The sequence below is a fragment of the Bombus affinis genome, chromosome 1 (genome assembly GCF_024516045.1).
Source record: "Bombus affinis isolate iyBomAffi1 chromosome 1, iyBomAffi1.2, whole genome shotgun sequence".
NCBI classification, from domain to species: Eukaryota; Metazoa; Arthropoda; class Insecta; order Hymenoptera; family Apidae; genus Bombus; species Bombus affinis.
This window is the reverse complement of record NC_066344.1, coordinates 562,417-1,139,132: the sequence shown is the minus strand read 5'-3', so window position 1 is coordinate 1,139,132 and position 576,716 is coordinate 562,417. Positions and strand designations below refer to the sequence as shown.

General features: G+C 35.8%; 27 protein-coding genes and 7 long non-coding RNA genes across 89 annotated transcripts in view; 20 read left to right on the top strand and 14 right to left on the bottom strand.

Moving 5' to 3' along the window:
- The window catches only part of LOC126919498 (BAI1-associated protein 3), a 120,227-nt gene extending 24,846 nt beyond the window's left edge, over positions 1-95,381 (top strand). Inside the window, exons 2-27 of one of the 3 annotated variants that reach the window (XM_050728818.1) lie at positions 20,035-20,652; positions 22,951-23,198; positions 63,432-63,600; positions 70,789-70,956; positions 72,334-72,400; positions 74,252-74,441; positions 76,634-76,780; positions 76,978-77,022; positions 77,775-77,931; positions 79,118-79,321; positions 80,083-80,241; positions 80,360-80,529; positions 82,394-82,501; positions 82,604-82,753; positions 83,766-83,817; positions 84,675-84,716; positions 90,023-90,168; positions 90,534-90,750; positions 90,861-90,935; positions 91,023-91,136; positions 91,664-91,879; positions 92,302-92,517; positions 92,834-93,028; positions 93,151-93,395; positions 93,800-94,008; positions 94,699-95,381. In XM_050728818.1, the coding sequence (XP_050584775.1) occupies positions 20,455-20,652; positions 22,951-23,198; positions 63,432-63,600; positions 70,789-70,956; positions 72,334-72,400; positions 74,252-74,441; positions 76,634-76,780; positions 76,978-77,022; positions 77,775-77,931; positions 79,118-79,321; positions 80,083-80,241; positions 80,360-80,529; positions 82,394-82,501; positions 82,604-82,753; positions 83,766-83,817; positions 84,675-84,716; positions 90,023-90,168; positions 90,534-90,750; positions 90,861-90,935; positions 91,023-91,136; positions 91,664-91,879; positions 92,302-92,517; positions 92,834-93,028; positions 93,151-93,395; positions 93,800-94,008; positions 94,699-94,793 (4,002 nt within the window). In that variant the 5' untranslated portion in view covers positions 20,035-20,454 and the 3' untranslated portion in view covers positions 94,794-95,381. The remainder of the gene's footprint in view (positions 1-20,034; positions 20,653-22,950; positions 23,199-63,431; positions 63,601-70,788; positions 70,957-72,333; positions 72,401-74,251; positions 74,442-76,633; positions 76,781-76,977; positions 77,023-77,774; positions 77,932-79,117; positions 79,322-80,082; positions 80,242-80,359; positions 80,530-82,393; positions 82,502-82,603; positions 82,754-83,765; positions 83,818-84,674; positions 84,717-90,022; positions 90,169-90,533; positions 90,751-90,860; positions 90,936-91,022; positions 91,137-91,663; positions 91,880-92,301; positions 92,518-92,833; positions 93,029-93,150; positions 93,396-93,799; positions 94,009-94,698) is intronic. The other 2 variants (XM_050728828.1, XM_050728838.1) reach the window with 2 other exon arrangements.
- On the top strand, positions 23,207-27,289 carry LOC126919549 (uncharacterized). The gene is made up of 2 exons (XR_007711693.1): positions 23,207-26,530; positions 26,595-27,289. It is a non-coding gene; the product is annotated as an uncharacterized LOC126919549 (long non-coding RNA).
- LOC126919546 (uncharacterized) lies at positions 84,723-87,036 on the top strand. Its single transcript, XR_007711690.1, has 2 exons — positions 84,723-86,826; positions 86,886-87,036. It is a non-coding gene; the product is annotated as an uncharacterized LOC126919546 (long non-coding RNA).
- A 1,741-nt stretch (positions 95,382-97,122) lies between the features above and the next one.
- Positions 97,123-102,049, bottom strand: LOC126919532 (dynein axonemal light chain 1-like). Of its 3 annotated transcripts, none has more exons than XM_050728894.1 (4): positions 101,921-102,042; positions 100,585-100,842; positions 98,663-98,940; positions 97,123-97,800 (listed from the first exon to the last, which is right to left on the bottom strand). In XM_050728894.1, exons 2-4 carry the CDS (start codon positions 100,781-100,783, stop codon positions 97,657-97,659), a joined length of 621 nt encoding a protein of 206 aa, XP_050584851.1. In that variant the 5' UTR covers positions 100,784-100,842; positions 101,921-102,042; the 3' UTR covers positions 97,123-97,656. The 3 variants fall into 3 exon arrangements, with proteins under 3 accessions (XP_050584851.1, XP_050584857.1, XP_050584842.1); XM_050728900.1 differs by having other exon boundaries at positions 100,585-100,838; positions 101,921-102,012; XM_050728885.1 differs by having other exon boundaries at positions 97,124-97,800; positions 100,585-100,855; positions 101,921-102,049.
- A 3,722-nt stretch (positions 102,050-105,771) lies between these two features.
- LOC126919511 (GTP-binding protein RAD) lies at positions 105,772-182,380 on the bottom strand. 4 transcript variants are annotated; one of them, XM_050728850.1, is made up of 7 exons: positions 182,122-182,380; positions 176,896-177,808; positions 170,094-170,354; positions 132,472-132,687; positions 112,187-112,269; positions 111,302-111,488; positions 105,772-110,037 (listed from the first exon to the last, which is right to left on the bottom strand). In XM_050728850.1, the coding sequence occupies exons 2-7, from the start codon at positions 177,152-177,154 to the stop codon at positions 109,748-109,750; spliced, it is 1,296 nt and encodes a 431-aa protein (XP_050584807.1). In that variant the 5' UTR covers positions 177,155-177,808; positions 182,122-182,380; the 3' UTR covers positions 105,772-109,747. The 4 variants fall into 4 exon arrangements, with proteins under 4 accessions (XP_050584807.1, XP_050584813.1, XP_050584828.1 ...); XM_050728856.1 differs by having other exon boundaries at positions 182,157-182,380; XM_050728871.1 differs by having other exon boundaries at positions 182,038-182,124.
- Positions 182,381-192,922: 10,542 nt separating this feature from the next.
- Positions 192,923-201,731, top strand: LOC126916482 (transcription elongation regulator 1). Of its 4 annotated transcripts, none has more exons than XM_050722329.1 (18): positions 192,923-193,204; positions 193,796-194,042; positions 194,125-194,214; positions 194,287-194,478; positions 194,577-194,820; positions 194,910-195,128; positions 195,204-195,407; positions 195,487-195,757; positions 195,825-196,057; positions 196,139-196,299; positions 196,375-196,583; positions 196,672-196,822; positions 199,927-200,370; positions 200,444-200,653; positions 200,730-200,996; positions 201,093-201,170; positions 201,269-201,492; positions 201,567-201,731. In XM_050722329.1, exons 1-18 carry the CDS (start codon positions 193,050-193,052, stop codon positions 201,568-201,570), a joined length of 3,603 nt encoding a protein of 1,200 aa, XP_050578286.1. In that variant the 5' UTR covers positions 192,923-193,049; the 3' UTR covers positions 201,571-201,731. The 4 variants fall into 4 exon arrangements, with proteins under 4 accessions (XP_050578286.1, XP_050578276.1, XP_050578291.1 ...); XM_050722319.1 differs by having other exon boundaries at positions 193,784-194,042; XM_050722342.1 differs by lacking the exon at positions 192,923-193,204 and adding an exon at positions 193,225-193,273 and having other exon boundaries at positions 193,784-194,042.
- Positions 201,732-202,528: 797 nt separating this feature from the next.
- Positions 202,529-208,557, bottom strand: LOC126916796 (uncharacterized). 2 transcript variants are annotated; one of them, XR_007710734.1, is made up of 4 exons: positions 208,451-208,557; positions 207,732-208,361; positions 206,408-206,737; positions 202,529-204,384 (listed from the first exon to the last, which is right to left on the bottom strand). It is a non-coding gene; the product is annotated as an uncharacterized LOC126916796 (long non-coding RNA). The 2 variants fall into 2 exon arrangements; XR_007710735.1 differs by having other exon boundaries at positions 207,732-208,291; positions 208,451-208,554.
- LOC126916504 (uncharacterized) lies at positions 204,959-217,843 on the top strand. 8 transcript variants are annotated; one of them, XM_050722370.1, is made up of 13 exons: positions 208,823-208,999; positions 209,261-209,432; positions 209,527-209,977; positions 210,740-210,832; positions 213,037-213,477; positions 214,260-215,277; positions 215,518-216,162; positions 216,316-216,625; positions 216,724-216,794; positions 216,875-217,068; positions 217,148-217,275; positions 217,352-217,531; positions 217,635-217,843. In XM_050722370.1, the coding sequence occupies exons 5-13, from the start codon at positions 213,171-213,173 to the stop codon at positions 217,809-217,811; spliced, it is 3,030 nt and encodes a 1,009-aa protein (XP_050578327.1). In that variant the 5' UTR covers positions 208,823-208,999; positions 209,261-209,432; positions 209,527-209,977; positions 210,740-210,832; positions 213,037-213,170; the 3' UTR covers positions 217,812-217,843. The 8 variants fall into 8 exon arrangements, with proteins under 8 accessions (XP_050578310.1, XP_050578327.1, XP_050578334.1 ...); XM_050722377.1 differs by lacking the exon at positions 210,740-210,832; XM_050722392.1 differs by lacking the exons at positions 209,527-209,977; positions 210,740-210,832.
- Positions 217,844-218,011: 168 nt separating this feature from the next.
- LOC126916593 (protein SERAC1-like) lies at positions 218,012-222,076 on the bottom strand. The gene is made up of 15 exons (XM_050722545.1): positions 221,896-222,076; positions 221,666-221,793; positions 221,395-221,595; positions 221,195-221,322; positions 221,009-221,119; positions 220,786-220,921; positions 220,582-220,725; positions 220,249-220,500; positions 219,529-219,721; positions 219,295-219,459; positions 219,090-219,214; positions 218,847-218,999; positions 218,624-218,770; positions 218,484-218,550; positions 218,012-218,410 (listed from the first exon to the last, which is right to left on the bottom strand). Exons 1-15 carry the CDS (start codon positions 222,015-222,017, stop codon positions 218,296-218,298), a joined length of 2,187 nt encoding a protein of 728 aa, XP_050578502.1. The 5' UTR covers positions 222,018-222,076; the 3' UTR covers positions 218,012-218,295.
- Positions 222,077-222,770: 694 nt separating this feature from the next.
- LOC126916693 (eukaryotic peptide chain release factor subunit 1) lies at positions 222,771-229,739 on the top strand. Of its 5 annotated transcripts, none has more exons than XR_007710713.1 (12): positions 222,771-222,981; positions 223,127-223,338; positions 223,692-223,867; positions 224,080-224,207; positions 224,295-224,445; positions 224,534-224,724; positions 224,810-224,939; positions 225,044-225,264; positions 225,354-225,501; positions 225,918-226,028; positions 228,143-228,164; positions 229,083-229,181. XR_007710713.1 is itself a non-coding variant. In XM_050722758.1 (12 exons), the coding sequence occupies exons 2-10, from the start codon at positions 223,253-223,255 to the stop codon at positions 225,995-225,997; spliced, it is 1,311 nt and encodes a 436-aa protein (XP_050578715.1). In that variant the 5' UTR covers positions 222,772-222,981; positions 223,127-223,252; the 3' UTR covers positions 225,998-226,028; positions 228,143-228,159; positions 229,083-229,739. The 5 variants fall into 5 exon arrangements, 4 of the variants coding, with proteins under 4 accessions (XP_050578729.1, XP_050578715.1, XP_050578702.1 ...); XM_050722758.1 differs by having other exon boundaries at positions 222,772-222,981; positions 228,143-228,159; positions 229,083-229,739; XM_050722772.1 differs by lacking the exon at positions 228,143-228,164 and having other exon boundaries at positions 229,083-229,739.
- A 1,257-nt stretch (positions 229,740-230,996) lies between these two features.
- LOC126916604 (protein MCM10 homolog) lies at positions 230,997-234,962 on the bottom strand. Of its 2 annotated transcripts, none has more exons than XM_050722581.1 (2): positions 234,676-234,962; positions 230,997-234,598 (listed from the first exon to the last, which is right to left on the bottom strand). In XM_050722581.1, exon 2 carries the CDS (start codon positions 234,587-234,589, stop codon positions 232,457-232,459), a length of 2,133 nt encoding a protein of 710 aa, XP_050578538.1. In that variant the 5' UTR covers positions 234,590-234,598; positions 234,676-234,962; the 3' UTR covers positions 230,997-232,456. The 2 variants fall into 2 exon arrangements, with proteins under 2 accessions (XP_050578538.1, XP_050578529.1); XM_050722572.1 differs by having other exon boundaries at positions 234,689-234,962.
- A 272-nt stretch (positions 234,963-235,234) lies between these two features.
- Positions 235,235-239,871, bottom strand: LOC126916804 (uncharacterized). Its single transcript, XR_007710736.1, has 3 exons — positions 239,638-239,871; positions 235,793-236,970; positions 235,235-235,656 (listed from the first exon to the last, which is right to left on the bottom strand). It is a non-coding gene; the product is annotated as an uncharacterized LOC126916804 (long non-coding RNA).
- On the top strand, positions 237,829-417,172 carry LOC126916743 (protein couch potato-like). Of its 6 annotated transcripts, none has more exons than XM_050722846.1 (9): positions 237,830-239,279; positions 322,972-323,049; positions 358,232-358,285; positions 375,064-375,126; positions 377,936-378,074; positions 393,689-393,822; positions 399,801-400,009; positions 407,578-407,782; positions 415,980-417,172. In XM_050722846.1, exons 1-9 carry the CDS (start codon positions 239,217-239,219, stop codon positions 416,010-416,012), a joined length of 978 nt encoding a protein of 325 aa, XP_050578803.1. In that variant the 5' UTR covers positions 237,830-239,216; the 3' UTR covers positions 416,013-417,172. The 6 variants fall into 6 exon arrangements, with proteins under 6 accessions (XP_050578827.1, XP_050578803.1, XP_050578812.1 ...); XM_050722855.1 differs by having other exon boundaries at positions 377,933-378,074; positions 407,578-407,755; XM_050722836.1 differs by having other exon boundaries at positions 377,933-378,074.
- Positions 380,065-381,329, top strand: LOC126916806 (uncharacterized). Its single transcript, XR_007710737.1, has 2 exons — positions 380,065-380,369; positions 380,436-381,329. It is a non-coding gene; the product is annotated as an uncharacterized LOC126916806 (long non-coding RNA).
- Positions 417,173-423,757: 6,585 nt separating the features above from the next.
- LOC126916690 (DNA polymerase delta subunit 2-like) lies at positions 423,758-437,979 on the top strand. The gene is made up of 6 exons (XM_050722729.1): positions 423,758-436,299; positions 436,413-436,714; positions 436,792-437,002; positions 437,075-437,279; positions 437,363-437,655; positions 437,742-437,979. Exons 1-6 carry the CDS (start codon positions 436,083-436,085, stop codon positions 437,858-437,860), a joined length of 1,347 nt encoding a protein of 448 aa, XP_050578686.1. The 5' UTR covers positions 423,758-436,082; the 3' UTR covers positions 437,861-437,979.
- A 1,128-nt stretch (positions 437,980-439,107) lies between these two features.
- Positions 439,108-446,897, bottom strand: LOC126916529 (KAT8 regulatory NSL complex subunit 1). 4 transcript variants are annotated; one of them, XM_050722432.1, is made up of 12 exons: positions 446,477-446,896; positions 445,071-445,291; positions 442,835-444,502; positions 441,795-442,297; positions 441,484-441,678; positions 441,170-441,395; positions 440,982-441,089; positions 440,821-440,896; positions 440,578-440,737; positions 440,049-440,269; positions 439,831-439,965; positions 439,108-439,416 (listed from the first exon to the last, which is right to left on the bottom strand). In XM_050722432.1, exons 3-12 carry the CDS (start codon positions 444,283-444,285, stop codon positions 439,270-439,272), a joined length of 3,222 nt encoding a protein of 1,073 aa, XP_050578389.1. In that variant the 5' UTR covers positions 444,286-444,502; positions 445,071-445,291; positions 446,477-446,896; the 3' UTR covers positions 439,108-439,269. The 4 variants fall into 4 exon arrangements, 3 of the variants coding, with proteins under 3 accessions (XP_050578389.1, XP_050578385.1, XP_050578402.1); XM_050722428.1 differs by having other exon boundaries at positions 445,071-446,896; XR_007710646.1 differs by having other exon boundaries at positions 439,269-439,416; positions 439,692-439,965; positions 445,071-446,897.
- Positions 446,898-447,651: 754 nt separating this feature from the next.
- LOC126916569 (small G protein signaling modulator 3 homolog) lies at positions 447,652-452,154 on the top strand. Its single transcript, XM_050722519.1, has 14 exons — positions 447,652-447,910; positions 448,116-448,297; positions 448,390-448,488; positions 448,567-448,730; positions 448,930-449,140; positions 449,236-449,366; positions 449,438-449,671; positions 449,730-449,824; positions 449,913-450,058; positions 450,190-450,287; positions 450,362-450,541; positions 450,649-451,070; positions 451,146-451,306; positions 451,399-452,154. Exons 1-14 carry the CDS (start codon positions 447,842-447,844, stop codon positions 451,589-451,591), a joined length of 2,385 nt encoding a protein of 794 aa, XP_050578476.1. The 5' UTR covers positions 447,652-447,841; the 3' UTR covers positions 451,592-452,154.
- Positions 451,319-454,566, bottom strand: LOC126916598 (glycerate kinase-like). Its single transcript, XM_050722560.1, has 2 exons — positions 454,415-454,566; positions 451,319-454,339 (listed from the first exon to the last, which is right to left on the bottom strand). Exons 1-2 carry the CDS (start codon positions 454,453-454,455, stop codon positions 452,200-452,202), a joined length of 2,181 nt encoding a protein of 726 aa, XP_050578517.1. The 5' UTR covers positions 454,456-454,566; the 3' UTR covers positions 451,319-452,199.
- Positions 454,567-454,622: 56 nt separating this feature from the next.
- LOC126916777 (histone H4) lies at positions 454,623-455,396 on the bottom strand. Its single transcript, XM_050722931.1, has one exon. The coding sequence runs from the start codon at positions 455,294-455,296 to the stop codon at positions 454,985-454,987; it is 312 nt and encodes a 103-aa protein (XP_050578888.1). The 5' UTR covers positions 455,297-455,396; the 3' UTR covers positions 454,623-454,984.
- Positions 455,397-459,719: 4,323 nt separating this feature from the next.
- Positions 459,720-461,281, top strand: LOC126916771 (histone H2B-like). Its single transcript, XM_050722918.1, has one exon. The coding sequence runs from the start codon at positions 459,795-459,797 to the stop codon at positions 460,164-460,166; it is 372 nt and encodes a 123-aa protein (XP_050578875.1). The 5' UTR covers positions 459,720-459,794; the 3' UTR covers positions 460,167-461,281.
- Positions 461,133-462,726, top strand: LOC126916783 (small ubiquitin-related modifier 3). The gene is made up of 3 exons (XM_050722944.1): positions 461,133-461,282; positions 461,350-461,475; positions 461,661-462,726. Exons 1-3 carry the CDS (start codon positions 461,265-461,267, stop codon positions 461,793-461,795), a joined length of 279 nt encoding a protein of 92 aa, XP_050578901.1. The 5' UTR covers positions 461,133-461,264; the 3' UTR covers positions 461,796-462,726.
- A 1,280-nt stretch (positions 462,727-464,006) lies between these two features.
- LOC126916454 (transcription initiation factor TFIID subunit 1) lies at positions 464,007-471,984 on the top strand. 4 transcript variants are annotated; one of them, XM_050722307.1, is made up of 20 exons: positions 464,007-464,233; positions 464,481-464,847; positions 464,938-465,350; positions 465,423-465,668; positions 465,786-465,923; positions 466,004-466,185; positions 466,278-466,676; positions 466,747-466,987; positions 467,056-467,414; positions 467,497-467,759; positions 467,854-468,215; positions 468,295-469,195; positions 469,301-469,515; positions 469,596-469,838; positions 469,928-470,366; positions 470,446-470,588; positions 470,676-470,813; positions 470,893-471,028; positions 471,103-471,324; positions 471,410-471,984. In XM_050722307.1, exons 1-20 carry the CDS (start codon positions 464,216-464,218, stop codon positions 471,622-471,624), a joined length of 5,640 nt encoding a protein of 1,879 aa, XP_050578264.1. In that variant the 5' UTR covers positions 464,007-464,215; the 3' UTR covers positions 471,625-471,984. The 4 variants fall into 4 exon arrangements, with proteins under 4 accessions (XP_050578264.1, XP_050578262.1, XP_050578261.1 ...); XM_050722305.1 differs by having other exon boundaries at positions 466,013-466,185; positions 468,295-469,515; XM_050722304.1 differs by having other exon boundaries at positions 468,295-469,515.
- Positions 471,985-472,067: 83 nt separating this feature from the next.
- Positions 472,068-474,299, top strand: LOC126916684 (uncharacterized). Its single transcript, XM_050722716.1, has one exon. It carries the CDS (start codon positions 472,068-472,070, stop codon positions 473,577-473,579), a length of 1,512 nt encoding a protein of 503 aa, XP_050578673.1. The 3' UTR covers positions 473,580-474,299.
- LOC126916715 (protein abrupt-like) lies at positions 473,853-476,936 on the top strand. 2 transcript variants are annotated; one of them, XM_050722793.1, is made up of 6 exons: positions 473,853-474,299; positions 474,587-474,789; positions 474,862-475,038; positions 475,108-475,552; positions 475,950-476,009; positions 476,185-476,936. In XM_050722793.1, the coding sequence occupies exons 2-6, from the start codon at positions 474,607-474,609 to the stop codon at positions 476,571-476,573; spliced, it is 1,254 nt and encodes a 417-aa protein (XP_050578750.1). In that variant the 5' UTR covers positions 473,853-474,299; positions 474,587-474,606; the 3' UTR covers positions 476,574-476,936. The 2 variants fall into 2 exon arrangements, with proteins under 2 accessions (XP_050578750.1, XP_050578741.1); XM_050722784.1 differs by having other exon boundaries at positions 473,855-474,299; positions 474,559-474,789.
- Positions 476,937-477,227: 291 nt separating this feature from the next.
- LOC126916619 (uncharacterized) lies at positions 477,228-499,010 on the top strand. Of its 4 annotated transcripts, XR_007710670.1 has the most exons (9): positions 477,231-478,213; positions 479,580-479,692; positions 479,772-479,990; positions 480,776-481,194; positions 481,746-482,451; positions 483,489-483,723; positions 484,229-484,460; positions 485,343-485,463; positions 485,677-487,984. XR_007710670.1 is itself a non-coding variant. In XM_050722604.1 (8 exons), the coding sequence occupies exons 1-7, from the start codon at positions 478,102-478,104 to the stop codon at positions 484,432-484,434; spliced, it is 2,010 nt and encodes a 669-aa protein (XP_050578561.1). In that variant the 5' UTR covers positions 477,228-478,101; the 3' UTR covers positions 484,435-484,438; positions 485,343-485,636. The 4 variants fall into 4 exon arrangements, 3 of the variants coding, with proteins under 3 accessions (XP_050578561.1, XP_050578570.1, XP_050578549.1); XM_050722604.1 differs by lacking the exon at positions 485,677-487,984 and having other exon boundaries at positions 477,228-478,213; positions 484,229-484,438; positions 485,343-485,636; XM_050722613.1 differs by lacking the exons at positions 485,343-485,463; positions 485,677-487,984 and adding an exon at positions 498,561-499,010 and having other exon boundaries at positions 477,229-478,213.
- Positions 488,255-501,590, bottom strand: LOC126916542 (uncharacterized). 3 transcript variants are annotated; one of them, XM_050722469.1, is made up of 8 exons: positions 501,290-501,590; positions 499,768-499,810; positions 491,922-493,812; positions 491,434-491,597; positions 491,119-491,284; positions 490,763-491,026; positions 490,439-490,660; positions 488,255-490,354 (listed from the first exon to the last, which is right to left on the bottom strand). In XM_050722469.1, exons 3-8 carry the CDS (start codon positions 493,623-493,625, stop codon positions 489,902-489,904), a joined length of 2,973 nt encoding a protein of 990 aa, XP_050578426.1. In that variant the 5' UTR covers positions 493,626-493,812; positions 499,768-499,810; positions 501,290-501,590; the 3' UTR covers positions 488,255-489,901. The 3 variants fall into 3 exon arrangements, with proteins under 3 accessions (XP_050578426.1, XP_050578435.1, XP_050578417.1); XM_050722478.1 differs by lacking the exon at positions 499,768-499,810 and having other exon boundaries at positions 491,922-493,824; XM_050722460.1 differs by lacking the exon at positions 499,768-499,810.
- A 613-nt stretch (positions 501,591-502,203) lies between these two features.
- On the bottom strand, positions 502,204-532,211 carry LOC126916553 (uncharacterized). 3 transcript variants are annotated; one of them, XM_050722492.1, is made up of 4 exons: positions 531,622-532,211; positions 509,000-511,940; positions 506,429-506,714; positions 502,204-505,828 (listed from the first exon to the last, which is right to left on the bottom strand). In XM_050722492.1, exons 2-4 carry the CDS (start codon positions 511,325-511,327, stop codon positions 505,650-505,652), a joined length of 2,793 nt encoding a protein of 930 aa, XP_050578449.1. In that variant the 5' UTR covers positions 511,328-511,940; positions 531,622-532,211; the 3' UTR covers positions 502,204-505,649. The 3 variants fall into 3 exon arrangements, with proteins under 3 accessions (XP_050578449.1, XP_050578455.1, XP_050578464.1); XM_050722498.1 differs by lacking the exon at positions 531,622-532,211 and adding an exon at positions 521,998-523,571; XM_050722507.1 differs by lacking the exon at positions 531,622-532,211 and adding an exon at positions 523,115-523,571.
- A 675-nt stretch (positions 532,212-532,886) lies between these two features.
- Positions 532,887-534,034, top strand: LOC126916768 (uncharacterized). 2 transcript variants are annotated; one of them, XM_050722893.1, is made up of 4 exons: positions 532,887-533,068; positions 533,154-533,224; positions 533,366-533,711; positions 533,788-534,034. In XM_050722893.1, exons 1-4 carry the CDS (start codon positions 532,970-532,972, stop codon positions 533,896-533,898), a joined length of 627 nt encoding a protein of 208 aa, XP_050578850.1. In that variant the 5' UTR covers positions 532,887-532,969; the 3' UTR covers positions 533,899-534,034. The 2 variants fall into 2 exon arrangements, with proteins under 2 accessions (XP_050578850.1, XP_050578861.1); XM_050722904.1 differs by lacking the exon at positions 533,154-533,224 and having other exon boundaries at positions 532,887-533,049.
- On the bottom strand, positions 533,879-548,547 carry LOC126916641 (hydroxyacylglutathione hydrolase, mitochondrial-like). 10 transcript variants are annotated; one of them, XM_050722672.1, is made up of 11 exons: positions 548,129-548,364; positions 547,824-547,983; positions 547,533-547,654; positions 547,322-547,451; positions 546,788-547,162; positions 546,531-546,708; positions 535,119-535,234; positions 534,883-534,966; positions 534,624-534,792; positions 534,452-534,555; positions 533,879-534,369 (listed from the first exon to the last, which is right to left on the bottom strand). In XM_050722672.1, the coding sequence occupies exons 2-11, from the start codon at positions 547,860-547,862 to the stop codon at positions 534,097-534,099; spliced, it is 1,590 nt and encodes a 529-aa protein (XP_050578629.1). In that variant the 5' UTR covers positions 547,863-547,983; positions 548,129-548,364; the 3' UTR covers positions 533,879-534,096. The 10 variants fall into 10 exon arrangements, with proteins under 10 accessions (XP_050578629.1, XP_050578591.1, XP_050578620.1 ...); XM_050722634.1 differs by having other exon boundaries at positions 534,624-534,966; positions 548,129-548,332; XM_050722663.1 differs by having other exon boundaries at positions 534,624-534,966; positions 547,367-547,451; positions 548,129-548,332.
- On the top strand, positions 536,193-538,391 carry LOC126916633 (ATP-dependent DNA helicase Q1-like). Its single transcript, XM_050722627.1, has 2 exons — positions 536,193-536,336; positions 536,521-538,391. The coding sequence occupies exons 1-2, from the start codon at positions 536,249-536,251 to the stop codon at positions 538,260-538,262; spliced, it is 1,830 nt and encodes a 609-aa protein (XP_050578584.1). The 5' UTR covers positions 536,193-536,248; the 3' UTR covers positions 538,263-538,391.
- LOC126916582 (TBC1 domain family member 16) lies at positions 538,543-544,377 on the top strand. 2 transcript variants are annotated; one of them, XM_050722531.1, is made up of 6 exons: positions 538,543-539,173; positions 539,356-540,589; positions 540,668-541,007; positions 541,075-541,500; positions 541,626-541,919; positions 542,008-544,377. In XM_050722531.1, the coding sequence occupies exons 2-6, from the start codon at positions 539,722-539,724 to the stop codon at positions 542,390-542,392; spliced, it is 2,313 nt and encodes a 770-aa protein (XP_050578488.1). In that variant the 5' UTR covers positions 538,543-539,173; positions 539,356-539,721; the 3' UTR covers positions 542,393-544,377. The 2 variants fall into 2 exon arrangements, with proteins under 2 accessions (XP_050578488.1, XP_050578478.1); XM_050722521.1 differs by having other exon boundaries at positions 538,543-540,589.
- A 434-nt stretch (positions 548,548-548,981) lies between the features above and the next one.
- On the bottom strand, positions 548,982-553,784 carry LOC126916724 (actin-5C). 2 transcript variants are annotated; one of them, XM_050722807.1, is made up of 2 exons: positions 553,636-553,784; positions 548,982-551,121 (listed from the first exon to the last, which is right to left on the bottom strand). In XM_050722807.1, exon 2 carries the CDS (start codon positions 551,100-551,102, stop codon positions 549,972-549,974), a length of 1,131 nt encoding a protein of 376 aa, XP_050578764.1. In that variant the 5' UTR covers positions 551,103-551,121; positions 553,636-553,784; the 3' UTR covers positions 548,982-549,971. The 2 variants fall into 2 exon arrangements, with proteins under 2 accessions (XP_050578764.1, XP_050578773.1); XM_050722816.1 differs by lacking the exon at positions 553,636-553,784 and adding an exon at positions 552,342-552,507.
- On the top strand, positions 552,583-556,383 carry LOC126916789 (uncharacterized). 2 transcript variants are annotated; one of them, XR_007710732.1, is made up of 4 exons: positions 552,583-552,733; positions 553,233-553,801; positions 554,001-555,529; positions 556,173-556,383. It is a non-coding gene; the product is annotated as an uncharacterized LOC126916789 (long non-coding RNA). The 2 variants fall into 2 exon arrangements; XR_007710731.1 differs by having other exon boundaries at positions 552,584-552,733; positions 554,001-556,383.
- LOC126916811 (uncharacterized) lies at positions 556,374-558,512 on the bottom strand. The gene is made up of 2 exons (XR_007710739.1): positions 557,753-558,512; positions 556,374-557,403 (listed from the first exon to the last, which is right to left on the bottom strand). It is a non-coding gene; the product is annotated as an uncharacterized LOC126916811 (long non-coding RNA).
- Positions 558,513-576,716: the final 18,204 nt, after the last annotated feature.

The window sequence follows — 576,716 nt, the reverse complement described above, 5'->3', positions numbered from 1 at the left end:
GTTTAAGGAAAGATTCCTTATCAAGTTAATTATTCCACTTATTTTTGGTTTACGCATATCGTTAATTTCTCGCGTGCGGACGAAATTGGAAATAAAATATATTTACCCAATAACGTCGAAAGTATCGTTGTACCGATAATGAGAAGTCTTTGCTCTTAACGACTAGTTGTTACTTCCAATTACAACGGTTGACGTGTTCTTGTTACCGATGCTGCAATTTTTAACAAGCTAAAGCCTACCATTCTGTCGGTCCTCTAAACGGATCCGACGACTTCTAACGAATAACATCTTTTTGAAATATTATTTCCAACTACCTCTTATTTATTATTTTCGTTTCGTAATAGATTCGCGCTCAATTTCCAATTTCCCATTTTCATTCGATATCTTCCGTTTACCAAGACTTAACAAGACGTTTGTACGAATACAAGTTACGATAAACATCATTCTCTTCTCGATATTCGACGTCAACGGATAAACATTGGATAAATCTGAAATTGACGATAATCTTCGATCTTCTAAATCTGAAATATCGTAGTAAGGTCGATGCTTCGTTTTTGTTTCTCTTTAAATCCGAAAAAATCAGTTGGAAAATTCACTCGAAACGCCCAATCGATATTTCTTCGTCGTAACTCGAGGTAAACATATTTTGCAGACACGTGTTATTAAGCAGCATAAATTGTAAGTCTTAAGCTACGTAAACATTTTCGCGAAATACGTCAGATTAATTATTCACAAGTTCGACACACACGTTTTCCACCAAGTTCGTTCGACGCGTGTGCAAGTGTCCGTCTCTTCGCTCGCATAATCACAATGGGGTTCTTTCAAACGCGCGCACGTACATCAAGCTTTATCGGTGCCCGCATTTCCTATCTAGATCAGTCTCAGTCGAAATAGATAAGATCGCATGAAAGTTTCCTAGCTAGGGGAGTCCACTTGAAATTCAAACGACGGGGTTTGCGTATATCATACGCGCTGTTTGTATTCGTCTCGCTTGATATTTTCAGTCGAACGAATAAACGTTTCGCGTCGCGCCACTTTCTGAATACTTTGCGTGAAACTCGTCGAACCGATCGAATAAGAGCGATACGCAAACGCGTGCAAAATATTCGAGAAACTATCGAAGGATCGAGCGTGCGAGGAATTAATTACTTGCGCGAAATGTGTGCGAACGTCAGCAGTGTCAGAGGAACGATAATTGAAATCAGCTTCGTACACGTTTAATCGAATCTTTCTACGGTATTACATATTACGCTTTGAATTTTTCGCGATTCCAGTGGCCACGCTGCCAAGGAAAATAAGAAAAAGAAAGGTAAGGGTAGTTATGTACAGAGCGAAAATAAGTGGAAATGTTATGGGTCAAGATTAAATAGCACGATATTTAAAATGGAAACAAATGTAGTGTAACAAAGTATAGTGACCGTAATCGCAGCTAACAAAATTTATTAGTAAATATGTAAATACTTAATAGACTAATATTTAATTCGAATAAAGACGATATACGAAGCGTCATAGAGCTGGAGCGCCTACAGTGACGATAAAAAGTTTTGCCACGCAATTGTGTTTGTTATAGCATTTACATACTGATTAATCAGGCTCGTGAATATTAAATTTTAGTTACTAAATTATTCAATCTTGTATCATTTAATAGCATTTCCATATAACGACAAAAATTTGATCGTACGAAAACGAATGACTAACGAACTTGATAAAGGAGCACTTGGCCGCAATAAGAATACGCGTCGGTATTTTTTGCAGCCACTGTATACGTATCTAAACCCTTCATATAGCGTGGAATAATTTAACACTCGTTTGTCATGGTCTGAAATCGCTCAAGGAACCAAGCACTCGTGTCTCATTATGCAACTGTACTTAAACACCGCACAATATAGGATCTGCTGGTAGTCAAAATTCGAGAGATCCTTTGGAAGGAGTAATTGGTTGGCTTTTGACAGACTCAACGCAATCGTAAAGTGAAGCACGTATTGTTCGAATGTGTCACATATACAAACGAAGGAACGTAGCATCGCGTGACAGTGAGCGATGGAGAGCGCTACCTTCCTTGCCCCTGTGCCGCGAGACTTCTTTCCATCCCCAGGCCGAAATGAATTTTAATGCGTATACGTATGTGCACATATATCTAAACTCATTTAAGCGTCTGAATAATTTATAAATCGAGTACTATACGAATTAAAATTAAATAGATATTTTTGGTTGAGGTTTTGCAAATTCTGTTTAAGTTTAGAACTGAAAAAAGGTCTTTTTACTTCGAATTTCATGTTTTTCCTTTTGACGTACATATTTTAAGGTAATACCAGGTGCCGCATAGGTGTTATATGTTCCATGCTGAACTTTCTGTTCAAGCTACTGATATTTTCAGCGCATATGGAACGAGCAACGTTATGCGCCGTCGGTGTGTGTTGCTTGAATTGTAAATGGCACGAAAACGGCAGTGCATGGAGCGTGTTAAAGAATAAACTTAATCTTCAGACCTTCGAAACGTTTCCACTTACAGAGAAACCACGTGTATCGCGTAAATTGTCTGAACCGAAACCACGTAATATCATAGATAACAATTTGCGACATAGCTCGTAATTAGACCGAGAAAGTTTACGTATTTGTGGGAAAACTTTGAAACTAATTTACAGAAAATTTCTACAAAAATATATGCGATACCAAATGTAAAGCACGCGTTATAATACTTAGTAAATGTTTACTTTGTTTCCATATCTTTAATTACGCTTGTACAGATACAAATTTAAATAATTTAGAAGTCATTCAAGATAAGTAAGTTAGATTGATCATTCTACGTGCGTACAGTGAGTTCAAACTTGGAGATTGCGAGAAGTAACTAAACAGTGGAAACAGCCGAGAAATTTATTCGGCTATTACGCTCCATTGGAATACACAGGGAATGGGGTATAGATGCGAAGAAAGAGCCAGAAACTAATAGGTCTGTATGGCCTTGGTATAATGTTGCAATAATGAAGACCGTAATGGTGGTAGGAATACAACGATGAGCTAGCAGAGGAAGAAACTGGCAGAGCACGCGAAATGGTTAATTTGAACTACTTTGGAGGGAACAAAGAGTCTAAATACAATTAAAAGGAAGAATTGAAAATTAGTATATTTTATATCGTAATATTCGTATTTGTTTTAGTTTCATTGAAACACAAACATTTTCGAAAATAACAAGAAGGAAATATTTATCGTTAACAAATATATACTGTGTTTGAAGCGGTGAATAGACTGCTTTTAACTAGTTAACTAGGTTATCTTTTAGTCAGAAACTGAATCACTGGCTCTAGACACGGAATTAAAAATTGGTAAAATAGAATTAACGTCTGCAATAAATTTTAAGTTTCGTTTGAAAGATAAATATGGTTAAAGGTCTGGAAAAATAAATACAAAACATCGATGATTGGGGCAATTAACCGGTTCAATGTAGCGTTATTGCAAAGTACGATTGAGAATAACAAAACTTTGGTAATCACGTATTCTAAAATAAATCTCGCATGCAGTATGTTGTTTCCCGACACAATAATACGCGTTTTCACTACCTGTACATATTTTATGCGGAAATTCAAGCTGAATGAAATTTCAACTAAACATTTTTTTGCTTTTTGAAGTACAATTGTTTCGGACAGTTCAGTATTCGACAGTTTATACGACAAATGATAATTATACATTTACAACGCTAAATCGATCATTGGAAAAATTAAAAAATTCCACCAATTACAATTTATTACGAACTCACCAAAAAACTATCAATTACTTTTTAGATAAATGAATAAATATGTGGATCCATCAATCTCGAAAAAATACTATATAGTTCGATTCGAAATAATAAGAAAAAAATTAATTTAATAGTTAATTTGGACGTTGTTAAACGATGTAAAAGCAATCTTATATTTATTCTGGATATAGATACGACAAAACTGTGGCCAACTGCATTGGATTGGGTCGGATATCGATTGATACAGTAGAACCTCCTTGCAGTGGCCGAACATAACGCACAGCAGAAACTCGTCTGAAACGTTAGAAGGCCAACGTACTGGACAATAGCTTACATCGAACGGAGCATTGTTAAACGTATTTGGATATCGTCAAATTTATCCAAATTTAGTTAGTTCCCTTTGATGAAATCTCTGAAGGGCAATTCAGTCGGTACGTGGAAATTTCCGCGAATATATCAATTCTGGTTACGTTTGAATCCGTTGGAATTATGTGGTACATACATACGATTTGACTAAAACGTATTCTGCGCTTGATTAGATATTAGATATTATTACGTCTGATTTGGTTGGGCTGGTGATTGAAGCTCGTTTGAAAATAGGAAATTAAGCAAGCGGATTATTAATAATTTGGTTATATTGGAAGAATCTTCTTCTAGAAGCTCATTCGTATAAGATAATTCACTGAAATTAACTTTCTTCAGATTTGTCAATAGTATTTGGATGTAGAACGTGGACTTTGCAAACCCTGTTGTTGAAAATTTCAAACTCTAAGATAAAGCTATAAGTTGAATTTTGTGATATGGTCTTAACATTGTAGGATCGCAGAAGAAACATCCTAATTTATTTAAAAGTTACTACCAGCCTCTACCGCGATATCTTATTTCTTTAATATAAGAGAAAGTCTTCGAATCATTGCAATTTCGTACAACACGAAGTTCATAATTAAAAGAAAATGAATTTTTTAATTTAGGAACAGAATAGAACTTTTATTTTCCTATACCGAGTTTCATAAAGCTGCTGTAATATAAATTTTGATCGCAGCGAAGCGAACACGAAACGAATATTAAAATAATTAAAATAATTAAAATACCAATTACCATAACCATAGTTATATACTATTGAACGAAATGAAAAAGTTTGTCAAATATTTCACGGACAATTGCACGGAAACCGAGTCACTGTCGCGTCGAACGAAAATGACTTTACATTCAACGTCGAACTAATTAAATTCTATGGTTAATAATTCCATGGTTAACTTTTTCCGGGTAAATAGCAAAAATGTTAAAATATAAATTACCAAAGTTTGAAAATACGGTTTTCTCCAAACGTAGCTACGTGTATAGAACAAGACAAACTACTATCTTCAAATATTTCGCGCACAATTGCGCTGAAAGCGACTCACGCTCGCAGAAGCGTGCAATCGTGTCTGACGCGAGCACAGGACCCTATTGTAGCGGCGTTTCGTTAGCTTCTGTGTCACGAACGAAACAATTTCTGGGCCGTGTCATCGATAGGTGTGCCGCTGGCTCGCTCGAAGCGGTAAAGTGCTCGCTGGGAATGTAATTTTCCGGCGTAGCGGCCCAATGCTCGTTAATGATACTTCGACCGTAGCTAACTTATTATTGCGCCGTGTTACCTTGTCGAAGCCGGCCGGCGCGGCGCACGAATCAAAAGCGTTCTCCATCCGGAACGTTTGCCGAGAAGACCCTGCGCGAATATTTAACCGCTTTGCCGAACTCCTACGATCGCGTCTTTGTTGGATTCGCGCGAAATGGAAAATCGGAATCAAAGAGACGTTACACGTTTTACAGACGAAAATAGAACGATATTATTTTATGCTGAAAAATATATGGAAATGCTTTCTTTTAACACAGGAACTATCGACACCTAAACATTTTACTTGTTATATAAATGATATCATTATACGTATATATATGTTATATAATTCAGAGGATATCGATTAAAATAGTTGGATCTATATATTATATAATTATACCTCTACCTAATTGAAAACCAATATTCATTTTGGCAGAAATACCAGAAATACCTGTTTTCAGAAATTGTAGAGAAATTGTACTGGCTTGGTAGTACTAATGCTAATGAATTACATAATTAAAATTATTGTAGAACATGGATTGGGAACTTTTTTTTTATAAAGAGATCCAACAATAACGAGATATAAAACGAAGTTATTTTAAGAAGACTTTAAGTATTATATGTTTTTATTACTTCCTTTTTTTTTTCGTTCAAGACAAGACTAAATTTATCACTTTTATAGGATTAGTTTGGCGTTATCGTCGACGAGAGAGAACATCTATTACGAATATACAATATTTGTCAATATATAATGGAATCGTGTTAGTGACTAGTAGAGGACAGGATAATTTTAATTCTAACCACGTATTATATTGCTTTAAATACACATATTGATAAGTGCAATACGTGTCAACCGAAAAACCATTCGAAGCGATAAAAAAATTGGTGTTCCATATCGATAAAAATTCAACGCCAGATGTCACAGGTACGATATGACAAACAGCACACACAAACGGTATATATAGAATCGAGACAACTTCGGACCAATTAACAACGTTTGGTTAGCTTCCAGTTCCACGTACGTTTCTACCAAAATCATTTATCAACTCGCCCCTGTCTCCAATCCCCTTTACCCTTTATGCCCCGTTGTTTCCACATTGCAAACAAACGATCCAATGAAAACGCAACACGCCCACATCTATTTCTGTACGTTTTATCCTCAGTACTTACCTAGATCGAATAACGTTGTAACGTCAATTCTTTTAGAGTCGAATCTTTCTTAGGCTTTGGGGAAATGTATTTTTATCGATATACAAGTTAATAGATAAATTAATCTTTAGTAACGGGGACATTTTTCCCCGAGGGAAACAACTTATTAAAAGAAGCCAATTTTTTCAAGAATAGATGTATTTATCGGTTAATTAGAGCGATTATAAAAAATATTTACAAATATCCTTATTTCTCGATGAAGCATTTCTCATTTTCGTAGTACCAAGTATTTATTAAATTAAATACAAAATTTAATATACTTGGCCGTAAATAATTCCTACGTAATAATAAATACAATCGTGCGTGAATACCGCTATAATCGATAATTTTAAAGGTACGATATTGCGTATGGCGCAACACCGAGCTAAAAAGGTTAAGAAACGTATCATGTGCGCGAGCATACGTATTCACGTAGCACGCGAAGCCCGCAGGCATTTTTTGTCGATGGAAAATATGAATCAGGCTATAAAGCAGGGAATATTTAGCGAAGAGAAAAAGTTGATAAAAATGGCGACGCGTGGGTGAAACACGGCCCTGCAATGCAGTGCGTAACGGTTCGGGCAATCGAGCGAAATAACTCGGTTTCAGCGGTCCGGTTCGGTACGTGCATCACATTGACACGCGTCGCGTCGAGGTGCAACAAAATGTTCGTGCAGAATGTAATTTCCTGGCTGAATAAAGCCAATCATTAATGATGCGTCGCCCAGCGATACCTTCATATTAGGACTTTTCAGTCATTTTTGTGCGGTAATATTTCACACGTCGCCGATGTCAAAGGAAAGAAACGAATATTCGACAGGAATTATAACCAATTACATTTTGGCGTTTATCATAAACGTTAATCAGACAGCGGAAAATTCGATCGTTTAACGATATAGATCGCGAGTTGCTTCGAAGCGTTAGCCGAGAATTTTGAAATTCTCTTTCGCTAAATTGTTTGAAACAATATAAAAAATCTCACGATGTTTGTTAATCCTTGGAAAAATACGTAGCGAAGTATAGTTATGCGGTAGAGTACGACGCAATGAAATTAAAAAATTGTTTATCGTAGTTAGGATATATTTCGCGCAGTTTTCTCGCTGTTGTTTAATCTTATTCATTTATTAAGGCTCAAGCAACGAAATAACAAGCAGCGTAAAATTTGAATAAACGTGATATCGTTGGAAAACGTAAATAAAATAGCTTATGAATTGTTTTATCGAGTTGTTGGAATAATAAATATTTTATAGAAGCTTGCTACGCGCTACAGAGGAAAGAAAATAACGCAAAACAAAAGTTCGACGGCTCGGACTTTATAAATTTCACGATGTTATGGGATCTACTAGAAAGAAAAACGGTACTAAGTAAATCCGTAGAATTCCCTATCGGAGCCGCAATCATATAAAGGACACAATAATTTAAATTCCCAAAAAATGATTACAAATCAAATATCGCGTTAACGTAAGATTAACATAATACTCCCTTCAACGATATTATACAACAATATCCAGTCGATATCACGAAATTTATTCAACCTAGCCCATTTAACAGTAAATTTCAATTCTTACATACTTACGGTGCCCAGATAACTCGGATAACTGCTACAAATTTATCAGCACATTTTAAACGACCCTCATAAACTCTATATACAACTGTTGCTCAACCCTCGTCGATCTTGCAAATGCCTCCATTGTTTCATTATCCGGCCACCCTTCTTCCGCCGAAAAAAAACCGACACTGAAGGAGGTAATTATTTTCGGTTACGCGTTGTCGCTTCTTAGCTCGATCACGATCTTAGACACGGTTCAAAACGTAAATTTGCCAGAATGTTTGGCGTTGTGTAGCGGTAAAAGATGTAGCGTAAAGATTATTCGGCATCTCGTAAAGATACGGATAAAATAGGTAGTATTTCTGTCGGAGATGCGAGTTTCTAATGGAATTGACTTCCTTGTGCCATGGTCGAGGGGAGAATGCCGGAGAGAGGAGGTGGAAGAGAGAGCAGGTTATAAAGTGCGGGAACAACGGCCGGTTTAAGCGGCGTCCGTAGTTAAAAGTTTGCCGGGCAAAAAATATCGATTCCGCCAGCGAAATTACTGGGACAATTACCGGTTGAAAGTTGAATTTTCACCGAGTGAGCACAATTATCGTGGGGTGTAGCCTATCCTGAATTTTTATTTCACGGTAAATATTACACGACCGTTAGCGGTGTATTTTACACGAAACTGTAGAATGTTTAATGCATCGAACGAGTGGCATTTGAACGGAAGATAAATTTACTGCAGTAAAGTTGGAATAACGTTGAACGTGTAATTTCGATTTTAGATATGGCAAAAAGAATATCAGACCACGTCGATAAATGGTGGGTAGTTTCGCTTGATAAATATTACAAATTGCGTTGTAAATGATTTATATCTGGTAATTGTATGGCGATTTCGATGCAGCGATATATGTATATGGAAAGTAGACAGAGCTATTTTAAGTTTGAAGAAGTTGACTTAAGAAATGGTAGGTGATTTATTACGAAGAAATTTTGCCGTTAGCATTGCTCGTTACAGAGTTGAAAAATGACCTCATTTAGTATTCTAATGCATTTGGTATTAGGGGCAATATTATTTTCATCTTTGAACGAATAATTATCGAGGCGATAAAGAGTTGGTTGATACAAATACTCGTTAAAGTACCGGTTTTACTCCAGTAACAACGAGAGAAGCTAAGGCAAGAAACGAGGTCTCGCTTTAACGAATTTGATCATCATATTATACGTACAAACAGAGTCATAGTTTGACCTAAATAATGATTAGCACTAAACAACTGTCATAACTGGTACGTTGTCATTGATTAATTATTCGCATCAACAGTGAGATAGCTTCTAATTAGCCCCACAAAATTGGCAGTAGTATAAACGTATAATTAATTCGACGACGCGGTTTTCATATTCTGTTAGAATAATTTGGTAATTTAGTAACACTGCTAACATCCTGTATGCAATCAAAGAATCTCTGGGCTATTTTTTTTTTTTTTTTTTTTTTAGAAAAATCGAGATATTTTTCTTACTTTACGTACGAAAAGATTATAAATCAGAATCTCGATCCTTCGTTTTTTATTGGTTCAGATCCGATATATCGTGACTGGAATCCGATATTATTTCCATAAATGTGCAATCTGAATAATTTTGAATATTTTCGCAATTTCTAACGTGATTCCTCGTTCGAATAAGACTGACAATTGCTTATTCAAAATTTTAGAATTCATTTGTAGAAGCAACGAATACTTATTCGATTTAGCCACTCTAATAACGTATAATACTCGTAAAATCGTACGCGTAGATACTCAAATGTTCAACTTCCTTGATCTGTAACCTTTTGAATCTTCAAATTTTCGAACGATTTCTTTTCTTTCTTCTCATTCTTTCATTTGTACTTCCACCGTTCACATATTATCCATTCTTTACTTTTTAGCTATGTACTTTTCTATTTTATATTATTTTATATTTCCTTATTTACGAATTTATGAATTTATGATTTATATTTGCTAGATTTATGGTGTATTTATGCCATGTTTATGTTATGTTTATGCATGTAGATTTATGCATGTTATCTTCATTAGCATATTCAACGTAGCATTAAATACAACAGATTTTACACTCAATATACCTCGTTTTACGCAATAATTTCTTAAAACTATATTAATATTTGGTCGATCTCATTAATCTTGAAATCTTAACGTAACGTCACAAGCTTCGAAGATCGAAAGTTATCATGGGGAGGTCTGAAAAGCAAATGTTAATTTGCCAAGATTCGAGAGTGATCGTGATGGAAGACGGTTTGTCTCGATTCGAAAGTCGTCATACTCTCGTGCTAGTTGTGCAAAATTCACCGCGCCCATGAGCACGTGTTAATTAAGTCTGCGAACGACTTGACAAATTAATTGCGAATTATGCGTGGGAACTTTTACGATCTAATAATTAATGATTCAGAGAACGTGTAACAGAGTTTCGATGAGATAATTTGGAACAGTTCCTAGTGCTGCCGGTTAATTATGTGCGTCGTATTTCCACGTTGAAATTTGAAATGTACAAATTTGTAGGTTTTTCGTGGCGATTCCCAGTACGAAATCGTTTGGGAAAGAGATTAATTGGAAGCAGCGAACGCGAAACAGAGAAAATTGGTTGGTGCCTTCTCCGCAGTCGCTTGGATACTCGATACATTCAAATGTATTCAAACATCGGTTTCGCTTGGTATGTTCGTCGCAGAAATGGCGTAAACGTTTAATTCGTTGCCGATCGTACACGTGATCTATCTTAATTTGTTTTTGTTGTAATATGGACAGTTTTTAAACTTCTGTGTCTATCTTTATCTACATATACGTATGTATATTTTTCCCTTATATTATGTCTTTTTGTTTCGAAGGATCTGTCGTGTAAATAATTGAATAAATAAATACATTTTGAAACATCTGTTTCGCATCAAAGATATTTTGTCGATTATAAGAAAATGATCGATACGATACGTGGAATTTCTGCAGAAAATAATTCAACATCCGGTTGTAATATAATCGTTATAATTTCTCTACATAGGCACTTTTCGTAGCAGATATCTTTGATCTATTCGATATCGATAACATCGAATCAATAACGCGTTCAAACGTCGCCGACGTTTTCCTTTTTTCCCTAAACGAATCAAACGGTGCAAATCAATTATTCGTAGCTGCGCATTTTCGACAGGCGTGTGAAGACTGGCTTTAATGAATGTTATTTAATGCATTTCGCTTGTCGGCTCGGATCGGTTTTAGTAGAAAATTACGTAAGCCCGTACGGCCGCTATTATAAATATCGAGATTAATTGATGTGTACGAGTTGCGTATATTTTATGACGTCATGTGTTATTTTCAATGACTATGCATTTAACGTTACATATAATCATAGGAAATTTTCTGCGAATTGGAGCTCTGAAATTCATTCGATAAATCGTGACATCCTGGTCGATTCAATTTCCTTTTTAAAATAATTTTATACATAATCTCTATTATACCATATTCTTTCGTTACTATAAAAATTCGTAGTAAAAAGCTTACTTAACCGTATATTCGATGTTTCCATATTCTACATATCTCGAATTTTCAAATACACCCGCTGAAAACCAGGATATTCGTAATACAAGGAGAATACTTCGTTTCAGTCATTTTCCATCCAATGTATTTCTCTAACATTGAAAATATCATAAATTTAAACAAAATATGAGAAGATTCTTATCGAATGATTTGTTAATCCATTATTAGACGACATTGCGTGATTTCTCGTTTTGGTTTTATGTTAAACGTCCTTTTAAAATACTTGCTTGCCAAAATAAGTGGAAAATTTAAATATTAAAATTCGACTATCGTCACGGCCTTAATGGCCAATCCGTAGACACAAAGTGTACAACTACAGTAGTAAATAAAACACCTTCGCGAGTATTACGATTTGCGATACGATTTATTTAGCGTGTCGGGCGTGAAAATGATCGATGGAGCCTCTAGAGAAGCAAGAGGATGCGAGAAGGAAGAAGTTGAAATTGTTCGAAGCATCGAGCCTGCTCAAAGACGAGAAAGTGAGAAAACTTGGATTGCGTGTAATAAAATTGACTCGAAGGAAGAAGCTTTACGGTCACTGGTTATTCCGCTTCTTTTCCAATCTATGAAATTTCCGGTTGTCGTACTGCGGAAACAACGCTTTGGATTGTTTCGTTAATGTTACTCTTGCTTTTACGTAGTCTTCTTTTATCCTCCAGCTGCATGTCTAGAACAATTTTCTGAAAAATTCTACGCCAAAGGAACGAAAGGAAGCGCGGCATCTGCGAGTGCTCGTTTTCATTCATTTATCTGGACATATTATCGTGGGCACTGTAGGTGGAAGCTTAGGAAGACATTTATCTCGTAATAGTAAAATAATATTCGTTAATAATAGAAAAACAAAGCTTTTGTCAAAGATATAACGAAATCACCGAGTTAGTCATATATTTTGAAGCGAGTGCTGTTTCTTACGATCTTTCCACCGAAAGATATCCTCGTCTTCTCCAATGTGAAACCAGAATCTTTAGAAACAACGTTTTCATTATGTGATTTCGAGTTACTAATTGTGATTGAGTAGCATTCTAGTAGCGTTCTCTTTGAAGAGGGACTTAGGATAAGACGGCTACGGTAGATTAACGTTAGTTACCTTCGCCGATTTTTTTTTAATATTTCGTCGTTAGAATATTTGATTAAAAGATGTTGTTAATAGAATTAGAATGTCTAGAATATAAACATCTAGATAATAATGAAAATTATTAGCAGAATTAAGCAAGTATAAATTGGCTATGTCACAGGCTGATTCCTTTTTTGGCTTCCTTATTGTTCTTGTTTAATGCAAGGTCATCGACTTCGAGCTGATAAATTTGTATCGTATCGAAACGCTAATTACGTCCCTGTCCAGAAAACAAACGACATTACATCGCACAATTTATTAAACACCGGTCGATAATTTCGACACAGTATCTAGACAAATGATTTGTAGCGGATTTAGACAAAATAGGATTACATCGGTATTAACTCCACTACGCAATCTCTTCGTCTCGTTTATCCGAATTGAAAGTATCATTTTTTCTGTTTGATGGATTTCAGCTTAATGTAATTAGTAGGCTACTAGGATAGTCTAGATCCGAACATGACTCGTTGCTTAGAGAATAAAGATACGTTACAAACGAATGTTAGTGCCGATCAAGTATTCATTTTCCAACAAATATTATATACAAACGTTAAACAGTGTCCAGCGATGCTACAAATTTAACGAATAATTATCTACACGTACTTTAAATTTGTTACTCTAAATATTCATTTAATTTCACCGTATTTTCTGAATATTTACTTTTTGAAAATACATCGAAACAGCAGTCACCTAATACGTTACGTTTTTAACCGGAATTACGATCGAGAAAAACTGGAGATATACAAACGGAATTGTATCGGAGGAAAGAGCTTTTAATCTACCCCAGAGATCGTTTTCCTGTCCCTTTTTCTCTTCTTGTTGTTTAGTGTTCCCTGTTGTGTGATAAATTTGTAAAACTCACGGCAGGATACACTTGGCAGGAAACGAGCTCCCGGGGCAATTATTGTTTTAGGATATCGCGAAAAGGAAGAAACGATGGGAATCGGAAGGGACGGGCGCCGTGTCGGTGAAAACGCCATTTTCATCGATGGCTCTGTGAAACTCTCTCGAAAGCAATTATCTTTGCAATCTTATTATCTCTGCTCAACATGACGATGCTCTGAAATCCTACCATATTTCTCTCCTTTTCTTCCTTCTTTTTCTTTTTTCTTTTTCGAATGACTTATGCAGATACATATATGTATATATAAATGTAATTTATCGATAATTAATATTCATATTACATCGACAAAGCAAATGATCACCGAGTAGGAAACCAACTGGAAATATTGTTATTTTTATCGTTAATTATAAAATTACTCTTTCACTGCGGCGTCCTATTTATCGAATTAACAAAATATTCCTACTTTTTATTGCACTATCTTCTATTTATTTGGTCGATATTCTTTTTAAAGTAAACCCATTAACAGTTTTAAATGTGTGTATATCACATATGTATGGATACTGTAAACGTATGTGTGCATGAATATTTTATTTAAGCGTTTAAGCGTTCGATAGTGAACACGTCGTTCGAACGATGTACAATTTCATAGAACGTCATTCGAGTTTTATTTAATACCATTCGAAGACCTGGAACGAATTCATACGAAAATCGGACAGCTCGAGTAACGCGAATTGTCTAAAAATTGACGTAAACTCGAAAAATATGATGTTGATCGCTAGTAACAAAGTCCTGACAAAAATTTGAATTAGAAATGTGGATCGATAAGAAACAAACCCGACGGCGATGTGTTCCTGCACCAAACTTTATCCCTTCGTGTACTTTCGTTCCAACGAAACAAATCTAATTGCGCAATCTTTACACCGATATATGATATTAACTCCGCTCGATTCGAATAAATTTAATTTAATGATTTCTTACTTTTCTTCGAAGTAAATAGAATTTAACGCAAATTGTTACAAAGTATCGTATTCTACTCTTTAAGTCTTCCTTTTCCTATAAAATCACAATTACGTGTATCGATCATTTTAAAGCGTATACAAGGTATAACAAATAACCTAGAAAACTAACTTTAGGTGTAACTATCTACAACGAAACATTGTCGGATAATTCTACATCCCAGATGTATCTTTAACAATCGTTATGTCCCAATCAACAATCGAATATCGATCCATTTTATGCTCCAGTAATTATTGATACGTATATGCACCATAATAATAATAAAGTAACAAACTTTCCTTCTAGATATTAACAAATTGTTAACTTGTCAAGGATGGAACACGATAATGTCTCTGGTTTCTATTCCAGAGATCTAAATCTCTCGTTGGCGTTTATTAACGCGACTTAACTGTATATGAGAATCATCGGAGGAAGTTTTAATGAAGTTGGTTCGGTTAAAGTCCGTATCCCGCTCAATGATAAACAAATTACATTTCGTCGTTTGTTTCGCTCACTGTCGACAGATTCGTTCAAAGTTTCCCTGATCCCTGTGGGAACACGCTTTTTTCTTCCGGTTAATGAAAGATAAAGTAGAATGCTTTTTTCCTTCTGTTACCATATTTTGTAGATTGTAGCGAAACTCGCGAAACTCGATTCCACATCGACCGGACGTTCGTTTCTCCGACACGAATTGCTGACGACTGATGCACGCGTCGAACGAGTAACATTTTTCGTTGTAAAAGAGGCAGAAGGGGTTGTTACAAAAAAAGTATAGAAAGTACGAAATGTCGAATATATCGAAACGCAGTAGTTTTTAAACATAAATTTTAACATAATTAAACATAAATTTTAAACGTAAATTGAACGTTATCGTTTATGAGTTACATCGATGAATATCGTGACATGCGTATACAGTACAAGACCCGTTTGTTTGAATCCGTCGTGAAACAGTTCAGGTAATAGTTGGCTTCTACCTTTATTTAATATTAACAAATTTAATATTAAATTTACATTTTTTTTCACAGCCAAAAAACACAAGTTTAGAAGGAAATTTAATTTCCTCCTGATCCCAAAAGAAGAGAATTTTTGTTTGTTGTATCTTTAGTTTTGTCTTATATTATAATATGAAATTGTTTAAACGATTTTGTCAACCTTTGTTCCAATATTATGAAAAATTTACAAAATTCCGTCGAGATTATAATCGTTCGCGACACCGTATATTTAGATCAGCGCAGTTAATCAACAAAAGTTCGCTTAATCAGTTTTATTACTTCAGTTATTAAAGTACCGAGATGTCGCAATCTTACAGTGATTCGGTGAAAATACCACGAGATTACAACAGTTCAAATTGGATGTCGCGATTTCGAGATCGCAAACGCGTTTTAAATTAGTCTCACAGTGAGTGTACGGTATCTTGAATATTGGAATTTCAGAAGCAGTGAACTACCAAGAATAATAACGATCAGGTACTAGAAAATCTATAAAGAAATTAGTGTTTGCGATACAGTTTTTTCACCTAATACTTAAACTTGATAATAGCGATGCGAGGATTTAAGGTCTATGGGATTTGGTCTTAAAAATCTTAGTTCCCTTCCACGTGACAAGGATGAATTTAGACCGAAGAAACCTAACGTGACATAGAAATTTCATAAATTTTAGAGTTCATCAAGATTCTGCAACTTCTTGGGATCCTTGAGTACTTTATAGTCCCTGAACTTCTCGAAATTTTGATCTTTGGAATTATTAAAGTTCCATGAATCCTTAAAGTTCAAAGGCCTCCATTTGAATGTGTTTGTTAAGACTACTAGAAATTCTACATTTGAAATTGCTGTAATTTCCATAAAGTTTTGCAATCTTCAGCAGTTTCGTGCCTTTTCGCAAAATATTGACTCATTTACTTACTTAATTACGAAGATTCTCTCAATATAATTTTGTTGCTTGCTGAAATTAAACATTTTGTATTAATGAATCCTATAGACTTTTTATAAATATTATATTATAGATGTTATAAATATTATGTTTCCGCTGCTAAAAGTTTTGACTAGGGTCGCACGTATCACGTAACGTTCTCTTTTAAATTTACAAATGTCCAAGTGCAAAAAGGGATCCATACGTTTCTTTCGTCCAGTCATTTAAAAAATGAATTGCACGAGAAAGGCTATAATTATTCATCGATACTCGAGTGCAACTATATCCAAGGAGTTTCCAATGACGACTTAATTTTAACGCAAGTTGTTGTCAAGGGTGGCTCCTTTGTTGGCCTCGGAAAATCCCAAGAAACTAATATCCATGGGGTGCGGCGACATCGTAGACGATCTCGAAGCAGTATCGATTAAGGGGTTAATTAATCGCGGTCGTGGAGCGTCGACAGGATTGCGACACGCCACAAGAAGCACTCGTGGAACGCTCGTGGATTTCATCTCTCGATGTATTTGCGAAATTGTTCAGCAAATTTCGCGCGTAACGTGCGCAAAACCACCAACGAGAATAATGAAGATTCGTTTGCAGAAACTACAATCAAAAATTGTTAACTTGTATAAATAACGTTCTAACGAATGTATAGAATGTTATGTAACACATAGATCGGATAAGATTTTTTAAACATCGATGAAACTTTAATCAGTTTTATTTCAGTTTTTTTTTAAGTTAAAAAAGTAAGCTACTAACTCGATAGACGTATAGAATGATATAAATGTTGAAGAATGTTTCATCTGAAAATTAGAAAAATATTAATTAATTCAATTTCTGTTTTTAATAAGTTAAAAAGTAAGGAACGGCGAGGAAATTAAATTAAACGATTAATCAGTGAAGTAATTGAAATTGCAATATCCTTTTTCTATAGAGGTTTTAACGTTATCTTCTTCCGAAAGATGCAAACGCTTAAAACTTGATTTTTATCACAGAGATTTTCACTTAAAGTTCCTTTGATCTGGTATTTGTTACGGGAGTAATTGTATTTGTGACGTTCTAGAAGCGTATTATTTTGCATTTGATCATAGAAACTCGTAATATTTTTCCAGATTGCTTTCTAAGTTTTCGATTTCTATTTCTATTTCTATTTATCCAGATTGTTAATATCTATATCTAAAATAATATTCTAACATATCCTCTTTAATACTTACAATTCGATATTCGACGCTTTATCCCAAGCTTTGCTGCGATATTATCAAGAGACTTGTAATAAGAATATTGAAATTTAATGAAATTATACGAATGAACGTAAGATCATAATGTGGAGCCTGTAGCACTCTTCGGTGTTATAGACTCTATATTTCGTCACTTTTCGCAAGAAGCATAACGCGTCCTCGCAAATGAAAAAGCAGGCATTCAAACGTTCATTGTTTGAATTCCTATAAATTTCAATTCGTTCGAAGTGAAATTCATTTAATCAGCCCCGTGACGGAGAATTGCAGTTTTGCAATAATTGCAAGAATGTATTGATCCACGTATACGCGTATACGTATAGTAAATATTCTATAATCATATAGTTCCCCACTGCTGCGTAATAAAATATTTCCTGCGTTTAGGACGAGCGTTCTTTTTCTTTTTGTCTTATTTCTATCGGAACAAATTATGATCTAGCTCCATGTCAAAATTTGTCATTTTTCATTTCGCGTCAATACTGACGTAGAAAATCGATTTATTGACCAATTCAATTAATGAAATTCTGTTTCTCGCGTAACCGTGTAACGTTTCGAAACTCACAGTTCGTTCGTGTCAAGGTTTGACAAATTAAATAGACACGAAAACTTTGAAAAATGGTGCGATAGTCGATATTTTTAAAAAAATGTTACAAACTCCTCCTAAACGTTTATATATTCCATATATAAATTGTTTTATATATTCCGACGTTTCCTCGATATTCATCGGCTTTCGAACATCATTAATAATAGCAAATTCTGTGCCGATTATCAAAAGTAATTTTGAAATAATTCTAAGCAATAATTCGAATTCCCAATATACAATGTTCATTTTCTCTCATAAAATGTTTACGACCATCGTTCGATCGAGTCATCGTCCGATAGCCATAACTAACGATCGATCTTTACCAGATTCACCGTCATTGCGTTCACATATATCGACGAAACCGCAACGGAAATGTAACGGGTTGCCATTTCATTTGCCCAAACCTCTAAAAGCACATTCACCGTCCCTATTATCCAGCAACTTTCTAATAATATTTCGAACATTTCGAAATGTCGCCAATTCGTCAACGCGTTACGAAGTAAGGCAAAGACGCGATTTATCGCTTCGAAAAGCCTTCTTCAGACTGCAAACACTCGTTTCGCAATCTCTGTAGATGTCAATAACAAAATTGCACATTTTGAGTCGATCGAACGAAGTGCGCGTTTCCGAAAACGGCGGAATTTGACGATCGTCGATATACGACCGCGAGAAAAACGATGTCTTACGTGAGCAGATATAATCGATATCTGTTTAAACAGTTCCTTTTCAAAAATTGTACTGTACTGTAATGTAAATAAGCAAGAAAGAGCGAACCAGTGAACTAAGACAACTACAAATTGCTGTTAAGTTACGAGATAATAACTTACTTTACAATATATAGAAACCACATCGTTAACTATCTCCTTGCTTTCAGAATTAAGCGGAAGTTATATCGCGGTTTTAACGTACGCTTATGTAGAACAGTTAATCTCTTATTTTATTACATCGAGTCACCCACTTGTCATAGATTTTCATCCACTGCAATCTTTGTAATAATGTTTCATTTGAATCGTAACTTTAATCTTAATTTGTAAGATCGAAGATTACTTCTAATCGATGTACCTACCTTTCAGTTGATGCAATAATTAAGACAGCTCTAACATCTAGTATTTAATGTAGTATTATATATAAACGTTATATATATATATATATCTACATTATTCTTGATTTCTTACGCTAGATCGAACGATAGCAAGGCAATTTTAAATTTGCATAAAAAAATTTGTGACACAATTAGTCCGAATATAACGTTCCTATTCTATTATATGAACATCGTCATTTTTGTATAACGTAGTCTCGGCAAGTTATTGAAAAGATATCAACCAATGGAAATTATCCCCTCATTCAGCGAGGAAAAATCGAAGCGCTTTTGTAAAACAATGTGCATGAAAATGATTGCATTTCAAAATTCTTGCCATTCTTTAGTATTACCGTCACATGTATATCATCGCATTCCTATTTTATTTATTATATATTAATTTTATTTGTACCGGTATTCTGAATTAAAATATCATACTGTAACTTTTAACGTTAAAATCTGTAAAAACATGAGATCTCGTTCCTATTTTTTGAAACGTCAAATTTTATACGGCATACGTATTAGTTTTTGATATCCTTCGATTAATAAAATTCTACTCTCAGATAACACGCACGGATTTTCGTGCGATAAGAAGATTACCCATACAAAAATTCGTGAAATTTCTTTAATCTTCGTATTTTTCTTTCAGATGCGACGGATCCAGTACGGAAATAGGACACGTAGCTCATCGATAGGAACGCGTTAAAGGATCGGTCGTTGGACGATGACTTAAGTTAGGCGCTCGAGGAACCGCAGCGATCGCAAAGAAGAAAGCAACAATATTGCAAATGGCTGTGGGGCAGAATCGATATCGTGACGCAAAGAACCGTGAAAGTTGCCGAGGTCGAGGTGCTTTCCTCCCCATATCACCGAGCCAATCCAGCGTGTGTCGCTTGGAGATCGATGCGTGCAAAGTTACCGCGAACTAAACGTCCTGAACGCCCTGAAGCCGTTGATCGGGAACACGGACGTGCCAGAAGGAAAACGATGACAATTGCCCTGATTCTCACGCGTCAGTGTTTCGTTTAGACTCTAGAGCCAAGCTGATTTTTTTCCACGCGTATCAACAATGAGCTTCTTTAACTCGTTGCAACAGTACGTGAGCGACAGCGTCGCGAATTTGACCCTCAGCCCGAAGAGGTTCTCGTTCAGCCGCGAGGACTCCGCGACCAGCGCGTCAGGAAGAAGCGGCTCCACCGGAAGCGTCACGGGCACGACAAACACCAACTCCACCGCGCAGCAATCCACTCCTCATGGCTATCCTAAGGTGAGAAATTCATTTGAAAACTTTATATTGCGAGAAATTGGAGAATAAGAAATTGGAGGACGGAGACCTTGCAAATACAATGCCTAGAAAAATTATTTTCCGATTAAGCGTTTTGTTATCAGGTAGTACATTTCATTTTCGTAGTTTCGTTTCTACATGGTATGAAATGATATAATAAATACAACGGTGTGCCAATACTTTTTGTAGCCACGATTTCGGTAAAAAATCTTGTATTGAGATGTTTTGAAAAGTTAAAGATCGTTTCAAAGGTATCAGAGATTTCAATGAAAGAATATGGAAAACTTATATTCGTGCGAATTATTTTCCGTGATAGATTGTGCCTAGGGAAACTAGGGAAATTCTTATAAGTTGAAATTCTTAAGAGAAGTCTCTTGATTGAAATTTTTTTGAAACGAAATTCTTCGCTTTATTGCGCTATGTACGTACAGACACAAGCATATGAATATGAAAATTCAAAATTCTCATAAGAGAATATTCTTGGTTCCATCGTTATATCTACAAAGTTGATATGATCATACGATATATAATAAATTTTCGATACATGTCAATAATATTGTATCTGATTTTTGTGCGAACTGATCATTCGATAATGATTAATTATTAATCGATCCTAGATAGCATAGTTCTGCAGAGCGATAGAATCGCATAACAAAATGTTATTCTATAATTAGAATAATAATTATGACAAAATTTCTTAGCGACTTTATTCGCTTTTCTCGCAATTATTCGAGTTTAAGGAATCTTTAATTTCAGAGCATTCTTTGTCACCTTGTATCCTTCAGAGGCAATCGGGTAGATTACATGTTCATCGGTCTGATCGAGCGAGAATCATAAACGTGTCAGGCAGTTGACTTTGTACTTGTACCCTTGTCATCTAATGCGGCCTCGTTGGAAAAACGAGGACGTCAAAACTTTTAATAAGCGCTGTGCTTCCGAATGACCGAGTCAGGTGGAAATATGGTAGAGTGTAATCGAACGGAGAGAGGTTTACGGGCAAACTTTTGCTTTTTTTATGCATTATTCAAATAAACTTGCTTGCGAGGTACGAACCAAATGCGTATTCGTATGTGAAGAAATAATCGTGATGTTAGGGACACGTGGTCTCTTCGCGTAAGGTATAATTGACGATAGTTATGTCAAACTATCAAAGTATAATTCCATTTCACTTATATTTCCAGAGGATCAAACAAAGTCTTTACTAGCACACTGCATCGAAATTTATTACGGTGGCATCATTGTTATTTATATAAACCGATTTCATTCACCGGCCGCTTTAACGCCCGTCGTTCCCTCTATCTACTTGATTTCTATAACCTTTTTACGCTCTTTTCCCCTTGATATCTTTACCGACGTCATAAAAGAAAAAATATTTGATCACGATACATCGTTTCTCCATTTACCCTTCGTACCTAAATTAATTAATAAATCTTGTTGAATCTCATTAAGAGAATTGCAATACTTAATACGCTCTAAGGATAGTCAGATTAGAAAAGGAAAAATAAGGCACAAACTACTTAGAGGAAGTTAATTTCGTGTCGTGACAATATCTGCTATCTGTAATCTAAATAACGGTTCACTTTACTCGTCCAGAGTACCTTGTACAATATTCCAACATCCAATTTTAAATACTCGTTACATCAAAATTTTACCTTCAATAATATAGCCATCCGTCCCATATATAAACTACATTAACCTTTCCACAGTATCCAACTATAATGTTTAAACCACCTAATTTCCACTCGATTATCCTTGCCGCACGCAAACCGCATCTTTCCCAACTCCATAAACCACATCGTCCACACAGGTTTCATAAAAAGACTCGAGAAACAACCAGGCATACGATTGTCGCACAATTCTCTGTTTACTCATTCCGCTTCGTTCGAAATATCTTGATGAACATACGAACACGTTCCAATCTCGCTTTCGACTAATTTCCGACCAAGTACACCTAGCGATAAAGAATCTTTTGCAGGCTACAAATACATTTTCTCGTAATTTGTTAGCCATCTAAAGCTCAGACTACGGATACATATTCTGCCTATTTAACGTTTGCAGAACTATCGTCACTGCAAACGTTGAATCTGTCAGGGCCAAGCCTGAAGCTTCCGTCGTTAAACGGTGCACACTTGGACTTCGTTTTTCTCAATATCATCTCCTAGTAGATATCATCGCATCGATTATCTTGGAGACGGATAAACGCAGTTCGCTCGTAATTTCTACGTTAAAGGCAGCCGAGTCGACGACTAATTACACCTCGATCTCTGTTCACTGATTCAGGTGGTGCCTCCACCGGGAGCGGCGACGAGTTCTCATGGGCGGTCGTTGTCGGCGCGCAGACGGACCCTCGAGTGCACTTCCGCCCCCGGCCTGACAGTGCACCCCGCCGCCGGAAGCGCATCGGGCAGCACGTCGCCCCGCAGGGCTGGCTCTTTTCGAAGAAGCACCGGTTCCGGTGATCGACCGCCTTTGAAGTTCTGCCGGAGGAGACCCTCCTGGCCGGAAGTCGACATACAAGCCACTTCCGGGTAAGTAGACCCTTTTCAATACATCTGCAAGGTATTTGACGCGATTGGCATGTTTCCGAGGTCTCTTAGATTAGAATGGATAAACGTCTTTTTCGGAGAATGTTGGAGGAGTTGTGAGCGATAGAAGATGATGCATGGCGAAGGAATCGTAGAGAAGTTCGTTTCAGCGCAAGCTTTTATTACGAACAAATGAACGCGAGGATTTTGTTGCTGACGTATATGTTGTTAAATTTTAAGGCAATCTTCGACTTGGATTAGTAATTAGGAGATAGACTTAAATGAAGTTAGTTACAATAGTACAATTAGATAATTAAGAGAAAAAAAAGGTGTAACATAAGCTTCTCATTCACAGTGAAGGCAAAACAGGTTGAACTTCCGCACGTATCTTTCACACGCTTCGGTATACGAGCATGCACAAATTTTCTGTTTTTATATTTTACGCTCTTGATGAAAGATTTTTTTTATAAAAAGTTAAACAGATACAGACGTTGGTAGATTGTAACGTATGCGCAAACGGTGGAAGAATAATATAACGAAGGTATTGCAAAGTGAAATCAAAGTTGCGCGAAGGCTTTGAAGCTTCGCTTCACCTTCATTTTCTGTCGTGTCGCGAGAAAATTGACGTGAAATTCCTGTTGATGAAACAGTTTGTAATTTCAGAGAGTTAAAAGAAACATTTTAAGATTTCATAGTAAACAAGCCAGTCGATATTAGCTGTCGCGTACGTTGCAATCTTTCGCTTTGAAAGCATAGGTAATGGGAGAAACTTTATTAATTTGAATACGTAGCAATTAATCTCAAGGAAGGATTCGCCAGAGAGCTGTATGCTTCTGTTACAAACTACGCATTGATAGTCTAATCTGTCTGTCCCTAAGTTCTACTAAGCTTTCCAATTAACCATACTAATCCTGTTTGCCTAAGGTCACTTTAATTAACTGAAATGACGACGAATGGTATACCACATACCTACGCTGCACAGGAATCCGAAAGCTGAATTCACGAATGATATTTGCCAGTGCTCCAACTTAGTACACGCTGCGATAACGTCAAAATTATTGTTCTCCGCCTTCGAAACGATAAAATCGCTGAACGAAAGTAGACAACGAGAAAGAAACATTCGTAAATCTCGAGTCTCGTCGATCGTTAAACAAATATGTGTGCAATCGCGACGAAACATTCACACGTTGAAATATCGTCTATGTAATGGTTAATAAATCCATTTTTATGTGGGATTTTCTCATCGCCAAACCTTCGTGAATATTTCACTTGCATATTCATGTACGTACATTGTTGTCCTTATGTTATGGGATTCATTCGCTTCCACGATAGTTCCTTTCTTTTTATATGTTTTTGTTCGCATTTATTTTATTCGATCTCCTTTTTTCGCGGGTTACTCCGAATGAAGCACGTATCGCGGGTGAATATGAGTTTTCGTTCGAAGAGGCGTTTCATAGGTGCGATGTTGCGGGATTATCAATTTTTAACGAACGAATCAGCCACCACGATGGCGTCGAGTTCCAACATTCGGTAACAAATATTTGCCGAGCAAATATTTTGATCGGAGCTAGAAACAAATAGACAACAACAGAAAGTTTATAGGATTAACGAACAAATGTTACGTTCAAGCACGTGGCTAGAAACAATTCGTTTATTCTTCCATCGCTTTTTTAAAAAGGATCATATCACGACGATTTAATCGATCACTTTTAAAAGTATTGCAATCTTTGGTAGTTTTATTAAAAATAAGAACGTCGGGTGTCATATTTTTTCCCAATAATAAATTAAACGATAATTAATCAATAAAAAAGAAAAAGTTTAAAAGGATTAAAATATACATTTGGATTAAAGATTTCATTGAATCGTTGATAATTGAAAGAATGGAAGATATTTATTTCAGACAATTTTTACTTCAAGCACAATATATGTACATAGAAGGAACAACCATAAATAACAACATATGATCACTGGTTTAAACAAAGAGCAAAGAAAAGTAAGGTAAACCACTTTAAGTGAAATAGGACAGCTTATGGTCAAACACACGTATGTCTCTTAACAGCTGACGTACATGTCACCTTAACTTTGCGTAAATTATTAATTCTGACTGTTAGCGAACATCACGATTCTACAAACGTGTGAATTTAAAGAACATTCAGGAATTTGTGTAGTACCCGTTTTAACAGGCAAACATATTTTCTTTTTAGTTAACAATGGACAGTCTCTAAGAGCAAATTATCGGGTTATCGTTTGAAAGAAAAGTATCGACGTTTCCATCCACCAGTTTTTAACGATATATATATATATATATATATATATATATACGTGAGATTTTATGCGATAACTATGAAGAACGAATTAATTGGTGGAACGTAGAGGAGGAAGAGTGGCAAAGGAGAATCAAATCCAATCATCGATTTCGATGATAAGTGGACAATGTGCACGAGAGATTTTAATGAGTTCCGAGGAAGCAGATGGGGCATCTTCGAGATCGAGCATCGAACGTCGATGAAATCAAGTTTCTAAAGAGCTATCGCGTCGTAATCGTGTGTAATCGAACGTTTATAATCGAGCTTGTTGGAGAGCAATTTACGATTTGTACGAGAAAGCGAGCTATCGATGAAAATATTTTAACAAGGACAAAATCAAATCGAACGCGTTTACAATATTTTAAATATTAGATGAAGGTATTTGATCGTTCGATGTGTCGAATAATAAGCGATCTGTTTACTGTCAAAAGCTTGAAATTTATTTAAATGTACTTACTTTCTATTTTCTGAGGATAAAATGTAATTAAAACTTTTAGTAGGAAAATATTTGTATCGAACTATGCTGTTTAATATTTTTCTTTTTTATCGCAAAATATCTTTTTACTTCTTAAAGTATTTTTTTATTAATTTTAAGTATTATCGCTTTTTCTAATAAATGATCTATGTACACAAGCTAGGAAATTCTTAAATTGCGTACAACAAAGTTACTGGGCTATTTAAATAATTTATACTCGATAAACTTCCGTCGATTAGAGTATAGTCGATGGTAACTAGGTTACTTTCGAGTGCCCGAAGCTTGAGTTTACTCGATATATCTCTCTATCACGGGATCATAATCCGTGAATTCAAAGCTTCCCGATGTTCGATTTAATTCTAAAATATCTGACATCTCGAAGAAGATTTCAAACCGTTTTGAAAATATCATTGCTGCACATGCTACCAAAATCTCGAACTTTATTTCGAATGCATCAATTATTTCATGGAATTTCTGAAATTTTTCCCTTTTGAGAACACATATTCTAATTTTAATAATTATTGCTACATTAAAATGTTAAAAATATTAAAAAGGTATAGTAATTATATTTCACAGTATTTATATAATGCATTATCATATTTGTGATAATAACAATAGCAATAAGTGTCGAACACTACTATGAATAGACGAAAAAATCTGATTTATTTGAAATTTACGAACAAAAATTCGAAATTAAATTCCTACATCGTATATGACAAATCACTGGAAGAGTGACGTTAATAAACGATCCTAAACAGAATTAATGCACAGTTGAACAATCTTATACTCTAGGAGAAGGATCTCCATTAAATTCTTAAATAAGTGTACACCATCGTTTGTATGATTTATGGGTTTCTCTCACGCAACGATTGATCGCAAGTAAAACGTAAAACAAAAATTCAAGATTTCTATCGCGTATTTTCGGTTCTGTGCTCGCACGAACCTTACCACGGTCTATCTAAATGGACTGTTTGAAGCCATTTTACTTATCTGTTTCAATTCTTCAGAATTGGAGTTACAATTGCTTTGTTCGTAAAAATCGTGGTTAATTAGATTCGTTCACTTTCATCTGAAACGAAAGAACGTACATCGTAATTGTAAACTAATAATTGTAGTTGTAAACCAATTGTTTGGTATATACAATTATGTAATAATGAAATTACATCGACTAGACTGCGAGTTCTTACGAAAATTCATATTTTTATGAACACAGCCACAGAAATAAAACTTAAATCTCGTTAGAATTGAAACGATAGATGTCGTAAATACCAATGGAAGATTTCCAATAAAACTAAAAGACGAAATTCTGTTAATTCTGACACATCATTTTCGCCGGAGACTTTCAGCTTTTTCATCGTCTAGACGACTAGGCGACTAGAAATTTCATCGCCTTTAGAAATTTTTAGAAATTCGATTAATTTATTTATTTGTACACTCCTTTACCTCCACTTTTTTTCAATCACCGTTTAATCGACATTTGCCATCATAACTCTATTTTACGACAGCTCTAATTTGAAGGTTCAAATAAGATATTCCAGCAGATATAATCTTTTTCACTGTGTTCGACGTAATAATTTACACCTTTCCTCGCTAAAAAAAGGTCAAATAAAGACTTCGCTTTATTATTTCATCGTATTACGTGCATCCTACAATATCTGTAAATATCCACGATGTAATAACTATAGCGCGATAAACAAAAAGAATTAAATCTAATAAAACGATACACAGGTTTCTATCTTTCGGATCGCGTAAAATTATTGAGAAGTAACTCGATTAGGGGATTGCTTTCAAAGTAACAGAAACAAAGAATGACAGGCGAGCTACTCCGCGTTTCTCCGCGTTTCCGATAAAAACAGAGGAAGGAAGTTGAAAAACGCCGAAGAAGATTCTTTGTGCGACTGATTCGCCCCGATGTACAACCGTAACAGCAAAGTCGAGAGGACACGTCGCTGGTCGAAGTTGCCAGTCCTGGGTTACATGAAATATTTCTGGATAGAACGCGCCGGTATGCACTTTCGTCCTTGCGATGTTCGAGATGCGTATCCAACGAGGACTGGCGGCCATTCGACCGATGCAAATATAGAGAAATTCGCGATGTCTGTCGAAACTGGGCAACATACAACGTCGCCGCGGAATAAAACTTGAAATTGCAATATGAATTTCGATAAAACGAAAGTTTGCCTGCCCTGTGCTTTTCGACGGGGTTTAGCGAATTTGCATACGAAAATAGTTATAGAGGCGAGGGAATAGGTGATTTTTATTTTTGTTATTATTGTGGCAAGAGTCTGCGCAGAAGAATATTAAGCTCAACAACGTGCAAGATAAGTTTAATATTTTCTTTGTATTACTCGATAGTAATTTCTTATTAGAGTTTCTTGCTGTGATTTCAAAGAATATTCAAAGTAGGATAATGGTTCTTTTCTCTACGTAATTGGACATTGGTATTTATGTTCCATTAAAGACAACAGAGCGCATGTTCCCTCTTACTTACAAAGGCATTCAATAAAACATTGAATTTTGTTTCGAAGGATGAGCAAACATTGGAATGTTCTGACGTATCGTTTATTTTCATTATTAGATAAACTATTTCCGCTTTCCTCTTAATCACGACAATACAGCCTTAGACGCTTGACCGAGATATCAATCTGACCGTTAATACCTAAAAATACGGCGAAGTCACGTCAACTAACGCAAACCTCATCTACAAACAAGAACCAAATAATAAGTCCCCAACAGAAGGTTGGAAGTAAACTAACAAGGAATAAAAAGAGACAGGAAAAGGTCAATTATACGCTTCGAGCGAAACTTTCGAATTATCCCCTACGAATGCTCGTGCAATCTTGTTGATTTCTTAATTAAACCGAAGGGCAAATTGGAACGCAGCTGAGCGAGCAACGAGACGACGATCGTCGAACCGATACGAGAGAAGACAACGTCTCTATCGTCTTCGTCGCTGTTAGCTTTGTTTTCTCGTTAGCAAAGATTTCTCCCCGTCTCTTCCATGTTGTATTTACCATTTCGATGTCGACATTGTCGCCGCCGAGCAGACGTTTGATTTATCAGTGGCCGCGTTGTTCGCGATTTCATCGACGACAGCGTCGCCATCGATGGCTTCCGGCGGATTTCGAAAGAAATATCGAGAGCCTGCTCACGATTCCAATTTATTCCGCCGATATTGGCTTCATCGCCGCCTGTCAGACTGCATCAAAGCAGCTTCTGTGCCATCGAGCACGGTAAATACCTGTTACGCGTGTTCTCTCTCTCTCTCTCTCTCTCCCTCTCCCTCTCACTATCTCTCTTTTTCTCCTGATACAATGAGAATTTTCTTCACGAGGAACACTCGGGACTTCGATGAGCCGTAGAATGTCGCAAAAAGTTCCGAACGCGACTTTGATCAGTGGAGAGCGAACAGCGAGGTTCGAAAGGAAACTCGTTAATTTCTCCAGTTTGCTGGTCGTTGTGCAACCGTCCTCGAGTCTTCTGGAAAATAGAAGCGATAGAGTTAACCTGCGACGTAAGATCTACCTGGAAGAGATCCTTATCATAGTAGAGCAATTATTAATTTGCGATCGAATATCCATAGCATTGCTGCGTGGATCGTATTCTTCGTTCGGTTTATTCAATTTTTCTCTTCTCTCTTCTCCTTTCTCTTTTTTTTTTATCAATGTATAGTCAAAAGGAAAATTCTTTTAGTTCTCTAGTTACGTGGATGAAAATTTGAGCTACAGTAATATACAGATAGATCTCTGTGTGACGTATACGATAATCGAAAATTATATTATGTATTACAGTTTGTCGTGTAAACTTTGGAATATTTGACGCGCATATTGGATGCACGCTCAATAATCTCTAGCTGAAACCGGCTTTCTAAAGAATTAATTTTATGTAAATAACCAAGGTATCGTATTGCGTTGAAAACGTGAAATTCTTGGCAGATATTATTAATATCGCATCTTCTTCAAAGACCCATTTATCGCGCGTCCAAGCTTTTCAAATAGAGAAATTTCATTTTAAAGTGATCAATGAGAATATGAAACTAAACCAGTAGCTACATAACAAGAAAACTGAAATGAAAATAATCGCGATACAAAGTAGCATTAAAATAGCTTCAAATAATTCTAGTTCGTTCGTATTTAATCGAAGAAACATTTTTTACTCGATTGTTGCACCTTATTGTTGAACCGTATTATTCGTACCAGCAAATTCGAGTAATAATATAAATTTTAAATAACATCGAGATAACTTCAAATTGTAAAGGAAGTTTTATTTCTTGTTATCATTTACTGCATAAAATTTGCGAATCTCTTTAATCATTTGAACTACTTTATCCAGCGAAGATAAAGATTAAAACGATATTAAGGTAACTTACAATTATTTTAACAAATTTTATTCGGACGTGTTATCATTCGCATTCTACAATTTTGTGAGTCTTCTGCTCCCTCAAAAATTTTAACTATTTTATTCAACGAAGATTTCGTTTCACGAACCGATTAGAACGGGAACCGACGGTTCTACTTATCGAACAAACACTTCGAGAGTCCTGTAAACAACGAAATATCCGACGTTGGTTTACGGTTAACCACGTGTTGCGAATTCTTGCGCGAAACGCTGTACACGCAAATGGTCATATACGGTTCGATTAGACTCGAAGGAAAGTGGCAGCCAATTCGAGACACCGAGTTTCAACCCCTCGATTCGATGACAAGGACGAGTTTGGAATTCCGGATATTCCATGGGATATTTTCGAGGGGTTCTTCGCTTACAACCCGAATGATTGTCGTAAACGCGAAAGACATACTTCTTGTCAGCTTATTTCTCTTTATGTTTGCATGTCTAACCAAGATGACATGCCAAAAAATTGTTGAAATATCGTAGTAGTTTTCCTCTGTTGAAACTTGTTGACGAGATAAGCTTATAACATACAGCTTTCTTCCAACTTTTATCGTACAATTGTCACGCGTTTATCGTTTCCTAATGTTCACACGTTTTATCATATGCTTTCATCGTACAATTAAAGGAATTTGCTGTGAATTTACAAAATCCTTATAAATACGCACAGTAGTGTGTTTCGAGCAGATTTCTTCATTCAAGTTTAAGATTAGCTACAGTTAAACACAGAATTAAAAATTTCGTTACTCATTCCTCCTCAACTCCTGTAATATTTTCTACATGCTTACAATTTAATATATAAATAAAGTTTATATAAATATATATTATATCGTATTACATAAATATAGACAGAAATATAAATATAATACAAATTATTGCAATAATTTCTCGGTTGGGAATTAATATACGTATAACTCTCATCGAAATTTTTTTAAATCAAAGAATTTTTCATTTGTATACGGTCTCCTCTAAATTTCTCCATTCCTTTGAAAAAAAGAAGAAAAAATACAACCGAAGAAATTTGTAATATCTATCTCTCACCGTCTCTGACTTTTTAAATCACGAACGGGGCACGGGTTAGAGTTTCCATGAAATCTTGGTTAACCAAGTCGATCCCCTAGCGAGCCTCGAACGCTATCAGTACTTTGCGCAGCGTTAAACCGCAAGAGTAATGCGTTTACTTTGTCTCCGTGAATTAGCGCGACTGGTAGAACGTTGTACGGTCTACGGGTGTTCGTGCATTGAGATCGGACGTAAGGATTTCCCCCGTTACTTATCCTTAATGGAGGATGTCTTAGTGGCCACGGAAGCATCACGGAGAATGCGTTCGGGCCATCGTAAAAGGTTCGCGATCCGTTAGTGCTGCGGATAATAGCTGTAAGAGCACCAGGTGTGGTTCGATAATAACCCCGATGACGACGATCAACGTAGACACATATAAATGCGATGATCGGCTATGGGCGTAGTCTACCACGTGTCACGTTATTTTTAAGTTTTATTTGAAAGAGAACCGGTTATAAATGTTTACTGCGTGACAATAATAGAACTTCTATCATAGAACGGACAAAATGAAAAATGTCTAACTTTTCATAGATCGTATGGAAGTACGACGACGAATACTTAAAGATTTGAGCGATTTATTGTAAGATAAATGGTTAAAAGCTTATTTTTCTCACGATCTGTTATTACTCTGGAAAATAGTATTATGGGCACCAGATGTGGTGCAGTAAAACACTCGCTGACGACAATCAACGTAGACATAAATGTAATGATAGATGATGGACGCGTCTATCGTTTGTTACGTTATTTTTAATTTTTATGCCAGAAAGAAAAGGTTTTTTCATTTTTACAGCGTGGAGTTCCGAGAGTAATCAGAACAGCTGATTCGTAATTTTTCATAGAAATTTTAATAACGAATGCTACGAGATTTGAACGATTCATTGTAGAATAAACACATTGTGTAATTTTCTATATGTCATTTTAATTTATTTTTGTTGTACCATTTTGTAGTTATACCGCTGAACAAATTGACCCTGTTAAACGCGCGACAAGGGCGAGAAGATACGTGGAGATAACATCGAGGTTTAGAGTTAGAGTGGGAAAATGAATGCTTTAAGAATGAATATGATAAGAATTATTTAGGGTGTCACGAGGGGACGAGGTTTTAGGGAAACGCAGGTTGTTGACATGAAATAGTAGTGGTTGAAATTGGAAAGTAAGAATTCCTTTCGAGGGTTCATTTGTTCTGTTAAAATGAATGCATAAAATATTCAGCAATCGTAAATAAATATCTTTTACGTGACAAAACGTTGGAATTTAAAAGACGTGTCATTTAAAAATCACACGTTTACGACAATTATATTATACGTATATGACATATTATATATAGTATATATCTATGATATAATTATTGTAAGTATCTAATTTCAAAATGGCACGTCTTTTAAATTCAAACATTTTGTCATGTACTATATATATGTAGTATACAATAATTATAATTGTGTTACATAGAATATGTTTATTTAACACTGTGTATCTGTCAATAAAATACAAAAAATAATCTATCTACCTATCAAACATACAGATTGCACGTTCGTAAAAATTTGGGGGATTAGGTTATAAGATACGTATTCCAGTTACGAATTCCGGAGAAGCCCATCGATCATTTTTCTGTCGGAAAATACAACACAATTTCGAGTAACTTGTTCGTAAGCTACCACCAGCATACATCAACGATACTCTAAGCAGAAAACACTCCACTTGAGAAGAAATTGGAGAAGTTGGAACGTCCAAGGAGGATGGATACTTCAATCATCGGAGTGCTGAAAGAATCGAAAGAATTCCACATCTGTAGGAGATTTTATAAGACGCACCGTCTTCTCTATAAGTTCTAAATTATTTATTTTCATTACGAAACTCGAATATCGCATCTACACCGTTATTTCGCGATACAAAAATAAGAAGAAACGAAAGATACGCGTATTAAGATATTTAAATGACATTTTTCATTATCTGTGGTTCCACCGAGTCTTTGATATAAATCCCTTTTTATAAGCTCGTTCTTTTATCACGGCATTACGTTCTTTGTTTCAGACCTTGCTAATAAAAGGTGAATAGTAGCGAAAGAAAGTAATTTTACGTATGGCCAATAACAGTTATGTCATTACGTTTCACATTGCGAGTAATGCAGTAACGATATAGTATTTTAAAGTGCTACAGTTTGGGATTCGGCAGAGATTCCATCTGAAATGCTCTTCTTCGAAACTTCAGCTGCAAAGAACTTACTTGGTGAAATCGCCGCCAGGGGAGCAAGTTATCTCTAGGAGGTGATAAATTCTCAAAAGTGCATCAAGTATCGCCGTGTCAATGCAAGAGAACAATCTACAGTTCGAAAAGAACGTCTGTTTGGATAAGTATCGCACAATAATTGTACAACGTATAGTATCAAAGCGGAAACAAGATAATTACTCATCTCTGTTATCCAAGAAAATTATTTAGACTATTTTAAATCAATTATTTAGAAAGGAGCTGTAAATTTTTTAAAGCAAATTAGGTATTATACTCTGGACAAACTTAAAATGGTAAAGGTATACGAGAATATTTCGTGTTCAAATTTGTCCGTCCATTACAATATTTTTACTAAAATGTGAAATGTAATAGAACAAAAAAGTGACTAGAGTATGCATTAGCAGCAAGAAAGTCAGAAATAAAAAGAAATAACAGAGAGGCAGTTGCGGCTTGCGATACGAAAGAGTAATAAAGAGGAATGAAAAAGAACAAAAGAACAGCTTCCAGGTTGCAAATAAATTTTGAATAAAAATGTCTCTAAAATCGCAACAACGTAGCAGAAAGTAACATTTCGCCGCAGAGATCGCGCTGTAGGAAGCAAGCAAGGAACGAAAGCTATAGCAAATCAAGCAAATCGCTTGAGGATGTAATTTCTCGTTCAAACAACGAACCGTATTCAGTTGCTCGTTAGAAATCCGTGCTAAGAATCTCGTTTTATGCGCGAAGATGTCAGATACTCGTAGCCAAAGAGATTGCCGCAACATCTCTTACGATATCTTCTCGCAAAACCTCGAGTCTAACTCAAATTTGACTTTAATCGAACCGAGACCTGACTCAAACTGGCACCCATATTATGCTATAATATTTAATTATTAATTATGCCTTATAGAAAATTATAACGTAACAAAAATGATTTTTAAGAGAAAATAAGTGAGAAGAAAGGAATATTGAAAGACAAAGAACGTGAGAAAGAAAAAGGAAAGAATTGGAAGGAGAGAAGGATGGAAGATAGAAAGAGGAAATAAGATTAAAATAAAGAAATGGAAAGGGTGGAAGGAACGGAAGAGAAGATGGCGAGAAAGTAATTAGGTCAATTACGTCTAGTAAGTGCTGGAAATATTAATTAACCTTGTAAATATTTCTTTTATAATATCACGTTGATCTAGCAGAATCTTTTTCCTTTCCTTTCCTCGTTGATTATTTACAATTACGTCAACCGCTATATTACATTATCATTAATAATTAAATTTATGTCATCACTGTTGAATTTTGTAATTTTTGCAAAAAGATTGATTTATTTTATAAATAATATATAATTTTATATGCATACTTTATGACAGTTTATTACTGAAATTCGCCCAACGAAAATTCTTCAGTATTGCGTATACGTATATTTAACGCGTAAAGCTAACTTGGAATGCATCAATTCTCTGTAAAAGGAAGATACAACTCCCGTCATTGAGCGAATGCGGCGTTTCGTTAGACAAATTGGAAATGTAACCGACGTCATTAAGTTCCCACTGCGAAATTCGACTGGTGTTCGTTGTTACACAGTTGGGAAATTGTGTCGGATACTGGAAGGGACGAATTAGGTGAGCTAGTTAATTCTGAAACGAAACGAAGCTTGACAAGAAATTCTCCTTTCTGAATGGTTCTCCGAGCATTGTCTTTCGAGACAGAGAAATTGCTTGCCGCAGATTTTAGGAGGATTTTAAAGATTTTAATTATGAACAGGTGTATTTATATACATGCTGCAAGTTTATGCTAGATGTAATTCTTGTCATCCAAAATAATACAATCTCGTATTATACCCGTTCTTTTGATGAAAACGTAGATTACATCCAGTTCTTATTTTAGTCGTTAGAAGGATAATAAAGGAAGTAATTATTTTCATTGTTTGAAGGCTATTGAAAAATATTCATAATATCGGAAGAATAAAGTATAGTATTATAAAAAATTCCCTTTAAATTCAAAGAAAAATTCAGAAATATTCATTTAAAAGGTAAAATAATTTGTAATATAAATGACTGAGAAGAATTTTAAGGTTTCTAAACGTAAATACGAAGATACACCTTGAAATATCTTTACTGGATACGCCAGCAATTAAAATAATATTCCTCGATACGTTCGAAAGATGTTTAAAAATATTCGAGAGCAGAAATTCCACGATAAGGGACGTTGAATCGCTGAAGGATATTTCAGGAATCTTTTGCAGAAACTGAAATAAAGTTAGCGAGGAAAGTTTCGTCGGCAGTATAAATATTTAACATACGTATCTTTCAAGATGAAAGAATGAAAATTTAATTATTGGAAAGCTACCATCGTAATTAACTATAAATTAAATATATCGTCCCAAAATTTAATTTGTCAGCCACGAAGCCGTAATTAAGTTCGATATGTTTCGCATTAATTTTAGATTTATCCGAATAACAATCTTTCGGTACAGTAAACTCAAAAAAAAACAGACAAATGCTTACATCGCAATAAATTTTAATTAAATTTAGATTCTATTGTAATCGCGATGAAAAGTTATGTAACGATAAATAGTCTCTGCATCCAAGTCAGTATTTTTATGCATACAGTTAAAAGAATATAACCATTATAATATTTTAGATATGGTATATATATTTCTGTATATACTTTTCTTGCATTTTTGTAACAATTTAAATTTCTTATAATTCCGTAACCATTTTATTTACGAATCGTACGATATAAAATACTCAAAACCGCGAGGTATCGCCTCGAAGTTTAAAAATATATATATTAGCTGACATTTTAACGAGTTGAGTTTCGTGGAAGCTTTAGCATAATTTCAGCGTTTGTATATTTTAAAAGCGTTCTGGGTCAAACGAGAGTCCAAAAAATATTTCTAAAAGCAGGATAAGTCTGCAACCGATTCAATGCCGGCTGCGTTAGTTCCGCAACAAATACCGGGACCTTCGAATAAAGATCGAATTTGCCGGTTTAACAACGCTCCCTCGTGGTGTTCGCATCTTTTCCACGAAGAGAAATTGCTAACAACAATACGAGTTCTCCTTAAACTGTCCGCGTGAGTCGACCTCTGGGACGAAAAGGTAGCGCTTTTAAGCTGAAATTCTTTTACCGTCGAATATCATTGGACGAAGTAGACTCACCAACGAGCTTTCGTTGTACGTGAAATTTTTAATGTCGCTACTGTTATGCCATTTGTTTTTCGTTCGTGCACTTTTGCATTGGAATAGGTCACTCGCTTTATCATGTTGCAACTCTGAGGTTTTCTACTGCTTCTTTTGTTTCATTATTCGAAGAATTGAAAACCCATGGAAAATATTGTAAGTTCATAGAACGCCGTGATCTTTAAACATTCTATGTCGAAAGAACATAATTCTGTCGTAATATTATACAACTACTATAATATTATCATCTTATCAATATTATCTTATCAATATTAATAATATCATCTTGCTAACTCCCTATGGCCTACAAATTATCTTCGATATACTAAAATGACTCCGATATAACCTACAAGTGACTTAAGAGGCGATAGCTCGACCTCGATGACCATTTATGATCTCCAAATAACTCTGAGTAGCAGTCATACGATGTCGATGACTTGTCAGGACTTTCAGGTAATCTCGAATATCAATGTCATGACCTGAACGATCCATTGTGACATAAAAATGACCTTGAATCTCAATGACACAATCTCAACGACCTCTCGTGGTTTTCGAGTGTCTCTCAATCCCTGTGACAGGACCTCGTCGATTTTGCACGATCTTCGAGCGATCTTGAGTTAAACTGGCTTAATCGTAACGATCTCTAGTGACTTTCAAATGATCTTGAATGCCAGTGGCATGACCTCGAGGACTCTCTTCGTAATGTTCAAGGGACCTTGAACAGGGCATCCCGGTGATGCGATATCAGCGAATGTGACGTTGCTTAAAATTGAATAACAGCAGTTCAATGTATCTTATAAGAATGTAATCCTGAATACATCAATGATAAAAAGAAGATCGTGAAAGTGTCTTTCTATTTTTTCCACGGCAACGACGCTTAATGCTTCTTCTTTGTTCCTCTCTTCGTTTATCCGCTAATTACGGCAACAGCACGCTGCGCTGAAATTATCGAATATGAAATCAGGTTACCTATTTCATTAAATATTATGTGTCCTATTTATCGAATATGAACGAGAGGTCGCAGCCGCAATCCTGTGTGCTTTATACTGGAATTATTCGACACAAAGACATTTCGATAATAAAAGTCGAGAGGGGAGATAATACGATATGTACGAGTCATAAAATGAGATTCCATTATTCGAACTTTGCTACAGTTCCCAACAAATACGTAGAAATACGGAAGGAACGAAAGTCGGTGGTATACTCGTATACTTTTTAGAACGTGTAAAGAATGTAATTTTGATCGAGTTTTCATAAAAATTCCAATATTTGCGACGTCGTAATTTAAGCGCGTTATTCAATCAACTTGTTATCTCTTAAACCGAGTCTCTTTTATTTTTCATTTGAATGTTAATTAAATTTAAAAAGATAATTTCGGAGGAGCCTTCACGGAGATCTTAACGAAGTCACGTACTGAATTTTATAAGTCTTAGCAGAGCTGATTACGAAGAATCTGTTAGGTTCAGCGATGAGCACGAAAAATGTCGAGTTAAGTGCTAGTCTTTGTGAGATTGAATTTCAAATATTTGATACAATTTCTAAACCATTTGTTTCCTAATCACCAGATTATGCGTATAAATATCTTATTCGTCGCTGCAAAAGTTGTATATATAATTCTTTATTATTTGCGCATTTTAATGAATCAAAAAAGGGTTAAAAGAAACGAATTAATTCAGCCAATGTACGTATGCACGCGTGAAAAGAAGACAAAATGAACAATGGTAATAAAATAGTCTATCTTTAAATACTATTATATAATTTTTACATTGATGTTATTAGTATATTTCTGAACATTATTAGGCAACATAATTTATCTTTATCATGATAATAGAAGCTTGACAGATTTTCATAAAAATTTTAACTACTCGCGATATATTTACAACTAATGAACTATGTGTTCCCTGAGACGACAAACCGCGTAAATATGAAGTTTTTGATTAATGAGTTCGTCGAAACGCTTTGTTAATCGTTTTCTAAGTATGCCTGGATACGGATACGGTCGTCCCGTTATGCGTCAACATTAACTAATAGCCCGATCGGTCCCAACGGAAGTCACCGATGATATTTCACTAGTACTCCATTTACATTACGTGTTCGACATCGAAGCAAGCACACGGAAGGTCGAGTGTCGACCAAAGGCGACCACTATTCCTTTGACACTTGACGCGAGATAATTGTCCATATCGCAAGAAGTTTGATTCATAATGAATTAATAATTGTTACGTGTCATTTGGATGGCTCGATGGAGAATTTATCGTTGCATTAAATAGCTTGACCGATTAAAATCATCGAAACGAGTGAACGCAATTTAAAGCACATCTTGTTGACTTATACTACTTTTATTTTATACATTCTGGTAGATCATCTTACAATCGCTTCTTTTTATATTTCAATTCATTAATAAACTAGAGAAGGTACATATGGCGTATGAATTTCAAACTTCGATCGAATGTTTAATTAGTCGGTGAAGTATATTTGTATATTTATCTCGTCGTGATCAACGTAGAATCTATAAGCGAGTACTTGGCAAGTGCTTGAATAATACATTCAAGTGGTTTAATTGAAAACAAAACGTTTTGATTCGTTTGTTAAGCACTTGGATCTGTAGCAGTTGATTAATCAAACTCCTTATGTATATTATGTTATTTATTATATTCAAACTTTTATATATATATTATATCTTTAAAACTACAAACTGAATTATCTTCCGGATAGAATACAAATTTTTATTCTCGCGCAAGACTATATATTTTCTCATCCAAAGTAAACAATCGTTGAATATTAATCACTAAAAAATAACCGCGAATAAACAATCCAAGGTAATACAGTTTGTTTCGTAAAAATTTCTTTCCGTATACTCGCATCATTTTTGCTACGATGCTTCTGGCGACAGATATAATCAATTTTTATGACGAGAATCTATTTCGTCGGTTTATTTGGTGGGTTTTCCGAAGGATCTCCATCGGCTCTCGTCTCGCTATCGTTGTCCTATCTTCGCAGTCGGAGGTTGGCAAGTGGCCAAGGCAATATCGGTTCCCTGCTAATTTGCAATTAAGGCCACGACGTGTTGCGAATTCTGCTACGATGTACGGGCGCGATTCGACGCTGTCCATTCGACCCTCTTCCTGACGGTAATACGTGTCGTAGCGCCATTATGTCATTTGCGTGGAAAAATTCACCCGAAGGATATCACGCGGCTATCTGAAATCCTTCCTTGCCTTTTCACTTACGCTTTTCCAGTTTACATTAAGCTAATTTGTTTTCCTTTGTGCTCTATCTTTCATCGTTTCTTCTTTCTCTTTTTCAGAAATTAACATGAATTTCTTATATGTAAATATTTCTGTACAATTTTAGATACGAATCTGAACGAATGAAATCAAGATTCTACGTAACTGATGACTCGTTACTTGTTCTACGTTTATGATTAATTATTTCGTTAAGAAGCTTACGAAATAATTGGCAATTTATTTCTGTTGTGTAGTTTAAGCGATTTATCATTAGGAGCTGTTTGATCTTATTTATTTCCGTTGGCAAGCACATGTGTGCAGGTTGGTGCATAAATTTTATGTATATTGGTACCGGAGGGAGTGAATCTTTACGATTTAATGGTCGTAAATCACAGAAATGGTAGGTAAATGGATACATGGTATATAATATGTATACTTACTGGGTTATGAGAAGACTGAAACATTCAAATAATTCAATTCAACGAAAGTGTAAGGTACTCGGTTTCAAATAATACTTCAATCCTAATTACGATGCCTGATTTTTGATCGCTTATTTTATCGACAATTTTAATATATCGAATTTTTCACATTGTTGCAACAATTTTTACTAAGAATATTTCAATGAAATTAAAACGTCTACGACTATCACTACTCTTCAAACTGTCAAATTATTTCATTCTCAAGTCATCGTATTTTACAAAACAGACTCAACTGCTTCTAATATCTAACAACAAAGCATGCAAATCGATTAATAACGCAACTGTTCTCTCGTATTACAATAAAGATACCCGTAATTCTACGTTATATGCGAAAACTACACCATCCAAGATATTCTCCATTCAAGGTACATTTTCGTTGCAATCAAATTTTCTAACCTGCTCAAGAATTCAGTGGCAATTTCTACGAGGCAATTCGGTGAAAATTCACGGAGGTAATGACAGCGCAATGTAAACCAGCGAGAGAAACTTATAGCACGGCCACTTTATTCTCCGCCGGTGTCGATTTTCATCGAAAGCTCGTTACGGTCGAAGCTTTTCAAACAATTTCAGCGGGCTTGGGAGAAGTCGAAGTCGATGGTTGATAAAAATTTATGAGCAAACACGGGATTGCCTTGTCTCCGTTGCTTCCCGCAGAAGCGCCATCCAGCAATTACACGGGCAGCAACCGTAAATCGGCAGCAGAGAAAATGAAGACGAATGACAGTCGAACGTGGCCCTCTGGAACTGCGATTTCTCAAGGTTCATTTCGCGACGGCGTTTGCATTCTAATGTCGCGTACGAAATCGAAATACGCGAACATCAAATTTCAAACACCAGGAAAAAGAAATTACCCTCCGGATCCCTCGAAATTTCTTTCCCTATCCTCGAAAAAAAAAAGAAAAAAAAAACAGGATTCTTGGAAAAATGGAACTACGTGTTGAAATTGTTCCATATGTTCTTCTGGAATAAAAATTTTATTTTTCGATAAGTTTTTATAGACACTGGAGAATATTTTATGGAGAGTCAAGGATAAAGTTTTGCGAGGTTTATAAGATTGTAAAATAAATTTCGATAAAAAAGGAGTTTCTATCTTACGAGAATATTTTTTTCATTTTTCTTCATAAATTTATGCGAACGGTGGCTGTTTCAAAGAAAATTCCTCTACTTCTAATCACGGTATTTACGAGAGTATTACGTTAGAATCACGCAGAGTTACGAAGATTGCTTAAATGCTTGAAATGAGAATTATGGTGATTGCTTAATGCAAGTAAAGCCTTATTGTATACTCAATTATCCCGATTATGGTATTTATAGGAATATTACATCAGTATCGCGCAATTTCCTTTTTCAGTGAACGAGATACGTTAATGTCGGCGTTCATGGCGTAATATTTACGTCATGAATAAATGGTTAACTCATAATGAATTCGAGATCGAGTTCACTGAATTTCAGATATTATTACATTAGTCGCCACATGATTACGCATACATTGGCTGTGATTTAAATCACGTATATATCCGGAGCACGAATTTACAGACGCCGGAAATTCTAATCCCAATTTCAATCTTCAAGCGTGAGCCATGAAATCGTGCAATAAATTTTCAACGTGAGACGTTTGTTCCTTCGGAGTAAAGCGACCACGAAAACGCCGTACGATGTCTGAGAAGTTGTAAGGGAGAGTGACAAGAATATTATTTCTTTATTGAGAACATGACAAACGATATTTTTTCGTGTTCGACAGGATAAAATCTCGACCGCGCCGCTGTTTTATTCGTACATCTTATTTATCGTAATTTTATTCAAAGCAACAACCAAAGCCGAATCGTTTGTGATATAAAATAACAAACCGTGCGCAACATAACGACAAAGATACTAAGATATGAACTTTATAGTATAACGAATGTACTTTAATTTGCGTCAAGCTTTCATTTCCCATTGCTTAAGGTATAACATTCGTTGTTTCGTTTCTCTTTGAAAGACTAAAGCTCTACGTCAATACGTATATTATTACGGAAAAATCAGTAAGCATTAATAAAGTTGGAAACATCGAAAAAATAAACGGATACAGGCTGCGGAAAATGATTTGCTGCAAGTGCGTTTACTAATTGTTTCAGCCGAACGGAAAGATTTAGTTGCCAAAAAATAAAATATTTAAAATTCCATTTTTTATCGATGTATATACAATGGAAGAGGAGGTAGATGTTTGAGTCGATTGCGCACGGTACAACCACGGAATTCGAGCAAAATGCATATATTTGAATTAATGTGAAAATCTATTTATTAAAGAATCAAGATACACGAAAATTAATAACTGAAAAGAATATACAGTTAAAATATTTCGACACGTTTAATTCTTTATTGGTTCATATGAAAATCATAGAAATGTTGTAAAAATATCAAATAAAATCCCTTTAATTTTTTTTATAAATGCGTGACAGGTAAAGCATTTAAGAATTTATCATTTTTCCCCAATTCTCTGTTTATAGAAGTAGTAAATTTATTTGATCTTATTATTACTTACCGGTATTTTTTAAAATTTAATAAATACTCCACTTTTTAATCGAAGCATTTCTCTCGAAATTGTACGAAAGTCAAGCTCCACGGTAGTTTTGAAAAATCGCTGAAAAATGTTAAGTTAACGTCGAAACAAATAGTTTCGAATTTATCACAGCTTTTGAGAAATATACGGAATTTAAATTAATTCAACGACGGGCCGCGACGTATCACGGCGAAAAAGAGTTTGAAAAGAAGTTGCAAGTTTCCTGCGGAATCCGAGATTATGTTGGTGAATGTGCAAGTTCTTCGCTGCCCTGTGCATAAAAATATCGAAGAGAAGTTGGTGAAAAAGGATTGCAATAACACGCGAAAGGAAGAAACGAAATAACGCGGGGGTGAACGTTGTCCACAAAGAACGGATATTATAATTAATCCGCGTGTAGGATGTAAAGGGGAAACTGTAAAGGAAAATATAACGTCCAGTGAAATATAGCTAGAAACTTTTTGCCAAATTTCTCTTTCCACCGTGCTAAAATAATTTCTCCGATATTTCATTTATTACGAGATCCGGGGCGATGTATAATATTTTTATTTACGATCAAACGTTTTACCTTCGTTTCAATTATTGCGAAACAATCTTTAATTATTTGAATGGCAAAGAAATTTATTTTCATTTCCCATCCATAATAATCGTTTTAATGTCCTGTCCATCAAAGAAAGATCCACGGTTTGATACTTTTTGCGATATTAAAATGTAATTTATATCCCTGTTAAACTTTCGATTATTCTACTTTGATTCTGTAAACATATTTATTTAATTTAACATAAACTTAACATTATCGATATTCCAGATAACGAAGAACAGAATATTCGCTTAAATTACTAGCGATAATTACGATGTTGATTATAATTCCGAATTTAACAATGCTAAATAATTCCACGTTTGTAGCATCGAATAACGAGCGCGATCTATCAGATCGTCTATTACAAACATTATACACCAAGAATAACAAATATAAATGCGAATTCTTTCAACTAACTTTTCAAGTAACTTCTCCTTAAAACTACCAGAACATTAGACAAGTGGAAGACAACCATAACTAATTTGCTACCTCTATTACCAAGAATACGTTGAATAAAATCAATACTGACGTATCCCAATGGGAGTCCCACCTAAGCAAACTACTCTTTGTTATCATGTTACATTAACCACGTAAATGCATATGAACCTAATTCATATTTATGCTTTATACAGCCAACAACCCAGTTATTGTCTGTCCTTCTTAAAACAAAAGCATCTGACAACCGGTGCGACTCTTTGAAGCAGTTCGATACGCTGTTAAGACACCGTAAGAGTTGGAAACGAGCGTTTAGATCTTGCGACGAATATAAAGGACCTCTCGTGGCCAGGTTTTGCAAATTGAAAGCGTTTCCACGAACTGAAGATGTTCCAGAGGGTGGAAGGAGTGTCGGTTGAAAAGCTCTTTGCACCGTTGTTGACATCGTCGTGGGTGATTAGCGAGGAAAAGCATGTGCCCTAGTGAAGTTGATGGTTGTCCACCACTGAAACAGCTCTCGAAAACACCTCGAACCGATGCAACGGGTTGCCTCGAATAATCGCTAATTAGGTTCGGCTGACTTGAGAAATCGTGACGACAATACAACAAAGACGGGAATAATTATGTTAGAATTAAAGGAAAATTCATTTCTTTGGAATATTTCTCGAGTTATGTAATTGCTATACAAATATAAAATTTGTAATTTGAATTGTGAATGAGAATATAAAGAAGTTTATTAGATTCATAAAATGATTTTTTGAAAAATAAAGCTTGTTCGAAATATTTCTCGTTAACATGACCAAGTGAAAATCAGGTTTACATTTCGTAATCGTATACTAATTTCAGAACCATAAGGAAGGCTTTAAAATTGTTACGATAGCTCGATAACGACAGTTTAAAAAAGTCACTTGCAATTTTTAACTTCGACCTAAAACCTTGTAAATTTAATTAGAACGATCAATTTCTCGATCAATATTTTGCAACAGTATAAAAATTACGAGTTTGAGAAATCACCCCCAAATCGTTGACATTACCCAATTAAGCGATGTTTACCAAACAGGCTATAAATCACCGACTACAAAGATCATCCAAATCCACGAAAGTCAAATAGCGTTGATTAGCACAAATTAAACAAACGCAAGTTGCTAGTTTCGCAAGGGTACGTTTATATATACTTTAAGAACTAACGGGTGACTAAATCGTGTCACTACGAGATATAACTACATAATGCTTTGTCATTTTGGCTACGATCATTTGTCAAGGAAAAAGATCTTATTACGATGTAATATCGTGGAACGAAGCACAAGAAGAAAGTAACTTCGTCTAGTCCTCGCGTCGAGATTGTCGAGCCGCAACTTCGTTCCATTTTCCTGGTCTTTTCTCTGTGACACAGATCTACTCCTGTGCAACCGAATGCTCAGACAGTTTAAGGGTTTCGTTTCCGCGTTTTCGTAATTAAATTCCACTGATTAAAAGCCGTATTTTACTACACGCGTTCTACTCTAGGCCAGTTTTGTTTCATCCTGGAAACCGAGTTGCGTGTGGTACCTCTGGCGTAGTTTAATTCACGATAACATGATAACGTATAATTTTGTTCACGGCATTTAATGACAGCTGTAAGGAAAATTACCGGCCAAATTCGCGTGAACTTTTTCAAATGTCGTTTTAACGATAGCTCCTTTTCTTTTTGCTCGGAGAGATTCGTTGATAGAGAGAGAAAACGACGATTAAACGTGAGATAAGACGCGACTTAACATCATTATTCGCTTATATAAAATTAGCTACACTAAATAATTCATAATTTCTCATGGAAATTTCGTAGATTTACAGTGATCCACTTTTAGGAATACGCATGCTTTTTCCTAAAGTATATTTATCGGTAAAAGGTGTTGTTTTCCTCCCGTATTATGTATTTTCATTTTATATTTGAGTTTTCCAGGAAGTTAAATTACATTTTTAAATACGTCTTTAACCTCCTAACAGTTTTTAAAAGGAACAAAGTTGTGCAACCTTGGATGAAACGGTGTAAAGCGTTATAATTTATAGTTGACAGTATGTACAATGTTTCTTATTTCTAACTTTTTTAGTATTTTTTTAAGTATTCGATTTAAGGTTTAAACGTATTTTAAACGTGTTAAAAATAGAATAGCGTTGCGAGAACTTGTCCCAAGGCTCTAATGTCATGGAAAATTTGCAGGAACGAAGGAAAACTGCTCACGTGCCACGGGGTAAAATTTACATCCTTTCGTTGGGGCGGTTCTTCGTCTACGAAATGACAGGAGTAAAAATGCGTTTCCTCGTGACCGTCGTTGAAAATATTCCAGAGGAGTGGAAAATCCTGCTCTCGCGTGGGAGTGTTACATAGAAAAAGTGTCAACAATAGTTATGTTATTGAGAAAAGGACAGATTATGTCTCAGCTTTCCGCCGTCGACTTTCACGGAAAACATAGTTTCACAAAGAAATAATTCAAATTAGAATAGGTCAAGATTTCAATACGAAAGGTATCTCGCTTAATTCCAAGACTTACGTACTTACAATAACTTACATACAACGCTCTATTTCTGTAATATTCTGTAATAACACTCTATGTCTGTGTAATTCAAAAGTCTTTAAAAAATTAACTTAACAAGCAACCTACTTAAGGACTCGTTCTTCAAATTTTCTCATTATTCAACATTTTCTTCGATACTTCGCTTGTTAACTCATAGTTCCAGTTTGCCTTTCTGCTTTCGATCAGAAAACTCAAAGAGCAATTAAAAATCTTCTAATACCACACATTATACGATCCTTAATTCCTAAAATTCTCTCGCAAACCGTATTTTTTTCTCTTAATCCCGGAATGCCCTATAACTGCAACCCTACGCTTGCCCTCATAACTGTTCGGAAATAAATACCCTGATAACACCGGATGATCAAACGCGATACGATTTCACGAATCCGTGGGAACAAAAGGCGGATACGAGTTTTAACGAGCATCAAACATAATAGAGGGAGGGCGCTATGGCCCGTTTCTAAAGGTAGAGGGAGTTGTTCGTGCAGGTACAAGGTCAAAGGGTCGAAAGGTCGCGGTCATCGATGGACGACCGTTCCTTGTACGTATCCTTTTATCTTAACATGGTCGAACGGCTATATTTCTTGCGAGGCCCTTTCCCTTGCGCCATTACCTCCATTAGGTCGACCACAGTCTCGTTTCCATTCCACGGAAAGCGGTAGACATCGATCAATCTACTTGCGTACACGCTCGAAGCAAGTCCATTGTGTTCTTCGCGCGTTATCCTCGTCGCTGTTCACGAGGTGTCAGGTCATTCTCCTCGTGCAATCCGCCATTTCTAAACGAGAAACATGGGAATTGATTTAACAACGCCATCTTCTACGCGTGGCTTCGTTAAGGTGATTCGTGAACGATAGAGAATAACGAGAACAGACGAGAAACGACGACAGGAGATTTGTAACGTAAGATGCGGATAAAAGGCAATTACTGAAAATTCACAGATATATATGGACGGCGAAGAAAAGAATATTAAATCTGTTGTATTGATACTCTTCATAGAGGAATATCGTGTCACGTTCCATGGGGGAAAATAGGCTGTTTATGGCCAGACCCATATCTTTTTACAGTTCTAGGCTTCCGCAAAATTTGAAAACGTCTCTTTTGATTTGTCGGTTAACATGCTCGTTAGTGTATTTATTACAGTATACAGTCTTTATTACAGTCTTTTGCCGAGCCAAATGTTTGACATTATTTTCAATGGAGTTCTTTTCGAATAAATTCAAGGGTGAAATTCATTGTTCTATAAAATGTCTTCATAGAATTTTTCGACCAATTAAATAAAAATCCTTTTCAATTCGATAGAAAGAAAAATTCTCTTTGATGAAATTCAAAGTGAAATTTACTATACAAAGCTTTAAAAACATTTGAAGGATCTCTTTGTCACTGTCAGTTTCTACCGTGTTATACAGTCGCTCGTTAAAGAAAATAATTGAAATTATTTCCAGCAAAAACAAACATTCTTTCGGGATAAACTCAAAGCTGAAAGTTCGTTACGCGAAATTGATATTTATTCTAAAAATTTCGATGATATATGGCTGTCAAAAAAACAGAAGGAAACGACACTTTCGATAATCGTATTTTATATATCACGTTGAATTTTCTTCGACTTGAATCTAAGTTTCTGATAATTGTAGAATTTACGAAAGTTTTTGGATGGTACACTTCTGCATCGCGTTATGTTACACTTCGAATAGAATTTTTGGCAATATTAGATTGCTAATTGAGTTTATTAACTTTCAATTCAATTTAGAATTTAGAAAGACAGTTTAGAATTCAAAAATTCGTCGTTCTATTCCTATTTGGTAACAGAATACGTTTAGAGGAGAACCGACAAAGGTATCACGACGATGTTGAAAATAATTCTTTTCGAGATTCTACAATATCTATAAAAACAATTCTTTTAGATAAAACTAATTTGCTGTGTAATGCGATGTAATTTGTAAGATAATCTTCCGTGAAACCTTAACTCAAGGTATCTCGAGCTATCTTAATAGCCACAGAGAAAATCTATCTTCGAACTTTCTGCCATTTCGAATAGAAGCTCGATTAACTTGGAATCAAATTTTATCGCGTTCCGAAGAAACTTTCCTATCGAATAACGGCAGCCAATTTCGATTTGAAGAAATACCTTTCAGTTTTTTAACTTAGGTGTCTTGGCAACAGAAAGTATAGATATAGCTGAAACTTTTTATCGAGTTTAGTAAGCAGTTTAATTTTCTTTCGAGCTAGTATTCCAAAGTGACTACGTACTATTTTTAACAGAGCGGAGAACATAAATGTTGCCCGGTTCGTAAATGATCGTTAACCTAAAAAACATCTGATTAAAAAACAAAGTTTTTAAAATGTGATACAAGATTATGAAATGATGTGAAAATTATTTGTATCTTTGAAAATAATATTTTTTCAACTAACATCTGCTCAACTACTTGGCTAATAATATCTTACGAATATTAATTTTCTCAGTTCTTCTTCTCATAATTCTGTATACAAATATACGTTTATTTTAATTGTTCTCCCTGGTGAACAGGCGAACAATCGCAAAGCCGCTGGCGTGTATTTCACCGCACGATTCACCGTAGCACCGAAGAGTGCGACAAAACCCAGTATCGAGCTTTCTTACACCATGGAGACAATTGAACAAGCGGAGTATAAAAAAGACTGACAGCTAGACTTTCTCTTCTTTATTTCTGAAACTTTTTTATCCGGCTGACAAACGAGTACACGTAAGACGGGCGTGACACTTGTTGAGGCTTTAGTAGGTTGCGAAAAGAGGTTGGGAGGACTTGAAAAGATTTTTCGAGCAAGTCCAACGGGCTACGCCTTCCTCCCGACTCGACGCGACGCGTTAATTAACTGCCGGAGCAATTAGCGGCGAATAAGATTAACATCTTCCTCAAGTTCCTAAGCGAGCTAGATTGAGAGCAGCTTGCATCGCTTCAGTGCTGCCTGTGAAATACTCGCCGGATGAGAGATAGTTGAGCTGGTCGAGGGTTTTTGACGAGCGTTTATTGACGAGCTTAGGCAAGTAATTACTTTGAGGAAGCTAGGCGCAATTTTATTATTTATTGTGATATCGGTCTCGCTTGTATCGTAATTGGACACGATTTTCAGTATTTATCAATCGGTTTCGTTATAGCTTTTATTTTCTTCTTTTCGTTTCAAACTTTGGTATTTCATTAGGACGAAGGGTTTTCGAAGTAGTGAAATTGGGAATTAATTAATCATTGTGTTCGACCGTTCGCGGAGAGACGCGATCGCGAAGAAACGCGCCAATGGAAGTCGTAAATTCCCGTTACGATTAGATAATCGACGCCACGAAGTGATCGATCCCCTATTTCGTTTAGGATAATAGAGGTGGTTAAACTGATTATAACACCGTAGTAACAGGTTACGATATACATGTGGCGGCGCTCGACAGCAACTACCACCGGGCGGCGGCAGCGCAGTGGTTAGCGCCTTAGGTTACGAACGTTCGGGACCTGGTTTCAAATCCCGGTGGCCGCAGTCCGATTTTTCTTCTACAACACAAAAATGGGAAGAAAGACGGCAGTATCCCAGCAGCGACATCTACACCAGCCGCAGCACTATCATCACGACTACATATATCACCTTCATACGCTTTATTTCAACAACTTTATAGACATAGACAGTTACGCTCGGTGCCTATAGATATAAGTTAAATAGATGACTGATCTAAACCAGTCAAGAAATGTTGACTGATCTAAAGATGGAAAATTAGCGTAGTTCGATGACGATGTCGTTGCGGAGGAAAACTATTGATGGGTGTGTCTAGCGCACGGGACCATCGGATTCGTGGATGTTAATTTTGGCTAGGAAAATTAAGGCAATAGTCGTTGCTTCCAAATGGATAAGGAAAAGGTTGGTGGACAAGGAAGGGTTCTAGCCGCCCCCGAGAGAAAGTTGCTAGCAGGAGATACCGAACGTGGAAAAAAACAAATTTTCCGTATCTTCGCAGAAGTGGGCAATAACTTGAAGGAGCATTTGAAGTAAAAAGATACTTGTTTGGTCCGAAGGATCCTTAACTATAAAAATGTCAAGATTTATGGTGGATCCTTAAGACTATCGAGGGTACGCAAATAGATTACGTAGACATCTAGCAGCCATCTGGTCCGCGGCGTGGGCCGTGGTTTGTGTAAAGAGTCACCGGACGTAACACCTTGCGAATACAGACCATTCTGAGAAGGAGTTTAATTCCTCCTTTTTTTATTATTATTATTTAATTTGTACTTTACAATTTCTCCAGCTGGACATTCGACAAACGGAGTTTAATTCAAACGAAAATGCAAAGAGATTGTATTTGATTAACGATATTAGTTGCTACTTGAGAAGAAACTACGAATGGACTTTGATGGAAATTGAATAAAATTGTTGAAAAATACTTTAACTGGAAATGACTAATAATACTCGTTTCTGAATAACCAACGGAGAATTTCAAAATTCAAAATGAAAGGGTTTCCGTGTTTAATAAGGTAACGTTCTTATTAAACGTACAGTTTACCTTCGTATAATACATTGAATTTTATTTATTGAGAATATCAGTCAACGTATTGGTACATCGAATTAAATCTGTAAAATGTGCTTCGCTTTTTCAATTTAATTTTTTACATCAACGTTACATAACTATAAGCTGTACTATCGAGATTGATTGACGATAATAATTATGGAATATTAGAACAAACGAGCGACAAGAAACGAGAAGAATTTCAAGAAAGATGTACTTACTTAATCACATTAATCGGGGGAATCTAGTAATTACTGTTAACTAACCAATCTTCGTTCGAATTGCTCGACGGTTAATGAAGACGGTTCTCCGCAGTTCACACGAATTGACACATTCTTGAAAGTTATTCTCCGCAGCGGGTTTATTCACTCGATAAATTAAACGCTCGAAGGGCTCGGAGGAACGCGGAAGGAAAGAATAGCGTCGCTTCCAACTCCCAGTGGAGATGAACGCTTTAACGACGATACTGCGATACATCGAATTTGCTGCAACACAGATCGGATTAAAAAAAAAGCAACAGTTTAAAAGAACAAAGGAAATTCCTCTGGGTTACTACATCCTTTTTTTTTTATTATTACAGCGATGGTTGTGATTCTGGAAACATTCGCAAAAGACGAATAAAAGAGGATTAACGAAGAGACAGAATTATCGTTTGTCTGAATATAATTGATAATACGAAAGGAATTAATAATAACTGAGCGATTAAGCAGTCTCGTTTCTTTTGGTAGAATTGTTCTTAGTAGAATATTACCGTCGAATCTGAAGAACGTTCTTATTGGAAAATTTTAGACAATTAAGAACAAAGAAGATAATTTAGAGAAAACTAATTCTCAGAGATATTACAATTTCTCTACTAATAATGTACAAACTTTCTTTTAGATATTTTCGGCTAATTATTTGTTACCATGGCAATTAGAAAACTGATTCAAATAGTTTTAAGATGATATATTACTTCCGATAAAATAAATAAAAAATATACGTAAAATTTATCCGAAATAATAGAAGAGTAAAAGAAACAACAACGATAAGTTTTATTTTATTAAATTTTCCAATATCCATAACAGATAGATTAAAACTACTACACGTATAAAGAAACTTAAATAATTGGATAATTCCTATTCAATCGATTGTATCAACTTCTACCGTCATCTCTTACCTGTTATCAATCGTCCGATTCGATTCGAACGACAGATACGACTGGAAACTAGAGAAAAGGTCCCAGCAATGGCGAAGCGAACGACGTTCAATCTATACAGGAATCGTTCAATTTCCACGAGCTAGTAATTGCTTAACAGAAGGAGCCCGGAAGGTTACGTTTCATCGAGTTGCTTCGCGGCCCATTACCCTTTGCGTTTATTCGCATAGCCAAGGGGATGAAACGTAATATCGCGAACAGAAGGAGGGAAGCAACAGGATGGACAAGCTCGCGAATTCCACGCCTTAATCCTAATTCTCCTGTCGACAGAAACTCACGCCTTTATCCACGAATCCCTACTGTCAAATTCAAGAAAATTTTGTATCGTTGCCTGCGGTTCCGGTTGTCTATGATCATCGATCGTCCTGGTTATGTACTCGGATCCTGTGTAACCTACTGAACCGAATGTAGGGCGTGTCGATAAGAGGTTGTATAGGGTACAGAAAGAATTCAGCTTCTTCGTTAAACTATTGTTAAGAAAAGCTGTTGGCTCAGCTGCTATTAATAGGCATCAACTGTAACTCAATGATATCGATCTTATTGTTAGAAATTTCAAAAATTAAGAATTTGGATGTTCAAGGATTTTGAGATTTGAATATTTGGGGATTTGGGTATTTGAATATTCGAAAAGCTGAGAACTTGGCGATTCGAAAATTTAAAGACTTGCACACTCGAAACATTGTTAATTTAAAATCAAGAGTTGAGTAGCTGTGTATGATTTCTTAATTCGATAGAAATCTTATTTGCTTTTTCACGCTCGCGTGCACTTCTGTATATCACTGTCCTTATAATAGCAAAGACGAATACAATACGCCGTTCTAATTGCGCGTTTGATTCGTCACTCAATCGAGCACCTGTCGCTAATATAACCGTGCAGGTCTATCGCTCATAAATCGACTTCGACACGGTCTTTGCTCCAGCAATACGATGAGACTGATAACAATCGGTTCAATTGACATATTGAAAAAAAAGTAAATTTAAAATACGATTAAGCCTGTTCATCCAGCTTTCCCTAGCTCCAATAAAACATCTCAACAAAGGAAAATTCACAATAAGGCAAATCGAACGTATGTTCAACCAATGCTACACAATTCAATTCACTTCCTTTTTTACTTATTTCCACCGAGAGATATCCGAATATTTTTCTCGTAGAAAAACAGGAACTCATTCCAACGAAAGGTTTCCTGTACCGTCTTCGAAACTAACTAATCGGTTCTTATTCTTTTTCCTTTCGTTTTTTCTTTTCTTTCTTAAATCGATAGCAATCTTGAGAAAGAAACGGAAGACGGTAGAATAGAATTTTCTATCGCAGTTACTTGGCCAAGACAAATCTTCTGAAAAGATAGGGTAGAGGCAGCGAGGTAAGGGGATACACGATATAAACATCCTTCCTGACGTTAACAATCTACGAACTGGATACCAAAGTGCTGGCCATTGAGTTTACGACCACCGTTGCCGAAGGCATAAATGACAGTAAAAATTGTAACAGTAAATTTTCACTGGGTCTCTCGATTTTTCCGTGGTATTCAAATTTTGAACGGTTCTCGCAACTCTAGCAATTTTCATCGTACTGGTTTTTCAAACAAACTAGAAAACGACCCGCTTCGAATTTCCATCCTCGTAAAAATACCGTAACGTGTATGCGTGTGTTTGAAGTTGTACGATTATATATCTCGTGGATGATAGAGAAGATATACATATTGAGATGAAAAATAAATTTCTTGAGGGAAGGGGAAGGATAAGAATATAAATTAGGTGTTGGAAGAAAAATAACTGTAAAGGTACGCGCTTTTGATATAAACTCAACGACGATAGAAGATGCGAAAAAACGTAGAAGCCGCTTGAAATTTGACTTCTATAAAGTAGCTCTTCCGTTGCAAATAAAATTCTGGAAATATAAAGTTACCATGGAATTATGATTTTATGTTTAATATATTTTAACATCGAGATTTGTATTTTACACATTGACATCTCATAATGAAAAGTATATAATTTGTATTTATGTTTTACAATTTTCAATTTATATTAATATTTCACGATTTACAGCTTATATTTGTATTTTATAATTCGCAATCTCCATTCGTTTTTTTATAATTTAACGGTTTTGCTATTTATATTTTATAACAAATACATTTTTTAAAGGCAATCGAAAATGCCAAAGGAAAATTTAGACGAAAATGAAAAATCCACTCGTGTTATAAAAAATTGCCCGAAATATATCCAGAAAATATTCGAAAACAAAAGCTTATGTCAAAAATATCAATAGAGAAAGCACAACAAACTACAACATAGAAGCAAATTCACGATATAAAGAACGAATGAAGAAGCAATTCGTAGGAATATTTATAACTATAAACGCCTGAAAAACGAACGCCATAGAAAATGAGAAAGAGCAATAAAAACTTTCCAGCGTGAAGTCAGAACTACAAGGGAACAGAACTGGGAGAACAAAGTATCGTGAATAGCACTGAATAACTCCTACATCTTCCCTCACACTGTCAGAAATCTTTTCGATCGAAGCGTCAACTTGATCTTATAAGGAAATGTCTCGGCATGAGAAAGGAAGTAAAAACTAAAAACAGAGTGACAGAACGAAGGGGAATAGAAATGCCGGGAAGAAGCACGAAATTCATAGAGGAGCGTCAGACAGTGTCAGACTGGTCAAAGTGTCGTGTACGTGGGAACGTAATTCATACGGTGGAAATCATATCTTTGGCGATGAAGACCGCGTTTCTCAGTCACGTATCATTTGTATCTCGGCGCCATGATGTTCCCCTTTGAACTTTATCGATACGTCTTACCTTCGCAGCGTTCTCGTTTCGCCAGGTTCCAGCAACAGATACTGAGAAACGTCAAAGAAACTCGTGAAAGTAGGTACGGACGTAGAAACGGGAAGTGGAGGACACGGAGAGGAAGAGAAGAAAATGGCAAGCTTTAAGCTCTGCCGGTAAGCGTTCCCCGCATTGAAATTCCATTTTCGATGGAAGGGAAACCTCTTTGTGCCGCGCCACCGTCGAATAAATTAAATAAGCCGAGGCCGGAATGAAGGCAATGCCAGATTTATTCTTGTACGTCGAACGGCAACGCAATTTCGAGGCCACGCTTACACAGGGCCGAATAGTAGCAAACAGCGGCGAGGAATTCGTCTTAGATCGAGTTATGCTCGCTCCTTTTTAAGATTATGATCCTGGGAAGAGTGGCTTGTTTATTTGGAAGGGATGAGATTATGGTGCTGATTGTTCGTTGAATGACTCAGCGAAGGGGAAATATTGTATTACAAAGTGGATCGTAAAAGGATTTGTTAGCTTTGTAAAAAAATAAGTCAGGATTGATGACGTTTAGAAGATTTACGAAGTCGTTAAATCGTTAAATTTTTATCTCTAAATATGTTGAATTTGAATTGAATTTCTTCTTTTATCAAATTAACACGTTCATTGTCACGAGAATTTCATATACTTTGTCCTGAATAAAACGTAATTTTTGCACGATATTATATCCTATCTGAGCACTTCTTCTTGACAACCTTATCCAAGCGATTCATATTGTTGAATATTTGATAATCCATGATAATCTTATTTTAACTATTTTGAAAAATTTGGTAGCGTGGATCATCGGCGACGAAGGACATGTTCTTACATTTTTTGACAAATGTTAAGAAATACGTGGTTTAATAGCAAAAGTTCTATCGAGCATCGGTACTACTTCTACGACACTAATTTCAACGCCAATTACCATGCAGCGACTAAAACGTAATACTCTCGATAGAAATCAAGTTTAACCCTTTCAAGACTCACCGTCCGACCCTTTCGACACGCCCCAAGGTAATTTTTATAAAGATTCCTTTAGATTATTACACTTTTATTTTAACAGATTATAACTCATTTTTCTCTGTCGACGCTAAAATTTTATCGCCACAGAATTACGTATTCCATTTAAAAAATTATTTTTCTCATTAGATCGCTTTACTTTCCATTCACTTTATTAAATTATACGCTTTCCTTCGTTATCGTTAAAACTCACCGCAACATACGAACAGAATTACATATGCCACTTTTAAAATTACTTTCAAATTGTGTTTCCTTTTTTGAAATTTTGACGTATCACAGTTCGTATTATCATACCCTTGCGTACATTGTTAAAAATGAATCCGCCTCGAAGGAGCTAAAGGGGGAAATCGTCTGATTTACCGATATTTCGCCACGGACGTTTATTAATATCCTGCCAGACGTAATATACAGCAAGTTCGCTGTTTTGTATAAATTAGTGCAACAGGCCATGCTTAACGAGGTAAACGTCGCGTATTCCTCAAGTACGATATCGAGTGCCCGACTGTCTTAACGAGGCCGATGTTTCTTTTTCTCTTTCTCCATTTCCTTCGGAATTGTACGTTTCCTTCGTCTCGTGTCTCTCGTGTTTCAAACGTGCATTCTGTTCTTCCACCGTATCTTTCTTCTTTTAGTTCTTACTACTTCACCTTCCAATTTTCATTGTCCTTCGGTTCGAGTTTCTGTTTTTCTATCTACTCGACCTTCCATTTAGTTCTACTTTGTTATGCTGTTTGCTCCGAGGAAGATAAGGTTTGCTCTTTTCTTGTTATCTTACTCGATTCGTGAATGATGTGCTACCTCGTGTACGAAATGGAAGTTTTGGTTTTGTCGTAGATTGTATTCTTTGAACGAAAGATCCTTTTTCATAGAGAGCATCAAGAGAATTTTCTTTGGTCCCCTTAATATCGATAATTGGGTTAAGGATTTTTACGTAATTATGAGAAATTTAAAAGTGCTAAATTCACAGAATACACGTAATAATATATCTACAGTATAACACTTGTTGCAATATTTAATATGTTTTAGTACTCTGTATTCATAAAAATATGATTTTGCATAAATATTCGCATTCTCTTGGCAATTTTTTTTATACAGATTGAATTACAAAGTTTATCAAATATTAGTCTGATAAACGACGTCGTGTTAAATGCTATTGGTTCCTAAGGAATTTTAGAGAAACTTCTAATGGGTAGACAAGAGTCGAGTATGTGAAAGTTTGATAGACACCAAGGAACTCCACTCAACACAGTGTATAAGCAATTTCCGCAAATCCTGTTGAAGTTCAACGAACTCTACTTAGTTTCTTTAAGCTGCAACAAATTGGGCGGGGGAGGGGGGGGGTTCGGTTGATTAAGTTGCCCTGTAGGTACGAAAGTTCTGTTACTCTGATATCACGTGGCATATATTTGACGTTAAAAAGATCCTTGGAAGCAAGTAGACATTAAACCGACCTTAATTAGAAATGAATTGAGAGTAATTTTACTCTGATCTGAATTTTACTGAATGCAATTTACTGAATACAATTTATTAGCATTTTATAATCTTCGATAAGACGTAGTATCACATGGACTGTGTAATACTCTGAAATAATTGAATTATTTCATTTAATTCAATATTTCAATTGGATTCCAGACTCGAATACTGGAAAATTCCAGAAGTCTAATTTTAAATACTCCTACGGTTATTATCAACTGCTGTTCAATTTCCAAATGTAAGAAACTGAGTGTCGTATCTACTGTTCGATATTAGTTCAATAATTCAATTAATTAGATAATTGTTACGTCATCTCGGACGATTATCTTCAATTTTTTAGGATGCTGTTCCTACAAATAATTTCGTTCTATGATTTACATCTTTTGTTCAGATACGAATGATCTTCTTTTCGGTTTAGAACGTGACTCAATTTAAAGCAAACGATACACGTGTACTCTATTTTCTCTTTGTGTTCTAGTTCTCTTCTCTCTGGTCAAAGGGTGACATTGATTTCGTAACAGGAGAAACGATCAAGTATTGCGTTCTAGCTTCTCGCTCACTTGTTACGTACAACGCTACGGTTTCATTGTCAAAGCATAGCGGGGTACACTAATACCGATGGCTTCCCTCTAAGAAAACGCCAGACCTTCCCTTTGATATCGCATTCGTCAACGTCAAGGATTTGATTTCGTCTGAAACAGAGTAAATTGCGACTTAAATGCATTCTGATTAAATTCTGTAACGTTAAGATCAAACACAAAGTCTATTAATTCCATTAGCGACAATTCACTTCTACGTTATTATCCTATTTCAAAGTTTCAAAAGGTGTGTCGTTGTTCGATGGGATTCTTGAATTACTTGTTAACATTTTGAAGCAAGTTATTGTATGAATTTTTGAAGATTTAAACATATCATTGAATTGAAATATTACCGAAAGTTAAAGTTATTTGGTCTTGGAAAATTCGAATCCGACGAATCTTATTGTATATTTGAAGTGGCTTTGTGTCTTAATCTTAACTTTCCTTAATAGAAAATATCTGATAATTTGCTTTAACGCGATCTGAAACGCTATAAATTCGAATCAGACTGTAATAAATACTGGCCAAGCAACCATAAATCCGCCAGGGTGCACAACCCTACGCGAACGCTGCACAATAATGTGTTTCTTGAGTAACGTGTTGCTAGATCGATCGTTGCTCCCTAACGAAATCGTTTAACCATTTAACGTATCTATCGATAACGAGTCAACGAATCAAGATGTTATAGAACTATTTATAGTCTACGATATAAATATTTTCTGAATGAAAATATAGTATGAATACCAAATAAATAATTTTTATAACAAATACACAAATATTCGAGACTCGCGAGTGTGAAAAGATCGAAAGATTAGAATTAATGGATTTGGAAGAAAAAGCGTAGATTTTTTCTTCGGCTATCAGGGCAATTTGTATTTATAATAAAAATGACGACTTGTTTTGCACTTCCAAAGATTTCAAAGGATCTTTTATCTCCTTTATCCTCGATTTATTTTTACAAAGATAACACAATAATGAAACAAGATAACTCGATTGTAACGAGGTTCGACATGGATTCGGCAAAGGAAAGCAGAAAAGCTGCTTTTAGGAAGAAAATAGCTGGGTTTAAGTAGGGCTTAGAAAAGGACGAGAATAGAAATAGATAAAAGAAAGTGCTAGAAAATTCAAGAAGAAAAAACCAGCATCCACTAACATTCGCTCGAATTTAGACGCTATATGTGTACTTCCAATGGTGTACCAGGGTAAAAAAAGAATTAAAAAGTAAAAAGACGCAAGAACTGAAGTCTAAGAATATTTAGAGAAATTATACAGAAAAATTCGAAATGGCAAACAGAAAATACTTTTCGGAAAATACTCTGGCCAGGATACTGAAAATTATTACAAATATAGCACGTTATTGATTGAAATTCTATCACCATTATATGAAAATATAATACAATTTCAATAATTTATATACCGACAAATGTTTCCGGTAAAAGAAACTCTGTTTTCATATTGTAGAACTATGATTATTAATTGTAATAAAATTGAACTGTATATATCGTATCAATTATTGCTGAGGTTTATTTCAAAACATTACGTAATTTTTAATTCGCGTCCATCCAAACGAATATCACACGCATGTCGTAAAATTATGAGGCGAATCGGGGTTGATATGTATGCAGTGAACATGTCAACACATTCGAGATTAATGACCCGGCATGTGTCAGTTAATACTTCAACCCTACAGCCGATAAATTTCACATGTGGATCACGAACAGACGTTTGTACTATCGGCCAGTTCTTACGTAATAACTAGGGAAATCACATGGTTACAGGACAGAATTGTAGAATAAAGAGGTTTCAAAACTTGTGAAATAGAAATACAATAACCCTGTTTGGTTTATGTTTTAAAAACATTCGACGAAATTATTTTTAAGTATTCGATAAAATAAGATCGAGCCAGATTGAAAATTATTACAAATATTTTTTCACATTTACACATTTCAGATTACACATTATGATATATCGTTCGTAATAAACATCATTCGTTCGTTCATTCGTAACGATCATGGCGATCATGAATTAATCCAAAACTTCGCAGTAATGACTGAGACCTGATCCTCTCACGATTTATTATAATCGCAGAAACGTAACAGGATTCTGAGGACTATCCTGTGATATGCTAAACCGAACGATATTTCTTGCAAAGTTGAAAGGAATATCGATTCTATTTCGTTGACTCGTAGTGACGATGCACGAGAGGAAACTTCTCGTTTTCGTATCAGCCAGGTCCAAGTGGAACGCTCCTCCGGGACACGGAGCGTGGCGTGGCTTCTTTCGGATTTAAATTAGATCCGAGACGACCCGCGGATCTTTCAGGCGCGTCAAATACACGCTCGCTTAACGTACTTTCATCTGCATATTTTTCATTTCGCTATTTTCTCCAGATCCCTTCGCATCTCTCTGTTCAACCGCCCAACCGGAGTCGCTCAATAGGGACGCTTTATTGTTCCTAAGAAAGCTATTCTTTGCCCCTTTTCGTGGATTATTGCGTCGAATACTCCCTGTATCACAGTTTCGGGGAATTTTTGATATTTCAAAACGGTATCTGTGAAAATACAATTATGGTCGAATTTGAAGGGTCGACAAACTGTTACCTTGCACGAATAAATATATTAGATCGTATAATATACGATAAATATCGTGATACTTCAGAACTCGGTTTGAAACGATGGAAGATATAACAATAAGAGCTTTGCGAAAAAGAGAATGAAGAACTTATTATATGTATCTAATATAAGATATATATTATCGTTAAAAGAAACAATGGAACACGTTACGATAAGAGTTTTATAAAAGTGGGATGGAAAACTTGGCAGAAACGCGGAAAACAATTTTAGGATTTGAGAGAAATGAAATTATTTTCATTTAATAACGAAAGAATTGCACTTCTTATGAGTTGATTTAACGTTTTATTCGTATAATCGAAAGATCGCGGACGAAATTATATCGGCGAGAGCAAAATAAGCGATATATGCTTTATGACAAAAATAGAGAAAAATGTTAAAATTGTATGAAAAATTGTGAAGTGCATAGAACGCATGCATAAATTTAAAGTATCGAGCGTACGCCGGAAGCGAGATTTAAATTCAGTGTTAATGGAATACGAAAATTAACGCCACACCTGTTGACTTTACGGGAGATTCTGCTATTAGCTCGAAATGTGTGAAACACACGAACTAACCCTTCCAATGCAGTGGCTAGACCATTAGGTACGATATGATAGCTTTATCGAGGATAAAATTAGATATCATTTAATTATTGCCTACGAGACGAATTAAAATCGTTTAATATTATCTCATATTATTATCAATTTAATAAAATCGTATCGTAACGTATACATGATCGATAAAATATCCATCGTGGAAATGATCGCTTTCTTCGATGTGCTTTTACCTTATACGACATGTAGTATGTATATACGTGCATCGTGTATGAACCTCAGAAATATCATAACCATACTTGGTCTTTTAAAAATGCATTAAACCATTAAAATCTACTAATTCTTTATCGGAGAAGATTTTTAAAGTTCCCATTTTAACATCTGGTTCAGTTACGTTTTATTCGACTGGAACTCGTAACAAATGAAAAGAATAAAAGAAATAAGCAGCAGATTTTTGTGTCACTTCAATTCATTAGGAATAAAAATTCTACAATAATTAATTTATTCAAAGGATAAAAAGTACATTATTATTAGACTACGGATTTTTATTCATTTGTGGAAAATTTGAAAATACAAACATGCATGAGATGCATATAATGTGTAGAAAATATAGGAAATATCGAAAGTATAATATTAGGTCATCCCATAAGTTCGTTCTGTTTTTCGAGCGGTTATATTTGTTAAGATTGTTTACATACCTTCCAGTTTCATGACAAAATGCAATCCCCCTCTCGTTGTACAACTTCTTCCCATTTTTCAAGCGCATTGGTCCCTTATCGCCGCATGTTTATAAATCGACACATGAGATGTATACACAAAAGTCGACACGAACTTATGGGATGACCTAATATTTAGTAGCTAAGACAATTCTGTATTTTGTTTTCTCTTTTTATGATTTCAATACGAATTTCCATAAATATCCGCACATGAGACGCAAATGCGTGTATCAGTATTCTAAAAGAACCAAATCAGATGCGTCGTTTACGATTTGTACTTCCGCTAACGAAAGGGAAGTTCAATTTCCACAGAAATTTTCATCGAGAATCACGGATGCCTTTCAAAATGGCAATTTTCAAATTGCAACGTGTTTCGTTGCGTCGTCCTCGTTCACACGAAGCGCCGCACATTAATTAAAAAAAGGCAGAGAGCGAAAAGGGAAGGTGAAAAAAAAAACATGGAACACCTCGACTGATCGATATTACTGCAACGACGCAAAACTCAGCACACACGTAAATGCGAGGAAAAAATGAACGGAAATACGTGCATGCCACTGCGATAATTAGGCGTCGAATTCTCCTTGAACTATCATTGTCGACTTTTCATTGAAACTTTTAGCAGCACTCGTTGTTTCTTGAAAAATCATCGGCACATAATTCTTCGTCCTTATAATATTTTTTTATAATTTTATTATTTATAATTTTCTTTATCATTTAATTTGTACTTTACAATTTGTCCAGCTGGACATATGGTAAATTTTTCTAGCTTAATTGCTAAATAGCATGTGCATGGCTACCCCCAGCGGGATGCCATCTTCGAGTTTGTCTATTCTATTCCTTTAGTAAGGTGTTAGGGTGTGTTCTCTCTTTAAGTGTTATAATGTCTCGAATTTTTAAATTTCATATTAATTATTTTTTGAAGTATTTATTGAATTTGAGGCATTATCGTATGTTACATCTGTATAATTAAAAGTAATAACTTGAAGATCCTTGAAAATAGTATTAATTATCGTGGATATTTTGAAGATTTTACAAATGTATATGTATATATTTTGTTAATACATTTATTTGGTTACATAGCAAAGAAACAATGGATCGAAAAACTCATCTGAATCTGAAATATCGTAGCAAATAATTTGACAGATTATTCGAAAGACACGCAATATCCATTATATGACTAGAAAGAATCGCTATAAATTTCCATTAAAGCTCGGCAAAGATATTTAAGTATTTTCGGTAGCATCAATTTTTTGTCAGACAATCTATCTATGTACGTTATGATACGCAACGAAGAAGCAACAAGTGACGAGAATGAAACGTAATTGATCTTGCAGGGTTCAAGAGACAGACGGCTCTTTCTTCGAAAGTTTCACCGCATTATCTTGGAGACAGGAAAATCGAAGGCTCATGGTCCTTCAAGAAGTAGAGGCCAGGGCCAAAGAACCGCCTCCCCCGTCCAGAGACACCAGCTTGACGCAAACTTATCGTTTCACCAAAAAAGAGGTGAGCTCTCTCTTATAAATAATGTTTGTTTCATTAATCCTAAGTCGGAAGTATATTAAATTAAGTTTTAGTAGAAAGAAATTAAATTAAATATGCGAAATCAGTTAAATTCTTTGGAAGTAAATTAGAAATTGATCTGTATAAATTAACAGAAAAATAATAAATAATTGAACACGTTGATTGCCGTGTGAATTTTATATACTTTGCCATGAGAGCCGTACCTTAATCATGGTATTTAACTTTTACGAAGTCGCGCGATTTTTCTCTGAAAGTGTTATATAAGTCACTGACATTGTTGGAAACTTTCTACTTCATGAAATTTATTTTTCTTTAATCGTTCCAACCGATGATACCGATGACCGACAATCAACGTGTTAATCTTCAATTTAAACCACCACATTTTTATACGTGGATATTAATAAACGTTACATTTCGATAAAATTCTGTAAATGATAAAGAAGATTTAAAAGAATCAACACATTGCAGTTATTAAAAAATATTAGGATGATTTTTCTTAGAAGCGCGTTTACTTTGTTAAAACTGCAATCGTGGAAATGAGAAGGAAAAGTTAAGCACAGAGATAAAAGTTTAAAGAAAGAACAAGTTTATCCTCTGTTTTAGAGTAGGCCGCGTTTTCCGTAATTCTGCAAGTTTACCAGACGAAACATAACGAGTGTAAATTTCCGGTTTTCGCCCTAGTGTCAGCAATATGAAAGTGACGCGCTATATGGCCTGTTTTGGTGAATGCAAAAGCTCCTAACCATTCGCTATCGTTTAAACGCGAGATAGAGTTGTTAACTGCTTTCAGTCGACGTAGTGCAAGCAGCTGCGCGTCGAATTTAATCACACTTTAAACAATACACTTTCGTGCTTGAAGTTAACCATGCGACGAGGAACATGAAAACATGGTAACGTGTCAAAACACAATCTTGCGTATAAATCCATATGCATACAGAGTAACGTAGATCCATTAAAAATTAGAAACGTGTAATATTTGATCTCTGAGCGATTTTTACACGTACAACGAATACACGTCGTTTTGATAATTTTGCTTATTCTGATAACAAAGTCGATATCGTGATGCGAAATCTTGTTTTCGTGACGTTTCGCGCGATAGCGTTTTATTTTAGTAGAAAAGAAAAATAGAAAATTCGATTTTTGTTTTCTCAAAGACTTTCTTTTCCTCGAGACTCGATCATGACCAGACTAATATAATTTTATCGCGAAACGTAACGAAAGAAAGAAATCTCCAATCTTTTATATAAACTGTTACAAACTTCTTCTATAAATTTCTGTATGAAATTTCTTCGAATGGGTAGCCAGAGAATGGGAAAAAGAACGAGTATGTACACTTTACAAAATGAAACGTTCGATCGATCAACTATTCTGGTCCTTTAATTTTCTGTACCTCAATTTGCAATTTCATTTTACTGTTATCATTGAAACTACCGGAATAATCAAAATAACCAATTAGTAATTTTTCAATATATGGATACACAAGGTTATTTTTCTCTCTTTCGCTAAATATTATTTTAATATTAATTGCCTTCAATTCCCTCGATACAAATTTAGACTTTAATCATCGCTAGCCGTTAACCAAGTCCTGTATTTTCTTACAGATTAAATCTTTACGCGCGTAACTATCAGTATGTAATCCCCCCAAGATCTTAAATTGTGAAATATAATACTAACAATCACGATCGAGCCTTTATACACTTCAAGAAAGTAACTCTGTTCCTCGATTTTGCATGCTATATTTTTACTTGCTATCGCGAGTATAACGCTTTGTTCGCAACGTTCTCATAGTGATGCATTTTGTCATCTATCATGGTGGTTACGGTATGCGCAGATCGCATGCGACTCGGTAGTTATATTTCCCTTGAAATATTATGCGTGCTGATCAATCGAAATGACGGACAGCCGCTTTAACGATATCGCCTGTTTAACATTTGTTTATCCCACCAGCGATCCGCAATTTCATGATTGCGCTTCCAAGAAACTTCGATATTTCGCGTAAGATACCGGCAACAGACACGACAATCCTCAATCAGAATGTGCATTAAGTGGTTGAGATAATCCTTCCTATTTTTATCGTTCCTGCATTATCCTTGTTTTCGCTGAATTAATTTGAATTAATTGAAATTCATTTAATTCAAAACATTGAACGAATATGAATCATATTGTTATATTATTAAGGGGTCAGATTTTGGTTTCGCTTGGTTTATGCAAATTAATCCTATTCTCTTCCTCTTTTTTCGTTAACATTAAAATTGGCGATTTGGAGAAAACGGCGAATACAGTGTTGTTCGCCTCCATGAAAATCTACTTATAATATCGATCAATCAATTGGATTGAATTTATTTGACAAATGAAATATTAATTTCGCATTTATATGCAACCGCACAATGTTGCCAATACAAACCGTAGATTTCATGGATCTATTTATTATTCAAGCATTTACATTGTATATCGTTCCTATATCTAATATTTTCACTAAAATCTTCATAAATATACGTTTTTTATATTTTCATTCTCATTTTTATTAATCGCTTTCATTAACTTGTTCGTTACTCAGTTATTTCGCTATTCGTATTTTTCATTGTTCTTGTAATCTTTTCAGTAAAACATTTATGATTTTACTTTTCTTGATACTCTATATACTCTTGATATTCCTTTCTGACTGGACACGTCGTATTTGCGATCCGCTTTCCACAAAGTGGACAATGCCGGCGTGTAGGTGGATTATGGAACTCTAGATGAACGTTCCCTGGGCCACTGCGCGAGAGAAATTCAAACTCAAACGCAACTTCGTGACACGATAAACCGGTCGACTATATTAGATATTCTGCACCTGCAAGATTCACTTCTGCATTCGCTGGTACAGAAAAATTATATTTCAGAAATATTTTCCGTTTTCCTGAGCGAAGAACGTTCCACGAAATTTTTAGTTTGGGATTACGTACCACCACACGATTTAAAATCTTTTTAAAACGTTACTTTTCACTTGAAATTCAAACAGTTATCCTTTTTAACCTTAATTTTTTGAAAGCAAAGTTTTTCAAGCGTGACCTTTCGAAATCAGAACTCCCATGCTCCGAGCTACCAAAATTAATTTTTCATTAACTTCGTGTTTACAGGATTCGAAACTTTTAGCATCGAACTTTCTCATTGCACTCGTACGATCGTCAAACCGATTTTTATTATTATAAATATCTTCGTTCTATACAATATCTCAAGCGATATAAAAATTCAATATAAAGTTTCAATAATCAGAGTTCTGGCATTTTACATGGAATTATTAAACGACGCGTGTCGTTTTTAAAGCTATCAAAAAAGTTTTAACGAGTTAACACGTTGACTGTCACGCGAATTTAATATATTTCGCCGCGATAAATTGAAATATACCGCGACATGGCATTTCATTTTTGCAAAGCGTTATATTGTATTTGCATATTTCCTTCTGACAATGTTATACATTATATATAATATCTAAATCATTCACATTATTGAAAACTTATTGATTCGTGAAATCTATCTTGAATATATATATGTCGGAGATGTAGGGACATCGGGCCTTTCTTTGGGAAGATCCCCGATACTTGGGCTCGAGGTGATATAACTGGTCGCCGAACGTAGCCACGGTCACGGGATGAACGTTATGTCTAACGGAAGAAGTACCGATGTTGAGGGGCACGCTGTATTAACAATCAAGCCCCGGCCAGGAGCAATGGTGGTTTTACGCGGGACTGCCTAGTAACGGCGCTTGAAATTTTGTTGATATTCCCGATCGATATGTAATTGACAAATGTGACCGTATCTGTCTTTTATTTTTGCAATCACCTTGGAGAGTTTACTGATATCGTCTATGCAGTCAGTCTGAAAGTAACCCAGCGACTGAGCTAACGTGTCTGCGTGCTATAAAATATATTCTATTGACAAAGAGTTTTCCCGTTGACCGTGGATTCGTTATCGAACCCAAGAACAATGTCAATAGCTTTCGTTAAACTTATTAATTATTACGCGCCCAAAATTCTAACGAAAACCCGACATATATATATCTTTGTGTAATATATCACACAGATAAATAACGCAATTCAAAGGTTGTTAGAACTGAATGCGATTGAAGCAATTTTTCACGCTCGATTCCACGTCTTTCCGGCCTCATAAAAGAGATCCCTCGTAAAGCAAACGATCGCAGCGTCGTCATTTATCCGGAAGGAAATGAGTAACAAGAGGCGCGCCACGGAAAGAATAATGGCGTTCGCGTTTCGTCGAGTAGCTCGAAAGGATTCCATCAAATTGTTCGGATCGTCACACGGTCTTCTGCTCTCGGTACGCTTTACGCTGGTTGCAACGCCGATTTCTCTTTTTTCTACTTCGTTAGGAACTGACAACGCGATCGCTTTCCGCTTATTATTTCCAATGAAATCGCGTTACACGTTCCTTTCTGTCGAATCACCGATACGTTGCAACGACGAAACGAATTAGACGAACAAAAAATGATATACCATGGTAGAGAAAGAAAATATCTCTCAACGGATGCAAGCGATCCATTAGGATCAAGTATATTTTATACAAATTCTCCTCGAGATAAATCGGGATTTTAACGTAGAAATAATATTTTACCAAGAGTTCGTAACGATTCGCATTTAAACTTTGAATCCTGTTTTGATCGTAAGTTATTTAATTCGTTTTCATCTCGTTCTTAAACGGAAATCCTTTACAAACTGTTAAGAAATGTTACGAAGGAGTAAGCAGTACACAAGTAGGTATTTTAACGAAGCTTCGATCAATTACAAGAATTTCTAGTAAAAAAACATAGATCTCAAATATCTCAAATATTTGAAGTTAATCCTTGTAGCGCTATGTTACAACTATTAATATTTTTAGTATATTCAAGAGGATTCAACAGGTAAAAGTGCATATTTAATCCTAAAACTGGATAAAAAATAACATTTGCTGATGTATTGAATTTTAAAATTGTTCCGCTATGGGATACACGAGCAAAACAGTTTTCGCGTTGAAGATAAAACAATTTAAAGTGAATAATAACAACGTCATACTTTTCAGTACAAGCTAGGTCCATGGACAAATAAATCATCGACCTTAAAGTTTTTTGTTACGGTTACGAAGCTGTATCTAATTATCTCTTTTGAACTTAGCCTGCTCCTTAATCGTTAGCTATAAAATTTTCTCCGTCGTTCTACAAATAAATCTTCCAGGTAACTCGTTATTTACCTCCGGTACCAGATCTCCGTCGAAACTTTTAAAAGTTATATTCTCAGTCGTAAAATTACGGTGCAGCTTAAAAGTAGAAACCTTATTTCACCAATCAACTTCCAACAAAATTATACTTAATTAATCTCCTTGTACACCAGATTGTGTAACAAACAGAATTCGTGGAACTCTCGTTGACATTTAAAGTTTCGAATTTTATATAAAACATACAAATCGGATTTTCCGAAATTCGGACTAGTCGTTTTAGCCAGTATCCATATCGGTTATTATATTTTTATATTTTATAATTAGCCATTTCACTCTTTTACGCGTTGTATCAGATCGATAACGACAAAGAGCGAATTTTGGGAATTTACGATCAATTTTTCTTTCTTCGTCTACTCGTGTTTTGTGCTTTCAGCTTTGGTCAATATTATTATGTAAACACATTTCACTCGATATTATCATATTTCGTTAATAACGAAGGCTACGATAATTTATTAAACTTAACCTTAAATTTGCACGATAACTGTATTGTGCAATATCGAATAATGCACACCGCACTGTAATTATTCATGTGCCTATTAAACATTTCGTATTTCGTTTAGGCAAAGCGATTGGTCTTCTTTCAAGCGTCGTTCGTAATACACGCAGACGTTAACGCGCAGTAGAATACACCGTCAATGGCCAGATGATCCGGAATCATTCGCACATATTCTATCTCGTGTTCGCATATTCTGGTAACTTTATTTCTAAAACTTTTCTCTTTTTTGTTTCGTACTTTGTTTCGCTGCCTTTTTTACGGACATTGTTGGTCGAAAAAAAATAACAAAAAAAAATACTTTGTTAAAAAGTAACCACTCTTGCACTCGCGTGTACCAGCTACATAGCTGTTCTGATTACCATAAATTGGGGACCGCCAAAAAGGAAATTCTCATGGAAGAGAAGTTTCACAAGCTCTCGCCGTGCTATTTATCTTGCAGCTTGGTCAAACCTCGATGAATTTCACTTACACCAGCGTGATTGAATGAAGTCGACTGGAAGCACTCGTTGAAGCAATGAAATATTTCTCGTTGAAAAATTACTGGGAAATCTTGTCCAATTATCGCTTATCGTTAAACGTATTAGCTCGCGTAATAGCTGGAATAATGTGGGAATTTGCGACATTCCATTAAAATCTTCGTAAGTTTTCGATAATGAAGTAATTTGCTACTTTATTATTAATGAACGTATAATTTTTCGTAATTTTAGGAAAAGAATTTAGTATTTTGATATACTATTACAGAAATATTCTAGAAATACTATTATAAAGGTATTCATTACATTTTGTAAACTGATATACTTGTAAAATAACGTTAGGCGAAATGACAAATTTTTCGTTTAAATAATTCTTATACGCGAAGATAAGTTTTATCGATAAACTTATTTGATAATGCTATTACAACACTTTGGAGAGGAAATAGAATAACATTGAAAAATTGCGTTCTAAGAATCGAGACAATATCGAATCCAAGTAGCCAATTAAACCTGAATTCTCCGTGCAATATAAACTACAATTGCGAAACGAGTATTTAAAACTTCAAAGTCTCGGAACTGTGCTGCCGTTGTACATTTCTGCTCTTAAATAATAAATCACCGCGTCCGTTTAAACTTTTCTCGTCGCTTGAAATCTGAAAACCAAGGAAAACAAAGAAGCGGCTTAGTATCAAAGAAACGAACGAAGAAAAGTTAAAAAAGATAAAGATACACGAGTCTTTGTTGTACGTTAATGCTTCAGCATGTTTTCATCAGCGGCTGAAACAAAGAGAAATCTCGTTTTAAAGTTTCCTCGAAGGGATGTGGAATGGGTGCCTCTCGAAAGCGAGCGCGTCAAATTGATAACGAAAAACGCGGTTGAACATTCAACTACAGATCGTCGTGGGACGAACTGTTTCCAACGAATACAATACGCGTTTAAAAACATTGTTTCAGTTGGAACAGTTGTACATAGAAGTCCTCTACACGATCGCCAACACTGTGGGCGCTAGCACGGGACAATACGCGCACTACAAGGAGGATCTTTATAGGTACGCGCAGGAAGCTTTTGGGGTTCCGCCGGATCAACATCGACGATATCTGAACATCGCATCGGAAGAGAAGGTACGTTTTATCCTGTTCTTTCTTATTATTCGATCGTACATGTGGTAGCTCGCCAAAATATTCGAACATCTACTGCACAATATTTTTATGAGTATATTATCTGCATCGTATGAAACTTCCTGGAATGTCGTTCACGCTGTAGCGGTATACAACTGTAGCGATTGTAACAGCGAAATTTGAAACCAATCGGAAAACGTATATAAAAGTTACGAGACATTTATCGCGAACGTGCACTTAGCGAACGATTGGTATACAGCATGAATATACTATCAGGTTGTCCGAAGAGTGTCTTTCTTTTACAGACGCGTCTTTTACGTCTTGTGATCTTTATCTTGATAGAACAAAATGGATCATAGGTAATTCTATAAAATAACATAAAACGGAAAATATTGTGCATGCATTATTTCCTTATAAAAGGAAAGAAACTTTTCGGACGACCTAGTATTTAGTCTTAAACGTACGATTATTGCCGAGGATGGTCTCGTTAAATATCGTTGCTCATATTAAGGTGTCGAATAGTGGGCCGACTGTTCAAATACTCTGTAAATATACAAAATCTTTTTATACTTTTTGAAGCACGTCTCAGTCGTCGTTTTGTCTTATTTAATTCGAGTAATGGGATCCAATGAATTCGATAACGAAGATGAAAAGAAGCGGCGTGCTTTGTAAATAATATCACAGTGGAAATTGCGCATTTGAAATAAAAGCAATAATACGCGGTTACTGCAACATATATTCGGGCAAAAAGTTCGATTCGAGTCATGTCGCACAGCTCGTCGCGTTATGAAACGTTATTTAAAAACGACGCAGTGTACGCAAGCATAACGCAGTACCGTTACAAAGCAAGCAATTACTGAAACAAAGCTTTATTACATTTATACAGAAAATGAAAAACGAAGCTCCGTAAAACGATTTCATTCTTGGCCAACGATACGAAACAGCATTGAAGTTGGATAAAGCAAATTAATAAGAAACACCGCTGGAACAATTACTGCCCCGTTTCACCATATTTTATCGTCGGCTAAATAATATAATTCCAATCGATTCAGTATCCAGCTGTTTTTAATAATGAAACGAATAGCTTTGTAATTAAAATACATAAAAAAATGGTATTATATCGGAAATATAATTCATTTTACATTGAAATTAAAACACACGATAAGAATAAAACATTACGATCCGTTTACAGTCACAATCGTATATTCGCTATATCACGTTCAATGTCCAAATAAAATGCGTTTAATTGTACCTCTGATCGATCGTCGTAAAATTACTCTCATAAATTTTACTCCGATATACCATGAAAATTGCGTAAACTCCTTTAGTCGGTAAAACAAATGATTAATTATTTTTTGAAACGGTTGTTAAACTTTTCAGCCACCAATAGTTGTCCTAAGCGTGGTAGTTGTGGAAGCAGAGGGACTAGAAGCGAAGGACGCTAACGGTAAGCATTTATTTAGCGTGTTTCGCGTTTAATTATGCAGCACCACGTAACGCCCGTAGAAGTTTAACGAGTCTAGTGAAACGCAAATGAATTTTCCATCGAATTACATGCATACATAATCCGGCCGTAGTCACCGATGTCATAAATTTTGACGTGGCAACAGGACGAAAAGCGATGCATCTTTCGGTTCTCGACGTTACTTCTCAATATTTCAAGCCCTTTTGCACGATAACGGATTGAATAATTGCGAAGACAGCCTGCAAGACTTCTAAATTTATCTCGATCACTGAAAATGATCGATACCGCGTGATACATCATGTTACGAAAATTAAATACATCTTTTATATTCCAACCGTGACGAAATGTCTCTGTTATTCGTGTTTAATGATAGAATAATGTGTAGTTATTCTACTATCGTTGTCAAAATCGTTATTAAGATTTTTAATAGACCGTGGATATTCGCGCGAATTCATATTTTTACGAACCTAACCGTAAGAAATGGAATTTAAATTTATTTCACTTATTGAATATCAAAATAAGTTTCGAAGCGTTCTAGTTATTCTACTTTGAATATTTTACGTATCTTTGGATATCGTGCTTATTCCGTGCATTTCTGTGCGTTTAAATTTCTCATAAATGCATAAAAATCCGCAACACAGTTTCATGAGTAAGAATAGTCATTTCTGCCAAATTTGTATGGTGCGGGATGACTAATATTGTGTACAGCAGCTGCGAAAGAAATTCAAACTGCAATTTTTAAATGCTGAAAAATTCTGAAAAGTGCTGAAAAACGCTGAAAAATGCTTAAAAATTCGCAAAAAATAATCCTCAGTTTATGCTATACGTCCATAAAAATGTTTCTTACAGATGTTTCTAATAAATTGAGATAGCTTATAGACTAGAGTGCATATTGAATAATAGACACACGATTTCGCATCGTGCTAGTTACATTCTTTGAAATGTACAAAGGCGCATAGATTCTGATATCTAAAGAGTACGAGGATAAGATCCAATAAAGATAAAGCATCCAAGTACTTCGTCATAAAAGATACATCCCTATTCTCGTAAACTTTCTCTATAAAAGATCTATCTCGAAACTGCTGCAACAACTTAAGGTAACTCTCGAAAAAAAGGAGTAAACCTTGCTCATTCCGGTCTACAAAACACCGCAGAGAGTTGAGCGAAACAGCTACGACTTAAAAGTCGGTGTATTGTATCGTTCAAAAGGACATATTTTTATTAAAATAGGAAAAAAAAGAGAATCCATTATGGAGAATTTTATATTTTTGTATAAAAGAACGTACACATTGTAAAGTATAAAAGATGTATGGCGAAATAATTAAAATTTTTCCACGATCGTATATTTTTTCCGTCTAAATCTAGGACGTTCCTTTGTTTATTCTGCCTAGAGTCTACACCGTGCCACTGAAAAAGCATATATATCGACAAAAAATATCGAAATATTTTTACGCCGCATTCTATGTGTATACCTGTGTACCACAGAAATATCTGCAAAATAATCACGAAACAACTGATACTTTTCAATCGTGTACCACCCTTTCTTAGATGAAAATTTGCTCTAATTAATTATCTCTTCGTCGCGTTACAAAAAACATCTATGTTATCAAGATAATAAAAATTCTATACTTTTACGCATCATCTTATTTTATTTTCTATACTTTGGAGAAACATACGTAGGAAAAGCGGGTCGTGAAAAAATACAAGATCTCTAAAGCATATAGTCTTTCCGCTCAAATCCAGAATGTTTTCTTTCCAATTACGGAAGTCGTTAGATTTGAGTGTTTGCCAGAGGAGAGTTAGTCTGAACAAGATTCTATATATGTCCTCCAGGATTCAGCGACCCTTACTGCATGTTAGGAATTCAACCGGGTAATACAGGTACACCGTTGAGTCCGCAAACGAATTTAACTGCGCACTCACCCCACACGCCGCCAGCATCACCGAGACAAGCGACCCGTGCCCTTTCCGACGGTGGTGAAACCGAGAATTCTCATCACGAGAAATTACGGAAACACCATAGGTAAGTCGACGCATCGACGCACCCTTGGTTGCATCAAGCGATCGATAGACCGCGGATATTTATACTCTTATAAATGATTTGAAAGCGTAGAAAAGTTATAAGAAATTCAAAAGTGTACAAATATCCAGAATGCACGTAATACGATTAAATAGGCTCACAAAGGTATTTCGATTAGAAAATTGGGGATAAATCAAACAGCAATGCAAACTGCGATGATTTTATTCCTTCCAATCATCATTGCTACGCATAATGATATATTATGAGCCGATTAAATTGAGCTTTAAAGATCGACGTGCAATAATTACTTCAAATTCAATATTATTTCAAACGCTTTTTGTATGAATTTCCGTGCAAACTCTTAGCGGAGATGCGCATAATCCGCAGCCTGATCGATTTGCATGATTTATCGAATATTCAAAATATCGTGCTTAACCTTGAAGCGTATCGTAGCTCTTTTTAATCATGCTTATTGGAAAACGTTCGATATTCTATTAATATTAATTCTGTTTAGCGTTGAAACTGTTGAAGTTGAAAATAGAGATTCTATGAAATATCGAATTTTAAATGGCTAGTAGAGAGAATGGCTAGTGGAGAATCAAAAGTTGTAATAGGAAACATCGAGATTTATCAAAGGTAGCTGTTACGATGTTGGGAATTTTATTTAATCCAGATTTGATAGCGCCCAACAGAAATTGATAGCTCGACACGTGTATCTCAGTTTAATTGTATGTAATAATGGCTGAATAAAAACTTCTGTCTTGTAGACAATTCGACGATTCGATTCTTTTTTCGTTGTTAGTTCCAATGATACCTGTGTAGTGTATAGCAGTAAAATACAAATGTTCCATACAAGTAAATAAAAATGAAATCGCTATCCTGATTCCATTAAAATCATTATACTTAGAATGGAACTTGGGAGTACTTGAGAAGCTAAACCTGCTGACTAAAACCAAGATAAAGGATTATCAGTAAACGTTTCAAACGTTTTCTAATTAGTCCTCATTTCTCGAACGTTTCAACATTTTATCACTTAAATCAAAGCCTCGATACTTCCTATTCTTAGTCATTATCTTTCCCGATATCGACGCTTTATCCGCGATAGGAAAGGAATCTTTAAAACAATGGAACCGATAACTATAGAAATCTAGATCGTTGTTTCTATCAAATAATCTGATCCGTATGATCCTCGTTATTCCGCGTAAATTGAAACTTCAATTATTTTCTACCGTAAATTACGACCAACAGGAACAAATTCCTCTTCAATAAAGAAAAGTGCAATCAATTCGCTACAAATCATCGATTAATCCGAAGCAAGACGTTCGATCGATCGTTCGAAGCAGTTAGAGCAGACACAAACCTACTCCAGACGAGCAATCGAGTGACATTTTCACAATGAGTCGCGATAACAATGAACGGTTGCCGGATGCGGCAAGTTCTGTTGGCGACGCTTTCGCGGCGGAATAAGGCCGCGGTGCATTGAGAATCGAACGTCTCGCGGCTCTATCTCGTCGGCATTGTCTCCTCGTGCAGGCAGCAACGCGATTAATTCTCAGTGGTATCGCGACGACGCGCGAAACGAGACCACGTGCTTCTCGTCGAGTCGTTCGAAAAATCGAGTGCCAGAAGACAGCCATGCCGAACGTGGAGAAGCTGGCGAAGAAACGACTGAAGAAAATGTGAGGAATGTTTTTACGAACACGAGGGTAGATTTAGTAGGAGGAACGAACGGTAGAATTCAATTTGCTTGAAAATGTTGTTTGAGCTAATCTTGTTAAGTGTACTGTCTCGTGGCGATTGGCACGATAATGGCAGGTAGTTTAAACGAAATTCTTGTATTACAGAAGCTTTGGCGTTCAAGTTGGAAATAAGTTCATACGGATATAGAGTTTGTGATATTTGATATGTACGTGTACAAAGTAACTTCGACGTAAATATTTCTTCAAGACAAATCTAAAATATAAAAGCGAAATAAAAATACAGAATTTTATTTAATACACCGTGCACAGAGTTTGATTTCTCGCACCACCATCTGTAACAAGTTACAAGGCACAGCCTTTACCAAAGGAACGAAAATTTCATTGCCACGCAAAATGAACTATTTGAACGAACATACTCGCGTCCCGCAAAGCCTGAAAGGAGATAGAGAAGCGCGTGGAATATCCGTGGAAGTTATTGTATCCGTTGGAAATCAGTTTCAGGTTGTCGTTCAAGCGCAAGGAGCATACGAGCAGACGCGAGCATCGGGAATCGTTGAGCGGCGCGGTACCAGCCAAGTTCATACGCGCGACGTCGGTGAAGCCGCACACGCTAAGTCCACGATGGAACGAGAAGTTTCGTTTGTAAGCAACCCCGTGTATCCTTCGGGGACTTCGATTCTTCTTCTTCTTCTCCTTTCTTTTCTCCTCTTTTTACTTCCACCTCTTTGTCGCTTCTTCTGTAGTCCGGGAAAGCGATCAGAAACACGTTACGTGAAATTTCATATTGGATCAGCGTGACACACGGTTTAACATTTTCTCGTTTTTCTTTTCCATTTCAGCGACATCGACGACATCAACACGGATATTCTGCACCTGGATATATGGTGAGTGGTGTCGTTTATCAGGTTGGCTATTTGGTGCTTTTCTTCTTTGGTACGGTATAGTACGTGGGTAGATACCGTGATGGATATGGCTGTGAATAACGTGAAATGAAATTTGTTTCGTTAAAATCTGATTTGGAAAAGTTAATTTGGAAAAATGTTAGTTTGTAAATTTGCAATTTCAAACGGTTATTTGCAAATATCCTAATTTGAAATTTCGAAATTTCAAATGCAGATTCTCGTGGCTTCCCATTTTTAGTCAAATGCATAATGTATTTTTGAAACCGATGCTTTCACGTTGGAAGCAAAACGTATTACGAGCAGATTTCATTTCACCTACCCTATTTTCCTTCATATAAAAAAATTGTTTCATTTATGAATCTACCATTATTCCACTATTTATCTATTTCTTGTTCCACTTTGTATCCTATTTTGAACCACGAACAAAACACTATTTTATCCAAATTACTTACCATCCATTACTTTTCGATTTTATTTTTCTCTCTTTATGTCACATCTTACTGCAAGTGCCAATAATTTAATAATATCATTTTCTTATTATACCATTGACATTGTACTTCAAACATCTACATCTTATGTGTCTCATCAGTATATATATGGAAATCAATTCGTTAATTACTGCCATTACTACCAGCAAGATTCCTTGAGTAAATAAGATCAATGATTTCCTGAGCGTGCTTTCGTACTCCCTTCTGTCGAAAGTGTTTGTGTTGCCCTGACGGACATAGTTTCAGGGACCACGACGACGAGTCCTCCGTGTTCGATGCAGTGAGCAAGCTGAACGAAGTACGCGGCGTCAAGGGACTCGGAAGATTCTTCAAGCAGATCGCGCAGAGCGCAAGATCCGGCGGTCAGGACGATTTTCTTGGCTGCGTGAATATTCCGCTTCAGGTATTGCATCAGTTTACCTAATGAGTTTCGTAATTATGCTATCATAATAACGGAATTACAAAACTCATAATTTCATCCCCGATATTCGCCTTACGTTCGTTAACTTTAAAGGTTCGTTCGTTAAAAGTAGTTTTGATCGTACAATTGATACGTTACGTTTCTTACACGCAAATATTAAATGCGTTTCTTCTGTCGATAATTGAGAAGAAAAATTCTTTTCCGAAACCAAACAAACGATTCAACCTTTATCGAGTTTATTTAACGTTAATAACACACGATGACACATACGAATATTATCATTTCGTTCATCGAATATTATCTTTCCTGTATCTCTGAAACTATCATCAACAAATCTTCTAGATGAAAATACAATTTACTGTTACTCTAAATACAGAAAAACGGTTAGAGTAGAGCCTCCCTTACGCCTTATCCGAACTAATAGCGAGACGAAATTGCTCGGATAATGGAATTTTCGAATAACAGAATAATCACTTTTCTCATACGAAATTTCATTGATTTAAATAGAAATTAAGATAAAGTGGCAAATCCTATACACACTCATGGATCTCACAGCTTTTTGTCTGTTATGTCATATAATTTATTCAACACAAGTAATCGCACAGAATTACGTTCTTTTTGTACTTTGAACCATCGCTTTTGTTCGCTGCTTTCATTTATTATACGTAAAATCGTCATGATTATCGCCTTCGTGGCAACGAAACTGTTCCAGCCAGCATCTGAGAAATCTACGTATTTCGGATGATTTTTGATATCACGTTTTTATTTTTTTAATGTCCGCGATCGTGGCTTTTCCAACACCATGTATTTTTATTAGTTCTGCCTCGCTTGCACCACTTTAGAGTTTTTCAATCGCGTCATATTTCGTTTCGACAGTTTTATAGAACGCTGTTACTGTCATACTAAATTCTGATAGCCAGAACTCAACCGAATAAAGCAAAGAATACATAGCAACATGAACACTGATGAAACGTGTATAAAATTGTAAAAAAAAAAAAAAATGTTACATAGCCAGTTTCCATATTTAATGACATAGGTACCGTTATTACAATCTATCGATCATCAAAGCAATTTTACTTGACGTTAATTTTAAAATTGCAGTTCGATCTTTTTTTTCTTTTTTTATTTTTTAACATGGGGTAGACAGGAGAGAATCGTTTGTTGGCAGGATATTCCAAGCACGGGGCTGGATCGATGGTACAAACTAGAGGCCAGAACGCAACGAAGCACAATTCAAGGTAGAATTAGATTAAAGCTATGGTTATCAACGAGAGAAGACCGCGGGACGTCCGAAGAAGACAACTGGGGAGAGCTCAGACAGCAGGAGAGACTTTACACGGTCTTTCTCAACCACGAGATGAACAAACAAGGAGTATGTACCATAAACAAACAAATATACATTGTTTTTTATATCTTTATAAAATACAAACATTTAAATATTTATTTTAAAAAGTTCTTAAAATTCCCGATAAAAACTCTCGAGATTCTATCTTCGTTTTGAAAATTAAAGAAATACGGAATGCACTGAATATTTAAAAAAAATAACGATTTTCATAATACCCATAATATATATTTGTAAATAATTTGCTGAAATTCACAATAAAAAAATATATGGTTAGCTTTCTTCTTTAAGTTCGAGAATATAAAATGAAGCACATATTTTTTATAATAGTAATTTTCATAGCGATCGTATTATATATAACGAAAATAAAATATACTTCTAATTATACAATAATACGATACATGAAAAAAAATCTCTATTTTTCTCCTATCTTTATTCCATGAAATATTTATAAACAACTATTATAGATACTAGCTCTCTTGCAAAAAGTTAAAAAGGACGAAAGAAGCTCGTAAATATTTCTGAAAATACATCCTTTACTGCCGTCATACTATAATAAAAAAAAAAAAAAGAAAAAAAGCATAAAAAATGTTTCTAAAGATATAACAAGAAACAGTTGAAAACAAGACAACTTCTAGTTTTATTTTATTACTAACAGCTTGTCGCTTAATTCACTTCAACGTAGGTTAGAACTGAATTATTTTCTTAATTAATTTATTTTCTCTTATCCTCCTCTTTAATAAAGTAATCTATATATCGTGTAACTACGTGATTCTCCCTGCCTCATTTAGGAAGACTTCACAGGAGAATTGCCACAAACGGCACTAACGATTCTTCATCAACACGCCGTCCAAGGTGATGTCACAGAACTCCAACAAGCGTTAGTTAGATGGGTAGCGACATCCAGGCAATCAGCGTGCGACCCAAGAATTCTTCATCGTCTTCTTCAGGTTTATTTTAATTTTACAAACGCCTTTTTTATTCCTTCGCGTGCCATTTTTCTAACACGTTCTCTATTTATTTATTTTGATAGGAATTAACAAATTAGATATTTATTTATTTCAATAGGAATTAGACAATGTGTGGCACACGGACACTCTTTCTCGGGACGAGGAACAATGTCTCGCAGAGTCGTTCAATGAATTCCTCGAAGTAACGTTGAAGAAAGTTCGACAGCACCGAGTGCTATTTCCGCCACTGCATCGACCATCCATCTCTAAATTGGATTATCTTCTTAGGTGCGTATCTTTCTTAGAAGAAGAGAGAAGCAACGTATCGTTTATGAATTCTATTCTATTTGTGATTTTTCCTATATTTTCTATTTAATACAATTTATATCGCAGAAATTATGTATCTTTTGGTGTTGTTAAGCTCTAAACATCGGAAAACCGGTTTGAAGATTGAAAACATAAAAGAAAATAACATAAATTCTTTATAATGGTACCTAACCTGGCTGTTATTTTCTTTTTCTTTATATTTGTATTATTATTTTATTCATTCATCACTGTACAATTATACTGCACTAATACACCATTGCTCTGATACTATTATTAACGCCTTGTCTTTAAATCACAGGAAGAAACTGCAGCGAATTGAAACTTCTATCGTCATAGGCAAATAAGATTCGAATTAAAATACAGACGAATTAAAATCAAGATCAAGACAAATTAAATCCTGAGTAACCAATCGATGTAAACCCAATTCTCTCAATTTTATCGTTTTATTCTAGTCAAAAATGTACTATCCTTTAAACCAGAATCCTTCATACCTTTGAAAAACAATGAAAACTTTGACCACGAAACGGTGGCAGAAAAATTCCACAATTTTCCCTATAACTCACCCAGAACTCAAGACATGGTAGAAAGCATGCCCTTTACGATGATCTTTGTTTCATGGCGATATCCCAACTAGTTTCCAAGATATGCGCACTTGGAAGCGCGTCGCTCGAGACTCGAGATTCTAAGAATGGCAGACAAATTCCTGGAATCGTCGTGGTCTACTTATTTTTCTCCTAAGTGCGTACGTCGTTGACGTAATCGCTGACTCAGACATTTTCTTTGACTGACGTACTGGCTTATGCTAGGTCAGTGAGCGAGCGTGCAACAAAGACAAGGATACCGATAAGACCAAAATTATGGTTTGCTTAAAACGACGGTATCTCCGGAACGGATAATCCCATCGAGGCAAAACAAAAAGCTTTTTAAAGGGGATAATATCGTGTTTCTAACGATATCGGTAACGTTAACTTACAACAGATTTTGTTGACGCTACATGCCGTTGAAACGATGCTTCGTTTATTGCGGCCTTTGTTTCGCTTAATTCGATTCATCGGTAGGAATGAAGAGCATAATTGCGTTCTTATTATACTACGTGATAATCTCGTTCCGTTTTGTTATATCTATCTTCTAACTTTCCGAACTTTGCACGAGTGAATTCTGAAAGTAAAACGCTACCGTGCTCGCGAGAATCTACACGCGGATTCCGAGCTGGCGTAGTTAAATTAAAGCGAGCACGCTAAGAGGAAACAGAGTTTAATTTGTGCAAAAAATTAGCTCAAAAAAGTTACTGGGAATTTGATATATGTATTTGTTAGACTGGTAGGGTTTCCTTACAAACTTTGTACAGGCAAATTATTAATCGCGTTTATATTTATACATAAATATTTTGTAGAAGTAAATTTATTGTATGTAATTTTTAGTAGAAAAATTCCTTAACGCGCGTAGCTAATAATTTTGTACAAGTTACATGCTATGGCCGCAGACTATTAAAATATATAAGTAAATGTTTTGGAATGATAATTTCCTCTAAGAAACAAATCGATCTGTGGAATTTCCCGAGTAACCTAGTTGACCAATTTTATATAACAATTATATATAACGTAAGATTATTTGAATCTTCTATACGACCACAATTATCCCGAAAAGCTAATGTCGAAAACCTTCAACGTGTAAATTTGTGTAAACATACGTCTATTAATCTCATACGCATCGTTCTTCGCAATTTTTTGATAAAACTAAAGTGTCGTTAAACGAAAAAATTGTCACCGAAAATAATATTGAGAGTCTATAATATAAAAATACTTTTATTATTTATTGCCTACAGATGTTTAGGACTGCTATCGAACATGAAAGCCTTCCGTGCGTGTTGCCCATTCAATAAGGAAATCCGCGGAGAAATAATAACCGCTCTAAGAAAGGGAACCCTCGAATGGTTAGTGCTCGATCGAACTTTTTTCATTTCATCTTCTCTTACCCTCTGTATTTTTCTGCTTCGATCGCTACCTTTGAACAACGACTTTGGTTTCCTGTTTAGGTACGAGGACACGAGGCAGCAGACAATGTGTTACGATAAAGAGCCCGATCAGGATGCGGATAAGGTTTTGCAGGACTTCACCAACTTAGTAACCGCGTTATTGGTAGACTTGGAACAGGGACTCACTTATTACAACAGTCTCTTTGAAAGGTGAGCTTTTCAAATTTCTCAATTCCCTACGAATTGAAATTTAAAGTTAACCAAACTTGCGTTCGTTGGCAAAACAAAGTGATAAAACGTTCCCCCCTGTATTTGGTCTTTGATTAAAAGTTGAATACCTACGGTTAAGTGTATATTGCGCGGAACAGTGTTTACAACGGAGAATAGTTTTCCCTTCTTTTATTTGCTTTTGAAAACCTTGAGAATATAAAGAGTATCGCGTACTTTGTAATTTTACCGTAGAATAAATATTAGACTTATTTTTTAACAAGCGGAACATCAAAGTTGTCTAACCGATTACCGTGCTATTGAAAATTGTTCTATCTTCGAATCTCTTTACTTCTATGGAAAATTGCTTTTATGGAAAATGAAACGTACGAATCTCTTATTCCTTTTACGTGGGATTGCGAATGCACGGAGAAACATATAACATTTTTATATAGAAATAAAATTTCCAAACGAAAATCGTATTATTAACGTCAGAACTGCTGGAGTAGCCAAAATAACTAGTTCGTAATTTTTTATTTTGTACACCTACGGCCATGATCTTTCGAAATTTCAATGATTTTATTTAGCAAAGTACATGACAAGAGATTGATATCCTTCGCTTATATCGTATTTTTTCCTCGCATGTCTATTATTTTCGTATCAGTTTTTTACGTTACTCGCGAGTAGCTCTATCGCTGATACATTACAAACGGTCTATGGATTTTTAGACATTTTTATACATTTTATACGTAGGAAATTAAAAATTGTAAAAATGTATCTGATATTATCAAAAGTATCCAAAGTATAGTATTTATTATAGGATTCGGTAGATGAGATATGTTTCTGCTTGTATTCCACTTGTTTCATTAGGTTTATAAAAATACGAGTTTACAAAATACGGTACTCGCTGTTTAACCAGAAGTAAAAGAAAATCGTATATTATCCGGGATAAATATTTCAAGTTAAAGGGAAGATAAATCGATTTACAAACGATAGATGAAATGTTGTGTTTCAGCACGAACGGCGTGCCATATTTCTCAGCGGTGTATAAGCAATTGGACAAGCTGGTAAGCAAACCCCGCGTGAAAATGCGATCATTTCCAACAAATATGAAAGACGAACGGGAAACATATATATATATATATATCTATTTATACATATATCTATGAAATATTCTCACTTGATAGATCGCGACGATGCAGAATCAAAGCACACAATCATTATGACACACGACTATATTTTATTTCACTGTTTCGTGAAGCTGGATGTGCTATGTTTGGCTTTATGCTTTATTCAAGACGTCGATCGTGTTTTTCTTTTTTTTTTTCTCAAATTTTCGATCGATATCGAAAACGAGAAGAGCTACCTATCCGTTTAAAGATAAAACAATCGAACCTCGAAAATGTTCGTAAAAGAGAGGGGACAAGACTCGTCATTGGAGCTGATAAAAGTTAAAGGAAACAGACATCAGAGAGAAATTTTGTATCTAAATTCACGCGTCTAGAAGTGAAATAGAGAGAAAGAAATTATTTATCGATTATTTTATAACGTGTTCTTGCGATTGGATTATTTTCAATTCTGCGAATTCGGTCGACGTCCTTGCATCGAAATAACTACAGAACATATTACTCTTTATATATAGGGTGTTCCAGGAAAAAAGCGATAAACGAAATGTCGGAAAAAATAAGTTAAAAGTAAGTGGAAATTTCGAAATTACAGCGATCCAAGTATCGTTTATGTCGTTCGGGTGTTTGCATTGTGAGATGAAAAGTAAAGGAAAGGACGGAGCAGGGACACCCTATAAATAAGCAAATCGCAGTGACCTGAAGGCTAGGTTGAACGAGGATGGAACGATGTTGAGGATGAGTTTGATATGTCCGTCAGGTCATCGCGATCTTACTGTACACGAGATGTTTGTCCATAGCTGGCGGAACACGTGGCGAAACACATGGAGAACACATCCGAGGTACTTTTTCATCGCCACCACGAACTGTTAAAACCCTTTTCTATTTCTACTCTATCTTTCTTCTTCGATCTCCTTGTATATGTAACATTTGAACTGTCGTATCGAAACCGCTTGCTTTTATTCGCGTACGTTTTTATTAGTATCAAGGAGGAAGGAATTAAATAAATGACGAAAGGAAATATCACATAGATAAACAATTTCCAGATTAGAAATTTCTTTATACACGAAGATTAATTTTTTAATACGCGAGTAAAAATTTAAGTACGCAAATAGAAAGAATAGCGGTTGATTAGCTAGTAGTTTCTTGAATACTATTCTACGATGATTACTTGTAAATACTGCCTCTTCTCAAGTTCCGAATTATTAGTAAAATTTAGAATTTTCTGAGATTAGTTAAAATTTAAATAAATTATCCGAAAGAAACATACAAAATTCTATTTGCCGATGTAGTAAAATTGTCCTGAGACGAATGCTTGATTTTCGAACAAATATCGTAAAGTAGTTCCTACGGTTGATAATGATGTCAAGAAGCATCAGTATGGTGCTATTAGAAATACTTTTGATTTTATTCCGTATACGTGAAACATTTTACGAGATCAAAGGGAAAATTATTTCTTTACGAAGGAAATATTCCGACTGAGAAACAGCTCAACGAAATAACGATCTACAGGTGTTCTTTGATAAATATTAATTAATTAATTAATTAATTAATACAGACAGCCTATTGTCTACACTGTATGTAGTTCTCAATGAAGTTTTTGATGTTCATAAGTGTAGTTTGCTATTTTTGGAAAGAAACTGCGATGGAAGTGGAATCGAATCGATAGCGTATCGAGGTTGAAACAAATTTTTGTTGGTTCTAGAACGATCGTACTTTTTGCAATTTGATAGGATTAAAGTCTTATGATCTATTTATTTATAATATTATACGATACATTTTATTTCTTATTAGTTTCAATGTCAAGATTCGATGAAATATATCGTTTAATTCGATCATCAATTTTCATACACGATCAGGAGTTTCGTATTAATTAATTTCGTTTTGTATCGCATACGTTATTGATATAAAGAACGATATAGAGTATAAACTGCGAAAAGTAAATAGTTTTGTTCGAGCGCGTATGTACGACCCAATATTTTGTGCATATGAACGAGCAATATACCATGTACGTACGCGTATACGGAATCCCAATGAGATTAAAGCCACATAAATTTATTAAATGTTCCACGAATAGAATATATGTATCGAAATCATATTTTGTAAGAGAATAAAATACACAAAGCTAACTAAAAATACGAAACCAGAATACAAAAGGTTCGAAGATTCAAAGATTAAAAAATTCAAAGATTCGTAAGTCTACGGATACAATATTTTAGAATGGAAAAATTTGATTTTCGAAAATTGGAAACAATTTTTTAACAAATATAACGTGAAATACGAGGGAAAGTTCAATAACCCTGAAAAGAAACGTAAACGCAATTATCCGAAGTCTTGATACTCTAATTTCCTGACGGTTCACGAGGGAAAAAGTGGATCTAGGACGGATGAAAGAGGGTTGTCCGGCTGATTCGTTGCCACTTCCATTGGCGCGCGAACGTGCTGACGTAAAGCACGTAATTTTTCACCGTATCTTTCACGGGACGCCGGAGACGCGAAGGGCCACACCGTGATGCATGACGTTGCTTTCCATTGGCAGCTCTTTTATTTCCAGCCGAGGTGCACGCGTTTCTCTTTTATCAAAGGAATACCACTTGCTTGTTAAACACGTCACACGCTCCGCATGAATCTTCCGCGTAATTTGCCGGACACCGCATAGGAAATATACATCGAACCCGATGCATGCGCTCGCCAAACGTTACGGTGTTATTAATGAGGTAGAATTTGCGAACAAGTAGAAACGTAGCTTCGATAGTTCGAGAATTTTAAACAATGAAATTTCTCTGGTTACGCTTGGCCTCCTGTGTTTCTGTCAATTGATTTTATTTTATCGATTGATTTCACTTAGCACCTACCACATACATACGGAGAAATTAAAATTCATCGTGTTTTCGATGAATTTCGTTGGAACCGAAACTTTTAACGTCGAGTTGAATCGTTAGAGCGAGAGAAGTTTAAGTTTCTTCTTTTAATTTTCATTCGGTGAACAAGGAAATGTCGATAATACGTAGGATTGTTTTACGAATGACGAAATTTGTATTTTTTATTTCGATTGACTTTTGACCGTTGATTATCGATTTTCGGAGTCAACTGAGCAATTGTTTTCTTTATCAATTGCTAACAGTAGGAACACGTGGCTCGCGTTATTTTTTTTTTTTTTTTTTTAAGAAGATATAACATAGTAAAATTATGAGCAGTTATCGACCTATTAAAAGTATAAAAGTATTATTATTGCGGTTTTAATTTAGAGAATATTCGGTATATCGACACGAAGCATATATATTTCTATTTATATAAAAAATCTATATAAACAACACTGTTGTAACATTCTCTAATTTTTATAATCGGATTCACCAAGAATTTAAATTACAAATAATATTAATTCCATTTACGATTCATATCATATGATACCTACGTATCATTTACATATATACTTTAATATTTCCCTCTTCTGTAATATTCGCTGATTATTTCGTACATCTTCTCGTCACCTTATTGCCATACACATTTAAATTACAAAAAGTAAAAGAGAAATCAAAGCCATTGGGAAGACAAGTCTTATCGAACGCGTCAATCTCGCGCATTTTCCAACCAAATTCAGAAGAAAACGGAACGACCGGTAGGAATATACTTAGTTTAGTCGTAGTCAGAGGATATCAAGCACGCAAATCGATCTTTTTTTTTTCTTGCACCTCCAGCGATGTGCTCCCCGCGCACAGCCACTTAAACGTCCCTGTCGAGTCCCGGTTAACCTATCTCTCTGTAGGGTGTCCACCACTTTTACGCAAGTTTCCGAAACGTTTAGACGCTTCGATACAATTTCACCAACTTTGCCAAACCCAAGGGAAATCCTGTAACTTTCTGTACTTAAGCCGTTGCCTTATGAATCTCTTGTACGATTAGGCGCCAATGTGTCTGTCTACTAAACGTCCTCAACTTTGAAAATTAAATCTATTTTGCAGACAGAAATTGAGAAAATATAGATATTTATGAATCATTCGTTTATTGCTGTTCATGGATATTGAATTTTAGAAATTAGCTGCATCTTGGATAAATAGGAAATTGTATCCCTTTCAATCGAATTAATGGTGATAAAAAGAAATACGGTGATGTTGAAGAAGTAGCGGTACTTCTGTTAATATGTAGTGGCTGAATCTTGTAACACGGATAATGAAATAGCGAAAAGCAATTATTCTATCTTTGCTATGAAAAATAAGTTCATTTTTTGTAAAATTGTATTCCTTTTGGTAATAAACTCCATCTCGACTCTGTGAGAAAATTGCGTTCTTGTTAATTGAGTTAGTAGTAATAGGGAAATACGAGGCCTTAAAGGAGCAGCAATTATTTTGTACATTACTTTTCAACCTCGGGAAATACTTTCGTCTTTTCAAAGAGACTGTTATCTCTATTGATAAGTCAATAATGGACATTTTTCGACTGAATAGCTGAAATCAATTATTTTATCTTTACTTTGAAAATGAAGTTGATCTTGTGTATAGGAAATCGTACTCTTGTTAGTGGATCAATAACGACGGAGAGATTTGAAAGCGGCTGTTGAAATAACGAGTGCGATTCGTTTAATATTCGTGTGTAATTTTTATGCAGTTACGGATAGACTTTTCGTTGAAAATTGAACGAATATTTTAGGATAAAAATAAGGAAGGTAAAAATTTGGTAAAAAATCGGAGATCGTGCTTATCCTAAATAAGTGGTATAGCAGGTAAGCTCCGAAGCTCAGACGACTATTCCCACTTTGTCTTCGTTACCGTAATACGGAACGTTTACTAACGTCACGTTCTAAGTGAGAAATATGTACTTTACTTTTTCACGCAATTTCATTTTTACTACGCTCTGCTTTACTTTATTACGGCAAACCTACGCTTTTTTGCAAAGTTCCCGCAACGGCAACTCGACTGAGATTCTTTAACTAAACATCGTTATTCCGCAGTTAATTTTCATCGATTGGTTAATTAATTAAATTCAATTGTCTTATATAGTTCCGTTCTGATAATCAATTAATTGCTCCAACGAAGAAACATGGCTCGATTTTCCTCGGTTTTAATTATACGATAGCGTCGTAACGATAAATTTATTCGTTAAACGTCAAATCTGAGACGTTTAAAACATATCAAGAAGAAAAGTCAAGTAAGAAAACGTTTCTCAAAATGATATATCACATTGGAATAATCAATTCGTCGAACTTTATTACGTTTATAACAAATATGTAGAACAACATAAGCGTAATATTACAGTATTAGATTTAACTCGTTTAAGTTGCGCTACACATTGTTTCAACTAAGACAAGAATTTGATACTTGAAGAGAGAAACTCAATACGTACTTCAAGGCAACGGGTTAATTATTCTACCTTTCTGATGAAAGACGCTTGCTCCCTTTGCAAGTACGTTTCATCGACGATCAACTGAAGCGTCGTGTAATAAACGAGTTATCGTGGGATTCCAGTAATTTCGAAAGTTACCGAGTGTTCGACGTACACCGGGATTTGTACGTACGCGTAATTGAAAGGACCAAATCTCCAAATCACGTTGCCGGGGAATTTGCATTTATTTTGCGGGCGAATCAACCGTGTTTCCTGAAAATACGCGACATCGCAAAAATTTGACACGCGTAGAAAATTAATCGCTTCTTGTACGTTGATTGAAATGGCAAAGAGTAATTTTTTAAACAACTGTACAGGACTTCGCTTGGGATAATTAATTTTCGAAAGAACGTCCAAGCACATATTTCCATTTATGCAGCCTCGAAAAGGTTTCGGGAGATTTTATTGGCAAAAGTGATTAATTTTTGAATAATCTACCGGCTATTGTGTTTGTCAGTAAATTCTTTACTACTATGATCTTATTTCTTAAACTAAATTCTCCTAAAGTATGGTTACACAACGATTGCTTTATCGAGATTCTATCAAGACTCTATCAAAATTTTAGAATCTGTGAACAACGTTTAAACGTTCTTAATTACATTTAAAGAAATCCTACTTTCAAAAATAGTTGTTATTAAAAATCTTGTGGCAAAGAAACTTGCGTAAAAAGTAAAAAGTGGTGGAAATACGAAAAGACTTCCGAAGCATTGGTAGAATCAGACGCTTGTCCCTTGTTCTTCGATTTCATCGGAAGAAATGTATTTGATAGATGCAAAACGAACTCGGAGCCAGGGTCACCACAGCTTGTCTTCAACTTCACGGTCAAAACGCGGACGAAGAGTACGTGCTACCACCTGGAGCGGAAATTGGAACGCCAATGTTTGAATTATATTTGGCTCTGCAGGATTTCATAACGTAACTATCAATTAATTAATTATATTCGAAGATTACAAGTAAAAATATATTATGCATAATAATTGTTGAATAATTAACTATTTCTCAAACTAAATATAATGCAAAATACGTACTTATGGCCGTTCTAGGTAGAAATAAACTGTTGGAATTCTTACTAGATCTCAAATAATTTATTACGGCGAGACATTTGTAACATTAAATATTCGGAAATCGATGAAATTAAACTTTTTAAATCGAAGAGAAAATTGAATATTTAATTGCGAGGTTCTAAGATTAAGACGCTATTGAAATTCTTCATCGGTAGGATTTCTGACAAAACGTTCCGATAAAAATGATTATCTTTAAGGAAAATGTCATATTTTTAGCATGAAGGAGAACCTGCCGCAGTCCGACCATAAAACTTTGGCAATTTGTAAGTATTACGAGTGGTTCAGACCAGCTGTCGATAAATGGTTGGATCTGGCTAAATTGAAGGCGATTCAACGGGTACGAAAATCGACTGAACTTGATCGGATCTGTACCGCTGAATACATTGTGAAACATAGTACCTCCGCAATCGATGTTACAGCTTGCTTCTATCAGGTATGTTAGAAAAAGAAACCAAAAGGGATATTTAAGTTGACAATCGTGTGAATTAGCTTCTTAAAAGGAAGGATATATAGGTATAATTTAAAAACTCACAATGTTCGTAGATTAAAGAATTTTGGAAGAAATTGGCTTGGCCGGATCTTCCTGGATCGTACAATTTAGTTCTGAAAGTTGTCGATGTAAGTATAAATTTAATATACCAAGGGCTTAAAGGATTTAGACAAACATTAAATTCACCTTTTCTGAGATGTATTTTTCTGTTACAGGCTATATGTAGCTCAGCAGCTTATTACGCTGAGATAACGCACCAAAAATTGGCTGATAGCGGTTACTACGAGGACCAGACGCCATATAAGACATCAGACGAGGTAATCGCCGAGGTAGAGACCGCTTCGCATTAGTATGACACGACACTGCTTTGCAAACGTAGACATAGTGATATCAGAAACACTTTGTCACGATGACCAAGATAAACGTCTTTTTTAATACGCTTAAACGTTGTACTCTGCTCTATAGAATATAAAACACAAATACATAAGCAAATGAATGGCAATATTCCAGAGTAACTCGCAATCAAATTTAACGCTGCACGTCTGAAAGCTGAAACGCTATAACGCAGAAGCTTTTCTTTCTATATTTTTGATAGATCTTTCTATGAATTTTTCTTAATGTATTTATCTATAGAAAAGTTTATTTATCTTACAAATTATTATGATTCAATAAAAATATTAGATTATACAATATATATCGTTGTTAATAATTTATCTCGATGAATTAAATATAAAGTGCAACTTCAAACAAAAATTCATGAAAGCGATATATTACTACTAAGTAATTATAATTATAATATGTTACTACTGAATCGATCTTCATCGATGGATTCAATGATTCGAAACTGTATTCGTAGATGTGCGTGGCTATCAACGGCTTGGAGTACGTCCGACGATGGCTTCTGAATTTAGGAGAGGAGTTACTCGTGGAAAAAGTTCTAACAGCCTTGGAGTGTCAAGCTGGTGATTCTGCACGAATGCAGTGGAGGACCGCTTTGACGTCACCGCTGGAACAGGCACCAGGACAAATGTTGCTGTTCATAAACCAGATCGTTTCAAGGATCGGAACGAAGGTCAGCATTGCGAGCAAAGAATACAAACCAAACGACTGAGAATGTTTTTTTTTTTTTTTTTTTAATAAACAAATTAAATCCGCTCACTGAGATTACTATTTCTTTTTAATATCAAAAGAATAAAAAAAAAAATAAGGGTCTGTAGAAGACTACTTCATTCTCATTTCTAATGCGAAAGATTGCAAAATTTAATATTTACGACACGCGGTCAAAACAACGGACGATCGATACAAAAAGTAAACTTTATTCCTCTGACAAATTTAAAATAGAAATTTTTTTGTAAATAAATTAAAAATCGAGGACCAATTAAGAATTAATTTTCAATAGTATCGTATTAAGTATACCACGCTGTAGCACTACATTTAATATTATAATATCAAATAAATAAAGTTATAATTGAGAAATATCTTCTTGATATACAGATGAGACCACCATTGAAGAAGGCGATGTTCCATCTGGCTTGGTCACCGGACAGTTTGCCCACTTGGGAGGCTATCGCGCCGTTGCTCGAGTATTTAGACATGCACCTGGTGGTGCTAAACTCGGCTCTGCTTACAGTGAACTTCAATCGAGTTCTTCAAGATATCTGGGAAGTGGTGCTGGCTGAGCTGAGCAACCAAATGGACGGAAACGCGGGTGTAAGCAGAATCTTAACGCTATCTCGTGACGAATAGGCATAAAATAATATCTTTATACATTTATGGAAAGTTTGATGGTGCGAAAAATATCCAAAAGAAATATTTAAGATATTCATAGTATTTAATAAAAATGAATCAATTTTCCACTTAGGTTCCGTCGTTTTAATTATATTCAGAATTCGCATACATATCCCGTACTCTTCCGTATCGATTGATATTGATGCCTTTAGCATTGTCACCGATCGTTGTGTAACTGAAAACGATAAAGAAAGGATTGTTATTGGTTTGATTTGTTAAAAAATCTGTTTTTCTATAGGATAAACCAGCGATGTTTTACGAAAGACTCCACGAGGCACTGGATTTATTGGCGACATTCTTCCACGAGGATGATAAAGGTTTACCATTCGAAACGCTTAAATGTCAGAGTTTCCTGAATGTTGAGGAACGGCTTCAGTATCACAAAATGGATACAACATTCTTGATCGATCGATTTTATCGACAACGACTTCAGGTTACTACATGATCTGATTTTCTTTTTTCTTTGTATCGCAAAGCTGTAATCGAAGTTAAATCGAAGTTTAGTATAGTTGCACGATTTAGTTAACTGTAAAGTGACGACTCTGATCTTCTTAGGACCAACTAAACACCGTATCTTCCGAATATGGCGTTCTAACGGTGAGAGCGTATCTAAATCACGATTCTCTGTGCGTGGAAGTTATAAATGCCAGAGACGTGATACCATTAGATCCAAACGGTTACAGCGATCCCTTCGTGATAATCGAATTGCTGCCACGAAGAGTCTTCGAGCATTGCGCCGAGCAGCACACCAACGTCAAGAAGAAAACTCTGAACCCTATGTTCGACGAATGTTTCGAATTGTAAGCAACGAAGAACAAATTTCTAACATCGAATGTAAAGATTTAACTACGTACATACGTTGATCGTTCTTTAATATAATATTTGAAGATTTACGAATACTCAGAAACGTACAGACCTTCGTAAAAGATGATTAAAGGTCTTGAAATTTCAATAATGTTCTTACAATAAGAAATAACTTGGAAGAGTCGTGTCCTAAAGCACACCAATAACTGTCGGTATTACTGGTAGTTTGTGAAACTTGAATTATCGAATTATTTCGAATTATGCCTATAAAAAGTTGATTCTTTCATTCGATCGTAACATTTCAAAGTAATCAGATCGATATTTTCACTATCGGTTGATTATCGTGATCACTTGGCGTATATTTTTATACCATCGACTCAACGAACTTCTCTGTCGTTAGCTCCGTGAGCGTGGAGCAGTGTCGAAGTCCAAACGCCATGGTTCTGTTCACCGTAATGGACCACGATGTGCTCACGGCGAATGACTTCGCTGGTGAAGCGTTCTTGGGGCTCAGCACGATACCTGGTGTTACCGACTCGAATGCCAGCATAGACAATTTCCACGGCCTCAAGCACACCGAGTTACCCCTGATGCATCAGAAGAATCGAAGTGAGTTCGATGAACGCGTACTACGTAAAATCTTCTCGTTCTTATTCGATTCATTTTCATCTATCTTCTCTGAAACAGCAAACTTCGTAACAGACGAGGGCAAAGTAAAAATATTATACGTAGAGACTTTTACTTTATTGAAATATTCGATACTGGTTTATATTCCTTGTTATTTCAATATTCTTATATCATAACATCGTTATATGAAGTACGACGATATTGTTATTTAATATTGTTTATATCGTATTCGATGCTCTAGGGTAGCTGGATACGATAATTGAATTTGTTGCGAAACTTGGTCAAACGCTAATATGATTTCCACGACGTTGAAACAGTAAACGAATTTCATAACAATCTCATCAGACGCAACGTAATTTTGATAAAATGTTGCTCTAAAAATATCCATTTGGAAGAATCGCTGAGTTAGCGAACGTTTTAGCAGACTCTTACAGCTCGCGCTGGTAGGATATCGCAAAGGTAGTTGAAGAAATCGAAACATTCGAAACTCTTCGTTATGATGAGTTTGGTTGTTCTAAAATTAAGAATTTCTCTCTTTCAACTTTCTCGTACATCGCGTACGAGCTATTGACGGACGTTTATAAATCTTCGCAGGGTACAATACACAAAGAAAGAAATTCAGTAAAAATCTTCGATCGATGTAAAATCTACAATTGATCTTTTCGTTTCTAGATCATCCGATTCTGCAAATTCTGGAGACGAGAGTCGGCGACAAGATGGCCCTGGATTTCGTGAAGAAGCAGAAGCAACGGTTCGCCTCGACGTAAGACGAGTTCGCAACCGGAAACGAGGTAGCACCGCGGAAAACGAGGAATGTCGCCGTTGATACGTCGTTGATACGCGACTATTGTTTCGAATATCAGCACTCGATGGGGAAGAAACAAGGAGAAAACAGAAAAATAGAAAAGAAAATAAAAAGTTGAAAAACGATAAATCAAAATCCATCCCCGCGGGAAGCAAGTCGACTCTCTTCTCGAGGTTTATAACCTTGAAATTCGTCAGATCTTTCTCAGTGTAAATCGTGTTGAATATAATCGGTGTTGGTAACTAACGAAGTTAAATAAACGAAGAGTAATATTGTTATTAAAGAAAAAGGAAATATTGAGGATTAAGAAAAAGAAATCGAAAATCGAAGAGAGACTATTGAAAAAAGAGAACGCATATATATATAAATATATATATATTATCAGAACTATTTTTGTGTGGAGAGGAGAAGAATCGAATTGCAGGAGAAGCGTATAAAAAAGGAAGAAGAATATTTAAAAGAATAAAAACAAAAAAAATCGTTTAAATTTATCAGCCTGATGTATCTAAAGATAAATGTTAAAAACAAAAAAAAAAAAAAAAAGGAACAAGATGTTACCGTCGAGACCGTCGAAAATCGAAGCAATGCTAAACGGCCGTGACACATAGACGCAACGTTCAAACCGAAAACTCATTTTTCGAAACTGAAAACAGCGTCATTAAAAGAAGATAAAGTAGTCGAGAACGAGGATTTATTTCGAACCTCGATACGTCCATCGATCGTAATTGAAAGAAAGTGACTCCTTTTTCCCTTGCATATAAAAATACCGATAACAGATGGAAGAATGAACGAAATAATTCAATATATAAATCTATATATATATGTACGTACACATTAAAGTATAAAGTTTTAAAGTAACGAAATAATCACCGCCGATTCGCATCGCTTCGACAATTAAAGAATCAATCCCACAGAGAGTCGATATACGATATTTTTCTTACTCGTCATTGGCTAAACGTATCTCTTTCTATCTTTCCACCGCCGTCGTTTCTCACTTCTCGATCCAAATATACTTGCAGCGATATTTTCTTCTGATCTCGCGTGGCGCGATCCATCGAATCCTTTCGTCGAATCTCGCGCGACGGATTTCGATCGACGTTTACAAAAGCGAAACGATATAAGCAAAATAAAATAAGAGAGAAAAAAGAAAAAAGCATGCGAATGAGAATGGAATTTACAAGAGGAAGACGAAAAAGGAAAAAAAATGAAAAAAAAAGAAAAGAAAGTAAATGAAAATTCGTAGATGAACGATGATCCTGCGCTCGTATTGCACCGTGTTGCATATTGCATAAGGTTGTACGCGGAAAAATATTAAAAAAAAAACCACACATACACACACGTTACACGCATGTATAATGAATTTAATCGAGTAATTAAGAATACCAAGCGAAAGTGTCTAACCCCTTGCGTATCTGTGTCCCGCACACAGGGATTCAGTGTTTGATTTTGCTCGTACAATCTGAAATCTTTCTACAGCTCTTTTCCGATCTGCTCGACACGGCGCGTGTGTCGTGTTTCTAAATCGAATCGATCGATTCGACGAAATTGGACGAGTATCAGACGAAAGAACGTATAATATATGTAGTTGAACGAGTTTAAATTTCATTGGACTTTCTCGTGGATAGTTTGCGAGTTTTTAAAAAATCTCGATCGCGATCGTGGTTAAGAATCTTTGGAGGAAAGGAAAGCGGAACGTTAATGACGTTAACGGAAAGGGAAAGTTTATCGAAACAGGGAAATTATAGGGGAAATTGAATGGATAATCGGAGGAAATCGGCGACCAATAACGTAGATAGAACAGTCGGAGTAGGTAATTTCGAGGGAGAAGACGAACGATTAAAAAAAAAAACGCACACTCGTCAATTTTTCTATTGCACGATTTATTCACGCGCGTCTCGTTTGCGTCTACATACACACGTACGTACGTACACACGCGAGAATAAAACAACTAAATAAATAAAAAAAAAATTAGAATAAAAAGAAAGAAAAACGAAAAAAATGAGAAACTGGAGGAGAAGATCGACAACACACCTTTGTATTTCACACACGCCTTCGAAGAGAAACTATAAGAAACAATATGTGAAAAACGAATTTAGGGAAAATTATCTAAAAAAAAAAAAAAGAAAATCAAGACAAAGAGAAACGGAAGAAGAAGAAACGATGATCTCTCGAAATGTCGTCTGTCCGATCCTCTGTATAATCTCGTGCATCGAATCCAATCGAACTCTATTTGCTTTTTCAACCTTTTACAATCACCAGAAACGTATGTACGATTTGTCTTGTATCGTAAGACGAATAAATTAATATAAATGTACGGAAATATTGCGGTCTTATGTTCACAGCTTCCCTGCTATTTGATTCACCATTATTTCTTTTTCTTTTTTTACATGTATAATGTCCTTCTTTTATTTTCATTTTCTAAGAAGGAAGTTTATATTTCCTTCTTTGTGTCTCTTATTACGAAGATGTGGTATTTGAAACGAATAATTCAAAGTACGTGGAAGAAGATGACACTGTAACGTTTAAATCTAAAAATAAAATTGTCTTGAAAGAATTCTGAGGTACGAGATCTTGTCCAAATGAAAGAGATTAACAACGATAAATATCAGCATTAAATTTATAAAAATATCTGCTTTACATTTTTCCACAGGTGCGTGTAAAAATTCTACGAAATTTTCTTTCTTACATTTTAAAAATAATATACGTATATAGAAAAGATTATACAAATAAAGCGTCTTAGTAAATTATCAATCACAAACTGCAAAAAATGAAAAGTACAATCGAAAAAGATCTACAAACGTGTCAAGACACCATTGTACGGTATTTTACTCGACTGATTTCTGAGTTTGCAGAGGACTATCGAGCTTTTGCAACACATTCGCGCATTCTTCTGCCCGTATAATTAATTCACCGTCTAATTTTTCCAACGTTGGTAAACGTCTGGCGACTTCCAATCTCCAGTTCTCCACCTGAAAATGCATTCTGTGAGATATTATTGCGATCAATCAAATTGTTAAAACATTTCCTTATTTAAGTATTTCTTTCGTCCGGTGAATACAACATTTTAAGAAATCCTCAAATTATTTCATACGAAACATTTGAATATAACATTTTAAAGCGTAAATGAATGAAATTTCTACATTTATCAAAACTCGGGCTTCCAGATAAAAGACGCGTATCTCTTACTTAGTAAACATATCCCAACGTTTCGCCAACTACCTTCATCAAAATTCAAAGAACACGCTGGTGTGAAACGTCGGGATATGTCTTTCAAGAAGACGCGTCTTACATCCGGAAGCCTGAATTTTGACAATTATGTAACGTCAGGAGCTGTCGTATCGCTTGCTCGCACAAAATCCAACTAACGTTATTACTGAAATTTTAAAAGCCACAAGTTGTTTTTCGTAATAATTTATCTCGTTTAACGTTAACATTTGACTCGTATAAGAAATTTTGTTGATAGAACAAATAAAATTTTAGAATTCAGTTTGACAAATTACAAGGCACTCCTGTAATTTTGCTGCTTAACATAAAAATTTAAGATCGTCAATAAAGACATCTACGATCTATAATTTATAATTTGCAAGTTCGATAGTAATGATATCATCATTTATTAAATTATTGTTCAAAGAAGACTCTGGTTATAAAATCGCGAATCACCAAAAATATCTTTTTACCAACTGCGTTTATTAATTATTTTTTTAATAACATAACATTTAACGTAACGTTCTTTCTCTTAATAACGTTGAATAGAAGATAACAAGATTTTGAGGTATTTTTACAAATGCAGCAAGATTAAGCTAAAGATGAAGATGACACGAATAAACCTACCTCTAAGCTCTCGTACAATGGGTTTCCGACGAATACGAGATCCTGAAGATTGGTGAGTTCTTGAAGTTTGTTAAATTCGGTCCACTCCCTAACCAAATTATTCGACATGTAGACGACACGCAGATTCCTCATCGCATTGATTCCCTTCATTTTCTCGATCAGATTGTACGAAATCCAAAGTTCCTCCAGAGTGTCGCCTAATGCTTCTAAGCCAGCGAATCCTTTTATCAAGTTACGCCCTAACGAGAGGATCCTTAGGTTCTTCAGTGTTCCGATTCCTACGTCAATTCGAACAATTTCAAAACCCTTTTCCCTTCTACTTACACGATTTATGTAATTTTGAAATCCCTGAAAATTAATCGAGAAATAATTTGCCAAAGTTGGTGCTAACATTTTACCATGAATTTATTCGAGTCTGTGATAAAAGTTGAATGTTTAATCTTTTTTAATATTTTTCTCGCGCTGACTTAATTCTTCGTTCCTGTTCTTATTAGTATTGTAATAAAACATTCTCTGTTAAAAGATATAAATTCGCTTCCAGTAATATAATAATATTTTAATGCGAATATAAATTTGCACAGAGGTATTTAGATCGAATTTAATTAAAACAGGAAATCTCTTATAAATTTAAAAATTTAAAGGAGATAAAAATGTATAATATCTAGGAAAAACGTGAATTCTGAGATATAGAAAAACCTAGAGAACGCTCGGCAAGGACGATGTTTTGCACAATAGTGCACGTTGTCTATAATTCATTTATAATCGAGTCAGATAGAATGGCATTAAACGAGCTATAATTAAACGTCAATTAAGGAAATCCAGCAGCTGGTACGATCCATTTCTCGTGACCCGCAACGTAATTCCATTTACGCGAGATTATTTTGCCCGGTTGAACGACTTTATACGTTAATGCCGCGCGTTCATCACGATGACAGATCCACGCGAATCTACTGATTCCGGATCCTCCATGATATATCATCTTAATATCACCGTCGCGTCAAGCTTCTCGATCGATGTATTGTGATTTAAAAAAAACAGAAAGGAAAAAGAACAGCAGCACAAGTCGAGAGAAGACTTTACCATTCGCTCGAGATAAAAGTGACGACGACGACATAGCGTAATCGTTGAAACGAAACGCTTGTGTGTAATTAAACGCGACGATTAATTGATTAGAAATGAAATATTAGTAGAAAATTTGTTGACCGAAGAGTATCATAGATAACAAAATATCGATGTTTTGAAATTTTTATGCTTCGTATTGCAAACGAATAATATAAAATATAACGTGGTAAATTTGATAAAATTCTTTAACCGTGTTCCCTGAATTTATATAGATACCGACATAAAAATTGTATTTGTTATAAATGAACGAATAATTGAAGAAATAATAATATCGAGTAAATAGATAATGATGTTATTATAGATAACGCATAATCATTAGAAGACTGCAAATATTTGCGTAAATTCATATTTTTATAAAAGCAAATGAAAAAGATAGTACCTAAGCAGAAATATGTTTTACCCGCTAAACATTTTAACAGGTGTTAAACTTTCCATATTTCATATACACTTGTATATTAAACACATTCTGCGCATTTTCTTTTTTTTGAACTACTCTCATAGGAAGGAGCAGTAAAGAGAAAACACCCCACTGGCCTCACTAAAGAAATAAAATAGTCGAACTCGAAGATGGTATCCCGGTGGGGGTAAATTTACAGAATGTCCAGCTGGACAAATCGTAAAGTACAAATTAAATAATAAAAATAAAATATTTTGTTGAACTTTTACATTTCTCGCAAATTCATGGAAGTCACGATGCGATAATTAGTAACAGGAGAGAATAAAAATAGTTAATAATTAAATTTGTCATATACATAATATTAAACGTGTCATATAAAATAACCATTAAAAATTATATCTACCCGCAATCTTCTCGATCATGTTCGTCGAGAGCGAGAGCTTCTCGCAGTTGATCAAAACCGATAAAGCGTTGTCCATTTTTTCTATAGGAGGCCATTGGAAGCTCAGAATTACTTCCTTCGCGGTGGAAGCTTCCTGCTTGTTCTCTTCCTCCCAAAGTCGAATAGCTTCTTTGCAGGTGGTTGGTTTTACGGTAGTCATACTCTCCTTCGTTCATCAGCGAGTTTGATCAATTTTTCGCAAAAGCCGTTAGTTTCTGCCTTAAAGGAAACTCTGTTGAAATAAACGAGCACGAATCGAACAGGGTTGTTTCAGCAAATACCACGTGAGTAAATAAAAGCGAGAAATATACGTATACGCAAGGTGAACCACGTTCGACAGAACGAGCTTTGTTTAATTAAAAGACAAAGGGAAACAATGGCTGAAGAAGCTTAAAAATACTTCTTTTAGCTTTTTTTATTCAATTTTTTAATTAACTTGGACCATTCGGTACGATATTTTTAATCTTTCCCTTTTCTTGTTAACATTTCCAATTTTGCTCGTTTTATCCGTTTCTTTTCTTCCGCAGTCTTCTTCTTAATCGAACCAACCTGTTTATTTCTACGAAGGTGAATGCTTTTAAGAATACTTTGTGAGAAAATATTCAGGTGAGTTATTTCGTGAACGAATACCACATGAGATACTAAAAATTCTTTAATAAGTCGCGTGCCTCGGTCCTGTGTCTAAGATGTCTCGGCTGGTCACCAAGGTATCATAAGCGTTTCATAAACTGCTTGCTGCGTTTCTTCAATGAAATTTCAAGTGTCGGCACACATATTACGATCTACCATTAGTAGCCTCTCGTACATCTTCTTTTTTAATAAATGTAAAATGCATGTACTTTATACTTTCTTTAAATAATCCTACTACGTAACAGGATGTTCTTGAAACTCATACTCAAACTTTTATTAAAAATTGTAAAACGTTTCGAGAAATGTTTTAGCCTCGCGCTTAAAATGTAAAATATGAGAAAGGCAACGAAACAGTTTGCTCGAGAATAACACAGAGTATTATTTGAAAAAAGGAGATATCAATTAGGTAAGTAGCCGCTGTAATTGATGCTGAAATAGGCGAATAAACTAAGAATAAACTAAGGCGAATGAAAAAGCTATTGTAATATCTTTTAAGAAACAAATGTCAAAGCTACGCTAAAGAACAAAGGGTAGCAGTGTCTCTTTCGTTTTATTTTCTTTCCATCGTTTATTTTCTACACCTATGTGCCATTTGTAATTTACCTGAAAATAAAAGCTTTCGACGATACCATTAATTTCCCACGCCTATGTGCTATTTGTAATTTACCTGAAAATAAAAACTTTCGACGATACCATTAATTTTCCACCGGAATATCTCCCGTAGTCAAGCAATTGGTACGCGTTCCCATTAAAAAGTTCCACGTATTACCACATAAATTTTCAAACGACTCCGTTCACGCATGTCAATAGTGGGCAAAAATTCCAATTCGAATCTTCTGTCCACGGTAAACGTAAAATTTTTCCTTGATCGTGTTCGACGTTATCACTCGGTCACGTTTCGCGGTGCAATTTCGAAGGATGCGCGAAACATTTTTCTTTCAAATTTGACGGAATATCGTTTGTTATCGTTTATCCGAGCTTTCGAGGTTACAAGAATTCGACATTCGTTTTGACTCGTGGCAAACTGCCACGACTGGAACCTGGTAATATCTGGCACCAATCAAAATAATCGATGCTCATGGACGCATGCGTCTGGCTGCCGTTATTTATCAACCAAGCGTCCCAATAAGATTTACGACGATATTAACATGGAAAAAGTACAGGTCTCGAGATCCGACTGGGACCGTGTGCATTCGTTACCGAAGCTGAAAAGTTCAGGGCTCTCGTTAAAATCGATCTCGAGATCGCATCGATTCCAGGAGATAATAACGAGTTTAGAACTTGCAGACCTTCGACGAATATATTGAAACTTTCAAATGAATTTCTAGCGTGCAGGGGTGTAGACAGATGTAGAATTTCCACGAAGAAACTGCGAAATTGATTTTTTGGTAAATTAAAAATAGCTAAAGGAATATCAAATGAAGAAGGATACGTAATTGTCAGAATTTATTTCTTTTAAAATTTTCAACTTAAAACGTATTATACCTTACCGTGGTACATAGCTGAACCATATCGTTCAAATCCATTTAAAAACTATGAAAATCTAAATATGTCAAAATTATTGTTATAAACTACGGATAGTTTATAAACGAAAAACTTTTACTTCTACGATTATCGAGACACGACCTTCTTCTCGTTTATGGAGATGCATAATTTGTAACCCTTTATCCGGTAATGAGGTATCCCGTTTGCGACCTGAAAACAAATTTACGGGTATGGATACCTCTTTGTTTCCATGCCTATAAAATATCCAGCAGAAACCACGAACTTGGTACTTCTTCGTACTAAAAGATGCAAGGGAATAACAAGGAACAAGAAGAGAAAAGACAAATTGCACGAAGAATTCTGGATATTGTATGTTTATTATCGTCGAAGTAGAACGAAAGACAGGACGAAACGACGATCGAAGGAAAAGTTTTGAGGAGAACAAATATTAAATAGCGGGAAACGTGAATGAAAGGAGACGCGGTGGATTTTGAATGCCGCTGCTCCATCGTCGTCGAAATACAATAAAAGATCGAACGATAGAAAGCGCGACGTAAAGAAGCAACGAATACGAGGAAAAATTTGTGGAAGTTGGGAAAAATCGGAAAGTTCGAAGAAAGAGACACGCGTGAAACTTTTGCGCATCGCTTCTTTATTGCCATCGAAACAGAATAAAAGGTTACTGACACTAAAGAATACAACGAAAACGACAACGACAGAGATGAATATATTAAAAATATGAAAAAAATATGAATGAAAAGACACATGGAGGATTTAAAGTGTCGCTTCTTTATTATCACCGAAGTACAATAATCCCTCGGGATTAGAGCCATTCGTTTGCATCTGGATGACAGGTAGTCTTACATTAAAATATAGCGCAGAAAAGACGCGTGGCCGAGTCCAAGAATTCGCCTGGTTTCTCATCTCCGTTGCCTTTCCTCGAAAAGCGTCGCGACGACCTAATCGTATCCCTATCAGCCGAAGAGAGATGGCAGTATTGTCACGTCACGCACCACTCATACAACGAACAGACAACGACGATAACGTTTTTCATTGTTCGCTTACTCGAAGTAACATCGATAAATTCACCTTGGCAACAGCTAATCGGTAGACATCGAGCGGGTGTATCGTCGAAAACCGGAAGTCGATACCTTCGAAACGATTATGCGCCTTTAGGTTCGAAATTATTTCCCCTTTCGACGACAAACTATCGTACTTTTGGCTTTTCGGGATCAGTCGTGTTACGCGCTACGCTTTCGCGCGAACATTTCGTGGACGTTGCGGAAGCCGGCATTCGAAGGCACAACGCGATTGATGCCAAAAAACCAGAAGGATAACGTCCATCAACCATCGTGAAAGCTTAAAATCTAAAGAAAATGTTATTTTTCTCGTCTTATTTCATGTTTCCCCTTATTTAATTATTGTTTCGTTACTTTCTTTCATTATCGTTCTCACTCTTCGAGATGTTGTTACAAAGTCCTTAGGAGATCTAGAAATACGAGCTTCGTTACGACTTCGTCTTCTCTCGACTTCGGATAGAACGTCGAAGAGGAGAAGGAGAAAAAAAAACGAAAGAAACCGCGATATAACGTTAATTTAAAGAGAAGGAACGGTGAAATGAACGTGGAAGAATAAATAGAAAAATTGGTAACGTTTATAAGCACGACAAGTTACAACGAATTATCGAAAAGTAATAAGAGCATGCGCTTGCAGAATCGATATACATTTGATGGTTACACTGTTGTATTTCTGGATTAAAGACTTACATCGAGTTTAGCTTAAATTACAAAAATACACAAAGGCACTTGATAAGAATCCCCTTTTTTTACCTCTCTCGCTCTTTTATTTCGCGAAGGTTCTTGTTCAAGTCACGATTCCATAGAACTCCGTCTTTCTGGTTTGTCTTCTCTTGTTTTAATTAATTTAACAACAGCAGCAACGACGACGCAAACCGATGGCAAACGATAATGTATACCTTGGCTGGTTTCGCAATTGATAAATCGAATGGTCGATGACGACGTGTCGTTAACTCGCCATCTTCGTTTGAGCGAACAAAGGAACGATTCTTACTTAAAGTTACAAGATGTTCGTTTCTTTTGAATCTTACGTCCTGTTACTTTTATATTCTTTCACTCTTCTGGCTTTTGGTTCGATTTTAACAGTGCTGTAAGAAGATAGTCTTGCGATCTGTGAGTCGAAAAACGTATCTCTACGAAGGAATTTTTTAACAAAGAAATTACTTCGACGCCTCTATTAAATCACAATTTTTGTCGATTTTAACGTCCCTCTTAGCGTAATTATATTTAACAGTTCGTTTCACGTTATACGTAGTTGTATATTATTTGTATTTGATTTATCTTTCATATTGTTTTGATTCAACGAGCCGCAAAAATTTGCATCCTATTGCTACCTATTGTGCGATAAAATTCACAATTTAATATTGTCCTCGATTTTCAGTAGTTCCAGCCATTGTAGTAAAATAATTTCATTTTGATTGCGCAATTCGAATTGTTTTAAATTGGCCAGAAATTTGTCAGAGCGATGTTGCGTTTAATTTGCAATTATTAAATCACTGTTAGAATTTATTTTTCATTTTTGATTCAGCTTTGATAACAGAGTTTCTCAACTTCCTCTATTAAAATCGAAATTTATTCATCCGTTTGAAATTTAATTATGTATTATTCTCCTCAAACCGTTCCCCTTCTTTCGTCGGCTTAACGGCCGATCTTCCATAAACTTGCTAACACTTTCTGCTTTAAGTCTGAACCAAAATCTTATCGCCTTATCGAACTACTTCGAAACGCTAATTCTTCTGACATATAATCTCTGTACATACTTTATAATACCAAAACTTGCAACAAGATTCTTTTTCAATTCGATATCCCATTTGCAAACACCGTTTTATAGCACTTTGGAAAATATAATACCGTTCTCTATGATTTTTATCCTTCTTCCAATTTTATACGTTTGCGTGCGCTTTTCTTTCTAATGGATGCCTTTATTTCAGCTAGCATAAGCTATTAATCGTAATGGTTCTTATTCCTTTTTTTTTTTTTTTTTTTTTTTTTTGCTTCTTTATCCTACAGCCCAGTAACTTGGCCCCTGAGACGGATATACCGCACGAACTATACTTGTTACAACACTGCTTCGTTTTAAATATATGCACAGGATACATTGGGAAAACGGTTCAAGAATATACAAATCTACAGTTTATAAAGAATTCTACGAACAAGAATTCCGATAAAAGTTAACATAGCTGATAAATCCAACGTAAAGACAAAACTAATAGATCGAAATATGAAATTAAAATGACTTTCTTGTCTGAAGAACGTCAGAATGAAGGATGAAAGAATGAAGAATTATAGAGAAATACATAAAAATATTTCGTCACTTTATTACAACCGGCGTTTTGTAAAAAAAAATATCGTACATGAAATAAAAGATAATAATAAGTAATCGTACATAAATAGAAGCAACGTATATCAAAGACGAACAACAGTTTGTTATTACAACTCTAAAACATTTCATTTACAAAATGACACATACAATCAATTGAATATTCTTGAACCATCTTTCCCCAACACCCTGTATATACATATACACGAGTATATCATATATATATTTATATATAATTCGGTTATACATAGGCATAGAGATCGCAGAAAATAGACAGTGGGCCGTGTAGACGTGTAAATACGTATGTGTGTGCGTGTATGTGTGTATGTATACGTGTACCTACGTATGATCTTCTCTATTTTTCGTATTTGCTTTCAAAATGTCCCAAAAATGAATATTCTATATGGTACCCGTCCTTTTAAGGAAAACACGCAATATAGCAACACGTCGATCATTTAACGATACATCTACATAAAACTAACGTGGACTTATATTCATCGTACATTAGGAATATATTTATAAATATATACATATATATTTATATATGCATATAAGTATGTATGTATATTTATAATAATATAACACACGTATCTCGCTGCTGTTCGTCATTCTTCTATTTTTCTCTTTCGTTCATTCTTTTGTTCCCTATCTTTCTTTTTTTCTGTGTTAGGTAGATACACAGAATTGTTTATCGTTAAACTTATCGTATATACAACTCGGATTAAAAAGATTAAATTGGTCTTATTGTACAGTAATGACGTAACAGTATTGGCCGCTAATTCATGCCATGGTCCGATTTTTTAAATTCCTTCGTACCCGTCCTGAAGTCGATTTGAACTACTTTGTTTTCCCTTTTTTATCGTTTCTTCTTCATCAGGAGTGTTCGCCGAGTTTCACCAAGATTCGTCCTTTCGATTAACCCTTTGGGTCTGTCGAGTTCTTTCCTTCGACTAGGTTCTTCTTCGTTTTAATTCTCTGTCTCTCAGCTCTCTGCTGATAGTCTCTTCGATGATAGAATCGTTTATAGAAGTAAAGTTTTGATATACCGAGAGAACGCTCGAGAATCAAACACGAAGGATACAAATTCTCATTTTTCAATTATTAATGCAAATTATAATTTTCATTGCATCATAAATTATTCTGATCGTATAGAGAGCGAGATTTATAAACGCTAGAGTTACCAACGATTAAAGCATAAAACTCGCAACAATGGAATTGAAGTGAAATTATGTATATGAAGAAATACATAATGCAAGCGATACGGTAAACAGGAAATTATTCAAATTTCCAAAAATGCACAAAATACGTCATAAATTAATTGCAAAATACATACACTCTTATGAAATATTGTTATAAAATTATTGCGAAAAATTATGAATTAAAATCATTTTGACCACTGCGGTAGTTCTAGCGTTAAATATCGAAAGATTCGATATATATTTTATAAAAGAACTAAACGATCAAAGGATTAATCAAGCCCTCTGTACGTGTGTGTGTGTGTGTGTGTGTGTGTGTGTGCACGCGCACGCGCGCGTAATATATTTTTCCTCTGAGTCATTTACAATTTATTTTTCATGTATAGACTACGAACCAACACAGACGATGATAACGACTTAACAAACTTATTATTATCGAAATTACGGTAGGTATCGAGCGGATCCTCGACGGAAGTTCTTAAGAGCTAACATTAATTAAAATTAATCGTTCGAAAAAGAAACAGTGGTCACGTTCGTTTTAATTAATTGGCACTTTGATCGCACCCCAATCATTCCAGATTTTATTCTGGCTGTTGGAATGACCAATTTCGTCCCACGATTGTTTCTCTTTAACATCTTTCAGATTAATAAAATGACACGTTTAAAGATCATTTTATCGTGGTTCCTGGTCTTTATAATTTATCATGTCGCCGTTAATTCTAGAACACAAACACATGTGACTTTTGCCATTGAGAGATCTTTCATCTGTTACAAATAAAATATCTAATCTTGAATTATTAAGTGAATAAGATATCGAAGTGCTGATGAAAAATAAAATATAATATTACGCTATCGAAATAAAAATCTGAAGAGAATTGTACATTTTACAGACGTTTATGTTACTCGGATATCTGTAATAACGTTTGTATTCTAGGATTAGTGCTTATTGTAATATGTAATTCTATCATACGTGGAATTATATTTCGCTGTTATATTATTATATTCGTTAACTCCTTTGCAACTCGAGTAGCATTTCTTAAGAAGTTTTATCCTACCCAGCTCACATTCGATAAACTATTTTTCTTCTATTTAATTTGACTGTTTCTCGAAAAGACGTTAAAAGAAAGTAAAAGATGGAGAAACCGAAGGTGGAAAATTCGATGGATTCCGTGCCTCGAATATCCAAGATTCCAAAAATCAGAAGCCAAATCAGCTCGAGTGCTCGGAAACCAAATTGGCCATTCCAAGCGAAACCACGCTCGAACGAAATACAATCTCACCCGATTACTAGTCTCACGAATTCCAGTCAGAATTCCGTAGCACCGTTCAAGGTTTCTAGTTTGTTCTGCTTAACCGAGCAAAAGTAAAATCTCTAACGTGTATATGACTAAGCAGGTAGGCAGCACTGGTCTCGGTTATTCTATGGTCCCTCATAGAATTTTCAAACGTACGAGGACGATGACTCGTTATAAGGAGATATTACAGAGACAATTTTATTTGCAGTTAGGTTAATTAATTTAATATGAAGGAGAATATAAAGTCGCGATGGAGCAACAACAGTAACTGATATCACTTAAAATATCGTTATTTATTTGGTGATTATTCTACATTAAACTAATTAGATGTGTATAAGCTGAATATTATAAAAAAAATTTACAGATTATTTCCAATAATTTATTTGCTTCGAATGTAAAATAAACAGTCTCGTTAGTTTCGGAACAAACAACGTACAATTTACCGATCGATGGGCGAAGATATTTTACAGATGATGATGTTATTCGTTTTATAATTATTCCGCGTTAATTAAACAGGTTAAGATATGCATAACTTGCATACCACAAAAAGGCTCACGGATCATAGTAGTTTGCCGTTTATCGAAATTGCAAATCTCAAATATAAAGTAAGCAGTTTTTAAAACAAACCACGTACAAATGACTGATCGACGGATGAATCTTACAGATACTCTTATTCGATAATCTCTGCGTTAAACCGAGTAGCAAAAAGATTCACAGATTATAATAATTTATATTCTTTTATAAAAATTACCATAACGTGATAAACCTATAGAAACGCTTTACAGAAACTACGCTGTATATGATAATTACTCTGCATCGAACCAAATACTACGATTAAACGATTAAAAAATTATGACAGTTCGTGCCTTTTTATCTACCAATTTCAAACACAGAGTAAATAACTTCGTTACTCTTAAAACGATCAGCTAATCGACAGACGAAGATCCCTCTATGTCATGCTGACTTGAACATCTCTCAGAGACTTCACTATTGCTCGGCCGAACAGTATGATCTTCTGGAAGTATCGTATCATGCAGGGGTCGCGTAATCGCGCCGAACAGCACCGCCCTTACAATCTACCGTCAGGTACGGCCGGGGAAAGAAAATTCACCCGCTCGCCTATTAGAGCACGTGAAGATTCTCGCAATTCTTGAACTTGCTGTCCTCTTTACCAAACAGCCAGGTTAGCATCTGTCTGGCCTTCATGCTGGCTCGTACCACGCCTCTAGACTTATACCAGTGGCCGCTGCCCTCGCTAGCCCCGTTTCCGGTACGGTTCTCCGCGTTCCCCTGCACGTTCTTCAGTCGTATCTGATTCAGAATCCCGACCAGCAGGTGGTCCACGTTGTGGTTGATCCCGACCGAGACCTCGATGAACTTCACCCGATAGGTGCACGCCATGCACTTGCCATCTGCAATGGCAGCACGCGCCGGATTAGAGAAGGGAAGCGTATATTTAAACATCGAGTTGCCAAGGGCGCGTGTAGGACGGTGGAAAATAACACGGTTGGTCGGTATACGGTGTTATCCTGGGTAAGAATATGAAAAGGGGGATCAGAAGAACTTTTCTTTTGATTATCAGGAGCGCAGTATCTTCTGCTTGATTTGTTCGGCATGCAGGAAAAGAAAAAGTAGACGTAGGATAGAAAATTTCACTTGGTATTTACTTTGCTTTTATTTGGTCTTTTTCGTTATGTTATTTTTTTCTTCGTTTAACTTTTGGGAGTCCCGATTGTTTCAATTATTAAGAGTGCAGTACGTTCTGGTTGATCTATTCCGGAAGCAGGAAGAGGAAAACGTTGATACAGGGTTGAAATTTTTACTTGGTACTCGGATTGATTCTTTCAGCCTGGACTTTTGGAATTTTTAATTCTTTTAATTATCAGGGGTGAAACATCTTTTGGGCGATTTGCTCGATGCGCAGAAAGAGAAGGGGGTCGATACAAAACTCAGATTTCTAGTTGGTATTTATTATAGATTAATTTTATTTCTTCCTTTGCGTTGGATTTTTAAGATTTTGAACGTGCTATTTGAGAAAGAGAAAATGTAATATTTATCGAACTATCGTTTTATTCTGCGTCGTTATATATTACGTACTACGTACGAGATATATGATATCTTCTATTTATACGTCTCACTTGGTTTGTCGGGAATGCTGGACGAAAAAGGGTTGTATAAGATTGAGATTTGAAATTGGAGCTTAAAGTAATTTCATTCTCTCTTGAATCAGATTTTTCGGATATTGGATATGTCAATTTATGAGAAAGGAAATTTAATCGTGTTTAAACATAGTGAAAAAGCGCGGATTAATTATATATTAGCGTCAAATATTAAACGTCAAAGAAATGCGTGAATGTTTTTGTAGCTTCGTAATTGATTTTTCAGTTACTCCGATAATAAAATATGTATATCCATCGTGTAAACAAATCGGGAATCACAGCATTTAATAATCGCGCCTATCGTACTGCGATAAATACAATTCATAGTTCGATCATACGCAGTTCACTACCACTTGCGATTTTCTCACGCGCTTTGCGCCTTTCGATACGCAAAATATTTTTGAAATATCTCCGCTAAAAGACCGTTTGCTCGATAAAACTATACCAAATATTGTTTTTAAATTGTTTTAAATATTATACCAACGATCGATACCTTTATACGCGGGTATATACCAACCTTGTGAAGAAACCACTCTAGATCGGACCAGATCCACTTTATTCCCAACTAGTATGGCCGACTTTCCTCGGAGGAAATCCTGGTCGTGGAGACGTTCTAGGTACTCTTCTGCTCTCTGAAAGGACGCTTTATCGATCACAGAATACATGATGACAAAGGCATCCGGGTGTATATTCTCCAATTCCGTCTGTACGAAACAAAAATACGAACGTACTACTTAGAAGAATAATACTAATACAACACGTATTTAAATTAGATTATTCAAAATAGATCATCGTACAAGTGGACTATATCAATTACGCTCTGATGGAAGATTCATGCGACGATTGATATAATTTTCATCATACTGTACAGTATTATATTCTCCTACGCCAGACACCGATCTTGAGAAACTCGAAAGTCTCGTTAATTTAATATCACCGATACCGAGATTCGTTAATCTACTAAGCAAGTGGTCCGTTCGTCAGAAACTACTATAATCGCGGAATTGTTGTATGATTTTATTTTTCAATGTGCCACACATTCGCCCGTACGTGCTTATCTACTACATGACGCTATCGAGTCTACGAGAAATAAGCAAACAGACCCGCGTTTCTCTGCTAACCATGTTCTCGTAGATGCATAGTAGCAACTCCGCTAATAAATCATTTTCCCACTTCATCGTTCTCAACCATTCACAAAGATCCTTTCTCTTCCATTTAACACACTCTTCAAGCATACAAATCGGCATCATTCCAGGACATCGTAAACCTTGCAAAGCATCGCCTGAAAGAAGTCAAAATGGAGAGCCGATCGAATAACGCAGCTCTCTCAAAGGATGGACGCTAAGCGTCTTTCGTAAAGCGCCCTCCGGCTAACACGCGGAACTCGAAAGCGGTTGCTCACCTTCGGATTCGCGACGTTCAGGAATCTCAGCTCGCTCTCCTCGCCGTTCAGCATGACGAAAACGGATTGCTCGCTGGGTACGTCTGAAACAAAGAGCGAAAAAAGAAGATGAACGACGTGGCGCTACACAAAGCAGCTCAAAGAGCGTCGCTAAAAGAGGGGGAGGGGGACGAAGGAAAAAAGAGGTATTATCGAGGAAGAGGGATGGAAAGATGGGAAGAGGAGGAGCTACGGATCCCTTTGATTTGCTGCCTCATTTATTTTTCCTTGGACCATCCCCTTTATTCGTCCGCGGCAAGGACGAGATATCGAGGAAAGGGGAGAAATGAGAAGGAAATCGCGTGGCGGAAAGGAAAATAATCGAATGGAACCGCTGTAAATAAACGAACGGAGACGCGCTAGCTAAGCGCGATCCCGCCACTCTAAATGCGTCCACGCGTCCGCTCGTCGACCACCATCGCCAAACGTCCGCCGCTTCCGGGAATTGCATCGATGCCGTGGTCCGATGATTTCAGCTGGTCGAGCGATTGTTGGTTTTGTGGTGAGATTTCAATAGTTTGGTAGCGGGAGTTAAATGTTTGTCAATCTTTCGCGGAGAAAGAAAACAACGAAGACGAGAAATAGAAAAATAAACGGGGAAAAGAAATCGCAACGGGCTACGGCAGTTAAAGCGATAGGTCGGAGGAATGAATTTTTTATATCTGAACCTTCGTCTTCCTGAAGATCTTTCGACTTCCGCCGAGAACTATTTTCGAGATGGTTTATTTATTTCTTCCTTATTGCGAACAGGATAAATTTCCAATCGTGCGGAGAAAAAGATAGAAATCCCTATCGAGCAATGAAAAAATACGCGATACATAATGTTACGCGTTACAAAGTTTTACACTGATTGAAATAAATATTTTCATTTTTTGAAACGAGGAACGTCGCTCGCGAAATGTTTACACACAGAATTTGTACGTTTCGACAGAGACGCGATTGAGGAGGTCGGAGTTGCCTAATGTACTAGTAAATCGGATGAAAGGAACACGTAAATCTCAGCGACCTTAAGGGAATGAGGTATCGATTGGTCATAGAAACTGATCAATGTTTGGTCTATGTTCGATAATTCAAGATTCAACTCAGATTCACCTAACGTTGAAACGGTAACAAAGGAGGTACTAAAGCGAAATAAAGAAAAATCAACTTTAGCGCACACGATGTCCTTCCCTTATGATAAAATGAGTAAAATTGCACGATCCCCTATAATACATCCCTCCGTATCTATTTTAATTAACTTTCACTTAGATTCGAGCCGATGTAGCTCAAAAATAAATTGATCAAGATACCGAAATAATTCTTGCAGAAAAAGTTTACGCTTTGCAAACCGATTCTCTTCCAGCAACCGCAACACGGAAATTTCATAATAGGAAATTTCACCTCGAGTCGTCTGTTCGCGAATACGTACAGCTCCCAAGCAATTCTTTGATAAAGCCTCTTGCTTCGTTCCGCGCCGTTTTACAAAAACCTCTTTCCGCCAGACCTCAATTTCCATAATTAAGATAATGGCAAAAGCTTTTCAAGAGAAACACCGTAGAAGTGGAAGAAGAAGTTCCACGCCGTAAACCGATAACAGACGTTCAGTGTATGTATACAAAGGGACGAAGAAGGACGGTGACGAAGGAGGCAAACAGAAACGAAGAAAAAGAAAGGCGCGAGAAAGAAGAGGAGGTCAGACGATGAACAGACGCGGAGGCTGTATGATGTACGTTTATAGCAGCGGACCGGTGCAAAATTAACCGACGCTATTTCTGCCCGCCTGTTCCTGTACTTTTCTTTTTTACACCTTCCTGGAAACCGACGTGCCCGTTTCGCTTTCCTCGCGCGTTTCCTCGCGTCCCGCGATTTTCCATCGCTTTCCGTGCTTTTTAGCGATGGACTGAAATACGTCGCAAGTAGTTTCGAACATTGGCCGACTGGATTCGTACTGTATTTCGAAAAGAAGAAGCATTGTTCTCAAGTAGATTCCAACTTAAACGCGATAGATTCAGAGTCTATAAATACTTTGAGAAACGAAGGAAGTAACCCTAAGTAGAATCGAGCCCTTTTGAAATAATATAACAATATTCAATAAATAGCAATTTTTAACTCTGTGCTAACGATCGACTATATCCATCTTGCTTTTCCGACTCTCGTGACTCGATTGGTGTAATTGTAAGATCATCGACATTCTAATATCAAAGTACTTGTAAGTAGACTTTCGAAACTTTCACGTACTCGTTCTAAGGCTGGAAAACAACTCGCGAAGATCGAACGCTTCGCAAGTACGACGAATTAACGATTATATGTTATGGCTAGACTGCGAATTTTTTATACAATTTCGTACTTTTATCAACGTAACTGAAGAAAAGGAACCTACGTAAAAGTTTATCCCTGCCATTAAATATAACACTTTTTAAATCTTTGAATATTACACACGTTCTGAACAGATATCGTAGCTCTAAATTTGACGTTAGAAGCATAAAAATCTCCAGTTTAGTTGCGAGTAGCATTTCAACCTTACAAAGTAAACCTCGGGTATTGCATTTGATTCGAATTTATAAAAATGTATCGAACTTAATCCCATCGCTAGTGCTCTTCTCCTTCCATCTTTTGTTTTACTACGAGCAGACGCAGTCTTCCCAACACGGTTTGTGTCGTCGCGTCTTGACCTCGATCCCGATTTCAAAATTATCGTGTAAAACTCGACATCGGCCCCGATTTTTGCTTTCTGTCGGTTACTTTATTTTATGTCCGTTTGATTCCAGGTTCTACGGGTGTATGAGGATATAATACGCAAAGTTTACTGGCTCGAGAAACTGTTGGATAATAGACGTTCCGGTGCAACGTAACGTGTATTTTTTGAAAGATGCGTGTAATCCTTATTCCACTTCGAGACTCGTTTGATATTCTTATTTACGCGTGATTGGCGAAGGAGAATTTTGTGAGATAAGAGAAGGGAGACCCGTGATTATGTTCTGCTAACAATTAAAGTTTTAAGAAGTTTGCGAGTTTGTTGGTTTACGAGTTCCACCGATTGTATTTAATTAAAAACTTTGCTGCAGGATGTGGGACGCATAAGAAAATTTTTGTACGAGTAGTTGTTTCGTTTAGAGAAACGATTATTACTAAAAATATCTGCTGCAGGATTAACTTAGCAAATTTTTAATTTTTACCGCTGGAATAAAAATAGTAAGAAATTAAAAAATCTTCGTAAACAAATTTTTTAATTTATGTTGCGAAGATACGTGAACTTTTTGTTTACAGCATCCGAGGTACAATATGTTCTATTTATAAGCCAGGCGTTACTTTTTGTTCCAATAAGCGTGATTAAAAAAATTTCATTAAGCTTTCCATGGTAGAATATTTTCTTTTTAACGTGACACATCTCCTCGTCCCTTGTATCCTCAAAGTTTCATGAATCCCATTATTTTCCTTTAAAAGCGGAGATAAAACATCGATGATGTACATAACAGTGTTAAGCTGATTATGAAAAATATCTCAGGGAAAATTGAAAACGAGAAAATATTTAATGCCGAAGGCAACGTTCCTCGTATATCGAGCCTCTCGTCCCATTTTTTTGAGGGGGCTGAGATGCAATAGGGAAGGAAGTTCTGGCGACTAAGTCGCGACGAAGTAGACCTTAGAGTTACACCTTAGAAGTACACCTTAAAGTTTCTTGACAACGCAAAACTTTTGTAATGTAGTTATGCGTAGCGTGCCCAATGGAAGTGGTCAAAAATATTTGGTAAACTCGACATCAGGCGTCATAAAGTTTCTCGAAAAATATTAAAACGTTTTCTCTCATGGGAAAATCCAATCTTGTACCCTTCATGTGAAAACACTGTAGAGATCCTTTAGACTTTTAGGAGTACCTCCTTTATAGAGATATTATAGAAATTGTTTTCTGCGCAGAAATTGTTTCCGCAAAAGTTGTTCTCTTCCTTCTTGGGCCATTTCTCCTTGATTTTTGATCAAGAGGAAACAACGGGAAATTATGGAAATTTTTGAAAGCAAAACGCATTCTGTATATTTCTCGACCTGTAATTAAATATTGTAGTTTCATCTAGAAACACTGCTAATGGAACGCAATCCGGCTAGCGTCGTTTCGAGTATCCTGCACTGCGAATATTAAAGAGATTAGAGCGGTGGAAGAGCGCGCGTCAAATTTGCATTTAGAAAGACAGGGTTGTACCAGAAATTTCACCGCCCAAATTATGCAATTACGTGGTCGCGAAAGTGACGATAAGGCGCGAAATAAAAGTAAGTCGTCACACTAATCGCCGTTATTTTCGCCATCAAGAAGTAAAAATGTTTTCGACGTAATTGAACGATATACAGCCAACAAATATCTAAAAATTATAAATCTGTCAATCCTGAAAAAGTATATCTCTTAATCTCCGTGTTGTAGAATTTGAAAGCAATAATTTATACGGCACAAAAGAATAATAATAATTATTATTATTATTTTGTTTAAAACGACAAGTCCGTTTCCACTTTATCCGTAATGATATTTAGGACGATTTTAAATTTCGAAACGTATTGATTTGTTCGCTTATCGGATCTTTGCAAATCTAAATTGCAAATTTAAATCATGTTATCTATAAGCAATTGAATAAAAAAAAATGTATGTCGTATACAAGAACGAAAAAATTGTCAACCATATATATTATTAATCTATCGAAATATTCTACGCATAGTCATCTCATTTAAAAAAGTTTGACAATTGAAATTATGGATTTCTACTCTCTGTAACGTTTTTGGCGAACATTTCGATCGATTGTTCACTGACGTTTTCAATTCAATCCATAAGTCATGAAAGAAACTAAATTAACAACCTGGCGTTATATTGCCAATCTATTACAGTATCAAGCATAACATATGCAAATTATAGACTCGAGCTGTTCGTAAGTTTTCGGTGAATTTTCACGTTCATTTAAAATCTAATATAAATTACTAATTTTTGATCAATATAAAGATATTCGTCAATCAAGCACCTATTAGATACAAACATTTCAACTATACGTACCTCTATATCGATGAAAGAAAGAAATCAAACTCTGCATTGTGATAAATCTTCACCCAAAATAACGCTGTTTACGTAACTCATAAATTAATGTAAAGAGTCTAACAACGTACATTGATTCGTCATAGCTATATCTACGCTTTGTTCTCGATAAACCGCACATATTGCATAACACTAGACCAGGACACAATATGACGGGATCCAGTTACCGTAACCGTATGTAAATCGAATTCAAACTTGTGCAACGCGCAACGACAATAAGATGACAATATTCCGGGAACGATGTTATATCCCGAATGTATGTTAGACAAGGAGAAATTGTATTCGTGGTCGACCCAAGTTTGTCGTGTGAGCAAACAAGAAGTTTGTCCTATTATATTGAAAATTAGAAAGGCACAATACGTAAGGGTGTTTCTCGCGTGTGAAACGTGGGCGGTGAACTTAGAACAGGAAGAAGGTTATGAGGAATATGACGTCAAAAGCTAGAGCAATCTGTTCGGGTTCTATATTTGCGAGTGATATGCTTGGTGGAAATCAAATTGAAGAAACAAATGTAGGTGGGAAACGTGCGTGTAATTTTATTTCTTGAATTAGACTCGACTTTTTAAGTGTATTACGTTTCGCCGTTTCTGCGAAGAAGCTTCGAACATCGCCACGAAAGATGGTAAAAATGTTTGATCGGTGGTTGTGATTCTTCGAAGGATAATACACGTAGCACGATAAACGAAGATTCATAGCTGTCGAATCACAAAATGCAGAATGTAAACCCTCCGTTCACAATTTTACCATATCACGTCAAACTAGATACTCGAATTACTTGTCGTTTATGAAATTTATCCTAAAACTGTTGTTTTATCGTCGGACTTGTTACTGTAATACCGCAGAATACACCGACCAATAATTTCTAACGTTTCGTTAATAATATAAGTATCGGTGAATCACTATGAATTATCACTATCAATTATTATTACTGTAGAAATTGCGCAAGGGATTTCTGCCGATTGTGAAAATTACCACAAACGAGAAACGAATTAACTTTTAATCGCATATTTATCGTTTGAAAGGAAGGTTTATCGTTTACAGGAACGAGCAAATTAGAAGTTATTTTATAAGACGCGGGTACAATGGCCAGAGGAGGAAATCCTCGTAAACGTAAACATTGCGAGGGAGAAATTCCAAAAACAGTGGAGTCGTCGCGAAGAACGAGAACGTTCAGTCGCTAAGTGGATCGCGAAGGTTAATGACACCGTGGTCTTATTAAAAGCGTCGTATTTAAAGCGTCGTATTAACGATTCCGTCGAGAACCTCGCCAGAGATTCGTGCATGATTTCATGCTGTTTATTCTGTCGTGTATACGTGTCTGTGTGCGTGTGTATAATTTGTATACATTAGCGAACGAGTGGTGGTGTGCCGAAAACTAAACCGAAGACGTTTGTATGAAAAGGGTGATTGTATAGAAGCGATGCAAATCATGATTCACTTTTCGTATTTTTCTTATAAGCAATTTTTTATCATATATCTATCGTATTTATATGGAATCGCGTCTACGGAAAAGGATTTATAAATAAATCTAGAAACATATATTTTTCTACTTAATAACTCTCGCTTGAAAAAGGTTTGTAATTAAGAAATAGGTCGGGGTTTATTCATTCGAACATTTTTCCTTTTTTCTTTCGCAGCTGCAAAAGCTTGGTCCAATTTATTTCGATTTATCTGAAACGTAGACTCTGTAATTACGCGATTAATATGCGTATTTATGTACATAATAATTTATTATTAATTTCACTGTATCAATTACACCAGTTAATGTTAATAACGATGGTTAAGACGGGATAATCTACCGAAACGTTTCACCGGCGTTCTCGCAAATTGCTACAGAGACAAAATAAATCGCTAAACTATATTAAAGAAGAAATTTTAATAGAACGTTTGTAACCATCGTTTACATTTCTCTATTGCGTAATCTAATTGTATTTTATAATACAGGAAATCGCATTCGGTCGATAAAACGCTTATCGCTTACCGATTTAATTTCAAATGAAGTTATTATAAAGTTCACTGCGCGATGTACAATTTCCACCGTACAATCTATTAAAGCGTGATATCGAATTAAATATTCCCATTATTTGTTCCATTTATCGTGAAACTTCGTTCATTAAAATATACTTTGAGAAGCGAGCTACTGTTACCTACGCATCGTAAGTTCGAACGACGAAGCCTACGCTTTACGATCGCGATCAAATTTATCGAGTTAAGAATTTTGACGACATATTTTCGAATTAAGGCACTAATTTATTGGTATCATGAACACTCTACCGAGCAAAATTAGAATTTATTACTCGAAACTCTAATACCAGTTTAAAAACTGGTTTTAGTCGTCCCTGAACAGCTTCAGCCGTACCATAATGCGAGAATTTCGAAGGGAAATTCAAAAGATGGAGCTTAACATCGAGCCCAAACTGATCCAGACCGAAGCCAAGATCCCTTGTTAAAGTCCCGCAAACTTTATTGTGTTTCCAAATGATAAAATTCGAAACCAGTTACGCCGTATCTCTTTCGTATAAGATTAGCGATCGATCAAGGGCCTCAAAAGGAATCTCGTTAATTTCCACCAAAAGCGAACTCTCGGCAAATGTCAAAGCTCATTAATACGGTCAGTTAGTAATTATCAGAGATATTAGTAAGGTCAGTTCCAATTTCAAAGAGTTAAAGTCATTGAAATTCAGCGACGATGATATTACGAATCTTTTGCTTTGACGGTAATAAAACTATTCTCCTTTGCTCGGTTTTCGGGGAATTTAAAAATTCTCAAACACAACGAAGCGTATTTTGAAGCTACGAGGCGAGTAGGAATATCCACGTTTTAAATTGAATAACTGTAAATTCAACAAAACTAATTTGATAACTTTTGTAAGAATTTATCAACACCGTTTGATCCGACTGAATTTAACGATTCGACGATTCGTTGCTGATTTTGAAACAGATCGGATCTAACGTGAGGTTATTACAAATATTAGAATACTACAAAATATTAGATATAACTATACAATATCTTTTTCTCCGTACAAGATTATCTAATCACTATTTCACCTTAGATATGTAAGGAGAGCGAAACGGAAAGAGAAACCTCGGTTTGTCAAATTTTTCCGAATCTCGAAACCCGCTTTCGCTACATCGAATCCTGATCGTCTATAAAGTGACAAGATAAATTTCTCACGAGTTCTCGACGTTTCTCCTATTCGCGAGAGGACTACGTTCCAATTACAATATCTGTACCGACTGAAACTCGCGTTCCACGCTTCCGTCGTCGCGTTACCAGAAAACTTGTTGCAGACCTGTGGAACTTGCCGCGCGAATTTATCTTGGTCGCGTTTAAACGGCGAGTTTCCCGTGAAAACGCGATCGATCTTGGCATTCTCGTCGCAAGTAATTACAGAGGCGTCTTCGGTGACGAATTCGTCGAACGTTTCAACTTCTGGTCCAAGTCGGGACGAGCTGCAAATTTACTCGAAACCTGGCGGAACTTTGTTAAGTAAACGAGAAACTTCGGTTTCTAACGTATCCACGTTCCGGGTCATAAAGGCTAGCGCCTTGGAACATGCAAAATGAAAGCGTCTTCGGATACGGTAATTGCACGAGTTTAGAAAAAACTGCGCACACTCGATGAGTAAGTTATCTACGGAGTTGGATCGGGCTCTTAATTGCATTCAGTTCGACTTAATTAAAACAGAAGGTTTGAAATTGCGTCTGCAGAGCGTGGTGCGAGCAATAATTTTGAAATCGAAGGAAATTAAACGTGGATATAACGAACGAAATAAGGCGTGGATTTGATTTAAAAAGAAATTCGGAAGAACGACAACCTTTAACGTGAAAGTGAGACTTGTAGATAAAACTGAATCAACGCTGACAGACATTTGCCCGCAAACACGTGTCGCGGCCAATCAGCATCTGTCCTTCGAGGGAAATCCGCAGAAAGACAGATGCTGATTGACTGCGACACGTGTTTGCGGATAATTGCCTGTCAGTGTAGGCTTAGCTTAAGTATACATCATTTTTTCGTGTCAAGTGTCGTAAAAGTTCCGTATATGATCGATAGATATTAACGAGAAATCGTACATATTCGGTATTTAAAAATTATATTTCGACATATAGATCCAGTTCGGTAGTATACAAATTGTACCGACATACGAAGAAAAATCCTTAAATCTTTGAATATTTTAATAATTTTAACCCTATCTTACACATGCAATATCTCGTATAACACGATAATAAGAAGAAGAAATATAATGATAAGAAGAAAAAGATTCAAGCAAAAAGAAACTCAGAAATAACAAATCTCGTATATCTCTAACTAATTTCAACGATAACTTTCGGAAAATCAAATCGTCAGGCTGAAGAATGTTTCATCGGGAAGAGTAAAACCACAAATTTCTTCCCTCTCTGATAACCTTTCATAGCTACTCCTCGAAGATATATCAACCTTTCGCACAACTTTGCAGAGTACCAATTAAAAAGAGCATTTTTCAACTTCCCTCGACTTTGCAGCTTCGTTTCGCTGATAAACTCGGGCAAACCCCATAATCAAACGCAAACAGAGCCTCGTCTGCTCGAGGAAGAAGCTTTAAAAAATTACGAAACAAGATTCTATTAAACGATGAGATTCAATTACGAAAGCAACCAATGGATCATCGAGCTCCGATCGATTCTGTATCCGGCGAGGTTGATAAAAACATAACCAGACGCGCGTTAAATCGATCCTGCCTCGTTAGAGGATAGCCAACGGGGTCATCGTGCTATTACCCGTCTAGTATGCTCATGCACTTCGTCGTAATCCGTGAACACGCACGATTTGTTGTGTCAGCTGTGGGATTAAAGCGGAACCACATACCGTGATATCGCTATCGGAGACTATGTTGGTTTATAATTTTGTTCAGAAACGATTGACAATCGATCGAGATACGTTAGCCGCTAATTATTCCCGCTTGTTTCGATATTCGACATTCGGCATCGTTTGCATTAAACGGATTTATTTCGTGAATGCATTTGGCGTGGGTACAGTCTAACGTTGAAATCGTTGTTTAATTACCAGAAAAGCGGATGGGTTGGTGAGTGGGAGATTTGTTAGGGGAATATTGCTAATTAGCAAATGCTTCTAGAAAATACATGGGAATTACGTATTAATAGAAATGGCAACGTTTATGGAAATTTCAGGAAATGAAGGTGGGAAATTAATTAGAGGAATGTCGCTAATTCGTAGAAAAATATTTCTTGGAAATAATAATAGAAATCGGGACGTTTATAGAAATTTAAGAACAATTCGAGATATAAATATCGTTCAGGTTGATATTTCGTCGATTAAAAGAAGTACGTATATGGGCGAATCGAATGGACAAAAAGATTAATTAAGAGAATATTTGTAATTAGAAAATGTCTAAGAGAAAAGAGAAATTAGTTAGAGTTGAAAGAATATTGGTAATTAAGATATTTCGGTGATTGAAAAACAATTCGTATAAATCGATATCGTTCAAACGATACTCGAACATTTCGAATATCGAATTGGAATATCCAAATAAAATTTCGAAAATTAATAACGATCCTGCTAGAGAATGTAAAATCTCAAATGAGAATATTCTTGTTGCTCTGTTCGAGATTGAAGTTTCGATAAAATCTTGTCGTAAAATCGGTTTCATCTGCAAGCTATTGGAAATTATACGCGAACCTTAAACCGTACGTCTCCGTTTTAAGTACGTGCTTCCAGTGATATTATGCAGGATGTGTAACGAAAAATGGATAGCAGGATTCGTAAAGGAGGCAGCCAAGATCGTTACCATCTTTCGAATCTAGGACGTTCGCGCAACAAAGATTTATTCTTGACGTCGGTTTTTGTTACTTGGCAAAGAAACGACCGTCTGTTTTCAATGTGTATCCTTTAGCGATCCTTTCCAAACCAAACGTCTTCGAAGTTTCTTGTTGCACCGTTTCGCGGTTAAGCACTGCCTGAATTAAATCGCTGCCAGTGAAAGAAATACTGCATATTGAGCGTAATGTAATACTTCTACCAAATGGTAATGTTTAAACACGAAAAGATAATTCTGTCAGATGGCTCTGTTGTAAACACAAAATTGCCAATTTTCTCCGTTTTACATGCATCGTTATTTCGCAGAAAACGTAATAATTTGTTACTGTAAATCGTAACTAAGATTAGAAAAAAGTGTTATGTAGTCGAGTACGTGATCGAACTTTGAATAGTATAACAATAATCTAACGATACAACGTTATCGATTAGTAGGTATGACGAAACAAACAGTATATAATAAATTGATAAATTGCACAAATAATATAAATTAACGTAGCTGTCTAGTCTAAAAATTCAAACATCGTTTAATTAAAATATAAATTACATAATATAAAAAATTCCATATTTATAATAACGTAACAGGCACAACCATGTAATGCTTTTGTATATTCTACGTGTCAATCTTAATATACTTGTGTATCTTACTAAACCTATCAGACAAAACCACAAACTCATATCATAATTAATCTTCTTTAACGGTGTACCGCAATTCATATCTACGAGAGAATGACGAAGAGATACTTTGCGAGCATCATTGTTGGCTGAGCATAGCGATACGCTTGCAAGAAGTAGCCGTTATGGAAACGATACTTGCTGGCACAAATCCGTGGTTTGTAAGTCGACTAAAGCCTTGCGTTAGTCGATTGGATTTAAACCATAATCCAGCGGCATCGATTCCATATGAAAAGCTCTCCAGTATCTGTATTTTAATTAAACAGATCGAGCTCGTTATAGTGAAGCTACAAACGAAATCAAAAGTGATTTATGACGAAAGAAGAAGGAAAAGATGCGTCTTGAGAATATCGAGAGATCTCGAAGACCGATGTTTTAACAATTATTATTATTATTATGAAATATTATTACAGAAAAGATCGAAATACCTTTTTCATTTCCGATAAAACCATCAGCGTAAATTCTTCGAAATAAAGAAATCAAAACAGCGGCAATTTCCAGCTTCGATCGAATCTCCGTTTTGTTCAGTGCCTAAATCTACAGATGGAAAATCTGCAGATTATACCTTGTGTTGAAACGCGAGCTATTAAAAATTATTAGTAATTCAATTCCATGAAATCGTATGAAACGAAGGTTATCGAAAAGATATTATAAGAAGAACCTTGACAAAAAGTATCAGAGAACTAAACTCTTTGATCTCCTGTTTGTAAACTATATTCCAATATAGTTAATTCTCTAAAATTAAATGTTCATAGAACATAGACTATAAGAAAAATGTCTAATCTTGTAGCCTTCGAAATTTAAAAATTATAATGTTTCCCTTTCACAAATTTAAACCCATCTTCCTTTCATACTTTTGCTTAACTCTGTAAATACACGTTTTCGTTCGCGATACCTAGAAAGGGAAGAACCAACGTAATCCCGTCTATGTAAAAATTTGTTATTGAAACGCGAGAAACCACAATGAAATCATCTCGAAAGAAAGAAAGTTAAAAATGAAAGATAAATTAAAAACCAAAAAACGAAGAATCGAGATTTCGATGGAGGAAGAACGAAACTTCTTCCGTAGCGAAGAGAAATAAAATCTGCGACCAGAACAATTTTAACAGGACGCGGAAAGACGCGAGCTTTTTAATCCAAATCCTTTCGGAAAGTCCAAAGAAACCGTTTGTCACTATAAATAGCCAGCGAATGAACGTGATGGAAGAACGACTCGCAGGCAATTTCCCGATAACGTCATGGCCGAGTGAAATAGATGCTCGAGACCGACGTTAGTTGTATAGCGTAATCGTGGCGAAGAGCTGTATCTGTTACAGCAGGTGAAAAGCAAACAGGGTGTCACGACGATATTTCACGTCGCCTGGACGGACTGGCCGGCCTCCTCGACCCAGAAAGCTCTGCAAGTTCCTCTGTTGTTCGAAGCGTCTCGAAACAAACATTTTCAGTGTCGTTACACCCCATGAAAGCAACTTCATTTTCGTTGTGATCATTGGTCACGCAAACGGAAAATTAGAAATACCCGAAAAGGATGATTGGTCATGAGTGAAGAGAATAGTTGGAATTTCCAGGATCGTTGGTGTCGCTTCAGCTTGACTGTGATCGATTAGGATATAGAGCGTGAAGTAAGATCCGAAGATGGAAATGACGGTATGACGAGGAAAATTGGGATTTTACTTTGATATCCGAAGAGGAAGAATATCGAAAAAACGATCCAGAACTTATGTTTCTGAACATAAAGTATTAGAACGTAAATAGAGATACTCTTCACGCTGCAAATATTATAACGAGCAACGTACACGATAATAATCTATACCATGTTTGATATCGTTCTTTATCTATGGAAGTATAGAAAATTAACTTGAAAAATACACGAAGCTGGTAAAATTAATGTCACCATATAGGTTACCGTAAATATAGATCATTCTTTGCATATTTTTCTCCCAACAATTTCCTGGCCTATTGGCCTACCCTTACGTTTGAATATCCATAGCCGTGTTGTATAAGCTGCCTCTACCTCATTGTCTGCGTAAATGTCACGCCATTAGGGAAAATACGCTCCGAAGATTACGTGGACAAACATATTCATGCTGTCAACAACACTCTCATGGTGCATAATTTGTGCCAGCTTGATATCATTTCTATGGATATTATATTAGCATGTATTTTTCGTTGCGTAGAACGTAGAATTGGCAAAAGAGAAAAGGATTCATTCCGCTGGAGAAAAAATTCTACGTTAAAAACTCAATTTTCCAGCAAAACCAAAGCAAATTAACAGATTGTGAATCTTTTTAATTTCTAATTAAGCTTTCTCTACGGTGACAAGATAAAAAATACCGGAAAGATAATTGTAGTAATTAAATTTCAATATGATAATTTTATAGTAATTATATTTTAGTGCGAATATCTCGTTTTACGCTTTTTACGTCAAATTGTTAGAATCTTTAATTCTATCTCACGCCGTGAGATTTTCTATAATAAAACGTTAACAAACTGGAAGGACGACCATTTTTCAGAAAATTTTCCCCGTTTATTACGTTTAACGTTGCCCTTGCGAAATTAAAAACATTCGTATTCATTGATATATTATGTGTGTCACATGAAACATTCTGAAATTTCGTTAGCATAGCAACGAAAAACAGATATCACGATTATATATGAAAAAAGCTAAAGATATATATAAAAATGACGAGATATTTAGTACAAACGTATATTCTGTGGAGATCAATTATTCATTCTATCGGTAATCTTTTACACTCTATAGAATCATATTTGACACTTATTATATGCTTAAAACGATCGTTCATGCTCTACACTAATTTTTCTACTAAATATATGTTTGCAACGAATATCTTGTAATTTCTACGTTATATATTTTCAAATTAGTTTAAAGTTTACAAGTATAACGGCGACAGTCGCGTCTCATTACGCTGTTAATGTTTCAAAATGTTTCACATAGCACGTACGATACGGTTATGAAATACATTTCGTTCTCGCAATATCAAAATACTACTAAACGATACGAAATTTAATTTGCTCGGACCTAATTAATTAGTACGTAAACGCTATACGACAAACTATACCACTTAAACATATCAATTCGTAACCGATCCAACTACGATCGATGTATTTACAGGATGGCCACACTGTTCGTTTCATCGAAGAAGATCAACTCTTGTCTTTCCTATCGGACGGAATCGAAACACAAGGTGGATTCTTACGTAAACCAGCGAGGTTTAACGAGCCGTTAGCCGTAACGTGTAAATCGTTGAAATCGTACTCGGATTATTTGTAAAAGAATGGAACGATGCACGCACAGCCGATTTTCCCGTTGGCCAACGCGTTAGATCGGGTCCGTGCGTACACGTTTACAGCCACGTAGCAGCTTTCTCGTGTAAAACGGCTTTTCTTGGCCAAGGGCTGTTAATCGGATACGAACGAAGACCAGTCTGTCAGAACTATAAACCATCTCGCTTATTTTCGTCAAGCGATCTATTTCGAGACACCTGAATCGAGAACAGATCCTACCGACTTCTATTGTGGGTCTATTATCGTCAACCGCCGATATTTCAGCGAATTTCGTGCTTTCCCTATCTTTTGTCTATTGTCAGATACGATTTTAACTCAGACATTGCTATTAATTCCAGAACGACGATCGCAATACCTTTTCTTTATCTAATACGCGATCTCTTTTTGTCTATTTATTATAGAGACAATATTTTAATTAGAAAAAATCGTAAAATTGAATGAGATAAAATAAGCAAGTAAGGTGGAAGTAGAGCGTGTTGTGTATCGAATTTGAAATTTTTCTTTACGATTAAAAAGTATGTTGTGTACATCATTTTTCATGGAAATCCCGTAGGATTATTCTTTGTACGTATGTTAATAGGATTTGCTGTTTGTTATTTTATTTCTCACGAATTCGCGAGCGTTTTAAATCGTTCCCTCAAATGTATCGAAACGTAACGAAGGTGCGGCGAAGTGGCGAATATCGTATTTCGTAATGACCACCGGTGTACTAAAATCCCTACAGACTAAGTAGCTAAAACGTACGTAGAATGGAATAAATCTGGATTTTGTAATTCTAGAGAGAAGACCGTGGAAGACCGATCATTGTAACGAAGTAGTCAGATCTACATTTTGATAAACTTAAACTTAAACGCTTAAACGAATCTCGAAACGTGTCAGGATATAAATAAATATAAATATATTATACCACTTAAAGAACCCTAAATTTAGTTCCCAAGAGAAATCGAAACCATTCTACGTTCCTCGAATTTGTTTTTCATACGATTAATCGAAGAAAAGGAAAACTGAGAAATTAGAGATTTAACTTTTAACGTTTGGGAAATTGGGAAAAGCAAGCGTAAAGATACGACGAATATCTTAAGTTTAACGTAAACGGGTCCACGAGAGAGTCTAATCGGAGATACGATTTTACTAGAACGCGACGAACAAGACGAAATTCATATTTCGTCGGAACGGTCGTAGTTGACGAAATTGATACGCGGGGATCGCCCGAAAAATTCGTAATTTCTATTTTCGACGCCGCTTGTGATTACGCGGAGATTGCGACACGCGGATATTTCCGTGGTGGAAACGCTTGATGCCGAGCTGCACGCTGGCATCGCGAAATGAAATAGAGTAGAAGATAGTGTCCATCGTGCGTTGGGCCATCGACACACTTGCCAGCAAACTCTCATGCAAAATAAAGTCGATGATTCACGTTGGTCTCGCAGTCGATGACTCGTTTTTCGGTTGACCGCGCACGAGCTTAGAAAAACATCGAACGATTGCTTTGACGAGACGCAGTTGCTCGTAAAAGACGGTACAAATGTCGTTTCTCGCGACCTTGTCGCAGCTTTGCTTTGATTTTCATTAGCCTGTATTGGAAACTGAAACGAAGTAGACCATCGAACCTGCCTTATTTCTTTTGAATGTTTTCTTTTCGACGATGTAGTCTTAAATTTATAGAAACATATGACGATAATAATATTTCTTTCGCGCTGTCCGAGCCCTTTGTTTATACGCGTAGCTTCCTTAGCGAAACAGTGGAATCGTTAATGATCGATACCTGAATATTTGCTCAGTATCTGGATTCGCGTACTTCATTTCGTCAGAAAAATATTTATTCTAACCGATAACGCTTATCTATCTAAAGACAGTCTTTTCGTCCAAATGCTTAAACTGAAAAACAAAATAGCTGCGCTGGCAACATTGTGTAATTGGATTATCGAGTGGACGTGACGTTCTGTCAATAACAGTGAACATGTTAATTCGTTGTATACGTGTATTATATCGCGAATGTATTAATTCAGTAAATTCGATAAATTTTCTTAATAACTAATGATACTAATTTCGATATATAATATTAATTATAATTTAAATATAATTCAAACAAACTAAAACGTAATTTACGATAGTTTAATTTCATAAAGTTACACAAATGCATACGCTGATCAATCAGCGTTTCGTCTATCAAATCTCACGCTAAATTTTACCCACGGTAGAAAATTTTATTTATATCCATAAAAATAACTTAATTGTTATAATTACCGAAGCATTCTAAAATATATGAAAGAAGAACATCGTCCCATTACAAGTTTAATATCACATATTTCTACACCTTTATCCGAATAAATAACTACTTCGTCGTTCAATTTCAGTTTAATATCAACAAACGTGCCTGTTGAGATTTTATCTCGGAATACGGAGAAGAAATGCGTGGATGAATGTATAATAGAGATATATTTAAGTAAGTTTAAGTATAAGTACAACGTGTATGCTGGTCGAGATCCGCACGCTAGCAGCGTTACTTTACAAGAGAGCTGCAAAGCCATGGGCCTATGGGTATTTGTATAATTACGAAAAACTGGCCTATTTGTACTCCGCTGCCCTGTTTGTGCAAGGCACGTTCCTAGAAAAAGCTACGAAGCTGAGAGGCCCTTCAAATTTATTTAGTGTTAAACAGTACTCAATGGCTTCGAGTACTAAGAAAACTAAACACTAGAGAATCCACTTTAACAGTGTCGAACAAACACATCCTGCCACCTATAAAACAACAAATTTGACGTACTACGATGAAAATTCACAAAGTCATCCTCCCCTTAATTGACCAAGACGAACGACGACGATCCAACATTTTCGCTACTCCCGACCCCTTGCATCCAAAAGCAAAATGATGTACGATAACAAGTAGCATGCTGCTATCATCCGCCGCTAAATCCATTCATCCTTCTTGACATTTCCTTTCTAGAAGCCGTATCAACGAGCGAATTTGCTTTCACGATTGCGTGGTCAACTCCGGTTCGTTACCAGGCGTTTCATCGCGAAAGCCAAAAATAAAGCTATGCATAACCCGAGAAGCAGTCTGAAAGCGAGCTACGTTCGTCTGCCGCATTGTCATCGCCATTGTGGCTTCTCCGAGCGAACGTTGAACGAAACGAGGGAAAAAGGTCGCCGACGCCCGCCAACAGTTATATACAATCGGACGGAAAACGGAAACCGACACGGTTCGTTGCTTCAAAACGGGGTGAGCGAGGTCAAAATTCGCGATTTCAATTCGGAGCCCGATTTAGAGCCAATGGAAACGAGTGAAACGATCGTTACCGAGATGTTGAAAAACCGACGTTGCGCAATTTGGTAGCTTAATATTTCTGACGATAGAGCGCTCGTGAGCGTATGATCTTATTGTTGAAAATGTAAAAGCATCGGAGATTTCCAACCAGTGTGCGCGAGAATTTTAAAAAGACGCGATACTTAAATACTTATATTTAGCATTTATTCAGAAACACTGACGACTGTCAGATTAAAAATCACAATAGCTGTCCAATGTGAATCTCTGTCTTGAAACAAATATAATATATCTTTTTCTAGTAAGTAGTTTATGTGCCATGAGATGGAAAAGATTGAAAACCCTTAATTTAAATTCGTTTGTATTTGATACGTCAATGTAGCCGTATTAGAGTAAATAAACGTATAAAATTTGCAATAAAAAATAAATGGATTAGGGACCCAGGTGCTAGAGCAATCCGAAATATTCTATAGCGACGTTATACAGCGATTCTCGAGTTAAAACTCCTAGTCGAAGCTTTCATTAAGTCTGCGAATTATCCACTTCTCGACTTCACAACCACCTGAAGGCTGACGAGCAGAATAGATCGCGGTGTCAATCATGTTTTCATCGTATCACTCAACAACGAGTATAAAGACTACACTCAGGATTTTCCTCAGATTTTAACAGGATTCTGCTTCAGCAGAGATTCTAGAAGTCTCTAAGGATATATAATAAATAAAATTTAAATATTTAAATTTAAATTTATACCTAAGATACCAATACTAGCCCAAATAAGTTTCACTAATATCTACTACCTGTCCATTTAGTTTTGTCAATGACTATACATTGCTGTGAGAAATGTTCCACTATCTTTGATGGCTTGGAATAACTTTCATCAGATACATTCTCTAGTTATCTTGATACATGATATTTCAAATAGTATCGTGAACCGATGGAATAAATCGAAGCGTTCTTCTTTTAGCGATTTCATTAAATTTCAATAAAAATGTATGTAAGTAAAATTTTGTTTCTTATTGTATATTAACATCTTTTGTGCTCATAATTCGCAATAGTTGAAAACAGTTTGGAATTCTTCTCGTGCTTGTTTCTACGTGTTTCCCCGTGGCAAATCAGCTAGATAGGAAAGAAACCGAGCAAGGGCTTGCTCGGCTCATCAATGACCGTGAAACTCGAGGGTAACTAGCAGTGGGAGGAAGGATTGATGAAAGCGGCGAAGAAAATGGAAGAAAATTGGAAAAACGAGGAACGCGAAGGTCTGAGAATGGAGTGTTTCTGGGAAGACGGTTAACTAGCATCCTATTGTTCGAAGGTTTGAAAATTGGCTCGTTTTCAGACGCAATTCGAGGTCCGTAAAAAAAAAAGTATCCAGAAGTTATTCAGGATTTTGTTAGGTATATGTCACACTGGAAAATTTTAAAATAATTCTTAATAGTAATTCTGATATTTCGTTTGGTATTCCAAACACATTTGTACGCTGTAAGTTGTTGAGAACAAAAATGATAAAAGTTGGTAGCAGAATTACGTTATTCTGAATTTCTAGATTATACGTATAGCAGGATATGAAATATCTCGAATGTAAGAATATTCCATGAATAGAATTACAAATTATTCAAAGAACTTTACACATCGGAAATACGAAATCTATGGGACTAGTATAGATTAACTATCGTCGAACATAACATTACAAAACGTAATAAAATTTCAGACACGTGACTTTCGATAAAACGGATTTTCAAAAAATATTTCTTTTTTTTCTTAGAAACAACTAACCTATGTAGAAATATTCGATATTTATAGAATGTGTACGACCGTAAATTTCTTTTTCTTCCTTAAAACATCCATCTTACAACTCATCCGAAATAAAAAGGAAACGAAGCAAAAGCGATAAGGAAGTTTTTCAGTCGTTTAATTATTATCCGTAATTACTAACATTTTGACAATGTTATAAATTTTCATCGAACATCGAATCTCAAATTATCCCTCAGATTCACCGTCACTGTTACGTAGATACACTCGCTGACGCAATTTATTTCACTTTCGTCAAGTTGGCCAGTATTTTCAGTTTCGTATGTTAAACACGACTCGCTTGCTTTACGAGCAGCAGATACAAGTGCTTGAAAAACACGATGTTACGTTACCTTTCTGTCTGTCGTACGCGTTTATACACTCGCTGGTCATAAATTGGCTGATCAGGGCGGTTTTGCCGACACCCCTTGCGCCCAGTATCGCCACTGTATACGAGCTGATCTCTTTCGCAGGCACGGAACGTTTTTCCTCGCCATCTTGTTCCGCAGGTGCCAAAGAGTTCGACCTTGATCTTCTTCTTCTAAAAGAGTCGCCCCTGTTAATGACTCCTGCAATATGAAAAAGAAGAAACGATGTTATTGGAAAGAGTCGTAGTAAAAATTATATAATCGCTGAGATATAAATATTATAATTTTACATGAAAAGAGATTGCGAAGGAAACTAATTGTCAGCTTATCGCCGTGAAACGAAATATTCTTTGCAAACTGACGGTCTATATCAACGTGCGTATCTTTTGTTTTTATCTCAAAATATCAATAACGATGCGGAAATACTTATTATATAAACTAAATAGAATTTCGGGAAATCTGTAATATTTACACTAATTGTTATCCTATGTAGAATACTAAAATTCGATGGCTTATATTAATGCGTGAATTTTGACAATTTAGCTCGAGTAATTAATAATAATTAAGAAATACTTGTCATATATTGTTTAGACAGAATTTCTACAAAAAATGGATCGTTAAAGATGATCATTTCGGGAAAACTGTACGATCGAAAGTTATCGTAAAAGAAAGAACGTATCTGAAACGGAAAAATTACCTTCTCCGTGAAACTGTACGATTGGGTATGGTAGAACAGAATTTTAGCGCGTTCCTCGTCGTTGGAAACGAAAACAATCGAACCGCACCCTTCGGGATTGTGCTTGGAAAACAAGGATTAAATTACGTGAAAGGGACAAAAGTATTCAGAAAATTAACATTTCCGTGAATCGATAGAACTAGAATACCTACAGATATTCAACTACCACTTTGTTGTTTCCACGATTGAAACGACCGAGCGGTACGAGCCGGAATATTGTATCAGTGAATCTTCGTTTTTTAAAAAATGCGTTCATTGACAAGAAGTAATTAGGTTTTATGAATTGAAAAAACGAAAAATAAATCAACATGTAGTTACGTATGGTTACGTTAGTATTATATCGTTTGTTAAAATCTTATCTACACAAAATCTCAAATTTGATGTTGTATCGATCAGGTACAATTTATTATACAAATTTCCTGACTTCCGAAGCACGATCGATAGAATCTTGAAAGTTTAAACGCTCGTTTAAACTTTCGTGAATGATTAAAAAGGCAAATATCGTTCGATAAAATTGCAACATCGAGCTCGTGAAAATCATCAAGGTTGATAGTATTATTTTATGATTTGTAATGAAAGGAAAAACGCGGAGCAAATAAGTAAATAAATAAATGTTTCTGATGCGAGTGCTTGAAATACTATTACATATTCATGAGGTTATTGGTTTGTCTAACGAAATTGAATTCATTCTTTCCGTTTATTTGCAAATAAATGAAATGGTAAAAATACATGATTCCCGGCGCAGAATTTTTGGGTCACGACCATGCGCGTGTATTCGATGCTGCGAAAAGAATTCAAGGAAATAGATACATATTTTACGAAAAGAAAGAAGATCACCGTACCGCTCGATTCAAATTATTCAAATTACAATAAATATGCGTCTATTATTCTTTATATTTATTCGTCCCTTTTCTTTTTCAACGAGAATTAACTGCACATACGCGATTACGGAAATTCAAATTTTTATCGTTCAACCTTGAGTCGTTTAAGAAAGAGAATATATGCTTTTAACATCAATGACCTACATTCGTCTATAGAAAATCCACATGTATTTTACTTTCGTCGTTTAGTTTCTTTCTTCTTATACACCTGAACAAATAGCTATTACCATATTTTAACTTACCAACTATTTCATTTTTCGCGCTCCTGGAATGGATTGTTTCATATTGTTAATATATCAAATTCTTTTCTAGCAAACTACTATTTAATCGATTAAATTAATTGAACATACCCTTCTCTATGTGCCGAGTATCAAATTTAAACTTAGCTGTCTCCGTTAATATATAATTAAAGGGCAATTAAATATCGAAATAACCAATAATTAAAATATCGAAACTATTCACAAATTCTATCTACTACGTATCTATAGGTAAACTATTCTGAAATTCTATCTTTAAATCTTTTTCCATAAACAATTCATCCTGAGACTCCCTTTAATCTTAAATTTAAAATAAATACCCTTTATAGAAACAAGGGAAAGGCTTTAATAATTTAAATTACACTTCGTACGAATAAATTTAGAAATTGCCATATATCTTGAAAAAATCTTCGAGGAAAGTAGTACAAGATAGTACGTAAGCGTGCTTACACGAGGTTAAGCCTACTTGTCAAGTGAAGCTGATCGTGCTCGACTATATCTCTTCCTGTTTCGTTCGAGCGTGTATCTAAAAATACGCTTCAAACATGTATGGGAACAATATGCAAGTCAGCGAGCAATTCGTAGATTGGATTGCGGACGTCTATGACAAATGGACATAGCGAAATTAAACGGAAGACTGGCTTCGTGAAGCATTGGCCCAATAAGAGTAACGTTGACTTCGGTACGTCAGATTCAAAGCTGTGCGCACGGCGTCACTTTTCGATTAATACGTGGAAATTCAAGGTGTCTTATAATCAATACGAAACATAGAATGGAAAGAGGTTCATCAATGAAGAATTAAAATATTTTTATTCGTTAGCTGACCATTTAAGGGGCGAAGATTTGCGCGTGTTTTATCGATAAAAATTGCCATTGACATAAATAAGGATAAAATATTTGTGAGAACTTACGAGGTTCTGATTACACGTTAATTAAATCTCGTAATATTCACAACTTACTGAAATCTGATTTCATTAATTGGTAAAACTAATATTATTATACAATCTTCGCGATTATTGTACGACGTGGAATGGCTCGCTTCTGAGAAAAGTATTCGATTACCATTTACTTGTGATATAGATCTAGTTACATTTGCAAAATTAATCGTTAAACTAGATGAAGGTAAAAGGACGAAATAAAAATTCTTTCTGATTTAAAATACGACAATAGCAGTGATATCAATTGCATGCATCAGCTCTTGATTTGTTATCAATCGTTAATCGTCACCCTTGGCCGAATAAAAAATCGCTTGTGACTACAGGATTACAGAGTAGAAAGGATTAAAGAAAGATTTGAAAAATGTTTGAATTGGAAATTCTAGTAAATTGTTTGAGAATTTGGTGCGGTACCTGTTATAAATGGGGCCATCAAACGTTTAACGATGGTGGAATTGCTTGGTCGTAATTGAATACAGACTGTCGTCGCCAGAGAAGCGTTACGAAGTAAAAGTCGATATCCACGTGTGGTCCTGCGAAATGCGCAGTTACGGGATTTCAGCGCAGAAACGGTCGATCGATATGCGTAGTCAGCTATTTCGCTAATAATATTGCAACGCCGTTGAATCGGTTTCACGCGTCTGAGATTGGCGGGGAAATTAACGAGATTGGACCACGGCAGACGTAAAAGTCATCTGACATATGATTTTAGCTGAATGTGAAACGTCGTCTCTCTTAAATTAGTCTGGTCATGTCAGTCAAATAATAAAAAATGTTTAATTTATTAAAAAATTTATTTTAACCTTTGTTGATTTGTTCGTTTGCCTATTTATTTATTTGTCGCTTTTACATTTAACATAAATTTTATTTACAAAAATTGTTACTACATTATTATTGCTACATAACAATTTAATTAACAAAAAGTAGATCAAAATTGCGTATTATATTCGTAAAAGTTTTTATCATGATTTCTTTAACGTGGAGAAATAATCATTGAATTTCTAAAATTCTATGTTATTAAATTGTTGAAAAAATAATTAACGCGCTACAATTTGATGATATAATTATGCAGAAAAAAGTAATGGAAAAGCGATAATGTACTTACACGATGTAGGTATTATTCGTGCCACGAAACTGAATTCTAACGTACATACCAAACAATCCGATACTGGTTTCAAACGATCAACAACAACCGCATTCAAAAATAGGTAGTTTAGCTCTTACCAGACAACTATTACAAGACATATCTGTATCGCGTGAAACAGCTTTTAAGCGTAGAAACTAAAAGTTGTAAGCGTTATAAAAGCTTAATTAAATATACGAAGAATAAAAACTTGTTTAACTGAAAAATTCGAAGGATCGAATGCCTGAATATTTGAATATTCTAAAATTCAATGGTCTTAAAACTACGAACTTTGGATATTTCGAAAAACGAAGTTGCCAAACGTTTTGTATAAGAATTGCTATCACGAATTATTTCGAACTTTTTTTAATTATCAGACCCCAACGATGTTAATTATACAGGAGAATTCTGGGATACTATATCCGACCTCCATTATATATACGTACGTATATGTTCCTTACGGGAAAATGGCAATATCAATTGCAATGTGATAGTCGCAGCCTAGTTAAGCTGAATTCACATCGTGCTATACGTATGCGTGCATCAACGAGTTTGCTCGCGATAATGGCTTATTGGGAACGCGGCTTGCGCGTAGCGCATAGAACACCCTGAAACAGACTTGTCACGTGTGAACGTAAAAGTTTATTAAATAAATCTACTGCATACAATAACGTGTCAACATAGATATAAAAAGCGGAAGTCCTAAATTATACTTTTCTAGGCAGTCGTATACGAATAGTTGCAACAGCGTTCGATTTGTAAATTTCCTATACGTAATATTGGTGATAAAAAAGATGTGTCAGACCAAGCTCGCACGATGTCGACGGCCACAAAATCTGATGCAAATTCGGAGAGATCGTACGAAGGTTAACTTCTGTTTCTTAAATGGAAAGATACGTTCTTTTACGTACCATTTAGTAGAGCGTTTTAGGACTCGTACAATGATTTATGGTTTAAGGTGATTCAAAGTCAGCAAAGGTCAACTGCAAGGGGAAGCAACGTACTTTATACGAGCAATCGAATACTTTATCTTATGTAATGGCGATTTATAAATGCGCAAGTACGCTGCTACTTTAAATGTTCAAAGTGGTGACCTTAAGCATCGATGCATGCATCGAGAGAGGGATATAACAGCATGTCGAACTTCATTCGAATTAATGGCAGAGCAAGCTCGCGTTACACGCTCTTTCATTTATTCTATGGTTGTCGATATTTCATTGTACGCTTGCTGCTTTAATTTTCCCCCCAAGTAAAAATTCTCCATTAATACGAACGAAATTCGACATGCCGTGATATCCCCCTCGCAACGCTTTAGAGCATGCATCGATGCTCAAGGTCTCCACTTTGAACATTCAAAGTAGCAGTATACTGGTACATTAATAAATCGCCATTACATAAGTACTCGATCGCTCACATAAAGTAAATTATTTTCCCTTGCAGTTGACCTTCGGTGATTTTGAATGACCTTGAACCATAGATCATTGTACGCGTTTTAAGACGCTCTACTAGGTCGTAGGTAAAAAAAACATATCGTTCATATTTAAAGAAACGAAGTCGACCTTCCTCTGACCTCTACGAGTCCACCTACCAAAGAACTATTTGCATAAAATGATGTGCCCCTCGATACTACGCAAACTCGCTCCGACACATTTTTTTCTATCAACAATAACAGCCGAATTCAGATGGTCCGTTTTACGTTCGTCATCCTGTATATTTCCTATTTAAAAATTAAATACATTTACGACAGAATTTTGTATTTGAATTTTTAGACAAATACAATTGCGTTTGCTTGGCGATTGATTAGAATACCTATCTTTTGTATTTTATGAATCGTTAAATTAAATTTAGAAATTGCTATATTTCAAATTCAAGTGATTAAAGTTCAAAAATTACAAAGCTTCGGATCGATTCTGTTGTTTTTGTTTTTTTTTTCCTCGAGTGATTATAATAAGATCGTTGTGTTCACGGGTTCTTCTTTCCAAGATCTTTTCAGAGAGCTACGAATGTAAATGGGAGGCACGCAAAAGGTCGACGAGTACTTTCTTAGGTAGTTTTCTGAATTTTGCATGCGGACTGCTCGAACCGAGTCGAGGGGAAGCAGTTACACAACGGCTTCAACCTGACGTCTAGCATCCTCTTGGGTTTATCAGTACGATCAATCGTAATTGAGAAACGTATACGTTATTTAAATTACAAATTTGAAGCATCAGCAGCCCTTCGTACATATTTTACAAATAGTTTAAAATTATTATATATGCATAGCATACACTGTAAATATGAAACATTGTTATTTTCGATCAGTATGCATTTGAAATTCTTATATTCTTTATTCCTTGTCATTTACCGCGTAAATTTCAAATAAAATCAACGTCGAGATTGCATTTTATACATTACATTTTATACACCGAAATATTTTATTTTGCACCGATGTATGCTTAAATATCCATACTTTTTTTCAAAATTATACACGCACAGCAAGAACCAACAATGAGAATTACATTTTGGATATCATAGATACCGAAGATTTTTATTCTCCGTCAATCAATGCATAAAGTTGCCTATCTTACGTAATATCTTCTATATCCCTCATCATCTATTATACGAGACAAATTTGATCCGCTATAAAAGTAACCTTAAAATTATATTTCGTACGTCACACGTGCGTCAAAAATTCGTATTTTCCCTCAAATTACACTCAAAATTCCTTTTACCCTCCTTATCCACTGTACAAATTTTCAAACGAATCCTCGGCTATCCGTACTTCAAAAAAAAAAAAATCTAATCCTTTCACCGTTGTCAGAACAGGCGCCGATGCATCGATCGGAACAGTTTAGACGCGTTTCGCCGTCTCGGTCTTAAATTTCAACTTAAATTAAGCCGAGGTACGAGTTGATGGCCGGCTAACAAGCTCGTCTTGCGCTCCACTTAAAGCTGGAGCACGAGCCTCCCTTAGACAAGCTTTAATACCAGCCGCGTTTCCCCGAGTCTCGATCACAAAGATCCCGCCGTGCCTTGTCGAACGTTTGCGAAGGAATCAACCTTCTGAATGGCAGCCAGTAAAGCGTTAATGGATTCTCTAAAGCGATGCCATCGACATCAGGTGTAATCCGCCGACAAATCGAGACGGCTACGAAATCCGTGGCGGAAATAAACGCAGTCGGAAAGCTCGAGGGTAAACGCGTCGATCGACGATGTTAACTCTTGCTAATGCGTTTACGTCGCGCTTCGTATCGCGCTCTCTTGCTAGATTTACTCAACGTAGGGCGTAATCACAGACGGAGATCGTAGAATACCGTTGTTGGAAATTTAGGAACGTATAGAAGGAGAGAGAGGGGGAGAGCTTGCAGAAATCTTTGATTTATTCGACTTTTGATCGTGCAAATTCGAGTTTTCGTTGTGGATTACTTACGTTTCTGTATAATTTTATTTGACTTAGAGTTGGCAGAGTTTGTGACTGGAGAAAGTTTCGCGTGGATGACATGTACATGTTAGAAGTTTGCCTGTAATAAGTGGACTGCGGATGTTTCTGTTTCCATGGTAATTTTAGAATAGTAAATACGTATAAAATATATAGAAATATCAAAAATACAGAGAACATTCGGAAGCGAAATACTCGTTATAATATTTAGCGGATAAAATAAATCTCTATCTAGCATGTTTTCATCGAAATATACATTTATTTTTATGTTCATATAGTTCAGTTATAATAGTTTTCTGGGTAATAAGATTTTTGTGTCGTAATTTTTTGAAATGTTATTCAAATAGATAATCAATAAAGACACGTAAATGTTAAGTAATAATTAAACAAATTTATAAACAATGCTATATCGAGCGAATCAGAAGATCGATTTTATTTCGCTATATCTATAAGCAGTTATATGTTTTAATTTTTCAAAAATTTATATCTAAGCAAGAAACGAAAACTTATAACGAACTTTAAGAATTTTATAACACCAAACGGCATGAGTAAATTTCATTGTCGAAAATAAACGATAAGAGAATAAATCGGTTCACTGGCCGAAGTTACTACGATACTTTAAAGTTTACTCGTTTCATAATTTACGCATAGAACGCCAACTATCAAAAATTCGCTGATGTTTAAAGCAAGAAAAAGTCAGATCCTTCGTCGTGAATTGAATTTCAAACGAGACGAAAAGCAATAGTCAACTTTAAGTTCAATTTTCCTTCCAAACAAAGTTACGTAAAATCTCTCTCTACTTTCGAATAAAAAGAAGAAGAATCAACAACATTTTATCGATTCTTTTTGTAAAATAAAAGCGTTTCAAGCCTTCCAATCGATGTTATACATAACAATACACGTACCAATCTTCCTTACGAAACACTGCAATTCTATGCCTTTTATTCGCCTTTGGAACAGAATATTTGTCGAACATTCGCAAAGAAAATGTATTTGACATTTCGCTCCTACGAATCGAATTCAGTGAATTTTCCGATTCCCAAGACAGTGATCTTCGCTCCATGAATTTCCTTTTTTTTTTCTTTCTTAATAATAAAAATAGAATCAGGTGATCTACCGCTACCTGAACAGAGCTTGGTACAATCGCAATGATACGTATATTTAAAAATTGATATTCTCACACTATAATAAACATGTGGAACTCAAATACGCAAAATTTCTCTCCAAACGTTTACTCGCTCGATCAAAATTTCATAACTTAAAAAAGAAGAATATTTTTCTAGTTCAACTTCTAACCAAGAAATTCGTTGCAGTCGATTTCGTTCTAATCTTCCATTCTCGTAATCGGTCCCCGGAGAACGCCTACCGTAAATTCAACGCTCTACATTACCCCATTCGAGTCCATCCGCATGCAAAATTAACACGTTCGTCCGCTAACTCGTTTGGTATCATCGCAGAAGGCCGCATTGCATTAATGGAACCGCGATAAAGTCGATATGTCTCTGTTGGAATGGGTGTTCGCGACACATTTCGAACAACAGGCGTTCTGTTTAGCGGCTGAAAACGCCGATATCCGTCGTCGGCTTTGTCCTGTTCGCGCGAAACTCAAACGGATGTGCGCTACTTGCGACCATAGAATCGACGAAGCGCGATGAATCGACCTGACGAAGACAACAAGACAGAGAAATCCGGCTTTCTGCCCTAATTTTTATCCGAAAGTCGATGAGACTTGCAGATCAGATTTAATTTAGACGAAGATTAGAAGGGTTGAAAATGCGAGAGAAGCCGGTTAGAAGACAAAAGATGCTGATTATTAGATAGACCTGATCAGGATTGCGATGGATTGTATGGAAATACAGATGCAAGAAAGTATAATAATTTCAGACTCAAAACGTAAATTAAGAAACGGCGTGTTCTTTCAGACAAGGGAACCATCGATCTTCGAACAGTATTTGACTTGAAATCAATGCAAAATAATTTCTCTGTTATTTCTTTGTTTCCTTATTGTTTATAAAAGACGAAAGAACGTGTAATTTCTGATGATCCAGCAAAATGCACAAAACGTGCGATAAATAGATGTTTGGCATAAATGCAGAGGAGTTTGTAATCAAAAAGTTGGGTTGAGTAATTTATAATGAAAATTCAGAAGCATAAAAGCGACAAAACACAAGTAAATTTATAATAACACTGTGATAAACTTACGGGTAAGAAAATCGTTAAAAGAAGGTTCAAAGGTTCGAGGAAACATATTATACGACGTATATACATACATATATATATCTACAATATAAATCATAATTTTTTACCGACATAAAAATATATAGATTTCAAACATTATCATAAATTTCAATTAAAACAGGTTTAAATAAACTTTGGCAAAATAAACTTTACTAAAAATAAACTCCTACCAAAACATACGTTTCTATAATTAAAATGTTGCTAGAACGTAAAAAATAAAGTAAACAGGAGATAGTCTGTATTTGCAAAGTCTGGAAAATTATTCCGCCTCCGCGCGATACGTAGCTTTGTGTCGCAGTTCCCACCATATCCCGGAAACACGGTACAGATACAGCAGAACGTACCGCTGTATTAAAATGGAACGCAATTCGTACCAACTACGCCGTTGCTAATTAGTACGGTTTAATTGCTAAAATTTAGCCACCAAACCACTAGGTCGGTCGATTCTCGATAGATCCTTGAGATTAACAACGTGCGTACCTCGAGCAGAAATTTCATTCCTATTAAAGCAAATGTAGCAGCTGGTAATCTGAATTTGTAAATCTCTTCGGTACATCGTGTGAGATAACGTAAATGAAGATGTAAGAACGCGCGAGTATAATATTTAAGCGATAAAACGCACGGATTTGTAATCGTATCGAGATAAATCCGAACAAAGTTCTTACAAAACGTAACAGGTGTCTCGATACAGCCATCTGAATAGATAACATTATCTTCGTGAAGAATTCTGTGCTAGCATCGCGTGTTTCTGACATCGAGCGTAATTCGTAAGAAGAATCGACTTTCATCTGAAACGAGATCTGAATTTCAATATATTTCAGGAGGTTAACTTGGAGGTGATGCAGCGTGAAAATTCGAATTACGACGAGCCACTGGATATTACACAATTTGTGTGGTTTATAAGCTTGAAGGATTAAGAACTTGATGGACCATGGGATAGAAGCCAGAGGCCTAATTGCTTCAGTGGTTCTTCCGAAACTGTTTTTCTAGTTATCCGAGGAAGTTGTTCAGCGTAGGAAAGTTTCTTTCAGACAAGAAAGATTTAAAAGCCAATGCTGTTACCGCAGAGAGCATTGCCTCTCCCTTGTTACATTCTTCAACTTTGTCTCTGCCCTGCCGCTGTAACTAACATTGTGACGGAAGCTTCTATAGCAGCTTCTCTTTTTGGGCATATCTGAACGTTTCGATATTTGAAATATTGGAAACATTTGAGTGTCGAAATATTTAAAAATTTGAAACATTTAAACATTTGGAAATTTGTACACTACGTATGCGACTGCTTGATAGAATTTAATTGAATTGTTACCCATTTTTCCACACTCGGATTTTCGCGTTTGACTCGTCACACAATCGAATACTTATCGCTGATCGCTTCCTATGTCTTGATCTGTACCATTATCGTAGCCACGAAGAAATTCTATCTCATATAAGCGTTTCACCATCTCCGTGTCAACACAGAGTCCGAATAAACGACAAAAAGATAGAGAGAAATTGCTTTAAGGTAAGATCCGCTTTGATAAACGTTATCAAAGGCAACTTATACGCTGGCAAGATTCTAGGAAAGCAAATTAGGAAACGAAATTTCCTAGCGCTAAGTGAACGATTCGAAGCGCGCAACGAAGAAACTCTGATGGTTCCATAAACAAAGTACAGGTGTACGGATTTGGCGATCGAATAGGTGAGGCAGCGTCTATTAATAAATGTTTAAACGTTCGAACGATTCGCGAAGCCTGCCAAATTGCTTTAAGCGCGCTACGTGTGCGTACAATGCGTTTGAAAATGGTTCCTCGCAATCGGAACGCGCGGCAAGCTCTCCTGAAAGCTTTGCCCGGAAAAGGATTAATCTTTTACGAGAGGACTACTCCATGATTTTTTATTTTCAAACGTTTTCTTCTTTTTACGCTGTGCATATGACTGCGGGTAGCCTTTTTTAATTTCTCCTTCACTTTCCTCTAAAACGTGACGCATGATCGAAATACGAAATACGTCAACAGAGAACGCTTTAAACGGAAAATTGTCAGAGGATTGATAAGCTCGACCCTTGATGACTTTCCAATTTACTGGAAATTACAAACGTCAAATTTGATTCGTGACTGATGAAATTAGAAAATTGACCTCGAAACGAACAAGAAAAGGGAATATTTGATCCAAAATCCAAATTTATTTATACCTTCGTCGTCGTTTAAAAGCTAAGTAGGATCAGTCGCTATATAGTCAAGCAGGAAATTTGAAAATCGAATTCGACATAAATGTAATTTTAAATCCAAATGCAAATTTATTTGCTTCTTTATCCTCGGTAAGTCCAGATAGAATCGGTTGCGTGATCAGCTACGATGGTATGCTAACTTCATCGAACCAGTCCCTGGATTTGTTTGCTTAATTCTTAGAGACCAGTCTGAAAAACCAGTGACTATAAAGTCAGTGATTGTAACTTTACAGCGAACCAAATCGAATAAGTAGTCTTATATCGATGTGGCCTTATTTTTATTCCAAGGTAATTTAAAGCGTAACTTAGTTTTGCTGCGATCTATGTTATAGAAGTCTTCTCCAAATTTATTTACTCCTTCGTGCTCGTTAAAACTAAGTAGTGTCACTCGCTATATACTCAGCCACGATACTACAGTGAGAGTCAAAAGCGAGTATACTGCGTGAAGATAAAAAATTTATTCAAAGACTGTTACATATATGTTGCATAAATTAAAAACTGCTCGAAAAGATGTAAAATATGCAGGGGCCTTGTATCATCGATTAAAATAGGGAAAACTGTAAGCAAGTAAATATTATACTCGCTTCATTTTTGTATGGTATATACATATTTTTGATTCTTACTATACGTCACTTTCATTGAGGTAACTCCTGAATTTTTTTCGTTCGAAATTGATCAGTTTGCAGATCCGTTCCGAGTTTTTAATTGCATCTGATCTTTTAAGTGCTCCTCTTTCACACGAGCGAAACGAGCGTGTAGTCGCCATAAAACATAGCTTTGCTAGGTCGGCAACCCGTTAAATGGTTGATGCCACGGTGAGAAAGCGAAGCAAGGAGTGGATAGACGAGATACGTAAATTAATAATAAGGCGTTGGCACGTCGGTGGAACGAGATATTTCACGCAGTGACTGCAAACATAGAAAGCATCTGCAAACAGAGTCAAATAGAATCTCGTTGTTGAATTTGAGAGTAAATACGGATTTGTAAGCGGGGCGTACGGCATAGAGAAACCGCGTTTTCAAGTAAAAGGGTAGCCCAGCTATTTTCCGCTCTTTGTGCCGGCCAGAACACTCGATATCGATCGGTATTTTTTTTATTCGCCTTTCATTCCGATTCGAAGCGTAGCCAAATTGCTCCTGATAGCAGCGTTCGATCTTCTCGCGATAACCGATAAATATTTGTAACTATTTAATCAAAAAATTGGTAAATTATCTTTCAGGTAATTTATATTTTCTTTCTTCCGAATTATCTTCGAACTACCGGTCCCTTTATAATTTTTGTCACTGAAAAATTTAAACCATTCTTTTTTTAGAAATTTTTAAAGAAATTAGAATGATTTGAAATACGCTTTTCCGTGTTACGAATTAATAACAATAACAGCCTGGTGATGTTTTTCGCTGTAATTTCTTTATGTATCGATGCAATCGTTAATTAAAATAATTGCTAAATCGGTTTCGTTTATCGTGACAACGTACTATCGCCGCGCGATTTACATTATAATTAAAATTACGATATCTATGTCGGTGCAATCTGGCTTTTAAACTCGTCCTTTTCAAAATACGTGGGTAATTGGCAACGTAAAGGGCAAATCGTTGCGAACTGTTCTGGATAAATGCTGGCACTTTTTGTTTAATCGTCGACTCCTTTTCCATGACATGGCTATCCTAGCTTTTCTTTTCTCACCAAGCTTCATAGCTTTCTTTATCCTTGAAAGCTTTCTACGGCAACGAATGGTCCGCGATAAATGCCTTAAAGCCGAGCAACAGTCTTATTGGATAAAATCTGACCTTACAAACGCTATAATTCTCGTGAAAATGAACTGAAAAAATTTGAGAAATCTGTGTCGCCATCCTTGAGAGAAATAAAACTGTCCTTTATTAAAAAGATGATCGGGAGACAATAAACAATAGTAGGAGAAAATAAAGTTAATTTAGAAGGTTAAATTTATTTCATAGAAAAGATGACAAACAATGGATCAAAAAATTAGAATTTTGCCTGGTTTTTGTATCATAACAAAGTGGAAATCTATAAGTGAGGTTGACAGCTCTGGCGAGATACAAATGTGTCACAGAGTGATCTCATAACGGTACAATTTTCACGCTCTATTTTCTCTTTATGCGCTTGTCACGATGTTCGAATTATAAACCGCTCGAAGATACGCAATGAAATAAAGAAAGTTTTTGTTTATGTCACAAATTTAATACCCTCTGCCAGACTATGATAAAGCGTAGCATATCTCACGATGACAAGCGATATCGTTACTTTCAGTCATATATATTCTAATGTTGTGGTAATATTTCTGTAACCACTTTTCATAACAAGTCTATCATTCGAGCAATGCAATCGACGTTCTCTTCCTTTTTCACGATTTGTATTTTCTGAACGAAAACCAGTTGTGGTCGCCGAACGATACTCGATCTGCGTTTTCATTATTTTCTGATAAAACGTTGGACAAAATGATTTTACATAATTTTATTATTATTTTATTTATTATAATTTTATCGCTATTAAAATATATTATATATAAAATGGATTTTTTTCAATTGTTCGAGACTCTGACACAACGATTAATGGAACAACTCGTAGCATTCAATTTGTCCATAGATATCGTTGTATTTGTACATTTATTTTTCCTAAAGTGTCGAAACGTGTTATCTTTTAATCGATAAAACACTTTACTGTATATCCTTAAACGTGTAATGGTAAAAATAATTTTTAGCGCGCAGCTTAACACCATCGCGAGTAAAATGCTTACGCGATGCTTTGAACGAGATATAAATGTGTGTGTTAATTGGCAAAAAGAAAACAATTGTCCTTACACTATAAGAGTATCACGGATGGTTAGCGAAAAGTGCAATGACGAGAAAAATAGGAAAATGTGTGTATTGTATTTGTCAAGGCGTTGCAATTGAATCTAAATTAGTCGTGTCGTGTAAAAGTTAAATATACATAAATACAAAAAACACAATAATAAAACAGATGGAGAAAGAAAAATTTGCATACAAGCATCGCTAATTTGACCTAATCTGATCTAGAATCTTTAGAAAAGACATAACAATCGCTTTTAATAAAACAAATATTTCGCGCGAAGCATCGTACGAACGATAAACGTATTGTGAGATATTTTATCGATACAAATGGAAGGATTAAAATTAATACACTTGGAAAATACAGCAGTATTTGAAGTACGCGAGAAGCACTTTGTCAAACGACATCCTGCTTTGGGTAGAGATGGCACTTGTGCTTGTTATAACCACACAGTCTTGTAGCGCATGTACTTGTATAAGCACACCCAGTCACGCATATATATTATATAACGATATAAATTTATCCAGTGCCACGTACCTATAGAATTAAACGCATAGACGACACGAATGATAGCAAAGAGCAGCGCTCGTGTAGTTAACGCGATTAATATCGAATAGCTGAATATTGGCCAACGGAATTTCATTCTGCGAGTCGAAGTTTGCAAGCAAAGTTTTCTACATCACGCGATATACATAATAAAATTATTGACCAAGTACCTCGATATAACTTGATTGAAATACAAACACATCCCGGAATCAGCGAAGCTGTAATTTGGCTGTTGTTTTCCTGAAACGTCGATTAAAATCACCGAATTAAAAATGAATCAGAAGCGAATCGATTCTCTGTTCACGCTCTTCGGAATTCTTTTGGATAAAACGCGGATCAAAATGATTAAAAAAAGGAGCTATAAATCAGAGAAAGAATTGAAGAGCGCTCGTAGAAAACACTGTAAGCGGCAAAATTGAAGAGTTTCGATTTTTTATTGAGGAATGTTCTACATATCAATGATATATACTGTAGTCTAACACTTTGTGCGTGCAATTTCCCTCTCTAAATGGTTATTGATATTGCTAGAAGATAGTGCCATAACGCCTCATAGAGAAAGATATAAGTGCTACTAAACATTGGTTAATCGCTTTTAGGCTTTTTTTTATGCCATCCATCTGAATAAATGGAATACTTTGTTCTCTTTACAACTAGCATCGGTGCGCGAGTTTTCTCTTTCCACTGAAAAGCTTGTTTCTTAATTGCTTTTTAGAAGTCCGAAACAGGGTACCTACGTTAAGAGTACTCTGATGCGCGACGACGGTAAAAGCCTTAAATTACGTGTTAAAGGCCCTAAATTATTTATCATAATCGACTGCGTTACTGTTTAAAATTTCAACGTTTATTTAAGCCGGTTAACGCGAAACCTTTGATCGATTCAGTTTGCTTGGCTTCGCTCTCGTCAACGCACCCGGCTAATGAAATATCGATCCTCGCGAATCGGCATTTCGTACATAAAGAGACGGATAGAATCGACCGGCTACGCGCTAGCTATAAATTTATCTTCGGTCGTGAACACCAACTTTCAAACGCTTCGCGTGAAAGGTCGAGCGCGGTGCTTTACGCCGTTTACTGTCGTCACGGTAGCTTCGTTTTGACCACGCTGATATTTACAGAGTACAATGCAAGACCTGGTATAAATCAGGGATGCGATATCGAAGTGATTTCACTATGCCGACGAGCTGTACAATTTGATTAATTCATATTTTTGATATCGCAGCGTATAAGAGCTTGTCTGCTGGGTATTGGAAATATCGAAAAAATATCCTGTTATTGAGAATATAAGTCATCGAAATAGAAACACATTGTGCAATTGACGCCTTAGCCTGTTAACTAGCCTGTTAATTTAACCTGTCGAAGCCCAGTTAACTCGCCATATTCGTATTTTTGAAATCTTATTTTATTTACTTGATACCATTGTACTTATTACTGTGTCGTGTGTCACTACTACCTAAGATCGTACTAACAGCCTATCATAAGCGTACATCGCTGTACTAATAGACCGACTAATTGATTCCTAATTTCTATATCAAAGACTAGCGGATCTCCTAGTACTTCTCCGTGTATCCTCAAAATTTCAAATATTTTTTCTAAAATCGTATTTTGTCATTTCGACGTCTCATATCGGAGTAGAATCGCGATAAAAAAGCAGAAGAAAGCAATTAGCAGAAGAAACCTTAGAAGGTCGTCGACCATGACCAACGCCAGGACTAATTGTCTTAAGACACCAGACGAAAATAGATACGGAATTTTTCTTTCCGTTATCAAACGCGTTATACGTCAATTTCGAAGATAAGTAGCGAAAAATAAATACGGGAGAAAACAAACAATTTTTATCAAACGCACGTATACTGCAAGTATTTCCTTCGAAGACTGAAGCGAGGAGAAAGCGATGAGCAATTTTCCTAGTTAATACGACACTTTGATTTTTTCGTTAATCCGTATGCTTTTCCGGTTTTTACGATTGAAAATAGAATTTCAATCAAACTGCATCGATTTGATAATAGAAGTCACTTTTTAAATTGTATCTATTTAACAATTTTTCTTTTTAATTTACACGGCTAAATTCAATTTTGGTAAGAGTATAGAAAAAAGAATAGAGAATAAAACAGGATAAACGCAAAATGGAAACACATTACAAAATAGTAAAAAAGATCATACTCTAAAAACCATCCTTTGTGTGCGTTTCGCCATATGATACAAAGTTTATTTCTATATTTGTTGAAAATTCAACGTTTTTTCTTCTGCGTTAGTTATTTCCGTCATTATTTCCGTCCAGAACGGAATTCGGTCAACGCGTATAGCGTTTCTGCTATTTAAAGATAAAGAAGAAGAATATAGAACATATTTTACGAATTACCAAATATTTTACTTGCGGTCAAATATGTAAGTAACGATCGTGCGCGTATAATTTCTAACGATCGATTCAATCTACAAGCAACGTTCGTCGATTTGAAGCTTGCACAGCCTCGTACGTCGATCCTCTAAATTTACGCGCAAACTGATTAATCCATACACCGCGGAAATTCTAATTCATCGTGTCCTATTCATTTGATCCTATAACGCAATTAGAAGGTTAACGTAACCTTTCGCAAACGATGAAACGAATTTAACGCGGTCTCTCGCCGTTTTAATTTTATTTTTAACACCAAACGATATCGAATTTAATTAACAATATGCAGAATGTTCGATCAATTAAATTATACGTGAATTTTAACGATGAACAAAGGGAAATAGATAAGATGCGTGAAAATTTAATTAACGATACGAGCGGCAAATTGTTCGTTAAATTATAACATGAATGTTAATATGAGAAATTTATATATCATAGAGAAGAAATATGGGAGAAATTTTCTATGAGAAGCGAAACAATTTGTACAGAGAAGAAACATGGGAGAGATTTTCCACGAAAACTAGGAGATATTTTAAAAGAAAAAACAACACGAAAATAGTCGCTCCGATGTATAAGTTGAGAAATTCGTTCGTTGGAGTAGAATATCACCTCATGCGGAAACTGGAATCGCTGTTTGCCAGAATTTTACGCGTTTGTATGAAGTTTCTGTAAGCTACTTCGCTGCGTTAAAAGCGTCCCATAAAACTGTCCATGAACATTCTGTACATACGCCTTTTGTGGCAGACGAACTATGCGTTGGAATCTTGTAACAACTCGGCATTTTGCTCGAAAGAAACGAAAAACTCTAAAAATTCCCATTCGCTGTTTTAATTTTTAATTTTACAGCTCTTCTTGCAATCCTAGTTCGTGCAATCTACTTTTTGAGATTACAAGACTTTTTTAAGCTGAAATAAAGAACCGAGGAAATTAATTTATAATCCGTCCTTTCACATAATTGACGCGCAGAATTTGTTGCATGGTTCGGTCCTTTTTCAAAGTAAATTCACAATTCTAAAATAACACTGACGGCCATATTCCGAACCATAATGAAATTAGTAAATCCAAGTTTTAATCGTTGGAAGAAGAAAACATAATAGAAAGACATACAACTTACAAAAGTATTTAAACGCTTATAGAAATATTTTCTGGCCATACTATCCGTTATACAAAAGACCGTGGTATAATTATCAGGATTACATTGACAAAGTTTGAAACAAATTGAAGTTACAAGATACTCTTTGCGAATATACATTCAAGAAAAATCAAAAGATCGTTAAAACAGTGAATTATTTGTTGCATCAATGTCCTCTAATATCTTTAGATAGATGCACCTTTAACACTAACGATGTATTCATACTAATACGTCGCCTACGACATCTTGTTACTCGTAGTCTGGAATTTCCAGTGTGGTTACGCATTCTGCCATTATGGTCGCGACAGTCGTCTCTCGTTACAATGTTGAATATTTTAGAAAATCTCGCATATCACGTCCATAAACATTTTTTTACGGTAAACATTCAAACGCTTTCGCGAATGGTCGTAGATTGAAAAGAAACAGAAATTCATCGGAGGGACACTCGCGGGAAAACCATCGTGAATAATCCATCATACGTATTTTCCTATTACAAGCTTGATCGAGACTTTTAATCCGCCAGAAGGAAGGTATTTATTTATGAGAAATTATATGACACTTTCTTGACCGATGCGAAACCGATCGTCCGCGTAAAACGAGCCATAAAACTCTACCAGACGAACTTTATATGACACGTGACGTTTCAATCTGTCGTTACAAGTTAAAACACGCGATCAATCGTCGAAGAGTCCAAACCATACGATTTATAGCCGTGTACGGTTTCAACGAACCGTCAACGGTATAATTCATGAGAGAAGTCGGGCGAGTGAACTTTAATTGTCAGTTTGTATATGCTCGAGTGTTTCAACATTTTCGCGTTGAAATTCGAATTTTGCGTGCAAACGAGGAAAATACGGAAATTTGCCACTACAGATACGATCAGAACTCGATGGCATATTAAACGCTTGATAATTGGAATGGAATATATTCTGCAACGTGTGGAAATTTATAAAACCGTGATAAAATTTCTCACGCAGCTTTTTCTATCTTTTTTTCCATACATCTGTATATAACGATAAAAGCGAAAGAATTTTATAGCGGAGTAATCGTGTAACGTGTAGAAATTTATAAGAATGTGGTAAAAAGTTTTAATTACATTATCCCGTTTTATTATAACAGGGCGCAAAAGTACGTACATTTTAAACTCCGTTAAAATCAACGTAACGAAAATCCGGTATAATTACACCAATTAGCGTCTTTTAAAAGATAATGGTTGTGTGGCAGCGAAATATACGTATATGCGCGTGTTCGCAGTAATAGAAACAAACGACCAAAACCATTGTTAATTTTCATTAAAAATTTGTATATCTATCGAAAATTTTATAGAATAATTTCCCTCGCCGGAAGAATCTAACATTGATACAACGTTAGTTTGACTATGAACAATTAAAAGATTATTATATCCTGTTCTTTCTTTTGTCGCGAGCTTCGATATCAAGAATTTTACATCGGAAAATAGCGTAATAAACGTATATTATACGAAAGTATTTTAATTCTTTATTCGAGAAAGCAACTGTTCTTATTACCTTCCGGCAAAAAGCAATATAATCCTAATCGATACGAAAGGACATCTGAAATACGTTCTGAGAATAGAGAAGTTCCTTGGTGAATGGTTAAAACTGGCCGAATCGATGGGTCTGACGTGGGGCAACTTTTTTGATGACGGTAGCCTAGAATCCACCGTCAAGTGATACAGGTTTACGCATGGGTGGACAGCCGCATTGTGTTCACGCTCGCATTCTCTAAAGTTCGAACATGTCCGCTGCAAGAACAAATATCAAGCGGCGCGTATGCTTCGTGAGATGAAATATAGAGAGCCCACGAACCAATGGCAGTTTTAAAAGAAAATAATACCCAACTATTCTTTTCGTTTCTAGAGTTTTTAGAACAATCTATCGAACTTTTGCTATTTCGCGAGTTAAAGATACCGTGGTTCCGAGTTAATGAGAAATAGCCTGGTTAAAGAGTAATGGTTCTTCGAAAAGGAGCAGGAATTTGTGAATCGAGTCGAATTCAATTATAACGTTAAATGTTAAACAAACGATCTAAAATTGTGTGCTGCAAGAACGTAAAGTAAAATTAGGTGAAATTAAAGCGAACTTAATTTTTTGTACAGGGATCTTGTAAAACGCTATCTAGTTACAAAGTTTTCGTCAGTGTAATTACCGTTGCGTAATGGTATAATTATTAACTTTTATATTGGGTGTGATTATTATTGACATATATAGCATATTCTGTCGATCATAGATGTCATATTAAGTTCAAGTATCGTTTTACGAGTCATTTTTTATTTTCTATGTTGTTCTTTTATAAATGCTTAAGTCTTTATTTCTGTACTCGTGCACGCTGTTCCAACTCCGATGGCTTTGTAATTCGAAACCATCTGCCACGCCTATTTTTCGAAACGTGCATTCTCTTTTTGCACAGAACCAACAAAATGAAGATTTATAAAATGCGTTCGTTCCGATCACGTTCTCTCCGACAAGAAACTTCGAAAATTCGCTTTGAACAGCAGAGTTTCTTTCCCTTTTTGTTACCTGGGGAACCGTAGGAAATACAGTAAAAAGCGTTGAATTTTTCAAAAGTCCCGCGCCATGCTGAAGCATTTCATTGTGCATGATAGAATAATGAGACGGGTCGCAGCTGTTTTCCACGGGGCGAACTTGTTAAAAATTTCATCGTTCTTTTAAATTTTTCTTTGCGCGAAACGCGGCTCGATCGTCTCGTTCGAATTCCAACGATCGCCGGTAAACGAGTTATTTAAATGAACGTATCTTGCATCGAGAGAGTTGATTGGATTTATTTACGCAAGACGAACTGATACAACATTAATTTCCAACAAAATCCCACTGGATCACCTGCGCTTGGATACTAAATCTCGTTGCATTTTTTCCTCCGAAATAATTCTTTTAGTAGATTCAAAGTTCCACCGATTAATAAAACGTTACAGTATAAATCAGTTTATCATTTATTCTACGATTTATCGTTAATCTCTTTCGTTCATTCATCGACTGATTCTCCCGTGCAATTGGTATAATTATAATGATAACGAGACAGCTGGAAAAGCTCAGGCTTTTCTCGGCTTCTAATTGCTACCTCTTTTAATTCCCCAACAATCCAATTGTTTTTTATCTGTTCCAGACTGACATTAAACGCACGATACACTTTACCTCTTCTCCTTTTTTCTTTGAGTTGTCATTAGCGAACTCGTTAAATATTGTTTTTTCTCCATTACGGTCGGCAGAGTTATTTGATTCTTTTTATTTAACCTGATCCTGAGAATGACGGAGCACCAAGTTCAACTTCGTCCCTTCGAGTGATGAAATTCTATTTGAACTTCGTTCTCGTAACGGTACAATTCAATTTGAACTTCGTCTTCATAATCACGGGGTAGTTTAAGTCAAACTTCAATCTCGGCCTGATGAAATCAAACTTCATTATGGCGGTGAAGAAAAATCAAGTATAACCTGATCATCGAACGCGATATTTGAAATACGATATCTTTGTGATTAGTGAAACTTTGTTTCCATTCAGGAATTTCAACAATTTCTGATACTCGCTATTTAATCAAATTCGCCAGTCAAATTTCAGCCCTTGGGTGAAACACACGAAGAACACACGAAGAAAAACATGAGATCAATTACACCCGAGATAAATTTCATAATCCAGATCCGTGTCCGTTATCTCTGCACTCGCAGAATTAAATTCTAACTGTATATCCTCTTTACGGAAGAAATCAATCGAAACGCCGTACACCTGTTATCGTACAGCGTTCGTCCCAATTATCCACTGCACTAACGCGAAACTTGATCAGTATTCTGAGAAGAATACCTGCCAACTGTGAACCGTTATCTCTGGTAAGATCGTCGTTAAAAATTGTCCTATTGGACACCGAACGTTTTCTTTGCACAGTCGTTCTTTCATTAAATGTAACTGTTTGATTTTGTTGCCAGCGATGGTCATTAACTGAATGTTTTAAAATAAGACTGAAAAGCAATTTCAAAGAAACTCGATTATTAAAGATCTGCAGATAAAACTGCTAGGTCTTATATGAGATTATATTATTTTCTATCGTTTGTACGTCATTTCCATATTCCATTTAGATTATACGATATCTCTGTATAATTTCCATGTTCTTTTGAAAAACAGCTGTCTCTCCAATTCCATTCGCATGTTTCACAATCCAACGTCACATGGTCAATTCTCAATGCAGTTGCAATTTCGCGGTTTTGGCATCCTGGTGCGTATATATTTTTGGACATCGTTATGTACAAATGCTAAAAATTTGCGAAAATGTGTCGTGCTCGTCAGATTGGTGTTTTAAAATAACTTTTACGATCGGAGAAGTTGCAATTGAAGAATTTCTAATTCAAATACTCAAGAATTCGAAGCTCTCCAATTCCTACGATATCCAATTCCTATCGAATTCGACGAATCGAATGGCTGGCCGTCCTTGTAGTTTAAGAATTTAGGAACTCAGAAATAACTGCAGCTTTTTCAAATTCCTCATCGACGAGCAACCATGAAAGAACTCGATCTGTCCCATATTTTTCACCATTTTTAGCCACAGAAAACCTCCGACATATCGCATTCCCTCTGCCCAACGATTTCACTCGATCAACGATGAAATACGCGCTACTTCTTTGAAATTCCCAGAGAAACGAGTATCTATTCGTCGTTCGATCCTGCCGAGTTTCAACAAATCATCCCTTTGGGACGACTCTTCATTGCGCATACCGCGCAATACCTACGAGAACCGTTCGATACCTGATTGAAATACGTATCGTTCGCAGCCTCGAGTTGGCATCGCTTTTGTCCCCCAATCGCCATAGTATCCTATTCCCATTCCTTCCCCAGCCAGTAATACCTTATTTCTATTCCACGGATTAATGCGCGGATCACATCGATCTCTGTCCGCGAGGAGGAAGAGCAGTACGTTTGTTCTTTTATTTCCCCCCTTTTTTTTCCTTTTTCTTTTCTATCAAAAGGAAAGCAGGGATTATTTAAACGGGGATCCGGATATCTACGCGGCTCGCTGATTAACAGGCCGTAGCAAACAGGTCGACAGTTTCGTGTCGTACATGCGAACACGACTCGCAATTTCGTGTCGCACCTTTGGTGTATCCAGAGGAACAGAGAAGCTTCGAAAAGCGATTTTCGAGGAAAATTGCGTAGCACAAATGATTAAATAAAAGTCGATAATCCGATAAAGTTAAGTGAAGTTGAGTTTAAGCTACCAAACTATTAGAAAGATTACTGGGGTTTCTCGGTTGCTCAGTTTGATTATTTGGCTAGTTTCATGTGATTTTTCTATTTCATATCTGTAGTCAAAGAATTTGTTCCTCGTAACTGATTTTATAGGTAGATTGTTTGATATCGAGCGGTATTAAAACGATTGTTTAATTTCAGAGTGGCGTCAAATTGGTAAATGTTAACAGGGAAGATATACTCTCCTCGTTGATCGATAATTATTAAAACTATTAAATCGATAATTATTAAAATATCCTTGTTGTTTTTGTAATAACAATAGAACAAGTTGCTCCTTGCTAAATACGTAACAGCGTCGTAACAAATATCAGTGAACTCTAAAATCTCGATTTCTTTTCTCTTCTCAAAGATTCACCATCAGACGCTAAATATCAAAGTTAGTTTCACATTTTACCAATATAATCACGTTAGTCGTATCTTTCAATTTCTAATAGAATTTCAACAACTTTCCTATAATAAGCATAAAATATTCATAAAAATTGTGAAATATTTTCTCGATCCTCTGATAATACAAGTTACGCCTACATAGCGTGCATAGCGCATTTCCACGATTAATTAAACTTCAAAATAATTTGACTGTACCGAAATTTTAACGCGTTAAAATGCCCGTGAAGCAACGAGTTACGGGACCGATCGAGGAGCGGGGAAAGGGTTCAGCCTCGTCATCTTTCGAGCCATATTTTTAGAGCGGTTTACAGCATTACTTTGAAACGCAATACCGTGCAGACACGTTGTGTGTCTTACACTGGTTAAATGAACTCACACGATATATTGTCGGCCGTACGAACGGTACAGCTCGTCTGTTCGACAGCGAATGCTCGCTGAACCCTGAAAGAAATTTTCGTTTTATTTCACTCGGCTAACCAAGCCTGTAATTAATAATTTTCCGTGCGGCAAGGTGGCAGCCTACCGCCGTTGTTGGTAAACACGGATTTTCCTTTAACCAGCACCAGCCAGGGGATCATCGTTTATTTTTAAGATGAAATCTATTTCGAGGCTGCGCCAGCCGGTCCCTTTCATTAACTTTTATTACCGCGGCGAACGCATTCGATGATTTATGTCGTGACACGTTCTTTACCAAATCCAAACCTTGAACTGCGATTTCGCGGGAAGGTTAACGCGAAGATTATTTCAGATGGCAGATATGTTACTTTCTCGTGACAACCGCGACCGTCGATGGAGAAAGTAGAGTAGAGCGATATGCCATCGACAAATTCATTTTCGCAACGACGTTGTAGGATCTATAATAATATTCCAAGATCGTGAAACTGAGATCTGTAAAATCGGAAATGTTTCAGCATCGGAAATAATCAGGCAATTCCAGAAAAACCTATCAAACTTTAAAATCCACGGAAGGATTCTGATAGGTTTAGCAAGATTTAAATAAAATTTAAATAAAGGAAAAGCTAACTACCTTGAAGAATCCAAACAGCCAAAGATTAGATTAATCTTGTCGTTTCCTGTGTTTAAGCAACTTTTTAAGTTTCAGAAAAGTATAAATAATCCACCGTCGATAAGCATAATTCTTCGAATTTTATATCAAAATTTCTCGTGAAATATTACCTTCGTGTTTGTTAACAATACAAAAATTCGAACAGTGTTAAAATCGTCAAAAATATTAATCACAATTACACAAAAGGAGAAGTATATACGAAACGAATAAAAGGTAAAGAGCAAACTTTGGCAACCGATCGTTGTTGAAATAAAATACATGACTATAAGCATTAGCTAAATATTAAAGACTTGACGCGTACAAATAGAAAAATAAGGGACGTTATTCATAGCCGCGCGAAGCATACTCGCCGTGCTTATAAATATATCGCGGGACCGGTAATTTCACCGGAGTGTTTATGACAGAAAATACACCTGCACATACGAGGTATATTTTCTGTCCCGTGGCAATGTCAACAAATCGTTATATCCGTACTATCCACCAGCCAAGGCTTACCAGGGGGAAGTTAAACGTGCGATAACTTCGCGTTTATTATTTCAATTTTAATTAAATACGCACGCATAATGCGATCGTGAGGTACAATTGCAACAACAACAGCATGCATCGATATAATTGTATCGCGTGATCGACCGAAAAACAACGACTCAAAATATGCATTTACAGAATTGTCGTTTCGAATAGGCTTGTATCTAAAATGAGAGAACAATTTTTTCATGTAAAAAGTAGTTGCTATCTTTGTATGCGTTAGACTATCGCGAAAATTCATTACGGTCGCGCAACGATTATTTTTATATCAAGATATTGATATTCTATCGTTCTGGAAATTTCAAAAATATTTAACAATAAAAATTATTGAGACAATCGGAATCATCGATTCGTAATTTTTCATAGGAATTTTATAGTTTTACGATATTGCATTTTTTAGGGTTTTGATGGTTTTGGTAAAGTATGTAGGTTGTAATAATTATTTTTTACCTCTCTCATTTTTGTTATTTTACTACAAGTTTTATGCTTTAGTTTTATTAAGGCGGTAATTTCTATTGATCGTGGTAATTTTGACGTAGTTAAACTTTTTAACAGCCTCGCGTGAACGTCGAAGAGAATGATGTATGTTTTGAAGAGCGTTATTATTAAAATTAAATTAAGATTGTGTAGATAAGGTTAACGAAGTTCGTTAATCACAGGCTCCAAAAATGTCTTACAATGCTAATGCTATATAACGATGCATGATCTAAATAAAAATACCATTATTAAAATTATTCTACAGTTTTATCGTAGTAGGAGATTTGATCGATTTGCAATTATCCTAGATAATTCACGAAGATTATCATGCTTGAGAGTAGCGACCCGTAATCGTAAAAACGTTTCACAGGCAACAAGATGAACTTGTCCGCTCCTCCACGATATCGGCGTAACTGGATGTAGAGTTTAATTTGCATATCGTGTGCGCGCCAGTTATATCTGATACAACTTGTTTTTACACGCGCTTATGACGTACTCTATGACTGATGTAACTTTCGAGTTTGCGATAAAATCATTATCGTCGAAGGCTTTTATCCCTCCGATTTATGGAAATACGAAATTATGTTCAAACTGAACCAAAGGTTCTTTTACATCGTTTAATTTAAATATACGAATAAAAATATCTATTACTGATGCCGAAATAATAACAAAAAGTGTTCGTCGATTCGGTACGGTATTTCTATTTTGATATGGAAAGAGTAAGGGTTAAAAAAGTTTCGAAAAAATAAGAATTTTGACGATATCATAAATTTAGAAAGAAGAGGTTATTGTAGAATATTTAATTAGGAAAAAAATAATAAGGAAAGATAACAATTCTGTTTCTGAAACTGACGGTAAAAGAGTATGTGTTCGAAAACTGTAGAAAAATATCCTGACAAATCGCAAATTTCAGGAGAAGCTAAGGTCAATTATTTAAATAAAAAAAATTGCATTTATATCGAATTTTTTTCAAACTCGAATGACATATCTATTTGCTCGATAGAAGTTATATGCCTGTCATGAACCTTTCCGTTGGAAATAGAAATATTACAATTCCTGTACACACAAAATTTAATTATCGTAAGATCTACGAGACGTAAAAATAACAAAAATTAATTTTCCAGGAATTGACGAAGCACGAACGATTCTAATATCCGATGGGTGGATAGAATAAACTTAGATGAAGGGCGCGAGAAGAAACGACGGGCAAACATGACCGGTATCGATCAACGATCTTCCACGACTTTATGGACATGTACCGTTCGTTTTATGAGGGATGCTCTCCTCACTATGATTCATCCTTCTCTGTTTCGTCGAGCACATTCGTTCGGAACTTTCAGCGCAGTGAACGTCTGGTACAATACGACTGCTAGAAGCAAAGAGGAAGAGAAATAAACAGAAACAAGGGTGACTTGTTGCTGATGGCGATCCACTTTGCTTCGAAAAACCCAACGTCGGTTATTATTACTTTTCCTCTTTCCTGTGATATTCCAGGAAATGTTTAATCCTTATCGCTACAATTTTTACACGGGAAATAATTTTATTCTCGTGTTTTCCTTTTTTATTTTACCGTATCTTATTTCTTTGAGAAAAGAAGCTATGTTTCCTTTATGAAAAGGTGATTTTGTATCGTTAATCGTTATTGAATTTTGATTTTAATTAATTCATAGATGCTGCTGAAGTGCGCACGTTACACGTGATATAAATATACGATCTAACGTGGTTAATATGTTTGACCGTAACAGCGGATTATAATCGGGTATATAAATAGGTGCACGTATATTTCCTGAATATACAAAGTTGACCACAACCTTCATAACCATTGTTAAAGGTAGCATAACAACTCTCGATGCGATGCACCGTTCTCCAAGTCGTTGCATATATTTGTGTTTGTACTTGTAATCAAAATTTTTCATAAATACATCTTCGGCGAAATATCCTGTTATTCTAATTTCAAAGTTGAACCTGAACTGATTTCAAAATTTTCCAATCCAGAGTCGTATTTACGAAACGATAAACATAAAGCCACTGTAATATTAAGATATAAAGATCAGCAGTCGTAATTGAATATAATCGAAAGTCCGATTTCTTCGTTGAATTTAACGATACGAGAAAGGCAAAGCGTAACACAGGTTTTGTTTATATAAAGATAATTATTATCAAAGTGTCGATATATTTTTGTTATGTCATAGCTGATAAAAAGACAAATTCATCCATGCATAATGTATTAACCTTCTAACGAGCAGATCTCTTTATCTTACAAAAGATAATCTTACGCAAAAGGAAGGATGTAAGTCTTTGTGAAGATGCTTCTTACACTTTACCATTTCAAAGCTTCTTTAAATAGATGAATAACAAATATAAAAGAAGAAAACGGATTACCATTCGTAAGAATTAGGTACTCCATAAAAAATTATTAACAGCGTGATACAAAATGATACAAAAATTGATATAACAAATTATTTAAAAAAGTCATTGTTATTAATGAAAATTATCTTAAAAATTATTAATGATTCTGAAACTTCAAAAAAAAAAAAAAATTTCCCTCGCTATATTTATTTTATTATGATACCAACCCTTCCTAACAACCTTCCACCCTATTGTGTTTTTTTCCGCCGAGAGCAAGGGAGAAATTTTATATTCTAACATCAGGTGACTCACCCTTTGTACGTTCACTGGTAGTCGATTTTAATTATCGATAACCGAAAATACTATCGGTAACCCCTCGAATAACGACGAGGGCCAAATATCGGAATATCGTCCAGTAAACAATGTAGGTCGATAAAAATAATCGAAAAAAGGGACGTATACGGGGATATGACTTACAGCGGGCGCGTGGCAAGACGCGAATCAATATTATTTACTATTCTATAGTAACGAAACGTTAGCGGGTCGTTATGTTTACTTACGCCGAGCTTCAACCCTCCGTGTGTTCCGTGTTCGTTGACCTCTCGAATATCCTGGCAGGCCGTACTTAGACGTACGACGAGGCGAACGCTCGATATCTAGTCTCGACACTGTCGGACAAGGTACGCCGTTTACTCATTCATATATTCATTTCGCAAACGATCCGACCCGTTTAATAACGCACCGGTTTCATTAAACCACAGTCAACAGAGCCTCTTCCGTACTAGATGGTAGATACGATAAGATTATTCTTAGCGTTCATGGCAGGATAATAAAATTCAATTTGGAACGTGGGAAGAGCAGTTTGTTGCTCTGAGACGAAGAATAGGAGAATGGTTTAAATATGGCGTGCTGTTTAGATAAAGATCGTTCGTGGAACTCTAAAAACGGTTGTGTATCGGTTACTCGATTGCAGATATTCCTGTAATTTTTCATTTTTAGCAACATAAATAAAGTAATGAAATTTAAAGAAACATTTGTTTCTCCGCTGGATGTTACACGTAGATTTGCTATAAATGTATAAGAATCCACGGTCTAGCGATTGATGTTTTTTAAGCACAAATTAGAGATAAAAGAAGATAATCGAAATGGAATGAACGTAATATCGAATGATAAACTATTTTGGAATAGTTAATGCGACTAGAATATCGAGAAGCCGAAAACTAATTTAAGAAGTTGTTGAGATAGAACCAAAAATTTGGCTGAATGTAATAGAAAATTGATTTTTTAAAAGTACGTAGCAAGAAAATACTTAAACATAAATTACAAGATAATATTTCAATGAAAGTTTACCTTAAAGTTTTCATTAAGGACTATGCTCTGCAAAAGCGGTTAATTTTAAGGTTCATAATCTCAGAAAGAAGCTCAAGCGAGATGTTACCGGCCAAAACTCAGGAGAGATTAAGATAGTATCGGAGAAATCAACGAAAAGTGGAAGAGCGAAAAGAGTTTCGCTGATGTCATCCGTTTGAAGTCGGGAAATTAAATCGAACCACTGAAGAGAGATCTCTGAAGAGTTGCAAAGGCAGATATCGCTTATTGGTTTCGACGCTCGGTTTCTCATTTTCATTTTACAAGCCTTTCATGTTTGAAACTAGACAAAGCCGCTGTGATCTTCTGAAACGATATTATCGTTGCTTAAACGAACGACGAATCACGTTTCCTAATTACTTGATTAATCCCTTTGAGAATCTACGTTTAAACAATTTTCTTTCCGCTATGAGACACGAATGATAAATCTGACAGAAATTTCAAACCAAAGCTCTCGACAGAGTTTCAAAATACAGATTCGATAATCATCCACATATTGAAAATGTACACATTTTTAAATTAATAATAATCGTCAGTTAATAATCAGTAAAATGTAAAGCCTATTCTTATTTTTTATATTGAATGATTATTTCGCGATAAAATGTATAATCCTAAGTTTAACTGATACGTGCATACTTTTCGTATATGTGATATAGATATAGTATATATGACACCGATATACATTGCCATCGGTAAGGGTTTTAAAATACTAAATATTCTAAAGAAATATCTATCGTTTAAAATCGATGGTTTAAAGTTTAAACAGTAGCTATCGATACTTCTCTAATTTACCGTAACATACAAATCATTCTCTTCAAATTGCTCGTAATTTTCCGTTCGTTAAATACTTCGCTTACCAGTGTACATAAATGAAGGATCGCGGATTAGTTGAACGCTCGAAACCTTATTTGTATTGAACGTCGATTAGCGGCGGATAGACTTAATTGCACAAATAAAGTATAAATAACCCGATATTGGCGAAACGATCGGTAACAACGACGTAACCTTGCCGTAAATGAGCATGCGATCAACAAGATAAACTGGCAGTAAGTCAAGAAGTACGATTCACTTTGTATCGTAACAGGTGGTCGAATTTTCGCGATAGAATCGTTCACGGGGCGAGGCGACGTTTAATTTCTATTAAGCGGCCGTTAGTTTCGCTATTCAACTACCGCGGCAAATATCGCTTACACGCTCGAGAAATAGAAAATAAATGATCTCGTTAACGCGTTTTATTTTCGCGCGAAAGACAGCTATATCGTGAAACGGTAGTCTCGACCGCTCAAGACTGATCCAATTTGTTAGACGGCCAATTTCGCAAATGATATCCCTGTTTCTCGAACCGAAAACATCGAAGTAATAACGCAGCCTTCGATCGTTGATTTATTACGTGATCGATAGACAGCCAAAAATTAACTATATAAGACTGATTACGAGGAAAATTAAGCGTATCGACTTATTAGAGACTGATTATTATCGGAAGATCGATTAATGGGACGATAGGTTATCGGATTATCGTCCTCAGCTTCGCTCCCAAGTCTCGCTTAACGCAGATTCGATCATTGTAACGAGCGTCGATTATTATATCTTCTAACGATGAAGCAAGCTTTTTACTCTTACGTGATAGGTAAGATTAGGTGTAAAAGAACAAAATTGTTTATATGATTTGACGGAATAAATATAACTAGAAAATATGATATATCAACGTGTGCCAGAGTTAGCTCAGCTTTTGACGTCCGAGAATTAATGGAAAATTTGGAGATGATCTCGTGTAAGAAAAATTGGAAGACGAGAATATTTTGGAAGACGAGATTTAGAGATTGAAAGAAACTGTTACAGTTTTATATAGAATATCTTATTCTTTTTTAATATTAGAGTTCAAAATTAAAAAAGAAACTACAGCATTCAAAATAAAATGTTCCTGCTCCTGCGTTATGCTAAAAATGAAAATAGATAAATCATACTGATTTTCATAGAAACGGTTGAATCGTAGTATGTATATAGTCGAACCCCAAATCCTTCAAAGAGGGTTAAGGGATTTACGTGTTACAGGGAAGAAAATATTGAACGCCAGAGTAGAATATACTGTCGGACAAAGTGAAACTGTTTATTAAACCGGCTCAATACTGCGCTTCCACCTAGCTGTTGTATCTATAACAACAAAAATATTTTTAATAATGTAGAATTAAAATCTATATTGAAATTTTTGCGTCTAATTGATTTAAAAATTCAGATTATTCGTTGAAATTCTTGATAATGCCAAATTTGTAATCACTTTTGTAGATCAAAAAAGAAAAAATCAAAGGGAAGCCTGATAAATGTACGAACAAGATTAAAAGGATTAAACCTGATAAAGCAGAGTAATAAAAAAGACGAGATAAGATAAATGAATAAAAAACGAGGATATCAAACCAAAGCACGAAAAGGACATACGCATACCAAGAGAACATGCAAATGTTCCATAAATAAAATATATTCGTTTTCCTATAAATCTTTCTATTCATAAAAGCATAAAAAAATACTGACCTTTCCTGAAATCTTATTTTATACCATTCATACTCGTAATTCTCAATTTACCCTAGCATTAAGATATCGACAAATCAGCGTTACACATTGAACATCGATCGATTCGATAGCTTCAAATATTAAATGATTCAGAGTCCTTCCGCCGCACATTTCATTGACGCTAATTGTAAGAGGATTTGGCCAAAGTTAATGGCCTGGTGGTATTACACTATCCACGTCTGGTAGCCGTGCCAAGTTGATTAACGAGAAATAACGACGGTTCGTCGTACAACCTGTAAATTCTTGTTTACGGTAGGGACAAACAACCGTGGGCAAATTTCCCGGAAATTAATTTCCCGCAAAGAACAAATACGAGTAATGACATCATCTGTCTAGAATCGTCGAGTTATGTGTCTCTTCGAGGAATTCTAGGTAACGAATCGTAATAAGATTTCGCTGTAAAAAGTGATGCAAGCGGTACGATTGTGACTGTAACACGATATACCTACAGTGGCTTACGAAAGCATTCGAATATTTGTCACAGAAAATTTTCATCAGTATATCGTACGTGTTATGTGAAACTCTGTGAAATTTCGTTAACACTGTAACCAGATACGACTATCGTGATTGCGATAGTAAAATTATGTATGAGGTATATATAAATATGTAATAATGGTAAGGCCAATCTAGCAACATATATAGAAATTACTGAACGTTTATTATAAACATGTACTTGGTGCAAAATTGCTATACAGCATGAACGATAACCTTAAACTTGTAAAGCGTAGACACATATACTTGCAGTATATACCTTGTAACTTCTACAATTTTCAGATCCATTTCAAACTTCGTTAACATGATCACAACAGTCGTGCCTAGTTACAGCGATAACATATAAGTGAATAGTTGCTAGGAATTTTGGATACTTTCGTGAACTAGTTCTGAGGAATTTCTTTTTGACACGCTTTTTATCGCAATTAATAATTTGAAGACAGAGCGAAACAAAATGAATCGCACCGGTGAAAGAAGGAAATACGCAAACGAGCCACAAACGTGGAGAAATATTGCGGTTTTAATTAACGAATGTGAACTGAAAACGAGAAGCTGAAAAAAAGATAACTCTTTCAGTTAGCGTATTCGTTAGTTAATTTGTAACTGAATAAAGTACTGGGCGTAAATGTGCGAAGGACGAGCTGTATAATTTTTGAATTTTCAATTTCGTTATTTCTACAATTATTGATAGATTTTCATTTTTCCTCGACACATCTACCGTTCGCCTTTAAGCAAAGATAGAAGACTCTTTCGTTTAGTTTCTAGCAGGTTGATGGAACAAAAATTCAATAAGTTCTTCTATGTATCGAAAATTGAAAAAGCCCATCAATATTGAAAATCATGGAACAAAGAATCTATCGAAAACAAAAGAATTTCAATCTCTCGCATACTATACTACCTCAGTGAATAAAAAATATATTCGAATCATAACGAAGAAAGCCTAGGATGAATTAATATTCTTTTTAGATTTACTGATTTACGTTATTAATCTTTTAACAATGAGGAACTGAAACAAATATTTAAACCATAATTATTTCTTACAAAAATTTGAAGATATACATATGTTTCTCGTACTTGATACAACAAGATCTTGAAGATAAAACGATAATTATTATATAAATGATTCGTATTAAATTCTTTTTATTACATTATCGAAGGACTGACAAAGTCATCAAGATTTAATAGATTGTTTAAGGTTTAAGCACTGGAACGAGTATCTTTACGCTGCATATAATTCGAAATAAAAATTATGATAAAGTTCACGCGTGTATTACATTATCGCGCTTATCAACGTTTTAATGCCTCTTTACGCGAGAAAGATCCACGAAGTGAGATTTCGCTGACGAAGCAAGTACCGCCAGAAGAAATATTAATTTTACAGCAGGCTGTACACTCGATAAACCTAGCAAACCGTGGCGATATTCTCGAATCTGATGCGCCGCACGCCTGCAAGGCAAGTGTCCTCCCTTCGAACGATCGTCCCCCGGAAATCGTTTAACGAGAAATCGAGAAACGCGATTAGATTAAAAACAGCGGACTCGATTTCCCGCGAGCTACGCTAAACGTCCAATTCGCCATTATTTACTTTTGATCTCTATTTCCAAATGCCTGGAAACGATGCTTTTCTTTTAGGTGACTTTCCTCGTTACAAACAGCGACTTCTAATGACACGTTTCTGGAAATATCGAGGGCGTAACATGGAATTAAGAGACTCGACTTTTTTTTAGAGAAGAGAGATTTTCAACGGAAATGAGAATTTTTCAAAGAATATAAACTAAAGATTGGTTTCTTTTAATTTTCAATTTCGAATTTCCTGTAAGGAAAATAGACGGTGTAAGAACGTAAATTTCAAAGAGATTTAAATGATAGTAGCGTAGAAACTTCTCTATCGATCGTTTTACGTTTTAACTAGAAGAAGAAGAAGCTTTAATCGCAAACTTTTGATCAGTGCTTGGCAGCCAAGACTTTTTCAAGTAGAATTCGCTCAAGTTGCAGCTATCGATTCTATAAATTGATATAACAGCTTAACTTTATGAGAACTTAAAGTTTAAAGCAACGTTTAAATACTTAAATAAATACAAAATATTTAATTGTACAATATTATTAGGTTCTAATCGATTTACTTTGACAGCAGCGTCTTTCAAAGCGAAATCTTTGCAATAAAAATGTAATATTCGAAAGATTTTCAACGAATGGCGATAATAATAATTGAAAGGCTAGGAAATGTGTAAAACAATCATTCTCAGCAGAAGTCGAAGATCGATCGTGTGAGAAGGAGAGAGGAGACAGTAGGAGCAACAAATATTCGCGATCACGTGAATCGAATGTTTTCGTAGAGATCTCGGCGAACCGAAGGATAAAATAGCAGAGATGAATATTAGCCTGAAGAATGAATCCGACGTCTCGAAAAACATTCGACATAGGCCTTTCCTTCGCAACATTATTAATTCATTTCGATAGGTTCAGGCGTCACGAAATATTTTCAGAGCTCGTCGTGGATACCCCAACGATTTATCGCGCGGAATTCGTCAGACAGATTGAAACTTCCAAATGAAATTTGCAGACGAAACAATTCGAAAGGAAAACAATAGGAGAAACGAAAACAGACAGAATTGATGAAGATACATAAACATAATGGAAACGGAGGCTGAAATATCAATCACAAAGAAGGAAATATAATAGCAATATACATGAATTATACAAGAAATAAATTCTAATATCAGAGATGAACTTTGTCAAAAACTTAATGAGGAAGCTTGTATACGTGTCGTGGAAAAAATGCGATACTTACGAAAAGAAAATGTTTTATCTATATAAACTGATATGATGTTCCACATAGTTCTAATTTTAGAAAGAAATATTTAATCTAGAAAAATTAATATATAGGGACCTAGAACATAAGAGTCTACAACGTAATATTTTAATCAGAGCTTAATTAACATTAAAATATGGTTCTAAAACTTTAAACCATGGCCTAAGAGCATTAGAATATAGTGCGTCTCGGTCATTTTAGCCTACCATAGTTTGCAACGATCCTATTTCGGGAGAGTATCCTAGCACTTTACCTACAGTGGTAATGTCTGACCAAAGGACCATGTTCTACTGCCATCCAGCTCACGATTACGATAAGGTACGAATCAAAACGTATATTCTATAAATTCTCTAAAGTGATCAAAATAATAATAAAGCGTTGCACTTAGATAAAATATTTAACAAAAAATGAGTAAAATCTTCCTGTTCTCAAACTCAAACTTTCGTAATTGATTTTTTAATGATAGGTGGTGTTGACGCGCGCGTGCACGCCCGTGAGAGCTTCTCTCGATCCAAGACTGCTATTTCTACATCTACAATTACAGGAATCCGAAAATCTAGTTAGGAATCGGGAGCAGGAACGGGGGATTAACGAGTAAACGACTTTCACGCGCGTTCGTTGGCTCTGAAAGCTCTCGCGTGGCGAGCAACCGGTTTCGAGGAAGCCGTACGACGTCACAACTATAGATACTCTATTTTCGCTTATCTCGCCTCTCTACTGCCTTCTTCTCTAAGCTCTCGTCCACTCTCCCTCTCTCTCTCTCTCTTTCTCTCTCTTTCTCTCGCCCCTCCTTCTCTGACTACCGCGAAAACGTGTATTTCTGGCACGAGTTCCTCACTCGACGAGCGCAGGCCACAGCTCCGGACGACGAATTCGAGGCAGAAGCCCAGGCTCCAACTACGAGGTCTCCGATAAACCTGATAGAAATCGCTCGTAGATGATCCCCGGAGAACTAGAGAGGAAAATGATCCTGCCGTGCAACAGAAACAGTTGGTAACCGCGCGAGAAATGGTTCACGGGGGACGAAATCGGAAACGGTTTTTGCGCGTCAAAGAACTGGTCGCTGATATACGTTTATGTTCGTATCGTAGTACAAGCATCGAGTCATTTGTCTTTTTGAATTTATAATCGAGGCTACCGGTTGGAAAGATTTTGATAGTTCGACTAGAATTTCGTGGATTAGGTTGTCACTCCCGGAAAGAAAGAAATTGGCAAAAGTGGAAATTCAGCAATTTTTGGTCTTACAGTTGAAACCGCTGGGTGAAAGCTACCAGTTACCATTTGCTAATTTAATTATTTCTCTTTCAAGGAAGAAAAATTCTGAATTTCTGGTGGATGAAGAAATGTTTCTTTCGCGGATTAATTAATAGACAGAATTGAATTAAAAAGAAGTTATAGGTATCTTATGATCTACATATTTATAAAAGTTTTAGTTTTCCTCTCCATATTATCGATTGTAATTTGGCTGATTTTCGTGTTTCGTGAAAGAGGAATTGGAATTATTATTCGGAGTAAATGTATAGTGAAAAAAATAGATGATAAATTATTATCGTCTCGTTCTAAGCTGACAATTGTTGACAAGGGGAATTAAACAGGTTTTCTGATCAAATTATAGAAAGGACTTACCCTTGCTGGTGAGACTGAAGCTTCTGAGCCTGTAACTGTCCTCGTCTTCACCTTCTTCCCTCTGAATCTGATTCGAGGGATCAGGAACATCCAAAAATGCATTACTCTTTCTGTGATGACTATGATGCATACTTTGCCCTCTTCGACTTCCTCTTCTTCTGAGGCCAGGGCTGATATCATTGTCAGTCAGCCTGGGCTCGCTGCTGCAATGAGCAGATTTAACTGTGCCTTCATGATGATGATGATGATGATGGTGTGCAGCTGAAACAAATTAAAACAACCAATATATGATTGACGGTTCACTCTCGAATCGGCTTGAATTTTCTATTAACAGTTTATCATAAATCATGAAGACATACACATTTGGCGTCGTATTCCTTTATTTCGTTAAATATCCTACTTTTTCAGTTTGCTAAAAATGATTAATCGCGTAACTATTCGTAACGACAGACTTAAAGTATTATTGAATTAATTTTGTCAAGAGACAAATTACATTTATTTCTACAAATCGTTAAACTCTCTAAAAGCGACTTTTTACGAAATCGTGGTAATGCGATCGAAGCCAAAGGAGTTGCAAAGGCGTCAGGTTACATTCCTAATATTCTTATCTATCTACGTATCTACCTTCCCTCTTAATGCCGTTTTTCGTTCCTTTCTTTCGCTAGATCCTGAACTGAACAGATTTTACACTCGATGGCTTCCTACTATGTCATGCGTGGGCCCTTTGAAAATTTTTCCCTTTTTGCTGCTACTGCTGACCGCCTTCTAAAGCTTCTAAAGGACGCTCGAAGAAAAGCACCGCGAGCGACACGTGAAAATGTCGTTCAATAAAATGATTCGAAATACAATGTTGCCTAGGATTTTGATGCCACCGTAAATCATACTTGTTCCTTTTGCAGTTTTTCTTCTTCTTCTCTTTTTTTTATCTTTTTCTTCGCTCGGGCTACCTGGATTGAAAAGAGATGATCGATGGAGATTCATAAATCGAGCTTTCGATCCAATATCCATCGTCATGCGAGAATAAACAATATATATGACGTTCGCAAACACGCAGATTTTTCTTCTTATTTGGATACACGAGTACATTCTACACGCGACAAACATTCGTTGTTCCGTATAGCATAATTAATAAAACTTAATAAAATTGCGCTTTAATTTTTGTTTCGACGCGTCGTTAATTAGAAACTCGATACGAAACGTGCACGTTAACAAGATTTTAAAAGAAGATATATCTCGATAAGTAAATCACCGTATACGTGCTATAAACGAGGGAAAAAATTGCAAATAACCAATAAATTTGTCAAACCTTAAAGACAAAAATTACTTCTGAGATATTCAGAAATTATTTGTGTCAAGAATAAATATGTTTAAACCGTTTTATCTTTTTTAAATGGAATTACATTCATCCGCTTAGTTCTTATAAAAGGGTAATAAATCTCATAGGTTTAAAGCATAGTCTCGCTTCTTCGTGCTAAGAGAAAGCTTTCGTTTTATCCAGGATTATCTTCTTGTTCGGGGAATATCGAAGCATATGGAGTTCCAGTAAAACCTCGACTAGTAAACGACACGAAAGTGAAATCGATCCCGAACAGCCAGCTGAAAAATATTTCAATCCTAACGGTTTCTAAGTCCTGCCTTTACACGATCAAGCTCATCGCTTCTTTATTTCACGCTCGACGATTTTCATTGAGAATCCCTTGTGAAATAAGCTCGAAAACGAATCTACCCTTTCACGGTGTGGCGGATCTTCGTCGAGGTAATAAATATCGGAAAGACGAAGAAAAACTGAAAAAATCGTTTGCCAAGTTACTCAATTTTCGACTACTTTCGTTCACACTAAGAATTACTAATGTTCGATATATTACTGTGGGGTAATTAGCGTCACTGGCTTTTAAAATTATGCAGCGCGAGAAGAAGAAACTTCTACTCACATTTTCCAAGAAAGATTTATCAAAATTCGCTGTCCTAGCTTTATCAAGACTCACTGTTACGGATTAGTTAATTTACTTTCGTTATTAAATTGTAAATAGCGATTGATAACTAATTTTATTATTACGTAATGTTCTTCTAATTTAATAACGATCTAATCCAACTTTTACTCATAGTTCAGCGAAAGGTCTAGAAAAACAGAAATTATTGTATCACCATAAATTGAAAGAATTTTTTACTTTATCTCCAGCGTAAAATTTTCCTGAAAATTGCTGAAAAATTTTGACACAACTCATTGCAAATTTGATAAATACCAATACGAAGGACCGTTTGCTTTGACTGTATTCTTTCTCCTATCAGATAGTAGACACGATCTAAGGGCCGAAAGATCAATTTCAACGGCCCAATAAACCAAGTTGGACGTCAAGTCGCGTCGTGAAAGCGGCGTGTAAGAGACACGATTACATATTGCGTCGACGACACGCTTCACGCGTCGAGATCACGCTTCAGCTTCTATTCTGGCAGCGTTCGTTTGGGTAGTAGGTCACTGACAGACGAAACGGGCTTCCACGATGCCAGTGCACCTCACTCGAGGAACCGTCCGATCCATTTAACTCAAAAATACGATGCCGCGAAGGGTTTCGTGGGCTAAAACAAGCTTATTTAAAGACACTCGACATCCGTTTGCTCTGGCTAGCTCCGGTTAAATGTCCAACAACGGCGGATGGTTTCTCGCGGACGGTTAACCTGCCTGTTCTCGATCATTTCTGTCCGAACTCTATTTCTCTTTGGTTAGAAAATTTCTCAAGTTTTAGCAATCTAACGTAGGATCGTCATTGATATGTATGATCTCTCGTTACAACTTGGTGCTAGAAATTTTGCGACGAAAGTCGTGATTAATGACGCACGAGAAATTGAAATATCGCGGCAGAGTTAAAAGGAGCAACGTGACAGGATTCGAAAGCACAATGAAAAACGTCAAATTTCGAAACTATGATTTACAATTTATAATTTATAATCACATTTAGCGACAAAGGCGACAACTTTTGTATCGTGGTCTTGGCGGATTTCAATCGATCAGATTGTAAATTTTCGAAGTGTTTAAAACGTTTTGGAAAGGGCTGAGGTATAAATTGGTGGATCGGATTTAAAGAGTGCTCTGGACGTAACAAAAAGGTATATATAACTACTAAATAAACTTCTTTCGATTTAACAAATGTTTAATCATTTTTCACGGATAGAGTTTCAGATATTAACAATTTATGGGAAAATATGAATTAATTGTTCTGTAAAAAGAGTTGACTTTTTCAGTGCAGAAGCATCGATCGAAAATCTATTACAGATACAATGTGATTGTTTAGCTTCTAACGTTAACATGCAAATGGCAATACTGCAATAATACATATACATGTAGAAATCACGTAAATGTAGCACGTGATTATGATCACATATGTACATATATTCATTAAATGTGTAACAACCTAATTTAGACGATGACTACGACCGCCATTAGCACGTATAGTCGCCGTTAGTGACTTTTTAGTATCGATCGCAAATCAAGTAAATTCCAACAGATCGTTGTACGAACAACGATCGAAGTCGATCTCGACCATGCAAAAGTTAAAGTTCTTTTATTCGCTTATTAAAAATTTACATATAACGAGTGCGATAAGAGGAAATAACAATTTGTGGAAGAACTGTTTTGAAAGAGATACTCGGGTAGAATATTCGAATTAAATCGAAATAAATTATTTTGATTAAATAAAGGATCAAAAAACAGCACAATTTGTTCGCTGTATCGTAATCGTTCAATTTTTTGTTAAATAATTGAAAAATACCTAGTTACCTATTACGATTGTATTAATTCTACAGTAATTGTTTTAATTCTACGTTGCTGCACGGTTTGTTGATATAATTATCTGTACTGCGATTATTGATAAGAGCATTTACTGAAAGTAAATCAGCAAATGATATCCAGAGAAAATTTAGATGCGCGTCCAATCATAGAATACTAAAGTATGATACATATATCTATTGCATTCCTTTCTCATTTTTGTCTTGCTATGTGTTTCTAAGAAACGGAACTCTTTGTTATTTATACTTTCGTCTTGCACAGTGAAATTAATACTCATTATTCATAATATTCGTTAATTCATTAGTGACAGCCTATTGTCCAACAAGGTCCTGACATCATCTTTAGACAGGTAAAGGTCAAGGCTTATTCAGCAGCTCTGAATTCGTTAAAAAATTGTTTCTAAGCCATTTAAACGCTACTTCTACGTTCATTAGTTAGAATATACATATAGTCTTCCAGTATCGCGTTAATTGGATTGTGTGTATAGTGTAACATAGCGAGATTTATATTTTATGGAAGAATTCCATCCCGTAACTGTATTCTGCAATATAATCGAACTCTATTTATCTGGATGCATCGAGGACAACCAGTTCGTACAATGGAAATATACCGATTTTGCTCGTTCCAATAATAAAAGTTTACTTTAAGATAAGTAGATTCAATCGCACGAAGTTCATTTAATTTAGGTCACAAAAATCAAAAAATATATAATAATTTCAAATTCATTCTCACGAGCAGAAAGGAATGCTTAAGAAAAATAAGAAAAGAAAAAAGAAAGAAAGAAAGTTTTCTCTGGTATTTCTAGCATCAATGAAGCCCTAACTATTATTTTCTTCCAATAAACAGAATTCAAATAAATGTACCATTTCGAAATTAAAGAAAACCGAAGTTTTACCATTTTTTTCTTCTCTTGTGCAATCTTTGTTTTTGTTCATTCAACCTACAATATCTAGCCATTGTTTCGCAGCTTTGTAATATAGCTTTGCTTCAAAAATAAGGAAACACGAGAAACTTGAAATATCTCAACGTACGAGTGTCTTGAAAAATGAAGAAATGTTGAATAAGAAATTTTATTTAAAAAGGGTAGTGCTACGAATCGAATGCGGTAAAAAATTTAAAAATTCAATATCTATTTTTTTCGCGATCAATTTACCGTCGAGACAATCACGATTTATTACAATTTATTACGATTATAGAACCAACTGCGTAAGATTAAAAATTTACCAAGGACATTTTCATCCCTTCGTGACATCGACATAATAATTCCCGATAGTATCAACGGAAGTAAAAAGGAAACAAGGATATGACGTGGATTATGCGTTGGCATTTTAAGCTATCAGCTTCGAAAGTTACAGAATATCCAACGTCACAAGGCTTTTCTCTATACGCTGCTTCAGGACGTTAAACGAACAACGGTGACGTCGAAGCGACGTCACTTCACCCTTCAAAGAGTTAATTTAGAAGTGAATGGGTTACATTGGGTTCCGAAGCATCGGACCGCGGAATACGATGTTATCTGCGTCTTCTTTCACGTTCCATCGACAGATGATATCACCCACGCTCGATGGGAACTGATCACGCGAAAATTCTAACGCGTTCAGAGACCTCTTAATGGGAATTAATTATCAAAGGACGCCGATCTAAACGTACGAAGGCGTCGTTATTCTTGAACGTCGCGTCGGCAAACGAGTCAATGTGTTAACGCATGTGTACATAAAGGTAAGTGGAATAACTCGTTATTGCTTAAACTGTTAAAGACTAACGTCACGTTAATGCAACATTGCGTTTCTCAATCGATTTGTATCGTTCAATTCTACTTCTTAACATCGTAGTTACGATAGAGAAGTGCAACTATTTGTTTAACGTTTTTTTCTTATTATTGCTTCTTTCACTTAGATTCTACGATGTTTACGAAGTCTCCAAGAGTTGAAACGAGTCACCCTGATTTATCAAAATATATGTTATATGTTGTATATTGAAATTGTGCAAAATATTTTTGCACCTCTAATTTCTGAATATCGCAGCAAAAGGGATAAAACGGACGATATTTCAGCGGAGACTAACCAAATTAAAGGAATAAATTAATTTTGCAATTTGAGAAGAGAATGGAACCGCCGTGTGCAATGCACTGATTAAAATTGAACTAGTTGTTGAACACGTTAATACTTGATGTTTCGCAAACGCAAACAAAAGTAGCTACGCCAAACGTCGAGCAATTCAACAATGAGATGGTAGGAAACGTTCTGAGTCAGCTCTACGTGTTATTATTTAATGTTATGTAATTATTGTTACTCGTTTGTCTGCTTCAAACAGATTTTTATATCGAATGCCAAACATCGATTATTATTTGGCATAAAAAGTAAAATTGTGATCCTTATGCTTAAAAAATAATTATGAAAATCGAAGTTAAACAGATTAACGAAATGAACAATTAACGTTAAATCTTGACATTACAAAATTAAAAGATCTATACCACCGTTGTCTAATAGATTCGAACAATCTTAAATGCATTTCTCTTTCAAAAAATGTAATCAATTTTCCATTCCATTTATATATTACCTAAAGCTGGGTTTGCATTCCAGTCCAGCGATCGAATCCGGCACTGGATCGTAACTGGAATAATTTAAACAGCGTTTTCATTTGAATCCATTCAAACGACTGGATCGAAAGTCTACTTTTTCCAATCCAGTGTTTACCATTACCATCGAAAATACAACATTCCAATAGAAACAAATCGTCTAGACGGCTCATTAGAGCAAGTTCGTGCATTGTTTTTGCCATCTTACGCTTAATCCAGAAACTGGTCTAACGCGGACCCGGCTTAACATTCTATTCGCATATGTATATAACGGGACGTAAAAGAACGTTTAATTACTCTCGTTTTATAAACATTCTTTTATCCCATCGCTGTACATCTATCGTCCCTACGTGGATTCTTCGACCGATCCATTTAAAAATATTGCATCAAAATACTTTGCAATGTCAAAGAGACAGGCTACATCATCGACGAAGAATTACCTTGAGCGGCGGCTCGACGACGAATGCTCTTATTCGCGCTAGAGACGCGAGCACTCTGAGACCTCGTCGCGGGTCTACGTCTTCTCGTTGGTGTACTGCTGTCAGGAGTTCCGCTTCCGCTATCCTTCTCTCTGTCGATTTTATCCCTCTCTCTGGCACCCGAGGGAGGCATCGCCTCCAACATTTGTTCCATGCTGGAGAAACCAGGTGCACAGATCGAGGCCGATCTGGTCTTCCGGCGTAGCGAAGTCTCCGACATCTTTGCTTCTCTTCGTTCGCCGATTCTTCTACTATTACACTATTCTTCGACAATTTCCGATTTTTCAATAGAAAAAGAAGAAAACCGTATTCTCGAGGTACGATTACGAGTAAATTTCCTCGAATTTCTGTTATTTTCCCCGTGTGCTCGCCGTAAAACAACGATATACCCAAGAGTCTATTTTCCCTCTTTGAAAACACGTTTCTGACTGAAACTTCGAGCTTTCTCTTTTTATCAATTCCCAGGGTTCGTTATCTCTAGCGAGATTTTTTCTCTGGAACACGTTGCACTCGACTCTCTTTGCACTTTTGCCCTTTGAAACGATCAAGATTCTCGGGAAACACGCCCGGGACGAAGTTTCCAGGTCCCGGAAGAGCGCTACTTCTCGAAAACCACCGACTGACTTCAAACGAGACGAGTTTGATTATTCTCAAAATAGGCGCTCTCCTCGTTGAAAGCTGTTCGTCGAGCGTTTTACGCTTGGCGCGACCTTTCGCCAGGTACGTTTCCGCGAGCACAGATTCAACGTTCGATTAAAAGTTTCACAGAGAAGAGACGAAGTCTTAGCTGTCACGCTGGCAAGTCCATGGGAACACGGCTGACTGGGCCTCCGGCGACTTTCAGAAACTCGCTCACCGACGAAACTTGTGAATTCTGAAGCAACATGTGGTAACACAGTCGTTAATTGTGGACGATACGCTCGCGACGTTTTTGCTTGGGTTTCCGCGGTTTTCGTCTACAGAAATCTCGATGCGATCGCAACTCGTCGTTTAGGTTTCCTTTTGCAATAGTAACTTTGTTTCGGTGATTTTTGACACATCGTAACATTATAATTTGATGTTTCTTTAATTTTTGTAATCTTTAGAGTATACTTTTCTTTGAGAATCGTAATTTTTTGTAACTTTTTCTTTCTGTCTTTTTCTTTAAATAGAAATTTGGATTCATGGCGTCAGAGAACCTTGACATTCGTCTTAAAAGGCTTTATAAATCTTTCAAATTCTAATTTGTAACCCTAGTTGAAATGTATTATCCCCGAGGTATATAAAATGTACTATAATTGAGAGAATTTCAATATTATATAAGGACCCTTTGTAAAAAGTAATACCGCGGTTTTTGTACATGGAAAATACGAAGCAAGTCCTTTTCACCAGACTGGTTGTCACAATTTTTGGATACCTTCGATGGCTCGTTGGAAAAATTTGGTTTGTTGGGATGCGTACGACTGTTTCGACAACTTCAGAGAGACATATTTTTCTACCGTAAACAAATTGGAACGATTTTGCTCGTTGCAAATCGAACTACGTGCTATTTCAACACTGAGTTTCGCGGAAAACCGAAAATAATGGTGAAAATTCTGCTTCTTTTGGAAGTAATAAATTATATTTTTAAATTACAATCACGATCACATTAAAAGGATCTCTACTTTTCATAACATGAAAGTAATTTGGAACTTTCAAAAGTCAGTTTACTCTTTAACAGGATTGGCATTTAAAATTACACCAACCACCATAACGAACAATCTTGCGATTGAATATCAGACGTTAAAAACGTAATGAAACCATATTTTGCAAAATTCCCGTGCAAAGTACCAATTTACGAGTTGTAAATAAATTTATTCTTCGATCAAAATGGCATGGCAGTTGCCCGATTCGGTGGTTCTCGACAATTAACATCGTAATTACCTGTTCTAATTACGAGGCTTCGAAGTTACTTTGCTATTAGAAATTTGTTTGTCCCGATACACCAGCATGGTGGTTACTTTATTTACATAAGAATGAGCCACCGGCGATAGAACGTTCTATTTCCTTCTGTAATTAACTGCAACACATCGTTACAAGCTCCAATACAATCACTGTTTTTTACCAAAACAGAAAAAAAGATTCGCGTCAGACGGAAAACATATATTTCCCTTGCCATTTATCTTATACTCGTAGAACTCTTCTACGAGTCAAAGAGATTTTCTAGTGTTTTCGACACACGAATACCATTCAAATAAGCATACCGTCGGAACCTTCAAAGATCCCAGGAAATCTGTTCGTAACAGATAATATACAGAGTGTTCTAGATTTTAACGTCGAAGCTTCGTCGGTATATTCTATGGGTTTAAATAAAAGAAAAATATTACATAATCGTAGGTCGTTCGAGACCTTAATAAAAAAAGTTACGACAAAAAAACGAAATACGGAACGGACAGCAAAGAACTCGCGATTATTGCGATTGCCGCTGCAGAAATCGTAAACGAAGCGCGTATTTGAATTCCCTAGATTCGTAAATAATCGCGGTATTTAGATACGAAGTCGAACAACTTGCTAATAGTACTGGCAGATATTCGCTTCAAAATCATTGACGATCTCGAATAGTAAACACAGCTCGCATAAATAGACTAAACGTAAATATTTCCGGTCTACTTCTACATTGTATCGCGGTAACCGCTAGTTCTTTATTGTTCTCTTCGTATTTCGTTTTCTAGTCATAACTTTTTTATTAGGTCTTGAACGACTTGGATTTCTGTAACATTTTTTTCTTCTTTAGACCCATAGGATGTACCGAGAAAGCTTCGCCGTTGAAATCTGTAACACCTTGTATGCAATAAGATAAGATATAGGTACGACGAAATATTTTAAAGGGGAATTCATCTCCGTCGAGCTGCTCGAAGAAATATAAAACACATACTGGCTGGATTATCCAGAGATTCGATATTCGAGTATATCCGTGATATTTTCCCATTTACGTAATGTAAAATTGGAACGGCAAACATTGATGGGAAGTTAAATGAGAAACGAGAAAATGTAAAATTCCATTGCACGGAAGAAAACGAATAGAAATTCGCCCGGAGAAGACGAACGAAACAAAAGAGTTAGAAATTGCGATAAATTATGTCGTTATTTGACGAACGATAGATCCGGAAACGAACGAAGAGTATACGTAGAGGATAGAGACGAAATTGTAGTTGTCTATATTTAGCGGGAGAATTAAAGGGGCTATTAACGTTATAGCCAGTCCATCAACAGTTTCACCAATAGTCTATAAGACTTTTATTAGAGAAAACTATCTATCGATCATCCTCCTTTTCTCTCTCTCTCTCTCTCTCTCTCTCTCTCTGTCCTGCAGTTTCTCTCTTTCTTTCTCGCCGTAGAGGAACGACACGTTTATTGCGCTTGAAGTGCAACGTTAAGTGGAAGAGATCAGCCTTTGTGCGTTCTCCGCTATGTTTACGAGCTTCGAGGCGCATGATAAATTTTATGAATTGCAAGCTTGACACTACAGGTACTCGAACGAGCTCCGCCATTTATAAAATTAAAGTATCTTTTGGAATTACAGTAGCTCGCGAAAGTACTCGAACACTTGTGGAAACCTTTCGCGAATAGATTATCTGTGTTGTTTGGAATATTTTGAAATTTCATTGACACTATGACACCCGACCATCATGATCGTATATCGATAATGTTTAAAACAAATCTGAAAATATGTGCGGATGATACACACTACTCGTACGAGATATTTAATGCAAACATATGTTTCGCAGCTATCGCGATTAATTATTTTTCTCAACCGTGTATTTAATTTTTATTAAAATATATATTTGTAGTATATGTCTCGTAAATCCTACGTACGCTTTTAGATTGATTTCAAATTTGATAAAAATAATCCTGACAGTCTCGCTACAGTGCTGATGAAATTTGTAAACGTTTCATATAATACGTTTCGTATAACACATAGATGCATTTTCAGCTTAGTTTCAAATTTTATTAATATAGCCAGATCAGATCGTATCAAAGCTAATAAAAATATTCTACGTAACACAAACGATACACGTATCGAAATTTTCTATGGTAAGTGTTCGAATATTTTCGTCAGCCCCGATCTATCGCGAGTAGAATAGTTGTTTGAATGATCGTATAAATTTGAAAAATTCACGACGCTTACGACTATTTTATACGTTTCTCGTTCGAATCTGCGAATGATATTATATGACATTTTAATGTGTCAGAATTGGAAATTCGATCGATCTCTCTAGATTCCTTCGAAGAAACAAAAGCTAGAGTCAATCAACGAGTCTTCGGTATCCTCTTTGCCATATATTCGACCTTGTTAAGGGATAAACTCACGTAATTCATTATCCTGTATATCAAATGTCTGGCAACCTCATTACACACTGCATCCACGCCCGACGATCGTGCGCGAAACAGGTGCACGATTAAAATTCCATCTTCCCTTGGGAATTGTAACGATGCAAATTGAATATTACACAGTCGGATCGTTTTCGACGTCGTAAACGTTACTGCCTTAAATAGTCGATTGGGATACAAATCGACCCGACCTTCTGGATGTCGTTAGAAAAGTAGGATCGCGCTTCTTTCCCTACTGTTGAAATTAAAAAATGTTCTGTGTAATAAATTAAAAATTGAATTGAATTTGAATTTAAATTGAAATGAATTTAGGGGAAATACGTTCATAAAGAAATGAAAAGCTCTTCCTATTATATCATCTATTATCTAGCTCTGTTTTCGCATACTTGTTTATCGATACAGCAATTATTTTTTAATCTTTTAATTACGATTTTATAAGTAAAATATGCTCCATGGCAGGAAACATTCTACTCGTCTTTAGTAACGTATCGGAGCAACGATCGAAACACGTAAACTCTGCTCATTTCGTACGAGCTTCCAACGTCAAAACTATACCTCGGAAGCTTCATTATCTAAGCGATAGCTATCAACCGAAATTTCAAATAATTAAATATTAAATAAAATTATCAAGAAACGAACGAAAGAAAGAAAAACAAACGTCGAAGCCCCGTTACTTTCCAGCATGGGATATAATATTCTGTTTTCAAATGTATAAAAGAAGGAGAGGAACGAATAAAAAGAAGATGAAAGAACCTTTCCTCTTCTTTTAAACAAAGTCCGATCGATCGAGGTCTCTTCGAAGATTAACACGATCGTTTATGAAATCTGTATGATTACCACAGTCCTAAAAAAAAACACTGGCTCGCGTTTACCACTTCCGGTGGCCGGTGATCGCATCGAATGATCTGCTCGTCATTTTCCAAGCTCGATGTTCGTCGTCACATGTCTCGATCGCGTGTGCGCCGAGGACCAAGTAACCGACCGACACCAGAAGAAATGGAAGAACAGAACGAACGAAAGTATACGCGAGGAGATACGACACGCAGATGCACGTTCGACGATACGCGGCACACTGAGCTTCCTCCGAGCAGCGACGTCGCGACGCCAGGCGTCGTGGCAGCTCGGAATGTCTCGCGGCGACGCTCGGCGAACCTCGTGTCGACGGCTGGCCAACGTCCAAATTCTCTGATGTAGAGAATCGCCTCTCTCGCCCTCTTCCTCTCTTTTTCTCTCTTTTTGGCGGGTTGAAAATCACAGCGATGTAAGTCAAGATTTTGAGAATTTTGATTCAACCAGATGTCGCAATCCTTTAAAGTGTCATCCTACTAGTTTGAACAATCAATTACGTTATAATTTCACTTGCCGCTATGAAACGCTTTCGCGGTTTCAAAAGATAAAATTAACTTTCCGTAACAATAAACATGGAGCCCATTTTATGGAAAATGACGATAGATCGATTTACATCACTATGATTTTCGAACCTCGACTTATGATTTTGTATCGAATATATCGTACTTTGTTGAAATTTAATCCTCCGCGGATAAACCAAGTTGTCTTCGCCCTGAACTTCTTCGAAGCAAATTTTTATGCTTCCTGGAAAACCTTTTAAACATCCGACTTAAAAACTGCTGATATAGTACCGTAGAGACTTCAAGAGGTAGCCCAAAAATTATTTACGTTCGCTTAAAGCCTAGAACAATAAAAAAATTACACATAGACACGACCGACTTACCTCCCTTAAGGAAAGTGCGAAAATATACTAATAATACAAAGGTATTGAATTCTGTATACTATTGCGCCTACTATTTACACCGCCTTGATTCTCCGTCTTAAAAAGTCTCTCTCTCTCTCTCTCTCTCTCTCTCTCTCTCTGAACCTGGCTATCTGCACGGATTCGCAGGAAAACGTCTCGCTACGAATTATTTACGAGCCACGGAACGATTCGCGCGACCGATACCTTTGCCTCCCGTTTTACATCGTTTTACGAGCTACTCGGAATCTCGAAAGAACGCTGAGACGAGCAGGATTAGAGACACTAGAGGGGAAAGTTTCTTTGTTCCACTGGAGAGCTTGCTGCTCGTGAAGAGAACTTGTTTATGAGATTCGACGCTCTAGAACCTGTGCGACGGAAGGATGGATTTGTTTGATTCGACGGATGATCCTGGATATTTGAAGTCCGTTTTGCGGCTTCTTTTACGGTTTGACTGAAAGTACTAGTTGAAAGTTGGTTCGAAGGGCTATTGAAATGCAAAAGCCAATGGAAACACGTAGTTTGAAATATAAGCATCACGAAGGTTGTAACTAAGATTAGGCTTGAAGGGAAACGTTTGGGATTTTTGCAGATGCGCGTGATAGTTGGAGGGAGATATAGGTAATTTAGGATGAAAAATGGTGAGAATATCCTGAATCGAAAGGGGGACCATATCGATAATGATAGGCTCAGCCCCTGTGAACAGTGATGAATATAACGTTCAACGAATATAACGTTCAAATAATTCAAACAACGTTAAAGGCAGCGATACGATACGATCTAACGTAATTTTTCGATAAAAGATATCTAAGAAATTCTTCGAAGTTTGAAGTGTATTAAATAAACTAAAATTCAAGTACGCGCTAAATCATCGCAAAAAGATGACGAGATATTTTTTTTCAGTCCTTTCCCCGAAAAAGAGAATGCCCAAGAGCATTACTAACGCGAATGGTTTCTACATTTCGATATTTCGTAACCACTGTTACCGGAATTCTTCGATCTCCTCTAGTTTCTTTAATTTCTAGTTTCTTTAATCGTCGAAACGTATGCTGAAACGGTAAAACGTTTTCACAAGGGTCAAGGTAACTAGATATTTGGAATTTTTAATCAGAAATCAACAAAACGCATCGCGTTTGGTATTCCGATGGCACTGACATCTTTAAACAGTAACAAATGTTCCCATAAAGTTAACAGTGGCATCGCTACGCTCACAGATATTCGATTAAATTCATAAGAAAGTTGGCGATGTTTAATCTCACATTCGAAATAAATAATACGCGAAAGATGTTATTCTTGGCGTGAAACATTGTTTCTGTAAAAAATAACGAACGCATCGTTAGGTGGTTAGCGACTGCTGTCGAGCCGGATTTTCAGAAGTCAGAACAACTTTCGATGAAAGAAAATTCCAAGGAAAACGTTGGTAAGAGCAAAATGCTGCTTACGCGGTTTCATCGGAAGACTATTGTGAGAATTGAACTCGTACGTTCTAATGATTTCTCAGAAACTAAGCGGAAACTTTCTCTTCGTAACTAATCACGTTGCCGACAAAGAATCGATGTTTCTGAGTCGATAGGAAAGTCGATATACGTGATATCTCGTTGAGAGAATAAATTTCGAGGACGATGAAGCAATATCTGTCGTGGCATGGCTCGCGAAAGTATTCGAAACACACAGACGCACTTTATGAATATACCACGTGTGTTACGTATGTTACACGAAACATTTGGAATTTCATTAACATCGTAACAACTATAATATGGTTATATTGGTAAAGTTTGAAACAAATCTGAGAATATGTGCAGAAATTGGAAAATATTCGGTACAAATATATACGTAGTACATATATTTCGTAGAGATCACAAAATCAATTATCCATTATATTAATATACCTCGATATTCGATGGGACCATATTTCACACTTATGTGCTTAAAATATCTATTTTTGTTGTATACTAATTTTTTAATAAATATATTTCTTGCAATACCTTATCTTCCGACCGATGTACATGTTCATCTCCGGATTAGTTGTAAATTTTACCGATACAATCGTGCCAGTCATGTCTCGTTACAGTGCCAATAAAATTTCGAAATCTTTTATATGTATAAAAGTTTTATATAACTCACACAATGTACGTACGTTTAAAAGTTCAAATAGTATGCCGAGCCGCTGTATACCGAATACTTTTGTGTCAAAACGTGCAAGAGAACAATTGCAAGCATATTTTGTTAAATAGCATAATAGCGTTTCGCTAATAGCGATAATCGAGTATCGATGTTCTTTAAAAAAAGAAAAATGGCATGCCGACATTAATGGAATATCATGGAGGAACGTACGTTTACTTCGTAAGCAACGAAATACACGAAGGTAATAGGCAACGTTTCTTCCAGCTTTAATATCTTTTACTCGGAAAGTATATAGAATATGGAAAACTGCTTTGTGTCAGAGTAACATACTTCTTATAAATCGCAGTCTCCCTTGATGTAGTCCACAACAGAAAATAATGACCGCGATATTTTGACTTGTTCGAGCGAAGCAACCATAAATCCATAAACGTTTTTCTCCTCGACGTAAGATCGCTGAATAAGACGATGTATAATACATTTCCATGAAATGAACACGTTCAACTATCTCTCGCGACCAATTATATCAGATTCAATTTTTAGAATGAAATGCCTGATTTTTGTTAAACTAATCCCGTTCTTATTAGATTGTGCATGTTTATGAATTTGTGGGAAATTGAAAGAAAAAAAATGCACGGAATATATAAAATGCAAAAATATTTAATAGATGAAATAAATCTCTATTTAAATCCCATATCTATAGTTAATGTTCCGTAGTATAGTATATAAAATTGCAATATAATTGTTTAATACATTTTTAATTTTTCTATTTAACAAATACCTCGCTTCCATAAACGTTTAATACATATTTTCTCGTATCGGACACAATTCGAAATTCCTCTAAAAACGGAACACTGTACTCGCCCGATATTTTAACTTGCAAAAAAATTTGCGTCGTAGCTTGGTAAAAAATACCCGATAGATTACATTAACAACTCTATGATGCTTCGACAAAGGTGGAACGCTTTTTACAAAAAAAAAAAGCAAACTATACCCTTCGTAAAGCACGCAATGAATGTCGAGGGCATCCAAAGTAAACCGTACACCTGTTTATACTTTCCAATTGCTCGTCCTCTTCTTTCTTAAAAAAGATGAAGAAGAAAACACCGTATTAGAAACAATACGTAAGCCTTCTTTTGTACAAAGCTTCGTGTCCTTCGGGAAATATCCATGCAAAAATTAAGCGAAAAAAATAGCACGCTAATTACCAACTGGATTAATACTCGACTTATTGATACGGTTAACAAACAGTCGATTACACAGGTAGGAAAACGTATTTCTACTGAATACTTGGCGATCTATACTCGCAAGTCGTGTAAAATGAAGCATAAATGACGAAGCATTCCAAATATAGACTCTCGTATCTACTCAATTTTTACGATTATTTTATCCGATGAAATGTAAGATATATGTTTGTTTACGAATCAAAAACAATCTTTAAAAGCAAACGATTATGAGCAAAATTTTATGAATATTCGCAACCAATATTCTCTCTTCAGATTCGGTAATTATCCGTATCCTTCTACATACTGCAGCAGTTTAACCTTATCTATACAATCGTCTGTGAAAAATATCTGAATTTTTATACACGGTTATATCTAATGAGAGATTTTTGAGTACCTTCGATTATAAAGAATCGTAACAAACAACACATAAATATTAGACTACCCTTTACACATGGATACTAATAACACATAAATATTAGACTATGTTCACTTATCGAAGAACTCTAACAAATTGTATCTTGTTTAATATTTCATAGAAATTATAAATAACTAGAAAGCGAAGACAGTGAAAAATATTCAGCTTATGCCAAATATCTACAGGTGTCCTGATATTTATGGCCGACAGTGCGCATAAATAAAGCAGTTATATAGAATAAAGTAACGATTAATAAACAATGGTTACGTTGAATTAATCTGTATATATAATCTGTATAGGATAGAGATTAAATAAAATTACCAAATAATCCGAGAAACTGTACATTTTGTAAATGACAAGAATACGATGACGCGCGTATAGTTAAGGGTCAAAAATATGAAATATAGGCGGTGGAATTAATGCAACAAATATTATGCGCCAATCGAGACTCTCTCTTTCGCGTAATTCGGTTTGAATGGATACACGAGAGATCGTAAGTACGTTGTTTTCTAGCTTGTCTACCCTCTAGACGGGGCTTTCTTCTCCTCGCCCTATGCTCCAGGGCGTTAAGAGGGAATAGCACGACTATTTTCGACTCGTGGTGGTTTAAAAGCTATTTCAGTACCAAAACGTCAACTCCTTCCACCATGGAGCTCCTCGTCTCCGCCCTCTATCGTTTGCCCGACCGCTTTGTTTCTTTCCTCTGGTTTCTCTTCTCCGTCCATTCGCGAGAAATATGCCCCTTTTGATACTTAAAAGTGCTAACGCTCGTGCTAACTACCTTCATCGCGCTTGTCATTGACCCTCGACTAATTCGAGTCTGCGAAAATAAATCTGCGAACGCCAACCGGGGACAAAGAGAACCGAACGAAGCAACGAACTCGCGCCAGCCATTTTGCAAATAGGACGCGCGATTTAGACGACGCAGAACTAAGATTCTGTGGAAATTGGCCGCGATGGAAAACGTTGACTCATCCTGATACTCTACTCGACTTTTCGGAATTACCCAACTTCGTAGAAAATTGTCGCGGTTTATTATTAATGGTCCGACAAAGAAAGGGGATAATTCGTTGGAATTGGAATCGAGAATCTATTCGAACTATGGTTGCTAATTTATCGTCACTCTGAAACCAGGCTCCTTGAACGATCGAACTAACACCGTTTGGTGAAATTTTACGACTCCTAGGTTACAATTTATTGCCGTTAGTAAATTCAATGGTGTGACATTATATATGTAAATTTTACGAATCGTAAGTCGACTAATTATCCGATTTGACAATTTATCGATATATTATTAGTTGATTAATTATCGTGCAAGAGTGCGTCTTCTGACTTAGTTTGGATATCTCAGTTTCCAAGACGTTACAATTTGTGAAGGGTAATGGGTGCAGTAATTCGAATATGGATCGCGTATTATTTCTAAAATAATTACTTAAAGTTGATGCATTGATTTTGCTATCGATAAACCGTATAAACGTATAAGGATATTCAGGATCATCCTATCAGAATTATCAGGGAGCTCTCAAATACCTCGAAACAAACAAATGTGAATTAACGTTATCTATAAAGAGAAAAAGAACGTGGAATATTTAGAACGACTGTTTATAGATAAAATATTCGAACAAATAAAACGATCACGTGGAAAGAAAGAAAACAGAAAATAGATAGGCGATATAAAGAGAACAAAGTGGTAAAATTGGCACAAGGAAAGAGGAAATTAAATGGTTCGCCGGCAAATGTGGGCCATTGCAATTCGAATTTGAAGAGAAATGCTGCGCGAAGAGCGGACGTCGATGTGAAAATTTAATATACATCGAACGGAACTTAACACGGTCATGGAGAATCGAAGGCATGCCCGTTATTCAAGTTCCAACAATAATCTCTGGCGGGTTAACTGGGGAAGTTCTCCGTGCGACGACTCAATACTAATACACGTAACACAACCGATCGCGGCAGGCCGCGAAATTAGTCGGTGCTAATTGCGAATGCCACGTCTGAATTACATCGGGCGATTGCACGAATATTAATTTACTCTTGTCGATGAACGCGAGCACAGACGATTATCGATTCACAGTTTACAGGGAATAGCGTATCGAATCGTTGAAAACCTCGTTGATGATTTCGGTAATTATCTCATTAACTATTATCTCATTAACTAAAAATTGTATTAATATAATAATAATAATATGTTAATAGCGACGTGTATCAGTGGGAAGAAATTCTAATGGGGATGACCAGTGTAAAGCTGGTTGCTCGTTGTTAGGTACTTGATGAGATTCTCTTACTTTAGAAGCTCTGTTATTAAAACATTAACAAGATTGAATACGCTCTATTCGATATTTCGTTCATTGCTATCTATTCTGTTCGATCGTCCAATATAGCTATTCGATACTGATCGATATTTTCAATTATTCGTCTTATTCGATACGTTATTTCTCATATATTATATAAATATAATTACGTAATATAAATGATTATATAAATGCATAAATATCTTCTTAATTTTAACGATCTTCGAGTTATTAAGATTGATAACGATTGAAATAATCGGAATATCATAAAAGAAGATCCAATGAAAAATAAAGTCGAATATACTGTTTTATAGGAATAAAATGTAAAGAGATTCAGAACTAAATATGATGTAATTTCATGCTATAAACAGAAGCGTTAAGAGGATGATATACATAAAGACACTGGCCAAGTCTAATTGCACAGGAATATCGAATATACTATTATCGCTGGCCTTTGACAAGCAAGTGACATGTCACTTTAGATATCGGTTGTATGAACAGTCTTAAGTGCATACGCGGTGGCACTGTGTGATCAAAGGTAAAATTAATACGTGGATAGGTACACCGATGAATTAACCATACGCCAATTTATGTACATGATAAAACGATAAATATACCAACTTCAAAACCTTCAAAATAATAATAATAGTAATAATAATAATAATAATAATAATAATAATAGTAATAGTAGTACTAGCAGTAGTAGTACTATTTCTACTATTATTATTATTAATCTGCATTGCTTGAAAATAATTGCTTTCTCATTTTGAAAAATAAAATTAGCACATTTTCACAATAAAACATAGAAATTTAAATTGTCGTAGAAAGATTACAATGCTTTTCTAAAAATTATATGGAAACTTACGACATACAGATAAAATAGTATCAGAAGTCAAATTTGGAGTAATCATCGCGAATAAATAGAAATAAATTTAATGCTAGGATGTATTGGCCAAAACTATGACAAAATACACAATGTACATATGTAAAAATTCATAGAAGCGGATATGAAAGGGATCCAAAATGAAAAGAAAAGTTTCATGTTTTTTTTGTTTAAATATAGTCAATTGCAGTCGCTAATACCAAAAGATAAAAACGATATTCTTTCTGTTAGGAATCTTAATTCATCCTCGATACGAATACCAAGCAACGAACGAAGTAATTGACTCTTAAAGAAGCGTTCAAACGATCAATATTATTATAAATGTTATTATCGATATTTAAAGTTCCCAAACAGTGTATTGATAATACATATTGATATATTGATATATCGATAGTCTAGAATCTAGAGTAGTACTTCTTACGTACGAGAACTTTAAATATTGATCGTCTGAACGTCAATCCTTCACTCTGCTAAGAAACTCAAAAATCATAACAAGATCGTAGACAAGTCATACGTTAAAGAAAAACAGAAGCATGCTCTTCTTAAACACTCTGCATAGTGATCGTGATATTGTCTATATAAGAGTTAAAGATCACCACTAACGTGTACAGATTTAGATCAAAGCGATCGGTATTCCTCCGGAGATCACCATAAAATACATTTCACCGTGACTCCCATAAAGGACAATGTTCTCGATTACAGTCAACGTTGCGTTCATGGCAACTTTTATGGCGGTCAGATGACCAACCATCCTACCAATAACCTTGGTAACGCCAGATGGTAATCTATCTGTGATCATACAAAGATACTATCTGCAAGGTAATACATGTGCAAAGGATTATCGTGTAACTTACATGTTTGTCAGTCAAAAAATTTGTTTTCTAAGTAAGTTTTTCTGGAAAATAGAGTTCATTGGTGTATAGATATGTAGTATCGTGGACAAAAGGCCTAAGATATCTGCCGAATCGTAGACAATGTCGCGAGAGCCGCGGCATCGTCGGGTACATCAAGGTGTCGTCGGTCCTTTTTAAGTTTCGTGGAAAGGGCCCGCGTGACCCTGGCCACGCGCGTTTCGGGACACGTGTCTCGAACGACGGGAAAAGACAAAAGAGACGTTAAAGTCAGTATTAGTTGAGAAGCCGGAGAGAACGGATGCAAAAGGTGTGCAGAGTGTGAATTGAGAAGCGAGAGCGAGCGAGTGTAGAAGCCGAAGAGTGTGAATCGGGAAGTCGAAAGCCGCGTCTGAAAATAAGACGTACGATAGCATTGTAATTATTTCGTTGCTTCGAATATTATTAATTAAATCAAAACATCATTACTTGTCCTTTCCTCTAAGACCCATTAAGATACTACAGATAGCAGTTCCACGATGAGTAGCTTCTAAAGTTATACCATAAAGGATACTGAATCTCATTGAAAAAGATAAAAATTCGTCGAAATTGACCTGTTCTTCGTCTAAAATTATTGTTAATATTAGTTTTAAAACTTTACCTATATAAGACACGTTCCATTTGAGTACGATATCTCTTCTATTTTGAACATCCGATACCGTTCTTCCGGAGTACACGTAATTAGTGTACGCGATATTGTATACTATGGTGGTACATAATACTTTGGAAATATTTGTTTCTTCTGTATTAATTAGTTACGTTGGTCGGAAATGCAGTACGTTATCGATTACAGTACTGTCGTAGTTATTAATTCGGTTCTATCTTTCGATGTACATACTTCGTCAGTTATTAAAATAACATTTTGCGGGATTCCGATGATTGCGCTATATTATTTAAAGCTTTCTTCGGCATCGAAGTGTCATATTTTTGAAATCATTCTCAAAAACTAGCGGTGACAAAGTTGAATTCGACCGATTAAAAATTGCGATCATTTTCATAATTACTTTACTTACAGCTCTGATCAAAAATATGACATTTTAGTAGACCAGGGACGCCATAAATAATTAAAAATGGTAAATATGCATGTGGAACAAAAAGATTTGTGAGTAAACGGAGCATAATTAAATCTGATAATTGCCATATATTCTTAGGACGCTCGCAGTAATGGCGGGAAAAGATTTGTATAACCATCTTACCTCGTTCGATCGTTATATTGCTTCCAATTCTATTTGTCGCGACATTTTATCGTTCAACAACACGGACACAGTCACTACAGACACAAACTATGAATTGATGTCTTTATTATGCACGATTTAAACAAATATGTTACAAAAATATTAAATTTTATTCGCTAGAAATCTCTCGACGAATCAACACAAAAAGACACTGACTAATAATTAGTGTTACGTGCCTTTTCAAGATTTTGGGGAATTTGGCGCGGTTGCAGCCCATGGAATGCTAAAGCATTCTGTTCGCGTAACAACGTCAAACGATTCAACAAAATAACTCGACGTTTAAATGAAGAAATACGCAACGAGAAAGATTCACTTGAACAATAATTTATATTTAAAACTGAATTATAATAGAATAAGTACTTTAACAAAGATTTGCGTTTTAATGAAATTTACTTAGACTCTGAGCTCAGCGTGATGATTCTATGATTCAACGATTCTAACCTTTTGGGTCGCAGAGTAACCCATTTATCTGCTCGAATTTTACATGACAATCTATGACTTATTTGTTACCCAATAACACAAATTGTTACTAATAAACATTCATTTTATTGGAGTTTATAATATTAGAAAGCGAGCGATTTATGCCTTGGCAATGTTCTTTCCCATGGTAACGAAAGTAAATACAAAATTTGAAATAAATAACTTTTGTTTGTTGCCTCGGATACGCTGCTGTACAGTTAAATTCGCCGCGCTACAATTTACTTTATTATCGTACAAAATATTCAAAAGAAAGCCACAGGCCTATACCAATTCACATCGCGCGTACAGTATAATGACCGTTATGTTTACAGCACTGACAATGAATCTAGGAAAGTACTTTTATTATGTTGGTAATGATATGTTTACGGCTTACATTGAATAAAATAGTGATTTGTTTGCGGCATTTTTGTGAGCTGAGAAAAGAAATAAATGGGCGTGTAGAAAAGAAATTTCTAATTTCTATATTATTGTGAAATGGAAACGAGTACCGAGCAAACTCCCGCAACTACGGAAACCGCTTCTAATAATGAGCAGGAACACAATGAAGAGGGCATGGAAGAAACTGAAGATTACAGTTTCGATGGTGAAGATTATAGGCATTTCGTACCACGGGGTCGAGGAGGGTTTAGGTGCGTTATAGTTTCTCTTAACATTTCATACGTCCCTCTGATTAATTACCGAAAATACCAAATAGAAAAGTAAGGTTAGGTTGTCCCCCTCACGATACTTTTACCTTACCCCTTATATATGTTTGACCGAAACGATCAAACTTCATATTACCATGAGTTCCTTACGCTTTTAATGCTATGGAAACGCGACTATTGTTTCTACTTACGCTCCTGTACGATGAAATGATTTACCCACAATTATTTGATACATTGTTTGATTTGTTTCATGAACTTACTGTTGTAATGAAGTTTTCATTTGTGAATATTAATCGTTTTTTTGTCACGTAGTTATTGTAACATGAAGAAAGGTAAATAATACCTTGGAGAATATTTGTAATGTTTCTTATTAAGAATTATATAAATGATTTGTATGTCATACATAGATGATTTTTACGTGTCGTTGCTCTGTCCAAATTTCTTTGTTAAATGTAAAATTAGTATGAAAAGAAACGAAGATGCTGAAGATGTCTACGCTTGGGTAAATGATTCAGACGTATGGTACGTAAAGTACATAGTCACGACATATAACAATAATTTAAGGGATCGTGGCAGAGGTGGGTTTGATTTTCCCATGAGAGGTGGACCTCCAAGATTTAGAGGAAGAGGATTTGGACCTAGAGGACCAATGTTTCGTGGAGCAAATAATGGATTTCCGTTTGAGGGACCTCCTAGGCCAAATTGTCCACCGGGTCCGGCAGGACCACGTTTCCGGGGACCTCCGCCGTTTGATCCTAGTTGGGGACCTATGGGGCCACCAAATCTGATGGGACCGCCAAATCTTATGGGACCTCCAGGAATGGTAATTATCGTTTAATTTATGTCAATATGTGTCATTTTTTCAGTAAAATGATTACATATAATTTAACTTTATATGTAATTAGCCACCACCACACATGATGAATGGCCCAATTGGGACAGGTCCTGGACCTTATGGACCACCTCCTGGGATGGGACCACCCAATATGAATAACGTAAATTTTGATTTACAGAAACGTAGAGCGACATGTAAATATCTTGTTCTAACACTTGGAACTTTGTTATAGATTCCAGGTCAACAGCAGCCCCCGCAACAACAGGCACAACAAGCAAACATTCCAGGCTTAGATCTCAATGGAGAGGTATGGGTAGAAACAAAAACACCAGATGGCAAATCATATTATTATAACATTCGTACAAGGGAAACTACATGGACAAAACCAGAGGGACCAAATGTTAAGGTCATGGTGCAAGATCAGGTCGGTTAAATTCCATTATAGATTTCTATTATTAAAAGCTGTGTGATTATATATAAATAGAATATTTTTGTATTGTACAATGTTAATTCTTATTACAGTTAGAACAACTGGTGCATGGAGCATCTAAACAAACAACCCCAACTGGCACTCCCACTTCTACGGCTACTACTCCTAATCAAATTAATGAAAATAGGGTGTCTCAAAGTAGCGAACAATCTTCAACAAATAATGCAGATGCTATCAGTCAACTTAGTACTGCTCCACCTGGTACAGGGCCACCTCCTACACTTGGTGAAACACCAGATATGAATGCACAACCAACTGACACAACACAAGCAAACGGTATAATATGTTAATTTTGGTTCGAAAAATTAAAATTAACGCATATAATAATTTAATAAAAGTATTATAATATTATACTTTCTATACAGGTACCGCACCTACGACTGTAACTAATACCCCAACTATGAATACCCCAGCAGTAAATACAAATATGATGCAACCTCCTCCTAATATGATACCTATGCAACACAGGATGCCAAATCAATTTGGTGGTCCAATTGCAACACAATTTGGAGCAGCACCTTTTGGTATGCCACCGCCAGGGTTCCAGCCTTTTGGAGGTTATGGTCCACCACAAGCAAATTGGGGTAATATGATGTATATATAGATATACGCACATAAAAATATAACTATTTTTTATGACAAAAAAATATTCATATTAGGTATGCCACAAATGCCACATGGAGTCATGGCTCCACAAGCTCCAGCAGAAGATCCTGCTATATTAGCTCAGTTGGATCAGGAACTAGTAGCATCTGCTATGGTATGGACGGAACATCGTGCTCCGGATGGAAGATTATATTATTACAATAGTAAAGCTGGAGAATCTGTTTGGGAAAAGCCACAAGCACTAAAGGATCTTGAAAGTATGTCTTTAATATAATGTATAACATAAATTTAGAAACAAGATAAACAATATAAAAAATTATTTATCATTATCGCTAGATGCAAAATTAGCGCTACGGCAAAAAGCAGAAGAAGCAGCTGCCATCTCTACGAACACCGCCGTGACTACTTCCACCGTTACTAGTAACAATGTAACTACAGAAGCCACAAAACAAGAAAAACCTCAAGAAAGTAATCACGAAACCAAAGATAGTGTAAAGGAAACAGACGCTAATAAACCGAAAAAAGAGGAAACAGCGCCTAAAGAAGCTGCCAAACCTCAAGACAAATCTAGACCAATCTCTAGTACACCAGTACCTGGAACTCCTTGGTACAGAATTAATTTACTACTTTTTACGATGCTTGGGCAAAATTTAAATTTAAATTTTGTTTACTAGGTGTGTTGTTTGGACGGGCGATGGACGCGTATTCTTTTATAATCCCTCATCGCGTATTTCTGTCTGGGAAAGACCAGATGATCTCATTGGTCGTCAGGATGTCGATAAGATGGTATCTACTCCGCCAGATGCAGTGGTAGCTACGAAACCAACGCGTCAATCAGATACAAGTGAAAGCAGTGATGATGAACAACCAATACCAGCAAAAAAGATGAAACTGGATGATACAAAAAGTAAATTATACTACGCTCATAACTGTGTACTGTATTTAAAAAATGTACGTATTAATAAAATTACCATATTTCCTGTTTTAGCCACAGCGCCAAAAGAAGAGGAGGAAAAAGAGAATAAAAAAACTATCGATATCGGAAAGGAGGCTGCAATAGAGGCAGAAGTACGAGCTGCTAGAGAAAGGGCAATTGTTCCTTTGGAGACAAGAATTAAATCGTTTAGGGATATGCTTGCAGAGAAAGATGTAAACAAGTATAAATTGATAAGTAACATTAATAAGAAATAAAATTTATTTAATTGAAATAATTGTTCTTGGTAGGTATCCGCGTTTAGTACTTGGGAAAAGGAGCTTCACAAAATTGTATTTGACCCCCGATACTTACTTTTAACATCGAAGGAGAGAAAACAAGTTTTCGAGAAGTACGTAAAGGAGAGGGCGGAAGAAGAGAGGCGGGAAAAGAGGAACAAAATGAAGGAACGGAAAGAACAATTTCAAAAATTGCTAGAAGAAGCTGGTCTTCATGGAAAGTACGTAATGGCTTTAAAAGATTCTTTAAAATTTTAGAAAAAAGTAAGATGTTTTTAATTTTTTTCTTTTTTTTTTTTTACAATTTAGATCTTCATTTAGTGATTTTGCTCAAAAACATGGGCGTGATGAACGGTTTAAGAATGTAGAAAAGATGCGTGAACGGGAGAGCCTATTCAACGAATATCTGCTGGAAGTGCGAAAGAAGGAAAAAGAGGAAAAAACAGCAAAACGAGAACAGGTATTTTCATTTTATTAACATCATTGATCTTGTTGCAATGAAAATATTACTTTTCAGGATTCGTGCTACAATATCAAAATCTTAATTGAAACAATATAAATTCACCTTCAGACATTCACTACCTTAATCAATACCATAAATAAGAAAAAATCCTATAAATATTATTTCATTCACGCGATAAAAGAACATAACAATTTTTTTAAATATGTGAGAATTAAGGTACTTGTACTAAATTTTTTTTTAACTATATAATATGCAATATCGATGCTTTGAAATGTTTTAAAATATTTAAGGATATCTTGTACGTTTCTGTGTACCTCAATTCTCCAGATATATCAAAGTATCATAAAAGAAAAGTTCTTTTGGAATAAATCCATTAAACCTTTCCCTCTTCCACGCCAAATCTCATTTTCATATATACATCCTCCATTTCGTTCTGGGAAATCATAATATCAACGAAGAGAATATCAAATGAAAACATATAATATATAATATATTCGCGATAAGTTATATAAAACCTGAATAAGTCTTTATTCAGCACCAAAATTTCTATTGTTTTACTGTTTGAAAAAGATACAATATGTGATGATACATAAATGAATAATAAATAAAATCTTAAATTAGACAGGATATAATGCATAATAAATTTATATTTTCAGCAATAATTAATCATTCTTTCAGGTTCTATAGGTATGTTACTATTTTGTTCCACTTGTAAGATTTATCTAATATGAATTCCTAAATTAATGGCTGAAGAACACATACCAGGAGAAGTTTCTCTAATAATTCTCTACTCCAGTAGATTTTCTCGATAGACAAAAGTTTTGTAGCTGTAAGATGGGAGATGTAGAGAATAAAATCTTAGTATGTGACGGTTCCTTATATACTTATGTGTTCTGAACTCTCCACTTCAGTCAGGAGGCAGGCAGGACAGGTTCCGTATGTGGAGTGGCTTGGTTCTGAAGCTGGTTGGTGGCATGGATGATGTCATCTACCATCCCCACCTACACTGCGTGGCACAGTTGGCACACCCTCGCGCGCCGCATTCTTTACTCCAAAGCAGAGTCATGAGAATGAACGAACTCGGTATTTGTATATTACTCGTAATCCTCGTTACTTCAAAAGATTAACTTTTCCCCAAAAATCAAAACCAATTTCAAAGAAATTGAATCTATTATCAGAAAAATAAGATGTCAACACCCCAATGGTAGCATCAATTCCAAAATCATATTTGTAGATTTTGTTCTGTTTTCTGGAGATAAAGAACCGTTATTTATTTTGAGAAACAAAAGCTACCAATCTATTTCATAATCGATGTATCAACATAAGAACAAATTCATTTTTTCCTTGCACTTTATTTTACATCTAGTAAAGTTTCATCGAGTTTGTTTATACGAAGGGTCTCGATAAATAAAAAAGGGAAAAGTTCGAACGAAATATCAATCTTTTTGGTAATTGTTCTTATGTCAATACATAATATATTAAAGTTTAAATACAAAGAAAAAACCAGAACCTACATCAGAAATTAATAGAGTAATTGGTGTCAAAGTATTTCTTCTTTTATTGCTATCTTTTTAAATTATTACAAAAAATATTTTTTTTCTCACTAAATGCGATATAAGTATTTTTGTTTAAAATTTAATATATTTGAAGCAACATGAGATGAGTATATTGAAATGATAGAATGAGTGTGCTTTCATGAAATTTGGTTTGTATTCTTCAGAGAACCTTGACTGCTTTTGTCGTAAAAATATTAGAAGTGGACATTGCAACTCTATTGTGTTTAAATAAAAATTAGACAATTGTGGCACAAATTTTTTACTACCTTAAAATTGTATAGGATCGGGATCCGAGTAATAACTATAATAAAAAATTCAAGACCAAAATGTGCCAGCAACTCTGAACTCTAACTCAACTTTTCATTGTGAAATAGATGTGTATAAGTTTAGATAAATAAAATAACAGATTATTATCATTATATTGAAACCATAGGTCGTTCACAAATTACGTAATGGGAATTTGAAATAAACAAGTTGAATATTGTTATTATTTTTTATTTTGATAATATATTTAGAAGTAAAGGAACCAGAGACATATAAAATCTTTAAATGAACTAATTCATTAGTTATAGAGTATTTTATAGTAATAAAATCCAAGCATTTTTGAAATAGTTTAGAATTGTATTCATGAAAAACATGAAAGATTAAGTTTCATTAAAAATTGTTCTATTCTTTATATTAAAAATTGTATTACTACTCCATTATTTTATAGTTACTACTCCATTCACGAAACATCATATAATTCTTGAATAAGACCAATAAGAAAGAAAGATTTATATATATTTTGGGCAAATACCGTGGAATAGTTGTTAGTAAAAGTAAAACCTCGTTTCGTAATTTGAACGGCTAAGAACTTTTAATCTTTTCAAAATCTCGTGACAATATACTAACGCATCTTTTCTTTTCAGCAAGGGCAGCAGATAAAAATTTATCCGTTTTATATCCCGTTTCATCATTAAATAATAACATACTTTTTTCTTTCTATTTTTACATTTCAATGTCATATTTTCTTATATTTCGTATCGCAATATGCAAAGTATTTAATGATGATTCGGTTAAGCAAATAATTATTTTTACAGCTATAATGATTATAATTTTTTTCAGCAAAACCGACCAGCTTATTTCATTAAAAATTCCAACAAGTAGAGCCCTTAACGTTGTGATACCTCCTGACACGAACGAATGACATGAATGACTATTTCTTCTACCCCTAACGAAATGTAGTTTGAAAACCAATAAAAAGGTTTGCAAGTTGACATAGTTTGATCCACATTACAAGCCATAAATTTTTATAGACACCTATATATTATACATACATATTTATATATATAATAATAATATAAACTGATTGTAATGTGGCTGAACGTGTATTCATTGGTTGGAAATTCTTAAGCGTGCATGATAAAACTGAAACAAGCAAAAAAAGATAAATAATTCAATAAATAAATAAGAAAATCAATTTTAAGCCAGAATTGTACAAATAGAGTGTAAGCAAGGGCTGATTATTCTTCAATGATGAAAACTGTTATGGTAAATGCGTTTCAGGTGAAAAAGGAATTCATAGCGATGCTACGTGAACACAAAGACATCGACAGACATTCGCATTGGAGCGATTGTAAGAAAAAGTTGGAATCAGATTGGAGGTACAGAGTCGTAGAGTCAGCAAGCACGAGGGAAGATTGGTTTAGGGATTACATTCGTATGCTAAAGGAGGAGAGGAAAAAGGAAAAGGAGAAAGACAAAGACCACCGGCACAGAGATAAAGATCATCACAAGTCGGAGAAGAAAGATAGGGACCGAAAGGATGTTGATAAGTACAAGGATAAATCGTCAAAGGATCGGGTTGATAAGGACAGTTCGAAGGATAAAAAACGCAGGAGCGAAGCAACTTCGGAGGAAAATGGCAAGGAAAAAAAGGAGGCAGTGGCAGAGAAGGAAAGCGGAGAAATCGAAGATAACGATGAAAAACCATCAAAAAAGGAGAACGATGTAAGCGGTCTAACTTTTTCAGCTAATTAAAATTACTTTTTTTTGGAAATTTACGTATCTCTTCCTTGTTCAGAAGGAGAACACGGAAGACCAATCTGATTCAGAAGAAGACCGTGAGAAACAGAAACGAGAACGTGAAAGAAGAGCAGAAGCCAGTCTTCGTGAGAGAGAAAGAGAAGTTCAGAGGACTCTTGCTACGCATCTTCGTGATAGAGATAAGGAAAGGCAGCACCATCGTCATACAGAGGCAGTACAGCACTTTAGTGCACTTCTTGCAGACTTGGTATGTATCTTTTCTACGTAATTTATGATGAACTTTAATGAATCCAGTGCGCTTAATAGGCCACCTACATTTGCAGGTAAGGAATGGTGACTTAGCATGGCGGGAAGCGAAACGACAATTGAGGAAAGATCATAGATGGGAATTAGCTGAAAGTTTAGATCGCGAGGAAAAAGAAAGACTATTTAACGAACACATAGAACAGCTTAGTCGTAAGAAACGTGATAAGTTCCGCGAGCTACTTGACGAAGTAGGCGCTTCTACGGAACTTACCGCTTCATGGAGAGATATTAAAAAATCATTAAAAGACGATCCTAGATATCTTAAATTTTCATCTAGTGATCGGGTACGTAATTTATTTAAAACTATATAGGAATCTGAATTATAAATCACTTTCTTCCACTACTGTATGATGTACTATAATTATTTCTTTTCTTTGCAGAAATGCGAAAAAGAATTCAAAGAGTACATTAAAGATAAACTTGTTGCGGCCAAAGCCGATTTTAGGGAACTTCTTCAAGTATGTTAAGAATATATTATCATTTCCGTTTTTACTATTATGCAACATGTCTTAGAAGTTGATCGCTTAATAAATTTGAGTGAATGTCAATGTTTTAGGAAACAAAACTTATCACTGATAAAACATATAAAAAAGTACAAGAAAATAGTGCACATTTAGCCGAAATTGAAGAAATTTTAAGAAAAGATCGAAGATTTCTGGTGTTGGAAGCAGCCGCTGCTGAACGAACGCGACTGTTAATGGGATATTTAGAAGAATTGGCACGTAGGGGTCCACCGCCACCACCTACTGCCTCAGAACCTTCAAGAAGACCAACCACAAAGTAAATATCGTCTCCAATGAAGCAAGAGAGATGTCTGTATGTGTTTGAATTTGCGGAATCTATTTTTGTTCTAGCTAACGCAGCCCGCATCAAAGCATGGTATATATATGGTGTCCAAATAACAAATCAATGATTGAATTTATAGCTGTAGTTGAATTGAAGTACTTTACACACGAGATGATTATCGCCTGTAATTATAGGAATCAATAAAAATAACGCCAATTCCACACAGCTAAAAATGTGTGTCATACTGTAAAGATGCCATAGTGTAAGCATATCATATCATTATTTGTTGAATTACGTTAAAGTAGACGTTAGTTAATGAAAGAATTAGTAATATTACATAATAATATCATAAAGTACGAATTTTATACATATTTTATCTAGGTTTGTTAGATAAGCACTCCATTACGAATATTTTGTATGAAAATTACATGAGAATTATAATAACCAGTGTTTATTGCATTCACGACTAGTTTAAAATCATGCGCAGTGAATTTCTATAAACCGATGTTAAAATATAATAGCTTAAAAAAATGTTAATCATTATATCTAAAACAAAAAAAAAAGTGTAACATACGACAATCATACATAGTAATTTTTTGACGGAATATAATTCGGAAATTATATTTTCAATGTTCGAATTATTTTTCTTATGCAGCTCTATTGCGTCATGTGAAACGTAAGTATCTTGCAAAATATTCTCAATATTTAAAAACATTTATTTTAAAGAAATCATAACGAATCTTATAAATACAAAAAATTTTAGATGTCGTTTACAATCACAATTATTTACCATTTATTTATGTGGCATTTTTACGGTACGGAATTCCTAATCTCATGAAAGAGATATTAGGAAAATATATTTTCTTCAATAAACCATTCATAAAAATTGCGATAAGAAGCATTTACATCTCCCAACGATCTATTGAATTATTTACGTTTTATTTCTAATATTTTATGATATTTCATTACAGACTTGTATACACAGACAAAAAAAGAACAATAATAATTGAAGATCAAAAAGTCACCATAGTTACTGTGTACGTTTTATTTTTTATCGAATAATTGTTTAATCGTTTATTTTTATCTCAAAAGTTAATAATTTACACGATTATGTAATAATATAATGTTACAATATAAATGATGTACATAGAATAAATACAATAAAATTTACGCGTGTTGTAACATTATAAAAAGGGAGCGATTTTACTTTTTCATCTACATGAAATGTTTCAAATATCACGAAATATAATAAAATTTATTTAATTTCTTCTTATTACATTTTTAATTTATCAAATATAATATCTATGCCACTTATAACTAATCATGCACATATAGTTTCAATACCGCAAGTTATATCGGATAGATTAGAGGTGATTTGAATGCCAGTATAGGACAATGACTTCAATGCCTGCATCTATCGAGAAAGGTACGCTCTCATGCCATTCGTCTTTTACGTAAATTATTTTTTATCTTTCAGATATAAAAATTAAGTCAACGAAAAAATCTCTGGATACGATCTTTGTGATCTTTAATTTTATAAACAAAGCTTTATTGATCAAAGAAAATTTTCAAGAGTTTTAATTGTGTGTACGATCGAAATTTTCTCATTTTCACAAATGACTAAGAAATTCCAAGACAAGTACGTTATTCCGTAAATTCGTACCATTGTCACGAAATAAAATACCGTACATGATTATATACGGTATATCTTTTGTCGTTACCGTTACAATCGAGACCAAGTTGCACTTCCTGCTAACTCCACAGGAATACAAATTGGCAACTTGACACGATGGCTAGTTTGTAACCGAATCTTCTCTCGTATTTTCACTGTAAATAATAGTTGAAAATCCTAATACTGATATATATCGCAGGATAGTGTATATGTTACTCGAGCAGCATTTTATTACACAGAATCGTGATATAAGAATCCTGCTGATCCTTTTACCATTCTTTCAATGTTTAACTATAAAACAGGTGGTTAGCCTTTTGGCAAAAAGATATCTGTATATAAAATTCTTAAAAATAAATATTCCAGAAACGTGAACGTTTAAACGATTAAGTTGAAAATTCAAAAAGTCATGAAACTTCGTATGCAAGTGGTATAGATCATTCATAATACAAACTTACTTTTCATTGCTACGATAATGCAAATTATAGAGATTGAATCACCTCTTGAAGAAAATACAGAACCTTCTTGTGAATTATCGGGAGAATAGTGAGAGATATCAAAAGTTATTATGTTTAAATTATTATTCATATATACTTCATACGACTTTCAATTATTATATAAAATTCTTTGAATCACATTAATACCAATAATCTTGTACTACTCAGTATAAATTCGTACACTTATTTAAATAGCACTATCATATATGCGGTAATTTTATTCGATATACATACTTGCCTAACACCTAAAACCATAAACATGCTTATTCTCAAAAGAGAGAGAGAGAGAAATAGAACTTTTTCTTGTTAGAATAATCGCACGAAGTCGATCACAAGAAATTAAAAAATAATACAAAAACCAACCATACGTGACGTAAAGCACGTGAAGGCATACTAATCCCCTATGCCGTTGAAGTAGTGGTAGTATAATTTAGAAGCTATTATAGAACATCATCTTCAATCTTGTTGCGTCATGATAATACTTTCCCCGACTGTGTCGACCTTGCTCGTCTTTTTCCTTTCGTGTCCGTTTGGTTTCTGGCCGGATGTGAATCAGTTCGGAATCGACGATACGTCGATTCGCAAAGGTCGCCTGTACCCGGTAAGGGTTAACGAACGTATCCCGATAGGATAAAATCGACGTCGAAAAAATGTTTACGAAGGTCCTACCGAAGGACGCGGCCGTGTTATGGCATTCTTCGGCTGCATTCTTTCCAGCCTCTAAAAAACGATAGATGGAACCAAAATAAGGATACTAAACACACATATAGCTTGCATACAAAGTTGGGCTTTATGAGAAAATGTTTGTAATGTATGTAAAATGTTTCTGGAATTAGATACCGATAAATGTAGGACTTTTCAATTCTTCAACGATGAATTAAAATAGCGTGATAAAACATAATACTAACATGTTTTTAAAGTTAGCAGTGATTGGTACGATAAACTGACTGTGTAATATTCCACATTGTAGAACAGAATTACTACCATCTATGATCAGAGTTTTAAAATATATCGTATTGTATATCGATCGCAGCTTTCTACTTTAATCTAGATAGATAAAATTATCGAAATACGCACATATAGATATGTAACTTTGAAATTACAGAACATTAATGAAACTAGAGGATCCTTATGTAACATATTTGTCTAAAATATAAAACATAGAATTCGGATATTGGGATTCTATTACTTTCTAGCTAATGAAAATATGGAAAAATTACAATATATATATATAATAATAATAATAAACACAAAAATAATATCAAAGCAATTTTGTGATTAATTATTATTCAAAAACTGTATCTTTTCTCTAATTTCGTTATATCCGTGAAAGAAAAGAGATCAAGATTATCTACAGAAGAAAATAATTCGTTTTATAAGAATCTCTTTTATTCGTAGGATGCAAAAGAGCCTCGACTCGAGGGGCTCGGCTCGGCGTCGAAAACACTGCCTCCCGGTTCTAAAATCGTTGCGAAAGATCGTTGATCCTCACTAGCGACCTTCACGAAGATACAAGAAAGGTCGTACCCGGACGTTCTCAAATTTTTCCTAAAACCCGTCCCCGCGGTTTTTCTAAGTATCGGCTCCCTCTCGTTGATCGTCACAAAGACGTGTACACGAGAAAAGAGGCAGAGGAGAAGTCACAGAACAGAAAGGAGAGGGAAAGATCGCGATGGCCTCGACGTGCCAGCTCCGCCTCGCGAGGCTCGCAGCCACCAAGTGAAAGTAGGATTTTGCTTTCTACCCGTGGCCAGTGACAAACGTGCCGTGCTCGCGAACTCGTCTCTTTTCTTCTGCGAGGATGTGTCCGCTCGTCGTTGCTCGATAAATCAACGGGCTCAGACACAACGTGACGAAAAAGGTTCGCGAATTTCAGCGTCGTTACGATGACAGTGTTGTACTGACAGTCGGGCGAACTGCCTCGAAATCGTGCCGATACGAAAAAGTGCGCGGTGTGAACAAGTGGCCAGGAGAGGATGTCGAGACACAAAACGAACGATAACCGTTTCGTCGACATGATTCTGACGTTTCTAATTCTCGGCTACGCCTTCGTGCCAACGAACTGTCAACAAGGTATGTTTTTTCCGAAAATACCCGCGCAAGAAGTACCCCTTTGAAGCGACGAATTTGAGTGTACGATCCTATTTCGCGTTCCGACCGAGAGGGCGCGCTGCTGAGATCCGCGCGATCCTTTCATGGATAAAGCATACAGAGTAAATGCGAACGTCCTCGTGGACATATGCGTCGTGGGAGATTTATGGGATTCCAGGTTGTCCGGTTGAATTTTTACTGCACTGCAAAGGGCTTCTTCGGATTCTTCGAAGTATATCGTTACCGGGTGATTTATGGGCTGCCATGGACTTCGAAGTTTGTTCAAGAAACCACTGAGAGGTCCCGTTTGATTTTGACAACGTAATACCAGTGGAATGTGTAGGTGGTATTTATGTAACCCACAGAGTCGACGATGTATGACTGTCACGATTCACTGGGCACGGTAGTCTTTCTCGCTTAATTCGTATTCTTTGTCGTTTCTACGACCGGCAAAATTTTCAGTTAATCGTCCCTGTCAAATATCAATGCATCGGTGAAAATTGGATGAAAAAGTCACGTAAATTAGGACTTGAATTTTATCGTAACAAATATTGCGATAGTATGGACGATGTTTCGTAGGTTACCATCCTTTGTTAATTCTCGTGACTTTGTTTAATAAGCAAAGCATAACAATTTCGTAACAAAGCCTTACTCGTTGCGTAATAGTAAGATGAATAGATTGAAGATATAACGATGTTCGCATGAATGGTACGCGAAAATTTTCTTGAATCATAACTAGCAATAACGCAATACACTTCATGCACTCCGGCCTTAAACCTGCGGACAGGATAAACGGTGGATGACCGCTGTGCAATACTAGATAGTTTGAATTCGTGACCTGGTACATTGCGATACAATACGCAATACAATAGAACTGCAATTCTATACGAGTGTTACGTACAATCGCGTACCACGATAACGCAATTGAAACTCCATTGTTGCCTGTAATAACAACTTCGGCTCGAACGATTATCGTGATTCCCTAAAACGGATATATCTAATTTAAAATTATGGCAAATGATAAAATCGACGTGATTCCATGCATATAATATTTCAATTATCGTTTATTGTGTAATAGCCATAAAGAAGAGTATCGAAATAACAATCAACGCGAAATCTATAGACGCACAGTATTATTCATACTCTATGCTAAAATGAAAAATAAATTTTAAAATAAATGTTATTTGATTCGTTCTATATCCCTACGGGTTAATTGCTTGATATTAATCGGATCACGAATTAAAATAATCAGATTGAAAAGTAAGAGATTTCATTAATTTGTAATGCAAAGTATGTTCAATGACAGTAAAATTGCTTGCCTTTCTTTCGTTTGCTTATTTCGACCTTTTTAATGATAGAAAAAATGAAAAGAAACGATTATCAATTTGTTATTCAAATTAGAATTCTAAAAATAATAATTCGAATCACTGGTAATAAGATGCGTTCTGTTTGTAGCGAACGGGTTTCCCCGCGCCTCTTTCTTCATTTCAAATTCTGGAATTTACCGTACAGACAGAAATCAATGAATTTAGAAACGTAAACACCAACCGAATAACCATTTCACACGAAACAATTTAGTTTTCATGCATCATTGTATCGATATTCGCATTGTAAGCGTGCAAGAACGAATAGTTTTCATGTAAATGATTTCCATGAAATACGACACGGTTTCGTCGTGCATCTCGTGACCTCGCTCTTTTCACTGAGTTTAAATAATACTCATCTCACAGATCTCGTAATAGATCAGATTTTTTTGAAATCACGTAACTGGATTTATCACGTTAATCATCAGATCGGAATGGGTAACCCCATGATGATCAAGACACGAACGAAACCTGGTGCTCGAATATCTCAGTTTCCCAGAAAAGATCAATGACACAATACCATTGACGAGCAACGTATAAAATACATTATTAAAGCGCGATTTCTACCATACTATAAATAGTGTTACGAGATTAATAAGGCGACTGATTTACCTTCTTTCCCAGTTGAGTCATTAACCTTGAAAAAGAAACTTCTTTAGAGAAAGTTTCTGCCAATATGCATAGCAATATCGATCGTGCATTTTCTTGCTCCTTGCTTCTGAACTGTTCATCATGGTCATCCTAAATCTTAGAAGTAAACTGCAGATATTTATGCATATATTCTTACAAATGTTACAATTTCACAGATGTAAATAAATACAAGATATAGATAATGTCTAAAAACGTATAAAATGCCTAAAGCGTGGTACTGGTTATAATATTTAGTAACTGAAACAGATCTATGATTCGTGACCGGCAGGCGAATTTTCAGCCGCCACCCCTGTGGTAGTTGTATTGTTTATCTAAGCATGGTTCTGGTAATTCGGAATTCATCTAAAACTGTAAGTACACAGACACATACATACCTCGTGTAGATAATACCTCAACCGTTCACAAAATTTATTGTTATTCATTCTGCGTGTAATCTCTATGATAAGTACCGAGATAATTACAGTATCTATCAGTGTCTTTGAGTCGATAGCAGAAGCCACCGGACCTTAGGGTACTAGAGCCTTTAACAGAAAACATGTGCATTGTTTTAACCAAAAAGTAATCGCTAACAACACTGATAGTTGAATGCGACTTTAAATGAAAACAAAAATCTACATTTAAAAATTTGTTAACGTTGAATTCGAAGTTTTTTAAATATCGATCGCGAAGAAAGTACTTACTGTATGTACTTCCGCAAACAAACAAACAGGTTAATAAGAGAGAATTAATAGCAACCTGGCTCTGAAGTTCGCCATTAATCACGTCTACACTCGGTTGGTAGAACTGGAACATCGCGTATCAGGAATCTGCATTAATTGCGTGGCGCTATAATAACGGTGTGTTCGCTTAAGGAAAGTGCGTATCGAGCGCCGAATCTTTGACGAGGCGCGTTTCTCGTTTAGGCTTCGTTTTCACTAGGATTGTAGGCCAGAAAATGGCACGGTCGTGTGACCGTTTCGTTGCGTGCAGACGCGAATCTTTCGCCTTTTACATTCGCGTCGGATAAGGAAAGTCACGGTACAATAAGCATGGAACGTGTTATTTCAAAATATCGTCATGCCGCACAGATAGACGCAGTTCTATGACCCGCGCCTGTATGTAGATGCATTATCTGATGGGAGAGAGGGTGCAAGGCGGTTTTAATCGGTTTGAAATCGTGCGAGGTCAAACCACTCGTTTATACGTTTATTCGAGACGAACGGATAAAGGCGTGGTAAAATGTCGCTAAGGTATGCATTTATAATATTTGCGATGAAAGAAATATTAATAAAGTTGCATGCTTACTCTCAATCACAATTGCATATTGTGAATAGTACTACTAGTTATTGGTTAATAAAGAAATGAAAAATACGATCGAAAACATCGATCTATGTCTATATATATATATATATATATATCTTCCAGTAAAAGTATTTTTTATAAAATCGTTAAGGTTTTGATTCATGTATCATGGAATTAAGATGAAAGTTGATGATTTTATGATGCTGCAGCTGTGGGAGAAATTGCATGTGACATATCGAACTGTGAAGAAAGTCGAATCATCAAAATGCTCGAACGAGATTGGAGAATTTCATAAATCTTGTAACGTGGAAATTTCACCTGACACGTAAAAAGCGTCGAAAATAAAATACGAGCTGTAATAAATTCATTTGACCAAAAAAGGTAATGCTATATTATTAAACGACGTACTGTTTGAATAATAGTAAATTTAGGAAAAGTAACGATAGTAGCAATAAGGTAGCGATAAATTTTGTAGCGCGAAGAAAAAGACGCGATCGATACTTTGGCAAGTACCGCGAGTTAAGAATTCGTGTGAACGTATGAGCAAAGAGTAGACGCGATCAAGTCGAAGGACGATTGAAAGGAGAACGGCTGCACTCGGCCTATTATTTATACATATACAACTTCGTTGCCTAAGCTTGGCACGCGCGACTTCTCGCTCCTTTCGTGCACGTACACCCGTTAGAATTCAAGCAAACACTTCCTGCTGTCTCGATCGTGAAAGTATCAAACAACTTCCACTGAAAATACGAACTGGTATTGGCCATATAAGCGATTTCGAATTACGTCAATAGTTCGATGAATTTGCCAACAACCGGTCGAGACAGCTGAGAATATCGCCTCCGGTTCAGCATCAGTGGCGGAAACCGTATGACATATGAGCGAGTTCCGGCAAAAGAACACAGATACGGAAAAACATTGATCACGTAAGTCACGATAACTTAGAATTGCGTTAAATGCGAATGACGAATCTACGATGAATTGTACTATGATTACACGCGCATTTTATAGAAAATTTGAATTAGTGGTATATAATTTTGAATAGCGTTGAATGTCGACAAACGAATAGTCGAGCGTCGATTTGTATTTTTAAACAGATAAATTTTCAATTTCGATGAGGATAATCTTACGTCCGTTCTACAATTTGCAACAGTATGCGGTTCAAAAAAGGCCGCGTTATCATGAAATTGGATACACGATGCGAAGTAACGTATTTCCATTGACAGTTAATCACGTAGCACTTACCGCAAGCTTTCGCGCGTTATGCTTTTAATAGCTCAATAATTTATAACGCGAGGTGGGAAACGCAATCACTAAACTGTGTCGTTCGATCTTGATCGATATTTACATAAAATTCTTATCGATCGAGGTAATAGATAGATTATCTTACAATTCTTGCGTTGATTATTAAAGATCGATGATACGAAATAAGTATACGCGTGTCTGATTAAAATACTTAAAGTAAATAGTATCGCACGGTATTTAATTATTTATTTTGACAAATTATTATTTAATTCGTAAAAAATAAATGAAACAAAAGTATAGGAAATTGGATCTTGAGAAATTGGTCAATCTCTTTTTAAGTGACTCAAATTATTTCGACAGACGACCATTCGTGGCGAACAATTAAATTACATAAACAACAATACAGGATAAAACGCATTCTCAGATAATTTGTGCATTTCTAGAGTTTCTCTCCTAAAACGAAACACGAGACTACAGATAGGACCTGAGCTCGAAAAGCGCGAGTGAACTTTGTTAACCAGCGATTAAAACGGCACGTGAGTTTGCGAATTTGGCGGTGAGAAATCAAATTACACGGCAACAAACGAATCGTAAGAAAACCAGTGCAATTAACGCATTCGAGTAGCGTAACCACGCCTTAATTTATATTCCCGCTCGGATTTCAAAGACCTAGAGCCTCGTCGACTCCATCACGGACACACCCACGGAACTATTCCACTTACGACATTTACCACCGATACAACCCTTTTCAAGAGTATCCCGCGTTGCTGCAGCTCGGAATATTTCAGCCACTCTCCGTAGAAAATATTATTCGCCTCTGCTTGGCAAAACCATCGTAAACCGAGTTTATGCACTCGTAATATATATTTTGCGATACGAATAGAGTGTTAAGTAGAGGTTTAAAGACACAGTGAGCATACTATAATGGGTATATTATTTGACGAAGCAGAAGATGTTTGATATTCAAGCTGGAGTTACAGTGTAAAAGACGGTAAAAAATATGAAAATATACGAAGGAATGTTAATAGGGGGATAATTTTAATTTTGGGGGATTTTTATTTTATTATTATTTATTTTATAGTACGAAAGGATCTGTGAATGAAAAACAACGGTAGGATCATTGAATAGCGTAAGTATTAATTTCGGAGTATTCTGTTCAAAAAAGGCAATGATACTTTGGAGTTCAGCGGTACCTACTATGAGAATAAATAGCGGAACTAACGTTGCTAATAAAACGAGGAGAAACTAGACCAGAGTAGAGCTCCTCTTTTGCACGAAGGCTGTAAAAAATTACAGGATATGCAAATACATTTAACACGTTGCATTTCTTTCAACTCAGAAAGTTGAATTGCTTTACAAACGGAGGAAATCGTTTCCTTATTATTTGCTTACAATAGCGTATCATGCAATGGCATATTTAGCGATCGAAGTATCAGTAATAGGACGAAGATCCTGCAAACATCTAATTTACTTAATTTCATAGTTTATTTATTTAATGTATTTTTATTCGTAACTTATTTCGGATAAAAGAAAGTTTCGTTATCGTGGAATACGAAAGTAGAGCGTACTTTTTCTAATCGAAAGCTAGAAAAAGGAGAACATCGATGTAGCTAAGGTCTCGCGCGAGAGAATCGTGCGGATTATTGCTCTGTTTTGAATAAAAATTAACTTCGATCCCCTTTGAGATAAAAGCGGAAAACATTTCTACCGATCGAAAGTCGGGAGAAGTCGGACGTAAACATATATCGTCGTATTAACTACAATACGATGATAATTGATGCTAATAGAATCGTTGATTTTCAAAGAACTTGGATTAAACTTTTGCGAGAGATATCCCAGTAAGTAAATTATTGTACGAGTATTAATTACGCGCATTTACAATTGCGTACGTTAAAAATTAATTAATCGTATTTCATTGCATCGTGCCTCGATATATCGAATCCTCTTGGATCTTCGATCTTTACTCGTCAAAAAAAAAGAAAAAAAAATTGAAAACTCACGATCTTTATATTATGCATAAGCATACATTAAGTAAGAATTGTGTTAATCTGTGGTCTTCGAAGCAGAATAATTACGGTAGAAGTCAAATTACGTAAGATATTGTAACAGCATATATCTTACATATTCAAGAATTGTAACATGAAACTTTAAATGGTTATTTAATAACGCAGTGCGGCAGGAAGTTGGAGTCGAGTTTTCCGCGACTAGTCGAGAAAATAAAGTGGACTGTTTCTCGATGCAAAGGACATTACAAAACGCAAAGAAACAATGCTGGAAAGCGTCTTCGCTTTCTTTCGGAAACGATCCGGACAGTTTCTCACGGAACGTGCTAGTTAAGTCCGTGAAAGAGCAACTATGATCTATACATGATTATGCGAATCGAGCGCACCCACTTTTCATTTTCGGTGTTCCGATTTTCATTCGTCCGAATCGTTTAGTTTCTTTTCTAAATCATAACTTTATTTTTGCTATCGTGTGCGGTACGCTAGATTTTATACCTAAAGGTTGCCACTTATCTTTAAGTTATTAGGTATATTTATTCTAAAATTACCCTTTTCATTATTGAAATTTATCTTCCTTGGTATTTTTTATCTATCGAATACCGATGTATTTTATTTTTATAATGAAATTCGTCCTTGTAGAAAATAATTGAATATTTCTATATTTCGCAAGTATTTATGCAGAAAATTCGAATGGAATTCATGAAATCTCATATCGAATCAACCAATTTCCTTTCAAGGATCGGCCGAATCGTGGGACAAATTATCGCGTCTTATACCAACGAATTCGGTGTACGAACAACAGGACAAGAATGCATCTCCTGTCAATAATCCAGCGGAAACGCTATTACGGTCCTTGGACGAAAACAATGTCATGGAGACATCAAAAACGATTGGAAAGAAGAACAATCACGAAGAGGATGTAGACGAGGAAGTTTACGAAGACGAGTACGAAGTTGAAACCGATCCAAAAACGGAACACGAAACTTTGAAATTTCCTAAAATCACCGATTCCACTAATGCAAAATACGAAAAAGCTCCGTCAGAGTTAACCGCTCAGACGGAAGACATGTCCAGAGACGAAGATTATGTGGAAGACCCTTCGACGAGTCAGTACGACACGTACAATTACTATAACGACGATTACTCAAGTCCTAATCGGTCACGATACCGGGCCGCAGGTAAGATAATTTGAAAATTACTCAAATTTTTAAGCTCAAATTTAACAGTTATTAACACATATAATTCTCAAATTTTAATAACTATTAAGAGTTTGAAAACGATTCAAATTTCGCAACACTGTTGCGTCCTTTCTTTGCGTTCGCTCTTACTTACAATTAGTCTGACAAATATTCTTTGATAAGCCAAACGTAATAAGCAGCATGCTTTGTTATATACTTTCCTTAACTCTAATCCTTTTAAAGTTCTCCTACTTGCAAAGAAATGCCACGAAAGAGCGTTGGCGGATATTTTTCATTGAACAAAGTTAAATTTTCGACTACTATTAAATACTCGAAATCTACTTTACTTTTCGAGTGGATCGTATAATCGTGTAAAATGTGATACGAATGGAATTCCAAAAATTAATAATTTCCTAACGCGAACCTTTACGCGACACAATCCTCGATTTAACGTGGAAAGACTCTGGCTGGAACAAAATTATGTATAAACTTTAATAGAAATCGACTCGATTAAATTATATAACTTTCAAATAGCGATTCGAAAGACCATAGGAAATCGATTATCTGCCATCGTAACGCAAAATCAAGGCGCAGCCACCTTTTAAGCTGCCTTCTTTCATGATATAACGCCACAGTATCAAATAATTATTATCTTTGTAGACGGGTTCTACGTTATGTAAGCTCCTTTCGTCACCTGGCAAAGAAAGTCCCGTGCGTGGACAGAAAGAAACGAGACCACCGACCATGTTGTCCGTAAAAACAAGATTTTTGAAATTTTGCAGAGGACGAACACGCTCGCGACTATCCGGATGCGGAGGAAGAAGAAGCGGAGCCGGAGGAACATGGAGAACAAAAAGGAGGAGGAGGAGGAGGAGAAGAAGAAGAAGAAGAAGAAGAAGAAGAAGAAGGAGAGGAAGAAGAAGATGGGAAGAAACCACAAGACAACGACTATGATACGTCAGAGGAAGAGGAAGAATATTTCGATTCTCACCACGTTGCGAACGTAAACGATTCTTCGTCCGACCTGTTCGAAGAAAAGGATCTAGACACGCCAATTTCAACGACCAACAACGAGGAGGGTTCCTCGATGGAAGGTAGCGACAAAACTTTTGCCTTTCTCGGACCACCAGAGTCGAGAATAAATTCCTCCGTTGATAGTTCCATCTTGATCGGAGGAGCCATAGTGTCGGTAGTAACGACGAAAAGCGTCGTCAATGGCACGATTTCCGTTCCAACCACATCCTCCCCGACTACTACCGAACAAGTTGTCGCACCACCCTCCTCCACTTCTATGATAATCACGGAACAACCTGTAACAGCGATAACAACCGAGGATACGTCTCGAATATTAGCTTCGGTTCAAACGAGTCGTAGCATATCTGGCGCTCGATTCTTGCCGTTTCCTGTAATAGATCGTATCGAACCGATCGGCCATAGCAGCGAGAAGAAAACTTCGCCACCTGCAGAGTCCACGGAAAGCATTATCGATAAATTGGACAGGGTACAATCGGAATTGTCCAGCGGTTTTCTCGCCGGTGGCTTCCGAACTGCCGGTAATTCCCTTCAGTTGGACGTTTTGAACGAAAGAGACAGGAATAATCGCAGAAGGTATACTACTACCGCTAAGACGCCGATCATTAGCAAGTTTGTACCGCGAAGATACAACGATAAGAGAAACGATCATGCTACGCCGAAGCCGAAGATCGAAACGACGCTTGATAGTTTGGAAGGATTGTTACCGCGTGATTACGTTACGAGGAGTTCGTCGACGGTGTCGACGCTTCCGAAGACTGGATTTAGGTTAGTGATAGTTCAGAATATTCAGTTTTTATAAATACACGAGTATTTCTTCGCTTCATTCTAAATTGATATTTTTATAGCGTTTTTTTAAGCGTATAAAGATTTATATATGTATATTTGTATGACTATAAATGTCGCAGATAGTTCTCATTGTCAATTTAATAGAGATACAATAAAATATATAATGTATAATAAAATATATAATGTAGAGTAACACAGAGTATGATTAATGATCTTTAGATGGCCGACAAAGAGCACAACTAGCACAACAGCAGAACCAACCACGACTCAACTCGCATCGACTGCCTCCATTGCCATGGCGAAAAAACCTAAAACCAACGTGATTGTTCAAGACATAAGTGCCTTTTTACCACCCGGATACAAATTGAAGAAAGAGGACTCAACCGTTACAGAAAGCTCCCTGTTAAAGGATATTCTGGCGAAATCTAAGGTCGATATATCGTCGTTGTTACCGGCGGATTATAACAAAAAGAGGAACGAGGATGACATGGCAACAATGACGACAACAGCGAAAAGTATAGGCGTTTCGTCAGAGAAATCACCAGCTGAGAAAACGATTCAGGATTTGTTCGCTAAATCCAAAGTTGACATTTCTTCCTTGTTGCCACGTGATTACGAACAGAAGAGGAAGAATCTTATTTCAGAGCCGGGAGACGTTCATACCGAGAATTTTACCGAATCCAATGTATCTGTGACTACAGAATCCACTTCGTCCACGACGAAGAAATCCGCTGGTTTGAAACTCGTGTTTCCTAGCAGGCCTGGCGGACGGAAAGCAATTAATAAAATCACCACGCCACCCAGTCCTCGAGGTGAAGGACCTGGCACGGTTACGCCGAAAATACACAGAGGATGGCCGATCAGGTGAGTCCCGTAAGCCGAATTATTATTTCAACGCAAAGTTGCAGATCAAATTTAAAGTTTCTTTTAAGGAATCAAATTTGAAAGTCAAATATAAATTGAAATTGATATTAAGTTGTTGTGTTGATATTAAGTTTTCTTTTGTAACTTTTGCAGAGTTACCACAGAATTTACCGGCTGGCCTAGTTCCTCGACTACCCCGATCTCGATAGAAAAGATACTGGAAGCTGCCCGAACCGCAACGATTTCGTCTGCGTCACTAATCCCGATAACCGAAGCAACGTCGAGCACTACGACAACGTCGACTACGACGACAACGCCTCGACCAACCACACCAGGAATTTGCGAGCAAGATTGCGAAGTCGCTGGAACTATAAAGATAATTGGTAATACAAGCTGGGTACCGGAATTGCTTGATCGAAATACTCAAGAATGGCAGAAACTCGCCAATGAAATTGAGCGAGAGGTATTCATATACATATATACATATATATATACTAAATTGGAAAGTGTTTGTTTTATAAACATGATGTTCAATAATATTTCCTTTTTATTTTTTAACAGATGAACTTCATATTCTCAAAATCTGCTGTCCTAGCAAAATGGTATAAAAAGATAAGAATCGATTCATTCAGGTAATAATACAGATAAAACTGATGTTAAAATTGATGAAAAACTGATTTATTTATTTCATGAGGAAATTTATAAATTTTAGCGAGGGTAGTATTTTGGTAGATTATTTTGTTGAATTGTCCAACTTGGAGCAAAACGTTAATACGCAGGAATTGAAAGTTATTTTCCACGATTCGTTACGGACTTATAACGCAAACAGGTGGAACGAAACTAAAACGAAAAGTTCGATAAAGCTTGGATCGTTCACAATCGATCCGAAATATACGGATTTTGTAGGTATGTTATGTCATTGATAAAGTATTTATTTTATAAAATTAGCATCTTGACTTTTTGTTTAAAAATAATTCCCTTTCAGTGATACCTAAAGTAACAACTCCCCAATACACTGAAGAAGACGATAGATTAGTTCCACAATGGGCAATTGCTGTAATCGTAATTGGTGTTGGTGGATTAGTCTTTATCATTATATTTGGTGTCTCTGTCGTAAGTATTAAATCAGAAGAAGAAACACTAATGTTAATGTAAAATTAATATTCATTACGATATATTTAATCTTTAGTTAATAAATCGTCATAATGCTTCGAAATTGAAACCATCTATATCTACAATTTACGAAGAAGAAGTAGCAAAGAATATTACAGCTAATAGATCTAGTGATTACTCAAAACCGGTACATACGATTTGGACTGACCCAGACGTTTCTTGGAATGACAAGTCTTTCGAATCGACCTCCAACAAGGTAGAATTTTAAAATATTTATATCCCTTTTGAAATCATTTGTAACAAATAATTCTGTAAATATTTATTAAATATAATTATATAAATATTTTATTAATTTCTAGATTCTTGTCGAGAAATCTTTTCAAGACAATAAGAAATATAACATGTACGATAGTTGGAGATCGCAGTGGAACGGTTATTATTACAACGGGTCTCATACTAGCAGTAAATATGGCGGTTACGATAGTACAACAAATTTATCAAGTCGTCATCATCCTGATTACGATACAAATTTCTAAATTTTACGGTAATAAAGTAAAATTTCTATCAACTCTGCTCTCATTTAATTTATTCAGTGCCTTATACTAGATTTTACAATGTTTTGTTCGTATGTTTAAAATTTACTGCAGTTTTATGTATAACAAACTATAATGTTACCTTATATCGATCAATTAACATCTCGCGCTCGACTCCAGGAAATTGTTATAAAACAATCCAATAATTTTTTATCATTAGTTTATTGATTTTATTACAAAAAATTTTATTGTTCATTCTAGTCAAAGAAATAAATAATCAGTGATGTTAAATAAGTATTTGAGAAAATACTTGATATTTTTTATGATTAAAAAAGAGAAAGACGAATTTGTTATCCTTATTTGTTTCCTTTTCTTCTAGCGTAATTAATATTGATCCGTATATACAAAAATAAAGTTTTTGATAGTAATAAAATTTATCTGTACCATTTGTTCATAAACTTATATAAACATAGAAATATATACAGATTTATAATAATTTATTTGGCAATGTTAGCAATTCCGCAATTGGAGAAACAGTTGTTTTCTCATCAGTTATGTGACATTTCAAAACGCTCAAAAGTTTTTGATATAAGAAGGAATGTCTATAAAATAAATAATATATAATTAAAATTTCCTACTTTTAACAAATACGATATAAAAAATCTGAATTACTACCTGCTAGCTGGTTTACATATAGACAAATGATCTTGAGCAATTTCATAGAATTCACCTACTCCAGGATCTACGTATAAGCATTAGAATTTTTGTTAAAAGTTCAATAATATTATATAGAATAATTTTTATTGTATACGTACCTGCTGAATTAGAAGTAACAAATTGAAATGGAACATTTAATGGTGTTACATGGGTAGATTTAGTTTCACTAAAACTAATAATCTCTATGGGATAATCTTTCAACATATCGAGGAATTCGTTGTGTAATTTTAATAATTGTGGCGACTCTAAACATAAATCATATTGTTTATAAATATATTTAAAATACTTTTAAACTAATATCATAATACAATTTTAATATACCTTCACGAAGTTCCTGTACTTCGATCGATGGCCATAGTACCATTTGTGTTGCTTGCTTTAATGCTGCTACGCGAGAACCACGATGTGGAGTACTATAAAATACTATACCACGTGTATTTTTACATATATTATTTTGATCACCATTCCTCCATTCTATAAAAAGAATAATTGCATATATAAATATATAAATTTTTATGAAAACGATATTAATATTTTATAATGAAATATGAAAACGATCCTAACCATCCACAAGCATTTTTTTCACTAATAAACCACCCATTGAGTGACAAACCCAAACTGTTGGTCGTTTTCCAACACCGGCAATTAATAATTTTTTTATATATTCTTTACTTCTTTTGCCCATAGTGCTTCAAATGAACAAACATTACAAATAAATTACAAATTTTGAATAATTGGATGAAATATCAACATTAATAATGCTATTTACTTTTTGTCTTCTATTGGGCATGAAGATGTCCATAATGACAAATTAGTGTCATAATTTACCCCAATAACTCGAACAAATGGAATATCCTGTGGTAACCAATCTTTAGGCCAACACTGCGTTTTATGCTGTTTATCGTGATAAGTTTTCTTCATGCACGTATCATTTCTAAAATTGAAAATTCCTAAATATGGAATAATTTCTCAGCAAAACACATAACTTAAAATAATATTATACCCTTGGCAGAAAAATGGTCCGTTCCCTCTAGAATTCGTACTTTGCGGGCAATCGTCTAGAATTACTTCAAAATCATGCCCCACTTTATCCCATTCACGTTTCCTCAAATCATAAGTTAAATCTCTCAAAAAATCTTGTGACTGATCATCTACCAAATTTGAAAAATTGATTCCATCTTGTATAATGTAGGGATCTACAATTTATGTAATTAATGTGAATAATTATGTTTAGTAGAGATACGAGGTCTGTCTAGGAACAATATAATCTAAGGGTACATCTTTCTATCTGATTGTGCTGTTGTAAAATTATTAGTTAGCAACGATAGGTTATTTTGTCGAAGATCGTGAGAACCATATTTCGAGATGACTAAAAACTGGGCGTTTCTCTCAGATCATAGATCCATGATTTATCGCAGGTAATGATCTTTAACATCTCAAATTTGTTTCTGACCAATCATGGTCAGATGCACACTGTTTGCTTGATATGTTTGATCATGTCATTCAGTATTTATAGGATTACTGATTAAGGTCTTCCGTAAATATTGAAAGTCTGGTGTTTACAATAGCACACCCAGATAGGAAGGTATATTCATAAATCGGATTGTTTCCAAACAGATCTCGTATACGTTGCAACTAGAATATAATCGTAATTAATTCTAATTACTCTAAAAATAAATTCTATGTTTGTTACGCTAAATTATTATTTATAATACAAACAAACCTACAACCCCAACTTCAGATGTATCTGAATCTCTTTGCCTCCACGTTATAAATACTCCACCAAGTAGTCCATGTAAGAAAATGACATCTAATTTCGTGTTTGCTACAGTTTTGTGCAAAGGATGAAGAAGATAAATACGTCTTGGATATTTATTATACTCATCCATATCTAAATTTGCCAATGCACGACTGGCTACTGCTGCCAATCTTATATCACTATTTTGAGCCCATTCCACCAATGTACCAATCCAACCTTTAAACGAAACCATGAATAATATACAATATTTTAAGGAACAAAATAAAGAGGCACAACTGGAATCTACTTAATATATACCTGACTGAAAAATATCTTGCAAATACATCGAATGAAGTGAAATATTGGAAATTATTTTCGCAAGTAATATACATATGTCAATATTGTCACTGAAAATTTTTTTTATTATCATTAATAGTGGAAGACCACCAGCATCAATAATATCTGAAAACAAGGAAAGATTAGATAAAAATGTTTTAAACTGTTACATGATTTTTACTTTACCTTTACTATATAACTCAAGGCAAGAATGATGGCATAGCGCTTGAACACAATTCCGTAATAATTCTTGATCCCATACTATGGCTGGTGCTACAGCCAGCCCTAAGTTTGTTAAATCGTGATCAAGTATCAGACTATCCTGTTTTCATACTTTGTAAATAATTAAAATGCGCACAAAATAATTTATATAATAGAAATTTAAAAATTTCAATGAGTATATACTTACAGAATGTATATCCTTAAAGTTTTTATTGAGAAATTGAAGAAGACAGGGATGTGTATTTTCACATAATGTATTTAAGTAAAGGAGCAAGTGGTATACTTTTTCTATTATATCCTGAAAAAATGCAATCTCTCGTCAAATATATCTGTTAAATAAACGTAATTACAATAAATATATTATTATACATGCCTGTAAATTATATTGTACATGATGATATGGTGTCTGTAAAAAAAATCTTGAATCAACATTTGGCATTCTTGCAAGAGACACTGCAGTTTTAGCATCCAACATTTGTGCAATATGCCGGTAGTGCCAGTCTATAATTTTTAATTATAAGCATTTAAATAAAAACTGTTTATACGAAGATTAATAATAGCTAAAAAGAATACCTTTCAAATGCTTTAAAGAATTAAGAGTATTGAGAGCTTTTAAACGTTCTCTGTCATTGCCACTTTGTGCAATATGTAATAGTCTATATGCCACATTACGGGTTAATGACTTCCACCATTTCATTATGATATGAGCAAATGAAAATGATTCTGTTGGTACTGACGATTGTAAATTTTCAACTTTCCTTAACATGAGAACATCTGAAATCATAAGAACAGAGCTGATAAATATTTAGAGTTTAATAAATCATTACAAGCTAATGATAAATACCTTTGAATCGAGGGTCATCAATATAAATATATCTAGTATGTGGTTGGTCCTTGCTCAGAACATTGATAGGTACAGAGGATTGTAAAATGTGTGATACTTGCCTTAATTGGTACAAAAACCAACAACCGCTACATAAAAAATATAAATCATTCAAATATTAATATATAATATAATATTAATATATCAATAAATTAATGATTTTCGAAAAAAATCCAGTAAATAAAACTAACCCAACCACAACAATGCTGATTCCAGTTGATTTTACATACTCTATATATTTATGGTAAGTTCGTAATCTCATTGTAAAAAAATATTTTATCCTATCAAGAACGTGAGTATATTTGTATAACATTGATGTTTCAAAGGGTATTTAAAAATATATGTATATATATATACCAAATATAGGTATATATGTATATATATATATATACCAAAGATAGTCAAGATCGGCAATGTTTAATTATTTTACGGCCGTACTTTTATTTTCCAATAATTATTGATATGAATATTCATTAATTATTATTTTCTTGTAAACATTGCAACAGATATTAAGTCCTACAATAAAATTATTATTATTTACAAATATTATTTACAAGGGTAAGTAAGATTTGATAAATTAGCTATTCATTGTTCATGGCCAATAGAATAGCAACTAAAATCATCTATAACCGAAAATGTTAGTAAACAGTATGAATATTTTCAAATCATAATGTTCATAGATAATAATAGGCGAAATATATCCATACATGTTGACGTCAATATCAAAATATAAAATGAACGAAATTTTCAATATTTTATGCACATCGAAGACTTAAATTAATCAAAATGCTTTTCCTAAGCTGAACTTCTATTTACATAATGTATTTACAATTTCATGCTGGAATCTTTTCTATGCACCATTTCCTATGATTTGCATCGAAGTATATAAATTAATAACTGTTAAATTAGTTATTATACATTTTATCGTGAAAATTGCAAAATAAATAGAAAAGAATGATGTGACTAGGAGTAAATTTGTCACTGCGGACGAAGCATTAAACAATATAGTATGTATCGGCAGAGAAACGATGCAAATGCGGCTGCGCCTGAATACGACAAGCGGCCTCGAGGCGCTGCTCGCGCACCAACTCTTCAGTCTTTTTGCTTCCCATTTTGTACCGTACAGTACGTCCACCGAAGTACTGACGTTTCGCTGTGCCATCGCATGGCCGACGTGTGCATTCCGAGGTTCACTTTCGCGTGGTATCCGCTCCGTCACAAGTATCGCTTTTAAAACGTTAACACTTGTGGCAAAACATCAACATACCGATCTCAGAGTGAGTGAAAAGTGTGGTAAACGATGGTTTGCCGTTTTCACCGATAGAACAGTAATTCTTTGTCGAACACGTTCTTTCTGACATAATCCGGTATAAACTGGATCGAAGCAGATTCATCGATAAACGGATTGATCATTCATTTCAGAGAAAAATTACTAGATCCGGCTTTCACGTCGACGTGGACCACCTTTCCAGGCTTCGTCCCGTTGGTGATAAACGATTAATTTAGTTTGAACCTGTAAGCCGCGACCACGCGACACAACGCTCAACGATGTCTAACGAAGAAACTTCCGCCGACCGCAATGTCGAAATCTGGAAAATCAAGAAACTTATAAAAAGTCTCGAAATGGCCAGGGGGTAAGTAGGTCGAAATTAATATTGCCGCGCCTTTTCTTATCAGCTGTTCGATTTTCTATTTGCACATATGTTTTAAAGAGCATGTGGTAAGTAAGAAGTAACGGTCTTTCCGTTCTTACTGGGAAAATGAGTTTCACGTGATTTTACAGGAAAAATTTTCGTGGTACTCGAAATTTCGAGAAATATATATCGTACTTATTCGATGTTTTATCACGGAATTTTTTATTACATTAAAAAAAATATAAGCTTTATTAATATAACGCTACAACAACCTCACATAGAAACAGATTGTTTTACAATATAGCATTGTTTATAATATATACTTGTCATGCATGGAATATCTTCTTTTGCAGGAACGGGACTAGTATGATTTCGTTAATTATCCCTCCAAAAGATCAGATATCGAGAGTAAGCAAAATGTTAGCAGATGAGTTTGGGACAGCATCAAATATTAAATCTCGTGTAAATAGACTATCTGTTTTGGGTGCTATCACATCCGTACAACATAGGCTAAAATTATATACGAAAGGTAATTTGAATAGATTATTGAAATTTTTTGTAATTTTGTTATTTATATCATATAAATGTGTTTATTAATTTATCCTGTTACATTTAAAGACAACTATTTCTGAATGAGTTCTTATTATGAATATTATATAAAGTATAGTGTGATACCAAGTGCATATATTCATGCATGTTATATACTTCAATAATATAAATTACACATTATTTTTTTTTTAGTGCCTCCAAATGGCCTGGTAATATATTGTGGTACCATTGTAACAGAAGAAGGAAAAGAAAAGAAAGTTAACATTGATTTTGAACCCTTTAAACCTATTAATACTTCACTTTATCTTTGTGATAACAAGGTAGTTTACATTTTTGTAATTTAGTAAGAGAATATTTGTTAATTCAGTCAAAGAAAATAAATTTCAACATATCTTGTGGTATTTTAGTTTCACACCGAAGCACTTACAGCATTGCTCGCTGATGATAATAAATTTGGTTTTATCGTCATGGATGGTAATGGAGCATTGTTTGGTACGCTGCAAGGAAATACCCGTGAGGTTTTACATAAATTTACAGTAGATCTTCCAAAAAAGCATGGTATGTAAATAATTAGTACGATATTTAATAAACAAAAAAGAAAAAAACAAGAAACAGTATACTTTATTTACTAAAAATCTAATTCCAGGCAGAGGAGGACAGTCAGCGCTTCGTTTTGCTCGGTTGCGTATGGAAAAGCGGCATAATTACGTTCGAAAAGTTGCAGAAGTAGCTACCCAATTATATATTACTAATGACAAACCTAATATTGCTGGTTTAATTTTAGCAGGCAGTGCCGACTTTAAAACAGAACTTAGTCAATCGGACATGTTTGATCCTGTAAGTTCATGTAAATTGATATTATAAATATACGTATATATAATTAAATTTGTAAAAGTATCTTCGCATATTTTTATTATTTTAGAGATTGCAAGCAAAGGTTATAAAGTTAGTAGATGTTTCATATGGTGGAGAGAATGGTTTTAATCAAGCTATTGAGTTGGCTGCTGAATCTTTACAAAATGTAAAGTTTATTCAGGAAAAAAAATTAATTGGTTAGTATACATACTCTAAAGAAATTTTTTAAATATAAACACGTAGAAAACAAAATTATTAACTCATTTAAAAACTGGGGTCTGTATTATATTACTTTATCTAGGCCGTTATTTCGATGAAATCTCACAAGATACAGGGAAATATTGTTTTGGCGTAGAAGATACGTTAAGAGCATTAGAGCTAGGCAGTGTAGAGACTCTCATTTGTTGGGAGAATTTAGATATTCAGCGGTACGTTTTAAAGAATCATACAAATGCAGAAGAGAAGGTTTTACACCTAACACCAGAACAGGAAAAAGATAAAACTCATTTTACTGACAAAGAGGTAAATTAAACAATTTTAACCATTTGATTAATAAAATTAATTAAATAAACGCAACTAATTAATATAGAATACTTTTTTGTTGTGTTTAGAGTGGAGTAGAATTGGAACTTGTAGAATGTCAGCCTTTACTTGAGTGGTTAGCAAACAACTACAAGAGTTTCGGTGCCACTTTGGAAATTATTACAGATAAATCTCAAGAAGGCTCTCAGTTTGTAAGAGGTTTTGGTGGCATTGGAGGTAAGTTTCCTTGTTTCATTTGTTTTTGTGGCTATTAACTTTGACTCGACTGAAAGTAATATACTTATGAAGTAATAGTTTGTATCCATACACTTGAAGTATACTAACAGAAAAGCGGCTGATTCCACTTTGATTAACTAATCAGTAAGAGCAAAGGATATAAGTTTAATGTCTGTGTATATATAACAAACATTTCAATACATTCCTAAGATGTGATTGAGTCTTGAGAATTTCTTCATTGTTGTTCCTCTATTAATCAAACGTTCATTGCGTATCTTTATTACAAACAAACAAAAATGGTACAAAATTTTAAAACAGATTTGTCAAGATATAAATTCATATGTATGAAAAGTAAATGGTATTAAAAGAAAGTTAAAAATATGGGTTTTAATTATGGAGTATATCTTGATGCATAGGAATCCTCCGCTACAAAGTTGATTTCCAGTCACTGCAGGCTGATGAGCCTCTTGATGATGTTGACCTCGATGATTACTAATTTCATCTGTGAAATACTCAAAGTTGACCAGGTAGCTCTTTCTCTGTCTTGAGTGCATTCGTTTACATTTCGTGTATTATAGAACATATTACTTTCAGAACTGGACAAATTTATCAAAATATTTATGAATCTTGTATTAACTTATGCTTAAAAAAAAAAAGGAAATAAATAATATAATTATAGGACATAATTATTATATTAGTTAATGACAATTAGTATAACATTAAACCTTCGTATATAATAGCATTTATCAATAATCTAATTGTTTAATTAATGTACATCGAATTCTATCGTTATATTTGTTTGCATTTTAAATGTAGTTTATATAGATATATAATAAATCACTTTATAATATAAATCCTGTACTCATCATGAAGAGATCAATTTCTATTACTATTGATAAAATGTGTTATTAATGTGACATTGCTGTTTTGAGCAGTGATGGAGTTTTTTCGTTATATGCCATGAATTTATATTGTTATTAATAATTAAAATATATCCATTCAGTAAGTAATTGACGATAAATTTGTCCAAAAAAATTTGAAGTTTCTTCTGTTGGATTTTTCACTGAATAGTATAGTTCAATACTTCTGTGCAAATCTGTAGTATATGTATGTCTCTTCTGATGAGTTTGAATGTGAATATAGATATTTTTAGTTGTGAATTTCGAGGTATAATATTTACTTTTACGAATAAAAAGCCTGAAAACTTTGCTGTCTCCTTTTTTTCTTGGTGGTACAAAAATTAAGAGAAAATCTTGTATATATATGAAATGTGGATAATTGTAATTGAAGAGGGTGAGTTGAAGTATTCCAGTGTGTAACTTTTCTGCCTTGAGCATTATTAGATACTGTCTTTTTTTTTTTTAGTGATTGTACATTATAATGTTAGTAATTAAAATTAAACTGTAGGTACAATACACATACTCAATTTAATGGATATATAATATTGCTTATTTCCACAAACACAATCATCTTTATTATTTCACGATACATTTTACTTTAAATTTTCATTGCATACTTATATGTACAAAATAATTTACAACACAGACGATTCACATATAATACAGTTTCATTCATTTTTGGATACAATAGATATTTTTGGAACGTTGTCATGACAATACTCCATCTATTACACACACAAAGATATTTTTTATTGTTTCTAAACTGTTGTGGATATATTGTGTGTTAGCAATATGTTAATGAATAACACAAATACTTATAAGAAAAATAATTTTATAAAAATATCTAACTACTGAGATAGCACTATTATATGTATTTTTAAATGTTGTAACAATAATTTATCAAAGAAATGTGTATATATATGCGCGCGCGTGTGTGTGTATATATATATACATATATATATACACACATATATATATGTGATTTTCGAAATAATATCGAAACCACTATTTCTTATTTTATTCTGCAATAGATGTATATAGGAAATTTTCTTTATGTGCATGTAAAGCTTTTTAGCCCTTTTATATTTTTATAGGCCTAATAATATTTTAGATATTGTGTTTGGAATCATTCTTCTTTTTTTCTTATTAAAGTTTATATACTTTCTCTACACATATTTGTTATAATTTTATTCTGTGTTTTTAAAAAGTTATTTAACACATATTCAAAGATTTATTGTATATTTAATATAAATAGATATTAACCACTTAAATATCTGTTATTTTAAAAGTATCATAACATACAATTAGTTTAACAATTTTGTTACAATTATATTTAAATTAAAAAGCTTTAAGTTAGAATCTTAGTTGAAATGGGATTAAATGCATATTTTAGTGACAATATTATTATAAAATATTTTTTTAAGATTATCTAATGTTTATATTAATATACAAACGTACCTTGTGTTACTGCCTGTATAAGGAAACAATCACAAATACTGCTTGCTGCATGTTATGCAATAGGCAAATGTTCATTTCACTACCAAAGATAAATTATGGTTTTATATTTTTAAAAAATACTTAAATGCTGTTATTAATGATAAATAATATCAAGTATATATAGTCTTTGGTGGTGAACATAAAACATAATAAATAATTACTTATGTAATAAATGGCTAGGCTTTGTTAAATAGTCAAAGTATTTGATCAAGCATAAGTACTAATTGATGGTTTGTTTCCATTAGCTTGCATATTGGGAAAGGTATAGTAATTGCTTTTTACCATTTTAGTGAAAGAAAAAGCTGTGAAATTGACTGTACTCTATTAACCCTTATCATTGCACTTCTTAACATTAAGTGTATTTTGCTATAGAATGTTATACATTGTATAAGAAATCATTCTATTTATTACAATGGTATTTGTCTCCTTTATCATTATTAGCAATACTATCAAGATTTGGTTATTAATATTACATTATTAAATCTATTCTATTTTATCTTTTGTTATTAGTGAAGTTGCTAACTTATAGAAATATTATTTAACATAAAAGGATGTAATACATTTAATATATAATAACACGAATAACTGTTCGTTTACATAATATTTTATTAGAATGTATTTTTTATTATCTAATAATTTTGCTATTATAGCAATTATTTTTATATCCGTTTTAGAATTAATTGCTTGCTATTCATTTTTGATAAAATTATGAATTAGAACTTATGTCTTAGATTATAATTTTGAAAATGTGATATTCATTATATGTATAACATTCGCTTACTTTACAGTCATATTATTAATATATATTTCCATATATCATGTTTATATAGTGATAGCAATCTTTTATTTTTTCAAATTGTATTGAATAGTTATAAAAATAACAGTGTTTTTGTTAAGTATTACTTTCTAACACTTTATTAAAAGATTGGAAGACACTGTGAACAATACATTATGCATGATTAATAACTATCATATTAAACTAATTCATCATAATATTTCTACAGATTATTGATTGCAAATTCCATTTTATTAATTTGATCATGTAACTTCTTTTTTTTATAGAACATCATTCGTATTGTATTATTAAAATACTTTTCATTTATTTCTATAAATTTTCCATAGCAAAACATTTTGGATAAATCTTTGGTGTACTAAAATAGCATTTTGTTAATATGTGTTTTACAGGTATATTGCGGTACAAAGTGGACTTTCAGAGTATGCAACTTGAAGATGTTGAGGTTGATACCTTTGATCTGGATGACTATTAAATCCGTGACTCGACAGACAGTTCTTTTAGCTTCATAGGAAAACATAAGTATATGTTCTCCCTTGCATCATATTTTAAGAGAGGCACATAAGAGGACATGTTTATAAAATTTATTATATGATGCAACACACATCATGAAATTATTCATTAGAATTTCATTCGAGCAATTCACAATCAATACACAAAGGTGAAAAGCACAACACGTGGCGCGCCGATAATCCATGTCCATGAAGAAACAAAGGCAACTCGAAGACTGTGACACTTAATTAAGCCAGCTTGATACCTGCCTATCTCACAGAACATTACCTTATATTACAGTTACATTCTTTAATTATTCACATGGATTTATTTAAATAATTACACGCGTTACAGTGCTGAATATGTTTGTACAGTACACGGTTGGAGATATAATAATTTTGTACCAAATTAATGTTTTGCCATCTTGTCATGAATTTTACGATTGAAAAATGGAAAGAGGAAAAGATACTCAGATAACATGAGAACGAATGTAGAGTTATTTTTGTTCAGATACAACCATGGATAAGCTGTAATAAACTGATTATCATAAACATAAAGTTGCGTATCGTATATTCTATACCGACTACTAAATTCATATGAATAATGAAGAGTTCTGTACATAGACTTAAATTTTTAATGGCACTGTTGCCTTAGACATAAGTTAAGATCGCGTAATATCCCAGGAAAATAAAATCTTTCCGTCTCATCGAGTGATACACATATAAACATATAAGAGATAATTTTTCGTATCTACATTAACTTTGCTGGCTCTCGACTCTTATATTTTGTACACTCACAATTGTATATAACAAATGCTCCGCAAGTGTATCGAGATATATCTTTTCGATTGTTACAACGGTGCACTCCGTTAGTAAAGAATTATCTTCTGCAATATTTAAGTAGCAATTATTGAGAATACTACAAAATTTATTTTAACATTGTTAATTTAAATTGCTTATCCATATGATGCCTTTGTAATAAACAATAATATGTATGTATAAATGTGAGAAGAATGAAACGTGCAATTTTGGTGAAGTATCTTTTATGAAATGTTGTATAGTAAAGGAAGATTTGCAAATACTGTGAATCTTATGGTGAAAATAATGTATTGTTAATTAATAGTATAACTAGATTATTTATACTATTATATCATATGTGATGCAAGGATAAAGCTTTATGAAAACTTCATCAAAATAGAACGTTCAACAAAAAATGACCTGGCTTATGGTATGTGCACAACGAATTCCAAAACATGATGGTTTAAAAGTATTGTATCTGTGTATTGTCTTCAAGGCAGCGAAATGTTAAATGTCAGCTTAATGTTTCCTTAAATTTTTATATGTAAACATTCTTTCAATAGGAATCTAGATAATTATTTATTACTACATCGGTGCGATTATTTCTTCTGCTTAACAGAAGATTATTTTAAGTATACAAGTTCTAGTTCTAAGAACTCGGTAAACGTCTGAAAGAGATTAGAAAAAAGCCGTGTAATCTTGAATAATTTTCGGTTTTTTTTGTTTTTAATTTTTTTATAAGGTAAGGGAATGTGAATTTGCAGAAGAACGCATGAAAGAAAGGAATTAATAGACGTCGTTTGTATATCTCATTTAAACAAATCAATGACGTACTTAGATTATGGCTTGCCTATGATCTCTTCCATAAGCATAGTTGTATAATCTGCTAACAGATTTATAATTTTTGGCAATCTTATTCTCCTGTATTGCTCTAACAAAATATTTTTGTTCTTTCAAATGTTACTTTTTATCTAACAAGGCAATACAAAGATGTAATCGTTATAAGTTTTTGCTTAATGAAATTTTTCAAAATGTGGATTTAATACCTCATATTTTACATGTATTGTACGCGTAAAGTACATTCATGCTATACCCTAAAAATTTTAATTCGTTTTTACTGAAATGAATACGAGGATACGGTAAAAATATGAATTTCGAGTTTACGTGATAAAATGTTGGCCGTACCATGATACATGTTCTATAAAAAATGTTTTGTGAAGTGATAAAGAGGGATATTGAAATAATGGCTCATAATAATGAAATGATAGTTTATGATACTTAAATGTAGTCTATGTGACAAAACATTTCTGATTATGACGATAGAAGTTACCTCGATAAAAATTCATAGTGTTAACTTATAATTATCTTTAACTCTATCAAGTAGTTAGCTCATATATCTATGTTTTGTATGTTTTGGTATATGTGGTAGTTATTAACAATTAAAATTGTACTATTATTTTAATGTTAATAATACGGAATCGAGAAGAATATAAATTTTGTAAAACTAACAATGAAATATTTTAATCGCTTTCGCTTCTCTTCGAAAATATTTTCAATTTATTTGATAATTAAACATTATTTCCAATCTCCCTTTTTTCACACACGCATTACACAAAATTTATACGCGAAGAAAATTAACGTATCGTTAATATCAAAATTTAATAAGAATCTGAATAGAATAGAATATGAAAAAGTGAATAAGAAGTGAAAAATACAGTCTATGTTTCTCATGCAAACAAGTTGCTATTAGAACCCGAAAATGTCACAATAATATTTGTTTTCACAGGGCACATCCAAGATAACTATTTAAAAATATTTTAGAATTGTAAAAAGTAAGATAAATAATAGCGGAGATAGAATGGAAAAATAGATTTTAACGTTTTTGCTCTGTGATGGATCCGATCACAATGAGAGATATTTCCGGGTTCCAATTATAACGTCTTCTTACATTTTTGTTAATGCTCTCCCTTTTATATACGTGAATTTTACTTACATGAAATAACAGAAAAAATTCTTTATATTATTGGTAAGACATACATATTCGCCTATGGAACGAGGTGCTATTGAATAGAAATTTGAATAGAAAGATGAAGAGAAATTGAAAGAATATAATAAAAGAGAAAATACTCTATGAAATACATCTTATATTTTACACCTGGATGTACCCAGATATCTTTGCTTAGTATGTATATTTGAACGGATATAGTTAAATGTATTTATTTCTTTAATTTCTTTTGAAATAACATTAGTCTTGTAAAAATATTAAATTATATTTATATATACATATAGTTACATCACATCAGAGCTTTTTTATACTTGCATATTTCACATAGTAAAAGAGTATTGATGTTGAGGACAATAAGGCAAACAATTATCTGTGCTTATAAGATACAGTATAAAAGTTAAATAGATGTAAACTTATAGCAAAGATGTCACTCTTGTATATAATATTTTATAAATTATTATTTATAATGATACTACTTGTCATCCTTATCTGGTACCAAGAGATTAAGATTGGCATCTTTAGTCGTTGATCCTATAAAAGTTTCCTCATCTCCGCGAATGGATAATGCGGTGACGGAAACATTTGTTTTTCTTTCATCCATCATTGCAGTCCTTGTCCAATTTGAACTGCTGCATTTTATACAACTATGCGAAGGTATTCTGTCTAAACTCACTGTTCTATTTCCACAATCTCCGCATTTGAAGAATCTTTTCACCGCATCAGCAACACGCAATGGATGATTCTGCTCTTTGCACATTTCAGAAGCAGAAAAAGACGTATATTTACAAATTAAACATCTAACAGCTTTACAAGGAACCTTATAAGTAGTCAACATTTTCTCTTCCATTCTTTCTTTCATTTCTAGCTTATTGAAATATTTATCTTGCTCCTGTTCATAAGATTTTTCAATGAGATCAGTATGAGCAGATTTAGTTTGCATCATTTCTTTAAATTTATCTGACAGTACATTTGATTTCTTTGCTTCTTGCCTTTCATCATTTTCTGATTCTCTTGGACGTTTTTTTCCCTTTTCTAGTTTCTCTTCTTTACTCAAACGTACTTTGTTAGGATCTTTAGGTTTAATTTTTCCATTTTCTTTGATCCATTTTACAGCATTATTTTTAGCTATGTTAATTTGTCTTTTAGTTATAGGCTCTGACAAATCTATCGTTCCTCCAAGACAACCAATACCTAAGCGAGGATTTGAAGATAGAGAAGACAAATTTTTGTTTCCTATATTATTATTTTTGCAGGAATTTAACTCTGTTAACGTAGATGAAGAGGATGCCTTGTGGACTGAAGATGTTTGTGATAATACAGCAGCTTTCCAACCTCTCGACTTATTCATTTGTTCAAAGTCTCTTTTTATTTGTTGTCCTGGTATATCTGTTTTCACATTTCGACTTTTTATATTACCTAAACTATTAATAGTTGAATCATTAATCTTCTGGCTTCCTGAAAGTAATGCCAATCGTTTGGCATCTTTTTCTTCTAATTTTTTATTTTTTACAGCAACAACAGCATTAAATTCAGGCATATTGTTGAAAAATGATTTTTGTTTTTGCTGTGGTTTTTGTTTTAACATATCTATTGAAAATTTCTGAGTATTACTAAATGCCTGTAATTCTGCTCTGCGAGAGCATTCCTTGTATTCTCGCTTGATGTGATATAAACAAAATTCACAGCGACTAATATTTATAATAGAACTACACGGTTCTCCATTCTTTTTCCTGGATTTGCATTTTCCCATATCTTTAGATTTACCAAGTATCATGACCCTCTGAGGATTATCAATTGATAATGTTGCTAAATCAGAATTGTCTTTAGATTCCAAGACATTTGGATTAAGAATACCTATCACAGTCCCAATAGTAGTTTTCCATAGTGTTTTATATGCATTACTAAACATAAAAAGGCACACAGTATTCATATTATCAGATAAGTCGCTTATTTTCCATATAGCATATGTACTTCCTTTTTGAGAAGTTTTTGGTGTAGATTTATTTATTAATACTCCTGCAATTACCCAGTCTTTCTCCATTTTTTCTGGATTAAGATGATATTTTATTTTTGATACGGTAACAGGTACTTTGTCACTCATACGTGCTTTCAGCTCTGCTGAAGAAATTATTGGATTAACAATTCTTAATCCAAAAAATGGATCACTATAAACATCTTTTGCTGCAACAATAGCATTATTTGTTACTGTATTTAAATTTTTATTGGTTTTTGTTGCACTGAAATCAAATGTTCTACTGCTTTCACGTGGAAGTGGTCTATCCTCATCTTTTTTAATAGTTTCTTTTTTTAATAAAGTTCTTATATCACGTCCATAATTGGAGTATTTTTGTTCCTCGAAGTAACGCCTGTCTTCATCATCCGAAGAGTCAAGTGTATCATCATAAACTTCACTTTTTTCCTGGGGATTAGTAGATTTACTTCCATCAATTGTTTTAGGTGTACTGTCTAAGAAATTAAAGTCTAGTTCTTTAAGAGTTTCTTTTTGAGTTTCTTTTTGAGATAATTCCTGATTTTCTTCTGTATCACCATTAGCTAAGAGATCATTTAAAATATCATTTACGTCAGAATCACTATCATTATCCATTTTAAGTATCTAAAATAAAATTATTTACTATAATAATTATACGAATATAACTAATATTTTAACACTTTCGAAAGTATTCAATTAACCTTTATTACTTACAAATTACACACAGAAATTGTTTACTTTTAATACAGAAGAAGTTAAGACTTAATGGCTAAAAAAAATTATATTTTTAAAACCACTTATTAGTCAGTTTAACGCGTTCATTATACAGATAAGCAACAAGCCATGAGTAATTATCAAAACAATCTGCCATCTTTCCCGCCATTTCTTAATGACAAGCTATGTTTTCATCGGTACGACCAAAAATTTGCTTCTCGAATCTGTTTCGTATTTGTAAAATTATCGCGATTAGATATAAAATTTCTTTTAATCCAATTACTTAATATTGGAAACAATTAAGTATTATGCCTTTCTAAATAAATCGTATTAATGGCTCGAAAATTGGACAAAATAGAACTAACCAATAAAATTAAGTATTCGGTATTAGAAATAGATAAACTAATGTGTGCAATTTGAGGTACTGTTATATTATATGAGTATACTACAAGACATCATACTCTAAGAAATATAGTACTTCTAAAAACCCTAAAAATATTACTAAATACAATTTTACGTATATATAAATCTTTATAATTTCTGATGTTGTTTGAAACAAATTATATCTTTTAAATTCAATATAATTGATGAAAAACAGGCAGAATTAATACACCAAAATTGTTAAAATATTTGATTTGAAATGCAATATAATTACTTAATAAAAGATAGAAATATTCACAATCAATATAGGTTAATAGAGAGCATTAAAGTTTATTTATATGTATCTATCGACGATTTTTTTTAGCGTGAAGGTTGTCTTTTCATCAATCCATAGCATGAAAATCGATCGGTCATATGAAAGATTTATTTTGGATATTGCAGTCTGTCTAAAGGATACAGAAATGAGTTTTGTGGAGGATAAAGTAGCACCGAAATATCCGCGTGAATGGATTTGAAACGCATTTCTTATTCCTTTTCTGATTTTACAAGATGATGCGTGACATTCTTTATTTTTGAAATCAGTTTACCTACGAATTTGAAAAATGTTATAATCTTTTATCATAATACTATTATCGTAAAGAAATTATTAAAAACTAAAAGAATTCATCCGAATTTATAAATTTGTAAAAGAATACTCAATACGTTTGTGAAAACTTTCTTTACCTCATTCAGTAACAGAATCACGATAACAACGAAGTAGAATACACTTTTAGAATTTTTCTAAAAACAGCACGAAATTTTGTTTTAAACATTGTGCTTTCGTATGCGTGAACGATTATCGAGCGAAATAAATAACACGGCATGGACGTTCGTTTTAAGTTTGCGCTGCTGTAATCATAGCGTGCAAGTCATTTCATATTCTTTACGTAAGCTACCATCTGTAAGAGTAGATGTATCTAATTGCCATTACACTTGTTTACTTACTGGTGTTTATTTCATAAATAACAGGAATAACAAGAATCACGTCATCGATGATGTAATAAAATTGAAACAAATATATTTGGTGATCGACAGTAGAAAAATTAGTACAATTTTCGAAAAAAATTCTTTATATATATCTACAAACAGTAGCGAATGATAATGCTATAATTTTCAGCGACTAAGAAGCATATGTATACTGTTACTCTATTTGCTACCGTGGAACCGTCGATCGATTCGAGCAATAAGTCATCAATAAAACATATTCTCCGCTACACTTTACTGTCTATCGATCCTGCAACTATATTACTTTCTTATTTGTGACGATAACTTTTCTCAAAGCAAGAATTTCTTTCTCTGGTGCCGTTGGAAAAATCGTTTCCCTTTAATATATAATTTGCAAGAAGTGTCCACTGCTATATCTTCGCGTTGTAACGAACAGCGTCGGTTGGCTTATCTATAATTAAACCTCAATGCGATTTGTCTGAAAGAGAATCGTAGAAACGACATTGCACTTACATTCTCCGCCATGAAAGTTCATCTTAAAAAGGAATAAAAGCTTTTGTTGGAAGGTTTCGTTTAATATTATTTTAATTTGATCGTTATTTTTTTACGATATTAATGTTGAAAAGTCAAACGATCGCTACTGAAGCACGGTTTAATGTCGCGCTAAGTCGTCCATATGCTTTCTACAAGGGAAGGTGGTTTCTCCAGATCTGGTTCGAAATAATCCGCGGCACGAGGCACCAATAGTATCCTCCACCTGCTAATCTCGAGGAAAGCTGCACATTTCAAACGCCTTCCACCTGTTAGTCATGGGGAAAGCGTATGGTTACGAAGTTTTTCGAGTAGAACGGTGCAACACGCAGTGGTTCTCTCTTTCGTCCTTTCGGTTCTTTCGAGGACTCCGTACCATCTGCGTCCTATGGAAAATACAGATGTCCGTTATAAAAGGATAAATATAAGTAATAAAAAAAAAAAAAAAAAAAAAAAAAAAAGAAATATATTTCAGTTCCAGAAAGTAGTCGCGTGACAATGTTTCGTGCGGTTGAATACCTTTGGGAATTTCTTTATCGAATAAGAAAACGGGATATAGTACAATATATACATTAGTTTTCTAATATTTAAAATTAAAGCAGTGGCGTCATAACAGCTGCTAAAATGAATATTCTTCCGAGAATAAATATTTTACACTCCGTTATGGAGGGTTCGTATAACCGAATAGATTATTCAGAAAGGTAATATACATATGTAGAATAAATGTCGCGTGTGCACGATGAAATTCACGTATAAAAAAGGAAATTTACGAGCAGTAGTAAGTATCAATTTACAAACGATCGATTAGCTTTAGCGTATATCGTTGAACGCGTTGGTTCGCGTCACGGTAAAACGCGCGCTCCGCCGTACAACTGCAATATACACAATTGTCCATAGCAACGTTGTTGTCAACATAATTTCTACAAAGTAGCATGTTTCCTGGAATCGAAAGAGGCGCGTAGCGAAGCTGGAGAATCACTCATTTTTTCCCCTTTATTAACGAACTCGGTCGTGCCTCCGTTTGATAGAGGCAGAGCTCGCAATTTCCTCGGTCGGAGTCACCTAGAGCATCGTCGGAGGAAAAGGTAAAACATGGGAGGGCGAGTCCCCTCTAGGCGCGTGCCTTGCCCCTTGACCCCCTCGTCGTACCTCGTGCGTGACCCCCACCCCTGTTTGCCACCCACTCACCTACCCCGACCCAGTGGCCCGCGGGCCACCCCACCGCGCCCCACCCCTGCGCCGACAGCGATTCGACCCCGCGCGCGCACCCGTCTCGAGCGTCGTGCTCGTTCGCAGTCCGTCAGTCTATCGGCAACCTGCGTACCAGTCGTGTCGCAGTGCTTACGTAACAATATATTATTATTATTCTTACTTGCCTGACCGGTGTGTTGTTCATTTATAAATTGCGGTCTACGTTTTTTCGTTCGTCCCTCGCCGAGTTACTCGTCCTTGCCGCTCGGTCTCTACTTTAATTGGTTTAATCGACACGCAATTGTATACATACAAAAGGGTCAATCGTCAACGTTAATACATATGCATATCTTTTCTCGATCAACTACATAAAAACACGCGAAGAAATACATATAAAATACAAGCACACGTAAAACACGACGAACGCACGCGCCGCGCTCGCGATAAACGCGCTCTACGTCTCCCGCGAATCGCCGTTACCTGCCTGTCTCGTCTGCACACGTCGTCGTGCGAGTACATCCGGATTCGGATCGTCGTTGTTCAACATCGCCGTGCTGGTTCATCTCCGTGGTCGCGTGATCGATCGATACGCGATTATTAATCAATATCGTCTACGATTATATACGTGTTATAAAATACGCGAAGAAGAGATAGCAAGAGAGGAATCAGGATAGCACGTCGCTGCTGCATGGGTTACTACCTGCGGCCGGTAAATGAACAAGTGTCGTCGACGAACCACCACTATAGAGCACGTTCTCTGGGTTCGGCCCTCCTCCACGGGCACGGTGTATCGATTGCTCTAAAATAGACGCGTGGGAACACCTGCAGGCTACATACACATTCTACCTACAGCTCAGACTGTCTGGTTCTCGCTGTAGCCCTCTCTCTCTCTTACTTTCCCACTGTATCGGTCTTTCCTGACGCCCTTGCACAGCTCGTGACAGGTGCAACGAGAGTAACGGTAGCAGCAGCAGCAGCAGCAGCAGCAGCAGCACCGCGCTGTCGTAGGGCTGGAGGTGGTGGAGGTGGTGGCGGTGGTGGCGGAGGTGCAAGCGATCAAGAAGAAACGTAACAGGAAGCGGAAGAAGCGAAACGAAGACGAAAAGAAAGAGAGAGAGAGAGGGTAGAAGGACAGAACGGAAGAAAGTACAAGAGACATAGATCGTACGTACGTGGATATACGTGCGCGCGCGCGCTCGCCAACGGAAAGGAAAGGAGGGAAAGGTGGAGAAGGAGGAAGGAGGCGATACGCCTGGGTTTCTCGCGAGAAAAGGGTTATTTCCAGTGATACGTCCTGGAGGCGCCTGTCGTCTTCGCCGGTACAACCATAACGCCGCCCGCTTTAAAACGCCCGAGACGGGATACGGTGGACTCATCGCCGCCACCCGCTCGAACCGCAGCCCCCGGAAACCCCGGACCATCCAGCAAACTCGCTTGCATCATGGACGCACCGCTCTCACAGAGTATGGACTCCGTCAACACGGTAGCCACCGGTGAAGACGAGGTACGTGCACTAACTACTACACCGTACATTGTATCGTTAACGACGCGCCTGTGCATTACGCACGATCCTCTCTCCTTCCCTCTCTCTCTCTCTCTCTCTCTCTTTCTCTCTCTCTCTCTCTCTCCCCCTCTCTACATATATATAAATATGTACATATATAAATATATGTATGCGCTATGTATGTATTATACGTGTATGTATACCAGAGCCGCCGATTGCTTCCTCGTTTTCACCCTTCTCCCTTTCTCTCGCCGTTCGTTGCGCCGTGCCGCGCCGCGCGAGGCCGCGCGCGTACACACATTTGCACAGGGCATCCGACATACCTACTTCCTTCCTTCCTTCCTTCCCATCAACTTACCTTAGTTACCCTCCGTCCCACTCCTACGCTCGCCATATTGCTCGTTTCTCTTCCTTCCTCGTTTTCTTCCCTCTTCTTCTATATATTACTCTACCTTGCTCGCTCTTCCCGTCGCTTTCCTTTTCTCGTGTACATCGTATTCTTCCCTCCTCGTTCCTCTTTCCAGGGCTTACACGTCACGAGAACGCGCAGGCGCGTTGCACGCGCAAACTTTGCGTGCTTGCTGTGTCGTGGCTGCCGGTGCACATAGTACTTACACGTATATACATACACGCGGTTCAGTCCTGTGCAAGCATGTGTATAGAGAGCGTTAACGCTACGAGCGTGTATATGGGCAGAGAGAAGGCGGGAATTCGATCGTGCACCACAATACACAGTGTGTGCCGCAGGTGACTCGTTTCCATCGTCCGCTCGATCGGTCGGTTGGCTGGATAGGCTGGTTTAGCAGGCCGGCTTCCTTCCTCGCAGCCGAGCACCTGAGAGAGTGACGCGCCACGCCAGACCACGCTTGTTATTGATTTTTCCGCAACGCGAGACCCGCGGAGGGCTCGCTATACGCTCTCTGTCACATCATATGCCGTTGGATTACGCTTCGTCACACGACACACGCATTATCAGACGTTACATAGGTAGTAGGCGACCGCGCCAACTGTTTTATTATCGGAGTCCTACGAAAAACAAGTACATACGCTTTGTTCGTCATAGAAAACCTTAAGTCTCTTATATATAATCATGAATCATGCTTGCTCGTGATATATATTGGACGATCGTTCAAGTCGCCGGTTATTAGCTGCAGGCACTTGTCTAGCGAATTCTCGATCGACTTTCACGAAACTGTCGGTCTTGTAGACCAACTTGTGTGGCGCTTACTAGTTATGTACCTGCTTTTTGATCGAACGTGCAGCTTTCAATGCAACGCATCGATCGCTATCGATATTTGATCAACACGATGACGCGCGAAATTTGAATAACACATCGGGATAGAATTAATATATACATCGGTAAATTTTTCATCGTACGCCAACGTAATCCCTTTCAAGGAGTACCCTCTACGTTCTATCGTATTTTAACTCGTGTTACATCGTTCTAACGTCCCTTTTACGCGACTTCTTCACCTTCTAGGGACAAAATGGAGGCGCTGCCCGTAATAGAAGCGAATCAAAGACGATTTATTATTCACGCTATAGAACTTCCCTTACTAACGTCACCGAGAAACAGAGGGAACTTCTCGCGACGCGTTCGAACGCTTTACACACGATCGATTAAAATCGAAGGAAAACTAAAGCGTTTGAAACTCGTGCCTGCGAATCGCATCGTAAATTGTTAATACAGCAAGGGCGTTGCACAACCGTGTGAAATATCGCGATACTTATTTTCGAAGCGCAACATTCGCGGAATTATTTCTGGCTGTTTGTTTCCTCATGGTTAGTGGTGGGATCAAGTTTAACATGTACCTACGTACTTATAAATCCGAATCAATACTCAAGGTTCGTACCGTTCGAATATTACTCATAACATATAAATAGTTGATTCATCGTACTTCGCGAAGTATTCGACCTTCGCAAGCAGTTTGCGAACATCGAAACGAGTACTTGCGAGTTTAAAAAATCTAATTACAAGTACTTCGATATCAGAATTAATCGATACTCCTGCGAGTACCGATCGAGTCGTGAAATTCAGAAATACGTATATCCTGTTTATGCTTTTACAGGCTGCATGCAATCGATTATTATCAGCGTAGAATTACATCGTGCATGAAAATTACGATAGCAGATTTTAATGACAATCGGAAAAGATACTTTTGAGAGGACGGAGAATTTTTGCTAAGACGTTCATAAAGTTTCGTACCTACTCGACGATTATTCTATTTGACAGAACTTACTTCGTTTCTCAAAGTATTCACAGGGGGTTTGAATCTGTCGCGTTTAACCTTGCCGTCCTACTTGCTCCCATATCATCCGAAATAAACATTATATTTCAATAGATATTATTAACCTTCCAAAGGTCGCGCTTGATCCGACAGATACGTGTAAAATTTGATTCTAAATATCTTTAAATTCGTAATTGTTCACTCCTCTTTATATTTATATATACTTTTCATATACTGTAAATATACGTATATATTACGTTTCGTATTAATTTTAGCGCTTTTTGTACAGTTTTTTTTTTTCGCAAACATAAGCACTGCTGCATAGATTTTGAATTATCGTATCTCTCAGAATTTTACGACCTCGGCAGGGATAAAATATACACAGTTTTCAAATATTTGGTTTTACTATTCGATGCAATTTCCGTATCTTGTACGCGTTTCACGGTTTTTATGAATAAAATAGTTGAAAAAAGGTAGAAAATGTCGGAAGAGATACAATCGCGAAGAAGAAGCGAGGATGACAGTAGGATTAAGTTTGATTCTACTGGAAAGCATCGCTTCGCTTTTACATACTTGCAACGTATTTGAATCTGTGTATCGTTACTCGTGGTTCCAACGCGTTGTCCTCGATGAACCGAACGATAGTTTGGCCGACGTGTATCTTGCGATTGCCGTTCGTTTCGGTCACGTTTGGTGCGATCGTTCGATCTTACGGATCGAGATTTTAGCGCGGAGAAAATCACGATTTTCTCGCACGACCGGCTTTGTCGGACGGTCTGTCACGTGGATCAGGAAGAGTGGATGTATCGAACGGGAACGACGACACGAGAGCAGGAAACTTGGCCATCGTTTTGCTCGGTTTCCTTTTACGATTCCTTTCCGTGCGTGCTCTTCCGCATTGCTCGCAAGCAGGAACATCAACGCTCGATTAGGAGGTTATCGACGGAGATCGACATTGCTATTGACGGATCGTTTACAATTTACGTTCCGAAGCGTGAACGTTGTTAACTAGCGAAAGACCGGACAGTGAACATACAATGTGTAAAAGTTGCGCGGATCGTGGAAAGAGCTATACGAAATTGTAATTTTGGAAGTTCAAAGTCAACGTAATAGTAAGCTCTTGCAGAATTGAACTGATGGAAAGATCGATAGAATTGAGATTCGAACGGTCGATGAATAAAGTGTAAGATCAATGGGTTCGCCTAAACGCCAAATTACATTTACCTTTACCTCTGTAAAGGGTAACCTCGCGCTGAAACATTGACAATTTTTATATTAAATGGCATAGGGCATCAGAGTCAAAAGTATTTTATTATTCCAAATCGTACGTACGATGTTGTTAAGGGTTAAGGGTTTGATGCAAACGATGATGCAAATGAATCACAAATCGTCACAATGTCGACGATGATCTACAAATCGTGAACAACCCGGCAGAAAAATCTCTTTGTTTCGCATATCAGCTGCGTAACACGGTGAAATCCGAGTTCTTCGACTCTGGTTTCCGCCCTTCACCGCAACCAGCGAAATAAGCCACGTAATAAAAGTTATACACTCTGTAGCTCGGGTCGTAATTAAAATTTAGCCGGTGATCTTGAGATAAAAAGCGTGCACAGGTTTTTTCAGAAGGGGGAAAGGGTAGAATTGCGCGATTTTTCCCACTGTTCGCCACTGCACCGTTGCTGGCTCCTCTTCGCTGTTTGTCCCTTCTACATTCCCCGCTAGCCTATTCAAGGAAAGTACGACGGGGGGAAAATTTAATTCTCGCCACGTCACGGATAAAAACGTATTTGTCGCGTGATGGGTCCATGCGTGAATGTAACGAGGAAACGCTTTTACATTTCCCACGACTATTTCGCCGGCGAAATTCACGAAATGGCCTCACGTTTCGCCCTCTATTTCGCCCGTCAGTTTGCTACGAGACCGAAATAATATTCCACGCTTGTTTTCCAATTAATTTGGTCGAGCGTAGACGAACGAAATTCTAAGCAGGAGAAGGCGGATAGATTATGTTTTATCGGAATAAGAACGATCGAAGTTGTCGCGGATGAGGCTGTACGCGCGTTAGCGACAAAACTGTCGCTTTAGCATTTATTTATACTGTAAATTACAAGAAGAATCGCAAGAGCCTTTTATTATCGCAAGGCGTCGTTACAAGAAGAAGAAATTGAATTTTTGATTGCTGCGAGCTAAGTAGCTAAGAAACGTCGTTCCGCGTCGTCAAATGCCCTTTTCCTAAGCGACAAAACTGTCGTTAGCGCGCGACAGGTTCTTTGGTTGCTGACGAACAGATTGCGGGCTTTTACGCGTTTGTGCGAAGTTCAAAGGAACGTATAGAAAACGTACAATAGAACACATAGGATAGGCAAAGTATAATTTTTAATAGACGAACCTCGCCTTACCTCGCCTCCCTGATAGTTTTACCTCTCCTCGTTGAGTTTCTTTTCGTCATAGATGTAGAAGGATCAAATTTTATGTACTTTGGAACTTGCTATTAGCTTTTTTCTGATAGTCTTGTGTATGTCATTATAGGGAACCTATGGTCTTAATTCAATTAGGCGAGGCTTGTTTGATTGTAATGGGATAAAAGTGTTGGACTTGTTTGCTTATGATGTTACGACTCCTATTCTTGTTGATACTATTCTTGAAACGTCTATACCGTAGATCATCGAATTTCAGTGATTATCGAGGAAAAGTAGCGTAGCACGAATCGTTCGTTTATAATTAATCGTTTCTCTTACTCTGCATCTCCGTTAGGAAGCCAATAGTATCTACTCTAGGAACGATGGTCGATGAAATCGTTTAATCGTTAAAATGATGGGAATATATCGCGATCAAAGCTCCAACTGTATCAAACTTAACGTTTCATGCATCAGCCATTCCTCGATTTTCTATCCATACGCAAATTTTCGGATACTAAACCCAGTCTATTCGTCTAACACGAACGAAACAATGTATTAGTTTTATTAACTATTCGCCGAGCGTTTACGCGATCGAACCAAAACTGTAATCCACAGTCTCTAAATTAATTGCAAGAACGTATTTGACGCTTGGAATTATGCAGTGGAATAATAGCCCAAACACGTTTATCCGGCGTTGTATACTAAATCGAGCTGCTGGATTTCCAGAAGCGAGATAAACGACGATCGATACGAGCATCGATGAGCATCGAATTCGCGTATGATAACTGGACGGCGTGAAACGACGATCTCTAGATATCAATTCGACGATTTAACCTTATTGCGTTCTTTCCACCATTCTCGACCAAATGTACGATTTCTTACGTTAAAAATGATCTCGAGTTTACAGAAAATATCGGAAGAATCGCCATCGTTACGCATGATTCCTCGTTTCAATTTCACGTTAGATGTCTGCTGAAATCGTCGAGAGTCCTTGTTGGTCGATAAAATCAGAGCGAGACTGAGATATAGAAATTCGCAGTATCGTTTAACGAACTCGCGGTTGGACGCGCAGTCAATTTGGAAAATAAGATCCACGCGATGGAACTTTGCTTCGCGGTCAATTAGCTTCGAATGGACTCGTTGGAATTTTTAACGTTGCCCGGAAATCGGTGCCGCGTCTGGGAAACACGTGGAGCCGATTTCCGCCACGGGGGAAAAGAGAAACCTGCCGCAAGAAGTTGGAGAGTCGTTCGAGAATTATTTTAATGCCAGACGTTTCTCTCTCTCTCTCTCTCTCTCTCTCTCTCTCTCTCTCTCCTCCCTTTCTCTCTTTGGAAAATGTCTGCACGCGAGAAGCGATTCTCCATCGAATATCGTGCATTTAAAATTGCTACGGTAATTTTCAAGTATTAACGTTGCATACATGGAAGCGGAGTTAAGGGAAGAATAGTTTAAACATCGTTATACGAATATTTCAACGCTTTTTAAAATATCAGTTTTTAGTACTAAAATTTACGTTTCGAAAAGAATAAGTGTTATATATATTTATCAAGGTTTTTATTTGCGTAGTTGCCTTCTTTATTTTCCTATTTTTTATCAGTAAACACGTACAAGAATTTGCATATTATCAAGATGACGTCAGTGAAGTACGAAGAAGATCGAAAGTGGAAGTTAAACAGAGAAGAAGTTCGTTTAACAGCGGTTCACAAGTTTTAGGAGTTGAAATAAGATTAGAAATAAAAATTTATCTTAGAAAAAGAGACAATGCGTACCTAGATTCTTCTTTATATATATATTTTATAATCCTTGTTGCCAATCCTATGCAAAGAACAGATCTAATTTTCCGAGAAACTTCTTTCCTAAGCATACGATGATCTTTTTAGATTATATCTTATTTTTATTCTTTAATTGCTAAGATAGAAGTACAACGTTTCTCTTAGCTATATTATTCGGATGAAAATAGGAGGTAGGTTGGTAGGAAAAGCAAGCTACGTTGTTTTCTAACCAGAATTTCGTTGTTTCGAAATACAGAAAATTTCCATGTTACGATTGCGTAACGTAAAATCGCCAGAATCGCGGACCGTGGCCGATTGTATAACGATCAAAAACGCTTTCCAGGTTTTTCACGCTCTGATTCGCATTTTTATGATGTCTGGACGCGTCAGGGATCTACCCTTTGGAAAATGTGGCGAGTGCAACCAAAGAATTAATTTTCTACTCTGTCGAGGACGAAATAAAATGGGGATTAATTTTGCAACGCTTCTTACCTTCTCGGTTAACATGGACACGCTCGATAATCAATTCGCCCGAGGTGATTGTTGCGCGTTTTAGCTTTAGTCCAGTGCGTGGAAATATCTGGCGATCTTTCTTATTCCAACGAAAGAAACAAAGCGAGTATCGAGAAATTAACGGATAAAGGTATTCGTACACGAATCTACATTATGATTATTGATTTTTGCGTCTTGAAAATGCTACAAAGCGTAGGAAACGTAACGTCGTTTCGTGTCACCTTTCAAAATATTCTTTTACCAGTTTTATACAAATAAAAACCTTTTCGATCACAAAGTTTAGGCGTACAATTTTTTGACGATGCATGTCGCGTTATATCGATCGATGTTTGATTAGTTCATAATGTCTGTATAGGCTAATTTATTTTCACGTTCGTTAAGCCGCGTCCTCGCTCAGCTACCGACGGCATATATTTTACGTAATTAAATTTCGAACAGCACTCGCATTAATATCAAGTAAATTTGGTACACAAAACCAACCGACCGTAAATAACAAAATTAGCGATACGTTCAATTTAATTTTCAGTTCTATGCTTCGTGCAAAATTTAGCGTTCCACTGTATATACGTGCACGCGTGTAATATAAACTTTCATACGTCTATGTTATAATCGATCAAATAGGCATCACGCTGGAAAACAACGGGCACCGATCATTTTCCGTTCATCCTATCCGTCGTAGGGTTAGTACGTATTTCTCTCTTCTGCATGTTCGTTGCTTCAATTATACGAAACTTTCGAAAGCACCGACTGTTTCGCTATAGAGGCGAACTCGATCGTTTCCCAACATAAACTTCGTTTCAACTTTATCCACGAAACCAAGGAATTTCATTAAATCGCACGGGATCGCGGCGCAATTTTTTCCACCTTCGTGTTCCATTCGCGAAAGCTACATCCACCGGCGATTGGATTGATTCTTTGGAATTAGATTCCGGCTAGTGGAACTCCGAAAATGTAGATTATCGTTGGTCTGTTCGAAATTAGTTCGACAATTTTTGCAGAAAGTGAAAAATTAGTTTTTGCCAGATAAAGTGGTTTCGCTCGATATTTCTTATCAATTCTTGGTCGTATATTCCGTTGCGATAGACGCATCGATGCAAATGTTGCTCTAGCTATTAACATGGAAGAATTTATCGTAGGGACTTTTGACAAGAAATTAACGTTCGTGGCAACCGCGCGATACTCGCGATCGCGCGTCTCTTTGACAAATCCGAGTAGTTTGAAAAATTCCACGTTTCACGTTTTATGGAAATTACGCGGGATAAGCATCGACAACCTATGAATTTGGGAAATTTCAAAAAGTAAAGCTAACCACCTTGGCCTGTAAACGGCTCGTTTACCAAAATCCACCGCTTTGCCACAATTTTACCATGCAGAGTGCAATCGAAGGTACACGCAACACGACCAACGTCGGATTTATTCGTGCGTGCGAATGCGCTCGAATTTCGGTTAATTTGCACGCATTAACGTTTACCTTCGAAACATTGAAACGTCGGTGGCAAGTTGTTGCGCCCGAGGTAGATACACGTGTAAATTAGCGCAACGCGACTAGTTCTGGACAGCGACGGAAGGGAAGAGAGAGAAGGAGAGAGAAAGAGAGAGAAGGAGGCATACGTGTACGAAATGCGGCAGAACAGGATGTGGAACGGGTTAAAAAAGAGGGAGAAAGAGGGAGGATACGTGGAATCAGTGAGCGGTTCTCTTTATGCACGCACCTGCACACATCAATGAAAGTTAACGCATAACGCGATACCGCGTTCAACCTACAGCTAAGAGGATAATGCCGTTATACCTCGTGTCCGATAGCTATTTGCCCAGTGAATTTGAAATATCTTTGTCGATTTTTTTACGGGCCGATGCAACTTTCACAGAGTCTCGCACTCACCGTAGAAACGGCACTTGCGCATAAATCCCAATGATTATGTTGCTTTCTTCTTTCTTCGTGCGTTTTCCAGCGGATTTTTGTTACGTACAAATCGGATTCTGAAAGGCACGACGAACCAAGTTTGAATAAGAATCGGTGGATTCTATCGAAGTAATCGGTTTGTCCGCGTGTAACTTGGATCAGTCCAGAGATGGTCAGTTTGATTGACGAAAATCACGACGTTTCCTTCGTATTGGATAAACAGGTTGATCTTCGCCAGACGTGTTTTCTTTACCTCTTTCTCTTTGCGCTTGTATATATTATAAGTTGGGTCGTGCCATCTGAATTCGATATCTAGTCCCCCATGAATCTGTAATTCGTTCGACTGCGTCAAAATCAGAATATTCCGTTTGATCGTGGATGAAAAGGTTTGAGATGGTATGTAAACGATAGAAGGTTTAAAAACACTGGAGTATATTTAACAATATAATTTATTAAAATATACCCTACGTGTACACTAGTCGTATAATACGACTGCTGGCTTGATTCGTGATTACGAATATAGCTGTTACTTCTCGTGTCACAAAGGTTGCCTCGCTTCCCTGTTCGCTATATTTATAACCGTCGGAGTAGACAAAAGGCGCCGGGATTTTAATTTCGAAGGTGTTCTCGAAAGATCCCAACGGACGCCGAACTCTCGACCTTGTTTACGAATTTTGACTTTTCGGATAGTCGACTCGAAGGCCTATGATCACGACAAAAACGACGGATTTCGATTAACCTTCGGTAACCGCCTAAGGTTGTCGGATCTATAATAAACTAATCTATCGGTACACACGGTTTTTGTGTAGCGGATTCACTGGACGGAAACCGTTATGAATTTTACCGTCGAGTGCCGCTACAGGTTGATTTTCGGAAGAAATGTTTCCTGTAACTTCTTCTCCCTTTGTTCGTCTATACGCGTATAATTTGGATTATTTAATTCAAATTTGCTGTACTAGTTCCTAGATCAACAATTCGTTCCAACGCGTCACGACATTTTTCTTAGTTTAAAAAGTTAACTCGAAGAATTGTCTTTCCAAAGATAAACTTCTTCTATTTCTTTCTTTCGCTATTCGTACATATATGTGCGTTCTTTTACCTTGTCCAACGAGCAGACCAGGATGCAGTCTCCAAGTACAGGATAAAGTTGCACTCTCGGGGAAAATTCGGTTTCGAGGAAGCGGCGAGTGTAGAAGAAGATCGAGTACTTGTTTCACGTTTGAGCGTATGCGTTTGATCGTCTCGTGGATTGTTCGGGTAGGTCAGACGGATGGGAAATTGCAGAGGGGTGAAAGGTTGTCTGGTTTGATTCGATTTGGAAGGATTTATGGGAGGAATTTTATTTTCCTGGAATTAGCTCGATTTTTCGACCGCCAATACGTTGACTAGAAAAGAAGAACGTTGTTAATACGCGGCCAGTTTAAATAACTCTATTGTCGTACGATATTGGGAGTATTATCGTCTAACGTTACTTTCTATTCGCAATATAGCTTCGAGGAGAAAATGTCGATTACGCGGGGATCGAAACGAAGATTTACCATGGGATTAAAGTTTCTGTTATTAAATTAACCGACGATTAAGTAGGTACGAGATTAAGTTCACAACTGGATTTAGTAATTCCAAGCTTTGTTCCGCTTTAAAGCAAGTCGCAAACATCTTTAGACGTCTATAAATCTTACCAATATGGATTTTTCTACTTTCTCTTGATAATCGCTTCAGATACATGTTGTTTCTTGACTCCTTGACGTACATCTATATGTTACGCTTCAAGGCTATTACTCTGTGTCGGAGACGTAACGTTCCAAAAAATACTTGCTTTTATTTCATTAATTTTTGAGCGAAGAAGGTACCGCTAATAATAAATCAGGTATCAAGAACATACGGGCCAACGTTCAATTTTGTAAATCGCTTAAAATTATTTCACAAAGAGATTTATGAAGTTGACCGTAACATCGGCGGGATACGCCTTTCCAATTTTCCTTGAGTAGGATAGGTCATTGTTCTATTCCTCTGCAATTCCACTTCCAACAGATCGACGCTCATAAAATTGACAAATTTCTGTCTTTCCAATCTTACCTTTGTAATATTCTGGCTTTCCAATTCTCCTTAAGTAGAATAGGTCATTGATACCAGAACCATTCCGCTCTCCTCTGTAATCCTACGTCCAAAATATCCCAGTAATCTAAAATCTCCATTAAATCACCCACCAAAGAACCAAAACGTGATCCAACTCGAAGCCGCAAGATCATCGTTCACTCGCAAGCTTGTTCCTCTTTACGGAAAAACCAGAGGTGTTATACTGTACGATGAATTACGTTTGTAATGGTGCGAGGCGAGCGTACGTTCGAATGTCCGCTATAAAATAGCTACGTAACGTGTTCCTGGAAACGAAACTTTGGGAGAATTTCGTTTACAGGAAGACGGTTTGTTGGCGGAATACCGCGAGTCGCGAGACATGGAAAAGAAGAGGAACGGATAAAGGAGCGAGAGATAGAAGGGTAGAGTTGTTTTTCGGCGTGATCCAAGCGATAAGGCAAGGGGATTGCGAGCAAAGTTATGTGGACGATAAAATTCGCCCGGGTGTCTTAGTTGGATCGTAGCGGAGAATTTTTCCGACCGACAACACGCAAGCAGTTTACGCAAGAAGGTCCCACTGGCTCTCGTGTAATCGTCGTTATTACGTAAGACTCTTTTATTGTAACTTCGTGTTGCAAAGCAGATGCGCGGCTTTCGCACGCGCGCAACGCGTCTTCGGAATAGGCCTTTACGTTCGTCGAGATTACAGCATGAACTTTTCCTTTTTTTTTTTTTTTTTTAAAGACTGAATCGCACAGTAACTGCGTGTTTCTATTTTATTCGCCGGGATATCGCTCGGCAGATTTCACGAGATGATCCGAGACGTTTAATTTGTGTCTGAGATGCAATGGCGGATAGTCAATTCGTTCGGTATCTCGAACACAATGGTATGACGATCTGAGATGCGTTCCGAATGTAGAAGAAATTAAACGGATCACGATACCTCGTTTCCTCGAGAATCGCTTTTTTAAAGGAACGACGGGCCATGGGTAGAATGTTTGGAGAGGTTGTAATAGGATAGTAGACACACTTTGTGGAACTTGAGTCCGTTTAAAATACGATTATTGTATTATGTAAAGATATTGGAATTTTCATCTTTCATAGAACCACCTTTTAGGAATAAATTTCATGTACGTTGTAATTACTCGTTTCAAATTGATCGTGTAATAATATTTTTCGTTTCACTCGCGAGTTATCGCAGTCATTTCGGTTGAAAAGTTTAAACACATTTGCCACTTACTCTAACGTGAAATATCACATGGCGAAGCGTGTGTAGCAGGATCGCTTCTAAACGCCAAGAGGTGCAAGGGAAAATTCTTCGTTATCGATAATCCGTTTTCGTCGCGATTCCAATTCATTAAAATGTATCGCTACGATGGTGGGGCTCAGTTGGCTCGCAAACGCAAACACACGTGGTCTATTTCGGTAATTGTCAATATTTAAAAGGTCAGATCTCTGCGGTTCGTTGCGCAATATCGAAAATAATAAGCCACGCCTGGAACTCGCGTTCCTGCTCCCCATGGGCAGACGAAGAGGAACCTGTGGTCCAGCGTCGAGCTTCTTGAATGACGAAACTCGATTAAACTTGCCGGCCACGAAATAACATTCCCCGAAATGGAATTTATGGCAAAGACGAAAAACAGATAGGTGGAACCAGAGAGACCGAGAGTGTCCCGAGACTGAAGTATTACGATCGAAAACGATGGGGATCGTCGGCCGAAGCAATCGAAGTCTGCCAATCACGGTTTCAATTTGGACTGCAGATTTTTTTGCAGCCATTCTACTTCTTGTATCGGTTTCTCCGCTGGCAAGGGCCGGTCGGCAGATCGGGTTCTACTTTCTAAATCTAACGCGGCTAGACAACTCGTCCTGCAACTTTCTGACAAAACGTTGAAACGGTACAGAGACGTTAATCGCCCTGTTTATTATCCTTTCAAGTATAAACAAGACGGATAACAATTATTTCCTAAATGCGAGTTGCACGGATTAACTTGCTGCAAACAGACAGGTTCTTTTAATATGTTTTATACGTTTTATCGTAGACTTCAACTTGAGTCAAGAATGTAATAATACACGAGAGACAGTACGTTCTAGGAAATTGACGAAGAAGAGTAAAATAGGCTTAGTTTATTAGTAGATTAAAGGATATGGATATTGAGAATTATATTATAAAAGAAACAACATGTAATTTTGTTTGAAAAATGTTATTAGTTTATAAGTTTGATTTTACGTATATCATGTAGAGTAATTTATTGAACTATGCTAGATTCTTTAATATTTTAATAGATATACATTTCAATTTGTATAAAAAGTACTTTGAAAATTGCATAAAACGCGATAAACAAGTTTGGTTCGACAGGTTAAAGAATTTATGTATTTAGAAATATCTTGCGAAGAAGTAACGTACGATATTGTTACAAAAATGTCATTAGTTTATAAATGTTTGGAATTTTCTTTTACATCTATTGCATTAGCCTTTTTGAACATTTGTTACTAATATGTTCCCATGTTCAGTATTAATGTAATGGAACATATTAGGATGACCTGTTTCCATTAGGTTGTTCTATATGGTGCGCATTAGCAACGCTGCGAGCAATGTGATTTTCCATGAAATCATAACGCGCTTACTTCGCTTTTGTTAATAATCCTAGTCAACTTCAACACCAAATACATTTATCTTCAAGTTCATCTAATGCAGGCCTCATTATGCTTTGTATTCGTCAAACCATAATATGTGTCTGACTATAATCAGGACCATTTCACTTTACTCGTGGGCAGCGATTTCAACGCGTTCGTGTGATTCATCGAATCGATACGCTTTAAACGATTCTTTGACTATAACATTTATGTTACGGATGTTCGTGCAATAGTAGAAAATTTAGAAACGCAAAAATGTATAAAATGTCTATAGTATTGTGTGAAAATATAGGGAATATCCATAGTTAAATACTTACTGTAATATTTACTGGATGACATAAATTCCTGTTTAGGTTCTGTTTCTTTAGTTCCGTTCACAAAGACATTGGACTGTATAAAGATCCGCAAAACTAGAAAAGTATAATACGTATATTATTTGCTTTATTTATTACACGATTTGTTTATTTATTCGTTTAAAGACGTATGTGTCTGTCTATACGCTTGTTTATTTACTTATTTATCTTGTTCTTCGGTCGAAATCACAAGTATAGACAGTTGTTCGTAATCAACCAAGCATAACAAAAGAAGGAGCGCCCTCGTGTCTCGATGGCACGCTTTACCAATCGATTCTGACTATGAGAAAGAATTAAGATCGAAGTAGGTGGACAAGATTCAAGTAACACCAGCGAACAATCGAGATTTACAATTGCGTTTGAACTTACGGAGAGGAGTCGTTGCACGTAGAAGAATAATCCTCTTTCCTTGACCGTTCTTCTTTCCGGTAATTGGATTTGCTCGCTCGTACGTTTCAGCGCATAAGGAATCGCGTTAAGTCGACTTTGTTGGGAAGCTAGTATCAAAGGTATCCCCGCGAGCAGTGTGGTCGATGCTCGGCGCACCTCGAGCGCGATCGATTCTCGGCATAGCTCGAGTGCGATCAATTCGCAAAGTCACCGTATACGATCGCTTGGGAAACGATAAAAGCACAAAGTCGCTCACTATACTAATATTTTCGTGGAAAATGGGTCGATACTGGCGCGTGAAATTTTTATATATGTGTCAGTCGATAAAAATACAGATATTTATTGTATTTATAATACGTTTTATAAAATTGAAAAAAATTTAGATTGTAAATTGTATGATCGGTTGTGATTGAGAAATAATCGAATAATATTACCGACCGTCGAAAGCTTTTATAAGTTGTTAAATATTTAAATAGTTCTAAATAATGGTTATAATTGGGTTTCTTAATTGATTATTATTAGCGAGGTTAAATTCTCGAATAGCTTTTTATCGATCGTGAATCTATTTCACTGGTGGTTATTTTATTCTTGCCAATCTCGAGTTGACCATCATAACTACGGAATACGAATTAAAGACGAGATGGAACTGCAAGACTCGTAACAAAAGTCTGGAATACATTCTTCAATTTGTTTCAGACGACAGAGGTCGATATTACTACGAACCCTTCGATTATCTGCGGCGAAATTTGATTCCGCGAAATTAAGGCATTAACGTACTTTACGAGTAAGCGCCGTAAAGGTTTACGACTCTTTTCCTCTACGCGACGAAACAATACCTTCTATTAAATCCTCCGATAGTTAGGAAAAATGTCTACAACACAAAAGGTTTTTTTACCGTGCAACAAAATACCTCGTTACTTAGTCATCGGATATCGAGTATATCGTTTCCCCCCGGGAAGCGTGAAAAATTCTCCCAGCGAGAAAGTATTTTCTCTCGTTGAACAAAGAGGTCACGACGATTTGTTGCGGAACAATGAGGATCTCCCGGTGTCGTCAGGGCGGCACTGCAGGCTTCGTTTAACCGACAGAAGAAAGAAGGTTAAACGCTTTGCACGGCAATTATCGATACTGGCGTTTATATCCGTGGATAAATTCCGGAACTCTCTCTAAAACGAATCCAACAAATTTCCTAATTATCATTCAAATAAAATATACAATCGGAGACAAAAAAGGTAACGGAGATGGGTATCAATAAAGTTTCGTTAATTACGGTTTCTTTACACAAAAATGTAAATATTACTTACAATTATGTACTTAGAGCATAATCTATCTAGTATAATGACGTATAATAAATAAAAGTTAACGTTTTTACGACGGGTATCATGTATGCACGGCTTTGGTTGTCAGCGATTAAAATAGTATACGAGTCGCATAAAATTATTGCACATTAAAACAGGTGTTTGCAGAACATCGAAGAAAGACAGAGGAGTGCCAAAATATTAAGAAAGTATAAATTTGAAGGAAAACGCGACACAATTTTGTAGGTGTCCCCAAATCATGAGACGTACAGCCCAAAGCGCCTCGTCGTGAAAGTGTTATATACTTATAACACTTGTACTAATTTCATTAAACTTCGTTGATACCATTTCTACTACCTGTCCATTTATTTTTGTTCCCGACTGTACCTACCGTTCGCAAATTATGCCGTAAAACGATTTTTCGTGTTACTTCTGATTCGTAAGTTTCTGATCATTCGTGTATTGTTTTCCGTGGACGATTGGACCGACACGCGCGCCTCCTCGTACTGAAACTACAAATTAGGATTTATAACCCTATAATATTCGATTGCTAACCTGGCAAAGCTGCTCGTAAATTTCGCCGGTATACAAAATTGGACAACATTGGCCAGTGATTTATTAGTCAGTCGGTAACTACTTCATTACGTGCTGGAGAGGTCAACGCCGAAAATTCCGAAACTTGATTACTTGCTCGTCGCTTTAATGCTGCGGATTTAATCAGTGACCTTTTTTGTCGTGTGTGTAGTGTGTGGTTCGTGGAACGTTCTTATTCACCAACGGAGCTAGGTAAATACGAAGTATTTTAAATTCATTGGTTTAATAAAATGAATAATTAGATGAATAATAAAATGAATAATAAAGAAAAGAACAAGATGGGATCGATATTATAAATCCAGAGTCGTTAATTGAATATCGAATGGGAATTCAAAACTGTATTTGTAAAATGGCGCGAGTTTGAACCATCCCGTCCCATTAAACGGATTTTGTCATAAATCTTTCTTTCGCTTAAAATTCAAACCGGTAGGATGATACGAAAACGATCAATATCTATTTGAAATTTAGTTCATGAGCGGAAAAATAAATAAATGTACGCGCATATCGTATAACATAGCAGTTACGGTATTTGGTTATCCCTATTTTAAATTTACTATTTGTCACAGAAGAGAAAATTTTAAAACATTTTAAAATGCATGAGAATTTTACAACTTCCAGCGTGTTTGATCCATAGCGCGGATCATATTTCAGTATGATGGATAGAAAGGATGCGTATAAAAATAGATCGCGGATTTTCACTGGTTCGGAATACTATTGCTCAGGGACATACTCATGGGTATTGTTAGTCGATCAATTTCCGCGATTGTGTTACCTGGGAATTCAGCAAGCTAGGCATTATAATCGTGAAACTAGATGATTCTTATTCGCATAATTCCTTGATATCGTCACGAACGATCGTGACTTGCAGCAGCCGAATAGGCGACGAGCATGTATACAAGGTTCGCAGCGACGATCGATATATTCAGGCAGTTACGGTAGGTTAGTTGTTTCCTTGCTGTAATAATGTACGAGAGCATACACGATTAGATGTGTGTTTGATGCCCTAAATTTCCTAACAACTGCATTAAAATTTTCAAACGAGTATTGTCGCTGGGTTTTTACGGCACGTAAACCGTATCTAACCTCGAATGCCGTCAATATTTTACAATCTTGAATTCCCTTATAAAGAAAGAATTTTAAAGATATACGACGCTCGTGAAACAAATATTTCACCGGTTACATAACGGACGAGATACGTAGAATATTTTTTCTTTTTAAATGAAACCTCGCGCAAGTACTACGTATGTGTTGTTTCATTTACATACAAAGTTTCTAACGTAATACGTGTAATAAAAGTTATGCTATATTACAAGAATCTGCAATCTTCTTATTCTTAAGATCGTACTCTACTACGATAGCAGTACAATTTACAGTATACTTAATACACGTAGTTATCTAAAGATTAACTTAAATACATCTCGATCGCCTGGCCTAAATCTGAGATATTACAAATATCTAACATAACTGCCTTATCTCAATTGAAAATATATAATCAAATTTCCAAAATCATTAATTCCTGATTTGATGAGAAAACGCGAAACTGTAACGTAGACGTTAGCGCGTCTATGTAAAGTATCGCGCTATTTACGTTCCATTGCAAGGCTGATATATATTGATCGCAGATAATTGATACGAAAACAGTAGCCACAATCGCAGGAAGTAATTTAACAGTTACGCCGTGGAGGAAAAGTGGAAACAAAACGTGTTACAGAATGTCGGCGAGCACGCGTCGCGTCGGGCGCACAGGTAGAAATACGCGTACAGTTTCCTCCGGGCGATCGATAAATTCAGTCATACGCGTTGTACGGTGCGTCAGTTCTGTTCCTCGGCACGGTAATATCGTATGTGTGTATACCTAACGCATTGAATTTCGTACAGCTCGGGGAATGATTGTATAACGATGAACAATAGGACTTGGGACTCTAGCGGGAGGGCATTATGGCAGAGCGGATGTTGTATAACGGTTAGCCAGCGAAGAGGAACGAGACGGGAGCAGCAAACCGTAAACGCCACGAGCGTTCATCCTCTCCGTCTTTTTTCTTCTATCGCGTTTCTTTTTACCTATTCCTCTTCTTCTCCTTCTGTCTCTTTCCTTCTACCCCTTCCTTAATTTCCTCTTTGTTTCTCGCGACACTCTCTTTCTCATTCTGTATTTCTATCCGATATCATCTTTTTGCTTTTGTCCGATGCTCTCCTTTTGCACCATAACCTTTATTCTCTCTTTATTCTCTCTTATCGCTTCTTCGATCTTTCTTTCCGGTTTCCTCTGCTCCTTTCCGTTCCTGTATCTCTTTTGTTTCTCTTTGTCCTCCTTTGATTTATCTCTTTCTGTCGTCTCACTCGCCCCCCTTCTTCCTTTCCCTACTTCGGCCAGACATTCTCTAGCTCCCGGTCTTGCCCGTGCACAGGTGTACGTGTGCGCGCGCACGCGTGCGACCGAGAGGGAACATCGTGGTATAACGCGAAGGGGAGAAAGATAGGGAACGAGCGAGAGAGAACGCTGCGCGCCACGAGACTCGAAATAATATCAATGTTACGAGTCGAGGACAGAACTTGTTCTCGCACCTGCCAGGCGCGTTTCCGCGTGTTCGACAGAATCTTCTACGTATGTACACCGTATACCGTACACCCTGCAGCTATTAACTCGTATTCGGTAGCGTATCGAAGGCACCCCATTTACGGGGATTTTGTTGGTCGCGTTATTCGACCGGTGTTTAGCATCGCGTTAGTTAATTAGTCCTCGTTTCTGTTTCCCTAGCTTGTTTTCAATATTTTTCATAATAGCATGTGCAAGGCAACGAGCATATATTGGTGCACGAAATGGGAACGAGTTTTATTAGTTACTAGAAGGGAAGAAAAAAATATTATACCACCGGTGCACACTGACATCGTTGTGTTCCATAATAACGACACCCACCAGGCTGGAAGAGGTGGCGCTTGCAACGATTGATCGCCGCCTCAGACTTTTTCTATTAATAAACGCCGATATAAAAAGAAGAAGCAATTCGTCGTTAATTCCCCATGGCATGGTAAACGGTGTGTACGACCGTAATGCTCGCGATTGACGATGAAAATCACCCTTAGCCTTTCTCTCTTTATCTTGACAAACTGCTTGTCTCGCTTTTTTATTTTCGTTCTTATTTACACGAGATGAGGAAGCAGCGTGTTTATTCCACCTAGCCGCCATCGTTATAAAACTACCGCGCGATCGCGATCGGTACATAACGTCTATGGGTTTTCGTTGAATATACAGATTTTTGTTATCGAAGAGACTCGTTATACAGGAATGTTGGCAATCATAGTATCTCTAAACTTTACTTTCGTTTGCTCTCCACCAATTCTTCAAACAGACCAGATAATGAGGTACGGTCGGATCGATAAAATTGAATCGGATCAAGGTGTTATTAGAGAAGAATTAGTTTCACGAGAGAAATGTTTTCTACGCGAATCGAATTTTTTTACTAGAAATTACTGGAATAGGGTCAAACATACATACATATTTATAGAAAAATATTTTTCTCACGAAATCTAGAACTCGGTTCGTTGGCCATTAGAATTTCAAAATACGCGTAGCACGACGCGTTCTATATAATTCTACAAACTCCCACGCGAAAACAGCGTGAAATGACTTCTCACCTGTTCTCTAATCTAGAGTTCTTAGGCTATCGTTCTACGAATTCATGGGGGCAGAAATAGATATTTTTCGCGTGACGAACAGCCGTTCGCGCGCCGCCCTTTGTCCCGATGTTTTCATGCAATTAAACGCGCGTGTTACGCGGATCCACTTTAATTAACTTCGAAAATAATTGTACGCGCGCGCCCTCGTTGTTCAATATTTAGTATCGCGAAATAGGACGCTAATTAGCGAACGTATGGTAAATGTATTATTCATCGCTTTAATTAAACATCGGCTGCGCTCATCCAGACCGAATGCTACGGCTAACTGTGCGTGAGGAAAGAAAAAGCGAAGGAAACGTAATCGCGCTGTTTAATAAACTCCTCGGTTTCTTTAACGCGTAGACTTCATCTCGTCTTCGTGTTAAATAAGGTAGCTTCGGTAACCGTTCTTCGCTTTCGTTGTTTCAAAGGAATTACGTTGGAAATACCGCCAAGGTGGCAAGTTTGTTAACGCGTTTAATAAAAATTTTAAAAACTAAAAAGCTTAAAAAGATTAAAAAGTTTAAGAGCATCTTCGGTTTAAAGTCATCGGTTATAATTTAGTAAATCTTTTTACTTTTTATTTTTTTTATTCTTCTTTTGTGTCGGTATCTACGTCTCGATATTTTTCTGGTAAAACACAATTATCAGTATAAACGATAATTCGCGTACACACGTGTTTACTCGTTTGTTGGTAAAAATGTAAATTGCTCTAACCCTTTCTCCAAATTATCTTCTTACAAATGGTGTTCGGTCTATCGCTTAGTTAATAACAGCTAGTATTAATTTTGTACAGAGTGAATCTTAATTAATCGAGGGAAGGGGAACAAAATCACCCACGCTGTTGTTTTAAAGTGTTACATCTAAGAACTAATTGGTTCTGGTAGTCGTTTACCCAGTGTTTGGCGTACTTTATCTTCCTTCAGTTCGTTGTTGAACTTTGCAGACGGCGCAGGAATGTTAAATAATTAACACACAAAAAATTTGTTTCTTATTAACGAGGTTTTGTATCGTGCTCGTAGTTTCAGGATGACACAATGAATTCGTTTAACGCGCCTATACGCGTTAATTGAATTATGTAATGCGATATATTTTTTATCGATTCGTCAATGTTAAATTGGTTTAGCAATCGCTTCCACTTTCGATATCGTAAAATATACTTTTACAAATACATCGATCGTATTATTATTTGAAGAGGTATCTTTCATTTTTTAATTATTTTGAAAATACCAACAAAATGAATAAAAATAGCTGTAGTGTTGAGAAATTTCAAAGTAAATAACGCTCTGTCGGAGGAAAAGCACGCGTCGCGTTATTTTACGTTATTCCGATGGTTATCGTTACTAAATTTTAGAAAGATACCGACGTCTTACAGGACTTCCGGTTTCGTTTTAGCACACGGTGTAACGATTCGTCGCCGCACATGCCTCGATGTCGTTCGTATATCGTTACAAATGCTTCCAAACACCCCCGGAAAAATAAATTTGGACAAATTAAATTTTACAGGCAAGTTAACCGAGTTGGCACAGAATTGGTTCTCCATGCTCGAGTAGAGAAAACTTTCGTGTAATAGTTGACGTTATTTCATTCGATGACATCACGTCTTTCTAGATTCCGGAGGTTGTTTGTTCGAGATAAAAATTTTTCACGTTCCACTCGCGTTAAACCTCGTGATACACGTATCTCTCTAGAATTTCCATATCATCGAAATTTTGTAAATACGTAATGTTACCTGTAAATGCAACATGATTTTTTAAGCTTTTTGATATTTATTTGTGCATTTCTCGCAAGATCATTTCCATCTTGGAAATATTTTCTATGTCGCAAAGTAATTCGTCCGTGAAGAGTAAATTCATATGAAATTCGTTCGTTCTTTCGCCGATAAAGAAGAATGTAACAAAGAGATGTACATCGATCGTCGTACAAAGTGACAAATATTACGTCGAAAAATTGAAGCAACTGTCTCTTAATAGAAATTTTATTAGTAATTAACACGGGAATAATCTATCAAGTGACGCTGACAGAGAGCTTGAACCATGGTGAGAGAAGTGACGACACGTCTGTGGCACGTCTGGCAAAAGTTATGAAGAGCGCGGGATTCTTGGCACTCCTGGCTTTCGTTTCGAGCTCGTATAACTCTGAAATATATATGCACGTTTGATCACTCGACTTTTGGTTTTCATATATTCTATTTTAAATTGGACAGTTTAGTCACTAATCGACCGCAATTATTTCACGTCCGAATAAACATCGCGCGATAATTTAACTACATAGCAACGACTGTTTACGATCTATATCGCGAATGTTTCCTTTGTCTTCGGAAATCGTTATCCACGTTGTAAAATATCGAACGCGAATTTATTCACAGCGCAACGATTTTCACAGATATTCGTTTGAAAATTTGACAAATCATTCGTAAGCTACTACTCGATGAACTATATCGAAATACGAATTTCGTTCCACCGGTAGAGCATTTTATTCGTTCGAATTGCAAATTACTTCTTGCAACTCTTATTTGTTCTCTGCCGTACAAATCTTTTTATATTCTTGAGAAAATTATTTTACATTATAATCTTTTTATTTAGTTCAACGTACAATCTACAGCGTATTACGCGTAGACCATTATAGCAGACAATCGGTGCAAAAATATGTAAAATGAATTTGTTTCCGTCTTTGAATAGCTTGACACATTTTGTGTCTTCATTCGATGCAAAAACACGCTACAGTATTTACGTATAGATTTATTTAAAAAAAACGAGCATATATTTACCATTTTTATAGAAAACGTAACGAATGTATCAAGATATGGAAGATCGTTAATTAGCTACAAATTAGATCGAGCGATGTACCGAAGAATAACCGATTAATTACTCAAAGTTGACGATACATTTACAAGTTAACGACGCATATGAAAAATCTATAGGCTGAAAAAAATTAAGTTGAGAACCACTTGCTGCCTATCTTCTCGCAACACGTGTCTGCATATGGGTAGAGCGGTGGCTTATCATTGGTATCGTAGATGTACTTTGCAACCATAACCGTAGTAGACACATACGTAGATGGTCTCATAATCGTTATGTTTTCGTGTTCTTCGAGCCGTGTCAATAAGAGGATCCGTTGTTTCGACGCGGGTATTTCCGCTTTCCGTTGAATAAGGCTTGCGAGAACGATTTCACCGGCGATCGTGTACAATTGCGTCGTAGTTTCTTTTTAACAAGCGAAACTTTCGATCTCGAGCGGATTTCCACGGTGAACTTTATAGGTTGTTTAGCACGTGGTTTCTAATTTCAGGTTTATAGATTCTTGGGACGTATTTATAGTTTTGGGAAAATAGCAACGCGTGACTTCACGCGTCTGGTTATTTGCGACCTGTGTTTGTATCGTTTCGAAAGTTTTCTATTCGAACGCAACAAGACGTTACGTCGGGTTCTATTAAGAAAACAAACAGCGGCCAAACTATATTTTATCGATGTTAAAGAGAAAAAAGAACACGGAATTTATTCAAATATCGCGGTTGATTTGCTCGAAAAGAAAAAAGCCGATGGAAAAATATAACGGACGTGTAAAATTTTTGTTTTTGGAGTTTCGACTCGTTTCGACGAAAATAAAAGAGTAAATAAACCAGGAAGAGACCCGTATCGATATCGCAAAGAGATGGAAGTTACACGTCTCTTCGAATATCGCGATACAATCGCATCTCTTTCATAGACAGAACGTACGAAAAAGGCGAAACAAGACGAAAAAGCGTATGTAAACGACGTCAAATAGAGATTGCAAAGAGATAAAGGTTATGTATCTCTTCGAATAACAAGCGACACGTTTGATTCCATCGTGAAAAAAGAAAAGAAAAAGAGAAGGCAAAAGAAAAAAAAAAGGAATAAAAAGAAGGGGAAAAAAGTGTGATGTCGTGTCGATGTAGCAAGGAAGCGAAGGGTATCGATTGGGAACCTACGGGGGGGACGGTGCATCCGCACCTGCAACATATGCGCACGCAGCGATATCTTAAAATGCAGGCCGTCCACTTAACTTGAAGAGTCCTGTTGGGTCCTTTTCTCTTTCATACGGGTATCGAGTTACGCAGCTCGGGTCAATGTTTTCAGTTGCTCGATACGCTATGCAAATATCGTTTGCATTTTCATGCAGATTTTTTTCACCCTTACCACCTAACGAAGATGTTACACGTAAGCGGAAACGCGTTGGCCCAGCCGCGATATTTATTCACCCCGGTTAATCGACTGCCTCTGTTACCCGGATTTTAGTACAACGCGTTCATTAAAGCCGAGAGGATTGTACGTCTTCGTTTCGTTTCGCGGACACACGCTATGCGAGAAGGAGCGCGTTGGAATCGAAGAAACTCGATCTAATTGGAAGTTTTATATATATATATATTTTTTTACGACAATTCGTCGTCGGATGTTTCGAGAAAAGAAAAACGAATTGGAGAAGCTGAAAGTCTTATATATCCGTTAATGCTGTGCGAGTATCTTGGTTGGAGACCGATCGACGATAATTAGATTATTCGTTTATTTATCGCAACTCTTTAGATGGAAAAGTCTAAATTATCGGGAGAGAAAGGTTTTGCGTCAGATTTCGAGTTAGTTAGAAAATCTGAAGGTTTCTAAAATTTCAAGAGAGCTTTTGTATACAGCGAACCTTAAGTTACAGCGGAATTATATTCTTAAAATTCCCAGGGTAATTTAATGCCACAGTTTGTAGAACCGCGCACAATAGTACCTTTCTTCTAAAACATCAGTGTCGACTTTCTTGCAGTTGGAAACTCCGAAACTTCACCAATTTAAACATCAAGTACATATATACCTACGTTTGCCACGGTATATCGTCGTGGTATCTCTTTGTCCGAGAAATTAAATGTATTTCCAGAATTCTATTCTACGAAGATGGTAAAAAAAAAATCTGCTATGCTTTAATCGAAGATGACCGGTGTTTGTACACCTGTAGAAATGCCTGCAGATGGCGTGGGCACCGTGATTACCTGAAATTAGACATCCGAGAATCCGCGGTTACACGATAATTGTAACTTTTCTTTCGTTGCTACTCGGTATTGGAATGTGCACCGAGGCCTTGGATGACCGTTAAAGGCTTCCGCGATAGGTCAGTTTTTAACTACAGGCCATTGGACTCGAAGGGAAATTTGCATTTTTATTTCATTGCTACAATTCAGTGGAGAATTCCAGTAGCTACAGAATTTCAGTATCTTTGTAATTAACGATAGAAAGCAAACATAATATATTTTCCGAAGTTACTCGGAAATCGAGTTGATCGACTCTGTTTTTTTTAAATTTCATAATTTATTATCCAAGCATAACGTACGTGCAATTAATTGGTTGATTAAAATTTCAAGAAATAACGCTGTTGCAAATATGTTCGCGAAGAGAACGATATTAATAATTGCGAATTTCAACACTAGAACCATCAAAGTCAATAAGAAGGTTGGCTTTCAAATCTCCTTCCTTTCAGTAATTATACTAAGAACACGTAGGCGCCATCGACCTAAATTATATCGATTTCTATCGAAATTGATATATGATTACACCCTGTGTATATATACCGTGCATTATATACGAATACAAAATACTAATTCGTATTCGTCGTATAATTTTCATCGTAATTATCTATACGCAGCATATTTAGATGTACACTCTAGTGTGAAAGTAAATTTAAAAAGAAGCTATTTGTAATATCATTGTTTTTCTCTATTTTCCAATGGACTTGTTCGATATAGCTTTCGATCAGATTATGATTTTTAATAAATAAGATTATCAAGTAACATCTGAGATTATACGTTTGTAACGGTGTTGGCAAAACTGGTACAAAATGGTAGGTAGTACAAACGTGTATAGTTAAGGGTTAGGAAACGAAACGGTAAGAACAGAAAGCAGCAAAGATTTTCACAGCGATCGGCCGATGCGTATCAACGACGACATCGTTCGGGACGACTTATTCAGCTTCGTTCGCGTTTCTACTTTTACTGAAACGAGTCACGTCTCCGCAGAAATGCATTTCCTAATTACAGCATAGGGAATGTAACCGAGGATATGATTAAACGTACGTGCCACGTCGAGACTTCGATTTACGCCGATTTTTTCCATCGGTCTTTCTTCGTTTAAATCGGTGAACCATACGCTCCGTGTTCCGCTTGTTTCTTCAACGCGTTCTGCCGATTTATAGCGCTTAATAACACCGCTGTCGATTCGGTTCTGATACTCTAATCTTGATTTAGGACGAACATTTCGCGTCGATATTTTTCCCCCTTTGAGATATGACGGATGTTATGGCGTCTTTTCGCGTATGTCGCGGTGCTTAGTTTTGGTTTATGACATTTTAATTTTGATTTAGTACGAACAACGATTCGCGTCGATTTCTCTTTTCCGAGAATTTATACGTATCGCGACTATGTCTTTCGATGTTGCGGTAATCGAGATTTACGCGGTTTTAGTCCTCGTTTCTATAAAATACGAAACGATTAGGGTCGACCTTTCCTCTCTGAGAATTAATAAACGCGATGTCTTTTTCGGAACGATATTACGGCATTTGGTCGCGTTTTATAAAGTTTTTACCTTTGGTTTGGAAGGAGGAACGATTCATGTCGATACTTGCTTTCTGAGAATTTACAGATTGCTGTTTCTTCGTGAACGCCACGTTGCAATAATCGACTCTACTTTAGAACGTTTCGATTCTTTATTTAAGGCAAAGACCAGTTCGAGTCGAGTGTTTCCTCTTTGAGAATTTGTTAATTCATCTTGTAAACCGTGTAAAAAATTGCGAGAAATTGCAAGAAAAAGTTGGGAAATCCATTTGTATTCCGTAATACTTTCGTAATAATTCTAATCCTTTAGGAGGTTCGAATCTCGTAGCTGATAAAATCCGACTGGTAGAAGATAGGAATAAAGAAAAGAATTACGAAAGGAAATCTTATTTCAGCCTGGGAACCAATAAGGCACTCAACAATGTGAATTCCACCGAGGAAACTTTCGTAATTCCACCTCCATTAGCGTAATCTTCGATCGGCAACGATCTGATAAACGCGACGCTATTTTCTGCGATTGCTTGACGAAATTAGCGATGTGATAAGATTTTCGCGACGTGCCATTAACGCGTAAGATGTTTCGCGAACATGCTTCTGTTCTCAGAAATCACGTTTCCTCGCCGTATAGGTAATTACAATTTCCACCGAAACGATGAAATGTCTTCTCATCGAAGAAATCCACGAACACTATCACGGGTTAAGAGTTCACCGTAGCGCATCCCTTTTATTTGAGAAAATCGATAGCGATAATGTTAATGAACAGATAAAATCGGAGGTTTTATTATTATTAGACCGCGGATATTCACGCAGACTTCAATTTTCGCGATCGTAACTAAAAAATTGTAATTTCATTCTCTTCACCTGCTAAATATTACAACGAACGCTCTACATTGGATGCTTTGTATACGTATTATACATATATATATATATATATTACAAAGAGTAAGATAGGTTATTGTTTGCAGCGATTACAAATAATAACATCGCGATACCAACTATTATTACAGGACGATACCATAGAAACGAAATTCTCGTACGATGTAATTTCATCCGCGATAACCTCTAAAGGGTTGGAAAAATAAAGAGAACAGCTGTTTAAACGAGACATCATACGCGAAGAGAAAGTTGTTCTTTCGCGCGAGGCTTCTAACGATATTCCGTAGACGTAGAACGTCAATATCCCGAATAAATAGACGAAACAGAGATTCTCGTGGAAGCATAGCGAATCACGGTCGATCGATTTACACGCTGATTCGCAACCCCTAATCAGAGCGCATTAATCAGGTCGATAGCTATTTGTACCGATAGGTTGTGAACGTATTCTTGGCTGGAGACGACCCGATTCACTGTCATCAATGAGATCAATTTTCGAATTTCAGTAAAATGTCGAACTCTTGAAGACATTTACGAGCCCGTTTTACCGATTACAGACGAATGTCGCGAAGAGAAGAAAACATTTTCATATTTGCTTGCCGTTGTTCCGTATGCTTTCAAATTATATCGTTTTCGCTTTTCAATCATCGTATCGTCGTATATCGATGTCCCAATTTGCATTAACTCGATCATCATACACCTGCAAATCGAATTCAATCGAATTCATACGCGCAACCAAATTGATAACTAACCGACAATTGTTCTTATATCGGTCGATAAAATACGTACGTCTATTTTTACACCAATAACGCATTCGTTAAGCTTTTAACAAGCGCGACAATTGGCAATAATAATTCTTATCGATGGTGTATATAAACACTTCAGAAGAATGTCGTCTTTTTTAGTATTCGAATAATTTTTTAAAAGGAGGACCTTCGTTTTCTCTAATTTTCCGTTGGCGCGGAAAATATGGCAAATATTTGAAAAAAATTGTCGAAAATGATCACAGACGTTACGATAGACTCTACGTTTAATACGAATTGCGTTACAGGTAATATTAAGACAGCGTATGACATTTTAGAACAATTTTCGCGAATTCCCCAAAGTATCTGTGCATACTCTGTACACCACCTTTGTAAGATACCTTTGCACGATACAGTTTTGAAGGAACGTTAAAACTTTATTACGTGTTTGTTTTCGAAGTAGTTTAACGTCGAAATGCCGGACTAAATATAATTTCCGTGGAAACGCTTTGATACGATTTTCGTGCTTGCAAGAGAGACGAAAATTCGAAACGTTTGAAAGTTTCGAAGTTATGCAACTGCGAATCGGTGCTCGTTGCCTTTTGCTTTGTCAAACGCAATTATTTGATTACGAGTTTGGACGAGGAAAATCCCTTACCTTGGGACAGCTGGACGTGCGTCGTTGATTGTCCGCAAATATTTTTCTTATACGAAGCCTGAAAAACGAGAAACGGAAGTTGCAACGAGCTAATTACACGTGTATTCTCCATCGATCGATTCGTGCATTTTTCTCAGTTTATTATTAAGCGAACAAACGACACTTTCGAAGAATCGACGACAAAGTTAGAAACTTTGCGTTATTACCTTTAATACATTATTATTTTAAAATAATCAAGCCTTCGCGTGACCAATCTGTGATTTTTCGGAGATTTATAAGGCTTACTCACGTTATGTGCAATGTTACGTTACGAAAGAAGATAAGAACGATAAAAGAATTATTAGAACGTTACGACGTTGAGTTATGTCTACCTGCCCTTTACTTTAAAATAATATTTTACGTGCAATTCTATATCGAGTTTTAGGTAAATCGTAGACGAACATTATATACACGATGCTGCATTTATTTTTACTTTACTACGTTTTTCTCGATCGAAGATTATTCCCTGTTTCACGTCTTTTTAGCTCTTTTTACCCTAGAATTTTTAGCCTAGAACAAACAATCCGCCTAATGTACAAAGAAAACGATAGATACTCTCTTTCGACGTAATTAATATTTCTTCCTTCGATCCATCGTAATAACCAAATTAACTTCGCTGCCAACCTCGACCAATTTCATTCTTCAAGTTCATCGATCTCGTTATTACTCTAATTTCATTATCGACCTTATTCGCGAAAATCCTAATTTCTCGATATTATTCTCTTTATCTTCTATCTCTGTTCTACATTTTCCATGAAAACCACCCTAAACGCTGCGATTCTTTTTCGCGGGAAAAAGCAGGACAAACAAAGGGTAAGCGAAGCAGAGGAAAGAAACGAAACGAGGAATTATTTCGAAGAAATCAGAGGCACAGGATGCACGGTGCCCTATCCGGATGATTAATCGATCGGTGAAGTGTCCTCGATTTTGCGTATCGCTCGACGAAGAATCGCGAGGAGCCCGAGGGGTCGCGGTATGACGTCGAGGGCGCGCAACAAGGGATATCTAAGTAAGCAAATCGCACCAGGAGTCCGTGCAGCGGGATAATTAATCGGACCGGGTCTGGATAAGCTTTTCGTCTCCGGCTCTCATTGTCTCGTTTCGCTTGTCCTCGAGCGGTCGCCGTGTAAATGGGGGCTTTAATTGCTCAAAGGGAATCGTTAGGCCAAATCTGCTTTCCTCAACGCGCTATCCTTGTCTGTGATCGAGAGGTTTTTCAGAGAAGAAAGGAACGAGCAAAAAGAAAGGGGAGATGGGGAAGAAAATAGAAAATAGTGGAAAGAAAGACGATCGAACGTTGTCTCTTTCTTTCGTTTTTTCCTCTTCTTTTTTTCTTTTTTTTTTTTTTTGTTTTGTTTTGTGTAGTTGAAGATCGAAGCCAGTGATTTTTTGTACAATGATCTCTCTTCTTCTATAATTCGTAGCAATTATAGAATTTACGTATGACACCAATTTCGTTGATAATATTAGTCCAATGGTCGGAAAGAGGCTAGTGCTTAAATGAAGTTTCTCGGCTTTTGAAATTTGAAAGGAAGAAAATCTGCCTCTCCTTCGTGTTGCGGTTTCTAATTAATGAAAACTATTTCATCACGTACACCGGCGAAAAGTGGAGGCCCGTGTTTTTAAACGAGGTCACGATGCGAAGAAACTCCGTTCTTTCTATACGTATAATACTTTTTTTCCTTTCTGTTTGAGCGTATACGTTGGATGCGAGTGAGAAACGACTAACATAGAAACGCGGAAGATACAAACGGCATCAACTGCGTGGATAAAAGTTTCGTGGGAAAGCTTGGTACAAGAGAGAGTTGGGTAAACAATATAAAGTACGACCAACTTTGATATTAAATGTAATTAACTGATTTAGTTTCATAGCGTCATAGTTTCCAGAATATGAAATTTTCTAAGTAGCAAGTTTGACTTTCAAAATTTCGAGTTGCGCGAGAGATGTATGTACTGGGTCATTTAGACAGTTCGTAGCACAAACTGTTTCCAACGATAGCGAAGATATAACAGCGATGTACGACGATACCTGTTTAGACGAGTTTTAACTAATTTCAGTTAATATTGGGTGTACGTCGTGCGTGATGCGCGAAAACAGACGCTACATCCGATAATTGTTATTTATTATGTATGCGCGTAATTATTATATCGATATCTATATCTTTGCTCATCGATATCTCTTCGACGAAGAAAGACGCGCAACCTGCGAACTGTGCAAAGTTCGCTCGACAGTGAAGCGCATCGTCGATAATTGCAGAAGACACGTTTCGAATAGACAACAGTCCAGCGTAAAAACCGCCTTGAGAGAAAATTTAAAGGACGATGAATCGAACCAAAAACCGTTACGCTGTTCGAAACATACTAAACTATACGACAAATTTGAGGAAACTGTAAATCTCACCCTTCGGTCGTTAATAGCCAATACGCGTTAAACAATTGAAATGAAAGAAGTATCTACTACCAAGTATTACCAAGGCGAAGAAACCAAAACTTTGGGACAAAAGATGAGAAACGAACTTTATTTGAATTATATAACTACTTTTAACAAAAAGCAAATGAAACATAATCTAATAAGATGTTGGGTAACACTTGGATTCGACGACTGTATACCATACGCGTGGCATTGATTCAATTGATCGAATACAACAGGCGATCGACGTTCGGCGACATATTTTTGTAATTTTTTCCGTTAATTTCCTTCTATTTCGAAAAGATCCACTTGTCAATCTAACGTAATCCCACAAATGTTCGATAAGGCTCGAATCAGAAGGAGATTGACTTGGCCATTTAATTGTATCAACATCGTGTTTTGCAAGAAACGTCTTAATTTAGAGAAACGATTTGGGTCATCATCGCGTTGAGACGACCACTCTGTTGGCATTTTTTCGTTTGTAAATGGCAAACGAAACAAACGTACGAGTTTGTAAAATGATTCGAATCTGTCCACAGTTTCTTTTGTCTGTATTAGCGGACCAGTAGCGTCATACGAAGAACAAACCCATTTCATCGCGTTATTATCACCAAGTTTCACCGTTCGTTTTATATATTTAACATAAAAATTAACGCATCTTTGTGTATGGAGTATTATCTCTTAATGGTTTTAATGGTCAGATTATCACTCTGTACTAGTTGCAACGTTCCATTAAATATACCAAACGATATATACGTATTCAAAGGACTGCTAAAATAACGCGTTCAAGACTACGGTAAAATTTAACCTCCGCTGCATTCGTTGGAACGAAATTTTAGTTAGCGTCTGATCGAATCGGCTTCTGCTGACTGAATATACTTATTTGAACGTGAACTTATCGTTTGAATGAAAGATCATAAGTAGCGGAGAGAATCAGCGAATTCCTATTAAACGAACAGTAGTTACACGAGCTGTTTATTCTCTGACGGATTCAGAAGCAAATGGAATTCTACGATAAATGGAAAAGCCTGTCTTCCATTTACGAACCTGACACTTGCACACGCCATTGTTCCTTCGCATCGCACATTCACTTACTAAAATTAAACTTTGTTTTAAAACGTTCTAATTTTAGAGGGAAATCAGTTGCCGCGTTTATTGGCACGAACATTCGAAAATTAATATAAAGATCTATCATCAATGTAGTACGCGACAATTATATTTCATATTTATATTTTCAAATTCACTCGTGAGATAACAAAATCGTACGCATCGAGTCGTCTTTTTCAAAACAATATTCCGAGCGTAGAGCAATTCTCGCGAAAATATATACGCGATCGGCTTGTCCTTGCTTACGATGAAAGAGGGAAAAATTGCATTGTTCGCGACTGATCGACTGATCAGCCACGGTCGCTGCTAGTCTACGCGGTACACTCCTTTTTAGAATAATTCCTTTGAAACGATTCCTCGCGATACGGTATTATACAAAGTCTATCTTTTTATAAGTATTATACCTTATTCCAAAAGTGATTAGATTTTCATTAAGATTTCATATAACGTATCTGTAATAGAAGATCTCGTTTGTTTTTACTCGATATTGCGGTCGATCAATTTCTCGAATAACGATAATCGGAATATAATATTAGTTATGGCTTTTCGTTGTGATTAACGGAGAAAATGTTCTACTCGTTGCTGGTTTCATTCTATATAATAATCTATATAACAACGTTATGTTTGTGATTCTATATAACAATGTTCAGTCCTTTGGAAGTATGTTTTTTTTCATATAACTTATATGCAGCGGATAATAACGTTTTATATTCAGTGAGTACAAAAGGTGTAAAGGAGATATAAGAGAAAGTCTAATCTACTTAATCTACTTTGATGTATTAAAATGAGATGCTGTCAATGAGAATTGATTACGTATACTTGGAAGTCGAAGCCGAGAGATCGAACACATTACTCTAATGCAACCTAATTTAATAATACATAGTTGACAAACGAGTATGCGTCTTTTTCTTCGTCTGTAGGAATAACGATTGATATCGAAGTATTCAGAATTGGATCATTATTTACGGAGAATTAGCGTACCATTATTCAGTGGTAATATTCATGTTCGTACTACGGTTAATATTTAATCTATCTTTCTGGAAAAGAGAGAACGAAAAGACTTTTATCGCGCAAAGAAGAAAGACATTAAAGCACGGTGCTGTACTTTTTAAAAATTTGATAAAAGATTTTTTCCAAAACATTACTTCCACGCGTAGCAGGCAGAATAAATAATATATGTGGCAAATTCTGATTTAAAATGCGAGGTACATTAATGTTTGAAGACCACTCGGGAAACACGCGAATCCATCTTTATTGATCTTTTTTAGTAGAATGCCACTTGATAGCTAAAAGCGAGTATTTTAATATGACAAAAAAAAAAAATGGAAGTAACCTGTTACGTTCAAGGATATAGCTACCTAAGCTTTTTAAATCCACGAAGCTTTATGAAAATATCAATGGCGTAACCAATGTTTTTAAAACGTTCAAGAGAATGGTAAAAATATACGTTTAATTTAGAAATTAAACGAGGAAAGGAAAGAGATTTACTCTACAAATATAAAAAAATGATGGTAACTTTCCACCCAGTACCTACTATTTTTTTATTTATTTGGGATCCATAAACGAATCCTTCCATTTGAGTTCCGACTTTGGCTCGCTTCCGGCTACATCTCCATTCACCGTATCTCATTTTATCCTGTCTCGTATACTATTTTCACCTATCTTCCCACCTTCGTAATCTCGCCGGATTAGAATTAAAACAAAAAAGAAAAAAAATTATTATTATTAAAAATATCAGGCACAAAAATAAAGGTAAACGTATCTCATGGACCTATCGTATTCTAATATATGTACGATGCGAAATTCTCGACGCTATTTACGAATACTACGGTGTTCCGGACTGTAAAAGAATCGGCGGTGCGCGCTAGTCATTCGCGAAGCGGATCTACCGATTACGCGGGTGTTTTACGATGTCTCACGGCGGCGCGGCGTACCGGTGCAATAAGAGCGTCAAACGCGTTCAGCTGATCGATGCGGGCAACGAGAACGTGCAGAAGGAAGAAAAGAGCCGCGGCATTTCTATGACGACCAGTGCCGGATGTGTGCTTATGCGCATGCCGAATTCGATCGATGCTCACGTTCATTGACTTTGCCAAGATATTCGATGGCTTTCGCGCGTTCGAGTTACGACAAACGAGCCGAAATAAAAGGACGAACTCTGAACTTTCGCCGATATTCGTTTGTACTCGCTATTTCTCTTATTTATTCTATTTTATATTACGTTACTTGCTTGTTTACACGCACGCGTGCACGCACACGCGGATCACGCTGTACAAATAATTGGCCCATTAGCTACAAAGTTCGACCTACATTTCGATTACGTTCGAATATTCTGCTTCCGCGTGACATTTCGTTCGAGCCACGTGTATCGTCGATGACTTTTATTCGTTTTATACGCACAGGAAATATCAGTGTCTCGGGTGGAAAATCGGTGACCTATACACTAAGTTTAACGCGTTAATACTTATACATATTTAAATTTGAAAATATCCAAGTTCGTGTCTCTGAGAAATTTAATCGTACCATTTACATATTTGGTCCTCTGTAACGTCAGAGTACAATATCCGCGATTATATCGCCTCTGTGGTCCAAATTCTCTACTTATATATATAGCATGTGGTTCATTGTGCATATTTAGTTGCGACAGGAGTAACGGTGAGGTGGTTCTATTCCTTTAATTAGATATTTAGACGTATTTATAATTTTTTAATAATTAATTCTTACAATTAGTTTGATATCACCTGTCTTCTTCTTTCTATTGTGGTACATGTTACAATATATGGGTATTTTCGATTAGAAACCGGTAGGACAAAAGTGAGATAAAAGATAGAAAGGATAAAGATCATCTAACATACTATGACTTTCCTTTTGTGAAAAAAGTGATCTATTCTTCTGTATCGCGATATCTTGTTACGGAATTAGCGTTACTGCGTTTCGCGCGATATAAATTTTTATTTAAAGAAATACGTGCTTCAACGTTTAAACGGAAGTTGATACGAGATCGGTTCGTGTCCTTGATCCTCCTCAGATAAAGGAAACGCAGAATTGTCCTGGAAATAAGCAATTTTCAGTGGTATGATAAATGTTTTGCGCATTAGGAAAATGACGGTTCTTTGTTGGACGCGCTTCCTTGTTTGTAAACTCGTTACTCGGTGTCGCGTTTGTTCTCAATGGTTCTTCTTAAAGGATGACTCGACGTACATTTACAAAAGATGAAACGTTTTACGTATTTCGATTTGTCGGCTCGAAAACGAGGAAAATAAATTTCTTTAAAAATTTTACTTCGTTTCATTTTATCATCATTTTTTACCATACGCTTACGACGTAGTATCGCTTCAAAGTACAGATAAAGGATGGAAGTTTAAAGGATAAAGCAGACGTTGAAAGCGAAGGAAAAACTCTAACATAGAGTAGACTATACTCGACAACGTTGAGTTTCTATCGTACGCTATCAAGAAGAGGTCGTCGATTTTGATATAATTTTGTCCCACGAATCTAGAGCGAAAACAAGCCGACCCATATTCGTCCGCTTTTGTCGATACTCGTTATTCGAGAAGATATTTAATATTTAATCCTTTCATTTCCAGAAATACTAAATTACTTAATCGTATCGCGACGGTTGTTGTAGCGGAGGCATATGTTCTTGAACTACTTTCTCACGAATTCAAATCTTTTCGCGTTTTTATATCTTCTCTCCTCTTTCGTTTGTTTTACGCTTTTATGCTTTTTATCTTTTAATATATTCTTTCGTTATTTCTTCTTTCGTTTCCTTTAAATGTATCATTTTCGACGAAACGAACGTTCGAAGAAAGTCGATGCACTGCGAGAATATTTTGCTCTTCTCGCGTTATCTTGAAAACATACTTGGCTAACATTAACAAAAATTGATTTATCGAACATTAATTTTCTCATGTTCCAAGAATATTGAATCGTGTTTTTAAAGATGGGTACGGGTAGCTGACGATGCATCAAAGAACGTATCTCTGTTGCATCTTCTCTGCTCGATACTTCGCGGCCGGCCCGTAAGACTTTAACGAATCCAACTGAATTTTGTAGACTTTTTACGAGATTCTCTACTCGGTGAAGGATGCAAGTGTCGGAAGATCGGCGATAGAGAGTACCACGTGGCGGAATAATTTCTAACGTTGATGTACGGTTTCATCCGTAAAAATGCTATTAAAGTAAAAGTCCGTTTGTTCGTCCCATGAATCCAGAATTAATAGGAGTTTATCGTTTCCGCGATATGAAATGATCATATTTAATATCTTTTCAAATGATAAAATATAGGTCGACTTATTTTTGCCGCAGATTCGTCAGAAAAAATTGTATCATAATCGATGACCCGACTACTGGTCCTCTTCTTGTTAGCCCGTATGGCACATGTAAAGCTGAAATATTGATTTTCTCCTTATGTGTAAGATTTTCTAATTAGTCTAATTTGCGCATGACCACGTGCAATTTGAAAGCGGAGCAAACTGCATTTACATTGCGATCGATATTTTGGTAAATCTGAGAGTCGGAGATGAAATCTCGAAATGATGCTCGACGATCGTTATCCGATAACTGAATTAATTTGGTTTAGTTAGCCTATTTGCAGAGATTACGTTTCAGTTTGTAGCTTCTTTAATCATCGAATTGATAATTAGTCGCGAATAAATTTCATAATCGATTCGGTTTATTCTTTGCGAATGAAGATTGCGCGAAAATACAACGCTCGCTAAAAGCAACAGATCCTCGAGTAATTGAATCATTCAGATTAGAACATTGGATATTCGAGTGACGAGTTAAACTTGTCTTTCGTGATCGATCTCGCATGGTAGTAATGCTGCAAAACTCGTTTTGCGTTTAAGCGAATTCTTCCTATTAAATAAGAAAATGTGAGCACGAGAAGAGTGTGCGGGAAATTAGATGAACCGCGCAACAGATTGAAAATCCTCGAGGAACTCGAGCAAGTATTCAGTACGGAACAAAGTAGAGAAAGCTTCCTGAAATGTATCAAATCGGCAGACATATGGGACGAGGTCTAGACGTAAGCGGAATCTTCGCTAAAGGCTAAAACAAAAGACCGCATTGTCGATGCGACGTTAAATGGAAGAAGACAAGAGAAGAGAAGAGAAAGAAAACATTTAAAAGTGTACAGTGGCTACAAAGAGAATTTCTACACGTTCTTCTCTTCCAATGAATCATTTTTCCATCAAGTTCTTATTCCCATAGTATCAAATTCTCGCAGGGGTACGAAAATACGCGCGATATTGGATATTAAACGATATTGCCTTTTAACGACTACTAACGACTACTGGATTTTAATTATCTACCGTAGTATCGCGAGGAAAAAACCTGATTAGAAACTAACCAAAACAATGTCGCCTGTCTTTCGGTCGTTAGTTTACATAGAAAAAAGGGCCTATGTGACTAAAGTCACCTAGTTCTTTCGGAGCGTTAACAGGACGGTTTGAATCTAAAAAAAGTTGTTGTTGGTCGAGAAGCGTTGGACGGTTGATCGTGAAGGAGAGCGTGTCGAGAGTTCAGAGAGCGAATCGAGGAGTCGAAGAGTAGAGTGCTTAGCGTTGTCGAGTTGCGAAAGGCGTTAGCGTTGTTGAGAGAGTAGAGTTGTTAGCGTCGTGGAGTTGCGTGAGTTACTAGCGTAGCTGAGAGAGTGGGTTGTTAGCGTTGTCCAGTTGCGTGAGTGGTCAAGTTAGAGTAAGATTGTTACAATTAGTTCCATATTAAACAACCATCGTTTTCTGTCTCATTGATATCTGTATAACTAATTTATCGTAAATAAATTACAAATAATAAATAGTATCGAAAGGAATTTTTAATACCTAATATTTCCGCGATACTACGCTACTATGCTCTAAATGTAATAATAAATAAAACGGCGTGCAAATACTTTCTGCAGCGACTGTATGTCGGTAAAAATACGGAACCGAATAAAGATCCACGGCCTACTCGTGGATAATCACATTACCGCAACTAGTTGATTACCGTCGATCCATTAATATTGTTAACAGCTAAATTACTATGCACGAAGATCCAGGAAGAAACTATAGAGCAAAGACCTCGATCGGTCCGACTCTACGTTTCACAAAAATCGATTCGCGAATCGCATACTGATCGAGGTGTACGAACACGTCGTATATTAACCAACGTGGATATCCCGAGATTCGAAGATGCGTTATTATTCGATGCGAGCAACCGACTCGTAATTGCGAACGGAGCAATAATTAATCAGTCGCTGGTCCGTCGAGCACGACGTCTCTCGGAGGGATGGCCGACGCGTCAGTTCGCGATGCCTTATCCCAGTTTCTGATTTCGACGACACCGGAAATAGTTTCGATGGGTTTCGTGCTCGTGCCGATACGCCTTCGGCCCGCTCGAACGTTTCACGACCGGTCTGCCAATCACGTTCGCCATTTCTAATAGCTGATCGTAATTTCGAAATGGTTTTTGCGAAACGTCGCTCTTTATGTATACTCTTTATTATTATTCGGAAGCAGACAAGATTTTGCTCGTGCTATAATTAAATATAAAATATAGGGAGACATTTGCTTGTGTAAAAACGCGAAGATCTATTTTAGATTACGTACGTTCCGAATGTTTGGAATATTTAGAGCATAGAGAATAATTTAACGTTTTCGTAAGTGGCGAATATTTAGACTCAATGATTTAAATGTTTTCTAAATTTTTCGTAGAGTTCAGAACTGGAACATCGGAATCGAAATAGCAGTCTCCGAAAGACTAATGACAGAATAGTTTGTCGAGGCGTTGCTTATTTTCAAAAGTTTTCTCGAGTCTCGAATTCGACGGTCTATTTTAACACGCGTTACAAATTGTCTTACGATAGTTCGAACGTATCGAATGCAAATTTTTCCTAGACATGTAAATACTGAAATTTATATTTACGATCCGGTTTATATTTGCATATTTATACATTTGCTTTTCATCCGGCAAAAGTAAAGTACAGAGTTAATGGCATGCAATTTTTCTTTCGTTCGTCTTCCGTCGCAAAATCGATCATAAAATGAGCACGAGCGGTTCTTAGGCGATTCAGACTTTTTATTAAGAATTCGACTACGACTCCATTCCTCGACAGAACTTGCCAAAAATATCGCCAGAGTATTATTACAATAATACATTGTACAATATCACAACCACGTTAAGATGACACACTCGATTTTTAAACCACTCTGGCCGTATAATAACGGCATCGACCTTACTTTCGACCAATTAAAGTATCATCCGCGTTAGAAACCCGGTGGAAAACTCGAATAATATCCACAGTTGCAGGAAATTAATAGCCTCGCCGTTGATCCATAGACAGGAACAAGGTCGGAGGTATTTCGACCGGGCCGTCGGCGGTTCGTCCGTTTAAATCAGAACCGCAACAACCACGGTATTTGCAGTATCGCTAGCCAGAACGTAGACAGTGCATATTTTACAAAAGATCCTTTCGAACATGCAGCAACGCGCACGTTATTCGTACTTTGCGTTCGCATAACGGTCGTGCGCTGTGGCGTACCGCATCTTGCTAATCGTATGCAAACGAGTCGCGATTCTTCTTCCTAACGACTTTCGTGTCAGTTCGAATAATTGAAAAACCATGCGCGGAACGTTCAACTTGTACGATTATAAATCACTCGCATCGATGGAGTTGTATCGATACATCTGTTGTTTCGACGTATCGAAACGATGTTGCTTCGTAATTAGGGAAATTCGCAACGTTTACGATTTGGCGATGCTTTTGCGCATATTCGGAAACTGTCGGGGCTTGTGATTATGATTTTTGCGTCGTTGGAATTATTATTTTACCACGTAGATATTTATACTGTCACACAGCGGAGTAATTTAAGTTCCTTAAGAATTACGACCTAAGTTGCTCGATCGAGACATTTGCATTTAGTTTTAAGAAATGGCGCGCTGCATTCTTCCGACAAACGAAACAAATACATGAAACAATACAAGACACGCGCGTATTTGCTAGATAATTTTCTTACGAATTCTCAAATCTTTACATACGGTGTCTTAGAGGCAAACGCGCGTTTAAAAGTCTGTCTACTCGCAATTCACGGTTTAACGTTCCTTTCGTAACTTCTCGATTGTAATCGTTTACGAAATCTTTTACAGCCATCGTTTCATCAAGATTCGTCGAATTTATATCTAATGGCGCGTTTTGAGAATTCTCTCGTGATTTCCTTCGAAAGATGCAAACGAGTATGCGTGCAGTTCCTGCCAGAAAAGCCAACAACTATCTCGTTCTTTCCTGAATTACGTTCCTCGTCGACGATTTGTTATTTTTATGGTTCTTGTATAATAGAAATAGATAGAAATGTAAATTTTAATTGGCAGCTGTTCCGCCGTAAATAATGTGATCGTTTTTGGATGAATTATTTCTGGGATTTGACAATTTATATACCTAGAATGTTTTAACTTTTAAACTAAATTTGAATAAACAAATTTTAATCAACTGCTAGTCAAAGGTATCTCTTTGTAGTTTGTGCAAGATATTCCGTTTATGAAACTGTGTTTAACGCTCTTTCGTTACGATACTTTGCTCTCATAAAACAATATAATTGACAGTCTTTTACGACTCGTTAGAACAGTTACGCTGGCGTAATTCCGATAATTAAAAAATATTCGCAGACACAGTTACATGGTGGAATTAATTGGAACGCGCTAGCGATTCCTTGATAATCTTTTCGGATTCTTCTTAAAATTAGAAATTTATTCTACGAATTTTTTACTCTCTCGACGCGTATTTTAATTAAAGCTCGAGCCGTGTAATTGCTATAGTTAGGTCGCGATTAATAGCAATGGTATAAACATCAAAATTTTTATGCACGGCTATTAAATCGAAGCGATGGCTGTTATTAGAAAAAAGTACGATTACTATTTCCGTGAAACTCGTCGATAGATAATGGTACGCGTTATATCGAAGAATCGTTCTATCGTGCCACGACGTAGAACGATAATTACTTCATGGTCACGGTTGCAAGGTCTGCAAGGACGCGATCCACCGCAAAGTTCGGATCTTTGAACATAAAGCGTAAATCGTTTTATTGCTAATTTCTATAAACTGTGCGGTATCTTTTAATTTCGCGGTAGTTTTCGCAAAAAAAAAAAAAAAAAAAAAAGGAATGCCCAAAGTCGATGCCCAATTATTTTGGACAAATATTTTTTTGATAAACTACTATCACGAACGATATAAAAACGATAAGGAATTTCGTCGATTTTCGTTCGAGTTACAGCTGCTTTTAATTTTCTGTAAAATTTTCCTTGTATTCTCTTTGTATTTCCTTGTTCGCAAATATTCGTACCGTGTCTTCGGAACAAATCGCTCGGCAAAAGCAGCGTTCGTTAAATATTTCCAACTGAGCGTCATTTGCAAAGGAACTCGAGCAATAACTTTAGAAGAAGGTAGAACAGTCGCGCGTATTAGGCCAAGTGGTTCTACGAAGTATTATTATTTCTGTTTGTCGAAGTCACCGCTAAACTTGAGTCTACCCTACTTACAACCTCCGCTAGCTCCGATAATTCTAATCGCAAGCAACGATCGCTGTCAACCCAAGCGACGTCCATTACCAATAAAATCAACCGATAAAATCGAACTTTCACGACATTCGTTGCGACTTTGTACTCCATCGTTCGCCGTCGACACGCGTCGATCGTAATCGGTCACACCTTTCGGTCGAACCACGCGAAACCACTAGCGAGTCGAAGCGAAAGTTCAAAGTGGAAACCAGAAAAGAGATTTGTAAATATTTTTCTCGCTGTAGGAAGTTGTATTAAATGGCCTGCTTTTCGAAAGGTGAAGGGATACGGCACGGTTTCGATATAGCGTATGTGACACGTCGAAAGTAATTTCAATGTACAAAGTACGACGCGTAAAATAACACAAAAAATAACTCGCTCTTTTTTTAGGATATACTTGATCGCTTCTATCCAAAAGCATGCGTAGCCGCGCAAATTTCCCTCGCACCTCGATCTTCGACTCGTTCGATCCTCCCGTATACTTACAGTATTTGAAGTTCCGTTACTTGCAAGAATCGCGTCAAGTTCCCGTCTGCGCGTCTCGATAGAGAAACGATCACCGTCCAGTTGACGAATACGCGCTAACCAAACTCTGTCTCTCTCTCTCTCTGTCTCTGTCGAAAAACAGCAGCATAAATAATCGCAAAAAGAAATAAATAAAAAATGAGAAATGCTATAAGAAGACGCGTTCGCGTTTCGGATTAGACAGGCAACGAAACGAAAAGCCGGGCTCTTTAAAAAGTAACGTCCACTGCTTTGTAGGGCCATTTTCGAGGCGAAACGAAGCCCCGAGATCGCGCTCCATTGGCAGACGGTCGGACATTTTAATTCAACGGCGAGCTGCAACGCACACGGACACGCGGCCTGCGCGGCTAACAGCACACAGAAGCCTGGCAATCATTTCGGAGCGCATGAATAAGTGATCGGGCCGCGCTCTGCTCGATTCCCTCGTTTCTAGCGTCGGGACAGACACAGCGTCGCCGACACGACCTCGCTTTCCTTCCTTCCTCCCCTTTTCTCCTCCGGCTGTTCCCCGCTTTCCGCGTCTCCCTCTTCTACGACTCAACCCCTTTTCCACCTTCTTTCCAATCCTCCCCCTTCTACGTTGGAATTCTCCAGCTTTCTCACCCCCTCCAACGTCTCCTTTCCTCCTCCAACCCTACCTTTCGCCCGGTCGTACACGCTTCTTTCCTCGTTGTACGTCTTTAGACCGTCTCTTTTCATCGTCACGCTCGGTCGCTCCTCCGTGACACGTCATTTATACATATATAACCCTCTGGCCGTGTTCACCTTCCTTTTCTTACCAGTTCTTTGCACGTTCTTCGGCTTTCTTTCTCGCTCTTTCATCCTTCCGTCTCGTTTTATTTTGCAGCTTTCCCATCTTCTACTCTCGCACGGTTCTTCTTTCTTCTCGCACCTCCGCCCTTTCGTTATTCTCCGTCTCTTTCTTCATTGCAGATTCTTTCGCTACCTCGCCGTCTCGTTCCACTTTACAACCGTTCCATCTTTCGCTCTTGCGTGTCTTCTGAAACGTTTCTTCTTCGTCCCGCTTACACCCCTTTCGGTATATCCGCCTCGTTCGCTTTTACAGATTTTCCATCTTTCACCGCTGCGCGTTCACCGCTCTTCCTTCGCCCTTTCGTTACCCCTGTCCCTTTCTCTTTTGTACCATCTCCATTACGTGTTTCGCTCTGTCTCGCGATAGCTCGTCCCTCGTCTTCTTCTTCTTCCTTTTTTCCTTCCTCTTTCGCGTAGATACTTTCCGCTCTTCCTGGCAGGTTGTTCGTCGCGCGGTCACCTCGCCTCTTCCGTGTCGCCGGCTGTCCCTCCAGCGAACGACGTCTCCGTCTCTTTCCATTCTACTCGCTTCCCTCTTGTTGGCTCCCTCGGCCGCGCGTTCGGTACACAGTAGCTCGAGGCCAGGGCCGGTCTTTACGGCTCGCTCACCCGCAACATCCTTTAGAATCTGGCTTGCCTTGGAAAACGGTTCTCTCTTCTTCGTAACAGGTGCCTCGCTCTTCTTTTTTTCCTCTCCTCTTCACGCATACGATTTTCCCTCGTCACACGGTTTTTCAACGCTCGCTTTTCAACGTTCAACCGTGGCTATATTTTTATCGACGCTCGTTCGCCGAGATTAGCGAGATAGTTGATTCGACGTCGATAACCGCGGGCGTTATTAAAACCAGGTCAAGATAATGGTGACACTGGTAATGACGTTTTTTGTTCGGCTATGTTAGGCTTGCGCGCGAATACAAACATGGATTTTTAAGAATATTTGACGAAACACTCGGCTTATTTAAAGGGCCATTCGGTCTGTTTAAGAAGAATCGCTTTTATACGGCTACATTTTGCAATTAGCGCGTTACAATGGCTACAATCGTACATTTGCCGCGTTAACGCTGATTACTAGTTAATTTTATAATCGTTGTCTCGCGACCACAAATTACGGGCAAATGAAAAAATTCTTTCGAGTATAGTACAATAAATCGTCTAATAAAGTGTTAATAAAATAGCAGTAAAGAAATTCCTTATCTAATGGTAAAAAATTTCATTAATGCGAAAGAAATTCCTTTCAAAGTTACGGATAGGTATGTTTTTAACGCAATTCCCTATTCCATTTCCACTTTCTTACAAAAGAGAAATAAGAAATTTTAACGTCCGTAATAACCTCCTATTCTGCAAATTGCGCAGGAACGCGAACGTAGCGTTTGATTTGACTTGTACAAGATGAAAGGGAAAACGTATAATCTTGAATTTCGATTTCTCCAATGATACTCTCCAAATGATATAAATAATTAACTCGCAACTGTACGCAAATTAAATCAGCGATTCGATCTCTCCAAATTTGTATTTTCGTCGAAAAACGTTCGTACACTCGAGTCGACAAATAATCGCGCGATACAGCTGAATATCCCGGAGCTTTTTCAAATATTTCAAAAACTATTTAACAAGAAGACGATTGGACATTGACGCGTCCCAATTTTCCCACAGAGGTTTCGTATTTTCCAAACTCTTTCGCATAACAACGAACGCGAGAAATGTTTAGCCGATCTTGTTCGTACAATCGCGTCTCGTCTTACGCTTAAAGAACGTTAAATTACTCGATTCGAGACGACGAATTAATCTCGGGAAAGTTAAGATTTTAAAAGTTAATACGACATTAAATTTCATCGCGCGGCGTCCATCGAACGCCGTAGATTCTCAGAAATTATCTTGCTTTTTTTTTTATTTCGATGCCGCGTTCTCCGTACGAGCCGAGCTGTTCTATACATGGAATTTACGAGTGTATCAGGTTCGTCGCGGAATTGTACAACTTTCCACCCGACGGAATAGAACGGTGGACGTACGGTGCATTCTTTATGAGAACGGTTGACCAGAACGACACGATGCACTTCGAAATACCGCGTAAGCGCCTTATACTTTTCCCCGGAGTTCCAAATGGGCGACATTTCGTTCCGAAATTGGACATACGGCGGATGACGGTTTTTTCGGCCGTTTAATAATAAAATGGTATCGATGCCGCGGTTCGTTCCCAGTGTAAATATTAATTCGCGTTCGTAAACGTCGAGTCGCGATGAAAATTCGAAACTTTTGTTTCGCCTCGCGTCGCGATTATTCGATCGATCGACCACTAAGGATATTATTATACCCACGAAAGAACGTTCTATACCGAGCGTTTTATAGAACGTCGATAAGAATTACAGGTTGACGATTTTTAGCGATATTCGTGACAGAAGTTCGGGCGTTAAGTTTATTTCGGTAGGACGTGTTACGTTACGACGTTTAACTGTCACAGAAGATAAAAATAAATTAAATCGATAGGTTCGTCGATGATACAAGATTTCCTTTTCGTGAAACTTTTTCCCAATTCAAGCGGCGTATACCATTATCGATTGCCGCGTTTAATCGAGAAAAATATCCGTCACGAGTTACGAATTATTACTAATTACGTTACGTTATTTTTACTTTCCTTCTAATTCTCCGTCCTATAATATCGCATTAATTTTTACGTTCTGATAAAATTCACGCACCTCTGCCACTATCGCGCTGTCTATCAAATTATACGTAAATCTTTGCGCGTATAAAATTCCATCGTTGCTCTACGTCACGTAATTTAGACATCAGAAGCAGCACTGTCATAGAGACGCGTACAGCGAATCGCGAAAGTATATGCACTTTCGCGATCGTGAACGATCAATGTTCTTCAACGATAATTATCGTTAACGATATTATTTAACGGTTACGAACTCTGCGATGTTTAACGACGAGAACATACATTATCGCGATTAAGCTTCCGACTGGTGTAACAGCTTGTTAAAAAATAACAATTCGCGTTATAACGTAAATGGAAATTTAAGCAAATCGGTGAGTAACCGCAGGTATACGAATACTCGTACGCCTTACCGAATAACATAGTTGTTCAGAAAACGCTCTTCTTCTCTCCTCCGTGTCCTTTACGATCCTTTTCTACTTGTCGCGGTGAAAACTCAACTTAACCCTTCGTCTATCCATATCGCACCCGCACAGTAACTTTTAAAATTCGTCAAACTTTGTCACTGACTGATATCTGGTAAAACATTTTCGGCGAAACAGCGAATAGCTTACAAATTGGCTTAATGTCGGTATTACGATAAATCTCTGACGTTAAAAGAACAAAATACACCGCACACTCGATTCGCAAACTGAGCAAGTTCAAAGTTTACGAGGCTTACTACGATCGCGCGGAGTCGAAACTCAAATGAACCGAATATTCGATGTCTTCTAAGTAGAATTTTCATCTTATTATCATAAATTTGTATTCTTCGCACCGACGAGGCGTACGTGGATTAATTAATTACATTCTCTTGAAAAATGCAGCTGGAACAGTTAAGAACTAGGGCGACGATATATACGCGGTGTCCTGTTTTCATTTTTCCACGCAATTATCCGCCAAAGTACTCGTTGTCGTAAAAAAAATTTTCCGTAAAACTTGGTCTGTTTCAAAATTCTCGTTCTTACGGCGATCACCGTTCGGTAGGTTTGTCTAGATGGAGGCGTTTTCGAGATTTCAAGGTGACCTTTGTTTATACGTTCTTTTTTATACACCGTTCGATGTAATTTCTAATTGCCTATAGACAAGTACTAAGGCAGCGATATCTGAAAATGCTTGGTTCAAAAGATATTTCAACGTTGATGTCGTCGAATCGAGAGTACGAAAGACGAGAAAGCATAGCTATAAAATCACCGCGTTACGTCTTCTTGTCTCCCATACGACGAATTTTGCAAGATCAAAGTCGAAATATCTCCCAAACTGATCATTTGCCGATCAAAGTACCGTGATACGTCTGGTGTATAAAAAAAATGTACGCTTGGAATCTGGAAGGCGCGTCCATCTAGATAATACTTTGCGACCATAGCAAGACGTCGCTCTCGCGGAAACTTTTAACGCTGTAAGTTTTACTCGAAACATTTTTTCCGATAACGAATACTTTGGGGGGGGGCGATTACGCGGAGAGATTGAAACGAGACACCCTGTATAAACTCGACGCTCTTTGGACAACTCGGATTCAAGGTTTAGAACCGGACAAAATCATCGCGAGTACGCGTAATCCGTCACGATTGCATCGAGCAAAAGCGCGCAAACGACGGAGAAGAAAAAGACGCGAAGGAAAGAAGAAACGAGACTGGAGTGTATAGGAGCAAGGTATAGAAAGAAGCGTGACTAGGGTCGGCCCTGTTTCTTTATAACGATGCACGGACATCGGCGATGCATACGGTGCCTCGTCCTCCTGCTTTACCCGGGAATCTAGGGTCGCTTTTTCACCAGGAGCTGCGAAATTAATATTAATGAACGTAAAAGCACGACGTTTTATACCGGTACGAAGGGGCAGGGGCGAGACTCTGAACGTTCCAGCTAAGAACCAAACTCCTCTTCGCTTTATTGCGCGTAAAGTCTACGTTTTCCGAGACGCTCGCCGATCGTCTCGGATACGTTTAACGAACAATACCGCGATTTGCACACGTACCGAACCCGTGAACGTATTTGCTCGCTCCTCGTGCTACTCGCAGTTGGAAATTGCTCGAACAGACTTTTGCCTGGGTTCGCGATCGAAACAATCCGAACGTTAAACCAAGTAAATAAGAGTAACTTTCAGCAACCCTGTTTACACACCGAGCTCTCTCTAAGATGGTTTTCTTCGCTTTCGGCGGATGGACAAAGTCGATGTGGATCGTTGAGACGATTTCTTCGATACTCGGAGCGGACAAATTCTAGATATCAGTTTCCAGATATATACCGCGGAAATGTTTCGGAGATTTGCTTGGGATTGGATAAATATCGGAAGGAAAACTAGAGGGAATATTTATATTGGACGTTTAGACTGCGAGGGAAAACAAATTTTATAAGTGCTTGTTAGGATGAAGCGAATTTTACGTAATTAAACAGATATTGATGCGAAACAAGGGAGAAAAGTTCGATCAAATTCGTAGCGTCCGATAACTCGATAGAAACGATACCGAGACTATAATCTCCGTATTTTGAAATATAATACGAATCTAATTATCATAGTTCACTCGCGTTTTCTCTCCCCTCCCCTCTCTCTCTCCTTCTTATAGAACATATTATGAATTTAAATTACGTATTGGAACACTTGGCGGCATACGTGAAAGTTGAACAGTCGATTCGATACAACACTGTCGGTTTTAGATATCACTGTTTAAATTAAACGCGATAATCATTCGAGAGGATACAACGTATGGCGTACTTTATGCAATACGTACGGCAATACGCTAAAAGGCACGAAATATAAATATTCCATTTATTTACTCGTGTTTATAAAAACATAAATTTACATAAACAGCGACAAAGTAGCGTTCGGACATTTAAAGCGATCGCCTTCGAAGCTGCCGCGCGATTGTTAAAATGGAAACTTTTCCATCCAATCTCCTTCTTCTTCCCTCGAAACGGATACTTTAATCTTCCTTGCTGAAAGGAACTAACTAGAAGCTAGAACAACTGGAAATCGGAACGCCGAACGGGAAAAAGTTGCGGATCGATGCTTCGACGTAAACAGTCGTGAGAAATCATTGGAAGAAGCATTTGCGAACGTTTGGTTCTCCTTCTTCCAACGTAATTTTCGCCAGCGTTTCTCGCAGACAGACCGCGTTATTAGGAAAATGGCCTGACGTGTCCCTGAACGTCCTACGTTTTGCTCGTGGGGTATAAGAACGCTTTTCGTTATTTCTCGCGCGACCAAAGGAAAGAAAGGGAAAGGGAGGAAGAAGAACGGAGATACGCCGTGGAGAAAAGTTTCGCTCGCAGCGATCGAGGACAAGCGCAGGCGATAGGTCCACGTTTTACGATCGAAGAAATAAACGAGAGCGAGCGCGGTGGTCACGATGAATAATAAAAGCGTGCGAGGTCAAACTAATTGTAATATAAAGTTACGCGGTCGGTGCCATGTGCTCGATCCTCACATTCATTTCACCGGCTGTGATCTATATGCATCGATCGAGCCGTGCTTTTACTTTCTGCACCAGGCCGCATAATAATCCGGTCTCTCGATTCTTTTCCGGTATACGTGCACACGGAGGAAACCGCAGGCAAAGCCATAATCGGTCGATCAAGTTGCCGATCGAATAAAAAATTCGGTTCTTCGTTTGCCATTTTATTTTTAATGGAAACAGATTCGGTCGTTAGCGCGTAAAGCGTGCGATTCGAGGATCCAGACTGATCGCGTGGACAAACTTTTAAACGATATGTACCGTTATACCATTTTGGGAAAACTACCAGCAATTACGATTTTATAATTTTAACGTCTCTTAGAAGGAAATTGTGCGTAGATGAAAATTGAAGTTTGTTACATTACGTTAAAATCGAAACATTGGCACACCGTGAAATTTTTGCCTTGTGAAATCTTTACGTACTTTTTAATTTTCCTAATTGGCGAAGATATATCGTATCTATTCTTCGAACGTTCGGTGGAAATCTTTTAATATTTACCGCGAAGATATTAATTTATAGTTATCGTGAACAAAGTAAAAGTATTAATGTTATTACGCTAACGTGTTTCGCGACGATAGCACTCGAGTAAATCACAATTTAATTTTGTGAAAAAAGAAATTTATGTCTCGAAATACGAAATTTTAAGTGCCTGGAAGGTGCATCGATCTCAACGATGCTGTCATTCAACGAAAACGTAATATAATTCTCTGTTTGCATGGAATGGCGGAGAATGAAAGGTATTTAACAGGCTATCGTACCTGTAACGCGTACTTGCGTAATTGTATGCTTTCGAACCATTTGATAGCAATCTATAATCGCACTTGTACGTACGCGCAAAATTACGATCGCCGATGGCAAATTGCATTCTCGCTGAATAATTAATCGCGTAATTGAATAGACATACAAACTGTTCCATAATTGATAGTCACGCGATTAAGAAAGCTACGCGAAAAGCGAACGTGGAAGAAAAGCGTTTACTACGAAAGATCGTATCGTTCTTTTACGATTATAAGCCGATTAAACGATATAAATTTAATACGGGAAATACAATTTATCGGTAATAGCTTTGTATAATTGTTTCTCGTTACGATATAGCGTTATCGGTAACAAATCCTACGCGTGTTTCGTCTGCTTTGTCAAATCGCTATCTCTTCCCTTACGGTATATCGTTCGACCAATCTTCTGTTAATTACAAACCAATATTCGCTCCATCACTTCCACCGATATCGGTGTTTATCCCCCGACTATCATTTACCACTTTGTTCCCTTTCGATATTAAAATTTACATTACGCTAATCGATATACGTTTAAACGATGTTTCGACCGTTCGGTAGCCCAAGTTGTTCCGTTTAATCTACCAACGACAGAAGCCTGAGCAAATCAGGGACGTAAAGAGGATTTTCGTAATTTCGAAGAAAGAAAGTTTACTGCAGCGCTATAAACGTTTTAATTTCTTCGAACTTTTCAAATTTGTGGCATCTAGACCGAAGAAAATATAGCGCAGCTGCTTTCCGGCGTAAAATAAAAGTTACGTAGATTCTTGCAACTCGTCTCGATATCGACCGAATCTCCATATTAAAGATACAAATCGATCGAAAAAATGTTGCAAGCAGCGGTCGACATCGACGCTTGCTAAGTTGATCGCGTCACCGATCGGTTTGGATTCCAACGTTACCTCCTTAACGCACGATGTCGCGCGAGAAACGTGGTACGTCGATCGGGCCAAACAGAAACAACACGTGCAGATATATTTTTTTGGAAGGTATTGGAAAATTCTAAAAATATCTTCAAAAGGAATATTAAGCGTCGTGGAGGACAGTGAAAGTTCTGCTAACATCGCAAAAAGCGATTTGATGAATATTTTAAACAGCGATAGGCGTACGAATATACGAATACGAATATAAATCGAGCGCGAAAATATCGCGAACATCGATCGACGTTGACTCTTGCTACGGGATATCGAAAATACGAATCGGCTGTAAGAATATCAAATCGATGTTAAAAATTAATTGCCGTTGATCCTTAGGTTAATCTCGTTCCGTGTTATCGTGCAATTAAACGTATTCAGCCAAGTTATATTTATCCGACCGTGAACTTCTTGCGTCGTTCATCCATACCAAGAATCTCATGCTGGCCACCCTCTGCTAATCGCTAAACGCTCTCGTAGAACAGATTAGCCTAATCGATCAACCGGACCAACTAGTTGAAACACACTCGAAAACACGTACGTACGAAACTAGCTCGTCCGTTAGCGATCCCGTTATAAATCGCAGCTGGACGTCGGCGAAGGTGTTTCCTTGGAAAACGTCTGCTGCGAGGGAAATAACCATTTGGCACCGGAAATTGCAGAGGCGCGTACACGCGGCGCGCCTCGCTGTTGACCCGCATTTCTCGCCGCGACGCGTCGCGATCCACCTAATTAGTTATCCGAAGTTATTAGGATCTGAAACACCGAATACGTCTCGAACTCGAATAATTTTGAACGCGATTCGAAGCTTGAAATACTCTCGAAAGCGTCGGTAAGTGTCAACGAGTCGTACATTTACGATAACTTGAATTTTCCAGGCCTTTTTTGAATAATTTATGTTAATTATACCGCTTGGGGAAAAGTCGTCGTGACGCTTGTAATCGAGATATTTGCGAAAATTTACGTTTTTATCAACAGAACTGAAAAAAATGGAAGCTGCGCCGAGATGCTTCGTTTATTAAATATTAGGTCGAGTAATAGGTTCGTTCGTAAGTTTTCTTTTAAAGAGTACGTCGTGTTTTTATTGCTTTCGTGTAAAATCTACGTAATCAAGGAGTAGCTCGTTCATCCTGTCTCTCTGGAAATTTATATCTTTCATCTAGAAATTATTTTACCTTCTTCGGATAATTGTTAACGAAAGACGAACGAACTTGTCGCTCGACCGAATATTATTCCGAACGCTTGTACCTTAAACGTTTTATATAATTTTTCCTATTATTTGTATTCTATGCAGTTTTGAACTTTCACATTTCCTGTAAATGCATGAAAATCCTCGGACTAGTCGCCAAGCTTTCAAAAGCTATCGGAACTTTCAAGACTTTCAAAACTATTACATCAAGATTTTCGAGACTTCCAAGAATTTCAAGCTCCGAGTCAAGCTCGAAACGATTCGAACTCTTTTTTCGATTCGTTATCTATCGGCCTTATCAAAAAATTTTCGGAGCGAAATTTACCGTAATTAACGAGCCTTGTCGGACGAGTACGTTTTGATTTTCCAATAGCTTACGTCTTATATCTTACATTAAGACGATCCTCGATTTTTTTCATGGCACTGTACAGTTTTCGTAACGTTAGTCGATCCAGTTAGATATTCTCTGTAGAAACAGTATTAAGTCGAAAAACTATCGATTTAACTTAGCTTTTGAAGCGTTTTACGTACGAAAGACGAGGAAAGACGCAAGCGGTATTCTTATGTTTACGTTATTTCTGTCCTTCGCGCGTTACGTCTGACCGATTAAAATTAACAAATGTTATAAAAAATATACGGTGGTATTGAAAGCTATTAGAAAGTCGAAGCGTGCTCGTCCGACCGGGCTGCCTAAATACGATAAATTTCGCTTCAAACATCTTTTCGATAAAGTACGAGATATCGGTAGATAACGAATTACTTCAGCCGATAGTTTCTGCTGTCTCACCCTATATATAGATGGAAGCGATTCCGAGTGTTTCGGATCTCATCAGCGGTGACAAGCTCGCGCTCTCGCACGGCCGGAGTTGATTTTTCGTACGCGATTCAAGGCGTATCGAGTCGACCAAAAATGCCACGGAGAAACGCAGACGCACGTGCACCTGAACGACGCGACGCGGAGGAAACCGGGTCCGATGTCTCGAACGACGCTGCATTTGGAGCGGATCCGAGCGATTTCACGAGTCGCTCGTCAGCTTCGCTACGTTCACGCCCCTCTCCTTTCTCCTCTTCTACATCTTTCTCCTTTTTATTATTCCTTTTTATCGCCTCTCCTCCCGTTCCGCCGAGTTTTCTCACGTTTCACCGATCTCTCGCACGTCCCGCCAATTTTTCCCGCGTTTCGCTTATCATTCCGAGAGTTTCGCCATCTTCTTCCGCGCGTGCCATCGCTTTCTCTGAAATTTCAACGATTTTTCCTACGTTTTCCGAATGTTTGCCATGATTTTTTTGGTGTAGCTATCTCGTGTCACGTTTTCGTTGTTATTTTTGAGGTTCGATCCTCGAATAGAACTCGTTTTTTTAAAATTTCGCCGAATTTTCATACGATTCGTCCATTTTTTATACGTATCTCGATTATTTTTCAAAGGCTCGCGCGTTTTTCCGCCTAACGGATTCTTCCTATCTTTTCCGATGTCGCGTTAATAGCGTATCTTTTGATCGCAATGCGACAACGAGCGTGCGCTCAGCAACTTGTAGCTCAACCCGAGCCAAACGACTCGCAATTAGCCAAATTCTGCTGTGAATAATTTTCAAGCGATCTACGTTTGAAAATACGCTATGTAACTGGTTAGCGACGAGGCGATAAACACCGAAACGCGGATACGCACATCCGCGCGATAGCCATAGTTTTCTGCCACGATATAATTTCTACTCGTGGAAAGAGAAGTTTGTCCGACCAATGTTGCGGCAATTATCATAATTTGCAATCGATCGTAATTATCATAATTCGCTGGCGTTTATATACGCTTCTGCAACGTTGGTTCGTTGTTTATTTCGCTAATTCTTATACAAGTACCTCCTACTGACTGCAGGGAATCGAATAACCCTGTGATACGATTATTCGAATCTTTTCCCCGTTCTTGATATCTTTACCTGCATCTTCGTCGTAATCCAAAGTACAGGATATTTTCTCGGTTTTTCGTTATTATATCGAAAACTAACAGCGTCTCGTTATGCGAAACGATTGTTTCGTGGTACGCAAGGCTCAAGATCGAATTTTAAGATAACGAAACGACTCGAATAATCGCATCTTGATCGCGTCGGATTTTTCTCCCGCGAGTTTCACGTTATCCCGTTTTCTTTTCTGCCGCGTTAATCATCGTATCTCGACGTTACAATAGACCCCCCCCCTCTCTCTCTTTCTCTGCCGTTTCGTCAATTTTTCGCGCGTTGCATCGATCTGCCGAAAAGTTTCGCTGAATTTTTCCCAGCCAGACGAAACGGAGTTGAGAGCCGCGCGGCCGCGAAATCCTCTCTTTCTCAAGTCGTTACTCCGCGTGATTACTCGCACGAGTGCATTCGGTTGTTACGGCCTGGTCTGTTACACCGTTGCTTCGCTCCTCGATCGGCCAACCACTTTCGGTAATGCTCCACCGAGAATTCGCGAGAAGCACGAACGAAAGACGCGGCCAGATACAGAGGACGCGTTGTAGTTGCTCGTGTAAACGAAGACGCGGCGATTCTCTTCGGCCAAAAATAAGTCGATACAGTGGGGCGAGTTTCTTTCGTGCGACGAGTTTGTTTCCACGAGTTTAAGAGGTTGTCGGGCGTGCGTGAAGTTCTCTCTTGCATCGCAGCAAGTTTTACATCCGAGAATCTTCGCGAATCTTCGACAAGTTACACGAGTGACATTTTGATGTATCACGCTTTTCACTGTTTTATATCTCTTTACTGTTTTTGACGGCTCGTCGATAGTAATTTAACGCATTGGTCGGATTCCTTTCCCCGATAGATTTTCCTTTTCTCCACGATTGCCACAAACAACCAACGCTATTATTATTTAACATTTATATATTTATAGAATGCGTGTACCCGTAATCGATAATACCTTATCGAGGGATGCGACGATAGGCGATAAATAAGAAGGAAAGAGCGTACGCTATTATAAATCATAGAGTGGATTATAACGCGGTAAAATTCGAGAGAGAGAGATTAAGAACGATTTTTAAAGTGCGATCTAACGTCTCGATAGGTACTTAACGACGGTATTAAAGTTATAAGTATCCAACTGGCTCTCCACAGTTTTATCGAAGGTATCTTAATATATTTTTCGAGATTAATATCTCATTTTGTAAAAAATATTTTTCATCCAGATCCTGGAAGATCCTTTTTGCTTCAATAACAAATACGACATCGTAGTAATATGTGTACGCAAGTCGGAAAGATGCGGCGTGACTTTTAAAATGCTATACAATTCCATTCGCGATAAAGCCCTCCGTCTCGATAGATGTCAGTAATACGAGAAAAATTATAGCTATTCGGCAGGATTTCTAAAAGTTACCTCAAAACGCGATTTAGCACGTACGAAAGAAGTTTACGAATTGGTCCGTGAGAAAATTCTTCGTCCCTTATTCCACTCGAGTCTTCCTACGAATTATAACGCACGCATCTAACTATTTTCGCTATCGCAAGCCACCAGCCACGAGAAATTAAACTTTCGTAAATACTTTACAGTCGATTTCTCTGTCGCCTGTACCGTGCTCGTCGCTAGATTCCAAACGCTTATGCAAAATGACATTTTTAGCGATACGAATGCAAGAAACGAAACGCAAACGTTTCTTTCGCCTACCGCGCATTATAACGCGAGCATTCTGCAAATTTTTGCATCTCTAGATTTCCCATAAACGGAGAAACACGATTATCTCACTGTTTTATTCGGATCGAGTAATTTTTAAAGCAAGGTCCATCTTTCCAACTAATTTTCTATCGCAGAAGAGATCATCCAACCTAAGAAATAGTTTCAAGAAATCGTTTGATATTTATATTTTGCCTCGATCGCCCGTGACCAATTAACATTTAACAACAGGCATTGCGTTGTCCATTCTTTATTCGCGAAGGAAACACGCGAGCCACGTGGAGCTTCCTCGTTTATCGATCGGCGATTCCGGGCTGTTTCATTTTTCATTGCAAAAACGCTCGCTTTATTTATATATTCTGACGTAATATCGCGATTACGTCAGTGAATCTCTAAATTAATCGCACGGTGGCACGAAGGAAACGCGAAAAAGGGCTGGTCGAAGCCAAAGAGCAAGAAGCGTACTTCCGCTGTTGAGACAAAATAAAATACCGGAGCTCGGCTTCGATGAGCACCGACTCGTTTTCAACACGTTGCATCTTATTATACCCGACCGATGGAATAGCGAAACAAAGACGGTTAGGCGCTTGTTTACACGTGTGCAAAGATAAATTTTACATTTATACGCCGTTCGTGGATTGTACGATTTAAAGGTAAGCGTCTCGTTCGGTAAACGTCGAACAGGTTCTCGGCTTGTTTCGGTTTGAGGATTTAATCGCGTGGCGATCGAGAAATCGGTGGTCGAGTCGTGGAAATCCAGGAAATTTATCGTTAATCTAGTTTGGAGAAAGAAAGTTTAGCACGTAAATTATACGTGTTTCGTAACACGGTTTAGAAAAATGTTCGATCAAATATGTGCTTCGTTCGACGATACTCTTAGGTCACGGTCGTTGGTAGATCTTCTGACATTTGTAAAATAATTTTCTATCCAGGTTTTATTTAAGTTTCTAATTAGTCTAGTCGGTCTAGTGATTATTGGAGTTTGATGAAAAGACGCAAACCCTTTTACCTCCTTCTTGTGTCATAAAGTTGATTATCGACTTGATCTCGTCTTAACGTCTAAATTATGTAGATTGTTTTATAACGTACTCGAGGAAAGCATTGTTGATAAAATAGCTTCGTATAAACACGTGCTTGATTACGGTTCATCCTGAAGTAATAATAGACATTAGGGCTGGAGAAGTTAAATCGTCCACTCGATTCGATCATTTTAAAGAAATTATACAGGTTGTTTTATAACACGATTAAGAGAAAAGATCGGATCAAGCAGATTTATACCGTCGTGTGCTCGATTTATATAAACTTATTCTCAACTTGTAACCATTTTTATAGTCCGATTACGTGCAGCTGCTTACCCGCATGGAAAGAAGTTAAAATGGCCCCTCGGTCTATATTCAAACTTGCTGTTGTCGTGTTACAGCGTCGTTATTTTCTATCGCGTAATTATTCATCTAGAATATCGGGCGATTTATTTTCCTGATATAGCGTATAATTTCGGTTTGGTTTTTCTTCCTATCGTTAGCCTTAGCTCGTGTCGATATTAAAATACTTGCAGTTACATCGAAATGCCGCGTGACAGTGGCGTATCCACGTATCAAGCGTTTCGCAATCTTTCAAAAGCGTCGAGTATTTGTGTTTTTTGCGTTCAAATAATTTAGTAGAATTTTTTAAACTGGCTCAGCCTATACGCGTAATAATTACCCTAATGTAAAATGTAGTTTAGCGTAGTAGTTTATTTTTACAAAATTGTAACGTAGCGTGATCGCACCAAGTTCTTCTATCGTTTTCGTATCTCTCGTTCGCTGTTCAAGTTCCACGCGTTATGAAACGTCCTGCGGATTGTAAATTATACCCCAGAAAAAGATCGTAGAAACGTCTGAATGTAATTGCTTGGCGGAATTTTCAATAGAACGTAAGACGATACGTATCTCTAGATTTTCCGTTATAGAGTTACACTGATAATATTCGTATACCAACGTCGGATAATTTAATTCAAATACGAAATGCAATATGTATTAACGGGGCTCTATTGGATGTTCGATCTTTGAAAAATTGATCTTTGATCTTGATAAATTAACGATATAAAGTCTCTAAACGAAATAAGGATTTGAAATTAAACGTTTAAAATATATTTGATATATCTTTATTAAATATCCGATCTTCTAAATACACTTTAATCCTACTTTTATTTATTTATTTCTGCTCCATGTCGCGCGGCTTCGAATGGCTTCCGGTTATATCTCCGTTTACAGTATGTTTGAATTCTACCGAATTAAGTCGTAATTAATTAATTAATTATGACTATCAACTATTAACTACGGGAAAATGATATCGAGGGGATAAGACGCGGAAGTTAATCGACGAAACAGATAACGATACGCGATGTACCTCGGATAACGTAGGCTTCGTATGGAAACGAAGAGAAGAGTTACTTTAACAAATATGGCTATGTTCAAATTATATTTTTCGATAAGAATGCTTTTTAGGAAATGATCACAAGATAACAGTACGTTAAACGCTTGAATATATTACTCGAGACGAACGTAAGATCGTGCGTTTCGTACGCGAATAATACCGAGAAATAATAATCGTTGATGAACGAACGAATAAATATCGAAGGTACAGCTATGAGTTTTATGATGGAATATCATTATGCGCGGAGCTTATGCTCCGTGAAGAAACGTGCGAATAAGCTTCTCTTAGGAATATTCTTGGTGCTTCTCTATAATTAAGATAAGAATAATCATGGCCAGGTATTTCACCGTGTTTGTTGCTAATTGACAATGCAAAGAACGTTTCTAAATGATACGGAACAGAAACCAGATAGTGTATTTCCGTATAAGAAAACGGAAAATTTTTCTGTAAGCGTGCGCTGTGTATTCTCTCGTAATTTCTCATCAATTAGCGCGCGTTCTACAATTTTTAATTAATTGAAATCTCGCATTAAATTCTCAACGAAGAATAGCGCAGTCCGTTGCGTAGTAGTAAATCATGGAGTAGCGAAGGAAAATGAAATTCAACGTCGAAATAGATCCGGTTGTCATTCAAAGTTTACATAGGCGAATAAATAATCTAAAAATATTTAGAACGCTTGAAAACTAATTGTAAGTTTCCAATTTCTTCCAACATCGCATAATTACTCGCAGCGAACGTTTCGCTTAATGGTGGCACAAATTAATTTCGTTTAACGATTCGGTTCCAGTTAACGATCCAACGAACTTATCTAATTTACCAGAAAGCATTGTATAGCGTAAAAAGATATATAACAAAACCTTGCCGATAAGATGATATTTTATACTTTCGACTTCAAATTATATCGTAGCTAGTCTTTATCTTAACCGTTACACGGATCTTCGATTCAACGATATAGAATGCTTCAACTCGAGTAGAATACTAGCATGCTCTGACGATACAAGAATTAAAATACTATACCAAAATACTTGAATAGAATAATAGGACGGTCGAATAATGCAAAGAATTGCAGTTGAATATCGGAACGATCAAACGACGAAAGAATAAAATAGAACGTTAGAATACTCAAACGATTATAAAATATTGGAGTATTCGAACGATCGAGAAATTAGCAAAACATTAAGAAATGCAAAAAGATAATATAGAATTAGAATTTTTCTTAAACGATACGAAACGCAATTTCGGAAAACCGTGTCTCGCACTTCGCCCAAGTATCCGCATTCGTTATACAAGATCGTTATACATTATATAACGCACTGATACAGAGTACTAAAACACTCGAGCCGTACAAGAGATTAGAGTATGGTATCAAAGTACTCGAACGTTACCAAAGTTTTTCTCTCGAACGATACAAGCGTCCGTATTACCGATACAAGCAATAAAACGACAAAGATACGTTTCACTTACCCGACGACACATTAGCGCGAAACAAAGGACCGTTGTCGCTGGTGACGGATCTTAACGAGCGTTGCTCGATTTCACGAAACGCGTAACGCGCATAGTACGAGCAAATTCCAACGATCGTTTAAACGGAATATCAATTGCTGGCGACAAGACACGTGTTCGCGCGGTTCGGACGCTATTATTTTCAGCGAGACAGGTTCGAACGCGTCTCGCCGGCTGTGTAACGTGGCAAACGCACCGGAAATAAATTATCACGCGACCGACACGACGCAGGCCCATTACCAACGCCGCGATGGGATTTTAAGGGAATCGGCGTGAATTTAAGACCGACCGGTTGCTCCTTTATTGCTATTAATAATCCGAAGCCTCGTAAACTCGTTTCGCCACTATTTATGCTTATTTATGACCGCCGGTTATTTACGCGGCCTGCCACCTTTGCGATATGGATCATCGCTGTTTCCGATCGCGTATGTCTGCGACCTGTTTCAACGATTTCACGTAACATACCACGATCGTTATTCCCATTGATTTGATCTTGCGTCGCTAAAACGAGAAACGATCGAAGCAAGCGCAACGATCGTATCTTCTTCGTGGATCATCCGCCCCAGCTTTATTTCGGTACTTGACGATAAAAAAGGTAAAAGACGCGTAACGATTTTTACTTTTCTTTTCTTTGAGAGTGAACTTCGTTTTAGTCGTTAGTTTCGTGTACAAACATATCGCGTATAACATAAATATTATAACAGGCAAAATTCGTTAGAATCCTTCGGTAAATGTAACCGGTAAATACGTTAATATTTATGGCCGCCAGTGTATACGCACATTCGTGTTTTGTACGAAGCACAGAGATTTATTTTAATCTTCGAATACTATTACAAGTGTTTTACTTTGAATATTTTATATATATTTCCATATTACCTGATACGTATGTACATACACGATGTTCTTTTCTCTCCGGTTATATGTTCGCATCTTTTCGGATCTCTTGCAGTTTTGTCGCGAATGGTTCAGGCTTAATTTTAGTCGATTAACACTTGTATTTAATTGGTCAAAATATATTTATATCTTATATATTAATCGTAACTGTAAGTATTTAATAACGTTTATACCGCTCAATTACGATGGAACACAGCGGAAAAATCAATTTGGGAACTTTACAGAGATTATCGCAAATTATTATTCGTTACATTTACCGTATTTCGTCCGAAGCGTAGATATTTTTTATCGACGATACAGAAATAATATAAAATTGACGAAATTCGTGAATCTTGAGGTATTATTAGAAGGAACGTTTCGACGACTAGAATATATGAGCCACTAATGACACGAGTCAGCCATGGCTACGCGCGTTAAGGGTTTAAGAACACTCCCTATTTTCAAGCTAATGTATAAGCCAAGCCTTAATTAGTCATGCACACTTGTTCGCCGCTACTTACCTGTAGTTCGCTATGCAAGTATTTCAACACGTTATACAACAAATATTTAACATTTCGACGTGTATTTTTAAAATTACATCGCTTTAAAAGGAAAAAATGCGTCGCGAAATTTTGGAATTGTAACAGTGCAACATAATAATTATAATTATAATAACGTTTTAATAATAATAATAGAATTTTATTAAGATACAAATATTTACATATCTCGACGTGTCTAATTCTTTTCCAGACGCGCTCTTACAGATATAGAATAACCTCAAGTTTTAGCACCCTCGATGGATTTGTATCCAACCAGAGTCACAGTCGACCTCGACACGCTTCTTTTTACTCTCCTCCGATACTTTCGCTTTTAAATAGAAGACTTTATTCGAACATTCCTGTTCAAAATGTAATCAAATCCACCTTATTTAATTAACATTACCTATATTTCTATACGAAAAAGGCCTACTTTTAAAAGATAGACGCACCTTGATGCAAATTCTAAATTATACGACACGTATCTCTATCTATCTCTGCATCTATCGCGAATTACCATAAATTTATCTATTAGCCGCGTAAATCGATCCGATAACTTTGCAACTCGATTTAAATTTAAATATACACATTTTCTTGTCTTACGGCAATCTGATTTACAATTAGTCGAACGACCGAGACTATTTCGTAATTAACTTTTGCAATCAAGCTATACATAAATTACAAACATTTTATACCGAAGTCGCGCATAGATTACGTACATCTGCGACTAAAATTTGAATTTTGTACAAAACGCCGTCGAAATAACCTACACAGCCAATATTTTATAATACGTATAAATTTAAGCTCGGCCGTACGCTTAAACCTGTACACCGCTAATATACATTTTAATGGTGTACGGTGTGCTCGTGCACGACGCTTCTTCCCCTATGCTCAAACTCCCGTTCACCACCTCCTACCCAGCAACTTGAAAATCTCTCATTACTCGCACGCTTCCGTTCAACCAGCCTCTCAAAGACCCTCCAATTTGACCATCTCCGCGAACCATGTCACGGACGCCACGGAAGCACCATCCGCGAACGCGTTCGAACAAACGTTCCAGTGTAGAAACTAGATTACCAAACGTTGCGATACGTACGCTATTTTTGATAAACATTCTCGAGCCATCGATGTTTCGAAGCTGACGTTGCTTTTGGGCCAAGTTTGACAGATGGGGATTTAAGCGATACGTAAACAGACAAGATTATATCGATCGACTATACTTTTTGTTAGAAGAATTATTTTATGAAAATTTCCCTATCTTTTTTTTTTGACATCTAGATCGTTTAGGAACGATTACCTGTTGGTCTTAAACAAGAGTTTTATTATATACACCTTTTGGCGAGATCGAAATATAATTTATGGAAGACAGCTTATACTCGAAGACCTAAAATTCCAACAGGATCGCTCTTTCCAGAATTTAACTTAAAGCTGATGTAAAAGTTTCCCGAAACCTTATCCAAACTCGACCCGAATCTATTCTATGATCTAACGCGAGCTTGACCCGTGGAAGTAGAAAATTGTTTATCGCGTAGAATTTCTATCAGCCGCTGCGTACGTTCGAAGCTCTCGAATTTCAACGACGCTTTCCTAAAATCTGACCCAAGAGACGTTCGTCCAAACGTTTTCTCCGAACCTAATCCAAATCCAAGCGAAACCTTTTCCACAATCTCTGCCTATAAGCTGAAACCACGAACCTTTAAAATACGTAATTACGCTAAATTAAATTACCGAATCTCTGACTTTTCGCAAAATCAACGTATCGCTCCGATGTCCTCGCGTGCCATCGCGTAACACCGTTCTCTCGATCTTTAAAAATATGACGAACATCGTCGAACATATTCCGGACGAATGATTTTTTTCAACGCGGCTAAACGCGTTTCACTCGGCTGTCGTCGCCCATACTGCTGGCTTCGTCAAATCAGATAAACCGCACACAGCGTCGCGTTGTCTCTGCCAGACCGAATAGAGGGACGTTTGTAAGCGGTCGACGGGACAAGCTCGAACACAAACGTGGCAGATTAGAGCGCGAAGCTTCGACGTGGATTTCGACGAGCCGCTTTTCGATGTTCTCGCATTACCGGTAAACCTTGACTCGTGATTCATCGAACCCTGGGACGGCTGCTACGCTCTATGCTCGCGATGGATTACACGATCGTTGCGTATAGTTCGACTACAACGTAGATTCGTCGTTTGCTGGAACCATCGTTAGAGATTCGAAGTTGACCACGTTGTTCGATAGCGCGATCCGTAGATGTTTGGGCGGAATTCACACACGCGAAAATTCAATTTAATTTCGTTTCACTTCGTTTATTCTGGAGCAGGATTAAATATTTGTTTTTTTTTTCTTTTTTTTTGTTTTTTACGTAGAACAGTTTTAGCAGGTGCGTGCATCTTGTTTGGAAGCGGCAGGCTTGGTTAGACGGATGAAACGGTCGAACTCTTAATAAAAAATTTTTACGTATAGAGTTTTATTAGACCAGCTTCGATACAGTTTTTATGCTTCTATTAAAAAGTTTTTGCGGTTCGGGTTGGGAAAGCATCGAAAGCACTTTTTATACCGCAGTTTCGACTTCCGAAATCTTTTTCTTGTTAAAAAGAAATACGAGTATATAAAAACACGGCAGTCTTCTCGTCGTAGATTATAATCTTACGTAGATGGATTTTATTGTTTCACGCGGAGTCGATAGCTTTAGATCTCGTTGTTATCGAATATTCGTCAAATCCGCTAAAACCGTTTGTTCGATCTTTTGCTTTCTTTCACCGTTCGTACGTGTGAACTCCGATAAATATTTTAGAATCGGATAATTTAGCTGGCTGAATTGGTTCGGAACGTAGAAAATAAAAGACGGACCATCGGATACCAAACGCGTTAATTTCTATTCGTTTCTGTTTAATTTCGCGATTTGAACAACACCGGATTTGGAATTCGAATCGCGTTTTTCTAAAATAATACAAGTTTGTTTTTAAAAAATTTGAATGCTCTTTCCGTTGTTTACGGAAGTGTCTGGCGTATTCGAAACAGCGAGAAAAGTGGATGTTTCCAGCGTTGGAAAGCCGATACTTCTTTAAGAAACGTTGCGAAAGCTTGGCGAGTTTTAGTAATTTCTTTCAGCGTTTCCATGAGTTTAAAAACACGTCTCGCGGATATTCAAGAAAAATGGGAAAAGCTTGGCGTTTCAGAGAAGCGAATACAGATTTTACCGGGCAATGTTTTGAAAACTTTGCTAGCCTCTTTCGATGAGTTTACGAGACCCTGCTCTCTTTTCCGTCACTCTGACTTATTTTTGCAACGCCATGTTATCGATTCGTTTTTCGATCATTTCTTTCGTCGATTCGTGAAATTTACTGTTCGACAATTTGTAAAACTTGTAAAACTCGAAACTTCTTGCCAACGTATCGGAAACGCGTTGAGCGATTTATGTATATTACACGGTGGCTGCATAAAAGTATCGGCGTACCATTGTATCTATCGTAGCATTTTCATACCAATTAATCGGGTCCAGGTATATCAAAGCTTGTATCGTTCGGTAGAACTTTCATATAAAAATTGGAAATGTTCTTTTCGCAGCTCTATATATGTACGCAGCGTATAGGCGATTTATCGCAATAAAAATTTTACGCCGTGTATCGTCTTTTTGTCGCCAAAAATGTTTACTAATAGAGTAGGGAAACGTATCAGCCGAACACTTTACTACATACGAGAAGGATAGCTTGAAAGTGTCCGGGATCGCGATCTGGATCGTGAGATCTAGATCGAATCGTCTTAGACCGATGGAACCTCGATTCGAGGGCTACGAAATCCTACGGTCTTGGAAGTGCGGTCGTCCTGAGATTATAGAAACACGATTTGGTCCGCTGTAAAGTTACGAATTCTCAATTCGATTACCTCAAAATCGATATACCTTCGTTCGAAGTACGCAGAGATCGTTGAACCTTGTCTTGGATCAGCCCGGAGATGTAGAATTAGGAGAGTAGACATCAATTTGGATTATTCCAACGTCGTACCAAAGTCATATCGATTTCAGTTATCTTCGAGATTGTTGGGTGTCGGTTTCGAGCAATTTGAGAACATCGCGAGTCGGATTACTCTGATCGTCTCAAATTAAATTATCTCAACGTTTTCAAGAAACTTTGATCCGGACCCTGCGTCAAAGCGTTTGATTCGAGGGCGTGCCCCGGGGCTTAAGAGTCCACGATCTAAACTCCGAGAAAGCTTTCTAAGTCCCCGAGGATCTGCTAGTCGATCTTTAGTTCCAGATTCTACGATTTTGCGGCGAACCAAATTGAGATTCTGCAGTTTCGTTGCTACGAGGTCAAGGTTCCACGGTCCTAGTCCGAACCAATCCAAGCCACGTAGATTCTACGGACTTTCAAACTCTGGGGACGTTGAATTTCTCTATTCTCTTTTTGTCTGTCGTGTTCGCATCCAAATTTTCTAAATCTCGCGAATCTTAATCGTACAAATTTCGAAATCCATCGTTTCGATGCGAGTTCGCTCGAGGTATCTCGACGCTTCGTATTCTCGAGCCTTCAAACTTTTCTAATTCTTCTAATTCTTCTCCAATTTTGTCTCTCGCGTTCACATCAAATAAACTCAAGATGTACCTTGAAACTCGGCGCATTTCTAAGGCTTTTACATTTCAGAGATGTTGAATTTTACTTTTTCTCAGATTAGGCGACAAATCTCGAATCTCGCCGTCTCGACGCAAATTAAACATTTTGAAACTTCGTACATATTTAAGCTCTCGAAGACTTTTAAATTTTGGGGACATTGAATTTTACCGTTTTTCCACCTTCCGTATCTTATAAATCTCGGAAATTCATAGTCACTCGTACCGTATCCGTATTTATCAGATTCAGAGAAATCGACATCACTCCTATCCTATATGCTATTCGTAGCATATCGTTGTTTCTACCCGATTGTGCAATACCGTACATGTCCGGTATCGTTCCTTTCGAATGGTTGCTATACCATTTAACGCGCGTGGCTTTTGGACGAGCTCCAGCATTTCCGTACGATAACTGCTAACGATTCTTTCGGTTATCGTAACAAGTATCGTCAAATATCACGTTGCGATCTAACATTATCTCCCTTCGTACTCTTCTCAAACTCCTCTAACTTTCAAATTCCTACTCTCTGACATCAATGATGGTGTTTTATACCGAATGCAAGATAAACGGACAAAGAAAGTAGCGAAATCGTGTTTTGTAACAGATCGATCGCGCGCCTCTGTTTATTCGTTGTTACCTTTCCTGCAAAATTTTATAGGACGTAGTAGGTTTCAATTTGGAAAAACATACAGTGCGATTTTTCAAAAACACGAAATATGTATAGCTACAAATTTTTAATCGATAGGAACGTTAATCGTTCTACGAACAACTCTGCTGTTAATTTTAATAGAGAGCAAATGTAGATAACGCAGATGGCGAGAAATTGAAAACTAACTCTGTCGCCAAAGCCTCTTCAAGGAATACGAGAAGACTTCCGGATTTCTGACAAATTCACAAGAACCAATGACTGGCGCGATATTCCCCATTGATCCACGTCTTATCGTTCAACGATAGACGAAAGTTTCTAGGTAAAACAACGAGATTTTTACCGCGCGATATTCCACGAAGAAAAAAGAGACCGCAAGCGGTGGCATAAAAGATTCCAGCGCTATACAGTTTAATAGAATTAAACCGTAAATTAACTTTTTGATGCCTCTTCCTCCTCGCTTTTTAAGTTCCGTCCCGAGTTTCGGCGACATTTAAAGGAACGGGTGGAAATTACTTGACAGCACGAGCGTCGGTTTACTTTTTGGCGGAAAAATAAAATAAAGGAAGAAAAGAAAATGCGCGACGTAGTAGGATGACGTTTGGAATTGGCGTATCAAGTCGGAAAAAATAACGTCTTGTTGATACTTATCGTTGGAAACTTATTGCGCGAGATAATGCGCGCGAAAGGAAGCGTATTTAGAAGCGGTGAATCGTGGGAGAGGAAACGAAACGCTAACGACCCTATGACTTCCGGTAGAAAAGCGAGAGTTTGCAAAAATAGACGAAAGACGGTCGCGAAAAATCGGGGTGTAACGAACAAGTCGACACGAACGATCGTCGAAAGAAAAATTCGTCATAATAGGACGTAAGATATGGAATTTAGATGGAGATTGCATTTTATAGAAGGATGTCTTAAATTCAAAAAATCTGTTGGATCGCCTCTGATAAAACTTTGCTTCGTATAATTTATACGATGGTATAGATAGGAAAATGCTTAACCGCAAATTCGACTAACTTTGCTATTTTGAAAATACATTTCTTCGTCGAGTAAAATGAGAAATTAATTTCTTTCGTATTCGTACCATTAATGCGGCTTTAGCGAAAATTAGATTCTAATTGTTGGCAAAATGTTTAACGTCCCCTCGGTAAAATCCTTAGAAATCAACCCTTCACGCTTTTAACCAATAATTCAATTTTTGTTGTGCATTAATTCTTTTCTCGCGTATTAAAATTTTTCTGTATTAATTTTCACTTGAAAATTTGACCGCAGAGAGATTTGAAGCAAAATTTAACAACGAATAAAACTGGTAAATTCTCAGAAACCTGGAATTTTTAAAATACACGTAATTAGGAAAACAGTCAATAAAGGTTAATAAAAGCCGAAACTATTTTTAGCAATTTCAGTTTTGTATTCTAGAGAAAAAAAAATAAACCAGTTTCAATAATTTTACTTTCGAATCGCGAAGTAACAAAAATTTGGTTTCACGCCAGACGACAGCATGAATCAAAATATTATTAATTTTCCACTTTTTGAAGATTCCACCTTTTCCACCTTTTTTTGTGTCATCTGTACCTCTCTCTATTTCTCTGTATTTATTCACGAAACAAATAAATAAAAATTTCGATGTACGATATCACGTTTCTCCGACGCATTGTACAATATAATCTAACGGGATTTTATTTAATTTCCCGACGACTATGGAACTGCAAACTTTCAGATTCATAGAACGAGCGAGTTCGTTGGGGAAAGTAACACACAAAGAGCTTGGATAACTTTGTTAGAGAGCCTCTTGGTTGAATTTCATGAAACACGGAGAGAAATTTCCACGGGATTTTTGTGTGTAAAGTTAAATGGATATTTAGAAAGGATCTGTCGATTCACGATGCATTTTCTCGAAATAGGTGTGAATGTTCTTAGGACGATACGAAAAGTTACGGATTAATGACGTTCGTGCGGGACCGGTTTCAAAGTTGTCTGACAATAAACGGTCCATTTTCACTCGCGGCACGTTTCCCCTCTTTCTACTACGTTTCGACGTTTCCTCTCTCATTAATTATGCCTCGTTAAGCAGTATTGTGACTGGAAACGTGTTATTTTGGAAATTATTTTGACAAAAGTTACTCGAACTCGAAAAGCTGAAATTTTAGTAACGATTTCAGTCGCAATTACATTTTCATTTTCAGTTTATCCGAATATCCATAACTCGAGTACTCTAATATCCGAACGCTTTGCCTTCCGAACGTAATATTTCCCATTAACGGATGCACTTTTCCCTTTCCAATATGTACATATTCTATCGGTGTTCTTTCGCTATCGTTGTCACTATCGCGAATTCTGATTGCAAGAATTTAGTATGAAATTAGTAGCGTTCTAACTGTCGTAACAAAATGAGACGCGATTAAAGAAACTCGAACGTGACGCGAGTACGACAGAATTAGCAAAAATTAGCGGTGTTGGAAAAGCCACGATCACAGACATTGGAGAACAAAAGCTTGATATAGAAGATTGTCGAAAGCACGTAGATTCCTCGGTGTCACAGGGTAAATTTGACTCACTGTGCGATAAGATGGTTAATCCCAATCGCTTTATCATGAGTCATCGCCAGGGTAACATCCAGTCGCTTTAGACACGATACATCCGTACGACCAAAGTCTTTCTGCCGCTCCAACAAATAAAATAATATAAATACTTCTGCCGAAATCATCCTAAACTTAAAGTCTATCGTTGCGAACCGCGAACCATTTATTTTATCGTACAAGTGCGTGGAAATAAAGAGTTCGATCTCCTGTTTTGAGATCGACATTTTTTCAATAAGTCGTTGAATTATTACGCGACACTGGCAACGATAGAAAAATCTTAGATACACCGATGTAACGAAATGGTTTCGTCGCGATAAAGACGACGATAACGACGATTCTATACAAATGGAAACAGCAAACGAAACGGATAATGGAGAGGTGCTTTCTCACGTCGAAGCATTCGCGCGACACTCGAAAAAGAACTCGCACGGTTCGAAGTACAAGAGTAATGTAACTCCGTGTATCGTAGTTACTTGTGTCGAAGGGATTACGCGATTTAGCAGCCAACAAGATACGATATCTATAAATATTTTAAGAATCCGTCAGTTAATCTTAATCTGGACTTGGATTGATGGAATTTCATACGAGACAAGCGAGTGTTCCATTATCTGAAAATTCCATTATCCAAATTGTTTTGTCTATCTATTAATTCGAGTCTCTATATCGTATACTAGTGTTGTTTTCTTTTCTTTTTTTCGAAAGAAATAATCGAGAGAAAGATACACTTCTATTGTTTACGCTGTAATAAATGAAAAATTTCGATGTAAATTATGATCTTCAATTATATTAATGCTACTTGTCGAGAACAATATGATATTCAAAGGAACGTTTCTCCGCATTAATTATGTTTTGCGATTACAAGTCGCAATGGAGACGTATTTCTGCAGTATGAATAAATTTTTGTCTGGCCCCCTTAACGAAATTAATGGAAATGGAATAAATTACGATTTCTCAATCGCGTTAATTTTACCTTTTCAAGCTATCAAGAGAATTATTATCAATTAAATTGATTAATCTTTTCCGACAAAATTGATTTATCGTACGGTTATAATTATAACTGTTTACAATAACATCCGAAGAATTGTTTTCTTATTTCAGTGGCACAAATAAATCCCTGTCAATTTTGTTTGCGCAAAGTTAATTAAGATTTCATTCAAAACACACGGCTGTCCTCCGATCCTATTAGTTTCGCTCTTTGAAAAACCAACGTCTCTTGGAAGTTAAATCGAAAAGAAAGTTCTTGCATTCCTGTATTACGGGTAGATTTCTATCGACCACTTCCAATAAAATTAATAAAAAAAAAGACAAGAGACTATATTACAGAGAAATTGACGATATTACACGTAACTTGAAATTATAGTATTTTATATTAAAACGTACATTTCATAAAGGACATATCGCATCCATCGTCACCGTCGTCGAAAAGACCGTAAAAATCTTAGATTTCAAACTTTTATACGATCGGGTGACGTATTCGTTGTTCGGGTTTCGATCGTATTTTCATTAATACATCGCACTTTATACTCGTCAACGTTACTACGTGATCATTCCACTTCGCTTCTTTCGGACAGATCCGGAAATTTTCAGGAAACGTCGGCATAAAGCACCGAATGCCAAGAAAAACACGATTGAATTCCGAAGAGCCACGAGTACGTTGTTTAACGATCATCAGTGGAGAAATATGTGTGCGCGAACCAGTCAATAAGCCTAATCACGCGTAATCTGGGTAACCAATCTCACAGCCGGATGCGTAGATAGTTAGATCAGCCTCGGAAATGCAAGACAATGAGGATCGCCGATACGGTCGGTTGCAGGAACTGGGAGCGGAGTCGATCGCGCGTGATCGATCGTTCTCCAAAAACTACGCCTCGACGTCTTCGTTCCGGTCGATCGTCGCTTCCAGCCGAAATAATTTTACGACAGCTTTCCAGGACCTTTGATATTCCTCTTAGTAGGCAATGATTGGAAACCTATACAACTCATCGCGAATTTAGATCGTACAGAAACTTTCGAACGTAATTGGCCTCGTGCACAAAGAAGCGTTCCAACTATTTTTATTTCATCCATTTTTCCTTTTTATTTCTTCCACTTTTTTCCCTGTTTTCTTTTATCGTGGCAGCGTTACTTTTAGGACGTTTTCTCTTTCGAATCGCGAATGACTTTACAGGGAAAGAACGTTAACCGTACACGTAACGTTCCCTCGTAAATAAATCATTTTTTTCAAACGGAAATGAAAAATTCTCTTTCTTTTTTTTTCTGCTTCCAGTCGACGCTGCTCGATATTCTCTATTATTTATTTCACCGAATATAGACCGTGAAACTTAATCCCGATGGAAAAGAGAACGGGAGATTTGGGTTGTTTTCGAAAAACGAGAGGGAAATGAAAATCGTGGAAAGTTGAATCGAAATCGTATCGAGACTTACAAAGGCGAACCGGTGAAATACGCACGAATTGTGTTTCGATTTGAAGAGGAAATAATGCCATCAACGAAATAGCCATTCGCAGACTCTCGAGGTGGATTCAATCGGCTGTGATCGATTGTTCCACACAAATTGCATTTCCTTCCCCGGACAACCTGAAGGACATCCACGAGTTACGGTAATATCGTTTAAAAGAATGTCATTATCGCGACTCCTCTTGCGAGTGTATTTGTTACCTGATGCCGGCTTTGCTCGTGAAACATAAATTCCAATTAAATGGAACGATCGAGAAAATTGTAAAGCCAATAATGTATCGAAAGTGAAATCCTATAAAGTTGGATAAATCGAATAAGATATATATATAAGTATAAGAATGTAAGAATTATCGAACCTATTATTGGACAATTGGATTACTTAGACTCAATTTTTTGGGGGGGATTTTCTTTAGTTTCTATACATGGAAGTTACACTTTTTTTTTATTTGACCCAGATTTTAACCAAATTCTGACTAGATTGTTTCTTAATTTTTTTTATTTTAGCTAAATACAGAAGAAGCTGCAAAAATTTAAACGCTTCGACGGATGTTATCTATGGATTTTTTCGAAGACGAATCGAATCGTAAAATTTCTTTCGTCGAAGTGCGTATAATTTCTTTTGCCCCTTTCCTCTCTGCGTACCTAGATTTTCTTTACCGTTTATTAATATAAATTCTTAAATTTCTAAATGTACGATCTAATACCAGAATATAAATGAACGTTATCGAATGCTTCTCACCATTAGTTTCGATCGATTACTACTTTACATTCGTTTAACCGATAACGTGTTTAATTATCGATTCAATCAATATATCGATTTCATTCACACATTTTTCTCTGTTTAACAATTTTTCTAGTTCTAGTAACTATAAATCCAACAACTACGAACATTTACATCAAATTGCCATCTTCAAAATTATCATTGGTAGAGTTTTAACTAGTTTAACTTAATTATAGATCTTTACATTAACCCATTATCTGCAAATTTTATCTTCATCCACGCATTGTAGTTTTTGGACACAATGAATTGCCCCAAACGCAAATTTGTCTTAAGGTATAAACGCAAACCTAGGGCCTACGTCCTATGAAAATGGACGAATAGTAAAAATACATTTTCAAAATAACAAACATATGATGTTACGTACTTTTTATCGAAGAAGAAAATCAGGGCTAGAGCGACGTAAATTTCTTTTTACGATTCGCGGTACCTCTGATAGATTTAATACCGTCGTTATCGTAACATCTATATTCCCAGCTTTCTAATCTCAGCAGCTTCTTCGTCCTGACTAGCTAAACTTGCCGACAATTCTTGACCTGCTTCTCCCAACGATATGATATAAAGTCGAGCTCATTGCCCAATTTACCAGCATACGAAGGATCTTAGCATCGGAGAAAGAGATCACAGGACTTTGCAACGCACCGTTAAAAACGCGATCGAAGCTCGAAGAATCAGAAATGCGTCATCTGACGATTAACGCGCATACGCACGTAATCCGAGGTATAGCTCGATGACATGTGTTTTCAATTAAGCTATTTTCATCGTGGACCGACTTTCTTACAGTTTCTTCGAAATTCCGACGATACGTCGCTTATTATAATATCTATACGCGATTCAATTTCTATCCCTACTGAAATAGAAATACTCATCTTCAAAGTTGAAAGCTTCAACGCGTAATTAACGCTCGTAAAAGGTGACTTTTTCATCGATTATGGGAAAATTGTTCTTACAGAGTTTCGTAAACTAGTATGTCGCGTGAAACGACTGGAAGACTTCTTGTTTTAAAGAGAAACGTAGTCCTCCCTTCGGCGTTTTCGAACGAAGACACCGTGAAAAATATTTATATAATATCGGTGATTTCGCTGTCCAAACTGTCGTATATCGTAGTAACGTTTCCGAGTTGTTTGTTAGCATGCTGCCGCGGAAAGTACACACAGCCAAGAAATTTCTTCCTCGAGGGAGAATCTCAGGCAGCGTGACTACGCGAAAAATACGACTTTCCAGTCTTGGCGCGTCTTACATTTCACGGATACTATCGCGCTACTAACACTTCAGGAACACGTTCGAAACTCGAACAACCACGAATACGTCATCTTAACGAGCTTTTCCGATAGTAAATTACCGCGTTGGAGGGCAGCGAAGAGGTAGGAACGGAGATAGTCAGAGAGCGCACCGTAATTATCCTTACTCGGCCAGGTTGCGGGCCATACTTTCAGCCGGCGGCGTTTCTTAACTTTATTAATTGCCGTGGCTTCGTTGCGGCAATTTGATGCAGCTAGATCATTACAAGTTAAGCAGCCCACGACGCCATTACTTGCTACACGTGTGCGCGTCGCAAGTTAACACGGCGCAATTACTTAAGCCAAGTTCACGTAAGACGGTCGTCTATTTCCGCGGACCGAAACGATCCCGCTTCTCCGTCTACGCTTTGGTGTACCGAGCGTCGCTAAGTTTGATTCGCAATTATCGGTCCGTCTCGGTCACGTTCCATCTTCGAACGCGAATGGGACGTTGTCGTCGCTATGTTTCGTCGCTAACGCGTGTCTGCACCGATATCTCTTCGATATCTTTAACGAAATTAAAGGCTTAAACGAGTATTCTTCTAAAAACGATGCAAAAATGCTTTTTCGATCGGTGAACGTAAATTTACGAACAGATTGCTCGATGACCGTACGAACTAACGATCTTACTCTGTGTTCTTGCTCGTTTGATCTAATCGAAAGCTGTATGGATGCTCTGAGAACGCACCTTTATGCAAGGACTTTTGCCTCTTGTTATTACAGTTTGTCATACGTTTTACTTTTCGACCATCTAGGCCGGATGAGAGCAAACAATTACCTATTGACGATCGATCGGTGGTGAATTTTCACATATTTTTTGTAGTCCTCTGTCTTTTCGTACGAAGTTTTCTATTCCAATTTCGTAAAACTCCCTCTCTTTTTCTTCTTCTTTTCATCCTGCTTTTTAACATCAAGTACAACCAGAATGACCAAAGTTTACACGCGAACGATGGGAATTTTGCTTCTGTTACTTGATCTTAATACGCACCGATCGTTTTCTTCTTCCTAGAGTGGTATATGATCTTTAATTATTAACGTTTAAGGAAAATACGAACCGGTCACATTGTTGAGAATCCCGGGAAAATTTACAAAGTGGCCGTTTCAAGCGTCAAGATTCGCTGCCATTTATTAAAAATTTGAAAATAGTTAAAAACATATAAATCGTAAAAAGTAGTTTCCTTGGGAAAAGTTTCTAAATCGGAAGATGTCGTTTCATCGGATTATCGAGTAATATTATCTTATATCATTTTCTTAATCTCTAATTACGACTATGAATTTTATTCAACGTTAGTCAGGCTTTTCGCTCGTTCTCGCTTAAATACCATCCCATTATTGCTATATCCGAAGAAAAGAAGGTTTTCAGGTTTTCCGACTCTTCTTGTATAATACTAGGTTTATCTGTACGTTAACGCGAGAAAGTAAGAAACGCGTGAAGAGAACATTCGGTATTAAGAACTTTCACTGCGTTTTTGCCATTAATGGTAGAAATTTCACATTCCGAAAAGGAAGGAACGCGGTATAATCGCGTATATTCTCCTTTATCGATACAGCCATAGAAGGAGAGACGTTAACGAGAAAAACCGTAACCAAATAAAAAATAGCTTGACTTTTACAAATTCAAGAACTAATCTTCTTCGCTCTCTCTCTCTCTCTGCGTTATAGATAATATTTTCAGAAACAAAATTTTTACGCCGTTAAGATCGATCTTTGTTTGACTAATTTCCGTCAAATGCATTTTATCGGTCGTTTTATATACATCGATTAAAGTAAAAAGAATATTACAACGTCAAATTGAAAGTCGATCGAAAGTTGATTATTTTCAGGATAATTATTTCTCATTTACGATTAATATGATTTCGAATCTAACGGTCAGTTACGAATAAACCTTTAATCAGTGAATCTTTAATAACAAAGGGCATGTTACGGTCGGACGGTTTTTGTCGTTTCCAACGAAGGATAGGAGAATTTTTAATGTTTCACAAAAGCCAGCCGAGCCGGAAATAATGGTCGGTCGACGAACCGTCGTTTCCCGACTTGACCACGAGTAATTAATTAATACGAGAAAAGATTAACGGAGGATGCGCGCGATGTGGACAAAAATGTTCCATTTTCTACGTTTCGTTGTTACTGGGTTTTCAAACAGAGCTATGGATTACTCGAATAGCCGACTACTCGCTCGCTTTGCAAAACATGCATATATTTTTCTCTTTTAGAAAAACAAGCATCGCAGCAGGTAATTTGTAAACAAGCGAATTCTTCTAATTGTATTTTATTAGTCTATTAAACAAAATTTACATCAATTTAATTTAATTATTACTTTGAGAAAAGCTCTACTTAAGAAAAGTACTACTACCTTTTATTACGATACGATACGATAAAAACGATGTTACTCTTACTTATTATACCAGTAATTAGTAGTAATTACAAAAATAAAGCCTAAGCTAAATAAACGTTTTCAAAAAAAAAAAAAAAAAAAAAAAAAAAATGACGCGAAAACAAGCTACAGTGATTCACTGATAAACAGGGACTGTATTTACGTTTTATCACATCTGTCGCTATGTTCCATTAACAAATTGCATTCGAGAATCGTATGTTCCGAAAGATACAAAAACACGTCGCAATGATTAATGTGTTAGGAGATTCTTATTTATGTTCCATTATATCTGCCATTAAAGCGTATTAATAAATTTTATTCAACGATCTCGCGTCGAACAAGCCGAAACGGACTACGGTAATTAATTCGTCGGAAATAAAAAGGACCTTGTTTACGTTTTGTCGCATTAACGAATTATATTCGGCAATGGTACTTCGTTTCGAGAAGCACGACGCAAAAACAAGATATAACGAGCTATGTCTGAAAAGAGCATCATTTATGTTTCGTTATATTTATCAGTTATACATGTCGGTACATTTTATTCGATCGTATCTTTTTAAAGAACGTCGTGGAACGCGTTTCACCAGCTCGATGGAAAAAAGCGATCAAAGAGATTTCCTTTATTTTCGGGACTAAATCTGCGAGCTGTTAATTCGATGAACCATAAATCGCCAGCTTGTAGATATGGATGGATGGAACACTGTGCGTTTTTGTACAGAGTCCACCCATTTATCGGTGGATTTGGTTAGCTCCGACAGGTATATGTAAGTAAATGAACTAGCTTTTAGCGGAACGCTGCCAATTTTCTGCGACTGCTAAAACAGTTCGCTTTCACCGTTTTATTGGTTCGTTCATCCGTGAATCCAAATTTATGCCTAATACAAACATTAGAATTCGAAAGGCGATCGTTGAGCGGAGATAGCTGAATTTTTGTTCTCTCGTATCGTAGTTGATCGTCACCGGTGTCAATTTCGATTTTTCTATTTGTCTGCTCTGACAAATGTTACAGTTGTAAGCTATTACCGTGACACGGTACGTACGATATCGACATAACGTTCGATGATTGTATTCAGAATAGTTGTTACAATAGTTGAGATTCACTTTATATTTCTTAAAGTCGTTTCAGTTATTTACGCCGAAGCAATTTTCTTGCAGTTTCTATGCCAATTTCAGATAATTCGATTAATAACGTTGGAAAATTTCTCCTCGTAAATAGTTTCCCAGTAATCTTCCTTTGATTTCGCAAAAAGATAACTATTTAACCTGACGATTTTGTCCGACAAAGTCCCAGACGAGAATTTTAATTACTCTGTATCTTCTACCGCGATACTTTTATCGGATCTTTAATCCTTCGTGTTACTACGTACGCTCCGTTTCAATTTCAATTTCTAAATAATTGAATTTCGATCTTTCGACCTTTAATTAACTTTCATCCACCTCGTGCAATCAGTGTAGCTTTTTGCGATTTTCTATATTCGCTGAAAGAATTTACAAATTCGCAACTATCCGTCTTTGCCCAATTCGGTAACAAGAAAGAGACTAGATTAAGAGAGGAAATGAACGGGGATTAAATTTGATTTCTCGGCAAACCAAGCGTCGCGCGAACGACTTACCGAATCACATGCCATCCACTTTTCCTATTCCACCACCGCATGCCACGTAATTTTTGACCATTTTCTCGAAATAACGCCAAGAGACGAATTAAATTAAAAGAAACAAAAAACGAACAAAGGTTAAATTCGATTTCTCGAAAAAGAAAACGTCGCGCCAACGAATCACGCGCGCTATATCCACTTCTATCGTTCCATTCTGTATAATTTTTGGCCGTTTCCTCGAATTAACCCCAAGGAACGAATTGAATTAAGAAGAAAGAAAAAAATGAACGGCGATTAACTACGATTTCTCGAGAAACAACTTTGCGCAAACCAGTTTTCTTTTATCGCCTTTTCCGCGATCCCTACTCCACTTGTCCGCTATATCTACCATTCACCTATTGCTTCACGACGAATCACTCTCTATCCGCTTCTACTATTTCACCGCAATCTGTATAATATCGCGCACGTTCGTTCCATTTTGAGGCAGTTAGGGGAATCGCGTGCTACGCCTTGCGAGTCTTCCGCTGGCGCCGAATTTCACCGTCTCTCCTCGGGACGTACTTGATTTCGCTCATCCGGAAAACCTTAGCGAAGCATCAGGTGCTCGCAGGTGCAAGGTTAAATTGAATAGGCGCTCGTGAATATCAACGTCATCGTGTTACACGAGCAGAGGGAGTTTAAGCCTCCTTCTTCCGGCACATGCCGAAGTAAACACGGCGTCGCGACGCGCGAATAAGAACGCGAACGTTTCCTTTCTCTTTTTTTTCCCCGATTTCGTCGCGTTATATCACGACTTTACCTGCAGAGATCCTCCTTTTTACTACCTTGGTTTTTGCCTACGAAAAACACCGCGAAAACTCAACGATCAACGTAAAGTAATCGGAAAGGATTCCTACGAGATTACGAGCGTTCACGGAAATTCATATTTTCACGACATTAACTAAAAACGTAGAAGCTAGAGATTTTTAATTTTTTTAATTTAAAATGTTTTTAATCGGACCCTTTTAACGAGATACTTTCGATACACGTCCGGGATAAACGTAAAAAGAAATCTAAGAATTCGACGCGGATATACCGCTAATAATAAATTAAATCAATTTTAAGAATGGAAATTACTCGAAATTTAAATAGATCGGAGCAAACGATTATGATCTTTTTTCTCTCGCGAACAAATAGAATTCCTACGAAATGTTAAGTGTATCGGACGTAATACGCATTTAATACGTATACGTATATAAACCAACGATGTAACGTTTTATGTTAATTTTAAAAAGTGAAAAGAATCGTGAACGAATAGGTGTTATTGTTTGCTAATTCGTCAATTAATATCAGGTATTACAGCCAATAAACCCGCAAGATATCTTTATCTAAATCTTTATGTAATTCCACCATCTACACGATCCTTTCTCGGTAATCTATTGATCGGATAGGTTACGAATTACATCATCCAAGGCATTTATTTCCAGACTATTGCCAATTCGAGCAACGAATTAGCCCGTTTTCTTCTAGCAATAGATCGATACACCGGTCTTCGTATTACCATTTTTTCTTCCAAAAGATTATAATCTTCCTCGACGCTGTTGGGATTTTCTAACGTTAAAAAAATATCTGAAATCTCGACAAATCTTGTTTCAATCTAGGCGTTAAATATTTTCTTAGAAAATGAAAAGTATCTGTTTCGATAAAACACGAAAAAATCGTTAGCGATTCTTCGAGAATTCTCGATTCTTTGTTTCTTTCAATTTTACGTTAAAGATCTCCTCGAAGAAGAAAACAGCTTCTTCGTCTACCGAAACAAGAGCGAAAAATAAAACGATCGAAACGTGAGGATTCCAAGATCTGGAACTTGGAAGGTCGCTTGAGAAGGATCGGAAGACGACAAAATGGAAAGTATTGAAAACGGGAAATAGCGAGGCTAGACATCAAACAAATCTCCACCGAGCAACACCCTCGAAATCAGCGACGGTTCGCATCCGACGATCGTTAATTCGCCGTCAAAGTACCGCGGGGACAGGCGCCAGGGTATCCATTAAGAGCAGTGAAAGCGGCTGGTTGTATCGTTCCCCGTCGTGTTTCCCTTATCCACCTGTTCGCAGCATTGTTTCTGACGCATTACGCGGCACTTTATTCCTGTGGGAAATCGCGTTAGCGAGCGCTTCTCCTCTTCTGCGGAGACAATACGTGAGAAGATGTAGATCGATGCGTTCGCTGCACCGGGATCGATCCCGACAGCGTTCTCACGGGACAGCCTGTACATATGCGCGTTTCCGCTCGAGGAAGCGACTTCCGTCGAATTCCATTGGCCATTCGTCCTGTACCGGGTGTCCGATTATTCACGTTTTAACGTTCGAATCGCTGGTTCTTAATACCGTTTATCGTATAAGGTATGGAACAGTCGAGGTTCCATTGCTTCGGATACGGTAAAGACGTAACATAGGGTACATAGAGTGAAACACGTAAATCCTTACAATTTGTACTCTCCGAAACCATTATAGAAACGGACGTGAAATTTGGTCGCGTCGAATGATTCAAGGGGCTAACGATAAATTTAAGCAAGCAAGTGGCAATTTTTCGAAATGGAACTTACAGCGAAGAACAATTTTTAAGAGCAATTTTGGGCTTTTTTTCTCACTCGCTTGTTAACGTCTATAATCCAAAGAAAGTACGAACGACGAAAGAATGAGAAGAAAATAGATCGCAGCATTCCTTGGTACTTCAAAATGTACCATGTAGCGATAAATCAAATTTCTAGATATTGTTGTAATCGAACAATCCGACGGTATTTTTATCAACGTTTTTATCAACGAGTATTTGTTTGTCTTTTGCCCTGAAATAAATACAAACGAACGTAAAATGAATATAATATATACGGGTGTCTTTAAACGATATTTAATACTAGGAATCGTGCTGACATTCTTTCCATTCGATAATTCATACAGCTCAAATTCAATTCCACCTAAAACGTCTTATCTCGATCGCGATGATAAATCAAATCATCGGACAGTGAATCCTTTATCGCGAAAGAAAGTTCGTTGGAAGCATAGCGCAAGACAGCCTTTTCCATCTGGCATAGCGCCAAATCAGTATGTAATTTACCGTCTCCGTTTTGCTTACTTCCGTGGCGGTCACAATGCGTTCTCAGGCTGCACGGGAAACTGGGTCAAGAATAGGTTGAAGGGAAAATACCACGAATCCCGACAACTTTCGGTATTTGCTCACCGTTTGAATTATCGATTGTATATTCAGGTAATAATTTTATTGGGACAATTCTAAGTAGCAAGCGATCGAAACGAATCGAAGGTAATAATTATTTCGAATGAAAGTTAACAAGCAGATCAATTTCTTTTTTAATTAACGTATAAATAAGTAAGAAATTGAAACGACAACGATGAATAGAAAACGGGTAATACTTTACAATTTGGCCTATATCTTCGAGCTTTTTCGAGCTTCAATACGCTGGAAAAGATTATTTGAAGAGATAAAATATCGCTTTAAAAAGTGTCGCAAACGATATAATTTCATGTTGAAACGAAAGCTAAGCTAAAACCAACTATTATTTCCAACTATTATTACGATCTTAAATAAACGACACTTACGATCGTTCGCGACATTTTTTAAAACGATATTTTGTCTTTTTAAGTAGCCCTTTTCAATGTATCGAAGTTTCAACCAAACCGATCAAATTATAAAACGTCACGAAAAGTTTATCCGTGCAACGTCCAGTACCGAATCGAAACACATGTGAAAACGATCAATGAGAATAAGTTTATCGATGTATCGATTCAAAGGTCTTCCCACGTCCATCGCGTTGACGTGTTTTTCGGCTGTTACTACTTTCGCTCTTCCTTTCGAAAATAACCTTCTTAAATAAAGAAGAGGGTTTCTCAAATAGGAAAGAAACGATTGAACGAATTACGAATATCATCCCATAACTTCGTAAAACGCTAATGATCGATCGTATGATTTTCTTCGAGTTCGTAAATAACTTTTCTCGTCACTGGCTCTCGTAAATCTCGTTTTTTCTTCTCTTCCTACGTAACTATTCGCATCCGTAACGTAGCAATTACTGGATGTTAGTCGCGTGTTATTAGAATCAATATTTTTGTTCTGTCAGACAGTCGCAGTGCGATAGAAAGACACTCTGTAATCTCTTGTTACGCTTAAAATGACACTGGATTTATATAACGAAAAGAAATCGTTGACGGGAAAGATCAGAATGTTGTCACTTTACGTTCGATAACTCCAATACGTTTAAATTAATTCGAAAAGATCGCAAATGAGAAACTGCAGAAATGCCCGATGATTTAAACGATGTAAATTAGTAAATACACCGAGTGTAAATTCATACCGAGTTCTAATGATCGAAAGCCATCAATCACGTGACGTAACAAGTAGCGTACAATTAAATTCCCATTAAGTACTCCGTTCGTGGCAATTATTAGCTTCTGTTTCTGCCAACAAGAAGAAAAATGATGTACGTATCATCGATCTTAATTTCTTTTCTCGTAGCCACGCGTAACGAGTTCGTTAATAAGGTGTTAAAGCTTGTTTCTTTGACAAAAAGTGACATTGCGAACCTTGCACTTTTCGATCGTAATTTTTCGCCAAGTGCCAAAAATAACACGCAACGAATGGAAAACTTTTCGAACGCACGATCGATACAAGCTCGAAATCGAGCGAATTTTTAGCGAATTAGGGTGTTTCCTACTTCCTTCGTGTTCCTGCTTGAGAAACTCGTGTTTCCGATGGTTTGGGATGGCTCTCGTCAGATGCATTCTTTAGTTACGCGACGTTTCTTTTCTTCGGAGTGACTTTGATCGAAGAAATCAGAATTCTTCGTTGCGTATTAAAATTCTCTCTCGTGCTCGTTATCCGCGATAGTTTAGCTTCAACAGCTTTTCAAGCACATCGTATACTTACTTTTCTTTTTGTCGTGCTCTTCGTATCTCCTTAACGTCACACAACGTATCTGCTAACGAAATACGGATGGAAAGGAACAAAAGCACGCGGTAGTACGAAAATGTCCGTCACTTAGTCGAAAATAACTCTGCAAGTGCGAGCGCACCATCTATCACTTTACCATGCTCACTTAAAGCTTCATCGTGTACGCATCGCACGTGCTAATCAAGCGAGCTTAATTTAACCCGTAATCCATAACCGATTACGATCCGCGTAATAAGGCTGTCGTAATTAATATAGTCAAGTATCTCGAGAAACGTGTATTTTGTGTTATTTTTCGTTCGCGTAACACCCGATACCGACGTTCATTTGCTTCCGAATCGAAACTTTTATTAACACATTTACCGACGAACGTATTTTTTAAGCTGATTTTCCACTCGCGATAATTGAATTCTACGTTGAAACGAACAACGTAACGCGTAACTGAATTTACGGTATTGAGCTTTACAAAATAGAATATGTAACATAGTTTGAACACTTTGGTTGACGCATATTGCTGCAATTTCGTAAAAATGCGCCGAATTAAATATCGCGCAACATAAAAGTGACAGGAGCAATCTGTATCTTTAAAATTTTATTTCGTTTATCTATTACCGAACTATCGTGTTTCATCGCTGTGCATATCATTTGCAATTGCGTATACCTACGTAGAGCTGGTCGAAGCAAGAATAAGGCTAACGCTAAAACTTTTAATTCGATCACATCCTATCGTTTGCCGTAGGATCGTGAAAATACGCGCGATCGAAATTTCTAATACACGAAGCGATCGCCGGAATGAACCGAGAATTCTTAACAAACGTTACCGTTAAAACGATATACTTCCTGTTGTGTATTCGTTTATGGATCCGACTCTCTCGATTTCTAAACCATATATGGGTAATTTGAACTTTTTAAAACGTTCGAAAATCGTACAAAACCTGCCAAATTTTTCGCCGACAAAATTCCACTAACAAACTTTTTATCGACAACGCTCATCGACGATCCTACTTGTTCGCAAAATCCAGGAACCAATCTTCCAACATCCATCGTAAGAATCATCGAAGAAAACCGAATTCGCTTGGATGTAGCGAGAGAACCGAGGCGAAATCGGTCGTTAAATTAGCAAAGGAATAAGAGACGAAGAAAAGCTGGTATTACCGTCTCCTATTAATTCGACGATTAGCTGTCGCGAGGGCAGCAGTCAAACAAGAAAGAGTAGACTAATTCCAGGTTATCTTCGTCCATTCTTCGTCCCAACTCCGCTTCTTCTTCCGTTCTCGTACACTCTGCTTCCTTGTTCTTCCGTCTCTTCGTTCTCTCCGGCCTTTCACGATCAGGTTAATTAACTCGATTATCGTTTTCTTTCTTTCTTCCGTTACAGGTGCGCACCTTGTTCGTGAGCGGCTTGCCGATGGACGCCAAGCCGAGGGAGCTATATCTGCTCTTCAGAGCATACGAGGTGAGTCTTCGTTATTTTACAAGTTAACCTGACCGGCCACCGTATGACCAGGGTATGACCTAACGTTTTTGAAACTAGTATTACTTTTTTACTAATGCTCCTCCGAGCATACGACGCGAGTCTTGATTATTTTACGAGTTAACTTAACTCGCGACCCGTAATTGGGGCATGACCCAACGTTGAAGCTAATCTAACGTTTTTCGAAGTAATCCTACCTTTTTACTAATGCTCCTCGGGGCGGATCAGACGAGTCTTGATTATTTTACAAATTAACCTAATCGGTGAAAGTATACGAAGTACTAGTCTTTTACTAACGCTCTTCGGAGCATACGGGCTGAATTTTTTTATTATTTTACGAGTTAAATTAACTGGCCGCTGTGTGATCGAGCTATCACCTCGTACTAAAATTAACCTAACACTTGTGAAACTGGTATTGATTTTTCACTAAACGTGTCTATTTTCAGTATCGTTCTTCCTTTCCCTCTTTTTCCTCTTTCTTCTTTCTTTTTTGTTACATACTATAGTCTTTCGCTCTAACGAAGGTTCCGTTCGATTCAAACGTGGACTTTAAAATATAAAAGCGATTCAACGTTACCAATTCTTCGGTATATTATTTATACTTTATCGTTCGAACGCGCGTTCATCGTTGCGCGATTCAAGAAATAATTTACGTTTAGTTGTAATTTGAGAAAATTTTGCTTTGAAGAAAAAAGAGCGGAGTATTCCTGTCGAGTTGTTCTGTCAAGTTTATAAATTTTTTATATTGTTTATCGGAATTAACGCGAATAGGTATTATGCGCTGCACGACGAGAAAAGATATCGATGGAATCGCTTGAAATATGACGAGTAATTTACTTTGCTTAAATCCAAGTGTCGAAGAACGAGAAGCGTGTTACGTTTTAAAGTTCCAAAATCACTCTGATCGACGATCGCGTTCCATCGTTCGTCGTTCAATTCGTTTCAACTTTCGCCGATCGATGATAATCTCGAAATCGTAAAATTTAGAAAATTAGGAAATCATAAAATCTGGAGAATTAGAAAATCACAAGGTCATAAAATGTAGAAAATCAGAAAATTGCGAGATCGTAAGATCTAGAAAATTACAAAATTACAAAATTACAAAATCGAATTTAGAAAATTACGAAACCGTATAATTTATTCTCGCGCGAATTTCGCGCCAACGATATAAAGAGAAAAAACGTCTACTCCAGGATTTTTCAAAGTTCCAGATATATAGCTGGAGAAGTAACGACGTTGACCGCGGTTTTTACCCAGAAATCGGAGTAGATATCGCGCCGGAGAATCCGTACGAATCGTTAAAGAGACACGATAAGGGTCGAAGAACGGAGTACATTTCACGTAACTTTCCCTCTTCCAATCGTGAGTTTTCGGATAAACGGGTTATTCGGCATTCGATTACGCGATTTCATCATCTCCTTCGTCGTAACACTCTCCAACTTACTTCTCTAGGGAGAGGCAGGTGATTCGACTTGCCTAAGCTTAAACTCGATCGAAATTTGTCGCAGGTGTCGGTTAATCAACTTTGGGTCGACTTAAGTAAACGCCGACTAATAGATTCGTGTGCTTACATGTAACGAACGTGGAATATTTATTCCCTTTGTCGCTTCCTCTGCCTTTCTTTCCTCGCAGTCTGCTGTTCTTTATACGTGTTCTTTCCAATTTCTCATTCAACTGATAAATAAATAACGATAGTTGTACATGCACTGCAAAACACGTAGGATGCTCCTTCCTCGTTGATTTATTCATCTGTCGTAATTTATTAACGTTTAGATTATTGATTAGATTATTAAATTACTTGACACTTTGAATTTTAAAAAGGAATACAAAGTATTCCTTATTTTATTTCTTTATTTACTCATTTGTCAATTTTTAAATAATTATCCAATTATTGTGACTAATAGCTGTCGTTTTACTTTCTCGGTTATGTATCTACCTTTTGATTAATTTATCGTTGATCTGTTAATGAAACTAATAGCTCCGCTTGTTTAAAGTAAGAACGAGACGAATTTCGAATAAGTTTCAATAAATGATCATATCTTGCTCGAAAAAAATATCGTATTTGTAATTCGTTAGGATTTATACGTAATAGAGCTAATTTAAAACTAAGTACATATAAATGTAATCGGCAGTTTGCGTAAGCTCTGCGCGAAAATTCTGTTACGTGTTAGTTCGGTTGAAGAGTATCGGACGATACTTGGGTGAAATAGCATCATCGTTAATATAAACCATCTTTAACTCGTTTGAGAGAGAGAGAGAGAGATTGCATTAAATTAAATTTAAGAGACAATTTGCAAATGTAAACGATCTTTTAATTGAATTGTATCTTGCAGTTGCGTTAAAAATTATCACTGGGATTTCCTTTATATCGCTATCAAAGCAATTTAGTTTTGTTCAGTATGAAGGATTAATTTGCTTCAAACGAGTAGTATTGGATAATATCGATCCAATGGCACTTGTAGAACTATCGCTTAAACGAGAGCTACTTGTACAACAGCTGAACATATTTCGTATAACTTTATACGCGAAAATTAATTCTTTTTATAGACGAGATGAAATCGACTGCTCGACGATCCTTCTTTGATCAGACGTCAATTATTTCGTACGTTATTTAGAAGGTCGTTACTTAATTTTAGAACATTGATTTCTAATATAAATTATAGTTTCCTATATTCGACGAATTATTGTTCCAAACGTCTTTCGTATTCGCTTTTCATGTCGAATCAGACTCTACGAAAAGGGATTCGTCGATTATCTTAATTATCCTATCGACAGACAATCTGCGACAAATTCAAATTCCATTTGAATTTTAAATTATCTCGAAATTCCATATTCAGTTCATTCTTTGTCTACGAGACTTTTCGATTCTTGTAATTATGCAAAGTATTTAAAAAAAAAAGGCTCATTCCTATCAAAGTCCGAGGAGAAATCAGCTTTCACGAGTTAGAATTCAAGAATATACCTTGCTGCCAAAACCTAGTAAGGAGTGATGTAAGATATAGTAGGAGAAATATATTATTATTAAAACGAAAAAAAATTAATTTTTCTACCTGCCGAAGCTTCGCGTTATTGTCCAAAATCTCGAATAAATCGACTTCGTGTTAGCAAATATTTCAAATTTAATATATCCGAAATGCGATAACCCGATGACAAATTTTCATGCGAATTTCTCTTTTTATACGTAGGAGGGAAAATGCTGAACTCGGACGGAGATTCGTTTTATTTATTAATCGTTATAACGAGTACTTTGATTTAGTTATTTCGCATATTTTTATACGTCATGCGCGTTCGATGCAATTTTACATCTCTAAATTAAATATAATAAATACATAAAAATTCGCAGCGCGATAACAACATTTTCGGTATCGCGTGAAGAGGAAATTACGTCTGGCGTAATATCTTTTCTGAAACGTTGAAAGTCAACACCGCGGATCGAAAGGACACGATGGATTTGCGAGGAAAATCTTGGAACAGAGAGGCAGAGCAATTCTATCGGCGATTCTCTCTTTTTTTTATCGTTAAAATTGTCACGGCCATTGGGATATTCTCGTCTGCGGCTGACACGCCGTTATCCTCCTCCACTGTCACAGAATTCTGCCTCCACGCTCTGACAGCCGACAGCAACCATCCACATTTTCATTGTCCTATTTTGACCGTTATCGTTGGCTTTCTCTCTATCGATCGAATTAATCCAGCCTAATTTAGCTGCAATTTATTAATATTTGATTAATAACCGAAACATCGAGGGATCGATAGTACGAGTACAAGTGAAATACGATGACAATGACGATGATATATTTGGTTTATCCCGACCGATGTTTGCGATATTTTCCAGAATTGCGGATAGAAATTAAATATCGCGTATGACAAGTGGTTTGTTCTGACCAATATTCGACTAATATTTGATGTTTTAATACGGTACCGTCGTAATAGTGTTGATTGCGAATAATTGATGTTTCGATAGAGACTAAAGATAACAGTATACGTGTATGGAAATGAAATGTTTGTTCGACGATAATACTTCGATTACGTCGATTAATCACGAGTTGATATATAATATTTTATAGGATATACGTTAAAGAGGAGTTCGCGATAATACGTAATGTTATTTAATTTGTTGGAATATTCGATGCTATAGAAAATTAGGGGCCATATTGTACGTTAAATTTAGATATAACGACGATGATACGTTAATTACGTCTATTAGCGTTGAATTAATGATTAATATTTCGTATCATAGGCATAAAAGAGAAATTTCGGAGATAAAGCGTAGAGATAAAGCGTAATAATACTTAATTAGGAATATTTGATTCTCTAGGAAATTAGATATAATACTGTCGGTGTATGGAACTTAAATACAATAACGACGTTTCAATTACGTTCAGTCGTATTAAATTAATAAGAACGATCGATATCAAGCATTAAAAACCGTTTGCCGTACGCGTACATTACAAATCTGGGATTCGAAATACGATAGATACGAGGTAATTATCAATTAGAGCAGCTCGAAAAACAATTTCCTCGAATGTGATAGAAGCGTTTTTAAAAGTATCGTAATTTATTTAAATTATATGTTAGATAAAAATTATATTTTCTCTGATATTTGCTTGGTTAAAGCGATACGATAATATAACTGCAGCAGTGATAAGGGAACGAAAAACGGACAATGAGAATGATAAGAGGGAGAAGTATAATATTTGATCGCAGCGCTGATCGGACGTTTGCCATTTGATTAAATTAACTAATTAAATCGCGAGCGTGTTAACTGAACGTGAATTAATTAATCTGCTCGTAGATTGGCAATAGCGAAAATTAAAAATGAGCGACATTTATCTTGCATATTGCGTCCGATTTAAATAATAATGGCTACGAGCAATTAAAGTAATATTACGTTATATCAAATAACCTACTTATAGACTCGTACAACGTACGATACAAGAAACACGATCGATATACGACAGTCCGTGATATCGATATCGTTTCTTTTTTAAATTAATCAAGCAATCTTTCAGCTCTCTGGATCTACGTTTTACATAATTCATTTCGTTAACAATGGTACAAGATTTAACGAAATCTACATAATTTACCACATTACGCTCTCAGAGGATTTGCTTTGTTAATAAATAATAGACTTAGCGTTACAGTTAACTTCATTCAGAGTGAACAGTAGAACACTCCTATTGTATTATATTATATATCGGAATACTACTCGAATCTAACAACTTGAAACTTTAATTTTCTTCCCTTCTATATAAATTTGATTAACATTGATTAACTTTTACTAATTTTTACCTTCATTTATATTCATCGTTAGAATGATATCCTATCGCATTGTACGTAAACTCGTAGTATCACCTCATATATATGCTTCGTTTACTAACTTTTTCCAGCTATTCTGATCTCAGAATTTTTTTTTAGCAAAAGTAATATAATACGCAAAACCCTTTCATCTTTCTAAACTACGTCGCATTATAATATAATAGTACATTTCGTTGTAATCAATTCACAATCAAATAACAAATAGGAAATTTGTATGATAATAAATTAATAGATAAAAATCCTCTTCGCGCGACGTTCTCTCACATAATCGCCACGCTTCGTCACATTTTGCACGATACATTTCACTAGCAAGTAACGTTCGAAACTCCAAACAAAGACTCTCCTGTACCAGTAAGTAGGTACGTTATATCCTTAATACTCCTTTACATAATTTCTACGCTTGATCATGTTGTAATGGTTTCTGCATAAATCTATTTCGCTATTAAATAACAGATAATACATTTGCATAATACGTAGCAGATAAAAGTTCTTGCGCATACAGTGGCAAATGAAAGTTCAAAGAGTAAAACGGAAAAAAGGCGCTGTAATTTTGCGAAACTGAATTTCTAGTTAACGGAAGACTCGAATGACATAACGTGCTCGCGCGTCCTGAAACGCGGAGCGTTTAGCGCAGAAAAAATGTATCTGTAATACAAATTTTACTTATGCTCGTACAGGCTGGCCGAAAAAACCGCTAAATATTTATCGCCAGTTATAATAAACGTTCGAAATTTCCTCTTTCTGATAGAAGGCAGGCTTTCGTTCGCCGAATTCCTTCGAAGACTCCTGCTCTTGTAGAAACATCGGTAAATGCATTTGTGTCTGTACCGCGATTCTATATAAAAATTCTATTAAGATCGACTTTCTCGGAAGTATTCTTTAAACGCTTATAGCTCTTCGATAAAGCACTTTGGGACATAAGTTTGTACGAAGTCTTCTTAGCTACTCGACTAGGGCTTGTAATCCCGCGGGACTCGTTATTTTCAATCCCGCGAGATCCCGCAGAGAAGATATATTTAATAAGGAAACAAATTTTCTCTAATTTAGGATAATCATTCTTAACGATGAAAATCAAAATCAACCGAACAGAAACGAAATCTAGATGTAAATTCGATCGAAAGCAGCTTCTTTTTTAGAAACCGTATTACGATTGAAAGACTTACTATGTCCAAACGAGACGTCAGGTTGCCGACGATATATTTTATTTAAAAATCACGAACGAAATACACGTAGATTTGCAAACGTAAAACGGAAGAGATTTTGTTACACGTTTCTTATGTAAACATTTTGTCACTTCGATGAAATTCGTTATTTTCAAGTACTGAAACCTTTCAGCCTCTCGTAAATTAGCAAATTTTCATATCAATAATTTTTAACAACGACGATCATCATTATCAATGATAATTTTATATCGAATATTCGAATTACGAAGCAAAATATTACCTGGGATTATTGCACGTTTCGTCGTGCGCGTCGTCGTCGTTCGTACAGTTTTAGTTAGACGCACAGACCAGTAACATCGTACGGGATCCCGCAATTCCAATTTAACATAATGCGGGACCAAGAAATGGCGCGGGACTGTGGGATCCCGCTTTTTGGGATTCCAACCCCTACGTTCGGCCTCGTTAACACGTACTACCTATAAGTTTTGTCCCGACCTTTCCTGTTCCAGCCTGTATACACAAGTATCGATTTAAAACTTTCTTTCGTCCGTCGTTGTAACCCGTAAGCTTCGTCCCGTTTCGCACGATCCATTTCACTGCCGACTAACGTTCGAAACTTTCAATAAAAACCTCTGGTTCGCAAAGCCGCGGGTAAAAGAAAAAGAAAAAGCAAAAGGACAGGAAACAACTTTCGCAAGCACTCGAGCAGCACGAGGCAAACTGCAATTCGACGCCGCGTCGATTTTTCCCAGGCATCGATCGCGGCGAAGAAAACACTCCGCTGCGAATTCCCTTTTTCTCCAGAAAAATTTTGCACCGTCGACGAAAATCGTCGCGTCGTCGAATCCGCGTCCAACTTCTTCCGTCGAGATTCGCTCGAAGGAAACAAACGACACGAAAGTAACTCACGATCGAAGCTCACCGGGAACTCCTAGTCGGATTCATCGATGAAATAACGGCCACTTCAGCCGATTTCTCGAAAAATCTATCGCCCGCGATTCGTTATCGTCGTCCGCGACGGACTTTCTTTCTTTTCCTCGGTTCATCCTGCGACCAACGAGTTCTACGATGGTACAGCGAGGAGACAATATTTCGCGACCAAAATTACAAACATCTTTCGTATTCGTAACCCATTCGGAGATTATTTGCTTCAGAGATTATTTTTATTTATTATATTTCTTCGCGATAGTGTTATCGAATCGATCGTATTTCAAACATATCGATACGGTTATCGTAGTCAGCGTATAGATTTTATTTATACAAGGATGAAAAGATCGTGGCAAGCAAAAGGTGCGGATCTTACGAAACGGAATGTGAAAGACTGGGATATGTACCGAGGAGATGCAACAAAATAGGAAGAGCTGACGAAGATCCAAAGAGAATACTCGATGAATCCGGAGAAGAATATCCATGGATGGCAAAATTATCGAAGAAAAGATAATCACGAGTAACGAATCATGATAAAAAGACGAGGCAAGCAGGACGAATGTAATACATACATAGATGCCATCGATCACGAAAGACCGGCGATAAATAAAGCTACCATTCCATAAATCTTACTCGTTTGATACGCGCAGTTTTTTGGATAACGAATGATTAATCAAATATCAAGTCGCAAAAGAGTTCGAACCGATGCTCGTTGCTCGAATATCTTTCTGTGACATTAAATTTCGTCATTATCCGATTATTCGCTCGATACTGATAAAATACCCGGTGCATCTACTTGTTAAAGTCCGCACAGAGTTAAAAATTGTAGAAAGTTGCACTTGGAACTTACACGCTCTTGTTAACAACCGTGCAAGCTACCGTGTAAAAGAAATCCGACGTTTATATCATCTATAACCAGTTCTTTTTTTAATAAACCTTCTTAAAGTTTAAATCGTTACAAACTTTGCATCGTTTGTAATATACCGACTTATCTATATAACGATGTAATACAAAACCCGGTTTCCAATGATAAAATAATAATAGTAACGGCAGGGTAATAATTAAGTAAAGCTTGAAATCTCATGGCTCTGTTCTAGCGAGGCTATGTTCGATCGCAATATCGTACAAAAGAAAAAATATACGTGAACTTCGAAGCTTCGGAGGATCATCAGTTCATGGAGGAACAAATTCTTTTTCTTTTTTTTAATGCTAAGATTAAAAAAATTGGATTTTACCGCTTGCCAGACTGCCGTCGACCGCTTAGGTATTGGGATTCGAGTTCGAGATTCTCTGCTGCTTTATCGATCGGTGGTTTCTCCTTGACTGATAGCCCAGATCGATCGCGAAGGAAAGTTCGTGTAAGTGGTATTACCGAAAAGAAATTTTACGATATCGAGGTCGCCACGATGCACAAGTTACGGGCATCCTTCGGCTGCAATATGTTTCGCCGTTTCCTTCTCTCCTCCCCCGCCCCTCCATCTTCCGATGCTTTTATACAAATTAAAGGCTGTTACGAAACGATGGATCGCCGTTTTTCCGAGATGGCGTGATCGTTTGAATACGTTCCTCGGTATAGAATGTTAACATTCTATAACATTTGTGAGCCGCCCGAGAATCACGTCGATCGAATATATCAATCGAAATGCGGAGGAAAATTAAATTCACCACCATTATTTTTTAATGTTCGAGTGACAGAGGCTGGGCCAATTCTGACTTGTACAGATATTTCATGTTTATACTTTCGCAGCTATCACGCATTTATTTACGTATATTGTTCGTTATCTTATCGAGCCATATGGAATTTTCTTTTGTAAAATTTATCATCGTACGTACGCGCAAGGGTAAACAAATTTTTCGTTCGATCGTTCACCCTGTTAGAATAAAAACACGTTCTATGTTTGTGACAAATATGACGATTTATGACATGACGTGTCGTGATAAATAAATTAATGAAAATAAGCGTTTCTTTTGTTGAGACGTTGAACGTTGATTAAGTATATTATGTTTACTCTAGCGAACTATTTAATTTTACTCTATTTAATAACTTATCCAGGCATTTAACAAACCGTTTACCGTGAAAAACGTTACGCACGATGTAACTTTGTATAGCAATTTTCACGATAAATAGAAGAATGATAAAGTCACGATACAAATGATACTAACCGTTTCGAATTTTCGACATAAGTACAACAAATGGTTTATTAAAAATTCCAATAGATTACAATAAATCCGCCTACAACCGCTCGACAAGATACCATTACCACGAGGGTGCAAAATTTACCGTGCAAATATTATCACGAGGCTACAGTGTGTGCCGGTTAAAGGTTAAAGGTGACTCGCTTTCAAGGAATCGTGTCACCGGTACGCGACATCCAAGGAGGATATCCGTTGGAAAATTTAATATCGCCAATTAAACCTGGATCGATAGAAGATATTAAAATTCGACGCTTATTTATGGTTGAACTGATTCCAATATCGATGTACGGGCATTCAAAAGTTTGAAATAGCTGGTCTGTGTTTTTATTACATTATCGGCGTTTCTGAATTTCAATTAAGATTCGTTATTTTTTTTTTTGTCTTTAAACGTGCTTTTTTCGTTTGAAAAAGATTACAAAATTAATTAATCTTTAACAATAGAAACATCAATCGATATTTTGACGGATTTAAGCTCCTTTCTTCTCTAAAAGCTTGCGCATACTTGATGTTAACTTTCACTAGAATTAAAATACGTTTGTATATTCTTACGCTACGTTAGTTGCATCATACCATTACAATTTTATAGTTATTTATGCAGGTAGTTGGTAATTTATGGTGCAACCGAGGCCGGAGGTGTTTAACGGTTCAGAATAAGACGAACCTTCGTTTTTGAGAAAATCGAATTTGGAAATTTGTAAGGCACGTGAAATCGATAAGATACGTGAATTTGAGCAATTGTCGATTGAACGGGCAATAAGATAAGTTTGAAACCGAAAAATAGAAATTTATCGTTTAAGGATTCCTTTTGGAGAAAACAAAACTTGAACACGTCGAGTCAAGAATGGGCGGTATACGCGTACCAGGTGAATTTTCAAATTCAATTTTCTCGAAAATGAGATTCCAGGCGAAAAGATTTGATTCTACGTTTCCGACTTACTTTCACACGCGGAATAATCTGTTATCGATTATTTTCCGCTCAGCTGAGAATCGAGGAAATTCACGCGTGCTTCGCAAAGTTTCAAACCCGATTTTCTCAAAAACGAAGTTTTCCTCGCCTCATTTTGTGATAAAACGACGAAACGATAATAACGAAATAAGCGAAACAAACACCGGTAACCGGTAGAAACCTTCCCGACCCCGTTTCTTCCCTGAATCGCATTTCATTCTTCGTGTAGCGTGTAAATCACACATTTGAACGGTATATTATATATTTATCACATAGCATATTAGGTATCTGAAAACGTTCGAGCCAGCGTTAAAGTGGCAGTAGCAATTTTGATTTTGCTGCTGATGGTAAAAGCGTTAAATATAAGTACACGTGTATTACAGTTAAGTAAGACAGTGAGTAGTCTGACTAGTTCAATCTACTATCTATTATTACTCACCTCGTACACTTATATATTGCAAGTTTATAACGCTTATAAATCAGTCTATCAATGACAGCGCATCAAACTAAATAAACTATTCTAAACTGGTTAAAGTATAAATAAACGTAGATTAGCAGTCGTTGATGATATATTAAACAGCCGTAAACACCGTGACAGGAAACCGTGCCGGTTTTAGGCTTTAAACGCTATAATTCCGTTCTACGATAAATTAAGATATCTCTTTTAGTAGCCATTTTATTCCGGATAGCGAAACGATGCCAAAGCCAAGTGCGCGTCATCGACCGTAATTTCGTTCGTTCGAACGCATTGCGCGTGCAATCGAGCGAACAATACCGATGTACAATAACAACGTTCTTATTCCTTCTGTACGATTCTAATTAATCATAAAAGTGATAATGCAACGTGAAATTTATGGATACAACGCGAGAGGTCTCGAGGGTGTTCATTTTATTTCTGCGATAAAACGGCGAAACCAAATAAACACCGGTAACCATTATTTCGTTTATCGAGGTACAAGGTTCGTAAATGCGGATGAGTTTTGTGACAACAAAGATTTATGAAGCCGGTACAACATCCAGTTTATGACTATAATTTTTAATTGGATTTATAAGAGCCTCGATTAAAAATCGAAATACGAATCGAAACACGAATTGGACTATAGAATTGCGCGTTAAACGAACGCTATTAATTACAATTTCATTAATTTGGATACGAACGAGAATCGGCGAGATTTAAACGGAATTTATAGAAAAAGATTACGCTCAATTTCATGGCAGATACATAAATAACGCGTATTTTTCGACGATTTTAGACTGATTTATGAAAACCATTCGTATCGGGAAATTTATTGTCGCAAAGGACTAGAAAATTCATCGGATAAATCAATTAAAAACGTTATCGATCCTAGCTAACACTTTCATCTCTGTCCAATTTTAATTCGCGTAGAACGACCGAGATTTTAGAAATTCTTCGTGGTACGAAGCTCCCACCAAAATCTCATTGTACGTTTTTAATACAACGTAACATATATAACTTATGTATAAACACGTTTAAAATTCTTTCGCACATTTGCAATTCTAAACACATTGTAATTTCTCGCATTTGAGATCATCCATGAGAATCGTTCGTCTTACAAATTAAACATCTACGTCTTAAAAGTTGTTTCCTTCTACCAAATAACACGCTGCCGACTACAAATGTTTTAAATCTTAATATACGTAACGATACGAACGTAGCAAACGTATGAAAAAATTCAACGCTATCTACTTTTAATTTCGTGCATAAAGATCGTTCGCTCTATGAACGATTCAGTCAACGACTACCTAAACTATAAAATTATCCTGTGTTACCAAAGAAATGTTGCCAATTTTATCAGTCCCAATACGTTTGTAATACAAAATATTCCGCGCTCGTTTCTCCGTCTAGTTTCGCAACTAACCATACATTCCATCTATGAAGCAAACTAGGCTACGAAGTTACTAATTCTTTACGAAGGAGAATATCCTTAAAAAATTCCTTGTGATACCAAAGGACCACTGTTGGTCGCAATTTCGCCAATCTGAAAACACGCAAACACGCTTCTCTTTTTCTCTCAGCTTCGGTCTCACGTAGAAACGAAACACGCGTCCGGGAATCTACGACCACGCCATCAACGATCCACGACGGTGGAAGTATATGGCTGGAAGGATTCTGTCGAGATTCGAGAAGAAATAAGGAAAGAGCAGCAGTGTCTCGAGGAACGAGTATATTTTTTGACGGATACCCCGTTACGAGGTCGAGGATACCATTGCCAGAATGTTTTATTACGCGACGGGCATTGTGCCCAGCCGGTGGAATCGACTTTTCGCGTTTCTGGCTCGGTCTGGAGTCTCCCAACAATTTCTTAACGTTCGTACGATAGTCGATACAAATATACGGAGGTTCGTGTTAGCGACGGGCTCAAATACGTCGCAAGTGTGTTCCGTACATTTGCTCGCTGGATTTGAACTCTCGATATTTCGAAAGGACGGAACAATGCTTTTAGATAGATTCAAGCTTGATCCTGCCGTTCTCCTCGCTTCTTCCTCGCGTTTGTATCTCTTCGGATATTTTCTTTCCTTCTCAACTGTCTCGTTCGTACGAATCGTGAAACAGACAGAAGGCACGAAAATTAAGGGAGTCATCCAAAAAGTAACGTTTTACGTGTAGCAGGCTACATGGAACGATAGAGCTTGCTCGTGGAAGCTTATAGTCACCTAGGTTCGTTCGTGCGTCGACGTAAATTATACGCCATTTAAATAAGTAATATCGCCGAAGTTTCCATTCGAACGTTTAAAATAGCGACGCGACTCGAAGATCTCGCCGGTGACGATGTGCCGTCCGTCGCGCTTTTACGCTTTTGCGCTTTTCCGATGCTGAAAACGCTCGTCCGAAAAGAGATCCACCGTCGAATTACAGCAGTTTGCATTTACGATAACAACGTTATGGTCGAATCGTTCGTAAGACGATGAGTGCGGGAATTCAATACGGGTAGAGAAACTGTATGCGATCGTAAGTGTTCTGACCGCCCGTCTCTAGTTACAAAGGACCTCGAGAGACGTGTCTTCGTTGAAAGCGATCGACGCATCGATACAAGTTGCCAATTTTTTCTTTTTTCATTCTTCTTTTCTTTTCTTTTGCAAGATCGAAAGAGTTCTTGGATGAATAACGTCTCGCGAGAAACGGCGACTCGAAGGACATAGCGAAACGATGGTTATGCGAACTCGCGGCGGAAACGTATGTCCATAAGTGTTCAAATAGGGCTGGTACCTGTAGAGATAAATGCCCAAGTATATGTACTACAGTTACAAACAAAGAAATCTTTTCAAAATGCGCTTGTTACGTGAAGCCGGTTATCAGAGGAAACGCAGAATATTTGGAATACTATCGGTAACTTGGAATACCGATGTACATCTAGAAAAACGTTATCTAATTTGTAACACCGCAAATAGCAAAGACGAATGGACTGTTAACCAGTGACGTTTGCGAATTTGAGGAGGAATTTGACGATGTTCGAAAAGTTGAGTTACCAACTCGATCTACAGAGTTAAAGGAACGTCAATTTGCAAAAGCTCTCGGATATTCAATCGTTTCAGCCACGATTAAAATTTATCGAAACTTTAGAGCAGTTCGCTCGATCTACTACTATTTGCACGTTAATTCTACTGTTTCGTGTCAGTTTCGCGAATATAAAAACAAAAGTCACACCTGTGACTACTGCAAGTAGATTCTATGACGTAAGAAAATAATTTTATTATCTACCCGTTGAAATTTTACACAGGGTGTCCCAGTTTTTTTCCAGCTAAACGTTACCAACATGTTCTACAGGTCGAGATAAAGAAAAATTGTTGCATAAACGCATGCCATTGGAAACATCGTTGAGGAATTGTAACGAATAGAAAAGAAAAAGTAAACGATATAGGAAACGAGCGGTAACGTTTTCATAGTAGACAGAAGGTATCGTAATGCTTCTACAACTCCGACTAAAACTCCATTTCGAAATGTTCCCCGTTTCTGTCGGTACAAGATTCGAAGGGGGAAAAGATTGAATTTATTATTCTTTGGAGTTCTCGTTCGTTAGTCGTTGAAGTTGGAGCCGCAGAAGTAGTAGTCGGATACCTTCCGACTACTACTAGATGTAAGTATCTCCGATCTGTTCACACTTTGTACCGTGGCAATCTACGTTCGTTACCGCTCATTTCGTATATCTTTCTTTTTTGCTATAACTCTTTAACGATGCTTCCAATGACATTTTTTTCTTATCCTGGCCTATAGAATATACCGACAGTTTGGTTGGAAGAAAGTCGAGACAGCCTGTATAGCGAAGGTAAATAGGAATATCGCTATTTCTAATTATCTACGCAGTAACAACATCCTTGTTTTACGTCGTTTTCCAATTAGACCAAAGATTCGGATACTTTTCGTTTTCCGCTATTACCGAAAGTCTGAAATGTAAAAGTTCGTTGGTCTTCCTATGATATTTACGGTTTTATTTGTTCCCGCCCTTGCTGCTGTAATTTTATATTCATTTTAAACAAACTGGTATTCCAAATGTGCTGCCCTTTCTCTGCCGTCTGCACAACCCTCGTGCATGGAATAGTAAAATTCGAAATGCTTCGCGAGCATTTTACCAGAAATTTTCCATTCTCTTAAAATTTTTCTCGGTTATCGTCGAAATTCTCCATCGTAATCTTCGTGCAGAAAATCGAGTAAATCCATCTTGTAAAAGCACATAAATAGGATACGTAGTGCTTTTCGACTCTCACGACTCCGATCGGTAGCTGTCAGAATATCCATTAATTCCAACATCAAAATATTATACTTACGTAAGATTTGTACAGATTTTACGAAATTTGCAAGTGCTCCTTCCAAAATTGCAAGACAGCTTGCGAAAATCGAACACTATGTGTTACGAGTAGACTGTGGATTTTTATGCAATTTCGTATGTCCATTAGCTCATAACGGAATAAAATCTACGTAAAGATTTATATCATCCGTTAAATTAAATTAAATCTGGTAACAAATACTTCGCTTTGAATATCCTTTATATTTTTGCGTATTGTGCGTATTTTGTAAGTAATTCACGATTGAAACTCGCTGGAAACTCGTAGTCGGATTCGTCGATGAAATAACGACCACTTCAACCGATTTATCGAAAAATCTACCGGCCGCGATTCGTTATCGTCGTCGGTGAAAGACTTTCTTTCTTTCTTTTTTTTCTCATCCATTGTGCAAACAACGAGTTCACAGTGGCACAATAGGAAGCAGCATTTCGCGGCTAAAATTAAAAACATTTCCTATATTCACCTTTTTTCAAATTTAGAATAACTTTTATTAGTACACGCGATGTTCGATGGATTACTGATTTATATATTTGTTCCTAATTAATTGCTTTCTAATATATTAAAACGGTTATCGCGGTAGAAACTATCGGTAGAAACATGAATTTTACTTATTCGACGCATGCAGCTTTTTTGGATAATAAGTGATAAGCTACGTTTTAAAATCGCGAGAAAGTTTAAACAGTAACCATGTTAAATTAATTGTATACAAAATATTACGTATATCCGACATATATAAATTTAATACAATTTTGTGGTAACTCGTTATTCGTATCTTTCTGCGATTTTAAATTTCGCCATTTCGATGCTAAGATATTTGATTTTCATGCGACTTTATATTTTTATTAACGCAACTAAAAAAACTTATTTATTAAATCCGGTAGCAAATACTTTGCTTCCGATTTTTTATATTTTTGCACATTACGCGCGTACGTTTTGTACGTTTTCGCGCCTTTAAATTTCCCATAAATGTATAAAAATTATCGAAAATCCACAGTCTGGTTATAATAGCAGTATTCGAACCGCACGAAGCGAACTTTGAGCGTTGGATTTGATTCGGATTCAAAGTAGGTACATATCGAAGTTCATGCCATCGCTATTTTGCGACTGTGAAACGGCTTTGGCTCCTCGTCGAAGCGGAAACACGAGCCGGAAGTCAACGAACAACGCGCACCACCGAGGGCCGTTGCCTTAAATTTCACTTCGCGAGTAGAAAGTCGAACGATTTTCGATCTGCTGCTCTGCTCGTGAATTCCATTCGCGCTCGCTTATTCTCACCTTTAAAGAGATGGACACGGTGTATGATTTTATGGAAGTAGAAAGCAAGAAAATGAGTATTTACCGGAGGAGCGCGAATATGGATTCTCGGAGAAGACGGAATTAGGGCAAAGTTGAAATTTTTGCGTAAAGGTAAAATATTATTCGACGGTATGGTAATGTATATAACGCGAAATTTTGTTTTCTTTAGAGAGAAGAAAGTTCTAACGGACCGCGGTTATTTATCGTGACTCGAGGATTGCCGATTAACGTCGTCGAAAGCTAAGGAATTACGTTATCGAACGTTACGTTGAAATAATTGGGAGAATGCTCGTAGAAAACGCTGTCAAGCGACAGAATTGAAAATCGTAGCAACGAGAATACCGTAGCGTAGAATTCGTGTGCGATTTCCCTTTTTTAAATAGTTATTAGTAACGCTAGAAGATGGTGTCGCAACGTCGCCTTCGTAGAAAAAGATACAAGTGCCAATAAACGTCAATTAATCGTTTCTTGGCCTTTGTCTATGCCGTCTATCTAAATAAATGGAACACGAAGTTTCATCTACGACTAGGAGCTAGTACGTACAGGCTCCTCTGCGGATACGCTTTTCTTTCTCATAATAGATTAATGCGCAAGTTTTCTTTTCCGCCTGAGAAACTTGTCTCTCGACACTTACGATATTTTCTCCAAAGACGCTTCGATCGATTATAGTCTGCCATCGTAATATTCAAATTAGGAAATTGTAATTGTCACGAATACACTGTTTGCTACCGCTACGATGTTACAGCGATCGTTACAGAATGTCATAGGATAACTGTTGGTTCCAGTACAGTGACAAAGTTATATTTTTGGATTATGAATCATCGCGTAATCTGTATTGTACGTCAAGATTTTATTGTCTTAGCGTTCAGCCGGGTAGAATACAAGGCACGTGCATTGTTGTGATATGATTTTATGGGAATAGAAAGCGAAGAAGGATGTGCTCGCTTGATGAGGAGTAATGAGTTTCTTGGGAAACAAGAAAGTGAGATTTAATCGGCAAATATTTTGCAATTTTTATCGTTGTATATTTCTATGTTAATCCTATTATTTCTCTCCTTTCTCTAGGAACGTTACATTTTTATTTTTTTCAAAGTTAATTACGTTTTACGAAGTTTAAGAAGTTGAAGGGAAATCACACTTACGGTCGATAAGAAGGAAAACGTTTCTTAAATCAAAAGTATCGATCTCGGGGTCGTCGGTTCGTTCTTTAAATATTTCACGAATATATGCCGCATTCGTTCATTCACACATTTCGATATAAAATTTTAATACACCCTTTACTCCTTTTTCCCTCTTTTACGTCTAAAATCGATATTTATTCGGCAGACAAATGAAATGACTTTTTAATTTAGATTTTCGATTCAGATGCGCCGCTCGGAGCAATTTCAATTTAGCAAAACGGTTCTCCAATATGGCCGTTCAGTTGATTTAAACAGATTTTCCATCCGAAGTAGTTTATCCGCATATCAATCACACGGATCTTTCAGCCAACTATACGCGGGTTAAAGCTTTCGTTCTCTTTCTTCCTTTTGCGTGTATACCTTTTGAACGATCGCGATTCGAGTTTGTTCGCGCGCAGACAAAATTTCACTTTGTCATATATTTATTATTTGGCACGCAAATCTGCCTCTGGACTATGTACGAGTGGCACCGAAATATTAGAGGATGGATGGACAAAGCGTTTCGAGAAATTAATAGTCGCGCGTATGTTAAAATCCTGCGGGGAATCGACTTTTACGATTGTTGAAACGCGTTTCTCGAAACGTGTGTACGTTAAAAATAAAGCTAATTTCGTCACGCTGGTGCTCGTGAGAACAGAGTGGTGGTATCTACCAGAGCTGTGATTATGTTACATTCCGAAATTATTACAGGGAAATTCCACGCGTTTCGACAAATAGAAGCCGAACTAGCTGCGACAAGGTTTCTTTTTGGTCTTTAAGTAGCAATTGCGAAATTAATGCGTACCGTGTTAATTCGTTCGTAAAAAAGAGGAAAACGAGAAAATTACGGTTTAAGGCAAACTCTTGGATTTAAAAAAAGTACAATAATTATATAATGTATTATATTTGGATTTGTATATCGTGCCGTTTAAAAAAGTCAAACAATCTGGAAATTACATTTTCATCCTCCAAAAGAAAATTTTCCCACTGAACCTACAAACTTCGAATTGACGTAACTTTCGCGTTGAAAATCCAAGTTTTCTCAGACAAATGTCTCTGACTCGGTAACTGCGTGTCTCCTGAATTCCACAGGCACCATATTTCAATAATATACAAAGACTAAGAGACAAACGGCATCCTAGTCACGTATCTCTCGACAAATATCGGCAATAACTGTTCGAACGAGATTCGGAGACTATTCTCGTATATTGTACTTCCGATCGCAGCGTATTATTCGCGTTGTAATATATTAAAATCGTTTTTGATATATCGTCTCTGAAATGGCCCGAAGAACATTTATATAATCTAGCAAACGCTCTATATTGCAATAACAGTCAATAACAGAGAACCGTACCAACAGTAAATATTGATAGTAATGGCAATAGCAGTGATAATAGAAATAGTAAAATCACGATAATTTAATGTAGCGCTTCGGTCAGTCTCTCTCGTCTTACGATTCTTCTACTACCTGCAGAGAGTATATTTTTTCTTCTTTCGCTTTTTAAAATGCTTTAATAGCTTTGGTATTGAAACTAGCATCAGCTGTTCATTGTCGTAATACGGTTTTAGACGCAGAATAGTAAAAAGTTATACGTAATTTGTATTTGATCCATTAAGGAGCCAGCAGCGGGATAACGTGTAAGAGAAATATTTAAACAAAACTTTATCAAACAAACGTAAGTGGAGCGAGTCGCGAATTAAGGGCAACGAACAAAGTTCTATAATTTGAGAAAAGGATACTTCGTCGCTGTGCTATAAGATATTTCGATTTCTTCAAACTTTGTACAATCGTAGAGTTTGGGTGAAAGAAACAATAATATGGAGGAATAGTACCGAATAGATCCATGGAATCCATTATCATAGTCACGGCGTGAATTTAATAGAATTCAATAATACGAATCGACTAAAAAGAAAATTACGAATGATGCGTTGCGTTAACGCGACGTTAGTCCTCGATAGGTTAATAACTCTGGTAATTAATCCGATATAAGCGTATAATCTGAAGAATCGAGTGGCAAAGAGCATCTGTTTGTCTCTTATTTCCCGATGAAGCCTCTTTTTATTAGATTTTACGTTCCATTTCTATGGTATATCAAATTTTTCTAATCATATAAGAGTGATACGAAATTTATTATAATCGGATCTGATCGATCAGCGTATAAATACAATAACGAACGCAATGGTGTACAAATACTTTCTACTATAAATTAGAACTATAATTTGTTGTTTTAGAACAATAATTCGTCGACTTAAACTTGATTTAACACGCTGTATCTTGTTATTTAACGCAAAGTCTTCGCGTATCCGCCTGCTTGTAAAAGAACGCAGTTGTTAATTTCCTAACATTCCATCTTCGAATATCTCATTCTCCTATTTTTAACAATAATTTTAAATACAACTTAGTACAACATGGAATCTGTATATTCACCCCGTCGTAAAAGAACGAAATTCTCAAGGAACGTCAAAATATGAAAGAACGTTAAACTCTTAACATTCCATTCTCGAACATCTTATTTTTAGCAAAATTGTACTACCTGCTAGTATATAATTCTTTAAACGTTCGTAAGCCACTTGTTTACAATCTCATCGACTCTCTTCGTAACAAAAACATATTAAGATCGAAGGATTTACGTTCGAAATTCGACGCCACAACGGATACACGGGAAGTTACGCGATTTTCTTCACTCTTTAGATCGGCAAAATACAGCACCTTGGCACTCGACGCGCCGTAATCCTACTGTACCAGTTCCCTGGCATGATCCCGGGCTTTTAGTGGCACAATAAACTGACGAGTACCCGTGTTATATTCGCGTGTTCCGTCGAGGAGGACGCGTGTTAATGAAAACTGAAATATCGAGCTCTTCCTGTGCGGGGTTGCGGTTGTAGACGCAGACGACGCGACGTGCCAACTTTGCCATCGAAACTGTTACAAAATTCACGTTTCGAAGCAGATGTTTGTACGCGTTTGTTGTAAAATTTCACGTTTTGACAGATTTGGGTTGAGTAAGAAACTCATCTGCTTCGCCTTTCCGGGACTATAAAAATGAAAGTTACAAGATATGGAATTTATAAAAATTTTGTTCCTGTTAGTCACAATGCAAAAACATAACGAACATACCTGTAATACATTGAGTTTGGTATTTTTTAATTTAACCCTATTGTTCTCCTCGGACTTGTATAACACAATGGATATTATTATGTTTCAACGGATATATCATTAAAATGAAAATACTATCTATCTATATTCTAGATCCTGTACAGATAATAACAGATAATATTCATAATAATATAAGTAATATTTATATCTTAATAATATGTCTATCGAAATGTAACATCCATTGGGTCATACAGACCCGAGGAGAACAGTAGGGTTAAATTAAAAACATGCCAAACTCTAGAATATAGATATTTCGATAAATCTTTAAACGTTTGATTTTTGTCTTTTCAATATAATTTTTGTGCATTCTACGCTTTTCGTGTCTTACACTGCTATACCACGCTGCTACGCTACTACGATTTTCAATTCGCCGTACGATGTTCAAGGGCCACTGTCCACGAAGTTGCTTCATAGACGCGTTGGCGGTAGTAACAGTACGCTTCCATGCGGCGATTATTGTAAAGTAACGCGTATCTGTCCAGGGAACAGCAGCCAGCCGTTTCCGTCGCTACGCGTTTTCGTCACAACGATTGTCGTCAGCATTGTCAATACTGAAGCGTACGTTGCAGCTATAAACGAGAAAAATACGCGAGAAAAGATAGAACAGAGAAATCATGCAATGAAGCGGCAAATCAGATGAATAAGTTGTTAGGCGATTGATACAGCTCTTTATTATTAATCGTTAATACGATAATCCCATTGCCAAAGCGACATTTGATTTTAAAAAATAGTTAGCCAGGTAATTACGCGGAATCGATGGATTTGTCTGATACTTACTATATTTTCTTATAGATTAGGTATGCGTATTATTAAACCGATTCCTCGATTCTACCTCGATGTTATTAAAATTGTTTCATCGGAGCTGACAAATTCCCAAATATTTGTATCTTGCATTTGAACCAACGATCCAGCAAGTTGCACTAAACTGTTACGTGTGTTTTTGCTCAATCTGTGCAGTGTATGAAACACGCGATCATCATTCCCCGACGATTCACTCGCAACGACGAACACTCGGGAATTAATATTTTTCTCGTTGTTCGAATGGATCCAAAATCTCTCTTTTTCGTGTCGTCGAATGTGGTAACATAGGATGAAAGTGGCTCCCTCGTCGCTCGACATTTTTAATAATGGGACGAAATGTATCTTACTGTACGCTTCGTACACCGAACATCGGCGTACATGTATCGTCGCGTCTAATAAATTGCGCTCGCGCTTCCATGTAGCCGCGCTTGATGGACAGTCAGCCAAAGTTTAATACGAATCGTCGAAAGAACTTTTCTTTTTCACCTACGTTCAATGTCTCCAAATTTTAAACGTACATTTGGCGTATAACTTTTCAAAGACTAAATACGTAATTGATTTCGATTAATTGTATAAAAGGCGAATGAAAAATCATTAGAAAGGAAATCAGTCATCGACTTGACGATGTACGCTATATAACCGTAACGATAATCCACTTTTACGAGAAACACCAACAAAATCCAACCAGCAAAAAATCGAGGGAGAATATTCTTCAAACTTTCAGTTCCGCCGTGTTTTAAATCTCTCCAAACTCTATCTACCTCGCCGAGAACAATATAGTCATTCGACTAACAGATCCTCGAATTAGCTTAAATCTATCTAGGAAACTGCGTACCCCAACTTCGACGAAACTAATTTTACCCGACGTTGAGGTATAAGAAGCAGCGTGGTATTCCGAATACGAGCAGTTTATGAAGGTTATGGAGATGGGAAGAAGGTAACGATTTAATTAGATCCGCGATTCACGCGTTAGGCGTAAAAACAGACGAGAATTTTCGTAACGAACAATGTCGGGGCTGCTTCTTTGCGAAATAGGTTAACTCCGCGAAACGGATTTAAAACGTTTCAAAAGGTGCGGTTAAACCATTTTGACCTGTGAATGACTCGTTTTGCGTTCACGTGGCACGTGGTTTTGTGCAAGCTAAATTTTCCTGCGACGTTGAAGAACGCGTGACACGATAAGAACGCTAACACGGTTAAAACATTTGGTAGAGGACTTTACAGTCGTGGAAAGAGCCGTGGAAAGAATTTTGCGAGATAGAAGGGATGAACGAGTGGTGGATTGGTTGAGATTAAGGAGCATTGTGAGAACAAGGAAAGAAAAAGACGACGAGGGCAAAAGAGGAGGAAGCAAATGCGACGAAGAAGAGATTAAACGGTGGAACTAAGGTAGTCGATCTATTTATAAATCTATAAAACTGCTGTAAAAAAGTTATAAATTGGCCACATTGATCGTGGTAATTCTAGAGTTGCAGTTGTTCGGTTATCTAATGTCACCTGTTCAATCGTGAAACGTTGAGTTCATCCTAGAACTACCTGATCTGTGAATATAACGGGTTACAGATCTACCGTTTTTCCAATTCCTAAAAACATTCAAACGCTCTTGGCAGGATTAACATTGACTTTTATCGAGACAGCGATTTGATTTTATAACACGCGCTATTTATTTTGCACATATCGCTGTAACTCTATGTGTATGTTGGGTAACGAATCCCCGAAAGAATCGGAATGGAATTCTAGTTAATCTTATCAGCAATGTATTACGATCGAAAATCTTGAAATATCTAAATAAAAAAAAAGAGAAATGAAGAAGAAGAATCGCGTGTTAATTTAAAGACTCTTCGAATTAAAAATACAATTCTCCCTGCTAGCTACCAAGCTTTGTAGGTTATTCGTAACGCAACTTAAAGCAACGTAAATATACCGACGAGGGAAGATCTCCAATCCGCAAATTCAAAAAATTATAAAACTTTGAGCATACGTGGAGAATATACAGGTATGTATTATCCAGGATCTTTTGGCCGCCCAAATTCACTCTAAGAAGGTGAAATTTATGCCAGAAGATCCAGCTATTTTCAGATTTTGCGTTATAACTTGAAAACTATACGGGATAAAAAGGGATGCTTTTAGTTACCACTATCGTTTTGTTTAAAAAAATGTGTCAATGTTGTAACGGACTATACCGCAAAATCGGGAAACACCGGAATTTTCGAGGGCAAATTTCACCCCCTTAGAGTGAATTTGGACAGCGAAAAAATATTACGTAATACGTACCTATATATCCTCTACGTGTCCCCAGAGTTTCATAATTTTTTGAATTTGCGGGTTGCGGATCTTCCCTTGTGAATTCTTAAAAGCAGCATAAAAATCAACCAACGCACTCTGCTCTTACGTATCTCAACTTTACTGATCCATCGTTCATCACCTTCCTCGGTACCTTGAACTTTAAAATCACAATAAAGAACGAGAATACTTGGAAATATATGTCAACTGCAAAATATAGCATAATAAAAAAAAAGCGATAATAAATCTGAAAAAGCCAATTTTCCCGATCTTTCGTTCAACGTTCACCTTCGTATAATCGACAAAAAATATAACGATAGAGGCAATAAAAATAGCGGGGGAGAAAACGAAGAAAAGAATCTGATATCCTTCGAACGGTCGAAGTTATCGACATTTCCCTAGAATATTAAAATTTGCATTTTACATGCCGCATTAAACCCGGAGACCTTTCTAGCCACTCTGTGACTCGCCTCCCTGTTCTCGTCCCACCATGAAAGGAATACTTTCGTCGTCGAGAAGGTATCGAGGTTTAAAAATATTCGCGCGGTTTGCTCCAGTTTTCCTCTGCATAGCCGCCTCGGTATTTCAATATCCGTCAGCAGGTCCAGCTGCAATATTTATACCGGCTGGCCGCATCCTTTGATCAGGTCCGTGGGAGTGACCATCGATACCGTTAGTTCCAACATCGTTTCCTTTTCAATTTATCAACTCTCGACCTCTACAATTGTTAGATATCGTGATTTCCTCTCTTCGATTTTTATTTATCGATCCGATGGATTCGTTCGTATATAGAAGGTATCTGGTAACACGTGGAACGTTCCATTTCGGGAGTGGTCGGAAGGCAGAAGAATAACAACGAAAGAAGATCGTACGAACGTGCGTCTTATTCGACCTTTCGAAGTTACAGCTATTTTTCTTGTCGCGATAAGCCGCAACAAGGCGTAGGAAAACAATGAAAACGCGTTCGTGTAAAACTTATTCGACCTTGTTTCAAAATTATGGCCACTCTCGCGTTCCAACGATTCGCAACTGCTTACTTTCACGGAAAGTGCTCGAAATGGCTATCCTCGGCCGGCCTATTATTTTGACGTACACGTGGAATTCTTGAAAGATAGGGAAACTCTCGATGATACGACGACTACGAGCTCGTATACGGGTGGAGGATCACCGTCTCGAGCATCTTCTGCGAAGATAAGCTGTCGCGGATTATCGTAACACAAAAGTGGCTATAACTTTGGAACAAGGTTACACAGGACACCTGTTTATATCAACTTTCTTTCGTCGTTTTTGCGCCTCTCATCCACTCCTGAATCGTGTGCCACGTGTTACGAAACATCTTACGACTTATAGGTGACGCGTACCATGGGAAACGTATATTTCGTGGCAATTTCAAACTTGATAAATTTCTATCGTGAAATTTGGAATATACGAGGCTTCGGAAAGATATAATGATTTCCTCGATTCATCGAGGGCCAATCGTCGCGTCGACGCATTCGTCGCTACGAAAGATACGGAATTCCAAAGATTCGTTCGGTACTCTTCCCTACTTCATACTCCAACTACAGTTTACAATTTTATGAGAATCGGGATTCCTTTATGTTTTCGGAATATGCAACAAAAATCGCTGAATTTATAACGTTACAAGAAAGCATCGCTTAGTCTCTAACGAATTAAGTAAATAAATAGTTTATTCGTAACGTTCTTTTCTGATATTGCGTCTGCGATGAAATGTTTATACGCGAGCGTTCTTTTTATATACGAACGTAACGAAAGAATTTTAGACGAAAACATATTTTAATACTGCAACGGAGAATGACGAAAATCTTTTCTTCTAGCAGCTCGCTTACGAGCCACACGGCACGAAACTCGTTAGTCCGATTTCGGTGGAGATCGAAGATTTTCGAACGACGAATTTTAGCGAAGTTCGATCGAACGAAACCGAGCTGTAAGGTTTTATGAAGGGGATATTAAGGTCCCCTATAAATAACCGTAAATCACGCTACCTATTTAGGCTGGCGTTGCATACACGTATCAACGAACGGCTAGCTAGCCAACGCGATATTCCTAACAGATTTCACCGAGTTCGTATTGATTTTACCTTCACAGCCTACGACCAGAGGCCCCGATGATTAACGATTTCTCCACCTGTCTAATTTCGATCCGGTTTTTTCAATCAACTTTTCGCGGAGATGTCGATATCGATGAGGAAAGTTTTTTAAAATTGTCGACCTTTGATTCGCGTAATGTCGTGATTAACGATTTCAGTGGTGGCCTGATTGTGATTCGACTTCTTTATAAATTATTTATGGGAACGTCGATACCGATAAGAGTTTTCCTTTTTTTGATCGTCGACGAGTTTGATGATACGTAGACGATTTAATTGACGTAAAATTGATAGCGTATTTTCAGATATGTTTTCGATGTTTTTAACTCCTATACCGTGATTATCCGATTTCGATTTGACTTTTACGTAGATCTTGTATGGAAATATCGATATCGATGAGAAGAGTTTTCGAAGTTACGTAAATCGAAGTGAAGATTTTGAAATTCTTATTGCCTTTGAATTTAGTAACATCGCACTGGAAACCCATGAATAGCGGTAGCCTCGTTCGTGTAACTCGATTATTTGTCTTCTTTGCTTGCGAATCTGATCGTCGCGGTCATTTTTCTTCACTCAAAAGTCAAACGCGTCTCTATCACTTTTTACTTTTTACCATCGAGGAAGAAGAAATAGGCTTCTTGCGTTTCAAAATTTTGAAGCAACAATCGAAAGACTTGGCAGAAATAATTCAGAAACTGATCAAAACTCTACGATATGTAGAATTTTTCGTTGCTTCTCGTCACTTGTTTCTACTTTCAAAGAATTGCTAACATTTGCAACTTCGTTTGCTTTACGATAATTTCGATCTCTTATTTTTAATCCCTCGCCCCGTCCAATGTTTACATTTGCCTGTGTCCTCCCAAGATTCTCGAAGAAATCCCCTCGACTTTGATAATATTTTCTTGCGTCCGCTGTCCAATTCTCTTCGGCGTAATTCGATCGGATTCGGGTTAGGTAACTGTTGTAACCAATCTATATAGATCGTAGAACCTTGTTCTTCGCGTAGAGCTGGGAAATATTAAGACGTAACACAAACGAAATCTCGGCTACGGATTTCAGGAAAGGAACTTTGGCCTGACATTAATTCTATATCAGCCTTACCTTTTATTCTCGTGTCACGATTTGTTATTGGCAATTTTATTCGATTACGAAACGCTGCCCGCTTTTAGAGCCGACGAATAAGTAGAAATCGCGATATCCTCTTAACGCGTTATCATCTATGAAAAATCGTAAACGGAGAATTACAACAATAATCTTTGTTTATCTTCATCTTTCTCGACGTAATTCTTATTTCTAAAAATTGTTATACCATCGATTCGTGTTATCCAAAGAAGAATATTATATTACGCGATTACTATACATGCTGCTCCGTAACAAGTACAATTTTGTTGTTGCGATGCTGGTGATACAATTAGATACAGGATGATTCTATGTGGAAAAATAATTGTTCGCTTCGTTTCTGGAAAAATCGAGTTTGAATAACATACTTGAACTTCGCTAACGATAATTACATGTTAGCTAGGTATGAGTAAACAATCAGCAACAGGTTATTATAACTCGAAAATAAATCAAAATTGTGAAATAAAATTTGTAAAAATAAAGCTTGAACGTGCTTAGTTACATACGCACGCGATATACTTTCAAATCTATTTTTCTCTAAAAGAAAATGTTATTCTATGCTTTCGCTTTATTCTTTCTCGGAGAATCATCCTGTACCCAATTGTACCGCCAGTTACGGACCACTCTGTAAAATATTACACAAAGAAGTAATACTCTTTTAATTAGATCCACCATATCGATTTATAGATTAATAAAATATAGGAAGCTTGATAATTGTATTTACATTTCAATTTATAAAACATTATCGAATTGAATGTGATTAATTTAATTCAATTAAATGTAAATTAACTCCTGGTAAATTAAATCGAAGTAAATTCGATTACCAATCTACCCTCGTACAGACGCGTAACTGAAATCGTTTCAAAAAATATAGTACGAATTATGCATTATACTGATCAATCGCGAGCAATTGGAATCAGTTGGAAAATGGATCGCAAAATTTGGTCCATGATGTATCTGTTATTGTACGAAAAATTTGCCTCGTAAGAAATTTGTAAAAAGTGCACGAGAGATTTACGTGGCTGGGCACTCGTTACGTTGTATCGTATTTCTTACGTGCGTATTTCTTTCTTTATATCTTTCTCGCTTGTTATCGAGTTTTATTTCTACGACTCGAGCGTCGAGAGATTAAATACGAACATCATCCAGTTAACTTTAACGAAACACCCAACCGTTTTACCATAACCTTCCATACTATATAAAATGTATAATTATTAGACCGTAGACTTTTACGCATTCGTGGTAGATTTCATAATGCGAAAAATGCACATATTGCGCGTAACATGCAAAAATATGTAGAATATTCAAAGTTCGACAGCTACTTTAATTGTTAGACCGCGGATTTTTATGCGTTTCTATATATTTCACGGCGTGTCCAAAGAAATGAAATTTAAATGAAACTCTGTTTCATCCAGCAAATATTACAACGATCGCTCTATTTCCGATACTACGTGTATCTTTGCGTGTCATACGCATTATACGCACTTTTATATCCTTCGATTTCGCAAAAATGCACAAAAGTGCACAGTCTAATCGTAACATTTAGTAGGTAAAGGAAGTTTCCTCTTAGATCGTATTCCTTCGTTTGCCTTTGTAAAAATATGAGTTTGTAGAAATATCCGCGGACTAATAATCGTTATACTTTTCATAACGAAACGTAGCAGAGTCAATGTCGAGCACAATTTAATATCCAAGGGGGTGAACACCGTTGATTTTCGACACGAAGAGATTAAAAGTCGCTACGAATTCGGTAGGATGCTGGGATGAATTTCACCGCGCTTTCAAGATTCGACTCGACTAAAATTGCTTTTGACTATTAATCGACGACGCACGGGATTATTCTATGGAAGAATCCTATTACAAAGCTGATCGTAAATTTATGACTGTGCAAAAGATAAACGAGAGAACGAAACGAGATCTGCTGCGTTGCGAACGAGACGCAAACAACAAAGGCACGTTACTGAATTATTCGTAGAACGTGCTAATTCTAGCTGGTAAATAAGAAATAAATACTCCTTTTCCTCTCAACCGGGCGAAATCTCGTTTCTCTATTCGTCGTTGTATCCTTTATTCAAGCACCTAACTTTTGGCTATCGTGTTTGTTTAACGGCAAACAAATTACTTCGGATAAATAACGGATAAATATCGATCAAGTATAGAGAAGCACGTCGATTCCCTTTTCTACGTTTCATTTATTTACCGTTTATCGTCGCATCTCTTGATAGAACATCAGCGACTACCATTACATGTATTCTGTAAATAATCAGGCAGCCGTTAGCCATTGTTACAGTTTCGCATACTTCCATGTGCGAAAGATTCGTTTCTTTTAGGAAATTTGGAATATTCTTACATCGCGTTCTACCAGTTACGAAGTAATTGCATATCGTTGGGTGTCGCTGAGTCGCGTCCTGTATCTTGAAATTTGATGCAGTAGCAAAGAAAATGTTCGATGATGATGTTGATGTTGCGGTATTCGCGGGATTCGGTTTTCTAATGTATTAGAACGTTTATAACAAGCGACGAAGTAAACGATTTAATACCGTGAAGATATGCGAATAACGAGCAAGTTACGTTAAATAATTTTATATATCTCAAATGTACCTGTAATACACGGTACACGTATGTGTATATATTTTATAGGAAATTGATGCAACTTGATCATCGTTATTATCGTCGCTATTCTTTAATTTATCGCCTATTTCTCGGGAAACCGTGTACATCAAACAGATAATATTTCTGCTTCTACTGTTATCTTCTCGCACCTTTCCCTTCTTTTATAAAAAGTCAACAGAGCTTCTCTGATTTAGAATTTTAATAAGAAGTTGGTCAAAATTGATTCTAATAAGGAGTCGATTAAACATCAACCGTACGAACGCCATAAAGCATTTGCATCGCATCGTAGACACTTGTAACGACATCGATGCTTTTGTCAGATATTTCATATTTGATGATCGAGCAAATAAACGAAAGAGTGCGAGAGAATCGGCTGGCAGTAAGTGATCCACATACCGACGTTTTTGTTTAATGCTTCTCGCTTGACAAACGGCCAAACGATTAAGAGACAGAAAGATAATTACTCGAACGTGTCGATATATCGACACTTTTGTCGCGTCTGATCGAATATTTCGTGTTTGACGAATCAACGTACGATCGACAGATTGGCGAAGAATTCGATTATCGATGAATTTACACTTTCGTTGATTACCGTGCGTTTGATGAATGGGGAAAAGTTTGAAAATAAAAGATCGTAAGATTAATGCATCGGTATTTCTGCTGTTTCGTATTTTATGAATGAACAAAGCTTTCGTATATCACGAAGTTAATGAATCGACATTTTCGTTGAATATTTCGTGCTTGACCAACAAACTGAAGATTGAAAAAAGAATGGATTCGTTGATACATCGACGTTTTTATTTATTTTCTACTTGACGAGAGAAAAATTTGAAAAACCAAAAAATTTGTGGAATTGTTTAATCGATATTCTATAAAACTTCCATATTTTATTTTCCACTTGAGTCTTTCGAATAATTATAAATTTATTATAAATCGATTTATTGTGCTACGATTTCGGTCATTTATAGCACGACAGCGACATTCAAAATGAATATGCATAAGCATGCTTCGCTGCTTGTAAAAGAAAATTGTCGGAGATAAGGACTACAAACTGTATTCGCGGTAATTTTTCCCGCCTTAATCGCAACACTGTGACCGTATAATCGCTTTTTATCCTAATTTACTACATCGTAATACGGGAACAAACAGAAATGTTACAAATCTTGAAATTAAATTGAATAATTAATTGTAACGCTAAAAATAAAAAACAAACATTAAACATCTAATCTGACCAATGTGATCTGGCAAGTAGTAAATTTAAAAATTCAAGGAATAGTCAGCAATTGGCACCGTGTTTAAAAACTAGACGTGTTACATCGAAAATCGAATAAAACGCGCGAATGAAAATGAAAATGGTCGAGGAAGACCAAAGGTGCCAAAAAATCTCACATTTTCCACATTACCGATAAATTTTCGTCTTATTCGACCATGTTATGACATGCGAATCAATGTTACGACATTCTTCTTACTTTCCTCGCCAAATAAACAGAGATAAATTCCGATCGACGAACGTGACGAGTAAGGACAACGCGATCCATCAAACTTACTCGAAAAAACCGAGGGAGATACGGCCGTGTTGTCATTGGCTTCCGGTGAAATGTATTTTTTTAGATTTCTAATCATCGATCGTTCGCTTATCTGTATGAAACGAACAACGATCGTCCATCTGTAATATCTTTATGACAAAATTAATAGTTCCAGGAATTTAAAAATAGCGAGGGTTTATTTAAAAATTTTTTATTTTTTGGATAGCCTCGTCCAAAAATTTGTTTAATGGACGGAGTTGTGAAACGTATGGACGTAAATGAAACATGCATGGAATGAATGCAAAAATGTATGGAAAAGTGTAGGATTTATAAAAGTGATGGTTTTGAGATCAAGAATCTTCTAGTTTACAAACTGCGGTGATAAATAGAAAGACGCGGTATTTACAGAGGAAATTTTTCTTTGACGCGTTAGGGTTCTATGAAAACGCAAAGTCGACTATAAAATAAAATATTTTCCTCTTTTTGAAAAAAGCTATCAAGTCGAAAGAATTTGTCAAGAACGCAAGATTTTGTCAATAAAAGAACGGATTAGAAATGGTAAAACGACGCGAAGAAGCGAATATCATACGAAGGTAATAACGTTTAAAGAACGCGTATTTTATGATTTCTCGTTGTAACGTTAATTTTCCGTTATCATTTCCTAACCACGACACGAGATGGAATGAGTGCAAAAGAAAAGATAAAGGCGAGCTTTTCCGTCTATCGTATATTTTATTTATGAAACAAGCAGACTCTCGCTTGTCAGGTGTACGGATGTTTTATTTATCAAAACGAATCTTCGATCTTTCGTTTTTGAGATAAAGTTATTTACTAGGTCAGAGTTCGAAGGAGATGACGATTTTACGATACCCTTGCTGAAAGAAGTCCTTTTACTGAAAATATCTTTCGCGATTATCGTTTCAGTAGCAATGGCAAAGTGAATAAACTGCATAAGTACTTTCAACTTCGTCTCGCTGATATTTTCAAATAGATATACGTATTAAAAGGCATCCTATCGAAGTAAGAAACGCTTTGAAATCACCTTAACGAAATAAAATAATTCCTCTCAAAATTAACGATAATTACTCTATTTTATAATAACCTACATTTTCTTCTTTTACTATAATTCTTTCCTCGTATGTTATGAGTTTATGAAAATATTTTCCTGTTTTTTCTCTCAGTCGTGAGAAAGCTGGTTAAATTTCACAGTTTAGAAAGAATCTATCAAGGACGCAAAATTTATTATTCGCGAAACAATTTGATCGAAGAAATATGAAGTACCGCGACATTTCCCGATGAAAATCCTCTTATATTACTTTTTCATCGATCGTAAATTCTGCAAAAATAATATATTTGCGAATAAGATCTCGTTCGATCTCCCAATTTTTCTTTTCTTGACAATTTTTAAACCACGGGTTATTACTCTAAGAAAAAGTTGACAAGAGCTTGGAAAAACGTAAAGTAAAAAATTTCCTAATGAATGCGCTGTTCCACTTTTCTATTCGTCGTAAGTCCTTCAGGAATAAATATATTCGCAAATAATATCTTGTTCGATCTTTCGATTCTTCTTTTCTTGACGATTTCGAAATCGCGGCTGTTAAGTTTTCTTATTCAGCGAAATCGATTCGAAACACTCGAACGACGTCCCTCGTAAGCATTTCAAGGCATCTTCGTTATCGCGCTTTCAAACGAAACCAACCAAGATCTCAATAACCGTGCCTGCATTTCAGGATTAAATTAGCATTAATGGTCGTGATTTAATTCAAGTATCGAGTATCGATCGAATCGTTTGTTGATAGAAATCACGAGCTATTCTGTAAAGGAAAAAAGAGACTTTTTACGGGGAATAATTCTAGCGTGACAAATTAAAATCTATCAAAAGGGATGGACACTTCGTCGAACTTTTTAATTCGATTATGATTTTGAATAAAAAATTAGTTATTAAATCGCGCTATGCGTAATTTGCTTTTGCTAGAACGTGAGTTCGAAACGAAGTTTCTTCTCGAGTTGGAAAGGAAATGAATAAAAAGAGAGAAAGCGAAATTGATGCATCGAAAACGATTGGCCGTACGAATGGTGCAATTTTCAATGTCCAAGACAAGATGTTTTCGTATATTTCGCCTTTGAATAGATGAAAATGAAGCGCGGGTAGATATTAAGAAATATGAACCAGATATAGAAAAGAGCTAACGCTCGACGCATATTTGTACCGTACAGAGTTTGAAGGTTTTACGACACTTTCGATATTATCTGTCGTATGTAAAATAGTAAGAGCGAAAAAGTGTTACAGGTTGAAATGGAATTTAAAAGTAGAATTTGAAATAGATATTGATTGTGAAACATATAAAGCGTGACGATTTCTTTGTAAAGTCGTCTACGCGTAAAATAACGTTTACCATCCTTTCTTAAAAGATTCATAATTTTACTCATATATAATAATTTCTTAAAGGATACAATGTTATGTAAATTTAATTAGACCTAAATTTACAACCCTTATGATAGAAATATTCTTCCTTTCTCTTCTTCCATCTTTTTTTTTTTTTTTTTTTTTTTGAAGCAACTTACAGGCGACTCGTTGGTTGTTTCATTTTAATTAAACTGTATATATTCTTCGGTAACGTTCCTACGAGGACAACGACGAGCAAGGAAATTAGAAACAACGTTGAATTCATAGGAAATCTTCGTTCGAACGTGTTTGCCTAAAATTGCTGCGCTCGAGTTATTCGGTTACGTTTTAGCTACGGTAGAACAGATAATTGTACAGCAGATATGCAAATTTCCAAGATTCTCATTCTCCGTCTACGAGCAAACGCTTTTGCTTTGAAGTAACTTGGTTTCGTACTTAACACTTTGATGATCACGCTATGCGAACACCGCCTTCTTATAGATTCGTAAATTCGTGACCATCGTTCGTTCGTGTTAATGTTTTAAAAGTCGCATTAAACGCACGATACTCAGCTGTGATTTTATCCAGTGAATATGAAATAGAAAGTTATGCAGAGAGATTTTATTTTTTCCTTTTTCAGCTTCCCGTTTTATCAACCTGGTTCTAAAAAACTTTGTTTCTTTATTAGAGTAATTAGAAATATGTACTTGGGAATTCACTTACAATCGATTATATATTTCTTTTTAAATAAGTACTTTGTTATTTCTTATTCCGAAGCATACGTTGCTTTAACCTATTTTTCGATACGTTTTAATTATTGTAATTACATCGATATGCACTTGATGTTACGATACTTTTTCTAACTCGCTTTTGATGATTAATAACAACGTGGAAACAAACGATCTTTCCTTCCAATGAGTAGAACATCGACGGAAACCATTTCTAATTTTCAAATTAACGACCAGCAATTAAAAATGATTACCTTTTTCAGAATTTTAGGAGGCCACAAAGAATTTACCACTAAACTGTTAACTATCAACGGAAACTATTAACCGTTACCTATTACCAACATCCTCAGCCATAATAACTTATTTGTTCAGAATTTTCTTATCTTTATATTCTTAATCTTTAAATCAAATATATACGTTATAAACTTTCACACGACTTTTTTTTCTACTACGATCCCTATCACCAATTTCTTTCGCCAACCTAAGCACCGAAGATCACATCCTAATCCTAAAATTAAAGCAGCCCTGATTAACGTATAAGCCAATTACCAGTCCAACGCAGGACGATCCGCTTCCATCAAAATATTCCGTTCTTTATCTCTTCGTTTGTAATGACGCTCGGGAATTCGTTCTGTTTCAGGGGTACGAGGGGTCCCTGTTGAAAGTTACAAGCAAAAATGGGAAAACAGCGTCGGTGAGTCATTATTTTTTCAAATTACCAGCCGTATTTCATCCTTCGCCCATGTGGCGTGTGTAAAACAATGAAAAAAAAAAAAGAGAAAAAGAAGCGAGAACGAAAATAAAAAATAGAACGTTATCGCGTGCTTTTAACGCGAACGATGGATCTGTTCTAGATTTCCATCCAGCTATTCTCCATACGCGTTTATCGAGGAAACGAACGAAAGGAAGGGAAGCGGATACATCGAGAGAAGGAGAAAAATGTTAGGAGGGTAAAATCGAGGTATTCCTTCGCGAATACACCGATTCCCTTTTACCTATTCGAGAGATTTTTCCATCGATCGATGGAACGGGTCGACAAAGTGTCGAGATTTTCGTGCGATTATTCGTTGGTGAGGAAACTGATGGGAAAACTTGCCCCGAGTACCGGAAGTTTCAATCGAATTCTACCATCGAGAAAGTGGTTCGTCTGCTTTCGAGGAAAATTCGTCATTATTTTTTTTTTCTTTTTTCCTTTTTCGACGATTTCTCCAGCCTTTTGTTCGTTTTCGTCGATTCGGAAAGAAACGAAGACATTTTCGAGAATTCTCGTTTTATTCTTTTGCGATGTGTCTGTTATGTATGAAAGATTTACGATGCGAGCTCTATGAGCTTTGTCAGTATTTTCCGCCAGTACAGTTATTTAACTCCTATTGCGATTCGCTTTAAGAGAAATAATGGTTTTCGAAAATGGAAAAATTTCCTTTTTATTGCGCGATATTTTTACGATTACGACGAAGCGAAAATATTGCGTGAAAAAGATATGAGTAAAAATGAAAACAAAAATATCGTATAAACTTGGACTCGTAAATATGAAAAATTATCGGAAAGATCTACTCTATAGAGTATAAGATCTTTATTTATTACTTAGTAATCGGTACGATTTATCGAACGTGCTGCTAATGTTGTTGGATTTCCTCGTAAGGCATCCCGAGCACGGCGCAAATGTAAAAATTTCAAATAAGAAAGATCAATAACGTCCTGTATAAAAGTAGTTATCGTAGACGCTCGACAAGAGAGGACAAACACTCGGCAAATGAAGGATTTACGGTAATCTCGTTCCAAACTCGGAGGAAGTGAAATAAAATAGCTTCTCGGTGAAATCACTGACCTACGAAACGTTAACCTATTAACAAAACGAATATCACATTGGCTTGGATGTTTGTAATAATTTATTCGCACGGAAATTCTCAATTTTTCTAACCCATTGTTATAAACATACATTACGAATATATTATTTTATAACACGTCATACTTAATACGTTACAAAATACATTAAAAATTGGCGTATAGGCATTTTACGTTCCATTTATTCGTCGTGAAAAAATTATACGAGTGACGGAACTATATTTTTCTTGAATCGTATTATTGAACAGAAGCGTGGAATATCAGAATCTTTGGCGCACTTTTCGGTAATTAAATCCAGACAAAACGAGATCCTGTAATAATGTCATCCGAACCGAGGAAGAAACATAGAGAGCTTTTGGTTAGGGCAGAAAAGATAATTTAACGGTGTTCTCTCGAGACAAAACTGGTCGCCTTGTCTCGGAATTATTACTCAGCTCGCTTAAACGTTCTCATCCTCCTCCTTCTTTTACGTTCTCCTTTATGCGATAACACGCGGATAAGTCGACGACGAACTGCGTTAAACGCAATTTCATGGCTCCAATAATGGCATCATCAACCTGTCGCATTTCTTCTAGGATAATATTTCCATCTATAACGTTTAACGTATCGAAATGAGTTTAGACCAAACGTACGAGGACACGTAGTCGGTCGTATCGATATTCGGATATTACCACGCCATTCTGTACCGTATCTGTATTTGTTGCTTCGTACAGGAGGGGATGATTTAAATATCGCGTTACAAAAATATTATAAAATAAAACATTTAAATTTTTAATAAAAAAATTATATTATTTTCGTATGATACACGATGAATACGGCAGACTGGAACTCACAGCGGTGTAATTTTCAGAACCTAAATTCGATATACTTTAACTTTTAAATCTATCGTCCCTTTAATTTCGTAATTAATTAAATTCCATCTTTATTATCTGCCGTAACACATTCGTACGACTTGAGAAAATATAGTCAACTTTCTGTAACAATAAATGCAAAAGTCGAAGTAGAACGGTGCACTGGCTCGCATCGCCATGATTCTTTGTACTCGATATGTGGACACTTGTTCGCGTTCTGTAAATCTAGCAATTCTTAGAAACAATTCTTAGAACTGCAAAATAGATTTCTCTCGTATAATTAACGTCAGAGAAAATGGACACTAATATTTTGATGATACAAGAAATTTGACACGTTACGAAAAGGAAAGATTATATTAGTTTTGATAGAGGACAACTTGTAATTTTCCATAGAGAAAAGGGTAAAATTTATCGTGAAACTGCGCAATTAATAATATCAATATTAATATCGAGATAAAATTGTAAGGGAAAAACATGCAAATACAATACAATGGAATCTGCAGTATCCGAACTAACAGGGAGACAAAATTCGTTTTTAAAGCTCGAACGAGAGAATTTTCGAATAATAGAAACCGCGTCCCTTCTTTACGGTTATTATTCCATATCTCGATAACAAATATTACATCTTTTTTACTGGTGAATCAAATTTTATGAAAGCAGGGAACGGACGAGTATCGGTCTGAACGCCCCTTTATGTCATCGATATAATGATTTATAATATAATAATACGACGATAGTAATATAATCCACTGTATCACGCGAAATTAATGGAAATTCGAGAGGTTCGTAGATCTGTTCGATGAAATATTCCGTTGAATTCGCGGCAACGCAAACACAACCTGTGTTTTCCCTGTCGTTCGCGTTCCGCCTGATCTTTACTAATGTAAATGTTATTTTTCGATATTTTTGCTGTCGCCGTTATGAAATACGTTATTGTGACGGACGATGGTATTATTTATCGGAAATCAGATCGGTGAATAGAAAAAATTGCTTTTCTAAAATTTCAAATTAACGAGCTCGGAATTAAAATGATGCTTGTCAAATTTCTCAATTCTTTTTAGATAACAAAATATCGTAGCAGTCAGAAGAGAGATTCGTAACTCGATCGATTACCGACGCTATCGAAAGATCGTCTATGACCTAACCTATCGCAATACGATCATAAATAACGTCCAGTTGTGTATAAGCAGCTATGCTGCTTGATGAATATTTTAAAAACGGAAAACTACGATCCATCGAACGAAGGTCGAAGGTGCTAAAGTATCTTTTCTTTCTTTCCCTTTCTTCTTTTGTTTCTGTTTTCTTGGTTTCCGGGAAAAAGAAAAATCTCGACAGGACTCGTTTCGCTATGAACCTTTCGATTAGCAGGCGAATATAGCTATTACAGATATCGACTAGATACAGCGCTGATCGTACAATAATTAACACAAAATTCAACATCGCATTGTTCCTGGTAATGGTCTCTTATAAACATTGACGAAACACGATAACAAGTATAATCAACGGAAAATTCAACGTACCATTGTTACTGGCGATAATCTATTACAAATGTTAATTACAAATAATAATACATTATAATCAACAGAAAAATCAATATACCTAAGGAAACCCCTGTCGATTCTCCCCGACGTCTCGTAACACGGTCTAACAACAAGCGATACTCCTTAACGACAAGCAACACTCCCTTCATATCAAGGACAAACCCATCTTTACTTTTTCACCAATAATCCACGCACCCTGCTACTTTCCTACGGCCAAAGATACACTCGTACGATGGGTCACCTACGTCGTGAATGGTTTTCTCTATGGGCCTGGTTCCTTTCCCCCGTCGACGCGTAATTTCACTTTTACGACTCGTTGTGAACATTCCGATATACAACGGCTGCGATAAGCATCGGCACATATTCTTGTTTTCCAATCTATCTATTTCTTTATCAGCTTCATTTCCACGGTATTAAATTTGTATGATCACATTGGCAATTCGCATTGCGAATTTAGTAAAATTAACTCGCGAAATTTATCGACTCGCCATGTACGATATTTTAAAGGAGTTACGCGTACACGTAATTAATGTTTTATCGAAGGAAAACGATATAGGGTAACTGTAACTGATATGGAACAGCGCTTTATATGAAACGCCACGATATCTCGGCAAGTAACTGACGAAGAATCAATCAGCAACGGTGCGATATATTCCGTTAGAAGCAAAAGACAAGGGCATTCGAATTTCGCTCGAAGAGTGTCTTCGAGATACATAAAGTTTTGCATAGTTAACTATTAGCGTACGAGTATTCGTTAATTTTGATTCAACGTTAATCTCATCGAAAGAAAAGCATGTTTCTCTCTTTAACAAACTTTTAAAATCAAACGTTCCATATTAGCTGCAATTACCCTACGTATCGATCCGATAACTAATACAGCGACTGCACAAGTGACTTTCCAACGAAGCGTCCTTTTATCAGGTTCCCTGATTCATTTTCGTAATATCGGATGTTTCCGATCGCATTTTACGTTAAAGAAACTTAAAAGGAAGAGGCAACATGCTGGCAAACGATACGAAATTCGATATTCTTGGAGCTAATTAATTGGTCCGTAAAAATGCCATAATAGATACAACGGTGTGCCGATATTTTTTCTAACCACTGTAAATCACCGTCTATTTCGCAAATTTATTAACCTTCCAGCATCAACGACGTACACCGTATACTTGTTCTACGTTTTACCAAATCGAAAAGAAAACCAGCAGATAGAACGTTAGCAGAATTAACGAGCCAGCGACATTAACCAACCGGCGACAAAAAGAAACTAAGTCTGCAGCGTTACGTGAGTCACGTAACGATGGAAAACGTCTAATCGATTCGGCTGCAAAAAAATACATCAATTTTATGCCTTCGCGGAAGGCATCGTGGCCGCCATGTTGGGTCGGATATACAACGTTCAACCGTGATAACATTAATTTATGCGCCATCAGTGGGAACACACGCGTCACACGCGACACAACGTTGCCAACGTTAACGTTGGAAAATCCTTTTACCCCGTTCGACCATTAAGCGTTTTCCACCCTCCTCTTTCGTTCGGTTCTCTGCCTTTCTATAGGGTGTTAAACAAAAAAATGTAAACGATACTTGTATAAAGTTTGAATCCAAACGCGAAGACAATGGAACGAGTTCGCGTACGGAAACGTCGTTTGAGGTTTGTGTCTCGCGTTATAAACAATTTAAGCTGACGAATCCTTCTCTCTGTTCGGCTCGTACTTCGTGTTTCTCGCTCCGAGGCGAACGAACGAGATTAAACGAAGTTTACGAACGAACAATACGACGAGTACAATTTTCTCGACTTCTTGATTTCGATGTTGTCTAGCGCACAAAAGGATACACTTTGGTGTAACAACACGGTTGAAAGCTTATTCAAAGATACATACGAAAGCTTTTAGCAACGGATGACAGACCAACGAAGTTTCGTCGTGAATCGTAAAGTTTGCCTAAACTTTGCGTTCGAAGAAACTCGTTTTGGAAAAAGTTTATCTCGACGTCTATGTAACTATAACCGATATTTTTGAAATCGATATTTATCATCTAAATATCTTTCGATGGAATTTGGACGAAGCGTCGACTATGGCATGGCGCTGGATCTTTAAAGAAATATATATAGTCTCGTGGAAAAACTAAAAACGTGACATATCGCGTCTTCTTTCCGCCGCGTTCTTCGAATATAACAGCCGAAATTCTATCGTCGCTCACGTTCGGTCAGAGCGAGTGAAACGAAGGAGAAGGTGAGGACAGCTGATTTATTGATCTACGACTACGTTAGAGAGCTACTAGTGTATTTTTGGCGCAGCAAATTAAGTCGCTTATAACTGGAAACCTAAGCTTCGAACGACTCCTTTATACGCCAACTATCTTCCATATCTTGACATCTATCCCCGCGCCTTATAAATCTCGCTCGCTTTTATTTCAACACCCTGTATTATGCATCTATACGGCTATGTGTGTTCGCTTTGTGGCGGTATGATGTGCGCGGCCGCCCTGGCCTTTACTCGTACACCCGAGAATTCTAAAATAACGAACAGGAGGGGGAGATCGGCATCGACCCGAGGAAGGAATGCATTTTCGCATCGAAGGATGCCGGATGACGTCACGCTCGAAGGCGAATTTGATCTCGAACGGCCGAGTTCGACGGATCGACCTCGTTTCCCTTCGACAGGGCTGTGTCGTGAAAATACGCGCGATTGGAAATTCGAGATGCGTGTAAAGAGATCTCGCTGGTGTTCGGGACAAATCTGTGGCCTCCGAATGAGAGAGAATCCCTGCATTAGCGATTAGAGGGCTGTGTGCGGTAGGAGGATATTCGATAATTTAGTATTAACGGAGTAAGTCTAGCGGGAAGGTGAAATTAGACCCAGTGTTGGCGAAAATTTGTAGGAAAAGTATTTCGGATAGTTGGCGATTTTAAGCGATCGTTGTACTACCGTTTGAATAAAATCATATTTTAAATACGAAGGAAATTTACGGCGAATAGAGTATTTTTATCTTCGCGTTGTGACGCGTACAATAAAATACTCGAACTTTGCGTTATAAATAGTATTTAAGATTCTTCTTGATAGCGAAAATAGATTAGGGAAAGAGCTAATATCGGAACTCGACGGTCTATAATATTTGCATATTAAATTTATTTTCTTCGCGAGCGTGGCTATTCGCGCGTAACAAAGTGCATCGTTCAAAGTTTTCCATCGCTTAGACCACTCTCTTTTATGAGCAAAAGATCAATCGAGCGAAACTAAACAGTCTTTCGATGGAAGGACGTATCGTATTTTAAAGATAATTGTTTCATCGCGTATCTGTGATACTTTGAAATCGCGCGTCTTTCACGCTGTCAGAAATATCGTCAGTGTATTCTGCTTCGCGAAAACGAACAAGACCAAATTCGTGTATCTGGAGTTGCAGTCTCTGTTAAAGCTTTTAATATCGTTTCTCCGATACGATTACGTTTATCCTCCATTAAATTCTTTAGAATCTAACGTAACTTGTACGTTGGATAGCGAACAATCAAATACAATTGTCGGTATTTTCAGTATCCTGCAAATAAAATACCGTTTTCAAAATCTTTCTCTCGCAAGTAAAACATTTTATTCTCGACGGCACACGTACGAACTAAAATAAAACAGGCTAGTGTTTGCTATTTACCGCTTGAAATATATACGAGAAATAAATATATCGGAAGTTTGCGAGCATTAGATACAAAAGGTATACATCGCGGATGCTTTGCGAAGAACGCGGTCCTCGTTAATGGAGAGATGGAATCGTCAATTTGTGCTCCGAATGGTTCCGATACCATACAAATTCATAATTTGTGGATATTTCCAAGTTTTGTTTCGACATCTTCCTTCGTGGACAAATATAATATCGAATTTGTCGATTCCGCTTATCGTTATGTGTGGAAACCGTGTATTGGTGACTATGAAGCTTCTCTTATCGTATAGATATCGGTTTCCAATTAACATGTATCGATGATCCTCTACTGTACAAGATGTTCTATAACCTTTTGTTCAACCACGTAAAAGTCTTAATAAACGTTGCTCCAAATAACATTCCTTTCAAAGCCACGAGAAGTTGTAGAAGATTAGCTTCCTCTATAGTAAAAATTTTCAAATTACCCACCGTTTGTTTCGACACAAACTCAAACGAAAACGACGACTTTCTTTTCGTTCTCTTAATTACTTCAAAACTGACAACCAAATCGTTGCATTCGCTTTAACAGGCATTACACGTTCTCCGCATTTCCATTCAAAGTACAACCATTTTTAACGCTCTATACGTTCCGTATTTCTATTTCAAAATAGAAGTAAGTATTATTTCCGAAATATCGCTCTTTCTTTCAACGTTGTTTAATAAAATATTTTTCTTCGAATATCAATAATTATAGAAAGAATTATTCTGCCGGTATTCCTGTCCCTTTTTACTTTTCTGCTTATTTAATATTTTTCTTTCAAAGATATTTCGCTAAAACTAAAATTTAGTTTTTCGGGTTATCTCGTACGTTTTCATCTGTTATAATATCATCGAACGATGCCGTAAAAAGTTCTCGTTTTCTGGGATTGTCCCTTTACGGATATCGCTGGCACCGTTAGGTACGAGCGCGCAGATCGATACGAGTTTCCTCTACCATTTGCTCGCGCTAATTGCCCCGTTCGTCGAGCGGCAAATTCGACAGTTTATCCTTCCTCGTAGAATTTTACGGTTAAAAATCGACGCCATCGTTTTTTAACAAATTTTCCCATTCGAGGTTCCAACTTCGATATTCGTTTGGATTCGCGCGTCAGATCAAAGAGGCCGTGGCAAAGGTATTTTCAAAATCCTTTTACCTCGAATCCAGTTGATTTTGCAGCAGCGATACAAAGATGTAACGACGTTTGGAATCGCGGTTGTTGCATTCGGGTGAAATTCTCATTGATTTTACGCTTTCTTTTCGCGTCTTCCCTCGGAGTGATATTAGTAGATTCGCTTGAACGACGAACGCCACTTTCCAATCTTTCCTTTTTATAGATCCCGATGAATTCCGTACTTCGCATTTCACTTGCTACCGACGTCAAGTTCCTGAACTTTGCTTTTATGGTATTCGGTCGTTTCCCTCGCGAAGAATTTCCTTGCAAGGAAATTCCGCGCTAAATCAACGTTTTGTTAAACGTGGAATTTTGATGATTTTTAACGCCCTGGATCTTTGATCTTCGCTCGCCGCAAAACATCAGCTAGCGGAAAGTTTATTAAAATTTTGCGTCAAATATTTACAACTTTTATGAAATTCTGCTTCGTGAAATGACAACTTTTTAAACGTCAATCTCTGTTCCACGAGGCTCGTAAATTTTAGCATTTATGAAATTCATCTGATTTTGTCCGTAAAGAATTTACGAAAATAATTGTAAAATATTTGCTATTATCGTTCGACGATATTTCGTCGAATGGAATCTTTGTTGGTTTTCAAAAAATGTAAGATTTATAGTTTCCACCATTGCCGACACTTGTCCAACTCCATTGTAGAAAAAATAACAAATTCGCTGTCGACTTATCAAATAAAAAGTTTAATCGAATAATATCCAATGTAAACGTAATTTCAATATTCTTTCGTTCCTTTCTTTTTTCTAAAGAAATCAGTTTGAGGCGTTTCTTCGAAAAGGTAAGAAATCCCCAGGAAGATTCTCGCAATTCCTTCCGACGTTCCCTGGCGAAAACAGCGAGTATAAAATAAAATGAAAGTTAAATCGAAACGATGAATCCATTTCAAAAGTTACGTCTTTCCCTTTACACCCATCCGGCGAATACAATTTTACCTCCTAACTCTCGTCCTTTTCGAGAATCTGCCTGTAGCGATCTCGTAGAACCGTCGGAAAACAAAGACACGGTAAACTTTGAATGAAAGAAAAACGAAGCTCGTTCGCGAATTACAGCAATTTGCCTGGCAACGACGCGACGCGAACGCAATTTATTCGTTCGGGAATAAGTAACGGGTAAAAAATAATTCCTGCCATTTGCAACTACTTTGCGCGACTTTGCGCTTCGTGGAAAAGAAGGGAAATTTCCTCTGGCGGAAGAGGGAGCGGCGGGAGGGACCGTATCGGGGAAAAGTTGGGCCAGATTCGAGACGTATTCGCGTTCTTTTACGAGCCAAGCTCGAAAATGTTGCGCCAGCCGGCTGCATTGTAATTTTCCAACCCTTCGATTATGCGGAATCGGGCTGAGCAGTTGCTTTACCGCCATCGTTACATGCATAATCGCGCACGTGTGTATACTATTTTCCATCGTCGAGCCTGCCTTATATGCATGAAACACCTTTGTCGCCATTTTTCTTATCTGTCGGTTCGCGTATATAATGCCAGCAATATACAGGGTGTCTCGTCTTAATCGATTCACGCGGATATCCGCTAAACTATGCGTTATTCGGTAAAACGTTTCGAATAAAACTTGCTTCGTTTGCCTTTCGTTTATTCGTCTTGCGATGGTCGAAAATTTTATCCGTTTGAACGGTGCCTTCGATATTCCAAAGGTAAATACTTGGGTCGAGAAATGGTTGGTTTAAAAGATATTTTTACTTCAATTTTTTTGCAAAACTTGTTTCTTTTCAGTTGTGAGCGTTTCGCGTCAAATCGACTACGAGGTTATCAGCGGTAATGTTAGATTTAGACTGATTGGATTTTAGCGTACGTATTCATTCTTTGACGAAATTTAGCGCCTAAAGGTATGTGATCTCGTGACGTTAAAAGTGCGTCATGTGTCAAATTCTATTCCGTGTCTTTGTATTCGTGTTTCTGTATATCTACATACATTCCCGATTTTTTTTTTTTTTTTTTTTTTTTTTTTAATTAGATATTCGCGGATTATTGTGATTTGCGCAGTCCTTAGGCGGGCCGTTACAATCCTTTCTTTTGCTCTGCTCATATTATCACCTGGTATCTGTTTTACTATGGATTTTTATGCTTCTGATTGAACACCAAATTCTTCTTTCCTTGTCTTTCGTATTACTCGATTTTATGAAATTAACATTTTCAAATCCTAGTACTTTTTTATACACAAGTAAAAACAGCTTTAAATGGTGTATAAAAAGGTGTACATATGTTTTATAAAGAAACCATGGAAAAAGGTAATTAACTAATTTGATTTATATCAAACGATCGAGTTAATGGCAATGGCAGTAAGAAATACAAATATCGAGACTTTTTATATTAAGTAATTTTACGATCAACGATTACTAAAAGTTATCAGATCGTTAATAAGCAGGAATCAAAACCGTTTCTAAAATATATTTATCTTTTGCAAAGATTTATTTTATTTATGCTAAGCGAATTAAAATTACTATAAAACGAGGAAAGTATGCGTCAAAATGGCACATTTACGTATGATGCACGAGGAAAAGTCGAAACGGGGAACGTGAAAATTGATTGTTCTTCATCAGGCTGCACGCAACCACTAACTGTTAACCTACATGCGACCACCACGATGAACCTATTGATAAAAATAAGCTCGACGAAACGTTACATTACGTTCGGAAATTCCGTGTTTCGATAACAGTTCCGGGAACGTAACCGGTAGCACGAAATGAAAGTCAGACACACGATTCGCTCACTGAACATGTAAATAAGTACTTGCCACGAATCGATACGTGGATTCGATGTCGCGACCAAAGATGTATGGAACATTTTATCGTATTAGCCAGATTCGTGTATGTATCATTTTCCTTCGAGAAAACTTTTATCATTGTTATTCATTTTATTCGACGTAGAGTCAACAATTTTTACGTTCGCTAGCGACGTTAACGAAACGCGTGATAAAAATATAATATAAAAAAAAATCACAGTGTAAATGTACTTTACATCTTATCGTAAACTAAGTCAGAAACTCGAGTTACAGTATCTAGTAGCTTGATAATGATACCATGATGTTATGATTTCTTCGTTTGAAAACAATTTCTTCGGGAAAAAATTAAAAGATTATCGGAGTATTCGCGAGCTTAATAATATAGAAATCACTTACGATTATTATCGTATAAAATCTGGTTTTCGTCACAAGTGGCGATTTTAGAAATAGGACTCACTTATCTCATCCGAGTAACGAGATGCTATTTCCATTCGCCTAACCTTTCTCTGTATATCGCTTAATTCAAAATGTTTTCGTTCTATTGAATTCATTCTTCTCATTTTTCTTGCTTTCCCTGTTCGAATCGAACGACGAATAATGGTAGAACGGTTTACCTTCATTTCGATCCTGTTTACCATGAATTATTTTCAGTAGTATCTGTGAAAATATTATTGTCGATCGAATTTTCCGACCTTCCTCTCGTCGTTTATCTTCTAATGAAAAATCGCCAGGCATAACACCGACCTGATAATTTCATTCATATTTCCATCTTCTGTTTATTAGAATTATACTGGAAGATTTATTTACCTTGGGAACCGTACTAGAGGAGAAAAAAGGAGACAAAGATCAAAATGGAAAATTCTGCGTGAACGTAAAATGAAAGGCGATCGTAGATAGCGATGGTAGATACGATAAGGCTGTTTCTTTGCACGTAGGTACATAGCCTGTTGGTCTTATCGTTTTTCGTATTTATTGTTTCCTAATTCCTTTTTTATGGCGGCAGATCGAATCGATACGTCGTTCGTGACACGTGTGAATTTGAGAGAGATCGATAGAAAGACATTGTAACGATTTTATTGTTGTTCGGCCACTTCCAATCGACAATTTTTCCTAGACACAGTTATCATAAAGTACGAAAAGTTTACAGGTACTATGACTGCAGGGTAAATTCTTCTTCGAAAAAGGAACAATTCTGCCTATATTTCCATTGACGAATATCCTGAAGCAAAAAGTTGTCGAGCTGATTGGAAAGTTCCATTCTTAAAGTTTATTCGCAATTATCGAGATGGAGATCGTAATCATCGAGATATAACCTACAAAGGTATAAAGCCACAAAGCTCGGTTAAATAACGCGACAGAATTTTCCGAACGATTTAACGTGTTACCCGTGAACGCTACGATTTATACGTTCACGGATATCTGAAAATTAAAAACTTGAACACATACCTACGAATATTTCAGAGATGTGCTAAATGCCACGATCCCGACATACATCTCCAGAAATATCATCTAACGTGCATAGAGAAATTCGCGAAAACGGGCGGAGACGGCATTGTTGCAAATTTAATAAAACTCCCGATCATCTCCAGAGACGAAATAAATTCACGTTATCGGGAACGATTCGATCGATTCCGTTTGAAAACTGCGGAGGAGTCAATATGAAAGTTATTGGCTCCATTTACGCGGCATCGTACGGAAAAGAACTTTAACGGTGAACGTTCGTTTTAAACGTTAACGTCGAACGAAATTCCTTTGTCGTTCTATTATCCATTTATATAATCGCTTTCAGCCCGACAAATTTATTTGCAACGTTACCGCGTTATCTGATCCGGCCCCCGATATAATTTTGCAACACGTTTACGAATATCACCTTGTCGCGTGCGCGCTACCACTCCGCGAATTCTCGCTTATCAGATCTTGATCCTGCAACGGCGATAAAAATTTGTAGAAAACACAACGGGAATATATCTCGTGTCGAGGATCGTTATACACAGGCTAATATTATCATAGTTATAAAGCTGGCACGAAACAACGCTTCCGAAATATCCGTCGGCCACGACTGTTGAACGGATTATTCCCATTCGATGAATTGCTTTTTCGATAAACACTCGCGTTTTTGCGGTAACTGAAAATCAAGAGGAAAATCAAAGGTATTTCGACGGGAAACATCTTCTTTCTATGCTTTTTATTTATTTATCTTCTCCACTTTCTTTTTTAATTTACCTGTGTCAAGTCTCGTCCAGCTCTGATGGTTATTAGCGACTACAGTCTCGTACAACTGTATTTCACAGGTTTACACAGTATCGTATTAGACCGGTGCTTTATCGTTTGATCGTAAGTAATACGTAGATACGACATTTACATCGTATTTGTATTAGTGGTAATATTTATGCACGTACAACACGTGTCAGTTGTAGCGATTTCAGATATTTGCTTGTCCGACACTGTTCTCCTGCTGCCGCAGCGGCGGAATGTCCATGAGGATTTCTCCATGTACAAGAAAAGAAAAGAAAGGTACTTGCTTGTGGCTAGATCGGTTAAAAAGGTTTGTGGCTTCTAGAAACCGTCGAATCTTATTTAGGATCGTCTTGAGGTTACTTGGAACGTCGTGTCGTTGCCTTCCGCTTTGAAGTTTTAGGCATTCGATCGGTGGGTTTATCTATTTTTGTTTTCCTCGATCGCAAACTTCCTATTGGGCGTAATTTTATCATTTTCTTTTACGTCGAAGAATTTAGATTTCGCGTTGATATTAGTTTGTTTTTAAATAAGTTGGAGTATCCTTTATGCGATGTCAGAGCTATGCCTGAATTCATCTTATATCGATATTTGTACCTTTGACATTTCTCTCTATATAGAATCTTTACTTCTTGGTTGGTAAACAGAATTCTGTTCGTATATTGATTAACCTAGAATAAATACGCTGCAAATAAATGATTAAATGGTATAATGCAATTAAATTGCTGTATACAATCGTACCTTTGTCTGAATAAAATTCGATTTTAATCTTGCTAAAAGCAGCTGCATGTTTTCAGCGATATCAAAAGCAGAAAAACGTCGAACCTGTCATTAGATTTGACGGATTTGGTAGTTGTACCGTTAATCCGATATCGCTGAATTTATCCACAAAGAAAAATGATACAGCGCTGTTTAAAAAGATAATATTTTTTAATCGAAGAAATTTCCTTTTTGCCTATTAACTGATTTTTATTCGTAACGCTTCCTTCGTTCGATCGATTAAATCGGTTTTCGTTAAATTGTTAGATAAAAAATTATGAGAAAGAAGCGAAAAAATGCGTTATAAAACTGTACGAGAAAGCTTACGTTAGAAAATATAAACGAGTCAGATCTGCTTTCTACTTTTCTCCGAAACGGTAAAATAAAATTAGCTCGGTAATCGAGTGAAAAAGAATTCGATGGTATATCGATGAAAATTCGAATCTGGGTCGCTCGTGGCTCTTTTCTCAATGAAACAGAATCACGGCATAGTTTCACCACAAACGTTTACCGAACCGAAAACCCGTATCGGTTCTCAGCGGTAAACGCGTGGAAATTCCATCGAGTTCCCCCGGAAAATTACACCGTAGAAAGACCGTTGAACGGACGATTCGTTTCTCGGTGAATTACAGGCTTCTCGAATCCCCTCTTAGAAAACCGAGGGTGAACTTGCGAGCATCATCTAGCCAGAAAGTCTATTCGATCTATTTTAAGCTCTGCGAGCTGATTCGTCCCGTGCAATAAGACGCTCTATCTTTTCCAACGCTTCGAACGTTTGTTGTCTGCTTTTTTCTTTTTTATTCTTTACGACATCGAATGATATATTGTTCGTTGACATCGATCAACGGGGTTGTTTGGTTTGATAGATCGAGAATTAGGTACTTTTAAACCTTCGATCGATGTACGATCGATACGGTATAAGCGAAATAGTTGATAAATTCGCCGTGTCAAGTCAAAGGACCGAGTTATCCGCAACTTTCTCTCAGATCGAGTCATTGCCTTTCGGTAGCACAAAGATAGTTTATCGATGTATACACTGCTGCGAATAATTATAAATTCAAACGTATTTTCTGCGTTATCTCTTCGATATTTCCAGGAAACCACAGATCATACCTGAATACGTTAAGCGAAATTGCGTTTGTGAAGCGTAAATCGAACGTTATAGGAATATTAGGAGATGTTACATAGCAAACTATTGCCTTTCATAACCGAACCAGAAGCAACAAAGATAATTTTTCAACGAAACGCTGTTCCTATTCGTACCAACCGTCGCTACAAAAAAAATGATTTCACAAGATTTCAAGAATAGAATTATTATTCGATCGAGAAACTGGACTAAGAAATTCCAGCAGAGAAAGTTTACGATCGGTAAAAGCCAGCTTTGACGTAGCTTTTTAAACATGGTTGGACTTAAAAAAAGATATTCGAAACTTTGAGCAAGTATCGAATGAACAGCTAACAAAATTAACATTGAGTTTATATATTTTCACGTTTATATTTTCAAAAACGCAATTTTCTTAATAATATTATTTATATATATATAATTTTAATAATAAATTAAAATGAACTTTAAGCAGTAAGGATAAATTGAATCGCGTTCCATTTTGAAGGACTAAAAGCGACCTAATTAAAACTGATTCATCTTTATTAGTTTTTAATTTTCTAAGTAATGAAATTTTCGATCAAAAGGTAACACAGTTAACCGAGGTTAATCAGGACATAAGAATGAAAAATTGCTTGGTGCAATCTTCTCCACTTTTTACAAACTCTGCAGGGACACTGCAAACACGCCTAGAACATGACGATGTATCACGCGTCCCTCTTCTTTGGAGAAATTGCTCCACGACCCTAAACCTCGAGGGGTTTCTATCAAAAATCTAGCCTTGCTTTACCTCCACGATATGTCAGTCGTTTTCAGGACCAGAATGAAACTCCACATCCTAATTAAAATCTAAACGTTTCCTTTTTTTTTCCAAGACCTGAACTGCCCAATAAATTAAAAATGCAAGGGTAGAGATGAAAATCTCACTGTCTACTAACATTTAGTAACTTAACAATATAGGGTGTCGTATCGCTAGCTTTTTAATCTACCTATGCGAAGATTTCCTTTTTCATTCCCTCTTTTATTCCCTTAATTATTTCCTTTTTCACTCGGCGAGGTTTTAATAATGCTGCATATAAAATAACACTATCACCGACGATCATTTTGATAAGAAAGGATATTCTGCGTGTTACTTGAGAAAATTTAAATAGCTTTCGCCCGATAATAACATCGTCCGATTTTCTATATTTTTTCATAATTTATTATTACGAGCATTTATGCAAATTCATATTTTTACGAATATAACCGGGAAGATGGAATCTAACTAGAAATCTATTTCACCTGTCACAATAGAAAGAGAAAATTATAAAGAGTACTTATCTGACACGTTTTATATATTTTGAAATCTTCGTTTTATCTTCTCACCTGTTTTAGCATATCGCGCGCGCTCTGTACAGTTTTGCAACTCTACGTTTCCTATGAACGCGTAAACATTCGCAAGCTAGATATGAAGTTAAAGCGATGCGCGACAGATAACGATGAAATTCTTTTCCCAATACTAAGCAGGAATGTAACGAGTGAAACGTATTGACGCGTACGTTTTGTTTGATTTCAGCCGGTGGGTTTCGTGACTTTTCACACGAGGGCCGGCGCCGAGGCAGCGAAACAGGACCTTCAGGTAATACTCCGTTTCTCGTAGGTATTCGAGAGAGAAAAAGCTGCTCGATAAAACGCGAGAGCTCCCGCGGGCTCCCTTACAATTATATAGCCATACTTTCTCTCTATTATATGAATATACATACACATACGTACAAACAATGGCCCGCAATTTTCTTCTTCCTCCCTTATATATATTATATATTCTTTTTTTTTTACAATCTTTTGTCTCTCTCAAAGTATCATATACATATATGAAAATACACACCCTTGCCTTAGATTCCAGCTGGCACGGGTTAATGCTACGTAGCTATTTACCTTTATCAATTACCATACACGTACTTACACACATACTCTCTTTCTTCTACCATTTATTTTTCTATTATATAATATATATATATATATTATACATATTTAATTATATATATATATATTATACATAAAAGTTTCTTTCTGTTTCTATGTACTACAATTAGCTTCCTCCTGTAATCTTCTCTGTTTTTTTGAACCTGGGACGAATCCGTAGTATAAATTACCTTGTTTCTCCGTATACGTATACCAACATCATACTGTAATAACGCTGGTTGCACCGTGTGATACTACCATACTGAAATATACATATATATGGTGTTGTTTTTTGCCTTTTAATAAGCGTGTCACATCCCCCGTTTTAGCCTTTGAAATCACCCCCTTGTCTCTCTCTCTCTCTCTCTCTGCGTGTCACATCCCCCGTTTTAGCCTTTGAAATCACCCCCTTGTCTCTCTCTCTCTCTCTCTCTCTCTCTCTCTCTTTCTCTCTATCTATCTATCTATCTATCTATCTCCCCCTCTCTCTTTCTCTCTCTCTCTCTCTCTCTCTCTCTCTCTCTCTCTCTCTCTCTCTCTCTCTCTCTCTCTTGTCGAGTTTTCAAGTTTGATACAAAAATCGTTTACATATGTATAGAAGTATATGACGTTTAGTCTATGGATTTGGATCTTGTACAAATACATTCTGTTAGATTTCAACGATACAGTAGACCATATATACGTGTGTAGTAAACAAGTATGTTCGACTCTGCTACGTTTTTGCGATCGTGTTCCAGCCAATTATACTTTTCAAACGTTAAAAATCATCTTCGGCTCGAACGAAATAAAAAGAATTGTTATCCGTATGCACGTTTACCTTTCGATCTTACGGCGAACATCCTCTTAAAACGTAACAAATATTTTCCATTTGTCGAAACGAGAGAGGAATTGGAATATAAAAATTCAAGGATCGTAACACGGTACAATAATCTTCTCATCGTGTAATAAAGTTACGAAGAATTCGGAATTAACGACTTGGAAAATAATTATCACTATTCACTGTCGCGAGATTTCTTGTATTTCTCACGACAGATACGAACGATATTTATATAGCTTGATCCTTTAATGGGTAATGAATTATAATTAATCGCATCGTATATAGCGATATGTAAAACGCGAAGATAATATTGTAATCGATAGTTCCTTGAGCCTTTCTTCCTCGTGCTACTTGTTCGCTGTGGAAAGATTAAGAGTACATGTATAAATTACTCACACACGTATACGTACGATCCTTCTTTTTTATCACACCACTGCAATTGACCTCACGCAATTTGCAATGTCTTTATAACCCTGTGTAACCGGTTACGTACGAGAGAGACTCGAAACATCCTCTTGTCGGATGGACACGTACGCTGAGAACAGCCTGAAACAGACTAACGAACGACCCACTTCTATCGATAGCCACTGTACCAACAGAGACACGAATATACAGACACTTACATGTATACACGCAGAAAACACACATACACACACCATCTTGTGCTAATTTTCCTGTAACTCCGTCACCCTTATTCGTCCCCTACCGTCACCCTTACCCTACGCATCGTTTTATACGACACTTTCGTTGCCAGTCGTCAAACCGATGCTACAGTACTAGAACAATAGTAATTAAGATAGTAAATAGAGTTTCATTTACTTTTTGTTTAATTCTCGATCGATAATTTAAATATGGCTGATCGGGTTACACAGGCAATTACATATAAGATTGCTTAAGTTTCAAGTATCTTATTTTTATTTCGTATCTTACATCTTGTATGATAAATCGTGCAAAACAAACAGCATAAAACGATTAAGTGCCGAATTTGAATTATCCGGTGTTAGTTACCCAATTTAATATTACCTTGTATTTTATGCTTTATACGATAATTTGTACCTATAAGACGGAGAATAGCAAACAAATTCAAATTAAACGAACAAAGTAAAATAGAAAAGCGAAATTAAATTGGGTAACCTATTCCGATATAACCTATGATATAACCCGTTCTAGTAATCAATTCAAATTGTCGCGGTCATCTATCAATCCCAATACCAATTGAGAGTTCGGTTTTATTACTAAAGAAACCCTCTATTCGACGATTATCGACAAGCGTTTAAAACGTAGCTAAAATCGCCTTCTAAAACTGTCCGTCACAAAAGTTTGAAAATTCCAAATTCACCAAGAATCGAAAATACCTCTCCTCGACAAAATCACAAACGCTTTACCGCTATTTAGTAACGAAAGCTAAAAGCGCGAGGTCACGAGTACCAAAAATTCTTCGCGTCTCGAAGCTATTTCTCTTCAAACCCTTCTAATTGCAGGCAAAATACAACGAAAATCTACTTTGAAGCTTGGCTGGCGACGAAAGCGTAGATCGATAGAATTCCTTCGAGCGTAATTTTGCCGCCACTCACACTCTCTGTCTTTTCTCTCTTTGTTCTCCTCTCACCAATTCCAAGCATCCACGTGTGCTCCCGGTTTACTAATTTAGGGAATCTATTTGCAGCAGGGGGTTAGATTCGATCCTGATATGCCACAAACCATACGTTTGGAATTTGCAAAAAGTAACACAAAGGTTAGCAAACCCAAGCAACCAGCCGCTGCAGCAGCCACCTCGCACCCTGCTCTGATGCACCCTCTAACTGGACGTAAGTATGCACCGCCACTCGTTCACTCGCTGGATACGTCTCACTACTATTCTCACCCACTGCACCGAACTACAACGTATCTTCCTCCCTGTTGTTTCTCTATCTCTTTCTCTCTACTTCTTCCACCACCGCCCGTCATCTTGGAGCGTATCTTCCTCCTATTTCTTTCTTCTTTTTTTTTTTTTTTATTTCTTTTTCTTCGTCCGACGTTCCTGTCCACCAACCCCACACGTCCTCGAGTTTGAACCCCTTATGACATTCGGTAATCGAGGCATCGGACAGCGTGGATATAGTACGATAAATTAGCCATACCTTTGTATTATATTCGCGGTAAATGTTGCAGAGAGAGCATTAAGGGACGATAGTGATGTTTAAAAGCGTTTCTTTGGTCGTGTTTCTTTTGGTTACGTCAATTTGCAGATTTATGACTTTTATTTAACGAGTTAATAAATAGATGGTATATAAGAAGTGTGATTCTCGTCTAACAGATTGTGTATTTCTTATTTAACTGTAGATATACCAGATCCATCGGATCCTGCAGTTTTACTTTTGCGGTTAATAAAACCATTCGACTGCTTTCGACGACGTTAACGGCGATTTTTATTCAAAGGAAAATACGATCATACGTGGTTATTGATTTCAATAATATTGCTTTGTGTGGAACCTTCCATATTTGATATTTTATATAGACAACTATTGATGGCTCGATAAATTAATAGCCAACTAAATGATGAATATATTTGTTTCTTTATAAAACTGGTATACGTATTTTGTGAAAAATTATAAAGTTCTAATTATTAATAATCGATGACTTTTCTACGACTCAAAAACGTTCGACTTTCATAGCGTCGATTAAAATACTTTTTCCAGTGTTAAATAGCGAATGAATCTAGCAATATCATTTTATAGTTACGTGTGTATAAATATATTTATCTACTTACCCAAATTGCAAATCTGTTTTTAATGGGCATTTTTCGGGCAATAAAATTTACATATAGTTTACTGCGAAGAATTTAAATTGTAACATTCATAAAATATATAGAGAGGGAAATTTAAGATTAATCGGCAAATTTCCTTAATTAATAAACCAACAATTAAATAACGGCATAATTTATTTAAAATTCGAGTTAGTGTCACGATCGAAGCGATTATTTTGACAGGTGTCTGAACAGAACATTAATATCAATCCCATTTCATATATTACCGAAATAGAATATACAATACCACCGTGGCAACATCGCCGGAAAATTAATTATCGTACTTCCACCGCTGTCCGATCAGTTTGATACGTGTGGGCATGCGTTTTCCTCGCGTTCTTTTTGGGTTACCTTGCGAAACAATAGACGTCGATATTAACTCTATCGATCATCCATACGATCAACATTGGCGATGCAGTCGAACGTAACTAAAATTCGAATGAATAGAACAATACACTCTTTGTCAGAACGAAAAAGAGCCAAAAAGAGAAAGAGAAAACTCGAAAAATTGTTGCGTTCGTCCGTATCCTCACCAGTGTTTTAATCGTTACTTTAAGCCGTGAAACGAGTCTTTAACCCTTTGTACTCCTCTAATGTTATCTCAAAATTATTTGTTTCTATTCTCGTCGATAAATCATCGAGCAAATAAATTCATGGACATTCGTTACCTCTTCTCCTCAAAGTAAAATTCTATGTTATAAAATGGTAAATTAAGCCAATCGTATGGAACAATTTACAGAGTGCAAGGGGTTAAATGAGAAAAAAGGAGCTCGAGAAAGAAGTTTATAAAACGTAAAACTTGTAAAAGTTTAAATTTGTAAAATATTTTGCTATTTAAATAGGAGAAAAAAAGCGCCAGAGAAAGAAATTTACAGAACCGCGTAGGACATAGAAGTAAATCCATCCAGTGGATGCGTCTAGTGGAATGCGATGCGAATCGATCTAAGGAGATAAAAGGAACGGTGTGAAGCTCGAGTGGATTCCCTTTGGATGGTTGTTTTACATCGGTAATAAATATGCATTCGTGTCGATATGGTGAAGAGACTTCTTGAAATAAGGATAAGCCACGCGGTCAGGACAGTGAATTTTATTGGTCGACGTTCGATATCAACCAGTTCGACGATATCGATTACCGATAGGCTACGACCACGTAAATATATAAAAACGTCAATTTTCCAACGATATCGAGACGATGGCTCGAAGTGGAAAAATTGTCTACGGATTTTACGATGCGCGGCGAAGTCGTAAAATGTCGCTTGCTTCCATTTACCGGACGTTTACCCACTGTAACGCACACTGCCGAACATTTCTGCGAATCGTAGGTTTCCCCTCTCGCAAATATTATTTATTTCATTTGTTTAATTTAAACGTTTAAATATTTCAGCCGAAATGAATCTTTCGATAAAACGTTCCTTTTAACAAAGGCAAGAAAATACAGAAGTAGGAAAAATATGAAAAGTATCGAATGATTCGATCGAACGTACAATACTCGAGAATATATAAGAAGATGCGTAGATACCTATTTCATGTGGTAAAATTTAATCGATACGATCAAGCGTAATTATTAATTATCCGATGTATAAGTAGTACATGTTCAAGTTTAGTAATCGTGTTATAAATGATAGTATTAAATGTACAGTATTATATGCGTGAAATTTACGACACGCCTGATTATGGTTCGTTATATTCCTCTTGAAATAAACGGTGATACTTTCGGTGATACTGTGAGAAGCCAACCCGCTGTCAAACTATCCAACTATCCTAAAGAAGCCCCTTCTCGGCACGGTAGGGGCTGGTCTCAAATTCGTGATCGATACCATACGTTTCTCGTGAACGCAAACATGGGCTTTCGCTTCATAATTAACACTTGGTAATCAACTAACGAATATTCTCCCATTTTTTCCTGTAATCTATGCTGGTTGACTCAACATTCGTTGACTCATTATTCGTTTGTTTAATTTCAAAGGAAAGTGCACTGATCTATATTTCGTAATTCCCTTACGAATGACAAAATCTAAGAACTCGTTATGGGGCACTTTCGACGATTCGAAAGTTATTAGTTGTAAAAAGGATAATAATATTTCGTAATTCGTCTAGAAATTACTATGTAAAATTGTTGTAGTTGTGTAATAGTATAAATATCGTGTAAAGTATTACCAATTACGGAATACTAGTGTTTATTAAAGATCACGATAAGAAGTATTCCTTTTAAATTCTGTTTCCAATTACCAATTTCTAAATACCAGTAACTTATTGAGTGGAATATTTGATCATCAAACCAAAAAATAGATTTATTCTCGCAACTTAATGATGCAAACGATTACTTATAAATAATTCGAAAATAAGATTAGAAGGAAAAGGAACTTGTCACTCCGTCGCTCTACTATAATATTAGAATCTACAGTGGTAAAACGGTAAATTTTAAAGCGTTAAATATCCCTTAACCCGGATGCTATTTTTTAATATTTTCCAGATCAGCTTCGTTCTTTATTTGCAATTTAAATGGAATCTACTTCGATAAGATTTTGATATTCGTTTATTATCCCAACTGCAGGAATCGTGGAATGCCACGAAAAATCACGAAATTGACACAAAAATAATTTTACATTACATTAAATAATCAATTTTCTGGAAAATTTAATTGATGCCAATACCTTACATTTTAAATATATCGATAATATTATTTTGAGAAATGTCGTAAGAAAAAATATTTACGAAGATCTTGGTTAAATCGTACACTTAGATAACAGGACGTTAAAATGTTCACTCAATATGCGTCTTTTTCCTACCAAGCCTCCGTTGCGTAATAATTCATCAACCTCTAAATTCATAGACCTCTATAATCTTTCATCGAATAGAATAATCATTCGCTTGAAAAATTGTATTTGTTTTATTACCAAACTCGTTACCGCTACATGAAAATATTTATTAGCATCAGCAATGTTTTAACTTGTGACTTGTAACAGTTGCACGATAATTTCACAATTAGCGATATTGGTAAATTGACGAATTACAAGTCGTAGTAACGGTAAGTTACAGGCTTCTCGTCAAATTTGTTACACCGCTGTATAAAAATATTTATTAACGGACTGTGGATTTTCACGCAAGCTCGTACTTTCGAGAACGTAACGAAAAACATTTCGTTCACCAAGTATCACAAAAGTCACTAACTATACTTTAAATATCTTATACATTTTTTCACATTACGCGCATCCTATGCAGCACTTTCGAATTTCCTATGAACGCGCAAAAGTCCGCGATCTGTTTATTAACGTCCGTGATCCGTAACTCGTAACTCGTAAAACTTCGCTAGCGAATAATATAACAGCTGCATTTTTTACAAGAGCGTCCATAGATGCAGAAGTAGCGCGAAACAAAGTTACCTAATCGAATCACGAGATAGGAAAAAAAAGTTGGTTAAATCGAACGCTTAAGAAGTTGCAGGAGAGGCTACTTGTGAATAAAACATGTCCGGTCGATCCGCGTATAGGAGACGCGGAGGCGCGAAAACTATCGGGAGGGAAAGAATCGGGCGAGCATCGAGACCTTGGCGGACTGTGTGTTGAATTATTGAGAGCGCCCCGGTAAAAATAGCGCGATTTCCGCGTGAAAAGTCGCAGCTACTTCGATTTCGAGCGTTATGCCGATAGGCGTGCGTCGAATTTCCCACGCAGAGCCGGCCGTGTACTCTCGTCGAGAACGTCGGCGAATTCTCCCCTTGGAAAACGATCTCTCGATGAAAACGAAGAGACAGAGGAAGGATCCGGTTAAAGGAATATCGACGGTGTAATTGAAACGTCAATTCCTGTAGCGTGCGCGTTTCGAAAATATCGACGGGTGTTGGTAAGTGGCCGATATAAAAATCGCACCGAGAACGTCCCCTTTCTCTGCGTGGTGAGTGTCTGTGTGTTTTGCGCGGCGATCGAACGCAAAGAGATGGAAATAAGCGAGAAAAGAAAAAGTTGCCTCGGACGATATGAGATGAGAATATAACCTGACGTAGACGTGGGTGTAAAGCAGCGTACATCGATCGTTGCGCTCTCAAAACCAGTGAAAAAATTCGATTACCGGTGATCGCGTCGAGGAAGCTTCTATTTCGTAGATAGTTGAAGCTAGGTTTGTTTTCGATTCGACGTCCTGGTTATTTGGTTATTACTACGTTCGTGCCTTTAAATATAGAATTTGAATATCGTTGAGGGAAACGGCGATCTTAAGAATTTGCTTTCGCATCGGTTACTTTGCGCGATAGTTTGAGATCGTATTAGATATGTAAACGGTCTGATTTTAGAGTTGCTATTTGCCTCGTATTATAACTTGTCGTATCGCCGATCAACGATGATCGTTTAAAATCGCCATTGATTTTACGGAGACAAGATTAGCTGAATAATTTAACAATAGTTTGCGTCTAATTAGGCGTGGTCTCCTTCGTGCATACCCGTGCTTTCGCTGATTTTAGTTCAATTTCGATCGATACTTGGAGCACACTGACAGGTTTCTTATTTCCATCTCGAGCGAAAAGAGAAATTCGATCTGCGTAAAGAAGCTAAAAGCTTAAATCTACGAAGCGTCGACCCATTCGTTGATGCGACTGAAACAGAAATAGAAGTTAATCCCCATGAAACGAGAAAAAGAAACAACAGAGGTAAAGCGTTTTCTATTTTCCAATCCATATTTCTCATATAGAGCATGGATGCAGGTACGGAGATTATATATCGTATATCTAAATACTATACTGCTCTTTTTAATTAAAATTACCATTTTGAAACTGAAATAAGCTGAAACTTTGTCGTATCTTCTTCCTACGATTCAAAAATATCTCCTCGTTATTTCGTAACAAGCTGTACGATACTTCGTTCAAAGGTAACAGATACGATTACAAGTTTCTTAAATGGTAAAAATCACGTGGAACTGTTGCAGATACCGACTACGATCGACGATCCAAGCGTTTTTCTTTCGTTAATTTGCTCGAACACGATCGGTCTTTTTCTTGCGACCGTGGGCATTCGTCGTACGTCGAACAGCGACTTCGTACGTTTCAACGCGTTATATCGAAAAATCGAAAAATGCTGCGTAAGACGTTTCAACTAATTAGAGCGGTGCGTCTATAAAGAACGCAAAGCTTCGTCGTTCGTCCGCATCCGAATCTACTTAAAAGTATCTTTTCTTTCGGCAATTTTAAAATTCGAAGCTCTGCGGTTAGATCCAGGTTACTTTACACACGATATTATATTACAATATGCTTGATCCTGTTTTTACGAGCTGTTTCAAGAGATGAAAACGAGTAATCGCGACCATACGCATGCACGTTCTTCGACGTTCGCTTAGCTGCGTCCGCGAATTTTTCCAAAAGCTGAGAAGCGATTTTTCGCGGTGATTGCACCGCTCGTAACCGCGAACGAGTAGAACAATTATACTCGGAACGTGCTCGGCCAGCCGTGTTAATAAACCGTGACTCATGCGAGAAACTCCTGCGTCGGAATGGCGGAAACTGGCTTAAGAATCGCGCGAGGAAAAACGTTCCTCGATCGTCGATATATACATCGTGCTACGTGGAAACGTGGGATCAATTAAACGGGCAGTCCCACGGGAGCCGAAGCTCGTCACGACCTCGTAAACCGTTATTGAAAATAATTGGTAATCCGTTTCGATTCGGCACGTCTGTGGGGGTATCTCGATCGAGGAACGTCTAAACGCTTCCGGAAAAAAATGTACTCTTTTCATTAACGCTTTTAACAGTCGTCGTAATAAAGAAAGAGGTAGATGTAAATATAAAGAAAGTTTAAAGCGCTTTTTTTTACGTAACTTTTAATGACTTTGACTACGTAATATGTATACATATTATTATAAATTATTTGTTTAATGTAAATTTTCAATAGACGTAGCGTTTAATTTCTCTTACGTAATTTTTAAAAAGATTTACATTGCGCGCGCCATTTAATCTTCCTCAAATGGTTTTTAACAAAATTGATATTACGCGTACAAATTAATTTCTCTCGGGTACTTGGTAACAAAATTTTATAAAAAAATTGTCAAACGAGAGACGCATCAAATATCCCACTTGTCACTGATTTCCGGTGTATTTCGTTTAAAAATCAACGGTGCGATTCATTTTATAAATGGCACGCATAATACGTCGTCAAAAAATGGTACTGCAGTTTCGATCCATTTTACCACGGAGGAATACCGCCTTTGTAGAAAGTATCCCACGCAACTCTTTCATTTGCATACTTTTGATATTTTTATGAATACGTTTATCCTGCTACTCGATGTCCTTTCGTTTCAATTTCTTCGAAATCTCAATCTTATCGTGCTAGATAGCAGGCACAACGTTCGAATTAAAGGTGCATGAGATGAACAACTGGCAGTCGAAGAAAATAATACCGTTTTATTCGATATTCACGAGGATACGCGAATGCGGTTCTTTGTTACAAAAAGGAGATTTGCGTTAGAAATGGAAAAATTGTGCGAAATTATGACCTAAATCTTGAACTTGTTCGGACCATATGATAAACAAAGCGGCGCAAAGATTCCTTTTCTCTCTAAAACACTCTGGAGTGATTAAGTAAAACGACAGGAACTCAACGATACAAGTTCCTGCCAAAAGTTTCGAATAGTATCCCGTGTATTTGCTTACGTATTTTGATCCAAATTTATACATATATACATACACATACTCGTATTTTTCCCACGAAAACCCAGTTGGACTTTAATTCGAAATTTTACGAACCCGAAGGGGGAGCTTAAGAAGATTAAAAGGAAGCAAAGTTAAGTCGGACAATAATTTTCCACTGAAACTAGAATACTAACGAGCAAACCTATTAATAGTTAACACACAGAGGGGAAAACCTCGCATTTTCACGCTCTAACAATTAACACCGTAAAATCAAACGGTAATGGATCTCGCAGAAGTTACGACGATTCTTCCTAAATTTCTCAACTTTCCTACCTAGGATTTTTCAAATACCACGCTTCTAGTAAACTAAGGATACGTCGAACGGACTATATCGAGGTCGCGTCGTTGTTTATGTCGGTTATGTCGTTTAAAATCCAGCTGCGCAAGATTCTCGTGCATACGTGGATATCGAGCGAACCAACGACAACCTTCGACGTAGAACAGTTCACCTTGTGGCGTGCGAAAACTTACCCGACCGTGCATTTTTCTTGCGAGAACGTAGACGCGCGTTCCTCGCTGCATAAGTAATGCAACGCGTTATCGTTTGCGCACGATAGACAACGAAAACGCGATCGAAGCGATCGTGACCGATAATCGCGATTCTTCCTAGGATAAAAGATAATAAATACGAAAATCTCTCGAGTTAATTCTTATAGGAGTTCTAACGACGCGTGCGCCAAGGATGCTCATCGAATTAGACCCGATCGGACATGTTCCTCTCGTAAGGAATTCTTTTCCACTAGCCTCTTTTAGTAATCTCTTTTACAAAACGTTAAAATTTATATTCGCCACGGATAAGAAGGATCCGACAAACGGTAAACAATAAATTTTGTTAAACGATGAATCTCTTTGAAACGTTCGTAATAACGTTCTTGGCATCTAAACCGTTTCGACTCGAGCGTAATAAATCCCATTTTACCAATTCGTTCTATCGTTCCGCTTTACTCGCATTTTCCATTATATCGCCATCGTTTAACTACGTCTGGAAAAAAGTGATATCGTGTGTCGAACGATTCGACTGATTAAACGTAAAAGAGAAAAGAGGAGGAAGTAGGATAAAAAAGGGATTTGGAGAAAAAAAGAAGAAAAGGGAAGAGAACGAGGAGGATAGTTGCGTGGATTTAACTCGGTTCCTTTGCCTTTATTTCAACGCAAACACATAGCGAAGAGTTAGACCGGTTTTGCATTCCGTTGTACAAATGTTTTTCAAACACGACCGTTCGCGTTTCATACGTTTCGTCTTTGTGTCGCCGCACAGCTACGATGATATTAGATTCTCCGGTTTTTGATGAAACAAAGGTGTCTCGTAACCTTTATTCGCCTGTTCTCCGCTGCTTCTTCCACTCTAGATACCTTCAATACCGTCCGCGTTAACGAACGCGTTAACTAAACATTTTATTTAACGTGGTTGGCTAGCGCGTATGTCTATCGAGTCTCTGTGGAAAAATAACAAGCCACTCCTGCGCTCCATCGATTTTCTTCGTAATCACGATGTAGTGATCTAGCTTCTTTGACATTAAATTATATCGCTTGGCTGTTTTGTCATTCTTTAATTTCCACGATAATCTTAATCCGAAATAATTGTCCCTGGAAGCTTTTAATTTTGCGAATAAGACTAGGAATTTTAACCTTAAGTTTAGCGTTTATTTTACTAGCCTTTAAAATTATATAATATTCCTTGTTATCTATTGATATTCGTTATTATATAATATTATATAAAATTGATACGATTATTATATAAAATAATATTGTACGATAATAATCTTTAAAATCGATTCTATCGATCTTGTTCGTAATTAAAAAGTAGTAATATGCGGTTCCTTGTTTTTACGTTACATCATTTGGTTGTTTTTTAACGTTCATGCCATGATTTTCATAATAACCGGAATCTGTGATAGTCGTTTCTGCGAGTTTTCAATTTTACGTATGAAATGCGGAAATTTGATCTTTTTAACGTACTCGACGTTTATTTTTCTATCATCGATAACATTTCCCAAGTTTTTAAAACATTTATTCAGACAATTTTCTTCGTAATCGCGATATAATCGTTTCAGTTCTCCGAGTTTATATTACGTTTGGATATATGGATATCTTCTCCTCGAGATTTTAATTTTGCGAATGAAACGTGAAACCGTTCATAGCACCCATAGAATGGAATGACAACAAATATAATAGCAATAGTACGAAAGCTAAGATTCATCGAAATATAAAATTGTTAAAAGGCGATATGTGTTATTATGATATCGAACGCCGATTTTTCATGGTCCAACGTTTCCAGCAAGGGAATAATCTTCGTATACTTTGATAGTTTCGTGATTTCTCAGGTTTGTTTAGATCCTCGCAGGTGTCGTTAATCCTTCGATCTCGATTACGCTCCATATCCGATTAAAACTGTAAGTAGCTATCGCTAGTTTTAAATCGCGTAATTACAATACGCCTCGAGCGCATAACGAAGCGTAAGACGCGTTAATTCCACGAATTTGATTCGTTTTTTCGGTAAATTCTTTCGAGGTTTTTCGTCTGACCTTTAAGCATCCCTCGGTGCTTTGCAACGATAAAAAGTTCGACGGCCTTTCGCGGTTGAATTACTCGAAAAACCGGTGAAAAGCGTACGGAGGAAAACAGCGTGGAGTAAGCACTCACGCTCGTCGGAACTTACGGGTTCGCCGTGGGAATCCGTGGGTCAGCCTAAAATCAATAAAGCGCAAGGTCCTGCCACGTACGAAAAGCCCCGTTGGCGTGTGGTAAAAACCGGTGCCAGTGCAGGTGTGACGTGCCTCTCAATTATTTACCGTTTTCCCACCTCTCGTTCTCTCTCCTTTCTGCTCATCGAAAAATCATTTTTCCTCTTCTTCCCTTTCTTGCGTTCGTTACGCGTTATTAGTTGCCAAGGATCTCCTTGTAAGTGGAAAATTTATGAGAAAAATTGAAAAGGGTAGAGTTTCATTACCTTTTCTTGTACGAACGACGAAAAGTATCGATGGTATAAACAAGAGTAGACATCGAGGAAGTTGAAGGGATTAAAATTCCTAATTTCACTAGCAAAATTAAAAGCACAGCAACTATTATCGTCGCAGATTAGAATTATTATCGAAATTGGCGTACACAAATTCAGCTTAACCGAATGCGTAATTATTGTTCCAAGTAAAAATTCGAAAACCCTTCTATGATGTATTAGATACGTCTGCGGTGCTTCGAAGAGCAAGAGATATATGTTTAAATCTTGAAGAAATAACGTAATTTGTCGAATCCGATAACAGAATCATTGGCATAGAATAAGTTTTGTCGTAAAATTATATGCGAACTTGTAAAAAAGAAAAAATGTAGTATTTTATCTAATTTTCTTTACAAGTAAGTTCTAAAAGTAAACACGCGCTTAAAAGATAATTACCGAGTATCGAGAAATTTAGGAACCGACTTACTTACAAACTACGACACACGGAAAATTTCCAGTAAAAGTAACTAACTCGAAACTTTGGAATTTTTGCGAATTCTTGCTGAAGAACCGTTGCATTCGTGGAAAGAGTAGATTATAAAAGAAATTCCACGAAAAATTAGTTATTCCCCCAGGTGGCAGGAAAATCACTAATTACAAAGCACAATGCAGCCAGGTTGAACCACGCGCATCTCCATCGTCCGATCGCGATGCAGCGTTATACAAAGCCGATGCTTTTTTGCGAGGCGCTGGCCATCCTAGATACGCCATCTTTCTTGGAACAGAAACGCGGCTACTATTAAAAATGCATAAAAGTAGCTCGTTAACAGGCCAGACTCTCTAACGATACGTAATTAGCAGATTATCAAAATCATTAACGTTCAGCCGCGAGATTTAATGGATCTTAATAAGGAGAGAATTTAAAAGAAAATTAGTCGAACTTCGAAGGGACGATTACTATTGTCTGCTCGCGTATAAAAAGATTATCTCTTATCCGATCTGATAAGAAAAAAAATGAAAGGAAATTGTTCCAAGGAATTTTTCTATGTGATCTAGCGATGAAATACTTGGGCCACGACGGTAATCTCGCATCGCTTTACATCCAAAATTAATCCACCTAAAATCGTATTCCACGGATCCAAGTATTCCCACGTAACGAATAATCGCACTTGCGAGAATTCCTCCTACTCTATCATCGTTTCGCAACTCTACTTTCCAAGCATTCGTACCGAACTTTCTAGAAAATCACGAATCAGTCATCGTCGGTGAGCATTTATCGTTAAACCGCGAGCAACCGCGAGTATCAGTCCGTTATCAGCAACCACCTACCATCTCCATAAATCATCCCGATAAAAATCACGTTTCGTGAAATTCTTTAGCCACTCGTCGAACAAAAAAGCTGAAACGCGCAGCTCGAGAAACGAGAAAACGTCTCTGAAGTTTTTCACGAAGCTCGTGATTCGTGGCCGGCAAGAGAACGATTAATTATAAAGTTCGATGCTGCCAGGTTGCTCTAGATCTTAGCTCGCGATACGACGTTTTCTGCAACGTTGTATGAAAAGAGCGGCGGTTGTTGCGCAACCGCGGCCACTCTGCGCGATCTTTCTGGAATAATTGCCTGTTCGTGACGTATCGTCGGTCATGAGAAACAAACGGTTCCGTGGAAGCCGCTGCACGCCGATTTTCATTGATTTTGCCACGGGGCGGCTAGACACTGCCTCCTCGGTGTAGCCGCGAATACAATACTTACGTGTGCAAGTGTCGAGCACTTGCGGTTCGCCGAGGGTAAAGAAGAGCCGAGACTCAAAGGGCAGCCGAACAGTTCCGTGGCAAACGACGAACCCTAGAAATCCTCCTTACGTTACGTGAGAGGTCTTTATGCTTTTTTCTTACTTAGTGGGTTTGGAAATAAAGATCTTGAATAAGAGAATGGCAGATTTATGGGTTTTCATGAATGATGAATTAACCTCGATTTTAGTTGGTACGCGAGATAAGTAAATACGATGCATTCCAGAAGGCAACCTAAACTAAAAGAAGGGATTACGATAAATGAATAAAAGGAACAATTAAGAGTTTCGAAGGAAAATGTGGTATACGATGGTATTTACTGCAGCGTTTGTACGTACTAGTTAATTAATTTCAAGTACATCAAGTTTCGTATCGTTCGATAGCACTTTCACGCGACTACAAAATTTTAATACTACAAAATTGAAACGTCGAACCTGATAAAAAGAACGATTCGTTGGAGAACAAGATAACGTAGAAATACGTTTTCTAGCCGCTGTAAATATTCAAACTTTTAAGTTACGGAAACAACAGAGAAATTCGCATATGCGTGTACTTGTACCGCTTTTTCACTGAATCTATCGATCGTTTATAAAAATTGTCGGCGAAAGAGATTAAGAAGAGTGAAAATTTGTAGTTTTCGAGACTATGAATTAAAAAGTTCGAAGGAGAATGTGATACGAATATGAAAATCTTTAAATCGTGGCAACGATATAACGCGTATACTTGTACCTCTCTCTCTCTCCTTACATCCTTTAATCGTTTATAAAAGTGATCTATGAAAAAAGTTTGGACTCTACTACTATACTATACTACTTTCGATATTGTAAGAAGAAAAATAAATTTTTAATAAAGCACAAAAGATCGTATAGCGTCGGCGAGTCGTCAAAGACGCGTAATTATTATTCGTTAGGATATAAAATTTATCTCCCGCGATTTTCGCATCGCATCCACTCGAGATGATCGCGCGATCGCTTTAAATTGCTATTATTATTATTATTATCGTTAATTACGCCGTTCGTTATATCATGATAACATAACATACAATCACGTAAAGTGTTTGTTACATGAAAAATTCGAATAAAATTGGAATTGAGAGACACGCGTGGTACGATGATCAGTTCTTCGTCAGCTGGTAATTTGAGTATATTTTATGAATATTTCGTGTCTCGAGTCAGGATTTAGTCAGACAAATGTACGAATTTGTCTCTCTTAATTATTTACTTGTTAAATCTCAATTGTCAAATTCTATAATAATTGTTTACTTAGCGTGCAATACTTTTTTCGAATCGGTATGACAGCAATACGAAACGTTATACATTCCACTGAAACAAAATTCCTGACTCGATAAAAAATTCAAATAGCATTCGTTTTATTATTATTACTTTCTCGCGTAACATTTTTCTGGTATAACAAACATTTTACGAATAAAACTACGAACGAACGAGTTAGGTGAATCGATGCCATTCCCAAAACAAAATGTAGCAAAACTCGACGACCGGTATTCGGTACGGTTAATCACCGCCGTTTCTAAATCTTTTCCGACTCGTGATTCCAAGAAATTCGTGTTTCTTGCCTACCAGTGATTACGTTCGATGATTGCGTCGTTTTATTACTATCCTGTCTACTAATAATCTTGATATTTATAGCGGCGTAGAAACTTACGACCGATCTAATTACGCGTCGTACAAATATGTAGACAAGAAGAAAGTACGTGGAAAGAAATATTAAATAAAACATAGCATAATGACAGTAATGGCATTTATAAATATAAAAGTTTCATCGAGTAAAATTATCAACGTGATTTCTTATTTCTCTTCTTTTCTTCTCTTTTCTTTTTTAATTAAAACGTAAACCTGGATGACGAACGATTACACTCCACTACGTACACGATCGTATTGTGTCACGTTGTCCATTAGATACGTATGCGAATAGGAATGTTTCGATCGGCTACAATTGTTTCGCGATAATGATTCGAATTGCGTATAGCATAGTGGTACTTCGATTGATTTGCAATTCAAAGGTTTTCATTCGACTAGAGAGCATTGGTTAACATGGTCGTGGAATAACGTGCTTATCGATCGAGCAAAAAGCTAATTGCCTAGTTTTCTAAATTTGATCATCTTTCCCGAGAATTAACGTGAAATTTATCGGTTTGAAATTTCAAGCAGAAGTATTTGATAAAATTATTAATCAGTGCAATTTTTAATTATTCATCGATGTAACTCTTCGTACAATTCAATTCTAAATTCGAGATGATGAAATTATCGCAAACTAGAATTAGTTTAATTATAACTTAAACGGTACTGTGAAAAATATTCCTCATAAAGGAGAACAATATCGATTAGAAACGTACGAAGAAATTCACGTTTGTTCCAACGCGTTCTAACATGTTTGATCTGTATAAGATTATATAGATGGATTGTACGGATGGACGATACTTTGAACTACTCTTAAACAACATGAGCCTCCGTCAAAACGATACAAACAGATCGATAAAGACTGGCAATCCTTTTAATCAAGAATAAACTACACACCGAATAAATTAGTCGTTCAACCGTGAACTATCGAGAGAAAAACACAGTCAAGTAACGTTTAACTGCATTTTAAAGATTCAGAGGAAATATATTATCATCGAAATCGCGAGATATTATAATCGTATAACTTTACATAACGTTTCCAACTTTTTTACAATTGAAATGAAATTACACGTAAATTATATTCGCGATTATAACGTCGCTCATTCAAGCCAATTACTGTTATTAATAATACGTCTCGTTATCAATGGAAAAGTAGTACTACCTCGTTTTCCTCTCCATTTCTACTTAAAATTCATACTTCTCTATAAAATATTTTGATATTAAACAGCGTACATTTGAACTTGCATATTTTTACAAAAAGAAAACAGGATTCAAGATTTAGACGACCAGATTGTTTTATTACAAACTCTTTATAAATGAAATTTCTATTCTCCTGTTGATCGTCGCTCGCGATATTTTTCCAAAGCAAAAGTCTCGTCATCTCTGAATCTCTCAGTTACGTATATCTACGTGCAAGTTTCTACGCCGCTTCATCGAAAGAAAGAGAAAAGACGAAACTCTGGCGAACATTAAGAAAATAACAAAGATAAAATATCCGTTCTATATACGTATTTGAATTATTTGAAACCATGTTGTCGTCGATCGTTCCATTCGGAACGTTTAGTCGTTTAAGAGATGATTTCTAACTGTGTATTCTATTACAGACCTAGGGAGCCCATTCTTCCCTGGTGGTCCTGAATTGTGGCACCATCCACTGGCATACTCGACCGCTGGCGAATTACCCGGCACGCTGCAACACGCGACGCTGGTGCATCCGGCGTTACATCCTCAGGTCCCCGTACGTTCCTATCTTTGACTATCTGCAGACAAAGCTCTGGAGCCGCCGACGAGCGCCCCGATGCACGTTAGTGATACATGATCGTTATACTCGATTATTATACGATACATCTAGCAGGTAGACACGCACGCAGAGTGAACGCCGAGAACCAGCGTACCACGGCTCGACCTGGTTCGAACGACGGGGTAACGTGTTCGAATACGGTCCGTCTTCTTTGCGCGTCGTCCAGAACAACGTATTTTACCTATCGTAGATTAAATTCTGGAGTTTTGATTCGTATTTCGTGCTACAGGAAATATGTAACGCGCACAGAGTCGACTAAATGCGATTAACTAGATTTTAACGACTAATAGTTCTTTCACGGTATCGTTCTCCGTATAGAATTCAAACAACGCGTAATCGATTCGTCTCACTTTGTCTAACCACTAGCCAAATTAGACGTATCGTTCGTCGATACGTTCGAAAACAGGAAAAAAAAGACTTAAAAACCGACAATAATTAGCTACGTTGGTGTTTGAAAGAACGCGACGACATCTAAAACGTAACAGAGTATTCGAACACATTACTCAAAAAGTTACACAAACTCATCCAACGACTCAAACCGAAATTTTTCTATGTAGATATTGCACAAACCCCGAAAGAGGACCGTCTAAATGTCAAAGACGGAAACACGACGTCTTTTTCAGCCTAAATGAAAGACGAATACGGCGAAAGAATCGCTCGTGCCGCTTGTTACTCGATCGTAAGCGTGACGATATCGATTTTAAGACCTCTAGACTTTCCAAGTAAAGCTCGCAGAAGTTAATTACGGCCGCGGGTTAATTATCACGACCATTAAATCCCGTCGTAAATAAGAAGAAATTATTTCTTCCTTTCGTTCTTCGTCGTTTCTTTCTGCTTCCCGTTGTTTGTTTTCCGTGTATCGCGAAATTTTCAGGCAGGCACCGTGTCTGGCTGATTTCTCGACGGCAAGTAAGAACGATGCTGGTACAACCGGGTACGAATTGGGGAAACGGCCAGCACCTATTGATTTTTAATATCGCCTAGTTCTGTACCAGGTTCACGCGGGTACCTATCACGCACCATCGCGAAACCGTATCGAACAGCTTTTCTTCGTCGGCTACCGTGACAACGTGGAAAAATATCAGTCAAAAACATCAACAACAAGAACAACGACAACAACAACAGCAACAAATATATGGTTTTGACCGATAGAACGAAAAATTCGTCCGATCGAGAAATGTTTGTCCGTAGCGAAAAAAAAAAAAAACTAGGGAAAAAAGGATTTGAAAGTGGAGTGACTCTGGCTCTGGTCAAAATAAATTAAAGCTCGTTGAAAACGTTTTAAGCGGGCTACAATTTTTCGGTGGACCGTCGTGTATCGTGGCAATTTTTATTTCGACTTGCTTTTCTCTTTTGTTTTTTAAACAGAATCGAAAATAGGCCGATTCCGCGTGTCGAAATAAATCGAATGGTGAAAGCAGGTTTGATTAAAGAGAAAAAAGGTTTTTCGAACGAGATGCTTCGGGATACATTCGTTTTGATGTAACAGAAATCGCAAACGGTATACGGCGTTAGTCGCGAAAACGTATCGAACGTGACCACACGAGTGGAAATGGCAGAGATAATTTTGATTTGTTATTTCTTATGCCCCTTTTTCCTTTCTTTCTTCTTAGTTGTAGATCGAAGACCGAACAAAAAGACCGATCGATGGTTAACGATTGGTTGGTAAATAAGTGATTACCGATCAAGGAATTTGTAATACATTTAGTAATTTGGAATCGTATTTCAAAAACAATTGATAATTTAATCGTTTGAAAAATAAGGGCAATTTTTAGATCCAATATCGTTTACCTTTACGACGTCTAAATATTTTGTCGCTGGCAACTAAAACTAGAATGTCATTGTTTATTAACGACCTAAATAACTGGATATTGATTTTCTTGATAAAACTGCTCCTTTTTCTTTTGCTCTTCATTCGACGTTGCAAATGTGAAATGGAAGTTTTATGTTTGATATCGAACGTGGGTCAAGTCAGTGACGCGCCTACGCAACCACGGAACCTGATAATTGACAAATCTGCTATCATTTCGATCGACTAATTGCGAAATAATTGCGCGTGGAAGAAAGTTTTTCCATTAAAACATCCAACGGAAACATTGTATTTCCTATCGTTTCGCGATTATCAGTTCGATTATTTACTACGTAAACGATAGAGCGGATTTCAGTGAGATTTGCAACGTAATTAAAGAACTTCAAAGCGTAAAGGAAAGAAAGGGGATCGTATTAAAGAGACGGCGCTTGAAAACTGTTTAACTTTTCACTGAATTAACGAAGACGGACGGTTGACGTTCGGTTTTATAGGCGGTAACATTAAACGAATAAATATCGACGTTTATTTAATTCTACGATACGAGAAAGAAGCATCTCGGTTTCGAGCTGAAGCGGCCGTTTCAACCGCTTGTAAATACCACTATTTTCCTCGGTCGAAATAAAAATGTTCCACGGAATCCGCTTGACGTGATAATGAGGCGGAAGCTCGGCTAAATAGAGAATATTTCACTCGCGAACTTTTTGCATTCTGCTTTCAGAAGAGTTCCTATAGCGACTCGAGATTTTCCTAATTCCGTTTCTGTTCGTGACATCGTTGAAAAAAAAAAGCTGGAAATTTGCATTAAAAAGAAAAATTCCTTTCGAATCGAAATATTATTCGTTGTTATCTGGGAATAAAAAAAATATACTTTCCTCCTCGACGAGTGTCCATTGAAAGAACTTCTTTGTATTCGTTGTTATCGTCGGGAAAAAAAACGCTGGAAAATATTTATGTAAAAATTCCTTTCGAAGCGGAAACTATTCATCGCGGTTTATCGATACAAATACTCTCGTCTTCGATAAGTTTCTATTCAAAATCCTTCTTCCTTTGATTTATTTTACAATAATAACGTTCGCCGCGATGTTAAAACACGCTCGAAGATATTTGTATAATAATTTGATTCGAGGTGGAGGCTATTCATCGCGATTTACGAATAAAGATACTTTCATTTTTAATAAGTTTCATACCGTGGACACGATTATCATTATTTATGAATAAAAGTACTTTTTGCTCGGGATTTCACTTTTTGGTTCGCAATATGTTTCGGCGTAAAGAAAATCGAGGCAGGTCGAGCAGTCGATTTTGCAACGTTCGACAAAAGAAAACGCAGCAACGGTGCAGCAATACAGGATTTCCGAAACAAGTAGCGCAATACATAATTGCACGGGCATTATGGTAACAACGATATGTTACGACGTGAAATTGCGAATTGATTGCGCGACACGGTACGCTCTAGCAAGAATTTCTGCGGCACGTCTTGCTCCAATTGATATATCTCAAACATTTTTTGCGTAATACGCATTGTAGTCGTGCACTAAAATTCAAGAATAACTGCCTGAAGAATTTGCATTAGTCGAATTATCCTAATAAACGGTCAAATTATTTTAATGATTCTATCCTATCCTAACAAAGAGTTCAACCGTTCCAATAATTATGTTCATCGCAAGTATCTCTGCGATCTTTAATCTGCCGTAAATGGGTAAAGATCCACCATCGTCTCTGCCTCGAATAAGAAAATAACCAGATAGTTTTGGATAGTATCTTTTATAAGAGATAACTCTTCGGAAAATAATTGGACTTGAAATTACAAAGTGGTTATGGACTCGCGGGTTTCCGAATAAAAAGTAATCCGGTTGACCGCCGAGATTATTTCTCGGTTATTCGATCGTTAATCGCTTCTTGTAACGTTGCTGCAAATTATGCTGCATTCGTATTTAACACGGTTCTTGCGTTAATTAATCCACGCTCGGTAACTCGGTCATGGACTTTAGTTTCAGTGGTACAGGCCTACGTTGTTTTGTCGATTACATCTAAATTGTACGTAAATCACCAAGTATTAGGCGATATTAATGTCATCCGTTGTTTATACACAAGTACACTGTGTTAACGCGTCAGAGATTTTTCTTAAAAAAAAAAAAATATTCTAAGAAAAATAAGAGAGCAATTTAAAGAAGAAAGAAAGTAGAAATAGACTCGGTTCGTTTTTGTGGACGTTTAGACAAGTCGACGGAGTAGACGTGGTTAAATAAGGCATGAAACGTAAAACGAAGCTCGTGAACGCCTCTGTTACTTTTGGGAATATGAAAGCGCGAAACTCGAATAATCGACTATGTACTTTGACATTTTTTTTTGAAATCAAGTTACACGGTTATTCTTGCGTTCTTAAGATCGTTAACTGCGATTAACCTTTTCTAATTGATTTAGACGTGACCTAAATATGGTTCGAACATAACTGAGATCTGAACGAAGAATGCGAAACGTATAATACCACGATCGATACAACGTCACTGTAAATTTCGCTACTTTAAAATCAAAATTGAAAATACAAGTCATTTTGTATGGAGATTCTCTTATCCCTTTGTACGGAATAAACAGTTGCTTTCAATTTCCTAGGAAATTTTTCTGTATTTCCAAACGTGCCAAATAACGTCTTTAATCTCGAATCTCTAACCAATTTTCGTATCTTTCAACTAAATATGTAATTAGTTTCACGATACCGTTTCACAATTACCGATAATGTCATAATTCACTCTATCGACGAAAGAAGTTTGCACGCAATTCTTCTTCTCTATTCTTGCGAGAAATTTGTCTCAACCGTTGCAAACGTCGTAACGGGTACTTTGTGCTTTTTACATATTTCTGGACATCAAAAACTGGCGTATTTTGTCCTACATCCTTAAATCCACACAAAAATGTATAAACATTCGTAATCTAACGATAAATAAGTATAGGTACAGTAGAATTGCATTTATTGGAACGAATTTTTAATTAATACCTGATTAACTAAACCGTCCTCGATTGCAATCGTCGATCCGAACGCGAGTTTCAGTTGCTCGAACGAAAAATGCTCGGTTGCGTGAAAAATTAATGAACTGCCATTGTATAAACTGCTTATCCCCCAAGAAAGTTCAGGTAAATGGAATTCTACCGTGCAGGAATCTAATATTCAATAAATATAAATAGGAACCTACCTACTACCGTAAAACCGAGTCTATTTCTCAGCAATAACGCCAAAATGGAGATTGTTACATACAGAGTGTGTCTAATCTAACTCTTAATCATTCTCCTATTTCTGATGATACAAGAGAGTGAAATATAAACTTTGAAATTCGACAAAACGACACAGGGAATTATCTAAAGTATTTTGCATCGGATAACGTTCGACAACGTTAAGTTTTAAAGTAAATGTATCGGTAACGGATAGTGCGAAAAACGCGAGCTTCTAGTGTTTTGAAAACGTCTGAATGTAAGATACAAGAATATGTAATAAAAAACGGAGGTCCATTTCAAAATTCTAATGTCACCTTTACAGAACATTTTAAGATCATATCGAATAGATAAAAACTGAAACATACTTAGTATCATCGCAAATAGGAGAATAATTAAACCATTAAAGACCGAACATTAGTTCATCGTAATTTATAGATACTTTAGCTTCCTGCGATTTCATAAAATTTTTTAGTCTAGATGGAAACGATGTAAAAAATATTGGTCGAATTCTCAGATGCGGGATATTAAAAAATATACAAAAGTTCGACGATGCAAATTAATTGAAAAAAGGATCGATGAAATGTAGCGTAGATGCAACGTTGGTCATTGGTCTGTATATGTAGATCGAGGTACCTGTACGTAAAGATATATATATAGAGGAAGAACCTAATAGTAAATAAATATAAGAATCTAATAAATATAAGGGACGAAACGATAAAATTATAAAGTACAGATAACAAAGATACGAGTAAATATAACGTGCACGAAAACGTTCATATTCTCGAGTAACAGAGTCGTTCACCGAGCCAGAGCTACACACGAATGCCCAACATCGAATCGAATCGAGTCGAAGATCGCGAATAACGCTGAAAAATTTGTGTTTTTCTTTTTGCAGGCGCCCATGTCTCTGCCGCATCCTACGACGCTGACGTCGATACACGCGTCGCTGCCCCATTTCCTACCTTCGCCGGCACTGGCATCGCCGGTAGGTTCACCCTCGTCCCAGCCGAACATAGCAGTGAGCAACGCGCCCTGTTCCACCTTGTTCGTGGCGAACCTCGGCCAGTTCGTGTCCGAGCACGAGCTCAAGGACATCTTCAGCAGGTTAGAAATACGCACCATCGTTCGCAACCCCTTTATTTCGATCTTTACAGCTATCGAACCGAACAAAAATTGTCCGTTCGACTCTTTTTATTATGCGTCAAGCGTCGCGTACTGTGCATACACGCGTACCTCTGTCTCCGTATATTTCCAGCGTACGATCCTTATTTTCTCGAGGCTTTAGAAAGTTTCGTGAAACTCAAACGCGAGACAGACGACTCGCGGTCGCTGTTTATAAGAATAGCAAACAGACTCGAAGGACTCCAAATTGTGGGCGGGTTATGTGTTATACGGATATCGACAAGTTTGGACATGAGATGGATAGTGTCCGAATTGTAAAACCAAACTATCGATGCTCTAGGGTTATCGATCGAGAGAGTCAAAAGATTGAAATTTATATAAATAGATAGAAATGTATCGATAGGTAGGTTTGCAGATAGTTAGATTGAAATTTATTGATTGAGATAGCAGATGAAATATATAATTGGTTAGAAGATTGGGAATAAGTAAATAATTGATTTGGGTTGTAAATGAAATTGTAGGGTGTGCAGATTTAGAATAAATGATTATAAGCAAATTCATCGAGTGAAATTATAGATAAAATAATTGGTCGAATGATTGGAAATAAATAATTCATTTGAATTATAAATGAAATTGTGTGTTATGTAGATTTAGAAAAGTATGAGATTTCAATTGTCCATATTAGCTTGCTACAGAAAAAATTTGTTACGAGAGTTCTAATAGTTTCGAGTTTCTCGACTTGTCTAGAACAATTACACCTAAATGATCGATACTCTAAGCAAATAAAATAATCTCTAAAAAGAAGGGGAAGTATCAAATCACCGAAATATTTCATATTTACAATCGGTGCTCAACATATAATTTCTTACTATACAGATATACCTGATTTTCAAACTACATTATCTTTCCTATATCTTTCCTATGTCCATAAACATTTATCAGAGTAGATTGCAAATTATTCTACCTGACGTGGTATTTAATATTAAACATTTTTTACACGATATTGTAATTTTTAATATTTTTAGCGTAGAGATATTATTACCAACTTTGTGGTCAATAATAATTCTATACAAATTCTATACAAGTTAGAAAAATAAAAAAACTCCTACGCTGATACAATTCTACGGTAAATCTACAAATTTTACGAATTTAGCATGCTGGCAAGGTAACGGCGATCTTCGATCGCGTACGATTTCACGAGAAAAGGTCAGACGCGTCTAAAATTTGAGTTTATACGAATGTTCTTCCGAATTTAATCAGGTAGAAGAAACTTGTACCGGTAACGAAAACGAGAACGGAAAAAGTCCAACAATGGCTGGTGGAAGTTGCGTAGATTAAAATAACGACTTCTCGAACAAATTCCTCCTTCAAAAACGAAATCAGAGACGCGGTCCGCTAAAATTGACTCTACGCCACGTGCGCTAATTGACACGCGAGACTTTTATCGCGACACGCGTTACACCTCGTAAATTACGTTTCAAGAACGCGTGGTTGGGGCAGACAGAATTAAATATTCAATTTCACAACTTCGAATATAATAATTCTCACGCCAGACCATCCGCGGATGTAGAAAATTTTATAACTCGAATTTGGATAATCATTTCGTAGAAAAAGATGAATTAAAATTGTACGAAACGTTTGTAGAAAGTGTAATTATATTTTATAAGAAACCTCGATTAGAAAACATTGATTTCGTCTTTAAAACTGGATGTGGTTGACCGCTTTGATTTTAGATTCGAGAAATTTTTAATCGTAGATTTAATAACGTATGTAAATAAGAATCTCATTTTTATTATTTCGAGCTTAGATATTGTATTAAATATAATCATGTACTACATGCGCGACGATATAACGTTTATAAAATACAAAATAAATCCAAGTTCAAGGATCAAAGAAAGATTAAGGCGATAGAAACGATAAAAAAAATATCATATTCATTCGTACTTGGAAAAATTATTATTCTAGCTATTATTCGAAAATTATTTGCAATATAAAAATCACGTATCTCGAATGTTAAAAAAAAAAATAAATAAAATATTTAACACCCGTAGGAATATATCCAGCTTCGATCCAGCGTTATCCAGTGGTCTCTCTATCGTGCATAATCTCGAAAGCGTGCGACGAGATTTATTAGACCGAGTCAAATCAGTCAAACAAGCACGCCACGCTTCGTTGATTTTCAAAGTCTTTCTGTTCAAAATAGAAGCTCCATAAACGACACGCTCATCCTACAATTTTAATTCATATCTTTGCTTTCAAACTCGCGCGAAGATTGATTTTTTCAAATTTACTAAAATTTTCAATTATTATCTTGAATATTCGTCGTAATATCACAAAAAGAAACTTTGAGGTTGAACGGAAAAAATTGATGCTAATCGTGAAGTGTATTTCGATGTTCGACTTGTAGTTTTCTGTGTACAGATCCATGTACGGATACGAGAGCAAATAGTCTTGAAGTATGTTATCTCCGGCGGACATTACGCTTCGCGGTCGCGTAGCAAATTATTTTTGCCTGCCCCGTCATGCGGAACCTTCCCACGACACCGAGTACACGCGTTCGACCGCGTGTTAGATCGCGACTGCTTGCATCCGGCAAATTCTTTCGATATTTCTCCACTAAACGATCAACGTCGTTTAGAATTATCGATAATTCATTAGTCGCCACAATTTCTATTTAGGGATCACGGAAAGAAATTTATAGAAATTTCGTAGTACGATCGTAGTAAAAGGACGCGTCGACGAATATTTCGAATGGACATCGAACGACGCATCTGGCGCATCATCGGCTTCAATTGGGTTAACGGGAAACAAACTAATACCAAGTTTCTCTGCGAGAAACAATCGGATTAACGAAAATCTTCCCAAACGGAGAAGCGTAAACATCGTCCGAGCGTATGCAAACGCGTTTAATCAACTCGCGCAGCTATTTGCGAATTCATACGCGCGAACCGGAGATTCGCGGATATAACGAGATTCTGCGTGTTAATTATGCAAAACGCGGAGGCAGAACTCTTCTTATCTTTCTCGCTCTTTTCCTTCGACGTAGCGCGTTTGACCTCGATAAACCGCTCGATTTCGCTCGTCTCCGCCCGCGTTCTTTAACGATCGACGACTCGTTTCGGGGAGAAGGAAAGGCCAAAGGACGGAAAACGGGAGAATCGATGTCGATTTAACCTCGGAAGAAGAAAGCATCGAAAAAGAAAAGCGAAAAGAAAACTGGCGCGCGGTTCGACTCGCGGTTTCTATGCTTGTCGGCTATTTCGGCGCCGATGCGAAAGAGGAAATCGATACGGAACACGTTGCGTCAGATACGGACGACTGACGTCATATCCAGTTCATTCATCGCGATACAAGAACCGTTGGCCCGCAGTTTCGCTTACACCGTGAATGGCGAGCTGGTTTCTGGTACAGGGGGATGACTCGACCCCGTTTAGCCTTTAGCGATTTTAATTTCGAACCGGACGTCTCGTACGTCGATCGACTTCTATTTTCTTCCTTTTCGAGTTTCGATATTTTCATTGCGTATTACTCTCTTTGTCAGTCGTACGAATAAGTTCTCGCGACCTTTCGCGAAAATATATTTAATACGATAAGAACGCTTTAGTGACTTTAACGCTTTAATGACTTTAAATACGACTGTCGTCGATAGACGAGAAAACGAAAATTTCGTGAAACACGTCTATCGTTGGCGAGCGACGTCGCGTATCGATAATTGCATTGAATTTGCCATTTTTTGCGTTTGGAGGGAACGATTTATAAAAACGTACTCGTACTTGAAGGATTAATCGAAGCGTGTTCCATTGAAATCTATCACTTTTTGCCATCTCTCGGATAACGTATGAATACCGCGGTAAAAAGGTCGTTTTATCCTTTCAACGAATACGATGATAAAGACATCGACCCATTTTCCTGACCGCGGGAACTTATTTACTGGTTTTTCATTCATATTTTATTTAATTCGTTTCTAATTTGTTTCTTAATATAGATGTTATTCATATAAGTATTTATGTTTAATTATGGTATGTAATTCTCGTTCCTAATTATTACCAATTTCTCGTTACTAATTTCTTTTTAAAAGAAAGGCTTGCTTTCATTAGGATGGTAATTACAATATAAGCCTTCTTTTATGGCAACCTCTCGAGGATTATAAGTTGGGGAACTCTGTCACACACAACGGAAGGAAACTGCGTTTCAGGTGTATCCATAATTTGTTATATAAACTGACTTAGATTTTTTAAAGATTTTGGTATTAAGGTGTAATTTTTTGTGCACATTTGATCGTTATATGATTTAATTAATTAATCTAGTTTAATCGTTAGATTCTTTCTTTCGATGCCTTGATACACAGTGACTACAAAAAGCATTTTCACGCCATTATTTATCGTAGTATTTGCACACTAATCGATTAAATCCAAGAACATAAAGTTTCGTATCACTTAGCGATGATTCGTACAAAACTAAAATGTAGAAGCTAATAAAAATCGCTTGGTTAGAAAATAGAGATATGCGCAAACATTTTTTGCAGTCACTCTATATGACAAATTTGTTTTAGTTCAGCGACCCCCAAAAATTTGATCGATCTTCTCCAAATTGATTCGATTCAGCTCGAATGAATAAATAATACAAATACGAAGTTTCTATAGAAATACCGCGCTTACTAATCCCCCTTAAATGAAACAGAGATTTATCGTATCTGCAGATCCATAGAGAATCGCAAGATGGTAAATCAAAGATCAAACATTAATTGTCGTCATAGACAAAATTGTGGAATTTTTACAAGAACATCCAGGCCATAGTGCGGTGAACTGGAAATGACAAATCTACCATACTCCGCTCTGGAAACAATTACGCGACTAGAAATTTAAGAGAGCGATATAGGTCAGCGCCGAATCAGCCGTATTTCCTCTCTCTCTCTCTCTCTCTCTCACTCTCTCTCTCTCTCTCTCTCTCTCTCTCATTCTCACTCTATCTCTCCGTACGATACACGCGTTTTAACGCGTCTTTAACCCTCTGAAGGGGTTCTTTTATGAGAGGGAAAAGATTTGTTTATGGATAATTTGGTGCTGGCACAATGTGTCAATAAAATACCACGGTATAACACAGTAAGCGAGTGAAGTGAAATTTTAAACGAAGTAGACACGTGGTTATGTAACTTTTAAGTTACATTGATATTACAGGGGATTAACATTCACGGTTGAACGTTTTAACCGGCTTTCCATTTCGTCTGTACATATATGTATATTAACGCTAGAACTACCATCGACTAGCGTATCAAACTCGTACCGAGAAAATCAAAGGAAAAAAGGTAGTCTTCGTCCACAGAAAAATCACGGGAAAGCAATTACAGGTAACAAAATTACAGAATAAAATCGCGGAAAATCCTTAAAAATTTCTGCGACAGAAAATTCTTTAAAATTCTGTCAGAGCGTTTCTTTCAAATTGTATTAGAGAATTCTATAAAATTTAAATTTATCTCAAAATTCGATATCTCTATTAATCACTACGGTTCACTTATTTCGACTGTTGGTAGTTTTAGCGTTTAAATACGATTGCAAACGTATCTAAAAGAGAGCTTCTTGAAACCGGATTAACAGCACTGCCTCCAAGAAACGTACATCACTGACATTCGCTGATTCATTTTTTGCCACCAGTCGTAGCTCGTAGCCGTAAGACGCACCTGTACTAGTACCCGTAACCACGTATCGAGATATTTAGTGGCATTGATCGACACACTCTAATATACGCATACACGTATACGCAGCCAACGCACACGGTGATCGTATCACAAAACAGCGAACGAGCATCGCGAGCACGAAAAGACAATGAGACTTTGACTCCTGCTCCATACACGCGTTATTTAATATTTGGATATTTGTATCGTTTCAATAATATCGTGTGTATTAATCGTTTTATAGAAATTTCGTATAAGTTGTTCATTTTTTTCTACTTTATCTGTTTAAAGCAACATAAAGTTTCTATTGTTTCAGGTTTTATACATTATTTGAAATTTGAAATTTAAAAGGACGATAATTTGTACGTGTGTAATTAAATATACGCGTACGATAAATTCAATACAGGCGTATTGAATTCATGAAACTTTTGCACGAATGAGATACACATAAATAGATATGTTAATAAATGTACGTTTGAATAAATATGAATCAGAGATGCTTAATTTCCATAAAATAATTACTCGTATATCAAGAACGTAGGTTTTTAATTTTCCAATACATACACATAACTTTGATACCTATAGGTTTACAGTGTCGAATCGAAACCACGTTTACTATTCGGTACAAATACGAACTTTTTAACGCGAATATATAATATTTGCTCAAAAATGCTAACACTTCGATCAGAATATATTTATCGCATATCCTAACGCGCGTTTCGATATTGGATTGGCAACTAAGTGATTGAACTTAAGGATTTTGTCATTACCATCTAATGACAAAATTCGCAATTCGCAATCGAATTCGCAATCGTTATTCGATCAATATTTGCAAATAGCAAATATCCTTAATAGAAATATCGCATGTATGGTGCCAATGTTAAAACGATCTTCAATCGCGAGACGATTCGCCGGTTTCTTTCCATCGGAGGTGAAAAAAGAAAGCAACGAAAGTATCTATCGACAAGTCCACCATAATGGACGCGTGCCGTAATTGGAAGAATCGAATTTTACCGTGGTTATCACGGTGCCTGGTGGAATCGCGGTAAATCAAGCGTAATCGATATCGATACTTCCGTTAATGGCGTCGTAACCAGCCGATCGGTCCGGCTGGGATATAAATTCCTCGGTAATCGGTCTTCATACACGCCAAACGGATCTAAATCTTACCAAGAACGATGTAGTATGACGAATCGATGAGCCTGTTCCGCTAACGTTCAAACTGAATTTCGTCGATTAGAAGAAAGCCTTTTACACTTTGTCTTTGATCGTTCTTAATAAAGGTATCGTTAAATGTTCCCGCGTTGCATCAAACGGTAGCCTGATAACGAACATACGCGAATTACATCCGAAATTTTGTTTTTATCTTCAAAATGAAACGACAAATTGTAAAATATCATCTACCTGTTCAATCGTTCTGTATCAAATCGATCTATCGCACTTGTCTATTCAAAATTGGCGTGTTTTAGTTTCTTCGCGAATCCCGCAAAGCAGAATATTTGATCGATCAAACACAATACCGGGTACGGTATAGCAACCACGATTCTTCCTGTATCTAGTCCTTACTAATCTTTCTTCCATCTCCAACCATCGAAACAATCTCTAGCAAACGAGATCACCTTTCAATGACTTCAAAGAAAATTGCATTGAAATATGTCACGATGTCTCGTTCCACGGTGTTCGATCAGCGTCACCGCAGTTTCTCGACATGGCAATAACATGGAAATGGACGAACAAACACACGCGTAAATACACGCGTAAACACACACAGACACACACACACACACACACACACAGAGGCCCTTCTCTTTTTGACCAGAGTACCGTCTGTCATAACTAACTAGAGCACGTATTGTACGCTTCTCTTATTTATGCACAGTTTTCCTGGTTTCTCCCGGCTTCGTATGCACACGAAGGGAGGGTCGCCAGTGGCCTTTGTCGAATACCAAGACGTTCGCTACGCGGCCCAGGCGATGGCCACTCTCCAAGGATCCTTTCTCCTCTCCTCCGACCGGGGAGCAATACGAATCGAATATGCAAAGTCAAAAATGGCCGAGGTGGGCTTTACAAATCTCTGGATCGAAGTAGGTTTCATTTTATGCTACGCTAGCCGCTACAGACATCCTGTACACATCCCGACGAAAACGCAGCGACCCTGTGCGACACATCCTTTACGTTATCTCGAATTTTATCTCGATTTTTGTCAAGATATTTCCCTTATCTCCACTCCTTATCTCGTTGATCAACGACACCCTTGCGATCATCGCGAATATTCTCTTGCATTTTCTCTTTCGTTCGTATCCCGCTATTTTCCTTTTCGTCCTTACGATTTCCAACCGAGGGCTAGGTATCGGGAATTTTTTTATGGGCCATCGATGTCCCTTCGGTCGATCCTCGTCTGTCACTCGATACCGTTTCGTTCTCCTCTCTCCATCGCAGCACCACTTTTCTTTTTTACGATCTCGTTTTACCATTCGATCCATCAACGAAAAACCATCGAAGATTCCAATGAAACTGCACGAAGCACAGATCTGCGTTTTCGTTGCCGGACATTGTAGTATTACCGTGGGGAGTTGGACGAAATGCCTCTGAAAAGAACGAGGATCTTGTCGCTACTTTTGCTCCCTCTCCACTTTTATAAAGTAGGAACCATCGAGACAGGCTTGACCGGATGTGTCACTGTTGCCTCCATTTGCTCTCCTGTCACGCATTTTACGGTGACCTGGTAATCATGGCAGAATTGGAAACGGGATGGTTTTTTGAACGAAAGCAAGTTTAAGAGCACAGAGTAAATTTCCCGCGCGTAGCGCTTCGGTTCTTGAGAGTAAAGGCAATCGTCGTATCGTAGATGAAAGCGAGCTTCCCTTGTATTTTCTCTTTTCTGTGTTTATCTCTCCTTACGTACTCCTTCGTTCTAATTAAATACAAAAATAATTCTCTATACGGAGCGACTCACGAAAGAGAACTTATCATAGAGAACTTCGATACGTATATCGTGCTATGTATAAGACGTTTTAAACTTTCGTTAACGTTATAATAAAACACGACTGTCGTGATCGCATTGGTCAATTTTTTGATCAATCTGCCAATGTACGTGAAAGTTACAAATTATTTACCCTAATCATATATATTCGGCAAAAAAATTAGTATACATCACGACCAACCGTCTTAAACGCATAAGATGAAGATTTCCTTCAAAACTTACCAACATAATTATAATAATCGCGTGTCATTCTAATGAAATTTCAAAACGTTTTATATAACACACGCGATATACATTCAAAGATATCGACGAGCGTCCCAGCGCTTCCCATATTAAAACCTATTTTAGTAGATTATCTTTCTCGAAGACACCTGCTGTTCAAGACGCGATAAAAACGTAATAAAAATGTACTCTGTTCTCTTCGATCACCTTCTTTCAGGAGGAATCATCCCTTTCCAGATGATGCTATTTCAGTGTCAACCCGTACATCAATAGCATAACAGCACGTAATGACATTTGTAAATATTTTTCCACTTTCCCGATAATTCTCAGGGGCATTTTACCACAGCTCCCTACAGTACAGTGGCCTCAGCGATAGACTCGCAATCGATTAGCTCACAGTTCGATTTCGATCGATCTTTAGATCGACCTTGTCGGTAAGACACGTCGCACGATGTCTCCTGGCAGTAGAAAACGCGCGACGATCGATCGGGCGTAAATCCCTCGATCACGATCGATGGCCGGACGCATCGTGAGCTAGCTGAGTCCACTAGTATCGCCAATTGCCAATTATTATTTGCCGCTAATCGCCTATGGATCGTGCACAACTTGCCGATCTCTAACTTTTTCTTCCACATTCTGCTTTTTGTTCTTTCCTTTGTTTTTTCTTTTTCTTCTTTTCTCTGTCTTTCTTGACTCTGTTCGACGTTTGCTCTTCGAGGTTATTGGATCGCCTCTACGCTGATTCGTTTGTCGTATCCTTGGTTTTGTTCCCTTTTTACGTTGTCGTTTTTATTTGGAAGATTTTAATCGACCTATTCGACATACTGATATAACGCGCAGTACCTTTTTACTTCTAAATTTAACTATATACTTTGAACGTTTTAAGTTCTTTAAGTCTAAGAACGTTCGATCCTTCGGACTATTTCATTGATCGAAGAAGTTTTTCGAACGAAACTTATTCTGTTTCGATGAGAATATCTTATAGCGATTCTACGTGGCCTTCGATGATTTTGCATGATCTACATAGTTTCAGAATTAATTGTATACGTACTTGGAATAAAGCTGAAAAAGTAACGCTGTTTATAAAATAGTATTACAACAATGCTATTATATTAATCACATCATAGCAGTGTTACTCTACAAACAGTATTGCGATAACGCTAAATACAATGCTATTTAAACAAACTTGAAAATAGTATTATATTAAAAAGGAAAAATACAAACATCGTCTCCTGATAAGATATTTTATTCAAAACAGATTAAATTCAATTTTAATGATTTTCTCAAACAGAAAATATGAGAAAATTGTAATAGGAAACTCTATCATTTTCACGTCCTTCGTTTCCCGTTGTCGATTTTCGTTCCGGTTCCGCTCGGTCTTTCGCTGTGTTGCTTGAGACGCATAGTACTTACTCGTTCATTTTTGCTCCGTCCTCTTGTCTGTTTTACATTCCTCTTTTTTTGTGTTTTCTTCCCTGAACGTGGTCTTTTGATATGCGACACCCTTGCACCGTATCCCGCCGCGCTTTTCGTAGAGATCTTGTTGCTGGAGATTCTCGGGGGAAGGTCGGATAACTGTGAAACGATGACTAATTGCAAAAGAATAACCAGACAGGTGAATTCTATTAACAAGAACTAAGAAAAATACACGTACGATATGAATACATGTTTAGATTTTCTTGTAAAGTTATTGTAATTTTAAGATAGCCGTAAGATCGTGAAATATTTTTAATATGGATAAAGTTCGTTAGAATAGGACAACTTTAACGCTTTTAAACCTTCTTTAGGTACGAATATTTTCAGATTATCGCGATATTGCAATATATCCCCGTTATGAAGAAACAACGACGGTATGGAATTTTATTACAAAAAATTGTGAAACACCTACATATGAAAATAAATAATTAACGTGAATATATATCCTCGTAATAGTAATAAAACAGGAAATTATTTAAATTCGTTCTAATATGAGAAAGAAATACATGTTAGAAAAACATTTTTTAACATTGTTGTAAAAATATCCAGCGTAAATATTCGATTATTAAACGTCGTTCCACTTCGCTGGTACTAATTATTTAATCATTATTTATTCTCGTAATCGTTATGGAAAAGATAAATACGAGAGACGTAAAGACTGCGTATTTCAATTTGTATTCGTAAAGATAAATTGCTTGAGTAATCGAATGGAGCAAGTGGAAACTACGAGTGGAATCGGTGATCGCAAAGAATCTACGCGTGGCACGCTTCTAAAGCAAAGTATCGTACATCATCGTGGTCTTACAATAAATTCTCGTATCATCGTGGAAGACGTATAGCATCCGGATTGCTCGCGATCTCTTTTCTGTTTTCTTTGCTCTCTACGACCCTAATTTAACAGCATTCACGACATAGAGATCGTTTATAACTCGAAACAAAAATATTAACCATTTTTCTTGCCAATCGTACTTACAATTACTTACAGTTCTTGATACTTGATATTTCTTACTTTTTAATAGGGAAACAAATTTAATAAACATTTAGTTAGGAACAAATTTTATTTCGACAATTTGTACACGAACAATTCTACTTTATACGTATTAGTCAACCATCCAAATTAGAGCGATAAGATACCAGAATTAAAGACAAAATGCTATATCGCAAATACGTCATCGTTAGAAACTTGTGAAACGAAATCTAGAGCTTTCCTTTTAAATTGTTCGTTAAATTGTATGAAATCATTTCATCGTAAACTTCTAGGTAACGCAAATTCTAAATAACGCAAGTGCAAAGAACAAAATTACCCTGTAATTGTCTTAACCGGAGCTAGCTAACGTACGGCGTAATATACGAGAACTAGAACTAGAACGGCATCCAACCAACAATGCCAAAAATATAGGTCGCGGAAGCAACGCATCATCCTCGCGAAAATACGATTCGATCGAGCGAGACCGAGTCTCTTGTCTAAAAAAGCAGGCCAGTTTGCCCGACCTTCCCCTCGGTGAAATTAGGGAGATCGATAGAGAATCTGCTTGGGGGCTGGGCAACAACGTTGCAACGAAACGCGTCGTCGTTAATTCATCTCGCCTAAAACCGGAACGGAGACGCCTTCGAAGCGGCGCGACCAAGACGGACGTGGCTGCTGAAGGAATATCCGACGCGTTAGAATCACTTTCTCGCTCCTTGTCTCTGTCTCCCTTGCTATATACAGTCGGCGACAGAAATAAGTGGACAGACAGTTATCGATAAAGTTCGATCGAACTGGTGCTAGCTTTATACAGGCTGAGTCATAAATACATGTCCGTATTTCAAGAAGGTTGAATTTACGCGTTAAAATAAGTAAAAAAACGTCTTATGCCCTCGGACGATCAACGATATCGTCGATATTTCAAGGTTCTCAACATCGTTGCGATTTGTCGATAAATATCAACGATCATGATGCAGTGACAATATATATCGATCCATCTAGTCGAGCAAGTATCGACGATATATATGGACAGTCCGAAGGAACCCCTGGTTCTTCGATAGTAGTGGCTGATTGATAAAAATATTCGAATTTTTCGCCTCGTTTCCTGCTTACGATAAGAACATTCTTTAATAGCATCTTTGCAAACAGGTAGAGCGAAGACAAATCCTTTAGGTTTCTGTTTCTGGGTTATTTAAGATCTATCGTGTATTCAACGTAAACGAACAATGCAGGTAAACGATCTACGAGAAACGATATAAAATGGATTCGAGAGTGTTCGATGAATACCTGACATTTTCGAGCGAGTACGAAACTCGATGCAAAGGAAGCTCAACACGTTGAAACGTATTGCGATGCATCGACACCCAGGTTCCACGATACAACTTACGATATACGTAGATGCGTATCGGTATCAAAACCAACTCGTATCGATGCATGAATCTGCTTCTCGAATATAATTCCGTAGGAAATAAATTTCCTTCCGAAAGGAATCCCTGGGGAATCTTCGAGAAGGCTCCTAATTTATTTCGAGGGTTCAAGAAGGTTCGGGAATCGTCGGGAAACTTCGATAATAGCAGTGAAATTGCGGTACTAAATTTTAAATCTTCGTAACTCTTTCCGGTGGCTAAAATCTTGGCGCTGCTGAGCGCATCAACTTCTGCACTAACCGCGTCTCTTGTTGTTGTACTTTGTTTTTCGATTAAACGAACTTTATCCAACAGATGTCGAAGAGCAGAATCATCCGTACATAAATATTTTCTACGTAATCGTTCGGTTCACTTTTACTTCTTTTAATGGCGCGTATTTAAAAAATCTCTTTCACTCGATTAACCACTTTTTCGTCCATTTCTTTGTAATCTTCGTCTACCTCTCGTCAATCAGAATAATGTTAGAGTTGACATTTTGAAACACGCGTTTCGACGTTGGTATCGGATCACTGACTGAGAAGGATCGATAACGCGGAAATAAATAGAAACTGATGCAGAATTCGTGAAATATAAGCGTCGCAACGTTCGCAGCATGTTTCAACGTGTAGCGTGGGCTTTAGGGCAGGCGGTAGCGTGTGTCGATGCACAACGCATCGCTCGCAAACCGAGGTATGTAGGACATACGTATATTCGTAAGACATTTTTTACTTACTTCAGTGTGCACATTCGTCCATTGAAGTACGAGCATGCATTTATGACTCGCCCTCTGTATCTTCGTAGTAAATAAATTATTTAACAAGTAACCGAAATTAATAACATTTTTGCGTAAACAAGCCGGATTTAACGAAACTCGATCGATAGCTATTTCCACTGTCTCGTCCACTTATTTTTATACGCGACCGTAAATCTCCGTCCGTCTCTGTCCTTTCTCCGTGATTTCGACGTGAATTAAAAGCGACGCGACCGTCCTGTATCTTCTTTCGTTCCTTCCTCCACGACCAAGGATCCCCGAAAGCTGCCGTTGAAAAAGAAAGATGAAAAAAGAGAAAAAAGAGAGTGCTTTTCAGTCCGGATGCAGCCACGGCCTAACGAGGTACGTAGATTACTCAATGGCAAGGCGTCTCTTCTTCGTCAACCGTGGAAAGAGGCTCACGAGGGCGCAAAGGGATGAAATGTAGGTTGTCTCTTGCTTTCGTTCCGCGGGACAATGACGGATTCGTTAAAACGCGACGACCAACAGCTTCGTGGTGAATCGGTAAACTTGTCGCGCGACCTCTCGAAAACCGGATGTTCGACGAGCGTTTATTTCTGTTCGTTTTCGTAGCCGCGATCATAGCTGACTACGACCACTAACAGCCACGATTAACGGGTTTTCTTCGATTTGTCGATTTTGCGATTGTCGATTCAGACGTAAGGATACGAGCAAGGTTGTTTCACGGTAATTGAATTGTGCACGGTGCTTTGGAGAAAGGATCGGAAGTTTTTGAAAGAAAAGAGACGATTCGTGGAGGACATTGATAAGGTGTTGCGACGAAGATGTTTTACACGTGTGATCGTAGAGCGGACAAATTGTTTAGTTACCTGTGGATACATCGTGATATGGGAAAACGAAGCAGAATTTTTTGGTTAATTTCCGAACGTATTCTAAATAGAATTGATTACACGCAAATATGTAACGTCGTATCAGCCACGTAAAATGATTTCTTTTTCTGTAAACGTAGCACGATATAATATTCTTCCTTTTTAAGAAAATCGACTGAACTAACTGATTTTTGTTCTATTTTTTATCGTAGAATTTCTATTTCCACGTAATTTCTGACTAAATTATTGAATTTATAACGTCTATTCGTAATAGAATATTTGAAATTACCGCATATGTATGCGTATTATATCAGTGACTTAGATATTTCAATTTATAATCTGCATATTTTCAATTGCATTTACAAAGAGTTTGTACAGATGATAAGAGGATTTATTATTAAAAAAAAGACGAATCTGTCAGGTAAATTTTAAATAACCTTTCCCTTCGAATCGTTCCACGTTTGTCTTATAAACCAGAAAATTAAAACGGAAACTAATAAACGTCTACGTACAAAACCTTATTCGTCAAGAAACTTTCTATATGTATGCGCGTATGAAATTTCAAAGTTCCACCTATCAACGTGGATTCAACGTATATTTCGATAAGAAAGAATACAAATTCGTGCAAGTTTAAATAAAAAAAATGTATTTTCCCAGCTAAACCGCACCATCGAACAAGACCGTAAAAAATGTACGACCTTCTCTTTCCAAAGCACCTTGGCATATTGTACCTATAACCGGAAAGAAAGAAATAATGGAAAAATATCTCAAGTAATAGAAATTGGTCGATTTCGGAGAATAACGGTTTGATTTTACTTTGGCGATTTTGGAAAACGCATGCGCGATCGGCCTCCGAACAATCCTTCTCGCGGCTGTAAATCAGCGAGAGGTATCGCGGACAAAAACCGTGAAAGCGGCGGAATGGAGACAAACGAGGCGCGATGAACGGCCGAGCGAACGCTCATTTCATACTTGGTTCATCCGTTCCGATTTCACGTCGAACGAACGCCGACAACAATTTCGTGTCCCGTCCTACTCGTTCTTCTTTTATTTTCTCTATCTCTCTTTTGCTTTTCACGAACGATTTAGAACGATAGGGCGCGGAGTAAGCAGAACTTGTACTATTTCCGTTCGTGCTTGATTTTACCGTCTCTTATCGGCTTAAACTCGTTGTTGGTACTCGTTGAAAGTATTATTTTATTTTAATCCTCCTTTAAAGCATAGCCATATTTATATTCGTGGAACAAATAGATTTCGTTTATTCGATATTTTGAAGATTAACCCTTGGATAGTAACGTTGGCTTGTAGACGACTATAATAATTTATGTTGGATCGATAAAGTTTGCTTCGTACTTTAAAGTTAAATGAAATAAAAAATTCGAAGATCAAGCTATAAATCGTTGCGGTCTGAAATGGCTTAACGATACCAGTCGAGAGTTAATCGTAAGATGGAGATTTAATCTTATTCGATCCTTTAGAGATCGGTTAAGGAAAATCTACCAAAAGATCGAGCTTTAGGTAATATCTATGGAATATTTGGAGTGCGTTGATTGGTCAATTTATCCATGTGCCTTTCTCGCGTTCTCTCTGTGGACGTACTTTAATTAAATTCATGATGCTTGCAGGGATCAAAGAGAGAAGAAAACGGGCAACCTTAAGATCGACATCAACGGCATGTAAGAGGAACGAGGGAAGACCATGCGTGCTTACACCCCGGAATGCAACGATAATCAAGAGACCCGGATTCAGTTGTTTGCGCAATGGTAACGAAGAAAACATCGACAAACAACGAATCCACGACAAACGATTCAGCAGGTTTCCAGAGCAAATCGACCGAGTTGCTCGAGAAATCGTTGCGAAGACGGAAGAGGCGATATGCCAGCGCAGGAATAATCACGGGAAACCGAGAAAGAAAAGAAACTAAAATGGGGTGGGAATATATCGAAAGGAAGAGAAAGTAAAAAGCACGTGCGACAAAAATGAAAAAAACAGAAAAACAGAGTAACAGAAATAGAAACAAGAAAGTAAGCATTCGCGTACACGCAATAAAAAAAAAAAAAATACGGGGAAAGATACAAAGAAACACGCATATAGAGGAAGAAAATGAGAAAGATCAGGAATTAACGAAAGACAAGGCAGGGGTGTGTCCGCGTGTGTATGGTTCGAGCCTTGTCTCGCGAAAATCAGCACCGCGACAAGTAGGGGAAAGAGAGAAACGAAGAATAAACAGAACAAAAAAAAAAAAGAATTCTTATAAATTGCGCGGAGCAACGGCGTTTTAGATTCGCGACTCGCGGGGGGCCCAAAATAATCGCGTATATATGATATTCCTAGGTATATATATTTTTTAACGACTTAACTTATCGATCTATTTCGATTAGCCGTGTACTACCTTGTCTATTTATTTTCCACCGAGTCTTGATTGCGATCAACGACGACGACGAAGCGAGAGACACGAATAGAAGAAAAGAAAAAAAAAATACGAAAAAAGAAAAAAGATGAAACGAGAAGAATACACGAGAAGGAAAGAGACACGATACATACACACACACACACACACACACACACACACACGCGCGCACAGTACACGCGAGAAAACGAGACGGAAGAATCATCGCGTCGGTGCGAACTCGCGCGAAACGTCGTAACGCTCTAGCGAATTTCTACGCAGAGGCGGTCGCACGTTGCGATTTCGACACTCGTGACACCATTTTCTTTCGCGTATACGCATCTACACGCATACACAGATACACGAACAACATACGTATATACATACGTTAGATACATACATACAGAGAGAGAAGAGAGAAGCGTAAAAGCAGGAAGGCACTGTTCAAGTCACACGCGCACGCATATATATAAATAATTGTTCACACGTACACGGAGGAACATACAGAGTCCACAGTGGCGAAAGATTCTTTTAGGAAAATCGAGCCCCGCGCTGTTTTCGAGCAAATTGTTTTGGAAGAGGAAAGAGAAATGAAACGGGTTGGAAATTTATTGTATAATGCACGTTGATGCAATTACTCCCGGAGAGACAGAGTAGTTTTGTTGTAGCACGCTCTCTTTAACCTGTTAACTGGATCGTTTGTTGAAACGAACGTAAACGTTTGGAAAGATATTCCCCATCTATTCGAACGTTGAGAGAATGAATTTCTATTTTGCTGTTTCGTATAGAAAAAATTGATAAGTGTAATAGAAACGAAGGAGAGTATAGAAAACGAATATCTATTTTACTTTTTTAAGGTAATGAGAGAAAAACGACGGGGATAGAATAGCGAAGAAACAGTTTGATATTTTAACGAACAGCAACGAACGGTATCGTTTTAACTCCTTGACTCACGGCGTTCGTCCATATTCGTGAGATTGTGATGCGTGAGACAAAGGTTAGGATGTTTTCTCGATCGAGAAAATCGAGGACCACGAAAACGCGAAAAGTCGCAAGACGATTCGACTAAAGTATGCAGCGGAACGATTATGTCGGAATGAAAAGCAAATAAGAAAAGTTAAACATACCTGTAAGCATAAGTAAAAAGAATGGCGAAGCATGGAGTTAAAGCAAAGTACTTATATATATACATATATATATACATATATATTTTTTAAAATACAAGAAAAAGTAAGTTCATTCGTATGGAAAGCAACTTGTTCGTGAAAGTAAAAGACCGAATTATATATTTCCTAATTATCGAAGATTTTGAAAAGCAACCGATCCAGCCGATCGCCAGTTAACAGATTAAAAGTGATGCAGCCAGAGAAAACTCGAGAGAAATCCTATCCTAGTATCTATAAATAACTGAAGAAGCGTATGTATGGATATGCCGATTCGACTCGTAACGCATTCGTTACATCTCTGTTTCGTACGAGAATTGCCAGCAAACTCGAATCGCGTCCATTAATCCCGGGACGATGTAATTCGACGGAGGCGTGACTCGTCTCGTGTCACGTAACTCGCGTGCTCGCGATCCACGATCCACGATCCGAGGGATTCGCGTGGAGAACAACGTCCGACGAAGAAGAGAACGAAACTGAAACGAAAGAGCGAAGGCAAGCGCGGTGGCTCGTAGACGAAATTGCATAATATAGAGATACAAAAGAGACGAAGACGAGTACATCAAGCTTAATACCAAAGGTGCCCTAAGAAGCGTGTATTTATGTTTTATCATTGGCGCGTCGCGAAAAGGCGAGCATATACATTTAATTATGTATCTTGTTAAGGAGAGTCTAATATCCTAGACGAGAGTGGCGATGAACGACAAGCGTGAATCGGACAAGCGTGAGTGGAAACGAAGAGAGAAAATACGAATATAGAAATAGCGTGTCAGTGTGAGAAAGAGGGAATGGTATGAACGAATGGTCGATAGAATGATTGTGTTAATTTACGTAATAATCTTATACATATACATAACGAATGCGAACATATCATAGGATTAAGCAGTAGAGGGAAGAAAGTTAAAGTTCTCGTAATAAGGATAAAAAGAAAAAAAAGTAACTTTTAAAACGATCTGTCTTTGTAGTGGCGCGGATAGACAGAAACGAGGATACGAAGGTGGTGTGTGCCCTGCGTGCTAGATACGACGGCCAACTCGGCACGTAATTTGCCCAAGTGCCTTCCCGTTGGTCGAGTCATGCTGTAATTCGTACCGTGTATTATTCGTCTTGTCCCGATTTCAAACGTCGAACTCCCCCCTCTCCCTATTCTCCCGTAAATCCATATTACGTATTGTACGTATACCATACGCATTAAAGTACGAAAAGAGAACAAAAAAAAAAGACAAAAAAAAAGAAAAGGAGAGAAAAAAAGGATGGAAGGAATAGTCGCGCAGAGTCCTGAATTACAGGAAGACGCTTCTTCAAATTAAAAACTCTTAACTGATCCAAAGCTGTTCGAGCCTGCCTGATAGTTTTCTATCGCCTCGTCGTTTTCTACTTAGACTTTTTTCCTCGAAGGACGGAGAGCTGCCGCATCGACGCGTGTTCCTCTAATTAATATTTCTCTGCTCGACGATCGTCCCGTTGATAGAATCCGCGTTAACTATCCCGTACAAAATGGCTTGAGAAAGGATAAGCGGAAAGAGAAGGAAGGAAAAATTTCGCCGGGATACGGTAAACGAGAAAGACTATTTAAAGAAAAAAGCGAGAGAAAACGATCGAGAAAGTTCATCAACGGTGATCGAAAGAATACTCCTCTGTATAGCGCGATGGAAAGAATGGCATATTTTTCTCGTAGATTCCTCGAATTTTATCGCCCGAACGGCTTCCCGAGTCGATCGACAGCTTCTTTTCTCAGAGTTCACAGCCAATCATCGTGCTGATTAAATATGATCCTCGTCGAACAACCACTGGGCATTTATTATACGCATCCGCAATTAATAGTGGCGAGTGGTGATTAAGTGGTGTAAAGGTGTAATAGAGAGTGGTAGAGAGTGTTAACCGAACCGTGTGCACGTCAATGGCGAGAAATTACGATGAAAGCGAAGAATTCATCGTCGGTGAAGCTAATTCACACTGTGGAACGGCTAATTTCACGATTGGCGTTCAAAAGACACTTCGTCAGCGACATGAGCCGACCGTCGTAATTGCTCTCGAGCGTCAGAACGCTCCTTTATTTTTCTATTTTCCATGAAAACACGAGCCGAGAAGAAAAGAAAAGCACACTCCGAGGGGAGGAAAAACGAGAGTGTTGCGCACAGTTTTATTCCGTGCACGATTGTATTCGCGTCGAGACGAGAGTTACGGATGTCTTCTCGCGATCGTGCCTGAATCGCTTGTTTGAAAAATGACGAAGTAACTGAAAATCTCGTTGCTCGATGAAGATGTATCTTTCGGAAAAAAAAATCTATTTGTAGTTCGTTTCTGATGATTTTTAGAGAGATTTAGGATTTTTCGATCCTATATATAAAGGAATCGAATTTCCACGAATCATTCTAGAACCTTTATGTTTGACCAATTTCTTTCTAAAATTAGCTAATATGTATATACTATTAAGAAAATTCTACTTAATTATATATTATAATAACCACTACCATCGTCGAAATTCCATTAACGAATTATACGAAGAGTCATATATTTCATTATATACAAAATTATTATATGAATTGCTATTCGTGCTATTCTAACATCGACGCAACACGACCAAATCGAATTATCAGGACAATTATTTGTTATAACTTATAACTTAGGAAAGTAGCTTGACCGCGACAAATTTTCCTCTTTTTACTCAATTTTTGCCGGACAAGCAGTGTCGTTTAAAGGTCCAGGCGGAACAAACCGCCTTTCTATCTGGCTTTCTTACCACGAAATAAAAATCTGCCTGACCTGAAAGAAGAACTTGGCCGGTCCGTTTGCAGAGAACTGGACCGTCGCAAAAATTCAGAGCGAGACGAGGTGTCCCTTGACGCTGGAAACGGTAAACGCAGCTCGTCGGGCAACGAGATCACTCAGGAAGAAGTGTGTCAGTAAACTGAAGGCTCGGTGAAACAATCGAAAATGGAACAGGCAACTTTTAAAATCGGCTCGAAGCTTTCGACGATGCCGCGATGATTTCGAATTCTAAGGAAACATGTCGCTGAATCGAAGATGGAACGAAAAACAAGGAGAAAGAGAGAGAGAGAGAGAGACAGAGAAACGAAAGTATGCAACGCGAGGTTTCAGGGTTGTCACTTTTCTGATACATATCGTTAGATCGTTAAGAGCTTACCGAGCAGGTCGTTTAAAGATAGATAATTGTCCTGGAAAGCGTTTACTCGTCGTTCATTGTGAAAATGAAGCAAAAAGAAACGGGTATTTTCATCCAGCGTTCTTTCGTCTTTTATCAATTTTTTCAAAAAGGAAAGGAAAAGTGAATGGACACAAAAGAGAAATTAATTCCTTTCGCTCGTTGGTGAATGCATATTTTAATATTATTTTTGCTGTAAATATAACTATAAAATCGGAGACAGAGAGATTCAACGATGCATGAAACAAAATCTTCACAGGAAAAAGGAATAAAGATAGGATAAATTCTTCGTTCTCGTCTTTGTCTTTAAAAACTTGTTCTGAGAAGATTAATTAACGCGTGTATCAGCTACAGGGATACTTATTAATATCGTTTGATCTACCTTAAAGCGTAGAAGCATTAAAACTTCCGTTTACGAAAAAAATCTCACAAAACGATTTCACGAAGATCGAGAGAACGTTTCAAAAATGAAGGAAAGGCCGTTTTCATACCGTTACGAGAGATGGTAGTGCAATTATCCTGGAAAGTAATCCGTATGAAATTGGCCAGAAATTTGGCTCTGAATGGACGACTTCGGTAAACGCTCTCCGGATGATTGTTAGTGCAACAAAAAAAAAAGCAAAAAAGAAAAAACAAAAAAGTGTGTAAACCGCTTGAATCCGTGAACTCGTCGATCCATGAACATATCACCGAATTTCTGACTCGTTAGAGTATCGTCGATGTATATATACATATATACATATACATATATATATTCATTATAGATGGTGACTGAATAATTTTTTTCCTGATAGTCGGTATAGAAAAATGTGAAAAAGGTTTTATCGAATCTCCTCGGATGCTCTCTTTAGTGTGTCTTGGACTATATATATATATATATATATATATATATATGAATATAATAAATTTATTAAAACAAATTGTTTTACATTGGTAGCGGGGAAGCGTGGTTTCAAAGGTAAAAGGAGTTAGTCAATTCGTCTGTGCAAGCGTTCCCTTTTAAACGAGAGTCATCGTGATTTTAAGGAAAACACGGAGAAAAAATAAAACGAGAGACACGCATTATGTGATCTTCGGAAACGACGGAAAGTATAGCCTAAGTTGTAAAATCCATGCGAGGCCTTACATTTGCGAATTCGGAGAGAGCGACGACGCAAAAAAGAAAAAGGAAAAAGAGAGGAGAAGTATGAAACGGCACAGATTCGTTTGCCCTTTGTTATAATCGTTATCATAATTAATTTATTAGAAAAGGAAAGGAGCAAAGTGGGTGGCAAGAAATGGGAATTAAATCGAGTATCTTCGATTCCCAAGAAAAAATGATCCCCAAAGAAAATGGTTCTTCTTCGTCATCTTGTACTTTTTCTTCTTCTTCTTCTTCTTCTTCTTCTTCTTCTTCTTCTTCTTCTTCTTCTTCTTCTTCTTCTTCTTGGGGGAATCGTTCGTCGTCATCGATCTTTCTTTCGAGTCTTCATCAGGTCCCATTAGATCCGCGGATTATTGAATCGAGCGTAATTCGAACTGAATCGCGAACCGTGACTACCGACGTGGAAAAAAGAGGAAAACGAAGGCTCTGGAATGCCTTTCCCAGGGCAACGTATTCGCTTGACCTTAACGTAACATATCATTTTACAATTAAAAAAAAAAAATAATAGTTGTACTGCCCAAGATAGAGAGTGAATGAACGTGATCTGCGTATATATGTGTGCGTAAGTGTTATTAACCGTAACGTGTGAGTGTTGAACAATTTCTAGCTAATTAGAACGACGATCCACGCGATTCCACGCGTCCGTATTTCGGCCCGAAAAAGCAAAGTAATATCGTACAACAAACGCGTGAAACTGAACACACCAAAATACACAAGAAGCTATTACTCGTGTGAACTCGCGTTTATCGTCGACGTCGCGCGTGACGACGCAACGTTTTGTCGTCGACAAATTTTCATTCGAACCTCACTCTATTAAGAAAAAAAAAGAAAAAAAAATAGGAGAAACATAAGAATTGCGACGGCGCTTCGGAAAGAAGCATCGTCACGGTGTTAAAAAGTATAATTCTTCGGCACTCGCGGCCAAGCTTTTGCTACTTTTGTATGAAAACGACGAAAAAAAAACTTATTACGCCACTGAAGCTGTGAGAAATCTGGAAGACTAAAAAAAGAACAAGAAGGGATGCGTTAAAGGAAAAAAGATAGAACGAGAGAAAACGCGAAAAGAAAATGTTCGGCATGCACGAAGTCGCGATCGAGCGACACGATTTTTCGATATCCAGCTACTCGTATCGCTTGCTGCGCTATTAATTACTCGACAGCTCAGTCGCGTTCCATTGGCTCGTTTTGGATCTTTTTCTTCTTTCTCTTCAACTTTGTCGGCAGCGCGTCGAGAATCTTAAACTATTTACGCGAAAGTAGATGCATTGACAAAATCATTGAAATTATAAAATTGGTTATATTATTAAGATATGTTGATTGTTCGAAGGATACGCGAATGATCGACTTTATTCCTGTTAAGAGTTCGTTTAAATTGTAGAAATGCGAGGGTTCCTAAGAGATTAAAGAGTTCTGAGAATCTTTAATCACAGATCGAACAACTTTCAAAATTCAAAGGAAAATACGTTTTTGATAGTACAATTGAAAGGAATTAGAAGAGATCGAAAAATTTTCCTTAAATCATATTTCGAAACGATAATTCTACCAACTAAAGTCAGTGAATTTTCAGCAAAATTCCCCGATCATACTTTCGATGGGTAATGTTTCTTCGTTCCGATAAAGATGGAGAAAAGTAGGATTTTCGTCGTCGAAAACAAAAAACAGATTGAACGCATATCGAGAATAGCCCAAAACGAGCTGAAGGAATCGCTTTCACCGAGGACAACGAGGGAAACTAGGAAAGAATAGAGAAATATTCAGCGATAAGAATAGGCAATTGTTAGATTCGATCAAAGTTTCTTCTTCGACCGTGTATTTTTCGTTGTACGGGCACAACCAAAATTATTAAACCACTGAAATTGAAATTTATATCTTGACTACGACCCATTCGGTGAAAAAAAACTACTATCGATACAAACCTGGATATATAATATTATGTTAAAGAGGAGGAAGGAATCAACGATCGTGTACAACAAAAAATCACGAATAGAAGATAGTTAAAGCTGAATAAACGAACAAAAGGAGAAATCGATTCCGTGCGTGATACGAAAATCAACCGATGTAACTGGTTAATTCGCAACGCAAAAGAAACATTTGCAACGAGGTTCGCTCGCTCGCGATGAATCGTTTCGATTGAATCTAAAAAGTGCTTTACAAGTGAACTAAGGAAACTCATATCAGTAGGCAGTACGCTATACAGTTTACAATTATATAGAATGGCATTTCGCATAAGAATTAGTAGAAACCGATATAAATACGGAAAGTATATATATACAGATAGCTATATATATATATATATATATATATATACATATTGGAGTAAAGGAAACAAATATATATATATATGTTTATCATACGTCGTGAACGGAATGACAATGAAGAGAGAAAAGAGAAAAGGGGGGAGGGGGAAGAAAGAGAGAAAAAAAAGAAGATAAAGCAAAGTACACGCGAATCAGATATTTTGTACTGTGACTAAAGAATTATTCTAACGAGTCCGTTTTTTGTTTCTTTTTTACATACGTATATGTATATAATAGATATATATATGTATACACGCGAAACACAGGCAATAGATCACGAAGAAAGAACCCGAACGAGGCTGACCAACCGTGCGAACGAGAGCTTATAGATTCTGGATCCCTTGGATCATGTTTTTTCACGCCAGCTAAAAAATAACGACGAAATGAAGAAGAATTTCCAAGAAATCGACTCTCGTGGATCGTGTAACGAACGTTAACGAACAATTCGGAGACGTAACTCGTCTCAAGAGCGTGGCAAGTCTTTATCGCGTTTCCTTAAGAATGAAGAAGAGGAGTCCATCGCGGCGACAACGTCAAACTATCGATAAAGGGCAGAAGCATTTAAGAAAGCACAGGTAAGAAGATGCGATCGAGAAGAAGAACATGATTTTCCGCATGATCCTGTACAATCCGGATATTTTCTACGGAACACAAAGAAGATTTTTATCCAATAGGAGAAGAAACGGAGAAAATCTGCGTTCTCTTTGTTTAAACGGAGGAAATATATATATATATAGCTGACGAACACCAAAGACATCGATACGTATATCTATCCAAAGATCGCGAGGATATCTAGACGGCAGTGTTGTGTCATCATTGTGATACGATGTTATATAATAAATCGTCGAACACCCTGTGGACGGTGAAAAGTCGTGTTCGGCCGAAGGAAACAAGACGTGCGAGCTCGAAATTTCGAAGTGAGGAGCAGGGCCGACGAATGGAAATACACGGATGAAAGATAGAGAAACGAAAAACCTGCCACATACACAGATAAAATAGATCCCGAATCCGTCCTAACGAGACGACGCGCTGAAAATCGACGAATCTCTCGCCCGGCGCGTATCAACGCCGCGAGTCCGAGTTTAAGAAAAGTAGGCCAGTCTCGAAACGGTATTTTTCCAAGCATCCGAGAAATTATTTTTGATCGCGTAACCTCGCTCTCTGTCCACGATATTCTTCACCGGAACGCTGGTTAGACTGAAGCAAACGTGTCCATAGGGAGGCCTTCGGGTGTCGAGCTACCGAGTTTCGAGCGTTTCATTCCGTAAATCGTGACCACGAGCTCGCACGCCTTGTAAATCGATAAGTGGGAGGAAGGTAAAAATGACCGTATCTCGTGACCAAGTTTCTCAAACGATATTACGTTTTGATAGGATCGAAGTGTAAGATGGAGGAGTGGGAATAGAGGCTGACCACGACGACACGAATGCTCAGCGTCCCACTGAGAAGGGAAGGAAGAGGTGTATTCTTAATGGAAGAAGTATAGCGCAGCCGTGAAATAACGGCTGAACGTGTTTCGAGCGTCTAGGTAAGAAAATTGATGGAAGTATAAGAAATTGAAGAGTGGGTCGTTTGTATTTAACGTTATATAATTATTTCGCGAATAATAACATTCGCAAATTTCGATACACCTTTGAATATATGTTATCCGTATTTAACGTAATTATCACGCGAATGGAAATTACATTTGTGTAAATAAACTTCTATAACTTGAAAGCGTCTGCAAAAGTTTCATAGATGGTCGATGTTGTAATATATTTGCGAAGGATGTTGTAATTTGGATAAGAAATACTTGAAACGCGACGAAATTCCAGGCGGTAAAAATTACTTGCGATTTATTAACATTTTAACTCTAGTAATTTATATAATTTTAGAACTTCGAAGGAGAACCGTAGAGATCTAATCGTCATTTGAGAGCGATCGCAGAATCTCGTGTATCGTCATCGAAAGCGTTTCAACAAAGTTATTACGAAATACGTGTTTCAATCGTGCTTCGATTTTCTATCGAAGTATATAGAACGCGTTTGTGAAAAAAGTTTTACACACGATCGCGCCATACTTCTTCCAGCAATCGAGTAGGTTACAAGGAACGTCGGAATAAAAGTGATAGGAACGCGAAATCTCGCGACCACGTACAATAAGACATATCATTTTTTCTAATATACCCAGACGACGTAGATTCTCGTCTAAATAGATTAAAGAAAGAAGAAGGAAAAGAAAAGCGAGGGGCTTTTGAAAGTCTTCGAAAATTGTCCTCGATCGATCGTGACCTACCTAACCGACAATTTTTTCGATCTTTCTAATCATTGAAAGTAATAAGAAAGTGGTAAAAAGAAAAAACGAGGAATAGGTAAAGAGAGTTTAAAGGTAGAAAATCGTCAAGTCCATACATTCCGAAAGTATAATACGACGCATTAATTAGGGACCGTAGCTATCGTGTATAAATATTTACAGATATTAGGCTCGGCTATAATTTAAACGCTATATTTATTATTATATACAAAGGTTTTAAGGTGTTAAAGAAAAAAAAAAAAAAAAACTTGCAACTCGTTCTAATCTATAATAGCATACATCTCGTGATGTTTTTTCTCGTCGAGTTTTTCGAACGTTTCGCGATTAAAAAAACGTGTGTGATCGTAGATTGTTCGACGTAGTTGTTATTCGAAAGGGATTAATAATGTCGCGTGCGCTTCTTTTCCGTGCTCTATGTGTTTTAGTTACACATCCGTCTGGCGATGCTTCGCGTATATTAGCGGAAGTGACGTTGCCTGAAAGTAATTTTTATCCCTCTGATTGACAGGATGGAGTCGAGGCGATCTACATCGTATATTTCTCAAATAACATCGTTCCCATCGGTTACAACCATCGTTTGTTACCGTTGATCGTTATTCATATGCATTTACGGGAAATTTGCAAATACAGGAAATACACGTAACATGTAAAAATATGTAAAATATTCAATGTATGACACTCTTTATAATTTTCAGTTTTTACTTAGATTCCATGTTTTTAATTATATTTGAAAAAATATGAATTCGCGTAAATATCGAAGTTTATTCGTAAAATATCGTGTAATCTCGTCATTTCCAAGATATAATCGATTCTGACTGACTCCATTCTATCAGTTATGTCGATAAATACACTGCTCAACATAGATAGTTGGAAAACGATCTATCGATCTTACTTGTAAACATAGATATTATTATTTAACAAATTGTAATTGGAAGTTTTCGTATATTATACGCGTACACCATGGTTTCGCATACACGACGCGCGAACAATTTTCGCAAACGAATGCAACCCATATGCACCACGATGAAAGTGCGCGCAATAATCGCTTCTATCTGACCTTGCATCCGAGTTGAAGCCACTTTCTGCGTTTCAACAATTCCACAGCCGATCCTATTCGGCCGCAATTGGAATCAACGCTCCGTATCTCATGCGTGATATCGTTCCCTATAAACGCTCTCGTAGTTTCCTAGGAATCATTCCAACGCGTTTTCTTAACACGAACGGCACATCGAGAAAATTTCCAACAGCCAGTCCTTGTTCCGAAGAACAGTGGGAAAAGTGATTCGATCGATAGGTAGACTACGAATAACTTCGAATAATCTACGATTCTAATTAAAACGCAAATAGCAATTTCTTCGTACAGTATATTTTACAAAAAAAAAAACGTATTTAAAAATATCCTCTTACATTTTAAACTTATAATTCGTAGAATTATATTAAAAAAAAATTGAGCATACAACAATTAAATCTTTCTTTATATAAATATATTTCACAAAAATGAAATATTTCAGACTACAAAACGTAACAACCATGTAACTACACTTTATCGTGTTATTTTCGAACCTCGTAGCCCGAAGAACTAAAACCGAGGAAATCTACCACCAAATGATTTACGATATATTTTTGTACGAATGGTGTACGATATATGTATATATATATTTTTCTTTTATACTTCGAATCATTGATTGTACTGAGCAGTGTATTTCACCTTTCAACTCGAGATTTGAAAAAGAATCTCGCGGTAACACGGATGTTCCATCCCATTCATTCCCGCGGATGATCCGCATGTCGATAGTCAATTCGTCGATATTTTACATGAAAAGATAATTCCTGACAGAAATTGCCGCGTCACCGATCTCGCGACGTTGATTCAAGTCGATTAATCGACTCTTTTAATAAAACAATTAGGAAATTCCGTGAAACGTCTGCTTCGACGTTATATGTATATTACATATAGGTGTTTATTCAAGGAAATTTCATTCTCGCTATCAGATGTTCTTTGCACATAGGTACCTGAAAGGTTCGACTATTTATTAATTTGTCAAGGCTGCGTAAACAATCCCAAAGAATAAAAGATGCTATTTTACGTGTCCGTGATGGTGAATCTCATAGGTATCTCTTAAGCGTGTAATTATCGTGGTACAGACGAACAGCGATTCACATATCGTCATGCGTCGCCATCATAATTTTACTACGTGAAACTAAGTGGAACAATGGAAATCAATTTTCTTTTTGTTTTGTAAATATTCGATTAGAGATTGTCTAATAAAAAAAAAAAAATCTACCTATAGGAAATTTTGAAGAATCTTGGATAGGAAGAATTTCTGTAAATCCCAAATACATTTCGAATGTAAAGAAATTTGAACAAAGAATCTCCGTAAATTCCAAGAAATCTTGCATGAAGGATCTTTACAAATCCTGTGGGATGTTCGATAGAAAGTGTCGGTAAATTCTGAAAAACCTTCGACGGAGAATCTCTGCAAATTGTGAGATGTGCCAGAGGATTGCTCTTTTCGGAGTTCTCTTATGTAATAAAATAACTAGGGAAATCGCATAAACTTGCGAAAAAGTATCGGTAAATTCTGAGAAATCTTTAATAAAAAAAACTCTGAAAAGCGTTTGACAAACGAATATGCTCCGAAGATCCTTATATAATAGAATATCTACGGAAAATCCACATAAACTTGGGAAAACTTTTTATCAAAAATTCTCCTATGCTCTGGAGAACCTTCTGTAAAGAAGGAAGATGGATGTTGCAAAGTGAACCATACATATCAAATAATAAACGATAATCTTCATTATCGACGTTTATAATTGTACACAAAATGGGATAGTTATCAACGATGGCCACGATGACTGACTCGATCGTCTGTGGACATTGATTCTGACTAATTAGAATTATAGAAGCCAATTAAACAAGCCTCGATCGAAGAATCGATTAACAACGATGATCACGTATTGGAACAATGAAATTGTAAAGTACCGCAAAATTAAAGAAACGGAGGGGGTGGGTGGGGGAAATATTACACATGGGAAGACACGAACCAAGACAAAGAAAGTCTACACTTATTTAACAACGCACTCGATAATGTATGCGAATAATGAATACAAGAATTCGAGATCTACTTACTTATGTAGATATTTATGATATTCGTGATAAACTGATAGGGTCGAAGCAGATGAAAGTTATAGAAAGCAAAAGAAACGTGTGAAATTAGTAGAATTGATGTCTACGCGTCGGACGACGTTTATAGAATAGGTGCATCGTTAAAGGAGAACGATAAACGTTAACTACGATTGAGTTAAACACCGAAGTTTAACAATGTAACGATGTACAGGGTGGTTCGTCATTGATGAAACTTATTTAGCGATCGATTGAACGTTGAAAATTATTTCTTTTAATTGTAAATTATAATTTTATATTATAGCTGCTCTGTTTTTTATAATAATTATACGTTCTTAAAATTCCTTGTATTTTTTCGAAAGAGTAATATTCTCTTTATTATTGACTTCTGATTTCAAATAAATCAACTGTAATTCAAACACAATTGTGATCTAGTTTTGACGTTTTTCAATGCTTGATCGATCGTTAAATTAAGACCTAAAAATAATGAAACATCTCGTATATGTAAAAAGAAAATTCTTTAAAATATAACAACGTTTCAATGTTCATAATTAGCTGTTTAAATTATATGTTAAAAATGCCGACTACTTCGGGTTTTAGAAGATCATCGATAAGCGCGTTTAAAATAAGTTGTATGATATTTATTTTTCACCAGCAAGATAATTGCCTCAACGGAAGGCGTGACGAAAATTATTTAAACACATTGTGAAACAGAAACTGGTGTTGCACAATTCCAGCCTTTCGTAACAATGTTCGCAAAGTAGACGCGTAAAAGGTCTACTTTCGTTCTACTAATTTACCACTAATTAGCTACCATCCGCTTATGAATCGCAACGAACGCGACTCCAAATCACTGTTGCGTGCTTAACACCACTTAACTTCGACTTCTTGGTACGAAATTGTACTAAATTATGCGCATAAAAAGTGATTAACGATGAAAAGAAGGAAAATACGAAGAACCTCTTACGCGCAAAAAATCAGCTGTAATTAAGTAGCCTGGCATTGGTAATCTAGAATTTCTGGAACAAACTAAAAGATCTACCTTCTAAATTCTACTTTTTAAAGCTTAATTAGTCTCCGTTTTGAGAAGGCGATTTCCAACGTTAACTTACAAAAGATAGATACTCCCATTTAAATATTTTATCGAATATTTCTTTTTTTTTTAATCTAATGATTTACATAATCGTATATTCAATAAAATGAAGAAGAAAAGGTGAAAAATATGTAGAACGTAAAATTGAAACATAAAAGACTTAAAAGATGTTTATTTCGTACTGTACGATTAATTATTCGCATCGATATCCTCTCTAGAATTTATTAATTTATTTAATTATGTATTTAATAACATTTATGTATTTACCTACATAGAAAGCAAAGTTTCAACGTTCTTACTATCCCATATCGTACCAATAATACGATATATTTAATCTCGTTTTCTCTAACTTATTTATTGATATTTATAATCTTTGTGATTTCGCAACAACCAAAGACAAGATACCTGTTGTATCGATAACCGCGTATTTAAACGAAAATTATTTATATCCAAAAAGAAAGAGGCATTTCATCGTTGGTAAGCACCTAAAAAAAAAAAAAAAACGTCGTTCGTTGAGTAGACATCTGTAAATTTGTATCTGTGAAAATCTATACGTGTAATCGTAGTAGCACTTTGTACTACAGTATTTGTCCATGTATAAGAGAAAGGTTAATCGCGTAGCACATGTCCCTGTATTTATTTGCCTGTTAGTTTTCTGTCCTGAAGGACCTAGCATCAAGATATGTACGTTCTAATATTAATAGGAAAAGAAATGATTTATTAAAGAAAAATGGAACATTTAGATATTGGAAAAAATGCCAGGGTCTATGTATAGTTATCTCTATCACGCAAGCTTTGTGTATGCATTCGTTATATGCTGGGTAGGGTAGATAATCAGACGACTGAATGTTCCGAATATTCGACTCGAATGATTTCATCGAAATTCGAATACTCGAACGAACGTGCTCGATTTATTCGAATCAAACCAATGAATTTGAATATCGCCGATCGTATCGAATATCTTAAAAGATATTATTTGATAATTTTAAGATATTTCTAATTTTATATATTATTCTAGATTATTAGGAAATTTAATTGAATTATTCTTTTTTTTTTTTTGGTCCTTTTCTATTTGTTGATAAAATTTTAAATTTTGGAGAAGCTCGGACACATCGTTTGAAAATTCGAATAAATCGTAGCAGTATTCAAATAATTGGAATAGAATTGAACAATTTTCTAATTGAACTTATTCGATCGATCGAATTATTTCGGATATTGTTTGAATGACAGATTATTAGAGTCAGTCCGATAAATCGAATTCTATAGGATTCGATAAGACGATTTTTCAATTATTCAATTCATATAGTCGAATACTCAATACGAATCGAAATCTAACTTCGAATAATCGAATATATTTCGAGTGGTCTCGGGCACTCGACTTTCAACATGGTGTAATAACACTTCGTTGGTACATAATCGCTGATTATTTAAGAAAACACGTTAAATTTTCCATGAAAGTACATAACACTATCGAATATAGCGAGCCCGTATAGGAAAACTAAACATCGAAAGAATAACTAGAAAGTCGAGCGGGAAGATACTATGAAAGTTTAAATTTAAACTTCTTAGGTTAACAATTTGTTAACTAGAATTTTATTAAAACATGTAGGATGAAAGTATGTTATAAAAATCGATCGTTGATTTAATCAAGGGTGTCGATTATTATTCTTAAGCGTTATTTTAATGTACAAACTTCGATTAATCGTTAATCTCAGTTTACACGAAGTAGTCTCGAAAACAATTGTGTACGAGTATGCGTTGAAAAATTATACTTGGAAGATTTACTTTCCATAAAACCATAATAGCTACAAGCTCGACATGTGTAACGATAGGAAAATTTTTATTGGAAAAGAAACTAAATTCACGTCATTATTCACGCAAAATAGAAATTAACGAACAGGAAACGACGTTCGGTGACATTTATTATTAGACTACGGGTTTTTATGCATTTATAAGAAATTTGAAGGTGCAAAATTTCAGAGAATGCGCATAATGTGAAAGAATGTATAAAGCATCCGAGATATATCGCTTTCTATAATACTTGGCAAATGAAACAATATTTTACCAAGTCTGTGCTTTTTTAACTATATTGTCAAAAAAATTAATTTCCATAAAAATCAGCAGTCTAATTATTATGTTAATCGAATCTATCGTGTGTAACGTGATTTAGAAAAGAAAGATAGCGACGTATATACATATTACAAAACACTCTCTAATAGAAGACGCCCGAATTGTGATATGTTTATAATGTTTATAAGCCGATACCTGTTCACGGAAAAAATTCATTCAAATGGTGGGCCGTCGTTCAGCAATTGCTTCGCGCTCAGCAATGTCGTTTACACTGCAACGATCTGCAACGATCATTTCTTGTTCTTCACACCTGGTTATTGCACGTACACTCGTTAGCCGCGCAAACGATTACTGACACGCGCCATATTTTATCAAGATATCGATACGATTGTTACTTCGAGCGATCGAGTCATATTCAGACGGGTATATTCAAAGCGTACCAAACGCAACGATTAATTTGAATTTTTCATTAAGAGTGTTCAATTTTAATTCGACAAAAGATTTTCCACGCAATTTAATAGATTGGGTACGTTTTATAAAAAAAAAGAAAAAAATAACGTGATAATGTTATTGCGTGGTTTTGAAATATAAATTCTTAATTTACTTTTATCATGAATTTCGACACTTTTTATCGCAAACGTATCATCGATCTTTCTCTTGATCACAGTACTTGAAACATTTTCTTCCGTGAACAAACATCGTGGATCTTGTTAAACAATGGAAATTATTCCGACAAATTCACACATATAACTAGAATAAGTACGTGTGTGAATTTTCAATTCGATGTACGTATACACATTACACATATTAGGTGAAATTGTGTAGAAAATGTCGTTAATTGAGAACAGAATTGATTGAGGATGAACATTAAGAAAAACATTTCCTCGTTACTTTTAATTCTATTAAATTAATTCAAATTTTTATTTTACAAGAAATATATACATAAGAAAGAAAAAGAAGAATCTAACTGTTCTTGATTAACGATCTATTCTTGATTAATGTCGTAACGCATATTTAAATACTTGATGTTGCGAAACATCGCGACCGACAAAGCCTCTCGATCGAAATCGAGGAAGCGATAGAGGACAACTTCAAACGTATGGTTCGATGATAAAAAAACGGGGACGTGCCGGAAAACTATTTAAAAAAGAATCAGACAGAAAGAGTGAAAAAAAAGGAAACAAGAGAAACCGGCTGATTTACTTTTACTCAATTTTAATTGAACACATGCGTAAAACAATGAACACTTCATCCTCCGCCAACGGATATAAATGCGAAATTTAAAGTCGCCAATACGAACGAGTCATGTGTTTAAAAGAAGCAATTACCCTAAAAAGAATCGCGCGTAAGAGTTACTTACTAGGGTGTTTTCGTTGAAAGATAAAAGGATAAAAAAAAAAAAGATAAAAATCCCAACGTATTTACGAGGTAGATAATAAAAACAACAATAATAATAAATAATAATAAATAATAATATTTAATTATGATAAAGTAATAATGATATAATAATAATAATATTATTATTAATATTAATATAATTATAAATTAGTTGCAGCTTTCTGTGTAAGGTTATTGTGATATTTAAAAAGAAAAAAAATAATAACTTTACCGTAGCGATATAAAATTCATTCAGAATTAAGAATCTGATATTTAGTGAGCAAATAAAAAAAAGAAATAACCAGTATGTCGACGGGGCTTTTGAGTGATGCCTCTCCGCGATCGATTCAATATGGTTACGTATAGAGAATGAATAAAGAAAAAAGAAAATACAGCGACCCGTGAGCGGCCGCGTCTCTCTCTCTCTTTTTTTTTCGTCACCTTCTTCACGGGCGAGGTTAGAACGACAATCTTAGGCCTCGTCAAAATACTGCCGGATACATGAGGACATTCCGAAAATCGGTCGCAAACTAACGCCAGCTGATTAGATTAAGCTATTTTTTCTGCAGTCGAATTTGAATGCAAACAATTACAAAAAAGGAGGCAAAGTAAAAGAAATAGACAAGAGAAACAGAAAAATGAAAAGGTTTTGATCGAGCTGTTGCACGATTAGTGCGAAAGAAATTCTTGCGATCTGCTTCGATTATTCGGAAAGTCCATTTTGCATCTGGATCAATCCGTCCATAATATGTCTCGCGCTTGAGGCATTTGCACAAATCTGTGCATATTAATCATTGGGACTACAAAAACATATCATCATATGTAATGGTAATGATACCGTATACATATATATTATACATATGTATACATATATATGCACATATATATACATATATGTACATATACATATATATATATATATTTAAAAAATATTAAGCAATAAGATTTTATTTATATGCCCGTAGAAGAAAAATTGAATGAACAACTGCATATCAACACGTGTGTCTGGGCAAGGATTAGCTTATACATGATATATATATATATATATACACATATATATATATATAATTAAAATATAAATATATATATGTATATTAATATATATACATATATATAGGTATATAATCTTTACTTCGTCGTTGTCAGGCGTTAATGTTAAACTTAATTATCATTAATTAATTATTAGATTGTGAAAGAATTTCTTCAGGTTCTAAGCAAGATTTGGAAATAATAAAACGAGTAAAATACATAGCTTCAAGTGGTTTTTTTACTAGTCCCTACATCATTTATTGTATGTTTTACTTTTTTATATTACTTTTCCTTTTTCTTTATTTCAAATATTTAATATCATTCGCAAATAATTTCAAAATCAATAAAACGACTCTTGTAATTGATAGGAACGTAAAATATTTTTGGCAAATTTTGTACAATACGACAAAGTTATAGTGAAGCTAAAAGATATCTGTTGTATTTTAAACTTTCCGTACAACTGGCTTCATGGTGGCGCTAGTGAGGTTAGCGTTTCAGACAAATTTGGCGGTAAAGCCGGTATAACCGAGCTGATAGCTGAACGTAAATTATTTCATTAAATTCCGCATATATCTGAGTCAAAAATGGTTCATAAAACTAAAAAAGAATGTAATGATTTATTTGTGAAGGCGGGAAAAGAGAAGCCAGAAGTATTTGAAAGGGAGCAAGCTGATTATAAAGATCTTTCGAAAAAGTTTGTAAACATGAAAAATGACTATTCTAAACAATATGCGCACATATACTCTGCTAGACTTGCCGAATTAAGGGATGTTCTAACTCCGCGTGTTAAAGCTAAATGGGGTATGTTTATTAATTTTTCTTATATTACAAGGTTATGATCATATAATAGAAATATATATAAAATGGATCTTCTTATGGATAATATAATGCGCATAGTTTTCTTTCTCGCACAGGAAATGTTCCGATTGTCAAATTGGCCGATTTAGAAAATTTAGAAAACCAACAGTGCATAATAATTGGCACATTGTATAAACACCAACAATGGAAACCATCAATTTTAAGGGAACTTAGTGAAGAACATCAGTTTAATGTTTCCTCTTCTAAACCAAATTATTGCTCGGAGAAAGATCAACCATTTCTAGAAGATGAAATGTTGCGAATTAAATTAGTAGGCGAGCAAGTTGATTTAAAGCAAATTGTTACCGGAGTTGTTTGTGCTGTATTAGGCAATGAAAATAGTGATGGCGCATTTACGGTAATTTTAATTCTAGAGAAGTATAATTGTTGTTATATTTTCCTTATGTTTAATATAATAGTGGTAATTCTATTTAGGTAAAGGATTGGTGTTTTCCTGGATGTGCACCAAAAGAATCTTTAAAAGAATGCATATCACAAAAGAAGCTGGTGATAGTATCTGGATTAAATTTATCTAATAATTGTGACAGTTTAGGAATGTCCCTTTTTATGGAATGGCTGTGTGGAATGGCTGGTAATGTAACGATACAAAAGGATAATACTTCTATTGTTCGACTCATTATAGCAGGTAAATCACATTCGCTATTATAAAAATTATATATAGTACTATAATTGTATAATACCTTATTGCCTTTATTAGGTAATACCATAAAAAGTAATGATACATCACAGGCTGCAACAGACATAGCTAAAGGACTTGGAGAAGCAATAAAATCTGTAGATACATTCTTAAGTAATTTAGCAACATGTTGTTCTATTACTTTAATGCCAGGAGAACATGATCCCACTAATTCTATGTTGCCTCAAAGACCATTTCATCCTTGTTTACTACCTAAATCATCTAGGTTTGTATATATTGAATTGTATAAACAAGTAATTACCACATTTTATTATGTATACACAAATTTATTCTATTTCAATAACATAGACTTGAAAGCTTTAAAAGTACCACAAATCCATGGATTAGTAAAATTGAAGGACGAATAATAATTGGTACTAGTGGTCAATCAATTCAGGACATCATTAAAGTAGCAGGTGAAACTGGTATTTCAGCTCTTGAATGGCTAGAAAAAACCTTATTATGGAGACATATATGTCCAACTGCTCCAGACACACTATTAGCTTGCCCATACTACAAGAAAGATTTGTTTATTATGGAAACATGTCCAGATATATATTTTGTGGGAAATACAGACAAATTTGAAACGAAATTGTGGAAAGGTTTGTGCCTCATTGTAAAATATTGTAGCAGAATAAAAGCTACGATTTATACTAAAATAAAAAGCGATTAATAATTTAATTTTTAGGTGATGAAAATCAAATTGTTAGGCTAATATCTGTTCCATGTTTTGATACGAGTCAGACTGCTGTAATAGTAAATTTAGAGAATTTAGATACCCAATATATTTCCTTTAGTAATATTTAAATGAATCTTAGTCTTTCAACTGTGAGGATATTAAGAATATTAACTGTGTATATTTTAATTATGATTCGGTATAAATTTTATATGAACATATATGTAAGATTTTTCAAATAAAATTTAAATATTATTAAAAAATAACAAGATTGTGCAGAAACACACATTTATTTTAATCCTGTTTATTTTATATTCATGATGTGATAAATTAAATTTCATTTAACATTTTGATATAATTTGTGATATTAATCAACACATAAATAGTAAAAGAAAAACATGTTCTATTATTGCCTGTTTATTTTCATTCAAAATGTGATGTACAAAATCTAAGCGCATGACTTTTAAATATAGGTAGTACGTTTGACTAAATATAAAATATGTAATAAGAGGGAAATTACATATAATATCACAGATTATTAAAAGATTATGAAATCACAGTGACGTAAGATTTTGAACATGTAACTTAAACATGAATTCATGCTTTATATAAATTATAAATATGAACATAACAGTCAAAATACAGGGTACAGTTGTTTCTTAATAACAAAATATTATACGTCGTTTACTTTTAGTACTTCATTTCTTTATAAAAACTAAAATTTAATAAATATGTCAACCTTCTGTAGTTCCATTTTCTTACCTGTAGATAACACAAAATCACGTAAAATATATAAATTAAATGTAAATGATCATATACATGTCCTTTTAAAATTTAATAGGTAAACTGCTTTTGACTGTTATATGAGATGCAAAAATTATGAAATCACTTGAAGAAATGATAAACAACATAAGAGAAGTCAAATATAGAAATATAACGATGTACACAATATAGACATATATACAATACATTATTATGTGTGTTCGTAGTAGTTGAATTTTTGTCGAATGGATGCAATTATTGTACAATGAACATCGCTTCGTCGTAACTAGAAAAAAATATACAACATCGAAAGATAATGCTACAGAACATTTTACTTGGCACTTTTATTTAACGTAAGAATTTGATTATAATATAAATACACTTTTTTATTTTTGTCTTTTTTTTTTTAAATATAAAATCGTCTATTTCTGGTCATATGAGATTCTAACTGTTGAAGGATCATGTCCTATATTATCGGTTATAACAATGAAAGAAAAATATAACAATATCCTTATTCTAAATAAAAAGATGGTAGTCCCGTACAATTCTAATGCTTTGGCCGAAATAGCAATACTTAAAAAGCAATTATTAAGGTTTCCCATTAATTTAAGCAGAATGAAGTTATAAAATTTATATTTATAATACACTTTACAGATTCATAATACCATTAACTTAAGGTGCATGTTACATGACCGACAGGTATATATAACAATTGACAGGTAGCTTCTGCATATAGTAACGACGACGTAGACATACTGTATGTATTAAAGACTTTATCCTATCTTTTAGCCGTTGGACGTATTCGTTCCTTTTCAGTATCCCTATCGTCAGCTACTGTCCATTCAGGATCATTGGGATCCTCACCCTCTACGTCACAACAAGCTGATTCTGTCGAATCTGATTCTGGAGAATCCATTTCCCCATCCTAGAAACGAAATATTAACGTCTACCTAAATAGTTATGAAAAACTATTTTTTCCAACGGTTATTCTGCATATATTACAAAAACTATATTTAAATGTACAAGCTTGTAAGAGCTGAAAAAAACAATCAGCAGGCTAATTCGTCAAAATATTCTAATGCTTATAAAACTCATGTAAACGCAATGCAGTCTCTCTTAAATATTACTAAAATCTGAAATATGCGATAAAAATAAAATCAATTGTATTTAAAATAGGTAGCATCAAATGACACTGCTTACCAGGGATAGCCTCGAGGAGCCATGAAAGTTGGCTCAAAGTTTATATTAATAATCAGTACGAGCATTCAGATATTTCTTTCATAATAAAAAGTTCTGGTAATTAACACTCAAATATTTAATACAAACACAGTGTACGTACATCGTCCGCTTTTTCTTCATCACGGGAACAAAGAGATGCTGAAGAAGCTTGCCAATGCCCATCTGGCATCACTTCCAGCATTTTGTCATATACTTCTTCGGATAATGGAAATATCCTTGGTTCATACGGCAAAATCTAACGAAAAACAGTATACAATTCTTTTTAAATATTCTGTTTTGTATTTAAAAATGTACTTTAATCGGATCAAAAAATAATACCTCATTTTCATCTTCATTTACCGAAGTACCGGTGTCGTCTTTCCCTACTCTTAACATAGGCGCAGTACGACGCCGTAAAGCATTTTGCAAAGCAGATGATCGATGCAAGTTATCAGAGTTATGTTGATGTTCTGATTCTTGAACTTGTGGAGTTGCAGGAGGTGACGTAATCGGTGACATCATGTCTCCACCAAAATCACTTGCGTGTGGAGACATAGGATCTAACGATTGAGAAATAATTTATAAATTATCTGAACACGAGAAGATTAATTGTAGGTAATTTCAATATTTTAATTTCGATATTTAAATTAACACGTTTACGCCGGCGCCGATATTCATGATTTTCTCTGTGGGGCGGCGCTGGGTCACTACCTATTTTGTGAAATACATGCGTGACCCATTGCCACCCCTCGGGACGGACACGTGTGACCCGCCGATGGGGCACGCCGCCTCACAGAACAGGCACGTGCGACCCGTTGATGGGTCGCGCCGGCGTCAACTTGTTAAGTAAATTATAATATACAATTACCTGGTGTATTCGCACCACTATCTGCTCGACTATCTGTCCTACGATTATGTCGAATACGAGACTGATGTGGCATATTCATATACGTCATAAAACGTTTGTTTTCTTCTCGTTCGCTTCGTTCATGTCTTAAAGCTATAGTTTCGTCTGACATATCTTCGAACTAAAGATAATATACAGATACATTTAATCTCGTTGGTGTAAAATTATTTAAAATTTTATACTCCTGTAATTAAATGTACTTACATCACTGTCTTGACTAGGCCTATGCATAACACCATTTTTAATATCCAACTTTGAAGGCTCTTCGCATAACCTCCACCTTGGAGAAAAAAAGAAACATAGTGTAATACTAATAACTACCCACTTGAGATACAAAAATGTATTCAGTATAAAATGTTACTTACTTCGGTGTTAATATTTCTTTGTATTGTAACTTTTCAAGCCTAGTTGAAGCAGCTACACTATATGGTATAACTATATTATCAATATCGTACGAATTTTGCCTCAATCGTCTGAAGCAAAAAAATTTTAACAATTTTAATTATATGTTTAATGTATATCTTTTTTAATAAATGTAATTAATAATACTGACCCATGAGAATTCTTTTCTTTAACTATGTTCTTCTCTGTAGTAGACGCAATAGTGTGATGTAAAGGAGAAGGCACTGGAGATGAATGCTTACTAGAGCTGGAAAGTGCACTAATATCATCATCATCTTCAGTTGTCAGTTTCTGTACCCTCTTCCTACTTAAACCATGAACGCTTCTATCATGACCAAGCCTGTTTCTTTTTCCTTTTAACATTTTCTTCTTAATTCCTACATAAAGAATATCAACAAACAAAGATTAAAAAGACTAAAAAAGAATTCTTTACTACACGATTGTATGATGCAACATGTTACATACTTGCGGTAAGAATACTTGACGATGATTTTTTTAACCGAGCTGCATATTTTGCTCTGTGCCCTGGAAGTTTCTTATTTCTCCTTTCATTGGTATCTTTATCTTTTAAACGTGTGATCCGTAAATTTCCCCTTAACATTTTTTGTTGCCATTCCACTGTTTTCATGATAGCATCAAGATGAGTTCCCTGCGTGATTTCTGCATATCAAAAGGTTTCACAGATTAATGTAGATTCTCAAAAACCTTATGCTACACATCATAACAAATTACATCTTCTTATCAAGGTATGTACATATACAAAAATAATGTTTTACCATCAGGAAATGACAAAACAGGATGAAAACTAGGATCCACAAGTGCAACCCTTTCTTGTACAGACATTTGTTCAATTGGTTCTTGCGGTTGCATTGGATCTAATCTTCCAGTGCATAAAGCACATGGTGGTAATACACGATCGCAGTTGCATCTTACAGTTGATGCTTTTGCAGCACGCTTTGAGACTTCGTGTAACTTATCTAGTTGTAATAATTTCCTCTTCCTGTAAAAACTCCAGACAAAGGGCCGAGTCCTACTAGCAGGTAATTCACCTTCTGGTGAATTATAACGTCCTGTAGAACCTGGTAAAACACCACTATACCCATTCACTGTTTCTGCATTATCAAGTATCACTAAACCCTTGTTAGCTCTAATATGCCGTTGCAATTCATTATGCTGTCTAATCCTATATTCCAAATCCGATATTTGTGCCTGCAGCCACGTCCATCTTGCTGCTACACCTGCACGATCTTGAGCATACCTCCATGCTGCCCGTTTTGATCTACAAGTATTGTATAAAAACATAAGAAATAAATTAGTAAATAAATACTAACCGACTAAGTAACAATCGATATTTTTTTAAAAAATATTTTATCAATTAATTTACATTAAGTACAGTTGTATGTATTGAAAATATTTGAAATATTACTATAAATATTGAAACAACATATACCTATTGTTTTGTTTTTGTTTATTATCTATTTATTTCTACTACATTTAATAATTATTTTTAGTAGTAATGTACATAAACTTGCTATACTAAGCAACATAATAGTCAAATAAAATTGATCTAAACCGGCCCAAAATATTGTTCGGTTTTCAGTTTTTTATAAACTCAAATACGTGTTAAAAACAAAGAAATTTAAAGGAATACTAAGATAACGGTACTAAATTTTGCATTACAAAATTACTCTCTAGGAAATAAAATGTACAAAATTATTTTAAATTCACAAATTCCATTCTATTAAAACTATAGAGAAAATAGAATGGTCCCACATCTAAACATGGATTTTTTTTGATAAAAGAAATTAAAACTTACATAGATATTCTTTGTTGATGTGGATTGTTAAATGACTGCATTTCATCACAACTTTCTCCACCACTACTTGATGCAGTACAATCAGAGTCAAGATTAGATTCCACAATATGTAATTGCGAGGCTAAAGGTCCTGCCACACTTTCTACTTCTTCGCCTCTAACTTTAACTTGAGGTGTACCAAACACTGACTGACGGTTGCTATTATTACCAGAAGTACTACCCAAATTGTCACGCGATCCATCACCAAAATAACGGCAACACAATCGCTGACGATTCACACTATTGCTCTGGGCAACACACATTTTCTCAACTTTTTGCAAAAATGAACTCAAACTACTACTAATCTCAGGAAAGTTTTTAACATTAGACTTAGAACTGATATTAACCAATTCTTGAAAAAGATATTTTTTCACTCCATGATGAGCAAGCTCAAGAACTCCAGTGTTTTCTTCAGCAACATGCCTGCCTATTATTCTTGCTTGAAGCTTCCTCAGTCTTCTTAATAAAAATGCACATTTTCTTTCACTCTCGTGTTGTTTTTGGGCAACAATATCTTGCTGTAACTTTAAGGTGTTGACTTTCTGTTGGTCCACTGCATCAGCAATATTGCAAATACTCATAACATCAACATCAAGTAAATCTCTTTCAAAGGAAGGAAATCCTTCTTCAGGCATAGAAAACATTTCAACTCCATCCACAGTGCTTTGCGCTGGTTCATTACTACCTGTAGATATATTTTCTGCATTTTCCACACCTTCAATAGATTTAATAACTTGTAAAATCTCCTCAACATTCTGTCCAATATCACCAACATTGCTCATGTTACATTGTTCATTATCCGCAGTTATATCTGTACCAAAGGCCATTATTTGATCCACATCCAGACTTTTATTATCTCCTACTGTTTCTGAGCCCACCAAAGGCAAATCTGCGCTTGATTTCAAAAATCCCATATTGTCCGCTTGATCACCCATAGATGGGTCGTTCATTATAGTATCAGTCACCTTTTTCCCTGGACTGCCCGTAATGTCCAGTTGTTCACAGTCCTGTTTTATTAATGCCTTCTTTGTAATCAAGTCAGATCCGTGCGTAAACGTAGACAAACTATCAAGATCATTGGCATATTTCGAGTTGATGACATCACGAATGAGGTCTTTGGATATACCATGTAAGCACTGTTCATCAATCTTTGATGGTTGGACGTTTGCAGAAACAACAAATTTCGCCAGAATTTCACGATTCTGGCACAACTGTGTAGCCTGCTCTGGGGAAAGAAATCCACCAGCTGGAAGGGAAGGGAGCAAATTTTCAGGCTTTTGAGGACCACCTTCCGTCAGAGCAGGGGCCATCACTGCCACTGACACTGCCAGTGCTGCGGCCTCGACATCCAGAGGCTCCCACGTGCGTACGCACCCACACCTACACTTCACATGTGCTGTTCTCACTCCCATTCATCCATTACTGATTTATTGTCCTGCACTTGTATTAACTATTGTTATGCTTTAGAATAATTTCTTTCTTCTGTTTTATTTCCTTTTTGAACCTCGTACTCTTTCTTTATTCATTCCACATTTAATATTATGTTGTTTCAACAGTATTCTCCATCCTGTTTAATTTCTTCATTTCTGTGTTTCATTTGCGTGTTTTGGACCAACTCATAACCTTAATCTGCAAATAAATATACAAAAATAAATATTTATAAGGTTATATATATTATTATTTAGATTAAGATTATATATATATGTAACAATTACTTTGGCTTTCCGTTATTAAGATTAAGATACTCATTATAATACATCTAAGGAAGTATATTAAGACTAAAGAATTAAGACTAAATTTACTTAAATGTAAATAGCACATATTGAATAAATTAATAGTATCCATAACAGATGTATTTGTATCTAACAAAATACTACGTTATTATATAAATCGCAAATTACACTATTTAATTTCCTTTTCAGTATTCATATGTTTATAAGGTACAAGCTGGCTGTCATTTGCCAAACGTTCAATAAAAAATATCAAATAAAAAATGCATAAATAAACAAGTCATTAGTAGTTAGTATCACGAATATCTAAAAATAGAAGCAATTTTAATGCATAATTAATTAGTATATGTACTAGTGATCAGCATCACGTGAAACAATTTTTATTTCGAAATATCGAAAGCAAGAGAGAAAGGCCACCGATACTTAATTTAATAAAGAAGCAAGTAAAACATAAAAATTCCGCTTACCTTGTACTCTTCGCTCGCAGAATAGGAAGCCCGTTGAAAATCGAAGATTCTTCAAACCGATACTCCTCGGTGTGGCAACATCCAAACACGCGGAGTAAGCGAAGAGGAACGTCAGAAAAACAAGATCGTTCTTCCCACGAAGATATATGTTCCAATATATGTCGGATCACAGTATTCGAGCGGTGAACTTCGAACGTAGAGTAAGCTGAGACGGTAAGCGGCTGCCGGCGAATAACGATATCAACGCGTTATTAAGAAATTGGAATGCGATGAAACAAAACGCTGCTACGCGTTTGTGAAAGAAAGTCCCGAACACTGTGTTGTTTGACGAAATAACGAAGGATAGAACGTTGAATAAAAGTGATTAAGGAGGTAGGAAGGAAGCTTAATCGAAGGTAGAAATTTCCGGTCAGCACTATGATACGGAGTGTTGCACATAATTACACTAGATATCACTACCAAGTATACATGTCGTGGAGATTAATAACAGATATGCTTGCATCGTTTGACGCATTCCCACGTGATTACTCGTCGCGAAATATAGAAAACAACAACAGCAGTAGTAGTAGTAGTAGTAGTAGTAGTAGTAGTAGTAGTAGTAGTAGTAGTAGTAGTAGCAGCGGTAGTAGCAGCAGTAGCAGCAGCAGCAGCAGCAGCAACAGCAGCAGCAGCAGCGGTGGCGGCGGCGGTGGCGGCAGTAGCGGCAGCGTTTCCTCGTCGTGGCACGGAATTGGAAAACAAAGATAAAAACATGCCGCACAACACCACCGCCGTCCTCGTCCTCAACAGAGGAGGCAGTTCTTTCTCGTCAGTTGCACGTCGTCTATTGCATAATGACGCGCAAGATTTGTATCCCCGGCAAAAGACACAGGTATTATACGAATCACTTCGTGTATTCACCAATGTCCACGTACGCGAAAAACCTTTACACATACGACTTCCGCAGAGATGTCGAAGGCATCGAGAGGTATTATATACACCAGAGGGAAAGGGAAAGAGAGTGAGAAAGAAAATGAGAAATGTACGTGTATGTGCGTGCGTGCTTGCGCGCGCGCACGTGTGTGTGTGCGTGCGTGTGTGTGTGTGTGTGTGTCAAAGAGAGAGAGAGAGAGCAAGGGTAAAAGTTAGAGCGAGATAGAAAACACGAAACAGAGAAAGATAGAAGACACTAACGTGCTTCGCCTCGTGAATAGCGTAACCACGAGACGGTGCGTTAAACGCGGACGTAGGCGCGTTTACACGGTCGAGCTAACGTTCGGTACGTTAAAATGTAATTGAAGATAAAAACACGGGGAAAATGAGGCAAGCGGCTTCCTTCGCGGTACTCTCGTAGCGTACAATGGCGGAGCAAAAAACAGATTCGAAGGCAGCTTCTTTTGGCCAGTTTCCCCTTCTATAACGCTCACCTCGGTTCGGTGGCGCTCGACATAATCGCACATACACCCATCGAGATCCACGAATAATCGAGCGTTCCTTCAACACTTCACGCAACACGGCACGACTTTCATGCAACTCGCGTTCGGATATATAAATGTCCGTCACACCCAATGCACGATAATCCCTTACGATGATTCTCTTGTTAGAATTAACGCGCTTACTCCCTAACCGTTTCTGCGTCTCTTCTTGGTTATTGGTATATACGACGTTTCCGGTGATCCGAGAGTTTCCTTCCTTAATTACGGACACCGACGTTGATTTTATGGTAAAAGTCACACGAGTAACGCGAGCTATTTATCAATAATATATAGGAAATTCGACCAACTTCGGTGTTACTGAAGCGGGATCGACCAATACTGCAGTGCTGCTGCCGGATGTGGCCTTCGTGCCACGCTGCCCAATCGGATTCATTTTCTATGTATAATGTCGGCGGTAAAGTCCAATTCGCAGCTCGATACCGTGAATGCTAACGAAAAACCCTAGATTCTGGTCGAGATACTTTTCCCGCTTCTTCCATATACTATAGCACACCTGCTGATACACGTTAAATGCAAGCTCCTGTATACCGGAATTATGGCATCGCGTTTAAAACAATATAATGTTAATTCTTACACATATTTATGTGCAACTTCAATTAGTTACGTATAATTAATTTGTCTTCTTAATAGGAATCGTTCTTACATAATAAGAAAATTATAACGTAACTTGATAAATGTACTATGTAGAATATTACAATAAACAATACGTGATGTGTTGAAATGAACTACATTTATTTTCATTCTGATTCATAGCTATATATATTGTAGTAAACACTTGATACGTAATCAATTTTTTGCTTCGTAATGTTAAATTGTTATACAATACGAATAGATATTTTTTAATACGTGTTACCTTTTCTTTATCAATTTGGAACATACTTTTTAATATCCATTGGATAATAATACATTATGTATATATAACGTATAATTTTTTTAAAGAATTACTGAGAATGTATAATAAGATAACAATTGTAAATCAACCGTTTAGCAATTATTATATAAGTTTTTCACAAAAATTGTTTTAAACGTAACAGACGATAAATTTACTATCTGTAAGTCATTGCGTAGATTTAAATATTTATATTGGTGTGTTATCGGTTTAATTATCAGTAGGTTCGTTAGATGGCGGCATAAATATAATAGCAGAATAATAGTGTCAATACCGTGAACGTCGTGTATAGATTAATATTTTTTAAATACGAGGAATATAATGATATCATTAAAATAAAATAATGTAAACTAATAAATAAACAAATATATAAAAAACAATAAATAAATATTTAAAAGTTCTACAAAATGGATATTGCTAAATCGTTATTTAATGTTCGTGATCATGAAGGTTATGTTGGAAAGGATGACCATAACGTTAGTATTTTTATCTATGTGATTTTAATGAATTTTTCATTCGATTATTTTATTTATAAATAAAGGAGCATTAAAAGTTTGGTATTTGTGAAAATAGAGAGCTTTTGTAAAGTAATATTTAGTTTACCATAAATTACCATGTACTGGATTACACATCTGTTAGCATATTATGCATTTGAAATTACACAATATCTTTATTCTTTAGAAAAAATTGGAAACTGCTGCTTCTGAAGATGAATTTGAAGTAGAAGTTTCAGGATTATGTGGCGAAATTTTATCTCCTGCACCAGGAGGTCCATTTTCTGCCTTAACGCCATCCATGTGGCCCCAAGATATTTTAGCTAAATTAAATCAACCTGATGATCCCAATTCGCAACCTGAATATAGGTGTTTATAACAAATATTTTAGTATAAAATACTATTATAGCACATGATAATTTAATTAATTTTCTTATGTATACAAATATAATTTATGATAGGTTTGATGAATTCGGATTTCGTGTAGAAGAAGAAGATGGCCCAGAACAAAGTTCAAAAAAGTTGTTAGGTATCCCATTTGTTGAAGATCCCCAACATAGGTATGAAGAAATCAAATGAATAATAGTTATCAAATTAATAAAATTAATAAAGCTAACTTTAAATATTTCTATATTTAGACTACAATGGGTTGCTCTGTTAGAATTCAGTCATAATAAAGAAGTAGCTGAATTTTCTTGGCAAAATATGGATAGAAGATTGCCACGTACAGATAAATTGCGAGATATGGTTCATCGTGGTATACCTCATTCTCTGAGACCTCAAATTTGGATGAGAATGTCAGGTAAGGAACATCAGGTTCTTGAATTGATTGAGTCCAATTATCTGGCCTGGTTCCTAATTATGTCTTGAGGTCCCAAACAATACAAGAGTAACGAGATTTCACCCATTCCTGTCCAAATTTTTCATCGCAACAACTGCCCCCATCCTTAACATTTTATAATATACAGATACAAAATAAATTACTTTATTTAATGTTACAGGAGCACTTCAGAAAAAATGTTCTTCCGAGATAATGTATAAAGATATAGTAAAAGCATCGAGTAATGATGCATTGGTAACTAATAAACAGATTGAAAAAGATCTTTTACGCATTATGCCTGCTAATGCATGTTTTAGCCACCTTCATAGCACAGGAATACCACGTTTAAGACGTGTTATGCGTGCTCTTGCTTGGTTATATCCTGATATTGGGTAATGATACTTTTATGGAATAATATTGTATGTAATATTAAATAACATTGTAATATCCTTATTTATTTATTGTATAATCTATTTATTTTGCAAAGATATTGCCAAGGTACAGGAACAATAGCAGCTTCTCTTTTATTATTATTAGAAGAAGAAGATGCTTTTTGGATGATGGGTACAATAGTGGAAGATTTATTGCCAGCATCTTACTATTCTTCAACGTTATTAGGTAATATACTACTAACATGTAATAAATTATGTAAAAACATAATGAATCTTAATTTTAAAAATATTTCACAGGTATTCAAGCTGATCAAAGAGTACTTCGTACATTAGTAACTAATTATCTCCCTGATATTGACCATGTCTTAGTTCAACATGATATAGAATTAAGTTTAATATCTTTACATTGGTTCCTGACTTTATTTGCATCTGTTGTACATAAGAAAATATTGCTCCGTATATGGGATATGTTTCTTTTTGATGGATCTATAGTTTTGTTTCAAGTTACACTTGGAATGTTAAAAATTAAAGGTATATAATATTTATAGTAAATATATTCACAAGTGTAAAATATTAAATATCTTTTTAGAACATGAATTAAAGGAATTAGAAAACTCTGCACAAATATTTAATGCTCTTTCGGATATACCCGGAGATATTGACGATGTTGATTTATTATTTAAAGTAAGTTCTCATTTTCCAATCCTTATTAAAATTTGTTATACAGGTAATGAGTCAATTTCTATAACCGAAAGTTATTATCTTTTCTTAGACGTCTTTAGAAGTAAGTGGATCATTAACAGACGTTTTGGTTGAAACTCACAGACGTAGACACCTGGCCTATTTAATGGCAGATCAAGGTGGCTTAGTGGGTAATCCTGATGCTGTACCAAATTTACCAAAACAACATCTCAATAGGTATAATAAATTTAAAATTATATCGTTCGAAATGTTTTCATTAAGTTTTTAATTAAATATATATTTATAATTAAATTTCTGATATAAACATCCTATTTCTAACTGTTATAATGGTCTGTATTTTCTTGAAGGCGTCAAATGAAAAAAAATAAATCAATGTTTCAAACGTTCTTGTTTGGAAGTTATGATACTGAAGATGATGCAAAGTCAAAAAATATTCGACAAACAGGTATATTGATACCATGAATAAAATAAACGTGACATTTTAAAGAAATTGAAAATCACAGGTTCTAAATATTTTAGAAATATTGGTTGATTTAAGAGAAGCTGTTTTGCAAGTTGCTAGACATTTTATAAATGTCGACCCTAAATTAAACAATATTGTGCTTATAGCAGATTATAGTATGGAGAGTCATGCAAAAGATCATGATAATTATGTTAATGTTTCACGCACTAGAAAAAGGAGAGCTAAGGCGTTATTAGGTATGTTATTAACATATATTTAAGTTATGAATATATTCCTAATTATACGTAATATTAATATACAATAAGATCATTTCTCTTTCAATTTCTATGATCACATTATACAGATTTTGAAAGACATGATGATGATGAATTAGGTTTTCGAAAAAATGATATAATTACAATTATAAGTCAAAAAGATGAACATTGTTGGGTGGGAGAACTTAATGGATTAAGAGGATGGTTTCCTGCAAAATTTGTAGAATTATTAGATGAAAGGAGTAAACAATATACGTGTGCTGGAGATGATGCAGTTAGCGAGGCTGTTACTGATTTAGTGAGGGGAACTTTGTGCCCCGCTATTAAGGCAGTATTAGAACATGGAATGCGTAGACCATCATTCTTAGGTGGTCCATGTCATCCATGGCTTTTTATCGAAGAAGCTTCAAATAGAGAAGTGGAAAAAGACTTTAATTCAGTTTACAGTAGATTAGTATTATGCAAGACATATAGACTGGATGAAGATGGTAAAGTTCTCACGCCTGAAGAGGTAGTACTATTTATATCTTTACAATAGATTATTTGATCAAAATTTATAATCTAACCCTAACCAATTTTATTTCAGTTATTATACCGATGCGTTCAGTCAGTAAATTTAACCCACGATAATGCACATGCTCAAATGGATGTAAAATTAAGATCTCTTATTTGTCTCGGATTAAATGAACAAGTGTTACATTTATGGCTTGAAGTTTTATGTTCGTGTGTAGGAGTTGTACAAAAATGGTACTAGATATATATTGAACAAAATAATAATAGTTTATTATAATTCTATTATATTTTTTATTGCAACAATTTACGTATCATTAATTTTACAGGTACCAACCGTGGAGTTTTATCAATAGTCCTGGCTGGGTACAAATTAAATGTGAATTAAGAATATTAAGTCAATTTGCATTTAATTTAAATCCTGATTGGGAATTACCACCAAAAAAAGAACAATCACAACCTCTGAAAGATGGCGTGCGTGATATGCTAGTTAAACATCATTTGTTTAGTTGGGATCTTTAGCGCACAATACGAATTTTTGTACTAAATATCGTGTATGTTATATGCAACAATAATACAAGGTAATTGTGTAGTACAAATCACTTGCTATTATGTATGTAGAATGAGCATTGTATGTGCGAGCATGTGCGTGCATGCGTACATATGTGCGAGCGTGCGCGTGTGTGTGTTAGATAAAAATTTAGAAATAAATTTTTATCTAAAATTTATTTCTAAATTTTTATTTAAATATAAGTTATTTTAATCTCATTGTTTAGTGTAAACAAATGTTAATGAATCTCACTAATCAAATTTTTAATTGCGTTAATAACGATTAAAAGTGAATTGTATATACATTCATATATATATATACATATGTTACATGTGGTGATTAATTCTATTTAACGAAAGAAGTTAAACGGATAAATCTATTGTGTATATCGCATTAAAATCAGCGTGATAAGTATTACTATTTGTACTTTAAAAAGTTCTAATGATAATTTGCATGCATATATTATTTATTCGTGTTTAAGTTCTAATGTATACAAATATCTTCAAAAAATAAAACTTTTCGTTTAAATTTATAAGATTTTTAATATAGCGTAGAAAATTTCCCTGTTTTACAAAATATGTTACAGTGGTAAATCTTTATCTTCCAAAAGATTTTTAAGCGGGAATTTTCTGTCTTTGCGACAACATGGATCAGTCAAATTAGCATCAATAATTTTTATATTAAGTTGGTCAATCTTTTCGTCGGCCACAGCCGATGGTCTAGACAAAAATTTATCCCAGTGAAAAGGTTCTCGTTTATACAAATTTTTATATCTTTCTATAGTTGAGGTATCAATATGTAAGTCATGTACATCTAAAGTATTTTGGAAAAATTCTTTTCCAAAATCTATTTTACAGTCGCATTTGCGTTTTTTTATGTAGATGAAGTGTAAGTCCATAACATTCGTACCAGTAAAACCAGTTTTAAATAAGTCTGTACCTCTCTTAAATCGAGAATATAAATTGTATGAATCATTCTCATTTAAAGTATTTTCAGGTAACATACGTTCTACTTCCATTGTTCGAAGTATAAATGGAACTACATTATCCTCATCATTTTCATCTATTTCTTTATTAGGCTTAACTTCTTTTTCCATTGTTTTTATTATTTCTTTCTTTTTATTTGTTATAAATCCACTTAATTGTTGCGTTTTGCATAGATCTTTACGTTGCTGCTGTATGTTAAGTTGTTCTTGCTCTTCCAGTTTTTTTCTAAGAGCTTCTTTCTTTTCCTCCTCTTTAATTATTACTTTTGATGCTATAGACTTTACTCTTGCATATACATCATGTATCAGTGGACCAATAGCAGGATAGCCAAATGCACCTGCTGCATCAGTTGGACCATCTTGTCCATCTGTTCCTGCGCTCAACATTATTATTTCATATTCCGAAAATCGAGGGTAACCTTTAATTTTTGCCAACCAGTCTAATGAGAAATGTAGCGCTAATTCTTGATTTCTACCACCTTTCCCTTTTCCTTTAACTACTACCGTTGGTTCACCACCTCCAATCAATACTATTCCTTCTTCACTCACATTATCAATTAAGTTATAAATTTCATCCACTTTAGCAGCTGATAAAGAAAGTACAGGAATATCTTTTACTTTTTCAAAAAACTCTTCTTTTTCTAAAGCTTTATCCAATGCAAGACATATCAAACTTGTTATATGAACATATGCTAAACTGACATCATGTACATTACCTACAACATCAGGCCTTAATATTATTGGAGTTAACTTGTGATGATATGCTTGTAACGAAGCTGCTTCAATCGCCACTGTATTATTTCCCAAAATAATATTAGTTACATGCTTGAATTGTTTTTTCTTTCGAGTTAGCAATTTCTTATCTTTAAATTTTTCTTTAGATGTTAAAAGTTTTTTCACATCACCATCTACACGTTCAAATAAATTATATTTTTTCAATATAGCTATTACCTCTTTTGGATTTTTACTATTGTATACCGTTGGACCACTAGCAATTAACTCTATAGGATCATCTACAATATCAGATAATATTAAACTGATAATTGTAGCTGGATAGGCCATTCGAGCTAAACCACCACCTTTCACCATAGATAATTTACTTCTCACTATATTAAGCTCTTTTATATCAGCTCCAGCTACCTGAAGCATTTTACAAACATATAATTTATCTTCACATTCAATTACTGGCCTTGGCATATAAAGCAATGCAGAACCACCACCGGATATCAATACAATTAAAGTATCATTTTCTGTAAGAGATTCGACTAAGTCTATAATTTCATGTGTTGTTTCTAGAGATCTATCATCTGGCTGATTATGTTCAGAACCTTCGTAATATTTTACTACGCCACTTCCTATTAAAGGAAAATATGATTTGTCTTCAGATTTCCACATCGAGTCTGTCGATGCAGAGGGAACACTAACTACACCTCTCTTCAAATAACTGCCAAGCATATGTTCAAGAACTACTGCCATACCCATGACAGCTTTGCCAAAACCAACTAAATAAACATTTTCTTTAAGTTCAAAACTTTGGTCTCCAACGTATAATATTCCATCTTTAAATTTGACTTTATTTAGCATAAGAGTTTTAGGTGAAACTGCATTAACACCAGCAAAATACATATCTTTTAATACAAATTTAGATTTTTCCAAAACTTTTGGATCTGTTGACATCTTTCTACGTGTAAATTTTACAATGCTTAATAGGTTAGATTGAGAAAAAGCTTGATTACTGAAACAGTGTCAAAAGATTATTGTGAATACACATAACAAAACACTTACATTAGACTATAATCAAAATACTTACCTATACCACGCTAATTTATGTAATATTCTTTCATAGCGCATCTCAATATCACAAATACATTCGTACTTACTAAGATTTATCAGATAAGCTCTATAAAAATTACCTCATTTGTATTCGCAAATTTTTTCAAATACAATCTGCATATATTAAATATATCCTTTTCTAAATATTTATTATTGGCACTTAGAAATATTATAAATTGAAAACATTATATGATTTTGCGTTTTATTTTGATTCTGCATTGAACTATACATATACATGTATTACACATATTTAACGTTAGAAATATTACTACTACAACTACTACTAACACTACGATTATACAAATATAAAACTATAAAGCCAAATTGAAGTACATTTTACGATCTTAAACAATATTAAATAATTTCAATAAATATTGTAACGTTCAACAAACATTTGATGCAAACGAAAGTAACAATTAAAAATCTCATCCTACTCATCATTAAATAGTAACAATGATAGTTTCCGAGAGTCATTCATCCGCACATGTTTTGTGGCTCTTATAAGAGCCGTTTTGTATAAAGCTGAGTAGGTGGAATCCGTAGAAATTTAACCACCGAATCCGTAGAGCGTTCTTCCTTGACGCTTCAGGGCGTAAACCACGTCCATTGCGGTTACAGTTTTCCTTTTTGCATGTTCAGTATATGTGACAGCGTCACGAATTACGTTCTCAAGGAATACCTTCAGTACACCTCGAGTTTCTTCATAAATCAAACCCGAGATTCGTTTTACGCCACCACGTCTTGCTAGACGACGAATGGCAGGCTTCGTGATACCTTGGATATTATCACGAAGAACCTTCCTGTGTCTCTTCGCTCCTCCTTTTCCCAATCCCTTTCCTCCCTTTCCACGGCCAGTCATGATGAAAACTTTTCTTGAATACGAGGAACAGCTATCTCTAAGAGATATTCCAGAACTGTCGTTTAGCAACAGAGGTCCGCAGTTATATATCAAGCGTCGTTTAGGTTCTCCCCACCACTACGTTACCAACCAATCACAGAAAAGTCGGCTTCAAGTGGATCTCGCTGGAATACAGCTGCCCGCTATAATATATTGTGCAGTTGTAGCAAACATCTGCTGAAAATCTGTCAGTCAGCACACAAAGAACACATTCTCTACTGGTGTATATACTTGTAAAGAACACTTTTGATGTAAATTGAATGATGTAAATACGTATATATTGGCGCTTTGCTAACTGATTATTATATTGGAGATTTTATTTACCTAGTTATCAAAAGGCAATTCCTAAAAAGAAGAATGGTCATAAAATGCGAAATTTCTATTCCTTTAGACACTTAAAATTCTATTAAGACATCATTCTATTAATCCTAAATTATCATAAAAGTACAATCATTTATGATTACTGAAAATGTAGTGAAAAAGTAGTAAAAGATGTAAATGAAATTGACAATGCCCCGAAGAGTGACGACTAACTTAAAATAATTATAACTTCGAACTAAATGCATCAAATACAAGAATTCAAACTCTATGTTATTAAGAAAATTCGATATTTATATAGTATGTAAAAATATATTATTCAAGTTGTTAATTAATAGCAATAAAATGCGGCGAATTAAAGTAAAGTATTACGATACTAATATTCTACGAAATACATTTGTTATTAATGTCTGTTAGTTCTAAAATAAGATGAAAAAGTTTTGAATACGAAAAATTATTATTATATGTTGTTATTCTCTTTTTCAAATAATAATTTTTCAATTAAATCATCGTTAATGTCAAAGTATAGAATGTAGATATAATGTAAATACGGTTCAAGCGCGGGCGTACAGCTTAAAATGTACATATTATGTACAATGTATAGTGTAGTGCATTTGTAGTATAAAATAGAAAATATTTATTTATTTTTTTATTCATCATTACTGTTATATTGTTGCTTGCGATCTAAATAGCTCTAGCTTTGTTGGCGTTTGCACGTGTGTACCAAAGAAGAATTAATTCGTTCGAAGGGAAAAAGACACTGTATGTGATTGACTATTTAATAGAACTATTTACAGAATACTGGGAGCTGTCCAGTAATCGTGTCTAATATTGCGCCTAACTATTCTGTATAAACTATCTTGCGCGAGTGTTCTAACAGTTTGATGTACGGATGATTCTAATCTAACAAAAATTTCAACCGTTCAAAAGGACAAAGCAAAATCCGAGAAGATCCTTTGTCTTGAAGATAATTTGTGGCCCTTAAAAGGGCCATTTCGTGGATATACTGTTGCCGTTTAAATGTTTGGCAAAACACCCCCCTTTGACGGTGATTCCAGATAGTAATTTGTTCAATTCCTCGTCATTACGGATGGCGAGTTGAACGTGTCTGGGTATGATTTTGGATTATTTATTGTCTCATACTGCATTTCCAATCAATCCCAGAACTTCAGCAGCCAAATATTCCATAACTGGAGTCAGGTAAACAGGAGCACCAGACTCCACGCGTTCGGTGTAATTACCTTTCCTCAGAAGTGGATACGACTAACAGGAAATTCGAGTTCCGCTTTGAACGAACGAAATGAATTTCCCTTCGCCTGTGTTTTCCTTCCTTTTTCACAACTAGACATTTTAGATTTATACTAAAATGAAGACAAACGATTGAATAGAACAGTTATTAGGTTGTTCGGAAAGTTGTTTTCGTTTTTAATAGGAGGTAAGTATAAAATATATTTCCTTCTGTGTACCTTTCTTAAATAATGTATGATCCTTTCTCTTCTACCACCTTTTGCCATCTCTCCGGTAGCCTCATAATGCCATTTTTCCAAAATTCTCTCGACTTACTTTTAAAATATTCTTCGAGGCCGTTTTTCACTTCGTTTACTGATTTGGATTTTCTATCGCGAAGAAAATCCTTTAAGGGGAGGAATAAATAATAGTGCGATGGTGCAAGGTCTGGAGAATATGGAGGATGTGGTAAAACATCCCAATCAAACTCTAGAAGTTTCGTTCGCACCGCTAAAGAAACGTGTGACCTCGTGTTGTCGTGGTGGAACACGACGCCACGTCTATTCATCACTTCAGGACGTTTCGTGATAATGGCTTCCTTAAGTTTTTCGAGTTGGGTACAATATTTTTCACTGTTGATCGTTTGTCCTTCCGGAAGTAATTCGTAGTAGAGGATGCCCTTCCAGTCCCACCAAATTGAAAGCAGCACCTTCTTCGGGTGAAGTCCAGGTCTTGCTCCCGTTGGAGGACACTTATCTCGACTCGACCAAGATCGCTTGCGCGCAGTATTGTCATAGAGAATCCAACTTTCATCTCCAGTAATTAACTTTTTTAAAAATGGCTCTCTTTTGTTGCGTTGAATTAGCAAATCGCATGTCGAAATTCGATTCAGGAGATTGCTCTCCGTCAGTTGATGGGGGACCCACACATCGTAGCGATTAACGTAACCAAGCTTTGTTAAATGCTCATGAATCGTTGTTCGCGGAATATTTAAAGCATCTGCTATTTCACGAACACTAGACTTTGGGTTTTCATCGAGATAGGCCTTGATAAGGTCAATATCAGTGGTGGATGGACGACCGCTGCGGTCTTCATCTTTCAGATTAAAATTTCCGGCTCTAAACCTCCTAAACCAATTCCGGACTGTTTGAACAGTTATAGACCGATCACCATAAACGTCACAAATCTCCTTTACAGTGTTTTTAGGCGTACTATCTTTTTTAAAGCAGTGGAACATAATGTGACGAGACTGCATCTTTTGGTCTTCCATCTTTCATCACGCAAAAAGTATTCGATAAACTTTCTACTAACATCGAGAATTGTTCCCTTCCCTTAGTTCGTTACTCGAAGAATATAAACGAATACGCAGAGGGGTACAAGAGCATCATTTATATAGGGTCCGTAACAACAGAGGCCGGCCAATCGCTGACGAGCAGCGTTCTCATTGGTTCGGAAATACAATAATTTTATAAGCTGTTATTTTATAGTATTTTTATAAATGAATGATCTTTCAACTTGATAATGTATTTGAAATTTAAAATTTCATTCTTAATGTTATATGTTAATATATATATATTATATATTATATATTAACATAACACAATTATATTTAATAATAATAATTATATTTTATATAACGTAATAATTTAACAAAAAGCATTTTTTATATTAATATGTAATGTTTAAATATTGATTGATAGAAGAAAAATTTTATGTATTTTGTATTGTATATAATGAGATATATTTTGTTTAAATATCTCTCCATAAATTATAACTACAATTGCCTTTATAACAGTTATTGTACTGTTTCTTCACCGTATTTTTCATTTTGAATATGTATATATTTACATATGTATTGAATAAAAGACGTACATGTTTCCATTTGCTTAGAAAAGGCAGTTTAAAATTTGGAACACGAAATATAAAAAATTGATTATGTGAAACAATCGTTACTCAATATTCTTTAATGTAGATTAATTATTTTGCAAAGAATCATACATATATTTGCAATAGAGAGCAATTTAATTCTTAAGGATAACCATCTGCTATCTCCTAATTTGATCATAAATTACCTAAAAAGGTCTATATATATTTTTCTTTCTTTATTACAAGGTTCATCAATTCATACACCAAAAAGGAAATAGTAAAAATTGGTAATAGCAGTATTACTTTAGTTACTGTATAAATTTCACTTTATAATAAGCACTTTAAGTAAATCATATACTATTGTAATATATTAATTAATTATGCAATGCCAATGGTAAAGAAAAGAAAAGAAATAATTCAAAAGATTGGCTAAATCCAAGAATAAATGTACTAAATTATTATTAATTTACTATCAACCGACTCTTTTACCTAGCGCATTATTCTTTCTTTCTATCTTATAAGCATAAGTTTCGAAAATAATTTTTATTTGTAAGTACTGAAGTTACAAACTATATGAAAATATTTTATTAATATATTCTATTGTTTTAGTTTATCAACATGTGTACATACATATATTAATTTTTTTGCGTTAAATTTTTAAAGCTACATATTATTTTCTCTTGCGTAACTTTCACTATAAAATACATGATATTTGTTAGTTCAATTTTGTTACACACATCCATTATGTTCTTTAATATAAAAAAAGGAAACTATATAATTTTTACACTTTTAGTTTATAAAAAAGGCCTTAGAAATATGTTAGATATGTTACACGTATAAAATCAATTGCATCGTGGAGAATGTAACAGTAGCAGCAGCGCGCCAATCAGATTGTAGAAAAGCGTTAGCAGTTCCAAGCTGAATTGTGATTGGTTCAACGTAGCCCCTGTTCCAGTGTATAAAAGGAATGCGTTCTCACTGCGCTCAGTATTGTCTGAAAAAGTAAATCGTACGGTTGTACTCATCTACGATAATTCGAAGCATCATCATGCCGCCGAAAGTTAGTGGAAAAGCTGTGAAGAAAGCTGGTAAAGCCCAAAAGAATATTAGCAAAGCTGACAAGAAGAAAAAGAGGAGGAGGAAGGAAAGCTACGCTATTTACATTTACAAAGTGTTGAAACAAGTACACCCTGACACCGGTATATCCAGCAAAGCGATGAGCATCATGAACAGTTTCGTCAATGATGTCTTCGAACGCATTGCAGCAGAAGCATCAAGATTGGCGCATTACAACAAACGTTCAACAATTACATCTCGTGAAATTCAAACCGCTGTAAGACTTCTACTTCCCGGAGAATTAGCAAAACACGCAGTCAGTGAAGGCACCAAAGCAGTCACTAAGTACACCAGCTCAAAATAAACAGTCACAAACTGTTTAAGAAACAAAAACGGTCCTTTTCAGGACCAAAAAATTTTCAAACAAGATGGAACATTTACTTACGTTCTGAATATAATTTACAGTACGAAACTTTGTATTTTTTCATATATATATATAGACATACACTTTCCTTTAGAATATTTTATCATGAGATAAAATAGTAGTGAATATATTTTGTATATTTTGATTATTTTAAATTTAATACTATGCACGCATATACAAGCTTCGAGTTATGCAAATTTTGATACTGTGATAGCGCATTTTAGTAGCGTTATTTATATATATGTATGTATGTTATATATGGAATATATGTTACATATATATATAAGAAATTAAGGTAGAATGGTCTTGTTTATTATAAGATTGATCTTTTGTTAATACAGTGATCAATAATACAATTTTATGTAGAATAACTTCCTATTTCTTAACTGTATAATTATTTATAAAAGAGAAATTATTTAATGCTTGAATATACTTCAGTTTAATTGTATGATTTTCATTGATAAAACGAAATTACGTTTTCGTACCTTTTATATTCTCATAAAGGATACATAGATATGATTCATCTTGATAGATTCATCGTGAATCATGATAGTGATTGTTAGGTAATTGATATAATAATATGAATGTGTTGAATATAAATATATTCGGCTAAAATTTAACCTTAAAATGTGAACATTAAAGACAACCTTATTTAGATTTATTTCTTTAAAAATTGAAAATTTTGCGCACTTTTTGATAAGTGTGAAGTTACGTGTGATACTCATTTTGTTTTTCACCAGATCGTGACTGAGTAACGAAATTCCCTAAAAAGTTTATTAATCACGTATGCTAGGTTTTCAAAACGTGTGTATGCCAATAACTTTCTATGATAGTACGTATACTACTTGCGTAGTATGGAAACGTTGTGATTACAACTATAAAGGTAGGAGCGGGATTATTGCGAGTGATTCATTTGTACTTACGTTTATTTATAAGAATTTTAAGTGGTCTGATATTTGACACGGTGGTTAAAAAAATTTCGTGGAAATTTTTTTATTAATCAGTGACAATCTAACGTATTTGTGAAAAACTGTAAACATGTCTGACGAGAAGAAGGTAATATTTCCTAACCTTAAAATTGATGCAATGGTAAGTGATGATTCAAGAACATCCTTTGTTACAGGAAACTAAAGCAGAATCGGAGCACATAAATTTAAAAGTATTGGGACAAGATAGTGCAGTGGTTCAGTTTAAAATTAAGAAGCACACACCACTCAGGAAATTAATGAATGCCTACTGTGATCGTGTGGTAAGAGTCTGTATTTAATTTATTATTATAATTTGAAGTTACACCCTTGAATTATAAAATGGTCTGTATATAATGTACCTTTGTATAGATAAATATCTATATTATACCTATATCTGTATCTAAATAATCTAAACAATTAGAGATCATTATATTTGTAGGAGTAAGAGTATTATATTTTTATATAGGGCTTGGCGATAGCAGCAGTAAGGTTTAGATTTGATGGAGAACCCATAAACGAATTAGATACACCAACAACCCTTGAGATGGAAGAAGGAGACACAATAGAAGTTTATCAGCAACAAACAGGAGGATTGTGTTGAGATTTAAGATTGTCCTTCGATAGTTTAAAAATGGACTTGATAAAAAATTTCTGTTCCAGTGCTTATTTCAGAAAAGAAGCGTGAATTATATTTCATTTTTTCTGATACAACAAAATGCTTCGTTTCGTAATGTAATGTGAGGAAAACTGTTTACACATTTTGTATATTTTAAACTTAACATCTATTAGGTTGTAGCATAAATAAATTCGGTCAAATAAAGAAAAATATTGAGTTTAACCGAACTTACTTATGTCACAACCCAATATGTATAGTTTGATCTACATGTTGGTTTTATCTGAAAAGTCACTTTTTTACACACATTTTATATTTCGTAAAATAATAACTTAAGATTACAATAATTTTTTGCATTGTATTACTACTTGAGATTTTTAATTATTCTGCTTCCTTTCTATTTATAAAAATTAGAAGAACTCAATTTTTCTCATAATGCATCAGTTCAATATATATTAATTTGGCTGAAAATATTGCAAAACAGGCTTACCGCTATGTTACTGTTAGTGATATACATTCTAAATGAAGGCACATTAGTTGCCTCTTCAGCATTTTGCACTATGTAGAAAAACATCTACATCATACAAACACATGTTATTTACAATACATAAGATTCTTTGTAAATGATTCTCATAAAAAAAATTTACTAATGTAAAATCTCAAATTCTCTTAATAAATTTCATCTTTATAGGTGCATCTGTTTATTATAACGATGTACAGATAGGACAATGGCGAAGAACATTATTAGAAAAATATTGTGTTAATATTTAATAATGTAACTATTTTTAACAAGTTCGTAAAAATTTCGTTTGTGTTTCACAATTCAATCCTAGTGTTAACATCACATTTTTACTTTCCATGAAAATAATATTACTTTGTATATGAACAAATAATAAATTGTGTCTTATCTTTTCTATAACAGTTTATTTTTCAGTCATATTCATTTTCTTTCGAGGCAACTTATAGAATTCTTAAATTTGTCAACTAATATAAACCAGTATAATTAATAACTTCTATAAAAATAGATTCTAAATATCTTTATATCAAAGAAAATGTCTTTATATCGTTATTCAATAAATTTAAAGTAATTATTATAATAATGTTTATAGCATGTAGTGAAGTAGCGATCAACAATTAAAAAATGTACCTATCAGTTTTTTACCAATATCGTTTTGTAGTTTGTCCAATACTAACATTGAAAATACCTAGGATAATTATCACCACAGTTGTATATATAGATCTAGAAGCTCCCTTGGTGGGGGGTAAGGCTCTTAGTGATCGGACGAAGTTGGTCAATTTATCCGCAGTAAGGCGCTCCAATGGAGAAGTTAGGATTCGTTATGTAACGCTATCGTGTAAAGATAGCCCGTACCTGGTTCTCGATTGTCTCTGTCTCCATCTTTTCCTCTCTCTTTTCTGAATCTGGTCACGTACTAGATTCACGGCGGGCCAAGTAGCAGGGGTGATAGGAAAAAAACGTGACACTATGATAATGATAATAGAGACCAACTTTTGTACTGCATAAATGATTATTATGATTATATTATTGTTATTATTATTATTTTGTTTTTAACTAATATCTAATAAATGTTATATAATATAAATATGTTTTTCATTACTAAAAACCTACGTAAACTTTAAAATTATACTGTAACTTTGCTTTTTCAATAAAAATTTTAATAACATTGAAATGTTTCAATCATGCATAATATTTTGGACATCATATTATTTACGTACATTACAGATAGCGTTAATAGCCACACATTAATGAATTAATAAAACTAAAAATGTGCTTACAATAAACATATTTTATTACATGCGCCAAATATAAAAATACTAAATCTATCTGTACATATTTGATTTGGATTTTGTAATTTTGTTAAAACTTTTTTTTGGAAATAATAATACATATTTAATAACAGTTTATAATTAATATTCATTTAAACAATATTTTTCTATACTAGATGAAATATTGTATATGCATTTACTTTAAATAAACGAAGAAAAATTATGAAAAATAGTTTAGTTCAATCATTGATTAAGCTCAGTTTAAGCGGTTTAGTTTATATCCTTTATCTTCAATGCTTTCACCGAAAGATGACGCTAAATACAAAATCCTAGATTTTCGAACGCAGTGTTCTATAGTGACCGATTTGTAAAGCACCACTTCCGACATTAAGAGGTTTACCCTCTCCATTGGTGTTTCCAGTCTTGTGTACACGATCGTGCTTACCAGAGGAAACCTACGGAAAGGAAATTCCTTTTTGTTACCATTTATCACTCATGGACATAGGAATATCCTGTGAACTTTATTCTATTCTTAGGGACCTTATTTTTTAAAAGTTGTAAGAAATACCAAATATAATTTCAGTCATTTAATCGTCTGTCAGAGAATCAGTCTATCTAATATGTTAAAGAACATGGCGGTTAGTTGATGCAAAGGTCTACGTAAACAAAACGTTGTTTCACTAATTTTGTAATTAATAAAAGTTTGTAAATAGTAAAATCATAATAAACATATATAAGTATATATACATAATGAACTGTAAATAAATAAATGTATGATATACAATTAAGAACTGTGCAATTAATATGTGCTAGTGCTATACGTCTACTGTATATTCGGAAAACCGATATCTTTTTATGAAAATTTAACATCATACTAATTTCTAGAATTTTAATTATAACAAAATGGCCGACTCTGAGGAAGAAAATGATAAAGACATAACGTCTGGAATCAATATGACTGGTTTTTTGTTTGGGAACATTGATGACAACGGTCAACTGGAAGATGATATTCTTGATCCAGAGGCAAAGCAACATATAGCTTCGCTGAATAGGCTTGGATTAAGTTCGTTTATTCGTGAAATGATGCAAAATGATGATATTACAGAAGAAAAAGAAAATGAATCTAATGATAAGCCTGAAGAAAAAAATGATATGATTGATGAGAAAGATACCAGTTACGTTAAGAAATCACCTAGTGCTCTTGACTTTTTTGATATAAATGAATTAGCAGAGGATGAAAGAGAAGAGAGTGGTAAGTATAACAAAAATATAACTATCAAAAGATTTTTTTAGTTAAAAATAATATTTTATAGACATATATAAATATTACTTTAATGAATAGGTAAACAGGACATGTTTGAAGTAAAAACTGAAAAGGAAAATGCTGATTATGATGCTGATGATGAAGAGGTTGTTAATAAATCTGATACACAATTAATGCCACCTCCTCCAATTCCTGAAGAAAAAGAAGCACTTACTGCAGAAGAAGCAGAAGCTGCACGTCAGCGTAAATTAGAAACCCCTCTTGCTTCTATGCTACCATCAAAATATGCCAATGTTGATGTTACTGAATTATTTCCTGATTTTCGAGCTAATAAAGTGTTAAGGTTTTCGAGATTATTTGGTCCAGGAAAACCTAGTAGTCTTCCACAAATATGGAAGGGTGTTAAAAGGAGACGTAAAAAGAAACGACATCATGATATTAGAGATTCTGACTCTGGCTCTGATCAGGAGGAAAAAAAAGCAAAGTTTAAAGTATGTACAAATAGTGGTTCAATTTTACAGTGTATCAATTGTATGTTAATTAAATATTTATATGTATATTAGGGCTGGGTGATGCAATATGGTCCAGACCCAACACCAGATATGTGTCGTTCTGATGATGAAACAAAGTTATTAATGCCAGTAGAAGATAAAGAACAAGTTGATAAATCAGGTGAAACTGGAGAAAATGGAGATATGGGGCCAAAAGTTGCAGATTGGCGGTTTGGTCCTGCACAGCTTTGGTATGATATGCTTCAAGTTCCAGAAACTGGGGATGGTTTTAACTATGGATTTAAAATCGTTGACAAGGTATTTAATTTGTATATATATCAAAATATGGAATATCAAACATAATTTTGAAGTTGTAATTTAATATTTCTACAAATCAATTTATCATGGGTAATGCTATTGTTATATTTCTAATAGTTAGATGAACAAAGCAATAAAGATAATAAAGATACCAAAGACACTAATGATGAATTTTCTGATGATGCATTTTTAATGGTATCACAATTACACTGGGAAGATGATGTCATATGGAATGGTGATGATATAAAGCATAAGGTACATAATATCTTAGTGTAAGATATTCTTAATCAAATATTTATATAAGTTAACAAGTAAGAATATAAATACTTTAAAAGGTATTACAGAAATTAAATAGTAAAAATAATGCAGCTGGATGGGTACCATCCAGTGGGAACAGAACTGCTCAGGCATTCAGTCAACCAGGCAAAGGAGCACCTGTACCAGTCGCATCAAACGTTCGATTAGCCACTTCGCAAATTACAACTCCGTTACACATGCAATCTCAGAAAACTAAATTGTAAGCAAAGTAGTAATCTATCTGTTATGCTATACTAGAAAATTACTGCATATATAATTCTTTTTCATTTTTACTTCTACTTTTATCAATAGGAACATGAATAAAGGGAATCAACAACAAAATCGGGAAGAAAATTACGATGATACTTGGTACTCTATTTTTCCTGTAGAAAATGAAGAATTGGTGTATGGTCTTTGGGAAGAAGAAGTAATCTGGGATCCTGAGAATATGAAGAAGATACCAAAGCCTAAAATTCTTACTTTGGATCCAAATGATGAGAATATTGTTCTTGGTATTCCTGATGACATAGATCCAGCACTGGTTCATAAAGATAATGGACCTCAACCAAAAGTAAAAATACCTCATCCTCATGTGAAGAAAAGTAAATTATTGCTAGGAAAAGCTGGAGTAATTAACGTATTGGAAGAAGACACTCCACCTCCACCACCAAAATCACCTGACAGAGATCCATTTAATATTTCAAATGATACGTAAGTTAATAATTTAATAATTTTAATTCGCACGAAAAGAAATAATTTCATTATTTTCTGTGTTATTTAGATACTATATGCCGCGATCGTCAGAAACAACATTACGATTAAAAGTTGGAGGTGGAAATTTGATACAACATAGTACGCCAGTAGTAGAATTACGTGTTCCATTTGTTCAAACTCATATGGGCCAAATTCGGCTTCGAAATTTCCATAGACCACCTTTAAGAAGATTTAGCCATGGACCGCTTGCTCATCCTGGTCCACATTCTGTCCTGCCATTAATAAAGCATATCAAAAAGAAGGCCAAAGTATGTATTATGCTTTATTACATTGTTTGTTAAGTAGGAACAAGAATTAAATGACGTTTGTTTATTAGCAAAGAGAACAAGAAAGAATTGCGTCTGGCGGAGGCGATGTCTTTTTCATGAGAACTCCTGAAGATTTAACTGGCAAAGATGGTGAATTGGTACTTATTGAATTTTCCGAAGAACATCCCCCGTTGATGAATCAAGTAGGAATGTGTTCCAAGGTGAAAAATTACTACAAGAGGAAGGCAGGCAAAGATCAAGGACCACAGAAATACAAATATGGTGAAACCGCTTATGCCCATACTAGCCCATTTCTTGGAATTCTTACACCTGGTCAAAGTATACAAGCAGTGGAAAATAATATGTATAGAGCGCCAATTTATGAGCACAAAATTCCAGAAACAGATTTCTTAGTTATAAGAACAAGGTATTTCAATAACATTCCCTTATTGAAATTATTTATAGCATGAAGAATGTATTATAACTAATAAATTTTTTTGTATACCTAGACAACAATATTATATCAGAGAAATGGATGCTTTATTCGTTGCTGGTCAAGAATGTCCATTATATGAAGTTCCAGGTCCCAATTCAAAGAGAGCTAATAATTTTGTGAGAGATTTTTTACAAGTATTTATATACAGATTATTTTGGAAATCTAATGATACGCCCCGACGTATTAAAATGGATGATATTAAAAAAGCATTTCCTTCGCATAGTGAGAGTAGTATCAGGAAACGTTTGAAACTATGCGCTGATTTTAAAAGAACAGGTATTTATTATTGCATAAAAGTTATACTATAAACTGTGTGAATTACCTTTGTATTATAAGTTAGTCTGACAAACATTAAATTCTTTTATATTAGGCATGGATTCAAATTGGTGGGTTATAAAACCCGACTTTAGATTACCAACCGAAGAAGAGATTCGAGCGATGGTGTCTCCGGAGCAATGTTGCGCTTATTTTAGTATGATTGCAGCTGAGCAAAGACTAAAGGATGCTGGTTACGGTGAAAAATTCCTATTTACTCCTCAAGATGACGATGATGAAGAAATGCAATTAAAAATGGATGATGAAGTTAAAGTTGCGCCTTGGAATACGACACGAGCATACATTCAAGCTATGAAAGGTAAATGCCTGCTACAGTTAGCAGGACCAGCTGATCCAACAGGTTGTGGTGAAGGATTTTCCTATGTTCGAGTACCAAATAAACCTACGATTAGTAAGGTAAATATTTAATATTCAGTTATAATTCTTTTTTTGCATATTTTATATTTTAAATCATTCGTTTTCTAACTTTAATTAGGAAGAACAAGAAGCTCAACCAAAAAGGACTGTGACTGGAACTGATGCCGATTTAAGAAGGTTATCATTAAATAACGCAAAAGCGCTACTTCGAAAATTTGGTGTGCCTGAGGAAGAAATTAAAAAATTATCTCGATGGGAGGTAATCGATGTTGTTAGAACGTTGTCAACAGAAAAAGCTAAAGCTGGAGAAGAGGGCATGACTAAATTTTCACGAGGAAATCGTTTCTCTATAGCTGAGCATCAAGAAAGATACAAAGAAGAATGTCAGAGAATTTTTGATTTACAAAATCGTGTTTTATCTTCTAATGAGGTTTTGAGTACAGATGAAGGCGAGAGTTCTGAAGAAGATAGTTCTGATATAGAAGAGATGGGTAAAAACATAGAAAACATGCTTTCCAACAAAAAAACTAGTACCCAATTATCACTTGAACGAGAGGAACAACAACGACATGAATTACGAAAGATGTTAATGGGTGAAGTTCAAGAACAAGATAAGAAGTCTAAAGAGAAAAAGAAGGATGACGAAGAGGATAGCCCTGTAAATAACTTTAACTCACAACAGGGTAGAGTTCTTAAAATTTATCGGACATTTAGAAATCCAGAGGGCAAAGAATATACCAGGGTAGAATTAGTAAGGAAGTCTGCGGTAATAGATACTTATATAAAAATTAGAAATTCTAAGGATGAGGCGTTTATTAAACAATTTGCAACATTGGACGAGGCACAAAAAGAAGAAATGAAGAGAGAGAAAAGAAGAATTCAGGAACAACTACGTAGAATTAAACGAAATCAAGAACGTGAACGTATGCTTGGTGGCCCAATGGCAGGAAACAATGCGTCATTGAGTAATATATTCGACCGTAGTAATACCAATACCCCAACCACTACGTCCTCAAACAGTATCCTTCCATTCTGTAATTCATTCCAATCTACTTCTTCTGCTTCTAAACATCCTAAACCGGAAGTATCTCCTACTAAACGTAAAAAACCTAAACTTAAACCAGATCTCAAACTGAAATGTGGTGCTTGTGGCAATGTAGGTCACATGCGTACGAATAAAGCTTGCCCTTTATATCAGAATAGTATAACTACAGCGCCCGTGAATGTTGCGATGACAGAAGAACAAGAGGAAGAAATTGAGAAACAGCTTAATACAGATGATCAAGATCTTGTTAATGTAGATGGAACTAAAGTGAAGTTATCGTCCAAATTAATTAAGGTAATTTATTTAGTTTTTTGAAACGCTTAGTATTCTTTTAAATGATTATTATATATCAATTTATAATTTTGCTTTTGTAGCATGCTGAAGAAATGAAAAGACGTACGTTACTCTTGAAGGTGCCTAAGGAGGCAGTAAGCTCTAAGAAACGAAGGAGAGCTACCGGAGATGATCATTGTGATTATCTTAAACGACAACAGAGACCGGCTAATAGACGTAGAACAGATCCTGTTGTAGTTATGTCTACAATGCTAGAAAGTATACTTAACGAAATGCGAGATCTACCTGACGTTCAACCTTTTTTATTTCCTGTTAATGCCAAAGTATGTTCTATTTTTATTAAACTTTTTTATATAAATTTATTTTATAATTGTTTGGAACTGAAGAATTTATCTACATATTTCATAAATAGGCTGTTCCTGATTATTATAAAATTATACAAAGACCTATGGATTTACAAACCATACGTGAAAATTTAAGATTAAAGAAATATCAAAGCCGAGAAGAATTTTTGGCTGACGTTAATCAGATTGTAGAAAACTCAACTCTGTATAATGGATCAAAGAGTTCATTAACAGTAGCAGCTAAGCGTATGCTGGAAACTTGTGTAGAAAGACTTGGAGAAAAAGAAGATCGTCTGATGAGATTAGAAAAAGCAATTAATCCTCTACTAGATGACAATGACCAAGTTGCTCTTACTTTTATCTTGGACAATGTTGTAAATAATAAATTGAAATCTATGACAGAAGCTTGGCCATTCTTGAAACCAGTTAATAAGAAATTAGTGAAAGATTATTATAATGTTATTAAAAGACCTATGGATCTAGAAACTATATCCAAAAAGGTATCTGGTAAGTTAAACTATATTTAAAATAGTGTTGCATGTTATCAATATTTTGACAAATATTTGATTACACCTATTTCTTCCAGCGCATAAGTATCATAATCGCCATGAGTTTCTTAGGGATATTGAACAAATTTTGGAAAATTGTACAGTGTATAACGGAAAGGAATCTCCATTTACGCAGAAAGCAGAATTGCTAGTAAAAGTTTGTAAAGAAACATTAGATGAGGTACTTAAGGGCTTTTTTTAGGAGTATTTATTATATCTTAATTATTATATTTTAATCTTATATTCACATAATCAAATTGTCTTGCAGTATGATGAACATTTAACACAATTAGAAAATAACATATTATTGGTACAAAAGCGAGCAATGGAGCAAGCAGACATTGATCCTTCATGGCTTGGACCAGATGAGGAAAATTATACCATTGTAGAGCCTGAATTTAGAGGGGTATAATATTTATCCATAAAAAACAGATGTTTAGTTTCTCCTATAAGAAATTTTATAAGTTATGGTGTTTTTTTTTTAGAGTCAAACAAGTTCGCCAGAAAATCCATTTGGTAAATCGAATATGGATGATTTTGATTTTGTGGATGTGGAAGGCGACATGGAAGGTGATGGTAGTAGAAGCGTAAATTCGAAAAAGAAAGATGTCCTCGAAGAAGGTAGAGAAGATTTTATAAAATTATCTTTAAATGTATATCTTTAAATGAAAATGTCATTGTATACTTCGTTACAGATTTACAGTTCTCTAGCGAAGATGAATTCGATGAGGTTCCATTTGGTACGGATGAACAGTCGGAAAATGCGGAAATGGAAACACTTGAGCTAAATGAAGTTAGAGAAGGTACAGAAAGTGGAGTAGTATTAGCAGATGATGATAGTCAACAAGCAGCGGAAGCTATGGTTCAATTGGGTAATGTCGGTTTTTATATGGCGGACCAACAATTGCTTCAGCAAGGTTGGTAATTGAAATGAAATACTTTATAAATTTATTTATCATTTTATCATTTCATTAATTAAATCGTATGTTTCTTAAATTATAGATGAAAGTATGGATGTTGATCCTAATTACGATCCTTCAGACTTCTTGTTAGCTGGTTTGCCAGCAAGAGATGAGAAAAGTGAAAACAAGATACAAGACGACCTTGCTGTCTCTGAAAGCGATGATGATACAGAAAATAACGCAAAACAAAAACAAAAAACACCACAACAATTACCGCAACCAGAGGAAGATGTTGGTGGTGATCTCTGGTTCTAAAAAAATGTTATTTCTTTTAGCAATAATGCTATTTTGTAGCTTACTTCTTAAATCAGAAGACTTGTATTACAAAATGCAACGAGAGAAAAAAGCAAGATATTTATTTCTTATAGGAATAATTACATTTCAACATTTGAAATTGAATGAAATATGTATGTTTTGTTATTTAGATATGATTTTGTAAAAAGTAAAATGAACATCTAATGCATATCTGTGAATATTATATATACATATATGTAAATACATAGTGAGAAATTGTTTTTTAAATATCATGTGTATATTTGATCCTTCATATAGAGTGAGGACATCTGTATAAGATTTATAAAGAAAAATAATTGAATAAAAAAAGCTGCAAATTCAGTTATATTTATTTAGAACTTAGTTCTAATCAAAATTCTGTTTGTAATGTTCCTTTACAAATATTAATATAATATTATTTAATAATGATTAGTGACGAAGAATTGAAAACTAGAATGGATTATATACTTGAAATGTGTTCTACATCTCTGGATTCACAACGCGAACAAGACAAAATGTTTGACAATATAATTAGAATAACAAAAAATGCATTACAAGAGCAGTTGTTGACTTATGAACCAAATGCTATTATTATATGTATTCTTAAACTCCTCTTGTATTATAGTGAAACTTATTTTCAAACGTATAACATGTGCGAATGGAAACGACGAAGAAAATATCGACTTACGAGAGAATGTTACATTACTTTATTGCAAATATACATTCCTCAAAAGTCTAAGGAAATTCTAGAAACTGTAATTAACATGATTTATGAAAATAAGCTTTGGGAGTTTGAAACCTTTTGTTTTGAACTTATGTGTAATTTACTGGAATATGGTATTAATGCATCATCAATGATTCATATTATATGGGACAGAATCGAAGCTCCAAATATAAATATAGAAGATACAAGAAAAATTATAAGAATATTATACGAATTATTAGATGTTTATAATTGGCCAGATACATATGATACAATAGTAGTTATTGAAAGAATTTTAAATCTTTTTTATATTTCTATAACTAGTGCACATGCAACTGTTGATTTTTTACCATATGCAACACTTAAAAAAGGTTTGGAAGTCTGCATTATTAATATGGTAAAACATGTATATAACGATCATCTTCTGATCATAGTTCAACATATGTGTTCATGGGTTGTTGAGAAAGGAATGACTGATGAAATTATTCTAGAATTTGGTAGTACACTTGAATACACAGCCTACATACATGAAGTAACTCTATATGAAAAAACATTAACTCCAAAAATATTTCCATTATTAATGGAAATGATAGCATCGACAAATAAAATAACTAATTTATTAGGTAACAGAGTTATTCAATATTTGCTTGACAGAAAAGGAAATAAAATGAATTTTAATACACCTAAGATATTTTTCGAAGATACTCAATTTGATCTCAGCATAGGCCCATGTTTTAAAGAAGATAAGCTATTCTGTAAACTTCACAGAGAAATTTTGCATGATAGCCTTCTAAAAAGTATCATAATTCATTGTGCATCTCGTATGAATTTAGAATCAACTTATTGTACGATATGTCTGATTGCTGTAGAGGTACCATGTGGATTTACAGCAGCAGCTCTGGTCTGTCTTTTAATGAATTTGCAAGATGTAACTTTGAAGCGAAATAGACATGATGAAGTATCTTATCATTTACATGCGACAGTGATAGCAATTATGTCTCTTTTATGTTGGATTCATAAAGCTAAAGTATTTTACGAATATGTGAATAAAGTAATGATGGAAAGGGCACAATGGGCTCCACATCTAAATCCTCCTATTCAATCTCAATATAATTTCGCAGCACATCATATACTTTGGAACAAGCCAGAATTATTTTTTATAGATTGGGAAGCTCGTTATGGTTTGTGGAAATGTTTTCGTTTACGCGAAACTGAAGAGACACCGGAAGTGTGAATATTCATCGAAAATTACGATACATGTACATATTATGATACTAAAATAAATATTATATGACTGTCGAATATCAAGATTCTATGTGATATTACAAACATTAATAAATGATTTCAATTACCGATATTTTTATATTTTTCTTAATAACTATCACTCTTAGTTCACAGTTTAGGCGTGAAAATTGACAATTTTTCTTATAATAAACCTGTAATCATCAAATTACTCATACAAATAATTGTCATCAAAATGGCTGTGTTTCGACATTCAATAGCGTAATTCATAGTATTACGCGTTAAACAAAGGCAATAAAAATTGACAGTGTGTGGTATTATATTAAATATCTTGTCATAATCTGTACTTTCTAAATGTGAAACAATATTAGTATAATCCAAGTTTGTTTGTAATTAAAAAGCATGATAATTTATCTCAAGTTATTGATATTTGTTCCTCCATCTTACATCATCCTGAACACTTTTTGATTCGTCAAAATATTTATTTTACAAACTATAAATTGTAATTTAAAATTAGACATGAATTGTTTGAAAATTAATGAAACATTGCTTTCTAATGCTCGAGAAACTCTGAAAAAGTGGTGACAATGAAGTTAAATGAATTTTTTAAGCGTATGTCATAGTGCAATTATTAAAATCGTATTGTTTACATAACGAACATCAGCTTCGGTGGATTATTTTCGTCAGATCGTCAAATTGCGTTTCAATAAAGGTTAACTTTTTAAATAAATTATAATGTTTATTGTTCCTTTATTATCAGTGTATCCTTTGTGACAATATATTGTTTTAAAGAAAACAAAGTTTTAACATGTATATAACATAATATGTAAATTTTTATTATTAATTTCATTTGTATAAATACTAAATAAAGTTTGTTCAAATAATATTGTTTAGAATAAAGTACAATAAAAATTGTATAAGTTACTAGTATTTATGAATAATAATTTTTGTTATAAATGTTTATTTTTCAGTTGTTCAAACATTTTTAAAACGTTTTAGAAAGAAAGAATAAAGAAACAATGTCTGGAGAACAGTTTTCCTTAGTTTGGAATAGTTTCCCAAGAAATTTGTCCTCTGGATTATATACATTATTAACCGACGAGCAGTTAGTAGACGTAACATTAGCTGCAGAGGGTCAAATACTACGTGCACATAAGTTAATATTGTCAGTTTGTAGTACATACTTCAGGGAATTGTTCAAGGTATATTTAAGCTTATTTCATATAGTTTATGTTTATATATTCTATAGTATTAAAGTACTTGTAATAATACAGGGAAACTCTTGTAAACATCCGATTGTGATTTTAAAAGATGTCAATTACCGTGATCTGTCAGCAATGCTTCACTTTATGTATCAAGGAGAAGTTAACATTAAGCAAGAAGATATTGCTAGTTTTTTGAAAGTTGCAGAAACTTTACAAATAAAAGGTTTAACCACAGACACAGAAGAGGTACGTTCGATCAGACATAGAAATTTAAAGGATAATAAGATAAATAAAAGAACGAATTTTATCTTATAGAAACTTGGAGAAACTTTAACAAAGAACGCAGGGAACTTGGATCAAATATTTAACACAGAAAACAGCAGTATTAATTGTATTAATTCAGATACAAATGCTCCTACTTCCGAGGAACAAGGACAATTTATACAGAAAAACCAGCAATGCAAAAACCAATTATCAAAAGATGAATTACACAGTAACGAATTCATAGAGAATACAAGTGTCAGTGACATGTGTTGTCAACAAGAATCTAATTCAATTCATAATATACAAGATATACAAAATAACAGTTCGACAAGTATAGAAGAGGAACCATTAGACTGCACAGCTGATATAAGTCATATAGAATCGGCAAAGCAGGGACCACTGGATTATACACTTGACATAGATGCAGAAGCAGGATATAAAACATGTTTGCCTAACGAGACACTTTATAAACCTGAAGAAAATTTACAGACAAAAGGTATTATTTTTACATGTTTTATTAGTGTAATCATTTCAAAAGTTATGTAATTAGTAGGCTGATGACTATAAAGACATCATTCGGAGCTGAAAAATATTACATTTGCTGAATGAATGAGTACTTAGAAAATGAGTACTAGAGAAAACAAGATGATTAAAATTAGCGAAGAGACTACAGTTACTGGCTGTTGATGCAAAAGATTTGACACACTCAACTGTTTTCGTCGATGGATATACAGTTGTACAAATTTTTTTAGTATATGTAGCACAAATTAATTTTACAATGGAATCAATTATATATTTGCATGCTTATTTACTGGGTGTTTCAAATCTCAATTTTATACGACTCAATACCTGAGGATAGTAAATGTTTAAATGAAAAATATTATATCTTACAGACTATGTACCAGATATGCAATTAGTTCCCTACAATCAGAATACACAAACTCATCCATTTGGTAAGTCTTTAATCTCTATCTTTTTATTTTAACGATATACATTTTTATTCTTCCGGACTTTGCTTTTTTTTAATAATTTTATTTATACTTTAGTTTCTAAAAACACTTATTTGTTTTTGTCTAGTATTAAATAACTACAATTACCGTTAGGACTTTATTAACATCTATTTAATAGGTTTAAGTAACATGACTGGTTTTGAAAGTGAATTTACGTACGAAACTGGTTGTCATAGTAAAGGTCGACGAACCGTTAAAGGTATTTCCAACAACAGTTTGCCATTGGAAACAACTTTACGCGTTGTATCCGAACTGGGCCCAACATTACGTATGGAAAGAGGTAAGGTTATTCGAATGTATTCATGTCCATGGTGTCTTCGTCATTTCACGCGTAAGGAAAATCTGAAACTACATGTTCGATATATTCACGGTCCGCTTGAAAGTCTAACATGTAGACTTTGTGGTAATAAATATAAAAACAGTAATAGTTTACGTGTACATTCGTATCTGTATCATAATGCTAAGCGCGACAAACCTAATAAGTCAATAGTGGATGGTGGCGCATGAAATTAGAAGAAGAAACAATTGACATTGAGATTTGTATAAGATTATTACATGGTACGTAAATTAAATGTAATTGCCGCAATTTTATTTATAAGAAAGGTTGTTGGCAATTAACGAGAAAAATGATAAAAACCTAATTATTTAATATTTTCTATTTATATTTCTTTGATACTGTTAAGATAACAAAAAGTCGAAAAATTTGCAGAAATACAATATTCTCTTAATTAGACAGATTTAGATTCTAGATAAGATAACATATTTTATATAAAACAGGTTACATTAAAAAAGAAGAACCACTGTAAACATACATATATGTATATTAATATATCATTTTGTAAATATATATACATTTGTAATAAAATAAAAGATTTGCATTTGTGTATCCTTTTTACCTATCAAGGCATCATAACACACTCATCGATACCATACAAAATCACAAAATACCGAATGATAAATTTTTATTTTATTGCTTTAATGATCTTTTTCTCTACTTAAATATGTATATTTCTTAGTATGAATTCAAGACTTAATCTGCAATCACGTATCAATTACTTTTCCTAAGAAAGGAAAAAGAAAATAAAGAGAGAGAAAGAGAGAGAGAGAGAGAGAGAGAGAGAGAAAGGAAAAAAGAAATATTAAAAAATTGATCCGATCTCAATTCTACCCCAAAGTGTTCATCCTTCACGTGGAAATTTTTTTTTACCAACTCTATGTGTAACGTGTTTTCTAGCCTGTTTGGAGCTTTCAAAAGATCTAAACGATTTCATGGTTACTTATTAATGCCTGTACTACGATATCCAATAGCTTTCGAAGTGAAATATTTGAAAATTTGTTAAAAAAGAGTCGAAGTTGAAGTAAATAATTAAAATCGTCGACTAGCAATCTCCCGTCACAACAATACATACTAATAAAGCAGCCACCACGCCATCGATACGAACTCAAAATAAAATTATCGTCAGCTCATTACGAGGCATTACGAGGAATTCCCTAATTCCTACTAATAAAGGAGACCTCATCCTATCGTCAGAAATTCGTTATCTCTCAACGGACGACAGACACCAATATTCTAGCGTACTGTTCCCGCGATTCCTGAACGTCGATCAAAGGCCGAAAGATCCAGCGATTATTACGACTGGCCGCCTATAATTAAACATACCCGTGATTGGATTTGGCGGTATGGGCGACGATAAATTACGATTCCCCGGCAAATGTCACGGATCCCCGAGGATTCCCGGGGACGAGGGGAACGCGACGAGCCCGAGGACAGTGGCTTCGCAATATCATCGGGCTACCGTCTGGCTGGCCTTTTGCAAACGAGGTCGAAGGTCATGTCTTCGAGACATAATCGTCCATAGAGAGCGGAGTCAACATAGGACCGTGGATTCTCGAGCACGCGACCATTTTTACAATTAGCAGCGAAATTTATTATAATTGAGAGTTAAATCGATCTTAAAGTGGTGTCGATACGCTTCCGGTTTTGGTTCCTTATTGGAAGGAAGTTGGAAGAGTGCGGAGATTATCGCAGAGGATTATGGCGACGTTCTATCTTTTGGACATCCTTGGAATTTCGTTGCTGTTGCACTTGAGTTTTAGTATATTGCTACTGGTCATTTTGGTGCCTTTTATGCTACTCGTTTATCCCGGTAATTATTCTCGAAGAAGATTCATCCGATCGTGATCGACAATTCATTTTTTCACAGTGTAAATTGTTCATTCTGAATTTTTTGTCGTTTTGTTACATTGGCAAAAGGTTAAAAGATATTTGTAGTTGCCTTTTTTTTACGATAATCACAAAAATTATACAAGCACAGGTGCTAGATGCCAGAATGTTGAACATTCCTTCTGTTAGAGAATATTTATACAACAACAAATCTTGTTGTTGTTGCAATAGATATTCCAATAAATAATATTCATAATTATTTACGTAATATATATGTTCGATATAAATAACATGTTTGTACATTCTCAATATTCTTTCCGTTCTTCTTGTTGTTATTTCCTTCCTATCGAATCAAATGTTATATTCTTTTTGTAATATAATCTTTTTTGGATCTATCTAGATTTTGAAAGAAAGCGTCACTTATGTAAATGATACGACAGATGAAATTTATAGGAAAATTAACGCGTTGCTATAAACGTATGTGTTAGTGATGTTTTAGTTACGAAGATGATTCGTAACGAGCCGAAAACTCGATGCTGCGTGCTATATCAATTTGCATTTAACGAGATGAATCACACGTTTCGTCGATATCGTTGTTACCTCGAATCTATATTTCGTTAAAATTATTTCTATTACATTCCTATCTATTAATCACAATTTTCCTTGCCGTATATCGAGTTAATTACCATTATATAATGCACTTTTTGATCGATAGGAAACGACTCGTATTTTTGTGTGTTTGTTTTCGGTCACAGATATCGGTTCAACGAAATATTACAAAATTGTAAACATAAGTAGAGAAGTAATTACGCAGACAATTTGTTTCAAGTTAAGTAACGGCTGTCATGCGGATAATCAAACTCAAGATTGGTTAAAAAAACGAAGAAAAATTCTATCTTAATGGAATATTTCTTCTGAAAGACTCAATTATTTTAATGGAATGACGCGTTTCATCAAAAATATTATTCGTAGAATATTTAACGAAAAATAAAAAAGTTCTTGATAATACATTGATTATAGAATTATGTAAGATTATATAAATTTCATGTCATTGAAATTTTTATATCGAGCATAGAAACTTTTAAATTTCGTTTTATATCCATACGAATTATTTTCACGGTAGTAATAACATTATCCAAGAATTAGTCTCACGGATAAAAATTGAAAGCAGTTACGATAAATCGAAGAAGCTAGTTAGATTACACACGTGTTTCGAATCATAGCGATCTTTTGCACGAGATGGCATTTTTAAAAACCGATTGCTTATTTTATAAATACATCGAGATGTTGTAAGAGGCGATTATCGCAATCTCATTTTCGTAAGAAAAATATTTTTACTTTTTTTCAAGTGTTAAAATGGTTAAGAAAGGGTTGGATACGTTTCGTAAAATGGAAATATCCAAACGTGGTCGTGGTGGAAGAGAACAACATTCGAACAATCCTGGATCAATTTCGAAATCACGTAGGTACACAAAATTGGACGATTTAATTTCTTTAATTTCAACGTTATCAATTTACATCGCTTTGCCTCTTAAATTTAGGGGATTTGTACTTTGCTGATTCAAAGTCGCTCGATCGCAGAAGGTATTCGCGGCCACTTGGTACATCTCGCTACATCCAGAAGGTTTCTTCGAGCAGGATTATCTACGAGATGGGGTCTTTACGTATGGAAGGATCTTGATTATTTCTCCGTGGATAATCACTTGTTAAATTCACCGTGTTCCTTCAGAGGTCGACCCATCACAGAGTTCAACATTCAGGTCGGTTTCATAAATCCAATCTTCCGCACTCTGTTTTAGATCGTGTTTGATTATTTTTAAAGTACCTTTGTCTTTCACGTTTCTATACTTTTTATACTCTTTAAAAGCATTTTTGTTTTATACTCTCTTCGTACTTTTCTATATTGTACGCTCTTTGGTAAAATCTATGTCTCTGTGTGTCTGTTATTATATTTAATCATCTGTTATTGAATTTAATCATCAAGCGATATCAACATATAAAAGGAACAACAGAAATGGACCCGTCACGTTTTTCCCGTGTGCTCTTCAATCGAATGGAAACCTCGAATAAGAGTCTAAAGCGCATTTAGCGAATTTTGCGAAAAAGCGGTTTTTAAGTCAATTTCTATATGTAGACTGTGGATGTTTATGCACTTGCAGCAAATTTTAACGTCTAAAACTACACACGATACAAAATATTCAAAGCGAAATTATTTATTATAATATTTACAAGATAAATTTCCATAAACATCCGTAGTCTATCTTTAAGTTTCAAACACTTCTTGCATCGAACATTACATCACCTTCTGACAAAATATCTGCAACCTGTGTGCACTAAAACGATCGACAGAGACTAAAGCGCCGTACTTTACTGTAATTCGACTTCAACCGAAACGTGATATAGAGTTGTATTCGATGTTCCCGTTCAATTATTACTTGTCTGCGCTTTTCAGCTTATTAGCCCCCATTATTTACGCTCTAAACCGCACATTCGAAGGCAAACAAGTCCGTAATATAACTATTTGCAGCAGATTCATGCATTTTAGGACTATGTGAGCGATCTCACGTCGAAATTCTTTCCATTCGGACAACCACCGTGGCAGGTGCACGTAATAAACTGTCTTCTTCGTGGGGAGGAGTACCAAATCTGTCTGGTGAGGGTTCATCATCTGCTCCTTCAACAAGAGCATCTAGCGTTGGCCGACTTCCTTCCATTGAGATATTCTACCGACAGTTGGGCGTGTCAGGAAGCCGATTCCCCTTTCACGAATCTTTACTCAGAGCCATCGGCACTTCCAAAACTTTATCAGAAACTCACGGAGAGCTTCAGTAATTATTGGAACGAATTTTTATACAATAACGATCCAAACGAGAGACCAGAAATCCTAAAGAAGCAGATTGGTATTTTTCAATGCTTGAAAATCGCTGTCATCGTTTTAGTTTCTTCGGTGAAAGAGATGACAAGGTACGGTACAATGTTTTTGGATTGTTTGTTGATTTTTATGGGGTTTTTTGGTTTTCGATAAGTTGAGTCGGTTAAAGAGTACGATATACGCTCGTGAAAAGAACTAATAATGAAATTATGCATTGTATCGGAGACGATGATTCGGTCGATCGACGTTATTTAATCCTCTTAATGACGTACGCTTCTTAGATATTTAGTTCTTTCTTTTTATTTCTACTTGAAATTAATTTTCATATTACTATGTAACGTTTTTATGCTCTTTAAATCGAATTTTTAGAATATTCTCTTCTACGTAGCTTTTTGTATAGACGGTATTTTGAAACGTTTGCCTCTCTTTAAATGGCTATTTAAAGTCATTTTAGTATCAAGGTCAATGTATAACGTCGTTTACTAAGAAAAATCAGCCCTTTGTCTTTCATAAATATACAAAGTTTACCCGTAAGACTCTATAATTTATAAAAGTAAATTAAATATCTAAAAAAAACTTTTAAACGATGTAAAAAATATCAAATTTCTCAAATTCGACATCAATCTCCTTTATTTCATTCCAGACAGTACAGGAAAGGAGAGGGACCCAGATTTTTCGACATTCTGTCTATCTTACAGCGAGAAGCCAGTAAACGAAACGTCGGTCATACCGTCTTTCTACACGCTCTACTAAAATCTTTGAACCCTCTGCAATTCTTCTGCGATGCCACTCTATGGTGTTGGTATCTAGCAGTCGTTATAACTTTGAAAACGCCGATATTACTTATCCGAGAGTTACAAGCTTTGAAATCACGTCACAAACATTATCATTCGGATACTCTGACTTCTATGTTATGGTGCTACGTTCCTTTGATATATCAAGCCACCATGGAAATGGTTTCAATCGCGTGGATCGCTATAAAGGCGCCGAAGACAATTTTCGAAGAATTATTTCTGAAGCATCCGCAAGCCAATCGACTTCAAATTACGTCTCCTTGCGGACGAAAAGTAGTTGCTTGGTCAGAGGAGATCAAACTCGATGTTCTTCGAAAAATCTCGTCTATGACAGGAGCGACAGAGGCGGAAGTTTTGTTAGCCGCTACGGTAGATTCTCTTAAGGAATACTTTCGCCATTCTGGCGTTAGAATACCGGACGATGTGCTCGCCACTGGCAAATTCGTCGAACAGAGGGCCATATTTCTGCGGAATCACCGAGCTAGAGGCATTTTGTGTCTTGCGCTTCCTACAAAGACTCCGCTATTCGAAGATGATCTGGTGGAAATCTTACAGGTTTGCATGGTTATTAAGTTAATTATCAAAGTTGATCTTTACGCACGGTATTTGCCACGATTATGTTTAGATCATTCGTGTCTCGAACAATTTTGTTAAGTTAAATATTTCAGTTAGTCGAAAAAGTCCTTTGAGTGCGATTATAATTGAAGTTATTTGGTCGGTGATTCGAGTTGATTGGCAATTTCTATTATTGATGAATTTTCGAAGCATAGGTTTTTGGGGGGAATGACGAACGATATTATTTTAATAATTATTTTGAAATTTTACCGTAGTGAATGATAATTTGTTAATACGTCTTGGTTTCAAGTATACTCTAATTTTAACTGAAAATAATAGGAAGGATAACAATAACGCAAATAACGGATCGATAATGTTAAGGAAATTTTAAGATATCTAACCATTTTCCCATTTTCCTAAGTATCTAATCGCAATGTATCTAATTACGTAACCTGGAATAATCTCGATTAAAATCGGCGAAGTTCTTAACATCGTAGTAGCATAACTGTTGATGAATGAATCATCGCTATTATACCAATTTTTTAAAATAGCAGAATAGGATAAAATCAACGTGAAACTCACGAGACGAAAACAAACTATGTAACAACGATACGCCCTCGCGTTTGACCCAATTTTCCCGATTTAGCAATCTATTATGCTCGTTATCTTGGACAATAATACCAACGTTAGCATTCCCTTTAAATTATTATTCTGCGCTATAATGGCCCATCATGTTTTAAGAAGAGATCTAGCAGTTTCTATCACATATTTGTTTTAACTTATCATCCGTTTAGATTATTCGCTATAACTGATCGTAAGTATCGGGACAGCTACTGATATTTAGTATAAATCGAATTCTATTCATTGCTTTTAGTTTCTGGTAATGCAAATTAAATAAAGTAGACGTAAATAAAGCAGAATTTTTCGATAAATATAACCGGTAGGTATCCTAATATTTATGTCCGCTATATAACTATAACCAGTAATAATTCCTAATTTAATAGTAATGTAAACGACGAAGTACGTGCTTATTTCAGGTTATTCAGAAAAATGTGCGCGAGGCAAGAGCAAAGCAAAGTGCAATGTACGCCATAACGGCAGCTGAAGAGTCTTGCGGATTGATTTCCTCCTGTTTGCCGTCGTTACTGCTCAAAGTGATGTTAAATCAGTTAACGAGAAGGTATTCCCTCTCCTTGACACATGTCAACGGAGATGTGCCCGTAGAAGGCGTCGACGCGATGATGTATTGGCGACCCCCTCAAGGCAACTGCAGTAAGTTGCTCCTTTTTAACATGTTTCGTGCAAAAGTCAAGCATTTATTTCTCCTCTCTACAGCGTATAGAAAGAGCTTCAGAATATATGCATATTCTCGACGATTTCATTTTCTTCTATATTTATTTTACGTGAACAGGGTATCGAAGATTATTTCTAACTTCTTCTGATAACTATCTACCGTGAATCATCGATAAACCGCGGATTTTTATACATTTAGAGAAAATTTCAAGCTGTCCAGAATGCGAATAACATACAAAAATGTATAAAACATTCAAAACGTAGTAATACTGTCTCGGTTTCACTTTTTCGATTATATTCATAAAAATATGAATTTCCACGAATATCCGTAGTCTAGTTATCGATGATCTATGTAGATGCACCGTCATTTATACTTTTCTCCTCTTCTTTTTATGGTTCACCAAATATTCTCAATACGCATCCACTTTTAGCGGATCGTTTGTTTTCAGTGCTCGTTAATAAGGGTTGTATGTCGTTCTTCTAGATATGTCGATAACCCTACACAGGTATGGAAGCGGTGTGCGGCTAGGTGTGATGGGCGACGCGTTAATTGGTCCTGAACACGCCGTTATCACGAGGACTTTCCCGAAAAGCATGGAGAATCTTGCGAACGTAGTTGGAGTTCCTAGAATTCCCAGCAGAAACTCGACTCCGAGTCCAGTTAATCCGAGCACTTCACCGGGACATTAAAAATGTACGAAGGCTATGTAGAATAGGTGAGACTCTCGTTGATATCTGAATCAGGTAGTTTTTTCTTTTTTATCTAGGTTTTAGCACGTTTTTGACAACATGTGTTTGAAAATTTTACTTATTTTCTTCTTTAAGATCTATCGAAAGAAAGGCTCTAATCATTTTTCATAGAAATACGGCGTAAGAAATTTCGACCAACTTGATTTTGACTACTCTTAACCTTCCGTATGGTTTACTCCGTATGCGTTTGAATCGCGAGTATCGGATTAGATTTTGGGCATATTTTATTTTCTAGCCGCCGCGCAGAGATGCGATCGGTTAAGCCGTGATCATACAGAAAGCGGCAAAAGGAGCAATGGCACAACTAATGCCAATTTTGCTGCTTATAGTTTACCACTCTGTATGATCACGCTCTTACATTGATTCGTACAGTTAAGAGCTTCGTGGGACAAATGTTCGTAAAACCGAATTTTCAAAACCGTGACCCACATTTTCGGGTTTAGCGACCTAAAATACCACCGAAAAGACACATTCAGATCAAAAATTTTGCAATTCGGTTACTATACCTTACGCGGAAGAAAGATACGACAAACGCAAAGACATATAGAAAAATATTTCCGTATAATAAATTTAGTATTATTATGTAACATATACGTATTTTTACGTGTTTCGAAGCATTTCTTATATTTTATACTTTTTTTTCTATTTAACTAAACATAATATTGCAAATAACTTTAATTCTAGTTGGGTAATATTATGTTACCGATAATTCCATTTCTACTTTTTATCTCTTTCATACGTATTTTTTTACTCTCTTTTACTTTACAATTTTGTATATTATAAAATAATTAAATTCGCTTATCACGCGTGCCTGACATTATCAGTGGTAAATATGAACGATTTTTTAGGTCACATGTTTGTCTCCTGAGAAGATAATTCCTCGTTTTTTTTCTCGGAAATCGTGCGAAACTCCGAATTTGAAATTGAAAGTGAAATTGAACTGGATACCGGACCTTTAGAGGAGGACTTGTATGTAGAATTTATTAACCCTGTCGAATAATATTTATAACTATTTACGATTGTCATATATTTAAAAGAAAAAAATTTCCATTTTTTTTTTGGAAAGAGATAAGCAAGAAATAACGAAAAAGATTGTGCCGGTGATATTTGTTACTTTTTTATAAATTTGTGATGCAACGCTATTTCTGTCTCCGTCCTTTTTGATATTATCTTTTTTTTCAGCCACATTCGAATAAGTAAAAATAATCTGTTTCTTTCAACATATTGTAAGTATATATATTTATACAAATATACACATTCGTATCTAATTTATACATACACTTTCAGCAATTTATATTTTGCGGCAATGCATAACGCATTATAAAGATTAAGAAATTAAATCTTCTTCTTATTACTTGTTACAATGGTTAATAGTTTTTAAGTATTATACGTTACAACTGTTACGGTCGACAGAAAATATTTCGTTTTTTTAACAAAACATTTCTTTCCACGAATCACAACTTCCGTTTTAGCTTGACTTTGTATAAACAGTTCAACGTTAGGGAAGTTAATTTGACAATTTGATTGCCATCTTTGAGTAGTATCTAAAATCAATCGAGTATTTAAAAAGTTGTCAATTTTGATGAAAATTAATTATAAAAGGGAGCCTTATCATTTTACTTAACGAAATTATGTTATTTAACGAGAAGAGTGTCATAATTTCAAAACTGTTTAACACTACACTTAGATTACCCCAATTAATAGTAAGCAACATAACTAAGCAATATTTGGCTAAAAAATAATATATATCAAAGCTAAAAAATTATTATCTAAATTTTAAAAGGAAATAAATTTTTCCATCGCTAGTTAGACTATTAATTATTTCCTGTTTAAAAATTTCTATTTCACACCAATGTGTTTCGAAAAATTTACTTCTTCTAATTGTGCCATTTGTTGACAAACTCACGATATAACCGTAATTGATATAACGATATAACCATAAATGACGAACCATAATTCTATTAGTTTTCGAAAATAAATTATTAAAGCTTCTGCATGAGTCAAATTGTAAGTCATATGTATGCAACAGGGCGCATACTATAGTAGCTCATTGTCAGTGCACATGTACAAATATTAGCGATGATACGTTATACATTGTATATGTACATACGTATACCTTATAAAAAACGTAACACATTGTATACAACATTAAAGTGGCACGTAATTCGTAGTTAAAAATTAAAATTGAATAACTCTTTCTTATGTTATGATATAGCACTATAGAATGATGTAATATTATTATAGTTACTTACTAATATTCTTTATTCCCTCTCTTTTTCATATCCAATGGACGTTGTCGCCCATTTTCTCCATATAACTTGCGCTTCTATCTATAGGTTTCAGTGCAAACAACGGTAATCATGATAACACCAACTATCATCGTCACTTTTTACTACTATTACTGAATCGCTAATTAACAAATTACAAGTACTATCACTAATAAAAGTAAAATAATTTGATAACAATAACATTCTATCGTTATAAACTATATAATATAGAATATAAAAAAGTTGTATAAAGTGAAATTAATCGATGCTAAATGTAATAATTTTAAAAGGTTACATTTCTCACTGTTGCGGTCAAAACCATTCTGTTTTTTTTTAAATCATATTAGCCCTTCGTGGATGTCTTAAAAGAGATGCTATTGGTTGTCTTTGTGATGAAAAATGTTTCACGATTAGTTAATGAATTCCGTAGAGGTGGTATTTTCTAACAATAACACAGTATCACTTTGTGGGGTTGGTAGAAAATTTAAGACGTTGCTTTCATCGTTACTCCGTGCCACAAGTTGTATGTGTGTGACTCGAGAGAAGGATACCCAACCGCGCGAAATTCAACCTAACTGGACGCGTATAATCGAAGGAAGACCCGTTTCTATGAGGACAGTAAGACAATGAACTGTATTTCGACCTCTACCCCTGCTTGATCCAAACGCGCGCTACAACAAATGAACAATAGTGGGAACTGAAAACTTTGTTAAACTCCGTGTCCACTTCGAAAAGATATATGTATAATTTATTGTATAAGATAATGTATAATTTTACGCAATTTCAAATCTACTTTCAAGAAACTCCTGGTAAAGTTTACATTTATTATCACACTTGACACTGTTACGCTATGTAGTATTAAATATAACATTGTTGCAAACAGTATCAAAACTCTCATTGATTATTGAGCATAAAACGCGATAGCGGGATAATATGGACATCAATTGACTTATATCTTTAGAATATAAATATTTGATGTTATCTTGTACCTTTGTGTACACGAAACAAGGCGCTACTAGCGTCCCAATGAACGCTAGAGAACAGAAGCAGAAACTAACACTTTACGACTCTCAGTTCAATCCGAGGGAAAGCCTTGACAATTTATTTTGTAAGGACGATATACTTAAAGCGTATTCTCCTTTTCAAATTTCTTTTTCTCAAGAGATACAGAATAAATGACATAGAAATCCGAAAATGAAGTTAACACATCATTAAGAAATTGTGACATAATTATTTATAAGCACAATCTTTTTTAAGAACGAGATTTTTTAATAACATTCGTTATAATGTAATGGAAACAATTAATTGGTGATATTTCTGTTAAACTTCTAATAACAGGGTGCCTATTTAAGCAAAAATATAAGTATGTACATATTGAAACAGCAGATTTATGTAAAATTGCAGTCATTATAGTTACGTATCCTTACGTCTCTACCATGATATCGATTGATTAAATATTTCTAAAAGCTATACAGACATTTCTAAAAATCGAATAAGTTTTTTTGGATTTATTTTTTTTTTTATTTTTTAATTGAAATATGTCATTACGGTGTATAATATGGTAACATTGCGCTTCAAAAATCTTCGTTAATATAGTTAAATGCCGAATACTTATTAACTAGAGAATACATTTGCTAATTTCACAATTTTTCTAACCTTTACCTGACAACGGTTGCGATCACAGTTGGGACGTTTCGTTACAACGATGCGAAAAATTATTGTGCATCGTTTTAATTAGCATGGCAGACTTGATTTCTCAATTTGTTATCTATATTTGACGTTATAAGGCAGAAGTTTAGAAGTGTATCAATCTGATGGTATTCGTAGCAAATTTAAAGAAAATCCAATCAACATGTTCTTTAGATATCATTCATACCGTTATACCCTATCATGCGCTCGAACCATGTCCTCGAAGGGAAGAGGGTGAACGCTTTCTAGACGAACGCGAGACCTCGAGATGATTAGGCCACGAACGATACTCCAGGTGATCTTCCAGGCAATCGATCAGACCATCATATGTCGCTAACGTACTAATGACCCCTCGGAGGTAACCTGATTTATGACACGCATGGCCATTGATAACACGATAGGCATGGAAAATAGAAAAGATTGTTAGAATTGTTGAAAGAAATCGTTCTAAATGCTAAAGTCTCTACTAAAAAATAGCCTCTTGTGTCCGGAAGCAGGCGTCATAAAATTACCTACGAAAGACCTCACGTTTTTGTTCCTTCGGACACGCAAGATTTTTTTGTCGTTAACACCTTTATAAGTGTATAAATTCAGTTAAGTTTGCCACTTCCTTGTCCAGAAATATTCAAATTGAATTACCAAATAGTATATATTTGTATGTTAGTACATGTTTTTCTAGTAATACACGTACATAGAAATTTTGTAAATATTTATCAAAGCAAGTTTCTTTTAATTACGAGCACCTTTTTTTATCGTTTTATTTGTTTTTAAGAAAGAATTTTGTCTTTAGTAAAATTATTGGCGAATTAATTTTTTTAAAGAAAAACAAATAATATGTATTTTATAGCTTTGTACTGTTGGAACAACAGCGAATAATATATACCAATTGCATATCGATATTCGTTTACATCACTTATGGATATCTACATTTACGCAAGCGACACGCATCGCACATATTAACCGAAGGATAAATTGCAATTTAAAAGATAAGGATGCATTTGTTTTTCAATCGAATAAATCAAATTCTAATAAATCCACCAAATAATTAAATAGTGAATTATGTTTGCCGCATGATAAAAATATGTTATGATACATTCATTGTTTCTTTGTATCTTTGCTAATTCTTCACATATTATGATTTCTTCAGTGAATTTCAAATACAATTAACTATATTTCACTGCAATTTAAATAACTTCAAGTTATTAACATATATACATTTTACGGTTTATTTTATAAATATTACGGATCAATAAGTATTATTATTATCACTGTATATAAAGTACATCCATTTGATAAATAGAAATTTGATGATAAAATCATTATTAAAGAAAAATTAATGCAACAATTAATATTTTCCTTTTCTCGACGATTAAAATAACAGTAAATTATCAATCAACAATTCCATCGCTTGTCTTTGTTGAAAGTAAGAGTTGAGTCGATTAATAATAAATTCAAGCTATACTATCTCTCTCACGCTCCATTTCGATGGGTCCTTTGCCCCAAATCTTCCGATTTTTTGTATACGGAATGAGGCCTACCAGAAACCCAGAAATAACAATCCATCCACCAGCCAAACAAAAAGACAAGTCCCACGAATCCGTTACGTCAAATATCCAACCAGCCAGTGGTGGACCAAGAAGATTTCCTATACCTTGACAAAGTAAACTAAGGCCGTAGGCAGTGGTGAATCTCTCTAGAGGTATCAACTCTACCAATATAACAGGAGTAAAGCTAAAGCTACTCGCAAAAAAGAGACCGAACGCTGCCGAGGTGACCATCAGCAGATTATAATAAGGAGTTAACGTTGACATTAAAATCGTTGCCACGCCGCAAGCAACCAGACACCAAGTGTAGGTTTTACTAACATTCATCCAAGGTTGATCTCCTGCCCATCCAAGACCAATCTGAAAACAATATAAAGTAACTACATTGTAGAGTAGCTAATAAAATAGTTAGATCGATATCTCTGCAGATAAAATGAATCATACCATTCCAATCGTATTAGTAATGCCGATAATGCTAAGGAGATTCGCAGCATCAGACTCGATGTAACTGTTTCTGGTAAGATGCTCGGCAAGATAAAAGTAAGGCACAATAAACCAAGTGAACAACAAGATCGTTGACAGTGAGAGGAATAAAAAGTGCAGTTCCAGGAACATTGAAAAGTCCATCATACCTTTCAATAAGTCTACTAATTCGCTGTACCATTTCTGGAAATGAAAGATTACAATAGGTGTTATATTACAGGCTATGACAATAGTAAAACTAATTATTATTATTATTATTATTATTTATTTCGATTTTTATCTTACCTCTTCGTTTTCTTTGGCTAATGTAGTCATACTATTCCTATAAATATCAGGACAACTACTGGCCCTTAATCTGTATTTGTGCAAATTAAGAGCAGCACCACGATACATGACCGAGTTCCTGTGAACTCTAATATCTTTAAAATGGTGAGTATTGGTATTAAATTGTCTTCTTAACCACGGGAGAGAATCCGTTCTGACGACTCCACAACTAAGATCCGCTATGCGTTGTTTAGAAATCGATTTTGATTTTCGTCCTTCGCTCATCTAAAAGATTATATGATAATGTAAAAAGAAATAAAATTTGTTGTTGCTTTTTGTTTTCACTATAACAGACAAAATTAAATGGTTTTACTTACTGTATACTCAAGTTCTTTGATCAAGAGAGGATTAGCTTCTTCTGATTCTTTTTTAGATATTTTTTTCGTTATGTGATTCTTTATGGTGTTGCATGCAGATCCCGAGTGAACATTATTCGTTGTATGCGAATTGTCATGTTTTGATTCGTCAGGCGCTTGTTTGATCCTTTCAATTAAAACGGATAATATTACTATAATTCGTTATTAATCTTTCGTTATATCTTTTACTCGTGACGATATCGGAAGACATTAAATATGACAGAGAGACAAAAAAATGAAATAAAAATAGCAGTACATATCGATTAAATTTGAAACCTCATAGACATTGTGACGACACTCTTATTGCCGACTTCTCCAGTGGAATCTTGTAGCATTTTATCCGAATAACTTCTACATGATAGAAGGTTGGGATAGTTCTCCAAAATGACTTTATACAGTCTCGGGTTACTGGAAAGCGATTCTAATACTTCCACGGGCACCTGCAATACTCGAAAGTACAAATTTTCTTTTTAATTAATTTTTTAATCTTTGTGTTTTTATCTATACGAAGCGCAACTCTGTCTTCTAATCGTATTTATTAAAAATTCCTAATGTACTATATATTAATTTATATTTATTTATCAAATTACCAATGTAAGAAATAAAAATTCATTTCTACTGCTTCAATGTCAGTGGTATTTCATTTGAATATTAGAAAAAGAATATTAAAAAACAAAGAATTTCATTATTATTCATCGCGGAATCCCTCGCAGTGCAATTGTAGGATTCTTTTCATTCCGTATTTATCCAGGTCAGCTTCTCACCTTTTCATTGTGTTTGACGAAAGTAGGTAGATTAACCACGCTTCTAAATCTAATATCCCCGTTCGCCGTCTGTGAACCCTCCGTGGTGGCGCTAAGAAGCTGTAACAAATACTCCGGCGTATGTCCGCTCTTCAGCATCCTTCTCAATTCCTCGATTCCAGGAAACTCGTCTGCAGGGCTGACACTGGATCTATCGTATTCGGACTTGGTCGTCGACTTCTTCGGGGTTGCACCGTTCTGCTTTTCCTGTTCCAAGATCCACCATTCAGGGTCGCGCATTACCGTACCACAAACGATCATGTTGAAGAAGGTGCCTGCCAGCAGCAAGCAAGTGCCTCTCCAGCCATATTCCTCGATGAAATACGTGGTCATGGGTGCGTACAAAAAGGTACCGATCCCTGTGCCACAGGCACCCAATCCTACAGCTAGGGTTCGCTTCTTATCGAACCAATACGCGATGCTCACGACCGCAGTGACGTAACACAAACCCAAACCTAGACCAGCGATGACTCCAAAAGTCAAATACATTACCTCGATGGAATTGCTAAAAGAGCTCAACACGAAGCCTATTCCTGAGATCAGGCCACCTACGATGGTCATGCTCCTACATCCGTAACGATCTACTAAGGCCGACATTATAGGACCGGACAAAAGTGGTACAGCCATAAAAAGAGAACCTATCCAGGCTGTTTTCGATTTAGACGCACCGAATTCTTTAAGGAATTCGATGTACAAAAGGCCGAAACTGAAGGACACTCCATCGGCTATCATGGAGATGACCAAAGAAGCCAATACGACTACCCAACCCCATCCACCATCTGGCACTTTAGGTTTCCTTTCTCCCTTGTTGGCTAATTCGTCCTCTAAAGTGCTATCGGAATCGATAGAATCCCTTGTGTCGTCTCTGTAGCCAGGATTAGGGGTGATTATTGGCCTTGTCTCCGAATATCTGCGATTGTTGGATCTCCCGTTGTCTTGGAATGGGCGCAACTCGTTGGGTAACGGGCTTGTTATTATTAACTCGATTTTATTGACAGGGTTAGGTACTGTCGTAAGGTTCGGCGAGGCCAGGAAACTATTGTCAACAAGAGTAGGTGGTGCTCTGTCCTCCGTGCAGTCTGTTCCAGGACTCAGTAGGTCGATCTTGTCTTCTATATCGTCGGTCAAACTTAGATCCTTGCTTTTGCCAATTTCCGGAGATGTCGTTAAGAAAGTGTCCTTATCGGGTGACAACGATTCCACGCTTCGATCGATGGTATGAGCTGGTGTAGACTGAAGAAGTCTTTCGTCCGCCAAACTACTGAGGTCTTCGGTGTTCCCAGAATCTGGATCGATCTCTGAATATTTCGTAGACGAGGCGACGCTTTGGGAACGAGACAAATCGATCGTATTGTGCGTTTCTGGATCTGGCGTGCCGCACGGTGTGCTTGGAAATATCGTTGGACTGCCATTTTGCCAGCCAACGATGGGCGCCTTTCTCGGCAGACGATAATTCGAATTTGTTTGATCTCTCTGATAGCTGTTCGATCGTGGATAATAATTTGGATCTCTTGTGGTTAGTCCGTCTCTTTTGATCAAGTTCGTCGAGCCGTTGTTGCGAATATCGTTATTGTTGTTCCAATTGCAGGCAGATCTGTGGGGTACCTGTTGCACGTTGAGTTGATTTGTTGGCTTTAATAGCAGGTTCTCGTTACGATCGGTCATCGTTGTTATTCTAAATGTAGGTACTGGCCGAGTGGATCCAACGACGGGGCCAGCCCTTCAGCCTCTGGATCTCGCTCGGGAAAGATCGTTCACGCCCCTCACCTACCATAAGGACTTTCCGGTCGATCTTGGAAAAGTCACTAAACGTCGGTCGCCTCAGCATGCACGCTCCGTCTTCTTGCTTCTCCTGTGAAAAGATCTGCTTTCAATAATATAGTAAAAGGATACTGCTTTGTAATCATAAATTATGATATTCTTGGTTATGCTATCGAATAATTATTACAAATTTAAATCAGTATAGTTAAATAATGTTTGTACAAAGATAAACCACCGAATAGTTATTAATTGATTAATTAATTTTTATCCGTAGATCATTTCTCCGAGAGGTATTTTATCGTTTTATGATAAAATACATGAAAGTTTCTCTTTCAAATAAAGTTTTGGAATATTCGTTCTAAATTAATTAATAAATAAATGATCATATTTTCAATTATTATAAAGCATAAAAGACTACATTTTCTTATTTCCAAAAAGATACAAGCCGTTTACATATAAGTTATAAGCGTATCCTATTTTACGTGCGTTCTTACGTTACGTAGCAACTTGTAAGTTTTTTAAAAGCTGCAAAAATGCGAAACTTTGTTTATTCTTTTAAAAAGTATTGTATTCTTTGTATCATAAAATATGGGTAACAATTACGTCAGAATTATAAACACACCGTAGTGAATAAAATATGCCAAGATATAAGATGAGCGTTAAAAGGAAACATCAAAGTGTAGAATTATAAAATAAATCAAACATTCCTCATTAACGTGTAGTAAGAAGGCACAGGAGTAAAAAAATAGTGGCATAAAACAAGGAAATTCTAATAAAAGCGGGGAAAAAATAAAAGTGAAGTAATTAGCAACGATGATAAAAAAGTAAGAGCTGTTTACTCACCATTGAGGTAATGTAAGATGATATATAGGCGTGCATGCGTGTCTCGGTACAGGAATGTGCATACGACACTGAACGGTGTGAGCAAGTATAAAGAAATCGATAGAAAAAGAGATGGACCATATTTGCGATCAACCATTAATTGATTAAATGATTAAGTTAACTAATTATATATGCTAAAACAAGCAAAGCGTGCGTGTTCAATTAGAGAATTCACGGAAGCTGGGAAAAGAAAACAATTAGTAGTCAGTGTGAAAGCAGAAAAAATAAATTTCTGAAACAAGATAAAAGGAATTAGAATAATAATTATTGAATATCTTTCAGCGAAGTATTACATCTACTACATGCATGATTCCAGATATATATTAATGTTACCTTAAACTGCAATGTTAATAAAAATAAGAAGTATATCTAAAAAAACACACATTTTATGTAAGATCGATACTTAAATATCATTAACTATTAATGGCAAAAATTGTTAATACACGTAAATTAAATTTTTCCATTATACGTTCTGCCTAATTAAATGACTTCTTCGCTTTTAACACGCAAATATAAATGGAACAGTCTCAGTCTATATCAACGACTCATCACTTCTATATACACTTTCCTATTCTATTTCATTTTCCATATCCCACGGTTTAAATGCATTCTCCGATTAAGAAGAATATTTGTGCCCTGTAATCGCAAGTTTCTTCTCTTGCGCTCTTATCTCATTCCTCTAAAGAAACAATGGGGAAACGACGTATGTACGATTAGAGGGCATTCGTGCGAGGCGTCCTCTATTATTTAATCGCTCTTCTTTCTTGGAAATAAAATCTCTTTTTCAAATGCCGTGTGGACATATATGAAATCATTGAATAGCGATATTCATCGGTGTCTTATTGTTGGAACTATAAACCCACTTAAGCCCATACACACTGCTTCCTCGGTTGCTTTTAAGGTTCCATACAATAAAAAAAAGACGATGACTCATAAGATAAGTAACAGATATTTCACTGCGAATATTAATTATTATTGCAACTGCGTTAAAAAAAGAGAAGGAGGAAGAAGGATAGTTTCAACATATAGGATGATTCTAAAGTCTTAGTACAATTAAAAAAGACACGATTGCCTATGTAAAAATGAGTTAAAAATATAGAATACGATAGTTTCATATGTCGTAAAAAACGATTTTAGAAATTTGTCCTTTTTATCTTATATTTTCGACTTATTTTCATAGGAGAAATCATGTGTTCTTTCCGACTGCACCATAATTTTGGAATAATTCTGTATACTTACACTGCAATATACATATATCATCGTACATATAATATAACGTTATGCATAGCGTATTATCTAAATATATTAAGTACCAGTACGTTATATTATTTATTATATCGAACGTACATTATATAACACATCGTGTACATTTTGTTCGTACAGCCCTGGCTGTATTTAAGTCCTCATATATCTATATTTCTATCCTGCTTTATATTGACTCTTGAAACGTAATTACTTTGATCACTGACCAATTTTACGACCTCGCTAAATCATGATCCTACATTACGATTCATAAGCTTAATTTGACTAACACGTAGGAGCATTATCCTAAAACGCTCTATCAATTATCACCTATATAAATACGTGAAGGTTGACTTCAGTAATGAATCATCTGTTTAAGCAGGTTTAACCTTAACTTTGGCAGGCTTCAACTATACGTAATTCATTTTTCCACCTAATTCGCATCTTTTGCAGTATCTTGTTAAATTGTAATTCGTTCGAAGATGACAAAAGTGCGGAGAAAACCGAGACGCCCTCTACCAAAAAGCTAAAGTAATATATCCGGTGGATGGAGACGGTACAATAATAACACGCAGTTTCGTAACTATCGATTCGAAAGATAACTTTCAGAAATTATATTCTTTGTTTCCTCAAGTTTAAATATTTCTTTTATAATAATAATTATTGTTTTCTATAACAATAATAACAATAATTGTAACGGTAAATTATATTACGATTTATATTATTAATTATAAAAATAATAATAATTATTACTATTTACCAGACTATTATTACTATGCATTATTACGCATTTATGGGAAATTCAAAGATACTAGTATAGTACTCGTTGTGATATTTAGTTGGAAAAACATATTTCACCTAGGATTCCATTGCTTTATATTTATAAAAATATAAATTTGCACTAACATTCGCGGTTTGGTAGTATTTATATCCAACTATTTATGCAAAGAATTTTTCTAGTTGAGTTTCACATTCTCTTTTGGCAAATTCTGATAGAATTATTCGAAGAGAATTATGTCACTGGGTTAGTAGGTAAAGCTAGTAGTACTAGCAAGTTCTTATAATCGAGAAGCGACCATCGAACGTGAACTCAAGCACATGATTTATAGGTTTACGAAAGAATCGATACAATTCCAGGTTATTTTAGATACATTTACCCTTTTCGTTCTTCCTTCTATAGTACTTTCCATTAACGTATGAGCCTTGAAGTTCTAACGCAAACTCAATAAATTCTTTCTATTTGTAACACTTTTATTTCAACGATAACTATAACAGATATATTTTATATTACCACGACTTAATTTAAACTTCATTTCGGTATTAAAGTATGTCATGGTTGATGCGAGAAATCGTGCGTACTAACAAAGATTTTTTCATATTTTCATATTTTTAGTAAACTTTAAAGATTATTTTAAAGTTTATTTGTAGAAAAACATAATTGGGTCGAATATGATTCAAGGGATCTGATAGAGTTAAACAAAACTAGCATAAAACCATTCTAAATTATTATAATTACTCCTACAAACTAACGATATCGATCGAGGGTTAATTTTGATAATTACGAAATAATTAACGTGACGCCACAATTTTAATATCATTATCGGAAATGAAATTTTGCAAATTTTTGTCTGCCCGATATCGAGGACCTCCTTGCCCTCCGGTGATTTACTATACGCACGATATGGGTTATTTTATTTCCAAAACACCCAGAAACAGCCACAACCATATAACAACAGAAATAAAGTAGTATCTGATGACACAGATCAGTCCTGTACGTGTAATCTCTCAAGTAATTCTACTTGAACTCTATATTTCATTCAACAAAGCGACGAGCGATGGCAAATATTTAAAGAGATAATAAGATCTTTCGAAACTGCAAAGAATGAGATCTATCGATATCGAAAAATATCTTTTTTTGTAATCACAAGAAGTTTCTGTTAATATTTTAACATGGAAACGTAAAAAACGTATAAAAAATTTTTCTCGGTATCGTTGTTAGGTTCTCCTAATTTATTAATGTTTTTATTTAAATAGTATAGAATTTCATGCAAAGTTTCAGACGATCGATTGTTCTTTTGACTCCGCGCGAGCCTTCACCTGCAAGGTGTGGCCGCAGCTTTAAGGTTATCTTATCAGAAAGGAAATCTAAGACTGATATTATTAGACAGCACGCGACGGATCCTTAATCGCCTCTGTTCTTGTTCATAATTGCTACTGGACTGTTTTCGTATACTTGCAACGCAAAATTAGGGCAAATGTAAGGTATTGCTTCTTGCATTTCCTCGTTACTTTATTCTGAAAAATGTGAATAAAAGATAAGAAAAATAAATCGTTAGATATTCTAAATATCAAAAACCCTTAAATATCTATAGAAATGTATAAACGATGTTTATACATTTTTAGAAGATAACAAATTTTTTGATCTTTTTTCCTTGAAGAAAGAAATATTTGATTTCCTATTCCCTAAGAATAATATCGTTACTTCTTTTCATATATATTTATCACGCAAGATGTTCAAATAGATCGCAAAATACTAAAAGTAAAATAATATCGCCAAAAACAAAAATGTTTACGAATGCAATACGTATTGGATATTATATTGTTTAGCTCAAGGAATAACTCAACTTTCTTCTGGCATTAAGAAGATTAGGTCACGAGAATATACGTATATGTATATATATATATATATATATATATATATATGTATTTTTGCAGGAATACGAGTACGCACAGGATGATTCAGGAGCGCCAAAGGTGGGTGATCGGGGGGTGTCACCATGACAACCGCCATGGTCGATTCCAACGTCTACCATCCGTCAGAAGAAAATAAACAAGCGGGATCATGCACTGTTGCGATTCATTTGCCACTTAAAATCAATAGCGTTGAATATCGATGATAATTCATGACTTCTCGTGCACGCGAAGCCTGATCGATTTGCTCGATTTTTAGTCATCCACGTTACATTAGATCGTTAATCGCTGAACGAGCAAACTCTAAGATACAACATTATCGTTCCATAAATATCATAATGTTAATATTTACGTTATTAATCTGTTATTATCATACTCGCGTTGCAACACTTCCTAAGTATTGTTTTTTGTTATTGGCGAATAAACATAGTTAACTGAAAAAGTTGGCGTTTTACGTAAAGTGTTTGATATCGATTTGAAGATTACCCATCACAGATTTTGATATTTGATGCTTCGGATATTAAAATCACGTTAATGGTAGGATAAAATTTCATTATAATATATCTTTTCCTATTACGAAAGTGATACAACAAGGAGAGAGGGAGAGTTAAAGTTACAATTAACCTTTTCGTATGTTATTATTTTAATATTGTTTTATTATTGATATTAGATAAGAAATAGATAGCTATTGTTTATGGTGATTGTAATGATACTGAAATTTTATTATTATAAATAATATTAAAATGAAACTCGTAGAGAACAAAATTTATAGAAAATCTCTAATAAATCGTTAGAATTAAATTCGTAATCAGTAATTACTTGATACATTTGCACACATTTTTTCACAAATAAAAAGCAATTATCAATGTAAAGGGAGTTTAATATCATTTACATAAATATATATTAAAGGACACAAAAATAAATTAGAGTTTCATCATATATTTGTGAAACGATTGGTCATTAGATTTCACGAGGGAAAAAAAAGTTAAGATATTGAAACGAGGAAGATTTATCGAGGTGAATAATTATTTATAAGAGTTCTACGTCATATGTATTATTCAGATATGCAGATCAGTACCATTCCGGTTTAATTATCTTGAATGCATTGGTGAAAGCAACATTAAGCTATCGCGCGCAGCACGCGAATGTCAATGTCTGTTATTGTTGGTAGGTTACTTTTATGACGTAATTTTAGCTTAACATGCAGATTGTTAGAAACATAAACGCTTACATAACTATATGACACCCCAGGGTCCAGATTTTCACTTGTAAACCTGCCAAAAGGACACTGACCTTAGACTTACATATGGTTCTCACTTCACTAATTCTTTTTCTAAATCTTTCAAATTTTTACATAATAAAATACCTACATACTAAATTAATTAATCTACTGTCGACAAAAACAATGTTTGGAATGTTGATCGATGGTCGTAAATAACCTAAAGTATACACGTCTCTGGAAGTTATAGATTTTCGGTACATATGTATATATAACATAACCTGTTCGCATTAAGCTCATAATACGACTTTCAGGCTAGTATATATGTATCTGCGATGTAAACATAATATAGATCACATTTTCAATACTTATTGAGAAATATAATTTTGTCTTCATGGAACAAGTGAATATTTAGCGTTATGAAATCGATATTATCGTATAATGGTTAAAAGTAACGTGACATTTTACCTAATATAAGGAAAATGTAGGTCAAAGAAATGAAATTCTAACCAGTGGCTCAAGCTAAGAATAAGAAAAATGATATGTAATGCTAAGCAAAGCTTATTTTCTCCTTATCTAAATATTTTCTGACAGAAAAATTCGCCTCTTGTCGAAAACAAAAATAAAGAACAATGCCCCTACTGATAACATAAAGAAATTAAATGATATCCGATCGTTCAATTTACAAATGCCTGTCAATTAAGTTTGACATATCGAAGGAATGCTTTTGTTAAAGAGTGCGTATTTTAATGTAATAAATATTATTTTTTATTTTTATTATAATTATGGTATTGCTTTCACAAAGCATTTCAAATAATTTTTAATAAAAGTTTTACATGCTAATAATAATTTTAAGAAGTAAAATACAGCTATATTATACAATAAAATTTTTTAATTAGATGTGATAGATTCTTTTATCTTAAGTCAATGGTAATTCAGAAATTTTCGCGAACAATGAAAATTCGAGAGACACTTAACACATCGATTTTAGCAAAATCAAAAAGTCCTTCAATTTTATCGTCTTTACAACTTGTTTCGTTCTTATTAGAAATCTTAATTCGATTATATATTAACAAAAGAATATTACAAATTTTGCAAACGTGATAGTAGAAAAAATTATGGATTCGATAATATTGGTATTTATAATATTGATATTTTTTAACTAATATTGGTCGATATAGAGCATTCGGATTTCAATTTTTGCCTTCTTCAAGCTACATATTCTTAAAGACGTGTCCTCATGCATATTTCATGTAAATCAATAAAAAATGATTAAATGAACAAATAAAAATTAAACAAACATTATGACGTCTGTGTGCTTTTATAGAATGAAAAGAAAATTGTCAACTAGTAACTTAGACATAGCGAAATGTAATTTTGTTTCTCGTTTTATAGTTAAGTGTACTTGTTTTGTAGTTTTGTTACTTTGTTTTTCGTCCATACATTTGCTACTTTGATATTAATAATATATAAAGGTATCTAACAACAGAAATTCGTGCATGTATGTATAACAATTTTCCAACTGTCAACTCACCCACGAGAAGTCTTCCTAGTTTTTCGGTGTTTTCGCGGTGTTTTCGATTCTTCTGAAAACGAGCTGTCAGAAAATCGTCGAATTCACTAGAAGATTTACCGATTAAAGATCCACTCGTATAATTTTTCTCGCTCGATACTCGATACGTTCTATCGTGCTCTGATGTCACCAAAATGCGAATCTTTTCTTTATCGCATGTGCATAACCACTTCCAGTGAACGCGCCCCGAGTACTGAAACAGAGGTGAACGCTGCTGCGTATTCGTCCGTCATTGAAACGATTCCGAGTACACCTGTGACTAAAAGAGGGCGCAAGTCAGTTCTTGCGTTCTTGTTCTAGCCACTTGCGCGTAATATCGCAATCCATCTATTAAATTTAAAATAATAATAATGATAACGTCATCTGTAGTAGAGTACGTTAGAACTATCTATGAATCCGTACAATTATAGGGAATCCAATATAATAAAATGCAGATTTGTACATAAAGTCTATGAAATCAGAATGTATTCAATTAATATCAATATATCTTAATCTATACAAAATTTACAAAATGTTTCCAACTCGACATATTTTAAATATTTTTGAATTAGTTTTGAACGAGCAACATTTGGATGGTAAGTTATTGATTACAATCATCTGTTATTAAACGATTTAATTTAATAACGATACGTGGATTGTAGCTTCATGAGATATATTAATGAATTTTTAAAATAATAATTTACGCCGAGTAAAAATACTGGTGACATTAAATTGTGATTGTCTATTATAACATCAGAAATGTTATCTATTGTATTTCTATAGAGCAACGAATGATTTTGTTATCGTCCATGATAGACGAATTATTAGTAAAAATATCGATTAAAAAATGTCATACATGCACGAGAGGGTAGTATTAGAATATGAAAAAAGAGCAATTTGAAGTTGTGATTTACTTTTTATTTTATTTTAGTTTAAATAAGACTTTTATATTTTTGTACGTGTGAGTAGTATACGTTTATACGTGAATGTGTGTATGTATGTGTGCCTGAGTACGTGTAGCTGTGTGCACATATACACATTTATACAATTCAAAAATGGGTTGTTCTAATAAAGTCTAAAAAGGAGTCTTAACATAAGTCTCCGTATTCCATTTACAATGGAACAATGTTGCTTATAACTGTAGCAAAACCGTACTTTTAGCAGGATAATCGTGCGCATTAAGTTATCGAAAGATTCACTAAAAAAAGAACTACGTTTAACGTAATTTTAAATTATTTTCAATTACAAGGAATAATGTTTTTGCAACGATTAAAATGTAAAGATAATCACACAACGAAAATTGGTTACTGATCGTACTTTAGCTCAAAAGAAAACAAGAATAACAAGTTTGCGATTATGTGATACATCATATTATTTTCATAACTACAAGAGAAAATTACAAATACAAATATTTCGAAAATTATTTACGCTATACTTTATTCTAACTTATAAGGTGCAATGAAAAAAAAAAAAAGAAAAAAACAATTGCTCACGAAAATCCAGACTACAAGTGATCACAAGGATCACTTTTGGACCACGTAGTAAGCAACAGTTGTAGTATGCTATGTTCTAAATATATGTGTATTATGTATAAAACTAAAAGAACGGTTCTGCTCTGAATTTTCCCTGTTTTACAGTTCAAAAGAAACTCTTAACGTGTCTGCGTCATGTCTGGAACCGAGCATTTTCATCATTTTCATTGTTTCTTGTCTCTGCATAGACTTTAAGCCACTTTCAAACGTTCAAGCGATTGTTTCGAGGTTATCAACCATGGGTAATAGGATATCTTATTAATAAAGAGGTAGTGAGAACGTTCTTGGTTATTGAGTAACAGTCAAGAAGAGAAATCTTCGAGAAGGAATTCAACGTTTACGACGCACTTGGTGGACACACTTATCAGCGGATCAGTCAAATTGTCAAAACCGTTCGCTATATGGAAACGTATCCTTATCATTCGCTCGAACAAAAACATTTGCTTCTTTAAAACGTTCGTAATATACGTTAGATATAAGTTTTTGTTTCCGTTCGCGGCTATTATAGAAGTTCTCACTAGTTCCTTTACAAAAATTATTATCCCATACCTCGCCTTAATAACTACTTAAACACTATGTGATGAAAAGTCGATCGGCAGAAGCGACCGTATAATCCGGGTTCGTATATTTGAAATGCAGTTTGTTTTCATAATAAAATATTACTTTATACATTTTGTAAACGCCCGTAAGGCCGCGACTGCATAATCACGCTACCATAACGCGAGCACATGCACCGTAGAACTAGTTATTGTACCACGATGAAAGAATAAATTATTACTCGAATGGCAAAATGTGCCGATAGATTTATATATATATATATATATTAAGACGCAAGACAAATGGTAATTCATACATAGATATCCGACTTTTTTCCTTTTTTAAAATATCGGAGAATGGAATTTTTTTTGTATACTTGTCCGAAGAAAATACTTTGAAATTTTTGTGTCGTACGAAGGCCCCGTAAAAATTGGGAAACTAACTTGTTTGAGTGTACGAACGATTTTCTAAAAAAATTGCTTATATCAAGGATCGTAACATGCACTTTGATTCGTCTTCCTTCTCTTCTTTTTTACGAATCTTAACGTTAATCTCCGATTTATTCTTACGGCTCGATTGAATATCTAAAATAAAGAATTGAAAAGTCATAACCCATCAATTTTTAATATTACTTAACATCTTAACAAATAACTTGCCAAGGATGGTAGTTACAATATCCGTGTACGACTATATGACGCCGTTAGGCTATAATATAATGTGACAGCAGTGCAAATAAATTGGAAATGCCTGATTAGAATTAATGTACACGCACGCACGCACGCACGCACGCACGCACGCACGAACGCATGCACACGCTATGAGAACGGAGGTAACCTATATATAATTCGAAAATTTCATAAAATTCAGGTTCATCATCACAGAAAAGCTATATATATATATATATATACATATATGACTATTTACATACACGTCTTTAAGACCTTTCCATGCACAAATGTACATAAATCGAAAGGAATGAAATGGTAACTAAATTGAACGACTAATCGAGCATATTTGGCTCGCGTTACTCGTTTAATCTCACTTTTTGTCTTTGTTCGATCGACAAAACTACAAAAGCAGGCATAACATTACGCTAAAAAAAATGCGAAGGCGACTTCTGGTTGTTTCGATATGATTAGTAATAAAATCAACGAAACAGCGAAAACATCTGACTGATAGACTCTAACATACTTGTATTTACAGTGATATTTTCGGCGTTATGTGGCAATAACTTGTCAAATTTTTAAATGCAATCTAGTGAAAAAATTTACGCCAAAAGGAACGTTTTTTTTTCTTCCATTATCTTTTCCTCGAGAACGCATGGTGAAAAAGTACAAGACGAATTTCGTTTTTAATCCTAGGAGGAATAAGAATGGTTGGTTTATCGTTTATCTATTATCCTGAGATTCAAACTTTTCTTAATTATCAATCACACTTGACGTTGAAACCGATTCGAAAAGTGTGTGCTCTTTATTGCTAAAGCAAGCTTATTTCAATTTATACGTTACTTTTATCGTGACATCGCCTATGATTAATCGTAAACTTCTGTTCCTCATTACATATCATTTTTTAGTTATTTCAGCGATTAATAGTATTTCAAACTTTGTAAAATTAGCAACATTTTCGCCCCCACTTTTGTCTAGCATCGTTGCTAGCACAATTATTGAGACTGCTGAGTACAAAGTGAATACGATATTCGTGTAAATATCATCGGATGTTAAATGACAAACAGCGATCGTACAGTGCTCGTTAATTCACTATTTGATCAGTCTACGTATCGAAGTATTTCTTTTCAGATCGTTCGTAATATTATCTTTGGACACTAGCGATAATTGTCAATCTTTTTTATTTGTACATTGAATCGATCGATCGTTCGTCGTTCGAACACGCGCGAAACTCAAAGGACATATAAATCCTTAATGAAAGAAGATGCCTGAAGAAACGTTACTTCTATTTTTATTTAGATAAATCACTTAACGCGCTGAACCGTTTAATTAGCTTGTATATACGCTATTCTACGAAGGAACCACGAACGTTCAATTGAATGTAAAATACGCGATGGGTTTACAGCGCAACGCGGGAAAAACATACCGCTGTAAAACTAATTGCACAGTTGCTAATTGCAATTCCTTTTGGTTGAAAACGTTGCGTTTCCATAAATTCCATTAAATCGATAACATAAATTACAGATCGATGTATATCGGTATCGCATTATCGATGATCGTATTATAGTTTTCTTAGAAATAATTAACGTGATCGGTCGCCGTCATCGTTCAGACTCTGTTCACGTTTGCAAAATCTTCGTCAGTTTCCTCTTTCCTCGATCCGTGCAAACATTTCCGGTATAGGCTAATTAAAGGCATCGCCAGTAAGAGAACTCCGCTCAACGCAATGAAGAAACCGGCTAAGTAGAACGACAAATCGTACGTCCCCGTGATATCGTAAAGCCATCCTGAAACAATGAAAATACGTTTTGCGTACTCAGGCATCGATATGTTCCGTAAGATGGGCGGTGCATTCGGCCGAATTTTCTCGGTTGTCAAGCAATGGAAGTTTGGCCGTAATTACACGACGCTCAATCCGGGTCATGGAACTTTAAAGCTATTACGATCGTATAATTCACATAGAGCACCCGAGGTAACACGGACAAAGTTACCGGTAATTTATCCTGCCACCCTCTGACATTTTAGCGTAAACCAATTGTTTCAAGTATTCGTAGGAATATAATCGTTTATCGTGTCTATCGCAAATACGTAAAAATATGTATTAAATTATAATATGTAATTGTATGACAGTAGAAATTAGAATTTTGTTTACGAATCTGAGGAAAGCTTCGATCTAGCTTTAGGTCTTTTAATATAACAAATAATAAATAATGAAACATTTTTTTAAATTAATATCTTAAATTTCATCGTTAATTTTCAAACATTCTATTTATTTAATTACGCAACATTGGTTTTATGCTACCTAGAATTATAAAAATAACAGAGGAGGTATTAATCGTTCCGTTTCGTGGAAAAATGAGCAACTCGTAACTAGAGTTTCTCCTTACCGGCCAACGGAGGACCCATAAGATTTGCAACACCCTGGACCAAGAGTAGAAGGCCATACGCGTTTGTGAATCTTTCCAGCGTAATCAGTTCGACGAGGATGATGCTGGTAAGACTGTAGTTTGCCCCGATGAATAATCCAAAAGCACCAGAGATCGCGCATAAGGCATAGTAATTACCAATTACCATGGGTATTAAAGCCGTCACCGCGCCACAAAATGCCATGCATACTGCATATACGATAGATGCGTTTACCCATGCTCTGTCTCCTGCCCAACCAAGCAGAATCTGAAAAATATTGTCCATTTTTAACATTTATAAAATTTCCAGAAGTGAAGTGAGAATACATTCAACTTTCCTTATAAAATTATTATTTCAAGTTCTAGAGTCGGGAAAATCGTAGAACGATTATACTTAAAAAAAAAAAAAAAAAAAAAAAAAAAAAAAAAAAAAAAAAAAAAAAAAAATAGTAATAGATAGCAAGTATAAACACGTTGTTGACCGGTTATTTTATGTAAAGATTAACGCGCACCACCGCCTGTTTTATGCAAAATCGAGCAACTTTTACTTTATGCATGAAATTACGAGTTCAGCCGTGACTGGCCAACGATGCGTTAACATCCTCTAACACAAAGCAAATATTTACAAAACTATAATTTCCAAAGCTGCATATAAAATCGATGACTCGAACCATTACGTTTATTTTATATATGCAAAAAATGTTACGAGTTTGAGGAGAGAATTGTCTATAGGACGCGAACGATCTACGGTGTCTCTGATGTACGATGTCTTAAGGATCGTTTCTAATGCATCTTCCACGTATTTGACTTCGCTGAATCGATAAGGAACTATGTAACTTTTCTCGGAATTGTTTCTATGTTAATCGCACCGACGCAAGTCTAGTCTAACCCTTTCGCGTGACGCAAACTCGGGATTAAAGAGAGTTTGCGATCAAACGAGATCAGAGAGGGTGAAAGGAACTAGATACGTCACTGATTGACCTAAGGCGGTATTGACGCGATGCCAGACCTTCAAGAAGCTTTTTAGGTTGAACAAAAACGTTCGACCCTGCGTGGACGTTGCCCGTTTACACCAGAGAGCAGAGTTTCCGGAAAAATTCTTTCAAGTTTTTCGATCGTTAACAGCTAGGTAAATCCAAATAAAAAATCGAATTTTTATGGAAAATATTGACCAAGATCAAAGATTATGAATTCTTAAGCTATTAAGACGCGTCTATCTGTTTACGTGTATGCGAGAAATTTCAATTTGCAAAAATATATAAAATACAAACGTCGCAGAAAATGCAGTAATAGATACAGATAATTACATAGTACGAATTATAACGCGTAATACAAAATAATATGCAACGTTTTTACAAGATTAACGGATAGACGCCGATCGATCGTTGCGTAAGATTCCAGTGGGGATTTAATTTCAAATATCGTTTCGAAGCCGTACGAAGGTACAAAGCGATTATGAGATCTAAAATTTTCAAAAATTTCGCTCATAGACACAGAAAACAGCTGTTCCAGGAATGGATGTCTCGATGAATCGGCAGGCGGAAATAACCATTCTTGATCGAGGGATAAATAACGGCGAGACAAACTAATATCGGAACACACGAAGGAAGAAAGTAACGGTGCAAAGGAGAACCCACCGAACAATGAACATCGATATTTGGAATTATCGACATGTTGGTTCGTGCGACACGATAATATTAAGTAACGCGTCGTCATTGTTAGATTTAAAGTATCCATGATCGTTGCGTCTTCACAATAACAACTGTTACCGTAAAATTGCGATTAAACGTAAGAGGAAGTGAAAAGAATAAGCATCGTTTGCAACTATTGGAATTTCAAATTCTTTGACATACATCGATAAACATCGTTATACGTGCTTGAAATAGCCTTCGAATAGATAAATTGATATTGTGCGCTAAAATCGTGCGATGGTCGTGCCATACTTGTCCTACGTTTAGACAACGATCGATTCCGAATAACGTGCAGATATCGAATCGTAATAATAACGGTACTAATTGTTCGGAGGCAAACTGGATCATCGACTTGCCGAAACTTGGAAAACGAAATTTCGTCCCTTGGGAAATTTTTTATTTTCATCGAGAAAGATTTCGAACGTTTCGCTCGACGAACAAAGCCCGAGGCATTGGAAAATTTAGGTTTGCGCATAAACTAGTCGGTTCACTTATAAAAAAAAAAAAAGGTTGGAATAAGAAACGCCGTGCGTTAAAGCAAATACATTACAACTCTATGTTTAATCGCCATTGTAATTAAATTATTCGAATAAAAATATTTTATCTCGCGATAACAAGTAACTAGAATGGCAATTTCTGATAGTCGATAAAAATTGATACGAAGAAGAAAGAACGGTAAATTATCGGATCGCTCCGTATATAAGACTCGGTATATAAGGATATTCTAAGAAATCGATTAACGAAGAATATATTAATAGCCGATGAATGTACTTTCTACTTTCCAACGAAAGAAAAGCGTTGCTCGCGGTTCGGTGAAAAATTCAAAACGGCCATTAAATTCAGAATCGAAGATTGTTCTTACCTCGCCACCCATGTTGGTTATTCCTATGACCGATATTAAAATAGATGCGTCGGTTTCGCTAAAGCCCATCTCGATCGCGTTGTCCGTCAAATAGACGTAGGGCACGTCGTACCAGGTATGTAGGAGAAAATTGCTAATGGCGAACAGCAAGAAACGCGAATCAGCGAAATGAGAAAAATCGAGCATATCGACGATGAGGTCCCAGAATTCCCAGAGACCGGCGTACCAAACGAGTTTGGTTCTAGCTATGGTGGTCATCGAGTTCCTATAAATATCCGGACAACTGGATGCCCTGAGTCGATATCGATTTATATTCAACATAGCACCTCTATACGTAAGGCTCTGTCTATGCACTCTGATATCCTTCAGATAGGCAGTAGGTAGTCTCCTGGTATGCTCGAGAGTGCTGGATCTTCTCAACGAGCTATCCAGATTGATCTTCTTCAACCACCACAATCGCCAAGCGGCGTCCGTTTGCTGTCGAAGAGTTTGCTCGTCGTTGGGCAAGACCTTGTCCTTGTTTTCCTCGCTCTTTAACTCGGACAAAGAGCTCGGCGTGGGCACGAATCTGGCCGAAGGTGTGCTCAGCTGATCGTGAAGCGGCCCGGAATCGCTGAAGCTCCTCGAGGAGATGAGCAGACTCGGATAATTTTGCAGTAACACGTTGTACACGTTTTTACGAGTACTAAGTAGTTCCAATACCTCCAACGGTACCTTTTCGCCGTTCTTCACGAACGTGGGTAAGCTTACCAGACTGGAAAATAGCTTTTCACCTTCCTCCTCCTCTTCCTCTTGAGTCCGAAGATTCTCCATGATCGTGAGGGTGTTCAGCGAACTATTCGCGGAGAACGAGTCCACGCTCGAGCTCTGTATCCTGGTTCTCTTTTTCTCGCGATTTTTCCGTCTCTCCTCGGTCTTCGCCTTCGCTCTGGTGGTGGTCCATTCGAGATCCCTCATAAGACAGCCGCAAACAGCCAGATTGAGGAACAGACCGGCCAATATCAGCGTGGTTCCCCGCCAGCCGTATTCAGCCAGCAGGTACTGCGTAACCGGGGCAAAGATGAACGTTCCTATACCGCTACCGCAGACGGACAAACCTGTCGCGAAAGATCTCTTCTTATCGAAGTAGTAAGCGACGATCACCACGGCTGCCACGAAACACAAGGACAAACCGAAGCCAGCGAGAACACCGAAAGTGAATATCAGAACCTCCATGGAGTTTGCGAAAGAACTTATAACGAAACCGGCCGCCGCTAGGATACTGCCCGCTATAGAAACTCTTCGACAACCGTATCTGTCCGTGAGGAAACTGGCCACGGGGCCCGACAACAACGGCATCGCCATGAACAAGCTGCCGATCCAGGCCGTCTTCGATTTCCCTTCGCCGAAATAGTTGAGAAATTCCACGTAGATCACGCCGAACGAGAACGTAATACCGTCGGCTATGAGGTTAACCATGAAGGAAGCTGCGACGACCACCCATCCCCAACCGCCATCAGGTGGTGTAGCCTCGCACAATTGCCCCAAGCTGGAATTATCCTCGGAACTGCTGGTGGTCGACGGTGGTAGCGAAGGGCTCGATTGCGGCCTCTGCTCCCTGGACTGCTGCTTCTTCGCGTCTTTGTTAAATTGCACATGATGTTGTTGCTTGTCCTCCCGCGGCGATTTCCCGTTAACCAACTTCTCGGTACTCTTCTCGGACGGCGAACGATTCTTCGACAAGATCTTCGTCGGAGAGCCAAAAATCGAACTTCGTTCTGCGAAAACGCTCTTACGCTTCGGCGGGCTGGCAACGTTGTCCTTGTACAAACTGTCAGGCTTTTTCACCGAGTTCTGCGATTCTTTCGATTCTCTCAATTCGTGCCTAGCTTCCTGTCGAATCTTCGAGCCAGGCTCGTTGTAAGCATCGAACGTTTTCTCCAAACAATTTCGTATCTCCTCGTCCTTCTCGATCGCCGCATCGTTCACGTAGCTCTGATCGTTCGATATCTTGGATCGCTCCTCGGTAAGAATTCCGATCTGATCGGAATTTTTTCTCAACCGTGACGCGTTCTTCACCAAAGAATTTAGTTCTGACGAGGTCGCGTCGCTAGCTTTTCGCGACTCCGTTTTACGCGGCGTTTCTTGAGGAGTCCTGTTTACGGAAGAACGTCTTTTCTCGATCAACAACTCCTCGTCGCTTTTTCGTGCTATCACCTCGGCGTTTCTCGAGTCACCACGCGATCCACCGGTACCGTCCTCCTCCTCTTTGTTATTGCTCTCTGTCTCGATCGTGTTGCTCGATTGAGTCAGCTTCTCCTCGCCATTGAACTTGGCCCACTCGGCCATGATGATGGTACCAAGAACAAGGAGGACTCTGCTGTTTAAGCGCAGTCCTCGAACGGCCGACGCAACGACATCGAACCTATTCTTTTTTCTCGTTTAACGATTGAACTACCTCTTTTTCTTTCTTTTTTTTGTTTCTCGTTTTGTCGATCTCCGTGTAAATTAGATCAAACATATACCCCGTTTATCTTCTTCTTCTTCTTCTTATCCTTTTATATCCTCTACCTTCTCGTAGCACTTAAAAACACGCGCGCCGCTAGAAAAAAAGTCATATCACGGTTAAATTTGATCGCGATTCGCGCGATCGATTCAAAACTGATCTAGTTTCGTCCTTGATTTAAACAATGGTAAACCGGGCCACTCGTAGAGCTGCCTAGTAAACTGACGGCGTAACGGCAACAACGACGCTGACGATCTGCACGAATTCTTAAAGTTCTTCGTTGTACGCTGGTGAATCGCATCTGGGCCGCCACCATCGCAAACGTGGCCCAGGATGCAGGACGCTTTCCTTCTTCTCGGGCCCTGGTTAATCGGGACCGCCTCCTCCTCCGCGAAACGATCGTCAACCCAGGCACCCATACGGCGAACGGTACTGCTTCGGCTCTTGCGGTGTATTCTGCGATCGAAATATACATACGTTACTTTATGCGACGTGTTATCGGCGGTGCATCGTGACGTTTATTATCCAAGATTCGTGAGACCAATGGTCGAAAAAGTCAAAAGGATTCGCTTCGGAGATATGCGAGAAATTACGATTCGTACGTAATATTTTTGTTACGTCCGGTGATTCTCTACGATTCGATGTATTACGGTGTGCGATATTTTAATATCAATTTAATATTTATAAATCCGATATTATTTCGTAATATTTATTTGCTAAGAATTCGGACGAAAAGCCGATTTGTCGTTCCGATTTCTGATATTATAAACAGAGCTTTTAATATTACGGGCATTCGTTTTTAATCGCGATGTTGCTCGTTGTTAAGTTCACAGGCTTAAAGAAAATTTAGCTCGCTATTCTTCGCGTCCTACTCTGTGTTTTTGTTCAAATGAATTTCCATAAATCGCGAATGCGATCGATCCGTGGAAAGATAACAACTGGAAAAGTAATTTTAACCGATTTATCCATGTTTCGTCCGAATTAATTTTATGCATTTTCTGTATTTGTTGATAGTTGATGAATCGATAGTTAATTGGAAAGTACAGAAGTCGTAATATTCTGCCTCGCTTTAGACGAATGGTAAAGATGTTAAAATCTGCAAAGTATAGAAACAATAGCGTGCTCCTTCATCTTAGACGGATATCGATCGTAAAGGTGTTAAAATCTGGTTCCAACTTGACACGACTTTACGACAGTCTCTATTATATGTTTAGTCTCATCGATAGCTCTAAAAAAAGAGATTTACGTCTAATCCAATTTAATCGAAAAGGATCGTTCGACGCAGTCTGTTAATTTTTACGATAGTTTGCCAATATTCGTTACAGTAGACGCGATGATCCGTAAATAAAACCAAAGACTCGGAAACCATGAGTCGAATAGAACGTATCATTATTAATCCGTATATCTCTATAATGGTCGTTATGACGCGAGAAATGTTTTATTTTAATCCATAAATCAATAAGCGGAGAACTTGCAGAAGGGAATCGTGCATCCACTAATTACACTTTATTATTCGATAAACCTTATTTTTCCGTCCATGTCCTTCGTCCACCGTGTTTACAGAAAGTTCCAAAGTATCTTAGTACGAATGGATATCCTTATAATGCCCAACGTCGTTTTCATTATTAATAGAAATATTCTATATCTCTCTCGCGATTACGTCGTATTTATGTACATTCTAAATTTTACTATGACACACACGCGCACACGCACAAGCATACTCCAAGAAGATTTATAAAAGTCTCTAAACTGCAAATACATTACTCGCTTCGATGCATAATCAAAAGGATAATTCAGTTCATCTAAGCGTCACGTTTTTAACCAATTATTTATATAGCATGCACTCCAAAACCAGCTTCTAAATGAATTATTTACAAACTTTTCGAGAATAGAACGTAACTTTAACATCATCAGCAACGAACAACGTTCTTTTGATTTTAAAAATTCAATTTCTTGCCGAATATCTAAATTTTAGTTTTATAGCATACCAACATTTCCGAAAGTATCGCTAAATATTTCTTCCGACAACAAACTCGAATCCGCTTGCCTAATTATCTCCAACAACGGTATTACAACTGTATAATTTTAAGCAGCTACTGCAACTTTAAAAAGAGGTACAACTTTCTCCGCAACTGAGTAATTGAGAAATTCATATGTTTCAAGATTCGCTATGTTTTTCACGTATACGTATAGGTAGATACTACTCGGTGCAGAACTCCATCGTCGTTTCAATAGACCAATTTCACGCTCGATTATATTTGTCAAGCGCTGCTTACATTAATCACGGATTCGTTTATTCCCGAACGAGTATCGATCGGCATTCTCCGTTTCTCGAGTTGGTACTAGGCATGGAAAAATAAGGATGCAACGTCTAAAGTACTTTTACCGAACTAAAGCTCGTCGTACAAACACGATACAAGGACTCTTCGTATAAACGTTCGTTTCGTCTGACCTTGTTTTCAAGTTGCGCCCATTTTTATGCCGTATCAATTGTTCGGGCCGCCTTCGCAGACGTTACTATGTATTACGCTTGATACGCGAAGGAACGAACATTGATTGCTAATACCCAAACGAGATCAGCCACGTTGATTAATTCGTGACGAAAGTAATCGTTGCAACTGAGAAATAGGATCAACCAGCGTGAGTTACGTTATAAAATACATTTTTATTATTCTCAATATATCTGTAATCTTTTAATCCTTTCTACTAATCTTTTAATCCGTGTTTCTACTACTAATCTCGTATATATCCGTGTGTAATTAATTCCGAAGCGATATTTCTGATGTAGATCTAAGTGGATCGAATAATATTAACTATTCTTCTTAATTTAGAAAGTAGAATCATCTTTGTAAATTATCTTTCAATTTCTTCTTGTAACCGGTTTTTCAGTGTAGGTATTATTTCGGTTAAATATCAATAGGGAGGAGACCTTCCAATAGCCGGATCTTCCGATTGTACGACGTGACCCAATTTGATATTAATAACTTTACATTTTAATTACTCCTTCGTATACGTCATCGGTAAATAATTATTTACAGCTAATAATCATTTGCGATATTAGAGAGTAACTTTTTAAAATTTCTCGCTTCTCGATATTATTATATACCTAAACGATACAGCTTCTTCGTAAATCTATACGCGCTACGTTCGTTAAATAAATAATTTCTAAGAAGAATGGCAGTACATGGTGGTATACTTTATTTTCGGCATCCTGGCCATAAAAGGAACTCGATTCACCCTATTCCCTATTCCCTTGTACTCTCACTTACCTACGCATTTACGCGCACGAGCTTATTTCACCCTTACTTTTCCATCGCGTATCTAACGTCTGTCATTTATCTAACTATTAACTGTTTCTAGCAAAAGTATATCGTTTCTAAAATTCACGAAACGTTATTTAGCGAATTTAAGCGATTCTATCTTCAAGAATTGTATAAATTCTATCTAATGACTGCCATAAAGTTCGTATCAAATAACGGAGTAACGTGTAATCCTTTTACAGTTCGAACAAGATACATTTATCAATTGTTAAATAAATCTTCAGCGGTTCAAAAATATTCACCTATGTACCCGTCTCCTTTCGTACTCAGTTTGTCACGACAAACCGTCTTACTTGTTAATCGGCAATTGACAGAGACAGAGAGAGAGAGAGAGAGAGAGAGAGAAAGAGGGAGATGCTTCGTAATAAAATTTCGTAGCGAAAGAACGACGAAGAAGTTTGCGCAGTTCGACTAAAGGAATAGTCGTGTAGAAGCAACGTCGGAGGCAGAATTCTCACGTCGTCATTTTGAAATCGACGTTTGGAAGAGAGACGGCGTCGACGTTGAGATTTGCTTCTGGCACTTCGTAACTAGCCGAAGTAGCTCGAGTTAGAGTCGGCGATTATAAATGAAGTTCATTGTGTATGAGTTGCTATCAATTTAACGGTGGACACGATGATCACGTGCGTATCTCGCGATCTCCTGTCTTTCCTTCCGTTAGTTCTTCTTCTTCTTCTCCTTCTTCTCTATCTCGTCACCGTCGTCTTCCTCTTCTTCTGCTTCTTCTTCTGCTTCTTCGTAGGTTGGTTCTTCCAAGTATTCTATGTAAATCGGTTTCTCGTCATTGGCATTTGTCGACAGACCTTCGATACGAGGGTTTGCAAAACCTTATCTGCACTGCTACGCTCTGACGCGCTTAGAACTGCATGCCACGTTATTGTGAGACTTTGGAACTGGAGGAAATTTTAGAATGTGCGATTGTTCGACCAAGTGTGAATACCGAAACCTCATACACACAGAAGTGGAGCACGGTCTCGGTCTCGGCCTCTCTCTCTCTCTCTCTCTCTCTCTCTCTCTCTCTCTCTCTCTCTCTCTCTCTCTCTCTCTCTCGCTCTCACTCGCTCGCTTTTATGATCATTGTTATCGGATCTTGAGAATTAAAGGACGTTTCGGAGAAGACTTCTGATCTGTTTGCAGATATCGTAGCAGATATCATACATGTACATGTAGTTCGGATAAACAGATGTGTTTTCGAGAGCAAGATCGTAGATGTCGTGTTAGTAAAGAGAAAGAAATTCGAGAGATCAGGTTTTGGAGGAAAATTTGGAAATACATAATTTTATGGAAATTTGAAAACTCAAAGTTGGAACGTTCGACTGTTTTCAAATTGCAAAAGTCAAAAGTTGGATAACTTTCAAATTCCAAAGTTCAAAAATTTGAAAAGCGAATATACCGCGACCCTTTTCAAACTCGAATATCTTCTAATATCATAATTATATTGGAAACCATCGTTTCGAGAATCCTAATCCATTTATTAAAAATATCGATGACATATCAACATGCTGTTACATTCTAATAAAATAAACAACGATTTCATACGAAATTAATTTTTCCCATATATTATACGGAAATTACGTACATATACGAATACCACATTTCTATGAAAACAATAATTATTTACGAATGCCCATTCGTACTTTTATATTTAAAAAATGAAATACATACAACAATGCATCCCATTTTCCACGCATGAATACAAATCTGTCCGTTTTGTCATAGGATTACGCTCCTATTTATTTCATTTGAATATCTAAAGATCGTTATTTAAACCAGCCAACCAAAGACATTTAAAGCATCGATCCTTCCAAGCTTTGCACGAAGGTTTTAAGTTTACGGGAAGGTAAAGCCGTACGAATGCATCTTCTTAATTCGTCAAAATAATTGTAGGTTTAGCAGTGACCTCGATCTAAGCCTCGAGGAAGAGGGCGATTTACTTTTTGCGCGAACCTTATGCCATCTTACGAAGCAGCTCGCACGTGAATCAGGAAATTCACTAGCTCGAACGCATACACAAAGCGCTATGTCTTCTACGCGACAAATATTAATTTCTTTGAACTTTTTCTTCATTCTGTGAAAACATTCTGCGATTATTAGTAAATTATTTCATATCGGATTTATAATAACAAAGCGAATCTCGTCGCGTTGAAATTTCCTAATTTAATTAAGTCGTATTTGGAACTTCTCGTACGTTTTAAAAAAAAACAGATTCGATTCTTCGAGGAAAATTGGTGCGTTAAAACATCTGCCATTTATACTTTCGTCTCGTATGGAAAATAATACGCTTGCTATTTGTACACCTTAATAAGAGAGTAATCAATGATAAGGTTCCTTTATCGATGTTCCAGCGAGCTGAAAAAAATATGAAGAGCGAGAGATATCGTATATATTTTCTCTGAATTTCGGCAAGGTTTTACAAGAAACTTTTCTAATAAAATGTTCATAGTAGCGCGTGAACAGATCCTTCGATTTTTAACGCACATCTTTTCGTTCTTATTAAATACGTAATGTAATTAAGTACGTGATACTTATTTATTTAATTAAAGTAACAACAAGTAGATACGTAGAATAATTTAGGAAAATCAGATTAGCATTAGATACATTGGCATTTCAATTTTAAATCTCAATGTAAAAACTATAACAAATTAAGTCCAAAAATCAGTTTCAAAAATCGACTCTACGATTCTACCTTAATTTTAATTAACACTCCTCCGATATTATTTTACGTAAAATAAAATAATTACGTAGAAATTATTTTGATCCTCGAACTATGGATATACGTAAAATTCGTCAACCTATATATTATTTCGCGAACATTCCAATTATTATTTACACCGCGTATAGCAGCCGTCTACAGCCACAATGCAATGTCAGAAAACGCAGAAAATTAACGACCTTCAATTATAGAATAACGTCAACTGGTCAATTGCAAAATAAGGAAGCGGTAAAATGGCCAGCGTGTCGACGAAAATTTCCCTCTGATCGTGGCGCCGAATCCGTGAATCGTTCGCAAGCTAAATTCATCTCGTAAAGCTTTTAAGTCATTGCCGCGTAAATTTTAACCTGCGTCACTGGAAAAGCTTGCTATTACCTTAATTGCATTAGCGATTATAAGAAGAACGGTCGAAGGAGAGAAAAGAACGATGCGTTACGTAGCGATCGTAACGGTTTGCTGTTAATCAACTTTAGAAAGTGTCGCGTAGGTGTTACAGATTAACGTTTGAACCTAGAATATCGCGTAATTTGGGTAGAAAAGATCAAAGCATAGGGAAGAAAAAAAGTTCTAACGAACGAAGAATTTCATCGATTCGAACGATTTTTATAGAAGTTTGTTACCCATATATTAGATACGCGTGTCGCGCGAAACATTTCACAATTTTGCTGACGCTATAATTCGACATGATTGTCACGATTAAATTGGTAAATTTCGAAAGAGACACGAAAATTTATATTTTTGTGCAAAAACTTTACAGCATTCGATTATTCTTTTTTGCCATCGACTCTACGTTTGAGAGCACTCTATTCGTGTCGTATGCTAATTAATTCTTTAACAAGTATATGGTTACAATAAGCAACTTTTTCATATACATTTTTATACCGATTTCAAATTTTATCGATATAGTTACGAGTACCGATCAAATTTCAAATCTTCTCTCTTGGTAGCGTTCAAATAGAATGTGCAAAATAAAAAGTGTCCATGACATAAAATAAAATAATTTGGGCTGAATCAAAGAAATGGAATCTAACTCGACGATAATTTTACTATGAATATAGCTGAATATAGCGCATATAACAAGCACTGTTTGGATATTTTATACATTTTTGCATGCTACATGCATTTTTGCACCTTCAAGTTCCCCACAAATGCATAAAAATCATACAGTTTATTATCGATTATTACCGGCCACCGATACATTGCTTCGTTATTTCCAAAATACAGAAAGAAAAACGTGAAATATCCGATTTCTGATGTAACAAACAAATTAAAAAGGGGGGAAGAAAAAAAGAAATAGGACGATGAGGAGGAAGCGCGACGTAACTGTTAAAAGCGCCTAACGTGTCGCGACAAAATGCTCAGTCTGAAACGTTTACTTTTCACAGGCTACAAAAGATATTTTAATACGCGCGCTCCGAGCGAGTACGGCACAAAAGAGCGAGTACGTTCGCGCTTTTGTTGCAAAGGAACGTTTTAGACCAAGCGGATCGTAGAGCTTCAAAATCGAATCGAAAATAAAAATATTCAATGAAAATCATTAAAATATAAATAACATTTATTAGTTAACGACTAGTTTTACGTATTACACGAATTCTGTGCAATTTTGCACGCTTCAATTTTTCATAAATACATAAACATCCACAGTCTAGCAATTAAACTACATCGAAATGAATTTGCGATATCACTGACAGATAATCTAATAATTGGAAAATCAATGTTACTATTTATTTAAAGAGTACGATATATCTGTTTTTATTAACTTTCTGTCTTTTATATCACTTGGTGCTAAAGAGTATTTCGACATGAAATAATTGAAAGAGAAATAACTCGATGGACTCGAAGATATTGTCAGCTTTTTTAAAAATACGTGGTAAATCCAGAATGTTTTTATAAGGAACAAATAATATCGGACAAATTGCTATATTAATTTAATTTAACTAATATCCGAAATCAGATATAAAATCAGATGGAAAGATAATTTTCATGCACGGTTAATCGACAACGTATTAAATTTGACGATTAGTCTCCTATAAAAGAAACGTAATTTATCATACTTTTCACCTATGATTTTCGATTTAAAATCCTTACGATTCTTGCTCATTCGATTAATATTTTTTAGGTAAATCTAGTTTGAGGTCTTGAATTTCTTTGTTCTTCTTTCGAACGAAGCGTAATTTTTTCTTCTACGCCGTCGTAATAGGAACATTTAACATACAGATTTGTAAAGATTGTTACACGAAACGATTCAACATCGCAAAATTATAAAACAACTTATCGCGCCGTTCATTCGCGAAAGTTGAAAAACTTCAACTTTCAACCCGGTCAGCAAGATACACTTTCAACGTAGCTTTATTAAAGTATGCATTCGTGAACCTGAATGATTTTTGTAAGATAGGTCATTGAACTTAATGACTCGCTGCCATTATTCTATGCTGATTTATCTAATCTAACCTACATTCGCTGCACTAAACTACCTTAACTCCGACTACTCTCTCGATGCTAAAATTATCTCGATTTTTGTCTAACTAGCTTCCATTTCTTGCTCTGAAAAAGAATTCTTACTTGAATCCTCAAACATTCGCTGTTATAAATTTGGAAAGATTTTACGAAAAATTATTAATTATATTACAAAATTTATTACAATTTTCCTGCGTGCATAAATTTTTATCCTTTTCCGCAGATTTAACCGATTTGTATAACATTAACCATAGACTAATTACATTAAATACATATCCCTTCTAATTAAAAAATTAGATTAAGCTTTCTTCTTTATTAAGTTATTCGTCAAGCTTACTTCGCGAAATTTGTGTATGTACGATTGTTTCTTCTTTGTTGTATATTTTTTTCTTTTTTAGCGTACAAATAACTAATAAATCGTAGTTCTACCGTTAAATATCTAAATATTAGCGATTTGTTAAAGTTAAATTTTGCCCAAGAATTTCTCATTTATATATGTCGCATTTCTTCTGAACTTTGGTCATATGAGGTTTCATTAAAAAAAATGAGGCTGACCTTGACATATCAACGATTACACCCACAGACCAATTGTATCGTATCTCTAGAACTACAGCTAACAATACAGAATAAATTTTTCTGTTCGCTTGCTTGTAAAAACGCATTTAAAGCCGATCGCCCTTTTAAAAATCGACTTGTGCTACGATTTTGATAATCTTTCGTGTCCCGTGATTTAGTCGAGTCGATAGATCGGTTAATTTTCCTAATTGAAAGACTCAGAAATTTAATGATTCACGACCACTGTTCCGGGAAGTCGTAAACCACGTGCTTCTGCTTGGATGACAGTTGAGCGTTTATCAAAGGAATGACCAACATTTGACCGGGAAACTATGAACCTTCGTTATCAATACGCAAGGAGAACGAACTCGTGGTACCACGTGCTGCGTTTAATCATCGGATATTATTACGCTAAAAAGAATATCGATCTTGTGTTTACGTCGAGTAGATTTCACAGAGATGTCGATGACAACTAATGCGTCACTCTGTATCGCTATATACGATCAAATGATCGAGTGTTTTCCATATAAATAAATTTTTTATTCGAATTTCTATACTAAAACGAATTTCTAACTAATTCTCTAGTTTTTAAGTCTCGAATTTGAATTTTTGTCTTGCATTTCTGAATTGGAATTTTTAAAATAAAGTTTCGAATTGAAATTTTTTCGCTCTGAACGCAAACTTTTGTGTTGAAATTTTGAATTTTTCAAGATAGACTTTTGAATCGGAACCTATTAATTTTCAATTATGGGGTCTGTAAATTTTAAATTCGTCATAGATTTATTAAATTCTACATTTGAACTTTTCGGATATCCGGTGTTTAATTTAAATTGTGGCATTTTAAATGACGTATTTTACGCACGATCTTTTGTCATTTAGAAGTAGTTATTAGCGAAAATGATCGACGAATTATAGAAAAGTAACGAAGCATTTTTTCACAAGCAACATAGGTCTCGAGTGCTTTAAATATCAGCGAATTTAAGACAAACGCCATTTACAGAAACACTTGACGATTATTGTTATCAGTCTTAGATACCGATCACGATGCGAAAAAATAAACTAATCCCTCGTATACGATCAAATCTTCGATAAAAAGAAATTAAAATTTGTCGTATCTAACGATCCTTCACTTTAGATCATTGTGAATCGTTGCATCCTCGTAACGTCGTAACGTTATTTAACGATACTATATTATCGTACGGTACATTTTGAATAAATTTAGTTTATTTTATTTACTAAAAGTGTACCAAAAATTTAAGATGCAACGTCATTTTTTCTACAGAATTTTAAATTTTAAATATGTACATATCCGATATAATTTACTCTTCATCATAGAACAATTAATATTCTTGAATTCGTTTTTTGGATCGTATTTCTTCTTCTACAGAGATTATTAGCAAATCGTATCGATTTTGCAGTAACCGTGACAGTGACATTGAACCAAGAATATAAACAGAGGGAAACATACCATGACGCGGCGACACCTGGTTTTCTAATCCTGATAAAAGTCACAATGGCGTCAGCGGTTCACAACGATATCAAAATATTCTTCTCGCGTGCCAAAACATTTACCGTACATCACCTATCACGTTCAGTTTCACAGTATCGACTTTAAATAGTTTCACACGTATAATAAAATACAAGTTACTTGACCGCGGTAAATTCTAGCGGATCAAAAACACACTGAAAAGGGCACTCGAAACAACGATCGTCCTTATTGGTTCTTAAACTCGTCCAAATTTCTTGACGTGTGCTTTAATAGGCTACTTTTTCGGCGCGATAGTAAAGAAAAACAATAGTAGATTTTTTAAAAAACAAGTTCCGATATTCCATAAGCTCTTGAACGTTTTTATGAAAATTTTCCATTCCTTCTATCACGTAGTTTCTTATAAATTATTTGAAACGGATAATATCGATCGAGTGAAACTGCAAAGTTGATTTTATTTAAGGTCGAGTCCCGTCGAGCGACTTTTCGACGTCCTGCGAAATCTCGTCGCCAACATGGATGCAAGGATACGGCACATTTCACGGACTTTCAGAGGACACTCGGTCCCATTAATCTTCCATTACACAGAGATTTTATCCGAAATTTATCGCGAGAACTTAGATAAGATTTCTTAGATGCTGACTCGAGATTCTCCGGTCCTCGTGTCCTTCGATACTCTCGATGAAACTTCTGCTCCGTTAATTTCCCTTCTTTCTCGACCGTTCATCGAAGCTACATGTATTTTCGTACGATCGAATCGCCGATTGTTTTGTTTACCTTCGGGGAGACGTTACGAAAATGAAGCATGTGGTTGACTGATTCATCGTCGGAAGTAAAGGTTCGGAGCGGAAAAAAGACCGGTTATTCGATACGGCCTCGCGAATAACGTAATACGAATGGATTACGGCAACTGCGTCCAGAAAAATTACGCGAGTGAAACTAATTTAATTCGGTTATTTATCTGTACGTCGCATCGCGATACACTTTGCGCTTCGTACCCTTTACGTAATCGTAAACAACGATCGTAAGACAACGAAAATATTTCATCAACAATTATATGCCATAAACACGTTAAAGTATTAAACAATTCGAAAGATACCTCTTCTTCGTTTACCAGTAACTTCATCGAAATAATACGACGAGTTATTAATAATCTTCTATCGATCGACGGTTAAAACAAGAAGAGAGTAAATCAAACATTCGACGGTTCACATCGTTAATAGATATGTACTTCTTACGGTAATTTACGTTGGAAAGAAATCTCAACGTTATACGATTATTTTGGAATTATTTTGCTTGCCGATTGTTTGTTTCGATTAACTCCACTGAATCACTTGGAACGTTACTCGTTATATTCCGGTTCGCACGAGTATACACAGAAAGGCGCGACGAACGTGTCCTATATGTATAAACACAAAGTTCGTTTTCTCTAATGAAATGATCGTAACGATGTCGCGCAGAGCGCCTCGGGTGCGCACATGAGGACGGCCGAACTAATACTGATAGCTGGCAATGCTCTCGCCAATGCATACGGACTGTTGCCTCCAAGTCTAAGATACGGAGTTCTTCGCCTCTGTTCTTCCCTTTATATACACTCGTGCTTTCTGCGTGTTCATCGGAAGACACCAAATACGCGGAGGTGTACGATCGAGATCGTCAAGCACGGTATTTATTTTACTTTATGGCATGTTTTTGGGAAAACGTATTATTTTATTATAAAAATTTAACTTGATTTAATTTTAAAATAAAATAAATATGTTAGTCAAAATAATTAGATTTAGATTAGATTTTAAGATACTTTATATACCAGACTACCAGCTACTAAATATATAAACCAAACAATTGGAAAGATTATTTTTTTATCAAGTATGTAGAATTTTTGAGTATTTTATGTTCTGTTCGTATACTTTTGGTTAACTAAAATTATGGTTAACTATTATTATCCGTATCTATCATATCGTACGCCGAACAAAAATCAAACTCTAACACGTTTTAGTACTGATAAAATTTTAAAATCGAAGGTTCTCGTCATTCAGAAACGAGATGTCCTGAATCAATTCTTCCAGTATATAAAATAACAAATAAATATCTTTCCTCTCGTAAAGTTATCATTTTATCTCGTGATAGCAAACTAATAATAACGATATCTATATAACTGTAAACTATCGACGTATACAATCGCATCCTTAAACGGTACCGACACGCTTTACTTTTACGATGAGTAGTTACACTCGCTTATCAGAAATGTAAATTATCTGAAAGCTACACACAAAAATAAGGATAATTTCTATACTTTCCTGTTAACGATCATGTGGCGCGAATTTCCACGAATTATAAGGAATAATTGTTATTATTGGAACGCACTGGATGCGATACTGCTCCAATATCTCCTTCCAATAAGTTTATATAACTACAAACTTTTTTCTTCCAATGTATAAGTATGCTCTGTTAAAACCTTATCTGATTTCATGATAAACGTATTGGAATTATGCAATTATTACAATAAATATAATTACAAAGTACTATTATCAGAAATACTATATAATTATAAATACAAAGGAAATTCTATGAAAAATTTAACGTAATTCGATAATACAAAATTAAATTGAATTGAAAAACCAATAAAACAGATTATTCAAATGTGGATCGATTCTCCAATTGTAGGAAGGATTTATTGTACGTAATCATGTAACGGAAAATTAAATTTAACAAAGTTAACAAACAGATTATTTAAATTTACGGTAATTCTCGAATAATCTAATGATTTATCGAGAACAGAATTTCCAGTGAAGAGTATCATTTTGTTATTTAAAGATATTAAAATTGAAAGAAGGAGGGAGATATTTAATTAAGCGAGGATATGCAAAACGTGACGTGAAAATATGATCAATATACGCGAAAACTGCGATTACAGAATTCACCCTGACATTTGGCAACAAGGTGATATTCTTGACCATCGTATTTTTGCCTGAATTGTTTATAACGATTATAAAAAACCCCTGTGATGTTTCTTTCTATCTAGATGTGTAAAATATTACCTTTTCATCTTTTGGAAGATACAGGTATCGAGTAGATGCGACGAAGCTTTTCTCGATTGCCTAAGGGGATTCGTATACTTTTGGTTAACTAAAATGCCCTTTAAACAGGTTTGTCACGCTTGAAAACACTATTATTATCCGTATCTATCATATCGTACATCAAACTCAAATCAAACTCTAACACGTTTTAGTACTGATAAAATTTTAACTATTTACTTTGTTTTTAAAATGATCGTTAGATTTATGATTGGGACAATATGAGAAGGAAAATATTGTACACGAATATAGAATGGAATCGAATTGCAGGAAAAAACGATACCTTCGCTTTTTGATTTAGATCATCGAGTTCCTCGAAACTGATTCCACATGCAAAGTATCGATCCAAGTTGTCAGGTGTTCGAGAGAAAAGACTTGTATGTCGTGAAAAGTTATCCCGCCATATTTGAGTTTCATGCTCGAGGAAACTCAAAAACAATTTATCGTTTCGCATATTGCAAATTTCTCGCATTTTGTATTAATTAAATCAAACAATTACATTTTGTATCTTAAATGAGGAATTGTTTAAACAATCGTACATTATAATATACACGATGGAATTTAATTTACTGCGAAATTGTATCATTGATTTATGAATGTTATATTATTTAAACAAATACCGCGAAATTCGTGAAAAATAAATAGATATATTATAAAAATGGACGGTCATAAAATGTTTATTTTTGTAATATGTTTTTGAAACAAGTGATTATGATATTTAATAATGCCGAGGAAATTTCCAAAAAAAAGTAACACAGTAACTGTAATATCATTTATCATGAGACAGCAAACACAAGTGACACTCGCGTGCAACATCTTGAACAAACGTATACGAATTTGCATCAGACATTGGCCTATACCAATGAGATTTCTCATCTACGAATTTTCAATTATTTAATTATTTAATCTATTCATTTAATTATAAATTATTTGTTTACTATGTAATTATATATATATATATGTGTATATATAAAAATGAACATTTTGTCAAATATGAAATATACGCAGAATGTTGAATAACACGAAACACTGAAAAACGAATAAATGAAAAAATGTACAAACAGGAAACTTGCTCTTGCTTAATATTTATACAATATTATAATATAAAAAATCATATTGATAACCTGCCAATAAAATGAATACAGAAAGTTCAACGTATAATCTATAGTAATATAATACAATCATCATAGCGTTCATACACAATACAGTAAACTACTTGTAGAAACACACGTAATCAGGAAATAATCGCGAATCTGCACAAACTATTGCAAAGTAATCGAATTAGTCATGTGCGAGATAGACGTACTACGTATTAGAATTTACAAATCTAATAGCTCGTATTTCTATTATTCGTATAATCTTTAACTATCATTAAAGCGAAGCTAAGCATTAAGTAAGTCTTTTTCTATAAGCACGCTGGCCAATTTCGATAATACCTCGTAATATAGAATGTTAATGAAATTAATGTCGAATCGATAGTGTCGAAATTCGTTAAATCGATGAATGCAGGAAAAAATGAAAATTATTGATCGTCGTTCGCTCTGAAATACGTACGCGATCGCATTTAATATTACCGCAAAGTGTAAAGTCGTTTTCGATTAAATAAAAATGTAGTACAGCAATACCAATAGCATAGAACAGTCTCGTTGAAAGGTTAAAAGTACGATAAGATAACTCGTGGCAGCGAACTTTACTAAAATTCCTCAATTTTTCCCAACTAATACAAGTTTATCTGCGATGAGGAAACGATATATATTATACATGCGATACTTGCGAAAAATCTGCTTCATCGACACTTGGCTTAGAGAATAATAATCCTATCGACACAATACAGAAACGTATAAATAAGGGTGTTAGAAGTCGAAAAACATTTCACAATTTTCTGCAGATTATCAGAAATGTGCATAAATACGATAAATAATATGTATGTGAAAACTATTTGCGTTTAATTTGTTGAAAAGTGAATAAAAGATGATAAATCATGAATTTTTTTTCATTTTCTTGCCAAATTGTACATTGCCATAAGTAAATCGATTTAAAGGCGTCTTTCGAGCGGGTATATATATTATTTTTACAAATATACGGAAGCAAAACGGAGGTCATTTGGAAAACCGAAAAGCAAGCGGAAACAAAGATTATTATCGTTATTATCTCTACAAATCTTTAAAAATTCTAACAGGAATTCTTAATATTTCGAACCTGATATAATTTTGATAGAAAATCGTCAAGCTATAAAAGTAATACTTATCGTAATAAAATTCTTTTTAAATGTGGAAACTCTCTAATCGCTTCGCGTAAAAAAATTTCGTTTTATACAAAAGTCTGGAGATCAGGGGCGAGCTGGGACTTAAATTTTTTTTACCAGAAGATTACCAGCATGACCAGCCGTCCGTTTTTAGTTCATTAATTAAATTTTGCGTAGAGAAACACCAAAACCCTGCCGGCCCATCAGAAATTTTCCCAAACCGATAGCTAGTCAGCCCACCCTAGCCCGAAATATTAAACTTTATCATGTATTTTATTTATTTTATTTATTTTATGTATTTATCACGGAACAAGGAAATCAACAAAATCTATAAATATTACACTCGAAAAAATTCTTAAAATCCCCCAAAATATATGAAACGATCAAGTTCAAGATAATTATTTGATAAAAGTAGAGTCGCTTTATCCGAAACTTGGAACGATCGCGATTCAAAAGTTATGACAAAAGGAAGCTTGTACTTGCATCGCATTAAGTCGAATTATGGTAGCATGTTCTCATCATAGAAGTGAGAAATATAAACATCGAATTGCTACTAACAATGAATCAATATCGTATAGAAGAAACAACTTAAATCAAACGCAATGCAATTTTCTTTCTCTCGTAACTTTTGAACCGTGATTCCCAAGCTTCGAACAAAGTGCGTTTACTCAGGGCCCTTTTCTTTACGACACATCGAAAAATCAAGGGTGTTGCAGCCCTTTTTCTCTAGTTTTACTGATTATTCTAGTAAAATTTTTGTAATTTAATAAAATAGCGGAAAAATCAGGAGAATTTTGCGATCGCACGAACAAGGAAGTAGTATCATTTCGCTACACGTGTAAGTCTCACGAATGTAAGAGAGTCAACCTTTCGAAGGATCGAAAAGTTGCGAATCAACGAAGCGGTATCATAATACCGCGAAACATTGGCGCGTAATTAGGTCGTGGTTACAAGAGAACGTTAGAAACCTTTAAAACGACTCTTCCTCGCCGAGAAAGAGCACGAAGATCCCTCGAGAAGCCTGCATTGCGGATCTTTGCATCACACGGGACACATTGTTACATCGCGAGTCTTCTTTGGTTAGGGAATAGGGAAATCTTCGGCTTGAGTAAGCGTTCGCTGAATTTGTTCAAACTTGTACAACTTCTACGATTATTTGCAAAAGGGTAATCCTACATTTGTTAAGGTAAGCTCCTATGCCAGAATGTTGTTTGATAACGAGGCAAATAATTGCCAGACTGCAGATTTTTATACAAATGCATATTTTCGTCAATGTAACGAAGAAAACGGAAAATGAAAAAGAAATTAATTAATAAATATCACGATGGTGCATTGCTTACTTTGGATAGATTTTACATAATTTTGAACATTATCCTTTGTATCCTTGAATTTCACGTAGTTTAGTAATTATTAGACTGCCAATTTTTATACATTTATGCGAAGTTTAAAAATGCAAAAGCACGCAGAATGTGTATAACACATAAAAATATCTGTATATAATATGTTACATTTTTTTTTTTTTTTTAGTTGTGTCCATAAAAATATGAATTTGCATAAATGTCCGCAGTCTAATAATTACGATTAATATTTTTATATATGTGTAATAGGTCTTTCTATGTCTTTCTATGAAATCTAGAAACTAATAATTGTTATAAACAGATTTGTTAGCCCTATTTGTTACCAGCCAGAATGGTATATTACTAAAATGTAACGGTACGTTATTCGATGTAAAGGGTCGTATAATAATAAACTTTGATCCATTTAGTTATTACTACTTGAATAATTTATTTTAATAATTTTATTAAATTTTAATAATTCATTCAACTTATACATATCGAAATGAGTTCAATAACCTACAACGCAATAGTATCCAATATCATTTAAATATAAAATTAAAGGAATTTTTTGTAGCTTTTAGAAAAATATTTCCTTTATAACTCGTTATTTATTTTATATGAGATTTATTATCAAAGATTATATTATTTCACAGAAATTTAATAACAAGACATAAACATTCTTCAATATCTTCAAATTATTTTGTCGTTACTCTCTTTCGACTTCTTACCTTTCAATCTCTCTGAAAAAGCTTTAAATATCGCTTAAATTTCTTTTTCGACGAGAAAAAAGACGAAAATAGAAGCTCTATCGTATACGTATAACCGTGAATCTACAACAAAAGACTAACGAGCATCGTTCATCCCTTACTCAGGATCATAAAGTAGACACGTGTATTGTGTATCGTGTATATTTATTGCCGGAGAAGAGAACGACATAAATTGAAAAACGCGCTTCCTCCTACCTTGCTTAATTATGTAAATGATCGCATTAAGGAAATTCTAACGACAAATTATCATTTATTATTTTATGTTATTCGTTCTCTTACAAACATTTTAGTATAGGTTTCTTTTTTTATCTAAAAGCTTCTATTTTATTCGTCTTATTTATCGAAGCTTTTTTAATCTAATTTTCCTTTAAACTTTTTGTATTATTTACAAATTTACAGTTAAAAGAAATGCGATTTCTTAATTCGAATGAACAAGTCGTGTGAAAAAGAAGCTTTTAAGTAAAAAGGCAAAGTAAATTAAAAAAGTTTGTAAACAATATTTTGAGGAATAATAATAAACAAAGTTGGGTAGACAGATTTTATTTTAATCGAGAATTTTTTAGGGAAACGATTCAAACGATACTATAAAGTGATCAATTACAATGCAGAAACACGTGTTATCAGTTAATAATATTCACACATGAACGAAGAATGCAAGGCTGAATCACATAAATTGTTTGCCTATTCGTGAAAATATATTAATTCATTCGTATTTATTCCTATCAAATGCTAGATAACAAACGCATATAGAATAGTAGCTGTTATCTTAGATCCCTGTAATAATGATAGAGTATTTAGAAGTTCTTTTACACCATTTTTTAATTCTACAACAATGTAACTATTTAAATTTTGTTTAGTGTTATAATACTTTGTTTGTGTGTTACAAACTTATATTGATTGACTTTTATTTCTGAAACTCCTATTTTTATACATTTGGCTTTATTCTTCAAATAAGAAAAATATATTTTATATTTTATATTTTAATGCTTATATATATATTACTTTTATAAAATTTATCTTTTACAAATTACAATTTCAATGTATCCCTTAAACGATACAATCTTTTCGTTTACACTATAAATTTAGTATCAAGATAAAATATCGAAAAACATCCTATTTCTATATTACGATGTCGTATATTATATCAATGGTATCTTAAAATAACGTATCAATTGTAATGTATCAATGTATCAATTTATCGGTATTCAATGTTACTCGCTAAATTTCACATGATTCATATACGGTAAATTTTTATTGTATTGTTCTGATAATTTTTTATTGAATCATTTACAGATTTGCTTGTAAACTTATAATTGAAATTCATGCGCTTCATCGATGACTTCGTCTTACAGTCATACCGAACTAGCGATACAAATATAACGCGTCTAAACTTAACAAGAACCCGTTAAATGTCATGAAGTAACCGCCACGGTAACATGACTATTTCCAGCAATAAAATTCTATTAACTATTTGAATTTCACATTACATGATAAAATATTCAATGACACAATAGCGTCGTACTAAAAACAATGAATTATTCAAAATAAAGTAACATTCTCCAAAAAACTAGCTTTTCATTTTCTCTTCGGATAGAAATTACTTTTGAAGCATCGCCGCATAACGTAATTGAACTTTTTCTGTAAATAGAAACTAAAGGCAAAGATATTTTATTAAACAAGTAAACAAAGAAATATTTCATTTTATCTATTCTGAAGATAAAATGACTAAATTTGTAATAGGTACATTGCTTTTAAAATTACATCACCGTATAATACAACCGAACCTTTTCGATAAACAGAACTAAATGCAAAGACATTTTATTACAGGCAAAAAAAAAACAAACTTAATCTTCTCTGCTCTGAAGGTAAGATGACGTTAAACATCTATAATAGGTACGTTACTCCTAAAATTATAAGAACATTAACCTATTATATTTGACAGATATAATTAACCACAAACAGCGACAGTACAATAATTGTAAACAAAATAAGCATCAGCTGATCAGCTGATCGTGTTACCATAACCGCAATGGCTGCTATTGATCTCGCAGCAAGCTCTTTCGCACGCGCGTGCTGCGTTAAAACCCCTTCTACCCATTTCTACGCACGCGAGTAAATCTTGTCTAACGTCTTGTGCTCGGTTTCTGTTGACGAATAAAAATGTTTTCGGCATTAGTACTCACCAAAAGTCGACCTGGCGAACTGGAGCGAATGCTAAAAAACTGCTACACACTCCATAGTACGCGCGGGAAACAATAACTTAACGATTTAATTGACAAAAAAATAACTTATTATAACACACGAAAAATAAGTAAAGCACGCTTGAGGGAAATGTATCTGTATGAAGACAGGTGTAATGACACGGCTACTGATACAGAAAGGACACGCTGATTTGACACTGGAATGTAAAATGCGAGATTTCGAGAAGCGAGCAAAGAAAGTATAACGCGATAGGGAGAACGATATGTGTTTTGACCGTGTCTCAAGTCCAGGGTGAATTGTGATTAGTTGCGCATGTGTATCGACGCAACCCTTCTTTCGTAACTTCCATTGGTCGTTTTAAGAGACAGGGACGACGCAGTCTGTGGCGCAAAGTAGAGAAGGATCAAAAGAAATGCAAAATTCCATTACAATACCATTTTTTCCTTTCTCTCTTTTAATTCTTCGTTCCTAGGTTCTTTATTTTGAGTAATTTGAAATATTTTATTTGAATTTCCTTCTTTTCATGCTACAGACTTATTTGCAAAGCATAAATTGTATAAAGATAATTGTATATTTCACAGTAATATCCAAAACAATAGAATTGTTTTCTCATCTGCTCTAATTTTTATCAGATATTATTGCGATTGTTGTGATATACATAATTGTTCCCACTCGCACGAATGTGCAGAATATGCTTGAAAATAATGGACATTATGATTGTATATAAATCAACTATTTATCCTTATTCTTATAGAAGATTTTACCTTACGAGATTATCAACATAAAGTACGTATTTACCAAATGTATTATTAAATAATGTAACGAAATAAATTGTACGTACATACATATAGTATGTGATCTAAGTTTTATTATTATTCAAATATTATTTGTTAGAATTGAATAGAAATTTTCTAACTCTTCAAAGTTAACTTTCTAAGAGTTTAATAACGTATGAATATTAGACAATTTTTTGTCATTATAAATATGGTATGTTAGAGTTTGTATCTGTATAGATTTCTAATTTTTATTACTTTAAATTTGATTAACTTTAAATATTAATTAAACAATAAAGATTCGTTAATTTTACTAAATTAATAAACAGCTTTATGGTTTTTACAGATGAATAATGTAATTAATATATTTTTCATTTATAAATATGTATGTATGAGATGATAAAGTTATTAACTTATTGATAAGAAATATTTATACTAGCGGCACCTATCATATTACTGCTGTATTATGGTAAATAAATGTGCTGAATCTGTCGACATGATACAAAAACAATGTGAAAAAAATACTGATTTTATTTAATTAAAACAGGCAATTAAAATGTCAGACGAATCAGAATATGATGTAGAACCAGAAGAATTTGATATTTATAAACGAAAGTATCAATTCCTACTAGATAGGTGTGAAGTTTTACAACAGGTTTATGTTTGATTTTGGTATTCTGTATTTTACAAAGTGATTTATTTGTATGCAAGAAATGAAACTATTGATTTTTTAATTATAGGAAAATGAGAGATTAGTTTATCGTATCCAACGTGTTAGAAAACTTCTTAAACGTACAAGAAAGGAAAAGAAGTTAGTTTAATTTCTAGGTTATATATTGAATATTACAAATATATTTATTATTTATTTTTAAAATAATAACTAATATACCTGTTTTGTATCTCATTATATACCGTTAGCATGATTTGTTAAAATATTTCTTTTATATTTTAGATTTTTAATTGATCGTTTGGATCAACATGGTGACCGTTGGCGAGAAGCACCTATGGGAGTACTTGAAGAAAACAATGTATTTCAAGTAACACCTAAGCCAGAGAAAGGCCCAAAAGCCACTGCTCATAATTCTAAAGAAGAGAAAACTAAGAAAGGAACAAAACGGAAAGGTGCAAAAACAGATCCCAATGCTCCAAAAAGACCAGCAAACCCATTCTTTCAGTTCTGTCAAGAACAAAGACCCCGTGTTATGGAACGCTTAGCCGGAGAACCAGAACCAAGCAAACAAGAACTCACTAGACAACTTGCAACTACTTGGAAATCTCTCAGTTCAGAAGATAAAAAGGTTTGTACTAACAAAGAAGTCGTGTGCATCTTTCTAATATTTGAATTAAGATATTTATCGTACATGTCTTTTTTAGGTATATTACGACATGTATGAACGATCCAAAGAAAAATACGTTGCTGAAATGCAAATTTATAACAAAAAATCGGAAGACACGCCAAATCATATGTCTTTAAATATAACATAGTATTTGTGTATTTAAGATAATGATATTTATAAATACGTAATTTATAATCATATATTTGCACATATGTCAATATTTATGTATAGAAAGTCAAAGCAAAATTTTATAAATAAAATGAACAAAAATTATTTAGGAAGAACATTGTACATTAATTAAAAAAAGCATGTAACCATCACTGATTTCTTTGTAACAATGATAAATTTATGCCTTAAAATTATCCTTCTCCCTTCTAAGGAATGCCATAGTTTGTATTGGATCTTTTTGTTCAGTGTGGTCCATAACAGATTGTTCGTGAACTCGCATAAATGGATTTGTGAATTTCTCTTCCTGAATAGTGCTTGGCACAGTAGGATTATTCTTTTCACGTTGTATACGAACCCATTCTATCTTTTGGCGAATTGCTTCATTTTCTGGCTCCACGTGTTTTCCAAATTTTAAATTATTTCCTGTGTACTCATGGCCACAATATACTTTCTATAAAATATCCAAAATATATCCTTCTTACTTTAATCAGTGATTATTTCAAATGGAGATCTAAATATAATTATATACTTACAGTTTCATTAGGTAACGATCCCAAAATTTCTATAAGTGCTTTGTACATTTGTTCTGCAGTACCTTCAAAGAATCTACCACAGCCACCAGCAAAAAGTGTATCACCTGCAGATTAATATTTATTATCTTTTGATTAACTTATAAACAACTAAGTACGTAATTTATATTTGTACCTGTAAATACTGCTGGTGATTCTTGATCTCCTGTAATGTAATAACAGATATGTCCGCTAGTGTGACATGGTGTTGCTAGGCATCGAACTTGTAATTTTCCAATGTTGAAAGTATCATTGTGTTTTACTTTACATGTTAGTGCCTCTATTCTATCATCTCCACCATATACCTGAAGGTTATTAAATTTTTTACACAAATTTGCATTTCCTCCAGCATGATCCCAGTGGTGATGAGTGGTTAAAACTTTTGTTAAACACACGTTATTTTGTTGAACTGCACACGCAACACTGTCAGGATCAACAGGATCAACAATTGCAGCTTCCTGCGACGCTTCATCGATAATCTTATAAAATTACAAAACTTAATGTTAAATAAATTTCATAATAAATTATCATCAGCATCATTATTATGAAATAATAATAATTTGTAATTTTAAATAGAAATAGCAAATGAAAACTTAATAATCAAAAGAGGAAAAAGTAAAAAAATACCCACTAGATACATGTAATTATCTTGGAGTGCAGGTAATATTTGAACCTTCATGTTGTCTTGATTTATTATTATAGAATTACAATGTCTTGCATAAAAACCATTGGTTGAAATACTTTTGGCTAAAAAAAATGAAAGCGCTTGTATTTAATATTGAAATTTAATGTATACAATAAAATGTATGTGCACTCTATTGAGACTGTATAGTCTGTTATCATATAAAAGTGAAAACATCATTTTCTTTCTTATCTTTCCCACATGTGCAATATCATTGATATATACCTTGGATCAAACAACAATCTGCAAAATCTATATTTAGACCTCTGAATTAAATTGATATACAACGTAATGTTTAAAATTTAATAGCATATGTAGAATAATATTTATATAAGTATATATATATATATATATTGTAAAATGATATTTGTAAAACAGTTGTATATTAAAGTAAACAGTAATTTTAATATTTGAACATTATATGTATTCAAATACTTACAAATATGGAAATTTATTTATCTTTAACTACTTTATGATTATATCTTGGATAAAAAATTTTCATATTAAATGAAAATCTAATTTTATATTAAAACACAATATTTATAAAAGTAATATTTTTCTAAAGTAAAAATATTGATAAAGATCGTACAAATTCTATAATCTGAAGTATAAAAATAATAAAATAAAGATATCTACAAGTTTCTTTGAAAATATAATAAGAAAAAGGAGTACCCCTAAAATACAAAGATGTTAATGTGTTTTCGAGCCAAGAGGGACAAGCACGATACATTGCATTAAACATGGCTTATTATATTTAATATCGAGACTAAATCACGTTTTTTTTGTGCATTAGATTACTTAATATCACACACTAACAATATGTGCAACGTTACTTGCCTGATCCCTACGTAGTACTACTAAAAAAACAACTGGACTCAGCTGATCGGTACGATGTAATTCTGGTAGAAACTGTTATGTTAGGTTACATACAGCATTGTATGAACCATCGTCGACACATGAATGTGTACATTTTATATTATAGCATAATTTAACTAAACAGCACTTGTTATTTACTAGTAGAATACAAAGCAATCTTTTTTGCTATTGTCATATGTAAATATCTTCTTAATTTATTTACTATGTCTGCGAGCAGTTCGAAAGAAATAACTGTAGACAATGAAAATCAAGGTCAGAATGAAATAATAACTATAGATGGTGAAGATCAAGGTTTGTTATTGTTTTATGATATTAAAGACATGATATGATATTTTTTCAAAAATAAATAAATTTGGAATGTTACGCTTCATGATCGTTATTATTATTATTCATATCAATGTATTTATATATGGTTCTTTGTTATGTTCACATTTTAGGTTTCTAAGATTATTTGTTATAATTATTCTTTTTTTAGACAATGAAAAAGACGAAATTACAGCTATTGACTTTGAATTGAAACAGATCGAATATGAAATGCAAAAGCTTGAAGATCGTAAACAGATTTTAATTCAACGTAAGGAAAAGCTGAAGGATGATGCACTTTTGAAAAGAAGTCTCTCTGTATCAAAGAAGGATTGGACAAAAGAAGATTTTAGTTGGTCCAAAGATCTGAGAAAAGCTTTAAAGGATGTTTTTAAAATAGATAAATTAAGAGAATTACAACTACCAACTATGAATGCAATTATGTCGAATGTAGATGTTATTTTAATTATGCCCACAGGTGGTGGTAAAAGTTTGTGTTATCAGTTACCTGCTGTTATTAGTAAAGGTATTACAATAGTAGTATCACCATTAATATCGCTTATGGAAGATCAGTTACATGGATTACAAAAACATAATGTAAAAGCTAGAATGTTAAGTGCCAAAGGTAGTAAAGAAAATGTAAAAGTCATAATGAATGCACTGGTGGATAAGAAATCTGATCTTAAATTAATTTATGTTACACCAGAGTACATGGCAAAATCTAATCGCTTTATGAACAAATTGCAAAAAGCCTTTGAAATGAAACGTTTAGATTGTTTTGCAATAGATGAAGTGCATTGTTGCAGTCAGTGGGGTCATGATTTTAGGCCTGATTATAAATTTTTAGGAATCCTAAAGTCTATGTTTCCAGGTGTGCCAGTATTAGGTCTAACAGCCACTGCACCAGCTAAAATTATTGTGGATATTCAGAAGATGTTAGATATTCAAGGTTGTCTAGTTTTAAGAGCTACTTTTAATAGATCAAATTTATTTTACGAAGTTCGACGAAAACCAACAGATAAAGAGACATGCTTAGCTATGATAGAAAATTTATTAAAAAATAGATTTAAGGATAAATCTGGCATAATTTATACAACTACTATCAAAGATGCAGAACAATTGACAACTGATTTAAGAGCATTGGGCTTGAAAGTTGGATGTTATCATGCAATGTTAGAGGCAGACTATAGATCAGAAGTATATTCTAAATGGATATCAGGAAAATACCAAGCTATAGTTGCCACTATCGCGTTTGGATTAGGTATAGATAAACCAGATGTAAGATTTGTTATTCATCACTGCATTTCAAAATCAATGGAGAACTTTTATCAAGAAAGTGGACGTGCTGGTAGAGATGGAAAAAAGGCTGTGTCCATAGTATTATATAGATTACTAGATGTATTTAAATTAAGCACAATGGTGTTTCAAGATAAAGTTGGTTTACAAAATTTGTACAAAATGCTAGAATATTGTTTAGATCAAACATCATGTAGACGTAGTTTGATCGCAGTACACTTTGAAGAATCTTGGACTAGAAGTGATTGTGCGGAAATGTGTGATCATTGTCGGAAACCTAAAGAGAGTAAACAAGTGAATATAGCTCCTTATTGTAGACATTTATATCAATTCATGACCAGAGCAGTACAAAATGAAACCAGATTGACTGCCTTAAAGCTTATAGATGCCTGGTATGGTAAAGGTGCCACAACATTAAGAGTATCCTCTGTACCAATACCGAAATTCACAAGAGAATCAGGAGAAGCTATAATAGGACATTTACTCGGAAACGGTTATTTACAAGAAGATTTTCATTTCTCTGCATATTCTACAATTTCCTATTTAAAACGTGGACCCAAAGCAGCATTAGCACTGGACGATACTCACGAAATACTTTTTAATTATGAATTGCACTAATCTATATATATTATGATCTGTGATATAGTAATAAGTTTTTCATTATCAAAAAGACACATGCCATAAAGTAAACAGAACACCATTTGTAACTTTTAAATGTTCCTAATCATCAACAATATATTTTATGTATATCAAAGAAAGTTCTTAAAAAATAATAAAAACGATTTTTGATATAAATATACTATTTCATTTCTAAATAGTTTTAGGTAATTTAAGACATATATTTTTACGAAATTATTTAGCTTATATTTTAAATATACTTGAAATAATCGTTGGTAAGTTAGAAACGAAGGTCGCTCATAAAAATATTTTTTTAAATGAAATTACAAATACAAGACACGAGTTCTTTTTACGAAATCGAGAGCAAATAATTCAAACTTAATAAAAGGAGAAAAATCAATAAAAACCATATGTACAACGCTAGACAACGTTATGTCGGTAGCTCGGATAGTAAGGCAACCACCAGGTTCACGATCAGATGGAAATATTGATCCTGGATAAGGGGCATCTGTATTCTGTCTGTTGGCAAACACGTTTTACTAAAGTACTAAGCAGCGGGTTGATATTAGATTTGTAATTCATTTATCGTTAGAAATCCAACAATGAAATAAATAAGGAACGCCGCGTAACAGTGATCTATTACGAGTGATCGTAACGGGCGCTCCGCATTTGAGAAAATACTTGGGGTTTTCATTCAAAATTCGATTATATATGTCTACAACGAATAGTGACGTGCCGATGATACATCTTTCATTCATGAATCCATTCAAGTGAAAGTTAAGTCGATTAACTTTTTTTCAAGAATTTTAAACGAAGGAATGTTAGAAAATGGAATCTTGACGATCTCTGATATTTTGACAAAGAATTTTAACAACATATTATCTTCGTAGTATAAGGATAATAAAGAACAGGTAAAGACGAGAGACTTAAGTGATTGAGATGCATGCTTCTCCATATGTGTGCACATTTTATCGGTTCTATGTATATATCAAAGCTAATTGGTGTGATAACATGCATGCATGCTTAAATAAGCCTACGGCAACAGGAAACATTACAGGAAAAGAAATCAGTTCATTATAGCATTTCGATGCAGGTCTATTCGCGCGCTTCTGCGCGACGAAGTTTCACCACTGCAGTTCTGATGCTCTCTAGAAACATCAAGTATTCCATAGATATTGTCTAAGAATTGTCAGAAAAAAGAAATAGTGAAATTGGAACTGTTAACTTAATACTGTGTTCTCCAGTGTCAAGAGTCAGATTGTATTCGTACGGATTCGTTATAATTGCACATAATACTTTGTAATCACTTTAACGATCGTCATTCGGGTATCGTTATAACCCCGCGACGATTTAATATTGTCTAAAGGCCATTTTAATTACACAAACGCAAAAATCCTCGCACCGCTCTCTAATAAAATTTACTAGATGACTTATATGTACCGATCTGCCTTAAAGGAAGATGCCTCTGCCAAATATTCTGAAAAAGGCAAGCAGTTATATTTTAGGCGATTGTAATCAGGACAATCGTCGTACTATGTACCAGGATGGCGAAGCATTATTTTGCAAGAATAACGTATGCGTTCACCCACCAACTTTAATGAGACAGAATTCCGATGTGGTACATCATCCCGGTTATATGGCCATAACCTGTAGGTTTAATAAAAATTCTAATGTACCAACTCTACATCTCAGTTGGATCCCGAATAGTACACTCCGTAAACATCCCACTACGTTAGAGAATTTAAACGTGAAGAAGCCGGACTGCGCTACTCATCGAGATACCGACATAAGCTCTCATCATTCCCAAATATCAGAGGAAAGTTGTGACTTAAAATGTGAATACGAAAATGCTGAAAAGGTTGACGTTTGTTTAGAAGTAAAGGAACCTATTAATTGCGGAGATTGTGAACGCGTTTGTTCTGGTGGTTTCCCACGAAGTGCACGTCTCGAAGGTGACGATACGAAAAACGATGACGGAGAAAGCATATGTGATCATCAAACTCTGCTTACGTCAGAAGTTAAAGAGACTCCAAATGTCAATATCAATCGGGAAACAAACTATCATCGGTCTGACAGTTTATCGTCTACTATACATGAAGAAAGTGATCACAGCATCGGTTTGAATCAATTACGTTCTCAATCTCTGAATTTGAAACATGACGAGAATCAACAGTGTAAAGATAAAAAAGTTTCTGAATCGCATGAAAATGATGGAATAAGTATCGACGAAGAAATGAGATATCCTTATTGTGATGATACTAGCCTGAAAAGCCGTAGCATGTCATTAACCTCTACATGTAGCTTATCGGTTGGTGTATCTTCAGAAGGTACTTAGTTTATTAGTTTGATTATTTTTTTTATTAAACTGTAGTTGTTGTTAACGTGTAAAATTTGTTTCTTCGTAGCTGAAGAAATCCCATCATGGATGAGATCACCTGAACTTTTAGCTTTACAGCATAACCTCACATTCCCTGAAAGTGCAACAGCTTCACCAGTGACATTACGTAGAGCACATAGATGTAGAAGGTTTTCAGTGGATCTCAGCGAAATGAGATCCCTAAGATTGTTTTTTGCTGATCCAGCTTGTACTTCTGGTCAATTAGTAGTTGCAAGTAGAGAGAGCCAATATAAAATTCTACATTTCCATCATGGTGGGTTAGACAGACTGGCAGCTACTTTACATCAATGGCACCAATTACTTTATCCACGCTTAGATACAGACGCTGAGGAGACACTTCCATATAGGTAGAATCTAATTAATGAAAACACAGTTAATGTTTTACTAAATACTCACAATTTTTCTATAATTCAGGCATTTCATGGTATGTCGGCCTGAGGTAAGTCGTGATGAACTACACCCAGAGGAGGGACAAGTACCGATGATTACATCGCTAGCTTGGAAGGATTTATTAAACGAGAGAGGTCAGGTAGAGGATGATCTTGCCCTTCGTAAAGGAATATTTTTTGGTGGACTAGAACCTGCATTAAGGAAAATTGTGTGGCCCTTCCTTCTTCATTGTTATTCATATCAAAGTACCTATGAAGATAGAGAACATATTGATGCCATTCGTAGACAGGAGTATGAGGAAATACAAAAACGTAGACTGAGTATGGGCCCAGAACAAGCAGACTATTTCTGGAGAAATGTGGTGTGTATTGTAGAAAAAGATGTTGTTCGTACTGACAGAGGAAATCCTTATTATGCTGGAGAGGATAATCCAAACATTGAAATAATGAAGTATGTTTGTATAACAATAATCATTTAATTTTTCAATTTATACTTTATATATATTTTATACTTTTTCTGCTAATTTTCAAATATATATTGTTACTATTAACACTATCGTATTTTACTTTTTACAGAAATATTCTGTTAAATTATGCAGTTTATAATGCCCGATTAGGATATACTCAAGGTATGTCTGATTTATTGGCTCCTTTATTAGCTGAACTTAATTCCGAAATCGAAGCATTTTGGTGCTTTGCTGGCTTAATGCAAAGATCTGTGGCTGTGTGTACGCCTACTGATGTAGATATGGACAGAAATTTATGTTACTTAAGGGAATTAGTTAGAATAATGGTACCAGACTTTTATGCACATCTACAAAAACATACGGATGCCCTGGAGCTTCTATTTTGTCATAGATGGATACTCTTGTAAATACAAATTTTATAATTATAATTTATAATTATAAAAAATTTATAATTGTATACAGATTCATTTCTAATAATATATATTTTACAGATGTTTAAAACGTGAATTTCCTACCGAAGTAGCGTTAATAATGTGGGAAGCTTGTTGGGTAAATTATTTAACCGACCATTTTCATCTATTTCTTTGTCTTGCTATAATGTGTGTTTATGCAGATGATGTAATAGCTCAAGACCTGAGAACAGACGAGATGCTATTGCATTTTAGTTCTTTAGCTATGTATATGGATGGAAATCTCATATTGAGAAAGGCAAGAGGCCTACTTCATCATTTTCGTCAACTTGTACGTTTACCATGCACATTAGCAGGGCTTTGCCGACAATGCGGCCCCGGAATGTGGGATAGCACACATGATCCCGTTATAGAATGCGTAGATCATAATGATGCACCCTGTCCATACTTGAACAATTATGAATAACGACCTAACTTAATGAAAGTGAGAAAAGTATCCTATTGTTAAAGCTTTCAAATTATTCTTACGTTAACTAATCAAATTAAATGCTGCTCCGATATAACATAAATAAGTTATATAAATCGCAGTTGATTAAATGTTGTAAGTAATAACAGATGTTAATGAAAGTATAATATTTGACTCACTGTTTGTACGATTACGTAATATCATGAACGGAAAGGACATATATTTATATTATCACGAATCTTATTTGCGTAACTTCATAACTTATAAATGCTAATTCAAAAATACGTGGCAAATTAAGTTCGGTAATCAATAAGAAATGAAAGACATATCTTAAAATTTAACATTCAACTGATTCCAATTTAAAGAAATTACAAAAGGTTTTAATGATGATGTATCTACAACTTCTGTAAAACAAAAAAGTATTCTATACTAAATAATTAGGTAGGATTTCAACGATTATGACGAGTTTTAACCGAAAACCTGTAGTACAATTAAAGACTGATGACCAAAGAAGAATGGAGTAGCATAAGCATTTTGGCTTTGAAACCTCCAGACAAAAAGAAGCTTTTTCACTGCACAAACATTATGCTATTTATTTAACACAATTGAAAATGTGCCATCGTTCAGCTTTCAAATACAAATTTCACGAGTTGTGATCTGAAAATAAAAATCGTATCCGATATCAACAAAAAGAAAATCAAACGTAATTCGATGTAAGTATCGCGTAAAAATTTATTATAAGTCCGTTTAAATTTCTTGCGGTCAATTAATGATACACGTGTTCACTTTGGGGTATTCATTTATGCGATGTTTTTAGTATCTTTCTATGAAACAAATTTCTATTTATTGTATATTCATTATAAATAATCTATTATCTTTTAATATATAGTACCTTAAATTTTTTTACATTCAACATTTTATAGTAAGCCTGTAACGATGATTTATACATAGATGATATGTATAAACGTCTTTTACTCATCGATTTTTTTTACCTTATTTTGGTAACCCAAAGTGTTTTTACTAGTCTATTTGCTCACAAAAGTATAAAATCGAAGAAATAATTCGTTCTATATTTCAAATTCTTTGATCTTTTTTTGTATAAAATAAATATTCTCCATTGAATAAATGTATACAGAGACAATGATTTGTATGATATCTTACAACTTAAGGAAATAAACTTTAATAATGATAATCGACAGAGTTGTAAAGATTTCATACAAATAAAATAATGCTTTTATTGTGCCACCTTATGTTGTTAGACTATTACAGAGAAATCTATTCGTGTTAAAATTTCTTCTGCTAAGTATAATATATAAGTAATGTATGAATAAATAGAAATATGTATATACAGAATATATTAAAATATAATAGAATATATTATGTATGTACAGATTATATATATATATACATATGTAATGAATATATTCACGAATAACATTAATTAGTCTATTTGCTATTCGTGAATAACGAATAAATCGAATTTATTCGTGACCTCTTTCTTCGTTAGTCAAAATATACTTTCGCCGAACTGATTGCTGTAACTTTGCTGTTACCTTCGCCCGGCACTTCTATAAACATTTTAGTGAAAAACTTTTTCTATAATACATGATTAATGCCGTTTGAATATTAAAATGTTCAAAATCAATTAGAAAACGTGTAAACAAGAAATTCACCCTATGAAAATTAATATTGCTTCGGCAGAGATAGTAACATTGAGTAACTCAACTCGGTGAAATCAATGATATCAAATTTACTTTATTATAGTTTTAGTAATATTAGTCATTAGTATTAAAGGATGATTTTAAATATGCCCGTTTATTTTCTTTCAAATTAAAAATATATGTAATATAATAGATTAATTATCTATATATCGTATATCTTAATAGTATACAATTTTGTAATGAATCTCTTTAATTGCGATTTAATCTTAGTCAGAAAATGCTTAAAATTTGTTACAAATATAAGTATTGTGTGAAAATTATAAATACTTCTATTGATATTTTTTCGATGGTGAACATCGCGTCCTTACCTTTGCTGCCAATGAAAAATTTTGAATGTTCCAAATTTGAACGTGAATTTGGAGGCATCCCCAACCTATCCAACGTATAAAAAAAACGTAGTAAGCCTTCATATATGCTCTAGGCGCCCATCCGCTAATGATATTAAATCATGTCTTTTTTGACTGGCTTCAAGCTCTGTTTGAAACATTTTTTGCATGAAGCCATGAAGTAAGGTTTTCACTCTATATATATAAAAGTAAATCAATGTAAATTTATATAATCAGTTCTTTATTTTTTTGTTTATTTTTAGAAAATATATGTGTACACATTTTATATATTTACATACTATATTTGTATAAGTACACGGTATGAGAGGCATATTGCGAATACTTTGTTGGCAATTATATACCATATACATATAAAAATATGTTCTGTGATATACAAATCAAATTTATACAATCAATAACAATCATTTAATCTGCCTAATATTTTCTATGCACATAAAAAATAAAGTATGCTAGAAAATTTTTAAAATAAATTCTTTCTTGATGTATCATACAGGCCTTCAATAGTTTTGCACATACATTTATTTATTGTACAAGTCTACAGATTAAAATATACCTTCATACCGTTGAAATAGTGGACAAAATATTATTAGTTGGCCACCAAATATCACTTAGTTGAAAGACATTTATGTACAGTAAAAACTGTATTAAGAGTGGCATATCCTCTATTGAATAAAAATATACAAAAGATATTATATAAAAGTTTACAACATAAATTAAATGTATTCATTCGGCTTGTACGAGATTAATCCTGACTTGTGCCAGTGTATTGTCAGTTTACTATGACACATTGTGTCATAATGTATTCTTATTATCATAATTAGTATTATTATCACTATTAATACCATATTTTCTCTTATACGATGGAGAAGATAATATTCTAATAATGATGCCAAAGTGTGAAAAGTTGTATGAAGGTGTCTTATTATCAAGAACAATTGCTCAGTTGTTCTACCTTCTACGATTATTCTATAACACATTTTAAATAATAAATATTTACTAATATTTTAAAGGTACTTTTTCTTCTCATTGGTAACTTATTATTTGAATTATTGTTAAAAGCTTCGTGTATTTTAAGAATGATTTTAACGTAAACATTAAAATCACTAGTATCACAATTTTCCTTTTACACGTAGTAAATGACCAATTTCAAATCCAATGATATCATTTTAGATATGCTCTAGATTTCGCAGATCTAAAAGACAAAACAATTCAAGTATGCACCATTATTTAACCCCTTCCTCTTTTTTAAATCCTCGATTTAGTATTTCATAAGATTTTTATCCTAAAGGTACGCTTATAGAATAGAAATGAATTTGTATAAAATTGACGGATACTAAAATCATGCAAGCAATGGCCCAAATTATAACAAAAATTAGCCAACAATTACTGGAAAATGGGCTTGCAAATTTATTGACGACACCAAGACCTATAAGTCTATTTGTTTTTTGTCTGGCATAATATACTAAAAATGTTGGAATCAAATATTGAATTCCTGCTCCGGCATATGATCCCGTAATTCCCACTAATATCGATAAGTCTTTGATACTCATAGCAATCATATACGGAGGCAGTATTGCCAATATTGGGAAGACAATTTTACGAAGACACAAATGTGATGTGTCATCGCTGAGGAACAATGATTGTAGATTATTCCTAAGGGTGATGGCTATGATAGGAAAGCTTGTACTTAAAGTAAATACTGGAAAAAGCGACAAAAAATATTCTATAAGAATAATAAAAATATTGTTACTTTTGGAACAATCTCCAGATCCGCGGGGGCTAAAATCTAAGGTGTAAAGATCGTCCAAATGTTCGAAAGCGAATGCCCCAGTTAGTGCCAGTAAGAGATAAAAAGATGCTATTAATAAATAGTCCAATGCCAAAGATCGGGTCAAAGTAGACTTATTTGCGATTGGAGCGATCAATGCAGGTAAAGAATGGTGACACATAAATGAATAAATGCAAGCACCAAATAAGCTAGGTATACCTGAAATACGCATATGCAACAAATTTATTTAGTTAAATACTAAAAATATATACATATTTTTATAGTTATGTGGATAAACTTACCCATGATATTTGCAGCTGGAGGATCTCCTTGCGCACCATGAATGATTAAATTTTTTAAAGCATATACAATCATGATAGTGAATGCAAGCCATCGCATTCCTGAAGTTAAGAGTTGAAGATATTTAGTCTTTTGAATATTAAAGAATACAAAAGGACCCAGCAATAATATAAATGTAGTCTGAAAATGATACTTATTATCACTGTATGAGAAAACAATAATTGTTGAGGTATATACCAGCAACTCTGTTTATACATACAAGGAATATTCTATATGCATCTGCCCGATCCAGAGCAAATTCTTCCCAACATGGTTCAGTATCTGGTATTGTAGAATTGCATGTAAAATTTGCCGGTTGATAAGTACAAACAACATCAGCTAAGGTTTTTGCTACAGCTGCACCATATATACTTAAATCTCCATAAAGATATATAGCAAAACATAAATAGAATAATGTTGTACCAAATTTATTAAAAAAAATTGATGCCATTTGCCCCATTTCTATTTTATCACGTATTACATAATATCGGTATGTCATGTCTGCACAATCAGGACTACTTGAAAATGGTGTAACAAGAGGTGTATCTTCAGAATCTGAATTTGAAGGACCGGATTCACCTAATGTTTGAAGTACCTAGAATTAAAACATAACATAAAATAGCACATATTTTAAGTAAAAATGATCTCAAATGGCTAACAGAGCAGGATATATAGCCTATTTTATACAAAAAATATAATGCTATTGAAAAGAAAAATCATCATAGACAGCACAACATAGGAAAAGTCTAAAAACCTCAGACTCTGACTCGTTGATAGATGAATCTTGAGAAAGACATACACGTTTTCGATGTTGAATGTGTCGCCATGCTACTATAGCATTGGCAGATGCCATTACCTCGATCACAAATGTAACAGTGATAAAACTGTAAAAACAAAACAATATACATATATATAATTAAGTCTTGAAACTGATTAATTAAAGTATACAGGTTTTATAGATATACCTTATAAATGCTAGTATTAAAATAACACTTAATCCAAGAGCCCATCCTGCCTGACTAAAAACAGCGGGTAATGTTAAAGCTCCTGTTCCAACAATTAAGTTAAAAACGTATATAAGACCAACCTGAAATGCACATTAATAACAAAACTACATATATATAGAAAACAAAAGTCTTAAAGTAGCAACAAGTCATTCATTCAATAACCGAGAAAGGTTTTGTTTACGGCCAAAGGTTATGTGATATCAGAATATGTCAAAATTATAAAATCTATAACACCGATTATAAACTTACCCATGTTGAATATTGATCACTTGAATTTTGCTCGGGCATTTTGATTAAAGTTATAGATTAAGATGAAACAGTTTGCTCGAGCTTACAGGTACCACTGCCATGTATCATTGGCCTAACTATCGCTTTGTACTTTTCCAGTAATGATTCGAGAGCAACTGTACTAAGAACGTAAAAAACGTCAACACAAAGTCTCTATTTTTTTCCTCCTTAATATACTATATACTTTAGTTATCTTATTATTTAAATACAATCTTATCATAAATTTTACTCATTTGTTATTAAAGATTTTAGAATTAAATATTTACCGTGCAAAAGATGCGACAATTAAAATTAAAATTTAAATTCATATCAAATATATGTATCCTTCCTTCCATTTGATAGTATGCGCTGCAGCTGATTTTATGAGTCGAATGCATTGTGCTGCCATCTAATTGCAATTTAAATATGATCACTAACAAAGGCAATGTAAATATTGCTGCTATCATTGCTACACATTAAAATTATATGCGCTTATTATTATCATATATATGTATGTATTATATCTAAATACTTTGCAGTACCTATGCTATGACACTGTTATCTAAGTTAAAATCTTTGTCATTTTGTTCAGTAAATAGAAGACTATCACAATTCGATGATGTAGCGAGTTTATTAAAAATTGATACATAATTATGAGAAGTTACTTAAAAAAAACTTACTTTACAAATAAAATCATTTCTTCATTAGTTGGAGGTTGAGTCGAATATTTCATAAAGCAGTATTATTAAATATATAAATACAATATACTGATAAAATGCCTCTGCTACGAAATTTTAAATAAAATTTGGTGACTCGAATAATGGCATTTTTATAAAAAGAACAGATACCATTTCATTAAAAATAATTTTTATTCGACCGAAAATATAAACCTAATTCTTAGTGTAATATAAACTTTTTACCACAAATCTTACGTTACAATAATGAATAACGCCAAACGGTACAAAAGCTACGTTATATATAAAACTACATGAATTCATGTTAAATGAAATAAGTGATTAATTTCTTTTTTTTCTTTCTAGCTCAGATTAACTACGATGTACTGGATTGGAGATCAAGGACACAATATCCAGTAAAGGGTATTGGATAACTGTAATCTTAAAAACACAAAAGTCAAAGCAATAATGTTTTTAAGAGTTTTATTTTATAATCCCATAAGTCTAAAGTAGTCTTTAAGATGTGTACGTGAATGGTCTTGCACAATACAATGGGAATAAATTATAATACTTTGGCTACGCTTGCGGGGTCGAAACCGTGTCTTTTTTATTCGTTTGAGCGAGCGTTTGTAAGATATTTTTCTGGGTCAGCGGTCTCCCCCATTATTTAAAAAAAAAAAAAAAGAAAGGAAAGAGCCATCTTTTCCCTCAACGATCGGTAACATTAAAAAAAGATTATGATTAATAAGTCGAAGGCCTATCTCCGCTAGGAATGATGAATTCTAGAAAGACTGACACAAACCTCGTTAAATATCGCAGAGTAAAGTAACGGAATGCATTTAATTGGAGGACACCAAATTAAAAGATCTTTCGTGCATTAAGGATAATCACAACGGCTCCATACTGCATCGGAACGATATTCCGAAATAATTTATATAATAGTTTACCTTCAGCTCAAACTCGCGAATATTAAAAATTGGCAAATATATAGCATGTTCGAAAAAAGGAAAGAACATATGATTATTTCGATTGTAGAGTGAAATATCGCGATGACAATAAGAAAGATGTTTTTCATGAGGGTGGTTAGCTAGATGCTACCATAGGGAATATTATCTGAATGTATAATACAAAGGACTCGATAGAATAATAAAGTTTTAAGAACTTCGGAGAGTACACAAAAGACGCAATAGCGTCCAATTAAATGATGAAAAAAATAGAGCAAAATCTTTTAGAACTGTTCCTGCGCTAATTAGCGATTTACTACTTTCATTCTGCATCATTCAATTAGACATTACTATATCTTAAAACTGATCTTCGAATGCCTAAACATCTCTCTTATACTATTGAATCCTCTGAATTATATATCCATATAACAATACCTATGGTCGAGAAACGAGACAGAGGCCGCTCTCGGGATTTGGGGAATGATAATATGCAAGAGATATCAAAGATGTGCTTAGAAGCACTTCCTGTGGACGATGGATGGTCCAGACTCGTCGTATTCTTGTTTGGAAATCCACATTTGCTGGAAGGTAGACAAAGACGCAAGAATAGATCCACCGATCCATACAGAGTATTTCCTCTCAGGTGGTGCGATAATCTTGATTTTCATAGTGGATGGTGCTAGGGCAGTGATTTCCTTTTGCATTCTGTCAGCGATTCCTGGATACATGGTGGTACCTCCAGAAAGGACAGTGTTGGCGTACAGGTCTTTACGGATATCGACATCGCACTTCATGATCGAGTTGTATGTTGTCTCATGAATACCGCATGCTTCCATACCTAGGAAGGATGGCTGGAAGAGAGCCTCAGGACAACGGAATCTTTCGTTACCAATGGTGATTACTTGACCGTCTGGAAGTTCGTAGCTCTTTTCCAAGCTAGAGGATGACGCAGCGGTTGCCATTTCCTGTTCGAAGTCAAGGGCGACGTAACAAAGTTTCTCCTTAATGTCACGAACAATTTCACGTTCGGCTGTGGTGGTGAAGGAGTATCCTCTTTCTGTGAGAATCTTCATGAGGTAGTCGGTCAAATCACGGCCAGCCAAGTCCAAACGGAGAATAGCATGAGGCAAAGCGTATCCTTCGTAGATTGGTACAGTGTGGGAAACACCGTCACCGGAATCTAATACAATACCGGTAGTACGTCCAGAAGCATATAGCGAAAGTACAGCTTGAATAGCGACATACATAGCGGGAGTATTGAACGTTTCAAACATAATCTGCGTCATCTTTTCACGGTTAGCCTTCGGGTTGAGGGGTGCCTCGGTAAGGAGTACTGGATGTTCTTCGGGAGCCACTCGAAGTTCGTTGTAGAACGTGTGATGCCAGATTTTTTCCATGTCATCCCAGTTGGTGACAATACCGTGCTCAATCGGATATTTCAAAGTAAGGATACCTCTTTTTGATTGAGCTTCGTCACCAACATAGGAATCCTTCTGTCCCATGCCAACCATGACACCCTGGTGGCGTGGTCTTCCGACGATAGATGGGAAGACGGCGCGTGGAGCGTCGTCTCCGGCGAAACCGGCCTTGCACATACCGGAGCCATTGTCAACTACGAGTGCAGCAACTTCTTCGTCACACATGTTTGGTTTATTGAGTTATCTGCAAAAATAACAAAGATATTAATTACTTGATTATGATTCCTCTTTTTATTACAGTTTTTCAGTACTTTGCTATAACGTTCGTTAATGTTACTTATTGAATACGAAGTTAAAAGATACTATAAACTTTTAGTTAAGCTATTAAACATATTTTATAATTTCACATCTTATATACATATTCGCTTTTACGATCCATACGAATAAGTACAAATTTTTACGATTCTTAACAGAATTTTCTATTTTACGCATAAATTATTGTTAATTATAATAAAGAAAATCCAGAGTTCAACTAATTCATTATTCATATGGATAGATATTTCAAAATGTAGTTTCTATAGTATTCAAATAAGTTCTAAAAAAACGAAGCTAAATTATTGCTTAATTTCGTTTTAAATACTTGATAAAAATTAAACTACATATAAAGATGTACTATGAAATCATTCACGACATATTATCCTATAATCAGGATAGTAGATTACAAAATAGCATGTGCTGTGAAGCAATATTTTAAATATTTTCAAGATGGCGTTCAGCGACACGTAGCATTATACTATCGCGATAAAAATTAATTATCTCAAATAGAATATTCGATGAGCATAGACGCAAATATATTCTATGTATTTTTCCATATCAAGATAAGTATCATTGAAAAAGTACGTAATCTTGACGAACTTTTTACTGTCCTGTAAACCGCCGTTAACTAGAACCGCACCCTGCCCCGCCCTTCCCCGGCATTAAACGGTCAATATCCGACATGATTTTCAAAGAATAAATCCTTACAGTGCCAAGAACATAAAAAATTGACTAGAAGCTTTACTCAGTTAACTAACAGACATAGGAAAACTATCCTTACTCCAATAAAATACAGTCTTGAGATACTTCGAGCATATTTTACATTCTAAAGATTGACATCTTCTCGTAAAAAGAATTCGGTTTTTTTTTCATTCACATGTAATGCGTCACCGATACTTATAACTACACTATCCTATAGTACAATTAAAAAGATGGAACACAGTACACACAAAATTTGACACAAGCGTATCTTAAGCCTAACACCACCCACTTCTCGATTTGGAAATCCACGCTCGGATGTACGATTTGTCGATCAACTATTCGCCCACGCACTAATCTCTACTTGGTTGCACTGAAGATTCTTAAATTCGTTTGAACTTCGTATCGTAGAATGTTATCTATCACTGAACTTAGGATGTGATGACTTACGTTTTTCGTTTCGTATAAAAAAAGTTATGTACAAGTTAGGGAGCTCGGGATCTTTGGATGTGACACTGCCGCACAACCGACCGATCTAGCACCAAACACAGAGTGTAGCTGACAGCCGGCTTGCAGTGTATTATATGAACAGAGTCGTTGTTCGGGGTCCCCACCACCAAGCAATCGGCCAATAAAGGCAGGACACCCTCAGCCAATCCTGGCTTTCTTTACCATATATGGAAGTGCTCTGCCACGGAGGGGTTTACCCCCTCCACCCCCTATCTGCCCTTCTCCGAACGTTTGAAGTGTGTCTCACCACCCTTCGTGAATGTATCTGCCAAATTGACCGAACCGCACATCTCCGATCTTGCCAATGCTTCCCTTCCTCTCCCCCTCGATACGTAAGTTCTGTTTCGACCATATTCAATGTCACACGATATTTTTATACATCAAAATAATAAATAATTAGTTTCGACATTTCATTTTTTAAATTCAGTTTGGGTATTTCTCACCGACCCTTATTAAATACAAGACCCTCGAGCAAAGGAAACTTTTTAATATTACAATTTACATATCCCAATATTAGTAACTTCATGGTTATTATAAAAAGATACTTTTAAGAATACTTAACATACGCTTAGCTCTTTGGCTCAATTTCGACTGCTTTTATTAGTCTTTATAAAGTACAGTTTGCGTAAATAGATAATTGTTTTCTCTTCGTTAGATAACTATGAGAATGTGTAATATTATACTTAAATACTATTATTTTATACATGCTTTTAGAAATGATTACAATTAACTTCAAAGAGTGATAACTATAAATATTCGAATTAGGGTATCGTACAGAAAATAGGTACGCTATAACAATTTCTTGCACTTAGCATCCTAATTTTCCAACAGATAACAAATTTACGTTGGTATTTCATACTACGAGCAAGCATAATCGCAAGTTAGTGCTGTAACATCCTAACTACAGAGTATGCTATTAATAAACGACCACGTCGCGACCACCTGCCTTACAGTGCGTACACGTCAGGAACCACTTGACAACGACAACCTGTCGGATCGTCCCGGTACATTTTCCCTTTTCAAGATAATGCTAGTAGAAACAAATCCCTCAAAGAAATAGGCGCTATATCGAGAAAAGTCAGAAACGGAGAGAGCAACGCCCTGCCATCATGGCTGCTTATGAACCGGCGTTTGTCCTCGATCTTTTCGCCGTTAAGATTATGACAGATCGCCGTGAAACGCGCTAAATTAATAACAATGTTGAACTTAACAAGCTGAACCGTACAGTACTTACCTTTTAGAATCGAAGGTAACCAACAAAGTACACGATCGTTGATCGGCAAAGAGACACCGCAAGAATACTATCGGCACGACGAAACGAGACTCGAGAGCCGCGAGTTGCGAACACTGTGAGTGAGCAAGATCGTGGCCGGTACCGTGTCGTGTGGACTCGCTCAAAGGTATGGTCGGTATACACGCTGTAAATGTTCCATATTACCTAACATATTTCCTATTTGTTTCCTCTTATTTTTTAAATTTATGCATAATATAAAATTAATTGAACGATGAAAATCTGAAAAATAAGAAACTCAACGATCATCTGTTTATTTTAAAGTTATATTTTTCAATATCATCATAGTTAGTACACCCCTGTTTCAGAATGGATTCGTCCGGTTTCCCCACCACTTGGATTCACAGCTCTTGCCATATATGGGCATAAAACGAAAGCGGCTCGCTGATTGGTCGGTTGGCCGGCTGCCGGCTAGATTCTCCAAATGCCGCTTCAAACTGTACGATACGGGGAGCATAATGCCTTCTGGAAGCGTACACTAGCTAAGGGCTTTCCTGACTAACCGTCAGAGCTGTTTGTAGTAGTAAACGTATCAATACGTACGAACGTATATGTGAAGATTATCACGTTCTTTGTGTGCGCGTGCTAGCGACCAGTACCGGCAGTAGGTATGAGTCAGAAAAAGTTTTGTTATATACTTTGGAATGGTCAACATTTTTTTTCACTTGATGCAAGTCGAAACAGTTGTCATTGAGATTTAATGATCCTCTACTCATTCGTAAGCTTTCATGGAAATTCCTATCTGTGAAATAATATTATGAAGTTCGTCGAATTTATATTACGAAATTTAATGAAATAGGAATCATGTTACTAATCCTGGGACATTTTTCACCTAATTACCTTTTTCCATTGATTTCTTAAATTTGAGGAAAATGTGAGAGAACTCTTATTCATAGGCCTGATTTTTTGTTCCAATTTTATGCTAAATTCTTTCCACAAGAAAAACTCGTATTTCTTGGTATATATATATATATATATATATATATATATAACCTATTTACTGCCTTGATTACTTAAAAAATTATCAGCAAAAATCATATTTCTTTCGCATTAGTTGTAATTACGTAACATATCTTGGCACTAGATTTATTCCTTAACCAGAATATGGTATGATTATATTTGAAGAAAGCGAATCTTCGAACGAGAAAGGGCAACAAATTATCTTTCCGTAAAATTTAATAAAATAATATTCTGCCTTTACAACATAGTCAAATAGAATAAGCTGGCGTTCGTAGAAGGTCATTGATGATTTATTTTTAAAAAATTCAGTTACCGTGTCACTTTCAATATTAATGAATATTAGTGACTCATATTATTGTAGTAATAATCTGCATACCATGTTTAGTACTACTTGTCTTTCTTTAAAAAATTGCGCCAGAAGGAAAATAATTCGCAAGAAGGATTTAGAAAGTCAGTAGGTCAGACTCCACTATTTATGCATACTCATTGTCTAGATTTCGTTTTAGAGTAGGACAACTAATGTCTGCCTAAAAGTTAATATGTTTTTGAAGAATTTTAAGGTAGGCTTAGACTAAGTAATTAAATGATGTTCGTCCACCCACTTATTGCGCGTGGTATATGTCATCTCGGCCGCCTTTTTCATACAACAGAAGCTAAAAATAGACTCAAGGGCGCGGATAAGGGTGCACTGGACTACTACCACGTCACGTAAGCCCTATGCTTCGGCCCTATTTCCTGTATATGTGTCGGTCCGACGGAAGGCGGCATGGTGTGTGTGAGTGCAGTGTCTGCTTCAAAATCGATACGCGTGTTCGTGCAGTCTACAATGGTACATCGTACTTGTGCACGGAAACCACGTGGTGATAGAAACGTCAAAGTACGACTGATGATACTGCTTGTTATTTTGTCGTAAAGCATTTTGTAGTTAACATGTTTATCAGTCGTAATCATTACTATTAATAAAGCATGTTGTTATCAGTTAAAAAGCAAAATACAAAGAAATTAATTAATAGTGACGTTGATGAAATATAATAATACAATTATATGTCTTTTAAGTCGTAATAGCGTTTGAGTTAATATAATATCGTAAATCTTAAAATCTATTTAAAAATATTTTTTTCAAAATTGGCTCATTCGTATTAACAGAATATTCGCATACATACTTTGAACTTAATGTCTTATAAGAAATACATGTGGGATACGTACCATTGATTATTAATATATTGTTTAAGTTTGGATATTGCGAAAGGTATAGTGGAGGAAACAGGACAGTTTTATAAATACACCTGCCACGTTCCTTTGTCGAAATAGTGCTTTGATGACATAATCAGTGAATCATTTGTACCTAATAAGAAATCGTATCGGGTTATGCACTCGTTCCTCTACGAGGACGTGTCAAATTCTGTTCTTGATTTTATTTTTGATTCCGTGTAGAATTTCATCGTTATTTTTATTTTTTAAATTTAATCACCATACTTTATATGGACGTCAAATTTAAATATACGTCATTAATGTGCCAGATAAACGGATGGACTGCTTCAGCCAAGTCTAACCTAACCTCGAAACATCGAAGCCGGCACCCAGCTGTCACACGCACACAGCATCTTTATACACGTCAATTTCGTGTAACTCCATTGTCCTTTTAACCGCTCAGGTTTTTATTGGACAATATGTTATTTTACTCAAGTATAATATCAAAAGATAAATACAATACAATGGTATCTATGGAAATTATTTTTATTGATTATACAAAGTTCAAAGAGAATATACGAGTCATGCAGAAACCGAACCGATGAATTGTATTTTTTGAAAATTTCATAATTTTTGTCATATTAGTGTTTAGTTTCATAGAAACCAAACGATTAACCTCTATCGAAATTTGTTCGCCGTGATTGAGCAGATCGACCTCTACGTGGTTCATATAAAAATACATGTTATACACTTTTCGATGAAAATTACAGTACAGATAGAAATATGCATATTTGCAATTGATAATGTAAGTATAATGCCTTATATATGACTATGTTTTAACAGCACGCGTTAGTATTAACCTTCGCTGCTCCAGCTGCTCCTGTTGAATCACACGACGTGTCTCTATTTACTTTCTTCGTTATCGTGGCAGGTCCGCAATAGGAAGAATTAAATCCAAGTAAGGTGGAGGTGCATTGTGGGCGGCCTGAAAACCCAATGGTCCGCAAAGCCTCGACCTTGCTTACCAAATAAGGTCCCGTTCAAGGTCTTCGAGGCCTTGCGTAAGGCTGTGCCATCGGCATAACGATTAACCGATTATGTCCAGGCTTTAGTCATCCGTCGTTTTCAGTGAAAGTGTCTGGTGCAGTTTCCACGAGAACATCGACATATTTTGTACATTCTTTAATCTCCATGGAATCACCGATTTCGTTGTATGGAAAGTCCGGATTGGGCGTGTCTGCCCTACACGGACACGTGCCGTAGGTAACGTCTGGCTCCAGTCGCGCAGTGCCACCGAAATCAATACGGAATGCGACGGTAAGTTCAACGCACCCACCCAGAAGAGTACTTAAGGTTCTTTCTCATTGGACTAGCCGCGTGCATTCGGTCCAGACAGTGAAACTATCGGGAATCACCGTAACGAGGTCAAAGACCTTATATAACACACCTTTCGCACAATCGAAAATTTACGGAAAGAAATGTCGAACTTGAGGAAACGCTTTGAAAGTCGAAGTTGAAGAGGAATATTCTTGACAAAAAATGACTGTAAACAGGATAAATCTAGTTATTCGTCGCAAATTTTTAACGAAATTTATTATTATAACATATACCGTGATTTTTATACGCTAATTTTATTTCCCCATTTACTTAACATCATTTTCATCGTGCAATTGATTTGTAGGTAATAACGATATGTGGAAAGTTAGAATTAGCTATACAAGTTGTTTGATTTATTGGGTTTGTAAATGACTACTCCAATAGGCAGATTAAGATTCCTAATAAGATAATTTGATATTGTGAAATTAGTACAAGTTATTTAAACCTTGATAATTCTCGAGAAACGATGCAAGTGTAAGATTTTTCAAGCAGCAAGTACTTTAATTCCCTTTGAATCGTATGTAATACGTACTTCACGGATTCGTCTTCACTTTTCCTTGGTAAGAACAAAAGTGATCCCTCTTATGTACTTCTGTTCTCCTCAAGGTACAACCAAGTGGCTGTTTATACGTAATACTTGAATTGTCCTTAAGTAGGAGGTGAAAGATTCTCGGTGAACAATTTCATCTCGTATCACGATACTCTAATTCCTTTCGAGGTGTAATATACAACTGTAATCGGATCTCAAATGGAATCGTGTTAATTCGCTATAAAAATTTTCTCATCCATACTTATTTCATCGATCGGAATGTGATTCTTTAAAAGAGGCAAATATTTCCATATTTGCACAACTTTATGATGAAATAAATGAAACGAATGAAACGAAGCGATACGTTGATGATAAATAAATAAATACGTGACTGATTTATTGGAACAGTATTCGACGATAGTGAAAATATCAATAATATGACGACAGTTGGCAATTATTCTCGAGTAAGAGGTAACTATGCTCGCGATTAATTTCTACATTTAACATGCAACAACAACGGTTAAACATGCAAAGAATCCGGCCAGAAACGCGCAATAATACGCGATCACTATATTTAGTGTTGACTTATGGCTCGTCAGATCGAGAAACAGTGACGTCGATTCGGTCTTAGCAGCTAACGATAATGAAAACGATAATAGTTAGTTGGTGTGCAAAGATCGTAGGACTTGTTATTCACGTATGCGCGACTGAAACTCTGATTAAAAATTCGGCGATGATTCAAGCTACATATGGGCTTTACACTAGAAAACGATTCATTTCTTAGTCAGAGTACGTTGTCATTCATTCATCGCCTATTCGTATAATACTTTCGTTATTTACAATAGGCATTTACAATAACGCATAGTTTTCTTGTTTACATATATATATACGAGTATATATAGTTGCTATTGCAATCAGTTTATCTACTTTGGTCATTTATTCTTATCCTTTATTTTTGCAAGTTGTAGACTTGGACTTTGCAGTAATAGTCATTTATGGTATAATATTATGCTTTAGGCTTCTAGAACAATTTTCTTTTGAACAATTAGAGATATAATCTTTCTGCAATTAGATACAATATACAATGTGATACATTCGCAAAAGCGAAAAGTAATAAAAGAACAAGAGTTGACAATATCTATAGAAATATAATGTTTTTGTCTTCGGTGATGCGGATAAGATAATCGTTGAATGTAGTGGAATAAAGTCGCTTAGGTTCTTACAACTCGATTGTTTTTCGCGATGCTTGTATCTTACTGTCTATCTATATAATGTTTCGCGGGCTTTTGTTGTCGCTCGACAATAAAATTACACACTGAAAGTGTCTTAAAAGTCGCATAAAGTTTGTAAGCTTTATAGATTATACTTTAGCGTTTAGGTTAATATTACTATTGTTTAAGTTACAAATTTAAGCGTAGCAAAGTGAAATTTTTCAAGAGACAAATTTAGGCGAATTTCAGTTTAGTATAATATAGGAGATTGAAATGAAAATCGTTCAATGCGATAGCCATGGAATGGAAGAAAAATCGGATTCATCAATGCCGGTAGGAAGTATACGCGTATATTTCTCGCGGTGAGTCGTCGAATCGAAGGTAAAAATGACGACCATTCTACTGTAGACGGTACGCGAGAACCGCGGTCTTCGGCTTTGACGAGTGACGTTGGAGATTCTTGGGATCTGACCTTGCACACGCGACTGACCCAGAACAGGTAGACAACCGGTAAAACGAATGTGTTCACATACGTCGCTGGCTGCTACTTACGTTCTTGACTCCGTTTTCTTGCACGTATCTGAGTGCGTCCGCGAGAAGTCAAGGATTTGGAACACGGCCATGGATCGCTAGGATTACCAAAAACGACGATTTCGTCCTTCCGCTTATTCAAATCGTCTCGCGAGGCTACAAGAATTAGCAAGAATTAGAATATAATAATATCACGTTTGAAGATTACAGGGAAAGCACACGATAAGCAGATAATTTTAGTAATTTCAACTATTTTAATATTTTATTCCGTTAATTATATAAAATTCGTAGCTAAAAATAGAAAGGATTTATTAGGTTGACAAAAATAAGTAACAAAAGTAACAAACAACAACAAGTAACAACAAGTAACAACACATAAGTAACAAAATTTTGCACAGGCCAAAAAGAAGGTATTGTATAACCGTTGACGACGATTGAACATTTTAATACGCTCAATATCGTAAGAAGCACTGATTTTTAAGCCACGAAAAGGGCGGTAAAATACATCTTTAACATTAAAATCAGATAAAAGAACAATTTTAGTAACGTAAGATTAATCGTAAGATTAATAGCGATACGAGTGTACCGCATTTTGAAACTGTTGTACAAGTGTAAAATATCGTCTTCTTCGTCTTCCTAGCCTTCATTTATCGATGATCGATCATTAGGATTATTTCGGAAAACGTTACACATTCGACAACATACATACTTACGTGTACAACGATTTTGAATTTTTCTTTAATTTTGAGATTAATTTTGAACCAATAAACGAAGGAAATTCAAAGAAGGATAAACGATGCGGAATCGACTCGTTTAAATGATTTCAGAAATCGTTCCAGGAAAGCTGACGCCGATGTTCACCGGGAAATAATGAGTAAGAAAGACCAATAATCGCGTTATTACGAAATAACGAGCATGAAACACGAAAGCGTAATACATCAATCATTCGCGAAAGTTAATATTTCTTGCACTAGTGATTTTAAACGAACATAGGCGTAAGTGAGAAGGAACGCCCATGTTCGATAGTTGTACGAGGATTAAACAAATAAGATTATATCACGCCGTAATGAACGCGCTACAAAGGAAAATTTTCCTCTTGGTAATTATCGCTTAGAACGTAATATAATTACGTTATACTTTACTATCATTATGATAATGTACCGATATAATATCCTTAATAATTTTTATTTCTTCGGAGATAAATTTATCAAGACCAGAGGGAAGGTAACTCATTTTTATTTCTCAGTTGTATTCGTTAAAAATGTATCTATACAGATTAGACGGTATACGTTTAAAAATATTTGAAATATCTAACATTATGTATCTATATCTTTTGAACTAACAAGGACTAAATAACAGTATTAAATTATATGCGAACGATAACGATAACATTCACATGTTTTTGAAATGTACAAGGCAACTTCAATTTTCCAAATTGAGCATTTTACGCGGCAACGATAGGAGAAAGGTATTGTATTTAGCCTTAACGTATGTACGTCTGTCTGTTTGTTTGATTGTTTGTTTGTTTGTTTGTTTGTTTGTTTGTTTGTTTGTTTGTTTGTTTGTACACTTGTAACTTAAAAACGGTTTGACCGTATCTAACTTTACAAGTCTCGATGGACTCGTGTCCATTTCGGGAACGTTATAGCGTATTAAAAAAGCAAAACAACAAGAGAGATGGAAGAAAGGTTCAGACGTCTAAATCGGTGAATTTAGGAAGGGAATATGTCCATTTTCCTTTTACGCATAGCGCATTTACTTGTTGGTTTTCGACGATGTCAAAAACGACGAAATAAAATAAATATTAAAAGCAAAATAATACCCGAGGCGCAATGTGTTTCACTCGGACAAATATGAGGTAAAGAAAAAAAAATTAGGCAGATAGGCGACAGTAATCGGCCAGCCACGGTATTTACAAAGTTTAATCACTGTGATAATTTTTAATCGGCGCGGACGCCCAACTATGTCATTTTCAAACGTCTCTTACCTGTTACCCCCGATAACTATATATCGGTTACTTACAAATATCTGAATACGTAAGTGCCTCGTATTTCTCAGTGAAACGTTCATCTCGTTTTTTTAGCTTTGCGTAGACGGGTATCATTTTTCTCTTAACGTTTATTCTTTAGTTTTACGTTTTAATTAGCTTCGAAGCAACACCGAATAGAGGTTGGCGAGTTACTTTTTCTCCAGGAAGTTGGATTACTTTGCGCCAAGTTAAATTTTCTCTTTGCCATCGGTATCGAAGTTTTGCGGCGAAACGATAGTCGACTATCGCTTTCGATTTGCCGCTTTTCCAGAAACTTGTACGCTTCGTCGAAGAGACGTCCAACTTGAAAACTTGCGATCTTCTCCGTTTATCCGTACAAACGAACCATCGTCGTGCTAATTTCTTCGCACTTCTTTTTATCACCTGTACTCGTTTCGATCCATTTTCTAGTCTACTTTCTATCGATCTTTCGAAATCCATTGGGTCACGCGACAAAAGGATATTTCCGCATCATTTGATTTTTCGAAACTGCAACGTCTCGATCGTCATTGGCTACTTTCTGATGAAACTCGTTGAAGCAAAAACCGGAACGATCGACGTCCGCTTTCTGTTCTCACAGTCGTATTGTAAGCGGTCCGAGCGATTCGAGGAAAAGTGTAATCTCGCGAAGAAAGCTTCTAATGGAAAGAAACTAGTCGTCGAAGTCCATCATAGTTTTCACGTCTTCGTACGGCTCGTGTGTTATGCTTATGCGCGATACGCATGCATATACATTACCGCTCAAAAGTAGACGAATACTTGTTTCTTTTAGTACAGTGTCATATAGTTAGAAAAACGCAGACAGGAAGATTTAAGGCGACCCTACGACGAACAAAATTTTATTTTGGGAAGTAAAGTGTACTTTTAAATAGAGAGTAAAATATCTTATAATAACGTAATATTTATAAAATTTATGACGTATTCGTTGATTTCACAAGGAGATAGTAAATACCAACGATCGTTAGTTCGCCATTAATTAATATATTCTACTGATATTCGCATATGCTTGATATAAATCGGGCAAAGTGTCCAACGTTTATGAGCAACAGTGTACGCGCGTTAGACTAAGCGCACCATTCTCGATGCATACGAAAGTGGAACAGCTACATAGCTAGGTACGTTGTCTAGATGGCAAGACGACGACCGGTGTCCTTGTTCAGAGAAGCAAGGTCTTGCCTTATCTGTACAACTTTGGAACTTGCTAGTTGTTAGCGATCTATGCAGCTCAACCGGTCCCCACCGTTCCTTATTTACCATTCACAGAAATATTAAGAACCCCTGTGACCTACAAATATCGCGCTTAATCTTTGACTTTCCTGAAACTGATATCTTTTACATGTGTCGAACACTGGCAAACACCGAACGTTCAATCGACTAATTGAAATACGATCGTGACATTTTTATAACAATACACAGCCGATACATAGTTTATATATAATAGATTTTTGATAGTTGGCGAGCGAATTTTCTTATTTGATTTTTGGTACTAAATATGCGTTCATTATCCCTATAAAAAGTTGCTTTTGTCGTTGATCTTTTACGAAACTTGGTAAATCCTTAAGAGTTAAGAGAAGACTCGGAAGATTCTCTCTCTTTATCGATTACGATATGTTGAAATATTCTTTTTTCGACATTAACGATGCAGCTCGACGCGAGTGCATTTATGTTGTCAATTTTTTCAATGACATTACCATTACGATCCTCGATATCTGTGTCACGCAGGGGAGGTCGAAATTAATCGGAAGAGAACCTAAACGTCCTAAAGCAATGCTTACGCGCGCTGCAGTTGATTACAATTAGCTCACCCTGTACATGCGAGAGTTCTCTATCAGTGTAGTCATGCGGATGTAGGTCGCCTCTTCCAGTTGAACGCATCTTCTTTGGTAGTGCAAGATACTTTCGAATTTTCAGTCATTTTTTTTCTTTTTAACGCATTTCAGCGATTTAGGAACGCGGATATCCCTTTAACCGAAATTTTACCGGAACAACGTACTCGTACGAAACAATTGTTCCAAGTACCGAGTTATCGATGTAATTTTATTTTCTGTTTCTTAGAATATTTTTAATGTTCTGAAAGCTATATCGAGGAATATGCGAAGGAAAGGAAACTTCGATCATCGTAAAGCGATTATACTCTTCGTCGGGCCCTTTTCTTACAAACCGTAAATAAGAATTCAAGAGGCATTCGTAGTTATAAATAGCCATTTCCGCTTCGTCAGGTAGACAGGATCGATCGACTCTGGAGTTTCGACCAAGTTTTTCGACGACTTACTTCGAGGACCTTTTTACTTCCTATCCGATTCAAGCGGGAAGAACGATCGAATTTAATTCCCTCGTATTTTTCGAAACGTTATTTAATATCATAACATAACGTTATATCATTTCAAAAGTCCAATATGTCTGTGTTTTTTCTCTCTTTTTTTTTTTTTTTTTACAGAATGTAACACGTTGTTCTATGTAACTAAACTGGATCGACATCGCACCCTTGAATTTCCATCTTTTTTGGAATTTTTATTTTCTTGAAAAAGATTTACCGAACGTTCTACTTGTCAAACGGAAACGTCGTTAAGTATTCCAGAATCGTTTTAGACTTTTCGTAAGTCTAGAATAACGAAAGAATTAATCTTGAACATAAATAAGCTGGTTCGTTTAGAGAAGGCTAGTACGTTTTAATTTTACGAAATGAAACTAATACCGGTTGCGAGTTGTACCAAATAAAATAAAAAGGAATTATATCGTTTTCGTTAAGTTACGTCCTAATTTCTCTAAATGAAACAATGTCGCTTGCAAAGCGTATAAAATAAGAAAAAGTCGAATTATTTTCATGCAGTGATTTTTGATTTCGTTGCGAGCTTGAATAACAGACGTACACCCCGTTCCCATTCATTCCATTATAGTCTCGTAATCGGCGAACGATTGCCGTCATGGCAAAAAATCGAGTTGAATGAAACTGGAACGGAGTGCATGTTCGTCAAGTCGGCAGGCAAAAACTACCGGATGAATGGCTGGGTACTGTACGCGCGGTAATGTGCACTAGCACGAGGTATCCTTCTCGAGTGGGACGAGGGACTCCGCGGACGAAGAAGAAAGGGAGTAGGCTCGTATCTGGAAATTTCAACACCCCCCGCCTATGGAAACTCGAACTTGCACGATTTCCGCTAATAACCCGTATTCTCGTCTTCTACTTACATTTACTTACATACCGTTTATGGTAATTTTGAGGATATCGTGTTTCGTTTTTCCTTTTCTTTCGACGTTGCATCATTTTTATTATGATTTTACATATGATTTTACATTCTATTCTCTTTTACATATCTATAAGATTTTTATTTTACACGTAATTGTCTATCTTAGAGCAGAGGAAGATTTTCTATGCTAAAAGGTAATACAATTTTGCAAATGTCGCGAACTAAAACTTTTTACAGCTTTTACTTAGACGAGTATTTCTGAATTACGTATTGTTAAAACACGGTTGCTAAGCGAGTTTTCGTGGAAAAGTATGAAAAAACAAAAGTTACGAAAATTTTGATCGGATAATACGAAATCGTAGTGGGTGTGATCACAATAGTCCTCGATGCTGTACGACCTCCACTTTCGTCCAAATTTGGCGTGTGTCGTCCTGTCTGCGAGAGGAAGGACAAATAAAGAAGAAGAATACGAGAATAGTATATTTATCTACGAACATATGTTTCGACAAAGGTACGGATGAAAACGGTTTCAGCTTCGTTAATCGGTTGTTCGAACGTGTCCGGTTTTAGCGAAACGTTTTTAAAAGAGAAAAAAGTGGATGTAGACGTATAAATGTACGTTTATCGCATAATGCATATATTACAAAGACACGTTTTACAAAAATCGGAAATATTCGAGCATGAGAATACTTTGAATTTTTATCTAAGATTATAACCAATTTTCTTTTTTTGGCAGTCTATAGCATCCGATTTAATACCGTTTTAGACCGTTATACTTCGTAACGAATGATACAGCAATATCCAAGATGGCAACTATCGTTTACTAGATTTAACATCTACAATTAGCATATCATTAATTGCTTCCGAAGTCCATATTTAAATTGCCTAACGTACAATCAGATTTAAAGGAGAGAATAAAAACAGTTTGTTTCGCGATACCTGTAAAAAATTCTCCCAACTTAAGTTAAAGGGATAATAATAATAATAATATGTTAAAAAGACAAATTTGGAAAGTTATCAAAGTTAATATAATAACGATTCGTTTTATATCACTACGAAGCCTTTTCAATTCGTAAAGACATTTCAAGACGTAAATCGTGGTTCCCATTAATATCCCGCGGTTCTTTCTAATATTACAAATGTATTTAACACGGTCAGACGAATATTCGATCGCGTGAAAGTGGAACGAAAACATGTGCTTTCTGAGAATCAGCGGTTCTTACAAGCCGGGCCAAACAGGAAATAAAGCGATTAGAATTTTGACGGCGATCCAACGCTTACCATCGAAGGGTTTTTCTCAGAGCGACATGACAAATGTACGTACGTGCGCGTTTCAATACGTCCACTTTTACAAAAATACAAATTAACGCAACGTAATAAAACGCTAAGGGCAAGATATTCGTCTTACATGTTCGTAAATATACCGCTAGAAATCTGCACGAACGCCTTACTTTAAACGCCTGTTTATTTTCTTACGCGATATAATTATCCATAGATACGTATAACCCTATAGTTCGACCACTAACGAACTTTTTTCGTGTTAATTAATCTATCAAAATGACGAACGTGAGAAACAGAAGCAACAGAAAGTTTGCATCCGCAGCAATGATACAAGTCAAACAAGTACATACTTATTCCAAATATAGAACGCGTTACGAGAATAGAAATTGAGCTCAACACGTGGTCTCTTGTACGACGAGCCGGTGGTTCACCTCTTCCTTGTTACGTTTAAAGAGTCGCAAGCGTACCGTAAAGCACGCATTTATGCAAATTCAAATTTTTACGAACACGATTAAAGAAATAGAAACAGATGTTTCTTTTATCCATTAAGTGTTTCAATTATTATATATATATATATATACTTTGATATTTTAACTTTAAACGTACGTTAAATTTGACAAATTGAAATTAAAATATCTGCCAAACGTCTCAATTTCGTATTTTAATTTTATCGAAATCCATCCTATTAATCGTTTCATCGATCTTACATTCACTTGGTGTGAAATCGTTTATTAAAACGTGATAATTTATCGTTTTAAGCGATGGATAGTATAGGTGACAATTTGTTAAGTGTATGGTGCGAGAATAGAAACGAAGTTCGATATACGATCCATAATACGGCCTTTGTCGATAGCTCGTCCCACATACCGAGCACAGCAGATGCAGGGGTCGATATACTTGCGGTATATTCCGCGTATACAGTGTACGTACAGTGTACGTACAGTGTACGTACTCTGAATCATTCACCGTGGCGGAGGGTAGAACTGCACAATTATCACGCAGCATCGAATAATTATCAATAACTTGCGTGCCTGAATAAATTTGTACGTCGCGTTAAGTCGTTGTCCCTAAACGACGTATCTCGAATGTAATTTTTTCATTTCCTTATTTTTCTGTTCGAGTATTCGGTATTTAGATCTATTTTGAAATTTAACGACTCCGTATTTCAGCGATTAAAAAGTAAAAGAAAGAAATAAAAGATGTAAAAGAAAGCGACGGAATAAAAGGATTTTTGTTGATCGTTCGAATGGTTCGTTAAAATTTCGATCGTTACGGCACGTTGTGAATATCGAGTAGGTCTCGTATAGAAGTTATCGCCGCTTGGGATGAAAATTATTTATGTAAAGGAATTATTAATTACGGACAGATATAAATGAATCTAGAAGGATCGATAGTAAGGTTGTAGCAGGGTAAAACTTTCAAGGTAAAAGTATCCTCTGCATTATATGTTAAAAAGCATAAAGAACGTGAATATGCAGCAATGGATTTATACGTATCTAACATGGAAAGTAATGATCGACGAGATGTATGTAATTAGGTCGCCGTGAATTTTCCTATCATAATTTTCGTTTACATTCACGTTTCATGGTATATTAATCAAACACGCGTATTTAACATTATCGCGTATTAATTACGATTTGTTATATATAAGAGGTCTGTATCTCCTTATCTGCCTCTTTACAAATATCACGCTGTAATACTTTTTTTGCTTCGCGTATCAATGCGAGAACTATGTTACTAGGCGCTGCGAATAACCGATCTTTCTGATAATTTCGACTAGCACGTCGATATGGAATCTCGAATAAAACCAAACCTATGGTATGTAAGTTGGTATGTAAGTTTCGCGTGTGTAAGTCCGGATGTAGCTGTATATAGTGGTATACGTACCGCTCCACATTTTTTCAAGTTCAAGTTCATTTAGAGGTCATACCGAAGGAGTCCTTGGAGGAGAAGGTAGAAGAAATCGCCTGGGAATTTAGCCTCTTCGGATTCACGATGTGGGAAGGGCGGATATGCGTATCATAATTAATCGCTGGCAATTTATATAACGACAGCGCGTTCAACCAGATTCGTTTCTCACAGTTCTCGAGCTTAAAGCTTCGGAGTCTCGAGAAAAGTAACGATATATCGAAGAAAGATAATCTTTGCTTATACAAGCGCGAACCTCTCGTTTAACTCGCATATTTTCAACGTATAGTTCTCAAAATCAATTTTTATACGTTTAACGCGTTACCTCTCTTTTCCTTTAATATTTTACACGCATACAACGGTATGCGGCAAAAGTCTCCGGTCAAATAAATTCGTTACTTTTTACTTCGAAAGCGATATCTAATAAAACGTTAACCAACTAACTTTCGTTAGAAAGGTACGGCAAATAAAAGAAAACAGTACGACGAATAAACGCCATCGCATAATCGTACCGTTGTTAGTTAAATTTCTTTGAAGTATCGCTTTTGGAGTATAAAGTAAAAGATGTATCCGACTGAAAACTTGCGCACATCGCCACGCGTTTGTAGTATAAAATTTCACGCAGCTTTTACGGATTGTAAATGAATGTTCATGCAGCGTGAAGAAAAAAGTATCTATTTTATATTTATAAATACAAGTAACGTACCCGTTGTGCAATCTAGTAGAATCACATGGCAGAATTGACGTATCATTAAAAAATTCATACTCTTTACCGTGCCATAGTAACAGCATTATTAGCGACACGAACAAATAGTTCTGCTATAACGATCTTGTAGAACTGTTCCTCTACGTGCTATCTGTTCCTTGTACGCGCCTAATAATATATTCCGATAGCGTACGACTTTCATAATATTTCAGCGTTCGAACAATATTCAGATAATTAGGATCATCGATATTTATACAACGTGATGTCACGGCGGTCTATCACTTTCGTATTCTTACGATCGTTATCGTTATTCACATTTTTGTCTTTGTATACAATTGCAACGTAGCAACCGACAGTAAAACGTACGACGAATATTACGCCGAAACGTTCGGTTTAATTGTAAATTGTAAAATCGAAATATATATGTATGTCGAGCGTTTAGTAAAATTAAGGTTATTAATCTGTTTTCCTTGGTTCAAATCTTCTATCTACGTATACTTGGAAACGGTTAAAAAAGCTAAAAATTTATTACGATTTCGTTGTTCTTCGCTCGGTCCATCGGATATTCGACCGTTATTTCGAATATTTCAACCTTCGTATACGTATTTGAAAAGGAGAATGTTACTTATATAGGATAATTCAATCAAGGACGGTACTATAGCGAATATACGATCGCACGATGTAATTTACGTATATCCGATATCTAACTTCTTCGATTATCTCGTCGAATCTTTTGGTCTTATAGCCATCATTTCCTCCGGATAGTTTTCTGCCGGAAATACTCAAATATTCAGGGGCCACGTTGCGTTTCGTCACGTATTACTCGAGCGATTGTAATTCCGGATGTACAGCCAATCAAATAAAAATGCAATTTTGCGCTCTCTGCTCAAACTATCTACCGTTCTCGTGCGCGTTTTCTGCGTTCGTGAAATATGCGTATATCTGCGGCACTCGGATTATCGGGTACATTGCACTTCTGCGCGGAATGGGACCCCGTGTATCGCTGGGGGCTACGTCGAGGGAGCACGGAAACGGGTCTTGAGGGACAGTGTTCAGGAACGTATCCTAGCACTACAGTTCCCCTAGCCAACGTTACGATAGCAACATCGACGATCAACTATTTAAGATCTGTCGTCTTTAGACGTTAACGTATCTTTCGAAACGGACATACTCTCTGCATCTCTACGTCTACGCGTATCGATGAATCATATTCTTGTACAATACGTGAAATATATGTCAAGGATAAATCAATTTTTAATAATCAAATAGACAATTTTTGGTTAGGAACAAACGATATAAAGAAATTTTTCATATTAATTTCTACGACATTCGGATATTACCATAGGATGTAACAGAATAGGATATAGGACATTCGTAATCGACGATAGAAAATCATTTCGATATTTGAAATCTTTCGGAGATTCGTACAATCGCTAATCTTGGTTACGTGTTATTTTATCTTCTAATATAGGATATTTCTAATGTTATTTGATTTATATATCTATAGCGGCGTACACAAATTTCTGGTTACGTACATTTTTCATCGTATATTCTGTTTCAACTCTGTTTTCAATCGTTTGCTTTTACGCGTAATGCTCTTACGTCGAATATCAAATTATATTTCTTTCGGATATCGCTTTTAGAATACAAAGCGAACGATTTATCTGGCTGGAGACTCTTGCATATATTTTATTTAAAAAAAAAAAAAAAAAAAAACAGCGAAGCAGAAAATTTCGTAAAAATACAAATTATATAAAGAAGATTCGCAATTTCTACGATATATAGTATCATTCGTAGGAAAATATTGGAATTCGATTCTTAATTTAATTTCGCGCTTGTTCGTTTGTCGATATATTTTTATTCGTTGCCGCTACTACGTTTCATAAATTTTTCTATATATCGGCTTTCTTTTCAAGAATTTGTACAGACCTCGAGATACAAACGCATTTGGCGCTCGAAGGCGACTACGATAGTTAATTTTAAGCGATTAACCGATTAAAATTGGTTTCGCGGCAAACGTTTGATCTAGAACTTACAAAGCATCGATGAATCATAAATACGGCACTGATTCGAAGGAGGTCCATGGGGGAATCGGTAGAAGAAAACCTGCTTTCATCGCGACACCTGTCGACCCGTTATATATACCGGCGCTCGAATACCTTGATTCTTTGAAAAGCTTTATATCATTTGCTAGAAATCATCGGTGTACGCAGACAGATATCAAATTTTCTTCTCAATGACAACGAAGCGTTCTTCGTCCTGTTAAGACGTACAAAAAATTGACCGTTTGTTAGTGGGACGAAAAGAAACCTTTCGATGATCGATTAATTGAGAAAATGAATAGATTCGTACTTTATCCTTATGACATCTTAAATCTTTCCAAGCTACACCGCGACAGATATGACCTATTGTCTTAAATTAAATGCTACTTATTTTTTGGATAAACGAAACTCGAAGAATCGTATAATCACATACTACAATGGTCGTGTGTTATCACGCGACTTATCTATCTATCTATCTATCTATCTATCTATATATATATATGTGACTGATTGTATATGTTAGCGATTTTGGCAGGGCTTTGCAAAATTCGGCAAATTACGATCGTCTCGAGATCTCACGAGTAAACGAAGAATCGCGTACAGAAAATTGAAAAAAGGAATGGAATTTATTGCTGTGCGTAGTAATAAGAAGGAAAGAATGCCAGCAGGATGAAATCGTGGAAGATACAATTTGTCACGAAGCAGCAGAAATTCCATACGAGCTGCAGCATGAATCATCGTCTAGCTTTCAGCTGGAGGGCGTTCGAATTTTAAGCTGTGTACGTCTGTACGTGTTTAGAAGATAGTTGCAGGCGCCTTCCACAGCGACGATCGTTGCAACTCGCGTTTCAACTTCGATGTTCGCGTTTGAATATTGGTTCGTTTACTTTAAGACGTTTGGCTTAGTTGTTCTTCGAGTTGCACCACGCGTGTGGTTGAATCTTCGTAGGAGAGTGCAATGCTTTTGGAATTTATTCTCCTTTTTTTTAACCATTGCTTGAAAACAGACAAATTTCAAGAAGAAAAACTTATGGCAAGCTGTGGTCAGTAAACGGCAAATTTGCGAGTTTCTCAACGAACGAGTTATTCGATGGAATCTTTCGCAGTGCACGATCTTACGTAAGAACGTTCGGTAGCTCTATTTCTATAGTATGTATAACTTTATCATAGCAAGATAACGCCACAGTGCGAAAATAATTGTTGAACCGAGATAAGAATGACGCGAGTCTTCGCAAAATCTTTTATACGTTAAATGTTACACGTTAAAAATTATGTAAAAACGGTGAAATAGGAAGCGGATAAAAGGATTCAGGCTTAAACGTTCCATCGTGATTACAAAAAATTGCGTGGAATAAGATACGATCGAACTCGACCAAGTCCATATAAGGAAACGTACGTGTTTTATTCAAGATTACCTCGAACAAACAGATAACAATAACTGTACGATATCACTGCGATTACGGTGCAGCTTTCGTTTCCTTGATATCGAACGGTGTTTCGTTTATTTCTACGTAAAATTCCGTCTCTCGGGCGTACGATCAAACGTGCATGTTGTTTCTATAGAAACGTTTTCACAAAAATGCCGTTTGAGACGGTCGTATCAGGCCACGCCAGAAGCGACAAGAATATCTCGAAATTCGATGATGAAAGCGCTGAATTTATCGAAGGAAAGGATCGAGAAATTAGTAGATAAACGCGAAAGCATTTCAAAGAAGAAGATGTATCGATAGTTGTACTTTATCAACGGTATCAACGCGTAAACGTTGCCTAAATACGTTATTGAAAAGTGTAAATAAAGCAACATAATATCATAGATATAGTTTTGTGATACTACGAAAAATATATTGGAATAATAGATATCTGAGAGAAGGTCGCTACGCAGAGAGTATTCTTATGATGCGAAACAGATAGGTGCATAAAATTTCTTCGAACTTAATCAAATTTATAGGGTCTATATGAATGGAGAAATAACGGGGACAAAGATAAGCGAATGCTCGGAATTCCATTTCACGATCACGATATTAAAAAAGAAAAAAAAAGAGAAAAAGAAAAAAACAGAATCTAATAAGGTAAAACGACTAAAGAAATTGCGAATAAACCGATTAAAATAGAAAACTTGGAGGAAAAATTAAAGTGGATGAAATAAGACAAAGCTTATAATACGATGAATTATCATTCGAATCTGGAAAAACGGATCGTTGGAAATTTATAAAATTTCTATGAAAGATGAACTCCGATGGTTGTAATATTAAACTTAAACTAATATCAAACTAGGGAAAAAAACATTCCCAAGAGAATATTTGGGTGTATTTGGTTGCGCGAGGCCCTAGTATTAAAAGGACCACCTTGGCGAGCGAGCTCGGCTCTATGGTGTTCCATGGCCGTGGGGAGATCGATGAGGAACGTCTGCAGCGGCCACCACGCCCAAACCGGGAGGGAGTACCATGACTCACCCCATACAGAGAGAACCATGAGACGAGTGGGGACACCCCCGTGGCGCTGCTACGTGGCATTGAAAGTGACGAACGATCGCGCAAATTCACCCTCGTTTCTCGTCATAGTTCGACGAACGTGTGTCACGTGAATCTTGCTTAGGGACACGCACGAAACAACCGGCGGGGATCACGTGCGTCGACCTAACCCAACAGCTTAGTCCAATTTAGGAAAGGGACAGCCTTGATTTTCAACGATCGGAAGAACCTCGGAGAAGGTATTCCGATTACTCATCGACTCGACCACATTGTACGGTCTGCTATATGTTTCGAACGAACGTCGAAATTGTTCGTTCCGTGATCGATACGGATACCATTTTATATCGCGCTCGCTGGTTAAATTTTGCTCTTTGTCCATTACTCTGTCATCTTGCTTTGTTTACTCTACTGTCGCATAGAACGATTTTACTTCGACAGCGAATCAAAATATCCAAGATATTTCTTTATATTTTTAAGTAATACGTATGTTGGGATCAAAGTTGGAAGAAAAATAGGGTCGAAATAAAAGTGATACGATATAGCGAGAGATTTCGTTATCGTGGAAATCTTGGCAATCGCGTACGAGCCTGGATGCTCCTCCTTCGTTAAGGGAGTGGCTCCATTTGCTGTCGTATCTGGTTGACGTGTAGGTTTGACGAACAAACGTGCCAAATAAACCGAAATCTTACTCACCCGCTGAATAATCGTTTTCTCTCGTACGTGAATGACCATAAATGGAATTAGTCATTTTTCGCTTCGTATCTTCTCAACCTACTACATATTGTAGCAAGCTACTATAACCCTGCCTATGATAAAACGCGATTAGATTACGATCGCAATTTATCATCGATCATCGTACCAACGAAATAGGCAGTAACCTGGCATTTTCGATATTTTAATAATTCGGAAAATGAAAATGAAAATGAAAATGAAATAACTGGAAGGTATTATATATATATATATATATAGTATAGTATATATATATATATATATATATAGTATAGTAGCATGAAATGGAAAGATTTTTATTCGTTCGGTTATCTTGTTTATTGATTAAATATAGCATATATTCGTGGGAAAATCAATACGAGCGTTAATTAAATTAACGAAAGCGTTGTATATTATCAACGTATCGTTCGTTCAAGCGTATTGTTGCCATGTAGCTTTATTGGAATAATCAGTATTCGAGAAGATAGCCGAAAATAACCGAGTATATATTCTACGAGCGCAAGGTTGCTCTGGGATTATTCTTGACGCGAAGCTTTTTGGGACGCGCTATATTACGGACTGTCGAAGAGAAATTGGCCGTGCACCCAAAGTCAATGACTTCGTGGCTTGGTTTAATTGACCCGACGACGGGATCTTTTCACGGCTTTAGGAATCAAGGCCACCGCGTATACGTATTTAACGAAGCTCGATGTGTGCGTCTCGTAGGTGTTGGACGTCTTTTTGCAGACACATCGAATGTACACATAAAAGAAACACGAGAATACATTGAACGTGTCTAATTTAGTGCTGCCACAAAATGAACGTTACAATTATGAAAATTAGACTAAAATAACGGTTCGCCTAAAATCGCGAATTAATATTAATATAAGCGATTAATAGCGAATCGCACGATGTATCGACTATGCGTCCTCTTTTTAGAAAGTATTCCGACCCACTATCGATCAAGGAATTTCGCCAATCTTTTAAATACAAAATTTCACGGTCCAAACTGTTTCGTAATATCCCGAGAATTGCCACGTTTTCAATTTTCAGTACATCAACGTAACTCTGAGATAATCATCGTTAATGACGATAAGGGACGATCGATTGTCTCGTTAATCACACGAAAGCGGAATTTTCCAATTCTATCGGGACAAGAATCAAAAACCGTGGTGATTCGATCGTCTTCGTGAAAATAGCCCGACATTTTTAGAAAATTTTATTTAATCGTCAACCGAGGAAAAGAAACATTTTATTAATTTGTCGATTTATTAATTTACTATATATCCTGTACTAATAATACGCTATAATACGGTACACTGGTACATAGTAAATTTAACTTTAACTGGACGAGAAAATTGTCAGAAATGGAAAGCAGATGCCAAGAGAAGAGAACGGTAGGCAATACCAAAGGAGGCGTTTTCCTTTCCTGTGGTAGAATCCTCGTTATCCTACGGATGCCGGTATCTTACGAGATAAACGTTTCCCAGACGACAAATGTGTTTCCCACTTCCTAATAATAACGGCGAGTATTCCGCGACTCTCTTTCTCGGCGGGTCTTCTGAAATTAATTAAGCTCATCAACATGCGTATCACGGTGTAATTGGAGCGACTCGTTCGGAGTAACAACTAACGAGGGTCCGCGTTCACACCCACGTATCGAGCGAAGCATGTGTAAAAGCGCCAAATATGGATCGTTTATGTGGCCCTTTAAATCTTTTACTATAAACAGCCCCGATACGATTACAAGTACGCGTACTTCGCTTCTCCTGATCTTTCGCAAATTATTCTCTATGAAAAGAGAAACAATATTTTTGTATGCTCTTCGTTTGTTCTCGTACTTGTACTTAACCGCATTAAGCAGTGTAAGAACGAAGCGTAGAATAAAATTTATTCGATGATTTTAACTCAAATCGTCTTTATGCCTTTGATACGATAATACATATATTTAGCAAGTATTAATATTAAAATTTACAATTATTTCCCTTTTTATTTCCCTTTTCGATATTGTTCGTCATGATGTTGCAAAATATAATAATTTCTTATTGTACATATATGATTATGTATCAGGATTTTGAAATAAGATATCGTTTTAATAACTGCGTTTCATTAACGCGTCGATTATCAAGAAAAATATTTGAAAAATTCGATATCGGATAAGAAACGTATCTCAAAATCTTTTGAAATTTCAATGTGAAATCGGTATTGATGAGGAATGCGAAAATGTTTTTTAAATACTACATTTCTCGTGTAATTAAGTCGTTTGAATTTGTTTTCTTTCCTTTGCGAGCAAGATTTTATGGTGTCTAAATAGATATGCGTTAATTAAACTGTCATTTTCTTAAGTACGTAATTTAAATATTTGAATTACGAATTCAAACTTAAATATAAATTTAAATATGAATATATCATGCTCAGGAGGATTAAAAAATTGATTGTAAAAGATTCTATATGATAAATCAAAATTTAGTATCTATTATTAAATGTTACTCGATCATGTTGCCATATCAACGGAAATATCGTAAGTTTAAAAGGTTAAAACGACGGAACAAATAACACGTGCATTACATACACATGTACCGACCGATCTTGAAATTAGTTCTGCCGTGAAGGAAAATAAGTTTGTAATTCACCGACTATGTTGAAAACTATACTTCTAGGAAGAATATTTAATTCAATAGAATCTGAAGACATATATAAAGATTATTGTAACTAATGCGCTCTAATTATGGAAATATAATACTCGTTATCAAATAATTTTAGTTGACTAATTTATTGGCCAGTATAGTATACTGGTCAGAATATTTTACAATGAATGATATGTTAATGCGATATGCATAGTCAGTTTTGACAAGAGTAGCTTATATTATTTTCTTATGCGCATTGATATAT

Excerpts from the sequence above, each read along its gene's own strand:
- LOC126919532 (XM_050728885.1), bottom strand. The coding sequence starts at position 100,783 with ATGACTACCGTAAAACCAACCACCTGCAAAGAAGCTATTCGACTTTGG. Across the intron at positions 98,941-100,584 it reads CATGATCGAGAAGATTGCGG|GAATCGGAACACTGAAGAAC; the intron begins GTAGATATAATT and ends GAATTGACGTAG. Across the intron at positions 97,801-98,662 it reads CATTGTACGAGAGCTTAGAG|GTGGAGAACTGGAGATTGGA; the intron begins GTAGGTTTATTC and ends ATGCATTTTCAG.
- LOC126919511 (XM_050728850.1), bottom strand. The coding sequence starts at position 177,154 with ATGTCGGAGACTTCGCTACGCCGGAAGACCAGATCGGCCTCGATCTGT. Across the intron at positions 132,688-170,093 it reads CTTCAGTCTCACCAGCAAGG|GAGTCATTAACAGGGGCGAC; the intron begins GTAAGTCCTTTC and ends TTCATATTGCAG. Across the intron at positions 111,489-112,186 it reads TGAACGTCGCGAATCCGAAG|ACGGAATTGGAGAATATACA; the intron begins GTGAGCAACCGC and ends TGTTTCGTACAG.
- LOC126916482 (XM_050722319.1), top strand. The coding sequence starts at position 193,050 with ATGGAAACGAGTACCGAGCAAACTCCCGCAACTACGGAAACCGCTTCT. Across the intron at positions 200,371-200,443 it reads CATCAAAAAAGGAGAACGAT|AAGGAGAACACGGAAGACCA; the intron begins GTAAGCGGTCTA and ends TTCCTTGTTCAG. Across the intron at positions 200,997-201,092 it reads AATTTTCATCTAGTGATCGG|AAATGCGAAAAAGAATTCAA; the intron begins GTACGTAATTTA and ends TTTTCTTTGCAG.
- LOC126916504 (XM_050722353.1), top strand. The coding sequence starts at position 205,641 with ATGTCGAGACACAAAACGAACGATAACCGTTTCGTCGACATGATTCTG. Across the intron at positions 217,069-217,147 it reads GAAATATACGGATTTTGTAG|TGATACCTAAAGTAACAACT; the intron begins GTATGTTATGTC and ends ATTCCCTTTCAG. Across the intron at positions 217,532-217,634 it reads TCGAATCGACCTCCAACAAG|ATTCTTGTCGAGAAATCTTT; the intron begins GTAGAATTTTAA and ends ATTAATTTCTAG.
- LOC126916593 (XM_050722545.1), bottom strand. The coding sequence starts at position 222,017 with ATGTTATACAAATATACTCACGTTCTTGATAGGATAAAATATTTTTTT. Across the intron at positions 221,323-221,394 it reads TTCTTTAAAGCATTTGAAAG|ACTGGCACTACCGGCATATT; the intron begins GTATTCTTTTTA and ends TAAAAATTATAG. Across the intron at positions 218,771-218,846 it reads AGTACAGGAACTTCGTGAAG|AGTCGCCACAATTATTAAAA; the intron begins GTATATTAAAAT and ends ATTTATGTTTAG.
- LOC126916693 (XM_050722745.1), top strand. The coding sequence starts at position 223,253 with ATGTCTAACGAAGAAACTTCCGCCGACCGCAATGTCGAAATCTGGAAA. Across the intron at positions 224,940-225,043 it reads TCAGGAAAAAAAATTAATTG|GCCGTTATTTCGATGAAATC; the intron begins GTTAGTATACAT and ends TACTTTATCTAG. Across the intron at positions 225,502-229,082 it reads AGGTTTTGGTGGCATTGGAG|GTATATTGCGGTACAAAGTG; the intron begins GTAAGTTTCCTT and ends TGTGTTTTACAG.
- LOC126916604 (XM_050722581.1), bottom strand. The coding sequence starts at position 234,589 with ATGGATAATGATAGTGATTCTGACGTAAATGATATTTTAAATGATCTC.
- LOC126916743 (XM_050722836.1), top strand. The coding sequence starts at position 239,217 with ATGGACGCACCGCTCTCACAGAGTATGGACTCCGTCAACACGGTAGCC. Across the intron at positions 323,050-358,231 it reads TGCTCTTCAGAGCATACGAG|GGGTACGAGGGGTCCCTGTT; the intron begins GTGAGTCTTCGT and ends GTTCTGTTTCAG. Across the intron at positions 358,286-375,063 it reads AAAATGGGAAAACAGCGTCG|CCGGTGGGTTTCGTGACTTT; the intron begins GTGAGTCATTAT and ends GTTTGATTTCAG.
- LOC126916690 (XM_050722729.1), top strand. The coding sequence starts at position 436,083 with ATGGTTCATAAAACTAAAAAAGAATGTAATGATTTATTTGTGAAGGCG. Across the intron at positions 436,300-436,412 it reads GCGTGTTAAAGCTAAATGGG|GAAATGTTCCGATTGTCAAA; the intron begins GTATGTTTATTA and ends TTTCTCGCACAG. Across the intron at positions 437,656-437,741 it reads TGAAACGAAATTGTGGAAAG|GTGATGAAAATCAAATTGTT; the intron begins GTTTGTGCCTCA and ends TTTAATTTTTAG.
- LOC126916529 (XM_050722428.1), bottom strand. The coding sequence starts at position 444,285 with ATGGGAGTGAGAACAGCACATGTGAAGTGTAGGTGTGGGTGCGTACGC. Across the intron at positions 441,090-441,169 it reads AAAGAAAAGAATTCTCATGG|ACGATTGAGGCAAAATTCGT; the intron begins GTCAGTATTATT and ends TTTTTGCTTCAG. Across the intron at positions 439,966-440,048 it reads TAAATGAAGATGAAAATGAG|ATTTTGCCGTATGAACCAAG; the intron begins GTATTATTTTTT and ends GTTTTTCGTTAG.
- LOC126916569 (XM_050722519.1), top strand. The coding sequence starts at position 447,842 with ATGGATATTGCTAAATCGTTATTTAATGTTCGTGATCATGAAGGTTAT. Across the intron at positions 449,825-449,912 it reads ATGTTGATTTATTATTTAAA|ACGTCTTTAGAAGTAAGTGG; the intron begins GTAAGTTCTCAT and ends ATCTTTTCTTAG. Across the intron at positions 450,288-450,361 it reads AAAAAATATTCGACAAACAG|AAATATTGGTTGATTTAAGA; the intron begins GTATATTGATAC and ends TAAATATTTTAG.
- LOC126916598 (XM_050722560.1), bottom strand. The coding sequence starts at position 454,455 with ATGCGCTATGAAAGAATATTACATAAATTAGCGTGGTATAG. Across the intron at positions 454,340-454,414 it reads CATAAATTAGCGTGGTATAG|TAATCAAGCTTTTTCTCAAT; the intron begins GTAAGTATTTTG and ends ACACTGTTTCAG.
- LOC126916777 (XM_050722931.1), bottom strand. The coding sequence starts at position 455,296 with ATGACTGGCCGTGGAAAGGGAGGAAAGGGATTGGGAAAAGGAGGAGCG.
- LOC126916771 (XM_050722918.1), top strand. The coding sequence starts at position 459,795 with ATGCCGCCGAAAGTTAGTGGAAAAGCTGTGAAGAAAGCTGGTAAAGCC.
- LOC126916783 (XM_050722944.1), top strand. Across the intron at positions 461,476-461,660 it reads ATGCCTACTGTGATCGTGTG|GGCTTGGCGATAGCAGCAGT; the intron begins GTAAGAGTCTGT and ends ATTTTTATATAG.
- LOC126916454 (XM_050722304.1), top strand. Across the intron at positions 464,848-464,937 it reads GGATGAAAGAGAAGAGAGTG|GTAAACAGGACATGTTTGAA; the intron begins GTAAGTATAACA and ends TTTAATGAATAG. Across the intron at positions 466,677-466,746 it reads TTTAATATTTCAAATGATAC|ATACTATATGCCGCGATCGT; the intron begins GTAAGTTAATAA and ends TGTGTTATTTAG.
- LOC126916684 (XM_050722716.1), top strand. The coding sequence starts at position 472,068 with ATGATTAGTGACGAAGAATTGAAAACTAGAATGGATTATATACTTGAA.
- LOC126916715 (XM_050722793.1), top strand. The coding sequence starts at position 474,607 with ATGTCTGGAGAACAGTTTTCCTTAGTTTGGAATAGTTTCCCAAGAAAT. Across the intron at positions 474,790-474,861 it reads ACTTCAGGGAATTGTTCAAG|GGAAACTCTTGTAAACATCC; the intron begins GTATATTTAAGC and ends GTAATAATACAG. Across the intron at positions 475,039-475,107 it reads TAACCACAGACACAGAAGAG|AAACTTGGAGAAACTTTAAC; the intron begins GTACGTTCGATC and ends TTTATCTTATAG.
- LOC126916619 (XM_050722613.1), top strand. The coding sequence starts at position 478,102 with ATGGCGACGTTCTATCTTTTGGACATCCTTGGAATTTCGTTGCTGTTG. Across the intron at positions 482,452-483,488 it reads ATCTGGTGGAAATCTTACAG|GTTATTCAGAAAAATGTGCG; the intron begins GTTTGCATGGTT and ends TGCTTATTTCAG. Across the intron at positions 483,724-484,228 it reads ACCCCCTCAAGGCAACTGCA|ATATGTCGATAACCCTACAC; the intron begins GTAAGTTGCTCC and ends TCGTTCTTCTAG.
- LOC126916542 (XM_050722469.1), bottom strand. The coding sequence starts at position 493,625 with ATGACCGATCGTAACGAGAACCTGCTATTAAAGCCAACAAATCAACTC. Across the intron at positions 491,598-491,921 it reads TCGTCAAACACAATGAAAAG|GTGCCCGTGGAAGTATTAGA; the intron begins GTGAGAAGCTGA and ends CGAGTATTGCAG. Across the intron at positions 491,027-491,118 it reads TCAAAGAACTTGAGTATACA|ATGAGCGAAGGACGAAAATC; the intron begins GTAAGTAAAACC and ends ATAATCTTTTAG.
- LOC126916553 (XM_050722492.1), bottom strand. The coding sequence starts at position 511,327 with ATGGCCGAGTGGGCCAAGTTCAATGGCGAGGAGAAGCTGACTCAATCG. Across the intron at positions 506,715-508,999 it reads TAACCAACATGGGTGGCGAG|ATTCTGCTTGGTTGGGCAGG; the intron begins GTAAGAACAATC and ends AATATTTTTCAG. Across the intron at positions 505,829-506,428 it reads TATGGGTCCTCCGTTGGCCG|GATGGCTTTACGATATCACG; the intron begins GTAAGGAGAAAC and ends TCATTGTTTCAG.
- LOC126916768 (XM_050722893.1), top strand. The coding sequence starts at position 532,970 with ATGTCAGACGAATCAGAATATGATGTAGAACCAGAAGAATTTGATATT. Across the intron at positions 533,069-533,153 it reads GGTGTGAAGTTTTACAACAG|GAAAATGAGAGATTAGTTTA; the intron begins GTTTATGTTTGA and ends TTTTAATTATAG. Across the intron at positions 533,225-533,365 it reads CGTACAAGAAAGGAAAAGAA|ATTTTTAATTGATCGTTTGG; the intron begins GTTAGTTTAATT and ends TTTATATTTTAG.
- LOC126916633 (XM_050722627.1), top strand. The coding sequence starts at position 536,249 with ATGTCTGCGAGCAGTTCGAAAGAAATAACTGTAGACAATGAAAATCAA. Across the intron at positions 536,337-536,520 it reads TATAGATGGTGAAGATCAAG|ACAATGAAAAAGACGAAATT; the intron begins GTTTGTTATTGT and ends TTCTTTTTTTAG.
- LOC126916582 (XM_050722531.1), top strand. The coding sequence starts at position 539,722 with ATGCCTCTGCCAAATATTCTGAAAAAGGCAAGCAGTTATATTTTAGGC. Across the intron at positions 541,501-541,625 it reads CCAAACATTGAAATAATGAA|AAATATTCTGTTAAATTATG; the intron begins GTATGTTTGTAT and ends TACTTTTTACAG. Across the intron at positions 541,920-542,007 it reads TGTCATAGATGGATACTCTT|ATGTTTAAAACGTGAATTTC; the intron begins GTAAATACAAAT and ends TATATTTTACAG.
- LOC126916641 (XM_050722634.1), bottom strand. The coding sequence starts at position 547,862 with ATGCCCGAGCAAAATTCAAGTGATCAATATTCAACATGG. Across the intron at positions 547,452-547,532 it reads TTAATACTAGCATTTATAAG|TTTTATCACTGTTACATTTG; the intron begins GTATATCTATAA and ends TTGTTTTTACAG. Across the intron at positions 534,556-534,623 it reads ATCACCAGCAGTATTTACAG|GTGATACACTTTTTGCTGGT; the intron begins GTACAAATATAA and ends ATTAATCTGCAG.
- LOC126916724 (XM_050722807.1), bottom strand. The coding sequence starts at position 551,102 with ATGTGTGACGAAGAAGTTGCTGCACTCGTAGTTGACAATGGCTCCGGT.